Source organism: Hippocampus guttulatus, chromosome 3 (assembly GCF_054856545.1).
Source record: "Hippocampus guttulatus isolate MCC_2025c chromosome 3, RoL_Hgut_1.0, whole genome shotgun sequence".
NCBI classification, from domain to species: domain Eukaryota; kingdom Metazoa; phylum Chordata; class Actinopteri; order Syngnathiformes; family Syngnathidae; genus Hippocampus; species Hippocampus guttulatus.
The window spans coordinates 19,103,692-19,647,286 of record NC_141263.1 but is presented as its reverse complement, the minus strand read 5'-3'; the positions used below and the strand labels follow the sequence as shown (position 1 = coordinate 19,647,286).

At 41.8% G+C, this 543,595-nt stretch overlaps 17 protein-coding genes and 2 long non-coding RNA genes across 36 annotated transcripts; 9 read left to right on the top strand and 10 right to left on the bottom strand.

Moving 5' to 3' along the window:
- The first annotated feature begins 3,747 nt into the window (after positions 1 to 3,747).
- Positions 3,748 to 15,658, top strand: alpk3b (alpha-kinase 3b). Of its 2 annotated transcripts, XM_086107781.1 has the most exons (14): positions 3,748 to 3,835; positions 3,927 to 4,141; positions 5,247 to 5,368; positions 6,076 to 6,193; positions 6,324 to 7,173; positions 9,491 to 11,663; positions 12,299 to 12,446; positions 12,529 to 12,656; positions 12,745 to 12,780; positions 12,854 to 13,128; positions 13,206 to 13,294; positions 13,662 to 13,879; positions 14,203 to 14,251; positions 14,356 to 15,658. In XM_086107781.1, the coding sequence occupies exons 2-14, from the start codon at positions 4,014 to 4,016 to the stop codon at positions 14,651 to 14,653; spliced, it is 4,632 nt and encodes a 1,543-aa protein (XP_085963907.1). In that variant the 5' UTR covers positions 3,748 to 3,835; positions 3,927 to 4,013; the 3' UTR covers positions 14,654 to 15,658. The 2 variants fall into 2 exon arrangements, with proteins under 2 accessions (XP_085963907.1, XP_085963908.1); XM_086107782.1 differs by lacking the exon at positions 3,748 to 3,835 and having other exon boundaries at positions 3,880 to 4,141.
- Positions 15,659 to 19,865: 4,207 nt separating this feature from the next.
- Positions 19,866 to 23,914, top strand: sec11a (SEC11 homolog A, signal peptidase complex subunit). Its single transcript, XM_086107503.1, has 6 exons — positions 19,866 to 20,045; positions 21,033 to 21,142; positions 21,923 to 22,072; positions 22,162 to 22,281; positions 23,391 to 23,448; positions 23,528 to 23,914. The coding sequence occupies exons 1-6, from the start codon at positions 19,995 to 19,997 to the stop codon at positions 23,576 to 23,578; spliced, it is 540 nt and encodes a 179-aa protein (XP_085963629.1). The 5' UTR covers positions 19,866 to 19,994; the 3' UTR covers positions 23,579 to 23,914.
- A 7,946-nt stretch (positions 23,915 to 31,860) lies between these two features.
- On the top strand, positions 31,861 to 35,237 carry nmbb (neuromedin Bb). 2 transcript variants are annotated; one of them, XM_086106834.1, is made up of 4 exons: positions 31,861 to 32,052; positions 32,921 to 33,006; positions 33,820 to 34,007; positions 34,515 to 35,237. In XM_086106834.1, exons 1-4 carry the CDS (start codon positions 31,934 to 31,936, stop codon positions 34,563 to 34,565), a joined length of 444 nt encoding a protein of 147 aa, XP_085962960.1. In that variant the 5' UTR covers positions 31,861 to 31,933; the 3' UTR covers positions 34,566 to 35,237. The 2 variants fall into 2 exon arrangements, with proteins under 2 accessions (XP_085962960.1, XP_085962961.1); XM_086106835.1 differs by lacking the exon at positions 31,861 to 32,052 and having other exon boundaries at positions 32,722 to 33,006.
- Positions 35,238 to 37,103: 1,866 nt separating this feature from the next.
- LOC147207787 (tetraspanin-3-like) lies at positions 37,104 to 43,052 on the top strand. The gene is made up of 7 exons (XM_086107313.1): positions 37,104 to 37,265; positions 38,752 to 38,943; positions 39,016 to 39,090; positions 39,267 to 39,368; positions 40,061 to 40,213; positions 40,358 to 40,441; positions 40,530 to 43,052. The coding sequence occupies exons 1-7, from the start codon at positions 37,203 to 37,205 to the stop codon at positions 40,620 to 40,622; spliced, it is 762 nt and encodes a 253-aa protein (XP_085963439.1). The 5' UTR covers positions 37,104 to 37,202; the 3' UTR covers positions 40,623 to 43,052.
- On the bottom strand, positions 42,717 to 50,548 carry pstpip1b (proline-serine-threonine phosphatase interacting protein 1b). 2 transcript variants are annotated; one of them, XM_086107311.1, is made up of 14 exons: positions 50,380 to 50,548; positions 49,592 to 49,692; positions 48,662 to 48,736; positions 48,537 to 48,571; positions 48,238 to 48,344; positions 48,089 to 48,151; positions 46,941 to 47,033; positions 46,076 to 46,121; positions 45,836 to 45,915; positions 45,574 to 45,672; positions 45,319 to 45,415; positions 44,699 to 44,878; positions 44,518 to 44,603; positions 42,717 to 44,206 (listed from the first exon to the last, which is right to left on the bottom strand). In XM_086107311.1, exons 1-14 carry the CDS (start codon positions 50,410 to 50,412, stop codon positions 44,075 to 44,077), a joined length of 1,227 nt encoding a protein of 408 aa, XP_085963437.1. In that variant the 5' UTR covers positions 50,413 to 50,548; the 3' UTR covers positions 42,717 to 44,074. The 2 variants fall into 2 exon arrangements, with proteins under 2 accessions (XP_085963437.1, XP_085963438.1); XM_086107312.1 differs by having other exon boundaries at positions 48,662 to 48,750; positions 50,380 to 50,396.
- An 86,295-nt stretch (positions 50,549 to 136,843) lies between these two features.
- isl2b (ISL LIM homeobox 2b) lies at positions 136,844 to 146,265 on the bottom strand. Of its 2 annotated transcripts, none has more exons than XM_086106609.1 (6): positions 146,069 to 146,265; positions 145,644 to 145,833; positions 145,286 to 145,551; positions 143,648 to 143,943; positions 138,335 to 138,502; positions 136,844 to 137,548 (listed from the first exon to the last, which is right to left on the bottom strand). In XM_086106609.1, the coding sequence occupies exons 1-6, from the start codon at positions 146,124 to 146,126 to the stop codon at positions 137,432 to 137,434; spliced, it is 1,095 nt and encodes a 364-aa protein (XP_085962735.1). In that variant the 5' UTR covers positions 146,127 to 146,265; the 3' UTR covers positions 136,844 to 137,431. The 2 variants fall into 2 exon arrangements, with proteins under 2 accessions (XP_085962735.1, XP_085962736.1); XM_086106610.1 differs by having other exon boundaries at positions 143,660 to 143,943.
- Positions 146,266 to 150,020: 3,755 nt separating this feature from the next.
- LOC147207784 (uncharacterized) lies at positions 150,021 to 154,408 on the top strand. 2 transcript variants are annotated; one of them, XR_015100528.1, is made up of 5 exons: positions 150,043 to 151,292; positions 152,952 to 153,114; positions 153,206 to 153,398; positions 153,930 to 154,007; positions 154,386 to 154,408. It is a non-coding gene; the product is annotated as an uncharacterized LOC147207784 (long non-coding RNA). The 2 variants fall into 2 exon arrangements; XR_015100527.1 differs by having other exon boundaries at positions 150,021 to 151,292; positions 153,206 to 154,007.
- A 28,262-nt stretch (positions 154,409 to 182,670) lies between these two features.
- Positions 182,671 to 218,610, bottom strand: LOC147207783 (transmembrane protein 266-like). The gene is made up of 11 exons (XM_086107960.1): positions 218,151 to 218,610; positions 217,089 to 217,212; positions 207,705 to 207,896; positions 197,583 to 197,737; positions 196,221 to 196,294; positions 195,057 to 195,113; positions 193,026 to 193,164; positions 192,182 to 192,297; positions 190,964 to 191,159; positions 187,016 to 187,078; positions 182,671 to 185,542 (listed from the first exon to the last, which is right to left on the bottom strand). The coding sequence occupies exons 2-11, from the start codon at positions 217,100 to 217,102 to the stop codon at positions 185,070 to 185,072; spliced, it is 1,479 nt and encodes a 492-aa protein (XP_085964086.1). The 5' UTR covers positions 217,103 to 217,212; positions 218,151 to 218,610; the 3' UTR covers positions 182,671 to 185,069.
- Positions 218,611 to 218,867: 257 nt separating this feature from the next.
- fbxo22 (F-box protein 22) lies at positions 218,868 to 226,561 on the bottom strand. Of its 2 annotated transcripts, none has more exons than XM_086107501.1 (7): positions 226,380 to 226,561; positions 226,023 to 226,155; positions 225,562 to 225,649; positions 225,376 to 225,468; positions 222,115 to 222,267; positions 221,727 to 221,889; positions 218,868 to 220,946 (listed from the first exon to the last, which is right to left on the bottom strand). In XM_086107501.1, the coding sequence occupies exons 1-7, from the start codon at positions 226,508 to 226,510 to the stop codon at positions 220,553 to 220,555; spliced, it is 1,155 nt and encodes a 384-aa protein (XP_085963627.1). In that variant the 5' UTR covers positions 226,511 to 226,561; the 3' UTR covers positions 218,868 to 220,552. The 2 variants fall into 2 exon arrangements, with proteins under 2 accessions (XP_085963627.1, XP_085963628.1); XM_086107502.1 differs by having other exon boundaries at positions 225,586 to 225,649.
- A 785-nt stretch (positions 226,562 to 227,346) lies between these two features.
- On the bottom strand, positions 227,347 to 236,189 carry tpma (alpha-tropomyosin). Of its 6 annotated transcripts, none has more exons than XM_086107302.1 (9): positions 234,055 to 234,314; positions 233,428 to 233,561; positions 232,624 to 232,741; positions 232,481 to 232,551; positions 232,306 to 232,381; positions 232,149 to 232,211; positions 231,778 to 231,847; positions 231,218 to 231,296; positions 227,347 to 227,878 (listed from the first exon to the last, which is right to left on the bottom strand). In XM_086107302.1, exons 1-9 carry the CDS (start codon positions 234,184 to 234,186, stop codon positions 227,875 to 227,877), a joined length of 747 nt encoding a protein of 248 aa, XP_085963428.1. In that variant the 5' UTR covers positions 234,187 to 234,314; the 3' UTR covers positions 227,347 to 227,874. The 6 variants fall into 6 exon arrangements, with proteins under 6 accessions (XP_085963428.1, XP_085963430.1, XP_085963429.1 ...); XM_086107300.1 differs by lacking the exon at positions 227,347 to 227,878 and adding an exon at positions 230,186 to 230,521; XM_086107305.1 differs by lacking the exons at positions 227,347 to 227,878; positions 234,055 to 234,314 and adding exons at positions 235,836 to 235,961; positions 236,061 to 236,189 and having other exon boundaries at positions 231,214 to 231,296.
- Positions 236,190 to 239,090: 2,901 nt separating this feature from the next.
- On the bottom strand, positions 239,091 to 319,096 carry LOC147207779 (talin-2). The gene is made up of 58 exons (XM_086107299.1): positions 318,969 to 319,096; positions 296,884 to 296,938; positions 286,075 to 286,239; positions 285,524 to 285,621; positions 284,347 to 284,476; positions 283,964 to 284,116; positions 282,890 to 283,032; positions 280,963 to 281,090; positions 280,802 to 280,865; positions 280,610 to 280,714; positions 277,505 to 277,660; positions 276,510 to 276,611; positions 276,232 to 276,308; positions 275,380 to 275,560; positions 274,221 to 274,334; positions 273,994 to 274,102; positions 273,698 to 273,906; positions 272,310 to 272,408; positions 270,767 to 270,934; positions 270,552 to 270,686; positions 269,598 to 269,757; positions 269,316 to 269,482; positions 267,003 to 267,131; positions 266,666 to 266,779; positions 265,982 to 266,095; positions 265,131 to 265,265; positions 264,571 to 264,699; positions 264,382 to 264,484; positions 263,726 to 263,934; positions 262,911 to 263,030; positions 262,591 to 262,788; positions 262,280 to 262,419; positions 261,230 to 261,323; positions 260,859 to 260,948; positions 260,641 to 260,763; positions 259,995 to 260,138; positions 259,607 to 259,768; positions 259,264 to 259,404; positions 258,994 to 259,175; positions 258,547 to 258,679; positions 257,190 to 257,291; positions 256,140 to 256,310; positions 255,691 to 255,837; positions 253,144 to 253,245; positions 252,940 to 253,059; positions 252,711 to 252,857; positions 251,520 to 251,686; positions 250,245 to 250,428; positions 250,038 to 250,163; positions 248,486 to 248,602; positions 247,879 to 248,064; positions 247,700 to 247,807; positions 247,300 to 247,405; positions 245,538 to 245,662; positions 242,729 to 242,917; positions 242,472 to 242,654; positions 242,035 to 242,160; positions 239,091 to 241,634 (listed from the first exon to the last, which is right to left on the bottom strand). The coding sequence occupies exons 3-58, from the start codon at positions 286,208 to 286,210 to the stop codon at positions 241,506 to 241,508; spliced, it is 7,629 nt and encodes a 2,542-aa protein (XP_085963425.1). The 5' UTR covers positions 286,211 to 286,239; positions 296,884 to 296,938; positions 318,969 to 319,096; the 3' UTR covers positions 239,091 to 241,505.
- On the top strand, positions 253,522 to 256,235 carry LOC147207780 (uncharacterized). The gene is made up of 3 exons (XR_015100466.1): positions 253,522 to 253,712; positions 254,544 to 254,643; positions 256,169 to 256,235. It is a non-coding gene; the product is annotated as an uncharacterized LOC147207780 (long non-coding RNA).
- A 1,706-nt stretch (positions 319,097 to 320,802) lies between the features above and the next one.
- On the bottom strand, positions 320,803 to 323,123 carry ddx28 (DEAD (Asp-Glu-Ala-Asp) box polypeptide 28). The gene is made up of 2 exons (XM_086106187.1): positions 321,652 to 323,123; positions 320,803 to 321,332 (listed from the first exon to the last, which is right to left on the bottom strand). The coding sequence occupies exons 1-2, from the start codon at positions 322,920 to 322,922 to the stop codon at positions 320,933 to 320,935; spliced, it is 1,671 nt and encodes a 556-aa protein (XP_085962313.1). The 5' UTR covers positions 322,923 to 323,123; the 3' UTR covers positions 320,803 to 320,932.
- Positions 323,124 to 329,236: 6,113 nt separating this feature from the next.
- Positions 329,237 to 383,613, top strand: nfatc3a (nuclear factor of activated T cells 3a). Of its 2 annotated transcripts, none has more exons than XM_086107287.1 (10): positions 329,237 to 329,776; positions 341,972 to 343,157; positions 347,446 to 347,608; positions 361,923 to 362,122; positions 362,516 to 362,688; positions 363,381 to 363,521; positions 366,267 to 366,322; positions 367,176 to 367,302; positions 369,039 to 370,127; positions 381,679 to 383,613. In XM_086107287.1, the coding sequence occupies exons 1-10, from the start codon at positions 329,686 to 329,688 to the stop codon at positions 381,759 to 381,761; spliced, it is 3,309 nt and encodes a 1,102-aa protein (XP_085963413.1). In that variant the 5' UTR covers positions 329,237 to 329,685; the 3' UTR covers positions 381,762 to 383,613. The 2 variants fall into 2 exon arrangements, with proteins under 2 accessions (XP_085963413.1, XP_085963414.1); XM_086107288.1 differs by lacking the exon at positions 329,237 to 329,776 and adding an exon at positions 334,502 to 335,022.
- Positions 383,614 to 384,117: 504 nt separating this feature from the next.
- esrp2 (epithelial splicing regulatory protein 2) lies at positions 384,118 to 401,818 on the bottom strand. 4 transcript variants are annotated; one of them, XM_086107290.1, is made up of 17 exons: positions 401,665 to 401,818; positions 401,336 to 401,488; positions 400,782 to 400,910; positions 394,751 to 394,864; positions 394,082 to 394,196; positions 393,826 to 393,921; positions 393,437 to 393,491; positions 393,082 to 393,192; positions 392,845 to 392,977; positions 391,759 to 391,801; positions 390,029 to 390,330; positions 389,504 to 389,737; positions 389,228 to 389,426; positions 388,423 to 388,609; positions 387,886 to 388,099; positions 385,420 to 385,520; positions 384,697 to 384,843 (listed from the first exon to the last, which is right to left on the bottom strand). In XM_086107290.1, exons 2-16 carry the CDS (start codon positions 401,465 to 401,467, stop codon positions 385,434 to 385,436), a joined length of 2,151 nt encoding a protein of 716 aa, XP_085963416.1. In that variant the 5' UTR covers positions 401,468 to 401,488; positions 401,665 to 401,818; the 3' UTR covers positions 384,697 to 384,843; positions 385,420 to 385,433. The 4 variants fall into 4 exon arrangements, with proteins under 4 accessions (XP_085963418.1, XP_085963416.1, XP_085963415.1 ...); XM_086107289.1 differs by having other exon boundaries at positions 401,336 to 401,570; positions 401,665 to 401,809; XM_086107291.1 differs by having other exon boundaries at positions 388,423 to 388,591; positions 401,336 to 401,813.
- A 1,725-nt stretch (positions 401,819 to 403,543) lies between these two features.
- LOC147207775 (leukotriene B4 receptor 1) lies at positions 403,544 to 405,593 on the bottom strand. Its single transcript, XM_086106710.1, has one exon. It carries the CDS (start codon positions 405,549 to 405,551, stop codon positions 404,514 to 404,516), a length of 1,038 nt encoding a protein of 345 aa, XP_085962836.1. The 5' UTR covers positions 405,552 to 405,593; the 3' UTR covers positions 403,544 to 404,513.
- A 1,517-nt stretch (positions 405,594 to 407,110) lies between these two features.
- Positions 407,111 to 416,241, top strand: LOC147207774 (E3 ubiquitin-protein ligase AMFR-like). 2 transcript variants are annotated; one of them, XM_086107286.1, is made up of 14 exons: positions 407,111 to 407,259; positions 407,692 to 408,003; positions 408,501 to 408,593; positions 408,676 to 408,840; positions 410,830 to 410,982; positions 411,070 to 411,110; positions 411,883 to 412,015; positions 412,108 to 412,241; positions 412,326 to 412,436; positions 412,571 to 412,767; positions 412,844 to 412,947; positions 413,359 to 413,499; positions 414,049 to 414,221; positions 414,757 to 416,241. In XM_086107286.1, exons 2-14 carry the CDS (start codon positions 407,749 to 407,751, stop codon positions 414,902 to 414,904), a joined length of 1,848 nt encoding a protein of 615 aa, XP_085963412.1. In that variant the 5' UTR covers positions 407,111 to 407,259; positions 407,692 to 407,748; the 3' UTR covers positions 414,905 to 416,241. The 2 variants fall into 2 exon arrangements, with proteins under 2 accessions (XP_085963412.1, XP_085963411.1); XM_086107285.1 differs by having other exon boundaries at positions 414,025 to 414,221.
- A 653-nt stretch (positions 416,242 to 416,894) lies between these two features.
- gnpnat1 (glucosamine-phosphate N-acetyltransferase 1) lies at positions 416,895 to 502,195 on the top strand. Of its 2 annotated transcripts, XM_086107283.1 has the most exons (7): positions 416,895 to 417,085; positions 419,182 to 419,349; positions 419,873 to 419,935; positions 420,030 to 420,157; positions 420,277 to 420,338; positions 433,599 to 433,726; positions 502,118 to 502,195. In XM_086107283.1, the coding sequence occupies exons 2-6, from the start codon at positions 419,196 to 419,198 to the stop codon at positions 433,681 to 433,683; spliced, it is 492 nt and encodes a 163-aa protein (XP_085963409.1). In that variant the 5' UTR covers positions 416,895 to 417,085; positions 419,182 to 419,195; the 3' UTR covers positions 433,684 to 433,726; positions 502,118 to 502,195. The 2 variants fall into 2 exon arrangements, with proteins under 2 accessions (XP_085963409.1, XP_085963408.1); XM_086107282.1 differs by lacking the exons at positions 433,599 to 433,726; positions 502,118 to 502,195 and adding an exon at positions 421,013 to 421,842.
- Positions 422,196 to 426,151, bottom strand: styx (serine/threonine/tyrosine interacting protein). Its single transcript, XM_086107538.1, has 11 exons — positions 425,914 to 426,151; positions 425,610 to 425,642; positions 424,977 to 425,030; positions 424,807 to 424,904; positions 424,677 to 424,737; positions 424,550 to 424,586; positions 424,440 to 424,479; positions 424,070 to 424,120; positions 423,535 to 423,607; positions 423,056 to 423,146; positions 422,196 to 422,742 (listed from the first exon to the last, which is right to left on the bottom strand). The coding sequence occupies exons 1-11, from the start codon at positions 426,088 to 426,090 to the stop codon at positions 422,669 to 422,671; spliced, it is 789 nt and encodes a 262-aa protein (XP_085963664.1). The 5' UTR covers positions 426,091 to 426,151; the 3' UTR covers positions 422,196 to 422,668.
- Positions 502,196 to 543,595: the final 41,400 nt, after the last annotated feature.

The following is a 543,595-nucleotide window of genomic DNA, read 5'->3' as shown; positions in this document are numbered from 1 at the left end:
CGCCACCTGGCGGTGAAATGCCTGTCATTACAAGTCCAATTGAAATGAATGCAATCATTCACATTGAACCTTAATTGTGGACCAACCTTTGGCGGGCCGAATTCGGCCCGCGGGCCGTAGTTTGCCCACCTCTGGTCTAAATCGTCTTTTCTTTGGCAATTGAAAGAATATTTCATGATGGTCGTGTGACTCCCTTTTAAACGTAAAAGCTTCTCAAAAATACGGCTCGGCCACTGCAAGTTCACTGCGCTAACTAAAATCCCAATGGACTTGAAGATCATTTACTTGGCTTATTCAATCACTGGCTGTAAAATGAGGTACGAGCCGATAACAATGTGTACTAGTGTGAGAAAGGTAGATGCAATGGCAATAATGTGGTGTAGAACTATCGTGCTTTATTTAACAACAGTGATGCAATCATGAGGAACGTGCCGGCATTCCATGTATGCGTGTGTCAGCTGTCCCATCAAGTCTAGTATTCTCCCGTTGCCGCTTCCTTGGACATGACGCTGGTGTGAATATCCAGAAGATGATATCACTGCCTCGGCGGATGTACAAAATGGAGCTCGGTTTCCAGAGAGACCCATCAAACAAACAAACTGTGTGCAAGTATGCGAGTGGATCCCCTTTCCTTTTCCTCTTTCGACACTCCCTGTTTATCTGCGTCGACACGTCACCAAGGCAAACATTTTGGCAGCGTGGTGCTCAAACAACCCGGTTGGATCAGCAGATAGCAGAGAATAGTGGACCCCACTGCTGACTTATCAGCATCGCAGGGGAAGAGTTCCACTGCATGTTAGACACCCACTATTTTAAATCTTATTGAATTGACTTGTGCGTAAATGCCTTTGCAGACACGATAATCCATCGTCTCGGTTTTGGTTGTATGAAGTCAATTATCCAACACAGAAATAATTTCGGTCGCTTAATTGTACAGCAAAATGAAACCCTGCTGACGTTCACTCTGACCGATGTGTCAAGGTCAACAGAGTTTAGTTTGCTTGACGCTGTCATTTGATGCCTCCCGTTAGTGTTAGGGTGCTGTTGCTTTTTGCTTCATTGTGTTGTTGCCGCATCTCATATCATAAAATACAGATTACCATACCTGTCAACTCATACAGTTTAGCCATAGTTCATACGGATTTTGTGGTGAATCTTACGTATATGGCCGTATCGCACAAATCATACGGATTCTGAACATTTACGTTTTTTTTTTTTCACCAACTCCAAATCATTTGAAAAAAAGTAACGCAGGAATACAACTCTGAACACAGTAATGCCACTAAGTGGAATGATGATTAGACATTAACCAGACATTGTATTATGGAGATCTACAATAAATATCATTGAAAATTTCGTGTTTTTTTTCTGCCGTTATTTTGACATATAGAATGCTTTGGTATGTTATAAGGATTTTTTGCTCTTTATAAGGATTTTTTTGGTAGATTATACAGGTTGGCGCTCTGAAAAGTTGACAGGTATGGATTACAGATTTGAACAGTGACCCCTCCCCCCCAACTATTGATCTTAAAAGTCCATTTCAAGGTTTTTTTTTTAAATATGAAATAGGACTTAATGTTGTTTGTTGAAAGTTATCCAACTACGAGAAATAAACGTTGATATATCTCGGGTGCCATTACGCTGTGCAGGTATCTCAACCTCTTGAAGTGGCCAGCGAGTGGCACCAAATTGACGAGGTGATGTGACCTTTGCGCACATCCCAAACAACAGCCCCTGCAAACGTGCTCTTGTCTATCATCCCCCCCCCCCCCCCAATAAATCTACTCCGCTAAGCCACGGTGGGATTTAGAGTGCAGGCTATACATAGTTCATTATGAGGCAACAACCATGTGATCGAGAAATTGTGACTTCATACGACTTGTGTTTTGACAGATACGTTTCTCCGAGAAACATGGAAAATGTTTACCTTTTTTTTTTTATTACATTCGAAATCAACTGGAGTATCTCGGGAGTTGCTATTAACGATAATTGCTGTGATGTTCAAACCCGTTCTCATCATTCAATGTTTACGTTTGACATTCAGAATGATGTCATCACACCTTTTGCGAAGCATCCAATCAGATTGCTCCATGTCGTTCCTATATTGATCATAGCCGCAAGGGGGCATATTTGCATCGAATTTTGGAAGATTACATATCACGCACTAAAGTGGTGTTTGCCAACCTTTATTGAGCCAAGGCACACACCAAACAAATATGTCGTAAAAAGTATGAATACTGAAATTATCATCCAGATTCACTCACAAGTTCATTAACTCCATGTGAAATCGAGTCCTAACTTTAAGGGTTAACAGTCAGTTGGCCAGTAATAATTAAAAAAAGACAGCACTCGATGTCTGGTGAGATAGTTTGTGTTCCTCTTTCGTTGTATAGAAAGGGAGGGTGGTCACATTACATCAGTAATGTTTCCACACTCGGGGGCTTTGATCCATCAGTACACACCCTGTCCTAAATATCCCGACCACGATGAGGTAACTGTGCTTACAAAATAAAGTGGCAGCTGTTTACCGCAGTGGAGATCAGTCAAAGTCATTATAATGCCCTTTTTTATATTTTGATAATAGTGGCTTTTAGGTCCAGAAAATAAATGTGAATATGTGCTACAGTATGTGATAAGTGAAGTCCGATGAGCATAGCAATACACACACACACGCACGCGCACACGAGGGAGAGAGGGACTTTTTAATTCATCACATTGTACATGCAAGTCTAAAGAGTGTGTATGTCAAGATGAGAAGCATGCAGTCATTAGTGAGCTGTACCCTTGTAGGGCTCTTCTATTTCAATTGCTTCTCCTTCGGGATACAAAATGATTGTCGGTAGATAATGAAGCCTTCTCGTTGTATGTATTTTTTAAAAAGTTAGACCAGTATGAGAACCGTGTTACTCCAAATTATTGTCTTTTTAACGAAAGAAAACCACTTTTTTCCCCCCCAATAGATTTTTTTTTCTTCTTAATCAATCCAGTCCAAAACTGCTTCTCAAATGATGCTGATTATTATATTTTGCATTGTTTAATCAAATAACTTGATTGAATGACATAGTGTGTACAGCCCCAACTTGTGTTTATTTTAATCTCCTATAAACCATGAAAAAGTAAAAATAAATACATGGCTAAAAATGAATTTTAATATTTATGTAATAATTCTGTGAATAATAATAATGCAAAAAATATAGGCCTAATAATAATATTTGTATTAGAAATAACGAATTGTACCTCCTCGTTGTCAAAACAACCATTTACAGGGTGTTCCTTGAAATCAAAACTGTAACCCTCAAATCCAATTTAAAAAATGTTGCCATGACCATTAGATTCATAATAATGATGCATCACTTTCTAAATGGCCAGTAGCGACCTACTGGCTCATAGTTCATTTGTAACATCCACTTTAAGCTACCAAACATGATTTCTTAGGTTCTTAAAGTGATACAAGAAAAAAAGTCATGCTCACCAATACTTATTGTTCTATTTTGGAAGCTACCAAATATGCAATGTCCTTGACTTGACTTCCACCCTGAAATCATTGTTTAGTGTATCTTTGTTCAGCGTTGACGTGCTGTTTGACCGTCTGGTGCATCCTATTGTATACAATGTACAGGCAGGTCGGGTGGGTGGCAGGTCCTGGCGGGCGGGGATGGGTCAGGGGGTGGGGGGGGGGCGGCGGTTAAGGCATTCTTGTGCCTATTTGAGAGCCCACTAAAAATAGTGCAGAAGGAGCAGGCTATGTGTACACATGCTTGTGTCTGATTGGAAAACAGAGCCTCAATTCAGAACTGTGGGGCATCTGTCAAAGAGGGACGTGACCTCTTCCTTGGTAAGTGCACTGCATTGAGGATACTGTACAGAGCAGTGATTTTATGTTATAGCGTTTGGTCTCAGTTAGCATGTGCATTATTCCTTTTCAGCTGCCTTTCTACAGTGGCTTGAAGGAATTAAAAAGAAGAAAAAAAAGGAAAATATTTTAGGGGACTAGAACTTTAGCGCACATTGAAATGGGTTCACGGCGGACAATGCCACGCTCCCATTCCGCCAATGGAAGATTCGGCCACGGGAATGGAATCGCTGGCAATAGCCGGCCTGGAGGCTGCAGCTACCTCTCCAACGTCAGGCCAGAGAACAGGTACAGTGGGATGGCGACTTTATGCACTTTACCTCAGCTACGGAGAGATTGTTTTGAATATTAGACCCGATGCACACTAGGGTTATCTCCTCAGAGAGTACTCAGGTGATTAATTAAGGAAAAAAAATTATACAAACGGAAAAAAATCCCTACTTAATGAGAAATACTAGTTAATTATCCGAAAAATACCTATAAGCGACATCGATTACAACTTTTTAACGTTATCAGTTAGAAAATTAGAAAGGAAAAAAATGACAAGGTTTCCATTACACTTAATGTTTAATTAAAAGGGGTCAAATACAATTTGGAGATCCACGTTTTCATTGGACCCTGCGTTTTCCTAAAAATGATACACCAGAAATGCGTGTTTTGATTTTGACTTTGTTGTTCTTTAAAAAGAGGCAAAATAAACTATGTGTATCTACAGGGGAGACAATTTTTGAATTTGTAATATGGCTAACTAAAAGGAAAAATGTTTAGGGAAAAACAATCCCAGAAAAAAGTTCTGAGTGTTATTGAGGCAAATATATGCTTGATATCGAAAAACATGCCTTATTACTTAACAGAGAAATTGTTGGCAAGCATAGCACCGAGACACTTTGTGTACTCTTTGCAATGTATAATAAGATGAGGAGATCAGATATTTTCTTGTTCAAGCTGTTCATTAAAGCCGACGAGCCGTAGTATTTCATGTGTAATCGATTAGGGTTTAATCAAACAGCAACATGAAGTGGTGCCTAGAGGCCAAAGGCTATGTGCATCGAGACTCTTGAAACGCACTTGTGTCATGTTTGGTTTTCTCGCTCATGAGTAGCGTGTGATGGGCTGTGAAAGCGTCCACTGACCCCAACACAAAGGAGAGCAACACCAGTGGGCAGGCATTGCTAGTCGAACAAGCAAATACGATTTGTTTATATCATTACAGTGTATACTGTAAATTAGCAAGAATAACCATAAGGCTTAAAGAATTCATTTTCACAAATTCAAGATGGTAATTCACATTAATGTCATCTACAAGGCTGGAGTGGGGGACTAGAGCACAAAACAGTACATTCTAATCGAACTGATTATTGATATTCGAATTGAACGTCTTCCCTGTGCACAGGAGCACACTGTGCAGCGTGATAGCTCAACTGACACAAGAAACACAGCCCGCCTTCTTGACCACTCTCAAGTCCAAAGCTGTGTCAGAGAGCTCCAATGTCAAGTTCTTCTGTGTGGTGACGGGTGAGCATCGGCATTTGTTTGTCAAGTGTGACTTCCGAGCTAAAATGGGACAAAAATACGCATCCATGGACAGCATATTGAGTCAGGAAATCATAACTATAACGATTGTATTAAAGGGCAAGTCAACCCAAACATTTTCTTGACAACAATAAATTCAATACAGAATTCTCATTATCAATCAATTAATTCATCAAACTTTATTTACATTGCACTTTTCATACATAAAAATGCAACTCAAAGTTCTGGACAATGTTTTAAATCATTTCAAACTTACAACATAAAAAAAAAAGTTAGTCTTGTGTCTTTTTGAAATATGAGCTAAGCAGCAAAATCCACCCGTTTTTGCCCATCTCAGGAGGCGGCCATTTTGCCACATTTGGTCAACTGAAAATGACATTAAAGTTCCTAAGGGCTAACAAACAATCATGGTTCGGCTTCAGAAAACAGGTGGTTGTTACCTGAGCCCTGAGCTACCATGATGTCATTTGGCAGAAAGTGGGAATATGGCCGCTCTCCAAGTTGGCGAAAAAAATGGGTGGATTTTGCTGCTTAACTCATTTTAACTCACAATATTGATCAGAACCTCGCGTTTAGACTGCACATGATGATGATGGTGATAATGATTATTATTTAATTTGTCGTGGTATTAATAGTACTTTTGAGGTTTTTGATTGATTTATTTTTTTTATACCTCTTGTCTCTTACAGGCTATCCTATTCCTCAACTTACTTGGTATAAGGATGACAAACAGTTGGACAGATTCTGTGGACTTCCCAAATATGAAATATTTCGCAACGGGCAAACGCATTCTCTGCATATTTACAAGTATGTGTACTATTGAAGTGTGAAATAAGATTTTAACATTGATGGGATAATACATTGTTTACTGTATCTGAATCAGGCCCCATGTCCTACTTATAATATTGTTAAAATTCAAACGGTCTTCTCCACGCAGTTGTACTTTGGAGGACGCAGCCATCTACCAGGTATCGGCCACTAACGCCAAAGGCATCGTGTCGTGCTCCGGGGTTCTGGAGGTGGGCGCAATGAACGAGTTCAAGATCCACCAGCGCTACTTTGCCAAAATTAAGCAGAAAGCGGAGAGCCGAGGCAAAGAAACCGATGGCAAGGAGAACCAGGAACCAATTCGCAAAATCAGCCCCGAACGCTCGCAGAGGAAGCGACGCTCCACCACGGAGGTCCTCCTGACCATACCTAGCTCGACGGAAGACAAGGTCACAGAGGAGTTAATTGAGTCTGTCTGTGATGATTCAAAGGTGAGGTTGGAGAAACCAGTGGAGGAATTGGTGGGAGAGAAATCGGCACCCTTGACTAAGACTTGTGCGAAAACAAATGAGAATGGACTCATTGGTGCTATTGACAAGACTCCCTTTGTCCAGAAGAAGATCAAGATTTGCCCCAGAAGTGAGAAGAAGCCTGAGGAACCCATAGAAGTAGAGAGTTGCAGAAACATTGCAGAACGTCAAAACAGAGCGCCTTTTGGAAAATTGTTAAGGAAAAAAAGTTCGGAGGCACTTCGAGCTCCGGAAGGTGTGAAGAAAGACAAGGAAAGTGTCTTTAAACGTGACGAGAAAGTGTCAGAGATGGACCCTCGCAGACCCTCCAGATTTCGAAATGCGCCACAACCCCAACAGCCCTCGAACCGAGTCATGCAGCACGCAGCTGATCCTGGATCAGTGGATGGCATCCTTAAGAAGAAGGGTCCTTCACCTGACCAGACCTCAGATCAGCCGCCGCAAAAGGAAACAAAAGTGACACAAAGGAATCCGTCCACGCAGAATGAGGTGAGCTTTTTTTTCCGTCTCCCGTGAGCTCATGGGAGCATCATTCCAGGCAACACAGGCACCCTGCTGCTATTTATGGCAGCAACAGTGTCAGAGCATTCCAGTGGCAATGGGAAGCTGTGTGATGCACTCATGTTTACACATGCAACAGGCTGGCAATGGGGTAAAAAAAAAAAAAAGAATCATTCCGTTTATATAATTCCCTCTATAATGAATGAGCCTGAGGATGATATAGTGCATTACAGTTTTGCATCACAGTGTAAGCTGTTTCCAAGATGCTGCTTATCTTATTTCGGTATGACAGCGTTTGGTAAAACCACTGACCACTGGAGCGCAGACCTCCACCAAGACAAATAGACCTCATTGCCATTTTTAAACTGGAAGTCATTGGTAGTCCTATAATGACTCAAATTATCCAACCAATCAGTTTTGTATAGCCACACCGTTGCAGGGAGAAGGTACTTATTTTTGTTGACAACACTGGACTGTTTGCCAGACCATCACACTCACATTCACACCATGACTGATTTCCATTTATCCTGATTCCATTATCAGTGTCATGACTTAAAGCAAGAGGATAAATTCCTGTACAGATACTTGTTTTTTTTTAATGATGCAAGTTCACTGTTTACTGGAAGCAGTAGGAAGTTAATAGGTGGGACAGTACTGTACGATTTCACTTTTAAAGTGGTGTGGCAAAATCCCATCCCAAATGTGTACTTGGAGAAGGGCAAGTGCTGATGCAACCGTGTGCACATTGACTGACATCAGTCGATGAGACAAGACGCAGCTCAACTCAAGTGCCTCTCAAAATGATTGACATGCCATTGTAACCGCACGTCAACGCAAAACAGCCACATAGCTTGTGAATAGACCTGAGCGTTTCTAGATTAGATAGAGGAGCAGGAGGTAAAACATGCGATACATTAGTCATCATTTAAAACAAATAATTGTTTTAGAATACTCTTAAAGGCTTTTGGGGTCAATTTTTGCCGCACGAAATGAGTGAAGTGAACATTATTATCCTTCCTTATCGCATCTGCTTTGTATTATGGAATGTCATGTGACTCAGGGAACCTCTTGCTAATTATAAAAGGGAGTACAGCTCATGTTCGGGCGTGATGTGGATTTGACACTGTCTCGACCACAAATCAGAGAGCTGTTACGCTGTACTCATCACCCTGTTGTAACTTAACAGGAACGGGTTTCAAATGTTGCTCAAGCAAGATGTTTTGTAATAATGTATCGGAATTCTGTATTTCCTTGATCAATGCTCTCATATAAAACGTGTGATTGTTTTCCACCACTGAGCTACCAGATGGAAAAGTTGCATTTGTGGATCATCTTCACTGTCTCCTCTTACTTTGCCAGCAATAGAATCCAACTGCTGGGCCTATTCTAAATCAGACTATATTTCCATTTCAGTGTTTCTATAACTTGCACCTATCACTAGGTCACTTGTGGCCTCTGGTAACACAGTTGAGGTTCACAAGCAGCCCACACAGGGAGAGAAAGATTAAAAGTGTAATGTCAGTCTCGATATAATGGTTAAAATCTGAGAACTGCATTAAAAAAAGATATTCTTCATGAGTATACAGTATCTTAAACAATAAATCTCACAACCAGTTCAGGGTGTACCCCGCCTACTGCCCAAAGTCAGCAGGGATAGGCTCCAGCATGCTCGCGAGCCTCGTGAGGATAAGCGGTGGTAAGCGGCGTGCACCTTGAACTGGTTGGCAGCCAATCGCAGAACACACATAAACGAAGAATCATTCACACTCATAGTCACGCCAATGGACAATGTGTACATATAAAGGCCTCTTAAATCAGGCTGTCGCCTCTTCAAATAAGTGAGTTGAGTTGAGTAAACAAATGTGAGAATTGTGTTGAAAAAGAAACACATCACTAAATAAACAGAACAGACAAAAAGAAACATCTGCGTGGTCTTACAGCCATGCAAAAAGTGCCATTCTGATTAGCCATCACAGAAGACACATCTTAACTCATTCACTCCCAAAGACGTATTTTGATGTCTTTTCAGTCTGAAATAGCCAGCCATTTTCAGACCCTTTCAGACCCTTTTCAGGTACAGTCAATATAAAATGAGGAGCTGGTATTAAATGTGTGGCATCTGAAAAGACATCTAAATACGTCTTTGGTAGTGAATGAGAAATATTGTAGCTTTTGTACTAATGCTTGTTGCTGGTTACACTGTTGCTGTTGTTGGAATTACACGTTTCCCAAGTCCTGCACAGCCAGGGATAGAGTATCATTAGTATTTAGAGCCTGGAAACATGTGCTTGTATTGTCTCCCAAGGTTACACAGGCCCCTACATGGATGAGAGGGAATGATGCACCTGTCAACCCGGAGGCTCCACCTGACCGGCGTTTGGCAGCAGCAGATGCACGACCGCAGCGGAAAATCCCACCAAAAGGAGCCGCTAAAACAGAGGACCCCCGCCTCCGTTTTGTCGCACCTATTGTCAAATCACCACAACACAGACGGCATCATTCCAAGGGATTGAAGGAAAGCCTTGCGGACCCACAAAAATCGGAACCTCTTTCAATTGCCGAGAGACAAAGCCAACCTGATTTACTTGTAAAATGTGTTGAAGGTATCGGAGTTCAAGGTTATAAAAAGGCAGATGAAAATAAGGTGAAGACGTCAAAAGAAAAGACTGTTAAATCTGTGACTGAAACCACTATTAGACCAAAGAGTCAACAACTAGAACACACCAGAGATAAAGGCGCTGAAGTCCCTAAACCCATGGTTGTGTCTAATAAGGATAAAAAAACATCCAGTGTAAAACTGAACTCGGAATTACAGTCTAATAAACAAACTAAAGTTGTAATTGCTGACCCATACAAAAAAACTCCCAGTTTAAATGAACAGCAACCCACAAACATCCGAGAAATCCCCAAACCTTTGACCAGAGTCGTATCTGTTGCAGAACGTACGAAAGGCCAAATAAGGGCTCATGACACCGCGGTAACAAGTTGTGCTAAAGACATCCCTGCAGATTCCGTAGCACGTCCCACTGCAGCAGACAAACGTCAAGACCTTAGAAATGAAGAAAGTAAAATTACAGCTCAAGAGAGAAAGACAGCACCTGATCTCATACCCAAGAATCATGTTTTTAGAACTACTCCAAAGGAACATTTCATGCAGGAAAGCCATCCAGAAAAGAATAAGATTGCTCCAAAGCCTCCAAGTCCTTGTCCTTCACCTGCCACTGAGTCCCTCAGCGTAGAATGCCCTCAGGATGTCATTGCCTTGCCCAATGCAGGTTCTTCAACGAACAATGGTTCTAATCCTGTGAATGCGAAAGAGATTGCAACTCAAGGAAGGACGCCTGTTCATCAAACATCTCCAAAGGAAAATCTTGTGAAGCAAAATCCTCTTGGAAAGACAAGGACTTTCCCGGAGGATCCTAGTATTTGTCCTTCGTCTGTCATTGATCCCATTAGCGTGGAAGGCAAAAAAGATGAGGCAGACGTTCCCGATGCAGGTTCTTTAAATAACTTCTCTTCTGTTCCTGTTAATCCTAGAGAGGTAGAAAATGAACTGAAAAAACGAGTACCTGACAGAATATCTCAACATGTTGGTGATCAAACCTCTCCAAATGGCAATCTTGTAAAACAAGGTCATCTGGGGAAGCGTAGTACTTCTCAGGAAGATTCTAGTCCCCACCCTTCATCTGTTATTGATCCCCTCAGTATACAATGCAATCAAGATGTTGCGGCCATTCCCCACGCAGGTTCTTCAAAGACTTACCCTTCTGCTCCTGTAAATCCGAAGGGGGAAGCAACTCAAAGACCCACATCAAGAACCAAAAGTGATCCGATTCAAGGCAAAGAATTGGGACTGGTGGAAAAGTTCATCCCAGACATTAAATTTGAGGGGATTAATGGAACCACTTCCCAAACACTGATAAGACAACACACTCCAACCAGTGGCCCACAGAGGGCGTTGAGAATTTCCAGTGCAAATGTCCATGGTGAAGATGCACAAGAAGACAACCTTCGTATCCATCGGGGGTCAATGGATGAAGACATTCAAGGGATCGATATCTTAGCAAATTCAAATCTCAAAGTCAGTCCTTTATCGCAGAAGGGAGTGTGTGATTCGTTGCTTACTCCTGCGACTCCACAAGAATTGGCCTCAGGGGCCCGTTGTAAGATCCTTTCATCCAAGGACAAACTGGAGGAGACCATCTTACCATCTGATCACCAACTTGAGAAGCAAGAGGTTTCTCCCCCAGACGGCACGCTTCCCACCAGTCCCGTGTCAATTGTTTCATCTCCAGACAGTTCCCAACGGTCACCTCTCCTTCTTCAGCCCAAGGATGATAGCTCTTCTCCTGTAGAAAAACGTTCGCCAATGCTGGGAAGAAAGAATGTGACCGCTGAATCAAATGCTTCAAGCCAACCGCCCAATGAATCCATCCAAAGTGATAAAACTGAGAAGGATCGATGGGACCCATGCAAAGGTAAAGCACCTTTTACATCCAAACGTTTTCCTTTCCATGTAATCTCTATAGATTTTTTCCTCATTATGGTTACAGGTGAGCTGGAGTTGGGTTGTGGTGAGGTGGGATACACACTTGACTGGCCAACAGTCACTCAAAGAACCATTTACAACTTTGGGAAATTTAAAGTTGTCAGTGGACCTAAAATGCATGTTTTTAGAATGAAGAAAGCCTGGGATGTGTTAACAAGTCATCCATTGTTCTGCCCACCCATAAAAATAGAGAAGTTGTTGACTAATTGCTGCCATCATTTCAGCTTTTAGATGCCGATTTCCAAGTGGTACAATTCGGTTGAGTTCTGTATGGTATGAATTGTATTGCATTTAACCACGGAGGTTAATGGAAAACTCTAAATTGTCCCGAGGTGTGATCGTGAGTGTGAATGGTTTGTCTACATGTGCCATATGATTGGCCGGCAACCAGTTCAGGGTGTACCCCGCCTCCTGCCCAAAGACAGCTGGGATAGGCTCCAGCATGCCTGCGACCCTCGTGAGGATAAACAGATTAGAAAATGGATGAATGGATCGTTCCTCTGCAATCAGGAGCCTTATAACAGATACGAACGCGCTTCTCAGGGTCACATCTCTTCATTTTAGCTCCTCAGGTTATCCGTAAGATCCGCAGTGAAAGCTTTGCAGATGCCTCGGGGCACCTGAAACTGTGGTGCCAGTTCTTCAATATTCTCACCGACTCGACTATCACTTGGTACAGAAATCAATTGGAGATTGCCCGGATTACAAAAAGGTATGTTACTAGAATTATTTATTTTTTTTTTTTAAAATAAAATACAGATTGTCCGTATTTGTTTGACCTATTTGTCTCTCAGTGCGGCAGATGAAAGCCAGGTCAATCTGGCTGTTGTTCAAGCATCAAGCAAAGACTCTGGAGTTTACAAATGCACAATCACAAATGACTATGGAAGTGACTCAACTGATTTTCTGCTTGGTCCAGACAGTATGTAGTTACTTGGCACATCAATATATGATGTGAAATTATTAACTTCAACAATACTAAGTGTGTTTTCTCTCCCAATTTGTTTCAGTCTTGTCAGGGGTTTCTCTCCGTGAGGACCACAGTGGTAAGATCCGATGTTAACATTCAATACCACCAAAAGATGAACGTATTTCCAACTATTTTGTCCTGTCATCAAGTTGGGGAAGAGATTGAATTGGCGCCATTGGTGTTCAGCAAGGGTGTGGCCGACAGTGGTGTCTTGGGCAACAAGTTATTTGGTCGTGTCATGGTGCACAAATCCTGTATTGGCAAAGGCTGTGGCCACAAGGTGTGGAGGGCTAAAGTCATCTATGGCCTGGAGCCTGTGTTTGAATCCGGTCATACGTGTATCATCAAAGCCCAACGTCACATCGCTTATGGCGGCAAGGAGGAACACGGCCTCACAGACAGGAACCTGGACTTAGTCAAGCAGGTATGTCTCTCTTCCAAATGGAAACGTTGATGTTGTAGGTAATTCTAACTTGATATTTTCCATTGTTCTGCACACAGGACTGTAAAATTCAGAATCTGGCTCGTGAGTACTGCAAAATTTTCTCCGCAGAGGCAAGAGTTATCGAGAACTTTGGGCCTCCTCTCGAGTGAGTTTGACAATGGACTCTTATATTTAAATGCATACGGCTTGGCACGGTGAACTAGTGGTTAGCTCATCTGCCTCACAGTCAAGAGGTGCTGCGTCACACGTTTACATGTTCTCCCCATTACTGGAGAAAGGGAGTGTGAATGTGGTAGTTATTGATCTAAATGTAAAAGGATTGCTTTTAGTCACATTTTCAGCAAGGAGGAGCTTTGATTGTTGAATGAAATTTTTGTCGTCGAACAATTAAAAAGTCATCTTTCCATGGTATGACCCCTTACCCAACCGAACTCAACCGCTCTGTTTGGTGGAAATGTGTGTTGTCTTTGCTCATTATCTCATTCGCTTCACGCTGATCTTTAACACACCAGGATCATCCCTGTCTACTTGATGTACCGGCCAGCAAACACCATCCCTTATGCCACGGTGGAGGCTGACCTGGCTGGAGGCTATCAGAAATATGTAGTGATGGATCATACGGGGAGGATCGAAATGAAAACCACCTCTGAGGTCGAGCTCAAGTGTTGTGCTCTGCAGCACTGGATCTTTCAATGGACCAATGGAAATCTGCTCATCACCCGCCTCGAAGGTAAACTGGGGATTCTTGAGTACCCAAATACAGCTTAAAGCGACTCGTTCTTGGGTGTGATTTGGCTGATGCTGCACAGGAGACAACCCGAAGCAAGAAATCCACTCAAAAAACACAAACCTATTAGTGTTTCCAAGTTTTCATATAGAAACTATGCAATAGCATCAGATCGAAGTTTACAAACACATTTAGTCATCACTGTTTTAGATTTTGAAGGTTGTTTTGCACAATAAGTTGCCCCGCTATCTGCTCTGCTACAGAAAGCCTGACAAATGTGAATGAATCTTGGAAAAATGACAAAACTAACCTTTGCTCCTTTTCAGGGGTTGATACAAGGATCACCAACATTGGAATTACAGTCAAATATACAGGGTTGGTATATCGTTCGAGTTTTATTTCAGTGAATGATGCGTGTTAAATTCTTTTACAGCTAATTTATCTTTTAGACTCACAATCCTATTTTCATGTTGCTGCAGACATCAAGGTCTACAAATGGAAGGCAAGCCTCAAATGTTTGAGGGTTTCGTCTCGCAGCACCAGTGTAACTATTTCTGTGGTCTGCTGGGCCTGAGGTCGCTCAAATTTTTGGACTCTCTGATGGCACCATCCAAGCCCAAAGGCTCCAGAAGCCCATTGCTGCAGCGCAAGAGTCAGGCTCCTGGCTCCTGCAGCCCACAGGCCTGCAGGAGAGCAACCGGCAGCCCCCGGATGCTCAGAAAAGCTGAGCAAGACACCGCAAAGAGCCCGAACACTGCTGTTGAAGTCTCATTGTGAAGCATGACAGATCATGACTTTACCAGATACCATTCCATGTGTTTATGTGGATTATTTTTTCAAGACTCAAGTCCCTTACTTTTAAGTATTGCACCGATTAAATCAACTAATCAACTTGCAGGACTGCTTGACAATACATCAATCTTTTTCTTACCGAGAAATGATTGCATGCTTCCAACTTTATGCAAACAGTCTGATGAAGCCCCAGACCTCAAGCCCACCCAACAATTTTGGGATGATCTAGAGCAGAGATTTTAATTTGTCGAAATAAAACGTATTCCCAGATGATGTCCATATTTTCTTTATTTTTACTTCTTCATGGTTTCACAATACTTTTGCGTGGTTAATTTCTGAAATCCTAACAGATATCTAATGTGTGAGAGACCCAACATTAGACCATAAATATGGACATTTTGTTCTTATAATGTTTTATTTTCATCCCTTAATTAAAAGTCAATTTTACAAAGAAGAGGACATACTATTATGGTTATTATTATTATTATTAGTAGTAGTAGTAGTAGTAGAAGTCGTAGTGGTAGTAGCAGCAGTTGTGCTAGTTATCTGGTAACTCCACCCCAGTGAAAATGTCTTGCCAGCTCTTCTTGTCATTTCTACAATAGTAGGACCGATTTTAAAAACACTTGTCTCTCTCACTTTGAGCGAAGCACTGTTGCTTGTTGGCCTGAATTGTTTGTTGTACTGATATACGCTTCTGTCTTCTTGATTGGATATCGCCACGTTTCACGTGACAACCACAGAGTCAGTGGCTTGAACGTCCTCTGTGGATTAAAACAACATTCATAAATATTGAACATGTTTACCATTATTAAGTTCAAGTCAACTTTTTTACAGCTGGAAGCCAACCATGCGGGAATGTAAACATTGCGTTGTCACATGACACAGATGTACAGTGACACACACACACTCATTGTATATTACTGCAGAACCGCGTCATGGTCAATGTAGCTCGTTGTAAAATAAAACAAAGCTGTATGTATAAAGAGAGGTTTTGCGAGTGTGTGTCATGTATTTTATGTTCAAAAAAAGAGCATATTTTGTATTCATTTATTATCATGTCTGAAAATAGAAGAGGAAAAAAGTGAATTTTCCAGTTGTCTTATCACATCTTACCCTAGTTTTTTGTACATTTTACTTTTACCCACACTGACGTTCCTCCTGGTTTTGTGTACTTAACTTCATATGAAGCGACTGGGGTTGGGATAATTAATGTAAAAATCGATATATTTCTGAAACCTACCCCAGCTCTCTCCAGGTGAAAGGTGCGATACACACCATGGTCTGGTCATCAGCCAGTTGCAATGCAGTATCTAGCTATTTATTCAAGTAAAAAAAGTCAAAAAGCCAAATAAAGTTGAGTTGAGTTTCCAAAAAGCTACATTGCCTTATAACTCATGTGGAATTGAGTCAATATGTATACGTAGTACTCACAGTGATCTTTACATGATCAAACTACAGAGTCACAAACACTACAGTCAATACAAGAGCTAGTTCTTACTACTAACTACGACTTGGTACACTGAAAAAAATGGGGTGTTGAATTTATTCCGTTTTATTTTGTCAAGTGATTGCACAAAACAAAATCATCTGGATTCAGATACATTTTTCCCAGTAGCCTATACATCTACTTAAAAATGTAGTCAGTGCTTCGTATCAGTGCCATTCTATTTTTTGTGTGCGTTTTCCATAGCATTTGAATTCAAACCTACAGGGCTGTTGGTGAGCAGAAGGTGAAAAAAAAATCATTCATAAAAAGAAAAAGTGGAACGTCACGTCAAATGGAAGAGCTGAGACATATGCAAATCAGGAATATTTGATAGAAATGAGTCAGAATGAGATATTTTTCATATTGGGATCCAGATGATAAAGATGCACCAACTTTGTGCCAGTTAGATATCTTGGCTAAATTTGGAGATCGGCGTGTTGCGTGTTTGTTTACCATGCAAAAGGCTAATGTCATCATGATAATCACTTGTGATTCGTTGGTCATTAGTGAGTCATCCTTTATGTAAGAGCTCCAATGTGACCACTGGATGTGATCTTGACCAAAAAGAAGTTCACTTGTTAATGATGTCCAGCCGCATGAGTGTCTCATCCTTTAAACATAACAGACTCACATTTGGCACATCAACAAGTTTAATTAGGTCTTTTATTTATGCTTTAGCTGAGTGTTATCTTGTGTCTACTAAAAGACGGACCTGTGTGTCTGATTGGATATGTGACTGAAACCGGATGAGACACTCCTGCCACCTACTGTTTGTTCAGTCATTTGACAAGATGAAAGAAAATACTGTATATATTGGTGATGGGGGCACAAATAAATAAATGATTATGAATTAATCAAAAACAAACAAACAAAGAAGTAATCCAACAAATATTGCAGGAAAGGAAATTTCATTTAGATCTTTACATTTATTTTAGGGTACTGTCATCCTAACTACAACGGTTTGATTTGCGCTGTCCTTCAACGACATGTTTATCATGATTTTGAATATTTTGGTTGGCTTTTGTAGCATCTAAAAAAAAAAGCGCACATCACAGACTATATATGCGCACAGTTTTATGCGTATTTGATCCACAACTGTTTCCCATTCACACAATTCACAAGATGTATCCGTATTTCCAGTGTCCAGTGTATTTAAACAAGTCCCATTAGTCTGAGTGGAACATTGTCAAACAATGAGACATTGAGACTCATTTTCCCGCATGTCATTACGTAGGAAGCTGTTAGCGAAGCGGAGGAAATTAAAGGGAAAAAAAGTTGCTGTGGCACGAGCAGCTCTGGCGGAATGCAATAAAGACATCACTCTGGATAATCTGAAGATTTAGTGTCTATAATAAGAGCAGCAAATGAATGAATTGCCAGTCGTGAGATGAAGACATTCTATGTTGAACAAGGCCTAATGTGGATTCGATCACTCGGAGGTCATCATTTTACACATTTGAGAAGTTGTGAGGTGGCGAAAATACCCTGAGCTTATTTGCATGTCATTTGAGTCCTCTTTTTTCCAACAGATAACACCAGCAATAGATGCAGGAAGCAGATGTTCCGTTCACAAGATAGTGCCGACTCGTGTGCTACAACATGAGTCCTCTCACATTTTGCTGTCTCATTGACCTTAATTAGCACTGGCGCTAGATGTTAGGCATTCAGGCGGACGATATGAAAAACATCACACGCGCCTATAAATGCCACAGCCGAGCTGGCATTTCAGCAGTTTTATCTGCAAAAAGTCGCTTTTGTCCACTCTGAATACAAGACAACTTGGAGGCGTAATCGCACATCATTGCCTCAAATGTGAGTGCGTAATGACTAACTGTCCATTCACACCCATGTGCGTGATGAACCTCTTTTAGACAACAGTCATTAACTTTTACATGTTGTAAGAAAGATTAACATGCATTCATACACTTAGAGAACATGACTGAAATGTATGCTAGCCTCCAAAAGTATTTAAACTGTTTGTGCGTTGTATGTGCAATGGCTAACATTTGCCATCTGCATTCATCCACATAGCAAAATATGAAAAAAAAGAAAACTTATTCTTACAGATGATAGACATGTTTATTTGGGGGGGGGGGGGGGGGGGGGGTCAGCTCGATAATGACCAAAACGTTTTCATAACCTTGCTATGTGCTCAGTGGAGGCTAGTGATGGAGTGCTTAAGCTAACATGACGTACTGTAGATGAGATATGCAGCGCATGTGTTTCTTATGTGTATGAAACATGAGAGTCTTTTTAACAGAGTGTAAAGTCATCACAAACCAACTGTGAAATTCTGTTCAGCGATGTGTCGTTCACACGTTCACATGCGGCGGCCCATTGCGGGGCGTCATGGAGTTACGTCGTAAACACATATGAAATTAGCTGCGATTAAAGCGCATGGATGCATGAATGAGAATAAAATCAAAAGTGAGTCTGATTAAAGTAACATAAAGTCACGTGTATAAACAAAAACGGGAGTGGGTGTGACATATTTGACAAACAATGATTAGGAGCAGCATGAAAAAGAGCAGCATGATTCCAAACAATGATATTGTAGCCACCTCAAAACTCCCTCCAGGAAATTACACCATGTCAACAAGAGAACATAACGTGCCCAACTACATTTGTTTTTCCTTTGGCTGATCAAATGTGTATTAAGGAACATTTATTTTGTGTTCTGTATTTATTACCCACTTTATTAAACTGACATCTACATCATTTCCCTATGGTTGCTTTCAGTGATGGGCAATGTTTGATTTATGATACCAGCTGGTTTATTATAATCAAACATCACAACCTTCGTTATGTTATCGGTTTTGGATCGGGAATTGTTCGGAGTAATATAAATCATTAACTGGTCAATAAGACGTTCTTCCTCAGAACCTTCTATTGTTTTTAGGAGTCAGATGTACTTGTTAGATTTAGTTATAGTTGGGAGTATTTAAACTGAAAGTAATTCTTCAAAAAAGAAGTGCAAAGTGCTTGCTTCAAGCTGTTCACTGCCATTTCCAGTTGAAGTTTACTGTAAAAGTAAACATCATACATAATTAATATTTTGTATTAAACCAAGCCCATATGTTTGCTTTAAGAAAGTCTGCTATTTTAATGATGATGACAAAAGACACATATTAAAAATTATGTGCCACGTTTGGACATATTTGGTTGGGTGTCAAGAAAATGTTTGATTTGAGCCCCCCCCCCCCCCTTCAAAAGAGTTTAGTAACTTAACAATTGTAATTTGTAGCCTTACCTGTAAAACCGAAACATAATAAATCTGATGTTCTTTATTGTAATGCTGCTTAATTTTTCACTTGTGATTGTTCAAAAATATACCATGGAAGAGGACCTAAAAAAATCAATTGCCTATGAAATGACAATCGCAGTATTGGGGGGGGGGGGGGGAATGGCAATTCGATTCCTGTGTTTTTCAAACGCGTTCACACACAGCCTAGCTGTCTTTTACGGAGCCCCTAAGGGGACATGGAAGGAAAAAAAAATAAAACTTTACGAGATCTCGCAAAGTAATGCGAGATCTTGCAAAGTTTTTTTTTTCCAACCATGTCCCCTTAGGGGCTCCGTCGTCTTTGAACCGAGCCTGTGGCAGCTTTTCAGGTCTGCCCCTCCCCCACCTTGTTCCCGCCCTCGTATCCTGAAGTGACAACTCAACACAGCGGACGCGAGTAGGCGGGACTTCCGTTTGTCACTCGCACCCGGAAGACGAAGACAGGATGCGAGTTTTTCCAGCGCCTGACGCCGCATCCATATGCTCGCCCCTCAAACACGTTTTCATGTGAATTTTAGTGGGGGCTTTTTTTTACGCTCTTTTCATTCTACACGATGTTATCGTTTGATTTCCTCGACGACGTGCGTCGCATGAACAAGCGGCAGGTGGGTGGATTGGCTTCACTTTGATTCTTTGTGTAGGCAAGAGACCCTCTGGGCTAACTGCCACTAGCCACCAACATACGTAAAAAAAAAAAACCTCGGTGCTCTTGATATCAAATAAACTGGACATTAAATAGTGTGATGCTAACATGAAGTTGACGAGCCGGTTTGAGGAACGGCCCGGTCGCGACGTCCTGCAGCATTGTTGAAGCCTCGAAGTTGTCCTTGGTCTTCAAAGAATCGTCCAAATGTTTGTCATAAAGGAGAAACTTTTAGGGTCCAGTATTTTTTCTTTCAATGGAAATAATTTTAACGCCAATTAAACACACATGTGCAACGCTAAATGTTATTTGGATTTTTATTAACATTTAGCCTAAAAATGCATGAACATTTTGATAGCTTTATTCATCGCGCACGTGATTTAGACTGTCACAGCAACTGTATTCACACATATGCACTCTTTTTAAAAATTTCAACTGTCACAGCAACTGTATTCACATATATGCACTCTTTTTAAGAATTTCAGAATAACCAAGCAGCGGCATTGAGATGGATTTAAAAGAACACCAAAAGCTCAGAATTTCAAACTCTAATTAGTAATTATTCTCATTTCTGTAGTCCCCCAAGAAGGCAGCGTGATTATTTGTGTTGATTGATGAACATTTATTGCCATTTCAAACAATGGTACAGACCAAACCAGTAACTGAATCTTCATTTTGTGCCAGCTGACAGTTTCCACGTGAAGACATTTTGATGGACGGGCATACAAACAAATAAAAATACGTGATGATAAACAGCTCACCACTGGCTATGCTTCAACAAGACTGCTCGTATGCTGTATTCTGATGCAGAGACATGCACTGCATCACAGATAACATGAATATCATCAAAGACAAACTCGTTTACACAAGACCAATCAGTGCCTACAATTTAGCAATTTGTGCGCATTTCCAATGATCAAGTAACAAACTAGAAAAATGTGTGTTGCAGCTCTATTACCAAGTGCTGAACTTTGGCATGATCGTTTCCTCTGCTCTGATGATCTGGAAGGGTCTGATGGTGGTCACCGGCAGCGAAAGTCCCATTGTTGTCGTTCTCAGGTACGTCCGGAAAAGCACCCTCGCAGCTTTTCCCAATGGTCTGGAAAAACCTTTGTCAAGGGAAACGCAGTGTCCTAGGGAGTTGCACATCTGCCTGATACGTTAGCGGCTGGCTGTTTACTGGCTAGCCAGTCTGCGTGTTGAGTGTCTGGTTGTCAGTTGTGACTGTAGAAGCACTGAATGTGTGTGTGTGTGTGTGTCTGTCGGTGTCTGTCTTTACTTTTTTAGTTTTTGAAAAATTTTCAAAAAATTGCAAATTTCCCCAGTGTGGGACAAATAAAGGTTATCTTAAATCTTAAAAGCGATTGTGTCGATCCCTCACCAATTTTGGGGCCATTCCACCGGTAGGCTATGTTGAATTAGCATCAAATGAGCATACCCAGAAAACAGGTGAGCTGGGAAGTTTCTAATGCGAGCCTGACGGCATTTTTGACGGCATTCACATTGTAAAAACAATGTGAATGGAGATTAGGATGATTTTTTCCCACTTACTCTTAGCTAAAACCCACGTATTGACCATGGTCCAATGCTGGTTTGACTGATCTCTCCTGGTATTTCTTATTATTTAGTTTACATAGTGGCTCACAAAAGCAGCAGGAATAAGCAGTGGCATTCTTATGCCGATTCATGCTAATGCGGTTCCTGTTCTTTGTAAAACACTTGAAGGCAGACATTTGACAATGGGCCGGGAGTTCTGTCAAAAAGGAAGGTATAACGGGACACACCTGTCGTGAAGCTGCGAAAAGGATGATGTTAAACACTCTTTCCGGTTCATTTCAGTGGCAGTATGGAGCCAGCTTTCCACAGAGGAGACCTCCTCTTCCTCACCAACCGCGTAGAGGACCCCATCCGGGTGGGCGAGATCGTGGTCTTCAGGATAGAAGGCCGTGAGATCCCAATAGTACACAGAGTCTTAAAGGTTCATGAAAAGTACGACTGAATTCAGTTTGAAGTGTGGAATGCCAACATTCAAATGCGGAAGATGGGGACCAAAATGGTGCCTGCGCTTCTGTTTGCAGGGAAAACGGAGACATTAAGTTCTTGACCAAAGGGGACAATAACGCTGTGGATGACCGAGGTCTATACAAGCAAGGTCAACACTGGTTGGAGAAAAAGGATGTCGTGGGACGAGCGCGGGGGTAACTAAAGCGCATGCGTGCACGTAAACACACACACACACGCACTTTGATCATTTGTTCCTCAGTGGCTCCGTAAATGGTCTCTGCTAGTCTTTGATCAAAATCCACAAACGATAAAGAATTAAGGCACTACGCTCGCAGATTCACTTGTGACGCTCGAGTTCAAATCTCTTTATTTATGGCAGCGCTATCTCCTGCAAATGCTGAGTATGACTTTGGTTGCTATGGCGACTGTCGCTACTTAGCGTTTCCGACTTTGTCACTATATTTAGTGACTTTTTAGAAACCCAGAGCGGCTATTTGAAAAAAAAAATGATGGTGGTGTTATTGCTGACTCTAGACTGCAAATAAAGGGTGCTTGTGCGCAGCCACCACTCGCTAATTTAACTTGTGGCACCTTCGTTCTTACTACCTTACTTGGTCGTTTGGCATCCTTGATAGTTGGGCAGACAACAATGTTATATATTGTGAACAAGCAATTAAAAAGTTTTGGGAAAAATGAATAATACATTTTCTTGTGCAGATTCCTCATTCGTCGCCTTCACCTTCTCTTAACATTTTGTTTTTGTGTCATCCAAAAGCAAAGAAAACGCAAAATGGTCCTGTACATTGTACACTGTACATTTCATATCAGCACTTCACTGCAAGGTCAACCGCACAAAACGTCTTGAGTCCATCGCTAGATTTGTGGATTAAACGTCCGTGGTCTTCAATAGCTAATTTCCATTGAACAACCTTTGGGGTAAGGGTAGATTCATACTCTGCCTTCTTCATGTGTGTTTTCCATCACGTACAAGAGGCAAATCAAGGGACGCTGGGCACTGAGCGTTTCCTTCACGTCATATGTTCACCTCTTGATGAGCCTGACCTTGCTTGCGCGTTTTAGATAACCCTCTTATGAGGAATTTCCCAAAGTCTAGTGCACGATGCAAGGCCAAAAGTGATCTTGACCAAGTCAAGCGAGTATTATCGTTGATTTATCAAGTGAGACTCCACGTTGGAAAAAAAACCCCGAAATCTGCAGAACTGCAAATAGACAACTTCGATACATTACAAATGAATCAATGTGCTACGCTGTGGTGCTGAGTCTGCTGTTGTCTTTTCTCCAGGTTCGTGCCATACATTGGAATCGTCACCATCCTCATGAACGACTACCCCAAGTTCAAAGTAGGTTTGACCACTTTGTGGCCAACTTGATGTAGGCCTCCGGGAAACCTTGTAACGTGTCTGCCTTGTCCTTGCACAGTATGCCGTTCTCTTCATGCTGGGTCTCTTCGTGTTGATCCACCGGGAGTGAAATCTGCATCCACGAATGAGAAAAAAAACAAAACAAAAAAATGAGTCATGATGCCTCCAGCGCAGCAAATATGTTCCTCTCTGTCCATCTTTTCGTTTTGTACCATTTGTTGGAGCATTTTGTAGAAATGGGAATAGCTTTAAAATGTTTTTGTGAGGGAACAAGGCTATTATTATTATTTTCAAGTGGAGCATTCTTAAATATTTTAAGTTTAAGCACCGTTTTTTTTTTCTTGTCTACTTACTGTCTGTCTTTGGGGGGAAAAACAGATGTGAAGTATTTTATGACAACTTAATATGAACATGAATTAAATATGGAATCTGGTTACCATCCAAATGGATGCATTTTTCTTGATTTTTAAAAAATTATTTTTTGTTCCCGTTTGTGGAATAGTTTAGAACTTGGTCAAGTATTGTGATTAATTTTTTCATATCTGGCATAGTTTTCTGGCACAGCTACACAAATATTTTCATTTTCTACGGCACATTTAGTAGAATTCCATACAACATATTGCGGCGTAATTAGAAAAAAAGTTTTCCTTTCATTGACGTGTCAAAATATATATATATGTTTTTTGAAGTACTTTTTAAAATGTACCCTTGCGGTATTTTGTGGAAACATTTTTGCATTCTATAATGATGTACATGGTTCGAAGACTTGTCATATTTTTAAACAGTGATGCTCACCTGGTTGCATTACAAACTTAATTCACGGCAACCCCCCCCCCCCCTCTCTAATTTAAAGGCAACAAACCAAAACATTTTAAGCAATTAAACTAACAGTTAAAATGTTTTGCTACCGGGACAATTGACTTTGAAGCCATTTCCGAACAAAAAAAGTAATTTGCAAAATGTCCCTTTTATAGAAGCCCAACTTATTTTTTGCCGCATTACCCAGGGGTACAAAACTTTGACGCCAGATAATCCAGATGTCGTCTCAACGGACCTTTTACACCTGCATCTGCAGATGTTTGCTCCTCAACCCTAAAAACGGCCACCATACACGTTTAAAACTAAAAACCTGCATCTGCAGATGTTTGCTCCTCAACCCTAAAAATGGCCACCATACACGTTTAAAACTAAAAATGAGGATAAGCAGTTCATCGAAACTGGCAACTAGTGGCCGAAGATGACCCGGTGATCCCCACAGTTTCCTAATGGAGCTGACATTCAGCATTTTGTGTGTGTGTGTGTCTGTCAGCGTGTGCGTGAGAGAGAATGGCAAAGGTTATTCAAAAAGCAAGGCACACAGCCGAAACATGCTGGTTTATCACCTCCAAAGTATCAAAGAGTCCGTGCATATCTTAACAGCTTCTTGTGTCCTTAGAACACCAGCGTGCGGATGAGAGCAGCGTGTTGCAACCACTCCAATGTCATGTGGCTCATTGTCGGAGCCAGTCAGGAACCCTGGCGACAAATGCTCATTCGGTGGGGGTGATAGCCATGGATGCTGCCGCCTTATGGGCACGACTGGACGATTTCCAATCAATGTTTAGCTCTGGCTGGTTCGGCCATTGTTTTGTCAAGTCAAGCAGATGTTTGCAAATGTTTGTTTGTTTGTTTGTTTGTTTATTGAACATAAAACATATATACAGTAATAATTTGACAGAAAATAAGGTAGATAAAAAAAGTAAAAAGAAAGAAATCAATCTTCATTCAACACAGTTATTATGTTCAAGGGAGTAGGAAGAAGTAAAAAACTTATCTAGTCCTACCCCGTTATGTGATTGTATCTAATAAATCATTTTTATATCAATCAGAAAAGTAAGAAGAAAGAAGTCTCCATTAAGGCTCATACTTTACCCTTAACCGTGATATTTTTACAACTTTTGGTTTGTATCGGGATTATATACTTCCACACCCTGACACTCTTGTGTCAATTTTCTCTTAAATTCATAATGGATATTTATATACCTTTCTCTATTTATCAACTTAGTTCTGATTTATCATTATATTTAATGTTTTGAATTTATCATTTTAACTCTGATTGATGTAGGTTGTTTGTACTATTTTTTTGAATTTGTTTTTTAACTCAGCAAGCGATTTACTCATTTTCAGGTCCGTTTCGAGATTATTCCACAGATTAACACCTTTGATAGATACACTTCTTTGCTTGATGTTTGTTCTTGTTTTGAGTTTTTTGAATAAGTTGGTACCTCTTAAATCATAGCTGCTTTCTCGAATTTCGAAAAACTTCTGAATGTTTTGGCAGAGCAGGTTATTGTGTGCTTTGTACATTAATTGGGCGATTTTAAAGTCAACCAGGTCATAAAATTTCATCGTATTTAATTTGATAAATAGTGGATTTGTGGGTTCCGTATATTTTGATCTATTAATAATTCGAATTGCTTTTTTTTGTAGGTTGAGAATAGGGAGTGTGTTTGTTTTGCAGGCATTTCCCCATATTTCCACACAGTAGGTCATATATGGTAATAATAATGAAGTGTACAATGTGTACAAAGATCTCTTATTTAGCACTTCCTTGGTTTTGTAGAGGATCCCTACGGTTTTGGCTATTTTTCTTTTTACGTTATCGATATGTGGCTTCCAACATAGTTTTGAGTCTATTACTAATCCGAGAAACTTGGTTTCATACGCTCTTTCTATCTCAATTGAGTTTACCATAATTTTAGCTTGGTGTTTGATTGGTCTTGTGCCAAAAACAATTAACTTCGATTTTTTCAGGTTAAGTGACAATTTATTTCTGTCGAACCAGTTTTTTAATTTGTTTAATTCGTTTTCTACGGTTGTCAGGAGCTGTTTCAGATTTATTCCAGAACAGTAGAAAGTTGTATCATCAGCAAATAGGACACATTTAAATTGTTTTGAGACCTTGCAGATATCATTTATATATAAGATGAATAGTTTTGGACCAAGCACTGACCCCTGAGGAACTCCGTGAGTGATTTTTAGTTGATTAGTTTTTTTATTGTTGAGTTGCACGTACTGATATCTGTTTTCTAAATAACTTTTTATCCATTTATAAGCTACACCTCTAATGCCATATCTTTCTAGTTTTTTCAATAATATACTGTGATCTATTGTGTCAAAAGCTTTTTTTAGATCTAGGAAAACCCCAACAGTAAATTCTTTGTTGTCTATATTAGTGGCTATTGCTTCCACAAACTCCATAACTGCCATTGAGGTGGTCCGCTTTTCCCTGAAGCCATATTGATTCTCACTTAACAGCGCATGCTTTTGTATAAAGCTATCAAGTCTGCGAGAAAATAGTTTTTCTAATATTTTTGAAAATTGTGGTAGTAGTGATATTGGTCTATAATTTGTAAACCGATGTCTTTCTCCACTTTTATAGATTGGAATAACTTTAGCAATTTTCATTTTTGATGGAAAGATACCAGCTTTGAATGACAGGTTGCATATGTGCGTGAAAGGTCGCACTACATATTCTATAATCTGCTTTATTATTGTCATGTCAATATTAAAGCAATCAGTTGACTTTTTATTTTTAAAAGTTTTTATAATATTTGATACTTCTTCTTGTTTTACAGCAGTAAGGAACATCGTGGAGGAGTTTTTTTCTACATATCTATCTATTTCAAACAAGTTTGTTGGATCAGGAATTTGTTTTGCTAGGTTACTGCCGATGTTGACAAAATACTCATTAAATTCAGTTGCTATTTCTGCAGTTTTTTCCAAAATATTATTTTTGCCTTTGATAAAATACTCTGGATAATCCATTTTTTTAGGACTATTTCTGATTACTTGGTTAAGTATCTTCCATATTTCTTGTGTGTTACTTTTATTCTGCTCTAATAGTGCATGATAATGATCTCTTTTACTGGTTCTTATAATATTTACTAGTTTATTTTTATAGGTCTTATATTTTTTTCTGCTTCTTCAGTTCTCAATTTTAAAAACAATTTATATAAATTGTTTTTCTTTTTACATGTGTTAGAGGAATCTATGAGCAAAATTGTATCATGTTTAAAGTTTCATTTAATTTGGGCACATCGAAGCGTTTGGGTGCGTATCCAGCACCCCCAAATGCCTGCACACATCTGGCCGGGGGACTGTTGAAGTCCACAATTAGCACGTCAATACAGGTGGACAACCACAGGGGAGAAGGCGACACTCGGTCACAAAAGGGGAATGAATAATTCGGGAACAGCGGTTGAGCAACAAAAGACGAGTTGAGAACACCCGTCGCGCCCAGACGACATTGACCATCCGCAAAGTCTACAACATGCTAATTCGATGTAGACCAGCCAGAAAAGGCGCCAATGTACTGGTGGTTCAAGTTGGAAAAACAGGTAACCAATCACTACCGAGGAGCCGGACCGGGGTGCGGCATGCAAACATCGGGGGCAGTGTTTTTCTTGTATTTTGCATATGTTACAATAAAATGTCGAACTCGCGGTGGCGGGACTGAGAGTGTGATCGCGGAGCAACTAACCGTCGTTCGCTCTCAGAGATCCGCTCCCGCCGATATTGAAGACAATTTTCCTGTGTGCCGAGTCATTTCTTTAACTTTGTCCGAGAAAATCTCTGACAACATGCGTTTTCTATGCCTTTCGTTATCCATGGCTTACTTGGGTCTTTATACTTTTTGGAGACTTTAGTTAATGGAAAATGTTTATCATATAAGGAGATTATGGTAGACTGAAATACTTCAAACGCTGTATTTGGGTCTTCGTTTGAATAGACCTCGGTCCAGTTTTGTTTTTCTAGGTCTTGCTTAAAGGCGTCGGTGGAGCGTTGGGTTCTTAGTCTTATTTCTGTTATGCGAGTTGTTGACTTAGCTTTTCTATCAAAATAATTATGAAAAACTGCAAAAACAGGTAGGTGGTCACTTATGTCATTAATGAGAAGTCCACTTTCCATTTTATGGTCAATCTTATTTATAAATATGTTATCTATTAATGTGGCCGTGTCAACTGTTATTCTGCTAGGTTTCAGGATTACTGGGAAAAAGCTGTTGCTGTACATAGTATTTATGAAGTCGGTTGTTTTTTTGTGTCCATTTGGGTTTAATAAGTCAATGTTAAAGTCACCACATATTATTCGTGTTTTCTTATCGTTGTTGTAACTGAGCATATCTGTTAGTTTTTTATTGAATGTGTCAATACATGATCCTGGTGTCCTATAGATGCAACTTATGATGATATTTGATGCCTTTTTATTATGTATTTCAATGGTTAGACATTCCATTAGGTTTTCTATTGTGTTTGTCAATCTCTCGATTTTACTGCATTTAAGTGCTTTGTCTACATATATTGCAACCCCCCCTCCTTTTTTGTTTTCCCTATTAGTTGCAAACATTTCATAACCTTCTATTTCCATTTCAGTTGTTTTATCTTCATCAAGCCAAGTTTCTGATATGGCAATTATTTTGAATTTATTGAATTTAGTCAGGTATTCTTTGATTTTTGTGAAGTTTTTATAGAGACTTCTACTGTTTAAGTGTATTACTGAAAGTGCATTTTCCAATTTTATATTAGTGTTGAATTGTTCATCCAGGTAATAGTCAGAGTTTGTTACCCTTTGTTTGTTCTGGAAGAAGTTGTTGTCTGGGTCCAAATTGTTCTCGGGATCGAATGGCTTATAGTCAATATCTTCAAAGGGTTGGAAGTCCATGTTTTTGGGATGTGAATTTCCCGCTCCCACGCGGTCGTCGCTGGCTCCCTCGCGGTCGTCGTTGGTTCTCTCGCTGTCGTCGCTCGCTCTCTCGCCGTCATCACTGGCTCCCTCGCGGTTGCTGGCTGGACGTCTCCTGGGTCCCTCGTGGTCGCTGGCTCCCTTGCGGTCGTCGCCGACTCCCTCACGCTCGCTGGCTGGCTGCCTCCTGGCTCTCTCACGCGCGCTGGCTGGTTGTCTCCCGGCTCCCTCAGGCTCGCTGTCTCCCGGCTCCCTCGCGGTCACTGGCTCCCCTGCTGTCGTCGCTGGTTTCCTCTCGGTCGTCTCTGGCTCCCTCGCGGTGGTCGCTGGCTGGTTGTCTCCCGGCTTCCTCGCGGTCGCTGGCTTCCCTGCAGTCGTCGCTGGCTTCCTCGCGGTCATCACTGGCCCCCTCACGGTCGGTCGTCGCTGGCTCCCTCGCGGTCGGTCGGTCTTGAAAAAGTTATTGTCCGGGTCCAAGTTGTTCTCAGGGTCAAATGTCTTGTGGTCAGTAGGGTTGGAAGTCATCAAAGGGTTGGAAGGGTCATCAAAGGGTTCGAAGTCCATGTTTTTGGTATGTGAATTTCCTGCTTCAGTAGGGTCAGAGTTTTTATCTTCGGGTGGTGAATAATTCTCAGTATGCTGCTTGATGGTGTTGAACTCGAGCCTGTTGTGTTGGAGTACTGGTGCGGGGGTGGACGATAAGTTTGTCATGTCTTAAGTAGGCAGTTTCCCCTCTGTCACGTGCAGCTTTTAATTTTGGGAGGAGCTCTTTTCTTTTTTGTCGTACGGCATCTGTAAAGTCTTCGTTGATGTAGATGTTGGAGCCTTTTAAGTATTTTGCTTTTTGTAGGATCCTTGATCTGTCCTTGTATTTGAGAAATTTCACCACAACTGGCCTCGGACGAGGTCTTCCAGGTTCTTGTCTTCCTGTGCGGTGAGCTCTCTCCACCTCAATTTGCCCCTGTATCAGCAGCTTCTCCTTGAGGATTTTTTGAACTTTTTCCTCTGTTTCAGTCCACGTTTCTCCCGGTTTTTCCTCAATTCCATCAATTACCAAGTTGTTTCTTCTTGACTGTCCTTCCAAGTAGTCCATCTTGTCTGTTAATACAAGCATGCCGTCACATATTTTGTAGAATTCTGTTTGCATGTCTTTGGAATGGCCAGTTTGACAGATTAGATTTTTTTTAATGTCGTCTACCTCTTTTTGGGTAAAGTTGATGCTGGTTTTTATTTCTTGGACGTCCCTGGTAAAAGTGTCAAGTCGTGAGTTTGTTGAGTCTATTATCATCTTGACAAATCCTTTGAAGTTTTCCTGTTGTTGTTGCAAGAGCGCCGTAAAAAGCTCTTTTTGTTGCTGGAGTAATTCGTTTACTTGAGTGAGGGTCAGGAAATCCTCATCCTGCTTTGTGTCTTGCTTCTGTTTGGGTGGCATTTTGTCGGGTCTCGTTGCTAGCCAGTTGTATGCTAGTTTGTGACGTGTCCAGTGGGCTTGCTGCTGGGTGTTTCTAACGTGGCAAGTGGGGTTGCCGGCTCCCTCACGCTCGCTGGCGTTCGGCTGGTTGGTCTCTGGTGGTGGGTTCCAGCTGCGTAGCGACTTTTCGCAATTAGCTTCCGTGCTAACGTCCGCGGTTAGCTTCCGTGCTAACGAGCTAGCGTTTCGTCCAACCCCCTCTTCACGTCGCCAATTTCTACACACGCGCTGCCACCATGTTTCGCTCTGTTCTTTACTTTCAAATGTAGGAAAGCTTCACACGAGAGAAATGTTGACTTTGCTGTTGCTGCTCCTTCTTTCCGCTCTGCAATGCGTAGCAACTCACACTTCCTCGTAGCTCTGTGGCCTCCTCGTAGCTCTGTGCGGCCTCCTCGTAGATGACTCAACTCACTGTGTCTTATTTTGATCGTATACAATTGATAACCATTCTGCTTTCATGAAGGACCACAGAAATCAGGATGGTTTCAGTTGAGAGGCTAATATCTGAGGATTTGGACAACTGTAAGTGAAACAATTGTTCTTTTTGGGTTCATTAAAATAATTGTCGATGAAATTGATTCCATTTGTCAACAGAAAATTTAAATCTGAGATGGCTTTAAGTGCCCTTAAACACTTTTTATGCTGAAAACAAAATCTACTTAAATTCTAGAACATCATTTTTTTGAGATACTTTGGCTTTTAAATTTGAACAAAAAAGCTGGCGCAACACAGATTTTGCCATGTGATGGAATTTAGTAATGATGTTAAAATAATCCACCTTTTGCTGAAACTAACCCTACTTCCATAAATATTGCTAAATATATCGCAATTATTATCTTATTATTACTATTATTATGCAAAACATGATGCAAGAGAGAAAAAAAATACATGGCAGATTCTGAATCAGCTCCAAAAAGTCATCTATCTCTGATTAAACTAATCAGTAAAAGTTAATCGATTGGTTATTGATTAATCAATGACATTTTGACACTTCTAGTTTTATCCAGACATTTGTGTTGCTGATTTTATTGTGCAATTTTATTTTTCATTTTATTTTCATCGCTGGCACCACAGTGACTGTCACTGGGGGAAAGTTAGTTTGAAGTCTTGCCTGACAGTCAAAGGGTTCGATGTTCGAATCTCAGCGCACATGTTCTCATCATGCTTTTCTCCTGGACCTGCGCTCTCTCCCTTGCCTTCCAAAAACATGCATGTTTTGTTCACAGATGGCTGCCTAAATTGTCCAGAGGTCTGAAAACATGAGTGTCGATGCTTGTCTGTGCAACCGGTCCAGTGTGTCCCATTACTCTTGCTCAAAGTCAGCTTGCTGTGCACCTTCGCCAAACACAACCATGCTCCCACCCATGCAAAGTCAACAACTTCACCAGGTAATCGAGTAAATGTCACTTTAACATACCTGTCGACTCATACGGTTTAGCCATAGTTCATACGGATTTTGTGGTGAATCTTACGTATATGGCCGTATCGCACAAATCATACGGATTCTGAAAATTTGGTGAAAAAAGTAACGCAGGAATACAACTCTGAACACAGTAATGCCACTAAGTAGAATGATGATTAGACATTAACCAGACATTGTATTATGGAGATCTACAATAAATATTGAAAATTTCGTGGGGTTTTTTTCTGCCGTTATTTTGACATATAAAATCCTTTGGTATGTTATAAGGATTTTTTGCTCTTTATAAGGATATTTTTGGTAGTTTATACAGGTTGGCGCTCCGAAAAGTTGACAGGTATGCTTTAATCAGAATATGCTAATCTCTAACAAAACTCAATGCAGCTCCGCTTACCTTGTGCAAAGCCACCGCTGTTGCCCAGCGGACTTATTTTCTGCTGATCTGTTTTCCAGGCTAGCACTGGCTGATTTAACGAAGAAAACATTTCTGAACTAATGAATCTGTCTCGAGTTGTGTCAATGTTGTGATTTTTATAGAAGTGTGGGCTACTAATGAATGATACTGTGTGTGTGTGTGTGTGTGTGTGTGTGTGTGTGTGTGTGTGTGTGTGTGTGTGTATAAATGATTCATAACACACACAGTGAGTAACGCGCATCATCAGTGGAGGGGGTGGGGCCTGGCCAGAATGGCGTATAAAAGTGGGAATGATGCTCCCTCAACCACAAACATTCACGCTCACACCGTGTTAGACGTGTACCATGAAGGGTCTGACGGTGAACTTGTGCTGGTGTGGCTTCTTGACTTCCCTTGTCGTCTTCTCTCTCGCTTCTGTCAGCACGGCAGTCAGCTTCGACCTCACCGAGCTGAGGAATAAAGTGGCCCAAATTAAGGTGAATCCCAGAGGGAACCTTTGGGCGACAGGTAAGAGCAAGGGTTTATTAATTTTCCAGTCATGAAGTTGATTTTGTATAAGAGCCAAATCTCATGTAATATTTCATATTACAATCAGTCAGTTCTTTTTTGAAACTCTTTTAACTCCTGTTCTGTGCTATTGTTTTACCTGTCAAAGTTAACAACAAAAAATCCTATTGAATTGGCTTTTTATTGACTACTTTTCTTCAGTTATGAGCATATCCAATAGTCAAAACCTTATGTACTGTACTCATGTTTTACACATTTTACTTAACCTCCTGATGAATGGACGATTGTTATGAAACCATATTTTTACAATGCACAATTTTTACGATAAACTATTTATCTGTTGTCGTTCCCTCCCTTTGGAATGGCCTTCCGTTAAATCCCCTCTCGCCATCTCTGTCCATCTTTAGAACTTGTCTAAAAACACATTTTTATTCTCTGGCTTTTGAATTGGCATTGTTTGCGCATTTTATTGTGTTTTACTGTTTTTCCGTTCTTAATTTGTTGTTTTACGCCAGGAACCGCGTTTTTGTTTGGATTTGTGTTTGGTTTTGTTTCTTGTTATATCTTGTTTGCTTGTGGTTCATGTCTTTTCCTGTTTGGTTGGGTTTTTGTGCTCACTAGTTTTCGTCAGCCCGGTTCCTTGTGTCTTTCAAGGTGATACCTTCTTCAGACACTTGTGTCTCGCCGAGGAATTTCTCGTTTAGTATTTTTGATTCCGTATGTCTCGTGTACCTTTTATTTTATTTTGGGGAAAAAAATACATACATAAATGTAGTTCAGCAGTCTAATGATAATGATTTGCGTTTTGTGAAGGGCATTTCATGGGCAAGAAGAGTGTGATGGAAACCCCACTGCTGTCATCCACTGAGGTCCAGGGGGTGGGAGCCTTGGAGATCTCCCGGACACAGGGACACAGCAGCCTCAGCGAGCTTTTCCGGAACTTCCTCCATGCGGCCATGCAAGCGCAGATGGACTCGCAAAAGAGCCGCTTGAAAACTGAGGTGAGGTCTGTTGCTGTAAATTATACAATAAAAGGATGCTGCATTTGAACATTTTTTTACCTAGAGTTTTTGTGTTTTCACTTAGAATTAGTATTGTTTTTCCTTTTAACTTTGCATTTTCTTTCAAATATTTTACATTTTATTCCTGGTATGTAGCATTTATTTTTTTTCATATTTTTGTATTTTTTTTCCTCACATTTTATGTTTATTTAATTTAGTTTTTCCCCATATTTTTGCTTCTGTTGTCCTAATATTTTGGTATTGTTGTTATTTTTTGTCCTCTCCCCTTCTAATATTCTTCTAATATCTGTATACAATATACATATGTTGTATTTTTATGCTTCTTTTCTGTTAATATTTTTTATTTCTCTATTTTTGTGTTTTTCCTACTCCCTCCTAATATTATTTGTGTACCGGTATTTTTCATCAACTAGATTAAAAAAAAAATTGTACTATTTTGTATTTCAAAAGTGATTGTATGTCCCTGTGCACGTGTGACTGTTACAGGAGGCGGAGATGCTAATGAGGATTTTGGAAATGTACACGCAGAGAAAGTGATCCACCTTGATCGCCATTAAGGACAGTACATTGCTCACAATGATTGTAATCCACCCTCATTTTCCTGCCATTCACAATAATCAATTTTTTGTTTTGTTTTTGCTACAATATTTGGTCTAGTTTGCTTATTTGTAGTGAATAAAGTTCACAGTTTCACTGCTGTCACTCCACGCTGACATGCAGCAAATACAAGACCTGCAAAGATTGTGACATCATCCATTGGCTATTATGTGAGCGATAAAGCTTCTTCCATTTTTCTGCAAAAACACATCCACAATAGAACTTGTATAAATGTGGGCAGATTATATGAATCATGTTTCCACCTGCCTGAAAATGTTGTATGAAATCAATATGGACTTTTAAATGCTTGGTTTAAAAAAAGCAATCTGCCCTCACAATCAATAATAGGGAAGTAGCTTACCTTCTAGTTTTAGGCTGAGTAACCAACATTATGTATAGCATTATAAAGGGTGGAGCTTGTGCTTGAAAGGTGTGTTATAATTGGGCAGCCAGCAGTAAAACCACTTTGTAAAGTCTTTTTTCTATTCACCTGTGTTCATTTTGGAGGATTAACTTCCTATTTAACTGGCTACTGTAACCATTACGTTCATCTCATTTACATATACACACTATGTGACGGATATTGGGATATTGGAATAAAATGTGGCCAATAAAAACACATGAATGGATAAAAAAAATACTGCAGTACTTTTTGCTCTCTGTCTCCATTTAAACCCAGTATAACACCTTGTTCTTATTTTACCAAACATAATCTAGAAGTGTCATTTGTTCTGGGTACACCTTGATTTTGTTGCCAGCCATTCATAGGGCACACATACAAACAACCATTCACACTCACAATCTCACCTAGGGACAATTTAGAGTGTTCCATTAACCTGCTGTGCATGTTTTTGGAATGTGGGAGGAACCCGGAATACCCGGAGAAAATCCACACAGGAGATCGGAGCCCGGATTTGAAACCTCGACCTCTGTATTGTGAGATGGGTGTGTTGTTCCAATCCAACAAACTTTCGTCACAAATAACTGTTTTCCATCAAGCTAGTACATATGCAAACAGTGCAGTTATTAAAAAGATGGAATCCGACAAACCACATTTTAAGCCCTAAAACAAAAATTTGCAGTCAAGATGCAGAGGAATTAAACATCTCCTGCTCTAACTGCGTCTGGGTGGGAGTCTCAAAATTCTCCAATAAAACCAGAAACAAATGCCAGATTTTTTTCCTAGTTATAAAAAAGGTTCAAAATGCCATCTGAACACTAAGTTGTTAAGGTGGCAACACTGTGTCAACGTATCATTCTATTTCTCTAGATCCGTAATCATTTCACTAAATACTGTGGGAATGAAAATGCAGATTTGAGAATAGAATACGAACTGTGGTACAAATGTAAAAGTTAAGTTCTGAACAAGTTTCAAAAAGATGACACAGATACATGGAGAACCGTTTAACTCAGTAAACTACTGCTGGTAATAGTGTGACATATTAAAGACAGCGCACCAAAAGGATACTAATGTCCATGTTAGCTTAATCTTCTGACAGGATACTACGTGAGTGAATATTTCAAGTCATTCTGAGCATCTGAATAAAAGATTTCAGATTAGGAGAGGTGTTAAATATGTATTAGCTATGATGACGTCGGGGCTTTGTCCCCATTAAAAAAACTGAATGTTAAATCATTTAAGAATTTAAGAATCAGGCTATTCAAGTGCTTGTGGTGAGATACTACCACCTTCTGACTGCGATGATATTGTATTTAAAAAGTGATTTTATATTGCCTGTAATATTTTTTTTAAACCATAAACGAATTTGAGTAAACGATGAACATATTACAGTATGTCGAACAACAATACACGTTACATGAGACCTGAATAAAATAATATAATATATCAAAGATAGAAAATGCACTTAGAAATCAAAAAGTTCATTTTGGAATATCATAAACATGCACCTCGCATGAAATAATACTTTACATTTGAATAATAAATAAATTAATACAGGGAGATCACCAACTACCCTTTCAAAACTATTAATAAATGTTCTCTTTTTTCTAGTTGACCTGTAGAATTTGTAGGGTTTATTTAGTGAGTTAATTTTATATCACCAGTAGGCTTTTTATTAGCTAATTAATGTTTACCAGCAATTGACATAAAATGTCAAAGAATAATTAAACATATTTCATGAGATCTGAAAAAAAAATAACATAAAATGATGAATGATAAATCATGGAGAAAACAAATGAACAATTTTCAGTATTTTGTATGAACGTTTTATATGGCTGACTAACTAATTAACTAACCATTGGTGAGATCACCAACAACAAAATTAACCAAAAATGTGATATTCCTTCATTTCAAACCCGGGTCGGCCCGCCCACTTGGTGTGACATTCCATACCACGTGACCGTTGTGCCGCCACCCCCCGCCCCCCTTCACCTCGATTGTCGTGTTTTCATTGGTCCATCCCTTGGGAATCCGCACAGTAGGGCGGAGTCTCCGAAGCCATTTTATTATCAAAACAGTAAAAAGAAAAAAAGTGCAGCAGGTGCGTCGCTTTCTCCCCCTCGCACAGAGACAATAGCGATTTACACATTTATATTTTTATTTATATCGAACGAACGATGGGTCAGTGTGGGATTACGTCATCCAAAACCGTCCTGGTTTTCCTCAATCTCATATTTTGGGTAAGCACAATTTGAGCACTTTTGAGCGACGTGCGGTGTCCCTGAGGAGGATGAACCGATGTTATTAGCAAACTAGCGCATTGCGACAGAGATGCACGTTCTCAATTTGTTGTATAGCCGTGTTCTATTAGTCAGGAAAATAGTTCATAATATAACAGTACATACACTGAACAACGTGTGGAGCGAGGCATAAAATTGCGTTGAGAGCCGCTATGACGTAACGTGGCAGCTGTTGACCCGCTGTGCTACTTAAGCTAGCAGGTCAGCATCCCATAATATAAACACTCACCGGCTCCCTGCACTGACTTGCATCCAGTCCACCTATACAGTGTCAATAATGCTCTGTTTAGGGGTTACGGTTATATTAAATTAACATGAGCATTTAATATTGTAGAGTTGGCGGTGATGCAGTGCACTGCGTTTGTGCGTAAATCGGGCCGCACTGTAGTGGAGGGGCAATTATGGTGTGTATTTGTGTGGAAAATCATTTCTAGAATCAAATACAAAACAGTAACCGGTACTGCGTTACGTTAAGAATGGAGTATGCTCTATATTGCATTCTTACACCAAGCACTCTACATCCTGAGGTCTCGATGCAGTTTCTACCTGTTTTGTTTCATCGAAGAGAACACACTATCATTTAAATTATTCCATCTGGTAAAATTTGATTTTGCATTAAAATGTACTGCAAAATCATTTTAAACTGTTTATTATGATTCATGTATTTATTTGGAATTGTTTAATGCCAAATAACATATAAGCAATATCACACTAGAGGGGAGTGTTCTACTGTATATAATCACTCATGGAAGGATCGTGTCCTGTGAAACTGCGTGGTGCGAGTCAGAACGTCGCTGGACATTACAGCTTCTTGTTGCTTTCAAACTTAGCTTGTCGCAGACGTGTGCATATTTTCAGCATGACGTCTTTGATCGACTGGTGAAAAGGTCATTTTAATTTGCTCCTCTTTCATCTATTACTGCTTCAAACAACAAAGTGAATGGAGGAAAAGTGGTTAAGATGGCACGACTGTCTGTTTTATGTGTTGTGTTGTATTATTTTGTAATTTTATGTTGTGTTTTTTTGATGGCAGCCGGGCACCCACAGCGGCTCCTCTTGTTGTCTTGTTCTCTGTTTAAGAGGGAGGACATTTCATCTGCAGATTTGACAATAAAGTTGTACTTGACTTGACTTGAACTAACTGTTGGAAGCTGCAATACTAAATCATTCAGAATGGAAAAAAATGAACCCCTTCATTGTGTTCATCTCATTTTACGCTTGTGGCATCAACTCAACTGACATTGCAGTAACAAAGCATGAATAATACAGTACACGGCTTGAAATAACTATTTCTTTGTGGAGCGGTTTTGCTCGTCAGCGGCCTCATCTGATTAGCAATTTTCCACAACTTTACTTTTGTTTTGAGCATGAGGTTTTGAGATATACAGTATGAGAACTAAAGATCCATATAAATATTTTTGTGTAGGCGGCAGCAGGCATTTTGTGCTATATTGGCGCCTACGTGTTCATCACCTATGATGACTACGACCACTTCTTTGAGGACGTTTACACTCTGATCCCAGCCATCGTCATCATCGCCGTGGGCACGCTTCTCTTCGTCATCGGTCTGATTGGCTGCTGTGCCACCATACGCGAAAGCTCCTGCGGCCTGGCCACCGTGAGTGCGCAGCTGCCGCTTCAGTTCGGACTGACGCCAGGATCAATTTTTAACTTTTTTTCCTTTACTCAGTTTGCTGCCATCTTGCTGCTGGTGTTTGTAACAGAATGTGTGGTGGTGGTGCTGGGCTACATCTACAGAGCCAAAGTAAGCTTCTTGCTCCTTTATCAAAGCAGTTTCACTTTCCTTCTACAATGATTCCTCGCCTGTTGTGCATGTAAAGTTTGAAATACTCATGTCAAAACTGAAAATCTGGAAATAACCCAAAATACTTAAATTAAAAAAAAAAGAAGAGGTTGGCTGAGAAAGTATGTGTGTTCCAGGTGGAAGATGAGGTGAACCACTCCATCCAGAAGGTGTACAATGAGTATAACGGCACCAACACGGACGCTCCCAGTCGCGCTATTGACTATGTGCAGCGACAGGTGAGAGGGGAGGGGGGGATACAAAAAACAAAAATTATCTTTTGTCATTCTAAACTTCAAGCTTTGCTATGATGCTATGAGGGGGAAGTGTCTATTAGAAGGGGGTCCTTTATTGTAACACGAAGATTCACTTTTGGGTGATATTTCAGGATCAGCCTAAAATGCATTCAAACCTTTACAGGTGAACCCAATGTGACCTTCTCTAACTTTTGAATGCACATGTCCAACGGTTAACTGTTTCAGAACTTTTTACACAAGTTGTTGCTCTCTTACAAGGAGCTTAACAGCAAAATTGACAACAGGCGTTTGATCCTTGAATCTTGAATCTCCTTGTTCAATTAGAGCTGGTCTTTAAACAGTCGTCCTCGCCATGCTGTTCACATTTTGACATCATGAGACCAAGACGACAACACGGGCCTAATTTCATCTCTATGGACAGGGGAAGGGCTGTTGGAGACTGGTCTACCGCAAATGGAATGGCCTGCACTTTCTCTAGACCCGAATCCTATTGAAAACCTGTGGGATCAGATGAGTCGCCATGTAGAGGCTTAAAACACTGCACCCCAGAACCTCAATGACCTGAGCTCTAGTTCACTTTTTAATGTTCGTGTGTTATCATTGACATCCAAGAGATGATGTATCCGTTGACTACTCCACAGATGTCTGAAAATGTTTGCTATCTGTATTTTTAGCTTCACTGCTGCGGTATCCACAACTACTCGGACTGGAGGAATACTCGCTGGTTCAAAGAGTCCAAAAACAACAGCGTCCCTGTCAGCTGCTGCCAACCCAACATCAGCAACTGCACCGGCACCCTCGCTCGACCGGCAGACTTATACCAAGAGGTGCACGCACACGCAACAACAGTGGCAATGATTTTTTAAAAAATTTAAATTGATGTTAAACAAACAATTGTGTTCTTTCAAGTTGTTTACACTTACTCACTTTTATTTTATTTTATCATTACTATTATTATTTTTTTTTTTTAGGGTTGTGAAGCTCTGGTTGTGAAGAAGTTAAAGGAGATCATGATGTATGTCATTTGGGCTGCGCTAACTTTTGCATCAATACAGGTGAGGATGACTCATTTGCAAATTTGTATTTAAAGTAGAAACCCTAAACCACAAAATCGGACAACCCCCCCTGTCTATGTGCCTGCAGATGCTCGGCATGCTCTGCGCTTGCGTGGTGCTCTGTAGGCGGAGTCACGACCCAGCGTACGAACTGCTGGTCGCCACCAACAGCTATGCTTGAAGGACTCGCGTGGCCAGCATTGCAAGGCGAGCATCACCATGTCATGCAACTGTAGTTCTATATTTAAGCTTAGGTATATAAACTCAAGCACACCTTGCACAATCCAATGAAGTAGCAAACACTGATGAAGTGATCCCAACACGAGGAACCGCCTATTTATTCTTATTACTGACATGCTTTGTGAGCTTTTTTTTATGTTCTTTTCCTGAATGATTTAAAAAGTTTGGCGTATGAATGGCTATCAGCATTAGTTCGTCATTTAAAAATAAAATGAGGTCATTTAGTCAGAATAACCCAAAAAATAAATAAGTAATTAGGGTTAAATCATCGTTGGAAATGTATGAGGATGGGGCAAATGAGTACTCTGAATATGAAATTCAACAACAACAAAAAAAACTTTATATATATGTCGATCCAGAGTGTAAGTCACACCAGTCAAAAAAATGCATAATGAATAAGAAAACAAAACACATAGACGCCGCTCCGGAGTATGTCACTTTTTGTGCCAAAATCTGGTGCATTTGACAGTGCAGATGGAAACAGTTAAAGCGGAAGCTGCTGATTGCTTTATAACAAAGGCTGCGTTCATAAATTCATGTGAGGCCAAGCGCTCTGCCTCTCCGGACTCACACGCTCCTAGAATGGTGTTAAAGCATTTGAGTGAATTTCCAAATGCGCCCCATGTTGACTGCAGTGAATAAGCTCCGATTGGATATCAAAAAGTTTTTCTTTATAGTTTAAAATGGCTTCCCTGAAATAGAGTCCCATTTTGCATTGTGGCCAGAGGTAGAATGCTGGTCGGGCACTGCACCTTTTCGTGCTATAAGTAGTAAATCCTTGTTGTGGCTACATGCTAAACTAGCAATCCATTTGAATTGCCATGGCTACTACTTAGCACCGATGGTAAAGCACCAAAAGTATTTGCCCACTTCCCAAAGAAAGTCGACACGATTAGGGTGTGGGGATTTTTTGGTGCCAGTCCAAGCTCAAATTCTAATATCTAGAAGTCACACCTGAGTATAACTCACTTAACCAGCCAAAGTCTGAAAAAAGTGTGACTGAAAGTCCCTCCCCAAAAAAAAAAAAAAATACAGCAATAGCATGGTCATTGTTGTTGAACCAGAGTAAACTTGGCAATCGTGCACGCTCTAAATCAGTGGCGGGCAATGTATTTAGTGTCTGGTCCTTTAGTTGGGAATCAACTCATCTCTTAATACAACTGCTATCACATCGCAATTATGGACAATTTCCAAAAATGCATTGTCACAATGAGTGGAGTACTTCAGAATCTATATTTTTCTAAAAACATGACAAAAGCCACAAACACGCAAATAAAATACATGATACTAACCAGAGATGTGGCCCGTTGAGGTGAATTTGAAATCTGATCGGTTGAAGAAAGGATGACTCCTATTGCGAACATGATTTAAACTACAATGACCAATGCGGATTAGATTGACATGGCCGCACAGAAATGCAGAAATCTTTTTGGACAAAACCGAACATCCACACGCATGTCTCTAGAAGCAGTGCAGTGAAAAGAATGAAATGAAAGAAAACGAGGGGAAAAATTCATATGATTTAATTTAACAAGTGTTAACATTTTGGCCAGCAGAGGAGAAAGACAAAATGAAACAAAACACTATCTTAAATATCTTTAATACATCCAGTAGCGAGCCAGTCACCATGAGGGCTAACACTAGCAGCTAATGTCATTGGTCGAGTCTTCGACCAATGACTCTGCATAACAGCCCTTGTTGAGTCCATCCTCCTTTGGGACCCACGTAGAATCAAAAGTAAACTCACTGAACAAAGCGGAGCAACATTAAATGCAATTTTCTTTTCCACAATTTGCCGTGTTGGGGGTGATTGAGATGCCCGTATTCTGAACTGCAGCTTCATCCTTTTGTACAAATTCCTACTAAATATGTGTGAGAACTGGCTGTGTGGTAATGTTTTTCCTGATGTGCTACTTTGTACTGTGATTGGAGCTTTGAAGACATTTTGTGTTTTTTTTTTATGCAAATCAAACAAAAACCAATAGTGTTTATTTTTATTTTTTTTTAGCAGTGAAGCTGATACTTTATATTTCCCTTTTTGTTTTCATGCTGTGAATTTAGTTCCGAATCCGCTTCACTGTTGAAGCACTGAGCCAGTTGGATCCCCAATGTTGTAAGTGGGTGTAAAATCAGTATTGAGCCTCCCCTTGTGTTTTAATCTGTTTAGTTTCATAGTCATATGTCCAATAGTAGGAATGACTTGTTTTGTATATATACATAGTTATTTTTCTGTGACATTTTGCAATGTTTTCATTTAGTTGGCGCTATTACGTCAAACCCAAAATATTTTGCTGGAGCTGTAGGAAAAAAAAAGCAACAACAATATTGTGTATAGCTTTGAAGAGGAAACAAATAAAATCTTACATTTCAATTTGACTGCTCCTCATTTATTCTTTTTGAGTTGAGACAATGATGGAAATGTTTGTTTATTTTTTTATCATGCAAACAATACATTCAAAAAGTTAAAAAATAAAATAAAAATCTGGGGCGCTCTTCCAGACCTAATATGAAGCAAGCAAGAGGCAAGATTTTTTGGTTTTTGTCTTTGTAATGTGCTCTTTTCCATCAAGCAGACATTACATTGTTTCGTTGCTTAACTGTTTATTTTGGCTTCAGCTTTACAGTTGCCAGTTTCTCTTGTTCTCGTGGTATCTACCGCAACCACCACTTATTTTCTTAGCTGAGTAATAAAACAGGAGAATTGGAGTGTGGTGTTTGTTTCAGTGGAGGGTGCACTATATACACAGTACAGTATGTGCATATGATACAAAAAAACTGTAAACCTGATGTCTGATTTCTCCCAAATGCTCACAAAAGCTAACTGACTCACCGCGATAGGCATCTAATCTTAAAATTCAGGGGGCGGGGAATACTATGTCACCGTGGCAACTGCTGACAATGTGGCATTTTTCAAACCATTGTTGAATCAAAATTGTTTTAGTTCTAGATAAGCTTGGTGCACGTGTTGCTTTTTTTAAGGACACCTCTCCATAACGTTGTATCTTTATTAAAGGAAAAAATGAAATATAGATTCCAACAAATACATTTCACGTTGTTTTTTTTAACTGTACCAGATAATACCTTAAATCCAAACAAAAATGAAATGAGAGCAACGACGCCACCTACTGTAGTGGTTGTACAACTACACTTTATTCTCGTACGGCCAAAATTTCTAGGGGTCACGTGCCCCCATTGCCCCTTAGGGGCCCACCCCACTCTATGAGAAGTTTTACGTCCTTTAGAAAGGATTGAAACAGGTGATTACATGGTTAACCAATAAAGTGTGAGTACAGTATGTTAATCCGATTCCATTTCCAGTGTACGTGGACTCGCCCCTTTTGGCATGTGACTCACTCAATTTTAATTTCATCTGCCCGTTTTCTGTGAGCATATTCAGAATTTTCCCAGATAGTTCCCAGGCACGATTCCCTCCTGTCCGTTTCTCTCCACGGTCCACCAGCCATCGTCACCGCGCTCTCGGACCTGAACAACGTCGCCTCTTTGGACCGTCAGCTCGTCCTCCACCTGAATAGATTGTACAACAAGCATGATCGCAGGTATGTTTAATACTATCGTGGTTGAGATGTGAGTGACCCAACTTGTATGGGGTTTTTTTGGTCCTTACTAGTAAGACGAAATAGCACACTAGAAGAAAGATTGTGCCTTACTAATAATAGAATGCCTGTGAATTATCAGTAACATTTTTCCCACTACTGCTTACCATTAAGTTTGAATTGCATACTAATTGGCCAAAAACACTACCAATAGGACAAAAGAAAAAAAAGACAATACTAGACAGACATTAGAGACTAGTTCATGAATGCTTTCCAGAGCACCTGTGCAGTGTAGTTGTAAAGCGCAACATAGGCGTCTTCGTCCACAGCTGGCTGCTGGAGGCCCAGCAGGGATGCATACGACCCATCTGAAGACATCACATGAAGCAGAGAAAAAAAAGGCAGCAAAGATGGTGAGCAATTGTCCTTTCTACATCATAGCTGTAAACGGCACAGGACTGACCTTCCTCACTAGAGGGCAGTACTGAGGGCCGACTGTCAACGTTGATCTCCGTAGCAGATTCTAGAAGAGGATTTGAGGTCCTTCTCATGAGGTCTTCTCCGCCCCATGTTAAGCGTGCTCGGCCATTTCCATCCTTGGACTTGGTCTCCCTCTGGTAATAGCTTTCAAAAACGATGGGCTCTGTGACAAGTACCGGCAAACAAGAGGTTGGTTTTGATGCAGACGGGGATTAAGGGGCATGTACAGGAATTTGTCGTTTACCGCTTGAGTAACTACTACATGAATGGAAGCTACGGTACAGTGTTAGGGAGGAGCTGCCGGAATAGAATTTGATGCCCCTCTTGAAAGGGTTTAGAATTACTCCATATGCAACAGGATAGAGGCTAAGCACTACTTTTGTCTAACAAATGCTCATGTTTGGGTCTCCTGGGGCGGTGACAGTGAGCCACCATATCTAGCAGGTGGATCTATGGACCTGCTCACTATGGATCTATGGTGTATGGTGTTATACCAAAAACATGCACGTTCGGTTTGTTTTAGACTTTGAATTTTCAATAGGTTGAAAGTGAGTGTAAATATATATTTTTTGTCTGTGTAAACAGTACATGGAAGGAAATCACCTGGTGGATGCCAGCCTGTCCTTTTCATCTCTATGAAACAGTTGTTGTCTGTGGTGATGTCACAGTGCTCGAGGTGCTTCCTTACCTCCTCAAAGAACTGAGATGAGATTGTTGAGAGACCGTTCATTGGATATCACAGATTACAATTATGCAATGTATGCAGAAAAAAAAACATCATAGCAAATTTGGCCATTAGATTTCTTGAACAGGTTCGAAAGGAGTGGATGGAGTTCAACGGTTTCAGATAGTGCCTACCTCGTCATCTTTGACGCACTGCATGGAGATGTGATTGCAGTGGTCCCACAGGGTGCACCTGAGCAAGCTGATTCGATCGGCCTCCATTTGCTGGAACACCTACAAGACCACGTCTGCATTTTCAGTATCATGATTTTGTTCCACTTTTAGCTGATTCACTGCACATGACTCGCATTTCCCCTCATGAGTCGGAATGATGTTGAGAAAGAGGAAGCGGTGGGAACTTCCTGCTTGTGACTGTGTGTAAAACTTGTCGAGTTACCTCGCATGTGCTTCTGTGCGTTTCCTCCCAGTCCTGGCGAATACTTTCCAGCTGGTCGATGTTGGTCAAGTACAAGTTCTCTGTCAAAACGTTGGGAAGTCATTTAGAAAGCGTGCACATGTGGGCAGCTTTATGATAAAAGGTACCGGATACAGTTCAGTAACAGGCTCTTTTACTCAGAAATCCTTTGAAATGGTTGTAACTGTAACATTTAAAAAGGCAGATGAGCCAATATTGTACCTGCTTCACATGCAGCCTGTCTGCATTGCTTGGCCCTGTGGCGTACCTGTCAGACATATACAACAACAACAACAACAACATTTATTTTGCAAATACAGGTGCATCTCAAGAAATTATATACCATCCAAAAATTTGCTTCAAAATTCATTTGACAAAAATTAGTAGCCAGTCAATCAAAGGGCACACGTAGACGAACAACCATTCACACCTGGGGACAATTTAGAGTGTTCCATTAACTTATCGTGCATGTTTTTGGAATGTGGGAGGAAACTGGAGTACGGGGAGAAAATCCACGTCCGGAATCAAACCGTGGACCTCTGCATCGTTAGGCAGACATGCTAAACCTAACCAGTCGCCCACCGCGGCCCAACAGAATAAATACAATGATTTGTAACCAGTATAGGATGTCCCCCGCCCACTGCCTGAAGACAGCTGCGATAGGCTCCTTGTGAGAATAAGTAGATCAGAAAATGGATGGACGGATGGTGCATCGAGTTCAATGAAGTCAAATGCCCATCTCTAGTACGAACACAACATTATCCTGGCTGGTACGACATTATAGATAACTCAATGCTAACGTGACATTGCCATAGCAACAACAGAAGCTATTTTTGAAGCTTTAATGGCCTTGTAAGATGTTTTTTACATTATAACGTGCAGCATTAATGTTTCCTTTTTTTCTGGTGTGCTTCCTGCCTGCCCATTGCGCAATGTAATGAATGTAGGCAGTGTGATCTTGTCACTGACCTCAGGTTGGCATACTTTTAACTCATTCACTGCCAATGACGGCAACAGATGTCAAAGACACCTCTTAACAAGCGGCGAATGAGTTTAATAACAGTACATTGATACAAAGGGTTATTACCTTTTCACCGTTTTTGCCCACAATGGCAGACTTCTCTGATGTCTGTTCTGCCTCGTCCGCCTCCTTGCATCTTGCCTCGTAGTTTTTCTTTGACTGTGGGTTGGAGAGAGACAAAGATCAACTGCAGCGTTTCATTATGAATGATAATAACATCAGCCGATATTAATATTGTTACATACTATCAACATTTGTGGGTTAAACAATTTGAAGATTCAGCTCCTCTGAGCTTTTATTTGATACGTGCTTAGACGAAAATCTACAAGATTAATTATTGTAAGGCAAGCAATACATTTTTAAATACAGCAATTCCTCGTTTATCACGGTTAATGGGGACCAAAACCATCTGCGATAAACGAAGAACTAGCGACCAATAAACATATTTTTTTTAAAAAAGCCCCACGTGGGCCTTCACCCTTGAGCAGAGCGCACTAACCCCCCCCCCCCCCCCCACCCCCCACACACAGGCCAGCGATCCCAGCGGTGTGCAGCAGACGTGTTTATGATTAGTCAATTGCTTCTGTTCTTATAAATTCTCTCTCTCTCTCTTTCTCTCAGCCACACACACACACACACACACACACACACACACACATGAGCCTTCCCGCTTGAGCAGAGTGCACTCACACACACACACACACACACACACACACACACACATACTAGCACGCATCGTATACAACACTTGGACACTGATTAAAGATCAAAGAGTTTTTTTTTAAAGAATGTTTGAAAAAATCCGCGATGCACTGAAGCAGCAATAAACGAACCGCGAAATAGCGACGGATCACTGTATTAACATTGTAGTGTATGAAATCAGTCACATTTCGAGTTTGGCAACTGTACATGTGCATGTTCGTGAGGGGGGGGGGGGTGTCACTTTGGTCAGAGAGAAGAGGTGGCGAGGAGGGAGGAACGCGAGGCTACATTCAAATCATTATATCATCGTCCATTAAAAGCAAGCCATTATTCTTGTGATGGTTCACACTTATCCTAATTCTGTGACTTGTGTTACAGCACTTTGTTACAGCTGCGTTTTATATTTTTTTTACAGTTGAGTTGAGTATCCATCCTTCTACCAGTGCGGCAACAACTATAAATGTGTGACTCAGCATTCACTCTTCGACATGTTGAACGCATCGTGTCATTACCTCCATAGTTTTCCTGAACAACGACACCTTTCTCTTCTGCACTTTCTCCATGATGCTTTCGAACTGGGAGGAAAAAAACACGGTGAGGAGAACGACGACCCCTCGCGTGGGATATTGTCACTTATCCCTCGTAGCATTTGGCCACGTACCTTCTTCCTCTGCTCTTTCTGCCGCTCTCTGAACGCCTCCACCTTTTTCACCTCCTCTTTCATTGCCTCTGACAATTGGATGTGAAAGTTTCCCATGTTCTCCATCTCTGCAACCACAAATAACACGCACGGTACAGTATGTAAAGCACTGTGGCTCTTTCCATGAGACAGTTTCCTCAATCACTGGCATTTGTTATTTATTCTCTCAACTGTAGAGAATGTCACGTCTTTATCTGAAGTGACCTGCTTATTGGGCAATGTCGAAGATAGACAAGTATTCTGATAGTAGATGGACTTACGTGTTCTTAGTTCCTCGAAGGAGTTTTTTAGAGTGCTGCATGGGAGTATTTTATGAAGAAATAATTCAGTAGTTTCTCGTGGTATTGTTTTCCTGAATGAATGGACTAAATGTCGACCTGATTACCTGATCTCTCCGTGCCCTCCAGCTTTGCGGGCTATGGTCATCAGTTCCCGCCCATACTTTTCCTCTGCTGATGCCCTGTGCATGAAACACTACAAAAGTAAACACTTGTGATACTTCATCATTTTGCTACATTCGGAAAGTCACAGCATGATGGCCAAAAAACAAGAGTTGTACCAAAAAAAAAAAATGCTGCCATGATAAAGATAATTACGTGCATTTTCATAATGACTTTAAATTTGAGGACTAAGCTAGGAATAAACTTTTGAATCAAAGGTGAATGGTGTCGCGAAATTGCAGATGTAAGAGTCAAAAGTGTTTTGTATCACAAGAGGTTTCAAAAAATATTTATACCTTTCCAGGTATGAAGCGCCGGCTGTCGCCGAGACGTACCAGTGCAGTATTTTGCATTTTAAAATAATAATTAATATTTATGATGTCATACGTACCTGTGACTAAAAAGCAAAGTGTGGAGTTTGTGTTGCACAGAAACTTTCATTGAAAAAAATACATTCTCAAATTTGAAGCATCAAACAGCCAAACCATGCCAATTAAGCATAGATATGTTGTCTGGCAGTCAAACGTAACTATATTTGCAATTGTATATCTATATGGATGAAAAAGTAAAGCATGGAGACTCTCAGTGACCATTATGTTACTGTTACTGTAGAATAAACGATGCCATTATTTTTACATTTCCAGCTACCTGGCCCATCACTCCCCTTTTAAAAGTGGAATGTGTCTGGTAAGTACAAATGATTTTGCTTCACCTCTTTTTGAAGCTCAGTGAGATGAAGTCTGACGTGATGCATGATTCTGAACTGCACAATTTCAGCGGCGCTCTAGAGGTTTCACTCTATGTCTATTGCTGTGCATGTTACTGTGTAATGTGCATGTGCGTAATCATGCACTTTCAGCAGATAAAATCCGTACCTCATCTTTAACAGCTCTTCCACATCTTTGCACATTTGTCTACCATCTCGCAGGCGTTGCACCAGAGCTTCGTAGCCAGCGTGGCAGGTAAAATCGGACCCCTGTGAGGAGTGGAGAACGCGTGTGGTTGCGTAAATACACCAGTGCAAGGATGAGTATTGCTCAGCAGCTGTTGCCACATGTCCTTAAAGTAATTCTGAATCCACTATTGGGTAAAAAAAAAAAAAATAAAAAAGCAGAACTTGCATTTTAAAGTAACTTTGAGGGACAATGCAGCTTTGGTGATTGTGTTTAACCGCTAATACAAGCAAGCTGAATTTAAACCAGGGATGGGCAAAGTATGGCCTGCAGCCCACAAACAGCCTATTCCATTATATCCAGCCTACTGAGTAGTTACAAGAAACATCACCAACTTATTTGAAAATGAGAGCTAGCTTTTGAGTACTGGTCAATGGAAAGGGTTACCGGTCTGATACACACTTCTGAAATGCCAAATTTGATGATATTCATTGATCAAGACACTGTTCATGTTAATTTCTCACAATAATCGCCAGCGCTGATTTTACTAGGTGGGAAGCAGACAAATATTCATGCAACACTTCATTTTTTGTGAATTACTTTCAAATGACCACTTCTGCAACACTTTGAAGGAATCACAATGTCTAATCCCTGGTATATGAGTTATTTTTAGCACAGGCCCATGGACACTATTTTACTGAAGACCTCGAACAAATGCTCCATTCATTTAGCCCAACTTTTCAAGAATGAAAGCACAACATGTGACTTACCCAGAAAGCATCTCTAAACATTAAACGTGTCATCGTCTAGTTCCTTAAGAAGTATGAAATGTTCTCCCTTGAAGCTTTTCTCACAAAATAATTAAAATATTCTGTGTAGCTAGTTTGATGATTGTTTGAAGGTTACTGGGCTCTTGGTCAATTTGACTCCCTGACTAGCAGTGAGTCATTTTGAATGAGGAAGAGCTTCTATCTCATGATGTCACTAATCACGTGTTAGGCATGTTTGGCCTCTTTCAGCACCCACTGGGAGGACTGTTTGCAGTCTGTGCAAATATTAACGTTGGTTAAACGCATTGTTTAGATAAGATTGACAGTGAAAATGGTTTACTGACCAATGTTAATCATGAAAATGGTCAGTGTAGTGAAAGCTACAATATGCAGTCGTTTTTTTGAGCAGTAAATGACAGCATGGGGTCACTCTGTGTTATAGCGGTCTGAGGTTCTGGGTTTGAAAAAAATCTGCTGAAATAGGCTCCGGTGCAGCCGTGACCCAAGGGAGGGACATGCACTGTAGAAAATGGCTCGATGGATGGTTGAGAGTATCAACATCATTTTTGGTAGTGCACTTGTAATGAGAAGTGCTTTCGTTGCTGCTTTTTGACTGCACTGTGACAGTTTGGCTCAGCTTTGCTTTGGCGCGTCTGTTTTCCGTGGTTGTTTAAAAGACAAATACCACGTGGCATTGACCCACCCACCACTGTGACCTGTAGTCCCTGCAGTTCTTAACTGGCCTTCGCTTCACTCACGACAAATTCACTGGTCCATGTTTATCTATCAAACACTCACTGGGAAGATCCACACCTATCTTCGGATAACAGATGCCCATTTGTGCTATACAATTGTATGGTTGGGTGCTGGCCGCTAAGCTAGCTGCCAAGGCTTTTAGCTCAGCAGTGGGTGCACTCGACCCTCAACCAGGAGGACGGTGGTCATATCGTTCCACCAGCATAAAAAATAAAATAAAATATATTACGATGCTCGAAATGGACTTTTCATGTACTACTGGTTTCTTTGATGGCCACAAGAGGGCGACACAGACCTGACCATGAATTCTTCACGTGAACGTTAAAGCCAGAAGTAGTTGAGCGTCGGGGTGTCGTGTTGGACGCAAAAGCCCAAATCACTGCACACAATTGGGATGAGCAACACCTTGTGCCTGGGGCGTCTCTTTGGGAGGACATGTTGACACATCACAGAGCGCAGTGAAGACTTATATTGATTTTCAAATGGAGGAGAGGAGAGTGTCTCAACAGCTCCTAGATGGCCCATAACTGTGGAAAGGTCTGAGGGATCACACACACACACACACACACACACACACACACACACACACACACACACACACACACACACACACACACACACACACACACACACACACACTTCAGGAAATGTCAATTAAGAAGCAAAAACAGAAGTACAGATCTATTCTTTACACTCCCATACTGTAGTGTAGACAAACTCCCTTTCATACTCATATTTATGCCTACAGATAATTTTAGACTTTGGAGACTCATCTCTGCTATGAGTAGTTGGAACGCCAAGTTGTATGCAGAAAATTGTGTCAGACTTTGGAGGTTCCACAGTATCCAGCTATACGTTTGAAGCACTGTGTTTAAAGCACACATCCACCATTTTGGGCATAGCTTGTCCTCACAGGCTTGTCAGTTTGTCGGTTTTCCGTGTGGAAAGTTGTGCTGTGACATGTTGGCTGTTGCCGTGACCCCGTTTGAGGCCTCTAATGGAAGGACAAGCTTTGGGAATCAACTGTGCACACAAGCAGGGCCTTAGTGCATAAACGCACACACAGACACACACACTTCACAGTTGGATCCCCCCCCCTCACACTCCCTGGAGTGGCAGTTATTGAACTGTGACAAACGAGCCGTGTCAGAGCAGCCCCCCCACCTGGAGAATTGGCTAAATAACCTTTCATTACCCAGCCACTGGCTGTATAGAAGACCCCTCAAACCATTCCCAGATAGAATGGCACACACACGCGCACACACATAGGCAGCCCACTTACCTCAACCAGTGTCACAAGTGCTGCCGCATGTCACTGTTGAATTCCCGAGAACTTTAATCCCGCAGGCGGATTTGCATTAAACAGCATCATCATTGTGAAAAGGATATTGCCATTGTGGGTGTAGGAACACTTCAGAAAACCACTGTCACTTAAAATAGTTTGTTGCTGCATCTACAAGCGCAAGTTAAAACTCTACCATGCAAATTGCAAGCATCATAGGCTACCATCTAAGGAGCGTCTTTTTCAAGACGTCTTTGCTTATTTCAGCAAGACAGTGCCAAACCACATTCTGCATACGTTTTAAGAGTGAGGCTTCACGTTAAGAGTGTCAATACAAGACTTGCTTGCCAGCAATCCAGACCTGTCTCCCATTGAAAACGTGGGACCCATTATGAAGTGTGCAATAGGACAACATAGACCCCGGACTGTTGAGCAACTGAAGTTTTTACCTCAAGCAAAAACGGATAAGAATTCCATCTACTAAGCTTCAAACACTGAGTGTCCTCATTTATGAAGTGCTTTAGCTGAGGTGTGAAAAAAATCATAGTGTACATAAACAGAAAAACAGATCGTCACCGTTTTTTTAACGTTAAGTAACAAGCTTGAGTTTTCATGCCAGGGAGCTTTTTCCACTCAATCAGGGGTGCCCAAAAAGTCGATCGCGACCGACTGGTTGCTTGCGGACTGGTCCCAAATCGATCGCGAGGGAACGCCCCCCCCCTCAAAAAACCCCCCACAAAATATTTTTGTTATTAAAATATTTTTTGTGTTAGTGCTCACTGCACCCTTAGCAGCCTGTCAGTCTCACTCTCACGAAAAGTATTTAAAAAAATAAATAAAAAAAGCAGGTCCCTTTAACCAACGGTGGCGTGCGACCTGCATCACCGGAAGTTGTTAGCAGTCAGCAGTCTGGAATCATACTTTGCGATCAGAGCTGTTTGTGCGATATCTTTTATTGTTATTATTTTCATTCAGAGTTTTTTTTATGTACAACTCATCGAGGGCACTGGCAAAGAATTGGAATCTGGAATGCCGGGAGAAGCATTTTAAAACAGCACACGTGAGCGTCCCATGTCTCGCGTCAGGTCTCTACTAAAAGGTAAGGCAGCGATTTGCTTTTCACCAACTCACAAACTTTTTTGGATACTTTATTTTTCTGTTTAGTTCATCTTAGTGACCACTTTGGCTATTGCTCATCAGGGCATGCATGTGTAAATGTGGTTGGTTGATCGAGGAGATCTTTGTTCAAAAAACGTTGGGGCACCCCAGCTCTAAATGTACTGATAACTCTCGATAGCACTCTCGCATGATTCTGGAAGATGATTTATGTCTAGGCGTGTGAGTGCGTTTGTGTGTGTTTGTGGGGGGGGGGGGGGTTGTCTATATGTACAGAATGTGTTTACCAGCGCTTGTGGTTTTTCTGTATCTGTCTTTTTCACCCCTGCTCTTTTGTCAAGTGCCACAAGCACGAGCTCAAACGTCACCACATACTTTCAGGGAACAAGAAGGGGAAGAAGAGAATGAGAGAGTAGAGAAATGATGGGATTTGAACAGAATAACCCTATTGCATTTCGATAAGAAGCCAAGTGAAGGGTGACCTTGGCCGTATTAATGAGAACCTGTTAGAAAGTTGAAAGATGGCCGTCTAATGATGTGGTATACTTGACGCTGAGGTCATCTGTACTCACTATCATAATACAGTTTAAAGGCAACAGCTGGAGGAGAAAAGACAGAACAAGCCTTGGGGCCGTTTGCACCCTTGATCCGGGGTCGGCCTGAAATGAAACAAATTAGCCTTAATCCTGAATTTTAGTGCTGGGAGTGGCGACATAAATCAATTTCATTCTCATGTTTTTGCTTTTGCCACATCCCAACACATCCGGAAATCCCTTTTTGTTAATTGATGGCACTATGGGTCGTAGTATACGACACACACTGCTTTGTGAGCTGACATGGAGTCTGTAAAGATGAAGCTTAACGAGAAAGTGATGCTCCACGTGTAGGTAACTGGTACTCTCTGCACTTCAGCAAAGAAATGCCTCTGCATGACCACAATATGGGGAAATATAGTAATTATATACTGTATGAATTGTTGGTTATCGGTTGTTGCTGTTCATAGGCTGCCAATACTATTGTATCTCATTTTGAGGCATTCAAAGTCCCCGAATGTGCACTTGCTTACCACATATCATATGTTGTTTGCCTGGCCGGCCACCCTGTTTTTCTATCCTCTCCTGGGCATCTTCTTTCCACTAACTGGTTGCTCTCCAGCATCTTCATGTTTGTGCGTGTGAAAGTCTCAGGCGACCAGGCCTTTCCCAACTCATGCAGTTCGCTGGTGTGCCTACATGCACGATTTGTGTGTCTGGGTGTGTGTCTGTGAGTGTGTTGCAAAGGCAGTATGGGCGAGCTTTGCTCATTTGCTAAATGGATTCATCCATCTGACAGAGGACAAAGATTCTGCTTGGCTTCACTTCTGTGATCCAGCCCACGAGGGGAGTGCGAGTGGGCCCAGTTGAGGGTCACACCGCACGTGGCCGTGAGGTGTGGCTCTGCTCTGCGCACACGCACACAAACACAGTCACACACTTTGCTTTGTTGTTTCTCTTCCAAAGCGTTATCATTGATTTCTTGGAGATGTGCTTTGTGTGCACAAGTGAAATGTGGCCTGTGATTTCATATTCACTTTTCTTTTGTCATCTACCCACCTAAAACATCCAACTTGCCCATTTTAGAAATTGTTTACATAGAAGACATCATTTTTGCATTTGCAGTGAAATTGAGATTTGTTTTCAAAAGCGACATGCATTTCTGCATTTTTAAAGATGAAATAGTTTAATTGTACACAGTATGACCGTTGCTGTGTCACATGGCATTCATGTTACAAAAATGTATTTGAAAGGTATTGTCTGTTTAATTGGTTCATCTAATTACATCCTGTATTCTCAGTTGTACTAATTGGCCCTGCATCATTTGGTATTGAATACAAAAACAAAAATCTGCTTTTACAAAGATAAATCTGTTTGGAATGAGATTGCCAGAGAATGAATTTAACAATATGCACTGAAAAAAAATCTTATGTTCTGTTGAATTTACTCAATTTTATTTCATTAAATGACGGCACAAAATAAAATCATCTGGTTCTGGATACATTTATTTATTTATTTTTTACCATCCATCTAATTTCTATTTCACTTGTCCTCATCCCGAGAAGTGAGGTGCAGTACACTGAAAAAAATGGTGTGTTGAATTTACACAGAGATGGTTGCACACAAAACACTCCTCAGTAAGTAAATACATAGTCTAATTCAAATATGTATCTAGATCCAGATGCTTTTATTTTGTGCAACCAATAGGAATCGGACAAGCACCATAGAAAATGAATGGATGGATGGTATTTTTTATAAAGTGGCAGATGACTGAATTCTAATTTCTATTGACTACTAGTTAGCTAGTTTAACAGTGAAATGAAATGAATCTACCAGGTCTTTTTCTGCATGGTTTATCATGCTCACTTTTTTTTTTTTACACCTGCAACATCATCCAATTTAATGGCAAAACTGTACGTCAACTGCAGGTGGTGGTGTTGAGCTTCTGTTTTTCTCCAGTGGCTCCATTCTCCTGCAGGTCGCTCACGTTTTTCCTCTCTGTGCGCATCCCTGTTTTTTTTTTTCTTTTCAGTCTCACTCCAACTTGATGAGGCCTTTTGACAGAATTATCACCAAGCTGCATGTCCATCAAGCACACATACATTGCCTCTCGGCCAAAGTCAGCTGGAATAGTCTCCAGCTCACTGGCGACGCTCATGAGAAGCGCAATAGAAAAAAAAAAAGGATGGATTTCTTGCCATGCTTTGTGATTTACTCACATTCCTGATCTGTAAACTCAAAGAAAGCATCTGAACGTGCATGTACATATGTTTTCTCTCACGATAAAGGCCTATCAGTCAATATTTTTGCACCAAAGCCTTCAACTGAGGCTGAACCTGCGGCGCAGAGGTAATTTAATGATGCACACGGATGCTTTCTGTGGCAGTGGGTCTTTGATGTTGTTTCTGTAATGCTTACTTGTTAGCGATTTGTCAGACCTTTTACTGCCACGTTGAAAAGTGAACAACTCAGGTTTTGTAACATTCAAGATAGACTCTTCACTCTTCATCACACGTGAACATCGCTTTGAAAAATGTAGAAATATATAACTCAAATACTGCACCGCAGCCTATGCCAAGCCTGGAGAAAATAAATCATATGTGCAAATATATTCAACTCATTCTTAGCTAGCAGGCCATTTCCTGGTTCAGGGTGGATGACTCACAGCAGGGTGGTGCCATTCTTATTCTGTGGGATGGAAGCTTTCAATAAATTGCATTTGATGTTGAACTATTAATGTGTGTGGACCTTGATCCAGCTTGTCACCCACATCGTGGGTTAATGATTAGCATTGCTGCTTCAGCGCTGAAGTTCTGCGTTTGAATTTTGGCTCTGGCTTTTTCTGTGTGGAGCTTGGTCTTTCTCCGAGGTAGTCTGGCTTCCTCCCACATTCCACAAACACACAGCGTTCAAATGGATGCATCTGTTTAACGTCCATTTGTGAACAATAGCTTTCGACTCAAATACAGTTACGACCTGTATTTTATTCTTTTTATTTTTTTTCACGAGGGGGGGGAGGAGTCAGATGCATTTGTTGGTCTTCAGTGGATGATGCACATCGTGATTAATCGTGACTTGATTTCTATTAGAGGGCCAGATAATTGTTTAAGTAAAAGCAATGAATATAATTCTCACTATACCACATATGGACACAAATCAGAATCTTTTGAGGTGGTCAGAGAAATGATTTCTTCTTCTTGCGGGCTGCACCTTAAAATCCAATGTCATGCCATGTCAGTGTCGCGGAAAAGGCTATGGTTTGGAAGTCAAACACTGTTTTCCTAGGCATCCTTTTCCTCCCTTATCTTGAAAACATGTCTATCCAGGCAAACGAATCACTTGAATCCCACAGTCACTAGGAAGCAACCACTCAGAATCTCAGTCTAATCTCTATTTCCCGATGATTAATTACTGTAAACGTGCATATGGCTCCATGCAGGCGTGTTTGTTTATGCAGACGCTACCGGTCCCCAGGTATCGGCGTTACACTGGTGTTGGTCTGCGTTGCGACTTGCATGATTATCGACCGACGTGTCATGCAGGATAAGGCCCAGTGTGCCTCTGTTGACTGCTTTGCGGTCAGCACTGCAGGGAGGCAGGATTGTGGTTAGACTGCACGCGGCCCAGGATGTGGAAAAGGAGCAGCTGTGTGTGTGTGTGTGTGTGTGTGTGTGTGTGTGTGTATACTGTCTGCCTGCACATTGTCTCTATATTGTTGGGCGGCAGCTCTTGATCAATTACAGTGGAAACCTAAAAAGGTGAACATATGTTCCAGGATGAGTTTCAATTGGTTTGGGGAAAAAAAGTCAATTGGAAAAGAAAAGGAAAAATAAATATGATTTGGGTGAGAGCCTAATGAATAGTATAAATTTTGATGTTCCCTTGAAGTACAGTAATGGACATTTGAACAGAAATGCTGGAGCAACACACGTAGACTGCAATAAAATAATACTTTATACTTTCTATTTATATAAGCACTCTATTTTTAAAAAAGTGCAATATTAGTATTTCTTTCGTGCCCACTGGTGGCATCTTGGTGCTGAGGCATATTGAGAAGCTTCATTTAGACAAAAGTAATCCTTTGTCACCATATTGTGAGACCGAGGTGGAGCGCCTTTTAAGTGCACTCTGAATAACCGAACGGCACATTTCTAAACGGAGCGCCCTCAAAGAATTGAGGGCCTTAGGCTTAGCATCCGTGCTCAAGGCCCTACTGCGTGACTGACGATACATCTGCGGTGCAGATGTTTGTATGAATCCATAGCATTTTCCGCCCATATTGGTTGATTGTCTTCTTATTAGCATCCACCTGCGTAGCACCCGCGAGGAGGAGGAGCGTCCGGAGCTAATGGATGCTTCTCCATAAACGCTTTTGCGATGCCGAGATGCACTTTTGCCATGCTCTGATTCACCTCACTCACTTACTCTGACGATAGAAGCCTTCTTGAGAGCCTTCATCAATTCTGCATGGGCCCCAGCTACTAAGCACAAACAATATCTGACAGAGGTTTTGCCTCAGGCATGCCCCGAGCGCTCCGAACCTCCTCCTGCCTCTGTCCTCTCCCACTACGTTTGGCAAGCTCCACTGCTTTCCCATGGAACGGGGCACATCGCATTCGACATCAAGTGGAGTGTTTGATGTGATGTATTTAACCTCGGCTGCGCTTGACTCTTGTCAGGACAAGACGCTATCGATTCTTTTGCTTTTTATTGTTATGGAGCATGCACGCAACGCTAAGCTTTCCTATTTTGTGATATCGAGATTGAGTGATTTCAGTCTGGATTCCCCGAAATCAATCGGAGCAGCCAAGGGGACGCCAGTCTTACTTTTTTGTTCCAATATCAAAATTGTTTCTCCTATTGGAAATAACAGAACTAGTAACAATCTCTTTCAGTGTCCAGTTGCCGCCTTAATAAAAGCTTCAGAAACTGTAGTGGCATTTGTTTTAAAGCAACATCATCTTACCATCATTGCATTCTTCTTTTTTTCCGACAGACAGGTGTATTTCAATAAATTAGAGAAACATTTTTTTTAGTCATGTAATTAAAAAGTGAATGTAGAATAATATGTAGATATATCACAAGAGACAGAGTGAAATAGTTTGTGATTTTGTATCATTTGAATAATTATAGTTTACAGCTGCGGCATGGTAATTGACTGGTTAGCATGTCCGCTTCACGGTACAGAGGCGTAGGATTCGATTCCGGCTGCGGGCTTCCTGTGTGAAGTTTGCATATTCTCCCTGTGCCTTTGTGGGTTTTCTCCGGGTGCTCCGGTTTCCTCCCACATTCCAAAAACATGCACGGTAGGTTAAATGAACACTCTAAATTGGCTCTAGGTGTGAGTGTGAGCATGGATGGTTGTTCGTCTATGTGTGCCCAGCGATTGGCTGACAACCAGTTCAGGGTGTCCCCCACCTACTGCCCGAGGACAGCTGGGATAGACTCCAGGACACCCGCGTCTCTTGTGAGGATAAGCGGTTCGGATAATGAATAAATAGTTAGTTTATAGCCCGAACTGTCTCTTGGGGAAATAAAAATCCGACTACAATAATATTACCACAATAGCTGCTACCATATTTGCCTGGATAAATTAACAACAAAACTCAGCAATATGCATTACAGTTTATCCCTTCACTCCAAAAAACACACTCCAGAAATTGTAGACATGGTAGCTGTACTGATACATATTTATTTTCTTAAAAACAGGAATGGAGATCTCGTGACGACACTAATAGTGGATATAAGATGATGTAAAGGCTAAAATTCAAACATACAAGAGAGCTGCGCGGAATGTCCCCGGAGTAAATTACATTGTGTTGGCTGTCATGTCTTAATTTGTGATTCCGATCGATGGTATCATTGATTGGTTCAGCAAATTATGGCATTATACCCCATCGCAATATTTGCATAAAAGCCAACATATCTCCCGGCTGATTCCCTCGAGCCGATGAGATCCGTGAAAACTTTCCTCTCTGCCAAAGTGCTGCTTGTTGTGAAGTGAGGTGAGTTTACTTCGCTGCCACCCGGGAAGCCCAACAACGGCACGTCCCATGAAAAAAAAAAAATGCAAGTCGGATGACTTTTAAGTCAAGGTATGACCGCACCTACTTTCACGCTCATTAAAGTTTGCCGTTAATCAGCATGTAGCATCAATCACAAAAACATTTGTCACAGTTGATTTACTTACTGGTGCCCATCGGTCCCCTAGTGGAACGGGAGTAACTTTACCTTCCAACCTCTCCTGTTTTTTTACATTGAGCGCAAGCGCTGCCTTGATTGCGGGAAGTTGAAGTCGGAGCAACAAAAGCGACCTTCTCGTTTCAAGCTGTTATGATCTTTTAATGGTCTTCCATTACACCGTCGTTATATCCTAAAAGCCGGCAGCCACCGTTTCGGGGCCTCGCCTTTCATATCGCTTTCATTAAAAGGCTCGCAGTGGCCGACGAGTCATTTGCTGAGAGTTTGTGTAAACGCGTGTGTGTTTATGTGTGTGTTTATAAAAGACAATGGCTGAGATGCAGTGTATTTTTATCTGGAGCATCGATCTGTTTCATCCTCCTCCACCTCCTGCTTTTCTGGCTGTGGAAGCCGTGACCTTCAGTGTGGGAGGTAGCACTCAGGCGCACACACACGCGCGCACACAAATACATACACACTTACTGTATGATGAAACGTTTTTTTTCTTTTTTAAGAGCCATTATTGCTCCTTGGCAGCATATTCTGTTTTGATTCTGTCATCATATGTACAGATCTAAAACATGCTCACGCAAACGTGCTCCACGCGTGACACGTCCCATGAATATGCCGGCTATGCAAAAGCCGAGATGTGCGCACAAACACAGCTTTAGATTTCGATTTGTCAACAGTGTTGGCGTTCATGAAGTGTTTTGCATGCAGAGTAAATTTGGCTATTGAAAAGTGGGAGCAAAAACAAAAGTGTCATTTTTTTTTCTTCTTTCGTGCACAGAGGAAGTTATGTGAAGTCTGCTGACTCGTAAAAGCTGTAAAACTCCACAGTCAGCAAAAGCGTCGCTTGTTATCACAAGTCAAGTGCTCTACTTTTGGCCTCTTGGATATCTCAAGGACATTTTTCTCAGACTCCAAAAGTCCCCACATTTTACAGGTGGGCTCGTCCTGGGGATGGGTGGCTTTATTTAGCAACGTGACAAGATTTGACACGCTGTCAAAATGCTGAGTTTGGTTGCAATGATCGCCTCAACCTGAGGAGAACAACGCCCTAGGAAAATTAGTCCAGAAAATGTGATTTTTGTGTGTGTTTGAAAACACTGTCTTTTTTTGCGGAATGTTTTTGTGTGATGTCACCTTTAGGAAATCTGTATTTTGAATACATTTTTGAATTGCCAAATTTGCCACAGATCAGGTGGAACAGGCTTTAGTTAATGAGGATAAGTACTATAGAAAATGGACACTCAGTTGTACAGTTAATGAAGGTTTTATATTGTCAATATTTTGGAGTCATTTGTAACATTTTTGAAATCATATCAAATTTTAGCAAGCTTCCTGAAATTTGGTTTTCAATCTTCGAGGTTTTACTTGTTCACAATTTGTAGTACAGTGCTGTGTTACGGTTCCTGTCACATACCTGGCACACACACGTACAAATGGGAATCATCTTTGTGGTTAGAACCATCTCAGACGACGGAGGTTTCGTCTACAGTAAATCAGCTCTGCTGAAAGTGGTCCGACTGCGAGGGTTTTTGTGTCCGAGTGTGTGAAAGATATTGTGTGTCGAACTGTGTGTGTGTGTGTGTGTGTGTGTGTGTGTGTGTGTGTGTGTGTGTGTGTGTGCGCGCGCGCGCGCGTGTGTTGAGCACCGATCTCAACTGTGGGGCCATGGATTGATGTACACTGCCTCCCCCTCGAGGCCCAGATCGGCAGGATTGTGTGTCAGTAGGACAAAGGGATGGCGCCATCCGTCCTGCTCCACGGGCCAGTAACTAGAATTAATTACAAACCAATCGAATGGCTGCAGCCAATTGGCCAACTAATTGGTAATTTCAGCTTCCCATCCAGTCACCGATGGGTATCTCGCTGAGGATGATGTGGTTGTGGGAGAAGAGTTGTCACTTGGTGCCTTGTTGTCATCGAAAAGCAGAAGATTCAGGCTTTAGTCCAACAGGAGTTGGTGAAGCCGTTCAGTATGTTTAGATCACAGTAGAGTTAAGAAAATGGAGTTAGTATGACTGAAACTCAACTTTTAAGAGCGGTAGATTATTTTAAATGATAATAATGTGTGAAGGTCACTGTTTTTGCCAGTATTTCAGGTCGACCCGCATCACATCTCATCGGCGACAGCCAACTGGCGTCGAGAACGTAAATTCCGCATCACACACAAGCGTCGCACAAGCTGAAACTCGCGTTGACTCATGAGCATGAACATTAACCGAAACAAACATTACATAAATTTAAATAAGTTCGGAATCAGCTCTTAAAGCTTCGTAGTTAAATTTGACACAAATAACAAATGTACATTGTCACCTACTGTATATATTCAGCTAGTTGAGTGTGGAACTCCACTGACCACCATAGTGATTGAAATTGTAATATTAATGTCTGTCGAAAGATTGTCGTTGATTCACCCTCTGTCACTGACCTCGGTGTGGGAAAATGATTTGAAAGTTCGAGGGCGCCGACCCATTTATGCTCCACCGGACTTTGAGCTTTTGTTGCTGATGTTGTAAAAAGTGTTTGCAAATGAGGTTCATGTTACGGCCGCGAGACATTCCCCACAAATAGGCCCATTACTAAATACTGATGCCCCCCCCCCCCCCCCCCCCCCCGATTCCTCCAGGCCGATCAAGGATGCACTCTTTCTCTCGGTAGCTTCGGGAAGGGGACAAGTAACCTTTTGCCTCCTTACGACCTCCGGTGTCATCCTCATCTTCCTCAAAATGTCGAGTGGCTCTCTCTGTTTCAGCGAGCCGTCATCATGTCTGGCTCACGCCCGTTTGGGAGGAAGTGTGCGCGGAAGACTGAAAGGCCTGTCAAGGTGCCAGGTTTCTGGAGGGGCATCAATCTCTCAATTATGCCTGAAATAACCAGGCCTCACCTGACACTTCCTATGTTGCAAGATACGAGAAAGAGGATGAGTGTAAAAAGGTTAAAATGAAACCCGTTTGAAGTTAAATGTGTTGTGTATGTGTGTGCGGGCGTGTATTTGTGTGGGCATGTTCCACTTCCACATAGGTTGTAATTATTTAAGGGGAAAATGTTGAATTGGCAACATCTGAAACCATACTTTGAAATGGGGATATAATAAGTCTAAAATTCAAATGCCATTTTTTTGTGATTTAAAACTATGAGACTAAAATACGTAATTTCAGAATGTGTTCTACCATAAAATGTGACCTACAGTATTACTTCTCCATCTATCTATCTAGCTATCTAGCTATCTAGCTATGATACCTTTTAGCAAGTTTGCAAAATAATTTCCGATATGTAAAAAAAGTCTGCTGACCCCGTGGGAGCGGCGTACACACCTAGCATTTATTACCTTCTTTTGTATCACACTTACCAGAGACGAGGAACGACTTCCCTGGCTAAAAAGTGTATACAGTATATATAATGTGTGGCTAATGCTGGTGTTAGCTTTGTTTCGCCATAAAGTAGGGGACCACAATTGTTGCAAACAAGTAGTATTTACCAGATACGCCATTAATCTTGCACCTAACAAACAAAAACCAGAAACTAATGAGAAACAAATTGAAATGAAGCATTTCCCCAAAACTCAAATTATTAAAAAAAAAACTAACAAATCCATTAAAAAAACTAATTAAAATTAAGTGAATTTGTAAAAAAAATGTTACAATGAAATAAAAATGAAACTATCGCTTTTGGGCATTTCAAAGGCTATAGCATGGAAAAGACAAACCTCATAGATGTCAACCTTAAACCACATTACAGACTCATTCCAACCCACGTTATGCATAAAACAGTAGAAAAAAACTGAGAGTCAGCCCACACTTGCCAGCGTTTAAAGTGCCTCAAGGGGATGAGCAGTGTTGTGTTTGCCCCAACTTACCATTTTGGAAAAATGGGCAACCTTGGTTCCAAAGGATCAAAGCAGGTTTTACCCCAAGTGAATGGGAGACGTGGGAGGAAGTCAGAGTACAGTATCTGGAAAAAAACCCCACACAAGCACGAAGAGAACATACATGCAAACACCACACAAGATTTCAGAAGCCGGGATTCGAACACCAACCTCAGAACTGTGGGGCTTTTGTTGAAACCCTTGTTGACTCTGCCACCGGTTCTCCCCATTCATTCCTCAATTAAATACCAAATTTGAATGTATCAAAGTTTTTTCAAACGCATCTTCTGTCCCTGGTGTATTAGTCCCGCTGAAGATGGCCTTTGAAATAATAATTCTATCTTCTAACCACTTTTAGAATGCCTTAAAGACAATATATCAAGTGTACAGTTGGGCCGGACATATAGTTGAGATTTGGACGAAAACCCGTGACCATTTTGTCTCTCCCTCATATGAACGTGCACACGTACTGTGAACTGCTTCATAAACAAGGCTGCTCAAAGGGCTAAGTAGTATTTTCAAGTAATTCCGCCATTTATTGGCTTAAACAGAATGAGCAGTACACCAATAAATTGATTAAGTCATCAAAGTGCAAGCTTTTAAGCAGGTGGCCCCTCCCCAAATCGGTGCTTTTAGCACTAACCAAACATTGATTGCGCTCACAAGCGCTTGGCATCACGTCTGGCCTTTTTGCTTCCCATAAGAGCAATAACTCAGTTTACAAATGTAAAATGTATTTTACATGAGCTGCTGTGTAGTAATGTTGAGAATCCCTGTGGGGAAAAAGCAGGAACTCTCTCACTCACATTTGCAATAGTGCCAACTACACCGCTCGTGAATGAGTCTCATCTTGATGGAATTGGATTCTTCGGAAAACCAAAAGCAACCTTCAACAGAACACATTTTCAATGTTTCTAAATTTTCTCCACTTTTGGAAATACGAACCCCAAAGCCTCCTGGATTTGCTGTGCTTGACAAACCGGACCTTTTTATGAAATTCACAAAATTAGCACGCACATCAATGACTCCGGTGTCAGGGTGCATTTTCTTGAGCTGAGAGCAGCGCAGAGATCGAGAGTTTCCACCAATTAAGTTAACACTGCTGATCTGTGCAGGATAAACAGGAATCACAAACCAGATTAAAGGCACATTCCCTTCTCAGATGCGCCGCCTATGCTGTTAGGATCTCCCAGTTAGGCTGCCAGAGCGAGATGGATGATCGATGGCTTGGCCAAAAATCGTTCGTTTAATCGCATTTGTAGGGATTTTCTCTCCTTTGGAAACACTGGACGGCCGGGTTGGGGTGGGGGTGGGGGGTGGTGTGATGTGAGTCTGCTGAAACATTGGTTCAATATGGACATTATTCTGAAACCTGACACCGCAGGAAATAGATATTGACCATGATGACCATTTATTCACTCTCTGGATGGTGTGTGGGGGGGCCAAGCAAGATTGTCTATGAAGATGCTGAGATGAGGAACGGGTGCACAACTACATTCGAAGCCTCAGTCAATCTGGTCATGTGCTGTAGTATAGCTATTCACTCATATTCATTTCGAAAGACCCTGTGAAGTAAAGTCAACAGTTTGTTTCGAAGTATACATGGTTGAAGATATTTCCCGAAAAGACTTGTGTACAGTAGCTCTAGTACTGAATTGTGACGTTATAGCCTTAAAGCGGGCCTTTGCCTCATACACTATACAGTGTAAGAACTTCTTTCGCATCAGTGATAAATTAGGTGCACTTGCTATGTACTAGCTATAGCTAGCTACTAGATAGCTAGCTAGCTATCCCTACAACCTGACAATGCTTTATTCCTTTGGGGTGGCCACTTTAAAGCTCCTTGTTCGCCGTGAGTACATGCATGTCTGGGAGAGAAACACTGAGGAGTGAGAAGGGGTTCAAAAAAGTAAGCAGAGACAGCCAGAGATTGGACCAGGCCTTTGCGCTGATGTGGCTGCATGAGAGCAGTGATTTCCATCCATCGTGCCGTGACAGATCATCAGATGTGCCACGGGAAATGAATGAATGTTAATTATTTGAAAGAAAATGTATATATTTTCTATCAACAAAAAACGTTTTGTTAATTGATATGTGCCGAGCACATATGGTAACAGGCAGAACAATCAAATGCTCTTTCACTAGATGACAACGGGTACAGAATTCACTTTTTGTGGATGGAAGATTTTGAGCTGCTCTAAATTGAAAAATGCGCAGCTAAATCATGTGATGGGTATCGGTATCGGACCATCTCACTCATAGGTGATCCTATCGGAATCAGCAGCATGAAGCGTTCTTCGTGTCCTGCACGTCCTGCATGTCTGTTGTACAGATCAATGCTGGATGGAACTCCCTAAATAAGCCAGGACAAATACGATATCCTACTTTTTTTTCTATGAATACATAAAATATGACTTAAAACAAAAATAACAAATGCAGATTCCAACTGTAGCCAACAAAGCTTTGGTTTGATCAACCCACACTGACACGCTGATGTCATTCTGCAGTTCATACTCTATGTATTATTCATAGAAAAAAAAAAAGTATGTCCTTTTTGCTTCCACCCGTCCCGTTTAGGGAATTCCATCCAGCATCGATCTGAATAACGGACATGCAGGATGTACAAGACAAGAAGAACAAAGCAGGGAATTCTAGAGGATTTGTCTCAGTTAAGACTGTAAAACGTTTAGATTTGAAGACCTGATGGCGGCGATGTTCGAGTCAGAAAGAGCGTCCATGTGAGCGAATGATATCAACAGTGCAAATCAATAAAGTGTGTGTGTGCACGCGCATGTGTTTGTGCGAGTGTGTGCGCACGTGTTTGGTGTTGGAGGTGGAGGGTGGGGGGGGCATGTTTGTCCTGTTTGGGTTCTTCATTTGGCTCACGTCTCCTCCTGAAAGCTGAGAGTGTCTGTGTGTGGTCTGAGAGTCGCCATAGAAGACAAGAATGGCTCTGAATGGGGGTTTCCCAGGGTCAATGTTCCCTCTAAGCTGCGCGCGTGAGCAATTGCGCACTTCTCTCACCCTCTCAGCGCAGCTGGCGAGCACCGCTCACACACTACATTTCTTCACTCGTTCCGTCATTTTCATCCCACTTCAATCTGCAAACAGGACACTAAACTATTTCCACTTCCATTACAGTTTCAGTAGCGCGACCGAGGGTGTGCATTCAGTTGTTCTAAGATACTTTGATGCATACATCATTTTTGTAAGCTCTGCAGGAGGGCGTGCATGTGCTCTGCCTTTGAAATAGTTTTCAATCAGCGGTGGTGATGATGTAAAATCTGTTTAAGGTTAAACTAATAATAGTATTTTTAATCAAACCATATAAGTTTGCTTTGCCTCATTTCAGAAGCTAATGTATTATCTTAACTTTGCAAACATTTATTATGATTGTGTAAATTGCTCAAATCAAATCTCAGTTTTTCTGATGTACAACATTTGTAATTTGTTTGAAAACAATTACCCACTGGTGAAATTTAAGACACTGCAAAGCACTGCTTGAGCACTCCACTGGTTGCTGTGCCCAATTGTGACCCGTAAATGATAGCATCTTTTAAAACGTACGGTAAATGGAGTCTCATGACGAAGCGTTTATAAGCAAACATCCTAGCCGCTCCACCGGAGGGTTTCTTAACACAGAGATACTTTAGACCGAGTTGGGTGAGAGATGAGGTTTGCGCAAGTTGGGCGAGTAGGAGGAGTGATGGGGTGCGCTGTCTCTCACAGGAGACGGTGACGCCTAAACGAATTCGATAAACTAACCTTGTTACCCCCAAGGCACATGGCGCTGGCCTCCATGCTACCCCATTCACCCTCTGTATGAGGCCAGCTTGTGCATCATAGACACACTGATGTATGCACAAAGAAAGCCACAAAGCAGCATAAAGAATGAGTGGTTGTGAATGGATGGCAGTGTGCACTTAGATCAGGGCTGCAACCGGTCTTCGCCCCGAGTAGCCACAGATGATGAATTGACAGCAGCTTGTAGCAGTAGCTGACAGGTTCTGGACAGCAGCAGAGAACCATGGGGAGGGTATGACTGCGGAAAGAAGACGGTCTCCAGAAGGGAGAGAGAGAGAGCGCAGAGGAGAGGAGAGCGAGGACTCCGTAGGGAAGGTGATGAAGCATCCGGCTCAGGTTTCCTGTCTCTGATGTAAGACCAACCTGGATCGATGACTCCACTGGGGCCCGTCGAGCACGCTCCAACCCGCCTGCTCTCTGATACTCTCGCCATCCTTTGTCTTTCTTCTTATCTCCTTTTCTTCTCCTCTAACTGCTGTGATCCATCACGCTCTCCCTCTGCTCTGTCCATCCGTCTCACAGTCCTCCTCGGCTATCATTGGTCACCGTCAAAACGAATTGAGCCCAGAAAGATAGATAGATAGATGGATAGAGTAAATAGGTAGGATGGACTGGCTGCAGATAGAGAGACGTGCATAAGAAGGCAGGTCGCAAGATTCGGTTGGTAGGTGGGTCGGCTGTGCAAACACACTAGTTGGGCACATAGGACCGACAGATGGGGAGATGTTTTAGAACCGCAGACAGAGAGGGAGGTAGGAACTATAGAGAGAAGAGCAGGTAGGGAGGAACCTCGGACAGGCACAGCATGAACTCAAGGTTGGTGAGTAGTTGAGGCAGATAGATAGACAGCTAGATAGGTTGGTGGGCTGGTCTGACTAAAAGATACCTCGTAGGTTGGGCCATTGGATATATGGTGGGGGTGGGGGGGAACTTACAGACGTGTGTCGGTAAGTTAAACAGGCAGTTTGATAAAGAGATGGACCGGTTGGTAAAACACATAAGCAGATGAGTAGGTAGTATTTACAAATGGATTGACAAGTATGGAGGGAGATTCTTGGTTGGTTTGAAGGCCTGACAGGCAAATGTGTATTGAGGATCAATTGCCAGATGGGTTGGAGGAAAAAATATACCCACAAACAGTAATGTAACTTTGTTTGACAAAAAGAGATAGAAAGACAAAGGTTGGTTGGTAAGACCTGAAGATGATGGAAAGGCATGTACGTAGGGTGGTGGGACAGGTGTGAATTGCACAGACAAAGAAGATGAGTCTGTCGGTATGAAGAAAAGACTCACATGCAGGGCGATAGCTTGGTCCAACGAACAGATGGACAAAAAAGACAAATGGGCAAGTACGACAGACAGGTGGTTAAGTAGATATTTAGGCTGCACAGACATTTTGGAAGAGAGGTAAAATCGACCTCTCTCTAAATAGAAAGACGTCTAGCTAGACTCGACAGACACAAAAGAAGATAGGCAGGACCTGTGGACAGACAAGCAAACTGGTATGGAGGGATCCAAAGGCAGACAGATGAGTCGGTACTGCCGCAGTCAGGTTGGTAAGATTTGCAGACAGATCGACTGCCGGCTCGTGCCTACTGTTGGTGTTCAGGAGAAGAATCTTGAGGGTTAAAATAAAACAGACAACACTTAGACTGTGTATGACTGGCTGCCATTTGTATTGAGACAAATGGCTTTTTAATAGCCTTCAGGGATTGATGCTAATCTAAGGAGTCTGCTCTGCCTCTTTGCGATCAGTGTGGGTTTGGACACCCAATCTGTTGTCCAGGCCCAGCAGCCTTAAGCCAAGTGCCTTCTCCCTCGTAAGTACCACCCAAGCACAATACACTTCTAAGGTGGTGCAAAATAAGTGGAAGCAATGTTTACTCCAAACAGATTGAGCACAAGACCCCTGCAGATTTTGATTTCTGATGCAATATACTTGAGGTCAGAGATCAAGTTTCAAATGACCCGAACATGCTCCATGGTTGGCCACTATTTTGAGTCAGTCTCCATCAGAATTTCAGGGACTACTGCTCTAATATCGCAGCAAGAATTGCTGAACTGATTTTGAAATATTTCATCAGGTGGGTGTTGCCACTAAACACATGCAGTAAATGCCCTCAAAAGGTCACGGTGCTGAAGGAGGGCAGTCTCTCCTCATTAGGACCTATTGCAGCCGGTTGGTAGACACCAGACGAGAGGACTATTGTAGTCTAAGCAAGGAAGGGAGGGGATGCGGAGGCGGGCGAAAATTTGGGGTTGTCACCAGATCAACTCCACTCTCTTCTGTCAACACAAGGATAAGCATTTCACAACCAAACCGACACAGCTCTGGCAGCAAGCCTCCGAAACACCTTTGGAATTTTCCATAACCACATAATAACGTGTTAAAAGTAATTTAGAAGTCCTGACTTGAAAAACAACCCCGCTATTGCTACTGCTCTGTGCAATTTCTCCAATTTGAGAAATTGTGAAACATTCCTTGCTAATGAAGTCTAACAATACCAAATTAGTGGTTTGTAAAGTGATATGATACCACGAAGGAAAATCCCAGTAAGAACGAGCCAAAGTGCAGTGTCGTCCCAACTGACTTAGCCACTCTAACACTTCTAAACCACTGTGATGTAGTTCTAAAGTTTCCCCAGCAGCAGTGATGATACGAGGCTTGGCGGGCTGCAGCATGATGAGATGGCCTATCTCTTACCCTCGGTCTGCACGGAGGGCCTGAGCCAAAGCATTGTGACAGGTAACATAACCATAACTGACACGCCAGTGCTGATAGCCCCGTGAGGGAGCAGTCAGAGCCCATCTAGAGCAGAGACCCGCTCCCTTGAGTTTGTGGTCTAGGTTCACATCCTCAACTCCAACCCTCATTCCCCCTCTCTCACACACACAATGTCTAGCCTGCAATGACATAAATATTTGAACATAAAAAAAAAATGCTTGGATAAAACTCTGGGAAATAATTCATACCATCTGCTATCAAACATATGCAATGTTCCAGAGGACTTCCTGGTGGAGCATGTAGCGTATCATAGAAAGATACTGGAAGAGATTTACTGGCCTATGCGTGCTGTTCAATGCACTAAATTAGTTGTATCCAAACTATGGACCAGGGGCAATTTGCGGCACACGCTCCATGTTTAGTGGCCTTTTGTATATACCACAATAGATTTTGAGACTGTTGTTTGACTTTTTGGGTGTGATGCTCTTGTCCACTACTATTGCTGGTGGCATTTGTAATAATAATATAAATAATAATATGAATAACTCGGAAATTCTACTGCAAATTTTGATCGGGCCTGCTGACTCTTGTAAGTCCTAAAGCTGCAGAAATATTTGAAATTTTGTTCTCAATTAAATGTCATAGGAAAGACAATAGTGGGGCAAGTGGTAAACTGGGGGTTCTACCTTAACTGCTAAAAACACAAAAACACATTTTTTCGCGCGTTACTGTAAACACATAAAAAGTGAAGTATGTCAGTGGCCCTTGCGTGCTTCGATTTTTCTATGTTCCTTTGAAGAAAAAAAGTTGGTAGACCTTTGCCTCTAAACAAATAATCCAATGCCCAAGTGTGTGAAGAAACTGAAAGAGACAAAAAGACGAGTGTGCGGACTTTTCACCTTAGGCAACAGGCTGCTTGGCAATCGCTTGACATAGTCGTGGCTCAAACATCCTCAGAGGGGCGGGTGCATCAATTCAAGAGTAAAAGCAGCATAGGGAGGAGCGACGAGGGAGTCGGCCGTATTGGCGTGAGAAGCGGCGGAGCAGTGGTGAAGCGGAGGCCATCCAGAAGCTTGAGTGGCGGATAATTGGGGGGGAGAGGCTTACACAGCGCTCATTCACCAGCAAGCTGGCTCTGGTGGATGCCGGACTCGCTGCCATTGAGGACCGTGGACAAGTAGGCCTTCTTTTTCTTGGGGCCCCACTAAGTTATTGAATCTTCACGTGTGCAATAATAATACCAGAATTGGCATCATCAGTGATGTCAACACCATTCAGAAATCATCACAGGTGAAACGCTACTGGCTATTTTGCAACTCTTCTTCCAAAAATCAGACCGCCACACTGAGCTATGAGGCGTCGACATACCTCAGTGTACCTCTTTTTTTTCTCGCTCTTACTAGAGTACAGTCTAGTATACAGTGTGTAATAATTATTGGAACAAATTCGTTGACCAATGCTCCATTATTTCCTTTGGGAAATTACTTTGAATTAGCTATCCCTCAAAATCGAAGTCTTCTTCAAAATCTTCTTCTTTCTCTGCGCATTCGGTGGACAATACATAAGGTACCACCTGCTCTCTGCACTTTGTCCTGAAACCCTGATATTTATTCTCACCTTATATCTCCCCTCTTTACCTCGCAATGGATGCTTAAAGTAAACAAATCCGGTCCTTTTCACAATACACACACACACACACACACACACAGAGGCTGGGTCAGGGTAGCAGCTTTGCCAGGCAGAAATATCCCGGTTGCTAATGCGTTCCAGTCAGGAGAGCGAGGCCAGTGGAGCAGATAATCACATCATGTGAGTGAGACCTGCACAGATGGCGATGCTGCTGATAAGACCACTGTTGCGTCATGTCCAGTATGTATGGACACACTATTTGTTCAGTCTGCGTCAATATTTTCATGCTCCCTCTGCTGGTATTTATATGCAAAGTGTGTGTGAAATATATGCTGGCATGTTTATCAGAGACTAGCTTTATTGGTAAATGTGTTCCACCCCATCCATATGAAAACCATCTTTATTGATCTGAGTAATCATTGTATTGAGCTTGAGTGATGACCTAAGCAACACTTAGCAAGAGCTTGATGTATATCTGGTGAAAATCAAGGGCTTGCTGTGATGGCAGATCAGTCACCGCAGGTGCTGTCGTTGATTTGTGAAGGTCAAAATTATTCCCAGTGAGAATTCTTGGGGGTTTATTCTATTTTGAACTCAAAATCCATTTCGATATATATTGACTTTTATTTCTTTTGCGAAAGCCAAAAGCTTTTTAAAACCTCACTTTCAACCCGTTAGCGTCACGAAAGGTGATAAACAAGGTTCTGCTAAAAATTCAATAGTTTTGCATTGAGAAAAGGAACAATGGCTCGCTATAAAATTAGTGTCATGTCACGCAATGTCATGCAACATGTTTCCTTATTCATTCATGATAATTTCATGATAAGTGGATGGACGGCTGTATCACACACTTTTATTTGGGGCCTGTGAGTGTTGTTTCCTCCTTTACATGCACTCAGACAGGTAACGTGCTGACCTTTTATTACAACTTCTTTATTTTGTAAGCTAGTTCGGTTAGCTAAATAGCCTCTAACGGACATAGTGTATAATGACAGGTCGATTCGCTTCTTAGTGCAACGGAAGAGACCAAAAACTACCAGATGACGTTGCTTGATTGTAGCATGTGCTTAAAATACTGATTTATTTCTGTGTGGCGTGATAATTGTAGCAAAGTGCCCGATAGATAATGACTAGCAAGAATTACTCCATTAAAAAAAATCTTTTCAATTTGCTGACGTGCTGAAAGAGTTTAGTCGAAGATGCATAAAGATTGATACTTTTAATGGAATAATTAAGCACTAATAACGTGCTTTGGCTGTCATTTCCATCTGAAACACGTCCGTAGTAATTTAATCAGTCAAATGCATTGCATGTACACATTGTGGGTTACATAATAAACCGGAGCAGCGAGCGAGTGATATATAGTTAAATATATTGGATTTTGGCATACGCATATTTAAATGTGTATTTGAATACATTCAAGACAACGAGAAGCAGTCAGGATGATAAATGAATTGACGTTTACAAGTATGGAGGAGAGACAAGGGGCTACAAATCATAACATGCGAGCCAGTGAAATGGAATGGGTGACAGAATGAATGTCACTGGGCATTTTGTTGATTAAAGCCATCCTGGACACAGACGAGGGAGACTGAGGGACAAAGAGAAGCATGAAGGGGGAAGAGGAGAGATTGTATGGTTAAAAAAAAAAACACCTGACAGTGAAATATTGTTGGACAGCATAAGCTGAGAGAGGCGAGGAAGGCGCAATAGAAAAACCTGCGAGGATCAAATCTTGTTAACACTGTGGCATGACCTTGGCCTACAGCCGACACCGGAGATCATATCGGGGTCACAGGCACTGAGCCACTCTGTTTAATTGACATTAGTCGCCACTTCAGAGAGGGGTCACGCCGCTTGTGATGTGGACGTTCACCTTCTTGACTTTTATTTTTGAAAAATTGCAACCGGAGAACAAAAGGCCCATGCAAAAAAAACAACAACAAAAAATGTGCATAGATTCAGTTAAAAGGGCTGAGTTTGAGTAAGGGAACCATATTCGGCCACCTCAGTAGATATTCAAAATGGATTCTGCATGCCTCACAATGAGACAATATAGTCACTTGATGGGAAATGCTCGTCTTAACTGATGGAGTCCACACAGGGTTCTCAGTTTACGAGGGTCCCGACCGAAGTTACGAATGGAGTACAATGAACTTAGTGGTTTGTGCAGCGGCGTACGAATAGGTCATGACATCAAGGCCTGCTCAGTTACTGCTATACTATTTTTCATTGAATCCTTCATGATGGCTCAGAAGTGTTTCTCATACTATTTACTGCATTTTTGACTTTATACAAATCATACAAATTCAGTTTGCTGTTACCGTAAGAACGGACATCCATCTTCATGATCACGTGAATCGTGGGAAAAAAAAAATCGGACACTGTCATCCCCGCCTCAGTATTTATTCTGATATCCAAAGTAAGGATGTCCACAAAGACGGAAGAATGATGTTATTGACTGTCGTCAGTTGTGGTCATCCTCAGAAGAAATGACATCACAACAAGAGTGCCCGATAGGGAAAGTTTACTCAGATGCCACACAAGTGTTGTTTATGACTTTGTCATGTGGTTGCGTCGGCTAATGTTTCACAGTATGACTAAGACTGCGCATGTGTCCGCGCAACAAAGCAGGCTGTCTGGTGAAGGTCTGATTGACCGAATGTGAGTCAGAACGCCGTTTGTCTCTCTGATCAGAGTCTGCGGCGAAGATTCCTGGAAACTCAACATCTTTGAAGATTGCGCATTTATAGGAAATGACTTATCTAAGCGCAAGCAGGAGAGATGGGCCATGTGTAGATATTACATTCAGTTTCAGAGTTAAAACCAATTTCAACTGTGCAGTCCCATCACTTCAAATTATGTCAGTCTGTTGCCAGTGTTGGACAACTTTACAGATGAAAGAGTTAAGAATACACTTTGCGGAGAATGGATTCTTGATTAAGTTGGTCTTGGAACAACGGAGGCAACATAAGTGCACAACTTGGTTGCAACTGATTCCCAACAAGTGTGCTGCTGAGGACGTAATTTATTTGAATGTATTTCTCTCATTATTGTGATTTTTGAATTCTGTCTTGTTCTTCCCTTATTTGCTTTTCGTGTCTTGTTTATCCGGCCCTACAATTTACCCGCAAATGCCGCAAGTACGAATGAATGTTGGGAAGCACCATTTTTTTGTCTCTTGTGTCAGTCACTATTGAAGAACCACTTGGTGATGACACTCAGTACAATCATCATAGACCTGGAAGTAATTTATTGCTTCTTTGGAGGGCGAGCAACATTTGTTAGTGGACATGCTATTGCAATGATGTCAATCTCAAGGCCCGGAGGCCAGATCCGGCCCGCCACAACCTTTCATGTGGCCCGCAAAAGCAAATCATAGATGTCAACTTTCATGATGCTTGCTAAATTCTCGTTTGTAATAAAGATGAGTGATACTGTAAGCATTTTCTTGTTACCAAACACCTCATTACAGTAACGTAAACGATAGGTGAATAAACTGTCATTCTTGACTTCTTGATATGGTTTCAGTCGTAACGGCCCTTCAAGGGAAACTATAACTAAAATCAGGCCCACAACAAAAAAGTTTGACACCCCTGTGCTATTTTACAGTAAAACCCTCTTCATTTCTTTCCTATCCCGGCATGCAGTAAGCAGATCTCACCTCTCGCTGAATAAACATATTGAGCTTGCCTGACAATCGTCACCGGAATATGCCTGACCCTTGGCCTCGCTGGCGCTCCTCGGCGTGGAGCCCTCTCCGCTGCCTAATCTCTTATGTCTTCCACCAAGCTCCACTCTAATTCATTACTTCCTCCCCTCGGTTAGCCTACCAGGTCATGACCATGCTGGACCTTGTTAAGAGCCCAGCCCGGGTTTGATCTAAGGTATACCGGTTGCTGTTGAGAATGAGACATGGGGGCAATTAGGGACTTCTTTAAAAAAAAAAAAAAAAAAAGGCAGTGGAACACAGTTTGTCCTATACGTGCATTGCTTTCCAATTTGGTCTTATTTGAAATTTTTTTTTTTCCCCCTATAGGAATTGCTTGGGAGTACAAATCTATGACGGTATCAATAATCAGAATCACCTTTATTGACCAAGTATTTCTAAACCTATGAGGGATTTGTCTCCGGTAGTTGGAGTCACACTAGTATTACTCTAACAAGCGTCTGTAACAAAAAGTATATTTAGGACATAGTGCATCGTATTTGACTCATCACTGAGGTTGGATGATGAAGAGTCGTGTCGATGGGGGTGATAAAAGCGAAGGTAACATAGCTGGTACTCAAGATATGTGTGAGTTATGATGTCATAGGCAAGGTTCCCGGTTTATTAGGGAGAAGGAGGCAATGCTGAGGAAAAGTCTGAGTGGAGTGAATTTGAATAAAGATGACAATGGCCAATTGTTTGGTTGAAACCGGAACGGGTATTTAGCATAGTTCAAAGCTACTATAAAAAGTGACACTCAGCTATTCTTTTATGCCCATGCGTAACATCTGCATTTCAGATGTTAAATCTCTTTGTTGTGCTCTGTGAAGTCATCTGTAGGGAGGTAAGGTGTAAAGTTGACAGACTTATAGCCAGGTTGGCCTTTTGTGTGTCAAAATCTTCAATTGATTTGCAAAAATAGTCCCCTGATACATAGTCATGGTGATGTGTTGGATTACAGTCATTTATTGTGGGTGTTTTTTTTTTTTAACTCTATCAAGCACAGACATGACATAATAAGAAATGAGATCAGTTCTTAATTAATTTGGAGATTAATATCGTGTTTGATGGCCCTTATGCCTGCGTTGTGTTATGTGTGATCATAAAAAATATGATGTAAATCTTACAATAAATTTAAAACATTATTAAAGTGTCCTCAAAATTGGGGAAAAAAAGGAAACATAAGCACAGACTATAAACTTCCTTTATATATGTGATTTTAAAAAATGTTTTGCTGAGCTAACGGCTGCAAAATTGGCAACAGCCGAGTCGAGAACGTTTAAAAGTAAGACATTTGACTTTATTACATGAATGGACATTAATAACACACAGAGCCAAAATAGGTACAGTAAATGTCAAATTTACATCTCAGTCTCATTCCATCTCTAATTGTGTGCTTTGCCATTGCCTTCCTACTTCCTTTCTATTTTTCCCCAAAAAACAAACAAAAGCGTGTTCTTTGAACTGAAAGGCTGCTTAATAAAAAAAGTGTCATCAAAGTATAAGGAAGCCTTGTGACAACTGCAGCTGTTGTGAAGTGTGCGACGTCAATGACATTCGATTCTAGTGTCTGGCATTGTATTGTATGAATACAATCAAACTTTTCACAACGCTGTACAGTGAAATGTAAGTTGAAGATCCAGTTGACATTTTTTCAGGTTAAATAAAAGTCAAGGTTGCCAAAGTCAGGCAGGTCAGCGGTGAAGCTGTTGGTAATGCAATGAGCTCTGGTTAATGACAGCATGCCCCTTAATTTCATCTCAAGTTTCATAGTTTTAATCAAGTTGCGGGCATTTACTGCACGGTGGCTACCTTGGAGTCCCTTTTGGGCAAATCGCATTTTGTCCCACCCGGTGGCTTTGGTCGTTGCTTACACATCGTTTGTTATGCGGTATTTCACTCGGCGGCTGCCAGAGGCCTGAGCGGCGCCTTCCATAACTCTTGGAGTCGTGAAAGATTTTTAATTAAAATGAAGACAGCTGGCTGAACTGTGCGGACGTCACAAATAGTTTTGCCCATCGAGGTCTCGGGGGCATCAGATTGCAGGCAATTTCGTCTTGTTTGAAGAACTTGTTAATCACGTCCACTTCTTAATTCAATTATCAACAGGCTCAGATTGATGCATCTACGGATAGCGAGAAACAGAGAATTCAATCGCTCTCCATCGGCTTATGGCGTGTCATTTATCCACTTCCTGTATTATATATTGATAGGCTGCTGACCCCGTGCATTTACTGTATTGGATTTTTTTACTACTCACCTTTGAACCTCTGCTGAAGAATAACCACTGACCCCACAATGTGAACACCGGGGTCCCGAATGTGTTTGCGCCTGTATGATTTCATTCATATTCCACACATGCTTTTTGCAAGCGCGTCAAACTCGATTTGCGTCGTCAAGAGTCAGAGTGAGGGTATCGGGGTGGGGTTGGTTTGATGTAGTTTTGGGGTGGTAGAGGTCTTCCAGGGCTGAGAGCAGGAGCTGGAGAGTTGGAAGGTCACGTTCATAAATTGTTGCCAGTGTGCCGGGGCTTAATTGAAAAGGCTGCAGAAGGAATGGGAGCCTGTGATCTGAGGCCCCGCGCTCCTCCCTAGTGACCCCCCAGGCCTTCACTCATCACACCGCGCATCTGTCTCGCTGTCTGTTCAAGTCGAGGGAAAGTTTACGTATGCTTTCACATATTCTGCGCATGTGTTTTAAGAAGCTATTCATTTTCCAACAGTCACATTTCTTGGATGAAATGATGTTGTGATGTCATCCTGTAGTTGAAATGTCCAAAAAAAGAAGAAAATTCAGAGAACATATTCCGCCGCTAAACGGCACAATCATTATTGCCCTTACCAGATTTTTAAGGTGACTTTAATTAACACTCTTTCACTCTTTCTGAGGGGCAGTGATTACGTTTTACCATGTGCCGATTAACTTCTTTTTACAGTTCTCTGACTGCTGCCTTTCTCAAGCTTCCCACCCGTGTTACCCCTGACGCTCAATCAAAATTTTATGATGGTGACAGTTTGACCCTGGAACTGATTATTCCAATTTATTATGCCAATTTTAATAGTTTCCTAAGAGAACAATACAACCAATATATTGTGTTTGACTTTTGAGGTTCTATTGTGCTCATGAGGGGAATTAAGGTACTTGGGTTGTGAACATTTGTTTGGTATGCACCTTAGAATTTTCTGATCTTAAAATTGGAAGTATATTGAAAGTATCCTTGTTATTTTTTTTTCTCAAATCACATGGTGTCGAACCCGAGATCCCGTTTGTCCACCACCTCAACGAAAAATATCCACTGACATTTTTTCTAGTTTTTCGTATATGATTGAATATCCTGTAATAACTGGATATGATCTTACACACACACACACACACACACCCACACACACACACACAATTTCATTCATATCATTCACTAAATGGGCCACAATCATTATCATCGGTAGGATTATTTGATGGCTAAAGTCGATTCCAAATCCTGAAGGAAGGCCATTTTAAAATACACATTCCCCAAATGAAAGTACACTGTACAAAAACGATGAGCCAGAGAAGCTTGCCAACAAGCTGTTTCTTGTTCCCCCTCTCCTCTCGCTTACGTGACTGTCAGGCAATTTCCAATGACGAGTAAATCTATTTCATCCCTACTGACCACCAAAAGCGGTGCATGAAGCACTGAATGTTCCCTTCGTTCATGCTCATGCATATCAAAATAGTCAAAAATACCTGTGGCACCTGGATAATCCCGGATGGGTATAAATTCTAATGTCACCCGATGTTCGTTCCCACAGAGTTTTATCATTTGAACACAAGCTTTCTGAGTGACAGGGCCCTCTGGCAGTCAGTCGGGATTCAAAGAACCGTCGTCAGAGTCATAACGTTGGTTTATCTTATTTACTAATTTTAAGTTTATTACGGGGGCTGCCCTGTGTTCCAGTGGTTAGCGTGTCGACCTCACAGGTACCGGGTTCAATTCCGGCTCCGTTCTCCTCGGGCCTGTGTGGGTTTTCTCCGGGTACTCCGGTTTCCTCCCACATTCCAAAAACATGCATGGCAGGCTGATTGAACACTCAAAATTGTTCCTAGGTGTGGGTGTGAATGTGGATGGTAGCTCCTCTCTGTGTGCCCTGCGATTTCCTGGCAACCGGTTCAGGGTGTCCCCAGCCTACTGCCCGAAGACGGCTGGGATAGGCTCCAGCACCCCCCGCGACCCTTGTGAGGATTAAGCGGATCAGAAAATGGATGGATGGAAGTTTATTCCAGTGTTAAATTCTCATTTTACTTTTAATCTGTTAAAAAAATGTCCTCTCAATAAAATCATGATATATGATGGCAACAGTTATGAGCCTGGAACAAATGAATTCTAGTTCCCTTAATTTGAACAACCAGCTTGAGGAGCAGATTGTGTTACAGAAATGTCTTCAGCTAATTATGCTAGCAAAACAAATCTTCCCTAAAGTGAAGGGGGAGTAGGTTCCTTTGTGAGACACTGAAGGCTAAAGAATGAGACAATTAGTCATAAGTCAAGGATACAACAGCCTGGTGTAACCTAATACATTCTTCCATAAGTACAGTGTCGATATGTCACTTCATTGATTATGATCTCACCCCATCAATCTTTCAGCTACTGCTTGAGATAACCACATTCCTGTGTTGACAAAGCAACAGCTCATTTATAAAGCTGGGATCCCCACCTTGTCGTCCCTTATGGAAATCTGTCCGGAAAACAAAACAATCATAAGCATGAATGGAGGCGCGCTGTGAAACTCTATATTTTTTGTGTCTTCACGTTCCACGCGGTGACCCAAAGTCGCCGCCTTTTGAAGAGGAGCGGTGAGCCGAGCGGCCACTCGACAAGAAAGCGGGGGGAATCTGTCATATCACACGGGGAGGAAACCCATCCAGGGTTGCTATTGTGCCTCACAATAGGCAGGCCGTGCTTTGACATGTCATTTTGACACGTTTGGGCATTGTGACACAGATTGTTTTGCTGTCGCCATAGGTGGGAGTGAGGAAGGAAACTGCTCCTCGTGTTACGCTGAGCCGGGCCTCAGAGAGATGAAAACTGAAAGCGATGTTATACCGAATCACCAGCACCTCTGTTGGTTGCTGTCAAGTGTTGTACTCCATTTTGCTTTGACCACTGTGCTGTGGCGCATTGCTGTGTCGTGAGAGCTCATCAGGTTTGATATTTTTCTATGACTCTTACCCTCATGAGGTTCTGGTTGAGCTGGACCCTATCTCAGCCGACTTTAGGAAATTCACACAATTTAGAGTCTTCAGTGACATTTTTGGAATGTGGAAGCCAAAGTACCTGGAGAAAACCATGGCAAGCATGGGTAAAAAATACAAACTCCAGACAGGAAGGAATCCCTAATGACAAACCTCCCAATTGCGAGGCAGTTACGTGAACCATATGCAAATATTTATTTACTGCAAACAAGGTGCTTGGCAGCGACGAACAGTGACTGAACAATGAAATGCTCTTCCACCACCTGGATGCAGACGCAAGTAACCTGCATATGCACCTGTTTCTATTCATACAGCCCAACATTTTGTTTAGTGGGCCCAAATTTAACACAGAGTAACTACATTTGCATGCAAATTCAGATAAGATCACCAATATACATTCAGATATGATTGAGAACAGTTCACAATGAAATATGGAAACATTTCTGAACAGTAATCACTCTTTGGGTCGGTTAAAGAGAAACAAAGACAGGAAGAGTGCCTGTTCTTTCAACTGGGGGAAAGTTGCAGCTCATGGTCCAAACTTTACTGTCATCAAGAGTCAATGGCACACGACGGACAGAATCCTTAAAAATGAATTGACAGATTGATTATAATGGTATCAATCATCATAGATATTTGACATTCCGTGTAAGAAATGGGGCAGAACCCCTAGCAACCTCAAACGTTGAACCTCCCAAGCTAAATAATGAGAAGCAGAATTGGACTGGAACAAGCACCATCCCCGTTTTCCACTGTTGACCTGCTGATTTCAGGTTAGAAGTCATTTGTAAAGCCGTTAATCAATTAATCCAACAAACGCTCATTTCATGCCGTCCAATGAGGCAGCTGTTTGACAGCACCTGACAACTTATTCATTCGCGGCCATAATCAGGCTCCCATATGTTGGAGGGTCTTCACACTTTCAAAGCACTTGGCAACCATCTCATCTCACCACCCCTTGTCAATATGTCAGCCATCTGTTTGAAGACAATGCACACCACGGGGAGGGGGCTCACCACTGATTTATGACTGCGAGGTGTGAACACTCTCCTCCATCTCCGCTTCCTCGTTCCACGCGTGGTGTCCCGTCACCCGCTGTGTCCACCTGAGGTCCCAGGACAGCAGTTACAGGAGTTGGCTGCATCGCGCGAGCCTGCCGGCCTCCGCTTCTAAAAGGTGTAACAGAAACAATCCCGCTAAGTGGCGGATCGCCTTTCACACAGATTACTGAGCATCTGTCACTTTTGCTGGAGGTGGGTGGGGGTGGGGCCGGGGGGCAAGGTCGCTACCGCTGGCTGTGTGCGAGCAGGCCAGCAGGAAGTCATGTAGCCCCCCCCCCCCCCCAACACACACATACATTTACAAATAAATGGCAGCAATATTATCATGTTGCTAAAATAGTGGTGGTTCTATGAGAAAGCGCAATTTGGTTCTCATCCAAATTAGCGTCGTTCGGCTGCTTTCACAGAAAATCAGTTTTCGTCGAGAGTGATGACATTTTAACTGCATGGGAGGGAGGCCATTGTTTGTTCTCAAATTCAGTCTATTTAAAGAGGGGCGCTTATTTGCTGAAATGGATGACACAATTGTTTTGAGGAATTACAGTATATAGAAGAGGTGAAGTTGTGTAAGTGGCAATCAAGACAATCAAATCACAACAAACAACCTTATTGAAGTGTGTTTATGATGTATGACAAATTGCAGTATATACAGTCGACGGATGAGCAAATTCATGGGAATTGATTCATAGTTTACCACAATTAATTCTTCACTTAAAAGGCAATGTTTGAAGTCACATTTTATCACATGTAACTCCAAGAATGTAAAATATAATGTTGAGTGCTGTAGCAATCCGCCCATCCATTCCTTACGCTGCTTCTCCCCATGAGCATCGCGGATGGGCCGGAGGCTGTTCCAGAGGGCTTTTATACCCTAGAGTCAATCATCCAATCGCAGCTCATCCACATACACATGAAAACATCCACACACAAGTTCACAGAACGGACAATTTAGAGTCGCCTATGAACTCAACTTGCATTTCTGTGGAATGTGGAAGGAAAGCCAGAGGACCGTGACATTTGAAACCAGAACCTGAGAACTGTGTGGCAGATGTGCTAACCACTAGCCAACATGCTGCTTAACTACTGTCATAAAAACCTAAAATAAAAGAAAACGACTGACGCACAAAATAGAAAAGATTTCCTTCAACATTATGCTTTATGCCCACACAATTTATATTTAATTGTTTTGCTCATATTTCAACAAGGGTCCATACCTTTTGCGGTGTCATTTGATTTCCAGCTGTAAAGCTATATCATTACTCTTTTCACACTTTGCCATCATTGATATGCTTCTGTGGTGGCAGCGATGAAGCTCAATATTTTTGTTGTGTTTGACACTTGCTGAGCTGAAATCTCAACATGATTTAAAAGGCCATATACTTGTCTGGCATTTTGTTTTTTAAAGTCAAAAATATGTTGCTTGTGTTTCAGCAGACAGATGAGATACGGCGCCCACTATCAGCTTTGGGCCGCGCACAAAGGCACCAGCCTCCTTATGTAAGAAGGCCCCTCAACTTCTCCGTTTGTAACCTCAGTGTCATCTCTCCATGTCTCTTCTACAATGTCGCCGGCTTCTTTGCGCTGACTGCTTTTCTTTATGCCACCTTGTGTCTTTCAGCAGCCCACTGGATCTCCTCACACAGGCCCCGCTCGTTTGTTTGGCGGGTGTTGTGTTCTGGTCTCCGCGGGGCTCGAGGGGCCCGAGCGTTGCCGCGTCACATTCACGCCGGGTGAAAGGTGAGTACTCTGAGAACAGAGCGTTCGGGTCTGCTGGAGACGACCTGCCTGCTCCTTTCTGCATGCTTGACTTTGGACGAAAGGGGGTGGTGAGAGGCAAGTGTGAATAAAAGAGAAAAAGATTAGTGCCACTGAGAAGAGTTAAAAGAGATTCAAATGAATGATAAAAACATTGTTCTTTCTTAGAAAATAGTAATTAAAATATATACTGTACATATCATCAGTAGCATACATTATAATACGTTATTGTGGATACAAGTCAATGATGCCGTCTGTTCTGTACGGAATAAAGTGTACAGGGCATCCTACGTGTTGCTATGGAGATGGTTATGTGAGAAGGTAGAATGTTAAGTCGGAGTACAGTTGGGCCTTTCCAGTATCCTTTCCGGTAAGACGCTCCACCTTGAATTTGATCGGCAGATTAAAACCAATTAAGGATCAACAAAGGTCCACTGAAGTCTCGCAAGGTGTATCACTTCTGAACCGATTCACTGATTGTTTGATTCGCATTGATCCGCATTTGTGGCATTTTATATGTTGAGACGTTTTTGGTATTTCGCATTGAAATCATTCTGATTACCATGTGAATGTTAGATACGTGACGACATGAATCAAAATAGCTCTTTTTCACACGGCGATCTATATAAACATCACATTATTTATCAAGGTGGAGCTATCTATTTTGCACAATCGTTACATTGGTTTTTCCACTTTTATCAAGGGGAAGTCACCTCAACATTGTTCTTGACAATAATATGCTTTATGCGGCCCCCTTCAGTTTATTACATTTGTGGAATATGAATTAAGCCGCAAAATCCAACCGTTTTTATCCGTCCCACAGTGGCTGTCAATTTGAAATGACATCACATTTGCTCAGGGTTCGAGTAACGACCAATCGGGGCTCACCTTACGAATGTCACATGACCAAACTCAGGAAAACAGGTACAGATACAAATTGAGGTTCAAGGCCTAAGGGGGAAAATGCATGCATATTCCACACAGGAAGTGTCGGAGCCGGAATGGAACGCTGCGCCTTTTGCACTGTGAGGCGGACGTGCTAACCAGTCTTCCACCGTGCTGCCCAATCAATACAATAATCAAGAGCATTTATTCTAAGAATCTGTAATAGTGACAGCCCTACTACGGAGGTCGGGGAGCGTATCGTCAGTCGCATCATCCAAGCGAAATTTGCCACCTACTTCCTCACCATGGCAGGAGTTTCCCCGGAAAAACGGTTAGCGTGTTGACGAAAGGTCAAAACGCATATAAAAATGTATTTACGTGTATATGGCCCTAATACAGTGAAAGTGGCTTGTGTGTGGTGTCCCGCTGTCACCGCACTGTTATTTGACACTTGTCCTCTTCGTACGTCACGTAATGTCGGAAGATAACTCACAATGGGACTCCTGGCCAAAGCGAGGTATCCCAAGAAATAACAACCAAAAAATAAAAAATAAAGTTGCTCCCGTGCTCGGTGGCTGTCGTGGAAACAAAACAGATGCGCAGTAATTTATAGCCACTTTCTGTGATTGGAGAAGAAAAAGCGCCATCGATCCGAGCGAGGCCTCTCTCTTTCACCTGTTAAGAGCTTTCCACCTAATTGGCCGCCTCCATCACGGCGACTGCCAAAAGCGCGGCCTTCCCCGACGCACAATAGTATGTTAAAGCGCGTGTAAACTGCGCCTATTTTTCTTGTGCTCCTGCCATTGATTTTTAAATGAAGTATCAAAGAAAATCAATAGTAATCAACAAATAGAAGGCAACGCGCCGTCGTGTCAGATCCCGGGGCGCGGCTTCATCAATTTAGAGGCCTGTCACAACACGAGCCTGCAAAACAAAGTTTGCAAAGCTGTCTTGAATGGAAAGCAGAAAGACGGTGGAAAGCATGTGTCATTTGTCACCGGGATGCTACACGGGCTATCGTTTGGTTTGGGGGCGGGTGGGGTGAGGGGGGGGATTCATGTAAGGGCATTACAGTTTCCCTCGGGCCAGGGATCGCGTTACGCCGCTGCCAACGCCGTTGCAAAAGGAGGCTGTCCAAAATGCTTCATCAATCTCCAAGTGAACTGTGAAACGGTCGCCCCACCTGCCACACACTGTCAACACCTCGCCGTCGCTCCACGTCGCCTTTCTGGCTTACATACCTGAACGTGATAGGCCGGCCTTGTCTCCCCCCACCCCCCTTGTCCCCCCACCATGTGCCTGCTCCAAAATCCCTTTCAAAGGCCCTGATTGTGGGGGTTTCTTTTTTTGATAGGTGAAGTTAGACGCACATGGGGGCTAGACAATGGGCCAGGTATCAATTTCACATTTTTCTTGTTCTTTGATTCTTCTTTCTTCCTTTCCTCCCCTCCTGAAAATACCTTTTACGGTTAAACGTCTATTTTCATCCGACTATTTCGATGATGTGACTTCACTTTCACCGTTAAACAACCAATAAAGTTCACTTGTAAAACCAAGGTCAGTGTCGCTGAATAGTCTGTGGTTAACTGTTTAAACATTTGAGTAAAGTGGATGTCACCAAAAACGAATAATAATATACAAATTGGATTTTTGAAAAAAATAAATAATGCTGAACGTTTGAGAGACAATGTTAGAATCTTCTAAAACCGTTCTAGCAAGACATGCGGATGGAAAACGATTAATAAACTCATGAGAGTTATCCCAATCCGATCATTCATAATCGGATCAAGACTTGCTATCAGTAAATATTTAAAAACAATGCAGCCTTTGGTGCAAAAAAAAAGAAATGTGATCGAGACACCTCCACAATTCACTGATGGATAAAGAATGAAATTTAAAAATTCCATTTGACTACTTGATCTTTTTGATCTTCAACCCCTGCCACTAAAACAACAAAATTAACATTATAAAGTAGATCTACTTTTCTTCGTCGTTATTCCATCTCTTTTCATGTTACCAAACATTATATTTTCCTATCATTATCATTTGTGTTCTTTAATTCATCTAACATTGATACAGTCACATTATTATTGATATTATATGTATATTATTGTTTTTTTTTCTAAATGTAATATTTAAATTTCACACTTTTTTAAATTGCATTGTTGATTTTTTTTTTCTTTCTTTTACAGTCAAGATCAACCTGAATTAGAAACTTTCTGGCTAAATATTCTGATACATCTCCTGTGTGGGCGAGTGCAAGTGTCCCGAATAAAATAAGTCTTTAATAATATCCAACTAGAACAAGCTCCGTGACAGAACTCCTGCCCAAATGTATATTTTGCTCTGTGCTGTCATTCATTGCATTGTGCAAAGTGGAACACATTCACTTCTGCCCTCTGCAGTTCAACAGGAGGTCAAGTAGTTTTCATATAGTACAGGTACGACATGATTGTCTCGATCGGAAACACAAGAACAGATCAAACGACATCTGGACAATGTTCTCACAAGGATGAGATGCTCTTTGGTCAAATGGTGATCAAATCTCATCAAATCTTCATTCTCTTTGAACAAAAAAAAAAGGGGGGGGCAGCCGCCTGTGCCTCTCTGCCTGCAGGCAACAACACTCTCCATGGATATTTGAAACTCTGGTCCAGTTTTGCTGGTCTGTGGCACATGCCCAGACCTCCTCCCTCCTTCCTGAGTGCTGTGCCAGGCCTCCCTCCAGGCTGAGAGCGTGACAGCATAAGGTCCATTCTGTTGGCTGTCACTCACAGCCTCGGGCCCACTGTTAAATGGAAGAGGCTTTTAGCGGCTATGAATGAGTGCCGCAAGAGGAGAGGGTGGCTGCTCGCGGTGGACATTTCAGTGAGCTTTAGTGTTTTTTTTGGGTTGCGTGAGCGCATCCGGTGGCTGCTGTAAATGATCAGACTTTTATTGTCTGTCTTGAGCAGATAGCAATAATTAAGCAGCAGCAAAAAAATAAAATAAAAATAAAAATCGTTGCTAAACATTCAACTGACTTGATACATGTAAATATATTTTTAATTTGTATTTTTTCGTTGATCCTTTTGTTTCTACCTGTGCTCATCAGGCCGGTCCCTTGTGTCTTCCAATCAGCTCCTTCAGCCACTCGTGTCTTGCCCACGTGCTCCGTGTTGTCCCGTCAGGTTGGCTTGTATTTCGTTTGCTGGTTTAGTCCCCGTCAGTTGAGTTTCCTTGTCTTCCTATGGTGAGTCCGTTGCCAGTTACGGTTTGTTACATTGTGTCTTGCTTTTTTTGCTTTTGTGAATTTAGTATTTCTGATTCTAAATGTCTTTTTGCATTTTCTTTGTTTTGCTTATGGAAAATAAATACAGTATTTTTGGATGAGGGTCATCCACCCTGCCACACTCTGACATCAACATGCTTTTTCCATGAAAAACAGAGGCAAAGGGAGGGGGTAGGGGTGGTGGGATGACAACCCCCCCCAAAAGAAAAAATATTTCCAAAAAATTGAAAACATTTTTATTTTAATCAGCAAATATGTGAACCTGCGGGTGCAGAACAGCGAGTATGTGAGGGGCCCATAAAGAAAAAAAGAGGACTTGTATTTTTTTTTTCAATTTATTTTTTCACATGTCAATAAGAATAGAAAACCATTTTTGAGAATAGAAGAGTATGCATGGGTATGTCACTGAAGTTCATCAATGGCAGAGAGGAGGGCTCTGGTTGCATGCTAAATCAACGGAATCCCCCCCCCCCCCCCATTCAATTGGCGTTGAAGAGCAAAGTCGAACCTTTTTTCATTCCCGTGCTTAGTCTGCTGCGTTTTCACTGAACCAAGTCTGACTAACGGATCGTTAAAAATTGGATGCTAGCATTACATATTAAACTATGAATTATGATCATTTGAAATATCGGACTGAGACGTTCAGTCTCCAAGTCAGCTTGCACATTAAAACGTACACACATTAAAACGTACAGTGATGAAAAGGTTACTTTTTTTGATTATTATTCTGGGGTCCCCATGCTAAGAAAAAAAGATGTCTTGTTTTGCTGAAATACAATTCTGGAATGTGAAATGACATGCAGTATAAACATATATTTTTTAATTATTGGGTATAGCGTAAATGTCCCTTGATGGCATTGATCCGGCATAATGTGATAGAAAGAAAGCTCTATTTCATCTGTATACTATAATGTTCTGATTGTGTGATCGATGGCTTTTTTTGTTTTCAGGCCTTGGCAAAAGTTATCTTGCTGGACATACTGTACGGTATCCAAGAGGCTAGTAAAATACGGTACTTGGGAGAAACAGAAAGGGACTATAAGTTAAACAGTCACGTCTTAAATCTCTATCTCTAATATCAAACAGTTTGAAACTTTAGATTTTTTTTGCAACGTGATGTTTGATCCCCGGTCATAACAAAGGGCCTTTTTGTGTCACCTGTCATCTCTGTTGTGGCTGACTGATATTCTTCATGGAGGCTCATTCAAACCGCTGCAGCAATTCACTTCAAACGTGACTCGTCGCACGTCGGGGTCACCAAACATTGTCTGGAATGCTTTCCACTACGCATGCCCTCACCTTGCAATTTAAACAGATGTCCACTGTCGGTGCTTGGTAAGCAGCAATAAATAGCAAATTCCTCAGTGATCTCGTTTTATGACAAGGCTTGTGTGCGTCAAATCCCACACAGGGGTGAACGTAGGGACAGTTTTGATTCATTGATCATTAGTTCAGCTCAGAAGCCTTGTGTTTTCCCCCGAATGATTACTAATATTTATAACCAGCAGCCCATTTAACTGGGAACGGTCTCGAGGTAATATATGGCCGAGCAATTGGTCCTCATTTAACCTTGAGGATTGTAAAGCTGTCGTGGGGGAATAGTGTAATATTCACCTTCATAAGAGGGGAAATTATAGTACAGCGCTGGGGAATTTGTATCTGCAAATTTCATTGCAAATTCGCAAAAAGGAAGGATTGCAAAAACTACCGCATCAGGTTTCAAATCCTGTATTTCAGGCCATGTGATGCCGAATGCATGAAAAGTCACCAGACCCATTGGATATTTTATAGTATATTGTACAGAATAAAGAGTTGGCATTTGCCGGAAAAAAAAATGTCAGTTGCAAACTTGATTTTGGGATTAAGCCCAGTCGAGTATGAGTAGCACTCAGTGAAGGAGCTCTGCTGAATTTATTCATGTTGTTATGCGGCATGCGTCTTCATACACTATGTACATGCAATAAAAGAAACTAGGTGGAAGCCAGCCAGCCAACAATGCAACCGGTGTCACCTCACACTTCCTAGGTGACTTTGAAACGTTTCACGTGGTTGACAAAATTTTGCATGTTTTGGGACATTGCGTGTTTAGTTTGCCTATTTAGTAGAGGTTTAAAACTAGAATCGCAGTCCGTAGTAGTGCAAAGGCATCCTTCAAAGCCGAACCAGCCCTATTTCTATTTTGAATTTCATGCCTGCAACATGTTCCAAAAATGCTGGGACAGGTGCATCGAAAGACTGGGAAAGTTGAGGAATGCGCCAAAAGCACATGTCCTAGACTGGCCTGCCTGCAGTCCAGACCCGTCTGCCATTGAAAATGCGTGGCGCATTATGAAGTGTAAAATACGTCTACGGAGAACGTCCCAACTTCATTGAAATTAAATGCACCTTGGTGGAGGTAATTAGCCAAAGTCAAAAATGGACACTGTTGTTTCTTACTGTGTGGTCCATTTGTTTATCCCTGCCATCGTCATCCTCACAAGCACTCCACCAAAATTCGAGCCCTTCTTCCATAAATCAAAGGAAAAAGGCAAAGCAAATTCCTTAACACTACATTGGGAAATGGGGAGTTTTTCGGTGGTGACAGCAGTGATGGATTGACTGTGGCGTGTCACGACGTTGTCAGCGGAGAGTGCGATGATGGCCGACTGAAGCGTCTCACCTGTCGCTGCTGAGGGCGACGGCAAGGGGACGACTGGCGCCGGCCCAGTCTAAACAGGAGTCGGCCCTCGCTGTCTCAACAGGTCTGCATCCCACTGAGCGAGGCCGAGAGACAGAGAAGAAGTCCAGACACACACATACTCACACACACTCCTCTCTCGTGCGGCGCACATGCAGAAACTTTGACTGTTCATGAGATTTCCCCCCCAATTTTTCAACCCTGCATCCCAGCTACCACCCACTTCTCTGACAGCTTGGCAGCTCTGCAGTGTGATCCTTGTGTATGTGTGTGTGAGGGTGATGGCGGAGACAAACCATCTGCTTGGCTTAAAAGTGTGTGTGTGTGAGCGGCTGCTCCGATGCCCTGCAGATGTTTTGGTTGTTTTTAGGCGCCGCTTTGTTTTTGGTTTTCCCTGTTGTGTTTAGAGGCAGGGGGATTACAAATTGACTGCAACAGGGCATTTTGAAGGAGTGCTAAGTCGATACTGTAAAATGGTCGCTATGCCAAATGGTAAAATGGTTTGCTCTCTTGTTGTTTTCGATTCAATCTTGAGTTGATTTTTAATTTGAAACTGTAAAAAGTGAATTGGTTTTATTGGTGAGATCTGTGCTGCGTTGCTATTTGTTTGCACAAGAGTTGGTGGGTAGAAGAGATTCTTGCGGAGCATGGAGGGATGGTCAACAGAAATGATCGTGGCTCTTGCCATTACAGTATCTCCATCCAAATGATCCTTTTGTGTGCAGCCGCTTGACAATGTTAAATTGAGTAAATTCAACTGCCTTTTTTTTCCCAGTGTTTCAGTGAAAAAAGTACAAGTTTGAATTGATTTGTAGTAAAACTAAAAATAAATACAACTATGTACCGGTACTCTTTGATGTGACAAACGCATAGCGTTGACTTTTTATACATTTTCAACTCCATCCATTCATTCTCTGTACCACTTATTCTCACGAGGGTCACAGTTGTACTGCCGCTGAGCAGCCGAGCAACCGTAATATGGTGGCATCACACAAATCAAAACAGAAAAGCAAAGCATGTTTGCCGGGACCATGCCAGGTGATGATTTAATCCTGACTTTTGTTTTTTGTGACCCATTTGTGTGAACGTACAGGCGTATTTGTTGATGTGATTGGCCTGAGAGGGAATGTGACAGCCAGACCACAGCTCACTTTTTTCTTTGAAAGAAAGTGTCTGCTCTTTTTTTGAATAGTGTCTTTTCTCTTCCGAAATGTATCAGGCAACATCAGAACTTCATCATTCACAATTTGGGATTTTGTATCACTGTCAATTTCAACAAGGAACTGGTAAGGGATTGTCTGGGGTTCACTTTTAGCCAATTATTAAATAGGATTTTGTTGTCTCTGCGGCCAAGAGAAAGAGAGAGTTAATTGTGCGTATATGCAGTTAATTTGAAGCAATACCTTTTTATATGGGGAGTTTGTTTTTCTGGACAAATCCTTCAGCATTTTTTTTTTTGTCATTTGTCATTGCAGGAAATGAGTGAGAGCATCCAAGAGCTTCTGTTGTTCACTAGCCCAAGGACCCCTTTAGTTTGGTGTGACTGCAATGCCACTGATCATTCTTATCTATTGTGGTACATGCGAGGGTTATCATTTCTGGTGCATTTCAGACCTTACATATCATGACAAAGCAGTTTACCCCATGTCTGACGTATGACATAATCTCAGTCACATACGTCGTTTTAGACTCAATCTGAGGAGTTTTTCATCAAGTTTATCGGATCTATTTGTCGAGGTCAGCTATGTTTATTCTGGCTGACATTCCACCCTACAGTATTTTAACGCCCCCCAACCGAGCCAGAACAAATTTGCCAATTGTTGTTCTTGTCAAAGCAGAGTAATAAGCCCACACTCGCCCCATGTGTTTTGAGTTGGCCTGAGTGGTGAGCGAGCCAGGTAGTATTGAGTCTCGGGTGAAAAGCGGCCTTGATCCTCCCGTGGTCACTTCCAGGTCGGGCGTGAGGAGTGTGCGTGCAGTTGGGGGGGGGGGGGGGGGGGGTTGGAAGCAGGATATCAGAGACAGGCCAAATAAACAAAGCTGTCAGCCGTAGCATGGCCCTCTGACCTTCCCTGTCCCATCTGTTTTCTTATCTGCTCCAGCGCTAATACTGAGAACAAGTGACACCTCTCTCTGCTAAGCGCTTGCTGTTTTCCTTCCACTTGAATGTTGTGTCACGCCTTGCCGGGGTGGAGCTATCTTGACACTTTGTCATTGTCTCATTTTATGACACCAGTAAAAAAATGAAGCAATCCGCATGCATTTTTGATATATTGTAGCAACGCTCCTAAAAATGTTTGATTTGGTTGAGGTCAGGTTCTTCTCCGCAATTTCATCAAACCACGCCTTTCAGCACTGTCGCACGGTAGGAGGAGAAAGGAGTCTTTTGGAAATTGTTCCCATAAATGTTGGAAGCATGAAATGGTTCAAAAAGGTCTTGGCGGAGAAGTGGTTTAATTCGCTGAGTTGTTGACTGGATCAACTTTATAACGCCTACTCGGTGCAGTTTTTACTGAAAATGCAGTCTTGAACAGATACTGGCCCCTTTAACATCTTCCGTAAAAGCTGTCTTTTTATCGCATTGTGCCTGCTCTATGTGGAAAAATACAGAAACGGAACAAGTGGAGTCCACCTGCACATTTCTCTTCTTCCGCAGTAGTAGCTGAAGGATAGTTTAGTCAGGCTGTGTTAAAGTAACAATTGGAATTTGAGCAGTGGTTACGAGGATTAACTCTGGGCATTCTGACTCTGGTAATGCAAATGAAGGGGACACTTGAATTTGTCTGCTCAGGAAATTATGATTTCTGGCAGACCTCTGTGGATAGAGCAGGGCAAGGCAGCTTTATTCACATACGACATTTCATACGTAAGGTAACTCAATGTGCTTCACATAAAAACACAACATTTCAAAGCGTTTACAACCAAGAGATCCAAAGACCTTTACAAATAAAGTCAAGAAATAAAAAGCTTGAAAAGATTTCAATCATGGGATGGCATTCTTACGTGATGGGCGGAGTGCACGGGTCCTTGATGGTGCCAATCATTGGGGAGGGCGGGGACGACATGGACTGTTAATGAGTCTCCCCGGGGATTGAAATGGAGGAGTCTGTGAGTGAAGGGGCGGACTAGCAACAGTAGAGGAGGTGTGTTTGGGTTATCTGTGTGCTTTTTATTACAAAGGCTCGTTCACATTGAGGCTGTACAGTTAGCACTGACAGTGATGGCAGTTTTTCTTATTTATATTTATTACTTATTTCTGGAAAAGCAAAAACCATACAGTAGAACGGACCACTAAGGAGTTTCCACTCTCCTCAGGGGTGTGATTTGAATGCCACCGAGTCACCTGATGTCAAAAAACAAACAAACAAAAAAAACACGAAAGCACCTCGCCATGTAATTGATTAACAGTTCACATTGAATTTGTTGAAAATGTTCTATTTTAATCTGACCCAATGCACTATGTGGCCCGCTTCCTAAAAACATTCATAATTTTTGGAAATGCCATTTACATGTGGCTACATCACAGCTCCAGCTCCTGCCTCTCATCATCCTGCTAAAGCTGCGAAATGTCTACGTCCAGCATTTCAAAAATGTTCTTTTGGTTACATGTCACAGTGCTGCTTGCAAAGTATCCGGACAATGGCAGCCTGACCAATCTTAGAGTTTTTGTGGAATTACTAAAAAGAATACATTAAAAAAAAAAAAAAAAGGTTTTTAGCCCCTTCACAGTGAAGGCAGTGTGAGTGGTCACGTGTCATAAAAGTGGGCGGGGTGGCTAACAAGCTGTCACCCACTACAGGAAAGTCTGCTCCAGTAAGTCACATCTGCCAATGGGCATAAGGGCCATGCCTGAGGGCTGCGGGTGGGGTCAAAGGGCGAGGCGTTCCCCAGCCTCGCACACAGATCACATATCCACTTCAGTCAATAAACTGGCTCCTGTCACTGTTGCAAACGCAGAGGATATTTCTCCTTTTTTACTATTGATTTCACCGCAGAAGAACACGCGGTGTCTTCAACTAGACGTTGCTTTCAGAGAGTTGCAAATTTTATAAGCGTGCATACATGTATAAAACATTCACTCCTGAGTAAACCAGACTCCCGACTGTGTAAACATGACCTCATATCAGCAAATGGCCCCCGCCACCATCTCCCGTATCCTGAAGCCACCTTGGATAACGTTTGGTTTTTCTTTTCCCTGAATTATCTGACCTCCTTTGACATTCTTAACTCAAAAGCTACCATACGTAGATATCACCGCTTATTCGCCTTTCCACCCTTGCTTCCAGCTTTCGCAATAATTTTAGCAACGTAGATTTCAATAAAAGTCTTCAAATTAACTTTTCAAAATTTTCTACGACTATTTCACTATGTCCAAGCAACACCCCCGTTGGTTTCTAATCTGATAACAAATTTAGTCATGAGCCGAGGCTCAAGGCTAGCTAGCTAAGTGTACTTTTAAATCTATCCTCATCAAACCTTCCGGGATTTATACTCATTTTTGAACAATATCTGACACCACACGTTGGAGTCTTAGCTAAGGTTAAAAGTCAATTCACTAGGTAAATTTCATTGCCGCGCCAGACTCCGAGCCTCCCCAGCCTCAGAGTTTCGACTTCTTTGGCCCGAGCGTGTGACCCGGCGCTGCCGCTCCCTCTGTGACCACTAATGGTTTATTTTGTGTCAAAGTGCATTTTGGTTCCCCCTCAGCTCCAATTTTTTTTTTCTTTTTTGAACAAATTCAGCCGTGGCCGTGCAACTGGAGACAGCCATGAGCTCACGTGTTTACAATGCAGGTCTGCCTTTGTTTGTCACACCTTTCAAATAAAAGGTAGCCAAGATGGACAGTGTTTACTGGATGCTGGGAGCTGCCCGCTGTCCGCTGGGATGGTGTTCCAAGGTGATTTTTGACTCCCTCTTCTTTCTGGCTGATGTCTAGGCAGTTCACGGTCACCGCGTGGCTTCTATTTATTGTGAGAAACCATTGGTGAGAGTCTTTTAGAGCCTTTAAACCGGTAGGTTTCATACCGCAACGTTTTTTTTCTGGTTCAGTGAGAATGAAAGCTTCTTATTTGTGAATCAGGAGTGGAGACAGTGGAGCTGGATGGGGAAGTATAAATAAATGCGAGAACATTTGCTTCCAATTAAGCAGAATAGTTGGTTGTTAGCTGGACATCGTCACTGGGAATGTGGCTCAAGGCTGTCTTTTTGACACTTTTGTGCAGTAGAACCTTTTTGAAGCCGCCCAGTTAATGTGAGGAAAGAGCGAATGCTGATTGTTTGTGGTGCTCAATGTCAATCATGTTTCACTGCTGCTGTCAGAATGTTGAATCCAGACAGGCCCACTCAGTCTGTCACTGATAGCAGGTCTTTTTTCATTGCCTTTTTTTTTTCCGCTTACCTATGCTTAAAAAATAATAATTTATTGGAAAAAGATGGACACGCCACTCGGAATTTATCAGGTTGGGCAGTTCAGATTTTGACCCCACAATTTTTGGGGGATCTGAAGGTGTTCAGAATTCACACGACTGTCGTGGATTTAGTCATGCAAAAAGTCAGCATGCCAATGTTTTTTATGTTTTCATTTGTATTTGGCTTCATGTGGACCAGGCTCAACAAGGCGTGTGAAGAGAAGAAGCTTTGCCATTGAAGTGGCTCCATAGTGTTTCATTTTCTCATCCTTTGTTTTACTTATTTTTATTTTTCTATGTACAGTTAGGACTCTTCAAAAACAAACCCAAAAACATCTGCGCAATAAAATACGTTCACATTACACCTCTGTAACTTAGAGGTACACTTGTATGATTGTCAAGTATGTCATGTTCGATCTTAAAATTGCCGTTTCCTGACAGGATAGGTTCTGTTCAATAACACATTTGCTAAATTAAAGTTTTAATGCTAGTCATCAACCTATCTACCAAATCCATTGTGTTCAAAAATGGTGATGCAGCCGCGATTGTTTCAGGTGCATTCATAATTTACGCTATTGTGAATGCAACAGTACGACTTCAAAATGAGCACCCGAGGGTGCTCGCAGCTCCACTCAGCATTTGTGAAGTTATGCTGAAATGCCCGTGACTGTGTCACTTTCCATCTCACCGCATCTTTTTGTGTCAACAGTGCTGTAACAGTAGCAGTAACAACCCCCCCCCCCCCCACACACACACACACTTTGCTTTGCACAGTTGAGCTCCATCTGTTGCCTCAAATCTTCACCTCTGTTCTCCCGTTTCTCCTCCTTCCTCCCTTTTACTCCTCCCTCGCCTTGTCTCCGCTTCATCCTCCACCTTCCATGTCGGCTAATTAGTGGGGTGAGGAAAGGGCAGTACAAAGACCCCGTCTGGCCCACCCACTGACCTTGTTCCCTCTTTTACTGAGCCATCATTTCTACCCATTAGACCTGCCCTAGTCTTTTGATTAGGTCCACGAAGGCCCGGAGACAAAGGGCTGATCATGGGATCCAACTGGCTGGGCCGTGTCACTCACCTCTTCCCGTCCCACACGGCTCACCTCGCTTGTTTGTCTTTGGTCTGCTGCTCAGCGACTTAGTCTCTAATTTAGTTGCTGGTCAGCCAGGCCAGTGGTCTGTCATTAAAGAGATACTGTCTTTTGGGCCTGCTGTATGATTAGATGTCCTCTGTGCGTCTGTTCGAGAATGTCCTGGGGCTATGAGCACATTGACCTTCAAGGTCAAACAACTGGACTTTTCTTTGCTGAGATGGATCGATACACTTTTTTTTTTTTTCTTCAAATAATCACTTTTGGGCTTGATCCTTTTCAATGGTGTGCAAACCTTTCGTGTGGCGGGGGCAGTTGTCAGTGGTGTAGAGCAGGTTGCAATTGGCGGGGGTGAGGCGAGCAGTTGTGCGCTTGACTTCACGGATATTCAGCACTGTCTTGTTCCGTCAAAATGTGTGGAAGTTTTGAAACCTTTTGAACATTTCAGGTTGTCGTGTTGTATACCTGTCACATTGAGCGCTCTTTTCGTGAGCAGCGCAAGGGACTGCTGCGTAGGGTTTGTTTTGGTATTTTCCCAAAGGCACGTCAGCTTAAAAAGGCCGTTGTGGGTGTGAGCACAGCCAACTTGATTCGCCACGAGAAGCAGCTCTCTCATTCCCTTTAAAATCAGCGTGCGAGAAGCACACAGTCCTTGACATGGCGGAAGCAGAAATTGATTTGCAGGAGGTCAGAGCTCGCAAAGTACTTTCATGATGAGCTCCATAAAGACTTGCATGAGCGGAAGATGTAAAGTTGGCCAGGGGAATCACTGTGAAGTGGGCACTTGAGGACTGCCTTCCACCCCGATCCACCCAGATATTTTATATAAACAGACTAATTCCACAATTGAATCATTCCTGTCCATTAAATACACTGCAAAGACTCTAATGCAAACTCACTAGTGAATGTTTATCTTTGAATATTTATCTATGGCTCATCCGCTATCTTTGATGAGTTTGGTCAACCATATATGCACTTTTATGCGTCTTTAAAGGCCTGTTCTCACTCGCCGTTTGCATCAAGGTGTGACCAAAAAAGCGCTCGAGCGTCACTTTTCAACGTACGGGGCTGTTGCCAACCCACAAAAGGCGTTGACGTGTCTGTGGAGAAAGTTGAAGTGTCCTGCTCATGGACTGTTTGCCAATTCTGAGGGGGGGGGGGGCGTTCTCCTCATTCATAACTATATTCATTCATTCGGTATCTCTTAGCATCTGTAAACTAGCCAAAGCATTCGAGGTGTTATTTGTAACACCGAAAAATCATTTGCAAGTCCTGACAAACAGCTCTTAGGCTGGAAAGTCCTGTAAACAGGTTAGGTATGTGAGCAATGCGAAGGGATCATGTAGCCTCTTAGCTGCTACCGCAGTGAAAGTCCAGCTCCTAGCTAAGCCTGTTGAAGGAGGCGGAGCTTAGTCCAAGTTTCACTCATTCAGATCGAGCCTTCTTTTGGGAGGAAGAGATACAAAATCCAGAAACGTGTTGGCTGTAGGATCTCCATTTAAACCTTCCGTTTTCAAATATTTCTCATCATATGATAAAATGATGTGATCAGAGTATACCTTGTACTTTGCTTTATAATAATTATTACCTCATTTAACCTTTTCCAACCCTGCAAGTTCTCTTAGGTGCAATTTTTAGGACCCAGTCGGCCAGGTTTTCAAACATTCCAAGCCGATAGATACCGTTTGGGGGATGTGAGCGCTGGTGGTTGTTCATTGGCCAAGCTATGCTAATGTTAGCTTCCCCTGTTATAGTGCCTTCCCCCTTCTTCTATGGACTCAATGGTATGATAACGCATGATGCTGCACCAGCCCGTTTGTCCTCAGTTTTGCGACCGTACCTGGTAAATTATAAGAGAAACCCTCGACCACTTTTCAATGTCAAAATGTGTTTATTTCTTTTTACAGAATATATTTCAGCACTGAATGACTATCATAGTTCTGGTGCAGGAGGTTGCTGGAAAACAATCCAGTTTGACTGCAACACAAATCTTTTTGAACACAGTTTCCGATGAAAATTGTTCTATTCCAACAGAAACGGTTGATGCTCCGTAGGGCGGGAACAAGTAGATAACACATGAGTACATCTCCTAAATAACACAAAATACAACCCAGTGCATTTGTTAATGGGACTAAATGGTTAAAATCGAAGTTAGTGTTGACCTTTTTTTTTTTCCCATTCTTGAATTTTCCAATCTTGGCTGTCTTTCCCTCCTCCACTCTCTCTTTCTGGTCGCCATCCTGGATCAGAGCGGACCTCCCTCACGCACAGACCTGCTTCTTCTCAACTTCTTCATCTCACTTCTTAGCCCTGTGTGTGTGTGTGTGTGTGTGTGTGTGTGTGTGTGTGTGTGTGTGTGTGTGTGTGTGTGTGTGTGTGTGTGTGTGTGTGTGCGTGTGTGTGTGTGTGTGTGCGCGCGTGTGTGTGTGAGAGAAAGCATGTTGCAGCGTGTATGGGCAGTTAGTGTGTCTCAGTGTCTCCTTTGTGCGACAAGGGGCATTGGCAGCGTGGGCTTTTGAGATTAAGTGTTTTGGGAAAGTTGTGTTTCAGATTTCACCTCAGCTCTGGAAGTTGCGGCGCAATGAGACAGGGTGAGGGGGGGAGAGAATGTGACTAAACAGGGGCAAGTTGTGGGTGTTGGGGAGGGGAGGGGGGTTGAGGGGTCGCGGGGTAAATCTCTTTGTGAGAATCATTTGATCCGCGGCTTGTCTGGTTGATTCTTGACTGTGTCTTTTTGAGTGCATCAGTGAACAATGCAGGCGGGGTAACGTTTCAGGCCTGATTCTGCAGACAGGTAAGGCCCCCCCCTTTCAGCCCCCCTCACATCATTCATTTGTTTCTCCTCTCCTTCACGCAGTCAGCAGCACAATCCATGCGTCCCTGATGCCCTCATCCCGCGTTCAGTTCTCATTGTATAAGTCCACCCTTTTCATCCCCTCTGGCTCCACTCAGGTTGTTCACTGGGACCCCCGCATACCTCCACGACTGCCCCCCCCCCGGCCCCCTCATTCCTCTGCACTTGCATGACGCATAAGCAGGCCAAAGCACCAAAACCCGGTGGGACCTCTAATTTGTAGTAGCAGAGTTGAATCACTTGTACGACACATTTTGAGATTTGCAAGTCATGCATGGATGTATGACATTAAACAAGTTCCATAAAGACTCAAATAACTTTAAAAGTATGTTTAGCTTTTTTTTTTCAATACCAGCAAGTGGCAAGGAACTAATGCGCCATTTGCTGTTTAATATTATTCATTCAAATAATAATTCAATAATCCGTGGAAGTTGGATGATCAGATGATAACAAGCAACATTTCACCACAGACATTGTTTCCAATTGCTGTGATTTAAAAAAAAAAAAGTCTCCTTCTTTTTGCCAAACAGAATAAATCGCCGCACAACTTTTCCAACAAACATAACATCGTCTCACTTTTCGGAGCTTCATAAAAGCTCTCCTCTTTCATATCACCCATTAGGAATCAGATCCTCAAATAAATTCAATTTTTCATGCATACCGCAATAAATACATCCCCCCGCCCCCGCCCCCATCCTCGCCAATGTACAGAGAATCCATTAGCAGCATTCATCACAGTCTGCCTGTGTGCGCATTGTGGGCCCGTATGGCCCGTGTTAGTTTTTTTCCCTCCCTGCGACAACACCATCATTTCCCAGTGCTAAGAGCCCTTAATGGACTGGAATGGGCACTCTGAGGCTCATTAGCATTAGCCAGCTTCCTCCTCTCCATTAATGGAGAAATGCTCTTTATATTTATAATGCTTTTACAGAGGGCTAGACGATCAATATCATAATCTACACATTTTTTGGTACGCATTAAGACGAAAGTATTGGTTTGAGTTGCAAAACAAAGACAACACTTTGATAAGTGTGTGCGGTAGCCGCGTGTGGATGGGTGACTGATGCCGCAACGATAGACGTTATGCTTACGTCAGTGAAAACATCATTAATGGATCAAAAGCTTTTTGATATCTGTAAAATCCCTCGTCTTGTTGTCATGTCAACGCATAAGACTGAAAGAAGAAAAGTTTTGGAAGGGATGGAAAGTCCTTCTAGGGTAAATGCTCCAATGTTGTTGGCACCTTTTAGGTGTAAAACAATGTTTTTAAAAATACAGGTATGTTTCTGGCTCCAGCCTTCCTGTGTGTGTGTTTGCATGTTCTCCCCGTGCCTGTGTGGGTTTTCTCCGGGTGTTCCGGTTTCCTCCCACATTCCAAAAACATGCGTGGGAGGCTAATGGAACACTCGAAATTATCCCCAGGTGTGAGTTTGACTGTGTATGGTTCTTCGTCAATGTGTGCCCTATGATTGGCTGGCAACCGGTTCAGGGTGTCCCCCGCCTACTGCCCAACAACAGCTGGGATAGGCCCCAGCACGCCCCGGGATCCTTGTGAAGATAAGCGGATCGGAAAATGGATGGCAAGATATCAGTGACAAACCATTTACCCCTACAGCTGCAGTGACGTGTTTTGTTTGGGGTTTTTTTTTTTGCCTGACAGTGGAATGTAGAAGGGCACAAAAGCATGTGCAGTGGAAGTGACGTTCCTCATGTGTCAGGTAAATTGATTTAAGTTTCCTCTCCCGAAATGTGGAAGTCCCCTTCTTGTGAACGACCTCAACTGGTTCTCCGCTCGAGGTATCGAGTGATTTCCTCTCTTGCACGCATGATGTCCAAATGAAAATAGACCACAGAGGTTTTCATGTTGGAGACAGAAAACAGAGCTTGTGTGTGTGTGCTTGTGTGTGTTAGATAAGAGTGGGCTTCCCCGCACCTCTACTTCCCGTGTGTGTGTGAGTGTGAGAAACATCTCCACTTGCGCTATCTCTGGTGTTGAGGAGTGCAAGCCAGGCGAGGTTAAGACTCCGCCGGAGGCATGAAGATCTGACACATACTTGAGATGGACAAAACCTTTGAGACGCATGCGTAGTCAATCACAAGTTAGACTTTTTTCCTCTTGAATCTCAATTCAATTCATTTTGCCAAGGCATTTTGGCCATACTTCTCGCTCTACAGCCTGGAATAGAATACTACTACAGTTGTAAAATTCATTCAACCATCATTTTCTGGAAAATATACCTTTATAATGAGCATACATTTTGAAATTGAAACTGTTTTTCTTCTTTTCTTTTTCCCAGCAACACTTTACATTTAATCATGTAAAAAATAATGTCAACATGACATTGGATGGGGTTTTTTTGTACAATTTTTTTGTGCAGTGGCTACAGTATTCCAATACTTTTCATGTGCTTGTCAAACACGCACCGCCCTCCCCCCTCCCCCTCACCCACACCCACGCACACACACAGTCTATATAAAGAAGCACAAGAAAGCTGGAAAATGGCAGTCTACTGGGGTCGGTTTACTTCCTGAATTTGCAGTAACGGACCACAGGAAGGTCCCAAATCTTCTAATTCTTACAGATTATCTTGCCACCATCATGTTTCAAAAAGTTGCCTTATTATCATCTTCACTTCCCCGACTTTCCTTTTTTCCTTGTTTTTTAAAACACTTTTTTTTGTATTCTGTCTGCTTTGACGTTTAAGTGTTCTTCATTCGCAAGGTCATATTTGTGCATGTCACAAATGTGAATATCAACTTCTCTTCTATTGTCACTCCATTTGTTGAGAGGTGTGCCTTTCCCCAAGAATTTCTTAAGCAAGTTTACCTCCGCAGCGTATTGATTGGCAGCACTTGAGTGAGTCAGACCATTAACCGAAAAAAGATGACGCCGGCAGAAATCAGCCTACCAGGTGGACAACACCGTTTCCTTTCACCGAATCTCTGGGGCCTGTTAATCCGGTTACTTTGCGTCAAGGTGCAACCTTGCTGTTTTTTTTTTTTTTCCATCATTAATGTGAGGTTGATGTTTGTTGAGATGGTAAACCTGGACCATACGACCTGAGCTGCTTTTCTGTTCTTTTTACTCCCCATGTGAGGAAGCAAATGGAATGATCAATCCTTGCTAACAGCCTCTCAAAATACACTCTATCCTTTTTTTCTTGTTTCGTTTTTGTCTTTTCTTTGAGACTATCCGCTTCTTCCTTGACAATTGCACCATGTTTTTGTGGTTGAATAAAAGCAATACAGTTAAGTACATTTTATTCGGATCATTAAATCCTGATACCAGATTGGGCGGCAGTTTTGCCGTTGCAACGCTGCGGTAGATGACGCAGTCCCTCGGGGCGCGGCGAAGAGTCGCCAACTTTTCTTGCGGTGGCCCACTTCAGCTCCATTCGGCCTCATTGCTTGGTGTGTGGTGGAAACATGCCTTTTTGGACGAATTCCATCATGTCTAACTTCAGGGGACTTTGGCACTTCCTCCATATTACGTTACCTTTTTTTTGCAGGACAAACATCATGTTCCAAATGTGATATCGTGTCGAACTTTTGGAAACAATTCCCTGCTCACTTTATGGTTGAGTTTGCCATGTTAGCAATCAACAAACCTCCTTGTCTGCTCGCTACCCCGCTATGTGTCGAGCGCAGGGAGACAACCGCTGCTGTCTCCATAAATAACCAGCTAATGAACTTGCAGCAGGGATGCACTTGTAATGTGCATGGACAGCCTCCAAGACATTGACCCTGATTGTCCTCTAATAAATAGACAAGCACACAACATCATCTTTACATATGCGATCATTCATATTCTTCGATACACTTGTGTTGTTGTTGTTGTTTTTTTACTTCAATATGCGCAATCGAAAAATGAATCAACATTGATTTTTGTTTTAGTAATGTCACCCCCCACCCGTGTTTCCTTTAAGTGACCTCGTGAAGTATTGCTGTCATCTGATAAGTACATGCCATGTTGATGCCTTTTCTCCATTTCTATTTCACTCAAGGAAAATATGAGTTAATATTGCTTCTGTGGTTGATGCATCACTGCTTTGGAAAGCTTTCCTTTTTTTTCTGGACAGAATGGTTTGAACTCATCTCCAGCATCTCCTGTTTTCATTCCTTTAGCGCTCCTGTCCGATATTAGTTGATCGGACAGTTCTGGAGTGTGCGCGTACATTTCTACAGAGCCTTTTTTGAAGCAAAGAAACCAAACTGGCTCAATTTGACTCTTTCTCTTGTCATGGTTATTAATGTAACATTAAAAAACTGATTAAAATAATGAAACCCTCGTGAGTATATACTCTAAAAATGAAACGTTTTAAACGACACAAGTCTTTTATGCTTTATACTTTTATACAGGTATTTTACATGTACTCTTAATAATTACAAAATTATCCAACCCCTCCCCCCCCCGCCCCCCCCCCACACACACTTTTTTAAATGAATCAAAAGGGTTAAGGTAATTATTGGAGATCAGACGGGGAAAAGGATGCGTCTTATGCATTAAAGAACTTAAATGTATGAAAATAATATGCGTATGTAATACAAATAATATATATATTTTTTTTTTTTACATGCGCTATCCACATTTGTTTTCACAAATGACCGCTCATTCTGTGTTACTCTTCCTACATTCTTTTGATGGATCTAAGTTCACAAATGTATCCATCACATGTATATGACTCGTACCATCACAATAGCATGTACGTATTGTGCGTATACAGAAATACCCCTGAGCGTGCAGTGGCTCTGCTCTGCTTTTCAGACTCTGTAGCTTCACACTTCCTCCAGTAGGTGATGCTAGAAAATAGCTGCGTCGATGTGCACGCGTGAGCGTGTCTGTGTGAACTTGTACGCGTGCAGTTCACAATCTGGGCTTGCCACCAAGCTCCTGTCAGCGGTCCGTACCACAAATCAGCACGTTTCCAAGGAGACCCTGATCGAAAAAGCCACAGTAACAATGCATTGCATATTCGTGCCAGAGAAACATTTTGAAAACACGGTTTAACCTGCTTTGTCAGCGCAAGTGGGCTGTTGTGGAAGTTAAAAGACAGACGAGAGAGGGCGTGTAAAATCAATGAAGACCGTCTGACGTTGATCAATCCATCAACTCTTGATGATTGTCAGCATTGATGTATCCAGGATACAGCGAATGAGGCGTGTTAATCGGTGTGTGACGTCACACACCTTTCTCGCTTATTTTAAAGAGACTCCGTACATGCCCTAGAGAGCTGTTTATTTGGGGAGGTGGCTTTTATTTTGGACACATTTTTGGAATAGTCATAAGCAATATTACGGGCATATTACAATTTATGGCGAGTGCAAAAAAAAGTTGATTTTGAAATTAAATAAACAGACATATGGAGAAATGAGTCCAAACGGCAAGAACCGAAGCAAACCTGGTGGGTGGCGTAAGTGGCGTAACCCCCTCGATCGTAAACACGCATTATTGTGGGCCAACCGCATGTCAGTCTACTGGGATCATAATCATTGTTCGAGCAACCATCTCTACATGATGCATTAGAATCGAATATGTTTGAACTCTGAGAGACTGCTTGCTTGCTTCTGGGCTGCTGTTTTGGTCAACAGTGCAGTGCAAATGTTCTCAGCGGTTCAGAAAGGTCGTGTGTGAATTGTATATTAGCATCTAAAGAAATTTACCGCACTTCACGAACAGTCATGATTTAGAACATCATTGTATATGCATATACAGTATGTATATTACAGTACGTTGATTATTTCCTGAAAGTGACAAAATAAATACCCTTGGGCACTGCATGAACAAGTACAATAATGCATGTTTGTTGTGTGTGAAGGGTACCCAATTGCTCTCTCTTGGACATATCTTGGCACTGTTGATCAAAGTGCAGTGGCGCGCTACTTCCAAGGCAAACGCGAGACACACGACAGTCCGCTGATTGACGTTTGGCCAACTGTCAAAATGTTGGTTGTCCTCCGTTGTTGTCCTTCCTGTGCTCTAGCGAGACATTCTTTTTCTTCAGATTCATCGGTGGGTCACCTTCACCTTATGCCACACTGCTAAGACGTCACATCAAGGCTTATCATTCCAAATCATGCCACAGCAAACTGTTTTACTGCCCTCTGATCTGATCCACCATCTTACTTCTCTTTATCGCAGGGGGGGTCCTGGTTGAACTCTGGAATCTGAACTTTGGATGCACACCCCTGATTTAGGTAATCCCCAATGATCCGTTGACGCAAGAGGGACCTTTTTTTTGTCTCTTTTCCGTACGCAAATGACCTCGTAAAGTGGCTGTAAATACATCAAATTGCAGATCGGGTATCATGTTTGTTCGAGCAACTGGAAACATTTGAGTGTATTTTAAAAGGCGTCTCTTAACTACAAGTAAATGAGCCCCAGATGAGTATATTTGAAGTGGTGTCTAAAGTTAAAAAAAAAAAAAAGCTTCCTATAATCCTCTTTTCCCCTCACCCCGATAAACCATCTGTCCTGGAATTCCAACTTGACTGCAACCAAAGTTAAGAAAACTAAATTCCTGAAAACATATTCATGTCATGGGCTCAATATTTAACGATTATGATCAAGTGCACAATTGTGAAGCCTATGGCCGAGCATGTTTGAAAAGCTCTCACATGAACCGAGTTTGCAAGAACATCTCTACTCTTGTTTGCATCCTTCCTTCTCTGGCCCTCAAAGAACTCTAATATCCTCAATAACCCAAACGGATGCAACATTCCACCTGCTTGTTTTCCACCAATAGTCAAGATTGACCTCGATTGTCACCCCTTGACTTCCTCATTCCAATCCTTCTAACATCCAGTTCATATTGTTTGCGGTGGACGAGCCGCGTGAAGCTGGTGTGCGAGCACTGGATGTTAACCCTTTGTTGCCTCATTTCGGGGTACCACTGGACCAGCAGCCACTGATGGGGTTAAGCGTTTTAAGAGGAGGTGAAGAGATTATGCAGTTTATTATCTACATCTCTCTCTCTCTCTTTCTCTCTCTCTCTCTCTCTCTCTCTCGGCGCCTGCCTCCCCTGGCTTGGCCGCATGGGGCCTCTACGAAATTTAATACCACGTCTACAACAAGATAAGGCTTTCTTATGGACAGATTAACAATATGCCCATTGTTTGCTGGCCCCTTGCAGCCTTGCGAGCACGCGGCGTTGTCCATTGTGGAAAAAGAAGAGTTAAGAGAGGAAGAGACTGCTCGAGAATTAGGGGCCAAAGGAAAAGACAACTCAAAAGAGAAAGAGAAAGGAACTGGGCCACCTCCGATTGTCTCGCATGGCTGGGTTGAATGCGGCATATACTTCCCCACCCCGGTAACCGGAGACTGAGGAAGGCTTGTCAGCGGCCAAATTGGCCCTCAAGCCCACTGACAAGGATTGTCAGCAAATAGGGCGGAGGGACCCTCACTCGGCATGTCTCTTGCCAGGGTCAGTCACTGGCAATTATGAGGGAGGAGGAGCAATCAAAAAGTGCTGATGGCAAGGTTTGTGTGTACTGTGTGGGTACTGTGCGTGGTCGTACAGTACTCAGGTGTGACAACCTCCCGTGACTTAAACCAAACATTTATCCAATGAAAATATCAATACAAATACTTAGCAACCAGAACCACTCTACTGACTACTAATGCTTATACTTTGGCAAAAAAAAAAAAAAAAGCAGGTACAACGACGTACTATTCCCAGCATCGTTTGGTTCCAAGAGAAAAGCTCTGCCGGCCATGGATTACATGAGCAGATTTGTTGCTGTGCCAATGACAAAAATAAGTGTGAAAGGTAGCCTGTTGCTGCGGCTGCGCTCCGGACGCTGCGGTGTTCCACCGCACAGTCTCGACTTCGATCCCATTTCCACTTTTCCTGAGACATTGTGTTGAATGCAATTGTCAACAACTAATTTCCGCATCAATCCGGATGTCATTATCTAATTATCTGATTGCGGAATGCCATGTAGCCGCGTGAAACCAATACTGGCATTCGCATCCTTCTAATGTGTACGGGATGCTAAAGTGAGACGCCACCACAGACCTCTCAAGCATAGAGACAAATGAAAGACGGAGGCAAAAATGAAGTGGGAACATCCGTCTTTGCTCGGGTGCAGTTTCACCACGCAGACGCACTCAGGTTCTCTTCTGGAGTCGCATTGGTGACAGTTGACAGCTGTTTTGCCTTTAATAAGATTTGGCTAAAGAAATTAGTTGGACCCTGCCTAATCTGCCATTTAATGGAGGGGGCCACCTGGGGCTGGCCTTATCCCGTCCACCCTGAATTGCCTAATCAAGGAGGGTTTGATTCATATCCTCATAATAGGATATGAGGAGGTACTGGTCCTAAATAGTATTTGTATTTATTTATTTATATTTGTATAGGATCAGTTTACCTAAATTCAAGAAGACTATTCATTATTTTCATGATATTTAATTTTATTTATTTCTTTAACATTTTCAGGTTTCATATCCTTTCTCCATACATACATATCCAATGTTGTAAATGTACAAGTTGCAAAGATCCTTTCAAATGATCACTTGATAAATTCTAAACCAAATACATGTATGTGTATTCACATTTCTATGATGACTACTTGAAGGGGAAATGTGCCATTTTCAATCTGCAATTTTCAATCACCGCGCATGTGTACGAGACGTGCACAATACGAACATGTATGGGAAACAAGCCAATCTCTGCTGGCTGCTAAATTGCTAGCATAACTTGTTAGAATGTTTCAAAACACTAAAGGCTGTTTCTTCGTGAACGCTGTAAATCCTGCTCGGTGTGGAGGCAGGTGGTGGTCATTTCACAAATGAGCACAGGCCGGCGGATCAAAGCGGAGGGCCTCGCTGCTGTGAGAGTGGTCACAGGCAGCTTCAAGCATGACCAATCAAAGCGGCTCCTTTCATTCCCTAAAAGCTCATTCAGTACCAGCCAATTCTGGACCAAGTCTGAAAAGACGTTTAAAAACGTCTTTGGGAGTGAATGAGTTAACTGATCTCTAAATATGTACACGTTTTGCTGAATATATTCAATCTAACGGGAAGTATTTTCCTCTGCTTTGTGGATGCAGCATTTCATTGTGCTACGGGTTTATTGCACATGTTTCCAGGTCAGGAGGCTACCGCGAAAGTCAGTGGGAAGCGAGGTGAGCTTTTTTTTTTTTTTTGGAGTGCAGAGCGCCCTGGCACAGCTGCACAATCGGACCTTTCTACAGTGCAAATCAATGAGGCAGCCCCGGGCTTGGGCCGCTGCCCAGAAAGCACAGTTTGTGAGGGAGTCTCACCTTACCCTTGTGCAGCGGCTGAAAGGAACCCCTATTATCACTGTACCGCACTCACCCTGACACCTTTGCTTCTCTTCCTCGCTGCCGCCTCCTCCTCCTTCTTGCACTTCTTACCCTCCTGTCACCTCTGCCGGCTTCTCCATTTCCACCTTTTATTGTTTCTCCATTTTGCATTCTCCTTCTCAATCCACTCCTTCCAGTGCAACGATTGCCATCATAAGCTGCGTGCCCCTAAAATCAGTTTTGACAGTGTCCTATTACTGTTTACCTGCCCAAAGGCGGCGGCGACCATACTTGAACCTCACTCGGATCGCCTCGATCTGGAACGTCACCGCAAGGCCACGCTTGGCGTCTTGAGGCTGATACGTCGTCGTGGTTGTGCCCGTCGAGCGTTTTTTTTTTTTCATCAGAGAAGGAGGGCCAGATGGAGACAATTATCATGGATGTTGAAATGTTTATGACAAGGTATAAACAGGGCCTTGCTCGAGAATAACTCCACAAATGTAGCTTGATGCTATCACGCTGGCTCTCTGCTTGCAAGAATGTTCGTATTTCGGGTTTGGCTGTTTGATGCGGGGACCACAACAGGCAGCGGTTTGTGACGATTTATTCTTAATGTAAAATTTGAGCTTTTGATTAAGATTCTTAATTTTGATTTTGAAGGATTTAAGTTTAATGACTTAAAATCGAAGAAATAAACATTACATTTAGGATAATAGTGAAAACTCGGAAAAAAGAGCGAGTTTATGGGCAGTTAAAGAGCGAGTATAAATATTTTTGTGGAGGATTAAAATAGGCTAATGTAAGATTTCCTCAATGACACGACATAAGATTTGAGGCTGCAGTCTTAAAGGGCAGTTTCTGAAACCAGTAATTGGTTTTTTTTCTGTCAAAGAAAGCCCCCTATTGATTTTTTTTAAGCCTCTCTCGCTTAAGATGTTGAAGGTTATCAAGGTCAAAAATCAGATCGCTGGTCGCAATGTTCCTTGTGGTTGCTCTTCCCCGCACATTTTCCAGATGTGCTTCTTTAAACATTCTCAAAGTTAAAATACTTTCGGTATTCACATGACAAAAGATGCTCAAAGGCATCTTGAATGATCTGCATCCGTTTTGTCGGCACAATTTTTGGGTCATCTTTCAGGGATGACTGTTCAGACCAGGGAGCCTTTTGATTTTGCATTTAGTAGCTGCCTTCAAAATGGATGCCATGTTGTCGGCAACTAACTGACTCTTTTCATATGCGATGTTTTTGTTTGGGTGGATTATTTCCCATGAGAACTTGCGCAATATATTGTAACTTGTTATTTTTATGAGGGGGAACTCCAACAACAGGTTATGTAAGGACCCTTCCTGTGTCTGCTCTCTTATCTGTGCAGACAGGTCTTTGGGTCAAAGAGATTAGATTGTTGGTTGCTAGGTAGAATTTGGCGAGTAAGTGAAACAGGTTCCTCCTCTCTCTCCACCACTTCCTCTGCCCCTGCAGCGTCTTTGACAGATTTTTTTTTTTCCCGGTCAGCCTGCAAGCACACAAGCAAACAGATACATGATCGTTGCTTGTGGAATATTAGGACTTTTTTTTTTAGTCTGTAAGTGCAGTGTGAAGGTAATAGAGTGTGATTTGTAGAAAAACTCCAACTTGATGTGTCACAGATGTGATTTTATCAGCTGGTCAATCGGCTCTTTTTTTTTTTTTTGTCTTATACAACCGTTGGAGACATTTCCTAGTCTGCTTCCTCGCTGACAGCTGATTCGGATTGTTTAATTTTTGGGGGGTTTCAAATATAATTGCAAATCCAAGGTGGACGGTAATTCCTTCAGCGATTTCTTCTTACTTAAGAAAGAGAGAAAGAAGTGGCTACATAGTCTACTTCAAAAATGTACCTGGATTCAGGTGATTTTATTTCGTGCAGCCACTTGATGAAATAAAACGGAGTAAATCCAACAAACAACTTCTTTCAGTTGCGCTGTTGTGATTTTGGTAGCTGTATCCTAGAAATGATCTGCCCCCATCCTAAATCACTGCTGCGCCCCCTTAAGAAGCATTGTGATCCTAACCCGGATGGATGTTTTATCACAGAAGCTCATTTTGTTCTCTTTAATATTTACCGCAAAGCCGCTTGAAGTCAGTGTCTATTAAGAATACAGGTGAAGCTTTCCCTCCCAAGGCTGCGGGTGACCTTGCTGCCGGTTGGTGTGGAACGGTGTTTGCAGAAATCTCCTGAGCCTGGCAATTAGTTAATTGAAAAGTGATGTACTTGGCATGAATAATTGAAAGCAAGAGCTCTGGAATTAGCACCGTATGCGCAGACACAGCCCCTGCAATACAGGACACAACCTGCGTGAAGGGTTTTAATGTGATATAAAAATATGAGCCCAAAAAACTATTTAAAAAATGTTACAGGGTTGGTTGTTGTTTTTTTTTACGTTAATTCAAGCTGTCCAAATGAAGTCATGTTAATGACAACCTTTCCAAATTCTCAATGTTTTAACTGATAACTTGATTAGTATCAATAATGTTATTTTTTTCGGCACATATCTACGGTCTTGATCCATAAGATGTTGATTTTTGTCACATCGTCATGTAAAGTGAACCGTGCAGACTAAACAACGCTCATTCACCCGAATTCGGCACACATGGTTCGTGTTTAAGGAAAAACTGCCTTTGACCTTATCATTCTAACATGTGCAGTCACTGACATCAAGACATCCATCGCGGGGTGAACTTTACTTACAAAAATATATAGAGTTGGATCAGATGATCGCATGCGTGTACTGTATGTAGGCTATGAGGCTTGAGGACACTACTCCTGATCGAATACTGTATATTAAAAAAAACAAAGCTTTTTATAGGCCCGAAAAAAAGACTTGGCTCGTCACCGCAAAGTTAACATGCACTTTTATGTGCATGACTGAGATTTGATCGGCACCGTAAAGCCATACATTACTCCGTGTTACTCCCAACACTGGTCACGGAGGTATTCATTGACAATGTCGATAATATTAGCATCCCGCTAAATTAGATAATAATAATAATACATTTTATTTATAAGCGCCTTTCAATAACAAATGCATTGTGCCTTGAGTGTATTGTGTCATATTGTTAATAATGTAAACCCCGAAAACAGTGTAACACAAAACTGTCCTGGATACAAGTGTCCTTAGACAGTGTCACGGTCGGCCACTCGGAGTTAAACGTTAAACTCGGCACACTTGATTTAATGGATCAAGTTGTATCGTCCCACGTGGCGCTAGTCGTTCACGCTGTCATGTTGTGATTGTCCTCTGCAGGACATGCTTCATGCTTGGCCTCCGTGTTTAACCGTGGTTATCTGAACTGGGCTAACATGACCTGCAGGGCTCCTTTACCAACACTTCCGAGACTTCTCACTTCACCTTCATTTGGCAGCCGACCACAAAGCATCTGTCACGGTGACTGCCGGTGATCGCCTTTAGCCCGCAGCTGATGAATAATAAAGGGAAAAGAGCTTGTATTCGTGGTGCCATGCTTTGGCATTCCTTTTGCAAATTAGACAGAAATGCAACTTTATATCAAAACGTTTCATCGTTTGGGCTAAATAAAGTGAATACAAGCCCGTCAAAGACACTGGCTGACTTACAAGTTTTAAGTTTTTCCTCATAGGGAATAAGTCATCTGTTCTCGGCTCAAAAACATGTTGCCACTTTCACTTAACAAGCATCAAAAATAAGTTTAAAAAAACTAACTGTACAATAAAATAAAAATGACTTTGTAAGTAAAACGACTCTCCCTGACTGATGCAGACTGGAAAGGGAACAGGGAGGTTTTAGTAAAGCCTCACCTAATTTCATTGTGTATATATTGCTGGAATGAACACATACTTTAGTTTGGACACTGATGCCTTGACATCTGAGTTTAGCTTTGTTCCATGACCACCTTGTAACTGAAAGCATTTGTCTGTATTGAAATGAATGGAAACGCCATGATCTACTCTAGAATAAACACGCATCGTGAGTTGATGTATTTATTGTGTGGCCCCTTTTGGTGTGTATGCCTTGGTCATCAGCGGCCAATATAATACAGTAATCCCTCGTTTATTGCGGTTAATGGGGACCAAAACCACCCGCGATAAACGAAAATCCGCAAAGTAGCGAACCCCCCCCCCCCCCCCATATAGGTACATGTACATAATATTTATTCATTTTCTTTGCACTATTTCCTCTTTTCTCTAAATGGGTACCATTTTTTATTCTGTAATCACATCATGGCAATAGCAAAATCCAAGTTCAAGTAATGAATCCTTCGATGATTACCGAGCTTAAGTCACACATGATGATGGTTTAAGTTCAAGTTTTGGGAGATTTTTATCCAGAAAAATGTGTATGTGAAAGGTTCTATGTGAAAATATTTTAGATATTCTAGCCTGGCTGTGGATGTACATTTATAATGACAAGGTTACACAATCGTGCACAAATTTCGACCGAGACGAAATTTGCGTTTGTTTGTCCCTTTTGTTAGTTGGCTACTTCCTGGTTCCTGGAAGATGATGACGTTTTGACTGCGGTGGTAACAGTGCCAGAGTGACTCAAGCATGTTGGGACAGATCCTCACCAAAAATATTTTTACAATCCCACGACATGTACGTGTTCTCCCATTCACCTTTTTAGTACATCAAAATGACAACTGATCATTATAAATTTGGTTGCAGAATAGCACACGTTTGACCTCGGTCTTATTCCCCCCCCTCCGGCAGGCCTCGTCAATCATTGTGGCCTCTGGGCTCTGGCGACAGATGAGTCGGCGCTATGCCGCTTTGACGAAACTGATCACTGCTAGCGTGGCCAAGTTGCAAGGCCTTGGCCCGAGGCCCGATTCACACCAGCTCTGGAATTACAGCGGCGCAACAGTCCCATGACTGAGCTGTGTTTACAAGGCGACGTAACCGGTCTGCGCTCCCGAGCGGGAACATCGTTTATATGAATTACTGGCTGGTAGATAGCCATAAATATTCATGAGGGGCTTTTAATTGAGCGAGGGGGGCGGACATGTGCGACGATGTAAACCACCATGGTCTGTCACACTGACGCTATTAGGTAACACAAACATAAAGCTGTCTTCCTACTTGAGACGTCACGATTAAGCGATCACCCATCCGAAGGAAGTTGGTGTTGCCTAAATGTATCCGGCCGTGCCACTGTTCATTCACAAAAGATTGAATGAATGAAATTTACTTTCTGGTAGACATGCCAGTTTGTTTCCATCCATGAACTTCACTGCGCTGTAGTTTCATAGTAGCTTCAGTTTGTCTTAAAAGCAATATTTTAGGAGTATATATGATAATTATCCACAAAGTTGCTTGTTTAGTCCCCAATGTTGACTCTTTAATTCTTTACTGCAGTACACTATTTGTCTAGCATTAAACTGGTTGCATTCTCTGTCGCATTTTTATAGACTAAAAATGTCTGTCAATATGAAATACATGCAAATGAATATTTCTTTATTTCAAATCTTTTTCAACATGCAGTGGGCTGTGAGAGATGGCAGTAATAAGACAAACTAAAGCTGTCAAGTTTTAAATGAGTAACTTCAATAACTGTTTGCAAGATAAAAATAAAGTCGCTGTCATGAGAAATGAGTAGATCATTGTTTAAAATATGGCATCTATTTTGTTCATAAAATACCAATCTCAAGGCATTTAAGGTTAATTATTAAAATGACGGCATAAGATGCCCCCCAAACCGTCCATGATTGTATTTGGCACTATTGTCCTCGTATTAGAGGAGGAGGCGTGGGCTGCAAAGTGTAGTTCAAGCCATCGCACTTAAGCTCTAGTATGGCCGACGGCACATGAATCCAAGCTTCAGTGTGGCGCCCACAGTCGGAGGCTGACAAATTGACAATAGTGAAAGCATTTAACACAAGCATGTCATAACAACGAGCTTAAGTCCCGCTGACGTGTGGAGGCTGCGAGGGCTCTCGGATTGTAATTATTGTCGTGAGCAAAGTCGCCAACAAAGACGTGAAAGAGGTGCGAGCGCCGCGGAAGGTCACTCCTCGCCAGACCTGACGGGGTTTGTAGACATTTACAGGGGCGGGGGCATGATTGACAGATCATTTCCCCCGTAGGAGAAGTGAGCCCTTGGGCGGGGGTTGACATACCTGAGCCCCTCAGACAAGGTGAGACGGGTCCCCGCCGGCCTCCGTGAGCTATTCTAAAGCAGGCCTGGCGACAGAGTAATGGACCAATTACCAGTCATTTGTTCTGAATGTTCTCAGTCGTCAGTGTCAGACAAATTAGTGATATCCCACGACAGGCATTGTGAGGGTGGTTTAATCCTACCATATTATGTTTTTTATTTTTATTATCTTTGTACCTCCCCAGGGGGAGGTAGAAGGACATTCACTTACGAATGTTTGTGGAATTGATTATCTTCTTGAGGTGATTATCTTCGGTAATCACCTCATGTCCAGTCTGCTGGAATATGCTCCAGCTCACCTGTGACCCGAAACAGGATAAGCAGCGTAGCGGTAAAGTATCTTCTGTATAATCTAATTGCAGTTAGATTTTTATTTTATTTTTGTACATGGCTATGACCTTTACTTGCTGTTAATGCTTTTCTACTAGCAAACAATAATTCGATGCAATATAATACTTTTTCTCGTACCTGGTCATCCAGATTTCCAAATGTGCTGAGCTGATACTATACGGGTGATGTAAAGCAATGCTAGTTGTTCATCCATCCATCCATTTTCTAATCCGCTTATCCTCACAAGGGTCGCGGGGGGTGCTGGAGCCTATCCCAGCCGTCTTCGGGCAGTAGGTAGGGGACACCCTGAACCGGTTGTCAGCCAATCGCAGGGCACACAGAGACGTACAACCATTCGTGCTCACAATCACACCGAGGGACAATTTAGAGTGTTTCGTTAGCCTGCCATGCATGTTTTTGGAATGTGGGAGGAAACCAGAGTACCCGGAGAAAACCCACGCAGGCCGGGGGAGAATATGCAAACTCCACACAGGAAGGCCCGGAACCGGAATCAAACCCCGCACCTCTGCACTGTGAGGCGGACGTGCTAACCGGGCAAATTTGTCACCGCTGTGTAACATTTGAGGATACAAATAACACAAATGGACACAAATACTCATGTAAACTTACCCTTTTGCTGTGCCCAGAGTTGATGTGAGTAAGTTAGCTGAAAGAGTCCAGGTTGGGAAATAGATTGAAGACAGTTTTCTTATAGATGTTTTCTACAGAAGCGGCCCTGGGTTTGGCCACGCGCCGCCGCCATGTCAGCCCCAGCTGCTCCGCTTTAACGACAGCCTGCCTTTTGATGCTCCGCATGCTTGTCACTGAATATGTGTGAGAAACCTGTGACTTGTTACCTCATTCTTTCCACAGTCCCACCAACACAGAAGTCAGTGAATGCAGCCTGGCTAGGAAAAAGCAGCACTTATATCCAAAATAGTCGCCTTCATCAATTGGCGTAGTAGATCATCAAGTAACCCGTGCCCTCCAGGAAACCTGATGTAGTCTCTTTAGTGCCACTTTACTGACCCTCCCCGAGTGTCCAAGATGCATTGATTTTACCAAGAGGAGGGTGAAATGCGTCTTCCTTCATCCTCTCTTCTTGGCTTCTTCCAGGGCTGGGCAGCTCTGGAGCAGCTCTGTGGCAGTCTTGGCATGCCGCGGAGAGAGTAAGAGTTAAATACTTGAATCTGGTATTTACACGAGGAAGTGTGCCTCCCGTTTGGAGCGGTAAGTGGCGCAAAAATTCCCAAGGAAAATGTTTGCCGACTCATTAGGAATCCTCGCAGGGATTTAACGCCGCAGCGCTGTGAGGCTGGCGTTTGTTGCCATGAACAACTTTGACATTTAGTGGATTGAACTGGCAATTTGAAGCTAATTGTAATGACTTTATTAGACATGATCGTGTTGAATCGAGCTTTCGCGTTGCCTTTCATCGAGGAACAAGGAGTTTGGTTCAAGGTGTGGATTTTTTGCTTATTCGGGACATGAGCTGACAAGCTGCCAGTCATTTGATGTACAATATACAGTCCACGGAAGAAAGCGTCCATCTATGCTATATAATGAAAATGAAATGCTGATGTAAGATTTTTTTTTTGTGTGTGTGTTCTAAAACCTGAAATCCAGAACATTGTTGGCATGCAATATTTCCCCTGTAGCCTCAAAGTCATTAGAATGGGCTGTTTCCTCTGCGAGAATAAACTTGCGTGACCGTTGACCCTTGTTAATTTATCACAACGACAGACAAGACAAGGCCAGTGCTTTGTGTCGGTCCAAGCCTTCGACGGACTGCTCACTTGACGTTATTCAGATAGAAATATGGATTCCAAAACAATATTTCTGGACAATGCTCACCGTGGTCCTCAAAGGCAACGCCGGTTCACACGGTATTAGTTGTTTGCGCTTACCATCATAAAACACTTTACCTGTACAGTAATGCATTTTAGCTGCTATACAAGTGCTTAAAAAAAAGTGTATGGCGTGAAGAAATTGTATTTTAAAAAATCGCGATAATTATTGCAACATTACACCGTTTTTAAATGGCCAGTTTGAAAACATCTGTGCTGAAAATGACGGTAACTAGAGACATATGAAGTTAATTTTGAAAAACTAAATTATGAAGATGATGAACAAAGAAAATGATTCAAACATTTTACGCAACGGTAGAAGAAATGTTGAACAATATACTGTATAATGACCCTTCAGGCATAATGAATATTCCTTAAAATGTAGGCATAATCGTTTTGAAGTGATGATCCGACATCTCTCCTACTTGCAAATGTGCATGATCAACATATGACACGATGGATGACTGCTTTGGTCCCGTGGCTGCACGGCTACTGCCTAAACTGATAATCTGACCTGGGCGAGCTGTGCAAACTCCGCTCGCATTTTCACGCCAAACTGTAATATCACCATTCTTGATCCGTGTGGGGTGTGGAAGCGGGTGAACCAGCGGGTTGGGGACCGCTGCCCTAAAACAGTGAAGAGAAGTGACACATGAAGATGTCTCATGCTGTGTCAACTTTTTACGATGTCAGGCCTCAGCGGTGAATCTTTACAAATCTACACCTTGATATATAAAAAAAAATCCTTACATATACAGTGGTATTTCTACTTAGATACGTCTCTTCAAATTTTCAAGTTACGAAATGTCTCAACAGGAGAATATTGCCTCTTGTTACGAAAGAAATTTCAAGATGCGAAAGGTAAAAATACAGTATGGCCTGCTACTCACAGCTCTGAGTTTCCTGAACGCAACATACTTATAGCTGCTCTGCCATTGGCTATTACCGAGCATCATCCTGGCATCCCATTGGCTCAGAGGGACCTCTACCGTATGTGTCTGTGTGTAGATAGAGAGATAGGTGTCGATGCAGCATCCTCATCATTCGCCCAGGAGGTGCTCCGATGGTTTTACGAATATGTGAATCAACCAGAAAAAGTGTTCACTAGTCAAGACAGTCACTCACTAATGCTGATGTTTGCCTTGGACATTTTCGAAGGATTGTTCAAAACCGACAAAAGCAAACGTCCTTGGATCGGTTCTTTACAAAACGCCAGGCAAAAAACACTTCTGAGAGAGAAAACATGGACTACAGAGGGCAAAAAATGATGAGGACGCAGTTAAAAGTTGAATGACCATCATTTTTATACTTTCTTTTTACATTGTGCACAACTCTCATTTATTGTGCAATAATCTAATTGGAACATGTATTTGTTTCATATTTTTATGCATTTTTTTATGCTTTAGGAAACATTTTTGTCTGAATTTTACGGGGGCTTGGAACTAATTAGTGCATTTACATGGAAAACGCTTCTTTAATTTTCTAGTTACGAAATTTCTTCCAGAACCAATTAATTTCGTAACTAGAGGTGCCGCTGTAAAGTTGCGCTCCCATGCAGCAAGATTGTTCTTCAAATAATCCAAGTGGTGAGTGTACTTTAGCTACGAAGCGAATCTCCTTTTTATTATTTCAATTTACATGTACACTGTTTACAATGAATAAATGACAGACTATCGATGATTTGTTCGTAATCCATGTTTTGCGGCGTGTATACCTTGCATGATTGATGATATCAAAGTTTTACATTCAGGCTTCAGGCGTGCTTATCTTAAGGAGAAAAGGGGACCCAGCAAGTAAACACTGGCCTTTCCCTCATGTGCGCTTATACAGTAGATCGATGTGAAAATGTAAAAGAGACATCAGAGTGGCTGCGGGTGCTGTGTATTGTGTTCTGTGAGTCGTCTCAACATCCTCACTCAAACGTACTGCTGCTTTGATCCCTCACTGCTCCTGACCCACTGCTGTTCTGTCACGCTGACATGTTTAACAAATACTGTCGGGCCCGAGCAGGATACATCGGGGTGTTACGGAGATGTTGTTGTCCCTCTGCTCGCCAAGTGATGGACGATATGGCGCTGAAGCTTCTCTTATCATTATCTTTAAACTCACACTCTCGCGCATTTCATCCATGGAGACCTCACAACTCGCAACACACGTTGAAATATGACGTTGACTGTTTCCGCCTTCTCCCCCTCTGAGGGCGACTGCTTGCCTTTGAGGTCTTCCCCTTCAATCACTCAGCACAATAGCAACAAAACACGCCTCTGTAAATATTTCAGTGGCTTCGGCACCTTGTGCAAAGTCCCGCTGCTCGCTGTCGGCCGGCCTTCAGTCTGACTCATTGTGCGTACAATGGCACGCTGGTTTGTGTTGTGCCGCTGGACGCGGCTGCTCTGTTGTACGGAGGCAGCGGTGCCTGCATGCATGCAGGAGTAGAGCCGAGGATTACGGTCCATGTTTTTCTCTGTTTCCAACTGGCTACCGGGCACGCTCTGCTGCTTTAGAACAGCAGAAATTAGTCACAAAGCTTAGTTCTGCTCGGTGGCAAAGTGCCTATTTATGACCATCGTTGTGCTGAACCAACAGCCAACTCCAAGGTCGTCCAACTGACTCTGTGTTCGGAAACTTTTACACTTTCTCTACTTGCGCACTAGAAATCGACATAGTTTTGTACCACAATGCGCATCCATAAGTGGAGCCTCAATTCGCCAATGACTATTTTCACAACTGAATCGGTTCACAAACAAGACGCTTGAGCATTGCTTCGGTTCACAAAATATGCTTATGTCACGGATGTCAGATTGCACTGCGTACGTTAGTCTAACATCAACTCATAAAATCGTCAAAACCAACCACTGCGCTAGTGGCCCAGGCATTAGCTTAATGGTTAGAGCAGTGCACTGTAAACCCGGTCACACAGGTTCAAACAGCAGACAGGACGTCATGGGATGGCCACCGTTACACTTGGCTTTGTGTCACAGCATCCACGCGGCACGCTCAGTTGTGCTTTCTCTCTCGCACAGCATAAACATTGTTCGTTCAGTATGTCATGTATTTCACATACAGGTACTGTCAGCTTTAGCTTTTTGCTCCAAATGTCTTCCAAGATAGCTAAAAGCGTACAGATAGCGTTATTTTGAAACATCGTCTCTGTATCATTCTTAAGAAAGAGACAAGGCAGGCTACATTTATTGCAATATTTCATTTCAACTTAACCCATAAAAACAAAGTAAAGAGGACTTCGTTCCGGGACTAGAACCAATTAGTTCTATTTACATTCATCTTAATGAAGAAAATGCTTCAGTGCGTGAACAGTCTCAGAACAAATTACGTTTGTGAACCGAGGTGCAACTGTAAATGAGAACGCTGCAGTAAGCTACTTCTTGGGGATTCCGTTGGTGTCATTGTATACAAAATGTATTGACTCTAGCATAAATACACAGTATATGGCATATTTAAAATACACACAACTACAGCGTGTTGCCAATCAGTGTGTAGTCGACCTCCACTATTCGTGGGGCATGGGGACCTGGCCGGCCCGCGGATAGCGAAAATCTGCCTATAATAGACACAGATTGAAATGCATTGGGGGGGGGGGGGGGGGGGTATTCAGGCCCCCCCAACCCCCCCAAAAGCTGAACATTCAATACAATCTTTTGGTTGTGTGCGTCAAAGGATATTTGTAAATGAGGATAAAATGACAAAAACATCATTTAGTAGGAACAAATCTGAAAGTATTGACTTGGAACACAAAATTCTTTTGCAAAATCTATTTTGTGCACTTTGATTAAGAGCAAAGGCATCATCACCAGCAGTGAGAATATGAACAGCTTTGTGGTTTGCAGAATACTGTTAATGTTCACGTCCCAAGAATATTACTATGATATCATAAATGGGAGAGCTGTTTTAGGATAGATTTGCCCTTGATAACGGCCATGTTGCTCGCCACTCCCCTGAGCGAGTCTTCAGGGAGCGCTTTCCAATAAGCGTAATGTCCCCCTTGTGCACGGCCACCCTCGGCACAATTTACGGGCAGATTACAGATTCTAATAAAATTTTTGCTACCCTAATTAAAGAATCTGCTCCCTATTTTATGGTAGTTCAGTTCCCCTCCGCCGCTTGTGTCCAATTTAATTATTCTGATGCGGATAATTAGCATGAGCTGGCCATTGTTCATCTCATTTGCATATTATATTGGATAATTGAATGAGAGTGGCTGATGATTAAATTAGGGCGAATGACACATGATTCAGCTTCCAGTCGAGTTAAAGTTAACAGAAGGAGCGGACTGGGAATACGACATGCCTTTTGAATATTTATATATTCGCCGGCGCTTCGACTCCCCTCTCGCCCTTTGGCACTCTGCTAATTTAAAAATATGAACAGCGGCGCCGCGGCCGAACTTGTTGCGGGACGCCGCTTGCGCGCTGCCTCTCGGCCTCCGGCTGCGCTGAAAGAGGCCCAAGCATGAAATCAATGATTGTTTTTAATCTTTTAAATGCCCCATTGACGCGGCAACACGTTTGCACGTTGATAAGAAAAATGAGGCTAGTGTGGCTAAATTGGTTTTTAGGCACTTGTAATGTAAACACAGACTCCTGGTGCCTTCCTGACTGCCTCATCATGGACAAGCTCAAGCGTGCTGACGAAGGCTGTCGGGGAGCACATTTGACAGAAAGATGACGTAAAATGCAAGCCGCGGTCGTTTTCTTTCACTTCGCAAAACACATCTTATTTCATGCTTTACCCCCGAATAACTCGTTTTACTTCTCATTCATCGCCGGGCCTGCGTGGAGTTTTTCCATGTGAGGCTTGGGCAGGCTAAATGTTTAGAGGGGATATTTGGAACAGCTTTAGTCTTTCACATGCTAATGTAAGCACTGGCGGCACAAGAAAGCGAGCCTGACCCGGGGGCCACACGGTGACACAGGCTGCTGATTCAGTGCCGGCAGCCCTGGCTTTGTTTATGTGTGTGCACAAGAAATAATGCACGTCATAAAACTGGGAACTTTGAAGGGGGAACCACTAGCACGCATGATAAATGCCCCCACCAGATCGTCTGCGTATAAATAACTCTTCCCTATAGTAAAAAAAAAGACATCGCAAGAGCTACTAAAAAACACCATGTTTTTCAGGACATGACTGAATCATCCCCTGGGAATTTGGTTTGTTCCAATTTGAACAAAATCTTTGTGACTGTTTTTAGGAGTGGTAAGAAAACCAAATCCTGAAGCGACAGCAGAAAGTTTTTTTTTTCTTTGTCTTTCTTAGCGTTGCTTTAGAGTACAAACAGTACCTTTGCAAGTGACCAGTTCTCACTGTCCTTTATTCTGCCAATGAAACATCATACTAGCTGGCACATGACTGTTTCTTCATTGCGTTTGTGGCCAGAAATGATTGCGCCTCATTCTGCCTAGCAACAAGTTACACCATTTGCGTAGCAAAGGTTGGGGGTCAGAGTAGAGTTTCGGTTTAAAGTTGAGTTAGGATTAAAGTGTTAGGATTAGGGTTAAAATGAGGTTTGGGGTTCTGATATACAGTTTATAGTAACCAGAAGTGCGGAGCAACACATTCTATTTCCTCTGCTACACTTACTCAAGTCACTTTATAAATCATTTTGTATCATTATTGTCTGGTCGACAAAGCAGCATGTGATTTGAATGAGAGAGGTTACGTCTGAGCACAGCCACATCCCACCGAGTTTTTGGGGAGTTCTTTAGCTCTCCTCTCAAAAAGAGTTTTAATTTATTGAGTTGTGCAGGTGATGGGTCACATGAATAGTGGAAAATGTCTTGAAATCCTTTATCGTGGTTTCTTTTTTTTTATACGTCACACAAATCTGGCATTTGAACAGGGGCGTGCAGACTTTTAATACCGACTTTACATTCCTTGTGTTGGTGAGCCTATGGTGCTGTTTGACAAGCGGTAGTTTAAGAACATTTCTTGGGTTCGAATTGGCCTCAATTTGCGATATTGGCATGGTTTCATTTATCGTTTGTTCTTTCATGAACATTGTATTCATGATTTATATTCCGGTATATTGTTCAGCAACATCTGTATTTGCAGAGTCATGTTTTAGTCAGTTACTTTTATCTTGACATTCATGCTCTGATTAAAAAAAATAAAAAATTAGACTACTTGAGTAGAGTACTCTTACTTGAGTAGAGTTTTGGCTACTCGACCCACCACTGACAGCAACCCTCTTTATTTTTCAAATGTGTTGTTTTATAACTATTCTAATATAAGATTTCACATCAAACCCTTGTGGACAGATGTTGCACTTTTTAACACAAAGTGCAAACTCTGGTGGGCGGGTTGAAGTGGATTTGTAGGCTCTCGGAATCAAAGTCGTGAGTGCTCAACGTTGAAACGAGACACGAGTGGATCAGAGAAGTGCGTCATGCTTCATGAGCTTACTTCAAGGGTTGTCCATTTTCAAACACACGTTGCAACACCTGAAAGTCGTGTTTGTCTCTGTCGCCGTACGCCTTGTAAAAAAGCTCCTCTGTTCTCTGTGTTATAGTACACAAAGTGCCGTCTCATTGTCTGCCCGGAGTCGTTTTAAGGTTGGGGGAAGGGTTGGGGAAGGAATTTACACAGTCCCGGGGATCTGTCAGTAGGTGGTATAGGAAACTGTAAAGATAAGTCCCTGCCGCAGCTTAAGTCAGTCCACCCAGGAGCTCTCGGCATGTGTCGGATCTCTGAACAGATAGAGCCATGCCCTCTGTTCTTATCTGAGGCCCGAGCGTGCCCACTTCCACAGGAAGGTTGCGTGGTCATCTGTAGATCTGCCTGTGTTTTGTGGGGGGCACGTCTCATAGGGGTGATGTTTCCCCCCCAAGTGTCCGTTTTCCTGTCACATCTCGAGGGTTCGGCGTAAACCATGTCAGGCCGGTCTAGACGGTCAAGTCAGTGGCTAATGACGTGTCACTTCCTATAACCACGTACTCACAACATACATACCTGATCATGGAAATGATTGATTTACTTCCAGAACTCATGAAGTCATTTTTTTAAAACCAAATAACTGCAATGTATAAGAAATTCCTGGGTCTTTGATATTTGTTGTTAGATTCATACAATGCAAAGTTTTAACAGCTTACATCAATTTATATAATGGTTCTCTTTGACTAACGAAGAAAAAAACTTTTATCTGACACTTTCCTTGGCCCTCCCAAAAGGCAAAACGTCCAAATATAGACCCTCACTTGTCGCTAGCCAAATATTTGGAACAACTCTCAGTATTCTGCAGTGCACATTCTTGTTTTTTCTTCTTTTTTTTGTCCAAATGTTAAGGCTGCATAACAATTATCATCAAAAAAAGTATATATTTTGTGAAAAAAAAAGGACATCGAGCCAACAGCAATCTTTTCACAATCCGATTAAGTTCTAGACACAAATGTCCAAAATACTGCAGAGACTGATAAAGAAATAAGAAACTGAAAGGGTGTGAACCAAAGGTGGCTTCCTTATTTAATTGATTTGTCGAGCACTGCAGAGGAGTTGCTCTACTTGCAACCTTTGCCTTTCCTTCTGGCGTCCTCCCGCTGCGAGCGCTTGACGAGAGGCAATTTGTTTGGATGTTTAATGCCGCGGCGCTGCGGGTGGAGGATTATACGAGATGGCCCAGTGATTTGTGGCGGCTGGTAGTGGGTCAGCCTCAGTGAGTGTGCGTGTGTGCGTGTGTGTGTGTGTGTGATCAGTTCCAGGTCTTCGCCCTAACACAGACGTCAGTTGTCTTCTTACAAGTGCGCTTTATCTCCAACGGAAAAAAAACATCCCTTACGTGTTTTGTCCAAGTCTAACATCCGCTAACTGCTGAAGGATTAATAACTCAAAATTTTACTGTTTTTGAGCCTTGCGTGACCTTATTATTATTATTTTTTTTATTCTTATTCTTATTTTTATTATTTTTTTTGTGCTTAGCAGGTTGGAGAATTATTGACTTTTTCTGCTAAGCTTCACACGCTGAAAAGCTGCCCAGATGCTACTGTGAGCTTTCCCAGACACACAAAGACATTGTGACACACCTCACACATGCAAAAGAGTGTCCACCATGTTGGACGCCAATTTCATACTGTGTATGAAGAAGGGATGCTCACTTTCCACCATACTTACCATTTTTTAAAATTGGATTATTTTATACAAATGTTCTCATTCAAATAGTTTCAAGCTATTATTTAATACTTTGTTCTGACTACAACAAAATTGACTGGACAAGTCATTCCATGACTGCTGTTATACATACATATAACTCTGCCTCACAGTTGTTTTAACTTGTTAATTTGGGTTTCACCTGTAAGTGGTTGTTCAACATTTCTGCGAGGGTTACCGTTTCATTAAATAGTCATCTCTTGTGGATGGGCGCTACCAAGCATGCATTAAAAAAAAGTCATTTACATTTTTGTATGTCTGAAATGAAAATAATCTGTACATTAAATCTCTTTTTTTTTCTTCTTCTTCTTTTTAAATCGGCCTGAATGTGGAAAAATAACGTCTGAGTGGACGATGAGAAGTTTGGAGCGTAGCCTAACTAGCTACATAGCTCTCAGTTGTTTGTGGAACCCCCCCCCCCCCCCCAAAAAAAAAACAACAGAAGAAAATTATGACTCAGTGTTTTCTGATAATATTGCTATAAATACGTGGAAGGCTAGATGGCCCTAGTTGGACGGTTTACTGGATGGCGGCGATCATGACAAAACACTGTAAATAAACCTTATCTCTGTTTACTTGCTAAATGTCAAGCTATTTTATTCAACCCTTCTCGAGTTAGGGCTAAAGGCAAACTTATAACGACACATGGCGTTGATTTCTTGTAGATGTGTGGAAAGAAAGCATAAATAAATGGGTGGCTGGGATGAAAACGATGCATGAAAATATGACGCTCGGTTACCCTCAAGTCACAAGCAGCTTGCTAGCTAGCTTAGAAGCGGGCTGACAAGCGCCAGCATTGAAATGCTACAATAGATCACAAATTGAGTGAAACCTTTTCTTACGTTGAGCCAAAGCCGCGATATATACAGTATAACGTTGCTGGTGTGATGTTGCTTAATTATAACTTTGACCTATTCCAATTTTTCAGGTTATGTCGCCATTGTAGAAACGGAGCACTGCCACAAATTGAGAACACGCTATACAGTGGAACCACAGAATTCACCTTAGAGGTCTTGTATTCAACCAAGAATGCGAGCGCCAAACTTTTTTTTTTAATCCAATTTGTATAGGTAAGCATCCAAACAAACGCGTTCGCTACTAGAATGACCCCGACCCAAATATAATACATCTTTATTTATGTCGCGCTTTCACAACAGCTGCAGCTGTATCACAGCGCTTTACAGACCAGTTAGCATAAAATAACAATACGGTAATACAACACATAAAATAAGACATGTAGGATCCTGCAACAGATTGTGTTTAACCTTAGAAAATCCTCAAAAGCATCACTTTTGGGGGGGGGGGGGGGGGGTGAAAATATCATTGTACCTGTTGCTTGAGCAAAGATTCTTCTTTCCCAAACTCTTTTGTTTACTCCTCCCTCAGCATCCCCTTTCACTCCATCTTCTCGGGAAGATCAACCCCGGTGTACTTTTATCTCGCAAAGAGCAAAGAGATCAGCGCTTACGTCTCGAAATGCTGGCAGCAACATCAAGCGACCGCCCTTCACTCTCCTCTTTGAACGCGCTTCACCCTCAGATGATAAAAAACAGTGAATTATTGGTTTGTTTATCGTGCTCTTAAAGCCCAAAGTGCATTATTAAACAGAGAGCACATTAAACAGAGAGTATTGTTAAAAGTGTTTTAAAAATCTTGTAAATCTCCGTAATTTATGTCAGCGCGGTCACAGAGGCTCACCCCGGACCTTCTGCTTTTAATTTGGTGCAGAGGTTCGTACCTGCGCTGCTGCAAGCTGACCGACGTGACCTCCTCTTGTGGGGCAGCGCCCGCCTGACACTGACACAAGACAGTGAAGGCGACTTTGCTACTTTGCAGCCAATTGCGTTCGGTCACTTGTTCTCCACTCCCTAATCACGATACAGAGGTGCCTTGAGAAACAACTTTAACTCCTACCTTGAAACACTCCAATCAAAGTTTCCCATTAAAATGAACTGAAATGCCATCAATGCATACTAGCCCCCCCCCCATCCCCCTCAAAAACAACAACAAACATGTTTGTAATGGGTTAGAGTCCTGCCTGTATTGATGTGGTTAATTCATGAAAATGAGACCAACCAATATGAAGAAAAATAAACCACCCAAATATGTGACTTGTATCCTAAAATGTATTCCAATTATTATAATAGTTAAAATAAATAATTGACAGTACTCACGGTGTAGTTTACCAAGAAAGTGTGATAAAAATCAAACATGTTGTATAACATTTTCAACTCAGAATGATCATTCCAACTATCTTTTGCATTTGTCTTTACACTTCCTCTTACATTTGTTTCTAATACATGTGTAGTTTTTCCCAATATTTTGTAATGCTTATCTAATATAGAAGATTTTTTTGTGTGTATTTTCCCTTTTCATATTATTGTATTTTTTTTCAGTGCAAATTATTTTGTCTAATATTTTTGTCTCACATATGTTTTTCTAGTGTTTTTCTATTTTCACCTAATTTAAGTTGTGAAATATTTCCTATTTCCACTTTTTAAAAGGTCGTCATTTTTTTTCTCCCCCTGAGATTTTTTAATTGTTTGCAATATTTTGTTTGAAAAATGGTTTTAGAATCCAAAAATATTGGAGGTGGCCCAGCTTCCCGCAACGAATTGTGTTCGTAAGACTGATTATTATGTATTCTGTTCCAAGTGGACTGCCCCCCCCCCCCCCCCAGCAACATGAGCATCTTTGTGCCTTTGGGAGCGCTGTGTACAAACACCACACAGTCAGGCACCCGCTTAAAATGCTGCCGCACCTCACGCCATGTGTAAAAACAGACTTTGGCAGAAAAATATAAAAATTGGCAATGACTGTAAGTATTCATTACAAATGAGAAAACCAGTTGAAAAGTTTTCAAATTAAAGCGTAATATATTCTCAAGAGGAAATTTTCACGTGAAATTAAAAAAACAACAACTCACTTTTACTCTGACAATCTGGCACTGTGCACACATCTTTTTGTGTCAAATACCAAAAATGATATTGGAGTCAGTGTGTGATGAAAATCTAAAAAAAAAAAAAAATAGAAGGAAAAGTATAAAGGGGGTGAAGGGGAGGAGTTAGGGCCCCGGCTGGTGATCTCGTGGTCGCTGCCACTTTAAGAAATGAAGCAATATCATTAATGGAGCCCTTGCTGGGTTGACATCCTGCTCCAATTCAGCGGACCCCGTCCATCACGCCATTACGGTGGACCCGGCAGTATTAAAATCCAATCACTCCTCCGACTAGTTTGATTAAGGAGGGAAGCGCACAAAGAGGCCCGCTGACCCATTGTTACCTCCGCCAGTGAGTCCCAGGAGGCAGGCAGCCTGCAGCAATACGGCAGGCTGCCTGCCTCTTTGCTTGCTCCTTGCTCCTGCTCAAACCAATCCGATTCCACAGTTGGCCCCGAAAATACTCTCAACAAGACTGAAATACTTTTCGGAAGGACAAAAACAAATGCAATCGTTCATTGTTTTGTGTGCTTATTGGTCACGTTTAGTTGAAACATCCTTTGAGGGTGTAACACTGACTAGCGGGCAGCGGCTCGAAAAAATGAACAGAATGCTGACGAGACCATGAAAAACGAAAATAGGTGAGTGAGCTGAGATTTGATATGGAACTTTTGCCTTTGAGCGTTGCCATATAGTCAATTAAGGCCTCCCAGATAATAAAGATGCATTAATTATGGTCAGGGCTGGACTGCTGCGATTGGCTGGCAACTGATTCAGGGTGTCCCCCGCCTACTGCCCGAAGACGGCTGGGATAGGCTCCAGCACCCCCCGCCACCCTAGTGAGGATCAAGCGGTTCGGAAAATGGATGGAGGGCTGGACTGGGCCTAAACCAGCTTGCCCGCGAGCGTTCACGTGTCGGAACACGCGCGCACCTACGCTGGCTCCTAACAAGACCTCCATAACTGAGAAGTCATGGTCATACCATCCGCAATCAGGGTTTTATAAAATATATGCACACATATTCAGAACCTTGACCAACACACTCATTATCCATCCATCCATTTTCGAATCTGTTTATTCTCACGAGCGTCATGGGCGTGCTGGAGTTCTATCCCAGATGTACTTGAGGTACACCCTGAACTGGTTGCCGGCCAATCGCAGGGCACACATAGACAAACAACCGTCCACACTCACACTCACACCACATGAACTTGTCTACTAATGTTCTTTTTCTTGTAATGTTGCAGCTTTAAACTTGTGATATTACAACTTTTGTCGTATTTTCTCTGATATTTCTGTACTTTTTTTTCCTTGTATACTATTTCAACTCGATACACCTCATACAAAAATACTTCTTTCTTGCAGTATTATTGTTTTCACGTCATGATTTCAGTTTACTTAGAAAAATGGCCCTCTGCATTTTTAGTTCAGTTTACTTCGTCCCCATATAAATTTTCGTTTTGTAGTATAACGGTGTTTTTCTTTGTCTTATTCAGAATTTTCCCTCCTTTCTAATTTGACTATTGTTTTCTGTGTGGCCCCAAATTCTGCCTGGTTGCAGGTAGATACTGAATGCAACACGAGCTTGAATGAGAGGGCGTCATCCATAAAGACGGTGCATGTAATTCATTGTGCCGGGAGCAGCAAAGATGACACGTGTGAGTTACGACGTTGTCTTTTGACGGCCACTGTAAATCGTTGCCGCCGTTCGCATCCGCTGCAAGCGTATCATTAAAGTTGGTGAACTTGTGAGTCAGAGGCTTAATTGAACTTTGGCACTAAATCTAAAAAACAAAGACTTCCTCGAGACATTCTTGAACTCGTGACCGAGTGAAGAGAACGCCGCCGAGTCTAGGTCTTGATTCCTCATCCTCGCTTATATTGACACATGTTTGTCTTGCCGTCTCACCTCCCGACTGCTTTGTGGGCGGGGACAGGTGGAGCCTGGCTGTGTTTTACAGTGAGTCATTGTGCCAGGCTCTGTCCTCCTAATGGCCGTTGCTGTGTTGTTTTTGCTGCAGATTTATGTGTGGGTGTGGCGCCGTGATTTACACGCACACGGGCTGGCTTTGGCTTTCAGTGTGCGTGTGTGTGTGTGTGAGTGCGTGCGGGTCCAAGCTCTACGGTGTGATGCCCCAGGCCGCTGCTCCTGTTGTCATTTCCTCCCGCAGGTTCACTTCAAGGACACGCGTAGCGATGAGCTGATGTTGAGGTTCCAATTCAAGAACCGCATCGACAAAAATGCACCTTTGCAAAGATAAGAAACTTCCGTTTTTTGGCAAGTTGTTACTAAAATACTAAATCAGTCACCTTTTGTTTAACTTAAGGGAAACAAAATGTTTTTGCTGGCCGGAACTCATCTGCAGTTTTAAAAATATCCCCAATGACAACATCCAAAATAAACCTTGTAAATTAGTACAAACTCTTGTGTAACTTATTAAAGGACAATTGCTGGGCTTTTGTATGTGAACTCTTTTCCTCGTTTGTAAATATTATTTCTTCACATCAGCCATGTATTTAAATGTTCTATTCTTATATATATTTGTATTATATGATGCTATAAACAGGATGAAATGGTATACAGAGTATCTGTAACCTTAATTTTTTTCGGTTTATGTACTTTTTTATTCTTTTTATCGTTTTCTATTCAACACTGAATTTCAGTTGGACTTGGTTCATTATTTATTATTATTATTGATGGCATTTTGTTGATTTATACTAATCGATTGTATTGTTCAGTTATTTTTATTGCCTACCTTTTAATTATCCTTTTTGACATTTTTGACAGTGGCCAAGGTGGCAATCACTTGGTGGTGTAGGGGGGGGGGGGGGGGATCCACAGCACACCCCCACCCACCACTGGTGGTTCAGAGCATAAATGTCGGCACTCAGTAACACTGCACGACACGTTTTTACAAAATGTTAAGTGTCAGTGGATCATCAAAGGGGACACGTTTTTGAAGACGCAGATGACGTAACGATAGCGCTACGGCGGAATCCCAGAAGAATCTTTCCTGGAGTGCATGAATGCATGGCAGAGAAGGCTGGGAAAGTGAAGTGCCTTATAGACTCCTGGGGGGGGGGGGGTTCTTCCAAAGAGACTAATTGTCGCTTCCAATTGTAAATACATCTTTTGTTGCATCAGGAACTTTTCAGACATGTTAGTATGCATCGCATCCTCCTAAGTAACTGAATAATGTAGTTGCTAAATGATACTTGTTTGATTGATTCTTATGCAGCAAGTGCATGTTTTCCATTTTAATGGATGTCTTTTTCATGCTTTGTGTTTAAATCCTTCCCCTGTTGTTGTCTGGGATGCTTTTAAGCTGCGAGGAAACAATGTGGATATTTACTCATTGTGACAGTTTACTATAAAAGCGACGTTCAAGATCGATTGCGCACAAGTTCTCATTGTGGCTGTAACTTGGGAAATGCCGTGATTAAATCCTTGTCACAGCATGTTACGTTGACCATTACGCAGTCACAATAAATGGATCCTTAAATTCAACACGACCAAACACCCGCCAAGCGGGCATTACCGCCGACGTTAATACTCTTCGCGCTATGATCCAAAAAATTCATTTGAACAAAAAACAAGTTGCTTTTGGAACATTTTAGATTTAAAGGTTTTCATTCAGGTGAGGGATCAGACAAAGCACAGGTCAAAAGACCCCTTATGTTGACCCTTGGTTTACCTTGCCCGGACTCGGGTCACCGCCACCCGCCCAGAGCCTGTGGAGGTGGAGCTCGCTGGCGACGGGCACTACACACCCACAGAGCCTGGCCGAGCTCAGCCCAAAGAGGCAACGTGTGTCCCCCTTCACAACCTGTGGAAGGGGCCAAATGGGTCGGGTGCCCTATGAGCTCGGCGGCGGCGAAAGGCGGAGACCTTGCCGACAGAAACTAACTCTAGGCACATGGAATGTCCCCTCTCCGACAGGAAAGGAGCCCAAGCTGGTGTGTGAGGCAGAGCAGTTCCGACTGGATATAGTCGGTCTTGCCTCCACACACAGCCTGGGCTCTGGTACCAGTCCTCTTGAGGAGGAGGCGTGGGGGGGGGGGGGGTCCTGACTGTTTTTTGTACCCATGCACCAACCAGCAGCTCAAAGTACCCACCCTCTTTGGAGTCCGTGGGCTACAGAGCACTCCCGCCGGGGACTCCCTCGTTCTATTGGGGGACTTCAATGCTCGCGTGGGCAATGGCAGTGAGACCTGGAAGGGCGTGGGTGGGAGGAATGCCCCCCAGCCACCTCCCATCTCTAACTCAAGTGGTGCTTTGTTATTGGACTTCTGTGCTCATCACGGATTGTGCATAACGAACACCACGTTCAAACATAAGGGTGTCCATATGTGGATTTGTCAGCACGACACCCTTTACCGCAGTTCGATGATTGACTTTGTGGTCGTATCGTCTTATTTGCGGCCGCATGTTTTGGACACCCGGGTGAAGAGAGGGGCGGAGCTGTCAACTGATCACCACCTGGTGGTGACTTGGCTATGATGGTGGGGGAAGATGCCAATCCGACCTGGCAGACCCAAATGTATTGTTTAAGGAGTGTCTGGCAGAACCCTCTGTTTCAACTCCCACCTCTGGCAGAGCTTTTCCTACGTCTCGAGGGAGACGGGGGACATTGAGTCCGAGTGGACCACGTTCCACAACTCTATTGTTGAGGCGGCTGATCAGAGTTGTAGACATAAGGTGGTCGGTGCCTGTCTTGGTGGCAACACCCGAACTCACTGGTGCTCAAATTCATGTTCATGCCCCGTAGAAGTGTGATAGAAATAGGTTGGACATTCAGTTCTTGTTTTTTTTTTCACTGGGTTCAACACTCTGCCTGCATTCTCTCCTTTTTAAATATGAAAAAAAAAAACACTGCCACTTGAGTGGCTGCATTAAGTCAGGCTGTCAGGATGATCCCCGGAGAGTTTGTCTCTCTGCTGGTGGCCCCCCCTAAGGACCACCAAGGTCACTGTGGAGCGAGCACAAACCTTACTTTTCAAAATTGTTGTCAGGAACCATCTAAAATGCAGGGGTGGCCAACCTCGGGGCCCCCCGAGAGCATTTGACTCATGTGATTCGAAATACTAAGCAAAACCTCGGAGGAATAAAACGCACTGAACTGAGGAATGCTTGTATTATAGAATATAAAAGGGGTCGGTAACCCTTTTTAAACTGAGAGTTACTTCTTGGGAACTGGGCTGAATATTGTCAAGCTAGTGTGAAACACACTTTGGAATAACAATTTGCTCAAATTACCTTTACCTTTTTTTTTTTGTCTGTGCAGATTGTCATTCGTCAGGTCATAGTAACCCGCAAACGTTGACCCCAGACAATTGGGCTCTTCTTTTTCATTGAATTTGTTGGGGGGTTTTTTTTCATTTTTCACTCGAAAACATTCAAATATGACTGACAACTTGGCTAAACGCTAACACCGTAATGATGGTGATGGTTTTTATTTTGCTATTCCCTGTTTTTATATTGATTCTCTTTGTTGTTGTTTTTTCCAGATATGTGGCTATTCAACGAAAAGTGTGTCTTCTCCACATTTACATAAAAGTTAGTCATAACCTAGTACATGGTTTTCAATAGCTTTTGTAATATTTTGTGAAATCGCTATAGCTACCCTTGTTGACTGAATTATGGATGTGAATAAAATGTGGGTACACCTTAATTGCTGTTTAAAATGCACATCCCAACGCACTTGGTCAAAACAGCAAGGTTATATTCTTTTAGTTTAAGTGGAAACCTCGCTGCAGCATATTTGGTACAATGTTATAAATGAATAAATACATAAACGGTAATAACACAAACGTAAGAACCATGCCAGAATGTTTTAGGGAAATGTAAAATATTTATTTCTGCTCCCATTAAGCGGTTTTTATCACTTTAAAAAATTTTGGGGTCATTTTACAAATCAATTAAATTTCATTTGCATTTAATTATTGCCAATAACAATCTTTGTTTTAGTTTTTCATAGTTGGGAATAAAAAATTGTGTTTATTAATGCTAAAGACAAAAAAAAAAGAATCATGTAATCATGTGACATTATCGAGCAACGAGCAAGGCGCGCGTGGGTGCGTGCGTACGTGTGTGCGCGTGTGTGTGTGTGTGTGTGCGCGCGCGCGCGCGTGCGGTGATCTAATTACCTACGCCCTTTTGTCAATGACGTCACACCTTGAAACGGAGCACCTTAAATCATTCATGACGTGGTGACGTCACCGCGTTACTGACAGGATCGCAGGCGACCCGACGTCATTGACGTGAAGCGGTTACATTGCGCAAATAAGTCAACATAATGAAGCCGTGCCGAACTGTGTGCGTGCACGCGCCTGCCCATTGTATGTCTGCTAATTTGTTTTGTTTTATTTTGGGGTTTGTTTGGTTTTTTTTTTGTTCACTCAATGAAGGGAAGCGCCCACTATGGACAAAGATGAACACCTTCAAAACAAATATGCATTGGTTGAAATGCATTTCATTTTTAAACTCAACAATTTAGCTGAACAAAATTTAATTTGAATTTGGCATTCATGCAGTTTAAGTCTAGCCTGTTTTTGAAATGCACTATGTCATATTCACGAATTAACCGATTAATTCTTTTTTTAAATAATGCTTCTATAGTATAGATAATAAATAGATTGCGTTTTCCGCATCAAATTAGACTATACAGGATATGATTTTGAGGTGGAAAACAATGTGCTTCTGCCAGCCACCTGGCAAATAAAAAATACACCCCACTGGGCTCTTGAATATACATTTTTCCCAGAATAATTACATGCTTTAATGTTTGCAAAACGAAACGTATTTATTCCTATTAAGGAGCATTTTAAACGTCTGCTAAAAGGTGGGTACTGCAGCCAAGCATACTGGCAGTTTAAAACAAATCCCTGATATTTGGAACGTATTTTTATTGAGTGTTTGTTCTTCGTTTAAAACAATACCAAAAAAACATGTTTCTGGCTGATTCGGAGGTGGAAATGGATACTGTTGCTAGAATCCAAGAGATTTATGTAGGCTATTTTAAAATGATTTATGCCTTTTTCATAAGGATTGAAGCATTTTTTATTCCAAAAAAGCATGTCAAAAGCTCTGTTTTAAAATCAATTAAATAAAGTGGAAATCGCTGCATCGAGCCATCGTGTGAGCAGTTGAACAAGGGTTGCATTCTTTGCTTTCTAACCGCCATTGTTGTTCTGCGTTTATCTCCTTTATCTTAATCCAGCTGCATTGTTTACTTATCTTATTTGGAGGGGGGGGGGATAATTACACGTCTCTTATCTGCCCTCTGTCTTTAAACACGGAGATTTTTTTTTCTTCTAAATCTCCCTCACGCTTGGCGCGGTTTATTCAACGCGTGATTTTCAATAGAAATTGAAAACGTTCCTGCTTTTTGCACGCTTCGTTTTAATTGCGCGTCAAAACGACGTTTTTTTAGACACGTTTCATGCACACAAAAAGTGCAAAAACTCAAAAAATAGTCATAAGTAAACCATGGAGGAGACGGCTCCCTTTACTGAATGCTGTGTAAGCTTCGTATCTAAGTGTGTGTGTGCGCGCGCGCGCGTGTGTCTGTGTGTGGTTGGGTTTGTTGCTGGTCTCAGTTGAGTGTGTATCAGCTGATGCCAGAAGCAGATAAGCTGCCGTCTGCACAGACGAGAGGAACTCGACTGAGCAGCAAGCAGGTTTTTTTTTAAGGTGGACAGCGAGCGTCCACAGTTCCCGAGAAGGCAATAATGGAGGCGGTCGACTCGATAGATTTGGAGGTACAGCATTCAGGGTGTTATGTCTGTTTTGCTAATGGGGGTGGGGTGGGATTGGGGGGGATGCAATGGAAATAATTAAAAATGAAAAAAAATCATTTATGTGATTAAAGACGTGCAATTAAAGACAAAAAAGCGCAAATCAAATAACTGCACCGACACGTACTTGTGGATTCAGCTTTTTTTTAATTATTATTATCATGACTTAGATCATAATATTCGCTTTACGAACCGCCCTCCTAACAATAAATAATTTAACAATAATTTAGTTCTTCTGTTTGTTCGAGGAGCTCAAACAACCTTGTATCTTACACATGAATAAATTGCTTTTTTTTCTTGTTTTTTTTTTCTTTGTTGTTCATGCTCAGCGTTTAAGACAAAGAGTCCAACGTATAAAAACAACAAAAACAAACAAACAAAGACTTCGAGGAAACAAGATGACACATAAAGATCACAATAAGAGTGACGGAAGTCCATGAAGTGTTTCCATAGTGTTCAAGTCTCATCATGGAGGTTTGCTTGTATATCCACATTGAAAGGCTCTGTACATCTTTCTTCGTGCAACATCGCCAGTTCACCATCCATCTTCCCCTCCACGATTGGGAATCAGAAAAAGGAGAAAATCCTTTTTTTTTTTTAAATTTAAATAATGGTCGATGTGATGAGCTGCTCACATGCAAGAGGGAATCGAGGAGGAGGATTTCATGCTGCAACATTTGCAGGGGGGCGGGTGCCTTGGCGGAGGTCATATCTTTCACGTCTCCACCGGGCTCGGTACCATACTGTTGGGGGTGTCCGGTAACTGAGAGGATAAGGATGTGACGTCACTTCCTGACGAGTTGCCCAGAGATCCTGACTCAGAGAAAGACACCTGCAGACACAAGCCAATGCAAAATGTTTGGATGCTATTTCTTAGATTGTATTTCCACATCTTTTCTTATTTGTCACATGTAACCCACAAATGCAATGTAATACCGTACAACGTACAATATATTTTAAAATAAATTGTTTTAATACATTTCTAAATATAAACCGAATGGGCTGAACACGTTTTTCATGCTTTATTTTATATGACTCAAATATACGATAGTTGCTGAAAAAGTGCCGTTTCAAGCAACAAGTTTGCATATTCTGCAACATACTGTCCAATTAATTCAATTGGCGAGACAATATTACAGGTGTGCTTCAACACTAAAGGTGGAACTCATTTATTGTACAGATTCACGACACTTAAATGTACAGTATATGTGTAAATGTTCATCTTCTTTCATTTGTCATTTTGATGACCATATCTCACACCAAAAAAAAAACAAAACACCAAAAGCCACCATCTCATTAGAATACCAAATAAGAAACAATAAGAACTAATTACAATGTTATTATATGTGTGTGTGTGCGTGTGCACAGAGATTATGATTTCTTGAACCAATTGTTGTTTTCTATCATCTTCTAATTTATTGAGACATAATTCATAGTTGAGCAACGTATGGGCAAAAGTATTGGGACATGTCTTTTTTTTTTTTCTTTGACACTTAAACTCAAATATCTTTCAAAGACATTTTTGGACAGTCTAATTAGCTTTTTGTGGTCCTTTTCCACATCCTAGTAGACCAAGAAATTATGCTAGACAGAGAGAGAGAGAGAGAGAGTCACCCACCAGTTGTTGGAAGGCAGGTTGGTCCAGGTCACTCTGCAGGGCAAACTCGCTGAGGGCCTTCCAAGGCGGCTGGTATGTCTGGACCTCCACCGGGTTGCCCTGCACTGTGCTCTCGTGTCGGATGGGACTTCCGGCCACCAAGGGCGTTCCCGTCAGCCCCTGCAGGTTCTGATGGCCGTTAAAAAAAAAAAAAAAGACTGTCATTTGTATTATTTTTGCAAGATTGCACAAAAGTGTGCAGCACAGGGTGCTGTTGAGATGCTCCCATTTCACCCAAAAAAATTGAGATTTGACATTGAACTTCAGATTTATTGCATGAAAGACATTTTCTATAATAATCTCTGCTGGCCGCCGAAGGCGATGCCTGACAGGACAGAATGTCCCGTTATGCATAAAAGTCAAGCTCCCACACTTTTTTTTCTTTCATTGCAAGCAGACCATCTACATGCAAACAGCAAAACATGTGCACATGCCAACATGGTGGACATGTTCAGCTATCGTACGTGAAGAATATTGGTGGCGTTTCACTGAGCATCAGTTAGCAGACTGACCGTAACAAATATACTTCAAATTTCTGAAATGGTTTTTAAATCAATTGATGTTTTCACTTCACAACAGCGTGGACTCAGTAAGCTTGACACCATCCAACTACACACGTAATAGAATGCAAATGACACAAGTATAAATATTTACTTGGTAACTATCCACTTTTTCAGCTTCTAATTGAAGAAAGACAAAATGATGGTTGTAATGTCATTGAAAATATCAGAGAGGCTCTTAAGGTGTCGGTTTGCCCATAGTGACAGAGTGGCACAATGTAATTACAAAAATATTGCTTGTTTAATCAAATACATTTTTCTGGATAGTAAAACCATGTATTTGTGTGTGTGTGTGTGTGTGTGTGTGTGCGTGTGTGTGTGCGTGCGTGTGTGTGTGTGTGTGATATAACCACTTACTACACACACTGTAAGTTAACAGAGCAGTGTGTGGGACACGCAAAAAAATAAATAAAATAATCATGTGAAATGAAGGAAACACATTTGAAAACACGAATCATGATTCCAGTTTTTGTGCAAATGTTTGGCCACCTCAAAATATCATCGTCTCCGCTAAATGATCAGGACAAATGAGCGATTGGGATGAAAGCACCAAAGGAACGTCATGATTTTGACCCAGAACACAGCAAAGCCAGATATTGACACCAACTGTTCACACTTTTCAAACAGCAACACGGCATCCGATAATTGACATGACATCAGGTCCAGAATCTGGTGTGATGTGCAAAATAGCGGTTGCGCAGTCACAACTGCTTTCAGCACAACTGGGCGGGAGATGTGAGCCTTAAACTACACAATCCTGCCTAGTCCCAACATTACCGACTTCTGTCGCTTGGTCTCTCGCCTCTGTTAATGGCCTCCAAAAGCACAACATAAGCTCACATGGTCCACGAGTGCTGTTTAGGCACGGTTGTCCCTGATGTCTGGCTACAAAGGCAACTGGCAGCAATGTGGACTTCTCGATCAGCCTTTGCACCACAAATGTTGCAAATCATGTTGACGATCTCGTTTGTTCCTATTCCAACTCAATAAAACACTGTTGAGAATGTCAGTTCTTCAAAATTGCAATTGCTCCATTATGTGTGCAGACTTCAGGGACAACATGTACGGAATAGTCACAAAGGAAAAAGAGCTCTGGTCAACAGTTTTACAGTTTAACCATTTTAATTAGAAATGGTTTCATGTGTCTGCAATCGTACATGTTTAAAACTGGCCGGCCAAAAAAAAAAAAAGAAAACAACAACAACAATTTGGGTCAAAAATTGGACTAAAGCCCAACTTGGGTCAATTTGACCCGACTTTTGGGGTTACACATTTTTGTGCAAAAAAACAAAAAGTTGGGTCAAATTGACCCAAGTAGCGGATCAATACAGAAAATAGAAAAAACTGTCATGACTCATGCACACGCACATGTACACACAAAAACAACATTGCCTTTTCCTTCCAGGTGTTTTGATAGCCGCCTTCAGAGGCATTCCGATGACTGGATGCTGCTTATAACCCAATTTGGGTTTAAAAAAAAAATGAACAACCCGCTACTGTCTGGGTTGTTTTCTTTTTTTTTTTTTTGCAAAGCAACCCAATTTTTTTTGTCCAAAACAGCCCAAAGGAAAAGATTGTTTCGTACCAAACAACTCAAACATGGATCAGATTGACCCAGGTAGTGATTAAATTGGAGCGGGGGGTTGGGGGGGGGGGGGGGGTGATGCTGATTTCAAAAATGTCTTCATTTTTTTCCAAAAATATCAGGTTTTTGAGATATTTAAATTTTTTGTTTGGGGTTTTGACCTATGAAGAGATTGCGCCACAAAGTTTTTAACCATGCATTGTAATTTATAGCTATGACGTTTCAGAAAAAAACAATCACCTGTTGCTGAACCGAATCATTAATTCATAAAAAAACTAAAAAAAAAAAGTCTGGACTCCTAGGCCAAATCTGTGCTCGCATATTCATTGACCATTTAACCACTTCAACCCCAATTCATTCAAATGTTTTATTAATTGTGCTTTTGCCAAAAAAAACACATCACTGTCGCTTTTATCCAAAACAAATGTTGACCAAAACTGAGCCTCATATTCAGTTTTTTGAAAGCATATCAGAGTGTACATATGCCCCCGCCACACAGTCATGTCAACCTACGAAACGGTTTTCCTTTCAAATAACCTTCAGGATACCTTGCCATACACTGACCAAAGGCAGAACCCAGGTTATTTTTCCTCTTTTTGGTCAAGTTTTAAATCCATCCGTGCTCTGTTTCACCAACTAGCAAGCGCTATAGTAAGCTAACTGTCTCTGCTCCAGGTTAGCAAACTCCTTTTGTGTTAGCATGCCGTAAAAGACCAACAGCAATGGAACAACAAAGGTGTTGATGCACTGCCTAAATGAGATTTATTGACTGATTGATTAACTGTTATAATGCTCATTAGCCAGCTAAACATTCCCTTACATGCACAAACTCTTCCTGGTGTGGGATCTCGTGTCACAAGGTAATTTGCACGACCCCACGTACGTACGTCGTCACACGCACGTTGCCATCTCCTGCGACACCAATATAGTACGAATGGTTCTCACTTAAATCCGAAAATTCGGATTCTGCATTCGTTTTGAAACAACTCGTTCGCATCTCAGTTTGAGTCACCACCGAGTCGTGCACAGCCCAACTCTGTTGGAGCGAATACTACGGTACATATTATGCTGTTGTTATTATCATTATAAAACCCGATGTGCTAGAGCAAAAAACAAGCACGGATTCGCAATGTGTGCAAATTAAAAAAAAAATCATTCAGAACAGTTTACTTGCATTTCTGATTAGAACAGTTAGTAAAAATGTGTTGACCAGTGCAGGCGAATAACAGTCCGGGCGTTGAAAAGGGGCTTTCAGTCTCACAGGGGGCCACAATATTAGGTACACCTGTTTTCTATTTCCTGCCGAAGAAATGGGGTACACCCTGTACTGCTTGCCAGCCAATTACAAAGACACCAATTGAAAAACAAGCATTCACACTCACATTCACACCAAAGTTGAATGAGGCTCGCATGCGTGTTTTTGAGATGTGGGAGCAAGTCCAAGTAACCCACACAAAAATGTGTTTTTATATATTTTGGCATGTTCCGAATCTTTTTTTCCATTCTTTCCCCCCATCCAAAACTAACATGTGGTTCTTCTGCTGTTTTGTGTCCGTATTTGTGTTTGGAGCCTTTCACCATTCAACATACCCAACACATCAGGCTAATTCTGGACACACGCGCTCATGACAATAACATTTAATTGCACTCTTCCTTATTAATCCCTGGGCGCATATAGACAAGAAGCCATTCCAGCTTGCATTCAGGGCAGAAATTTAGTCTTCAATGAAAGGGAACATGCACGATTTTAGAATGAAGCAGGAAACCCCACACAAACAAATTGTGAGCCATATGCGCACACCACTGCAACACCGGGCTGCCACATAATCTCATAAACATCAAATAAAATAAAAAAGTGAACATAGTTTCCCCTTGCAATGTGTTGAACCTTTCACTTGTGCCGGTAAACATAAAATATTTGAACCCAGAACCTCAGAACTGTGAGGCAGACATGCTAACCACTAAAACACCCTTCTGTCAGGAGCGTGGCATTAATCGTTTGTAATGTCAGGGATTCATTTGTTAATCTATATTTTTGCACAGCAAGTAACTGTCTGTAATGTTTTGACCACCTCTCAGTTAAAATAACATTCAGCATCCAATATTCAGGAGCTCAATATCAAATACATTTTTGCCAGACTACATCGACAGTGAATATAATTCGAAGTTTGCATTGACTATAGAAGGCCGGTGGTGGGCAAAGTATGGCCCAGGATCCACATATGGCCCACTCCCTTCTTGAAACGTCGTTATTTACATTATCAAACGCCATATCATAAGTATTTGAGTTCATTCGGTTCTTTTCCCACTAAAATTGATTCGTCAAAAAGTACATTTGTTAGTGGTTAATTGATTAATATGTAAAAAAGGTAACATTACACATGTGATATTGTATGTTGCAAAAATATCAAATTATTAATTATCAAGAACAATGCATTAAATCATTGGTTCATTGGAATTGAATGAATAATAAATAATACCACGATGTCATGTTCTGATTCAAATAAACTATTTCACTCACAAATTTGAACGTATTTTTTTTTCCAATTCAATCTTGCCTTGTGCACAAATGTTGTGACACACCCGTTTGTTTAAAAACTAGACATACTTCTGGATCAAAAATTTCCCCGCCCCTGAAATAAATGTTTTGAATACTTTTTGATAGCAACCCAATGCATAGCAAGATAGTTCCAATAAAATGTCTACCATGTACACCAAATCTAAATCTCATATTTCATCTTTTTTTTTTCAGGCCAAACAAAATCATTTCATTCATTACAGCCATAACTCTCTCCATGCTCCTTCAATGCATCGTAATGCTCGTCTTTTTGCAGAAAATATCTCATCTTAGAAATCACTGTCAGATATAACTGTACAACCCACTTGCAACTTTAAATGGAGCTCAGACGACCTGGTTTTGTTTAATTGATTTGCCTCTATTTGTTGTTTGTTACTCTTTCTGTTCGTTTTGCTGTTTTCCCCCCCGTTTTCCTGTTTTGCTTGCGTATCGTCTTAATGTTGTTTATTCATTCGCGTCGCAGGATGGAGCTGGCAAAATTGACACCAAAGGCAAGACAGCAGCATGCACACCAACGGTCACGAGAAGTAATGGAAGCGTGCTGGACTTACGAAAATGCTTACAGTCTTATCACTGTGCTGCTGCTGCTGGAGCTGCTTGATGAGCAGCGACTTCTTCTTGTCCTTGCAGCGCTTGTTCTGGAACCACACGCGGATGACTCGGGGACTCAGGCCGGTCATCTCCACCAGCTGCTCCTTCATGAGCGCGTCGGGCCGCGGGTTGGCGTTGTAACAAGTCCGCAGCGTGTGCAGCTGCTTCTCGTTCAGCACCGTGCGCACCCGCGTCGTCTTCTCCGACTGCTTGTGCACGTGGTTGCGATGCGGGGCCTGCCGCACCGTCACCGGCTCTGCACGCAAAGGGCCGACGAGTTCCGTTAAACCAGAGTCTTACCTGTACGTCTTTGGAAAGAACGCACTAACGCTATAAACAGGGGGGAAAAGCACGGAACCTCCAATTCCCCCCCTAGTCCACCGTAAAAATCCCGAGAAATAACCGCTTCTTGCATTTTTATAGTTTGCTATTCATTTTTACCTTTCTGATCTAGAATAAGACCTTTACGCACGCACGTTAAGCATTCCAAAATATTTGACAGTTTTGTGCTTGTTGTAGTCGAGGTGTAAATTTAACATTATTTTAAAATTCCACAACATAATTCAGAATGAGTGTGTGAATTGGTAGCTCTCAGACTCGCGCACGTGCACACACTCACACACACACACACACACACACGCGCGCGTAATTGCGTCTTATTCGGATAAGGACAGCGGCACAGGAGCTTCGCCTTAATGGGATCAATTATGTCAATTCAGCCCGTATTCCAGGAGAGTTTGACTAACTGCACCATGCACTTTTTAAAATTTAGAAATGCCCAATAGCGACGTGTCTACTTTTAAAATGTAGTATTTTCCCCCCAACTAAATTCTACTTTAAAAAAATAGATTTTTGACGTAAAAATGTGAAAATAAAATTAGCCTACAAAAAAAACTACTAATCATACTACAAGCGTCATATATTAATCAACACGAAATCATACCGGAAAATCCTGTGATATATCCTAATTTTTATATTTTATATTTAATTATATATACAATCGAACTCACAATCGCATTTTCTGCTCACGTGTGATCGTCCTTTTTTGGTATTTTTTTTTCCTGAGACTATCAAACTGCCGCCAATATCGATAGATATCATAATTTAAAAACATTTGTAACAAAAAGACACTAGCAACCTCGCTCTCATATCTTTGATATAAAATCCATTATATTAAACATTAAAGTAAATTTGTGTGATCGAATCTATTCATTTTGTTTAATTTATGTATTACCCTGCTTTTACACATCTCAGTTAAAGGTTGTTGTTGTTGTTTTTTTTTGTTTCAGTTGTAACCCGAGGTGACAATAACAGGACTGCCACTCTCTTTAGTGTTACTGATATGCAGGTTTTTTTCGTCAATAAGCACTTATTGTTTAAATGTTTAGTAACGTATTTTAAAAACAGGTTTGTATCGATAGAATTAATGGATGGAGGTCAGACGTATTCAAACATGCTTGCGAATAAAAAAAAAAAAGGCTTAGTGCACAGTGACTTAATACGACGACGACTACAGTACTACTATTACTAATAATAACAATAATCACAGATGTGTAAAAAGTCATCCTAAGTACAATGTTGATGTAATGTTTTCGGACCTGCCAGGTGCATGGCTCTGTTGGAGTGCATGTTGTGTGAGGGGCTGACGGGGCTTCCGGCGGAGCCTCTGTCCAGCAGAAGGCTGTGGTCGGCCCGGCACAGGAGCTCGTCCTCCCGCAAGGAGAACTCGTCGCCGGGCAGCAGTTGGCGGCTGCACACCGAGCAGCGGAAGCACTCGATGTGGTAAACGTTGTCCCGGGCCCTCATCACCAGGTCGCTGCTACTGAAGCCCAGGTTGCACTTTGCGCACTTGATGCCGAACAACCTGCGGGCCGGAGTGGGATACAAACAAACATCTTTGAATGCCGTTTGGACACTTTTTTTTTTTTGTACGTTGTGCCGCCCGAGCAGCGTTACCTGACGTAGTCTCTCTTGCAGTAGGTTTTGCCGTCCCGCACGAAGCAAGTGCAGCTCTCGTCCAGGTACTGGCTGCACTCGGCACACTTGAGGCAGGCTGCGTGCCACTCGAGGTCCGGGGAGACTCTCAGGATGTACTGGTCGTGGATCTGGCTTCCGCATCCCACACACATGGCGAATCCTGGCTTCTCTGCGCACAGCACGGTCGCACCAAAGTCATTTTCAAACTCGCTTGACATGTTGTCCTCCGAGAATCGATTTGCATTATGCTAGTTTTTGCAAATGCGAGTAACCGCATTAAAGCCCCGTACGCATTGTTGCATCATTTACAAAAATGCGTGATGTCGCTGGCTCCTTCCCGCCACCCCCCCCCCCCCAAAAATACAATAAACAACCCCCCCCCCCCAACCCACTCTTATACTTACTTTTGGAATGATCCCCCATATCACCCAAGAAAGAAGAGCTGAAAATAATATCCACCATACAGGAAGGAGGAAGGGGCGAGCTGGAGGTGCGCAAAAAAGATGAAGTGCGTGAGGAGTGAGTGAGTGGGAGAGTGGCCCTTCCCGAGGTTGCCTCCCTCACAACTTGAGACAAACCCCGACTGACTGCAAGCAGGACGTCCACGAGGAGGTGGAGGAGGAGGAGTGAGGAAGACCAGGAGGAAAGGGGAGGGAGGGGGAGTGGTAGGGGGGGGGGGGGTCACTGAAGAGGCTGCAGGGTCCCACGCGCTGTGCCTGTGACGTCATCACGTCCGAGCACGACCCTCCAATCCCATGTAGTTGTGCTGAAAACAACGATAGGCACTTGAAGCGATTTTTGAATATATATATATATATATATATATATATATACATACATATATATATGCGTGTGTGTGTGTGTGTGTGTGTAGGTAGATAGATAGAAGTTGCTTTCGAGCACGTTCATTTTGATAATTTTAATACAATTACGATGATGAGGAGGAGGAGCAGCAGCAGGGCGATTATAATTATGACAACATTACCATTATTATTTTTGATGACATTATTATTATGATTATTATTGTTGTTATTATTATTATTACTACTACTACTGCTGCTGCTACTCCTACTACTATTACTGCTATTCTAGACAGTTCCTGGACGAAACAGAAACACTTAAATGTGATATTAATTTGTCTGTTTGTCCGTCCACCCATCCATCCATCCATCCTTCTATCTATCCATCCATCCTTCTATCTGTCTATCTATCTATCTATCGATCGATCTATTGATCTATCTATCTATCTGTTTCATTTTACTTTTCCAAAATATTTACACAGTAAGATATGTTTTATTTAAACAATACGTTTCTTATTGTGTGGATGAATTTAACATACTGAGTCAGCAATATTTAGTATCATCAAATATGAAGCCCCACGATAAACATATTGTTCATTTCAGTAACAAAGGGCCTACTATAGAGGAGGGGGAGCGTCTCTTATGACTCTGCATTTTATGTACAATCTAAATGAGGAAATACATTTATCATGTTAAAAAAAAAAAAAAAAAGAGGCACAGACAGTCCTGACTTGGGTGGTACAAGGACCACCTCCATTCACAATACTCATCTGCACAAGAAGGACATCTAGCGGATATAAATGGAAACTACACTTAATTGGCCTTTTCTCGATACCGACATCATCAGGCTGTGTAACAACGTTGCAAGCTCTTGTATCAATGTTAAGTAAAATTCATACAAACACAACAATGAAGTTTCGGCTATGGTCGAACTGTCTCGTGATTGAGTACAAATTGTAAATATGTCTAATTAAATATTTGTTTAACTGGAAGGAATCCAAATTATGATTATGAAATAGCTGCAGCAGTTTTTTTTCTGGACTTGCAATGGCCTCTCTGCAGGCCTCAACAAACTCCATGTCTAACATTTGTTCCATGAAATCGCGTTGATTTATTTCCAACAGTATATTCTCTTCATTCGCTTTTGGCTGCAATAGTTCCAGTATCTGGATGCTGGAATTATTATATTAAAGTTTTTTGGGAGTCCAATCACATTTGCGCCTCTATGTTGCCTTGTCAGTCCAGCTAATCTTTAGAATCGGAATCAACTATATTGGCACTCGTGCTCTGGCCAGTCAGTGCACATAAATATACTGTATGTCATATGAATCTTACAAAAGTTGAAAAAAACAAGAAGCAATTTCAAAAAAAGTCATAGTGTGTGTCTTAATAATGCATTCCGATCAGGAATCTGTACTTTAAGAAGTAGCCGAATGAATTTCAGGCAGACTGAACTGTACATTTTGAGAGCTGTAATGTGTTTAAGTGAAGTCTCGTACTGTCAGCTCACATTTCTAATGGCCTTTCGATTCAATTTGCATGCATTGAACTGACTCTGTCTTATTTGAATGGAGCTCACTGGAATAACTGAAGCTGACTCTTTTTTTTAATCATTATTATTACTGAAGCCCACGACTAAAATAATACTCACTCGGAATTGAAAGTTAAACTGATTAACACTCGCATTTGCGTGAGTGTGTGTGTGTGTGTGCGCTCATGCGTGTGTGTGGTGAATGAAATTTTTATTAGCCTACCTATTTACTCAACAAATATTAGACTATATTCATGCAAGCATGCAGTATCTTGCGATGAGCATTTGCGGTTTGAACTATGAGAAAAAATTTACAGTTTAATTTATCCAAGTTTCTTGGTAGGTTGTGCTTTTCAGCATTAAATTTTTCACTTACATTTTTTCACAGTCAAGAATGCTTCAAATGTGTTTCACCTGATTGCCTTTACGGTTAATACGGGGTTTAACACAGTTTTCTTCCACATTTGATCCATTTCCAAGATTTCCTTGAAGAACTGTTTCCGAATCCTTCCCAGTGACCTGAAACAGGTCACATTTGACCGTAAAGGTTCCACTGTACTACTGCAGTACTGTATACTATTATTCTACTATATATTATACGCATATAGGTGCTTCTCTCATATAGTTGAAAAGGTCAGGCATTCAGTAATTACTGTAATGAATTCGTCCATATCAAAAAGTGGAACTCATGCCATGCCGAATCATTAAACATATCGTAAAACACAGTCAAAGCAATGTCATTCTTAAATCGCAAATAGTCCTGGTAGGACATCATCTCCAGGTCAGACATGTATCAGATGACCCCACATAAGAAGGACGGTAACATGACGTACGCACTTCCGATATCATCTCTTACTCATAAAACTTAAATAAGAAACCTTATCTTAAGACAGGGATGGGCAAATTAATTACTGGAGGGGGCTACATAGGACCACAAACTTCCTAATCAGAAGTATGAGAAAAATGCCACTTTAAATATGGACAAAACACATGCTCTTAATAAATGAATTTTTTCGTAATGCATTTCTCAGTGCATGTAGAAAAGAGCCACCCTCCAACAACAAAGGGATTGAGGAATCAAAAAATAAGCACATACTGTGTTTTATTTGTCAGGAAATGTCAGGAAAGCCGACTTGCGCCTCTGATCTTTATTAAGGGTTAATATGAGGCACTTTTAATTGTGGCAGTCGGGGGTTTACTCCCATCTAAAACAGCTCCATCTCCAGTTATAGGAGGATGTGAACACTTATGCACCTTTTTTTTTTACTCCACCTCAGGACACATTAATGGTGATGGACCCTTTGCATTTCTTTTTCACCATTCACATTCCCATGAGTCCGGACTACAATAGCCGCATTGCAATTTCTGACTTGGTGTTTAGTTGATGCTAACTATTGTGTACAATTATTTAATACAGTACATTAAAATTGATGACATTTGCCTTGGCATTTTTTTAAAATTTCAAATATTGGGATAAAGTTAATGTCTGTTGATAAATATTGAACCATCTATCCATTTATGAACTGTGTTTACATCTACCACAGGCAGTATAATGCGATGTGTACATGATTGACTGTCACAACCGCTCAGTAAGATTCAGAAATATCATTGTTTTCCACACAAGATAAAAAATATTTTCTACGAGGATTCAAATATCCGTTGTGGGTGTTTTTGTGTTCGTATTAAGCTAGTGGACGAGGTTCCATTGTATTTGACTCAGAATGACAGAGTCACACATTTTACTGTTAGTAACCTGTTAATGGCGGGGCAAACGCATCGTCCAATAGCTTCACTTTCCGAATCACATGACAAAGGTCCCAAAAGAATGTCTAATCAAGCTTTGATGGGCCATTAACATCATCAAATATGGATGAAACACTCATCTACTTAAACTTTGGCAACGGACTCATGTCTGGACTCTGTGTGTGTGTGTGTGTGTGTGTGTGTGTGTGTGTGTGTGTGTGTGTGTGTGTGTGTGTGTGTGTGTGTGTGTGTGTTGTATTCATGACATCTCAGGACAATTTTATGATAACACACCTTCACAATGAGGACCTGTGGAAAAATGGGGACATTTTTCGCGTCCTCATATTTCCACGCAGTCTACACTACTCTAGAGCTCACGAGGATACTCCCACACCAAAAATAAGTGATGTCCTGAAAGAGCACAATTTTCAGAAATTGTGTGTTTAAGTGTGTTTAACTTTCGACTCACTTTTCATTTGGAAAACTAGTGGCCAACTTCGGTACCTTAACACACTTTTAACACACTTTCAGTGACGTCATTGTGCAGGACCTCATATGTCATCTTTTTCGGACTGACTCACACATTTTCCCCGCCCTCGTCCTGGTAAGTCACTTCAATTAGCAGTCACACAAAACCCAACATGTGAAGCAGCCAGACAATCCTACAGCCAGATATCTATTAAACTCTCTGAAACAAACACGACCACGCGTGGATGACCACCTGGTAAGCAATTCCTTTTCGTTTATCTTACTGTAACATAGACTTTGTTCAATATAACCGTGTTTAACAGTGCCCACCAAAGGTAATGTCATTCAATTAGACAGCTAGCTAGCTAGCTAGCTAGCTAGATCGTTAGCATGCTAATAAGCTTCCAGTAAAAGTAATGTGGACATGTCCTGCAGGCAAGGTTCTAGAAAACCTTTCTAAATCTTTGACAACACAGTCTGTGGAACTTGATTTTGGTGCCAAATGTTTATTTCAGTGCAGTATTTGTTTTATTTGATTGCAGTTAATTGAAATTAGTTAGTACAGGTAGCCTAATGAAAGTGGGCCATGCACTTCTAGCCTTTATGCTAAGTCTGGTGTATTTACACTGTTTATTCTTGTGTTGATTCAATTGTACACCGTTTCAATGAAAAAACAAACAAACGTTTGCAATGAAATTATAGCAGAATTCAGCTTTGTTGGTACATTTGGTCAAGACAATATTGTGTTACTCTATTTTAATTTTACATTGTTATCTGCCTGACAAATGGTTTGCCCGAATCTATTAATCTGACCAGCAAATGTTTGATGAAATGAATTTTTGTATATTTGAGGAAGAAAATAATATTCCTTTGGCTCAGTACTTTCTGAGCCAAAATAAGTGCTGCCATTGTATTGTGCTTGCTTGTCTGGCTGACTTCTTCTCACTTTCCATTGTAGATGTTTACTGGTGGTGATAATGTCACAAAGAAGAGCCAGACTGAGCCCTGAATCTGAGGCTGCTCATTTTATTTTATCTGGAGTCGACAAGCCTTGTTTGAAAGCCCAGTGGATCAATGATTATAAAGGTATGCTATCAATCTACCTGCTATCTAATTCTTATGGCTACCACACGCACATGACAAGAGCTGCAACCAAAGCCTGTCACAGTGACAGATTTTATTCGCACATTGTATTTACCCCAAAAATATCACAATAAACAACAGCATGTTTTTTTTATGCCATTGATCATATTGGAGCAAAAATAATTGAAGTACTTTTTAAGAGAATGTTTAGCAGCCATTATCATTCAATTCTTGAGAATATTGTATTGCCATGTAGAACTAGGAATATCTTGAAATGAAAAAATAGAAATAGAAATTATTCGGCTTCTGTTAAAATATTGTGCTTCAACAAATATCACAATTCATAAAAAACGCATACTATCTGTAATAGTCGAGGAAAATTAGATGCCTTCAAACTTCCTTCACAATGCCTATTTCACCTGATTGAAGAAGGCTGTGGTAGCTGTTTGACAAATCCACATTTTTATCAGCAATTTGTACTGCCCATCAAAGGTCTCTACTTAGTTTAAAACTGAAAGAATGGTCACAGGAATTATGTATGTCATTATCATTATGACTATTATTGTTGATTGCTTAATTTTTATTTTAGTCATAATGTATCTTTTCTATGTGCAGTGGTGTATATTGCTCAGTGGGATTTCTGATTGGAGATCGGAGGTGTGAAACGCCAGGACAGCTTACAAAGAAATTAGATGAATCCTTTCCCTCCCACAATTGTTAGAGTTGCATTTGTATTTACAAAGAGAAAATAACAAAAATAGAAACGCACAGTTAATCAGATTAAAAAAAACATCCCATCCAACCATTTTCAAACCCATTTATACTAATACGGGCCTGGCTGTGCTGCAGCCGATCCCAGCTGTCTTCGGACAGTAGGCAGGGTACAACTTGAACTGGGTGCCAGCCAATCACAGGACACACAGACAAACCACCATTCACCCTCACAATCACACCGAGGGACAATTTAGTGAGTTCAGTGAACCTACTACGTTGCATGTTTTTGGAATGTGGGAGGAAACCAAAGTAGTCGGAGAAAACCCATGCAGCCATGGGGAGAACTCCACACAAGAAGGCACTGTGAGGCGGACGTGCCAACCAGTCGCACACTGTGCAGCCGCATTAGGTTGCCTGTGACCAAAATAAAAACTATGGTGGTAATGCATTACCAACATTGCTGCCCATACTTTTTTTGACCTTATTGCTCTTCTCTTTCTCTCCCTCAACCATATAATGCAGTTTGGAGTGGAATAGTATAGGAACTGAAATTAGGTTTCGAATGTTATCCATTGAGGAAAAATGGTACTTCACTTGACTTATGATGATCACTTTAGTCAAACTGTCGGTCAAACCGCTGGTATTTTTCTTTGCTATTCCATACATTCTGTTCAATTGAAGGCAAGCAATGTAAACAACTCTGATGTAAGGAGCCACATTATTTTGTGCTGATACAAATTGCTAAAGAAAATTATCAGCGATTCTGATAATTGTTTTTAGTTTTACATGGAATCATTTTGTTATCGTACCACTAAACATGTTTTTTCCCCTCTTTAAATTTTTATTTTTTGGTCTGCATGTATTTGTGAATATCTGATTAACTGCATTGTGTAAGCCTGATTTGGATTGTATTAATCAACATTTAAGTGTCAACTTTTCGTGTCCTAGGACGTGGTGTATTTACAAGTGAACCAATCGAAAAGGGGTTATTTGTGGTTGAGTACCGTGGAGAGTTAATCTCAAGTTATGAACGAGACAAGAGACAGAAAAAGTACACAGAGAAGCAAAATTGTTTCCTGTTTGATTTTGAATGGAAAGGAAGCACATGGTGGTAAGTCAAGATCTAGAAAAACATCATGTGGTTCTGTACAACATTGTAGTTTTACTGGAAAAACATTTCATGTTTCATTGTTCAATTTCAGCATTGATTCCTCCCATGAAGATGGTTCATTAGGTCGACTTGTCAATGATGCTCACAAAGGCCCAAACTGTAGAATGAAAAAGCTGACAATCCAGGATAAACCTCATCTTTGCTTGTTTGCAATTGAAAATATCGAAGCAGGGAATGAAATAACCTATGACTATGGAGATTCTCAGTGGGCATGGAGAGCACTGGTAAGTAATGCCTGAATATACACCTGTAGACAACCAGATCTAATAAGTAAATCATTATATTTCATAGGTGAGTGAAATATCATTTTCATCAACAGTTTATTACCTTTTAAAAGTTAACACAAGTGTCTGTTTTAGAGGATTATTTGACGTCAACAGAAATTCAAAGACAGGAACATGGACTCCACATTTTTCAGTCATTACATTGATTTAGTCTGAAAGAGTATGTTTCGGGTGTTGTCTTTATTATTTGAACTCAGTCGTGTCTGATGTCCTGAAATTGTTAGCTATCAGAGCTGTACAGTGGTAAGTACCATAAAGAGTACTGTACTACACAGTACTTGTGCTGTGAATGTGGTCACTGAAAAAAGTAGTTCAATTTATTCAAAAGTCATATAACTACGACATATTTCTGACACTCTATGGTTGGTATAATGTTGCTTTTCATGATTTCAGTCATGCCCTCATACTTCTTCAGTTACTGAAGAATACTTTTTAGAATATTTCTGATACTGTAATATTGCTATGTTGCAGACACCAGATGTTGGTATCCTGACTGAACCTTCTGGAGACCAAGAAGGGAGTGAGAGATCCACTTCATCCTTACAACAGGTGACTACGTCTTATCATTATATACCAGTTTTGAGTTTACAGCTTTCTTTGACAAACACAGGAGAAGTTATAAATCAGAAACGTGGCCTCTCCATGATTTCAGTCGTCATGTCCTCATATTTCTTTAGACCTGAAAAACCTGAGTGTGTTTCAGGTGACATGACTTTTGTCTTAACCTAACTCTGGAGAGCCTGTGTTCGAATGTCCCCATATTGCTGTTCCACAGAACTGAACAGTGTTAACTTTCTACAGTGTGGTATATTAATCCCAAACTCTCCTGTGAGCTATGTTCAATGAGAAATAATGTTTATTCATTTCTTAATTGGTCAGAATGAAGAATGCTGAATATTTTGACACCGTAATGTTGTTATGTTGCAGATACCAAGTGACGGGATCCTGACTGAACCTTCTGGAGACCAAGAAGGGAGTGAGAGATCCGCTTCATCCTTACAACAGGTTACTACGTCTTATCATTATATACCAGTTTTGAGTTTACAGCTTTCTTTGACAAACGCAGGAGAAGTTATAAATCAGAAACATGGACTCTCCATGATTTCAGTCGTCATGTCCTCATATTTCTTTAGACCTGAAAACCCTGAGTGTGTTTCAGGTGACATGACTTTTGTCTTAACCTAACTCTGGAGAGCCTGTGTTCGAATGTCCCCATATTGCTGTTACACAGAACTGAACAGTGTTAACTTTCTACAGTCTGGTATATTAATCCCAAACTCTCCTGTGAGCTATGTTCGATGAGAAATAATGTTTATTCATTTCTTAATTGGTCAGAATGAAGAATGCTGAATATTTTGACACCGTAATGTTGTTATGTTGCAGATACCAAGTGACGGGATCCTGACTGAACCTTCTGGAGACCAAGAAGGGAGTGAGAGATCCGCTTCATCCTTACAACAGGTTACTACGTCTTATCATTATATACCAGTTTTGAGTTTACAGCTTTCTTTGACAAACGCAGGAGAAGTTATAAATCAGAAATGTGGCCTCTCCATGATTTCAGTCGTCATGTCCTCATATTTCTTTAGACCTGAAAAACCTGAGTGTGTTTCAGGTGACATGACTTGTCTTAACCTAACTCTGGAGAGGTTGTGTCTGAATGTCCCCATATTGCTGTTCCACAGAGCTGAACAGTGTTAACTTTCTGTAGTGTGGTACATTAATCCCAAACACTCCTGTGAGCAATGTTCAATGAGAAATAATGTTTATTCATTTCTTAACTGGTCAGAATGAAGAATGCTGAATATTTTGACACCGTAATGTTGTTATGTTGCAGATACCAAGTGAAGGGATCCTGACTGAACCTTCTGGAGACCAAGAAGGAAGTGAGAGATCCACTTCATCCTTACAACAGGTTACTACGTTTCATCATTATATACCAGTTTTGAGTTTACAGCTTTTTTTGACAAACGCAGGAGAAGTTATAAATCAGAAACGTGGACTCTCCATGATTTCAGTCGTCATGTCCTCATATTTCTTTAGACCTGAAAAACCTGAGTGTGTTTCAGGTGACATGACTTTTGTCTTAATCTAACTCTGGAGAGCCTGTGTTCGAATGTCCCCATATTGCTGTTCCACAGAACTGAACAGTGTTAACTTTCTATAGTGTGGTATATTAATCCCAAACCCTCCTGTGAGCGATGTTCAATGAAAAACAATGTTTATTCATTTATTAACTAATCAGGATGAATAAATTAGAATATTTCTGACACTGCACTGTTGCTATGTTGCAGACACCAGGTGTTCGGATCCCGATGAAACCTTCTGAAGATCAAGAAAGGATTGGGAGATCCACTTCATCCTTACAACAGGTCATTGCATTTTATCATTATATACCAGTTTTGAGTTTACAGCTTTCTTTGACAAACACAGGAGAAGTTATAAATCAGAAACATGGACTCTCCATGATTTCAGTCGTCATGTCCTCATATTTCTTTAGACCTGAAAAACCTGAGTGTGTTTCAGGTGACATGACTTTTGTCTTAACCTAACTCTGGAGAGCCTGTTTTAGAATGTCCCCATATTGCTGTTCCACGGAACTGAACAGTGTTAACTTTCTATAGAGTGGTATATTAATCCCAAACTCTCCTGTGAGCAATGTTCAATGAGAAATAATGTTTATTCATTTCTTAACTGGTCAGAATGAAGAATGCTGAATATTTTGACACCGTAATGTTATGTTGCAGACGCCAAGTGACAGGTACCTGACTGAACCCTCTGGAGACCAAGAATGGAATGAGAGATCCACTTCTTCCTTACAACAGGTTACTACTTCTTATCATGATATACTAGGTTTGAGTTTTCAGCTTTCTTTGACAAACACAGGAGAAGTTATAAATCAGAAACATGGACTCGCCTCCTGGATCCCCCGCACCCTGCCCACCACCTTTTCCAGCTACTCCCCTCAGGCAGACGCTACAGATCCATGCGCACCAAATCCAGTAGACACTTAAACAGCTTCTTCCCTCTAGCCATTAACTCCTTAAACAGTCACTGACGTAGTCACTCTTCTTGTACTACAAATACTGCTACTGGTTACTCTAAAATGGTTCAATGATTTGTTGTTTACGATGATACTAATGCAGCGTGTTATACCGGAGACAAATTCCTTGTGTGTTCTACATACTTGGCCAATAAAGATGATTCTGATTCTGATTCTGATTCTGATTCTGATTTCAGTCGTCATGTCCTCATATTTCTTTAGACCTGAAAAACCTGAGTGTGTTTCAGGTGACATGACTTTTGTCTTAACCTAACTCTGGAGAGCCTGTTTTAGAATGTCCCCATATTGCTGTTCCACGGAACTGAACAGTGTTAACTTTCTATAGTGTGGTATATTAATCCCAAACTCTCCTGTGAGCAATGTTCAATGAGAAATAATGTTTATTCATTTCTTAACTGGTCAGAATGAAGAATGCTGAATATTTTGACACCGTAATGTTATGTTGCAGACGCCAAGTGACAGGTACCTGACTGAACCCTCTGGAGACCAAGAATGGAATGAGAGATCCACTTCTTCCTTACAACAGGTTACTACTTCTTATCATGATATACTAGGTTTGAGTTTTCAGCTTTCTTTGACAAACACAGGAGAAGTTATAAATCAGAAACATGGACTCGCCATGATTTCAGTCGTCATGTCCTCATATTTCTTTAGACCTGAAAAACCTGAATGTGTTTCAGGTGACATGACTTTTGTCTTAACCTAACTCTGAAGAGCCTGTGTTTGAATGTCCCCATATTGCTGTTCCACAGAACTGAACAGTGTTAACTTTCTACAGTGTGGTATATTAATCCCAAACTCTCCTGTGAGCTATGTTCAATGAGAGATAATGTTTATTCATTTCTTAACTGGTCAGAATGAAGAATGCTGAATATTTTGACACCGTAGTGTTGTTATGTTGCAGACACCAAGTGACAGGTACCTGACTGAACCCTCTGGAGACCAAGAATGGAATGAGAGATCCACTTCATCCTTACAACAGGTTACTACTTCTTATCATGATATACTAGGTTTGAGTTTTCAGCTTTCTTTGACAAACACAGCAGAAGTTATAAATCAGAAACATGGACTCTCCATGATTTCAGTCGTCATGTCCTCATATTTCTTTAGACCTGAAAAACCTGAGTGTGTTTCAGGTGACATGACTTGTCTTAACCTAACTCTGGAGAGCCTGTGTTCGAATGTCCCCATATTGCTCTTCCACAGAACTGAACAGTGTTAACTTTCTACAGTGTGGTATATTAATCCCAAACTCTCCTGTGAGCAATGTTCAATGAGAAATAATGTTTATTCATTTCTTAACTGGTCAGAATGAAGAATGCTGAATATTTTGACACCGTAATGTTGTTATGTTGCAGACACCAAGTGACGGGTACCTGACTGAACCTTCTGGAGACCAAGAATGGAATGAGAGATTCACTTCATCCTTACAACAGGTTACTACGTCTTATCATTACATACCAGGTTTGAGTTTTCAGCTTTCTTTGACAAACACAGGAGAAGTTATAAATCAGAAACATGGACTCGTCATGATTTCAGTCGTCATGTCCTCATATTTCTTTAGACCTGAAAAACCTGAGTGTGTTTCAGGTGACATGACTTTTGTCTGGACCTAACTCTGGAGAGCCTGTGTTCGAATGTCCCCATATTGCTGTTACACAGAGCTGAACAGTGTTAACCTTCTATAGTGTGGTATATTAATCCCAAACCCTCCTGTGAGCGATGTTCAATGAAAAACAATGTTTATTAATTTATTAACTAATTAGGATGAATACATTTGAATATTTCTGACACTGCAATGCTGCTATGTTGCAGACACCAGGTGTTCGGATCCTGATGAAACCTTCTGAAGATCAAGAAAAGAGTGGAAGATTTACTTCATCCTTACAACAGGTCATTGCATTTTATCAGTGTATATCAGTTTTGAGTTTACAGCTTTCTTTGACAAACACAGGAGAAGTTATAAATCAGAAACATGGACTCTCCATGATTTCAGTCGTCATGTCCTCATATTTCTTTAGACCTGAAAGACCTGAGTGTGTTTCAGGTGACATGACTTGTCTTAACCTAACTCTGGAGAGCCTGTGTTCGAATGTCCCCATATTGCTGTTCCACAGAACTGAACAGTGTTAATTTTCTACAGTGTGGTATATTAATCCCAAACTCTCCTGTGAGCTATGTTCAATGAGAAATAATGTTTATTCATTTCTTAATTGGTCAGAATGAAGAATGCTGAATATTTTGACACCGTAATGTTATGTTGCAGATACCAAGTGACGGGATCCTGACTGAACCTTCTGGAGACCAAGAAGGGAGTGAGAGATCCGCTTCATCCTTACAACAGGTTACTACGTCTTATCATTATATACCAGTTTTGAGTTTACAGCTTTCTTTGACAAACGCAGGAGAAGTTATAAATCAGAAACGTGGCCTCTCCATGATTTCAGTCGTCATGTCCTCATATTTCTTTAGACCTGAAAAACCTGAGTGTGTTTCAGGTGACATGACTTTTGTCTTAACCTAACTCTGGAGAGGTTGTGTTTGAATGTCCCCATATTGCTGTTCCACAGAGCTGAACAGTGTTAACTTTCTATAGTGTGGTACATTAATCCCAAACTCTCCTGTGAGCAATGTTCAATGAGAAATAATGTTTATTCATTTCTTAACTGGTCAGAATGAAGAATGCTGAATATTTTGACACCGTAATGTTGTTATGTTGCAGATACCAAGTGACGGGATCTAACTGAACCTTCTGGAGACCAAGAAGGGAGTGAGAGATCCACTTCATCCTTACAACAGGTTACTACGTTTTATCATTATATACGAGTTTTGAGTTTACAGCTTTCTTTGACAAACGCAGGAGAAGTTATAAATCAGAAACATGGCCTCTCCATGATTTCAGCCGTCATGTCCTCATATTTCTTTAGACCTGAAAAACCTGAGTGTGTTTCAGGTGACATGACTTTTGTCTTAACCTAACTCTGGAGAGCCTGTGTTCGAATGTCCCCATATTGCTGTTCCACAGAACTGAACGGTGTTAACTTTCTACAGTGTGGTATATTAATCCCAAACCCTCCTGTGAGCGATGTTCAATGAGAAATAATGTTTATTCATCTCTTAACTGGTCAGAATGAAGAATGCTGAATATTTTGACACCGTAATGTTGTTATGTTGCAGACACCAAGTGACGGGTACCTGACTGAACCTTCTGGAGACCAAGAATGGAATGAGAGATCCACTTCATCCTTACAACAGGTTACTACGTCTTATCATTATATACCAGTTTTGAGTTTACAGCTTTCTTTGACAAACACAGGAGAAGTTATAAATCAGAAACGTGGACTCTCCATGATTTCAGTCGTCATGTCCTCATATTTCTTTAGACCTGAAAAACCTGAGTGTGTTTCAGGTGACATGACTTTTGTCTTAACCTAACTCTGTAGAGCCTGTGTTCGAATGTCCCCATATTGCTGTTACACAGAGCTGAACAGTTTTAACTTTCTATAGTGTGGTATATTAATCCCAAACTCTCCTGTGAGCGATGTTCAATGAAAAACAATGTTTATTCATTTATTAACTAATTAGGATGAATAAATTTGAATATTTCTGACACTGCACTGTTGCTATGTTGCAGACACCAGGTATTCGGATCCTGATGAAACCTTCTGAAGATCAAGAAAGGAGTGGAAGATTCATTTCATCCTTACAACAGGTTTTATTTATCAAATCGTTTCATGATAAAACATTGCGTTTTATCAATATATACCAGTTTTGAGTTTACAGCTTTCTTTGACAAACACAGGAGAAGTTATAAATCAGAAACATGGACTCTCCATGATTTCAGTCGTCATGTCCTCATATTTCTTTAGACCTGAAAAACCTGAGTGTGTTTCAGGTGACATGACTTTTGTCTTAACCTAACTCTGGAGAGGCTGTGTCTGAATGTCCCCATATTGCTGTTCCACAGAGCTGAACAGAGTTAAACTTTCTATAGTGTGGTACGTTATTCCCAAACTCTCCTGTGAGCAATGTTCAATGAGAAATAATGTTTCTTCATTTATTAACTGGTCAGAACGAAGAATGCTGAATATTTTGATGTTGTTTAAATATCATTTTTAAAACATCTAACATTCTGCGTTTACCCTGAAACAAAAGCATTTTGTCCTGTCTGTTTTTTTTAACCCAACCAGATGAAGTAACCACGAGCGATGACGATTTGAGCAAAGAAACCAATGCTGACCTTAATCAAGAAAAAGCGATTCTCACTTACACAGAAAATGGTAATGTCCTCAAGTTATGACATAAGACAGAGTAAATTGGTGCCTGATAATCTCAGTCTTTATGCACAACTATGTATGAATTAGAAACAATTTACTACAGTATTTGAAAATGGTGTTGAAAGATGCAAAATGTGCAGGTTGAAAACACATTAGGCCTCGACAGCCGAAAGAAAATTGAGAAATTAGGAGACGATTTGGCACATATAAGAAAGCAATGGTGAAAAGCCACATTCAACTATTTTTGTATAATTTTTCAAAGGCTCAAGCTCTGACACTTCTGGGAACCCAAGCCATGCATATGCGCCATCTACATCGGACAACATGGAAGGCACTTCTGCTTCAACCACCTTTGACAACACTGACGACAGTTTTGTCGCAACCCTGGAAAACATTTCTGCTCCAACCCAGTTAGAGAACGTGGACGACACTTCCTTCTCAATCACACGGGACAACAAAAACACCAGTTAAAGTTAAACAAAAATGGCAAAAATTAACATATCTTAATTGAAGCTGAAGTACTTTTGATGAACAAAAAGTCAAAGTGCTCCAATGAAAAGCAAGGTTAAAGAGCATTTTTTTCAAAATTCTCATTATTTCCTGGAATATCTTATTTTGCATTTTTAACATTTGCAATGCCATTTTTAATAAATAATGCCTTCTTTTACAGGTGGGAATAAGAGACGTACGTGGACAGATGATGAAGTGAAGGCTGTTGAGAGACATATGTTTGATTTCATAACAAGCCATAACGTTCCAGGTAAAACGAGCTGTGAGTCCTGTCTCCACGCAGAGCTAGTAGCTCTGAAAGACAGAGACTGGGTGTCCATCAAAAACTACATCCACAACAGGATAACTGCATTAAAAAGGGAAATGAATAGATAGTCCATTGAAATGCGAGCACGCCTGGGTACATTTCAGTTCAAGTTAACTATAGCAATAGCAATGGTGCATTTAGGGTGGGATGGTCAATTACGGATTTCATATTTGTTGTTGAATACTGTTTCACATTTATTGTTTCATGAGCTTCAAGAGCAAATTGGAAAATCCTTGGAGATGTACGAACATGTAAGGTATACTGTATATCAGGCATGTCCCGATCTGGGCCGGGAGGGCAACTGTCGTGCCTGTTTTCCAGCTCTCGCAGCTGCATCACACCTGATTCAGATGATCAGTTCAACAGTCAGCTCTGATGCAGCATTAGAACATCCTGGGAGAGCTGGAAAACAAAAAGACAGCGGCCCTCGAGGACCGACTTTGGACACCCCTGCTGTATATAAACGTACGTACAATATACAAACTTCTCACAAAAGATAGGCTTATTAGGTTTGAGGTGATATTTCAGAAAAACCCTAAAACATTTGAATTCATCCTATTTCAAGAATTTCAATACTTTTTGAAAAGTTGCTTTTGTCTAACAGGTAGCTAAAGAAGAAGTTGCTACACACATGGCACAATATATGGCCACATTTATTAAAAATTCTTCATCACAGTATTCACATTTTGACATAATCTTCTTCAGTTCAAACAACCCTCATTTATTGCACTGCCTTGTGTCATGGAGAGGAGGTGGCATGTTTTCTGTGTTCATAATTTCATATTTGTCAGCAATTAAAAAATAAGAAAGTGGACTGACCACATATTTAACTGTCTCTTCTTCTTCACAGCTTAGTTTTACTGTCTTGTATTATTACCATGAATATCAACGACTGTTTGGCACATTCGCCTCATAGTTCAGCAATTGATAGTTTGAATCTGGGCTTCCTTCCTTTGTAGAGTTCTCCCCGTGCCCGAGCATGACAATTGGACACATGTGCCTAACATATACTGTTGGTATGTAACAGGAGTCAATCTAAAAATTACACACTTTACTCTTAGCTGGTCTTCATAAGTCATATATACTTGAAAATGATGTGTATCTAGGGGGCTCAAAATTCACAAAAACATGAAATGGCAGTGTGTTTGAGGTGACTGTCTCCATAATACACAAAAACCAGTCAATGTCCTCATATGTAGTAGTTTTGTCATAAATCAAAAAAAAATTACGTCCTAGCCAAAATCTGAATAGATGGGTGTCTTCCTGATTTTTTTTCATGGTTACCATATTTTTTTGGAGCCTGTAGGACCACGGGAAAGGCATGTACCCATATGTCGGGTGAACAAACGGACGTCCTGAAAATGCACCAAAACACGTATGTGTGTGTGTGTGTGTGTGTGTGTGTCCCAGGCCACTTGACGGAACTTTCCTGCAGTGCCACATTCTCTTGAATGTTTTACATTGGGATGGCACTGTGCCTTCATTGTGTTGCCAAAGAGATTAGAAATTCACAGTGGCCTCCCCAATACCTCTCACCAAACTTATCAGTCTGAGATGTTGCATGGGTGTGCTGAAATATATATATATATATATATATATATATATATATACAGGCATACCTCGGTTTTCGACCATAATCCAGAAGGCTGTTCGAAAAGCGATTTGTTCGAAATCCGAAACTATTTTATTAGCCGAAGATTTGGGGCTAATACACTATGCAGAAACAACAAAAAGACAGTCAGATATGCGTAAATCACAACAAACACGTCCGCTCACAATGAACGTTACACGAGGAAGCGTCACTTCCTTGTGTAAGGAAGCCGAGAGGAGTCGAGTGCCGTATTTGGGTTTGCTCAGTTTGGTCGAAAAACAGTTTTCGGTCGTAATCTGAGGCGTAAAAATCTCGAATTTTCTGGTCGAAATCCAATTTGGTCGATAACAGATGTTCGAAAACCATGGTTTGACTGTACTGTATAGTAATTCAACAATACTTCCTGTGACATCTATTGTGGTACTCTTTGTGTGCCGCTCGGAGATGCACAATACAGACATCTCAAATGTAGATATGACGATGAAACACGAAAGACCTTAACAAATAAGTCACAATTATGTGTGTGTGTGTGTGGGGAGGGGGGGTTCAACAGAGGACAAAAAATATATAAAGAGCATTTTTGTATTGTCTGTCTACATGTGTTCATGCACCCTTTGTGTTCAGATATCTGTTGCTTGAAGGGTTATAATGCAATCGATGCTAGTTTTGTTTGATCATCAATGATGTTTTGCGGTGTGTACGTTAGCATCAAGCTAGCTGCCCTTTGTCAGTCATGTGGTGTTTGATTAAATATCAGTTAAATTCTTTTGGAATGTGAAATCCTACTCAAGCGCAGGGAAAACATGGCGCAACAGAGCCTGAGCAGAGTTTCAAACCCGCAACCTCTCGAATGTGAGGCACTCATAATTACTCCCCACCGTGCTGCCCTACGAGATTTTATTGTAATTTTGATGGTTTAAATAATTCACCAGAACAAAAATTTTTGCAATAAGTGTCTGATTTTTAACAAGCCGTCAGGTACAAATGGAAATACCGTAAGCAATCGCAGGCGTTCAAATATACAAACTCTGATCATCAAACATTTGACATGGAATCGCTATTTATTGTATGTGAAAAAGATTCCCTCGTGCGATGGAGGTCTTTGTGAGAGACGAAGCATGTTGCAGATTTATAATTCATTACACGTGCAGAGTTAATGCGGCATTCACATGATAATTAGGATTAATTTTTGATTGTCGCCTCAGGGCAGCGCTGCATTGCGGAGGCGGCCATATTATTACCTTATTAGGGTAACTGTCAGGCGCCTTCTTTGGTTTACAAATGCATTGTCTTGTTGCTAGTTGATGCTTATGAGCGTCTCGAACAAGAAGCTGTGTCACTTCGATGAGGCCGGTGCGCCCGTGTGTTTGCATCAGTCACAACAACGCCGTCATTCAAGCACTTCCTGTCCGAGGCATCATCGTCACTCACACAGTTATTTGTCTTCATAGATAAAGAGGGATTACATGAAATGAAGTTCGTGTTTATTGGTGTGCTCATTGTGTTGTATTCTGTCATGTTTAGCAAAGCAGAAAAATATGAAATGAAATGTTGTGGAATTAAAGCAACACTCTGCAAAGTGTTGTCTTGGGGGTTTTGCACCATGACTCCTCCTACAGTTGTGAAGGGTAATTTACATTTAATCCACTGTGGAATGGCAGTTGGAGCAATATAATACCTATATTGGTTCAATGGACCTCATCGACATTGTATTCACTTAACAAGCAGTGTAGAAATCATGAATCATGTGACTTGTGGATGTCTGTACATTAATGTACAGCAGGGGTGCCCATTATGTCGATCGCGATCGACAGGTAGCTCGCAGACTGGTCCCAAGGTGGCGAAGGGTGGAGAGGAAAAACAAAAACAAACAAAAAAAAACCCGAACAAACATTTGTGTATCTCTGTGCACGTTAGTAATATACTTTTTGTATTAATGCACAACCCTAATCATCCTATCAGTCTCACTTTCACAAAAAGTATTTTTTTTAAAAAACAAATAAAATAAAGCAGGTCACTTTTAACGTACGGTGGCACGTGAACTGCGTCACCGGAAGTTGTTAGTGTCAGCAATCTGCAATGTCAACTGTTGCGATGTAGCCTTTATTATTCTTATTCTTATTATTATCATCATTATTATTATCACGCAAAGTGCATTTCGTGTACAATTCACCGATGGCACTCGCAAAGAATGGGTGTCTGGAGGGTCGAAAGAAGCATTTTAAAACTGTAGGTGTGAGCTACGATAGTTAACAGGCTACAAAAGTGCGCCCGCATGCCTCCGTGTCAGGCTGTTGCTCATCATGGCATGCGTGTGTATGTGCGTGCGGGTGCGCGGTAACGGGTCGGGTCAGAATTCCAGCTTTTATTTCATGGTGTTTACATCTGGATGTGTTGGACAAACAAGGGAAAGAGTATCTTGTTTGAAGCCGCACACTTTTCAAGTGAGCAAAAGTGTTGGAACGGACAGGCAGTCTTCATTTGAAATGCTTTTTCCAAGACTTTACTGCACCCCTTTCAGTTCTGAGGTGCAATTTCATTTTGAGCCATGGGTCTAAATTGAATTCCATTGCAGTAGTATTTGAAGGGGCTCATAACACGAGAAAATGCACTTTTCACTTCACATATATAATTTGGTCTCTGAATTGTGAAATTCAACAACCAAAGAAATCTTCATTTATGTAGTTAGCAGTGATGTGCCCATGCACCACAAAAAGCTTTCATTGTCTTGGGCGCTCCCCCTTTTCTTTTTTTCATCTCTTTGGTGGCGTGCGCCGATGAAGTGTCGCATGGTGTGTCAAACTGTGCCTCTTTTGTAGCACGTTCATGTTCTCACACCTGAGGGGAGTGCAGTTGTGTGGAAGGAGACGTTTGAGCATCACGTTGGGGTATTTTATTAACAAGACAGCAGGTGCACGACCAACCTTCTCCCTCCACCAGCTGTGTGCCCAAAAATGTGTGCAAGTGTGTGTGTGGCTGTGTGTGTGTGCATGGAGAAAATGGCAAGCAGCCACAGCAGTGATAAAACTATCCAAGATTGGCAACAAAGCCCTCCACCACAACAACAAATGCTTCCACTTTCCCCAAAAAATAACTCTGAAGCAGTTTGTATTGTGCCGGCCAAGTGAAATGATTTTCACTTTTCGTGTGTGTGTGCGTGCGCGTGTGTGTGTGTGTGCGTGTGTGTGTGTGTGTGTGTGTCTCCCTTTGGATCAACAGTGGCTTTCATAGTGTATTATCCGGCCCAGCTTTTAACTCCAGCAGAACTGTGTTCACAAATTGATGCTCTGCTCCAGTGGGGCTGTAGCTGCAACATTAAATTGTACTGAAATATTCATATGTGAGTGCATTTAGCTGAGAGCAATTGCTGTGCGACTCTCCAGAGGCTGCATGGAAATGTTGCAACTCCCCCCCCCCCCCACACACACCCCCACCCACCCAAGACACACACACATACACACAGCAACCAGAGACCGACCCAGGACACTGATTGAGTTTGGGGCCGAGACCGGTGAAGCTGAACGCAGTACAAATTTCAAAAATGGTCACAAAGTAGTGGACAAACTGAAGACTTGTTGACTTTTTGAGGTGAGACCGAGTACAAGCTATCAAACTAACATGTCAGTGTTGCGAAAAAGAAAATGTTGCATTTGGGTGGGGGGGGGAGTAAAAGAAAAGTCAGACAATTCAGATTTAGGACAAGGAGAAGTGCAATAGAATGATGGCAGATCAGCCAGTTCCAGTTATGACATTTCTGTGTTTTTCCGTCTTTAGTTGATCTCTGTGCACTTTTGAACATCGCAGTTGCTTCAGATGAAATTACACTTTACACCTGTAGGGAGCGATGTAGTGCAAGCCGGCCAATTATTTCTCACCTCTGCTTTAAATAAATGAACGTGTAGGTGCCAGTGTTGTGTCCAAGGACCGGCAACCCGAGGCCAAGGCCAAGGCCAAGGACTTGGAAAATTTTCCGAGGCAAGGCCAAGGCCAATGACTTGAGAAATTTTCCAAGGCCAAGGACCAAGGACAAAAATAAAAGCATATGATATACATTTATGAATTAATGTTTTAGTGCAGTCGTTTCTTAATATGAAGTAAATCAACACTCAACAGGCATGACATGGCACGGAAGACAAGTTGAGAAATGACTTTGCATAGCAGTCAATCACTGAGTGCAGAAAAAGCGGTAATCTCTGCAGTGATAATTTTACAGTTTACCGGCAGCCAGTCCCAGGGACTCGCTGATCAGAAAAGTATGAGTCCCATTATGCATTGAGAGAGTCCCAAATTTCGAATTCTGAAATGGTCTACGTATTCAATTGCATATGATAATAACACAAACAACAACATATACATACAATTATAAACAAATGCTGCAGAAATTTTAATAATTCTTCGCAGGCCTGAGGATTTCGGAAATTCATGGTTACCGTTTTTCGGTTCCGTCGGATTACCCAATAGGAAACCATGGTAACTAATGTTGGGTTCCGTAAACGTTCATCATGGGAACCCATTTTTCTATTTTGACTGATATTCATAATCAAGAATTCTGACACTCAAAAGTATAATGTTTCAAGGGTAAATGTTTGAAAACGATGCATTAACAATGAACATTACATCAGTAGCTGTGTACTCCAGGCTTATTCCAAAAAATAAATGGATCAAAAACTGGTGTACTCATGTGGCATCATCAGAGTATTTTTTCCAATCTCACACTGCAAAGATTAATTTACTGGTAATCATTAATACAGGTAAGTATTGATGTGGCTTGACATCCTATTCCCAAGACGATGCATGTGTAATCTACGATCAATTTGACGAAAGAATTTAACATACGTCATCATGAGTTCTACCAACAGTTAACATTAGCATTACTACACCTTGTGACGAAGGTTTTATTCATAAAGTTACCATGCTACAACCAGTAAACTATAGAATAACCAATACTGTTTCCTAATATTTTTCATAACGATTAGCCTACAAATCTAATGACCAACGTGCCTCGTAATCGTGCCTCTCGTCGTATCTTGCTCTCGTGTTCTGTGCATACATTTCAGGTGAGTTTAGTGATACGCCCTTTGGACGATTCATACGAAAAATCAGACTGGCATTCCCATTTCTTAAATGTCGTAATTAGTAGACCTTTGTGAGTTTTTTTTTCGCCGCCATCTCAAACTTTCATCCGCACAATTCCTCAGTTTGCGGACTAAAATACCCAGTCAGCAAAATTGGTCTGGCCCAGCTCTGGGGCAGACACGGCACGTACACTCGGCCCACATACCTCAATGAATGACGGTCCTGCAGTGGCCCACGTCTGGCATCCATGATGTGGGCCGCATTCGGCCCAGATCTGAGCCACATTGTAAAACCATATCTGGCCCTACTCCGACCCGACGCTGGGCCAGAACAGGTTCCTGATATCAGCCTGAATTCAACCTAAACTCAGCCCCATCTTTCATGAGCCATATTTGACCCACATTAAAAAAAAGGTTTCAAAAACGACTGTTATAAAAATATGTTTATTGTCATAATTTGTGAACCTCACATATAACTCCACATACACTGGAAAAATGCATTTTTCTTTATTTAACAGTGAACACAAAGTCCAAATTGGGATGCAGCTTACTCTTGAACGGTATTTTTCTGTCCATCAAATTGTGGCGCTCTCCATGTCCTCTTTTCTTCTCATGCTCTCCTTCCTGTCACCACCCCGATCAGGAGCCAGATGTAGCCATCTTTTGATTGTGACATCAATTTCCTGGTCTGAGGCGCAAGATGTTAGGATGTTAGGTCTCAGAGCGGCTGTAAGAACCGTAAGAAAACAAGAATGGACAGTGTGTTAGGAAAACAAACATTTGTACATGTCATGAACAATGAATGGTCAGTAAAAAAAAACCCCTGAAATTTCTTATAATAATAATAATAATAATAATACATTTCACTTATAAGCGTCTTTCAAGACACTCTAGGACACTTTACAACCAAAACTAAAGTAGGTGTGACGTTGTGGAGCAGAATATTTGCCACCAAAAACTAAACATGAATAACTTTTAAATAGTACTGAATTTGAATTACGTGAATTGAAGGTCAGTGGCTCGAATAATGGATGGATTTGTATATTTTACTCTGAATCATATTGAATAACTGAATCTGAATTGTACAATCTGAATTTGAAACGATAGAATTTGAAACGACCATGTATAGTAAGGCGTTTTTGGAGGAAAAAAACGACCATGTATAGTAAGGCGTTTTGGGACGAAAAAAACGACCATGTATAGTAAAGCGTTTTTAGCTGAAAAAAAAAGACAATGTATAGTAAAGCGCTTTTAGCCGAAAAAAACCGACCACGTATAGTAAGGTGTTTTGAGCCGAAAAAAACGACCATGTATAAAGGCGTTTTTAGCCGAAAAAAATGACCATGAATAGGAAGGTGTTTTTAGCCGAAAAAAAACCCCTACCATGTAGAGTCAGGCGTTTTTAACATAAAAAAAGGACCATAAATAGTAAGGCATTTTTAGCGGAAAAAAACGACCATGTATAGTAAGGAGTTTTTAGCCGAAAAAACCCGACCATACATAGTAAGGCATTTTTGGACGAAATTTTTAGCGGAAAAAAACGACCATGTATAGTAAGGCGTTTTTACCCGAAAAAAACGACCATGTATAGAAAGGCATTTTTACCCGAAAAAAACGACCATGTATAGTAAGGCATTTTTGGAAGAAATTTTTAGCCGAAATAAACGACCATGTAAGTAAGGCATTTTTGGACGAAACTTTTAGCCGAAAAAAACGACCATTTATAGTAAGGCGTTTTTAGCCGAAAAAAACCGAATATGTATAGTAAGGCATTTTTAGCCCAAAAAAAAAACGACCATGTATAGTAAGGCATTTTTGGAAGAAATTTTTAGCCGAAAAAAAACGACCATGTATAGTAAGGCGTTTTTAGCCGAAAAAAACAACCTAGTATAGTAAGGCGTCTTTAGCCGAAAAAAATGACCATGTATACCAAGGCGTTTTTAGCTGAAAAAAACGACCATGCATAGTAATGCGTTTTTAGCCGGAAAAAACGCCTTACTATATATACATGGTCGGGGGGTTTTTGGCTAAAAACGCCTTACTATACATGGTCATTTTTTTCGGCTAAAAATTTTCTTCCAAAAATGCTAAAAATGTTGTCCAAAAATGCCTTACTATATATACATGGTCATTTTTTTCGTCCAAAAACGCCTTACTATATATACATGGTCGGGGGGTTTTCGGCTAAAAACGTCATACTATACATGGTTGTTTTTTTCGGCTAAAAATTTCGTCCAAAAACGCCTTACTATATATACATGGTTGGTTTTTTTTCGTCTAAAAACGCCTTACTATACATGGTCGTTTTTTTCAGCTAAAAATTTTCTTCCAAAAATGCTAAAAATGTTGTCCAAAAATGCCTTACTATATATACATGGTCGTTTTTTTCATCCAAAAACGCCTTACTATACATGGTCGTTTTTTTCGGCTAAAAACGCCATACTATACATGGTTGTTTTTTTTCGGCTAAAAATTTCGTCCAAAAACGCCTTACTATACATGGTCATTTTTTTCGGCGAAAAACGACTTACTATATTTAGTCGTTTATTTCGGCTAAAAATTTCATCCAAAAATGCCTTACTATACATGGTCGTTTTTTTCGGCTGAAGATTTAGTCCAAAAATCCCTTACGATACATCGTCGTTTTTTTCCGCTAAAAATTTCAGCTAAAAAGGCCTTACTATACATGGTCGGGTTTTTTTCGGCTAAAAACGCCTTACGCCACTTAGTATACATGGTCGTTTTTTTCGGCTAAAAATTTCGTCCAAAAATGCCTTACTATACATGGTCAGTTTTTTTTCGAATAAAAAACGCCTTACTATACATTGTCGGTTTTTTTCGGCTAAAAAGGCCTTACTATACATGGTCCTTTTTTTTGGCTAAAAATTTCTTCCAAAAATGCTAAAAATGTTGTCCAAAAATGCCTTACTATATATACATGGTCGTTTTTTTCGTCCAAAAACGCCTTACTATACATGGTCGTTTTTTTCGGGTAAAAATGCCTTTCTATATATGGTCGTTTTTTTCGGCTAAAAATTTCGTCCAAAAATACCTTACTATACATGGTCATTTTTTTGGGCTAAAAACGCCTTAGTATACATGGTCGTTTTCTTTCGGCTAAAAATTTCGTCCAAAAAAGCCTTACTATACATGGTCGGGGGGGTTTTCGGCTAAAAACGCCTTACTATACATGGTCGGGTTTTTTTTTCCCCCCGCTCAAAACGACTTACTATACATGGTCGCTATTTTCGGCTAAAAATGCCTTTCTATACATGGTCGTTTTTTTCGGCTAAAAATTTCTTCCAAAAATGCCTTACTATACATGGTCGTTTTTTTTTTCGACTAAAAACGCCTTACTATACATTGTCGTTTTTTTCGGCTAAAAAGGCCTTACTATACATGGTCGTTTTTTTCTGCTAAAAATTTCTTCCAAAAATGGCATACTATACATGGTCGTTTTTTTCGGGTAAAAATGCCTTTCTATACATGGTCGTTTTTTTCGGCTAAAAATTTCGTCCAAAAATGCCTTACTATACATGGTCGTTTTTTTTTTTCGGCTAAAAACGCCTTACTATACATGGTCGTTTTTTTTTTTCTGCTCAAAACGACTTACTATACATGGTCGTTTTTTTCGGCTAAAAATGCCTTTCTATACATGGTCGTTTTTTTCGGCTAAAAATTTCTTCCAAAAATGCCTTACTATACATGGTCGTTTTTTTCGGCTAAAAATTTCGTCCAAAAATGCCTTGCTATCCATGGTCTTTTTTTTCGTCTAAAAATGCCTTACTATACATGGTCGTGTTTTTCGGCTGAAAATTTTGTCCAAAAATCCCTTACGATACATCGTCGTTTTTTTCCGCTAAAAATTTCGGCTAAAAATGCCATACTATACATGGTTGGAGTTTTTTTCGGCTAAAAACGCCTTACTATACATGGTCGTTTTTTTTTTCGGCTCAAAACGACTTACTATACATGGTCGTTTTTTCCGGCTAAAAATGCCTTTCTATACATGGTCGTTTTTTTCGGCTAAAAATTTCTTCCAAAAATGCCTTACTATACATGATCGTTTTTTTCGGCTAAAAATTTCGTCCAAAAATGCCTTGCTATCCATGGTCTTTTTTTTCGTCCAAAAATGCCTTACTATACATGGTCGTTTTTTTCCGCTGAAAATTTTGTCCAAAAATCCCTTACGATACATCGTCGTTTTTTTCCGCTAAAAATTTCGGCTAAAAAGGCCTTACTATACATGGTCGGGTTTTTTTCGGCTAAAAACGCCTTACTATACATGGTCGTTTTTTTCGGCTAAAAATTTCGTCCAAAAATGCCTTACTATACATGGTCGGGTTTTTTTCGGCTAAAAACGCCTTACTATACATGGTCGTTTTTTTTTTTTTTGGCTAAAAACGCCTTACTATACATGGTGGGGGGGGGGGGGTTCGGCTCAAAACGCCTTACTATACATGGTCGTTTTTTGTCGGCTAAAAACGCCTTAGTATACATGGTCGTTTTTTTCCGCTAAACACGCCTTACTATACATGGTCGTTTTTTTCGGCTAAAAGTTCCTTAATATACATGGTCGTTTTTTTTTCGGCTAAAAACGCCTTACTATACATGGTCGTTTTTTTTCGGCTAAAAACGCCTTATTATATATACATGGTCGTTTTTTTCAGCTAAAAATTTCATCAAAAATACCCTAATATACATGGTCGTTTTTTTCCGGCTAAAAACGCCTTACTATACAGGGTCGTTTTTTTTCGGCTAAAAACGCCTTATTATATATACATGGTCGTTTTTTTCAGCTAAAAATTTCATCAAAAATACCCTAATATACATGGTCGTTTTTTTCCGGCTAAAAACGCCTTACTATACAGGGTCGCTTTTTTCGGCTAAAAATTTCGGCCAAAAATGCCTTGCTATACATGGTGGGGGGGGGGGGGGGTTCCGGCTAAAAACGCCTTACTATACATGGTCGTTTTTTTCGGCTAAAAAGTTCGTCCAAAAATGCCTTACTATACATGGTCTTTTTTTTTCGGCTAAAAACGCCTTACTATACATGGTCGTTTTTTTCGGCTAAAAATTTCTTCCAAAAATGCCATACTATACATGGTCGTTTTTTTCGGCTAAAAATTTAGTCCAAAAATGCCTTACTATACATGGTCGTTTTTTTGGGCTAAAAACGCCTTAGTATACATGGTCGTTTTTTTCGGCTAAAAATTCCTTAATATACATGGTCGTTTTTTTTCGGCTAAAAACGCCTTATTATATATACATGGTCGTTTTTTTCGGCTAAAAATTTCGTCAAAAATACCCTAATATACATGGTGGGGGGGGGGGGGGGGTTCGGCTAAAAACGCCTTACTATACATGGTCGTTTTTTTCGGCTAAAAAGTTCGTCCAAAAATGCCTTACTATACATGGTCTTTTTTTTCGGCTAAAAACGCCTTACTATACATGGTCGGGTTTTTTTCGGCTAAAAACGCCTTACTTATAATATGGTCTTTTTTTTCGGCTAAAAATTTTGTCCAAAGATGCCTAACTATACATGGTCGTTTTTTTTCTTTTTTTGGGCTAAAAACGACTTACTCTACATGGTCGTTTTTTGTCGGCTAAAAATTTCTTCCAAAAACGCCTTACTATACATGGTCGTTTTTTTTTTCGGCTAAAAACGCCTTACTATTCATGGTCGTTTTTTTTTCGGCTAAAAACGCCTTATTATACATGGTCGTTTTTTTCGGCTGAAAACGCCTTACTATACATGGTCGTTTTGTTTTCGGCTAAAAACGCCTTACTATACCTGGTCGTTTTTTTTCGGCTAAAGATTTCGTCCAAAAATGCCTTACTATACATGGTCGTTTTTTTTTTCGTCCAAAAACGCCTTACGATACATGTTTGTTTTGTTTGGAGAAAAACGCCTTACGGTACAAAAAACGACTTCAATAAGCCTTACTTATCATGTTGATCAAAGAAAAGGGATATGGTTGCAACCTCTGGGGATTGAACCCCCAACCACTAGTTTGAGCCACACCACCACATAACTCTTTGCTTGTTTTGTGTTTTCTTCAACAAAGCTGCTAATGGTGGTTAAAGTGACCTTGTTGCAAACACTGGGAATCGAACACCCAACCGCTGGATTTAGGACTTCAGCTTTCTACCACTGAGCTAACCCACCACAATGAACCTTTGGGTTGTTTCGTGTTTTCCCTCAAATAAGTTGTCTATTGTGGTTAAAGAGTAGACATTGTTGCAACAACCAGGGATCGAACACTCAACCTCTGGTGTGGCACTCCATCATTCTACCACTGAGCCAAAGCACCACATAGAGCAGTGGGGTTGTGTTTTTTTATTAATCATGGTCGTTTCTCTCGGCTAACCACTGACTATACATGGTCGTTTTTTTCGTCTAAAAACGCCTGACTATACATGGTCGTTTTTTTCGGCTAAAAATTTCTTCCAAAAATGCCTTGCTATCCATGGTCTTTTTTTTCGTTCAAAAACGCCTTACTATATACATGGTCGTTTTTTTCCTCCAAAAACACCTGACTATACATGGTCGGGTTTTTTTCGGCTAAAAACGCCTTACTATATATACATGGTCATTTTTTCTGCTAAAAAGGCCTTACTATGCATGGTCAGGTTTTTTTCGGCTAAAAACGCCTTACTATACATGGTCGGTTTTTTCGGCTAAAAACGCCTTACTATATATACATGGTCATTTTTTCCGCTAAAAATTTCTGCTAAAAAGGCCTTACTATACATGGTCAGGTTTTTTTCGGCTAAAAACGCCTTACTATACATGGTCGTTTTTTTCCTCCAAAAACGCCTTCGTATACATGGTCATTTTTTCCGCTAAAAATTTCGTCCAAAAACGCTTTACTATATACATGGTCGTTTTTTTTTCCGGCTAAAAACGCCGTACTATACATGGTCGTTTTTTTTTTTCGGCTAAAAACGCCGTACTATACATGGTCGTTTTTTTTTTCAGCTAAAAACGCCTTACTATACATGGTGGTTTTTTTTCGGCTAAAAACGCCTTACTATACATGGTCGTTTTTTTTCGGCCAAAAATTTCTTCCAAAAATGCCTTACTATATATGGTCTTTTTTTTGGGCTAAAAACGCCTTACTATACATGGTCGTTTTTTTCAGCTAAAAACGCCTTACTCTACATGGTCGTTTTTTGTCGGCTAAAAACGCCTTACTATACATGGTCGTTTTTTTCAGCTAAAAATTTCGTCCAAAAATGCCTTACTATGCATGGTCGTTTTTTTCGTCCAAAAACGCCTTACTATACATGGTCGGGGTTTTTTCGGCTAAAAACGCCTTACTATATATACATGGTCGGTTTTTTTCGGCTAAAAATTTAATCCAAAAATGCCTTACTATATATGGTCGTTTTTTTCGGCTAAAAATTTCGTCCAAAAATGCCTTACTATACAGTACATGGTCGTTTTTTTTCGTCCAAAAACACCTTACAATACATGGTCGTTTTGTTCGGCGAAAAACACCTTTGACTACATGGTCGTTTTTTTCGGCTAAAAATTTTGTCCAAAAATGCCTTACTATACATGGTCGTTTTTTTCGGCTAAAAATTTCATCCAAAAATGCCTTACTATCCATGGTCGTTTTTTTTCGTTCAAAAACACCTTTCTATACATGGTCTCTTTTTTTCGTCCAAAAAGGCCTTACTATACATGGTAAGTTTTTCGGCTAAAAACACCTTACTCTACATGGTCGTTTTTCGGCTAAAAACGCCTTACTATCCATCGTCGTCTTTTTTGTCTAAAAAGGGATTACTAGACATGGTCGTTTTTTTTTTCCGGCTAAAAACGCCTTTCTATACGTGGTCGTTTTTTTCGGCTAAAAACACCTTACTATACGTGGTCGTTTTTTTGGGGGCTAAAAATGCCCTACTATACATGGTTGTTTTTTTCGGCTCAAAACACCTTACTATACGTGGTCGTTTTTTTGGGGGCTAAAAATGCCCTACTATACATGGTTGTTTTTTTCGGCTCAAAACACCTTACTATACGTGGTCGTTTTTTTGGGGGCTAAAAATGCCCTACTATACATGGTTGTTTTTTTCGTCGAGAAACGCCTTACTATACATGGTCGTTTTTTTTCGTCTAAAAACGCCTTTCTATACATGGTCGTTTTTTCCTGCTAAAAACGCCTTTGTGGTCTTTTTTGGGTCGAAAAACTCCCTACTATACATGGTCGTTTTTTTCGTCTAAAAACGCCTTACTATACATGGTCTTTTTTTTGGCTAAAAACGCCTGACTATATATATGGGCGGGTTTTTTTCGGCTAAAAACACCTTTCTGTACATGGTTGTTTTTTTCGGCTAGAAACGCCTTACTATACATCACTGGTGTCAAACTCATTTTACATGGTGGGCCACATACGGCCTCGGTAGATGTCAAGTGGGCCGGACCATTAAAATGATACCATACTTTGCTATAAAAAACCTAAACAATATGTCTTTTTTTTGTTTTGGTATAAAGAAGCACAAGAACATTTGGAAAATGTTGAAATTTAATGAATGTATCTTTTACAAAACATCTCATGAAGCACCTTACATTTCCCTCAACAAATGTGCAATTTACTTTTATCTTTCACCTATATGCATTGCAACTGATCCCATTGATTGTACAAACTTTAACAAGTAATTAGTATTGAAAAATATAGTAATGCACTTTATGATTAAACAAGATTTATAAAGAAAGGAAGTTTTAAACCATTTATATGTGCATATAAAATCTAAATGTAATCCCTGTCTACACCTTACAAACTAAGGAGAGTGAGGGTTAAATGTGTAAATGTGAGAGTGCTATTGATAGCGTCTGCTGACATGGGTCTGTCTCAGTGATGGACTGAGGCTGCTGTTGTCTTCTTCTCTGGTCAAAACAGTGTCCCCTCGCGGATACTCAATGAATTGCACCTTATTAAAAATATTCATTCTGTGTCTTTTATGCATTTTTTTTTCATTTTTAAATTATCCTGCGGGCCTGATTTAACCTTGTGTGTGTGTGTGTGTGTGTGTGTGTGTGTGTGTGTGTGTGTGTGTGTGTGTGTGTGTGTGTGTGTGTGTGTGTGTGTGTGTGTGTGTGTGTGATGAATGGAATTCCGCATCGGTGTGCAATTGTAAAACAAGGCTGTGTGTTGAAAAAATAAATCTGAAACTGCATTTAAGGGTGGCTCAATACTGGCTGGCCATATACGGGCCGGAGTTGTAAATTGATTTCTGGCCCAAATACTTCACTCCACAACTGGCCCTCATCTGGTTTTCCAGAGTCAAGCCAGTGCCTCCTTTGCCACTCCTGGGCCGTGTTCGGCCCTCATGCATTATGCCAGTGCCGACTCAAGGCCAGCTGTGCCAGCTTCATGCCGAATCCGGGCCAGATGCCTTTGCTGACTGGGTATACATACAATTATAAACAGATGCTGCAAAAATTTAAATAATTCAGGAGCAGGCCTGAGTATTTCAGAAATTCATGGTAACCGTTTTTTGGTTCCGTCGGATTACCCAATGGGAAACCATGGTAACTAATGTTGGGTTCCGTAAACGTTCATCATGGGAACCCATTTTTCTATTTTGACTGATATTCATAATCAAGAATTCTGACACTCAAAAGTATAATGTTTCATGGGTAAATACAATACAATACATGCTGATTTATATAGCGCTTTCACAACAGCGGCAGCTGTAACAAAGCGCTTCACAAAACAGTTAACATAAAGTAAATATAATAAACACAACACATAACATAAAACATGGACAGTCGTGCAGTCCTAACCACTTTTCCGTCACACGCTTTGTTGTTTGAAGCAGTTTGAATATGAAAGAGGAGAGAATCAAAGTGTCCTTTAACCAGTGGATCAGAGACGTCATGCTCAAAATGTGTACACGTCGGCTACAAGCTAAGTTTCAAAGTCAACAAGAAGCTGTAGCATCCATTGATGAAAAAAGAGATTGGTTCACTTCTCTTGTCCCATGGAAATCCATTTCAATTCCAAGCGGCGACTCTCGGTTCCAAATACGCATCGGCGCTCTGCGCCAACGCTCCTCTCTCCTCATCCTCAACTTCAGCAGCCATCCATCCCGCCGCACCAACGCCAACTGTCCAACAGCGCCGACATCTTCACTGAACAAAACGAGGTTGTGAAAAATGCTGCCCATTACAGGCGCAAAAAACACAAGCGCCACAGGTCTGTCCAGCACCGACAGTCAATGGCGCCGACATTCTTCCCAATCAAAATCTGTGCTGGCACAGGCGTGCTGCCGAGAAGGCGCAACCACCAAGCACAGATACTTCTCCTTTGACGAATGTCGTGGCCAAAAAACGCTGAAAACAGTCCATATCAGGTCCACACGATGAAACAACAAACAACATGTGACAAAACAAAAGACAAAAACAACAAAAAGCAAGGCTCTTGAAGAGCACTTGCCGAAGGCTGCCTACTCGGGCGCCATCTTGGAAAATAAATGTTTGAAAACGATGCATTAACAATGAACATTACATCAGTAGCTGTGTACTCCAGGTTCATGTGTAATCTACGATCAATTTGACGAAAGAATTTAACACACGTCATCATGAGTTCTACCAACAGTTAACATTAGCATTACTACACCTTGTGACGAATGTTTTATTCATAAAGTTACCATGCTACAACCAGTAAATTATAGAATAACCAATACTGTTTCATAATATTTTTCATAACGATTAGCCTACAAATCTAATGACCAACTTGCCTCGTAATCGTGCCTCTCGTCGTATCTTGCTCTCGTGTTCTGTGCATACATTCCAGGTGAGTTTCGTGATACGCCCTTTGGACGATTCATACGAAAAATCTAACTGGCATTTCTATTTCTTAAATGTCATAATTAGTAGACCTTTGTGAGTTTTTTTTCGCCGCCATCTCAAACTTTCATCCGCGTGATTCCTCAGTTTGCGGACTAAAATAGCAACCCGCATGCGCACATAACGTTATCTGTTGCATCCCCCCCCGACCCCCCCAACACTGAAAACAAAACAAAACGAAAGTAAATTAGAAGAAAGACACTCACACACCACACCACAAACACACATACAGGCACAGTGAAATCGCGTTGATCACACAGTCAACTCATGTGCGGTGACTTTTATGGTTAAACTATTTTTCGGTACCGTTAAAATGACGCCACGGAAACGACACGCTACCGGTAACGATTGTTACCGTGAAATCCTCAGGCTTGCCGTAGTTTTTTTTTTGTTTGTTTATTTGTTTTGACTGAGAAATTTCCTTGCGTCCCAAAAACGCACATTATTTGGAACTGTGCGTCCCGTGGGAAAATTATACGTCTAGGACGCGGGACGCAGAGGTAACGAGATGGTTGAATCTCTAAACATTCTCTGAGTACTACTATTATTACCACTCCCACTAATACTACATTAATTAATTTAATACCTTCAACTTCACAATAATAATAAAAAATAATTAAATCAACCACGATTTTAAACTATGTATTATCAATATTCATTATTCCAAACATGAGAAAGCATTCAGCAAACATAACTGGAATCGAGCAAAAGGACTCCAAATCCCAACGGCCAAACCCGACAGTGAAGTGCCAACATTATTGACTCAAGCTGTAACGCAAATTACTTGGTTCAAACAAACATTCTAGTGCCACCGCACAAACGTGACGACTGTGCAAAAATAACTAAATATAAGACACCACTGTTACAGAAAGGCTTTACACGCTATTTAAACTGCCGATTGCGAACGGAACGAATCGTGATTGAAACTAACTGTGATGCCGCTCTTTACACGTACTGACTGTCAGTGGCAGCCCCGCCCCGTTAAAAAAGCGCCGGATAAAGTCATCAACGTGGGTTTCCCTAGATGGATTTTGTTTGATTTCTTTATAATTTTTGCGGTCCTCTGGCCCACTTTATATCTGTGGACGAAGGATTAGAGGCTCTAATCCCTCGTTGTGTCTGAGGACCGGCAACCCAAGGCCAAGGACTTGACTCAGAGGCCAAGGCCAAGGACCAAGGACCCTTCGGTCCTCGAGCCGGTCCTCGAGGCCAAGGACCGGCTCGAGGAACACATCACTGGTAGGTGCGCCCTCATTCAATTTCTTTTACATGTCTTCCCTACACGGTCATTGTGTATTCATGTAAGTCAACGTGTTTATTGAATATGAATATGTAGATCACCTCAGATAGAAGGCAGAAACACAGAATCAGACGGATGACGATGTCCCCACAGAGTCTCAGTCCTTTTTACCCTAAAATGTTGGTTAATTTAGCCACCGCGTCGCTAGCCAAGCGTAAAGTACACGCTTACACGTTGCTTCGCTGAATTAAGATTGAGGAGATCATTTAATTGAGCTCTCGGAAATTCCCGCAGGAGGGCGAGCGGTCATGGTTATCACATGACTTAGCACGTGCAACAACAACAACAACAACAATTATCTTGGTTATTTTTTTGGGGGGTGGAGGGTGGGGGGTCGAAATTGATTTGATGCCTTTAAAAAAGATGAATTGAAGACAATCCACTGTACAACGATTCAAGCAACATCATTATGCTCAATTTCCACAAGGTAATTGAATAATTGATATATAAAAATATATCCTCCAAGGGCCGTTCACTCACTATTTTCAGCTAACTGACCCACTTTTTAACCTAAGAGCCATCACAAGTATCCAGGAAAAAAAAAACGGTGCTGTTGCCATGACAACAGTCTCCTGAGTGGATTCTTAGCACACTTGTTGAGAGCAGCGTGCACTTAAGAAAAATGTCGGCAAAAGGAGAACCTGAGAAGCTTTTTAAAGCGGCATGTATAATTCATTTGTATTTTTTTCCCTCCAGCTTCAACGTGTGTATGTGTGAGACGTGTTCTCAATCTGTCACTGTTTGTTCTCAATGAGACTTTTCCTTTTTTTTTTTTTTTTTTTGCCCTCCCTCTCGCTCCCACTCAAATGCACACACCCAGCTGTTTAGCGCCACGCACCCACAAAAATCTCCACCGCGCACTCACACCCCAATCACATGACGTGAATGTTTTATCTTCACGCATGCACTCTGCTCAGCTGGAGACTTTACAGTGGAAGCCACTTTGGTTATTAATTTCAACATATCGTTTTTTGTTTTCTTTACTTGTGGAGACATTTGATTTTAATCTGCGATAAATAGTGTTTGTTACTGTTTCTCTTACTGTTGGTGTCTGACTGCTGGAGAACTATGACTCTTTTTTAAACTGCATATTTATGTATCCAAATAAGGCAGCCTTCCACTTTCAAGGTCCAAACTATGAAGTTCTTTATCTGGAACGTGCTAAAATAATTTCCCACACAAATAAATCATTTTCATATTGGCAGCTTTTTTCTTATCATGGTGGTATTCGATGATTTAAATATTATCAAAAGACTCAAAAGATGGTTGGCCACTTCACACCTGACCTTGAAATCATTGGCATGAATAGAGTCGACATTTGGAAAATACTAAGTAGTTAGTCTGTTGGATTTATTTTTACACCTTTTTTAAACACACTTTTTCATTGTACTCTATTTCAGTTGAAAGCCAACAAGTGCTGAAAAATAAACAAAATAAAGGATAGAATTGCATTCTGTGCAATAAATAAATGGGAAGAACATCATGTGATTGATTTTTACTGCACTTATTATTTTAAGAGTGGTGATGAGGCACAAAGTAAGAAATGAAATCTCAAATCCAATTTCTTGCTGAGATGCCGTCGCCTTTTGTTTCATGAGAACGCAAAGACTTGATCATGTAATGTTAATACAGCTAAAGTGGCTCCCCGTGTGCCATGATTAAAACATGTCAATAATGAAGCGTCTAATGGTCACTGTTCATTTCCTTAGCTTAGGATCGGCGTGACAGCGAGCGGCGCACTTCTCGTCCCCGAAGCCATTTCAGCTCTTGGCGCCGTCAACCTGTCACACACGGACACTTGGCTCTCACGTTGGCCTCTTATACGTATTGGCATTTTGTCTTGGTGTGAATTATTCACGCCAACTTTGGCCTACCTGGGACTTGGCGGGTCAGAGTTCACAACTGTGAAAGGCCCACATGAGGTCTCGGGGGGGAAAGGGGGGGGGGGGGTGACAGAGAGAGAGAGAGAGAGAGAAAGAGAGAGACTTGAAACTAGAGGTGTCGATTCATCAACACCTGATCGATTATCAAATTGCAGAGTGCAGTGTTTTATTTTAATGACACGTTATAAACGGAAAGCGGCTAAGGAAATACTTGTTTTATTTTGGCTATTTTTCATCAAATCACAACACCTTGGCATTGGCAATGACATTCCCCAAGCCTGCCCCACCCCACTATCCCCCCCACCCCCACCCCAGTAAATAAAGTTTACAAAAAGTGTCTGGCCACATTAAAGTGCAAAAGAATTTGCTCGCTGTTTTAAAGGATCATCATGCTACAAACACTCACACACTTCATTTAAAAAAACACATCTTTTGCTTCCAATCCAACATTTCACACAAGACTTTTTTTTTTAATTCAACAACAAAAAGTGTATTGTATGTATAAATCTTATCATGTTTCCAACTCAGTCATTTGGAAACATAACGGGAAAAAAAATCATTAGTTAACCAATCCAGTCATGTACCCTGTGTGTCGCTTTTTAGGAAAGATAGAGCATGGTGGATTCAAATTGATCGCAGAAAAAAAAATGCTTTTGAACCCCCCGTCCCACTTTTCTTTTTTTTTTTTGACCCGTTGCAATATTCCAAATCAGAGGAAGAGCATCTTGATTTGATTGGAAAACTAACCAATGCGGTTCACTGAGGGCTTTAAACGGCCCTTTTGCTGGTTTCGATTGGTAGAAACTTGCCTTTAAGGGCAGTTCAGAGCCACTATTCTGGACGCCGAACGTGATCAATAACACATTCAAGACCACGAGAGATAGGCATGGGACCACGGGGAAGGATAATTATTCAGTCAATATAATATTTAACTCATTTAATACCAGCCAATTCTGAACCAAGTCTGAAAAGACGTTTAAAAACGTCTTTGGGAGTGAATGAGTTAAAAGGTTGGGGAAAGTTCTGAATGTTCTGTATTCGTGGATGACTGCTGGCCTAAGGACTCACACTGGGTGTAAGGCGTTAGGATGTACTCACACTTGGCTATTCCAAACATCCTTGGGCCCACTTGATTCTCAAAATCCACTCATAGAATTAATGATCATTTATGATAACCATCACAGTGCACAAGAGAAATGAACAGATTGAATAGAAATGATCCACAACACCCTTGGTCGCAAACAGGCACACGCGCGCAACACGTTATACGATTAATACGACGGCTCGCACCAGCTATTCATCAAAAGCTCCATCGTCCACTATACAAATAACGTGAAATCATGAGTACAAAAGAAAACATGTCCACGAATTGTGCGATGATGCAAAGGCACACGTTTCATACAATGAAAACGATTTCTCCTCTCGCCAGTTATTCATGATAACTGCTGCAGTGCACAAAAGAAATCAACAAAATGATTCAAAATAATCCACTCAAAAATTCCAGAGCAAAGGTTTGGTAACCGCTGGGCAAGTGCATGCACCAAAAAAAAAAAAATCACCACTCTGCACAATAAAAATAAATAGAATGACTCAAAATAACCCATAGAGGAAAAAAAAGGCTTAGGCACACAGGCAACGAAGTTGTCATAAAATCAATGCTCCTCTCGCCAGTTATTCATGGCAACGGCCATCTTGCACAATAGAAACAAAGAGAAATCATTCATCCAATCAGAAAGGTTGCAGTGATTTATATCATGACGTGATGGCACTCTTGAATGGGGCAAAGCCTGAATGCTGAAGAGCCTTCAAATCAGGCACGCTTCCAGTGGCCGAGTGTGAGTACATCCTGAGTTGTTAACTTCTTTAGACGGCAAACTAAGACTGAATCATCCAAGTAGTGCACTCTGTTTTTCCTGACTGACTTCAAGACAGAATTTCAAGCCCATCCCTGAAGTCCACCTTGATGGAGCTTTGTTGTATTTGTTGTGCTCAATGTGGGCATCTTTTCTCCTCACATCCATCATGGAGGATCAGGGAATGTTGGAGATCTTGGAAATGTTTCTGATAGGTCCTCTGTGAACACAGAATGACTCTGGAGCAAAAGCCCCCCCCCCCCCCACCCCCCTGCACACCAAGCGATGTGACCGAACGCGACTGAAGTAGAAAGCGGAGATTTGAGATGCTATTAGCAATGATCAGCTTATTTAGTGACTGCGCTTACTTGGTTTGCAGACACTTTGCTTATAAGCCACACACACACGCACACACACACAGTGTGATAGACTAAACAAACCTTGCATTTTCATGATTCAAGGATTCTACCCTTTGAGAGAAATATGACTAAGTATTAATAATATTACAGTTAGTGGTCATAGTCATATACTGTATTGTTGACATTGTAAAACACATTAACTCCAGCATTGTATATATCGTATTGGTCCGGCTTGGCGGCGGCCGGCTGGCTCTTGTTCATACCCAGAATTGGAAATGTCATTGTTGAAAGCAAATATGACACAACGTGACATTTTAAAATTTGTGACGTTGTGGTGCCATTCGTCAGCAATTCAAATTTCTCATCGCGGCAAAAATAGAGCGCCAGCGGTCAGCCTCTCAAGAAAACTAGTTGCAGAGCCCCACGGGCTGCATGACAGTTCAGTCGCACTCGGCCGCATCGCTCTTGTGTGCGTTGGGCTTCTGTATCGCTTTTAGGAGGTTCAAGTTTCCGTAAAGTGCAGATGGAAGCGTGCTATGTGTCCGACATGTGTCCCAAAGGTGTGTCGGCCGGACCAAGGAGATGGTATTTCTCCTCCAGCGAGGGCTCGGCGGCGCCGCCCTGCAGGTGGATGAGTGGCTTGGTTTGCAGCAGGACGCAGCCTCGGCCCCGCCTCTCCTGGTGGTTCCTGCGGTTGAACACCTTTATTCTGTTGTCCATCTCTGGGCTAGCTTTCTCGGAGCCAGTGGGACTGGGGAGCTTAAGGTTGACCGGATCCACAGTCAGTCCTTTCTGAGCGAGGCAGGAGTCCTCAGAAAGAGACGAGAGGAGCTCCTGGACCACCGTGCTCTGGTCCTGGCTCGAGAAAGAAGGGGGGCAGCTGGGGTGGGAGCTGTAGCTCAAGTTCAGATCGTGAGCGGCATTGGACTGGATGTGATTGGTCGGGAGGTGGATGTCAATGGAGGCCGTGGTGACGACGCGGGGCCCTAAGCCACAAGTCCTGCCATCTTTAAGAAAAAAGGTCAAGAGAACAATAATCACGCCTTGTTGACTTTGTTCCTGTCAGAGCCCCCTGTCCTTTCTCTGATGTGTGGGGCAGGAGAACCTGTCTCAGGTTCCCAGGGAAAAAGAGCACATTAAGTGTGACTGACATACACCCGTTGTTTTTTGTTTGTTTGTTTCTTGCTTTTTATGTTTAACTTTGGTACCACAAATACTTGCGATCCATTAATACGAGCTTGCAGTAACTGACAGACAAAACAATCAAAATACAAAAATGGATTCAAATATAACTTCAGAATGTGCCACACTGAAAAAAAACATTTTCCATGACAAAGTTTGCAGACTAATGGGCAAACTTAACAAATTAAGTTCCAATTCATATTTCTCAATGAATTCAAAGGATGAGAGTGTAAAACATTCCACATTTCAAAAACTCTTCCAATTTGAAGAATTCACAATTTTCTAGGAGAAAATTCTCAAACGAACGGAGAAATTTCACAGACTTGCTTCCATGCTGTAATGACGTTATTTCGGTCCCCATTTGACATTTCTTAGCTTACAATTCAGTCTCTGAGTATCAGTTCAGTTTAGTGTGAGCTCTTCCAAATTCACATCCTATTTCTACAAAAATAAACATTTCTTGTTTCCCTTGTGAAGTTCTTCACGAATCATAGACCTTTAACGATTCTTTGAAGCGTCTCACATTTCAGCCCCTTTCACTCTGCCTCAAAAACCACAAAAAGCCACACTTCCACCTGAAGATACCACGTATGTTTTAGCTCTACTTTGTAAAACAATGCACACACCGCCCTAGAGGTTCCCGGACCTCTCAAAAGTTGTTCCAAGACAAAATCAATATGCACCCACCACAGAATGAATGGTCCTCTTAAAATTCTACATAAGTTCAATATGCACTGTGAAACTGGCATTTTTTATTTTTTATTTTTTTGGAAGGGGGTGAACACTTAAACCTCATTTACTGTGCTGAAATCTGATATCATTATTCGTATATATATATATGAACAAAAGAATTCAATCAGTATTGTGTGATGCAGTGTGAAAGTTTCAGTTCTCTATGAAAGACACAGGCAATTAAATGTCATAATTTGGGAAATGTAGTCGGATCTCAGCTTGAAAGAGGCTTTTAAAAAGCACGAACAGACTGCTGGTGCAGTTTAGTACACCACTGTCGACCAATTGGAGGCTAATAAACACATTAGACAGTGACACTTTTTTTTTCCTGAAAATATAGTGATTGGTGTCCAACATTGTTTTCACTGACAAAAACGGCAGTCTGTTTATCATTATCTATTCTTTATGCTTCTCACCCAGAATGGATTGGATTGTCCAGGTTGTCCCTTTTAACTCATTCAATACCAGCCAATTCTGGACCAAGTCTGAAAAGACGTTTAAAAACGTCTTTGGGAGTGAATGAGTTAAAGGCTAGCATAAGGATGTATCAGTGTCGAGTGACTTACCACTGCTTGCTTCACTGTAGTACTGGCTGATGTAGTTGTTCATGTCATCACGTACAACTGGATCTGGTTGGGGGAAAAATATGGAAGTGACTGTACAGTATTCAGATTTTTCATAAATGAATCAAATGAGATCCAATGGAACATTGTCTTAAATCTTCGAATGGACTCCAATTGGAAGATTGCGAGGAGCGTCATAAACTCATTCAAAGGTTTCAAAAATTGACTTCATTGGATTTAACGTCCAAGCGGGTTCTGATCCATTTCAGCGCAAACATGACAAACGAGTCCGAATGGAAACCATCTGAAATGTTTACAAGGACTTATTGACAGAAATAGCCGGTGCCGCAGGCCACAGGTGCTGGAAAGGCTCACGCTCTGCTTGGCGCTGCATTAGCCCGATAGTGCAGCAGGTAATAGACCGGGCCCGTTTAGGCTGGGCTTGGCTTGACAAAAGTGGACCCGCATGAGAGCTCTTTGTTGGGGGGTCGGGGGGGCGATGTGCGTGGTTGAATGGCGGTGATCTTGTGCTCGCTTGATTGGTCTTGAGCTCACTGTCTGCTGGCTGAGTGCGAAGCGCGAGTAGCTTGAGTGCAAGCCCCCGTCCCGCGGGACACGCTGCTGCTGCTGCTGCTGCAGACTCTGATGGGTAATCTCATTTATTTTTCATTCTAAAATATTAATCCCTGGGCCACCCCCGGAGAGGAGGCATTGCACTCACTAAAACAAGACGGAGACAATCGCTGCACAATTAATAACACATGAGTGATGGAGGTGAGGTGGGGGACTGGGGGGAGGAGGGGGAGAATTGGCCGTCCAGCATACATAAAAAGGCTCTCGGCTCTTTTTTGGTGAGACGGCCCGGTTATCAAGCTGTCACTTGTGTGTGGAAGAGGAGAGGTGACATGCTGGGTCCTTTTAGTGCAGCCGTAGACTCCGGCGTCGTTCAGAGACTTGATGTCGTGCTGCTGCAGCACTGGCCGAGAAATGACAATCATTCTGGATAGAATCATTTATCGTTAAATTGTGTTGTTTTCCTATCCGTGTGAAAAATGCCCTGTTTGTCATGGACGTACGGGCAATGGGCACCTCGCATTAGTTACCACAAAATCTCAATATGTAACGCGTCTCTACATATGCGATTTCATCTACAGATATTGGAACAGTGAGGCAAATTGCTTGAGGGTATTAACAAGTGAAATGTATGCTCTATGGGGTTTAAGTACAGTCACTGGCTTGATTTCCCACTAATAGAAGCATCTGTTTTTATTGTAACGGCTGAACCCGATTGATCTATACTGCTAATGTAAGGAATTTTTCGACGAGGGCGTGGGGACTGCCTTGTTGCCTCGTCAAGAAAATGTCTTCACCTCGGTTTTTGTAATGTTTGTGAATGAACTTGCCTTTCATAGTATTTCATACAACAAGTAGGAGTTACAAACACTATAGTCAAGTAGAAACTGCAGCTCTCTGTCGTACGCCAGCCTCTCTTAAGAGCAGGAAGTCGGGCGACCCCCACTTTTGTGAGATGGGCTTATAAATCAGTGGCCGTTCATTCTCGCCAGGAAGAGGTTTCTACCCGCAAGCGTTTGTCAAAACAGCCATGGTGTATGTCTGATTTTCTAGAAAGCAAAATAGCAACACCTACCGAAGCGCAGCCGATATTTAGCGGGAGGAGGAAATATGTTGCACAAGAAGTGGACATGGAGCAGTTATGTAGAGTGATGTCAGGATAACAATTAAATTTGGATTTTTGCAACGCTTTTTTGAAAAAGGGGCTGTGGAAAGAGAAGAACAATATGAATAACTTTTAGTGGCAGGCGGACTCTTGCCAAGGCTAGTTTAGATCAGCACCAAAGTCAACATACCTTCTTTGCAGAGTGAATTACGACTGAACATCACCAATGAAATCCAAAAAATATTATCATTGTAGAGGCAGGGGGGTTTTTTGTACTGGATTAGGTGTGCCTAATAAAGTATTGATCTTTTGGTGTGACGCAGTGCAAAGATTAAGGTTGTATAATTGTCAAAGCAGCAGGGCAGTAAGTGCTCAATGACCTGCTTCTTGGAGCAGATGTTGCACTTGAGTGACAGTGGATGTTGTCACCATGTGACACGATTTCGTACTTCGAAGGCGGCATCAGACGCCGTCTCAGGGGACAATTGGGATTTCTGGGGCACGGTGTCGTCGCTCAGGTGAGAACAAAGTTGGTATGATGACTTGATTGGCGGTGACTTGAACTTGCACCTGCTGGCCTGTAAGTGCTCCTTGTCAACATAGAAAAAGGCCCACTTTGTATCCTGCAACCAAATTTGCCACGACCGTATACCCCTGGGATAATATTGCAGTGCCCGATTGTGGTTTGGAGGTGAATGAGAACAGATGTTGACAGGAGCCCATTGCCCTCCTAACAAGGCCCAATGCACAGAGCATTCTGTAGCTGAAACAATCCGAGTCGACCATGCGGTGGCTGAAGCACGACAGGAGCTGAGAGTGACACAGTGTAAAAAAAAAAAACATGCTTGTTTTCTCCAGCGTTCAGCACATTCTAAAAGCTTTTTTTTTTTTTAATTTTTTGGCCCCTGCATTGATCCCGTGTGCCTGCGGTCAGATGGCTGCGGTGTGTGAGAACGGAGGGAGCTAAGAGGCCGCTCCAGGGCAATGTCAACCCTACACTGCACCGGCATCCGCTTGGCCTGATGCTGCACCATTAGGGACTGTTTGTTCCACAGAATTATGCACGGATGTGACGCCTCACCTCTTCCCTGGTTTGTCATGCTGCCTCCTCAAGCAAACGCTCCACCTGGCCTGATTACATACGCTGCACTTAAATGGGCTTATTGGAAGCGTCCTATTCAGCCTCGGTCACACGAGTTTACATACCCGAGCATTAGGTGTAAGAGATCACCTGCTCTTTAAAGAAAATAGGAGTGAGCACAATCATTCAACAAAACAATGCAATAAACAAAATAACGAGAGTCCCCATTCAGTCAGCCGTACTGAACAACGTTGTCATTATTTCACAAATTCTGTCAGGATGTGTAAACATCTGAGCACAACAGTACTTTTTTTTTTTTAAATGTGAAAAATAAATATTAGTCCTATAATATTTAGGGACACAAGCGTCACGGCAGTTGCTGTGTGCCGCGCTGAGGTGAAAGTGATAACATCATAACATCACCGATAGGCGTCACCAATTAAATGGCCACTCGGAGGCATGTTTTTCTTGGGTTGCTCCAATATTCCCTCATCAACGTCAATAATGCATTTGTAATTTTAATTTACGAAAATATATGTGTTGTTGCACAGGCTAAGTGTTTTACTATACCAAGGTGTAACATCACCAATTACCACAAGATGACAGATATGTCTTAGTTACACTTACTCTGGGTCTTTCACTGCCCAATAGCCTACTACGTGAGTAGGCCGAGTATTTAATTTTTTTTTTTTTGTAGATTTAGGATGACATTTAGGATAAATAGTACCTCAATAACATTACAATTTTCATTGTGCTGGGTTTTTTTTTTGTTAAAAACACGGTACAAAATTAGTTCCTGCACTTTATGATGCTTTCTTGTTCAGCAGTTTTGTGCTGACCTTGAATGGATTTGGGGGGGTTTTTCCGAGAGTGAGCCCTTTTCACTGGGAAAAAAAAAAAAAGTGATAGGTTGTGGTTATTTTGTTGTTTGCCTCACCCACTTTGTTGTTGGGTTATGAGAGTGGACCTTTTATACATGCAGTGAAAAATGTTTGACCACAAATCAACTGTATAAAGAGTATGTATTTTTGCACATATGCATATAATTTGTCAATATTTAAAATAGTATTTTTGTCATACATCTGTTGAGGATGAAAAATTGTGGCCACCAGCATTTAAGTTGCCCATCCCCGCCCCAAAGGTACCCATGACGAGTGTCATCCAGATAGCCATTAAGTAAAATGAAGTATACCTGCAGTGGCATGCAGCTCCCTGGGATTCCTGTGAGCTCCCTCGTCGTCCGACTCCCCAGGAGTCGAGCCCTCCACAACCTGGACACTCCTGCCCTGCTTGGCCCATACACGATGGATCTGCATAGCAGCCTCGCGCTCCGACGCCAAATCCAGGTCCTGCTGGGCCAGGTGTGCCCGTAGCTGCCTGATCTCAAACTACAGCACAAGGATGAACGGATGGGATTGCAAATGAGAAGATGAAAATGATGCCGTGGTGGGCGGGCAGGAGGGTGTAAAAGATGATATTAGTATAGTGGAGGATAGTAAGGGATCTGGACCAATATTCTGTATCCAATTTTTTAAATTTAGTTAGGCGATTAAGTTAAGAAAATAATAGCTTAGCTAAGTATACTTGACCATTTTTACTGATTATGGGTTTTTTTTAATTGAGAAATTATTTTTATGCATAAACACGTGGAGGATAAGGACAGCGTAGGTTTTTGTTTTTTGGGTTTTTTTTGGAGCAGAATAACTGTCTATGAGGCGTTGCTGCCCCCTTCTGACAATAGATTGATAAACACTTCAGAAAATAAATGGCAAGGATGCACACGCGCATATACACGAATAATAAAATGAATATTTAATGAATACATAATTTTCAGATCTAATTGTTACATTTATTTATAAAAAAAATACCTACTAAGTGCTAATTCATTTAAAGTTCTTGTAAAAAAATATGGTTGAATGTCCAATGAAAGTTTGAGTTTGACTATTTTCTTTTCATCATTAAAATAGTACAATTACGATATTTTTTTATGAAAACAAATTATATGATATGTGCTTTTCATTGGGCCAGTAAGGGCGGGAAGCCCATCTGCCACAGTTTTGAGGCCCTAAGGTTGAATCTTGGCTCATGTCTTCTTGTATGGAGTTAACGTTCTCGCCGCGCTTGCATGAATCCGTCTTCCTCCCCATCTTCCAGAAACATGCACGTTAGCTGAATTGAAGACTCTAAATTGTCCCCTAGGTGTGAGTGTGATTCCTATCACGCCCAATGTATCGAGATGCCTAGTGAATCGTCTTTAATCGTGAAATGTACAGTATATTATGTTGTGTATTATCAATGCAACCGTAAGAAGATTGTGCATGAGGTCCCATCATTTCTTTCCTGTCATTCCGCCGACTTCTCATGTATTTGGGGGGGGGGGGGGGGTTAGGATTAAAGAAAAGGTGCTCACAGCCTGTTCCTGGCAGATCTGAGTGAGACGCTCCAGCTGCTCCTCTCGCACTGCTTTCGTCTTCTCGCACTGTTGGATCTCCAGCTCCATCTCCACTTTGACTTGGAGCACATAAGCTGACACAGAGGGATAGCACATACAACATACACTTACTACAAATGCACAGTACACGCTGTGTTTTTATTTACTTCAATACAGCACCAGATGTACCGCTAGATGGCAGCAAAGTGCTAATGTGGGGAAGGCCAATAGTAGTTCAGGTAATTTATTAATTGAAAATTTTAAATGATTTCCACATAGCGTTTTACGTTATCATCATGACAGTGTAACAAGATGCAATATTGATTTTTTGTGTTACTTTTATTTTAGCGCTCTTCCTTTTTTGAAAATAAATAACAGCTGGATTCTAGAGTCTACTGGAAAAATATATTTAAAGAAAATAAAATTATGAAAGAAAATAAATATATTGGTGAAAGAAGTGCAGAGTTCCTGTGTGGTCTGTTTGGAGGCTGATCCTGCATGCAGCAGGAGGACCGCACTGAGGGTGACCTCGACACGGATATCGAACCAGAGCACATTAGCATAGATGAGAACAACCACTATATTCATTTTGGTCCCTGTGAATGTGCTTATCCAGACCCTACAATCGATACAGGCTGGAGTAGACGAGTGACAGCAAATTACTCTTGGGGATGATCAATAGCTATATTGCTCTGAATAGTAAATAATTTGTCTCATGATGGAGAGAACGAGGTTACTCATCTCCTCCCAGAGTCAGGTGCACAAACAAGTTAACTGGGTCCATGTGACTTAATAAGCGACATGGACAATGTCTTTGACTCACCATCGATGATCCTCTTCACCCTCCAGATGCGCAAGGTGATGATGAGGCTGATGGCATCCCAGGGGCTGCTGGGCCCGTTGGCTACCGTGGAGGCCACCATGGGGGCCAGAGACAACACGATGACGGCACCGTCAAACACCTGATGGTGACAGGGCTAATCAAATGCCAAGATTCTGATAGGCAAGGTTTATTAACATAAAACAGCTTCATTGGGCGGATAATATTGGTGAAAATGACACTATGTAGACAAAATGTATCAGGAAACCTGGCTACCAAAATCCACAATTGTGATTTTTATTTGCTTGTGTTTGCCGATGGTGAGGCGATTCTATCATGTTCTGTCTTGATTTGTGTTTCAGCTCCAGATGGAGGGAAAGGCGTTTCCCTCCAGCAGGTGCACATGTGCTGCATTTCCTCATCAAGCCTGGCTATGGATTTAAGGACTGACAAGCTGCCTGGAGCTTGTCGGATTATTGACCTTGTTGCTCCACTTGCTTGAATGCTGTTTTTCTTCTAGACCTCTCGATCTCGTCATAGTCGTTTTTGTCCCCTTATTTTTGTAAGTATAGTCATTGTTTAGTCATTTGATTTGCTTTTGTTTGCCGTGTGAATTGGACTCTTGTCATTTCATTTGTTTTCTCGGTGTTCCATTACCTTGCCTTTTGCAAGTGTCTTTTGTTGATTCCTCGTTTTTCCCTGGATACTTTTGACCAGCGTTTTTCATTTTGGACTTTGTCGTTTTTTTTGTTTTGTTTTTTTTTTTGCATTTTGTCTGTGTCTGTTTCTGGGATCCTCAAAATGATTCGGCTCGTTTCGAACCTGACAGATTGCAGTGATGGCCAAGAGAAAAAAATGTTTTGATAACCATAGACCAGGAAATGCAACTCTCTGCACCATACGACAGCATCTAACTGCTTAGTACAAAATGAGCAAAACAACGAAATTACAGTGTAAGCAGATGATAACACAGATACATTTCTTATTCACGAGACAGCACGATGTCTATAAATCACCGCCCAGTAATTATATCACTCAAGGAACACTTACTGCTACTTAATGTTTCCGAATTTCTGTTTTTATATTTGTGTAGTAGAACTTTGTTCGTTTTCTTCTGGGCAGCAGGGTGGAGCATGGGGTCAGGATGTCTGCTTCACAGTTCTGAGGTTCTCAATTCCAACCTTCCTGTGCATGTTTTCTCCATGCCTGTGTGGGGTTTCTCGAAATACCCCAGCTTCATCCTTCATCCGATTGTAAGTCATTGTGAATGGTTGGTTGTCTATATGTGCTCTGTCATAGGCTGGAGACAAGTCCTGGTTGTATCCAGGGTGTATGTAGCCTCTCGCTCAAATTCATATAATTAGTCATTTTAAAATCATCTTTGCAGCACCGGGAATAAATGTCTGTCCATGTCGGTGTTTCCACATGGATATTTGTTGCTGCAGATGCGCTTTTCTGGCGTCAAATGTCCATGGAGATGAAGATGCCTACGGTTTGGTGTCGTAGTTTTATGCATGATTGCAAAGTGGAGCTGCGATTGGAGACTTGAACACGGGAATGTGACCTGCATGACGACGAGTCGGTGACAGTTTGGGCGGCCACCTGCTGTTAGAGGTAACAACAACACAGTTTTAGATTGGGATTTTGAAGTGAATTAACATTAAACAAACTTAATCTTTGTCATAGTATGTACCATCCCTAATTTACGGGGACCAAGCATTTTACACTGAAATGTCGTGACCATTTTCTTTTAAAGCCTCTCCTGCTAACTAAGCTGAAGTAATTGATGGAAAAGTCGATAGCATCATCGATTTGAAAAAGATTTGTTTGTCAGAGCCCTCGTCTCAAGTTCTTCCACTTAAAACTCATCCACGCATGCCTTTATGGACCTCGTTGTTGGCAGCAAACAGAATTTGTTGTTAATACAGTATAAAGAATTAAAATTCAGGTCAAACTAAGGGTGGTCCTTTCCCAATACTTTTGTCCACATAGTGCTTGCATGTGTATGATACAGTAGAAAATGAACACACTGACCTCTACTTTGTTCTCGATGTAGTCCCAGATGCCGAGCACTACAATTCTGAAGACAGTCTAGCGCGCAAAGAGACAAATAAAGACATCAAGTGATGTGATTAACCACCTGAACGTCAATCTTGCGCTCCGCCAGCGTGGTCACTTTCGGGACGCGCCTTTCTGCAGCGCCATTGATTCAGCCGCCAATTAGCATGAGAGGTCACGCACAAGTGGTCCTGCAAATCCATCATGTGTTGGTGCCATTTGGACAACAGGTTTGCAGTCAATGAAGCCAAACGCTGAAGAGCTTGAACAGTGTGTTCCGACTGGTCGACAATACCAAAGTCATTAAACACCCTTTAAACGCCCCGCGTTGACTCTTCACCTATGACGTCAGTGGCGAGGTCCTCGGGCAGATCATATTGCTTGAAGCCCATCCCCGATGCTCATTAAATTCCACTTCAATTATTGCTCTTGCTGGCTAGATGGTAATTAACGTTTGGTTTAGGGCATTAAGGCCGGCACTGTCAGCGTAATTGTTTTGCACTGGAGTCGGACCTGAGGGTCAAACTCTTTCCACTTCATTTCGTATTGCACAAATGTAAAGTTTTGTGTCTTAAATGTCTTGAATGACAATTTGATTTCAAAATTACGATTGAACTTCAAACAATCAATATTTTACCCACTATAAAGCCACTAAGTGGCATTTTTGAACTATCAGTTGCCATTTGCTCATAAGGAGTAACAATTTAATTGAGGAGTCGGCATGGTAAACAGAAATAGAGATTGGGATATTTTTGAAATGATCACACTGCCTCACCGATTAAACTTTTGCCAGTTGTACATCTGTTTGCCCGCTAGCAACGAACTTAAACAGATTTTTTTTGTTGTTGTTTTTATTGTTGCTTAATAACGAGTAGTACAGTAAAATAGTCATATGTTTCAAGATGAACTTTGAGTCTGGTCTGAGGGAATGGCCAAGCAATTCCCAACAATCAGTTTACCTATTAGGAAAACAATTGTGTGGAATTGCTTGTTTGGTAACATACAGTATGACCAGTCTAAAGAAGCATGACAAAACTAGCTATGAGCTTCCATCACTACCGAAATACTCTGCTCATGAAAATAGTATATGCGGTTTAAAAGCAGAATTATGGCACTCACTCAATCACTCATTCACATTACCTCTGAAAAGAAAAGTGACAGGATGATCAAACTGATCCAGTGGATGATGCTGGCAAACTGGAAAGCATTGGTAACTGCAGAAACAAGTAAGACGACCCGTGAGCAAAACAGACAAAAACTTTTAAATAAATAACAGTTGCACTTCTAAAATATGAACCAGGCCCTCGAATAGCGAGAACGCCGTGTCCATCATGGGGCCATCATTTACTCTGGTGCCAAAGTGTCCACAGCGCTAATCTTTCAGGACACTCCCTGCAGACTGTGCTATCATTAAAGCTGACCGCTGGCCACGAATCAATGGAGATGCGTGCCTGGTGCCATTGACAAGATGTCTGCTTCGTTATCGTGTTCCTGCGTTGCTGTTCATCACCATTTAGCGACATGCCCAGCCAGCGTATGTGTGATTGGCACCACTAAAAACAGCGGTGATACAAAGAGGGGATACTAAATTCAATCCATGGACATCATACAACCTACTTTATGTCTTTCTAAAATGCAAATGTACAATTGTGGAGCTAATTGTTTTTGTATTCATTTATAAACACACAACGTTTTTACCCTCAGTATTCAGTCCATATAACTTGCAGGATGTAAAAACAGAAGCGCTATCTTTTATTTAACTACTAGATTTAATTAGTCATGCAATAGGAAGGAACTATTTGGTTTCTCCTCCCCGCAGTTACTTTAAGTATTCAATGTGGTAATTACAAAATAATGGGGTGAACCGTGCTTTTGTTAAGCGAGTGAAATTTTAATGTACATGGTTAAATGCTAACAGAGCTCATTTTTGTTATCATAATTATGCGTTGAGATCAACTTTATCAAAAGGTTGTACAAACACCGCACACATTTCTGAAAAATAACGTTAGCTCTGATGCTAGTGCTAACGCAGCGAAAAAATGTCCACCATAATTCTAATGCAAACACCGCACACATTTCTGAAAAATAATGTTAGCTCTGATGCTAGTGCCAAGGCACCACAAAAAGTGTCCACCATGATTCTAATCCTCGACAGTAGGCAATCTACATTTGCTAAAACAACGGCAATCCCATGAACTAAACTAGCAGAATGTTTCACGAATTAAAAGTTGTTAGTACAAGATCTGAATAGCACGTACAGGTATTGGTTCTTTAACCATACCAAGCATGCGTGTACAGAACATGGTATGTGCTCCATGTGATCAGTGATGTCTAACGGATGCTGTTACAACAAGAGTGTTGGATCTAATGACAGGTTGCACAGTACATTGTATAATTTGGAGAATCGGCAGTACAAAGAGGAAAAACATTTCAGCAGCTTTTGCAATACTAGTGTGAAATGCCGGTGCGACACATCTCAAGCGTCAAGGCAGATTGACTCACATTGAAGGAGCTTGGTGTCGATGAGTAGCTCCAAGGAGAGGAAGAGCACCACCAGGATAACGCAGGCTACCAGGACACAGTTGAAGCCGGCACTGAGCAGACAGACCTGCCACAGGGCCACTCGACGGCCGCAGCAGGGCTTCAGCCAGTTGGACCTGCAACACAGCAACCTGGTTGTCTTTTTCTACAGGATGACGAACTGAAGCATGTTGCAGGGGTGAGATGAAGTAGTCAACGACAAAGCCAAGTCCTTTACTTGTTACGCATACGGCTGCTCATCAGCACTGTAAATGTCTTATTGATGAGGAGTTATTAGAGTCAGACAATGTTTTCTCAAAAGCAACTAAGCGGAAAACATGGCAAGACAATCAGTCCAGATTTTATTTTTCTCTTCATGGTCGTGTTTGAGTTCATCATCAACGGGCAAAATCTCTAGAGGTCTCAGACCACCATCAGGAGGAAGACTCCCTGCACTCAGAGGGTACACGGATGACATGACAACAACCCTAAAGACCACTCACTCGATGTATGGGGACAAGCGTCGGCTCCTCCGGCGCTTCGAGGAGCTGACAATGTAGGTGAGGATAAAAATGAACCCCTGAAAGTCCAGGAGCCTGTCAACTGGGAAAGGAGTGAGGGATGACAGAATGGTCTTCACCACTGGAGGAAAGAACAGTATCACTGCTGCTGACATGGCAATCTATCTGCAGCTGACCTGTCTGATAGGCAAATGGGGAAGCTGGTCCAGAAGCAGCTGAGAGATGGCCTCACAACGATTGACAGCAGCCAGCTTCCTGGGAAACTCAAGATGTGGGTCTACCAGTGCACATTCTTGTGGCACTGGTCAGGAAAATAGTTTGGGAGTAAAATAGTAAACAGTGAAATTACTGTGTGTAATCAGTTAAAAATACAAAATGCGTTCTTAAAACCAATCAAAATGCATTTTTTACAAATCGTGAGACTCCTTTTTTTTTTTTGTCTGACTGCACTCTGACCCGGTATTACTAGAATGTAAATAAATAATATAGACTAGAGCAGTGTTTATTAACCTGGGTTCGATCGAACCCCAGGGGTTCGGTGAGTCGGTCTCAGGTGTTCGACAGTGCTGTGGGAAATTTAGTTCGCTTCGTCGTCAACGTGTGACTGACGTGTTAGTACGTCGTTCAATTTGAAAATAAGTATACTTATCCCTTGAAATTTTATAAACTTTTGTTCTGTTTTTAAGACATGCTTTTTTATATCTTGATTTTTTTTTTCCACTCATGAAGGGTTCGGTGAATGTGCATATTAACTGGTTGGGTTCGGTACCTCTAAAAAGGTTAAGAACCACTGCACTAGAGTTACTGTACCGAGCAAGAAATCTGTAGTTCCCAGTGTGGCCAACAGAGAGCGGTAGTTTGCAGAGATCCTCTCGAAACCGAGCTAAGGTGAGGGCATTAAGACTTGAGATGAGAGAGGGCATTCACGGAGGAAGGGACAGTGAAGCTTTGTGAACTGCTGATTTGACCATTAGCTGCAATTGAGGCTGGAATGTTGATGAACTTCCTATTCAGCGGGCCATGAAGAGGCCCATTGTGGCAGAGCTTGTTTGGGGGGTTAAAAGGCAAGCAGCAAAATCAGCATCTTGACAATCGAGTGAGAGATGTGAAATAAAGTAAAAAATAATCTTTTCTTTTTGAATAGATGGAATCAGAGGTGCAAGTATTAATCGACAAGTAATCGATTATTAAATTAACTGATAATTATTTTTGATTATCGATGAATGATTTAGACACCTTGTTTTACAGTTGTCTAAATCTTTGTAATTTCAGGCTCTCGGATTTCTGCAGACTGCTTATATTTGTGCTGAATCACAACGAAACATTTGCAAACATCTGATTTTACTTAGGAAAACAATGACCAACATTTTTACCCATTTTCTGACATGTTAAGGACCTAACGATTAATTGGATCTTAATTAATGTTTCTGCATTTTCTGCACTGTCAATTTAAAATAATGTTCTGTTAAAACTCTTTTTTAAAAATCTTCAGTGATTAATCAACAAAATAATCAAGAGATTAATCGATGAATAAAATAATCGTTAGTTGCAGCCCGACAGTAAAACGAAAATCATCTGCCTTCTGGCAATAGGCAGATTAATTAGCATGTGGTGTTTAAATAGTCGAACATGACGACTCCGTTTATTTTTTCTATCATTTTAAGACATACTGCGGAGCTCGAGGTGGGAACGATGAGAGGAACAAAGCCTCTTAGCAGTTCTCCAGCTGGAGTGGAAAGTTGGCACCGATTTCAATTTTTGCCTCCTCGCCATGCGCTGGCTCAGAAGAGGTTGGCCGACTTCGGTGAAGCGTTTGGCCCCTTTCGTCCCTTGAAGACTCCACTGCTTGGTGCGCTACTCGCATGGTTCATTTCAACTGAAGTGATTGTACTTCTTCATAGGATGTCTGCACTTTGCAATTACATGTTACATACTATATTTGGATGTATTATATCATAACTGAATATGCATCTAAAAATATTTTTTTTAAACACACCAACAGAATAGGATGTCATGTGTCCAATTATTATATTGGGGGCGGGGACAAAAGAATTTTAAGCCAGTTTGGGGAAAAGTCCTCTCCATCCATTTCTACATGACACTCGAGGGATTTGCACCTCTCAGCCTGCAATAATAGCCTTCCCCAACATTTGTCAAATAATTTACAACCACCACCAGCTGTCTCATCCATCTAGAGCACTTCCAGCATCAATTTAATATTTGATATGGTTAAGTATAAATTCTCCAAATGGCCTCAACCGTTTGTAGCGCTATACTGTATTGAAGAAAATGTAGAACATTTCATTGCTAATAATTATCTATACAGTGTAATGTTGCTTGCTCAAATGATTCAAAAGACCTCAAGACACTTTTTCTAATTTACTTCCACAGTGAAACAGTTGCACACGAGAATAGCAATGGCAGGCCAAGGATTCCAGTGCAAGTAGAAATAATGTCAAAACATAATGGAAGCATTAAGCGATGTGATTTCTACTAAAAGTGTCTCTCTGCCATAATTCAGAAAGCGCCAAGTAACGTAAAATTTCCATTTTTGCACAAGCTTTTATCGGTGTCTTTAAACAACTGGCGCTCACCATTCGACGTTCCATTGTATTTGGGTATAAAGAGAGAGAGAGCGAAAAATAGCACCATCCATACACCATATTCCTTTGACAACACAGCCCTTAGTGGCTCTTTACGATTTGCAACGATAACAGTAGCCATCTTGTTACAGGCTAACTGTGACAAATCACATACATGGACACATGCACGAATACACAGATTAAAAAAGGTTGCAATGTGACCAGGAAAGATTGAGGAGACAGCACTGATAAGACAGCCATGAGTGTATTGTGGGTCCTTATGTGATGCCAAAAGTCCAAAAGTGGCCCGGGCCCAGAGGGGGCATCGCAGACGCTGCCCCTGGCACATGCAGGATATTAATGAGTCTTATTAAAGCAGCACAACATTTGTTGCGCTTCTGACCCACGAGGCTCTGACAGCCTGACAGAACCACCTGGCCCGAGTCACACTGGATAAGGTCACCTCTAGAACTTGGATTTTTTTGTGTGTGTGTGTAAACTGTACTGTCTTCATGCATTTTAGTAAATGTTTTTTTTTAATTATTTGTTTTGTAAGCTCTACGTACATGAGCCATTTTGATTGATGTGAGTTTTTTTTTTCTTTTGGTATTTTTGTAAATGAACCTCTACCTGCTTTCAGAACATGTGTTGGTACTGCTGTCAGCACCTGAAACGGAGTGGTCCTCGACAGGGAATCAGAGGAGAGAGATTAAATCAGGGAAGGCAAATCAATAACGGCGTGTCGATTGAGCCGCTGATTGCTGGGACCGGGAGACCCGAAAGCACCTGATGATCAGCTCATCTTGGTTTCAATGTAACATTATGAACTAAAAAAAATAAGCCGGTGTAAATATTGATTTTAGCATTGATACTGTTGTTTGATTGCCATCAGTGTGGATATTCAGTGGTTATGAAATTTCTACACACCCCTACTCAAATTCCAGGTTTCAAATGACGCCAGACCTATTCCGCCGATAATGTGTTGAAAAAGAAATCAAACATTCGAGAGAGGTGTGTGCGGACGGAAGATTTTTCCAGTTGACATCAGTCAGACATTTTGCTACCCATTTAAATGTTTTCGTCAATGGCAGTCTAGTCTGCCCCCCCCACCTTCAACATTTGCATGGCTATGTTTCACCTGGGTAATTAGGACGCATGATGTAACCATTACGCACATTCAAAACTGCTGATGCATTTGAATAGGAATAATCAGAGGGTTCTGTCTGAAAACAAAAATTATTCCAGCTCTATGGACAGTGTATATAAATAAACCACAATGTGTAAAAAAAAATTGCAATAAGGGAATCTTTTTATGCTCGGTTCCGGGCCATAACAGTAGATAAACCAGCCCAGTCAAATGACAATACTGGAGGCTTTAGCGATACAACCGGCATATTCTATTCTCTTTGACAAACCGGTTACATCCATAAGAAACGCATCTTGATTGTTCGGGTGTACCAAATGCTATGGCCAATGAGCTCTAGACAGAAATACATTTGATCAACTAATCAAACTTTTTACTCCTGCGCCACTCTGGCCAGCAGCCTTGCCTGCAGCGGAAGAATTACGGAGCCCGGGAGATAGCATGAAACAGTCGCTCCCCAGTCACAGCCTCTGAAAACTTCCTGTACTGGCTAATTAAAATGGGCCAAATTGACTCGACCAGCTGAGACTTCCACTTTTTTTCTGACAAAGCGGAAGAGTGATGATGAGTTAGTGTGACCTTCACATGGCACTCCTTCAAAAAGATTTAAATGAACAGGGTAAGCAACTAAACACTCAAAGACAGGCAGCATTCACCCTCCACCTCCTAAGACCAAACGAGCTGTTTCCAAAATTGGATTTTTAGACCTTCGCCCCAAATCTGGTGGTGGGTGCTAAAGATGAACTTTCCCCTTTTTAAACCCTTGCTCACGTCACGTTTAGAAGAACCATCTGGACCCTTTGTACATTTAGAACAGCCGCATCAGCAGCATATGGTACTATTTCAGTGTCTGGCAGTCGCGAACATCTCCGACGGGATGGAAGGTGACATCATGCAACAGCTCAGTAAAGCCAGGAAGCCATCGGAGGGAGAGATGGTAATCTAGCAACAGTGATTCTAAATTAATACGCGTCTCGGCAGCACGGTTGAGAGATGGAGTGGCTGTCTTTTCAAGAAACTAATCCCAAAGGGCACTAAGACCACATCCACACATACGCAGATACGGTGGAGAAGGAATAAATAAGCAAACCGAAATAATTGTTCTTTCCCTGCTTCTATTATATATATGACTGATGTAGACTTATTGGCGCTTTAGACATATTGTACTGAGCAACCAGAACAGAGATGTGTGAACTAATGAAAAAAAGTAAAGGCAAAACATAAATATTGTACCTAAAAAATATATATATATACATTTGCTCCGTAGTCTATGGATTAAAAATAACACTAACAACAACGTACAAACGCATATGCCAAAGCAATAGGTAGTTTGATTCCCGGTACCATGAATGCTAAGACCTTAATGGACAATCAGAAGAATTGTGACACAATAGAAACAATAATATCAACCATTAACTGAAGTTAATCCCGAATATTACATTATCGCACATGGGAATGTTGATTTGTAAAAATAAACAATATATTGGCTCACACAAAAATGAAAACATAAGTATGTTTATGTGGCCAAAATATGTTTTAAAAAGTGAATGCGATGTCTAAGAAAACAATGGAGATTCCATCATCAAAAGAGATCAAAATCATCTGAACATTCATTCTCAGCTACGGTCATCCGAACATATTTGGAGGTTTAACCCTCCTTCAAAAGCCTTCTCACAGCTGCCTCGGTCAAGGTTTAAGAGCTTCCCAACTCGGAAGATGAAGATGAACAGGACAAGAGACTGGAGGCGGGATGCAGGAAGCAATGGCCATCATCATCTTTATGATTGCTCAAGTTGTCACTCACTGCTTCATCATTCAACCATTACAAAGGTTGAATGATGGAGCCTTGATAGCTCCATCAGCTCACACGAATAACACTGTAACAAAAGCAGGAGGAAAGAAAGAAACAAAGAGAGAAGGAAAGACAGAAAGAAAGAAGCTTGACCACTGTGGGGGAGAGTGGGTGGCCATAAAAGTGCTGAAGACAAGCCCACGCCACCTAGGTCCTCCCAGCATTTTCACCAGACAGGAAGATGGATGGACCCCAGTCTATTAATAAGTACACTTAACTCACCAGGGCGCCAAAACTGCTAACACTGCAATTGGCCCCCGATACTAGCTCCAACGATACCACCTCCCCACAATGGCGCCCACTCATCTCCTGATTGGAGCGACCGCGCGGTAAACCGAACCCTCTGAGCGCAACTTGGAGGCTCTCTTGGGCCAGACCACCGTGAGCCATTGATCGATGAGGCGACAAGTGAGCCGAACACGATTTGCAGGCCGTTATCATGTGCTCTCGCAGGATTCAACTTGATGATGTGAAGGAAAAGGATGAGGGGATTCCAAATCACAGTTGAAATATGTAAAAATTAAAATAAACATTTTTTTAAAAAGTGGGAAAGGGAGCCTATCTAAATATACAGAGGCATCAATGAAGCAATGGCGCTGTTCCTAATGAGGTGTGACAGCCCAGGATAAATTGGAATATGAAGTGAAGCATGATTACAGAGGATTAGATAACAACCGCAGCGCAGCCCCGGCGTTTTGCTAGCGCTCGGTTTATAAATACATTTGTTGGCGTTCCGTCGGTGCCTGCACACGGATGCCGTGCTCACTTTGGCGGCGGCGGCGTACAGTGTGAGATAGCGGTGAGGTCAGCTCCACCTTCACAGTGCTACCGGCTATGATGTGCAAAAGCGGTTGAGAGGAGGTGCTTCATCACGCCGCAGCAGCTTGGTGCGCGAGCCTCTGGCCATGATTCATCCATGCCGATTGATTCCCGCCATAAAACGTGCGGCGGCTTTACATTAGATGCAAACTGTGATGATGGCATTTTTTTATTGGGAGCTCACGTGGAAGTTGAATGGCAGGAGCCGTGGCTCGAATCTGTCTACCTGCACCTTGATAAAATTCACCAAAATCACGTTGCAGCACCTGTGCCAACATTTGCACCTGGTTTCAGCATGTGTCAAGTTGAATCTACTTTCCGTCACCAAATTGTGAGATGAGCCGGGGGGCGTGTAAAAGAAAACGCCTTCGGTCCACTGGAATGGCCAGCAAGGTGCAGAGCTCTCTGACAACACCCAAACAGGCTAAAAAAGAATTGCATCAACACAAAAAACAAGATGCGTCAGATCGGCGCAATCGATGAATAAAGTTCCCCGTGTGACATCGCTCTCAGTTATCTCATTTCTGGACGCCGTTTGTACACAACCAGTTGGGAATCCCCAATGTATTGTTTATGGGGTGGATTGTTCCAACAAGGCCTTGGTATCTCAAAAGGGTAAAATCCTCACTCATACTTGGAGAATGTTAACATTGGTTACGTTCTTTTGTGCAATCCTATGAACCCAAAGTAACAGTGAACAAAACCTGTACTCATGCTCATGACTTCGAAATCCATAAGACTGGGAAGAGACAACAGTATGGACATTAATAATAAGGGAAGCCTGTTAATTTAGCGTTCTTTTAGCATTAGCACATCAAGTCCACAGGCGGCCGAAAACATCTCACCTTGAAAGTATGAAAAAGGAGTAAATGCATGCTACTGACACCTACAGGGCTTAAGTGGAACTGCAACCACCTTAATTTAAAGCGTGAGGGCCTTCTAACGTCACAAACTAGCTAATGAACAAAAGTGATATACATGCATTAACCTAGAGCCCATTGTAAAAGGAAAAAAGTAAATAAAGTTTACCAATGTTTCCACTTCTGTAAATAAGTTTTGCTGACATTTGCACACACTCCAGAGTGAGTGGAAATGGGCAATCCACTTTCTCAGGCTGGGTCAGTGGAGCCGCGAACATTCCATCTCTAAACGTTTTCATTTTTACAGCTGCGGATTGCTTCGCCACCGCCGGTGTCTCGATTCGGCTCAAACACACTTCATCAGCCTGCGCCGCCATAAAGAAAAAAAAAAAGATTTCCTCTGCCCCATTTCCCTTAAAGTGAGCTCAGCAATCGGTCTTTCTCTTACAATAAATGCACTCTTGCTTCGCAACTTTACTGATGACACACTTTGCGATCACAAACCGTCATAGTCCAAAATGTTTGACCGCTTGGTGGTAGAAATATGTTGACAAGTTGCAAAAACCACCACGAACTTTAGGGAATTTATCATTTCATTTCTTAGGTTTAATCTATAAAGGGTGAATGTACATTGTTGAATAAAAAAAGAATTGTCTTCATGATACTTATATTGCTCCAATGCAAATACTGTAACTCAATAAGTCTTGGTGCCAAGTGTCGCTTGGCACCAAGACTTATTTGAGTGCCAGGTTGCACTCGCATTTCAAACATGATATTTAAAGATTCAAAATCAGCCACCATTTTTGTGTTAGGCTTGATCAAATCAGCCCGAATGTGGTCATACGCTGTGATGGTCCATAAAAATCTTAAAACTGAAGTGTTCTTATAATATTGAAGATGCTATCAATTATCTTGTTGGATGAATGATTATAAAACTATTATGGACGGTCCCCTTCCAGTGACGAGGAATTAAGCAGCGTAAATGGAATTATTGGTGACGTAACCCACATCTGACCGCGGCTCTAAAGTGGCTCTTGTTTACGAAACATTGCCTTGCAGGTTCTTTACTGACGGAGCTACAATAGGAAATGTTACATGCATAATTCAGCACTGTAGACACACTCGTGTTTCCCACTAGCGTTCCGCGGGACAAAAAAAAAAAAAAACCCAAAGACTGTAGCACTAACTGAGGCAAGGAGGAAAGCGCAATAACAAGTTGCACACAGTGTTTATCGGCGCAAATACAAATCTGTTCTTACCAAAGATGGCCCAGAGCGAGGTACAAAGTGTTGAGTGAGTACGAGTGCTGCCAACTGCTGTGAAGTGGTCGGTTTAGTGACCTAAATGATATAGTTGGACCAGGCTTGTACTGTACGGCATGGGGCCACTGGATCACCTTCATCAGCTTATGGTGTTGATAAGCGTCCTGGTGAGAGCGTATGTTTAGCTGGGATGGAGGCCCAGGTGCACGACACAATGGAAAGACTGGCGCGTGAGCAGACTGGAAAGCAACGTGTGGCAAGTGACCTCCTTTCCATATGTCGCAACATACATCACTTTCCATGAGGGGGGAAAAAAAATATGTTTTTTTCATCTATCCAAGCATTGTAACTATTTTATAAATTTTGTTAAGTACTTCTTTGTCACCTTTGTGAACATTACTACAGTAACTAAATTTCGATGCCAGGCATTTAGATATGTTCTATTAAGCTTTTCATGCATTTCAGGTCAATTTATATCTCAGCTACACAGTTTACATGCAGCGCCGGTGATTGCTGAGTCATTTGACCCACTCTTTATGCGGACATGACATGAAGCAAGGGTTATTGGTGGGTCTCATGACTCTTCATGCGGATATTGGTCAGCCTCAACCGTGATCAGCATCTGCACGTTGCATTACCAGGGCATGTTGTTTTCATATGGACCCTTGCCAACAAAAAAAAAAGATGATGTCTTGTAGAAAGATGTGTGATGTGATGTGCAAGCTTGCTAATCTATGGAACAAAAATAAATATTTGTGATCTTACAGCAAACACCGACACTCATTATTTGTGTGGTAGCAATCTCTAAGAAGTGCGAGAAGCACAGTACATGATGTGCAACCAGCCTGACCATAATAGAGAGCAAGAGTGACGATTAAAAGGAACAGATTTGAAGTCTGCATGAGAGGAAAGAATTGAAGAGTTTGATAACGCTTTTCATGATGATCAAACGTTGCTCATTATGCAATATTCTGTTAGTTTCACGCATACTGTCAGTGTATTTATCACAACGACAAAAAATACTTGCAGCTAATGTCAAAATAGTTGTTCATTACTTTACTCACCCTTCCCTGCCTTCATCTTCATCAGCATTGGAAAGGAGCTGCGAGCCAGCCATCGAGAGATCCAGTGCTGTCAGGGGAAGGTCTCTGTAGCCAAAACTCATCAGTTGGACCGGAGGAGCCAAGCACTGGCTCTCATCGTCCACCTGCTGTGAGATGACTTCCAAGTCTGACAGAGCTGCAGTCTCCACATCCCTAGCAGACCACCAAGAAAAGACAGGACACACATTAGACCTTGATCCGGTGGATGACCACTGAAATAAAATAAGAGTTCAAAAATGAATTAAAACTAACCTGACAATGCCGATCAAAACTGACTGCTGTACAACTAACATCGAATTTAAACTAAAACCACTTTTTTTTCCCACAAAATGCTTGTATGTGCCAGCACTACTCAAACACCGCACTTTTGATTTTATACACACACACACACACACACACACACACACACACACACACACACACACACACACACACACACACTTTTGTGGAATCAGAATTAAATGCAATAATTCGGCAAGATTTTGAGCAGCGCCTCTTTGGGAGAAAACTGAAACTGTGTCAGGCTGTCAGCATTAAACATTTTAGCCTATTAAAAGCGCCTTTGAAAAGTAGTGCGCTTGAATGTCCGGAAGCCAACCAGACACTTACGGCTCACTGGCGACAGCCAAGTGACCATTCTCTCTGGCTGAGCGCCGTGGGCGAGTGGCCAAGGCAGCTAGCTGTTAACCACTAGCATAGCTGCTAACACCAAAGACTGATGAGACCAGTTATTGCGAGTCAGCATGTCTGCTGTTAGCTAGCTATACCTGCATCTAACCAATGTGTACTACACCTTTTCGGTGCTACATTTTGGTCCCTCTCTCTGGAATGACCTCCCACTGAACATTCGGCAAGCCTCCTCGCTGCCCATCTTCAAAACCCTCCTCAAAACTCACTTGTATTCTTTGGCATTCGACTCAGCATGACTTAGATTTGTTCTGGGTTTTACTGTTTGGTGCTTTCTACCGCCTTTATTACCGATTTGTCTTACTGTTTATTGTGCATGTTAAACTGCTCCATGTACAGCACTTTGTATGCAGCGATGGCTGTTTGAAAGTGCTCTATAAATACAGTTGACTTGACTTGACTAAATATTTATCAACCACAATGTGGGCAGGAAGGGCTGATAGACATCACATTCTTGCAAATTCTCACATGTAAATAAGGTGGTCTCTTTAGGTGACTAGATGCAGTGTTTTTAAGTTTGTTTGTTTGTTTAGATATTTAAAGTATAGTGGATATATATACAGTATATGTAAAAACACACAGTATAAGAATAAGAACGCTATATTTAAATAAACGGCATCGCTAAAGAAGATATATTTATCTTTTCTTAAAATTTTACCGGAAGGCGTTTCATCTTTTGTTCCAGTTCAACGTAGCAGCCGATAAGTAAAAGAAGTGAAAGATGGTGCCAACACAAAGCGAGCCGTGACATAGCACAAAGACAGCACAGATGAAAAAGACTTAAATTATTCATTCGGGCAACATGAAGAACACATTCTTATTCACTGCCGTGCCCTCGGGGTAGCAACGCTGGGTCACTCAGGGTCACGCACAAACACCCACTCGGGATCATGAAACGACTGAGCGCTCACACAGTTTAGCAACACCAGAGAAGTTGCCGGTCCGACGTTCGCTCGGAGGGACCGAAATAACTGGGGCGTGTCTTGCTTGAAGTGCAGCGCTCGCATACATTTGTGGCCACTGTTTAATGCATTTAAAGCAACGGCTAATCATCACAACGCCGCAAAAGACACCGAGAGGCTGAGGAGAGGTTATCGCAAGACGGCTTTGAAAAGCTTGTATATTTTAGGAATTATGAGCACATTAAAAAAAATGCCAAATATGCAGTATCTGCACATATGTAATTAAAGATGCAAGCGGCAATTAACAGCTCCTTTTTCATTGCATATCCTCAAAAGGATCATTGAACTTTGACGTCATCCTCCGCCGACAGTGTAGGTCGGTGCATGCCATTGCCCCACTGGCAATAAAGCTTTCAAACTCAGCGATGGCTTACAATTGCGGCTCATTTGGTCAAATTCACGAGCAGGTTTTGTCAGAGTACAATACCTGCACCTGGAGTTCTCCTTTTCTTCAAACCAAAGTGGCCAATCTGGCCTGGGTCCTTCAAACCCCTTTGGTTTATCCTCTTATAATAGACCTGAGTACAGAATTTGTGTCAACTGGTGAATTTGGTGTCAGATTTGTAGCACAAACATTCGTTTTACCAGAGTTTTGTCTTTGCAAAGAATTTTAGTAAACTGTCACTGGGAAAGAGGAAAAACCATGCTGCACTGAACACGTCAGTCATGAACGAGACACGCTATAAACAATGGACAACTCAGATCATTTGTATTTACTTTTCTAAGGAGACAGATCCAAATCAAGGAGAGAGAGCAAGAGGAGCATCAAAATAGGCCATTGAAGCAAAGCGTAAAATTTCAACGATCGGGGAGAAGGCACAGCAACAGGTTCACCTTAATATTTTATTTCGAGACGTATACCCCAAAATTTTACAATGGCAAATCTGCTTGACGACTGAGCGACCGTAAATAAGCACCGTGCGACTTGATCCATTTTAGTGTCTCTCAAGTAAAAAAAAAAAAAAAAAAAAATTAGAGCCTAACACCATGGTAGGCAAGCAGCATGACCAGCTTGCCTACAAGACCCAGTTGTGCAAAAGCTAGGCCGCCTCGATTGAGCACGGAGGAGGAAACAAATGTTGAACGCGGCCGCAGACTGACTCTGTGTGTGTGTGTGTGTGTGTGTGTGTGTGTGTGTGTGTGTGTGTGTGTGTGTGTGTGTGTGTGTGTGTGTGTGTGTGTGTGTGTGTGTGTGTGTGTGTGTGTGTGTGTGTGTGTGTGGATGCTTGTGTTGTATTTTTAGGCCAGAGCAGATGCTGGTGTATCAAGTCTGATGTGACGTCATTGCCTTTCCTTTTGTCAGCTGAGTAGATCCCCACTCGCCTTCAAACGTCAAAGGAAGTCAGGCGAGGGAGGGGAAGTAGAGAGAGGGAGCTGGGGGCGCATGTCAGGGGTTATGCAACAAGCTCAGGGGGACAACAAACAAAAAGAGGAGAGCTCTGAGCAGTCAAAGAGGGGAAATGGTGCTGAGAGAGACGGGGAGGGTTGCATGTGAAAAGTGGAGGTAATAAATGAACGGGAGGGAGGTGGAGATTGGAAAGGGGAAGATGGATGGCGGGGGAGAGGGAAGGATGAGGGCAATGAAAGGAGATGATGAGGAACCATAAAGATGGAGCCGCCACATTCTGTTCAAGTCGGCTTTTGTTCACATTTATTTCAGCGACTATTCACTCGGAAATAATTCAAAATAGCACAAAGAATTCACACGTTTCTGCAAATAGTGGCCGGAAGCAATTATTTATTCAATTACGGATGGGCGCGTTTCTTTTTACATGCCATCCTTTAAGGGAGTGCTGATTCGATACGATTTTGGATACAGGAGAAATGATCCGATTTAAGGATGTAACGATTAAAAAAAATGTAACGATTCGATTTGGTGTGGCTGTTGCTTTTATCATGTTCATTAATATGCAGCAACATATAAAAGCTCTCCCAAGCCCAATCTTATCCAAGTTAAGCAAATTCCAAACGATTCTACTGTGGGCCAGTCATTAAAAAAAATGATTTGATCCGAATCTTGATACGATTCAAGGACAATTTGAAATTGTAACGATTCGATTCGGTTCATCAAATCAAAAACGATTTGAAGCAGACATCCATTCTCATCAACACTTGTCCTTTGACATCTGGAGCTTATCCCAACTGACATTGAGCATGACGTGGCGTACACCCTAAACGGGTCTCCAGACAATCGAACGGCAAATATTCACACTTGCATTGACACCTGTCGACCAGCAAACTCAACCGAGAGAATTGAACAGAACCCTCCGGACTGTGAGTTAGCCACTAATCCATCACAGGGTCCTTCCAAAGAATAGGAAATAATATTCAAAGTGATGTTTAAAAACCAAAAGAACTATGATAGTAAAATAAAGAAAAACCGGAAAACTTAACACAGACTGAAAATGGAAACGGACAACATTGTGAAATGGCTACATCAGAGTGAAATGGAGGGTTAATCTCTCGTGGAATCATTTCATGATGCAGGATCATCTTGGGTAACGTTGTTTTGGTTCGCAATGACTTCAAACGGTCTCTGATATGAACTATTGAATGTTTGTGCACAATAAAATAGACCCATGAACTGATTTTAAATAGAGTTTTGTATCTAGTTTTCTCACTTCATAGTTCTTTGTTTCTACGGAGGGCTTCAAATTGTGATGACAGAGCACCGAGTGACCTGAAGCATTCACGGGAGAGGCACGCAATATGACTGACTGACTTCACTGACAGATGGACAGACAGGAGGAAAGAAAGGTGGATAGACGTACATGTGCGCGCGCACACACACACACACACACATACACGTTCACTCACCCACACCGGTTAATTAAAACATACACTGCGAACATCAACTCCAAAATGCTTTTGATTTAATCAGCGGGACCATAACTCTTCAAGGGCATCGCGGCCTCTGACAGGAGGTGTGTGGGTGATTTATGTGTGTGTGTATCTCTCTCTCTCTCTCTCTATATATATAATGTATATATATGTAATGGCGAACCAACCAGGTATCGTGATCCTAGATAAAGGGCAGAGGAAAGCCGTTGTAGTGGATGTAGCGGTCCCAAGTGATGGGAACATCAGAAAGAAGGAACACGAGAAACTCGAGAAATACCAAGGGCTCAGAGAGGAGCTGGAGAGAGCCTGGAAGGTAAAGGTGACAGTCGTGCCTGTGGTGGTCGGAGCACTCGGGGCAGTGACCCCCAAACTAGATGAGTGGTTGCAACAGATCCCGGGAACAACATCGGACGTCTCAGTCCAGAAATGTGCAGTGCTGGGAACAGCAAGAATACTGCGCAGAACCCTCAAGCTTCCTGGCCTCTGGTAGAGGACCCGAGCTGAATGAGGGACGGACACCACCCGAGGGGGGGTGAGACGAGGAATTTTATACTGTATATAGATACACACACAGGTTACAGCGCACACGCACGCACATGCATGATAGAAAACAGCCTGACACAGAGGCATGCTACTTTTTTATCAATACTTTTGAAGCCTCTTAACTATCGTGGCTCACGCGTACCATTTTAGAACGCTTCTCTCGGCCACCCAGATTCCCATTCTTTGCCCGTCGCCTCTGTGAATTGTACATGAAACTAACTCTGAATGAGAATAATAATAACGATAAACGATGTAGCGCAGCAGCTCTGATGACGAGCTGGAATTGCAGATTGTTGAGCGCTAACAACTACTGGTGACGCAGATCACGCGCCAAGGTAGGTTAAGATGGCCTGCTTTATTTTATTTTATTTTTTAAATACTTTTTGTGAAAGTGAGACTGCTAGGATGATTTAGGGTGCAATGTACATTAACACAACAAATATATTACTGACATGCACAAAGACACACAAACGGTTGTTTGGGTTTTTTCTTCTCTACACCCCTCGCGATCAATTAGGGACCAGTCCGCGATCTACCGGTCGATGGCGATCGACGTAATGGTCACACCTGACCTACATCATCATGATGGAAATCGGTTATAAATTAGAGCGATATGTGTGTAGCTTTTTAAGGCTCGGTAAAGAATTTTGAGCCTCTTTGGTGGAGTACACTACAGTATAGAGGGACTAACCAAATGGAGGCTCTTCAATATTTGTTTGACGACTCACCTGAAAAAGTTTAGACGTTGAATAATTTGGAATTTGTCATCAAATTTCAATTAAAATTTATTTGTCCAGAATTGGAAAATAATTCAGAACCAGATGAGAAGAAAACAAAAGACAAAGACATGAGTACTATATTGCTTTTCAGTGGTTTTCTTTCCCCCTCTTAGTTAATGAAAAGAGCTTTCACCGAGCATTGGACGTTATTGCAGTCTTGTCTCAAGAGCTGCTGCCCTTATCCCAATTTGATGGAATTATTTCCCGCAGCGAGAGGGCCTCACATTTCTTTGAAGATACACAAAAACAAATCCACCCAAGGCCGGGACGCTATTTACTCATATAGCAAATGCAATATGTATCGTGCAATTCCACAAAATAGAGATGAAGGGGAAAAAAAGAGCCTCTGCCGATCGCAACTTTTTATTGTCTGTTCAGCAACTTGTGCGTGGAAGCAACGTCGCCTACACTTGTGTACACGCAGCAACAAACGTGAATATAAATAAATGAGAAACTACATTAACATGTGAGAAAACGGGCGCAGGTAGATGCCACCTGCACTGTTTGAGTAAATGAAAAGGGATCGTTCGCTCTGTGAGACACGTATATGACAAAAACCCTCAATGCTTAGTTCACCAATTCCCACTCACAGATTGAGGATGGCTGTCACAAGATTCGTCTACTAGCCACGCTTCTCCTAGACACTTTTGCACACCAACCCTCATATAAAGAGCCAGCAAAACTATGACTAAATAAATAACTAAATAACTTAATTAATTAATTATTTAATAATAACAATAATAATTACACACAATCAGTCAAAGGATCTGAATTAAGAATCACGTATTACATGAACGCAACAAATAACATCCTGACCTGAATAGTTTTCACCGAGATCTGAATATGATTTTTCACATATTTTAGCTAAATTCACTTTAATTGGACATCACACACCTGACGCCATTCAAAGTTCCACTGGTTGGTCCTCAAATAAAGTTCAGTTGGTCTATCAGGCCAATTTCAGTTCAAAATAGCAATCTATGTCAACACATAAACTTCAAAGCAAAAAAAAGAAAAAAAACAACAAAAATGTCCGGAAAATCCTGCTAGAACAGCTGAACTTTATTTGGGGTTAATCAAAGTCACTTTAAATGGTGGCATTTGAGTGCTAATTCCTATTTAACATGAGGTGGAATCAGTGTTGCCAACTCCTCGGTAAGGAAAGTAGCTGTCCTAAAACTCGCAAGAAGTCGCTAAATGACGCCATCGCCCAATTTGCAGAATTGACCAAGTGCATGCGGTAATGGACGCTGTAGAAGAGTTAAAGAGACTTGATTTGTGTTGGATAGCGATGCTAAATGTGCTACTGACTGTGTGTGTGCCCTGAGTAAAGTTTTCATTGGATGAATGGAATATTAATGAGCAGGTAGAAAAAAATGAAGGAGACAATATGAAATCGTTAACTTATTTGTGCAAAGCCCCCCTCCCCAAGAAAAACCCCACATCTTATTGCTGTGCTTTGTGCTCTCCCACATACACGTCATGACCTTTCTGAGACCCCCTGATGCTCTTGCACAAAAAAGCAGCTAGGTAATTGCAAATACAACATTAGCACATGTACACACTAACGAGCTGCGTACAGCCGTGAGCCATGTACACACAAAGAACGAGGTGATATTCAGGGGAATGGAATCCCCCTGAGGGAGGCAGATAAAATTAAATAGCGGACTGTAATATTGAGCGCCAGGTAGGAAAGGTCATTACCAGACAAAAGTTGCTCTGGGGATTTCAGCGGCCAAAACAGAAGGTCATGGAAGTAACTGCGAGGCAGAGCCACTGAAGAATATTCTTCATCGAGCAAGTGAACATCTCGCTCATGATGCCGGTCATCTTCTTTTTTTTTTTTTTTCTCAAATGATGGAACCCATGCATATTTTCTGTAAACCTTATCTGGTTCAGAGTCATGAAGCCTCTCTCAGTGGACAACATGCAAACGCCACAAGGGAGAGCGCGAGCCCGGATTCGAACCCTGAACCTTTCAACTGTGATTCAAAAATGCCAATTCCGCATCCACTATGCTGCTGATATATGATTATTTGTTGTATTAGATTGTGCTGGTGTATATTGAAAAAAAAAACTATCCAGCTACTTTGGCATCTGTTCAAAGCAGCTCGAGGTGAGTACAAGTTTGAACTTTTATTGGATGCTGTTCATGAATCATGACTGCCCCCCCCCCGCCCGCCCGAAGTCTCAGTAATATAAAACGAAGATCTCGTACTCAATGTAAATCATGATAATAAATACGCTGGAAAATAGGGTTGCGGGGTTGAGGCGCATCAGGTAAATGGCAACAAATGGCAGACCGACTTTTGTCAATAAAATTGAAGTGGGTTGAATTTGGATTACCAACCATGATGTGCTGAAAACATGAGTACACTTCGTATCCGGACTCGTATTCAGGGATCCTCAATGGAAAATTAAAAAGGACCAGCGCAGGAAAACGTCATCTTTATGTACGGTATGCACTGCAATTCATACCCAAATATTTTTGTCCACATTTTTGTCAATTTTCTTTTTTTTAAAGAAGATAAGAAAACCTTCATTAGTCTTGCAATGGAGAAATTTACAGCAGCAAAGTTATGAAAGGAAGAAGTAGTTTAAATGTTTTCATTTTCGGAAAGCGCAACATCAGTAGTCTGCCTTTTGAAGAAATTTATTAAGCAGATAAGTGCAACAGTTTCAATATTCTGAATTATGGTAACACCGGTATGGTATTGAAGTGCTGTGCTAGTTTTTGTCATCCACACAAGGAGCGGAGCAAAGATTCAAACCCAGAACCTCAGAACTGTGAGTCAGACGTGCCATTAGCTCACCGTGCCGCTTTGATAGAAATTAAAGTGTTCGTTCTCAAGCTCTTCTTTCATCACCGCCTGCCTTGCCTCACGACGCCCACTCCACATGCAAAGATGCTCAGGACGGACCATTTGATTGGCTCAATTCCCACCACAAAGCACACAATTTCTCTGTGTATTCCCTGTATGCTTGCATTTCCTGTAACCATAACGACCGGAAAGATGCGCCGTTTAAAAAAAAAACAAAAAAAAACTACAGTGCATCTCCAGCGCTAGTTAAATTATCAGTTATGGTCAAAATAATCTACTACACGTCTGGGCCACAATCAAAAAGTGACTAGAGTCCACTCATGAGGAATCTTGTTTTATTTGAGCATTGTGCTGGACACATCCATCCTTTCCCTTGACAGCAAGTTAGTTGAAAGAAGTGCACTTCATTTTGCACTTTTTGTTGCAAGACATGATTAATCAACATTTGACTGAATTCTTAAAGGTGAATGAATCGATGAATGAATATGCCTATCCTAAATTGTTACTGAGGGCAAAATTCATTAACAAAAAAGAAAAACACAGCCACAGAATACTATTGCACAAATGTCATTGTTTGTGTGTCTGTGGGAGTGGGTGGACATAAATGTAAGGATGAAGTGAAGCTTCCTGGTGAAAGAGTGATAAACTAAGAGACTGTTTTGAGTGTGTGTGTGTGTGTGTGCGTGCGTGCGTGTGTGTGTGTGAACTTACCCAGCATTAGCCATGTCGTCTGGTGAGAGGGAGAAGAGATGGATACTTCCTATTGCCACTTTTCCGTCCGTCCTCGTGTTCTTGCGCTGTGATTCACCCCGTATATTCTGTTTTCATGTTAAACCTGTTGGGCAGAATACATTAAGAGGAATAAGTGACACTTTAAAAGTAAACAGTGTAGGATATTTGTATAGCTTGACATGGAGGTGGTAGGCAATAAAGCCTGTGTGATAGATGAGGTTAGCCTGAGGCTTCATTGCCAACATTCAAGGTGTGAAAGTACCAAGTAGTAGTAGTATCATATTGTGCCGCATGAACCGTTTTTGTCCTGCAAGAAGTGACGGTTTTCTGACTCACCGGTTTCAACTTTAGCGACACTTGCATGATCCAATGAGATCGAATACAACTTTGATTGGCAAACATTATCAGAGAGGTAGTCATTTAACAAAATGGTCTTTGGCATTTTTTGAATGTTGTGTGTCTTTTCAAAAAAATAAAAAAAGACCGAAGGTTTAAATGGAAGAAATATTGTTGGAGTTTGCAGTGGGGTACAGCTGCACTGAATCATTTTGAACTATTGTTTTTCCTTATTTGATTCCATATTTAAAATTAATGTATAATATACATTTAAAAAATCCTAATATATTGTTGATTTGTACATTTGAGTAACCCCAACACACAAGCTGACACAGAACAAAGTGTGGTTTTGCCAAGCAAAGTTTGCAATGATATCGACAGCTATAAAGAGAACGGCAGCGACAACATTAAACATGCACTAGGCCTATTGTTAGTTCAATGAAATACGTCTCTGACAATGTCAATCATAATTATTTAGGTTCGAGTACACAGATCAATGGTTTGAGGGGGGGGGGGGAGTCCTAAAGTAAGAAATAACATTCCAACGACGCCGACATTTTGTGTCAAAACTTTTGAGGACTCTTCACAATCTGGTTCCGTGAGCTCGTGCTGGTTGGAAACCGCTTTTCCCCCGCTCTCTTTTAATCACCCCCAAGCTAATCAAAGTGTGTTTTGTGGAGGAAAAAAAACGGCTACTTTACTCACCTGAGTGGGACTCACATGGCCGAAGAGTGAAAGCTCCCCGCGGGCGAAACTCAAACTCGACACGCATCGTGGACCGGCATGACAGTAGCAGTTGCAACCCTGTTCGATAGCACCATAAATTCCATCGGAGCCGTGAGATGACGGCTCCGCGGATCGGCGGAGGGCTTCCCCGGCGAGCTCAGTGGGAGTCCCGCGGAGGAGGACGAGGAGGAGGGAGCAAGAACGAGGAGCTGTCCGGGTGCTGAAACGTGTATCCGGCTTCCTTCCACGGTAACAATGTGGGCGAATTCTCACTCCAACGGCATAATAAAGACATTCACTGATGATTCGTGTGACATTTGCATCGCTCCAGTCACGAAACCTTAAAAAAAAAAAAAAAAAAAAACCGGACGAGGGCCCGTCAATCACGCAACGAGCTGCCCTCACGATTGTCGACTGTGAGGAGCCACGAATGTTTTTATTAGCTTTACGATCGCTAGGTCGCCCCTCTCCGTTGTGAAAAGCGTTTTTATGGTTTCCAAAAATAAAGATACTATGGGAGTAGAGGTTTTGCCTTCGCGGCAATTGGCTTAAGCGCTTGTCACTCATCGGGATTAGCTCGACGATGGTTAGCGCGCACATCAATCAATGGATGCTGACCATGTTCCACGCTCGCTTCACAGCGTTGGACCTGGATCAAAAAAAGCAAGCACATAAACGTCTGACGATTTATTTTGTTTTCTGATTTATTATTTTATTCGGGTTTTTTGGGGGCAGATTTAAGCAGATCTGATTTTGGCACATCGGGTAGAAAAGTGCACTTGCTACCCAGATGAAAATAACACACAAAAAAATAAACCAACATGAGACATTTTTTCCCCCAAGGAAAATGTACTCACGGGTCATCTGTTGAGACTCAGTACAAGTGCTTGGCACAGGATGAGCATTTGTGGGCTTTAATGTATTTGGCTTCTCATAAAGTCCCTCTGTTGTTTTACTCATTTTAGAATTGCATGGCAGGGCAACCAATTGCCCACCCGGTTTAACAGGTCGTTACAGCTCTTGCACTAAATCTCAACAGATACCTAATGGGAGCATCTGGTGGGTTAAAGAAGGGTTGTTACAGTATACTTGAGCAAAAATATTGGAACTCTTCAAAAGACAGCAGCAGCTAATATCAATATTTAGGTGACAATGCATCATAGATACTTGTGGAAATTGCACTTTCACCACATAAGGATCACAGCAAGCGTCAGCGTACTACACAAGGGAACCTGTTGAACCTTGGAAAGTGTTACTGGCATTATAACACTCTGGCAGGACCACAGTTGCTTATTAGGGGGCCATTTATGCCTACTACTTTGTCTGTCTCCAGTCTCCCCTTAGAAAAAGCTTAAAATGCTGTACCAGGTAGAGCTGTCCACAAAACACAACAATGAAAGGTGTTGCCTCATGTGAACACTGTAAGGAAGTTTTTTTTTGTATATTTCCAGACAATTTTCAAATTTAGTCTAACAGTTGGTGGTGGTGGGGGTCCTTTCTGTTTCCAGTCCGTTAAAGGCATGTATGAATGAGTTTGGTATGGAAGAAGCCGAGGCTTATGAAATACCTTTAGAAATACAAAAGATTATTCGCCGTGTGCACAGTTGCTTCCCCCCGCATCAGAGTCATTAAAACAATAGATCAGGCATTTACAAGGAACTTACCTCTAGCTCTTCACACCATGTGAGATATTTGCGGGGAGACACAGTGGGAGAGCAAGTTTCACAAAAAAGTCAACCTTCACCTCCCTGGTACTGACATTGCAGAATTCCTTTAAACACAGGTCCCAACCAACTCTGTTGTTCCCCAAGAAAGGGACATTTGCAAAGTTAACTTTGTTGCTGTCCAGTAGTGACAAGGAAGAAGACTAAAGTTGGCCTTTTTTTTTTTTTTTTATCAGCAGTGTGAAAGAGCCTCAGTTCACACAAGAGCTGTTCGGGATGCCGGTACACGATATACCTGTAAGTGTAATGGGCAGGGGTCCGAATAGTTTTGTTCACACCGTGTATCAAAACTGCCTTGGCATTGCGAAAGGAAAGTGACGTCTCCTCGTTACAGGAAGAAAAAGTGCCTTTGCTAGAATAGAAACTACAACTCTAAAACGCGACAATAGCTGAAGGTTCTTTTTTTTCTTTTTTCTTAAAGCAAAAACCCTGTAAGGTGACCCAAAATCTGACCGAAATGTTTGCAAAAGTTGAAGCGAAATATTTACATGTTTTACAAGAGTGCTACATCGCGGAAGGATACGATAAGAGATGATCAATTTTAAGCTATTGTAACTGTTAAGAGGGAAGCAACGGAGTCCCGGCGGTTGCCATTAAAATGACAGCTGAAGGGTCAACGGCAATTGCTTTCCAGCTCAATTGTTCGTTTTTTATCCATCAACCCAAATGGACCAGCGTCATGACCGTGGTGTACTCGTGCTGCAGACAGTCTGTGTCGGTGTCGCACAGCGTGTAGTCATCTTTGACGATGCGGTCGCAGCCGATCTCACCGTTGCCGAAAAGGCCGAACAGCGGAACTCCGGGGAAGACCTTTTGGAAGGCGTCGGCCTCCACGTTGCTCTGGTTATTGTAGTAATTCTGCCCTCGGCCCACGCATGCAAACATGAAGCCCAGGGTGTTCCTCTCGGGGATTTTGGCGGCTTTCAGCCTGCGGATGGTGGCTTCGGCCGCTTTGGGGTTGCTGACGTCCTGGTCCAAGAGCACCGAGGCGCCCTGCACTTTGGGGCCGCTGAGTGCCAGGCCCAACACGCCGTAAGCACCCCGGCTACAACTACAAAGAGTGGGAATGTTGTCAAAGGTGGAAGAATACAACGAACCTGCTTGAGCTTATCTACTTCAAACATTGGCAGGTGATATTACACACTGGATCTCCTCAAATAGTAGTAATCGACGGTGTACATATACGTACTTGGGGTGAACAACTTCAGATTCTTGTAATCATTGACGCCGATTGATCGACAACATCGTCGATTCCTTCACAATAGTCGTCTCGCCTCAAGCTCTTGCTACATACGCTACGGTTCTTAAGTGTTCTGAACTCATTCATTCAAACCCATTCAGATGCTTTCATGGCCTCGCAGACAGTCTGAACTTGTCTAACGAAGAACCATTCACAAATGTTAAGCTACTACCCGCTACAGTGTTATTCTTACAAATTATTGACCACTTCTAAGTATTGAAAATGGCTTACTCTCTTTGATTAATGGTTCAACAAACAAGCCATTTTGGGAATCTCCTGTAAAGTGATGAGTTTTAACTCATTCACTCCCAAAGACATATTTATATCTCTATGTCTTTTCACACTCCACACGTTCAAACCCAGATACTTATTTTTTTCAAATTTTCCAAGGTAAAAAAAAAACAATTATGGTGTCTAGAATTGGCTGGTACTGAAAAGGTATGAGGATTCCACCTGATTCCAATGATATCATATTTTGGATAATGCATTGTACAATTAAAGGCCTTCCCCGAACGAACGAATGGCTGGCTATTTCTGTAAATAAAGGCCCTTTGGCACGACGTGAGCAGAGATTTGCTCGTTGTTTCTTACCAGAGGCTGGTGGGAAAGACGCTTTCTACAAGTCCCCCTGCGATGAGAGCTTTGCTCTTGGCCAGAGGCTCCAGGATTTGGCCAAGGAAACGCGCTCCTCCAGATTTGTACGCATCATAGACAAACAGGAGGACCACCCTTAACTCCGGGTTGTCGATAAGTCCTATTGGCACAAGCCCATTAAACAAAATTCAATACACTTCGGGAGATGATGCTACGTTTGTAGTCGTCAGCTGAGGTTAAAGATGAAATCCAATATGAAGGAGCAGCGTTTACTGCGTTGTCGTGAAATTATGCATGTGTATTGTTGAAAGGACAACGATGTTGTTGATTTTAAGTTTGTGTCTCTTAACGACTACTTGACATTGGCCTGTGAATGTCCACTCACCTGCTTCTTTTAGAGTGCTTGGTGAGAGGGACTTTTGGCAGAAATGAAAAGGCTTGATGTGGACACCCTCCATGCTTGGAAACATGAGAGCAAAGCCGGCCTCTCCTTCCTGATGCTCCTCGGGAGGTCTGGCGCGAGAACCAGTCGGGGTTACTGCAAACACACACACGCACACACAAAGGAGTGAAAAACAGCAATCAGACTTAACAAAAATTGTGTTAACCAGTGTTTAAAATGAATTTTACGAATTTCTCAACGTTGGCACCTCAAATCAATGGCCTTCTAAGTACGGAACCCAGCAGACCTCATGAATGTGAGTAATTAATTTTAAATGTTCTGAAAAATGTCAACTAGGCTCATGTCGATAATGACCCTGGGGCTCATCACGCACAGTAAAGTAAGTAAAAGTCTCAATAGATTTTACTTGCGCCTCAACATAGACAAAGTGAGCATGCAACGTACGTGTCTCCCAAGTGAAAAACACAGTACGTTAGAGCTCACACGCGCTAAAAACTTGTCGTCTTCCAGATTCCGCAAATTAGTCATGTAATCTATACATTGCTCATGTTTGAAAGAAAGTGTACATTACAGAAAACATTTGTTTCATTTATCCCGCACGCTGCACTCTGTGGGTCATTTTTCAAATGGCCTGCAGTCCGTAACCAACATGCATAAATAACTTGTACTTCAGGCTACAAGGAAACCTATTACATGTCATTGCAGCTTTCATACATTGCCATAGATAATCCAATCACAGATTTCCTCCAATTGAATTAGAGCCACGGCGACCCCGCGCTGAACCCCCTCCCCTCCCAGCAGCAATATCTCCAATAAATGAGCGTCACGGCAAACAGCCGGGGCCACCATTAGGCCTGATCGACGACGGCAGCCTGACCAGCCATCATCCACGCCAAGGAGAGCCCCCGCCTGATGGAGAGTCACTTCTCTGCAGGGTTGTGATTATGTGAAGAAATGACAAGCGCGGGGCGCCGCAGACGAGGCCATCTATCAGGGGAAGGAAAGGATGGCCGAAAGAAGGCAGGGAGGTGGCAGCCCTTCTTTTGACTCAGCACCAGTAGCATGATTAATGCCGAGCCGTCTGCAGGAAAGCGGGCGATTCCTCTTCTCAAGTTGCCCGAAAGGTGTGCATTATTCCACCGTAGAATTTGATATCCTCTCTCTGCTATTTGGAGAGCCTGCTGTTGTCAAGGAAATCCCATAGATGGCGTGACTGGTGTTTTTCCTTTCTTTGTTTGTTTGGTTGGTTTTTTCGGGGGGTTTGGGGGCAGAAATGATGGTACCCAAATCTCTGCCTAGCAACAGATAAACTGTGCAATATTCATTATTGTAGTTGCAAAGCATGACATGAAGAGTCTGGGGGCACAAATGACAACGCCCCCTTAAAAACTGCCTGTTAATGAGTGAACAAAACCACTAGCTGACTGGAATTGTATTCGAATAAGGCAGGAGCACAGATGATGGTGCTTAACGAATTCTGCCTTGCAACAAGGGACCATGCCTACAAGCTTGCTCAAGTTTTATTTTAATTATGTGTTATATGTCCACAAACCACAGAGCCAAAGACTGTAAGACAGTAATTCGCTGTTCAGAGTGTGACAGCGATCGTCACATCTCAGCTCTCCATGCTCCCTGGATGGAAAAAGATCCAGTGACTTCCGAGGGTAATGGCGTGGAGCAAGCTGAGAAGAACTCAACTGTAAGTACATCCAGCTGCACTGAAGTTTGTGGGGAGGGCTTGCACGGAAAGTCATGTTCCAAGATATGCCTAGTTACTGTATTTGCCCTGAGGATGCTGATGGAGAAGTACGGGGAAGGTAGGAAGGAGCTGCACTGCGTATTCGTAGATTTAGAGAAGGCTTATGACAGGGTGCCAAGAGAGGAATTGTGGTTCTGTATGAGGAAGTCAGGGGTTGCGGAGAAGTTAGGTTGGTTCAGGACATGTATGAGAATAGTACAACAGTGGTGAGGTGTGCAGTTGGACAGACAGAAGACTTCAAGGTGGAGGTAGGACTGCATCAAGGATCGGCCCTGAGCCCCTTTTTGTTTGCTATGGTGATGGATAGATTGACAGATGAGGTCAGACAGGAGTCGCCCTGGACTATGATGTTTGCAGATGACATTGTGATCTGTAGTGAGAGTAGGCAGCAGCTACAAGAAAACCTAGAAAGGTGGAGGTTTGCACGAGAGAGAAGAGGAATGAAGGTCAGTCGTGGTAAGACAGAGTACATGTGCATAAATGAAAGGGAGACCAGTGGAACGGTGAGGTTACAGGGAGCAGAGGTGGAGAAGGTACAGGAATTTAAGTACCTAGGATCAACAATGCAGAGCAGCGGAGACTGTGGAAGAGAAGTGAAGAATAGAGTGCAGGCAGGATGGAACAGCTGGAGAAAAGTGTCAGGAGTGATTTGTGATAGAAGGGTGTCAGCTAAGGTGAAGGGAAAAGTTTACAGAACAGTTGTGAGACCAGCCATGATGTACGGTCTAGGCCAAAGAGGAGATTCATGGATGCCGTGAGGGAAGACATGCAGGTAGTTGGAGTCAGAGTAGAGGATGCAGAGAACAGGGAAAGATGGAAATTAATGACTCGCTGTGGCAACCCCTGAAAAGGGACAAGCCGAAAGGAGAAGAAGATGTTTTATATCAATAATGCCTGGTACAAATGATGGTGCCCCCACCTCAAAAAAAAAACCTCTCTCTATTAACAAGCAACCTTGTCCGCTAGCCATCTTAAGTTCTTCCAGAATAAAGAGGGGCATATCAATGATGGTGTGCAACAAATATTGCCTAGTAACAAGTGCCTGTGCCTGTTAGCTAGCTGAGTTTTTATCTTGGTTTCCAGGTTTAATAGAAATAAGGTTGGGGAACTCTCAGTGCCCAACAAACAAAGCCTACTCGACAACAATTGACTATACCTGCTAACTGGCTGACTTTTTGCTTGAGTTCTGAAGGCTTACTTTGATAACACAGGAGCACAAATGATGGTCCAAATAACTCTGCCGAGGAATAAGTAATCATGCCTGCTCACTAGGGTTCCTTTCATATGAATCAAGCAAGGGCAGAAATAATGACGGCCATCGCATTCTTCCTTGTAAAAATGCCTACTCGCTGGCAACGTTTTGTTATAGTTAATTGCCAAGCATCACGTGACCATGCATGTACGGTTACCATGCCAGCTAGCCAGCCGAATTTAGTTGAAAATGTGAGGATTGGCATCTCCAGAGCAAGAGAAAGCAAACTTACAGACAATTCCTGGACTAGCAATGCCGATGATGTCACAATTTTTCGGGAAGACTTGGATGAGCTTCTCAACTGGACTGTGACGGCTCCTCTTTGCTTTGGAAAAAAAAAAAAGAATGGATCACTTACAGCTCATCCAAGGTTATGCAAAGCATGCAACAAAACACTGTTGTAGTATTGAATACAAACATTTTTTCTGTCTGTAGCAGTAACCTGGAAGCTTGAAGGCCTCACAGTCCATCATCACTAAGACCGTTTTGGGCAGGAGAAATACTTTCTGTAAATACAAGTCAAGAGCTAGTGTTAAAACATCACTCAGTGGGGTTTACCAAGGTAGATATGCGTCTCATTAGAGCTTTTCATTTAGAATTCATTTTCTGTAGTAGCTTAATCTGTATATATTTTGCCACTGAATAAGATTAAGCTCGTTTGTCTTGATGAATGAATAATACACAGTAATCTTGTGTGTTTACCAGTAAGTAAAATGGCTACCAGATCCAATCAAATGTACCACATAGGGAGCAGGGCCTTGAAGTTATTTCGTTGCATGACAAAGCTTACCAGCAGCGCTTCAACTCATTAAACTTACTCTCATACTGTTTAGTTAACAATGTATATCAACATACTTTGTGTTAAATTGTAGCCTTTACCTCCACCTCTTCAGCCAGGGTGTTGCAGAGGGCATGAACCTCCGTGCTGGAGGGACCACAGGCCGAAACCCATGTCAACTGCTGTTGAGTTCTGAGCACTCGTCGGGCACAGTTGCTCCATAGCCTACACACACTTTTGAAGTAACCCACACAAACATCCCGTAAGCATTAATAGCGAGGAAGGGCATTTGCGCTGCTGACAACTGACTGTTTAAAATAAACATACTTCGTTTAAATGGACGCCAGCAAAATAATACAGAAGTGTTTCATTTCACAGTTTAACACTTTCACTACCCCGAAACAGCCATGTTGAGCGCCTGTGGAGTTTTCTACTAGGGTAAGAAAACGTTTCCCTACCTTGCGATTCGTAGCAGAGATTTGGTCGGAACAAAAGTAAGAATTCGCTCGACGACCTCCACAACGTTGCTCAGGACGTACGTCGCCTTGTTATCCGATGGAGATGAATCGAAACCGGCATTATCGTCCATTTTGCCCTCTCAAATCGTGGATTTCGGGAACAACGCTGCCCTGCACGTCAGTCGAGTTTTGACCCGGAACTGTTACGGGGAGGAAAGCCAATACACAATACTGCCTCCCGTTGGCCAGGAGGAATTGGGTGACAGCAAGTGACGCTACAACTTGTCAGGATAAAACATTAAATAGTTGCTCTAAACGATTAATTCGGTGTGGAATGCCGTTTGAGCATTTTTTAATATTCTTCATATCCATCTTAGTCCGAGTACGCTCTCTGACCTCACCCGTCATTTTGGAGTTCCTAATACAAACCTTGCAAACTACTGCGCTGCGCTGGCAAGACCACTACGACAAACTAGTGGGCATTTGTCATACTCTCGTACCCTGCCGGACCCAAGTAGTAGCGCCCCAAAGCCTACAGGTAGTTCTGGCGCAGAAGTCAAATAAATTTGTCCATCTAATGGGCAGAAATATTAGACAAACGGGGTGGAGGGTATTACCAGTATGACAGTCTTCAACGAGTGTAGACCGAATTGTTTTTGCTGACTAGAACGTGGACCTTAAATCAAGACGATCGATTAAATGCTGAAACACATTTCCATTGTCCTGTCAAGGGTTACCACCGCGATTTAAATCTTTAGCTCACTCACTCAGATAACGTAAGGAAAAATCACTCACAACACCCCCACTCTCTAGGATTATCAATTGGGCTATTCCCGTCTTTGATCAGAAGGAAGAAAAAATATTAAAATTTCGGCCTGATTGTCAGTACGTACAATTCATAGTTTTGCTCGAGTGAAATGTGCACAGGAACACACTCACCCTTCAAATAAAGCCATACTTGAAGAGATATACTTGATTTAACATTTTATTCATGATCTTAACATTTCCATGATCATAAAATTGGTATGACAGAAATCATCTAAACAACAAAACAAAAAAAGTGAGTTTGGAGTGCAAAAACTGTGTACATTCAGCGAACTGTGCTAATACCAAGTGGGGAGGAGGGGAAAAAACCAGACAATGTCATAGATTTGTTTACCAGAAAATAAGAAACAGGCAACTCCAAAAGTACTCAACAGGTTCCTTGACGTGATTGTATCTGGTGATCACGTGATGTGTTTTTCCCTGAAAAAAAGTGCTTATTTTCTGAACAAATAAAGACATACAGTGAATGCTGTGCAGTTACAGAGCTCATCTACAGTTAGCTTGTATCATAATGAGGTCTGGAGAGACACAAATGTGTGTGTTGTGTTTACGGCAGCCATGTTCTGCTGGAGCCAGTCATGATGTTGGAGGTCAAATGTTACAGATCTCCCTTAGAGTCTGATCCATCAACTGCTTTAGACTCTGGTCCTCTTGCTTAGCACGATCGAGTTTATCTGTTAATATAGCATGGCAGCAGTTAAACCCCGCTTGAGCACAACATTGCATACACAAAAGGGAAGCTCTAGTCAGGATTATACCAAACATACTATTCGACAATGTGGTTAAAAACCAAGTGGAAACCACAGGGGTTAGTATTCAATAAGTTGGGACAATTAGAAAATCAAAAACAGTGTCAAAAGTTAACACATTGAATTTACGTGTACTGACGAAAGCGCATCATCCACTTTGCGAATCAATCCCATTTGTAGCACCCTTTCTAGTTGGACGACTTATTTTGGGGAGATCTTACAAGCCTGGTCGAGTAGTTCCAGTATTCACGTACAGTTGACGTAGAACTACAACTAGATTTCCCAAACTATGAGAAGGGTATACAGTAGTTGCAACCATGTGCCAATGTCTCTTTCTTTGAGTTTTGAGCATAGGCCAAGGAACACCAGGAGTGGGAAGTCCATATTGGAATTCCTTAACAACAGTCAGCAGAAGCATTGGCTTTTTCATTTGTTGACAAGGGGGCAACAGTTTGAAACGCATTGCACTGACCCCTGCTGGTTTAGAGTGAAACAACAACAAGAAGAACAACTTCAATGTTCGGAGTATGTTCTGAGTTGTCCATGGGTTCAAAGAGCGAGCGCAACTAAATCGTTCGTATTGAATTTCTGTTCTGGGCATTTTACTTACTTAGCATAGGCCCTACCTCCAAGAAAACATGTAGCACATAAAAGAAACTCTTCAATTCAAACAACAGTGGGTGGGGTTGTTTGTTTTGCAACCATGAGATTATCAGATTCTTTCTGCCAAGTAGTAGTAGTACAGATCCTAATGAATGAATGTGCCACAGCCCTGACAGTAACTGAGAAAAACAAATATCAGACGCATTGATAATTTTCCAGTATGTCTGACCTTCCGCCAAGAACTCAACATGAAGCATGCATAACGATACGACTCCAAAACATGTTGTTTTTTTTCTCCTGCCGTTTGAAAGCACCCATTGATTGGATCTGTGCACCAGAGCCGGTTGAATATGCACATTGCATCAAAGTATTTGGACATTTGTGAAGAAGTTATAGAGGACGGCCTCACGCCTCGTTTAAGGCTATACGTAGCTCGTTGGTGAGAAGACGGTTTTTCTCAACCTGCTTGTAAAGGTGGTCTTGACAGTTGGAAGGCAAGTGAGAGAGAAAGAGGAGACAGAAGGCAGGTTAGTAGCAGAAGGCAATACCACGGCAGAGGTCAGTTAGTAGTTTGTAGCATCATGAACTTTTTGGTCCTTTTGAGCCAGCCAACACATTTCACAACATAATGAACTCGTCAATGAAAGCAGTCATTATGTTCAATACATTTTGTTTAGTGAAAGGGAGCGGAAATATTTTGCCAAAACATAAGAGTGCAGTCTGAGACGTCTGACTTAAATGATTGGATACAAGTAGTGAGCTCGTTCAAGTGCCTGAGCAACCAACACGTGAAATCCAACAACCAACTAAATCTTTAGTTATCGTCCTATTTCTATAAATACGTCTGCGAGCCATTCTTCATATCATTTATACTATTATGTAACAGCGGGACTAATTTCCAAAAGTAATCCACCGAGAGTTTCTTTGCCTCTGAGTGAACGGAAAGGTTCCCGGATACACCAGGGATATGGCGAAATTAGCCAATGGTGGCTCTACACAAGAGACATTCATTTTCAGTCTGGATCCAAAGAGTGAAAGTCTCCAGCTCTGTAGAGAGTACCAGAATCTCAAGAAATATCAAAAAACACCACAAAAGTACTTGGTGGTTAGGCCTTTTGCAAAACATTTTTAAGAGTCACGAGATGTGTGAGAAAAATTGTTAAATATAGCACCAAAGTTGGTAACACCAGGTGAGTGTTTGCTTCATCACAAGCCCTAATTTCACCCCGAGTCCTCGTGCAAATCAAGTATGAGTAGTTAGCATTTGCATGAGACAGAACCAGCACCCAAAAGCTCCAACTTAAACCAGGGCGTAACAAGTAGCTGCTAAGGATGCTTTAATTCTCTTTCGTGTATTTTGACAGAACAACATTATACCTTTGATTAAAGGACCCCAAATTCATAAATTGATGCGTTTGTCAGTCAAGCCTCAGTATTTCCAGTAAATTGAGGATTTAAAAAAAATATATGTTTCGCTATTAACACCGACTAACTCTTTACAATAGAATGTTTGGAGGCAAGATTTGTTTTGTATTCTACCTTAAAGGCTCCACTGTTTAAGACTTCACACCCCAACCGAAGTCCTATTCCAAATAATAGTCCTCCCACACAGAAACGGGGAACAGTGAATGGGAGAGGAGCTTTAGAGTTTATTCAAAAGCTACTCGACAAAATAAATTAAAACACAGAGAAAAACAATGCTTGAATAAAAATGGACAAATGAATGTAAGGGAAACAGGGGAAAAGGGCTGACAGAGATGGAAGAAGTTTTATTTTACAGCAACGTAAAACGGCTTGAAAAGGTGTGCATGAGAGGTGGGCGGTGGTAGCAGCAGCGGTGGCCCAACGAGCACAGAAAGTGGCAATCGAGGACAGTACAGAGAGGGCAGAAGTCAGTAAATTGGCGCAGCGCTGCACAGAGAGATGACCAACCAGCGTATGGCTTCCGAAGATGCACACATTTAGCTGTAGGGGGGAAAAGGTTGAAGAAAGAGTGACGAAAAGGGAAGAATGAGCATGCAGACTGGAGAAATAGGATGCAAGCGTGAGGAAGGGAAATTGTTGCACTTCGAGATCCTCAACTAAAAACTGCAATGTATGCTAATGTATTGTTATAAACTATATATAGTTAGTAGACATACAGGTGCATAGCAATATATTATACAGTTGCAGAATAGTGCATTTCAGTAATTCTTTCAAAAAGTGACACTAAGATGGATTCAACATTCTACGATAATTCCTACTTCATTTCTATCTGAAAACTCATTTAGATTTTTTTCCTTGTCTATTATTTAGCTGATCCTAAAAAGTCTTGAACATAAAAAAAAAGGTTAAAACCCGTGTGTAGTGAATCTATAAAATGTTCAAGTTTCACATTTTGAATTGAACTACTGAATTAAATTAAGTTGTGCACATGCAAATCTATTGAGATGCACCTGTACTTTTTTTTTTTTTGGACAAAACAAATCGACAGACTCTGTGACCAAACTGAGACATGCCACAAGGAGGAGCTATTTTCTGTTACAGTGGTCAAAGGCTCTGTGTGTGGGTAGACTACTAGAAAGGATGGACACAAGCATACGCGCAGCACGCACGCACGCACACACGCACACACGCACACACGCACACACGCACACACGCACAAGCATCCTGTGAAATTACATTGATGTCATGTCGTTGAGGGCGTGGTCCAGCTCCTCGCTGATGGCCTTGTACTTCAGTTTCTGGGCATACAGCTCGTCTACGGTGGAGGAATTATTACCAAGGTGGTGGATCGGATTGAGACAAACAAAAAAAAAAAAAAAGGGGGGGAAAGGAAAATGAAATGAAGTCAGACAACCAAGGCAAAAAAAATTTTAAAAGGCGATGAAAGAAAGAAGCCATGAAAGGGAGCGGGACAGTAATAGAAACGCAACAGCTGCGGAGGTAGTGACAGATTCTGAAGGAGTCACAGAGAAAGCGTCCGGCCCGACACCTGCCGGCCTTAAACAGCCAGCGGATTGGAATGCCGGACACAGGCAGCACGTTGAGGAGCACCGTTGCCAACGCGAATAACAGCACGGCCGCACCCGCTTTTTTTTCCCAACCGCGATAAACCGTTAAAGAATGCGACGCCCGCATGAAATGATCTGACACTGTATTACGTTTCAAACAATCCCTCGTAAGGCACAAATTTGGGTTCTTCGGGTGCCTGGTAAGATTTGAAATTAAGAGATTCGTACCTTCTAGGTCGTCGATGGTCTTCTCAAGCTTGGCGACTGACCTCTCAGCAAACTCAGCACGGGTCTCAGCCTGCAAGATGTAGGAAAAATATGTTGAAAGAAAGCAACTACTATTCAAAACAGCTGATTTTAGCGCCTCGTAAAACAAGGAAACATATTTGCTAACTGAAATGAAACATGATGACCATGTTTGGTGCCTTCTTTATCAGGCCATTTGATAATAGAAGCAAAGTTCATTAAATATCACCAAAAAATAGACATCACTCTGATATGCTGTTAGAATTTGGTAGTATTGAAAAGTTCCTCAATTTGAAAATGTGCTTCAACAATCTTCGGTTGTTAATATATTGACTAAACCTGTGCCTCCTCACCTCCTTCAGCTTGTCTGTGAGAACCTTGATCTCCTCCTCATACTTGTCCTCCTTTTGCGAGTACTGTGATTGCACGCACAGAAAAAAATGGTGTCACAAATTCAGAAACGGCTTCAACGCTGTCATGTTGTGTCATTCTCCTCTTCTGCTGGCTCACCTTCTCTGCCTGAGCCTCCAAAGACTTCAGGTTGTTCTGTACGGTCTTCAGTTCCTCCTCAAGCTCAGAGCATTTGCTGTGGTTTTATTGTTTGGGTTGGAAAATAGCATGATAGTCATGAACCAACGCTGTATCCAAGAATGATGAGTATTTTTTAAAATTGTGAGGTTCTTACCTCTCAGAGAGTTCAGCGCGCTCCTCTGTACGTTCCAAATCACTCTCGATGATCACAAGCTTACGGGCCACCTGAAGTCAAACACGCAGTACGAGTCAGAACATTTCAAAGTCTTCCAGAGGTCCTCCAGTTAAGAAACTCGCCTCCTCGTATTTGCGGTCAGCCTCCTCAGCGATGTGCTTGGCCTCCTTCAGCTGAATCTCCTGCAGCTCCATTTTCTCCTCATCTTTCATCGCCCTGTTCTCAATAACTTTCATGCCTCTGAGGGGACACAATTGGTAATTTGGTTATTTCCAAAGGGAAGTTACAAAAACTTTTGGACGCACACAAAACAATGCTACTTGGCACAAACTCCAGAAGACGTTAAAAAACAATTCTTGGCCATTAATAATCAAATGAAAAAAACTAATTACACTGGTAACAGAGCATGCCTTCTTGTGTGGCATGACAACAAATTGTTATATCAAAATACCATTCAGTGGGACTTAAAAAAAGGGGGGGGGGCATGTTGTCAGAAAACAAAAGCAGATTAAGCTCATAAGAAAGCAGAACAGCAATGCATGAATTGTAAAAAGTGCCGGAAGGAAGGAGGAAAAGACAGAAGGCAAAAAAAAGTTGAATCAAGTACGGTGACTTTTGTCCCTCCCTGCTTAATGGTTCGTGGAGGACTAGAAAAAAAGGTGCCTCATTCTTGAGGCTATGGATTCAGAGCCAGAAGGACTCAGAGCCACAAGTGGTATCGCCGAGACAGATGCTTGGGAGTGATCTTGCAACAGGCTATGTCAAGAACTAACCAAAATATGGCAAATAGGGGCTTGTTTAAAAAAAAAAAAAAAAAACTCAAAGCTTCTATTTTCTGACAGGCTCTGAAAGCAAAGTCATGTGGGTGTTGTTGAAACTGTATTTCAGCTCTCATATTTAAATGGAGAGAAGGAGTGTGCATGCACCTCTCGCTCTCATCAGCAGCCTTCTCAGCCTCCTCCAGCTTGGTCAGAGCCGTAGCCAGACGCTCCTGTGCACGATCCAACTCCTCCTCAACCAGTTGAATGCGCCTGTTCAGGGAAGCGACATCACCCTCTGCCTGGAAGGGCAAGTGAGTCAACCAGTCAAGTGGATTTGCATAAGAGCTTTTTTGTTTTGTTTTTTAATGCCCTGCACGACTTTGCAGCATCCAAGCAAATCTTGGGCGTGGTGAGGGATGCGGAAAGGAAGGGTGGGGGTCGAGCGACACAGTGGATTCTTTTCGCAGAGTTTGGGTTCGATCATTTAAAGTCTGTAATTGAGCGCCAAGCAGGTGATGATCCTAAGTGATGACTGTTTAGGCTACTTGAGGGGGGGTGCCCTGTGTTGCTCGTGGGCATATGCACAAGGAGGAACCCGTCGTCAAGCTAGCGTACTCGTTACCGGGCGTTTTCTACGCTAATGGTGGGGGGCCCAAAACATAAGTGAGGACATCCAGTACATGATCATGAAGCGCTGTCTGGGCCTAGCCGCCACGCTTTTTGACCAGACTTACGCCTAATGCCGTCGGCAGCCTCAACACTAATTGCCTTAAATCATTAGCGTCGGCTTACTGCTTCCCTTGCGCTCCTCTCCAGGTTGAGTTCCCGCTGGAGGAAGGCAGCCCGGTCCTCCGCCGCATCCGCCTGCTCTTGTAGCGACTTGATTTTCTTCTTTACCGCTTCCAAGGAGCTTCCACCGGCCATAATTGAGCCCCGACTAGTGTAGGTTCCGTTCCGGCTAAGCTAGTCTCGTTCTTCTTGGGCGCCGCCGTTGGACACTGGGCGAGATGCGGCGCGTTTGATCCCTGCCCCCACCCTCACTTTAATCAAGTGTTGATGAGGATTGGGACGTGCCATCAAACCCGGAAGTGACTCTCTTCCCACGGAAATTATTTCAGGCATCAACGAAATTAAAACATGTCAACTATGAAGTGTATGCATTTAGATGGTTTATTATAAAAGAATATTGTCCTTTATATGTATTTTTTTTACTTACAGGGACTTAATTAAGGAACGATTAAAGTGTTCACCCCCAACTGGAAAATTGAGCTAACCCAAAAACTGATCTATTTCAAAAATGTAAAGAAGCAAGCTATATTCGCGCTTTGGAATTTGTAAACACTATTATTATTTTATTTTTTTTTTGGTGTTGTAGTTATATGGTTTTTAACTGACAGAAATTAAGTGACATACTAACCAATTGATTAAGTCACACACTAAAGAGCTAACTGACAAAGTCAAAAAGGACTGAGTAACTGATTGATAAAATCACTCACTCAGTAAAAAAAAACCTGACTGACTAATTTACAACCGAATTGATTTACAAATTAAATAATTGACTTACAAACTAAGTAACAAATTGACTGAGTGAGTGGCTGACTCACTGACGAAACCGCTAACTGGCTCTCCTACTGAGGAACCCATTTACTCATTGAGAAAATAACTGACTGTGATTTTTCGACTTAACCGACGAACTAAACAGGCTAATTGACCGAATTACTATTTAACCAACTGACTTCTCACTCTCTCACTGAGTAAATAACAGAGTAATTTCCTACATAACTACATTTTACTTACAAACTAACCGACTGACTTAGAAAATAATTAACTGACTTAGTAACTAACTGACCATTTAATTTCCTTGTGGACTGACTAACTCAAAATTTGACCGACTAACTAACCGACTGAGTAAACTGGACCTTACGTGTTTCTATTCTGAGACTATGAATAGGGCTGACAGATAAAATTCAAACTATATTTCAACATGTCCCTTTTCAATATTCTGTATGGTTCATTGCAGACATTAAACGGTCCGTATATGTGAATGTGGATCTGAATGGTGATTTGTACCTATTGTTCAAAGCTCCACGCCACACACGACTTATTTTTTGGTTCTTTTTACTATATTAAATCTTCAAATATATTCAAAAGATAATATCTGAATTTTAAATTGCTTTGAATCACTTGAGATACATGCTGTCAAAAAAGTGGTAGTTGTATAACGATAACTGTTATTGTTATTATTTGATGTAGCCAGAAAACTGGTAATTTAATCTGAGCCTGGACATAAAGGAGACGACCTGTGCCCACTGGAACAAGCACACATCTGTCAAGGTTCACACGGGTAAAACACGCAAGTAAAAAACAGTCTGGTGTAACATTACACCAGCACTGTAGAATGCACTCAAGAAGGTGGTAAGCAGTGACCTTACCATATGGAGGACACACTAAATATAACGTTCTACCCACAGGTGTCTTTACTTGATTATTGCATTGTTTAGCCATTAATGTAGGGGAGCTAGGTGTTGAGAGGGAGGTCATTTCAAGGTCACATGAGTGAGGCCTGAACTCACGTCTGTGGCTTTCTTCTCAGCCAACTCCAGTTTTTCCTGGGCATCCTTCAAGGCTTCAGAGTATTTGTCCAATTCGTCCTCTGTCGCCTTGAGCTTCTTCTGAAGTGCCACCAGGTCATCCTCAAGCTGGGACAAAGAGAGATTTATCATTTCTGCTCATTTACTAACATGCACTACAGCGTGCGCATAAAGCAGCAGAGTAAACGCTCCGCATTAGATGCCAACCTGTTTGCTCCTGTCCTCTGCCGCTTTCTTGTCCGACTCGGCCTGCTCAGCTCTGTCCAAGGCGTTCTCCTTGTCGAGCTTGAGCATCTGCATCTTCTTCTTGATGGCATCCATGGCTGCTTAAGTGTCGGTCGGTGCTTTGCACGTATAACCAAATGAGACGAAAGATGGTTGGCGAAGGGCGAGGGTCGGAGCGTCTGAACCACACTGAACGCCAAGCTGGAGTGCGAGCTCGCCCACGTTGTGACGAGTCAAATATGTCTTTTCGGACAGGCGGGTTACTAGACACCCAATACCTTTTTGGACACAACCGCAGCTGCTTGCCACGCCAGGGGGCCTATTTTTTGCGAAAGTCTTCCTCAATTCGCTCCGCCGAGACATTTGACCACTTGTGTGACCATACATGGGGGATGGGTGTCAGTCTAGCAACCTGTCACCCCCTCCCTCCTTCCTTACGCCACCAACACGTCCAGCCCTATTTCCAACACCCCTCCATGCAGCAGCATCAAGGAACAAAGGAACAAACTGTTAATAATGCCCTAATTCGTCACCCTTTTTGTGATGTCACCCCACCTATGATTTCATACACGAAACCCTATTCCCACAAACACAGGACATATAAACTGGTTACATAAACTCAAACACTTCAATATTAACTGTATGCAATTGAAGCCAGCACAGGTGTACAGTATTTGCAGTATCGAACTCCCGAAAACATTCAAAGGAACTCAGTGAATGTTAGAACGTTACATTTACTTCTTAATTTTGAGCTAGTTATGATTCTACTATTATTTCTTGACTTTATTATGCATTACATTTTTACTCTATAGTGCAGCGTCGGCTGTGATGCGAACTTTGCATCGGTCTGTCGTGGTGAAGAAGGAGCTGAGCCAAAAGGCATAGATCTCAATTTATCAGTTGATCTACGTCCGTTCCCTCACCTATGGTCACGAGCTACGGGTCGTGACTGAAAGAACGAGATCCCGGATATAAGTGGCCGAAATGAGTTTCCTCCACTGGTTGTCCGGACTCTCCCTTAGAGATAAGATGAGAAGCAAATCATACACGGTAACTTCCATGATGCATTTTGTTGTTGCCATAAAGCTAATAACAGTAACTTAAACAATTGTGGAATATACTGTTATTCTTGACTTCTTCACATGATTTCAGTTATAATGGCCCTCCAAGGGAAATGGTCACTAAAATGTGGCCTGCAACGAAAATGGGTTTGACACCCCCGTTCTTAGGCATTTTATCTCCTTTTAATAAATAGGTATTTATTTAAGCTATACTTAAAAAAAGATATCAGTATAAAACAAGTTAGGGTTTTTATTGACAGTATTATTTACAGTAATTGTGTCATTTATTTTCTATGTAGTGCATCAAGCTGAACATTATCAGCTCACAACTAATACTCGACTTATAAAGTATAAAAAATATCTTTTAATTTTTATCTATAATCTATTGATTTCGATAGATCTGTATATACACTATACTGTATCCATCAATCTGCCAACTCAGCCATTAGACAGTCAGGAGATGTAAAGTTATGTCCTAGTATGTCGTGCATGTGAGTTATTCACGCAAAGCAAATCTATCTGATTAAATAAGCCTCGTGTGGACGTTACTCCCCCTCCGAGGGAGGTGTCAGGTTAGCTTGTGATACTTTATGTTTGTGTTCGAGGGATCATTTGGGAAGCTCTTGGCTGGCATACTTAACATCCTGGCTACTATCGGATGGGCTTTGCTTTCCCTGTCGAGGATCATCATCCAGCTTGTCCGAGTGGCTTTCTGTGCTGATGCATGTTGGAAAGTCACAGCTCTTCAATTGGCCACCCTAGATGAAGTGGCTTTTGGCTTTTCAACAGCACACCCCCCCTGTCACCTTGGGCCCATTTGATAGTTCACAGGATCACTGGCACCGTTGCAGCTGTCTCAGACACACGCACACACACACACACACTCAGCCCGGGCCAAGACGGCTGCATGGTGAGGTAAAAGTAGCTGACTGAAAACTGGTGTGAACTACATAAGCGGAAATTTGTCTGTAAATACTGATATTCATATAGAAATTAATGTATGACATTAGAAGCTCTACTGTAAGATGAATGAAGGTGGCTGCACTGTACTATGTTATGAAATATTATATGTGAACATTATGTTTGGGCTTGCCTTTCTGGCTTACATTCAAGTGCTGTGATGGGTGAATATGTTTGTGGTGTCGCTGCTTGCAAAACACTCAATTCGGTCCCAGTTGGTACCCGCCATTCCCACCGTCAACTGTCAGATATACATATTTTTTAATATAGTATGTGGTAAAAGGGATTCCTTATCTAAAAGGAGTACAAGGAGCAGCTGTTGGCAGCCATAATTAAGGTGGCCTCCTCAAATTTTAGTGGCTGACAAATTTAGCTTGGCTATCAGTGGACCGTCTGGCTTGCCCACAGCCTCAGGTTTACTGCCGAGTCAGAAATGCCATCTTGTACTGACACTAAAGCAACAGAAGGACACTTAAGAGCTCTCCTTAATGGCAGAACAGAACACAACCTATGACCTCCACTCGGGGCATGAATTACAGTGACATAATCATCATCAATTGGCATAAATGAAAGGATTGAAGGGTTTCGGATTATTATTTTTTTTTTTTAAGCTTTAAAAATTCACCAGCCATTAAATTCTACAGAAAGCCAATTCAGGACAACTAAAATAAAATAATCCCAGCTGGTTGGGCTTTGCGTGTATTTTGTCGAGGTTTCCTCCCGCATTCCAAACATGCAAGCCAGTTCTTTGTCCATCGGTGTGAATGTGTGTATTGTTTGTCTTCATGTGTCCCGCGAATGGCTGTGAACCAGTCCAGCGTACACCACGCCTCTCACTCAAAGTAGGCCCCAGTTCACCCACAACCTGAATCAAATTGCGGCTCAGTAGGCTTCATTCTCCCAGTGTGTTTTCCTTTTGAAAGAGGGATAAAAAAAGGCATTAAATATACCATGGAACATAATTAAGTAAATCATAATGCTCACACAGAGGGCCGTTGACACAATGCAACACTTTATTTCCAGTAAATACAAAAAAATATTTTTTATCGTGGCCGGATAAATATCTTATATATGCCATCTTTACTGTCTATCTGTTAAAGGTAACACATACAACATCTGTAAAATGTCTCACACCATTCTAATGGTGACAAATGTTTATGTAACAGAACTTAAGTATATAGGCTATCGGAGGAGATGGGAGGGAAGCTACCGGTACTCATTCATACAACGCCTCTGTAGTCAACACATTCGAAAAGGGGCTGATTGACTGACAAACAAATCCAGTTTGCATTGGTTTTAAAACCAAAGACTGCCAGATCTAGGTTTCACTATGATCATATGAAAAAAGGCCCACAGTGAAACAGTACCAGCATCACTCAATAAGGCCTTTAAATGTGTCATAATGATGAGAAACAAAATGGAAATGCAGTATTAGCATCATAAAAAAAGGCCGTAAATGAGTCAGAAGGGTGAGATAACTCAAAATATAGCAGACCAGTTTGCTCATCTCCCTAAAAGGCCTTGCGTGTCAGAAATTAAGACATGATGAACATGCAGTCCTACCATGCCCCAAAAGGGCATACACAAGGAACTTGATGAAATCCAGTCCTCAGAAATGCTTCTTTGAGAATCATGATTAAAAAAAAAAAAAAAAAGAAAAGCAATGCAACATTGTTATCACCCCCCCCCCCCCAAAAAAAATCCTGGAGTCAGAGTGAGAGAGCAACATCAAGGAAATGCAGTAAATCACTGCTAACATCCTTATAAAGTTTTTAAAATGTGTCACGATGTTGAGACCCCATGACATTGCAGTGACCCGTTATGTATAGAAAGAACTTACATGAGGCAGAATGGTGAAAACCTTCATGAAAATGCAGTGAACCACTTTGACACCCCTCTAAAAAAGTATCAAACTGACGATGAACATGATGAAAATCCCGTCAGGCAGTTGTATCATCTCCCAAAATGCTTTGCGTGATTCAAAATTAACAAGCACCGTGGAAATGTAGTGAACTTTTCTCATCAGCCACCTGAAGAGCTTTTAAATGTGTCAGAAAGTTGCAACATGATAATATTGCATTGAACCAGTTTCATATCACTACCCCCCTCAAAAAAAAAAAAAAAAGCCATTAAATGTGTCACCGTGAAGAGTGGCTTTGTGGATGCAAGTCATTCGAGACTTGGATGAAGTTAACACCCAGAACAACAACAAATGACATTCAATGCCAAAAATGCTTGTGCTTCCACTGACACACACACACACACCACTGTAGAGACTGTATAGGCTACGTACTAAGGCACTAATAATAAAAATAACATTATGGGCGCGCGCGCGCACACAAACACAAACACACACACACACACGCGAAAAATGTCCATTTTAAAGGTACGTCAAAGTATTTGTGCATCCATATAGATTTGATGATGCACTTGAAGCGTTGACCTGAACATCCAGCCTACATGTAAGTTACAGTATGTTGTAACTTAGGACATAAGGTAAGGCAAAAAGCCAATTACAATCACATTTTGGTAAACAAAGGGCTCATCTATTGCAGGTAGTATATTCATAAAGCCATAGCCTTCAGTTAAAAAAAATAAAGATTGCTTTTTCAATTCATGTTGCAGAATTGTGCTTGATTTCTGCCGAGATGCCTTCAGTCTTAAAGTTATTAAAATACGCAAAAACTATTGAAAAAGATGAAGACGCAATATTTTGAGGTATTTCTCAATGTCAGCCAATCTAACAAATTTCAACTTATTTCACGGTAGAAGGGAAATTAAGCATCTTTAATTATAATTGGTACTTTGCATTGATCGACACAGGACACTGACACTGCCCTCTACAGCACGATCCTTGTTATTGCATCAGATTAATTTCCCCAAAGTGTGATTACAAAATTGGAGGTGAAAGATTTTTGCGACAAAAAAACACCCTCAAAATAAAAATAAATATACCTTCCCAGTCTCTATAAGTCACCTTTGAGTCTAAAAGGCTGCACATTGTAAATTAAAGGTCGAAGATAAACATGCAGATCATGTTGCATGTTGGGAGGGGGGGTTAACACAGAAAATGTCCATGAGTCAAATTTACAGTGACAAGTGTGTAAAACCATCCTTCGTCAATGAGTTCATGTAACTTCTCATGGCCATTAAAGAGGCTTTCACACAACATGGGAACTTCTCAATGCGGGTAAACAATCATTTGTGAATAAAACATTTCATAGGGTCACTCCCAATCGGGTCACATTCGGTTTGAGATCAGTCGAAGTAGCTGTGTTGTCGTACGAGGAGACAATCGTGTTTGTCCCAAAAGCCTTCGTTTTGAAGACTACGCGGAACTGTTCGCTTCCAACAAGTCTCACAGCAGAGGAGACATTTCAAGGGATCGTTGGTTTGTGTGTTTGGTTTAGTTGTTGTCCTCGCGCAGTTCACTCGGCAAGAACTTGTACTGCTGCTGTCGGATCTGAGCCAACTTCTTGCGGGCTTCCTCCAGCTCACGCTCCTTCCTCAGCATCTCCTCCTGAGCAGCGATGATCTGAACGGAAGACAACCGAAGAATGACAAATTAATAAATAAATTCTTTGTCTACAGGTTCATTTGGATCGGAACAGGTTCTGACGAAGGTGAGATGATTAGAAATAATATATGGGAACAAATCCTGGATCCGTACCAAAACAATTGTAATAAATCAACATTAATACTGGAATGTAAGTAATCTATAGTCTTAAAATGGAGGGGAAAAAAATAGAGGAAATCATCCGTATTACTTATTCACAAAGAATTTAAGAACATGTAAAAACAGAAAAAAAGAACATATATATATATACACACAGGTATATATATACATTTTTTTTTTTAATGGCAGAAATTATGAAATCACTTCAATATTTACACTAAAACAGACCTGGGATATTTAATAGGGTGTTGTTATTTACCTGTGCAATCCCTCCCACGAACTTGGTCTTAACCACCACGTTGTCTTCGTCAGCTTTATCAAATGCCGCCTTCTGAGCGGCTCGAACCAGGTTGTCGGATGCCTTTTTGACTGCATTGCCAGCAATCTGGTTGGAAATCCAATGGGGCCGTCATGTAAAACCACCAGGACGTACCAAAAAATGTTGCACGATAATATTCCACTGAGAGCTTGAAACATCTGTAAACATCTGCTGTGACTTTGAAAAAGGAAATAATCTATATATATACACACATATATGCGTTATTATAAATTATTTTAAAAATAGTCCAAAATTAATCAACAGATGAATTGATCGTGAAAATAATCAGTAGTTGCAGTAGCTGTACACGCAAGTTAACGCAAACAAACTGGATGGTTGGCAGCTGGTATCGGGAAAAACGGATCTGAAATGCAGACCTGCAGTCTCCTCATGGCTTCAGAGTCTTGGTCAGCCTTGACCTTGCAGGCCACCAGCAGCTGTGCAGTGGAGGCGGCCACCTGCTTGGCTGACGAGATGAGCTTCTCCTCGCTGGCGTGGCCTTGCACGGACGCGTTGGCCGCTTCGCACAAGTTGCTCGTGGCCGCTGCCACCATACGTGCCTGAGTGAAGGCGCACGATTCATCAGCCATCTCGTCAAATTGCGTCAAGCCGATCAAACGTCCGTCGTACTCACAGCCGAGATGAGCCCCTGGGACCACTGTCCGTCGTCTACGGCGTTGGCGGGAATGGAGCCCACTTTGCCTTGAGCCACCAGCTCCCTCTGGGCGGCCGAGGCGGATTTGACCAGGGCGCTGGTGGCGGCGGCGATGGACTTGGCCGCCTCCAGGATCTGCTCCTCAAAGTTCAACGTTTCGTCTGCCAACTGAAGTCAAAGAACAGCAACACACGCTTCCATTAAACTTCTATCACTTACTGTGTATACATGTATATTGTACATCGTGTACCGAGAACTTCTGAAGGCCCCTCATCCGCACCAGTCACACAGCAACATACCGGTATCAAACCAAACCAATCTGAGCCTTTATTTTTATTTTTCCTCCCCCATCGACGAGCCTCCACTTCAGCGTCGATGTCTTCATCCTAATTTGACTGAGTTGGTATGATTAAACAAATTTTATTTCCCACCAAACTTTGTAGGAAGATGAAGGGGCCAAGGAAGAAGTTATCAAATTGCCTGTGTTAGCATTTAAAAAATAAATAAACAAAAACAAACATGTTTCAAGGTCATTTTTACACGGTTTTCTTCACTTCTCAGAGAATAATGCAACAGTTTTAAGTTATATTTTTGGCATTACAGGAAGTGGGAACTGATGAAAAAATATTTGGGGAAAACCAAATTTCGGTGACTCATTTCTTTTTCTTTTTTGGTTGTTCGCAGACAGGGGCAGACCAAACAGTATAGTACATTTTAATGCTTTGTGTGAATTTTTTTTTTGTTGTATTTTAGTAATGACCTCTACCTTTCTTTTTTTAAATGATCTATTCCTTCGTTTTTCATTATACATGTACACCGATTTTTTTAAAAGAATTTAAGTGTTTGAGAATTTAGTTCAGTTTTATCATTACCATTATTATTTGACTTTTGGAGTTGTTTTTATTTTTAAAACGTTTTTTAAAAATACATATGACCAGTTATATTTTCCCTCTTAGTTTTTTCATTTTCAAAAAAGTTACACATTTGGAACTCCCTCACTTCCCCCTGACACCCCCGCCCCCAACTTTAATTGACATTTATTTTATTTTTACTTTTTAAATTGAAGTCATTTAAACTGTAGTTCTTTATAGATAAAAATATGCTTTCTTTTTTTTCCCAATTCTACTTAACTCATTTAGTACCAGCCAATTCTAGACCAAGTCTGAAAAGACGTTTAAAAACGTCTTTGGGAGTGAATGAGTTAACAAAATAATTTTTGTGGCTGTTTTTGACATTTTCCCTATTTTTTTTTTTTGTGAATCATCCATCCATCCATCTAAAATTACAAAATTCTGACATGTGCTGAAGGTGAGTTGATGGAGGTCTGCACTCACGGTAAACCAATGCTGAAGAATCTGAATGGCACAGCGAGTGGCTGCAGGGGCTATTTATCATATTGCAGTAAAGTGAAGTGTGCGGCTGAATAACACACGTGACCGCTTGCGCACAAACACACAGACATACGCACATTCACGCACCACAAGTCTGTAGACAGAGCGGGACACTGTAGGAATATGTTTGATATATAGTTGGGACTGAATAACAACCTAATATATCAAACATATCAGACAGAGCCCTGCAGAGGAGGCCTCCTGAGGCAGGGGCAGGCAAGGAAAGGGTTGGTGGGGGTTAAAGGTCAGGGATTGAGGGGATTAATTTGGTGATTTGCTGCGGATTGAAAAAAAGCATACTGCATGTATAAACGGCAAGGAGATTTAGCTCGGTTATCCACAGATGGAAGGATGGAGGAGGAGGAAGAAACAAGGCAGAAGGGAAAATGGCCAAATCTTGTGATGGATATTAAAAACCTTTGAACTAATGATTTGGGTATTTACAAAAGGCGGGGCTGATGTTTATAGATTGGCACGCATTGCTCCAGGATTTCTTTTTCTTTTCTCGGACGGAACTAAGGGTCCATACATACGGGGGCTGAGAAAATAATGAATAAATATATTTTAGAATATCACAATTAGCGGTTTGGCAAATGGGTGGAAATAAAATGCTGCAGGGGCTTGGGTGAGGCTACATAGATTTCGGATAGGGTTTTCGTAACCCCTAGCACTGGTGTCGTGAAATCCCTGTAGGTTGGGGGTGTACAATATAGGGAATATCTCGACACGGAAGAGACAACAACAGACAACATCCACAATTCCTGAAAATACCGAGAACTGATAATACTTGACCTTGCTCAACAGAGGCTTTGGGAAGGACTTACAGTTGTTGTAAAAATTCAAGACAAAGTTAAAATGCACGATAACCTAGAAAGATGAACTTAATTTGACCTTCACGGGACTTTGGAATGAACATGTCCACCTGTTCAGTGTTTCAGTACTTTTTGCACAGCTTGCAGTTTGATAACAAGGAGCTGACCAGCAAAACTCGCAGCAGGTGTTTGACCCCTGAAACAACCAATTCAAATTGTGGTTCAATAAAGATGTGACATTCAAACAGTCCTCTTCATCAATACTGTTCACATTTTGATATCATGAAACCAAGACAACACCTAAACATTGATCGAACAGGATGTTCTCAAAGGTAAGTGGCCACTGACCTTAATGTGTCTCAAGAAGTGGACATCATTAGAAAACAAACAAACAAAAAACATCACTTATAAATTTTGCCATTCAGCTCCTTGTTAGAGAACAGAAAGTTGTGCCAAAAGTACCAAAAACCTCGAACTGTCAAAAGTTTAGAGAAGATCACGAGTAAAGGTGATAGTGCATTTTAGGATCATCCTGAAGTTTCAACCCAAAGCCCGATATCCCTAACTTCTCGTGTGGTGTCTCACCTTGGGCTTGGCTCGAGGTTTGAGTTGCTCCAGCTTCTTTGCCGCCGCCTCAATGGACGCCGCTGCCCCGAGCAGCTCCGTCTCCGCAATCACCGTCGGATCCTCGGGGTCCACCCACTCAGAACCTGGATGGAGCCGTGAGAACATGCCGGTTACAAAGAGGCGCTTGTGGAAAAAAGCTTCAACGCATCTCCGGATCATGCCTCGCGACAACAGAGCATCGGCAGAGCCACACATTCGCCGTGTGCCATATTCACCACAACACGCATGAAGTGATACGGGTGCCTAAAAACAAAGCGGGTTGGGTGATGACGGCTCCGTGCAGCAGCTGGACTTAGAGATGGGGTGAAATGATTCAGTGTTAGCGGCCATAAGATGAGTGGGGAAGAATAAAAAAAAAAAAAAAAAGAGAAGTGTCAAGCATTGGGTGAAGTCAGTCACGGGACAGAGAACAATACTAACTTACCCCCATCTGCTGCGACAAATCAAAACGAGGAAGACAGGAGGGTTAAAAAAAATGTCTCAGGGAATAATTATTAATCATGTGGTCTGCAATAGAGAAGTGATAATTTGGAAAAGAACCACAACGTCTCTCATGAACATAAGTCCAAGGAGTGTTTCGGGTCTCAGAGGAAAGGAGTAGAGTCAAGGGAATTTTACCAGAAGAAGCTGAAAGTGATGAGATAATGCATTTGGTGAAGCAGCATGTGGCTCATTGTCCAATGTTACCTTTGCACTTCCTATTCAAACTGTAAACAATGAGATGTCTTAATGGTTAGTGTGATTCTAACTGCAGCTGCTATGGTGGTCGGAGGACGTACACTACATTTTGTGTCAATACTCTATGCAAACTCTCCTCTGCCTTTTAGAGAATAAAATAGAAAAACGGCATTCATAATGTACAAGTTTAAAATGTAGTCATAATTATATATGTATACACATGCATACACATACACAACTGGACAACCACACGCGCATACACATCCTTGTTATCACCGTCTTCATCGCTCCGATTCTTTTTCCCCCGTGACGTAGTTCGATGATGCGGAGCGCAACGGTGACCGTGTGGCTGGTCATTGTCGGTGGTTACCCTACCCTACCCCCCCCCCTTCCCATTCACCCCCCCCCCCCTTATACATGTTATGTCTTGTGACTTGTTGTAACTGTCTAATGCTTATTCATGTGCTAGGGTCTTTTTTTATCCTGGACTTAAATTATCCTCGGAAGAGGATAGTTCGAGCGTGGTTTTTTTTCCCTCTCCCTACCCAGCGTTTTTCCTTTCTGAATTCTGATTGTAATTTCCCCATTGCGGGACAAATAAAGGATATCTTATCTTATCTTATCTTATATGGGGGGAAAAAAATCAACAAAACAAAAAATAATTTTTTTTTTTGCGCACATTGAGGACTGAATGAAAAGGATTTTATTTCACTGCTCGTCCAAGAAAACTCTTTTAATTTAGCTGTTTTTTTTCTTAACCGAAACACAATGAAAATCTTTGTTGTTGTTGTGAAGGGAGACAAAAAAAAACTCACTAAGTTTAGAGACACAGCAAAAATCTTTGCATTGTTTTCAAAAACACCTTGTGCTCATGTTTGGATAGCCCCCCCCCCCTCCCCCAAGACATATCGCCTTGTATTCAATTAGTATTCTCACAGTATTCAAAGTGTTAAATTTTTTCTCAAGCTTACTAAATTGTCCTAAAGATTTGATTTATTTGAGCAACATATTGACTGTTATGTGTGTGCGTGAGGCTGATTACCTTTCATGGCCTCCGCAGACTGGATGAGTTCTGTGACCGCTCCGGCCACTCGTTTTGAACATCCAGCCAGCTGCTGCTTCTGCTCAGGAGTGGGCCTCTGCAACACCTATGCACACACACACACACAAAAGTAAATGACCATGACTATAAATACGCCAAAAGGGAGTGAGAGCCAATCCAAGAGTTTCTTTAGAATTTCGGCCTATATAAATGTAACATTGCTCATTTTTGATTGACACTATCGGACACATTGGATGCAGCCAAGGCACATAACATTAACATTATGGGTATAGGATAGGGGCTAAGGTCAAAGGTAACACTAACAAGTGAGGTCAAATATCATTCCAAACAGGTGGAAAATACTGTATGTAAAAGAATTTGCAACACAGAAACCACCCACCATGAGAACTTGTTCAAGTAGATCGATGTACCCAGTGGTGCACTCTGATCCAAATCTCAGCGCCCTATTCTTCACTTCCTCGTTGACGTCAGGATGATACGCCGCTTGCTGCAGAACACAACGCAATCAACATCGCAGGGGCTAACGCTTTCAGGGTCGCTGGATAAACTCAAGAGAACCTTGCAGCTGGCAAGCATGTCGGAAATGGCCTTGCGGCTCAGGTTGGCCGTGTGGATGATGTCCTCCTGTCGGGCCGAGTTGCCGGCGGCCACCGCTTTGGCTGTCGCCAAAGTGATGCCTTTGGTTATGCGGATGAACTCTTCGGGCGTGGTTGTTTTCCGTGGAGGGTCCCGGGACTGGAACAACTGCGGATGAGAGTTGACAGAGGGGGCAGAAGTCACTTGAATAGCCAAATGCACCAGACTTCATCTCACTTTTTTCAAATGTCAACAAAATATACAGTATTTTTTAATGATTATTAGTTCATTTGAAGTAAATGTAAAATGTGCTCATTTAAAATGATACAATAAAGGCTGCAAAGCATATCAGTTTATTCATTTATTCAATAATGATGACAGGCTTTGCAAAAATCATAATGTAAATGACAGCGAGTAATGTAAGAAAACTATTTGGCTCATGAGTACAAAAATCCCCATCTAGTATAGGAAGTAGGAGGGAATGAGGTAATTATTCTCAACAAAGGCATGCATTAATCCTTTTAGAAATGGTGCTTTGAGCATGACCACTGGATTTAATCAGTCCGTCAGTCAGCCAATATTCTCTCACCGCCATTTCCTGTTTGATGCACTCGATGGTGGCCTCTAGCGCTCGGGTGCCTCGCGTGGCCTCGTCCTCAACGGCCTTCACCGTCTTCAGCAGGGACGTCACATTGGTCACCATCACCTGAAAGCAATAGTTATCAAGCATTCATGGTCCTTGCACTGTAACCCGCTAAATCACAGGTGTCAAAGTCAAGGCCCGGGGGCCAGATCTGGCCCGCCACATCATTTTATGTGGCCCGCAAAAGCAAATAGAGCATGTCAAGTTCGATGATGCGTGCTAAAGTCTGAACTAAACATTTCAAATTGTCATATGTAATCCACAATAACAGTCATTATTCTTGACTTCTGATTTTGAAAATAGTTATCCATCAATTTGTTGTGCGCTGTGATTGTAATATGTGCATGGGATTAAACATTTATATAGTTTCCCAAAATTCATAACAGCCCTCGAAGGGAAACCGTAACTACAATGTGCCCAACGACAAAAATGAGCTTGACATACCAAACTAAAATGTATGCAGGTAACCCAAATTAGTAGAATAATGCAATAACTATGAATACGAATTTCTATCAAACACCCAAGGGTGGAGATGCAACATTTACATAATTATCAACTTCTTTGTGCGCGAGCGAGTATGGTTGGTTTGTCAATAAGGGTTGTAGGTCCCTATCATGAACAAAAGCGTGTGACGGAAAAGTGGTTAGGACTGCACGACTGTCCGTGTTTTATGTTATGTGTTGTGTTTATTATTTTACTTTATGTTAACTGTTTTGTGAAGCGCTTTGTTACAGCTGTCGCGGTTGTGAAAGCGCTATGTATTGTATTGTATTGTAATAGGAGGTGCACAAGATCTATATTGTACTTGTCTGTACACTAACATCCATAAAGGATTGTTTGACTATTTCCTTTTAACAAAAAGCAAATTCTTTGGGGTTATTTATATTAGAAACATCACACAGCATTTGTTTATTGACCCCTGTGAATTAGTTACCATACAAAAGTAGGGTTGTGTTTGATTGATGCCATTCCCCCTCATAGGAGAAGAGAAGATTGCTGTGAGCGTCACAGCAGTGGTATTTGATTGACAGTTGGCATTTGAGTGGAACAGTTGATATTTCACACTTAATTAGTTTTTAACCATTTAAATTCTGCAGGGGTTTTTAGTAACACTCCTCTCTGTGGTATATCAAATTTAGAATATATATTGTGTCTACCTGTATTTTTATTTTACATGGACTTTAACATTTAGAGTTTTGTACATTTAGTACTTGTGTCAGCCAGATGTCAACTAGTCCACGGTTTTGCCTCACTAGTAACATGTGGTCGTCCAACTCCAATGTCAAGTACCGGTATACTTGTGAGGACAAAGACATTGTCCATGTAAATCCTTAGACAGCTTTCTATACTACTTGTACTGTTTCGGCTTTTTTGTATTTTCACCTCCATTACCGCCACCTCTCGCCAAGGGTCAGCTGAGACTGATTCTTGCTTATTCGTGACCTTATTAATAAAGTCATCCGCTACAGAAAATGGATGGATATAATGATGCCCGCACCTTGGCCGCGCCCTTCAGCTGGTACATGGACGGGTCGTCCGCCGCTTTACCGGAGGCACACTTGGTGGCACTGATGAGCTCTGCCAGTGCCTTGGCGACATCTTTGACAGCATTTATCAGAACCACCTTGAGTTAAAACAATCATTTCATGAGATGAGGCAATAAGTAAAGTGAAGTCATGTTGCTATGACACTGAAACTGACGGACCTGTGTCTCTGGATCATCGGAACCAATGCTGGCCGCGCCTAGTTTGACCACATCAGTGAGCTGGGTGATGGTTTTGGCAGATGACTGCGCGGCCTGCGCCAACTTGTCCTGACTGGAAGCGGCACCTGACACCAACATCTTTGTGTCCTCCACCAGAGCTTTGGCTGTCTTCAGAATGTTTTCTCTGAGAAAGAGAGAGTCATGGGAAAGGTTTGGAGGAAATATGTTAGCATTTATTAAGAGAGCTTCATATCCTCCTCAGCATTGTAAATGGACAATCTAATGTCATTCAATTTAAGCGCTTCAGCCAAAATATTCTTTTCAATTCGTAACTGAATAAGATTTACTTCGCGGTAATTAATTACTCAAACAAAGATTATCTTATTTTTGTATTCCCATTTTGCTTTTTTTTTTTTTTAACAGCTAAGTTTGTGTGAAGGAAAACCTCACTGCATAATGTAAAAAACTATTCTTTTTACACAATTAATTTGAAGCTCCAGCATGCCTCGCGGCCCTTGTGAGGATAAAGCGGTTCAGAAAATGGATGGATGAATAAAACTGACAGTCTTCATTTCAGTTCTGTGATAAGCACACAAATCTTTATGAGTACACAGACAAGCATCTACGATATAAGTAATTCTATCTCTGAATATCCAAAATAGACTCCTAAATACTATTAAATGTTGTGCTGATTTTTTTTCCTAGATAAGCTTTCCATTTCTGAACCAATTATGAAATAAAATGAATGTAAAGTGAAAGATCAAAAACAGGAAACAGGATTTCTGTGCGTTTTCCACTTTCAAGCCACTGGATGGACGTGATGGACAATTTCTCTCTCACACACACGCACACACACACACACACACACACACACACACACACACACACACACACACACACACACACACACACACACACACACACACACAAAAAACGATTTCAATCTTGGATCATCTTTTCGGTCAAAGCATCAAATAATAGCAGACTTTTGTCTCCTTTTGTTGTCAGGGTGAGAAAATCTTTTCGAGACGTCTTCAGAACAATGGACGATGTGACACTTCATCTTTTAAAGCCTGAGGGTAATTTGCACTTTCTGACAGAAGTCAGAAAGTGCACTCCTGACAGAAGTCTGACGGGAGTCATTTTGCCTCCCTTTTGCCTGCCAGCTACTAAGTCATTCTGTCAGCTTTGGATAACAGATAACCAGAAGCCACATTTTTAACTACAGACGTGAGAAATTCATGAAGGCGAACAGACAGATTTTGCCACTCCCACCTGTGGTCGGCAAAGGACTCATCATTCTCAGCGTTGAGCGTGCCAGCCGAGGCGAACATGATGGTGGTGTCCAGATCGGCAATGATGCCCGATACGGCGCTGGCCGCTGTGATGCAGGCCTGCGTTCCCTTGTTGCCTGCCTGAAGTGCCGACAGCACCAAGGACACCTGAGGACGCGCACACCATGACAACCTCGAATCATGCCGGGGACAATCGAAGAAAGCATGTGTATGTTCAAAAGACAACAGTCAGAATAATTAAACATTTAAAAAACATTTTTTTATGGGTGTCAAAGATGTTTGTGCATGTGGGGAAAGCTCATGCAGGCGAGTCTAGTTAACTCTTTCCTTCCACAAGACGTACTTGTATGTCTTTTTAAAATTAGGCCCCGCCTACCAAGGACGTACTTGTACGTCTTTTTTTTTTTTGCGTCACAGAGAGGAGGAGAGTCTGATGCAATCTGTGAATGAGAATAAGCCGTTTGCATTGTAAATCATGTTTTAAAAAAGCAACCTGTAGGTGGCAGTGGTGCCTCACGTGCTTGAAATACATGCCTTTACAAAAAGCTCTTTTTCTTCGTTTTTTTGCCCAGGAATCGCCGTTTTCATGAAACTTAGCCATTTTGTAATGCCGATTGCTGAAGAATGGAAAAAGAAACAATTTTTTTTTCTGCTGAAAGAAGAGAGTCGAAGCTTTATTTTGGTAGGCTCCATGTTCATATAGCATTAGAACCAAATATTCTGTGGGCAAGATCAGTCAAAATCCAGTAAAATGCTGGGATTGAGGGGGTTGCTCCAGTGAAAATGGCTGGGATTGAATGTGTTAAAACAGCATAATATTGGAAATTGCTTAATTTTTGTAAATTTCCTACCTCATTTGAATCGACTGAAGATGGTCGTACAAATGAGTTTAAAATCCAAACGCGGTCATGCTTGATCGATTGCTCTGTGACCAAGTAAGCATTAAGACAAATGCAGAGTAATGTAATTTAATTCTAATAATAGACCAGATGACGTATAGTTCAGTTTGGCTCTTGGAAATCCAGTTAACGACAATACAAATCACACATGTAGCTTGAGAAAGCGTGAGTTCACTGGGGAATAACCAGTATGTGGTTATAAGGAATCAAATCAAATGACATGAATATGGACTCCAAAAAAAAAAAAGCGTCGTCTTCATGACGCTGCTAACCTTCTCCGTGACGGTGCGCGCGCAGTCGATGAGCTCTCGCTTGGTGAAGCCATCGGAGGGAGTGATCTGCAGCGCCCCGGCCTTCTGCACCAGGAAGATGCAGCCGTGGCCCAGCTCTTGCACTCGGGTCTTGATCTGGAAGCCGATCTGGGGAAGACAGAATAGAGAAGTTGCTCATGACAGCCCCCGTGCGTTGCTTTTTGATATGCGCGGGGGTCACCGTTCATACCTCTTCTGGCTCGGCCGTGTGGGCGGCCATCCGTCCGTCGACGGCCAGTTGGCTGAAGTCGACCGTTACCTGAGAGGCCAGACCTCCGAGCTCGTCCGGACATGTCACCGATTTCGTCATCTGAATCATAACACAGCAAACCATTCCATACCATTTTCTTAAAATGTTAAATTGTGTAACATTTGAAAGTGTTGTGCGGTATACCATTTCCTGAGCCGTGACTGCAATAGCTTTGGAGTGCTTCACCATACTGGTCTGGTAATCCACGAATGAGCCCTCGGGCTCAGGTGGTGTTCCCTCATCCAGCTGAATAAACAAGAAACATTCAGTATGCTTTTCAAAAAAAGGATGCATTTTGGAATATGACAGAACTAAAACTACAAATGACATCAAATGCGAATAATATAATGCGTTTATGATACTCAACAGCAGATGAAATAGGCCTCTATTAAGGAGGAAGGAGTATATCTGCACACAATTTTGCAGGAATATTAAACAATATTACTGAGATGAACTCTATACTGTATAGTCATAGTTTGGCATTTTCACCTATATGTGATTTATTTATTTTTTTAGGGGGAACCTATCCTGAAAAAATGACCGACAGAATTTGCTGTGCTGTTTTTGTGCTCAGACCAAGGCAATAAATGTATTGTTTGGCACCATGTTGTGGTATCCTGAAGCCAAGAAACTATGTTGAAGCAAGCTGAGGAGCTCCATTCAGAAGTCTGCAGTCATCCCGTGACATCTTGGTGCCAGTAAACCATGTCAATGTGAGTTGAGGAGCTTCATTTATACAAAAGTAGGGCTGTGCCGCCATCTTCTAGCATATACAAGGAATGATAAATGTTTCTCCCCCTAACCCTCGGGCCACACTGTATTGAACTGCATGTCAAGTGAGTTTAAAAGCAAATAAAAAAAGAACATTGCATTGAAATAATACACGGAAAGAAGCAATGCAGAAAGGGTAGACAGAGCATATTAATTGTGCAACATAAACATGAATGTACGCATTGTGAGATGACCACAGGTCAGTCTATTGGAATTTTAATTGCAGTTTAAGGAGGTATTCTGTACTCAAGATCCCCTTTAATAATTTAGACTCTAGATTTTAATTCAACTGGCAGGCCTTTTATGTGCTTTGGTAGTTGCTGCTGTTTTAATGGCAACGAGTTTAAATGGCCTCAATAAATAACTTTGCAATGTCCATGTATGGGGTACGGCATCGAAAGCATAATTAGATTTGATTTACAGAATAATTATTACCATGAGTTTTCTACTAGGGGAGAATAAGGGAGATATCCATTTAAGGAGGTGTCTTAAGTGGATGGCGACTAATCGGAGTTTTGGTATATACTGCACAGCATAGTGCATATCCTCGTGCTCCTAATACAAACCACAATGCATTTACGATCATCACAACAAGCACATTACTAAATAAATACCCGTGTGACAAAAGTGATCATATTTGGAAAAGTAAAATTGATGATTGTTTGTTAGAGTGCAGCTGCAGGAAGCATCTGGTGAGTATTTAATCACAGTTTAAAATAAGGCTTGCAAGTTTTAAAAAATGTGATAATCATCTTGCACTGCATACATTACAGCGTCTGTGTTAAATTAACACATCACAGAGAAGCCAGCAGAGGACTAATGCTGGTCGTGGAGAAGGAGCGTGCCGGCTGAAAGCAGTCTGCAATATCACAGGTACTTCACGTTGACTTAGCCTATTCAAAGGTGACACTTGGGAATCTGACATCTGTGAATAGTCAGAGCTGCAGTAGTTCGATATAAAGTGATGCACAATTTAAAAAGAGGAAATATTATGAAATCAGCTATCCTGGCTGAGGATCCAGAGGCACATCAAAGCCAAAAGAGCTGCATTTTTTTTTCAGTGCACAGATCAGCCTTCGCCTCTGATAAGCAATGCATACTTGACTGCTTGATAAAGTTGGCAATTCGGTGGGCTGGGGGCATTTTGTTGTTGAGCGATATGTGCCGCATGGGCCAAATACAATGATTTGTATAACTCGCCAGTTTGGTTTTCAAGTGCTGCCACCACCACGAGGGAAATTAGAATCTATGCCATCTTGTAGACTCGAGGCTTGCATTGCTTCGTAGTTCACAGTTGCTATTTTATTTGTTATTTTTTGGGAGATGTGCAGCCATCCCTTGAGCTTCTCCCAGTCGTCAAGGAAATCTGTACTCATCGGGAGTATGCGGGGCTGGATGAGGGCTGGTTCACTTGCATGAGCCAATTAGGCTAAGTCAGGGCGTGCAGTAAAAAGTAGGGATGCGTGAGTATCGTATCAGGCCCATATTAGCTTTATTTTAAAGTTTAAAGGATCGGGTATTGTGGAGGATCCGGATAACAGCCACAGACACGGTGGGCAAAATAAATAAATAAATAACATCTTCACATCAAGCAAATCCTCCTTGGCAGTAGTTGGCACTAAATTGCAGCAGTTTGACAAATCCGTGACTCGTCAGCGTTAAAAAGGAAGGTCTTTGTTTTGTTTTTTTGTCACTGTGTTAAATGACATTTCATACATCAAAAGTACCAGATGTGACTGTACTCTGTTTGAGTGAGTGCTCAGAGAGTGAATACTGGTACTGGTATGGATTTGAAATATAGAACATCGTAAGTAAAAACGCTACCCTTGGGGTCTGACCACAAAAAGCATGACACAAAGTAAAAATTAAAAAACAAAAAAAGAGAAAATGGATATGTTTCCTATATCAAAGTGGATTTACCTTGGCCATGGCCTCCGCAATGGAATCCACCATGCCGCCGACCATTCCAACTTCACTGGCAGCCTCGTTCAGCGTCACCATGATGTCATCCACTGCCTCCTTCATTAACTGGGAGGCCTCGGCGATGGCGTCGTGCGTGTGGCACGCCTGACAGTTGTCACGACAATGCACAATCACACGCAGGCCACCAAGCTAAAGAAGGCCTCCGTTGTCTTGTAATTACATTTTGTTCATCCGGAGACAACAGTTCCGAATGCAAAGGAAGCGGCAGATGTACTCCTCTTTTTGTCATAATTTCCAGCATTTGTGTATTGTAGATATTTGCCTTTCGAATCAATTTATTACATTGTAAAGAGACTTTATGGACACGCTGAATTATTAGTAGGCTGATAAAACGAGCTTAAGGTAAAACCTGCATGGCGGAAGACAAAATCCACCAAAGATCTGACCTTGCGATTTCCTCCCCCTTCCTTGGCAGCGTACAGCATCTGCAAGGCGGACTCGGCCAGGGTCTTGGTCTGATCCAGGAAGGTCATCTGCTGCTGGTGGTCCTTCAGCTTGGATGCCACGCCCACTGCTGCCCTGATCAGTGGGTCAAAGTAGCTGGCCAGCTGGCTCACCTGAGGTCAAAACGCACATCAGTTGTGTGTGGAGTATGATTTCAGACAAAAAAAACAAAACAAAAAAACATCAATTTGTCATGGCGATGCCTCAAAACACAGAAAATCGACTCAGATTGGTCTGATGCCATCTCTACACTCCTAATAGCCGCTAGGGGGCATACCTGCACGGCATCTAGGGATACTTGCGATGGTGTGATGTATTTTGCAAGTCGTTTTGAGTATTTATTTGATATCTTACCAGTATGCCACATTATGAATGAAAGGTTACGCACGGTGAATAAAAGTTCAAAATGGCCGGTCAGTTGTTTACGCAATTATTATTATTATTATATAAGAATTGTTTTACTGGTGAGATTAAGACAATTTTAGTGTCAAGTACATTACTGGAAAGCTCTGTGCTTTTGCCTAAGCTTCGACATACAGTATATGTATACACAAATATTTGAAGCATAAATTGAAATGCAAAAGAGAGCAAAGCATCCCTTAAACACACATGAACTGCTGTAGGCCACAGCTCACGCACAGACACTCACACAATGTCACATACAACCCCACCACCCCCGCTCTTGCATACACATGCATGTAACCGGACACATCTGACACCTGCAAATTTTTGTGTGTCTTCAACTACATTTAAAATGTGTCCATAAAATGTGTTTTAATGAGTGGGACGGATAAAACAATTTTCTAAAACGAGTTTTGATACGGTTTCTCCAAATCACATTTTTTCATCTTTTGTGGCTCGGTCTGGAACGTAGCCGCCCCCCCTCCCCCCGCCCCTGTGTTAAGCGGAGTAAACTGTACTGTCACTTTTGTCTTGCTTCACAGTTAAAGCATTTAAGCAAAGTTATTAACGTGTTGCCCTATATACCGTACCTTGTGTCCTAGTTGGGAGGCTTCGCCTCTGGCAGCAGTGGAAACAGGGTCGATTAAGTGGCCAATTTCCTGCACGGAGGATGTCAGCTGCTCTTGCAGGGCCTGAAAAGAAGAGGAAATGAAAGTACATTTGGTCCGGTGTGGCCTTTTATGGGAGAGGTGGAATTGCATTCAAAGTGCTTCACCTGCAAACTTGACATATATTCCCTCAAAGAGAAATCATTTCAAAGAGAAGAAAAAACATACAATAACTCACAAATTAATACTTGATTGCAGCGCTTTTGTCATTTCGGACAGCACTCAATCTTTTTTGGTAGGAATCCATCAGTTTGGCACTCCACATCTGTCAGATTGTGAGGACATGTGCTGTACACAGCCCTCATTAGATCAACTCACAGATGTTTGATCTGGTTTAGGTCTGGGCTCTGGCTGGGCCATTCTAAAAGTCAAAATCTTCTGATGAAGGTATTCTTTTATTAATTTGTGCTTCGGGTCACTGTCATTTTGACATATGAAGTGCTTCTTCATATTTCTCGGAAAAGCCTGACTAGGTTCATGCTGCTATTTAGAGCTGGTCATAATTCCCTTTGACGAAAGTCCTGGTTCCAGCCGACGAAAAACAGCCCCAAAGCTTGAAGCTGTCAACATTCTGCGTCACTGCAGGTATGGTGTTCTTTCGGTGGCTACATGTGCATCTCTCCAATAAAAGACGATTTAATATGCATAACGTATACGATTCAAGGTAGGGTCATTTTAAAGGTGTACGATTCGATTCGGTGGGATTGCAATTCAATACTGTACATCTTAATTCGAGAAGGTATGATGCCAAGATGTGTTTCTTGTTGTCATCTTCCAACATGAATTAACTTGTAAATGCGGCAAAGAAAATCACCAGACTTGCTGAAGAAATATATTTGTAGAAGCCCTAAATATTCAAGCTATTTAATTTTTAAGAATCAACAAATCATCAGCAACATCAGACTGAGTTATTCCGATTTGTAAATGTAAAAATGCATGAAAAGCTTTAAAGCCATCTACCTTTTCAATGAGATACAATAAGACAGATGCTGTTGACTTAAATAAAAATGACATGTTATGTTAAAATATGACAAAATAAACTTGATGTCAAATTGGACCAAAAATATCATACAGTAGTTGGAAATTAGATTACTAAAACAAAGAGGAGGATTGACAGCAGTCTAAATCAACAGAAAGGATGTCGGCCAACAGCATGCATAACACCGAGTATCTAATATATACACAAAACATCAAATGAAGGCATCATTTGACAAAGATGAGTATTTGGAAGGAAAAAAAAAAAGGAAATATTCTGAGTCCTTTCCTAACGCTTCCTTACCTCCAGAGAGATGTCATCCCTGCTGGGTAAATTCTGGCTGACCGCAGCCAAAGAGGCCTGCTCAATGTCCCGGATACATTTGTTGATGTTATCAATGGATGAGTCGCACTCCCGCTGGCCGGGGGCTTTGTCCCTGAGAAGGAAATGGGCCGGAGAGAGAGCAGTAAAATGGATGAGGGAGCGAGGTTGAAGGATGATAAACAGGTAGTGAAGAAGACAGAGATTGAAAAAGAGAGGAGGTATTTGTCATCCAAATGAGGAGACTCTTACATTTTTATTTAAAACGCTGTACTGAAAGTACTTATATTCCACCTTTGTGCTGTAAATATGTAAACGTGGAACCTAGTTTTAAGATAGTACAATACATGTATATTTATATAGAAACTAAAAGTCAATGAGACGAGCTTTAACGCAGTTTAAGAGCCCCGCCCCCCTTCCACAACAAACCGGATGGCCGTGATGAGACTCTTGATGGAGTCAGAGACGGTGCGGGAATGACCGGCCAGAACGGACCAAGTGGGCGGGTCTTTGGGGTTGATAACCAACGAACGGGCAGTCTTGAGCAGGTAGGTGGAGCTGTCAAGCATGGAGCGTGCTGATTGGATGATTGGCTCCTGAGCCGTAGAACCCTGCAGGGGAACAAGTTGGTTGAAGACTTAAGACACAAAATGTTCTTTGCTCATTAAACTACACAAAAAGCAGCTGTCTGTAACCGACCTCGTGGCTGATCTTAGCCGGGATGCTAGCAAATTCTGGGTTGGACGCAAATATTGTCAGGTTTTCCACCGCTTCGATGAGTGGAGCCGTGGCCACTCGACACCTGTTCCTGTTCTCATCCGAGAAATCTCCATCGAGAGCCTAAGGGCGAAAAAGACATCAGCAAAGGGTCAAATACAAAGGTTTGCTGCAGCTGATTAAAAGAATCAAACTTGAAACAAATGTGAAATTAGCTGCTATGAATAAATTGATTCTGTAATCCAACACATACAGGTTCGGGTTAGGTTAAATCCTGGATGAACATGTGTCCAGACTAATTAGGTTTTGGCTGGACTAGACCCACCTTAATGGTTTTGACCAGGTTGGCGGTGCTGTTGGCTACCTCCTTAGCCGACTGGACAAAGTGCCTCTTGGCGACTGGGTTGGTCGTCTTGGAGGAGGCCAAGCGGCAGGCGTTGCACAGCGCAGATGTGTGCTTTGCAACAATGGTGGCTGCTGAGAGCACCTGCGATATTAGAGGGGGGGGGGTTGGGACAGAGGAGTCACGGTCCATTAAAGGTCACTACAACATTTACTCAGAGTATCCTTGATTGTAATATCTTATATTAGCCCTCCAAAGCATGAAGTGAAATTTTCACCCATTTTAAATCATTTTAGAGTACAAATATCTAACCTGGAAAACAAAAAAGAAGAACAACCATGAGGCTGTATTATTTTATGGCTGCTTGTACCTGGGAGGCGCTACTTTCCGGATCCACAAGATTCTGACAGGCTGTTTGAATTGCCTGGTTGGCTTTCGCAAACTGGATGGGGTCCACCAATCCTTGGTGGCCTGCGTGACTGTTGGGATCGGACACACCCACTAGGTAGGATGCCTACGGTTAAAAAATATATATTAAAAAAAATTAAGGGGGCACTATAGATGAAAAGCCATAATATAGAGACACCATATAAAACCAAAAAACATTGGTGTTATACCTTCATGCTTTAATCACAGACCCACTTTATAAACATATTGTTATTTAAACATAGCCCCCAAAAAATGCAGGCATAAAATGTATCCAAAATAGGGTCTTAGTGATAATGGCATTTCAATTCATTTCAATGGGGAATGTTAATTTGGAATGAATTTAACGAGTTAAGTCAAATAATCACTGTATTCTGTCATCCCCATCTCCGTAAAACGGTAATAATAAACTAGTGATTTACAAACTATACGTAGAGATTTCTGTGGCAGATGGCGAGATATGCTCCACCCAAAAAAAAAAAAAAAAAAAAAAAAATCGGTGAAATTGTGATCGCATGAATGATAACCCATGATGTAGTGCACTGTAATCACTCCACATGAATCAATGACGTTGGGGGATTTGTATGTACTTGTCCGGCAGCTTCAGTGAGCCCACACAGGGCCTTGGATGCAAATCTGACGCAGTCTCCAAATGACATCACATCTCCCGTCTTGCAGTTCTGGGAAATTCCCGCCATTGACTCTCCCAAGACCTTGACAGACCACCATGAATGAAAAGAGAGAAGTAACGGCTTGTTAAGAAATGAGGGATGTTTTAGCTCCCAGCTGGTGGACCTGGAAGGCCTACCTTGGAATTTTCCATGACACTCTCGATGCAGTCAAAGTAGGAGAGGTCATTGATGGGTTCATTGGGGTTGTCCAGCATTCCTCTGACGGCCTGGAAGGATTTAATCAATTTCTTTTATGCAGAGGTATAACATTGGAACGTGTTTGCCTTTAACACAAAACCCACTGAAACAACAATATTATCAGCAGCGTGACAAAACATCTTACTTCTGATATCCATCAAAAATAAATAGGCTTTTTATTTTAACAAATATACAGAACAATATTCACTGACGGTGTCAAGCTAAAATTTTCTGAACAGTGGTGGCAAACCCAAGCCAAGTCATACTCCTCAAACCTGTTGCATAACGATTAAAAACGAGCACGGTTTACCTCGAGCTCTCTCAGAGCATTATCACACTCCTTCTGGCCGGGCGCCTGCTGAGTGCACAGCGTGATCAGCTGGTTGATGCTGTCAGTTACAGCTCTGAAACGAGAAACAGAATATTATACCGTAAAAGCAGTCTTTCTCAAGCTTTTTATGCCCAGTGCCACCTAAAAAAAAAAATACTCAGCTCTCCCAAAAACCACTAGAATGACCAACGGGAAAATATCGTAGGCCTAAGTGTTTAGAAAAATATTTTTAGCCACTGTAATATTCTGGATGGTTTCATAACTCTGGCTGACATTTAAAAAAAATTTTTTTAATTAAAGTTGCGAGTCAACGTTTCGCGATTTTTTTTTGGTGCCGATTCCAATCTGCCCTTTTTTTTAAAATCTAGTAAGGCAGGTTAAGAATATGGTCATATATTTTGTCAGGTTTATGAATTAAGTTTTGGGCTCAGCGACACGTGGAATTTATTTCTGAAATGCCATCGCTAAATTACAATGCATGGTAAAATCCTTCTATAGGTCAAATTTTGGAAATATATATATATATATATATATATATATATATATATATAAAACAAAAAAGACATTTTTATATCAGTGTCCATATACATTTAGGGACACATAATGCCATCTGAAGTTAAAATTTGCAGTTGACTAATAGATTTAAATACAGCAAAAATAAGGACAAATAAGGATTCAATAAAAATGAATTGCCCAAAAACGTTACAATACAAAATACAAGTGTTTGAAAGAAAACATTTCCTTAAAAAGGAAATGCAAATGTATATCTTTAAAGTACGAGAACTATTTTGAAGTGCACTGAATTTAAAAAAAACAAAAAAACAACAACAGCAACAGAACATAGGCCAATTTAAGATTCAAGAAAATATAATTCAGTGATTCTTTTTCATACAGCTAGAGGGAGCCCTCATGATAGATAGACTCCCTCTCATGGTATGTGATACAGTTTGAAAAAAAATCACTGTTCTGAAGGGAAGGACACTTCTGGGGACAATTGACATCAGTGCATATAACACATTACTGTGGCACCTTGCAGCGGCCGCTAGCAGGTTCTTGGCATTCGCTGCAGCGGGATCCACTGACAGGCTCTTGGCAGCCAGCAGCAGTTTGCTGGAGGCCATGGAGATGTTCTTCAGGTTACTGATCACCTGCACTTGGTCATCCCTCTTCTGGGATGATGAGCCGCATGACACAAAATAACAAGACATGCAAATTACTTTTGAGAAAAAAACATTACTGTAGATCACGTGTCAAAGTCAAGACCGGGGGGCCAGATCTGGCCCGCCATATCATTTTATGCGGCCCGTTCAACACTGGAAAAAAATAAGATGGAGAAGGACCTGAGTGTGCCCTGCCATCTCGATGCCAGCGTCCAGGAACTCGTCAAAGTCTTCACTGAACTTCCCCGACGCCACCGCCAGCTGGCTGCTGGAGCCCCTTGAGGCGTGAACCACTTCACCCGCAGACTGGTTGAGGTCGGCCGCCGTCTGGTTGAGTTCACTCTGCGCCTCCTGAAACGTCTTGGAGGCTGGTGGGATCTAAAAAGCAAAGTAAGACTTCCTGCACTGTTTTTTTTCCCAAGCGTTTATTAACTCCCTATGCTTATGAATTTTTTTGTTTGTTTGTTTGTTTTTTGCGAGGGAGGCTTCGTTCAACCCACATTTTCAATGAGAAGCTTCTTGCTGGCCTCTCCGATGCTCTTGAGAGCCATGTCCACGTCCTTCTGACCAGGCAGACAGTTGACGCAGTTGTTCAGTGAATGAGACACGGCCTTGGCCACCTGCAGGTTCAAGGATGACCGACGGAACATTAAAAAACTAATCCCAAGCGTGATGATCTATAATACAAAACGCTATTGCATTAACAAGCAGCACCACCTTGGTGTTTATCGCTACCCAGAGTATTAATTAAGTTGGGAAAATGAGATGGCGAGGCATAAATCATTGAGAATGTTTTGCTGATAAAATATGACACCTGCTTAATTACGACGCTTTCCCTTGGCTAATACGACAGATGTTGAGCTGCTTACTTTCTTCTCCTGCACGTAAATATTTACCAGAAAGACTCAATTATCAGGCGATTGCAGGTGGAAGGAAGTTTCATCACTTTTATATATATATATATATATATACTGTATATATACTGTATGTATATATATTCATTGTTGTATGTATATTTCAAAATGTATTTGAGAAAAATCGGATGCATGCCCATGTTCTAGGCAGATACTTAAATCTACCGACTTCAATTCGGGTGCCAAAACAGTGTTATCGGGACATCCCTGGTATAAAGATAGTCTTATTTTAGTATTTGATACAGTTCTGGATCTGAGCGTATTCTGTGCAGAAAAAAGATCAGCTGCACAACAGATGACACAAGATACATTTTACAAACAAATTATGTTTGGCAACCTTTAAAAGTCAGAAAGAAATGTGCCCAAAGTCCAAATTCATATTAAATGCTCTCAGATCTCACCTGAGCCAACCTCTGCTGGCTCTCAGCATCTCCGGGACAAGCAAGTGCTTCCTTGGCCTCGTGGATGAGAAGCGCCGAGCCATCCATGACGTCGCGGGCCGAGTCCAGCATGGCGGCGGCGGCTTTGGGATCGGTGGTGGATGCGGCTACTCCGCGGGCCGCCTGGGCCAGCGTCTTCAAGGCCTGTGCTGTCTCCCTGGCTGCTATGCCTGCCGTATCAGTTATTGTGAGCATCAGTATAATGCATGAAATGCGTTATTCGAAGTAGAGCTGGGGGATTAAGTGATGTTATCAATTAAATTATTTAGCAGGCTGATTTTTTTTGTCCTTTATTTTTTTCAATTGATTTATTTTTTGCATATATATACAGTATATATATATATATATATATATATATATATATATATATATGTGTGTGTGTGTATATTTTTTTTCTCCCATAGAGTATACGCTTTGAGAATAAAACAAACAAAGCTTTTTTTGTTTTGATTTAAAATAAAGCAAACATAAAGGAAAATAAAACAAAAAGCAAATCTTGATTTCAAGCCTGTATTTATAATTGTCTTTTTCTGTAATCAATGGGAGGAAAAAAAAAATCCAAGATTCTATTTAAAAGCCATATCAGCTGTTCTGTATACTTCATTCACAGTCCCTACCTGTGTAGTGTTCATTGCCTTGTGCAGCACAGGTAAGTAGCTGAGCCATGGAGGACCCGACTGACTTGGAGGTGCTGCCCAATTCCTGAGCGCACTTCTCCAACTAAAGAACCATTCAAGAAAACGCAGCCTTAATTCGAACTTCAATTGCAATTTCTTATTTTCATGTGTAAGCTGACTTTTTCTTACCGATTCTCCCGGCAGCGGTTTCAGCTGTGCATTACCGGCAGCCAGCCTGGCGTCCTGCAACTCACTTTTCAGCGTTTGGATGGCGGTGAGTGCGGAGTCGATCTCCATGGGGCCACAAGCTTCATGAGCCTAGAAAAAAAATGCAAATAGGTTTAAAAAAAAGTATATTAAGTGTACATATGGTCCGACATCAACCAAGGTAAGCAACCTAGCAGGAAAAACGCAGTACTTTAATTGTTCACAGTTGTCTGATGTGTTTTCCTCAAGGGTTCCAGTTCTTAATTTTCAATTTATGTTCCTACCAAAATGTTATAAGTTACATCGACATCAACCATCACGTACAACTAAAGCACAATTATGTTTCTCCGTCTGCGATACCGCTAAGCTCTTGTTTTTATCTGATGAAGTCATTTGTCGCTTGGCACACTTAAGCAGCGAAGCAAATCAACTCATAAAAAAGCAATTCAGAAACGATGAGACACGCTTATATTTAAATACTTTCACAACGGAACTACTGCTCTGTATCAACTACAAAATACAAATAAAAGTTTGACTTCTACCTTCTGTGCAGCTGTCCTCAGCTCGGCCAGGCAAGTGGCCAGGTTCTTGGCACACTGACCCAGTTGCATGGCTGCAGCCTGATCCGTCACCGTGGGAACCGATGACTTTGCGGAGGTCACCATCTTACTACCCGGCTGTGTAGCGCGTGGAACATAAATAGTTCTATTAAATCTGCTTCGTAAAGCAAAACTCCATAAAATTTATGACAAAACGTATTTCCTCAAATAATGCCCGTCCCGAATACGCAAGAAAAAAAGACACAAACGCCTCAAATAGAAAAAGTGGGGAGTGACTGTCCCTACTCAATTTCTTAGATGGTCTTGCACACATTTGGACGTTAAAGAGTAACCGATCCTATTTGAACTCTTTTGCTAAGCAAAACAGCAGCACCTACATGGGCACGTAAACAGGCTCAGATATGGAGACGCTTTCTCAAATGATGATTTGTGGTTCCACTATAATGTTGCGTACATCTACGTTTACGTTCTGGAAAACTACAGAACATTAATTGCACCCAGACTGCCTTGTTCTACTTTATTTCAGTCCCTTTGTCACGTGACATCCATTGTAATACACCGGTAACATTGTGTAATAGCCCCCCCCCCCCCCCCCCCCACCGGCTACCGTTTGTTTAAGTAGAACAGTTGAATCAATGAGATCATGTCGTAACAGCACCAGAGTTTAAAAAATAGGTTGTGGGTCCATTTTTAAATTGTGGAATAATGGTTATATAAATATACTTTGTTCAGCCTCATTCCCAAAGTAGTCGTGACAATTCTGGGGCATCAAGTTTCAATATCCCCTTACCATAAGCACGCGCGTGTAAGTGTGAGAGTGTTATGGGTTGCACCTGTAGGAAGTTCTGGCTGGCAATGATGAGGGCAAGTTGTGCACTGATGTCATCCGGTTTGGCCTGACTGCTGCGCACCCCCTGGACCAGTTGAGGGATGTGGTCAGCCACCGCCTAAATCGCGCACACACACACACACACACACACACACACACACACACACACACACGCACAGCAGTCATTGGTTAATTTTGAATTGTCTCACAATGGTATCAATTGGATTTTGTTGGGTGTTTGCTACATCTCAAAGTAATTGGAGCAGGAAATAGATTTTTCGTGCTCGCTACCATCGGGCATGACTTGAGTGCTGACAGAGCGGGCTGCGAAAGTCATCAAAACAGGAAGTTCGACAAGATTTGGTGATTATACTAAAATAAGGAGGGGCAAGGCATTGTGATCTTGTACAGTAAGAGAGGAGAAAATGTACAGAGCAAACACATTTAGGTCTCCTAATGAACAATATCTGTGCAACATTCAGATTAAAAAAAACAAAACACTGTGGAATAGTGGACCTGAAAGTACATAATCAGTCTACTAACATGAGATAATATCGGCATTCTGAAATTAGATAATTCCCCACACAGCACACCTCATGACAAACAAATGTGCTGCTGCACACTAGTTGGGATTTAATTTATACATTTAATAATTTTTACATTCAATAAATAAACTAATCACGCTCACCTTGCAGCTCTGAACCAATTGCTGGTGGGCGGCTGTGTTCTTGTTGGAGGCGGCGGCATTCTGAGCGGCGGCGATGGTTTGCGTGGCAGCCGCTGCACCTTGCTTGGCAGCATTCTGAAGCACAAAACACACACACGCACACACACACCAAATCACATTTTTTCTGAGTTGATGTCAACTTAGAAATCGCAAATGTGTGAAAGAAAGTGACGTAAAATGATAGATTGCAGACTGGGCCTTTCAAGAAAATGCAAGCTGAAAGTGACCATTTCTGTTTTTTTTTTTTAAATCCCAAGCCATCTCTGCCCGCTTAGCCCTCAATCTGATCCCTGCAGACCTCGAGTCTGTTGAGCAGCTTCTTCTTGATGGCGTTCTGAGCAGCAGCGTTCGTCGCCACTCGAAGACCCTCAGCAGCCTCCCTCAGTCGCTGCTGCTGATCTTCGTTCTCGGGATAGGCCGCTGCACCCTGAGGGAACGCACACCCGCATGAACAAGCACACACACACACATACCCGTACACCGGCACACAGCATCTACCCAAAAGCCAAGTGGCATTTTAGTAACTTGAATTCCTGGACCAAAAAAGGGGTCTTCCAGATTGTCTGAGTCCAAATCATTGGGCCTCACTTGTCCTTGTATGAACAAAAGTGTTGGGTCGCAATCCATCCAGTTTCTGCATCACTTATCCTCATAAGGTTAGCAATTTATTATCGAGGGGCCGGGCTAGAAACAGTCGCGCCAAAATCTCCTTCATTGAGCTAATGAAGACATTGTGGACAAATAAAACGGCTAAATTAAAGAACTTTACGTGGCCCAGACTAAATAAATAAAGACAAAATAACAGACACACACACAATTTCATGGAGAAAGTCTTTAACCTTCCAATATAATGGGCCAGCTGTGAATATTATGTCTACAAAGTGACTGCGCTGTTGATAAATTTCTTTTGAGACCAGTCGAGTGTACTGTATTGCTGCCTTCTGCTTGTTGACGGTGATTTAACACAACAGGTCATTTGCATAATTATCAAAGCCTGCTAATTCCAGAGGGACGAATGACGACATGACTTCCATGAGCGGGCCAACACTAACAAGCTTTTCAAGTCCCAGCCACTGTCTGCTATGACAATACAACATGGAGAAATGGATTGAGGGAGTAGGGGTGGGGGGAATCAACCAATAAGCAGTGTCCAGAAGTCTTGAATCTTATCAGTGCATCAGTCGCCATGACAACAGTGCCCAAATAAGGTCTAGGAGGAATATGTAAAGAGGCAACTTGTGGTAAATTAAGGCTTAAGTCAAAGTAAATAGCTGGAGGGCGTCTGTTCATTGTCACGGTGGAAAGTGGGGAGCTATTCATAGAGTTTGATCCAGTTGACAGATGAATTAATTTCATAAATGACTCACGCTTTGTCTTATTGTAGTATGTTAACGCTTCATAAGTGTCATGTCGTACGTTACACTAAGATTCTGAGTCGGCGTATTATTAGTTGCGACACCTTTAGGCTTCAGATGATTCAAGGGAGGAATGGGTACTAAGTGTGGTGTGACAGTGATTTGTTCGGGGTTACACCGGCTAAATTTGGATCAAACAGCAAGTGAGCTGCATTAAGCCGCACTTGGAATCGCAGTGACTTAACATTCATGCACGTCAGGGCCAACTTCCAGTTTGGGGATGTTTTCGGTGCTTTGATCATGATCCAGACCCAAATGAGTGGAGCCAAAGTGAAACAATGAGCATAGGCAGAGTTTTGTTTTATGTAATCCTCTACAGACTTCATTAAAATGTCAAACTAAAAGCACAGCTCAGTGTCACGTCAGATGTTTTTAACTCCAGTTTACAGAAAGAATGACTTTAGAGGATAAGTCAATGCTCACTCACTGCCCACTTCATAGGATTTAATATGAGAGAATTATCAAAATTGCTTCATTTTGGTAGAGGTAATTAACTCATTCGGTACCAGCCAATTCTGGATCAAGTCTGAAAAGACGTTTAAAACGTCTTTGGGAGTGAATGAGTTAATGAAACAACAACGTTGACAGTGATATAGAATGTATTGCATCACACACAGCTTTCGTTAATAGAGTTCTGAAATTATGCAATGTTGTTGGATGACAGGACTGGGCAAGTGTCATGAGGAAATGTGCATTATTTTCTTTCCAGACACTTATTAAATTGCCTGATCTTTTGCGGTTCAATGTTGGCAACAAAGTGTATGCAGGAAAGTGGTTAAGAGTGCACTCTCATGTGTTGTTTTGTGTTGAGAGGGAAGAAATTTCATCTGTGCTGTATGTTTTACATACAGTACATTTAACAATAAAGTTTATCCAATCCAATCCAATCCAATATGTTCCATTTCAACACCGTTCCAGCCAGGCTTACATTAAAAAAATGTACTTGATCACCCAAGCACTAGCTTAATTCACAATGTTATGTCAAAGCTTTTATGGACAGTCTCCAAGGTTCAGTTTTGGCAAAACTCGAAAATTTGTGATTCGCAGTTGTGCTATTCAATGTATTTTTATCATAGATGTTAATTTTGATTCACAAACTGAAATTTTAAACTGCTCATTTCAAGTGTTGTAGTACTAGTGGGAGTACGGTAGTTGAATGGCCAGTGGTTAATGCTGAGAGAGACTGAAGTAACTACCTTGGCCGCTTCCACCATCCTGGCAGTGGCATCGGCCAACAATTTAGCCGCCGCCAGCAACTTTTTGGAGTTGTCCAGGTCCACCTCGGCTTCGGCGTCCGACCTCATTGCGTTCACCAGGTCCGAGGTGGCCTGGGCTAGCACCCGGGCCTGACGGACCATCTCTCCTGTCAAGAGGGCAGCAGAAGACACGAATTACCATGGGAAGATCATTTTACTGAAGTAATTTAATCGCAAAATGTGGGCGCCATGATAAAAACTTGTTTTGGATTTCGGAGTGACCTGCGTCTCCCATGGAGGTGAAGATGCTCTCAGTGACGGTCATGATGGTGTCAGTGGCTTGGTCGTAGCGACCGATGGGCTCTCCTCTGGAAGTGTACTGGCGGACGTGTTGCAGCAAATCTTCCAGAGCTTGACTCACCACGCTGGCTGCCGCGCTCACCTATCAAACATGACGGGAACTTCTCATGAGACTCGTTTTGATCACTCTAACCAATTCCCCCAATCGGTGTTTTAGAAATACTACCAAGTGACCATGAACACAACAATGAATAGATGGCAACCATCTAACCATCTCAGTCGGAGGAAAAGGGCTTCAGAGATCCATTCAAAGGAAACATTATGTCAAATCTCAAATACGCAATCCATTAGTACCTAATCTATTGTCAGTGAAATACAGTATTTACATTCCTGCCAAATGTATAATATGGATACGGACCTGGATTCAATTAATTTTGATATTACAGCTTCTGACATAGCATAGATCAGGGATGAGCAATTTAAATGATGGAGGAGCCCAGCATTTTTCATCAGCGCTACAAGTAGGGCGACATAGGAGCACGCGCTTCCTTACCTGGTGGACGACAAAAATGCCAATTTAAATATGGACAAAAAAAAGTTTGCTTTTTTTTTTTTTGAACCAATGCACATTGACGGTGTATTTTTTTGCTACTATGTTTGTCCTGCATGTCATTTCAAATCCGCAAAAATATTTGTTCTACTCACATTGTAATACTGCATAGGCAGTATAAGACCCAGCCTAACTAAGCAACCTCCCCACAGGAAGGCCCGAAGCCGGAATCGAACCCTGCACCTATTCACTGTGAGGTGGACATGCTAACCGTGCCGCGTTTAGTGTGCGGATGCACACCAAAATGTTATGCTAACAACTGAGATACTAAACGGCCATAAAAAAAGAAGACAACGGACACCTTGGCAAAGGTAATAACAACCGACCTGTTTGAGGAGTTCTCCGTCCTCTGTGGCCGAGAGGCAAGCCTGGACGCAGCTCTCCACAGAGCGGTCTACAAGCTTCCCGGCTTCGATGAGCTGCTCCTGGCAAACCGGGGAGCTGATCGTGGGACTCACCACCTACAAGCACATGAAAGGAAATGTCATGATGATAAGGAGAGATGAACACTTGACAAGGTTTATTCCGTTCGATGCAGTACCTTGGCACACGCTACCAGTTGCGAGGTGGACAGGGCACACTGAGTGGCAGCGGCAATGACTCGGTTCTGAAGAACCGTGTCCTCTGCGACCTGGGCCACATTCTTTGCCTTCAGGACCAACATGGCGGCGGCATTGGCCACCGCCTTGGCCAAGTTCATGAGGACATCCTGCACAAGGATGCAAAACCAAAAGAATCATTCACTCGATTTGAAAATGTAACGCATTTCTTGGATGGAGGGAATGCGCAGGTGCAAAAAGTTCTCAAATTTCCACACACACACACACACACACACACACACACACACACACACACACACACACACACACACACACACATGACTACATCATCCAAAAGGGGCGATATTAAAGTTTACATGTCAATGTCGCATACCTGTCAACTCATACGGTTTAGCCATAGTTCATACGGATTTTGTGGTGAATCTTACGTATATGGCCGTATCGCACAAATCATACGGATTCTGAAAATTTCCGGGGTTTTTTTCACCAACTCCAAATGATTTGGAGTTGGTGAAAAAAAGTAACACAGGAATACAACTCTGACCACAGTAATGCCACTAAGTAGAATGATGATTAGACATTAACCAGACATTGTATTATGGAGAGCTACAATAAATATCATTGAAAATTTCGTGGGTTTTTTTCTGCCGTTATTTTGACATATAAAATGCTTTGGTATGTTATAAGGATTTTTTGCTCTTTATAAGGATTTTTTTGGTAGTTTATACAGGTTGGCACTCCGAAAAGTTGACAGGTATGATGTCATGCACGAACTCTAGTGAGCCTAATTTCTGTTTACGCACGCCAAACATGGCGTACTGCCCTGATTTTGATGCAAAAGAGCGATGCAGCGAGGATTGGCCATGAAACGCTACGTTCCAACCCACAATAGCACACAAAGGTGAAAACGCACCATTAAGCCCAATTATAATGGTGCAAAGTGTAGCATAATACCAAAAGACAGAAAATCCGCCCGCAAGCACAGTCAGACAGCACTTTCGTTTATGTTGTCAAAATTGTTTTATGTTGTTACTGTTCCAATCTGAAATCTTTCACTGAAATTGCAAAAAGCTATTAAAATTAATTGGTTGCCCTTGCATGTCCGCAACTATGACTTTTTCTTCCTTTTTTTTTTTAAAGCTCAACTATTTTTGCTCCCACAGCTCTTCATAACAAGCTTTTCTGAAAATTTGGGGAATTATATTGGTGTGTTTTGGTGAAAAACAACATTGTGAGGGGAAACTGCTTTGTATGGGATCGTAATGCATACTGTTAACTGATTATATGAAACAATTTATGTTTTTGCATGTGGTTTTTGATCAACTAAATTGATATTTAAAGTGTAATATTCATGAATAATTCATATTGTACATTATCAGCCGACATGTTTTTCCTTTTCTGTAATATGATTGGTGGACGGCCTCGGAATGCTTGAATACTTTTTTCAAAATAGTCATAATAGCTGAAGGTGTAGACACAGCTTGAAGTGCACCATTTTGACAAGTAAATGAGCACCACGGTTACCTGGAACCTCTCATCTGTTTCGTTCTCTCCAATCTGACGGAGGAGGTCTCCACTGGCTTGGCCGATGCTGCCTGCTGCTGTCAGCACCGTCTGTCTGGGCTAAAACACACATACGCGCGCACATACTGCTTGAAAAAGGGCTCCTCCTGAATCTGTTTGAGGTATTTCACATTGCCTCAATTCTGCATTTCAAAATATTACAACATGAAAGAGCATCTCTAATTCTCCACCATCCTTCGACACACACACACACACACACACAAGTACCGACAGTAAAGGGACTGATAAGGGCTATGCATTTTTATGAGCTGACATATGTTTCTCCTAATGCAGGAGAAACAAACAACTGCAGGAGAAACAAACAACTTTGAACAAATGTCAGGAAGATCGTTACAGTCCTGCAGCACAAGTCCATAAACTCCATTATACATTAGTACGCGAGTCAACAGGCCACTTGCTGTCTCCCATTTAAGACTGAAAATGCCTTGCAGCCAGCGTCACATCAGTCACAAGTCTTTATGCAGTCAGCACAACATACATGCACTTTTAATAAAATGTCAAGACAGAGTCGTATTACTCATAGATTGCACATTTCATTCCGGACCTCTACGCGCGTAGTTAATTTGGGCACAACAAAGAAAAGTAATTATATAGAAAGCCCCGTGTGTCACCAGAACAAATAAATAAATAATCATAAAAATTAAATAAAAAAAGAAAACACCTTGCTTGTTACCTTGTCCTAATTTAAAGTCTATTCAAATAAACTGCCATTTTAACCTCTAAAATATGACGCTAGATTTAAAAAAAAAACAAATAAATAAATAAGCTGCATTTGTCATTTTGCTATTCTTGTTTTAGTTTAAAAGGTGAGGAATATAACACTCATTGAAGAGAAAGGATTGGGTACATTCAACCATTTGAAATGCCAATCTTAAATAATTGTTTAATAATAATAAAAAAATAAGAATAAACCATACATATCAAGTATAGAATAGACAATATATATTTTAAAATCATTAACAATATTTAAATAATATTTCTATTCAAAATAAAAACTAAAAATGTGCAATGAACAACTGTACATTGTTCATGTGGGGGGGGGGTTAGGGGAGGGATGGCAATACTGTAATTATGAAGTGATGTATTTTTGGGGGTCTGTGATACAATTTACAAATCAATCGCTCATGGAGTTTGCCTAATCCTTGCAAGCCCCAAACCCAATGTGGGGAAAAAAATAAATAAAGATTTAACAGCTTCATTCTTTGTCCATATGACACCCACACACACATTTCAGTGATACTCATCCTGCCTATTTTTAAACATTACAAACAGATGTCTCCTTTAAGTCACAGCAAATAAACCTGCCATTAACGAGTGATTCCCCTCACCTCTCCGGAGGCTGGCTCCACGGCTTTGAGCAGGTCAGACACGGCTCCCGCTAGTGTCCTGGCAGCCTTCATCAGGTCGTTGCCGCTGCCCACCTCGTCTTCCATGAGAGCCGCCAGCAGCTTAACGCCCTTTGACATCTCGGTCAGGTTGGAAGAGATGGTGGTGATGGCGCAGCCCACTGCCGTGTAGTCCGTGTCAGTCGGGTCACCTAGTGGGGAGAAATGATTCAAAAAGTGACATTTTGAAGAAATTACAGAGACAAGAAAAAAACCCGAACATGGTGGTGGCTACTGACCAGCAGTGAGGTTGACGACGGAAGCGGTTCCTGCAGTGATGGCGTCAACCTGAGAGTGAATCTCGTGTTTGGATTCGTCCATCTTGTTCTGGATCCAAACCTTGGAGGCCTGCACACAACATGAGACGTGTGCGGATTAAATGTATTCATAAGATACACAGTACAGGGTCATTGAAAAGTAAGTACTTTTGTCCATAGAGTGTACATGATCGAAACACAGTAAATACCATGTCCTGTCCTAATGGAGGCAGATCGTCGACCTCCCCAAGGTCAATCTGGGCCTTCTGCACGGCCTGCATACTGGTGTTAATGGTTCCCATTAGAGCTTGCTGGGCTGAACTCTGCAAAGGAAAACAGAAGATCTTTGAGTAAAATTTCCAATGGTAACAGAGTAACTCCTTTCCTTCAAGTAGGACCCGAACCATTTTAGGACTCTTCCATTTCATCATTAAAATCATCAAAACATTCATGTTGACAGTGAACCCTTAGATTACATCAAGCAAGTTAGACAGCAGTATTTAGCTGGTCTGGTGGAGCACTGTATTAAGTCATGACAGGCTGATTTAAAAAAAAAAATTAGCCACCGGCCCCTTACCGTATTTTCCGCACTATAAGGCGCACCTAAAAGCCTTCCATTTTCTTAAAAAGCTCACAGCACGCCTTAAAATCCTATGCGCCTTGTGTATGGTCATTACGGTAATATATCAACCCCAAAATGGCTCCTTGCTAAATGCATGCTGACAACACAGAGTTCAAACTTAAGGCGATCGGTTACGCAGTTGAACACGGAAATAGAGCAGCGGCAAGAGAGTTCAGCGTTAACGAGTCAATGTTATAACTTGCTGTTGGTTAAGTGAACTGTGTCGCTGCTTTATTCAATACGTTTTACTGACATCTGATCGTTCTGTAGCAACGCCACTCACAGCTGTCGTTTGTTCAAAGCTTCTTTGATCTGTGACGTGGTTGCGTCCGCGCTGATCGGTCGAACCACGTGCGTACGTGCTGGCGCTCACGCGCGCACAGCGGAGAGCGGCGGACTATGGACTGCTGAGGCGCGCTTCACTCGAGTGGCGTTGCTACAGTTCTGTTGGTATTTCCTTGAGCGTAGCGCCATCTAGTGGATGCATTGTAGATTGCGTCTTATAGTGTGGTGCGTCCAATATAGGAAATAGTGACAAAATTGGCCACTCATTGAAGGCGCACCTCATATAGCGCCATCGAGTGGATGCATTGTAGATTGCGTCTTATAGTGTGGTGCGTCCAATATATGAAAAAAATTGGCCATTCATTGAAGGTGCACCTCATAATGCAGTGCGCCTTTTAGTGTGGAAAATACGGTTAGTAAAATTTTCAGTTGAATCATTCTGTGAGCCAGCATAGCCTTACCAACGGTGGCATGTGTCCACGATGCATCTGACCCATGGTGATCTGCTGCTGAGGAGACGGCATGGAGCCCACGCTGAGCGACTCGGTGCCGATGGAGCCGGATCGGATCACTCCGGGCAGCGCCACGGAGCCGTGTTCCGCCCGGCCCACGCGGTTAAACTGCTGTTGGAGGATGGTGGACCTGAAGGCGCGACCGAGCAGCATTACTTAGTGACACACAACAAAACAGAAGAAAGATGAGATCGCCTCGACAGGAAACTGAGATGAGGCCGGCAAAATGAGTCCGTCGTCTAATCAGGAAATGTGTGGATCGAGCCTTCGCTTTTCCAGTGCGACAAAATTTCCTCGAGAGATTATCTCCCAGGATAAAGTCCAGAGGAGGAAGCGCTACTGTGGTGAAATGAAGTCCTGGAGGAGAGACGTGTGAACTGTGTTGGTATGGATGAGGAAATTGGGGGGGGGGGGGGGGGGGGGGGCCCGGTGCAATATGTTGTTTTTGTTAAGACTATGATGTAATAACATTGCGTTATTGTAATAACACCATCATATCGCAACTGATAAGAATAGACTGTCGCTCAAGCTTCTGCGTATTAGTTATTCTTCAAGATTAAAGAGGCCTAAAGACTTTCTTTCCTCATTCAACTGACTTTTCGCAATTAATTTTTGGGAGGGGGGGGAAGCGGGGGGGGGGGGGCGGTATTGTTTATTCCGATTTTATCTCAGTTGCACTTATTTTAAATACAATGACGCATGAATTAAATGTACTATTATTAATATTAATACTCTAGAGGCCATCTTGTAAGATGAACATAAATAAATGTTTTCCTATTTTGGTGTGGCTTACGGACTTACTTTTTAGGCGATACAGATTCCTCAAGCATGGTTGCTTCCTCGTCACCCTCCAGTCCAAAACGATCCTTGCTTTGTTTCTACAAAGGGTTTATTAAAGAGAAAAATATGCCTTTGTTAATGAAATATAGGATACAGCTTGTCTTGGGTTGAAAAAAAAAATGAGAGTGATTAATCTAGCAAAAGGTGCTTCAACAAAGCAGAAGTTTGTGCGCGCACAAATAGATGTGATCTCCCTTTGAACGATGGTCGTTCGCTCATGCGGCGAACGCCTGCCTCACCTTTTTCAGGATGATGTCGATGTAACCCGCAATGAGCTGGGAGATCTGCTCGCCTTCGGTGGTCTGCACAGAGTAGTAACTCTCCTGGTACTCACCAAAGTCCTGCACAAACAAAATTAAACACTTGGGTCATTTCAACTCTTTTCGCTTCCACTGTAAATAGAAAAAACTGACGACACGCAAACCCAAGGTAATTAGCGGTTCACAAGGAAGGAGGTTAATCCCACCAAGCAAGCACTCATCTGAATTAACGCATGAAAAGGGAGGGCAGTTCGGTTGTTTCTGCAAAATGTAATCCACGTTGCTCAGTGACATGTGGCTGCACAGGCAAGGTGGAATATCGATGAGTGAGGAGAGGCGTTCGGTCAAACAAGCGCACGAGGGAATTTAAGAAGTGAGAGAAATGGTCGGGTTGACTGAGCTCTCAGAGTGCTGATTTATCAACAGAGAGGCACGGCCAAGTGCGCCTCAGGGTGAGGGGAAAGGAAGAAAAAGACAAACACTGTATTTGTGTGGAGAGGAACGACCAAACGGTGGAACCACAAATTATGAACACAATTTCTGGTGTGAAACCGAATATATACAGCAGAGTGCTGTTAAAAAAAACACACTTGTTTGATTCCATTCAAACTCCATCCTAAAAAACACGTCATGACCTGGGATGACAATTTCAGCATCACGGGAGTCTCATGGTCAGTGGTAGAGTTGGATTGCGTTGAGTCGTAGATTACAACCAAAGACCTAAAGTCTCACGTAATATGCAGAAGCCTGGCATGTTGACATACACGGCAGACTTTCTTTGCGGGACTTTACAACCATCTATTAGTTGAAATTTGAGTAAATTAACCAAATCCAAAGTGTCTGACTTGTACTTCAATATTTAACTATTAAATATGATTTTAAAACGACTTTAAAATACATACAGTGTATATATGTTTTTGAAATGTAATTTATATTTTGATACACACACACACACACACACACAATTATCTTACCAGGGTGAAGCTCTTGGGTGAGGCGGCCCACCTCTTGACGGTGGTGAGCGGCCACTCTTGCACCACATCTTTGGTCTTCTCGTCCACTCTCATCACAGACTCTTTGGTGATGCCCAGGAGGCGCGGCACCAGCTTGTTCTTGCTCTTCATCTTCTCCTGTGTACGATAAAAACATGACGGAAACATGACGATGAACACATGTACCATGCTAACTTCTGTGAACTGTAGAACTGTGCCGCGCCATACTGAGAGCTGTTTCAATTTTTTTTTTCCTCCAAAAGAGTTAACAACATACTACACAGTCAATCGTGAGTATTGTCTTCTTTTGGAGAGGAGAGATGTTGACACAGCTTTCCGATTGGATTTGATAACATTGAGCATGTGCGTCTACGGATGAACTCACACACAGCTCTTGCCTTTGACGCATTTTGTTAGCATCGCTTGATTCTTGCCTGCGGACCAAAACAATTCATCTGTCAACCTGGACTTGAAACTCAAAACGGCTCCTAAGTGGAAACGTGACTGAAATGCTTTTCATATCGTCAATGTCAATGCGCCCGGGTTTATCTTTCCAGCCTGTAAGAGAAAGGATTAAGCCCTGTAATAAAAATAGATCAGATGTATTCATACATCTGCTACCCGCACTATCGATTAAAACCTCCAATGACAGCCTTGATCTCGCTGAGAGACACACGTGATTGTTTCATAAATAAATTAATAAACATTGAATAGTCTTCATATTGAAGGGTGCACATTATGGAAAGTGGACTATTTGACTGTTCACAGTCAAAAGCTAAAAGCGCTTGTCAGTGTTAGCTTTTGAAAACCGCCACGCAGACGAATCCTCTAAGAAGTTGGCAACTTTGTGGTTGGCAATGCGCTCTCTGCATACACCACACACACTCATCCACTATTTATTTCACAAGTGTAATAAAGCGGTTTCATTGTGGTATACTGCCTCCAAGAGTTTAAAAAAATAAATCAATAAAATAAATTAAATACACATGATGCTTTAATGTCCTTCTGAAATAAGTAGTGACCGCCTAGCATGAAAGTCATTCTCACTTTGGCACACTGCAGTTGAAGGGGCGGGCTGAGCAGTGACTTAGTTATAAATCGTGAAAAATGCGTATCACGACCCCTTTAATCTAATCCACTTGTTTTTTCAAATTCTTATTATTTTATGCATATTTTAACTTCTTTTTATTGGGTTTGCCGTTATCAGAGTACACTTCTCTTTCTTGTCACAAAGGCAGAACAATTTCTTGGCAAAGGGCTGTTTTAGTCATGCAATGTGTCAATGTTATGACAATACAAGAAGGAAGAAAGACGTTTGGTTCCCAGATTTTCAAAAATAAATCGATAAAAAACATTTCCAATTCGGGTCTTTGGAAACCCTGCCTTAGATAAGAAATTCTGGAAAAAAGGGGAGGGAAACGGTTTGAGACACAAACTGTATTTGTCATTACCAATCACCGATTATTCTCTCAGAAGAAACCGAAGAAAAAAAAAGATTTCAGGAGCCCCAGTGCAGACGGTGAGCAGATGGACAGAAAGATGGACAGAACGTGACGTCGGGCCACAGAGGTCCACTTGTGTAAAAGTTATGGAGGGGAATGTCAGTTGCGTGGGGTCTCTTGGGGGTTATGAGGTTGGGGTTGCTGAAGGCCAGGCTATTTTTAAATGCTGCCGCTCTGTCGGATTACACTCAAGGCAGACCCCAAATGACAAAGGTCGAGCGAATTCCACGTGAAAGCCGAGCCGAGGCCGAGAGGCGAGCGCTTGAGATTTGTAAATTTCAAGATCAAAATAGAAGCAGTGCATATGTATCAATTATTTCCTGCCAATTATTTGGGATTTATCGATGTGGATTTCCTTTTTTACAAGGGGTATATTTTACAACTTCAATTTGATGGCATCTTAACCTATGAAGACAGTAAGTAGATAGATGGGCCAAAAGAGTAAATTAATGTGAATTACCATTAAATATAAAGAACTCTAATTTGATCTCATTAAAAAATATATACAGGTATACAAAATTCATTATTTCCCGTGTTGTCACTTAGGGCCACCACAGTTTTTCGTGAACGTCAATGCGGAAACTGAAATAAATCGGTCTATTTTGAAACGGTCCATTTATATCACTAAGTCACTTTGAAAAGTAAAACAATTACAATTGACTGAGTTTTGGACATATTATGACATACAGGGACCTTTAAATGGGTAAGGGAGGAAGGAGCGAGGCAGCCAACCAACCTTGTCAAGTTGCCTGTTGCAAATATGACGTTATGACTACTGAAAGTAATCAATGAATAAAATAGCCAACTAATTGCTACTATGTGTCCTACTACTGCTGTAGCTACATTTTTGTTGTGGTCAAACAGACTGAGAAAATAAAGTAAAATCAGTGTCATTATATCATTATCGGATATTGTAGATTTGGGTAGCTTGAGTAAATAAGTGTGCCTACGTTCAGGCTTAAAAAGTCTTAAATTTGACTTTGCTGAACCTGCTGATAACCTTTCACCCACAGTTGAGGTCTGTTCTTTTGATAATGTTTTTCCATGACGTTTGTCCATATTACACCATAAAACGTGTTGTCAAGTGTGGTATGATATGTCATAAAATGTTAATATGGTCAAGGTAATTGGTAATTTCCGATCGCATTATAAGATCAAGAGTGGGAGACTTTCTCTGATTAGAAGACATTGGTGGGTGAAAGAGGACGAGACATTTCGGGCTCAAAAATTAAATCCCTTTACTGTACAGTATGTTGGATTTTGCAGAAGTCCCTGAGTGTTCTTATGGTTTCGACTGGTTTTCACAGCATGCGCAAGGAAAACGGTCAGCAGGGATATTTGTTACAGGACATGAAAGGCAGTAAAAGTTGAAGTGGACCCCGGACACCAGCTGGGTAATTTCCTTCAACTTCCTTTTTATCCATTGAACCCTTAAAGCTCAGGGAAAAGATGTCACTCGGGAGATAAAGGTCTTCCACTTCATTCTTGCAATTTTTTGCTCTTTTCTCAATTAACTCAAATGCAATAAGAAGGTAGAACCGGAGGCTAGCTTTTCATCCTTGAAATCAAACCGTTGTGAGCTCACCTTCACCAAGAAGAACGACACTCCGTAAGTCCGCAGAGACCTTGCCAGTTTGACGTACTTCACTTTGGCTTCGATCTCTGTCATTTCGCCACAGTTTTTGTGTTCCTGAAAGTGACAATGCAGCTTAATTAAACTTTTGGAAGATTGGTTCTGTGTAGAAAACCTCATCAATAAATAACCACGTGGCCTCACCTGGAAAATTTTCTTCTCAGATCCTCTTTGCTTTATGTACTCTTTTGGAAGAAACTCCTTCAAGCTACAAAGATTTCAGAAGAACCCAGAAAATAAAAAAATGTGAAGAAGATGCTACATGTGGATAGACCATTTCTGTGAGGTAAAATTAAGATACATACTCTAAGAATCCAGGTTTGTGTTTGTGCTCAATATAAGGTCCAAACTGGATCTGGGCCTGAATGCCGCCGAACTCGCCGGCCTTGTCGAAGGACACGGGGTGTGAACCATTCAAGATGTCATCTCGAGCCTAAAGAGGAAGTAAACTCCATTAACGTTAATCCTTGTGGTTAATATGTTACACCAAACTGACATCCATAAATGGAGGATTACTATTCCAAATAGAACGAGGGTGATAAAATGTCAGCGTCACCGTCTACTCTGAATCAGCATAGCTAACTCTGGGATGAAGTGGGGTACGCTCGAGACTGCTCGTCAGTCAATCATAGGGCACAAAGAGACAACAATTATGACTCAGATTTACACCTATTACAATATTTGAGCCTTCAATTAACATAACAGGCATGTTTTTGAAACATGGTAGGAAGTAGGCATACATGGAGTAAACTAGTACATGAAGAACATGCAAACTATTTGGTTCACCTTGCATTCAAAAAAATGGACCTGCTACTTTTCACTAGTTTGAAGTCCCTCAAGGTTCTATTCCTAGAACATTTTTGTTCTTTCATTTTTTTTCTCTCTATCTGACCATCTGGCAGTCATTCTATCTCTCCGGTAGCTGTCTCTTTGTCCGTCTGTCAAGCTATCCATCTGGCCGTCCATGCGTGCAACCGTCTGCAAACGTCAAAGCAAGTTTTATCAAGAGTCAACCCAGGTTTTACAATTAGGTTCAATTTTACAATACCTTGGGAAATCCCACTAAAGATATTAAGATGTGCATATGTGAAATGTTTCAACATCTTGACATTCTTAACCATCATTACAAGGGTAAAAAAAGAAGTTACCAAAGCAAAATTTGAACTAAAATCAAGAAAATATACTCTATGAAGACACCAGACAGATGCATCGCGAGGAACAGCGTTTGCAGAGTCACAATAGGACCAATTTCTGAATGTTATGGCTATTATGGAATGTTGAAAACAGCTTTGTTCAGATTTCACTTAATCATAAATTTGCCGACAGTTTACCTGTCACATGAAAAATCCTATTGAACATATTCAGACATGTATATAAAAGGCAAATCCCATCAGATAAGGTTGGAATTTGTTGACCTTATGTAGGCAAGTTAGGCTCACTGCGGCACTGTCTTTGGAGCCGTCGGCGTTTTTTTTTTTATGTTCGACAGATGCCATATTTTGCCCAAGATTTCTAATCGTAGAAACCAACTACCACCCCCCCTTGCTGATTGATGGCCGTATGCAAAGAGTTTCTAAAACTTCACTGGATTTCCTCAAGATGATCTCACCCACTTCTTAAAAGTGACTCAACCCGCATGTAATCGCTTACAGTGATTCTGGAGAGACTTCTAAGCAGAACCAGACCCCGGCCCCACATTACTAGCTCTTCTCGACTTCTTACAAGATCCAGCTGACAAAACGTGAGGTACTCCATGACCTCACCCCCTGGCTTCAGGCTTCCTTGTCCCACATTCCACTTGCTCCTATCCTAATATCAGTCTGCCATGGTTGCCACCGAAGCGAATAGACAATATGCGGAACCCGTCTTCCAGTTTGTTCATTGTTGGATTTTAATGTTTAAATTGGAGAAAAAAAAAACATTAATGCACAATACACATTTTTTCTTCCTTTATGACAGCCATGATCTCGGCACAATTCCAGAGTGAGTATTTTGTTCTGTCATCAACCTGGGATTGTTCATCTCTGGTTGTGTTTGACTTTTCCTTGAAGGGTTTGACAGTCTTCCCTCCAAAATTTTACAACAAATAGTAGCATTGCCTGGGATGCTAAGAAGGGTCCACTAAGTACAAAAGAGATGAACAGATTTTGCCTTTTTTTCTTTTTTTTTTTTTGCACTGGATGGAGCAAGACAATGTATGCCTATTTTAATGTGGCTGAATGGGGGTCCAACCTGCACGTAAAGAAGGTTGAGTTGGACCGGATCTCGGGAGTCGACATTTTGGTCCGAGTAGAAGAACTTGCGTCGTAGCAGGAGTGTCTCGCTCTCCTCCACGCCTTGCTCCCTGAATGTCCTGCTGTGGTCCAGCCAATTCACTGGCAAGACAATTTACATTTTTACATAACATTCATATGTATGCATGCATGCACGCGCATTCGATTTTGGTAGGAATTTAAAGCTGGCCTTGCATATGAAGCACATGAAGCCTTTAAGCTGGATAGTGCCGATGTTCTTCTTAAAATGCAAACTTTTTAAACATGCATGTGCTTCAGGTTCATTGAAGGCTCTAAATCCCAGGTGTCAAACCCAATGCCCGGGGGCCAGATCCGGCCCGCCAAGTTATTTTATGTGGCCCGCAAAAGCAAATCACGTGTGTCAACTTGCTAAAATCTGCACCGAAATGTCAAATTGTCATGGGTAATAAATAACGTTGAGATTTTGCAATCATTTTGTTACCCTGTTTACACTCACTTGAGCAATAATTGAACAAACTATTATAATTGACTTGAGTGATCTCAAATCTAGTCATCCATTAATTCGTAGTGTATAAGTGATCATTTCGTGGTTTCGCTGTCATAACGGACCTCCGAGGGAAGACGTAACTCCAAATTGGCTCGCGACTAAAATGAGTTTGACACCCCTGCTCTAAATTGTCATTGTGCAATTATTAATTGCAATTCATTGTGGGTTAATGTAAAAAAATAATAATCTCCACGTCTGAAGACTACAGATTTTAGATAAACTGCAGCGAGACAAGAACGATCAGATTTATTTTCCTGGCCTCCTGTATCATTCTGACAAAACATGTTGCTGTGAAAAACACGTAGAGGCTATCCATTTTTGTCATTTAAAAAAAAATTACGTTAATGGGGTGTCCGCGTTTTGGCCATCCCATTAAAGTAAAAATGAAATAAATGACAAAAGTGAACATTTGAGTTTTTCCCAGGACGGCAACGATTTGCCATGCTACCTTTTAAAATAAGGATTCTCAAAACCTCCTCCAGCAACAATTTTGAAGGAACTCACAGTCATCGTCAGTGTGCAATTTGGCTTTGAGCTTTTCCATCTTCCTCTCGTCGCGTAGCAGCGTTCTGTCCTTCTTCAGCGTTCCCATCCCATCCTCTTTCTTCTCCTCCGCCATCTCCTGAATCAGCGAGTACTCCTCATAGTTGGTGATGCCTGCAGGTAAACCAAGGGGTCTGCAGTTATTTATTCTCTGAATATAATATGAGCTACTCGCTATTTTTATTGCTTTTGTGCAGTCATGCAAACGCCCCTTTGCTGACACTCATAGAAAATTACATTTAATATTTGTATCCCCAGGCAACGTGAGAGCGATGTGGTTAGCGCGCCCTGCCTGACAGTTCACAGGTTCGAGGTTTGAATCTCAGCGCCGGCCCAAGTCATACCTATTCTACTGCATATAGTGACAAGAAGCTCCCCGACTGTTTTGGAGTCATCCACCATGATGGTTTTTATCGCCCCGTCCAACATTTTGATTTTCTGGGGCCTCTGCTTCTTCTTGTATTCAAGAATGTCCTGCAAGAAGAGAGAACACAAAGGTGAAAGAGAGAGATAGAGAGGAGTGAAATGAATGAGCGATGAAGCACAAAGCGAGAACGAATGTGCCCACGGAGGAAAATGATCATATGGGTCCAGGTTCTCGCAGGGCTGAGACGAGCCAATAGAAGACACAAAAAGCAAATTTAGCGGCTGCCTATCACAGCCCGCTACCTCCTTTCGGTTCAATTACAATGAGGGGAGATTCGGTGCAGAAGGATTGGTCACAGTCATGCATTCTACTTTTGGTGCATTTAGAGGAGAAAACATGAGCAGCTCAGTGGATGGCAAGTATCAAAAAAATGAAATAAAAACACAGAGCGGATGTCTCGTCCAAAATGTACTTTTAAGTTCAGTTCGTGGAATCAGTTTTCCCAACAGCTATTTCGCGATCCTCAAATAGGGGTGATCCGAGCCTACTGATTTTGAATGGAATCTGACACAAGAAAGGTATAGCCAGAGCAAAAGCCTACCGAAGACTTGCTGTTTTAGCAGTGCCATAGTGATCACACGCACACGCACAAACACACGCACGCACACACGCACAAACACGCGCGCGCGCACACACGCACGCACACACACGCACGCACGCACACACACACACAAGAATCCAAGAAAAGTTAATTTATTTCAGTCCTGCAGGTCAATTCTAAAAGTCAAATTCATTACACACTTTCATTGAACACCAGAAAATACTTTGCAGAAGGCATATTCCTACCTAACTTCCACATTAAGAATCATATGGATTGTGTTAGCTGCGAGCCACGTTTATTTATTTGTTTATTCGTTTAATCATGAAATATTTCATTTTGTGTTGTGAACCGAAATGAGTTTGACTTTTGAACTACGGAAATAATTTACGCTTTCCTCAATGCATTATTCTCGTTTATTGAGCTGCACCGCTAAATAGAACGTCACTGTGAATATGGTAGATGGTACACTGTCATTTACAGCACTTTTGTTTTGTACTTTAATTATTTAAAAAAACTAATAATAATAATAACACATCCAAATGGTGTTATTTACCCCATTGCGGAGCATGTAGTAGTCCAGCGTCCTGCCAGACTCCAGCCAGATGCCTTTTCTGGGGTCTTCATCGGATAGGAACAGACCATAATCTGAAGCTAGAGCACAAACGTGAGAATTTTAGTGCTGTCATTAAAAAAAAATGTGAGGAAACCATGTGGACAAATATCGTCAATAAACAATCAAGAAAGGGTTAGCAAGGCCTCTGAGTTCCGCCAGAATCGCAATTCTTCATTTTCCCAAGACATTTTGGACAATTATATACTTTACAGCGGCAATTTGTGGAAGGCCCTTTTCTGTTCACACTTGCGCAAGGTCCCCTAAAGGCATGCTAGGATGAGTTTGGTGATTAACAACCACACATTTAAAATCAACTACACCAGATATGGTGACCCGTCTCTCCCTTTGAGCTCACACATGTTGTTAATGGAAACACAAATAACTAATCTTCACCTCGTCACTCTTCATTTTCACTCTGGAGATGTGAAATGGTATGGTGTCCCAATACTTTTGTCTCATGCCAAGTGATATGGCAGTTCCAGCATTCTCACCCTGGCCGGTCTGCGCCTCCGGAACTCTCTCGCGTATGATCCTGCAGGAGTCGTAGACCGCCGTGGATGGCTCGAACTGCATGGTCTTCACCACGTTGCAGTGGCGGACGCAAATTTTCAGTGACAGAACCACCATGTTGGCCTGCTGGGCTACAGCTACACCTCCTGCATTGAAGAACAGTAACGTCAAAACTACTTTATTTCCACATTGAATATTTAATAATAACACCGTAACTGTGAAAGCAGTACTAATTTGTGCGGTGTGAAGCGATTGTTACGCTTCTGAATAGTAGGGCAGCGGGGGGGGGGGGGGGGGGGGGGGGCAGCACACCAAAACGGATACTTTTCCAAGTAGCTGCCCCAATATTGATCCTTTAACACAGGGGTGTCAAACTCATTTTTGTCGCGGGCCACATTATAGTTACTGGTTCCCTTGGAGGGCCGTTATGACTGTGAAACCATACAAGGAAGTCAAGAATAATGGTATATTCAACTATAGTTTAAGTTACTGTCATGAGAGTTTTGGTAACAATAAAACAATAGCTCTCTTATATACTACATATGAGAATTTGAAATTGTGGGACAAATTTTCGCAAGCATCATAGAAGTCAGCATGTTTGATTTGCTTTCGCAGGCCACATCAAACGATGTGGCGAGCCATATCTGGCCCCCGGGCCATGAGTTTGACACCTGTGCTTTAACAAAACAAATCCCCCATTTTAATAAAATCACGATAGCTTTTCATTATAATCACAAATTACCTTGAAAAGAGTTTTAGAAAATAAATGTTGCTTCTTAACTGTCACTTCATTATTGAACCAAGTACATTGCATAAGTATGTGGTAAAATTAAATTATTTTAAACAACTCAAAGATTGAGATTTGGCCTTGTTCAAGTATACCTTTAAGGTTGGTATATTATTATGGTAGACTATTTCTACCTCACTTGCCCATCAAGAGCAAATGTCATCTTCTACTTCCAGACACACCTAGCTCATGCATATAATTGTCAACGAGCAAAAAGCATCTCTTGCCATCTATCTTGTCATATAATAGATCCCATTTTCGAGCACTCTAACAGAGTATTTCCTGTCTGGACACCACTAAGGAGCCACAGGACTCCTCTGTGTCTGAGGTTGAAAGTAAAAGGTCAGCATGGGCGAGCCACAGAGGAAAAGAGACAGGCAGGCCTCTCTTCTGGCCCGTCTGGCTGCTGACCCTGACTCACACGTGGAGAATTTGCTTCCTATGTGATATGTGTTCGCACCCGGGGGAGAAGGTGTCGCTCCGCCGCCCAATCTTGACACCCCACTGTGGGGAGGCGAATGACAGAATACGACGGGGTACTTGAACATGGGATTCCATCGGCTTCAAAAATGGGATTACCGATCGCTGAATATTTGTAGTGTGCAAGTTTGTCACAGTGAAAACGAAAAAAAAAGAAAAAACAGTAAACCACAACTTTACAAATCAATATTTACATTATATGTACACATAAATGACAGATAGGCCTTTGCATACGTACAGGTGTACATGTGAATGGAGTGACTTGTTCACGTCTGAATGTGAATGGAAAAAATAATTTTTACAATTAATTATAAAAAAACTAATATTATGGTGGCGGCCCGGTGGTTCAGCGGTTAGCGTGTCGACCTCACAGTGAAGAGGTCGTAGGTTCGATTCCAGCTTCGGCCTTCCTGTGTGGAATTTGCATGATCTCCCCGTGCCTGCGTGGGTTTTCTCCGGGTACTTCGGTTTCCTCCTACATTCCACAAACATGCATGGTAGGCCGATTGAACACTCAAAGTAGTCCGTAAGTGTGAGTGTGAGCTCTGTGTGCCATGCGATTGGCTGGCAAGCGGTTCAGGATGTCCCCCGCCTACTGCCCGAAGACAGCTGGCATAGGCTCCAGCAACCTCCGCTACCCTTGTGAGGATAAAGCGGTTCAGAAAAAGGATGTATGGATAATATTATCGTGTGTGCGCGCGCACACACTTGTAACAGTGGCAGGTGTGTGCTGACTCATATTTAACATGAATTTGAATGAGACTGGTTAATTCTGAACACAGCCCCGTCTACAGCTAGGGTGTTCACACTTGTGAAACATTATCTCAGTTGTTTATATGGCTCCTCTCCAAAAAAAGGAGGGTGATGGGGGCGGGGGCGAGTTATACAAGTTGCCGGTCACAATAATGGCGCAAAACGATTTTAAATGGTTTACCTCGGCGTGATTTGTTGCTATTACAAAAACCCGCCATTTGAACAGAGGTGTGTTGACTTTCACTATATGCGAAGTGGCAGACCAATTGGTAAACGGATAGTGTGTGTTGGGTGTGTGCGTGTGCCCGTGCAACAGGACAGCCAGATGATTCTGAGTCGATGCGGATGGAACAACACTGGATGTGAAACTTTTCTTTTGTTTGACTTTTTACAAGTTTATTTTTGTGACAAGGAAAGAGCACAACCCAGCCCTCATACTGTACATCGTTTTAAAGGGTACGTGCCAGGAGAGGACAATTAATAACTCTGTGATGATTAATAACCAACAGTCAGCTTCTTCCCACACTATCACCCGCCAGCACAAAGCCTCGCTCGTCTTCCAAATGCACCGGGTGACACCTACACTGTTTTATCTGCTGCAGCCTCACATTAAAAAGTGCATTCTTTCTTTTTTTCTTACCCCGCTGTTTGCATTTTAAGGCAAGCTCAAAGCCATGGAAAATGATTTTATCGCAGCAGAGAGACTTACTATATTTTAATGCTACAGTATGTAACTACTGACTTAACACTAAACTATAATTCGCAGGAGCAAAGTTGACTACGATTATTCTCTATAGTAATATAATAAAACAAAAACATTTGACTCCATAGACCAAATTCCCTCTAACAGGCAGAGTGCCAACATGAGTCCTGACATGTAAACGGAGACAGAAAGCCGGAGCAAGCCGCCATTGTTCAATAGATCAATGATGCAGAGCACATCCAGACCTTATTACTCTAACATGGCCTCTAATCCAATAATAGCACAGCCCACAAGTCAGCAGGCCATTCTACACCGGTACCAAGCCAGAACGCATCAACTTGATATTTGGCAATGGGCATGTCGCTAACCTAGTTTGTGCAAATGAACTGGACCAGAGCACTGTGGAAATTAGTCCATCTGCCTTCTCTGGTTGGCCAATAATTTTGTTTCCAGAGAGCAGATGCGCAGCATTTTGTCGCTGGCTTCAGGTAACGCCCACTTGGCCAGGAGAGAGAGAAAGATAAGAACTTGCCGTTTAATCATTTTCAGCAGGACGCGCAACCGCAGTTAAAGTTTAAAAGGAGACAAGAAAATTACAGCAAATGGTTTCATGGTGATGAGCTTGAAGTTCCGGAAACAAAGCAAAGAACAAAGGAAATGATTCACTTTGCAGCTGTTGTGATTATTGTGAACCTTTTGAACACCACATGACTATATAAGCTAGTGGAAGACAGTATCTTAATTTTCACAGTTAACTCATTTAAACCCTTTGACGTATAAATACGTCAATTTGCGCATAGCCGTTCCCTCCCCATGACGTATTAATACGTCAATCACGTGTTTTCATGGGGGAGGGTGCAAGAGAGTCCGATGCAACTTCTCACCACAGGATTAGGCTTGACGGCAATGTTAAATAGCAAAAAAATGGCCATCGAGTGGCAGTGGTGCAAAAATCAACCAGGATCACGCAGCAGAAGTAGTAGAAAGGGCGTACAGTGAAGGAGGGGCGTATGTGGATAGTGGATTGGAACATTAGCAACTAGCAACGATGGAGAAAAGGAAATAACTAACTAAAAATGATTTATTTTTCGGTATAAAAGCGTCCTCGAAACAAAACAACAAAGGAGATGGTGTTTGTGTGGAAGAGAAAATGACGCTTCGGTCACTAATCGAAAGCGGCACCCGTCAAACGAACGTCGGCCTGCACAAACATGGCGTGCTACACGCAGCCCGCATAGCTCACGCCGAGTTTCGAGTTCATCTGATGAAGATGAACTTGCTCCACGTCAGCGATCATCGCTTGGCAGAGCATTTTGTGCCTCCCGATGCCCCACGTCGCCCACAAATCGTCTCCCCGGCGACTTCCAGCGATGACGGCAAAGAGGCTGCATTGCTTCGCATGGCCGACGCCGGGCACACGTCAGCGATTCGTTGGAATCGTCTCGTAAAGACGACGGCGAAAACGATGAATTGGAGAGCGATTTGGATCCCGATGTCGGACGAATATGTGCCTTCGGACATAACGGAAAGCAGCTGAGAGTCCTCGCCAGAGCCGCGGGAACGAGGAGGTAACTGTTGACTAGCTTGCAAGTTCCCATTCAAAACTTCATCACTTCTTATGCCTCCTCAGTCACTTTTATGCACCGCTACATTCCCCGCTACACTATGAAGTTGCCAGTAACACTAATCATTTATGTACGGTTGATGCGTCTCGTAGATGTGGATGAAAATATGCGCCGTAATTGCGCTGACTTGCATGTCGCCATAGGTTTTCAAAAAACAAACAAACAAAAAAAACAGGACAGATTTGGTCCGCTCAGCTCTGCTAAAACCACTCGTGTTAAATTCATATTCCATTTCATTTCAAATTGGATGCTGAACAACGTGGAATGGATGGTGTAAATAGCAGTGTGCGAGCATGTATGTGTGTGTGTGAGAGATGTTGAAATGTAAGTGGAAAGCAACAATAAAAAAAATTGAAAAATAAAAGTGTGGTAATTGTACATACTTCTATAAATTACAGATTGTCCAACTAGAAGCCAAAAGATGACGACTCCTCGCTTTGTTGGTGGAAAGAAAGGTAAATACAATTATTGTACCTCACTCTGCAGCAAGATATATTTGCAACTTTTTATGTTTCTATAATTTATAGGTCGTGCATCTGGACGTGGTGGGATGAATCGATGTGGTGACAATGGATGGAAGCCAAAAACCATCTTCTCCACACCTGCACTTTTGTTCATAGTTCAATAGTTTTGTTGTGTGCAAATAAATTATTTTGCGACAAAAACATTATTTGTAATGTTCTTTTGTAGGAGGAACACATTATTGAGGTATTTGAGCTGCCACAAAAGCAAAAAATAGTGTAAAACTTGAAATGATGCTTGAAATGCATGCTTTTACAAAAAGCTCATTTTCTCTGGATTTCTGCAGAAAATCGGCATTTTCCATCAAACTTAGCAGTTTTCTAATGCTGATTGCCAACGAACGGAGAAAGCTAGAAACAAACCTTTTTTTTCTGCTGAAAGAAGAGAGTCTCACCTTTCTTTTGACAGGTTGCATGTATATATAGCCATAGAACAGAAAATTCTGTGGGCCTTGCAAATCAGTCAAAATTCAGTAAAATGTGAGGGATTGAGGGGGTTGCTCCAGTGAAAAGGGGTGGTATTCAATGAGTTAAGCATTCACAAATGCGTGGATTTTTTCTTTTTTTGGGGGGGGGGGCATTACCTGCTGCTGTTCTCTGAAAACTCATCCATTTGCTGTTTTGTCCTCAGATCAAAGCAATGAAAGTATTGCTTTGGCACCATCTGGTGGCATTTTGGTGCCAAGGAAGGATGTTGAAGTGAGTTGAGGAGTATCTTTTTTTGACCGTAGATCTACTTTTCGATCAACCAATCTCCCACGATTGACCCGTTATGCACACGCGCGCATACGCACGCACTTACACATGCATGCCATAATGAGCAACAGCCTTAATAAGGGCCCCTAAGATGATTGAGTCATGGGACGCACTTTTGCAGCGTGTTAACAATCGTGGCTGATGTGTACCGTTTAAAAATGTTTCTCTCGGCCCTCCACATTCCCATCCTTTACCAGTACCCTCGGTGAATTGTACATGAAATGCTGTTTTTTTTTTCTTACAACAGCCACCTGCCTGGCATCCTGTCCTGCTCATAGCAATGTGTGCTGCAGGCTATGACGCAAATACTCGTTGACAGAAATGTTGAAATGTAATATTTATTCGACACATTTTTACAGCATTTGAAAACATTATGAATGTTTGTGTCATGTTTGTCCTGCAGAATATTAAAACAAAAAGCATTTTTCCCTTCCCCATCTTCTTCCATTTTCAAACATTTTTGAAAAAGCTCCAGGGAGCCACTAGGACGGCGCTAAAGTGCCCCATGCGGCTCTGGAGCCGCAGGTTGCCGACCCCCGACTTAGAGATAATAGTGTACAAAATGTAAATATCAGTCTGTCCATTTGGCTAGACAAAGAACATCCATTCATACATTTGTATTTACGTCAAATGAGCTCCAAAAGATATTTGTCACATCGACCACATTTCTGTGCAAACTACTTGATGAGAAGGAGCCAGATGTATTCCAGAGTCAGTGTTTGTGCAAACATAAGATAAGCAGGAGACTTCTGCTCCAGTCTTCGTCCCACACACAGTTCAGTTCAGGTTCATGAGGCGGGAGTAGGCTGCAATTTTAAAGAGCCCATTTTCAATTTGTTTTATTATTATTGTACCTTTTTTTTTTTTTAACAGCCAAACATTGGCATCCCGCTCCTGTTCAGTATTTATGGCGTGACTTCAATTCACATTTCATCTCCACTCTGCAAATGGAGCCATTACACTGGACACGTCTTTCAAGTCAGAATATGACACATTCGCTCCATGGTGCTTTTTTTTTTTTTTTGCCTTTGTGTGCACACGACGGAGGAAGAGTGAGGCAGGTGATGGGTGTGAGGTTTCATGCAGCAGGCAAACAGTTGTTTTTCATGCAGCAGGCAAACAGTTGTTAACCACTCCGTCTGAACTAACACAGATTCAACATTCACCACCATCCTTCCCGTCTCTTTCTGTATTTTCCCCCATCATTTCACTGGGAAGGACAGGAAATCGAATCAGTGAAGCCTCTTGAGCACAGGAGGAAATCAGCTTGAGATTTAAATGCAAACTGCAGTCCATCTTTTTGGCACATTTGTCAATAGCAGGCCAAATTTTAAAACCAAAAGTATCATGCATAATGTAAACATCTGCCAAGTCACATACACCTCAAAATCGGCCATTTGCAGACACACTATGTAAACATGTGTCGCTTGACATACAGTACATAGACATGAGGCTCTATTTTTGTAGATAGGCGCTCATGCTCGCGGCAAACCTGACAATTTGGTGACCAAAAGTAGACTAGACCCTGCGACCAGATAAAAGCAGGTCTAAGTTGTGGCGCAGGTGCTGTAACATGATGAAAGAGGTTTGGTGTAGCGTGATTTTTGGTGGATCACACACAGATGCACGATCGGTGGTGGAACATACTGTAGATAAAAATCTATTTGCCCAATCACATACACATTATCAAAATCTGTCTGTCCGTTCAAATATGATACACATCTAATGTGTCTAGACTTGTCGACACTCCTGCCCGCTAAAAATTTGCCCATTCACAAACACGCATCAAAACATGTTCAGACACAAAATATCAAAATCTGTTTGCCCATTCACATATACTCTTAATCGTTAACTTTGACAACTTTCTGACACAAAATTCTACCAAACAATTCTGGCGTAAACACTTCAACTTTTTGTGTTTGATGAAACAATGATAAATAGAGATTTGGACTGCACTTCTTAAGCACTGAACAGGAAATCAACCAATTAATCAATATCTAAATAAATAAAATATACATACATGTAAAAATAAAATCTACCATCCAACCATTTTTTTCCTCACAAGGGTAGCCTTGGTGTTTGTAAATTACATTCTACTACATTTTGAATCTGATTATTTGCTCAACCCGAGGACACATCCAATGGGAGCCTCTGTCCATTCGAACGCAATGTCAAATGTGTTTTGCAATTCACATACACAATGTCAAAAATGGGATAGGAAAGTATGTATGTCTTCTCTACGGTGGAAACGACAATCATGAAATGTGTTCATGCAGTCATTCGGATCAGTGTTGGTTAACAAAGTAAATCAGATGTTAATACTTGTTTTATAGGAGTGCGTGCATATGGCAACCCTCACGTCACATATGTAGGTCAGTACAAGAATGAGTAACAAAGCAAACACAAATAATTGTTCTCATTTGTTGACTTAAGGGAGTGACTTGCAAACGCGCATGTGTAGCAAGACAAACGCATCATATCAAGTGCAACGTTGATGTAACGTCGCGCTATTGTGCTCCGCTATGCTCACAAGGGTAGCCAATGGAAAAGGACGCTTAAACAGACACCATCTTGGAAAGTGACAAGATTGGATGGTGGAAACGAGAGTGGAAGGAGGAAGACCTGAGGGAATGTGAAGTCAAGCCTTCACTTTTATGGAGCTCTGTTAGCGGTGGTTGTTTTAAAGTGCTCTATAAAGACAGTTGAGTTGAGTTAAACGCCAATAGAGGACATGTAACTGTGAACAAGCTTTTCAGGTCACGCAAACAACTTACAATAGAGATTAATAATGTGCCATGCCCCCCCCCCAAAAAAAAAAACGACATAAGCTGCAAGATTTGTCAACTTTTATTGTAATGCTGACATTGTGTCTCTGTTAGGTTTAATTAACAATGAGCTCAGATGCAGATCTAGCCTGATCCGTTTACTTAGGAGGAACAAGGAATGCTTTTCTACATGGACATGTTTGGGGGGAAAAAACAGTCACAGAGAAGTTGAACAATGTGTGCCAACTTGTGATTTTGGAGGTCCAAAAAAAGTGGACGTGTGGAGTTAAAAAAAAAAAAAAAAGTTACAGACAAGGCTGCCATGCGGGCCAATGCTTGTCATTCACAAGACGTCGACAGTACCCGAAAGAGCAGGTGATTCACTAAACGGGAGTCTGCCGGTCACGTAACAGCTAAGGATAGTCTCAAAAGTCAGACGGTTACCCGATCTAGCGACTCATCTGCCGTCGAGGTGTCCTTGCAGCACTGGTAATTGCTCCCAGTGAGCAAGACTTTCTGCTTCAGTGTCAGCTTGTCAGTGAGGATCTGGAGAAATATCTCCATTCGTAGAAAGCAGTTTTTTACTCAAGGAATTATTATCCTCAATCAAAAATACACATGCCCCCCGGCCCAAAAAAAAAAAAGAAAGAAATCTAAGCCTACTTCTAGCCAATAAAGACATTGAGTGAACTCATGCATCGTAACGGACAGCCATTTGACTTTTTATCTCACGCACCCCTGGGGAGAGTTGCTTTGGACGCCTGCTGAGCTGAAGTGTTATGAGATTCAATGGCGAGATTTGGAGACACATTATGTGGTGCTTATTTTCCCCTATTGCCCAAATTGAACAACAGGAGGGCTGCCCCCCCAATACAGTTCCACTGTAATGTGCATCAACAAGAAACGAGCCGTGGTTAAACAATTCAATCGAGGAATATCAAACCCTAATTAGGTCCTTGTCCGACCTTTACGAGCAGGACAAAAAATTAAAAGGCGCTGGGGGGGGGGGGGGGGGGTGTTGTCAGCATTGATGGCACGTCACATCAAAAGGATTGTACATTTACTGCAACCACTCCTGAGTGCTTAAGGCTCAGATCTGATGAGGGGCGTCCACGCAGTGAAGCCGACGGGACAAACGTGTGTTAGGTCAGCTCATTAAAAAGACTGCAAAGTGAAGATGCGCCGCTGGAACGCCAACCCCATCTGCGCTGGAGAACCAGATGCGGCCGCTTAATTGGCCTGTGAAAAGCACCTTGCCGAGTCAGCTTATGCAGGCATGCCAGGGGGGTGACGATAGTCAAACACTCTCGGACTTAATTTTAGAGGTAAAATGAGTCGAGACTATTGAGGGAGACCTAGACAGACTTAAAGATGAGTTAATTTTCTTGCAAGAAACAACAACAACAACCATGCAACAGCAGCTGCATACCTTACTTGTCGGAGCTTTTTTTTTTTTTTTTTTATCCCTGCGCAAAGTCACAACCCATTATCTTCACGAAACATGAACTATGCACTCTGACTACCAGTGTTCTCTCTTAATGCAGGAAAAGGCTTTTGTCTGACTTCATCATCCTCTGATTTAATCAAACAGGACCAATGCCCTCAACCCCAAATCAACAGTCTAATCAGTCATTCGTCAGTATTTAAGCAAGTCACATTATTTAGGATTAGTACAGACACTCATCTATGTTTGTATTGATTTTCCATCACGTCATCACCAAATAAAAACCGAAATAATACACATGATGCGGGGTGATACCTCCATTGGGAATCTCGAGACCAGGACAGTAGAGTTAGAGCATGTAAACGCCACAAGGGTGGGCCGGAGATGAGATTCAAAGCCAGAACTTCACAACTGTGAGGCAGACGCGCTAACCACCTGGCAGACACACCGTTAACATTTTTCAAAGAATTAGAGACCCAAAAGGGCACCCTGTAACCTGATAACATGATAAGATGTCCACTGTAGTAACCGCTGTCCCTGAAAGGGTTAACCAAAGTTGGACATGGGTGATTTCTACCTGACAGTGACGATATATTTTTCAATTAATGCAAGATTGGGAACTAATGATCAACACATACAAATAGAAGGCAAATACTGTAAGTGTAGACTGTTCACATGAAGACCATCTGCTGTAAATACACCACCACATTTAGCAAAAAATAAAAATGCACTCTCTTGCACTGTCAAAACAAGCTAATACAATAATCATAAAGTGGAACTATAATGGGCTTGAGAAACCATTTGCAAAAAAAAAAAAAAACCCCAAAAAACAAAAGTGACATTCAAAGAGTAGTTTCACTGGAGAAATGTTTTAATTCACAGCAATTAGCTTCATGTTACCATCCATTCATGCATCCCATCTGCGGCGATGTCACGTGCTAACATGCAAAACTTACCTTATCGCTGAAACGGAAAAGGCCGCCTTTCTTCCTCGTGCGCTGATCTTCACAGCTGAAACGACACACAGTGGACTTTGAGATATCGACCCGCATACGACTAGCCGTTAAACGTGCAATTGGAATGCAAACTCTTCAGTGAAGTGACATTTCATGACAATTAACAGCGGCGTAATTGAGTGACGCTGTGTTACCGCTCACTACAAAAACAGGTCGATGCAAATACAGTAGGAGGTTCTCCATGAGCAAAAGCTTACCCACCCCAAAAAAAACTGTCCCGTCGTGTTCCAATGGTGTGATATTGGACTAAAGGGCATGGTGAAAATAAATGTGGGCGGCATTGACATTGTTCTGCCGTCACCTCCTCGTGCGATGCATTGGCAGTTAATGGATTGGCATTCTGTTCTCTGTGCAAAAAAATCTTTTTAAATAACATTTAATAAGGGATGGTTATCTAGATAGCAGCCCGGGAGTCCAGTGGTTAGCGCGTCGGCTTCACAGTGCAGAGGTACCGGGTTCGATTCCAGCTCCGGCCTCCCTGTGTGGAGTTTGCATGTTCTCCCCGGGCCTGCGTGGGTTTTCTCCGGGTGCTCCGGTTTCCTCCCACATTCCAAAAACATGCATGGCAGGCTGATTGGATGCTCTAAATTGTCCCTAGGTGTGAGTGTGGGCGTGGATGGTTGTTCGTCTCTGTGTGCCCTGCGATTGGCTGGCAACTGATTCAGGGTGTCCCCCGCCTACTGCCCGGAGACGGCTGGGATAGGCTCCAGCACCCCCCGCGACCCTAGTGAGGATCAAGCGGTTCGGAAAATGGATGGATGGATGGATGGATGGGTTATCTAGATAAGTATTTGGACGCCTGGCTATTCCATCAAAATGTGTTACCAGTCAATACAAAAAAAGTATCGGTACATCATTTTGGTTGATGCATGCAGCTTCAACTTCTGTGATTAAAAGAAGTACCAAAAACCAAAAAAAAAACCCCAGCTAAATATTTTAGCGTTATTAAATTAAATTTTTTTTGAAAAATGGAAATATATCTGTGCTGTCTTGGATTTTTTTATGTTAATGGGGTGTCCAAAATGCAGACATCCTATTAATTACATACTGCATATTTTTTTTAAACAATTATGACATTAGGCTCAATTAGGCTCAAATAAATAAATAAATCACCATCTACTTTACAAAAGTACACTTTCACTCATCTTACCCTTTAATTTGGTATTATTGTTATGAATGATATTGATTGTGATTGTCTTTTCATTATACTAGCATTGAAACATAAACAAAAACGGATAAAAAAAATTGTGCAGAATACATGAAACACCGGATTTCCTCATCCACTAATGATGAACATACATTCTTGATTGACTTGATTTTTCTTTTTGGGTTTTTTTTTTCTCCTAAAATTAGTCTCAAAATTACCGTTTTGTAGCAGCTACAAACTGATTGTGACAAAAGAAAACTACGTTCAGTTAAATGGCTACGCCGGTGTTAATGTACCGTAACTAAAAAATTTTATTTTTACAGCCAACTTTTTCAAGTGGCGGATTTTTAGGGGTTTAAGCGTGTGGAGCAGCAGCATGAAGACAAGGATAATTGGAATATCCAATTTTGTGCAGACCCCTGAGGAAGCAGCTGCGGGCAGACGGTTTATGACATTGGGCCGTAGGTGACAAACGGCTCTGTACATGCTGCAGACTAATGGAGGACAAGAGAGATGCTCTCAAGGTGACCCAAAGGAAAAATGAAAACGGGCTGGTATAATCAATGATGCAAAGCGCCACACCGCGGCACTCGTTTGTTTTACAAAACGTGCAGTGGGATTCATTTTCTTTTCATGATGCATGGTCTCTCATCTGACGAGGCTTCCAAATCACATTACAGAGGTTCAGATAAGAACAGCTGCATGCAATGACACCGTGCTGCTAACCGCTAAGCCCGCCTCCTCTCGACTGGGCTCGGGGTTAACGTACGCCATCATCCCAAGTGTCACTTACTCACAGGAAGCAGGCTCACGTTTCCTACAGCCACTGACTCACTTTTGAGGTCGAATGGTGGTGGTGTTCCCCAGAATGTGTGTGAAACTGCCACATGATGTTGAACGAATGAGGGAAAAAAATGTGTTTCAGTGTACATTAGCGGTGTGACATTTCTTTGTATATGATGCAGGATTGCAAAGGGCAGGAAAATGTCTGGACAATTTCCGTGGGAACTTAAAGTGGGGAATTTTTGGATGTATTTCGATTTGTACAATAATGAATATAGATATTTTGTTTTGTCCTCAGCGTGAAGCGGACGTCCATGCAAAATAGATAGCTCCTTGCATACATGCGAGGGGATTAATGTATCTTTTTTTTCCACTTCATTTGAGTAGCGGCATGTCAGAATGCTTATTCAGGCTGAATTCATTTTTTTTGTTTAAATGGAGTTTGCATGTTCTCCCCGTGCCTGTGTGGGTTTTCTCCGGGTACTCCGGTTTCCTCCCACATTCCAAAAACGTGCATTGCAGGCTAATGGAACATTATAATATGATAAAACTAATGAAACTTCAAAATATTAAGAGAAAGAATTTTCTCTTACTAAAGTTGTAACATTAGCACAAAAGAGTTTTTAAAATGTGCCAGACTGCAAGAAAAAAGTCGGAATATGCTTCTTAGAAAATTCCGTTCCAATATGATGAGAAAAAAAAAGTTTGGAGAATGAAGCCACAATAATACGAGAAGTTGAGAATTTTAAGTTATTATGTTCCGGGAAAAACAACTAGCAATTTTATGAAAATAAAGTTGGAATTTAACATGAATATAACATAATGGGGCGGCCCGGAAGTCTGGTGGTTAGCGCGTTGATCTCACAGTGCAGAGGTACCGGGTTCAATTCCAGCTCCGGCCTCCCTGTGTGGAGTTTGCATGTTCTCCCCGGGCCTGCGTGGGTTTTGTCCGGGTACTCCGGTTTCCTCCCACATTCCAAAAACATGCATGGCAGGCTGACTGAACACTCTAAATATTCCCTAGGTGCGAGTGTGAGCGCGGATGGTTGATCGTCTCTGTGTGCCCTGCGATTGGCTGGCAACCGGTTCAGGGTGTCCCCCGCCGAACTGCCTGAAGACGGCTGGGATAGGCTCCTGCACCTCCGCAACCCTTGTGAGGATGAGCGGATCGGAAAATGAAGGAATGAATGAATAAAAACAATGTGTGAGTAAAATCTGACTCTTACAAGAAATGCGGCATACTTTTTACACGAATACCTTTGTCATATTATGAAAGGAAAGATACAAAATCAAACTGTCTCAAGAGCCTAGTCTGAATCTAATGAGTTATGTGAGATGCGCTCGTTAATGTCTTCTTAACAAGCCTTGGAGATGGTCACCTGAGGATCAAAGCTACATTAAAGTAAAAAGGAATCCCTGGAATATGCAGACCACTTTGTGATGGAGAAACACTAATCCCGCTCCCTTTTGCCTTTAGGAAAATCAATGTGAGCATTCCACACAAAAAGAGAGAGAGAAAGAGAGCCAGAGAGAGAAAGAGAGCAAGAGAGAGAAACAGCAAAAGCTTATCTTGAGCAACTTCACAGACATTTTGGATATCTGAAGGAGTTTGCTTCCCAGGGCAAAACGCTGAGTTGAGGAATCAAGTGGCGGCGGCAAATCAAAGTGAACAACCAGCAGAAGGTTGATCACAATGAAATGAAATGACGGGGAACACGGGTGATCTCCATAAGTGCGGAGCAGGGGTTCGTGCAAGAAAGTCAAATATGCCGCTTGGGAATTCATTGTGTAGACAATCTCTGCGAGAGCTCAGACAACATGGTGCCCCCTTTTGCAAAAATAAATTGGAACATGTCCACCCGCTATGTGTGTGAGGGGGAGTATGTCTGGGTCAAGGTGGGGCTCAGCATCTTGGCACCGTCACGTTTATTTGAAAACATGACCGCAATTCATCACTGACAGGCTCGGAGACCAGCTTTCAGGGAACATAACATAAGAAAATGACGTTTTAATGTTGTATTTAAACCACCCCCCACCCCCAAAAAAAAGAAAAAATGTAAAAATCCTAAGATCCAAAATCTTTAAACCCCTCTTCACAAGTTCTGATAAAAACCGTGTGGCAAAGTTCACCACCTACACTAGCACAAAATACACTACTGTCGAGCAAAATCCTCCACGTGTCAACCTTTTCCATTCATTTGGACCTCCGTCCAACAGAGCCTCATCTATGCAAATCTGATTTGTTAGGTCGCTATTTTGTCCTTTTTCCGAGAGTTGAGGACATCTGGAGTGCAGCTGTTGCTATGCATCAAATGCTACACATTCTTACACACACACACACACACACACACACACACACACACACACACACACACACACACACACACACACACACACACACACACACTTGCAACATAATGGACTCAGCAGCAGAGGTTAATGGGTCAGGAGTCTTGTGTCCAAGCACACCATTTAATCTGCGCGAGCTACAGACGAGCTGTGGTAATCAAACACCAACACAAGTAGAATGCTTTCACTAAAATAGGCAGCGATGCCAACACACACACACACACACACACACACACACACACACACACTCATGTCGCTTCTATACAAGGCAACCAACCATTCGACACTCTCTTGGGACAGCAGAGATTCTCACTGATTAGTGCTGCCCTTGCAGAGGAAGTGTGTGTGTGTGTGGGGGGGGGGGGGGGCACGCGTGCACTAATTCAATTACAGCCTCCCAATTCCTGTTCAGTCCAATTCCACGAATGGAATCAAACGCGGACAGAAAATCCGAATGAGGACTTGCTTGCATTGGCATTTGATGAAATGTATTTGAGAATACGAAAATCCCACGAAGAATTTGAGAAATTATGAAACTTTTTTTTTAGATCGTTCAATCACGACAACTTTTTAAAATATTAAATCTTGACACTCTTATCGGCACCGTGATAGTAGTCCTCCCTAGCAAACCAACATAAACATGTACAGTATGTGTACAAGAATGTGTGTTAATTTGAATATTATTTTGGCGCTTCAAGTGCCATTGTTTATGCTGTTTGTATTGTCTATATTGTTTATACTGTTTAGATTGCATATTATATCTTTTATACAGTGTAGCTGCTATCTTCTCAGCTGTGTGTTTAATGCACAGCATGTTTGCATGCATATTTGCACTGAGGATTGAGAGAAACAAATTTCATCTATGCTGCATGTCACATGTAAGCATATTTGACAATAAAGTGGAAGTTGAACCTTGAACCTTGATTTACATAATACAAAAATCCCACAAACAAATGTGACAGAATTTGGTGATCATCTTTTTTGATTGTTTGTAACACTTTCATCTGATTCCCACACACTGATAAATGTGTGTATAAGTTTGTCTTGACAGCAAACGCACACTGCTGGAATTCTAATGACAGATATTAAAACGCTGCACACTCTTTGCAGCACTTTGCTTTTCTTTACAACATGAAAGCTGTAAATACCCCCCGCCCCAAAAAAGGCTAAATAGACAACGCAATATAAAAGGAGAATTAGAAAGGATGATTTCTAGCCTCAAAGCAAATCCGAACCACTATTAAAGAGTCATTTCTTTCTAAAGGACTCCTCCTGTGAGGATATATTACATTGGCAATGTTCCAGCATCACAATAATAAATAAAATGAAGAATCACAGGCATCACCATATGAGAAAGGCTGCATGGGAAACAAAACAAATGAGTTTTACAGATCAAAATAAATCGCTGTTGAATAGGATGGATTAAGTCTGCAGACATGTTTGCCTCCAAAGACCAACAGCAAGACAAATCAACCGCTCACAACAGATGCTGCAAGAGAAATCTCTAGTCCCTTTTTTTTTTCTTACCAGCACCCATTTGTGAAAAAAATGGCATTTTGCAATGTCTGCCCCTGAAATGTTCTACTAAATAAAAGCTAGGAAGACAGTGATCGTTTTTCCACAATGTAGTGCGGGAAAGTGCAAAAACCATCCCGCACTGAATTCTAAACGAGACGCGTGAACAAAACACCAACAATGAAGGAGAATGGGCTCTCTTGTAATTGCTTTTGAGATCCATTATTCCTCAAACTAGACCTTTTGGTTTTATGGATGGTTCAATCGTGTTTTTCAAAAGTCGGGGCATTTTATTATCGATCAAGGCAGACCAGAACAATCGGGATCAAATCCATCTTCAGGACTTGATGACAGGAGGACCACAGATCCTTCCTTGTTCCGGTGGCAGCACAAGCTCACTTCTGCACATACACGAAACAACCAAGCAGCTCCATCCATCCAAATGAATCAAGCAGCATACACAGAGGGATCGTTTCACTCGACCGGGTCCGCTGCTTAAAGCCGAGCAGACCTTCCCTCATGAACTGCCCACCTAATCTTCTTTTGCATCTCAGCAGTGCAGAAACGAGAGTCCTCTAATCCGCCAGACAGCTGCGAGTTAGCGGACAGTCGGCCAGCAGCCACGTCAAAATTCCAATTTGGTGAGCAGCTCGACATTGGCACACATTTCAATTAGGATAAACACTCTTATCGTTTTCCATTAGCAGTGGTTGCGAAAGAGCCTTTCTGGGGGCTGCGTGCAACAGCAGTGCATTTACGCTTCGAAGACACCCGGGCCACTGTCCCGCCATTTCCCTTCTAAGCATGTGGGATAAGTCTCAATGTAGTTGTAATTGGGCGTAAAAGCACTTTGGGCTTGATATACTAAGATCCCAAAAAGCAGACACTAAATTGCATTAATGTAAAATGTTTAAAAGAGACGTTTGCACTTGATGTAGATCTTAAAGTTTTCATCATGGAATATTTGGGTGAACAATGCAAGCGCACAATGAAGTTTGAAGTGATGGAATCGGAAGTGTTAGTGGATGAGAAACAAACCAGGTATCTGAGAAGAAGATTATGGGGACAGTTTTGCAGCTGGAACGCATCCGATTGGTGGGGGGTGGTGGTGTTCATATTTTACCGCTCAAAAAAACGTGTACGCATGAACGCTCGTGTGCATGCAAACACGCATCCGCACACATGCACACGCACACACACACACACACATCCGGTCAGTTAGCTTTAGCTAGTCAGTAGCACCCTGGCTTTAATATTAATTCATTAGCATGCCAAAACTGTGCTTGTCTTTTTGCAATTCAAAAAGGACTGCGGTAGCTACTGTCTGACCACCAGTTGCGTTTCCTAGCTAGAATGTCAGCCAACTCGTACCTAACAATGTAAACAGTGCCCCGTGCTCAAATGCATCATAAATGAGACCTGGTAATTATAATAATGGGTTGATATTGAGTGGTAGAAGTTAAGCTACAGTATGTGCCATGTATGCTTGTTTAAGAAAGGCAAGGCTACTCACTCACTACTCCATGTGATGGGAAGACTGTGCACACACATGCTCAACTTGCCTCACTGAGAACAGGTGGTAAGGATTGTGTGTTTCAAACCATTTTTGTGAGCTATTGAGCTATAATCACTCTGTCTCAAAGAAATGCAGAGTTGTCATTGGTTATATGACATGACACCTTCTTGTGACTGGCTCCTTAGATAATTTGACAAAACCCAATCAGGACTTAGCGCTGTACCACGATGACTGCTTGTTGGGAACATGGCTATACTGGATCCAAAATGGAGATTGTAGGAACAAGAGCAGGTCAGAGCCAATGGGCACTTTTCTCTCCTTCAGCTACCAACTGGAGTGTTTCACTCAAGTGGCCACTTCAAACTAAAAACTTGAGAAGCTGAAACTCTCAAGTGCTTCGTTAGTCCATTGTGGGCAAATGAAACAAGGGGCTCATTCTCCACCGATGAAAAAATGTTGATGCTATAACATACCTACTGTTGCAAAAGACCCACTCCAACTTTTAAGGCAGGTGCTTGTCTACGCTGTACCTCAGGAGACACTGGAGAAAATGACCATAACAACATGAGAGGTACACCACCTTTCGGTTGCCGTGAGGCCTTTTGCGTCTGAACAATCCAGCTCAAACCAATCCCCAGTTCTTCCATCGTGGCAGCTACCAAAATGAAAGGCTGTCAGCTTTATTGTATGGAGCAGCTCCCACTTCACCTCGCAAACTTGAAATACTCAGCTTTGTTTCACACGTCACCTGTTACAACAGCCAGGGACAGGAAATATACCTGCTTTAGTGTAAGAGCTGGGAGATCATTTGCAGAGGATTTAAATAGCAAATGAGTGACGTTTGCATTTAAAGGAACAAGTTGGACAATACGGAATATGAGCCAACGCAGGACACAACAGGAGCTGTCAGGACAGCACGCCAGAGGCGGATCATCTTCGAGAGGTGTGGCAGCAGCTGCCAACCAATACAATGGTGACTGGCCTTGGATTTAACAGAATGGTCTGACATTGTCTTTGGTGCTCCAAGCAATTTATTTGAATTGTAAAGTGTCCCGGTAAAAAGTGACTTCTCCATCAATGGCTATTGCTTCTGAGACTTTTCAGAAAATAATCTTTGGGCTTCTGATAGGTGAAATTCAAAAGCAAACGCCAGTCCGTAAATTTAAAAAATATTAACGTACATGCAAAACATATACAAGAAAGCCAGCCTTTGACAAGTTTATTATGATGATACTAGTGCAGCGTGTTCTACCCGAGACAAATTCCTTGTGTGTTCTACATACTTGGCCAATACAGATGAATGTGATTCTGATTCTGATATATTCTCAAATATTAGCCCTTCTGGAATAAATATATGCATTCATTCTACAGTACTCTCAGGAAAATAAAAAATCTAATATATCACAGGTGGTGCTATGAGGAGGCTGTAATGAAACACTCTGATATCGGACACCACCAGAAGTCCTGGTAGACGTACTTAAGACAAGACAAAGTGCTTTGAGGGAAGGCATCCAAATGCAAAGCAAAATTTTACTCAAGGGTTCAAAGAGAAAGTACCGGCTGCATGTGGTGGGGAGCTTTTTGGAGCAAATGCTAAGTGGCGTATGGTTGTTGTCGCAGGCAAAAACCATAAGTGACTTGCTAGCACTCTGGGATTCTTTGAAAATTCAGTCCTGAATCTAGTTTTACTTAGCAACACAATTTTTTTCCAGCATGTCTATCATGGGGCTATAGTGGGTCCAAAGTTGTTCATGAGACAGACGACCAACACATTGACTGCCTTTTTTAGGGTCTTTAAAATGCCTGAAAACGCACCAATTTTTCTACATGCACACCTAATGAAATAAAAATCCCATAAAATGTCACTCAGTAGTACCCTCTGGAAAGTTTTTTTTTGGGGGGGGGGGGGGGGAATATCACGCAATGGTGCCAGATTGACACAAAATTTGGTCTCAAAGACCCATGTCCAAAACTGATGAGGAAGTCAGCCATTTTGGTTTGATGGTGTCATTTTGGGTTCATTGAAGGGTTGTGAAGCTTTTTATTTGCCTACACCATCAGCATGGTGTCAAGGTTTTTGATAATTTTGCCAGTTTAACATTTAAAAAGAGGTTAGCCGGACCCTTTATGAACTCATTCACTCCCAAAGACGTTTTTGAACGTCTTTTCAGACTTGGTCTAGAATTGGCTGGTACTGAATGAGTTTTCATATAATTTTTTTGATTTTTTTAAGACTTCAGCCTTCACCATCATTCCCTTTGACCTGTCACCAGCCATGATGCTTGTTTGTTTGCAGTGATACTGTATGTGTTTTTTTCTACCTATTCTGCTACTGGAGACCAGATATTTCTTTGGGTTCAAAGTATCGACCTGTGTTATTCATTCCATGGCAAGCCGAGCACGCTAACTTGTTGAGTTGAGGCTCGGCAGGGTTCCCCGCTACACTGTCGTAAAGGTTATTGAAAATGACACACAGTCATAGTGAACATTCCGTCCATCAGTTTAGGAGATGTCGTCCATTAGTCCGATATTTGTGTACAGCTTCACTGCCTGGCTAAGCACACCCTGCGTCTTTTAATGCGGCCAACTGGTTTGAAGGTTAAGTATCCACATGCTTTGCAAGCCACGTGGCGGAATGGAGATAGGTTTGGGAAGTTGGGGGGGGCTGACTTGATTGGCAGAAAAAGAAAGTCTGATGAGCTGAAGAGGGAAGCGAGAGAGTGAAAGCGACAGAGAGAGCAGGCTGCTGCTGCTGCTGCTTTCCTGCTTGGTCAGCAAATTGGAAAAGCAGCACCGGAGGGACGGGGAGAGCAGACATACACGCGTGCTGGAGAATGGTAGAAATACTGCAGTCTATACGTCCTTTTAAACCTCGAGGAGAAAGAAAAGGAAAAAGGCAATAATCAACAGTGTACTCAACACTATTAGGTATCCCAGAAGCAGGGACCCACATTTATAATCCATCCATCCATTCATTTTCCGAACCGCTTGATCCTCATTAGGGTCGCGGGGGGTGCTGGAGCCTATCCCAGCTGTCTTCGGGCAGTAGGCGGGGGACACCCTGAATCGGTTGCCAGCCAATCGCAGGGCACACAGAGACGAACAACCATCCACGCTCACATTCACACCTAGGGACAATTTAGAGCGTTCAATCAGCCTGCCATGCATGTTTTTGGAATGTGGGAGGAAACCGGAGTACCCGGAGAAAACCCACGCAGGCCCGGGGAGAACATGCAAACTCCACACAGGGAGGCCTGAGCTGGAACTGAACCCGGTACCTCTGCACTGTGAAGTCGACGTGCTAACCACTGGACAACCGGGCCGCCCCACATTTATAATCTAAACTCTAATATTGTTCCATTACTTTATTCCCAACAGTTTACTGTTCTCATTTCATTGAATTTCTTTTGGATGATTTCATCGCGCGAATGTCACATTATTTATTTATTTAGTCCCATAAATTTTCAGCCTCTGTGTGGTGCCGTGTCAATCCAGTTCGACCAGGGCCTTCAAAATCAGTCGTGCTGGCAGATGTAACTTGTGTGAGTGGAAAGTTTTGACATTTTTTATACCGGAGTAGGGAAAATACACAAAAAACAAATTCATACCAATTTCATATTTGAATTTAATTACTCAAAATAATCAATTAAAAATGCTTTTAAGATCTGTCCTTATATTTCTTGTTACTACAAAGCGCATATCCTTGCTAGGGTTCATGTGTGCGACTTCATGCCAGGAGTGTGGTCGATCTTGGACTGGTCGCCGGCCAATTATAGGGCACAAACAGACAAACAACAATTTATCTAACGTTCACATTTAAGGACAATTTAGAGTCTCCACTTAACTTTCCATGCATGCTTTTGGAATCTGAGTACTCTGATTCCAACAAAGCCATAGAAAAGTAGAAAACCCACACAAGCGTGGAGAGAACATGCAAAGACCACACGGGAATGCCAGAGGTCATTTTCATTTTTACTACCAAAACAGATACCTCTTCATTCTTACGCTTAAAAGAAACAACTCGGCTGTACTTGTGTGGGTTTGTTGCCATGCGAGCGTCCAAATGTTTCCCACCTCACTGTTGGCACAAGAGGGCGAAGGAGCACATTTCCAAAAATTGATATCTATGACTTTAATCTCTGGACCGGCACTTCACATGTATTTCTCACTCTAAAATTTCACCTGCCTTTACGGCTGCTCTGAGACGCATTTTATCCGCATGGGCCACTTCATAGGAGCAGCTTGAATAAGGGAACACATTTTCATGAAAGGAACAAAACAATCACAAAAAAAATCCCACTCCCCATCTGCCACTTTACTGTCATCTGCTGTCACAATGCACTAACATCAGTAAAATTTTGTACATAGTATTTTGCAAACCAAATTAATCAAGCAGCTAAAATGGAATAAATGAAAATACTTGACATAAAAAGCATAAATTGTGAAGTCCATGACATGTGTTGCCCGTGGGTGGGTGAATACAATCCTTCCTCCCTCCCTCCCTCCTTCACTCTTCTTTTTAAGTAATTTCCCTGAGGGTATGCACTGCACTGGGGAGATAAGTAACCCAACTGAGGACAAGCCTGGCATTCTAAGCCCCCCTCCCACCCCACCCCACGTCCATGTGAAGAGAGGAATGTGACAATACAGCATTTGTCTCCTTGCCAGCTGGAGAACAAGCTGCACACAGGCATGTTTGTATCAAACGTAAGGGTTTGCAAAGACGACTTTCCATTTTTTTTTTGTTTTCCAGTGTTTCAACTGCTACTGGATAATTGTGATTCAATTTCAGGAAGTAAACAGCACGCACTCGGGGCAAATTGAATCACATTTGACCCTCGTTTGACACTGTAACAAGGTCTCGTAATTCCAGCACTTCATGTGTGTGCGCAGTGAATGGTACAATTTAACGACAGCCATTGTGGTGTCCACAGAGCAAATGGGAACATGGCGGGTCCATGACTCTGAAACACCTCCTGTTTTGCCCTCCAAACCCCGACACACAACAACTGCACTCCAAACCTTTCACAAACACTCGTCAATCGTAATTTTTTTAAACCATTTTTTTCTTGAGTTTTAATTCATTATTAAACTTTGCACGGTCAAAAGCATATTAACCGATTCATCAAGTGTTGCCGATTGTCTCATTTGTTTCAATCGTTGAATATGAATGTCTTGAAGGAACCGAAGCAAAATGGAATGCACTACTGGCTGCAACCAGCAGTGGTGCTGTTGAGTCAGTAAAGATCTTTCATTGGCCTTCAGATCTAGGAACCTGATGCAGAGATGATACAGAATTTATAGGACTTCTTGATTAGCAAGCGATCGGCATAGATGTGGTCTGTTGCAAAGTGGTTGGGCATGAAGCCAACCTGCTGGGGAACAGTGACTGCTTCTGAATGCTGGAAGAGCAGGAGTGAGCAAGATCCCGGTGAAGCGTTTGCCTGGGATAGAGAGAAGATGAAAGCCTCTCTGATCGCCGCAGATGAGTCTATCGCCATTGCGGTTTCAGAAAGGTAGCATGACGCTTCTCAGTCGCCCACATGATCATGAGCAATAAATCGCATGGCATGCATGGTATAATATACATCTCTTCCATTGTATTTTAATAAAAACACAAAGTGAATTACTTGCATGTATTGTTTTTTTCTGTGGTCCGAACGAGATAATCAAATACATTCAATTTGAACACATCCTAATAGTTATACATTACTCCAGCTGGCATGATGTAGCAGGTGGATGGCCTCCTTCCAACTGGCTCCCTAAACTCTGTGGACAGGGGCCACCAAAATTGAAGCCATTAAGTGGCCGCTAACATGACCACAAGATACATTAGCAAACATGGCCCCACGAGGAAGCTAGACATATGAAAAGCCATGTCCAGTCCCTTTGACAAGCAACAAAGCTTTCTCAGAAGTTCTACCAAATACCAGGAAAGGAATGTTTACAGCTCAACACTCTGAATGCTGCTGCTTCTTCTTCTCCTTCTTCTTCCTGACGTCACTTTCTTCTCCCAGGCCTGGCAGCGCTCCCGTGAACTTGCCCTAAACTAATAAACACAGGATTGTTTCCCTTATATAGCTCGGCTCAAGAGACAACATCACAAGTCTTTGAGAGCCCATTTAAGACAGAATGGTTCTGGCCAAGCACCAAGTTGGGGTCGGGGTAGAGTGGCGGGGGCTGACAGAAAGACTGTGGAGCAGTCGTTCATTAATGGCCACTTAAAGCGTTATTTCTGGTCCCTGCCGTCAGCAGAGGTTTGGATGTGTCAAGTTGAGAAGGCAGCAGAGTAAACAAATTCTTCTCTCAATGTAAAATCCTGATGGTGTCTCAAACAGACTGTACGAAAAAGCCCGCTCGATCAAAGTCCAAAAGAACATGCATTTTCTCGGAAATAATTACAGGTACACCCTTTTATTGAAGACAAAGTAAGTCCTATGCAGTGGTAAATTGAACTACGAGGTTCCCAATTACAAGTTTTTTTTAAATTTTTTATTATGACTACTGTATAGCCAAGTTTGGGGGGGGGGGCTTTAATTATTATTTTTTCAACATTTGAGTTACAAGCCAGCACTCAAGTCAAGTGGGAAAAAAGTAGAGGCACACTTGCCGATGTACAAAATGAGAACACCAGCAAATAGCTGCAGTAACAAAAATGCATATCCCGAAACTTGCAAAAAAAAAAAAAAAACATGACCATGCTGCTGTCATCGCTTACTACTTTGCACCCCTTAAAAGGCACTATCATTGTTACGACTCATCCTGTCCAAGCTTTTAGTAATTGAACCTGTACTTTTTTGGGGTGGCTGGAGTGGAATAATGGAATTAGAGTTATTTTAATGGGAAACGTTGATTTGGCCACGTAATGAAATACACTCGAATGTACGTAAAAGGTACCACCGTATGTGTTGTACGCCTCAGTATATGATTCAAGCAAACACCAGTATAGAATGTTAGATTTTTCATTCCCAGTTTTACAGTACCTCCAAAGCCTGCAAATTCGTAGGTTGACTGACACCCCATTACGTGTAGGTAACTTCGAATCAGAAAGTTGACATGGGAAAAAGAACGGACAGTGCAAAGAGCTTTTGCTAGACATTCCAGACATTCCACACAAGTCTGTCGACAAGTAAAAGGACAGTGTCGTGTAGGGCTCCGCCGCACCCCAAAGGGAGCATGGTGAAAAGTTAGGCAGCACTCGTGGGATATTTTGGGACAGTTTCCAATGAAATGCCGAACACGAGGGACTGAACTGAACCCAAGTGTCAGGCTAAATGATCTTAACAACCTGTTAAAATGTTATCTGACTGGTTGGAAGTTTCCTCAGCACAACATTGCTTTGTGATTCTGAGACATCTCTACTGGATGAGATGGTCACACATTTTTCACACTTCAGTTATTGTCTCACCAGTTGAGACAATGTGACAATGTCGAATCATCCTTGAGCAAGATACTGAGGCCCCCCCCAGTTGCTTCTGATGCTGCGTTAAAAGTGCTTTGAGGTCCAAAGGTAGAAAAGCACTATACAATTGAAAACCCATTTAGCATGACCTTTCGTTTCACAGGAATCTACACTCCTCCGCAAAAGAATTGAAGCAGTTTCAGCGACGTGAACACATTTTGATTTGGCATGAAAAGATGAGTCTGAGGCAAGAGATCAACATTTCAGCTCTTATTTCCACTCCTTTGTATCGACAACCGATCAACAACTCATAACAGAGCACCTTTTGTTTGAAACCCACCCATGTTTCCATTGCGTGCCCTTTTACATCGGTTATTCACATAGGGCCATATTCTACTGCGTCTGTGAGAATAGGGGCACAGATGCACACTTTTCTGGTTGCGCATATTCTCCCGTCCATTCAAATATGTCAATTCGGCAACCTCATGACAGTTACACAACGCTGGGTGGGACAACCCTAAAATATGAACATTCCCCGTCAAATCTGGCCCCATGCACATTAAATGATCTCGCACTACATTTCACTAGGCAACACTGGGACCATCTGAACACATCCTCCAGAAAGGTGGCCTTATTCAAAGGGAGAGTTTGCCGCCAAACATTCTCAGCAAGAATCTAACCCTGATGGGAACACCAAGAATAGACAGACACCCCAGAGGCTGTGGGGGGGCAGACAGACTGGCGAAATGGGGGTGGGATACATTTCCATCACTCCCAGCAATGTTCCCCATAAGAAAGCTGCGAGTGACTCTGCAGGGGAATTCCACCTGTGGATTAGTTTCACACACCATGGTGTCATAGCCACTAAAATACTCCGATAACTGATAGAAATGTGGAAATTTGTCAACAAACGTGCTGAATAAACGAGAGCACCATTTGTTCACAACTTTGGGAGTTACAAGCCAACAGCTGTCGAGGCAGCAGACGCGGGCGCGTTCATCGCTAAAATAAAAAGGGACGAGTCATATACCTTTTTGGGTGATGGTCTCAACGGGCACTTTGTGTTATTTGCTCCGATCATATGATGTTAGCTGTTTGGTCTTGAGGAGTGGTCCTACATGCACACCCAATGCATGCTGAGACAGCCTCAATTCAAACCAAGCAAAATGCTGAAAAATCTGAGGTGTATGTGTGTGTGTGTGTGTGTGTGTGAGAAAAACAATTTTAGAATAGTCACTCTAATATACTGACAATGAACATGTGAACCAGCTTGTCTGTGTCTTGCTCGGACTGATCTAGGATTCTTGATGTTTTGTTTTTTTAAGGTGTTAATAAGCAGACTTAGTCAGAGTTTCTAGTTTTAACTTTTGGTTGGGCCACTCCTTGATTTGATGGATACATTTGGGAAAGATGACGTTTCTTTGGAAAAAGGAGTGCTCGGAATTCAAAGTGTGAGAGCCACCTGAGACAGTCTGAAAGCCAGCAGTCTGGTCATGGACCAGGCGCCTGATTATATTTCTTCCCTGTGAAGCTTGAAGGCTGCAGGAAGAACCAATACATAGAAAGTAATATCTGAAGAACTCAGGTCACAGTGATGCTTCAACCTGGCAAAAAGACCCCAAATAGGGATATACTTTTAAAGGGGACATATTGTGAAAATTGTATACAAGTCTTTGGTTTAATTAGCTGGGGGGGGGGGGGGGCTTCACGCATGCACCATTTATTTAAAAAAAAAAAAAAGCCTCACGTTTGGAGAAAAATGCTTCAACTGGGCAAATATTTTTACTCGCAATGATATAGTTGAAGTAAGGACGAAGAAATCCACGTGATTACATTTTCATATCTTGTAGCTCGAACAGTCCACATACTGTGCATACATATGGTGCAGTAATGAAAAAAATCTGGCCGTGTGCACTTCATTTCAACAGAGGCAAGTCGAACATTTTTCAGAAGTGGAAAAAATTAATTAACAAATAAATTGTATTTTAGATTAATTATGGGGGGTGCTTTCAAAATTAAATTTCAATAACAACATGATTATTTTGAGCAATTTTTAGGAGGCAAATAAGGATATTTTGGGAGGGGGGGGCGCAGGGGTGCTTATGTATATAAATACATCCAGACAGCTGGAAGAGATCATGTGACAAATAATTCTGGAAAGCTCATAAAGAAGACACCAGAAAGTAGCAAAACATAGGTGTCATTCATCTCACAGTGATGACTGTGGGACCACCGTCTTTACTTTTACCTTTTACCAACTTTGATGATCCAAATTGAAACAATACGTCAAGTGCTTCTTTTTTTTTTCAAGTGGTTTTAAATAACTATCAGATACAGTACGTGGTCTAGCTGAAGGCACAAATCCACACTGCCTTCAAGTCTAAATTCACGTGTTACTCGGCGGCTTCCTATTCTGTGTATCGTGATAAGTCAAGGGGCCCTGTGCTGCTCACCCTGAAGTTGGTACAGTATAATATATACGGCGATACGACACATACATGGTGTAACACGGAAGGCTATAGCATATAAGCTCCAATACTGTTAGTTATTTTTTGCACAAGATATGGTATATACTCCTCCGAGTACTGTTGTACTATATACCTCGTTGGCATGTGTGTCTGCGCTTGTGTTCGAATATAAGTTGTTCATAATTTTTGCACATTTGAGGCTAGTTCTCAATTTGGACTGTATATTTGAAGTATATTTGTACTTTGAAGTCAAGATGGTGCCCGAGTAGGCAGCCGTCAGCAAGTGCTCTCATGAGCCTTGCTTTTTTTGTTGTTTTTGTGTTTGTTTTGTCACTTTGTGTTTGTTGTTGCGTCGTGTGGACCTGATGTGGACTTTTTTCAGCATTTTTTGGCCACGACATTCATCAAGGAGGAGACTCTGTGCTTGCGCCTTCTCGGCAGCATGGGTATACCAGCACTGTTTTTGACTGGGAGGAATGTCGGCGCCATTTGACTGTCGTTGCTGGACAGTCCCGGGGCGCTTGTGTCTTGCGCCTGTAATGGGCAGCATTTTTCACAGCCCCGCTTTGTTCAGCGGAGAGATCGGTGCTGTTGAACGGTCTGCGGCTGGATGGATGTAAGGCTTGAGGAGCCGATGATGAGAAGAAAGGAGCGTTTGCGCGGAGCGCCGATGCGGATTTGGAGCTGGGAGTCGCGGCTTGGAGTTTGAAGCGGATTACATGGGATAGGAGAAGTGAACTAATCTCTTTTCGTCAATGGACGCTACAGCTTCGCGTTTGCTTTCAAAACTTAGCTTGTAGCAGATGTGAGCACATTTTCAGCATGACGTCTCTGATCCACTGGAGAAAGGACACTTTGATCCTCTCCTCTATCATCTATAACTGCTTCAGACAACAAAGTGTATGCAGAAAATTGGTGAAGATTGCACGACTGTCTGTGTCCTATGTGTTGTGTTGTTATTTTTGTTATTTTGACTTCAAAATGGTGCCGCGAGAGTGGCTGCCTTTCCAGCAGCTCCTATATTTTGTTGTTGTACTTCTTCCTTTCATAACTTTGCTGCTGTGAATTGGGAATTTCTCCGTTGCGAGGCTAATAAAGGTTTTCTTATCTTATCTTATCTTATCTATTAGCATTAAGCTAGCAAAACTTTGTAAATGATGTGGTTTGGTTAAATACAAAACGTCTCAACGTTTTACATGTAGCTATACAGAAAACCTTAACAGAGAGCAGCAATAAACAGCTTTTAAGCAAGCACTTGGCCTCATTTGTGAATAATTGTTCGCCATCTGGCCAACTGTCGCTTGATGTGAAGTTCGCTGCCACCATAGTTAGCACACCTAACTCAAAATTTTGCTCGCTATTCAAAATTAAAATTGTCCAAAGACGGCTCATGTCTCAAAAGACTCGTGAATAAAATACAACGAATTGCAGAGGCTATTGTGTGGGCGGGCCAACTGGGTGGGGGGCCCTTACAACCCCCCGCCAGTCGACAACTGTTTATAAAGTGGCATCCAAATGTACAGTATAAGGCTAACATGTGCCTGTGCTTGATGGGCATTCAGTTCGAAAATCTTCCAAACCTCAAAACTGTGAGCCTGTGTTAGGCAGACATGCTTACCACTGATGAAACCTTTTATTTGGATTCTTAAAAAGAAAAATGTCTCATTTGAACAAGCTTCCATATAAAGTATATTACAGTTTTCCCCGTTCTGAGGACCATTTCCTTTCTTATTGGACTGACTATTATTATTATTATCACCGTGATCGTAAGGCTCAATACTCTCAGAGTCATGTGCATTATGTTATATGTGATGAACACTATGGATCATTTACTTCCTTCTCCTCAAGCCTGTTTTTATGCAGGGCCAAAAATCAATAAATAAGCCACGCACGTCTAATGAGGAGTTCGAGACCACACCCCTTCACACATGCTCACTAGAGGCCATTCATCCACCCGAGGCTCATCAATAAACAAATCGACCGGGTCGTTTTACAGTCCGATGACGCTCACGTCTACATGGTGATTTCAGCACTGAACATGTGAACAGTTACGCCGCAGCAGAACGGTGTTTGTTCCAGCGTCCCGCTTTGAGAACATTAAATTTAAGTGGCAAAGAACATTACTGCTCACGACCACTAAAGCCATCATGGATCAGTGCTAAGGTAATGAAAAAGCTCTTCATTTGTTCCTGGCCGACAAGAACGTCCAAGATAGTTAGGCCACTTGAAGTTAATGGACAGGGAGCTGTATGCTAAAACAGCCAACATTAAACTACAAAGGACGGCAAGGAAATTTTCAACACAGGTGATTAGCGATCAACTTGAAAATCAATTTTGCATTTTTTTGTTATTGTGTTTTTTTTTACACATTTCCCAGGTGTTTTAATAGCATCTCTGTGAAGAATCATAATACACTTGACATCCTTTTTCCTGTCCTGCAGAAATTAGACTGTTTCGAGAGCCACCGCCCTCTGCAAGTATAACCAATTTGTGCCAAATCTGGCAATTTCCTCATTTAAGTCAAAAGTAATATGGAAACAGATAAAGACAAAAAAAATTCAAAAACAGTCCAAGTGATTTGCAAATGTTTATCTCCCATCCCGTTCCAAGTATTGAAGGCCAAACATTCGGCGCCACCACAACAATATGCAATACGTAATTCATTCTCCACTCTGAGAAACATGTCTTCAGACCACATTCAGACAAGGCTTTATAAAAGGCTGAAAAAACATTTATTCAGCTGCAGTTTGAAAAACACTCATTCCAAAAATGTGCCACTGTGTGGATGACAAAGTTGAATATATGAATGTAGAAACGTTCCACATTCGTCACCACAAGTCTTCAAAAGGTCAGCAATAGGATTTTTTGTAACTGTAACGCTTAATGTTGAATGTTGAATGTGTGTGTGTGCGTGCATAAAAACAAACAAAAAAAACCCCACCAAAACAAAAGGGGTCCCGTTGCCTCCATTCAACCTTGATAGTTTGCCATGACCTGGATTACTGCGAATCTCGCAAGTCATAACAGATGAACCTTTTTTTAGCAAGTGCACTAGTATTTCATATTGATATTATAGCAGAAAGTTAAAAAAAATGACTGGGAATCATCCCATTAGACCAACAATTTGTGAACATTTGATATTAAGCAGGACTCCATGTCTTTCTTTGATAGTTTGGATTTGACAAAAGCAATGCTGTCAGTCCTTCATGAATTACCCTTTTTCACTGCATGGTGAGTTTCCAGAACAGACAGAAATTAAATTAGCGGTCACTGACCTTTTTCAAACTGAAAGCAACTTCTTTGGAACTGATTAATAAGAAGAGCTAAAAATCCGCAAGGTGGTGACCAGACATTTATTTTATTTTAAAGCATTATACTGGATACACAAATACTAAATATGCACATGAGTTGAACATAGTATTTACAAGTATCTACTCTTAGGGTCTTCATCCTCACATTACTGTAGCACCTGTGATTGAATGAGTGTTGCCTGGTGTGTTGAGTGATGTCGGTGTCTGCCAATGAGAGTGTAGAGCTGGCCGAGGATAGCTCTGGCTATTAAGTGGCTAACCATTAGCCATTCCACATTCGAGTAACTTGGCATAAATTGTGACCATCGACAGCTCATAAATGTGCTAATTACATTTCTCTTGTATTACCGTTTGTTCAAGAAAGGGACTGAAAGTTCATTGGCTGCCAAGTATCCTTAACAAATAAATAAATAAGAATAAGTAAAACAAAATTAGGCTGCAATATAGTGAGACGGTAATAAAGCGAACTGTGACAACAATGAGGGATGACCGTTTACAAGTTATTTTCAAAATTGTCATTTCAAAATACAAGTGTGATGCAACAAAAAAAACTTGTTGGATGCAGCTCACTGGTGTACGCATTTTATAATAGGGCTACCGGATACTTATTTGGCCTGCCAGAACCAGGTGACCCCTCAATTAGATGGCTTGCGTGCAGGCAGCCAGGTGAGGTCAAAGGAAGTTCTATTGACCTCCCTTATTTCTCAGCTCAACCTGCATGATGAAAAGCGCCCAAGCATTGTTCTGCGAAAACCTGCACCATAAAATTGTATGATCTACAATATATTGACCAGATTATACACACCACTACACAAAGCATGATGGAGTCATAGCAGGCTGCTCTACGGGAAGGGGTGTGGCAGTGGAGCCATGGAATCAAACGTGCATGGAGAGGCTGCAGGCTGATTCCACGCATGTACACGCCACTCGCCCTCATAGGGCACCGATAGCATGCAACAGACAGCCTCTATCGAAGATATGAGGAAGCAATACAATGAAGTGAGGAGGATGCAACACGATTCATTGGGGGTGGTGATTGCATAGGCCAGGGGCGGGGTCATAAAACAAAGTTGCAAACAATCCATTCAGTCATGCTTCGAACCCGTACATTAACATGGCGAGAAGCCGCGCATTCGAATTTGCCCCAACACCCTCCCACGCCACCCACTCCTTCGGACAACTCTCCAAACAAAAGCCGCCAGAGACGCCTCTTCGGCGGGCATTCTACAGCAGCCCGTACCGGTGAAGCCGCCGGAGGGACCGGCTCGTGGGTATCAAGACTCCACAAGTTGCGCGTCGATTCAACGAAGCATCTCAGCGTGTTGGGGGGACACAACTTCACCGGTCGATGCACACGCACGCAACACAGCAGCAACCACGCACACGCGGCGCTGGTTCTTCTCCGTTCAATAAGCGCCGATAGCTCGAGAAGGTCAAGCGGCTTTTCGGCGTGTGCCGCAGGAGAGATGTGCACCGAGGTAATCGGATTACAATGTTGCAACAACAAAATACATTTAAAAAAAAAGCAACCTACCTTCAGACGCTCCACTGGCGCATCGCAGGGCGCACCTTGGCGGAGAGTTCCGCTGATTTAGCGGCAAAATAATATCCTGTGCGGTGTGATGGGAAATTTCCAAGTGGCCGGAATGGTGTGTGTTCATGTAGGGACAGAGTGTGTAATGCGCGTGAGTGCTTGCGCGTAAAATGGGAGGGGGAGCAGATCCTCCAGTGGGGGCACAAAAGGAAATACGTCACTTTAAATGGACCACGCATTGTAGTCCAATCAGCCACTCCCACACACTGTCAGCGGGGGAAATGAGAACAATATATCAATTCTATATTAAATAAATGACGTGGTTAATATATATATATATAATATATATAACATCCATGAATTGCAATTTTCAATGAAATAATTTTTAATAGATTTGCAATTCAATTTACAATAATCGTTCAAATAATTGTTCAAATGTAATTATTCATTTAAAAATACTGAAAGCGATCTGAAATAATAACTTTATATTTTTATATTTAAATTTAAAATGTTCGTGAAATATTTGTTGCACAAGTTAATTATAACATTTGCGTTTTAATAATTGAAAAGATGTATTTTTGAGGAAGACACATTTACGTGTCAATCATTATATGAATAGATCGAATATACCAAATGTCTTTCACGCATTTCTGCATGATTTAATCAACATTAAAATATAAATTATATGCACTGAAAGACACGTTTATATGAAGCAAAAAATGAAATAACATTTTAATAGCTTGCTCTTATAATAATTGGTTTCCCCCAAAATTATTTGAGTGGTTATTAGTCGATAAGGTTTTGCTGAAGGTTTGGCTGAAGTAATTAATAGTGAAATGTATTTGTGATAGTTGATAAACTGCAATAATTGTTTCCAATAATTACATAATTATTGACAACGTAAAAATGAATTTATATTTAAAAGAATACATCGATATTTGCATAGAAATAATTTATAACAAATTATTTTTAATCAAAAACTGTTCTAAATCTTGTAAAGCGCTTTCAGATGCATTTTATTTCTATTATAACGTGCTATATAAACAAAGTTGAAGTGATTGATTAGCCAGTGGACAAGTTCTTGATGGAGATGTTTGTATGTAGTACTTCATTTGGTTTCGGTTTCAGTTAGAGGGGGAAAAAAGTAGCAAAGAATACCCCCTAGTCATGCAGTTAATAGATGGAAGGGAACAGTTGTGTGAAAATCCCAGTAAAATTCCAAACATTCTGATGGAATCGCCATGTTGACACATCTGTCTGCTACCGTAATCTCCACATTTCCCACCAGCAGCATCCCACCCTCCACCCCAAAATGTGATCTGTGGGAGCGAGACGTCTCCGGGAAAAGATTTAGATTTGGATTCATTCCCGTCAACTGCGCGTAATCCATAATCTGTGTGGTAACATTCCACGTAAAAGGAGGCCAGAAAAAGTTTAACTTGGTCAGCCGCCACGTTACCTTTCATCAAGCTACCCACAGCAAAAGTCAGGAAAAAAAAAGAGATTTAAAAAATTCCCTTCAATCTAAGGCTTCTTGGGGAGTGCGCACGCACCACATCAAGTCAAGGTTTCAGGTTCGGGCCTGTGCCCATTGAAAATGGAGACGTGTATAATTAGCAGCATGAGAAGTGATTCTCAAGCAAGAATGTAGAAACCACTGCAATGCACAACAAAAATAAGCATTAAATAATGACCCTGGCAGAGTCGCTACTTTTATTAAAAAACAAAAAAACGAGGATGTTCTTTGACCTAATCTTTTTTTTGTCCAGTGAGCAATCGGAAGTCAGACAAATGCTACCATCTAGTGGTTAAGTACACACAGTGCGGCTTCATCCTCAGGGAAGAAACATTTATTTGGGGATTTTTCACCCTCATAAATTAACGAACGTAATGGAAAATAGTTAGGTGGACATTTATTGCATTATTAAGAGAGTATGGTTTGGTTTTTCCAAGAGTTATGTCCATCACCTCAACTCTTCTGTCTCATTTACGACAGGTTTTGGCTCGCGTATCTCAGACTCCATACCAGGCAAACTAGTTCTCCTCCGTGCCGCCATCTCGATCTTCTGCACAAGGTCCACCTCCCATGGGTGTGTGACGAAGCTTAGTACCTGGCCACCGTCACACCCCCCGGCCCTTCCCACCCGACCCGCCCTGTGGATGTAGTCCGTGTGCGACTCCGGGAAGTCATAGTTGACCACCAGGCGGACACGGGACGTATCCAGGCCTCGCGATGCGACGTCGGTGCAGAGGAGAACTTCGGTCGTGCCTTTCTGGAAACGGTGGAAGATGCCCGCACGAACCACAGCCGGCATCTCTCCTTGGAGGCGAGCATGTGGCACCCCCATCTCGTCCAGGGAGTACCTGTTGTGGAAAATAAAAAGACTCACCCTGAGATCAAGAATACCTGAAATAAATCTTCAAAGATAAAATAACCTGCACAGTATTTATATATAATTCAGGGATTTCATCCTCTATGGTCCACGATACTATCAAATCAATTACATCGGATTTTCCGCAGCACATTCAATCTTTCATGGCACACTAATGTGCCAGAGCACAGTGGTTAGTAATTCCAGTTCTAATTCAGCCAATTGCATCTTTCCAGTGGTTCACTATCGAAGGCTAAGGAAAACCAGTGAAATAAGTCGTACTATAATAGATCAGATTTTCAATGACATACCCCAGCCAGTTGACGGTGGAGGCCTTGTTGCAGAACACAAGGACGGCGTTCCCTCCAGATGCTCCATGTTCCTGCTGGAGCCGTTTCAGATAATGGTTGAGCTCAAGGACTTTATCCTGCCCTCTCACCTTGAGGAAGGTCTGCTTCACGTGCGGCATGAGGAAGTGCAGCATCTTGCTCTTGATAACAACCATGTTGCCGAGATCAGTCACCCGGCTGAGGACATCGCCGACCCCGCCAGGGAAGGTGGCCCCCACCACCAGCAGTTGGGCCTTACGTGCGGGGCCTTGTGTCTCGCCCGGGTTGCGGGCGACTTCGGTGTGCCGCAAAATGTCCTCCAGCATGTCGGCAAAGCTCGGGTCAAACATAGTGTCCGCTTCATCCACGACCAGGAAGCGAAGATGGCTTAAGTCCAAGCAACGTCTCCGCAGGGCTTTGACAAGAGCGCCAGGAGTGGCTACTAAAATGTCAGGAATCCCTTGCTTGAAGACCCCCTTGATGTGGCCCACGCCCCGCCCGCCTCCTACCGTCCTCGTCACCTTGCCCAATGGGGCACACAGGCTCCTGGACACAGACGCCACCTGTTCAGCCAGCTCCCTGGAGGGAACCACAACCACAGTGTGGATTTTACGAGACCCCTCCTCATAAATCTCTTCATCCAGGTGCAACTTGTGCACAATTGGCAGCAGATAACTCAGCGTCTTCCCACTTCCTGTCTCCCCTGCACACAGGATGTTGTGACCCCTCATCACCTTGGGGATTGTCTGTAGCTGCACGGTGGTGGGATGAGTGATGTTTAAGCGTTCCAAAGTCTCCACCAGCTCACTGGAGATGTGCAGTTTATGGAAGGTCTTCACTGTCTTTTTAATATCCTCCTCCTGACCGCTTAGAGACACAAAAGGCGCCACAGATTTGATGTTGTTGACGGTGAAATAATCCCCGAATGACTTTTTATGCTTCCATCCTTTGGAGCAGAGTAGAGGCTCGTCAAACTTAGCGTGCGTGTATCCTACAGACTGGTTCAAACTAGCGTTTCTGCTCTGTATGAGAAGCTTACCAGCTTTGCTGGTGTTGATGTTGTTCCTACTCCGGGTTTGCTTCACATTCTCAAAGCGATTCTGTATGGAGCAAGGGACGCGAATGACAGGGATCTCTTCCGGAGAGGCCGTGCAGGCCGAAAAATAAACAAGATCGGTCGAGAATCTGTTTATTTTAGTCCTGTAAATTCTAGAAGAAGCAAGTGCCGTGTAGCCGGCCTTCAGAGACCACATTCTGGTAACGTCAACTCGACCCTGCTCGCGGCTAAAAAGTTTGCAACGAAGAAGCGTGACTAAAACATGGACCTACCAAATAAAACAAGGCGGTGAATCCACCGGGGAATATTCACTAATTAATCCAAAAAGCAAAGGTAACGTGCTTCCTAAACGCCAAAAACTAAACGAGAGGACCATGGATATCTTGACGATTGTTGATGACGAGAGGGAGGGCGCGGGTTGATGACGTTCATGACGTACGTTCTCTGAAAAAAAGGATTTGAGAAAGGAAAAAAAATAATAATTTAACTTTCAATGTAAAACTAACTATAAATCGCGTATCTGTAATTAAAAAAGAGTCGCGTTTTAACACTAAAACCGTTGGAATTGATTCTTTTAAATTTTGTAAAAATCGATTTTTAGGTGAGACAATAACATTTCGAGCACATAAAATCACACAAACTAAAGTCTATTTGCTTTGAATTCAGCAGTTCTTTGCTTAATTGATATGTTTTACTCCAGTCATGTTCCTCTCTCAACTACAAATGACTAAAACGGTAACAACATAAAACAACAGCAACCACTCACAACACACAATGCGTGTCTACATACAGTATACGTGTTTGAATGGCGACCAGCCCAGGGAGTACACCACCTCTCACCCAAAGTCAACTGGGATAGGCTATCCCAGCACTGCTGTGTTTTGTTTGTTTTCAATATTAATAAAGCGAACCAACAACTCTTACACCGTAATGTAAAAAATCCTCAATAAACCGTGGACAGGCAAGCAGTGACTCTGCAGTTTTGTAATGAGAACATTCTAAAGTCAACTTTTATTAACTTTTTTTTGCGACTAATTAAAGCATCAAAGTCGGTTTGTTATTGTGCGTCTGTCCTGGGATTCCAAGGGGGATAATCCAGTGTTGCTGCTGTGCCATTGGGCATTTAAAATCATAACGGGTCACTAATCTCCCGTTTGTATCCAGAGAAAGGGGTCCAAAAAGGGAGTTACTCTCCTGAATGTGTTCATCAACATGTTTCAGTCATCACATTTATGTGCTGCTGGGTATTGTACAATTGATTGTACACAAGCTGGTCTGCTGAATGAACTCAGTGCCGGTCATTGATTATCAGTATCATCAAGTCTGTTGCAAATTAATGTTGTAGCTGTTGGAATCTGGACGCCAACAAGGAAAACTCTTGATCACACTCATGCCATACACGGTGTATCTGCTGATGTTTGAATGATCCCGTTTCCGGGCCTTCAGCCTGCTCGTCAAACAGTTTCACCATCTGACCACTAAGGGGAAGCACAAACCAACAACTCTACAGTGCACTTAAGATAAGATAAGAAAACGTTTATTAGTCTCGCAATTGAGAAATTCCCGATTCGCAGCAGCAACGTTATGAAATGAAGAAGTAGAACAACAAAATATAGGAGCTGCTGGAAAGGCAGCCACTCACGCGGCGCCATTTTGAAGTCAAAATAACAAAAATAACACAACACAACACATAGGACACAGACAGTCGTGCAATCTTCACCACATTTCTGCATACACTTTGTTGTCTGAAGCAGTTCTAGATGAAAGAGGAGAGGATCAAAGTGTCCTTTCACCAGTGGATCAGAGACGTCATGCTGAAAATGTGCACACGTCTGCTACAAGCTAAGTTTTGAAAGTAAACGCGAAGCTATAGCGTCTTACTGTATGTCCCTGTATTCAATAGCAGAATCGAAATTTGCTCTCTCCAAATAACCCGTACGTTTTTTTTTTTCATAGCGTTTGACAAAATATAAATGATGATATTTACAAATATTAAACATAGATATATTTTATAAAAGATGGTACAGTGTATGAATGTTTCCCACAATTCTGAGGTTTGGGGTTTGAATCCAGGCTCCAACCTCATAGTTTAGAGTTTGCATGTCCTCCCCCTGCTTGCGTGTGTTTTCATCGGGTTCTCTGACTTCCTCCTAAATTAAAAAAAAAGTATGCATGTTTCGTTTCACTAAAGTTTCTAACTCGTCCTTAGGTGTGAATGTTAGTGTGGATCCTTGTTTGCCTGTGTGGTCCCTGTGATTGAGTGGTGACAAGCCAAGGATGCACTCCCACCTCCCACCCAAAGTCATCTGGGATAAGTTGCAGCTCACCCTTGACCTTGCCGAGCATGTGCGACAAAGAAAATGGAGGGATGGAGGGGTTTCCCAAAGAGCTCATGAGGCCTTGGGGGGGGGGGGGGGGGGTGTTGTTTCACATTTATTTAAATTCACACCTACTGTGTTCTTCATCATATTTGATGAAAAATATGTTAACATTGCGGGAATATATGTCTTTTCATCTGTATGGATTCTGTGAGGGTCCGAGGGACCACATTTCTAGATTGAGTGAAACCCTTCTCTGCACTGAGTTAGACGTCTTCCACAAATAATTTTCCCCGTGCTTTATTGCCTCGGTGAGTCTGCATCGGTCCACATTCTAATACAGCACTGCATGTAACTTGATATTTGTTGACATTTAGCAAACACCTGTTGCGTAGGTGCTTACGTTTGCTTTTCTGCACCATGTGTGTGAGTGCAAATCCTTGAAAGGAGAGTGACGCCTCAAAAGCGCACCCGAAAAAATTGTGTGAGATGGGGAAATGATGCAGCTTGCTTGTGTTTTTCGTCAAGAAGAACAAACCACATCGACAGCCTCCCACACAAATTGCCTTTGTTATCTTCTCCTTTTAAAGGTCATCTGAAGATGAAGATAACAGGTGCAGGTATAATTGAAATGTGACTAGGGTGTGTACGCAGAGGAGAAAGTTCAAGCCCTGTCAAGTGATTGTCACAAAGTAGGATACAAAAATATTATAAATTAGACATCCTTTTTTCATTATTTGATGTATGTGTGTGTGTGGGTGTGTGCAGTTATGTTCAGAATAACAGCAGTGTTTAAAAAAGTAAATAAAGCTAAAAATCCAAACTGTATTCCCATCAAAACATGAAGAATAATGTATTAAATGTTTCCTTTCGGCCTGCATGGGTTTGACTAGCTTTCCACGGGTGACAGTAGTTAGTCGACCCCATTGCACACAGATGTGAAGCAGTTCCGAGAAAGGGTGCTGTTAGAATTAAAAATCAATTTGGTGATCCACTAGAAAGCAAAATATTCAAACTTTTTTTTATTTTTTATTTATGCAGTAAAAGTTTGACTTGAAAAAATCCAATATATATGTAAAGTAGATCTTTGAAGCAGTGCTTATAGAACTAAATTAGTTCAGGATTCATACATTGAATACATGAGTTTGTATAGATAAATGCAACACTAATGCCGATGAATATTGTCATTCATACAGGACATTTCATTCTCATGGCACTGAATCACTTGCGCCTAAACTAGTCTGGTACTCTTAGATGTTTCTCCTCTCATCTGAACAGGCTTCATCAGTTTGTGCAACAAGTCTTGGTTCGGACTGTACCATTTTCACATCTGCAAGAGAGGACATGTGAAGCAATTCTCAAAAACATTGCATGTACAGCTAAATATCAGCGACTCAGAGGAAAGGCATGCAAAAATATTTAGGTAGGTTTGTTTGTTTACACTGTAAATGTTTGAGTTGGTCTGTGATTGGCTGGCGACCTGTTCAGGTTGTCCCCCGCCTACTGCCCAAAGACAGCTGGGATTGGCTCCATCACGCCCGAGATCCTCGTGAGGATAAGCGGATTCGAAAATGGATGTATGGATATTTCAGTTGGTAAAGAAAATGCAATACAGATGTGAAACAGCTTTCGGAAATAGCTTGATAGCATTTCAGTGGCTCACAGGAAAGCAGACTAGTCAAGTATCGTTTATATCGTAAAAGTATGAATTTTAAAGGAAAATGCAACTCAGAAACAGTGCTTGTACAATACTACTGTAATACAAAATACAGTTTTTGCTTGGATGTCAATTCTTACATGATTTCAATTATTCATGTTAATAATATTGGACAATTTATAACATGGATGGAGTCTACTATACCTGTATTGATGAAAAGTATTACAATAAGATGAGCTCTCAACAAGTACAAATGGAAGTGTCAATAATTCAAAGAGTTTTGCAGGATTTGCGAACAATTCAAGAAGCTCATACATCGACTGTACATGAGCACCGGTTATGATGATGTTTTTGCATTGAAATAAAAGACCACAGGAAATGTGATATTGATGCTTTCAGATGTCTTCTGTGCGCTGAACGCCCACATGCATCTGGCAACGGTGTCATAAATAAGCGGGTGCTGTCTACTACGCATGCATTTTGCCTCAAGTGAGAGTTTGGAAATGATGCAATGTTGTATTTTTCAACTGAAAAATAGGCAACTAGTGAAACATGTACAGTCCTGTCGAAATCCATTGGGTGGTTTATTTTAGCAATGTCATAATGACTAGAATATCACTCAGAAGAACGCACCCCACAGCCTGGGTTCAAGTGTTGATAAACGTAAATAAATAAATAAATAAAAGTCTGTTGGTCCAAATATTCATGAGTTTGTTATCTACTTCCTGGTTTATGGATGTTTATGGACAGACAGGAGGGAGATGAACAGATTGCATTGGTGTCATTGTGACATTATTGGTAAACACATAAAATATATATTCCTCTGTCCATGCATCCTTTATCTGAATTGACACAATTTGCTTCCTTTTTTCATCCGCCATCCATAGACAATGTTGTGTGCAAATTGGTTTTAATTGGATATAAGTGTCAAAATTAATGCTCTAAAAAGATTGAAGAAAATTAAAACAAAACTAGTAGAGGCCTGATACTTTCGCATAGTATTCTTTATACTTTTTTTGTACTGCAAAATTACGTTTTTTAAAAAAAAAATCAACACTGGACCACCTTAATTAACCCTATAGAAAGTTACAACGTCACCCTTCAATCATTATATTTTTATGACTGCCTGAAATAGCTTTAAAGCTTTGTTGCAGAGCTTATCTGATAGCCGCAGACCTCTTGATCAAATGCAAACATGACTCACATTTACACAGTGATGCATAAAACAACACACACGCTGATGTTTAAGGCCTCGAAACAACTCATTAGAGCTTTACAGTGCATTTGCCTGTGTGAGTATGTGCATGCGTGTATGGCCGCCGGATCCCCCAGTGAAGATTAACCTGAGCTTGAAGAGACTGATGGGTATGATGCAAACACAAGATCTACAAAGGAGTCAATCAATCAATCTATCTATCTATCTATCTATCTATCTATCTATCTATCTATCTATCTATCTATCTATCTATCTATCTATCTATCTATCTATCTATCTATCTATCTATCTATCTATCTATCTATCTATCTATCTATCTATCTATCTATCTATCTGTCTGTCTACAGTATATCCATCCATCCATCCATCCATTTTCCGAACCGCTTGATCCTCACTAGGGTCGCGGGGGTGCTGGAGCCTATCCCAGCTGTCTTCGGGCAGTAGGCGGGGGACACCCTGAATCGGTTGCCAGCCAATCGCAGGGCACACAGAGACGAATATCTATATTTTTTAATGATTATTTTTCTTAATCCTTATTAGTTGGAATGACTTGGTTCATCTGTGCATCTGCTTTAAAAATCAAATGTGGCCCTTGGGCACAAAGTTGTCCAACCCTGATGAAAAATAATTACACTGGCTGTTTTAACAGCAAAAATGTGAACAATATATCAAAACTTGCTGGTTGTTAATTAAATTACATCACTGAAGGATTACCAATGGACAGCAATATATTTTAGATCATATTTTTTAAGTAGATTTTTTTGGATACTTTAAACTACAGTAATTAAAATGTAATTGTAAGTTTTACAATATTTGTCTTCATCGGAGATTAAAGTAAACTTTTTTATTATTATTTTTGCGCTGATGCCGAATCTGTCCTCGTTTTTCTCTCTGCACTTCAGGGTTTCATAATAAAAACAATAATAATAATAATAAGAAGAATAAAAATAAGAATAATAATATGCGAAATAGAGTTGGTAATACTTATGAATGAGGTTTATGTTCATCAACAGGTGTTTTTTTTTCATCGTTATAAATGACAATGCATGGTAAAGTCGTATTGCACAAGCTTTTATAAATCAAACTTAAAAAAAAAGCTCCTGATGTGCTGAGACATTTTTTTAATCCGATCCAGAAATACATTTAGGGGCACTTAAAGGCATCTGATTCAAATTTCCTGTTGTATTGACCAGTGTGATCCATTTTCAAGAGTTGGCATAGCAGTCGTACACAACAACAAGCGCGCGCGCGTACGTGTTTGTGTAGGGCGAACGCGCGCGTGCGCGTGTGAGTGTGTGTTGTGTCTGCTGACATCACAGCTGGAAGTGCCTTGTCACGCGGGGTTAGTAAAAGTTGGGATCGGAGCTCCACGGGGCGAGAGAGACACACAAGTCAGGCCGGCGCAGAGGCAGCAAAACTGGGCTACAAATTACCCGACCGTTCGCTGACATTACGACGAACAGTCAAACACGACCGGGAGAGAACTCTTTTTGTTAGTTTGGAGACAGAGTGGCACACACGGCGTCTTTTTTCCGAGGTTAAATGTTGTTTTTGGCCAAATTAGAAGACTGTTTTGGATTTGTGGAAGTAACGAAGGACACTTTGACTGCGTGATTCAAGCGCCAAATGAAGCAAAGTTGAAGTTCAGCGGCGGCGTCGTGCCACTCGGTAAATGTTGCGACGTTTTCGGAAAGCGTAAACCTGTTTCGACGGTCGAGCGGCGGCGTGGGGGGGTTTCAGAGACTAGTGAGCCGAGCTGTCAAACCCGATGACGACGGCAAACTGCCCCAGTAATGAGGAGCTCGACTTCCGACTCATCTTCGGGGAGGACGGACAGCAGCAGCAGTTGGGCCCCGCAGGTCAGTACGCTTGCCCGGTGCCCCGATTCCTCCATTCATACTCAACCCCCGTTTTTTTTTTAAAACTTGGCTTCCTATTCGCTACTTAACCTCTGTAAATTTAACCTCGTTAGTTGTGCTTGAGAAAGTCAAATGTTTGCACATCACTTTTCTATGGCCGCCTGCCAGAGAATAACAGCAGCTGTCATTAGCCCGACATGCTAACTGGTAGTAGAAGTCCTATTGCCAGAAAAAAAAGTTTAGTGATGTTTGCTTTGCTTTTAAGATCTTACTGCAGTACTGTGATAGAGCTATAAACAAGAACAGGTTTACTGAAATCACAGAAATAATCACAATGTAATTGTCACTTGTACTACTCATTACTTACTACTTAATGATAATTTGGCTTTATAAATATTTACACTTACTGTACAGGGTTTTAGTGCATTATTAAATACTATAAATTGTGCTATTCCCCATTTGTATACGATAAGTCTAGTTAGGTTCTGTCCCAATCAGTTCAATTTGTCCATGTTTCAGAAAAATTTTACTAATTGAAATAGAAATTATTCGACCCCATAGTCAACTGATCCCTGTGAGTTTAACTGCAGCACAAGGTGTGTCAGAAAAGTCCCTTGACTGGTGTCACAAAAAATATACAGTAGTTCAAAGTAAACCCTACCGTGAGTTTTGTGTGGGCCAGATGATCGACAAGCATGTCTGCAAAACGATTCTGCTGTGTTTGCTTCGTTTGGTGTGTGAGGAGAAGTGAAAGTTGTGGCAGGACTACTTCGCTGCTCATAGTATCCTGAGCATCCAACAGTTCCTGGCAGATAAGGACATTGTTGTGTAGGAACAACTTCATCAATACATCCCTCACCTGGCTCTGTTTGTTTTTCTCCTCTTTTACAAGCTCAAAGAGGTCATCAAGGGGACTCGTTATGAAGACATGGATGACAACACTAGCTGTGGAGGATTCTGTAAGAATCCTTCCAGGAGTGCATAAAGGTGTTAGCAGAGAAGGCTAGGAACATGTGTAAAAATACTTCAATTGTATCTGAAATATCTTTAGTGACACCAAAACATTTCTGACACGCATACATTTGGATTAAGTGTCAAAACGGTCACTATCATACTGTCAGCCCTTTAAAAACAATTTTTTAAAAGTAACATTCTTAACGGTGTACAAAGAACTGCTGTATAATTAAAGCCATACAAAAATTCTTAAAAAAAAAAAAATTACTCACTGCAGCATTAAAAAAAGCAGATCGAGAGGCACACTGAAGACAGTCAACTTCATGCATCATGCTTTTTATTATTCATTTGTTCCATACGACTGATAAAAGAAGTCAGTCGCGCTTTATTTTCTTTAAAACAATAAATGTCTCTGTCTAAAAGCGCTTGATGCAGTGTGGAACGCATGTTGATTAGGCCCAAAAAATAGGTCCTTTTGATGCCTTGCGCGATATTGAGACATGTCACGTGTCAATGATTTTGACTCAAGAAACTTTTTTTTTTTTTACAAATTTTATGAACAAAGTAAAACCTGACAAATAGTCTTCATCCTGACCATTTTAAGAGGCCTGCCGCACTTTTTATCTTTTTGTTATAGCTTCATAAATCAAGGTCGATAGCCAAATAATAATAATAATAATTAAAAAAAAACAGCTTTAATAATAAAACCCCGAGTTGCTTCAAAGAGGATGTGAGTAGGTGTTGGATGTTTTGCACAGTACATCTAGAATACTCCCAAATGAGGCATGCTTGCAGCTATTTAAAAACAACGCATTTTAACCATACTTACTGTACATTCGGTGTGATCTGTTATTTGAGTCATGATTGAGTCAAATCCAGCATTTTCATAAACTGGTCGATACTTTTATTTATTTTTTTTACTCTCTTCAATCACACTGTCTTTAGATGCTTATCGGTTCGGTCATTGACTCCAAACCAGGAGAACCAATGAATGCTGACACTGTTTATATTTCTTAAACTTTGGAATATATTCATGGATGCTGCAAGCTTAAATCCGTTTTTCCCTGGTTAGAATTAGAACTGGTAATGGCTCAAGGGGGTAAATACACCACTTTGAATTATGCGCTGTAGTTAGAATAGTGAGTTTAATCATGTTTGGATGGCGTGGCCAAAAAAGGGAGAGGGGTTGTTGGGGTGGGAGTGTGTGTGTGGGGGGGGGGGGGGGGGCATCCTGTCTAAATGAATAAGCGGAGCGTAAAAGCAGGATCACGGTAGGAGGGAGTGTCACGCTCTTTTCTCCTTTCTCTGAAGGCAACACTCATGTCACGGCTTGTTTGGTACTTTATTTGATTTATTTTTTTCGTAACAAGCTGGTGAACTTCTACTTTGTTTCGAACAGGTCTCTACAAAGCGCTTTTTTCTTCCATCGCTTGTCATGACACCATTTGGAATTTCCGTCTTGTCAAAATACTGAGGTTACGCTCCCAGAAGTAAAAAAAAAAAGGGTTTTGTTACACTAGTTTTTAAAAAAAGTTAAGTTTCCAAAATTGAACAATGTGTGTTCTGTGATGCTGGTTGGTGGTTCAAAACCTTTCTCATTGAGACCAACGATAAATTATTTGGGATACTGTACTCAGTTCCAGAGTCCAAATTCTTATAAAATCATGCATTAGTTGTACAGGGAATGTTAATATAAGTAACAGTAACCTTATTAAAGGCCATCCAGCAATTGTTTACCATCTATTATGAATCTGTGAAAAAAAACATACAAAATTCTAACCACTCTTCACTGACGAATGTAAGAGTAGGGTAGGAAAGGTCACGTCACTGATTGTGTAAAATAAAATCAACCAGTCCAGTCAGCGTATAGTGTGAGACACTAAAATAGCAGTCTATATCGTGACTCCCCATTTCTTGTCAAATTAGACGTAGACATGGTCTCAAAAACATGATGGCAGTCGCATAATCTCGAAATTATAGTCCTTTGTCTAGAAAAACCTTCAATGCGAGTCCTATCAAGCCAAAGAGAAAAAAAAATACAAGAAGTCAAAACCTATCAAAATAAAACCAGTAACAGCTCTAAATATACTGCTTCTGCTTAGTCATCTAACATGGCTACTGGTGATCATCTGCACCTATCGTGACATGAAACACTCACAAACACTCGACAAAAGTACAGTACTTGGAAACTTTCTGTTAAAATCTGTAACTTCCGGTGCATATTATAGTTCTTCTCCGAGCTCCTTGTTTCACGTGTCACATAAAGCAGAAAAACACCGGAGAGTTAATCCTTTGATAGTGGCTGAGTTCCATTTTTTTGTCTTATTTGCTCAGGATGTCACTTTAACCATCATTTCAAGTCTCAGCTGTTATGCTGCTTTTCTACTTACATAAGTAAACACGCGAGACATTAATGTGAATTCAAATCTGAGTAATAGTGAACATATCCGAGAAAAAGCCAGAAGCCTCTGCTTTTGCTTTTTCCATCCTGCTCCTCCTTGTCTAATTATACGTCTTTCTACCTTTTCTTTATAATGCTCTTTGTGTGTTGTTTGTTGCTCAGGAAACGACATACGAGGGGAAATTGAAGTATGTCAGCGCTATTATTTAGATGCTCAGGCAAATTCTACAGGTGGGGATTTTCCCAGAAATTGCATGGGAATGGGCAGAATAGAGCCACCCTTGAACCAGACTAATTAGAACTTTGCTGTAAGTAGGAACATTTATATGGAAAAAAAATGAAAGGAAAGACAAAACAGCAGGATTCATTGTATAGCCCCAATAAAATATCTGGAGGATGATGGCAGAAACACTGAAATGAAAATAAGGAAGCGCTGACAGTTCAGTTGTTTCCATGAAAATAAACCTTCCATCACATTATTTGGGAAAGAGTTAAGAGCACATAAGAGGATTTTGTGGTTTTCCTTTGTTTTATTCTGAAGAATAAAGAAGAATGAACGAGAAGTTACATGATTTTTTTTTTGCACCAGTCATCAGCAACATGACAGGATTGCAAAAAAATGAAAATCTGTCAAAATGCAAAGTATCATTTGGAAAGCCCACATAAATCCGAGTAAAAAGCAGCAGCAATTTGGTAAATCAGATGAAGCCCTATGGCGACATTGAGCTTTTTTTGTCAAAAATAACTAAAAATAAATTAACGATCCACTGCTTGGGTCAATTTGACGCAACTTTCTGTTTTTTTTAGGTTGCTTTCTACAAAAGAACCAGATTTTTGACAGTTGGGTAAAATTGAGGTACTGAATTGGTCCATTTTTAAAAAAATCCGAATTGGGTTATTTTTTTACCCAATTGTTTTTAGAGTCCAAGGTACCGGTAATACATTTTCTGTTTGGGGTTTTGGTCCTGTTTAACTTTGGAGCATATTTTGCCACCATTAAGGCAATGATTACTGACTTAGGAGTGACTCCGCAATGTGTTTAGCTGCATTAGTAGCCAACCGAAGCTCCTTGGCTAGCTGGTGCAGCTACCTGCATGTCGGTGTCGTACGCTCAGCCCAGCAAAGCTTCTTTGGGACGGATGAGTTATTGGACATAATATGTGACTCTCAGTTTTACTCTTGTTTGAGGTGCAAATTGAAAATCTCTGAGGAGAAACTGCTTATTTTGAGCCTTTGATTATTGCGATATAAAATATTGTCATCTTATGGTATTGCTCCTCTTTGCCCGGTAGCCTTCAGTGATGGACAAAAAGTAGAGTTAATCTCTTGTAGTCATGTGATGGGCTAAAGCCTGCTGAGATAAGTTGAATGCTAGCATGTGAACAGTTGGTATGCCAACATAAACATAGAAAGCTACACAGTAAATTGATAAGGATTTTACTTTGTGCCCTGTGGTCAAATGCTATTTCAATAAGAATTTTTAACATGACTATAGTTGGCATGCTGACAAAGCAGCAGTATCATGACACAAGAAATTTCCTTGAACAAAATATATTGAACTTGATGGCATTTGAATTGAACGATTCCTCCAGACCCTGGATTTCTGTTATTGATCGCCGGCTCTTCTGAACCGATTCCCTCGCAGTCCTCCTCATTCGGGGGGGAAAGACCGAATGACTGAAATTACATCGCTCTCATGGTGAACTATTTTGAGCTCCCAAAAGAGAGTGACACAGGGCAGACGTCAGTTTCTGGTGACCCGATCATAGTCAGTGCGGTAGGATCTGTCTCGCCCTAACACGTCCACAGCCTTTTTTTTTTCTTACTGCTTGGACACTTCATGAGCTTAACGAGGAGAGGTGGAGAAGAATGCTGTGCGCCACATCTCCAGGTGAGTGTCTCGGCACTCCCACACTTGCAGCCAGGTGTGTGAGTCTGTGTGCGTGTGCGTCTGTACGTGTGTAGGCTAAAATGTTGAGGGGTGGTAGCAATGACTCAAACCGTGCAAGTACAAGCTCATGAGGTCTATACATGAGCACGTAAACAACAGGTCGACAATTTGTGTTCGCCATTCCTGCCACGGATGAACTATGAATTAAACTGCAATGTATTTTTGTTAATGTAGCGACAATTTGGAATTTTGTGATGCTCACATACTGTTGTAATCGATCACAGTTGGATGACAGGTAGTTTCACTTCTTCGGTAAGACTTCTTCAGTTGTAAGTTTGTCTGCCTCTCTCTCTCTCTCTCCACCACTCATGGAATTCTTCCACGCTCAAATACCTCACCCTAACCCAACTCTCTCTCGAAATGGTTTAATTTTTCTGACACTTATCCCCATTGTCACAAATCTAGAATTTCTCAACCAGGCGTTTTGAATTAATCCATCACTTTCGCTCGGAGATATTTCGACTGTATCCACAACGCTCTCCTCTATAAAGATTTACTTCCCCCGCCGCTCTCGCCAACCCAAATGTAGAATTTCGCCACATTCCCTCCACTCGAAATTTCAAGACTAAGAAGTACTTCTGTGCACTTTTTGCGTAAGACCAATAACGCGCATGACTGAGAATCTAACAAATCGGTACAGATAAAAAAATAAAATAAAAATAACAATTACAGTTTAAAGAAAAGGGAAGCTGCATGAATTTTAAAATCGACTTTAACCTTCTAATCTCAATGGAAATGGAGGCAAAGAGGTCGGCGGTCAGACAGTTATGCGCAAGGTCAACATGTGGGCGCAGACCACCACGTGGGTGCCCCCTAACCTTGCTGAACTTAGGGGGTCCCAGCACTCTTTGTGATGAATGCGACGTTGGTTTCCTTGCGGGCGAGGCATGACTAACTATGTGAGGCATCCGTCTAGTTTAAATTTAGTGTAACTGAAGCTACTGCTGGCCGGGCTGTATCAACATATCAGAGGCGGCATTACACCAGAGAGAAAGCTGTTTAACTCCTGTATCTCCTTTCATTTGTTTCTTCCCCCCCCGACTGTTCTCTTTGTACTGCGGGGCATGAGGATTACAGCAGTTTGAATCTGAATTATTTTAGGAAATCCTTTCAAGATATATTTCAGTCTCCCAACCAGTCGTGTCATCTTTACCGCCAGTCTCCAATGATTAGGCCAATATGGGGATCGTTTCCCTTGATAAGAAAATGTGAAAGTGTCCATAGGAAGAGTAAATTTCATTTGCCACTCTTCGATTGTGTGCCGCACCAGTAAAATTATCACAGGAGGATGGTCCGCATTCCATCTGCAGCCCATAAGGTTGTGTGGACCCCGCTGCATGGGTCATAACCGGGAATGTGGACCATGTGGACTCTGACAGCTGGACAAAAAGGGCATTTCGCGCCAACTGTGAATCGAGTTCCAACCATATGCGCCACCTTTTACTCGTCATAAACAGCATCTAGCTTCCCAAACATTCGTCCTTTGAAAAGTCCAGTTTAATGACAGTGCTCTTCCAATTTGGAGCAAAGCATGTTGTTTATCGTGTATGCCAACCTGACGGGCGAATCTTACATGCTTGCTTTTTTTAGAGGTCAAGACACTGGGTATTTTAGTTGTGGCACATTACAAGATTGTATCAGATTAAGCACAAGTCTGATAAGAAGCTTTCTGAGGCTTTTTCAGAAAAAAACATAAATGCATCTTTAAGACAGCTGTGCCTCAGTGGGATCTCTGTGGGTATTTAGTTCAGGTTGTTGTTTGGCACTATATCTTGATCCCTTAATGTTATCCCGGCATGAGATTGTTAATTAGGAGCCTAATTTTGTTGTCGGCGTATGTTAACGTTGGCTTAGGGTGAGCTTCTGTTGGCTCGTGAATTTTCTGTGACAGCACAGGAAGGCTTTATGAAGTAACCCGCACATAAAACATTACATAACACGCAAACACAAGATAAGTGATAATCGAACAGAGAACAACTAATTAAGACTTTCAGAGGTTTTCATTTGTATACCGACTCAGTAGATACAGGGAACCCCAGTAGGCTTGGCACAAACCCAGTTAGGACGGTTTTAAGCCACAGGTGATGGCAAACCTTTGTAACGCGTATGTCTGTGCGTCACTAGCTCCCATTTTAGAAAAGTAGGCCACCAGCCAGCCTGCGAGACCTAAAAAAAAAAAAAAACAATGCCTGAAAAGACGACGTGGTAGGTGATTCGTTATTTGATGATTGTGAATGATCGAACATAAATATAATGTGAAAGTCAAATTTTCAAATGAGCAGTACATCCCCGAGAGTCACGGTTAGTGGCATAATTCTGATGCGAGCTGTTGCCCAGCAGCTCCTGACGTAGGTTGAAAGAGGAGACAGGGCCACTGGTCGGAATACAAAGCCTTTTGTACATGGGATGTAAGCAGATCTGGTTGTAATCAAGTTGCGTGCCCACCATAAAGGGAACCTGGTCTTAGGTTACCTTCTAGCTCCTGTGCCACATGGTTTTGTGGCAAATGCGTAATCCAAGACAGTGATGGTGCATGAACACATGTGCAGAAATGGCAATAATTTTGTGCTCACAGCATTTCTCCAATTAAGTGTCCAGTACCTCCACTGCACCGCTCGTGTGCCCAATAGTGTTGTGTGAATTATTATTTCTTCAAATACTAATTCGACAAATAACATTTTCCCTTCAATTAGAATTTGGCTATCAACTATTCCAGGTTGAATTGAACATGTATGTCTTAGCACTTAGCAGTGGCTGAAAGTGAGGGCGACAGCATTAACCTGAATCTGCCCTGGGAGAGGCTAACCCTCCATCTCTGTTGTTAACTGGACTTTCTCAGAATGCGGGCTTGTATGTCACTGCCGGTCACAGGACCCTGACACACTTTTGCGAGGAAAGGGAAGAGGAGGAGGGAGCAACACGTTCCCTGCGCCTTACCCCCAAGCAAGAATCCTCGAGCAGTGTGTTCGAATCACTCTGAGGCTTAATGAGCGTTGTCACCATAAACCCGAGTGGATGTCAGCGTCACCAACAAGGTTTTCCCGTAGTTACGGTCACTTTTGGGGTATGTCACAAACATTGCGCTTCAATGAAATGCCGTGGTTACGCTATTAATAACGGAGGTACAGCAAAGCCTCTTAGAGATCTTTATTTAAACGGATTGCCTGTGATGTATGGACACTTGAGGAGTGTGTGACGCACTGGATTTTCAAGAACTGCACAGGAGGGATTTACATCCTAAGCCATTGATAAAAAACTGGAACCTCAATTCTTCCCATGTCTTCTCTGTGACCTACTCTCTTAAGGTGAATGGGCTTTGACAGGGGGATTCCCGTCACCCGCTCCTTTCCCCACTCTGGAGGTTTTAGGTCACAGGCTAAAATTATCTGGGACCAGGTAGCATGGCCGTCAACTGTATGACCCTCCGCTTTCCAACACTGCCCTTCGCTGACTGAAATGGTGTCTGAGTAGAAAAGAGATGGACCTGATGACATTTGACTTTGACGGCGTATTCGCAAGTGTAACGCGATCGTGAAAAGAGAGAAACAGATTCATGGCAATTTATAGAAAGTTGAATTTGAATTAGTAATTTTAGAGGGTATGGCACAGAACGGTTGTATGAAACCGCGAAGGATTTCGTTATCTTCCATTTGACTACAGTGCTAAAAGGTGACTGCTCTCATTTTTACCACCAAGCCAACACAGATGTGCTTTCAGACTTTCCTATAGCATGGTTTTGGCAAATTATCCTTTTCACTGGCCTGGCTGCACACCGACAGAACGAGAGTTATTATAACCTGTCCACGGTATCATCTGACTATGAGTGATCAGATTATTTCCAAAAGTACTCATGACTAGACTTGAAACTCAAATCACAAATCACAATTAAAGTATGATTTTGAAAAATCATTGAGATAGATCTAGTTTCAGACTTTAACAGACCTGTATTTTATAAACTCACTGTAGGTTCCGGTAGTTATATACATTGTCTTGCACTTTGTTTTGCTTAGTTTCCTTCACGTAATCTCTCCTGTCTCATGATGCCATGCCATTGTGAAATTTGTGCTTTTTCTTTTCCACACAGTGTCTTCCGCTTGCCTCAGTTATGTGTGTGTGTGTGTGTGTGTGTGTGTGTGTGTGTGTGTGTGTGTGTGTGTGTGTGTGTGTGTGTGTGTGTGTGTGTGTGTGTGTGTCTACGTACTGCCTGTATGTTGTCTGTCAGTCAGATGCTGTCAGAGGAGCCAATGCTCGGTCTTGTGACAGGCAGGCTGGCCCACTGTGAAGCTGAGCAGCTCTAAATATAAAGCTTTCTGCGGCTTCTGCTGTTGCCGTTGTTAGGAAGGGAGGGCGGGAAGGGGGTGGGGGGTGGCAGTCTCCCTCTCGATCCTTTAGCCCCAATATCTTCTTTGATCGGCCATGGCGGTTACAAACTAAGAGACTGTTGGAAGTCCACCTCAAAGTTACAACACAATCCGACGTTTCATTTTTGCTCTTTCATACAGAACATAATTTTTAATTCTCTGGAATTTAGGGAAGTATTGTGCAATCATTTCACAATACTTTGTGAGTGTTACACATGCATTTAATAAGCTGTGGTCTGCATTCATTTCATAGGTAAATGAATGTGGTCCACCCGTAACTACCTGTCAGTCACAAAGCTATGTTTTCACCTGTATGTTGTTTGTTAGCAGTGTAACTGGAAAAACGATGTGACTGATTTTCCACATAAACATCTAGATGTGTGTCATGAGCAAAAGAAGAAACCATTACGATTTTCCTATGAGCGGTGCCAAGATCAAAAGCACATAGGCCAGATGTATTGCTTTTGTTGAAGATTTGTTGGTTGGTTGGTTAGTAAGATTACATAAAAACTACACAGTCAGTCCCCACATAACGTATATCTGTACATGTGCTTGTGTCAAGGAAGACATTCTTGGAGTGAAGTAAAAATGTGGACAGAGCAGTTTATTAATCACTTCATTGAAAATGGTAGCTTTCCTACTGAGCTATGATCGAATCATTCCTGTCACCCAGAATCAAATATAGTCTGACCCGGTTGTCCTATATCATACTTCATGAACCCAGAAGTTGCCCACCAACATACAGACAAGCACAAACTAAACGGTTCAGCGAGCTGGTGCAGGTCGACGTTCGAATGAGTGCCTTTCTATTTTATCATACTCAGATCCATGAAGGTCGACAGACATGATTCCTTCTTCACTTGCTTGGCAGTAGTCAAACATACCACCGGCTACAGGACTGGTGTGTATCTGCATTTATCAACTGCAACTTAAAGTAGAGTACTTCAAATTTACAAATGCCTCGGGTGTCTTTCGGGCCTGCTTTTTCACGTTCCGTTTCTCCTATCTACAGGATAACATTGACGACTAAATTCGTAGGAAAGAACCTCCGATTATCTCGTGTTATTGTTTGGACGAGGTGGCACAACATTTGACGTGAGTCATTTTGCAACAGGGGCAGTGGTAACACTGCTGCGGAGTGCATCCAGTGGACGTTTATCAATATCCACTAACTCAGTGGAGCCAATGTGGACAATGTGTTCTTGTCTATTTGTTTTAGTGTGCGTGCATGTGTGTGCATGTGTGTGTGTGTGCGTGTATGTGTGTGTGTGCGTGTGTGAATATTTGTGTACATGCTGCCTGTGCTGAATGACTTTGGGTATAAATAGCCTGCCAGTGCAGTGTGATGACAGCTGACGGCACGTACCAGTGTGAATTTGTTTCCTGAGTAGTGTTGTTCAACAGTTATCCCTCTTGAAACAATGCCTGTATGGCACACTTTACATGGTAACCGTCTCCAATTACTTTCCTGAAACTGGACTTACGAATGGAATCATTCTCTGACTGATATTGTACGTAGAAAAGTGAAGGAGGTGTGAGTTACTTTTCGAAAAACAACAGTGCCAGGAGATCCTAATCCATTCTGCCAATTTATTGGCATTTGGAGGTAATTTTCCTCATCGTAAGTCATTAAATAAAAAATGAACCCATTCCTGGGTCAAATTCTTGTCAATTACCAGCATAAAGCGTTTAATAATTCTAGAGGTGACTTTTTTTTTAAACAGTAATAGCTATGCATGGGTTCAATTAAGTGCATCACCATTAACCCTCACACATAAAAAAGCGGTAATTCACAATATAAGCATGAAAAAGAATAATTATACAGTATTCCGTGTCATAATTATAATGCTTTGTTCATGGGTGATTTATGGAGCACTAGTAGGACAGGTTTGGGTTTTCAAAGAACACTTAGGCCTGCAACAAACACAAGCGCTGCGAGCAGGGTTCGAACCTGCGCGGGAAGACCCCATTGGATTTCGAGTCCAACTCCCTCTCGGCCATCGCAGCTGTGGAAGACGACAGGCCGCATTGTTTTGTAGATGTCAGATATAAGACGCGCGATGAGAAACGTGAAGATGATAGAAAAGTTTTTAGCGCGCCACTTCTCACCTGTCCGGTTTATCATCACTTGTTTTCACTCACTGTATTTATTTCACACAGCGACCAAACATAAGCAAGTCCTTCTTCTTGAATATGTGAATTACAAAAAGCAATAAGCCAAAGAAGAAGCAAAATGTAGATTTCTCTTACTACTCTAGCTTCTTCCCACATTCCCAAAACAAGCATTTCAGGTTAATTAAAAAAAACAACAACTCTGTTGTCTATCGATGTGGTGTGAATGGTATTTGTCTATTTCTGCCCTGCACTTAAAGGCGACCAGTCCAGAGTGTACTTCAAGTATTGCACAAAATCAGCTGGGATAGGCTCAACCTCACCCGCAACCCTAGTGAGGCAAAGCCCCATTAAAAAGGAGACACACAAATGAAAGTATTTGTTTCATTCTCTTCTCCTATGTTTTTTCCCCTTAGATCTGGAGCCAGATGACAACACATCGTTCTACATTCTAAATGTGGGGCAGCCCCCATCAGTGGTCACGAACCACCAGTCAATCAGCCTCCCCCGACATGGCATGCAGTCGCACTCCCCGCTCATCAGCACTTCACCTCGCCTTCAGTCACATAAACAAGGACCCATGCACCTGACTTATGAGGCACAGGACTCGAAGTATGGCACCTCCCCCTTACTCCATTCTGCCCCAGTGGAGGCACCAAAGGCCTTCGAGTGCCCCAGTATTCAGATTACCTCCATCTCCCCGAGCTGCCAGCAGGAAATGGATGCCAATCAACAAGCTCTGAGGCCAAATGGCCCCGATAGGGAGTACCACAGTGAGAGGCCTCTATCCAGAGACCACCTGTATTTGCCTCTCGACCACTCGTACCGGGACTCCTCCCTCAGTCCGAGCCCAGGCAGCAGCCTATCATCCAGGAGCTGGTTTTCGGACGCTTCCTCCTGCGAATCATTTTCCCATGTCTATGACGATGTCGAGGCTGAGCTCAATGAAGCCGCCGCTCGCTTCACCCTGGGCTCGCCGCTTACGTCGCCGGGGTGCGCCTCCCCACAAACGGGCGTCGGCAATCTGGAGGAACAGCCGCAGTGGCAGCACCCTCACCCCTCCTTCGTCCAGCACTCCCACTCCGTCACGCTGTCGCCTCGACAGTCCCCCTGCCACTCGCCGCGCACCAGTGTCACTGATGAGAACTGGCTTAGCCCACGGCCACCTTCTCGGCCCTCCTCGCGTCCCACCTCACCCTGCGGGAAGAGGCGCCACTCCAGTGCCGACATATGCTATCCTGGCTCCGTGTCACCACATCATTCGCCCTCGCCCACGCCGGGACCTTCACCTAGGGGAAGTGTGACAGAGGACACGTGGGCTGGAAGTCCATCGACAGGAATGTCACCTTTCCAGTGCTGCCAATCTGAGGCAGACATCCCATCCAAGACAAGGAAGACCTCACAAGACACAACAGCCATGCAGCCCTCGGCAAAAGCAGAGTTGGGAATAGATGACAAGGGAAATATGCTTTCTAATCTAGACTCGCCCTCAGAAGAGGCTCTCCAGAGCCTCAAGAAGGATGGGCCTGGGGAGCAGTTCCTCTCGGTGCCCTCCCATTTTTCATGGAATAAACCCAAGCCCGGACACACACCTATATTCAGGTAACTCCCAGAAAGTCAGTGAAAATGTAGCATTTCAAATATATAAGAAAGTCAAGTATATTGCTATTGTGATGTGGCACAGCATTATCGAGCATCAAGTAACCATAATGCCTCCGTCTTACAAAAAACTTCCTCAAATAGTGGACGTGGCACGTCACCCACTGAATACAAATAAACACTTCCCTCTGGAGCAGAAAGTGGCAAATCAAGGTCCAGAAAGAAAAACCCTGCCATACTTTGGCTATAGCCACAGGTGCTTCGACTTAACTAGCAGGTAAAAGAGCTCATTTGCCTTTCTGCACCTGGATTTCACACCTCTGCTCTGTGTGAGGTTTTACTGCGAGCTCCCTGCGCAGTACTGATTGTACATGATCATTATTTAGAGAGAACATCCCTCATGGGAATTAGCTTTGGTTTAGGGAACGACCAATCACTGCTCCCCTTGTTTTCTGAGTTTGGTCATGTGATGTTCGACAAGCTGAGCCCTTTGACCAGGGGTGTCAAACTCATTTTAGCCCTGGGGCCACATGAAAGAAAATATTTTCCCAAGACCGGTAAAATCATGGTATATAACTTAAAAGCAACTGGTGTCAAATATACGCAAATTTTCACTATTTGCCAAGCGGACGAGTTCCTGTTGCCCGCGAATAGCGGGGTCAGCTGTTAATATAATGTCAAAAAAACAAAAGACCTTCCATTTTGGTCCCCAATAGATATCCCAATATAGCATTTTTCCTTAAATTGCATGAAATTAATTTTCCATGAGCTTTTTTCCATTTGTTCATAAAATTCTAAATAAATAAATACTATGAAACATAATTATCCAGCAGTAGGAAAAAGTCTCAGTCAAAATATGTGGTTGTACAACTTCTTTCAAGGAATTCAGTGAAGTGCAAAGAATTAAATTGACTATAGCACTGCTTCAAGTAACATTTAGAATACCAACCTTCTAATGAGCGGTTCCCACTATAACGATGACAACAATTACTATTGTGATACTTCCTATCATTATTGTTGGCATAATACAGTATCATCAAAATGCAAAGTGTCATATCACACGAGTTACCCTGCAATACACAGCTCTAGTCAGCAGAAAAGCAAAATGCTTTCATTTGAAGAAATTTGAAGGAATTTTCCTACTCGTTTTTCCAATTCCAGACCCTAACGGGACAACAGTTATCTCTTTTATGATTATGATATGCTATCGCTACTTGACGAGATTTGAAAGGCAATTAATTGGTCAAGGCCATAAAAGGACTGAAGTATGTGCACTGTTCTGAGCTGCCATGAAGATGGATCGTTTTGATCTTAAAGACAAATAACAAGTGCGGTGAAACCAAAGGGAACATTGTTTGACTAGATTGTCTTTGGCTGGAGCGCTGCTCCAATGTTCAATAAAGGAACTTTGAGCTGTGTATAACCAGTATGAATCTGAAATAGTTACACGAGATTGTCTATGAGGAGAGCTATAATGTCTCCTAAATAACATCCACATCAAAGGGCGATAAATGAAGTTGAAAAGTTCATCATGTATTATTTTAGGCTAAAAGTCTGCAGACCGTTCACCACGGGAAGGGCTCCCAGGCATGCAGCGGCCCGTATAGTGCTATAAATCAGCAGAGGGTGTATTTGGTAACAAGGTCAACAACACCTACCCATACAGTTGTGTACATAGACTGATGTAAACATGTGCATAGACATAACACATCCCCTTGCTCAACCTTGCCATTTTCGACACATTAACGTCAGTTAACTGATGCAGTAATTTGTTTTTTTGGTACCGGTATACATTAATGGCACTGAAAAACATGTGTCACGATGTAAGTACTTCATATCAGTTGATTCAATAATGATATATGCATAAAATAATCAAATTGTTTGCATTGATTTAAGATATAGGAAATATACCATTCAAAATAACTGGTAGTGGAACTCATTTTGGAGGAATGCACACTGTTCTTGTGTACGTTGTAAAGCGTCAGTTTCATTGAAGCGACCGGTTACCGTATTTTCCACACTAAAAGGCGGACTGGATTATGAGGCACACCTTCAATGAATGGCCTATTCTGTAATTTTTTTTCATACATTGGGCGCACCGCATTATAAGACGCAATCTACAATGCGTCCACTATGCTACGCTCAAGGAAACACCAACAGAACGATCAGATGTCAGTAAAACGTATTGAATAAAGCAGCGACACAGTTCACTTAACCAACAGCAAGTTATAACATTGACTCGTTAACGTTGAACTCTCTTGCCGCTGCTCTATTTCCGTGTTCAACTGCGTAACCGATCGACTTAAGTTTGAACTCTGCGTTGTCAGCATGTCTCGAGCAAGGAGCCATTTTGGGGTCGAAATATTACCGTAATGACCATAGAGAAGGCGCATCGGATTTTTAAGGCGCCCTGTGAACTCTTAAGAAAATGGAAGGCTTCTAGGTGCTTGTTTTAGTGCAGAAAATACGGTATTTATTTGAACCAAGTTAGGTCACACTTTGGGCGCATACAATATTCTCAAGAACAGTTTCTGTGTGATCACAAAACGCTCTTGTGCTTGAGGTTTCATTCATTTTACATTCAACGACCTTCAAATGAGTAGAAACAGAATATTTGCGCAGCCATATTTCAGAATTTTCCAAGACTATATATACAGGATATACAGTACTGTAGAAGAAATAAATGCAAAAAGAAGACTGCATCTGAGGGAGCCTTCGAATTGGACCAGCCTTTGTGACCATCATGACATTGTGAACCCTGAAAGTTTGCAGTCCCTGAATTGGGACAAATATAGCCATTCAACCTTAGAATCTAGAAATTGAACAAAACACAACACAGATAAACTGAGCGAATGTTGTGCTTTGTGAACTTGATTACCTATTTTTGTCAAGCATTTTGACTGAATTGACACATTTCATTGAGTCGTGTAAACCTGCATGTCGGACGATGAGAGTTGTGTGATCGATTTGAGGAATTGGACATTAGAGAAAGCTGATGATGAGATCATTTAAAGGCCGCCCGTCTGTCTCTATTCATGTTTCAGCTGGACTTTTCTACTTCTGTTACCGCGGCAGCCTAACGGGTCACACTTGATCAGGTGGTTATGTAATGGCTCCTGTCAAGAAAACAGATTAACAAACAGTCATTACATCGGTAACACGCAATGTGCAAAAAAAAAAAAAAAAGGACAAAGAGAAGATACTTTTTGCTAGAGATGTTGCGGTCAGGTAATGGTCCTCCTGGGCATAGTCTGCTGTTTATCTGACCCATTCATCACCCGGAACACCACATGGTCTTTCATGCTATATTTAGATTTCACCACATTCCCTCCTTTACCTTACTTTTTGCACCAGGCCTCATTCGTCTCTAATTGTGCTTTATACTTTCAGACAAAATGCTGAAAGAATACAGGATGTGCTAAGAGTACTGATGTGTTAATTGCAGTGCGTTTGGCTCATCATATTAAATGCAAGTACAAAGAATTATGTCACGAATCCCTTGGTTTGATGGCTGAATTGATATTGATTCATGGCTGTGATTGCAAAATTGGAGCTAAAATGATTGAATTCACTTGACCAGGGAGAGTTCCCCAGTTGAGAAGGCCATGTTTTTTCAAGTGCAGCTGTTCAAATATGGTTGTCACTACACCGATTTTTATTTTTAAAAACGGGTGTGGGGGGGGAGGACAAGCTCAGGAATGCAGCCAGTGTGGCACACAACACGTGAAGTGCAATTTGCACAGCAAACACTTTGACAGACACGTTCCTCGACCCAGCTTTTGATTGATAGCAGCCCGTGACTCTTAGAAACATTCATATGCAATATAACCATGTTTAATAGCTAAAATATTTTGGTCAACTATTCATGTTTAAAATAACTTTGCCATTAATGGACATTGAATTAAACTTTTGCTTCCTTTGTTATCTGTCAAATTTAGTCAACACAATTGATGTTGCATTGTTAGAATCCCTTCTTTGTTCGATGGTGATCGTCGCACTTTACTTCTTCTGTACCTTCTTGACAAATACAAAAAGACAAAAATCAAATCACTGTTTTTATTTTTAAAGTGGAAGAGTTTTTCACCAAAACTCTTCCACTTTACGATTGTATGTGCTTCGGTGTTTGTTTATTATGATAGTGTTATTTAATTTAAGTAGCCTGCTAACGAACAGAACACAAATTTGGTGCTTTAGAATTTTTATTCCTTCCTTGGGGAACATCTTCTCATGACCTAGTACTCTTTTAGTTGGAGTGAATTGTGTTTGTGTCTATGCGGTCTCCTCTCCACAGGACCTCCTCACTTCCTCCCCTAGACTGGCCGCTGCCAAGTCAGTTCGGCCAGTACGAACTGAAGATCGAGGTGCAACCCAAGGCGCACCACCGAGCACACTATGAGACCGAGGGCAGTAGAGGAGCTGTCAAAGCGGCATCAAGTGGCCATCCCATTGTCAAGGTATCACATTTTGGCATTTAGCACTTTGACAGCAACATGGGGTTGCAAAGTATTTTTCGTGCCTTATACGATTCTGCCATGAAGGCCATGTGAAACATGCTACTTGAAATCACATAGTCACGAGTTCAACTTTTGCACCCTTAAGGGCAATACACCACGCCGAAATTCAGCAGCCACTTCCTTCGTGAAAGACTGTTTCAACACTTTTCAGGGATTTCCTTCCGCATTTGAGACACAGTGTACTTTCACCACGAGCCCTAGAAACACCCCATTGCACTTGGAATACTTTTCATACTTGCGGTTCAGATGCCAGTAACTGATAACGTTTTGGAATTATTTTTACTGCCTGCAACATCCTGGTGTTCCCTCAGTAGTTCTTTCTAGATCGGTTGACTGTTAAAAATTGTACAGCTGCTTTAAGATGGTAACACACATCGACTGTATTTTTCTTTCTCCACACACACGCACGCACGCACACACACACACACACACAAAAAATCCTCGTCTCACCCCTTGGGTGGTGTCCGTCCCTCATTCAGCTCGGGTCCTCTACCAGAGGCCAGGAAGCTTGAGGGTTCTGCGCAGTATCCTTGCTGTTCCCAGCACTGCACATTTCTGCACTGAGATGTCCGATGTTGTTCCCGGGATCTGTTGCAACCACTCATCTAATTTGGGGGTCACTGCCCCGAGTGCTCCGACCACCACAAGCACGACTGTCACCTTTACCTTCCAGGCTCTCTCCAGCTCCTCTCTGAGCCCTTGGTATTTCTCGAGTTTCTCGTGTTCCTTCTTTCTGATGTTTCCATCACTTGGGACCGCTACATCCACTACAACGGCTTTCCTCTGCCCTTTATCTATGATCACGATATCTGGTTGGTTCGCCATTACCATCTTGTCAGTCTGGATCTGGAAGTCCCACAGGATCTTCGCTCTGTCATTCTCCACCACCTTCGGAGGTGTTTCCCATTTTGACCTTGGGGTTTCCAGTCCATACTCCGCACAGATGCTTCGGTAGACTATGCCAGCCACCTGGTTATGGCGTTCCATGTAGGCTTTCCCTGCCAGCATCTTACACCCTGCAGTTATGTGTTGGATCGTCTCAGGTGCCTCTTTGCACAACCTACACCTTGGGTCTTGTCTGGTGTGGTATATCTGGGCCTCAATGGCTCTGGTGCTCAGGGCCTGCTCCTAAGCAGCCAGGATGAGTGCCTCTGTGCTGTCCTTCAGCCCAGCCCTCTCTAGCCACTGCTAGGACTTCTTGAGATCAGCCACTTCAGTTATGGTCCGGTGGTACATCCCGTGTAGGGGCTTGTCCTCCCATGATGGTCTCTCTTCCAGCGCCTCATCCTCTGTTCCCCATTGTCTGAGACATTCTCTGAGTACGTCATCCGTTGGAGCCTTCTCCTTGATGTATTCATGGAGCTTGGATGTTTCATCCTGGACAGTGGCTCTCACACTCACTAGTCCCTGGCCTCCTTCCTTTCGGCTTGCGTACAATCTCAGGGTGCTGGATTTGGGATGGATGGTTACACACACACACACACACACACACACACACACACACACACACACACACACACACACACACACACACACATATATATATATATATATGTATATATATCTATATACTGTATATCTATCTATCTATATCTATCTACTGTATCTATATCTATATATACATATATAGATATATAGTGCTCCGACCACCACAAGCACGACTGTCACCTTTACCTTCCAGGCTCTCTCCAGCTCCTCTCTGAGCCCTTGGTATTTCTCGAGTTTCTCGTGTTCCTTCTTTCTGATGTTTCCATCACTTGGGACCGCTACATCCACTACAACGGCTTTCCTCTGCCCTTTATCTATGATCACGATATCTGTATATACATATATAGATATAGATAGATAGATAGATATCGATATCGATATAGATTTATACACACACACAATATATATATATACACACACACACAATACCACTTTATTTATATAGCGCTTTCACAACAACTGCAGCTGTAACAAAGCGCTTTACCGAACATTTAACGTTAAAAAACATGAATTCAACAGAACACACTGGATGAAACATCGTCAACAATAAAATCGTGTCAGCTTTTCCGACCTACGCCTTGTTGTCTGTCGCGCTTAGAGCAGACAATCAAAGTCTCCTTTCATCAGTGTTTCAAACGTCATGATCACAGCATGCATAACGTCACACACGTGTGCTACCAGCTAAGTTTGACAGTAAACAATTTACGTCACAAGAATCCTCCTTTGTGATTAAAGTAGAACTTGTTGTGAACCCTAACAATGGCTGAGTTCCTGCTGAGAGCTTTAATCGTGGCGCTATCAGCCCATCAGGAACCCTGCACACTACATTCCACAAACTCACAATTGTACCTTCACATTTAACACGTGGGAGTGGGGCATCTGTAGCCTTGCCAGCTCTAAATTTGTCGAGGTAAGACTTTTTATTGTGTCCGCATTTTACTATTAACACGAGTTTACTTGTTGTATAGTGAAGATTGCATTTATGTTATTTGGAAGAAAAAAAAAAGCCAAAATAGTCGGTAAAGATTAAGAGGATGGCAGCTTGAACTTGGAATTGCTGAAAATCTATTTTAAAATCAGAACAAATCTGAGGCTGGATCACATGTTTGTGGGCTCTCTGCCTTTGGCATTTCTTTTGTCTCATCTTTTGTTGGCTGACAGGCTTTTAAAAGCTCAGCAATGCATTGAGATAAGATAAGAAAATTTTATTTGTCTCACAATGGAGACATTTCCAATTTACAGCAGCAAAAATTATGAAAGTGAGAAGTAGAAGAACAAAAAGTATATAAGTATATATAAATTATAAAATATCAATCTAAGCATATTCAGAATGGGTGAGTGGGGGTGAGTCCAGGTTTTCAGGTCAGGTCTGTCTATTTAATAGCCTGACAGCAGTCGGCAGGAAGGAGCGGCGGTACCGCTCCTTAAGTACGTGAATCAAGTACAAGATAGAATTGTTATCAGCGGCTTTAGAACAGTTGTAACCAAGTTTCAGTCTGTAAGATCGAACTGCTGTTAGCATGAAATCAATTGAAAATAACCCGGAAGGTCAGCCTTAATGTATTGTTGTTGCCTCTTAAGAAACTGCCTCTGTCTGTTCTCACACATTCAGTCAGGCAGACTCCCCTCCAGGCTGATAATTAACCATTTCAACCTCAGCGTGACCAAGATTCGATCCTCCCATATGTGACAATGCATAATTTAGCGGTCAAAGTTTGTCAACCAAGCTTTGCTCTACACTTGCCCTGATTTCTCATCGTTTGTTTGGGTATTGCTCTTGCCTGACACCCTATTGTGTTTTATTCCAATATCGGACAAGTTATTCGTTAAATATAATTTATGATGTATCGCTATTGTCATTTGAAAATGTGATCTAGATTTCTTTTGAGTTAACTCATCAAAGCAAACATGGAATTCTAAAGTACCCCCTTGATGGCCTTTAATAAGACAGCACTTCCAAATTCAGACATTCTAAATTATTCCGATCATAATGTGGCCAGCTTTCCACTGAACAACTTTTTTCACATATAATAAAACATTAACTGTTTGTTTTTATGTACATGTCTTTTTGCAATATATATATATATATACCTGCATATATATATATTCAAATTAAACATACACCTAATGCGATGCAGGAGTTTTATTCTCAGAACTTGTCCTCCAGGTCTCATATTGTTAATTAAACATCTCATGTACCGTGGTTCGTCTTCATCTTAATTCAACGTCCTTACCATGTGGCATCATTCTTGTTATTCCCAAAACAAATACTACGGACAAAACAATACACCTGTACCTGTACCATGTGCTTTTGCAGACGCTACATACAGTATTAGGACAAATAGTTTAGGAATGCTCCAAAGGAAATAAAGGGTTCGCTTCAGGTTACTTGACCCACTCCACTGATCACAAAGGGGTCAGAGCACATGAGTGTAAACTAGCTTGTACATCTTGTATTTCTCAGGTGCACCGAAGGTGTGGATAGTGCTATTCCCCGGAGGCACAATAACACTGCCAGCAAAACCTGATCACAGTTATCCAGCCACGCAATTTAAATAATAAAGCCTAATTGATGTTATAAACGATCTTTTAAGAGTTACAAAAAGGATGACACAACATGGGATTTTTTTTTCTCCTCTGCATCTTGCCTCATCATCATATTCCACACACAAAGCAAACTGTAGTACTCCAGGAGCAGCAGCACCAGCAGTAGCCCTGTGCTACAGATTCCCCCCGCTCATTCCTGTGAGCCCGGCACTTTATTCTCTGTGGAGCTTGACTCTAGCGGTGTGACGTCACCCGATGACGCCACGGCTACCATATGGGCATGGCCGTGACTTCCTTTTGTGACTGTGCTGTGCACCGCTGAGCTGTTGTATCAACAGAAAAACAAAGGAGAACTAGAACGTTTTTTTTTGTTTGTTTTTTGCATGACTGCTTTGAGCACAGGTTTTTTTTTTGCCATTTTTGACTAAGGGGGTAAATGAAGACAAGATAAATGTGTTGTATAACTGCATATGACCCTGTAATTCGGTGGATTTTTGGAGTCTGATTCATTGCGCTTAAGTTGAAGCATTCAGATGTGGACGGACACCACCGCTTCAGTTTTTGGGGTGCTTGTTCGGCGTGCACCAAGTTTGAATGTTATTGTTGACACTTAACCAAAGGAACGGAGCAAACAAACCAAACATGACAAGTGTGAATGCCTCAGTTTCAAACAACCGTACTGTATATTTTGGATGACAGATTGAACTTGGGGCCTTAACTGTCTATCTGCACAAGACAGTATTATAAAAGCAATGACAACATTTACATTGAAATGGGCCTGTTTGAGCCAGTGGTTCCAATACTCAGATTTCCATTCTGTCATATAGAAATGATTCGATATTGCTGAACACATGTTTTTGCATGTCATGATATATTATAAAATGGCCTTGTCTGTGCCCGACTGACTGTGGCGCTGCGTTAGCCATTCCTCAGGGGCTAGCCACAGATCACAATCAGTACACTTGTTGCTAGGAGACATATAAGTCCAAAGCCTCTCTGGCTGGCTGAGGTATCCTTGTGCGTATTTAACCAGCTTAATTGAGTGCTGCTGCGCCCACACAAATACAAGGAGCACTTTGGTAATACCTGCTGGGCCACAAATGAAGGAGAGCAGACACAAGACAAAGGATGACGGATATGACAAAAGAACTCCTTTCATATTATTTCACCAAAAAAATCTCGGTAGAGAAACCCTCAAGGTTAAACATAAATTCTAGGATCCTGGTTGACTGCGACCTCATAATCCAAAGCGTGTTTTCCCTCATTACGATAAAATAACAGTTTGTACTGACAATGTACTGAATACTGAGGTTATATAAAGCTAAACTAAAATATAATGACTCACCTGGAAGTGACACAGAAGCATGGAAAGGGAGGGTCGCTTCAGACACGTCATACAAATATAAAACTAATTATTTCAAAAGTGTAGAACAGGTACTTATCCTTAACTGCGATGACACGTGCCTGTGAGAGAGGTCTCTTCACCATATGACTTAACACAACTGACTTTGCGATATAAACAGTATTCCATTTTTCACTTTACTGATGTCAAATAATAATGAACGTATTGTATGTACTGAGCAGCCAGGACAGAGACGTGTGTCCTCGCTTTTCAAGGTCATACTCATTACAAAAATAAATAAATGAATAAATAACACTTGTGAAATGAAAGATGATTTTGGCCATCGGTGTTTGTTTCTCCACCGAATTGTGATTAAACTCCAAATTCTCCGACTTCGGGAGCAGTTGCAAATGAAATAAAGAGTGTTCACGTCTCATAAACGGCTCCAAATATTCTGGGTGGTTTTGATTTATTGTTTTGATTGCTCAGCTTTCCTCACCCCCTTTTTGTTTTTCAGCCCGCTTATTTGTACGTCGCGGCTCCTTAAATAGACTTGCCGCCACAATTGGCGCGTAGACAACAATTCATGGGCTTTTCACTTGAAGCTGCCATTGCTTTGCCACCGGGCTTTATTTGATATAGACACATTGGAAGCCGTTCGTCGTAAGCAGGCTTAGTGCCCAGCGAGGAGGCAAGTCACAAGGAGTATAAGTTTTATAGAGAGGTCGAGGGAGGAGAGAATGGGAAACAGGAAGGAGCGAGCGCAGACCCATCCTCCAAGGCCATATACAGCTTTGATGCAGTATACAGTAAATGGTTGTGCGCGCGTGTGTGTGTGCGCACATGTACTGACCTTGTTTAAACAAACAGTGAACTGGCCCCCTGGCTCCCTCTGCCCTCCCCAGCGTGCAGGGCGAACAGCGAGCCTCTGAGATCGACACAGTGCATATGCACGATTAAAAAAAATAAAAATAAATACATAACTGAAAACTATGGACAAGAGCAGCTTTCCAAACACTTTCTTCCCCAGGAAGTTAATAATCCATTCCAGGCGCAAACTGTGGGCATTATAAAATGTTTATTTACCGTACGGTCAATGTTTTAAGCAACATAAAATTCCCAATTGTCACACAAGTTTGAAGAGATGTTAACCACAGTATACTGCTAACTATTCAACCATCCACCATTTATAGTGCTTGTCCTCATAAGGGTCACGGGTGAGCTGGCACTGACTCTGAGGGCGAGGCAGGATACAGTACGACTTGGATTGGTTGTAAGCTAAATCGCAAGGTACATATGGACAAACACGCTCACACCTATAAACTCTTTTAAAGTCTTATAGAATGTGGGAAGAAGCTGGATTATATGGAGAAAAAACACACGAGCATTGGGAGAACATGCAAACTCAACGTAGACTCCAATTCCAAACCTCGGTACTGTGAGGCAGACGTGCTAATCACTATTGCACAGTGATGCAGATAATACAACTTAATCAAAGTGGATTTCAATAAAACTATTCACGTAAAAGAGAAGGAACAGGAAAGTGTTTTGCAGTGCGATTTTCTTTCTTACCAGCAGGAATTTAAAAAGTCTTGTATTGTATATCTCTGGAGCATTGTGGTTGTATATTTAACATGGTACTTGCTGAACAAAATTTATTTGTACTTGACATTGAATCAGTTGTACTCCTCATATTGTATGAAGCAGCTCGAACCTTTCTTTTGTCACAGAAAGTAAAATGGCCAGTTTTATGGATATCATCACACTTTTCGCCTATACCAGGGCTCAAACTCTTCTGTGTTGGCAAACAAAAAAAAAAGCCAAAGGAAACCAAACTACACTTGCAAAATTATTCAGATAACGTCTCACAAGACTCGCTGAAGTCTCGCCTGACAAACTACAGCCTGATAAAAATCACCTTTGCCACCATTGGGCTTGTTTCCACATCTGTCACATACACTTACACACACATACTTAAACCCGACGGTTAACCCCTGAAGGACCACCATTTACACTAAAGTCAATGTGCTCCAACCCACCCCACCCCCCTTCCCCTCTCTTGCGTAAGTTGAAAAGCGGCAGCTTATGTGCGTATGAAGCCCCTCGCTCACTCACATACATACGCACACACACATACTCGATTGCATACACAAAAAGTCTCACCATGGCAACGGTGCAGCAACACAGGGAAACAACTTAGCAGAGTCAGGCGCTGGATGTAAGAAAGTGTCGAGTTACGGCCTGAGCTGAGGTGGACGGTGACAGAGACTTGTGACAAGAGTCGAAGCAAAATTGGGAACGCAGCGCATGGAGGACGTGCAAACAACAAATTACTAGTGAACCACCCACCCTTTTTTGTCAGTATTTTCAATTCTATGGATGTGTTATGCTTCAGAGACTTGGAAAGTTAATCAGCCATAAGTTAAGCAGCCATGTTACCATTACGGTATAGAAAAAAGATCAAAACAGCGCCATTTCATCGAGAGCTGCAAAAGGAAGTCATACCTGACTTTACTTGCGTAAGGCAAATAGGCAAACGCTAAATGTAGTCATTCCAATGTGTACCTGTTGTTTTAGGGCAATGCTGAAGCACTTTATGGTCCTCCCCCAATTCGTCGACTGTGGAATATTAGTACCACACTGGAGAATCAGCGCCCCCCACTGCTCATGCCCCTGTCAGTTAGAAATGATCTCTGCCAGGATCGAACTGTTGCCATCATAAAACAGATGAACTGTAGATTTATTAAAAGTACAAGCAATTTTTCAAGTAGCATGTGAAAGACCTTTTAACACTGCACTTAGTTTTCGCGGTGTTCACTGCGGTGTAGGATGTAGGATGGCGTAGGGACGACAGGTGCTCAGCGCAAGTCTGTTCATATTTGGCACTGGTTGCTAAGCCCCCAAACAAGTACCGGTCGTAGCCTGGTGTCTTTTCCTGCTGTTTGAAAATATCTATTTTTAACAGGAGGAGCAAATGTGATATAAATGAAGAACGTGCGACTGTATTTGCATTTTAGGCTATTGTAAAAATGCTCAAATTCAATGAATTTACCACATTCAATCAACCAGGCATATTCAACGTAGTGATCTCCATCCATTGCAATGCCTGTTTGCCATGATTTGTCTTGCAACCCAGGGCACAGGACAGTGCGACACCACCACCTCTCCTAGCGGATGGACAATCAGATGCTACAGTGTGCTGCTATCTGAAATGAACATTTTTTTTTTCAACTTGGGCGAGTTTTCTGTCTGGCCTGTAATGTTCTTATCACTTATACTTATGAGAATTTTTACCACTCTTAAATGTAAAAACTAAAAAAAAAAAACGGTCTTGACGCTAATTATGTAATTTTACATTTTATTTCGCAATCAAATGTGAAATTAAGTTGAAAACAAAAACAACCCCTTATGATGCAGTAGCTTTACTAATTCTTACTACTTCTTTAGTTGAGGCTGATTTAATATTTTAGATTAAGTCTTGACAAAAATAAATAAATAAATATGCACAGCGCCAGTTCATCCTCTGGCACACACTGAACAAAGCTTTCTTCAAAGTACCCTCAAACCAAGTCATTTATGAAGGTGGTACAATTCAAATTCCAAATTATACGACCTTCAAGAGCCTTCGACTTTGACTAGCACATACACGTAAATGGAAACCCAAATTCTCTTTAGGCTATTTAGGCCAAATTCTGTATTACCTTGAACACATCTTTGCTGCGTGTACAATTTCATGTTTACACGCGGTGCTGGAAGATGTTTTTGCCCCCGTGCTTGTTGCCCTTATTACCGGACCAGTGGAACAGATGAAGGCCAAAAATAAATGGGGACTTTATTTAGTGGGAGCTGGATATGTAACTGTATCCAGCTGTTTTATTTTAGAGGGGAGAGTTCATCCCCTATCCCAAATCCAGTCTAGTCAGAGGCAGCAGCAGCGGTTACTGTTGGTTCATGGCGTTGAATTATAAAAGTGATCTTTTTTGTAAGATTCGGTTTCTTGCTGACCCGACAGCAAAGTCCATATGGTTTGCTGTGGACAGACAGAGAAGATGAGTAAAAGTGCAGAGACCACCCTCCTGCGGTATTTCACACTCAGCACAGATTTAGGGGGTGACTCCGGAATGTGAGACAAGTCAAGCGTGCATGTGCTGTGTTTTTTTGTCGTTGGGACGCATCTTCAACCAGAACTCCTCTTTTACCCTTCTGTGTGTTTACCTAAATATCCCCCCCACCCCGAGCCTCCTCTCTTTGAAGAGTGCTCAGTCCGCCATCCGTCTTGTTGTTGTTTCATAAACACATTGTGTTCAAGCCGGAGCGCTAGTGGCACAAGGTCTAAAATTAACACGGCCAAGTCCAAACTAGGGTAGATTTTCCATTTGGCGCATAAATATCTGAAGGCTGAAGGCAAATGTTTGTCCTAAAATAGTCCATGTCATAAAAGACATTGCGGAGTGTCTTTACCAAGTTTGATGTCATTTACAGGCTGTCTCAATATGATACACACATCAGCACAATAAAACGTGTCTCAATATGGTGCAACCTTCTGGAGTGAGTTTTTTTGGCACTGTTTATACTTTGCTACCCAATTGAAGTTCTCGACTGTCTCCATACGCAAAGATTGTCACTGGCCATCAGCTAATCAAATAGTACCAAATATATTGCAGAACAGGGGAACATTAGACCATTAAGGTTTCACATAATTTAGTGCAAATTTGTACGTTTTGAACAAAATTATGTCATCATGTGTGGTGTCAAACGCGCTGTTGTGTTGTGTGACTTTTTCTTTGAATATTTTTCTTTTCTTTTACTTTTCACCTGAACGACCCACTTTTTCCTGTTGGGTTGTCATTCTTCATGTAGCTTTAGCCTTATAAGCGACACAACCGCGCTTGAGCTCTTGTTAAAGTAAATGTTATTCTTCCAACTATCCTCGCCTTATGGCTCACGTGTTTATTTTTTGTTAACAGAGACCGTTTTGTGGCTCCTACTGGCTGATATTTCAAGAGCCCTCAGAATTTTCAGAACTAATTCTAATTATTGAATCAAAGAGAGCATAAATTGAAAATAATCATCTGTTTAGAAACGGTTGCACATTTGGGTTAGCGACTGAAATCGTGCCTCTGTGTGGCAATTGTCAAGCGTCAATGCAACATGAAAGGAGGCATTTTTCTGGCCGTCTTATCCTGATTTCCTGCTTGCTTGGAAAGAAACCCTGATGCATTTGTCAACACTCCATACCAAATCATAAAGAAATAAATCGAAGCCCCATGGAGTGATGAATGGGTGTGCATACCCGTGCAGCCATTACAGTTGAAACAGTGGACGACGGCAGACATAATGCGTGCATTTTGAGTTTCATGGAATTCCGAGCTTCAAGAGCAGAAAATCTAACTCTCTATCTACTGTACACATTTCAGCCGGTACTGGCCCTATATGGTTGCGGGACCGTCCTCACACCACACGTTTTATGAACCTCTGAGTGTTAAAGTTGGATGCCATGCTCTGACCGCAAACAATGGAACAAAATCTGTTGCAATCACACAAACTGTCAAGGACTGGTTTGTCTTTGAAGGAAAATGGCCACAAGACCTCTAAAATGGCTGCTTCGACCCAAACAGCAGACTTCCTTTTTCTTTTCACAGATGGATTTTTGAGACTTTGTCTATTTATAACGGACATGCCCAAGAAATTTCATTGTTCCTTTGCGAACCTGACTTTGCAGATTGCATGTTAAATGGCAAAATATTGGAAAGAAGAATTGCACTTTTTGTTGCTTTTGTTTCCTTGCTTACTTGCGGCCTATGGCAAAGCATCACATGATGGTGGACTTGACCAGTTTTGGTGGGCTTTCTGATCTTTCCACATGCAGCTCACAACTCATTTTATACTGTCTGCGGTACATGTGCTGCTGCTGCTGCAGATAAATGGTTTGCACTGCGTTCATGCGCAAGCACTAACCACCTGGGCAAAACAAGTGTGACCGTGTGGTTTTCTGAATATAAAAATCGTGTCATTTACACTCATGGACCATTCAGCCGTGGCTGCATAATGACCCGTTAGCTTGTTACTAGCATGATTTATGCTTTCATGTGGCGGTTAAGATCTGCCTAGTGTGGTTGCCAAAGATGAGCCTGTAACTGGTTATTATGGTGGCCACATGCTGCTCCTTAGTATAACTTCCTTCCCAATACATTTCAAGTGCCAGATACTGTGTATTACAACAGGGACTTGGATTCTAGTCACGGTTTACTGCACCAGAATTTACCTTCTGTGGTGTCTGTTAGACTGGTTTCGGGAATAGTCGAATTGACTGTAAGCTCTTCCTTAATTAAACTCAGCACACACATGAATGTGTACCAGTAGTCAGTCATGTTTATCCCATCCTGCTTCCATTGCGGAGCACAAAGAAAATATTTTGTACAGTACACACAATCCGTATATATCAACCTCTTGGGTCTTTGCTTCACAACGAGGCCGAAGGCATGGAACTTTGAAGTTCAAATCAAAACAATTTTAGCAAATGAATTGATTTAAGTGGTGCCAAAAACAAAGCTCAACAGAGGTTTTCTGCTGTATTTCCTGTTGAGCAGCACTATGTGGGCTTAACGCAAATCTATTTGAACTCTGAAAATGTCATCGCTTTTGGATAATGATAACATCACGCTGTGATTTGCATTCTATTTTCTTGTGGTTGTTTGTGTCTTTTATAAGCAATGATTATTTGAGAGATTCCCTTATAAATAGCATGTGAATTTTGAGAGAGTGAATTCTATGTATAAGACTCAAGGGAGCACATTGTGTCATTTCTCAAAATTTCATCGAAATACTGGATGCCTGCTCGGGCAGGGATGGGCAACTGGTAACTAGCAGCCCGCGTGCGGCCCCGCGGCCACACTCTGAGGGGTCCCTTGATTAATAAAATAATTTGGCTCACTTCTTCTACTTATCTCCTATTCGTCTTTCATAGATTAATTGTCTCCTCCTAGAAGAGAATGAGGAAGAAAATAAAATGTTACAGTAAAATGTTGATTGTGCAGAAGAGCACTGCCGTGCCCAAAGCTAAAGGCACAGCAGCAGGGTATGCTAATTTTAGCATATATGTTTATTTTTGTCATGTCTGGTTTTAGCAGTGAGTGACCAGAAGTAGTTCATGCGAACCCGTATGGTTTAGGCTAGTAGCTCCCCTTACCAATAGAAAAGTATCATATGTAGCTAGTAGCGGAGTAGCTAAATTGCAGTGGAAATGGTGCATAGTCTCATATTTTGATTTTGATAAGTAATGAATCCCCTTTTGATTGATTAAGCATGTTTCATTCACATAGGTCAGTGTCGTTCAAGGTATGGTCGTGATTATTCACACAAGCCTTTTCACTCCAGTTGGTTTTGGAACAGCATGTGATGAATCTCACTAGCTCTCCCTCCAGTTACCACAATATTGGACAGAGCGTTGACGCGGTGGTGTGTGACGCGAAGCTTAGAAGAAGATGGGGTCAGTAACCAGCTGCAGCTCGCTTGAGGCTTGGCAGTTCCCAGGGTGCAAACAGCACTGAAAGACCTTGTTCTCCTCTGCGAGCCTCTAAGAGCTGCCCTCCATCTAAGCCGGGGATAGGCGGGGGGTGGGCCATGAGGGCAGCACAGTGCGTGCAAATGTGAGCGGGGGTGCCATCCTGCCGTCACCGAGTCTGCCAAGCACAACATTACAACAGTAGTGGGATTGTGCAGCTTCTGGGTTTCAGAATAAGGTCCTGCTCTTATTTCCATCTTGCCCTCAACTCTACCAGACACGCAACACTTTCCGCCATCAAATATCTCACCTGTCTTGAGTGGAAACCGGGGTGGCAACTCTCATGACAAATGAAGAAAGCAGCTGCTTGCCGGGTGTGCGAGGCCAACACGGTTGGCAGGGTTAAACATTTGATTTGAAAAGGACAACATTACTCCTGGCAATTTTCTCTCCTTGTCAAACTGACTTGAACCATGAATGAGCTTTGCATAGTCACCTTTAGAGGAAAGTGCATCAGTCTTCTTTTTGGGTAACAATAGCTTATACCCGAGCTGGTACCCTGAAAGGTACTCCTTGTAGGCTTGACACTAAAATTCCACTTCTAAAAAAGCAAAAAATATTTACTACTGGTACCCTGAAAGGTACTCCTGATAGACTTGACACTAAAAGTCCACTTCTGAAGAAGCTACAAATATTTAGCCTTGGGTCCAACGTGAGCGTCATGAGTGGGAGCTCGCACCTTGAAGACAGCATTGTCCTCGTTTTATATTTCTATTTTTAACTGTTCATTCATTATGGCTACTATCTATCTAGCAAGTTGTGGAAATCTTTGAATATCAGTCCCATCAAGTAGCATACCATTTCGGTCATTGTGTGCTGGCTAGGTAATATGCAAATAAATATGCATATGTTCTTCTTGATTTTTTGTAATCAAAAAAGTCAGATGGATGTGTTAAAGATTCGCTCGGCCTTGGTGGAGGTCTAGTTAACGGTATACAGTACATTCTCTTGTTTTTATGGTAGAGAGAAACATGGATTGCACTGTATTTATTTCTTTTCTCAATGCCACATCCTGCTTTGCCAAAGTAGCCCCAGGTGAACTTCTGCGGAATTACTGGGTTTGTGGCATTACTGTCTCCTGCGCCAGGTTTGGAACAGGAAAAAATATCGAGGCCTATTAAGTCAATCATCAGTTAGACTCATAGAATGTCAAAATGTCAAATGAATCTCCAGTGCCTTTGCCAGAACTGTAACAACCTTCAACTGACATTGGAAATCCCTCCCAAACAAAAGTCAGACAGCTGAATGCTTCTTTGTTCACACCTTACAGCTGTACTCACATGTGCTTGATTCCGTTTTCTGTCATGTTTCAGCTGGTTGGCTACAGCGAGAAGCCTGTCAACCTGCAGATGTTCATCGGAACAGCAGATGACCGTTACTTGAGGCCGCATGCTTTTTACCAAGTGCACCGCATCACCGGGAAAACTGTGGCCACGGCCAGCCAGGAGATTGTGATCACCAGCACCAAAGTTCTGGAAATTCCTCTCCTGCCTGAAAACAACATGTCCGCCTGGTACATGTCACACATATTTCCAGGTTGCATTTTCCATTTACGAGCTTCCCACAGTGAGGACGGTCCGGCCGTGTTTACGGCTTTTATGGCTTAGCCCAATGTGAACTTTTATGTATTTTTAATTTAAATCAACATAAGGTGGTGAACACCAAAGGAGTAGAGAAGTAAACTTCATGTGACTATTTAAGATCCTGCATCATGATTATATTTGCGGAAGGCCCTGCTTCAGTTGTTTACATTGGATTTAAGTGGAAAGGATGTGGTCTGGACTTTCCCATTTGTTTTACATTTTACATTTAAAAAGGTTCTTCCAAAACCCTGCTGTGCATGTATTTGCTTTTCTCTAGATTTTACAATTTACAAGCCAACTACCTTCCCTTCTTATTCCCACAGTATCGACTGTGCAGGCATCCTGAAACTACGGAACTCAGACATTGAACTGCGGAAGGGGGAGACGGACATAGGAAGGAAGAACACACGGGTACGCGTAGTGTTCAGGGTTCACATCCCTCAGCCGAATGGGAAGGTTCTGTCGCTACAGGCGGCCTCTATTCCTGTAGAATGCTGTAAGTCACAAACACATACAAGCACACTATAAATGCCGTTTTTCTCCCTAACAATAAGTGAAATCCACCTTTTCACCAAGCAACACATTTTTGTTCAGTTCTACACTGAGCAGAAAAAAAAGGAGAATCAATAATTAATGCAGTGTCACAGTGTCCCAAGCTCTTGGACACAAGACAAATGATGTACCGTTCTATCAGTGGCCATCATGGAGCTAGAGCTCGGGGAAGAACTTATACCCCCTCGCAGGTTTTGCAGTGGTCATAGAATAAGATGGACCCACACCTTTCTTTTGGCTGTTGCTCGGCTCATCGTCACCTCCTTATTTTAATCAAAGCCAGGACTTCCCGTCATAGAACTATCACGAGTACATGTCGCCGAGCTGGAGCTTCGTTTACATCCATACAAGCGGGAAAAGGCACAAGGTTCTTTTCCTATTCTGTCGCTTAGCAACCACTGACAATTATGGGCAAGATTGAACTGTAACACTTTCATCTGTGCGCCGTCTGCGGTGTGTAAATTTCTTAAAGCTTACCGTTTCAAATCATACTGCGGGGAACCGAACTGAACTGTACCGCTTGGTGAAAATGTTAATATACTCCTGAAATAAATGCCATATTTTACCCTGTCTATGTGACAAAAGATGACTTAGCAAACTTTCTTTTCTCTGTAACGTCTGCTGCGTAACCCCCAGCCCAGCGTTCGGCTCAAGAGCTGCCACAAGTTGACAAATCCAGTCTGACCAGCTGTCTGGTCTGTGGGGGAGAGGAAATGGCCATCACTGGGAGCAACTTCTTTCCAGAGTCCAAAGTTATCTTTTTGGAGAAGGGCCCTGGTAAGACCTTTGTTGGTGTTTTTCGTGTGTGTTTTGTGTGTGTTTTGTTTGGGGTGGTATTTGAGGAAAACAGCCTAAAATAAGGTTTTAGAAGTACAAATATGACATGCTGCATCACTGAATTTATTTCAGAGCTCTTGATAGATGCAATAAGTTCTCTTGACATTACTTATTCTTCGCAATCAAAACAACTAATAGCCATTGCCATACATTGAAAATGAAAATGCAAAGCATTCGCTTAGCCAGTCGCCGCCTGCCGCAACTACGATTGTTCTGCTGTGTTCAAATCAAGTCGACACACGGCAGAAAGTTAAGTCGTGTGAGTGAGAGACCCTCGCAAAGATCTTTGAGGGAAATAAGGCACGGAGGAATGTCCTCAGCTCTTTGAGGGCTATGCATAAGCATAGAGATGCGGCGTGGTTAAACGGTCAAGTCCAAAAACAGAAAGAAAGGATCCTCAGAGAGGAGATATAAAGCTGGGCTCCATGTATGAAGAAATTGGACTGTAGAAGAAGGGTAAAAAGACAATGAACCAACAGGGAATGGAAGATGACGATGATGATGATGATGATGATGATTGGTGGGATGCCTCCAAGTGGCGCGAGGGGGGAACGCCGGGGCTCTTGGGCCCCAGTTGCGGCTAAATGCCCACCAGCCGGCGGGGGAGAAGGTGGGGCCTCACCGGAAGGTGAGGCGCCCAGGGCTCACCCCGCTGGAACGGAGGGAAGTGGGAGTAGCCGCCCCACAACCCTCCTTAAACAAAAATCAGGCGAGGGCCCTTCCGGGGCCCGCACTGAGTGTGAACCTCGCGGGGCACCAGCGAGAGTCGTACCGGGTGTGGGACCCGGGAGGGGGGGCAAGTCCCTGACGGGGGCCGATTGCCCAGGAAGGAAGGATGATGATTGGGGTTTGTCTAAACGATCCCCTCATCTCGACTAATCTGTCCGCTTTAGTGCAAAAGGCACTGATTGGAGTAATTGTCGTAGTGGAAGAAATAAGAAAGAATGGAAGGCAGTGACTGATATTTTTCCATTTTCCTGAACTGAAAAACAACAGTAGTTGTGTGATTATAGGATGGCACCATAAATGGCCTCAGTCTGACAGTGATCCCTAACCTCCAGGCACACGTGATCCAACTAGAAAACCAAATAGAAATCACGTGTAGCTTTCTAATCAAGACTGATCATTTGAGACCAAATCCACACTAAGACTTTGGGAAGTCAAGACCAAGTGCAAACCAAGACATTGTGGAGTTGAGAAGAGTCCAGACCGTGGCTTTGTGGAGCTCAGACCATGTCCAGGCCAAGACTTTGAAAAGTTGAAACCACATCCAGACAAAGACTTTTAGGGGTCAAGACAAAATCCAGGCCAAGAGTTTGAGAGTCAAGTCCCCAAGCAAGACTTTATGGAGCTTATAGCAAGTCCAGACAAAGACTGGGGGGTTTGTCACAATAGAATGGCATTCCTACATTTAAAACTAAAGAAGCCTTTTCGATAACGAGATGAAACATTTTCAACAAAAGTCCAGTTGACTTAATTCAACTGTTGCAGGCTAGCAATATATTTTTATTTGTTATTGGACAGCAATATTATCTAGTGCATAAAATTGTCTTTGTATTTATGAACGGACATCTTTAGTGTTTATTTAGAATAGAATAGTAGAAAAGCCACTCTTCATCAGGCATTCACGCTAAGATTAAATAAAATATATCAATTTTACAAGGATGAAAGTGTATACAAACGAGACGAAGCAGTGATTGCGCTCCACCTGAACAGTGACACACGCATACGAATTCGTTTCTCACCATTTTGTTCCCCTCGAGTAAAATGTTGTTGTTGTTTTTTAATTCGGCATATAAATTGCACTTTCTTTCTCTCCCCCTGACTCTGGTGTCTGCCCGATCCGAGTCATTGTCTTAGCGTGGTATGAGCTTCTTGTTGGTGCTTGTTGTCTGACGTAGCATGTGGGGCCCTTGCTCCAGCCTGTTGAATGTCAACAAGACGTGGTGCAATAATGCGCTGCTGTCAGCTGCCAAGACTTTCAAGGACATTTCTTCATCAGGAAAGGAAATGTACCTCTCAATGGATACTGCATTACCCCACGAAGGCTTTGGTTGTTAGATTAGATTACGGCTACAGAAGGTTAGATTTAAATCTACAGGGAAGTGAAAAGCCGAAAATGTTCCTGAGATTAGACAGTGCGCTCAAGCTACACAAAGACTCACCCTCGCTACAGACGCAGATGTCTTTGGTTGGAATTATGAGGGAACTTTGGTTTTGCGGGGACGCTATGCAGGTAGAGACTGTGGTAACATCATTAAAACACAAACTTCAAATAATACAGCTCAGAGCAACATTCTGTGCTAACGTAGCAAGTCAAATAAACGTTTAGTCAATGGCTTCAGTGTCTTCCAACCACAGGGTCCTGTCAGTGTTCCCTACGATGTCTGGCTAAATAATTAGATCCAACATTGGAAAACGGCAAAGGATGTTTTTCAGCAGTTAAAATAAATACAGTGATTCCACTGTGCTCTTTAGAATGTCAGCCAGGCAAGACAAATAGGAGGTTTATTTGGACATTTGATTGTGATTAAGTCACCGCTACTAAGATTTTCTCCACGTGGCCTCTGGGCCTCGAAAAGGAGGACACAAAGCTCGTCAGTAACAAATCCTGTGGTTCCTTAGCCACATTCATCAGTGCAGACGGTAAAAGTTATTCCCCTCTTTTCTCTACTCTCTTGTTAGATGCGCGGCCACAGTGGGAAGTGGAGGCCAAAATCATCCGGGAGAAAACTCAAGGCGTGAGTGGTCTGTTAGATACCTCAATAGAGTGGAACCTCCAGAGTGGAGAACAACCTGGTTGACCTTTGATTTGCTTGCATTTCCGTATAAAATTTCCCATTTAAAAGTTTTTTTTTTATTATATTAATTTGTCAAAAATGTCATTATCAGAAAACCTTTAACTGTTTAAGGTATCAGTACAAACTATCTCACACACAAAAGCAGACCTTTTAAATGGAAAATATAAATGTGGGGAGGTAATAAATGTCATGCAAAGTAAATAGTAAATGTAAAACAATGATCAAACGCTACCATTTGATCACCAGTGATAAGCATTGCCAGCTAATCAGGCTCCAGCTAGCGGCTAGTGCGAGAAGCTAATGTTGCAGGCTTCATTTTTACTCAGCACTACTTGTCAAATAATACCCACCTATGGACTACATGCGCAATACCAGTCCAATCAAAGACAAAACCAAAAGTCCTTTGTTTCCACAATACCGTCTGAAAGTCTGATTAACTGCTCGTGAATGGTAACAAATAAGAAAAGTAGAAACCTCCTAACTAACCAAAGTGAAACAGAAGCAAAATTCATGCACACATGACTACTACTAATGGTCATTTTAAACTATCATGTCACTGAAACACCTAAAGCCAAAACCCATGATTGACTGGCACTGAGTCTAAAATGGATGGATGATAAAATTCAAAGCACACATTCAGGTAGTCCTCTGATTCTGGCTGAAATTAGTTCAAGTGAGGTGAACAAATTTGCTATCGGATATCAAGTGACGGTTCCGCTGTACAGCTCTTTTTTTTTTTGTCAAGTGTAGAAGGTGCGTTTAAATAATGAGCACTGTTTTGCTTTTCACACAGTCATGTATTGTAGTGGAAGTCCCTCCTTACCACAGTAAGACTGTGAGCTCCGCTGTGCAAGTGCAGTTTTATGTCTGCAATGGAAAACGGAAAAGGAGCCAATCCCAGCGTTTCACTTACCTTTCAGGTGAGGTTAAGTTTTTTTTTCTTAACTGTTGTTGTCATTGTTATTACTGGACGACCATTTTATTGTTCTATGATCTGTAAATGTTGCTTTTCTATGGGCTTAATCGATTAATTACAGTCATGATGGATTCCTTTTGTTTGTTGCTTCCTGCTTCCTCCCACAATAGTAATAAAGCACATTAAAATGACAGTACACTGTATCACTAACCCATTTTGTCAGTCTAAAGAACCTGACTGTGATGCAGTGGAGTAACCCAATGTCACAAACACCTGCTTGCTGTTGGTTTTGTAAAACCTTCATTAACTCACAAGCCCATTTTGGTCTGAAGTCTTTTTCTTTTTTCTGTTCAATGTAGTGGGCCGAGATTTCTGAGTGTGTGATGCCATAATTTGAATGTCTCCTGGTTTGCGTGTGTGTGTGTGTGTGTGTGCGTGTCTGTCTGTATATGCCCCTCCACCCACCTGCCCTCTCTATTTGCAAGCACGCCCACTCAGGCGGTTCCTGTTCCTGTTCCCTTTTGACAGGCTGCGGCAGCCAATGACGGCAGAGCAGGAGTAAACCCTGCACTGTTTGTTCGCACAAGCAGGTTCGGTGACACCATCAGAGGCACCGCAGACACCACCTGCTTTATTGTGTTTATGTGCTTGTGTGTGAGTGTGTGGGTTGGAGGTGGTGGTCTAATAAGTCATGTTTCCTGTCTTGTTGTGGACTGGGTGGTAACGATCGCTGTAGCAGACACCACATACTGAAGAATTAGCCATGCACAACTGGAAATTAGAATTAATAAATTCTCTTTATCCTGCTATTACTGATCTACTCTGTTTTACTAAATCACACTGCAAATAAAGTAATTTACCATCCATCCAGCCATAATCCGAGCCCCTTATTCTCACGGGAGTCAAGGGCATGCTATTTCGGCCATCTAAAATGCTACTTAATTCCCATAAAACTACAACTGCAAAAAAAATATTATTTGTGCCCCAGAGAACCTGGAGAAAGCTGATGCAAGCACAGTGGAGGTTATGCATACGCAGCACAGAACGAAAGAAGCTGCTGCCTCAATTTGAACCCCCAAATTGAGAGCTGTGAAATGTGCCGCATGTCGTCGGGTCCTCGGATCAAATCCAAGTTGTTTGACTGGCAAACGATTATAGTTCAGAGGGTCCGCTGAAAATAATTTCTTTGTATACATCTATCATCTCATATTTCTGTGGATTCATTGGGAAAGCTTGTTTAGCCCTTTTTTTTTTAAACCCCTCGTCCCTTCATCCCAGAGGGGTGATGGGGTGAGTCGAGGGCGTGAGATCAATGAACTCGTTTGTTCTGTTGCTCTGATCCGTGCTGGGGGGCATTCAGGCATTCAGCTTGTCACACAGCATTTCATGTGATGGCGTCCAGACTGACCGGCAGCATATGCTCGTCCTCTGATTCTGAGCTGAAGGAAAATAAATACTTTTTTTAAAAAAGAATCACAATTAGGTACCGTTGGTAAACCCGAGAGCTGAAATAACTGTCCTGTTTATTGTATAAATGTAAAATCGGAGAATATTTTTTCGATCAATCAGGGTTTGAATTGCACTCCTTTGTCCCCGCCCCCCTGCATTTTAATTCCTCATTTTATGACTTCTATTGGTCCACCTTAGCACAGACACTTTGGAGAAATAAAACCAGAAAATGTGTTTGCCACCTATGTACATTTCTGTGAAATGTATTTTATTTTCTTTCCTTCTCTTCAGTGATGGTGAAAGAGGAACACCGGGATGAGCTGGACCACCCCGCTGTATCTGCCATGTCCATGCCCCTGACACATGCTGCCAGTCTGGTGCGCCCTCAGCTGCCTTCCCCTGATCAGGGCCACCCATCGGATAACCTTCTGTCCACCTCCCCGCACGGTCTGGCCTCGGGCTCGGGACCCGTCCTGCTGTCCCTGCAGGCTCCCTGCCCTTCCATAGGCTCCCCATCCTTCCAGCACCTGCCTCACCTCCAGGGTCGCAGTTTGCACCACGCTCCCGTCGACTGCCACATGACGTTCCATCCGAGATCCTCTCCTGTCCCACTTCCTGCCTCCCCGTCGCCCTCGAGGCCCTCGTACCAGCCCATGCAGCGCAACCAGAGTCACGCTCACAGCCTGTCCTTCAACGGCCAGTCAAGCCTTTCTCCTCAGAGCTATGACAGGATGCCTTTCCAGCAAAGCCCCAGTGCTTCGTCACACCCGCTGGGCATGGGGATGGTGTATTCCTCCTCCCCCTGCTCGTCCCCGTCAACGCCCGTGTCGTCAGGCCCCATCGCGGGGTCCCCGCAAAGCCACCAACCCCTTCTCGCCCCGTCGTCCCCACACCTCCACACGATGGGAGGCTACCACTGCTCCCCGAATCCCACTCAGGTGCCCTCACCTACTGGCCCCCCACTCATGGGGCCCCACTCTCAGCTTCAGAGGGCCATGGGCTACCACCCAGTGAGTCAACGCTCAGCCTCCTGCCCTACACCGTCCACTGCCCCTCCTCCGCATATGATCCCGTCAGCCCATTCCGGGCCTTCCTCCCCTCAGCTCCACTCTCTGCCCTACCAGTCTCCTACTTCCTCTTCATCAGGTAACAGTCCCTTGGGCCCCTTGCAGCATCCGCATTCAGGACAGCCTTCTCCTCAGGCGGCTAGCCCGGTCATGGCCGGCTTGTCCCCGACTGCTGCGGGGCCTTTGGTGCACCCACTAAGCCCCCAGGGGCCATTCACGTCGGAAGTCGAGAGGCTGAACATCAAAGAAGAGCCGGATGATAGGGAGCCTACCTTCCGCTCGATAGGCCTACAAGACATCACACTGGATGATGGTAAGTTATGAAAATGATATTGATCATACCTTACTAAAGTGGAATCTATATATTTGAATGGGCCTAACTACTAGTTATTGCAAAAGGGAGAAATATGATGAGCACCTAACAACCAGAAATGGCTTACTCATAGCAGTAGCCTCGTAGTCAGCTTGGATATACACCATCTTAAGCACTGTAGAAATTTGAACGTGTTGGACTTTCACCACTTCAGTCCATCGGTACATTTGTCTTCAATATCTGTACGTCCTGCCATTCAGATTTGAGGAGCACGCACATGCAGTTCAGCTGCTTTTCAGGTGAATCTCTGAAGGACAGTCAAGGCCGTTCAAAACAAGTGCTTGCAGAGATTACTTGCAAGCATCCATATTTAAAACCAAGACACTGCTTTGGGATTCAGTTACATCATGTGACAAATCCATACCCCATGATGTAAACCAATACTCGTCAGCATCAGTTTATTTTCTGTGAGCTAAATCCTTGGTGTTTGATTACAGTGATAGTGTCTCATCTGTCAGTGTTGCCACAGTCCGAGGCAGGACTTTGTATTTGGCTACGTAAGACACACGGGGCTGATAACCAAAGCATCAGATTAATGCTCCAATTCTGTTCGATGTATGGCGGCCATTAGGAGACTAATTACCTCACCAGGCAAGATGTTGTTGCAGCATTTAGCTTGACTTCATCTTCCTGCGTGTACACAGAAATAATCGGTACTCAAGACAGAAAAAAATACCTGGAGCGTTTTTGTTTAACCGAGGTACACTAATTACTCGAGGACTTGTTTCAGCCCTATTTACCTTGATAGCAATATTGCATAATAATTGCAAAGTCACAGATTGTGTGGGTTGCCGTGGTTATTATATTCTGTGTGCAAGTGCATGTTTTCACAAGTCTAAATGGGATGCACAAGAGAACATGTTGACTTCACAATGAGCAGTGAAGTCAGTACAAAGCATGAGGCCGCTGGCTTTTCCCCCCCTAGATTTCTTTTATCTGAAGTACACGTCTCCAAACAGCCTCTTATCTGCCACTCAGGAACTTGGCTAGTTCGCCATATTCAAATCAGGGTCGTAACGGAGGGGGATGGGGGGGGGGGGGTTAATAAATAGCCAGGCAAGGCCGGGTTGGGAGGTGTTACATTGTGTGCTCGCACGGGTCAGCCTAATTAACACAGGCCACTTGTCAATAAGTCATGTGTGAAAATCCAGTGAGGTTCATCGGGAGCTGCATTTATGCAACCACACACACCACTGCCAAGTAGGCTGAGTACACGGTTTTAAAAAAAAATCTCACATTTTAATTCGAACGTGCGCATCATAGCTTGTTTTATTTTTGTGTTGTTGTTGTTGTTGTTTCTGACACACTCAATTATTTTCTGGGGAGGGTAAAAGTACATTCGCAGGCTGTGCTCTTTTCCGAAAAAGTTTGCGAGTGACACGGTTCAGCCGGGAATGTGAGCTCCCCCTTTGAGCCTGTGGCTAAAAATAGCTTTGTGTGCCAGCCCGGCTCTGCAGGCCATGTTTTGAAGTAGCAACGTGGAGCCTGGCCCCGGTCTGTATTTTTAAGAGGTCACTGCCTACTCACTAAGTAAGACCGTATTCACTCTGTGCCTCTGACAGACACAGCATTAGTAAGTGTATCCATTAGCATGATGTACAGTATGTCTTGCGAGGCTTTCTGCTGATGAGTCACGACGAAAGGTGCATTTACCTGGCAACAACCGTGTCCAAACCGGTGGGGGTTTTTTCTTATTGAATATACTGTATTATGCATGCCTGGCCAGTATTTGGCGATGTCACTTACGAAGAAAATCTACACACACACACATGCATAGCAAATGCTTGTCGGTAGCAGTCTCTTGAAATAAATAAATAAAATTGTACCAAAATAAATGAAAACAAACAGTTTCGAAGTTTAAATGCAAATGTGCATACCACTAGAGGGCGTTACAATAGATGCGACATCAACCACTGGAACAAATAAATATAGGCTTGTACTCAAATAGGCGTCTCGCTGGAGGCCCTCACAGTTTTTATGATCATAGTTTATGGACTCATCATTGCATCAGACATTTAGGAGTTAAATTCTGTGCCCATTTCGCCATCGTTGCTAACAAAAAGTGCAGCACCGACCGAGGCAGATGAATTTTAATTGCACGTTGTAAAGGAGTTCCGAGTGCAGTTTTAAAAGGGTTGTCATTGTACGTGATGTGGAGAAGTACCATTCTAGTAGATTCTGACAAGTGGTCGCCTCACAATATTGCAGGCATCCATGTTCCAGGAAGTTTTTCAAGAAACAAATCAAACAATTGCTTTTTTAGGTTCCAAATTGCACTACCTTTATGTTTTCAGGTTAAATGGACAGATATGCCCAAAAGTATTGGTGATGCCACATCTTGAGTTGGTCAACTTAGATTTCGTATTTGTTCAATGGGTATATTTTAGTCAAAAATTACACGTTGAGTTGCAAAAGTAAATCAAGGCAATAGTGGATCCAAAAGCGAATGGGAGACTGTCAGAGGTGAAAGGGAGTATTTAAATAGAGTGAGACAGAGAGTCTGATAATCCAGCTCAGGACACAATGGTGGCTCATAAACAAGAAAGTGAAGCTCCGGCTTAGGGTAGGAGAACTTAGCCTTCTAAAAAATAAATCATTTTTTAATAAAAGGATTTATTTTTTAGAAGGCTTTCTTCATATTTTAAAAATACGAATGCGAATAGCCTGAACGATTCAATTGAACAGTCATTTACAGTGAACAGATTACCCATTACTGAAAGAAAGTCTATCTGGCATTATTTATCCACATTGATGACATTTTTGAACAATAATGAATAAACCGCTCCTCTGTAGAAGCCGTAGTAATAATATCACAGAAGAGCCAAAGTGGAATGAGTACAAACATGGAGTGTGTGTAGAAAAACTGCCCTCGTTAGCTAGCAGATGGCCCCTGTGACGTGTACAGGCTGTGTGTGTGTGTGTGTGTGTGTGTGTGTGTGTGTGTGCGTGTGTGACAGACACAGGAAGAGATGATTCAGTGTCTTTGTGGTTTTGATGATAAGAGAAATATTATTTTTAATGTGTGAATGTTCAAAACTCCTGCTTCCATGCAGTCGTATTGAGCACAAAAGATGGAGTTGTGTTGGGACAATCAACCAATGAATTCATTGATGATCCAAACCCGTGTGTGTGCGTGTGTGTGTGCCACACAAAGCCACAGACACACAGGAGGTAAAGGGACAGACTGAAAGACAGATGGGCGGACAACTTTAGCATCCAATCACACAGCGGGGCCGCACGGCCGAGACACTGAATCTGGAACGTTGTCGGCATCAGACCTCCAAAATGACACGCGGTTCCTCTTTTTCCCATACTACCCGCTTCATTCGGCGCACATAATGAAGTGCAGTGAGGCTGGAATGATGCCAGGTGTACAATTGGTGAACCCACAAGTAGATTAAGACCTCCTGTCAACATGAGTTCTGCAGTTTTTGTCGGCAAAATGAGAGTGGTAGTTGTATGCATGCGTGGAGTGCCATTGTGTGCGGGTGTGTGTCCTACTCAGTTGCACAGCTGCCTCCCAACCGCAGGTGAGCCTAAATAACAGCAGCAGGGTTCTCCCTGAACCTGACAGTTGTGGCACAAATGTCGCCATTGCAAGTGAACCGTATAGATTCAACAACCTGTGCCTCTGACATCAACATTCATATCCAGTCAACCCCTCTTTATCGTGGTGAAAATTTGTGATACAGAAATACCGCGTGCAAATAATTTGACCCCTCCCACATGCTTGAATCACATTTCAACATTTTAAAACATAAGCCTATTAAAACACAGCTCTTAAAGTAGTCCTCGGTGCACTGCTTCTCAAACCGTTTTTGCCACGACCACCTAAAAATGTATTTAGCACTCAAGGACCAACAAATATTTCAGAAAAAGATTGTATTTTTTTAAAAGAAAAATTAGCGCGCTATTATTGTACTAAAATAAATTACATTAATAATATGAATGTGCTTCAATTCAATCAATACATGTATTCAGCTCTTCAATAAGCTGCAATAATACTCGCCTTTTTTCACCGAGGATAACAAATATCTACCGGTGATCAATTATATGATCTCTCTTTATGTGTTACTCCACTGTTGGTGTTGAAATATCTGTTGCTTGAAGGGTTATGACACCACGGCACCAATGCAGTTGTTGTCATTTTGCGTTATTTGGTAGCATTAAGCAAGTGGAAAATTATCAGACGTTATGCGGTTGCTCTAACTACACGATGTGTAATTCTCTGTGTAATATTTAGTTTGGCATTGGCTAGGCACATGCAGTAATAATGTAATTAGGATATAATAACATGGGTGATTATGAGTGTAAATTGTTGTTTGTCTATGTGTGCCCTGCGACTGGCTGGCAACCAGCTCAGAGTGTCCCCCGCCTATTGCCCAAAGACAGCTGGGATAGGCTCCAGCACACCCGCGGACCCTCGTGAGAATAAAACGGTTCAGATAATGGATGAATGAATAATAACGTGGCAGTTCTATATAACAGACTTTTTAGCACTACTGTATAACCCTGCTGCCACTTCTGCGTGTGTTTGTCTGCGCGCGTGCGTGTAACTCTTTCATTCCCTAATAGATTCGTCCGGCATACCTCCTGATTGTCTGGCATTGAAAGAACCTTGGAAACGGGGGAAAAAAAAGTTTCCATCAAATTAAAGCCAATAACAAACATTTGCTCGTCTGTTCCCCTGTGAAGTGGAAATGGATGACATGTGTCATCTTTCCTGACCGTGAAGGTTGCACAGAAGTGAATGCTTGGCAGAGGTTGGGAAAATGGTGCCAGTGCTTCCTTCCCTTTCCAGACAGAAGGATGGAAAGGCCTCAGTGAGCACGCACATACTAAATTCAAACCATGCTTGTGTTGTTTTTTTCCAAAGCTAAATATATTGTTGCGACTGTCGTTGCTGTTCAGCAGACTTCAAGCCGTCAAGTGACAGCAAGACGATTTGACTCCAATAAGAGCTAGAGAAATTCATACAATGAACGCGTGTGAGAGTCACATAAATGTGATGCTGTGAACGTGGGAAGAATTGCGTTGGGGGTTTTTTTTGTTTGCCTTTGTCTTGGAAAGATGACGTATAGGTTAAAAAAAAAACATTAAGCAGAAGTTATAATTAGCCGCCAGAAGGCAGTTGTCACACACTGTTACTTGAATATGTTGTACAATAGGTACTGAAAGGCTTAAGGACATTGTTGATCATAATTACAGTTGTTGGGTACTGTTTCCTGGCTAAGTAGAAAAGCACAAACGACAAAGTTATTCAGTAAATTTAAAGCGACAAACTTTCAAAACATGCTGCAATGAATTAGCTGAAGTAGTTTGTGTGTGTGTGTGTGTGCACACCAAAAAATTGACAAACCTGACAAAAATCTGCCAAAAAAAACCATGCACAAAATCTAGCAAAAACATTTTTTGAGCCAATAAAGCAGAGGAATGGGCAAAGGTTTGTGATAGACGATGGCACGTCAAAATCGGATTACAACGCAACTGGAGGAACGGAACTCCTTTGGGGGGGGGGACAATCATGGAAGAGGAAAGATATGAAAATTTGAGAAGAATAGGATGAAAACCAGGACAATAACAAACTAGGAAAAAAAGTCACAAAAATATGAAAGATATAGCAAATTTGGGGGGAAAAATCATACAAATCTGATGAAAACATAAAAGAAAGGTTGTAAAAATCTCAATAAAGATGACAAACTGCTGACAAAAAAAAGTGAAGCAAAAATTTTTAAAAACTGCCGTAAAGTCTTCCAGTAGTATTAGCAAATAAAATGGATGCTATTTTTGCGCCAGTCCTGAATGACTGATTGTGACTACTGTCGGTAAGCATCATGTGCAGAAAGTAAAACCTATCGATGATTCACGATGAACGATTTTAAGAAAGCCACTTTGCAGAAAGAAATGAAGCTAACAAGTAATGCTGTCCTTTTTTTTTTTTCCAAAGAGTGTGACGTTGCTGGCTTTCGACTTGACGTCCGATGTTTGCAAAAGATGTAATTTTAAAGCATTGCCAAGTGGAAACTCCTCAGATACCCCCTTCTTTTTTTGTTCTTTTTCTTTTTCTTTTTTTTGCGGGCAAATTAAGCCTCTTCCGTGAAAAGCTTTTCCACTGTAGCTCTTCATTTCCTAAAACCACTGTGCCAATCCCAAGTTTTTCATGCCAAAAACCTTTTTGAATGTTTTACACAGTGTGTCTGGAGTATATTACAAGGGCCACCGGGATCAAACACCCATCACTTCACTGTTTTTTTAATCAAAGTTTAGGAGGTTCAGGGCCACCCAGGCTTTAATTTCAGACAAAATAAGGAGAAAGAATCTTTTACCTCCATACATCAATCTAACATATTCATAGCAATCGAAGGAAATACCATGCTTTCTCAAGATGAAACCCAAGGGCAGCAAATATAAAGAGAAAAGCAGAGGCCCCAAGATTGAACTCTGTGGAACCCCATAAAACAGGGAAACAAAGCGGTAACTACCAAAGCTTAGGTCTGTCTGCCAGATGAGATCTCAACCAATTCATACCAGTTCAGTGTGAAAGGGGTATAAAGTCTTCCTGAGCTTTGCCCGAGCAACTGTCATTGAACTGTAGGTGTGTGTTAGCCTCATAGTAATTTTGAAGTAGGGAGCCCCCCTTCTGCAAGTCATCTCCAGAGGGTCTCCCTCTTGCTGAGGGGGAAGCGTCTCTGTGTGCATTGTACCAGTAAATGTGAGAGAGTGGGGCAGCAGTTAAACGAAACTGACTTCAGTCTCCACTCAAATCTTTCTTTCACTTGTGGCTTTTTGGTCTTTAATTCAAGACAGTTAAATGTTGCAAAGTTACCTTTGCTGCACACTCACTGGAGAGTCATAGGTCAGAACGGACTTCTCATGACATTTCTTATCAAGGACACTAGCACTTGCACTGGAAGTCCAATGAGGGGCGTCGTAACAACCACACTTTTCTCTATGGACAGTTTCAAAACAATAAATTCAAGTCAGCGATGGTTTTTCAGGACTTTTTTGTCAACAAGGGGGAAAATTTAAATAACTTATTTAAGCAAAGCTATCTGCCAACACAGCATTCTAATTGAAAATCTGACTTGGAAAGTTTTCTTAAAACAGGTGAACATATCGAGCAATGTTACTGACAATGAAACATTGTGGAACAAAACAGGAGCATCATTTCACATGGGAATATTTGTTCTGAAATAGGAACGTATCAACTGGATTTGTGTTTGACCAAAATCAAGTCCTCTGGCTCAAACGTGTAAATGTCATCGGCTGTGAGGAAATAGGTAGTCATGCCACATTGTTGAAGTGAAGTGAATCATAGTTTTATTCAAATCACTCGCGACTGTGTGACCTTTGAATTGGTGCAGTGGAAAAGCGAGCGTTTTTTTCTGCAGACGCCCACGGGACACGGCATGTCTTCCAATGACCACTTTGACCCTCACGCGTTCCTGATGTTTTTGTGTGAACAAAACACAACCTCGAGCTTCTTGTAACGATCTGCCCACCTCGCTTTCTTTTGGAAATTTAAGTTGTGCTAATGCAAATGTAGCAAAAGTAATTATACTTCACCAGGGTGAGGAGTTTGCTCTGACTTTGTTATTTGCAACTTGATCTCTGTAAATATATCAATATAGGGGTGTTCACATGGCAAGATTTGGTCCGGTGCTACGCCGGGGCTGCCCCAGTAGAGCGTTCACACGTGCAAATTAGCTCCGGCGTAGCCCCGGAAAAAGGCTTACACCGGACCAAATTTGATCCACGTCAGGGAGGTGGTTTAAAAATTTGCTCCGGAGCAAATGCTCGTTTGCGAAGCAACACCGATGTAAATTTGCACGTGTGAACGCAACTGGGTTAAATTTGCCCGAGAGCAAATGCTTGTGAAGCGTACGTACGGCGAGAATGCGTTGCTTTCGCGCTCTGTCGGACTTCCGTCATGTGTTTGTTTAATAACGACACAAGACTTGGCTGGTAACATCTTTCCTTTTGTAGGAGACTGGACTGTCTCGGAGTTGTTAGTGTAGTTTGTTCCTTTGTTGTGTGTTCACAACCCCCAGCCCCCCATATAATTTATTTAGTGATTTCCTCTCTTGATTTTCTGTTTGGCGCATGATGTGTTTGCTTTTCTGAGTGTCATTGAAGTCATCGTTGATTTACGTTTTCGGGGGCGGTCACTCTCGAGCAGAAGGCACGGAGACCGAGAAGGAGAAGGACGTGCCTGTCCAGTAGTCGCTTGAGTTGTGTATACGTTTTAAAAAGAACCAACACGACAGCTCATTTGTTTTCTGTCGTTTTGCTCCGCTGCAGAAACTGCCGCTGCCGTGTGAACGCAAGTGGGGCTGCACCGACGCTGTGCCGGTGCAGACACGCTCAGCGGCTTTGTACGTGTGAACGCTCCACACAATTTGCTGCGGTGCAAAATATATCGCAACAAAATACATCGGTGCAGCGCCGGAGCAAATGTGTGCCGTGTGAACACCCCTAATGTTTACAACAAATGGTACCTATTGGCTTTATAGTGGCCAACTTTTGGACAATTGAAACTTATGGAACCTTTACTGGTCGCAATCTGGGTTGGTTTAAATCCTCTCTGGAAAACAAAACTAAGCTTTGGTAGTTCTTATGGTGTTCCACAGGGTTCGATGATAGGGCCTCTGTTTTTCTCATGTATTTGCTGCCCCTGGGTTCCTAATGGAAAATAAATGTTAGTTGGGCTTTACCATACAGGAGTTCTGACACGGAACTAACTGGTTAAGGCGAAGGTAACTTTAATACAAAGAGATCAGCACTAAGATACAGAAATTTTGTAGCCGGATTTTGTGCAATTTTGCCAAAGATTTGTTTTACTTCATTAATTTTTGTACATGCGGTTATCACGTTGATCCTCAGTTTCTTAGGGTGCGCCGAAAGGCACTCTGAACATGTAATCATGTGTAGTTATTAGAGCTGTCAGTTTAGCGCGTTTTTATTGGCATTCATTTAAATCAATTTTAACGGGATTAATTTTTTTCTCGCGAGATTAACGCGGCACACGTCACAGCGGATGTTACGTTGTTCTATAAATAAACCAGAAACAAAACAACAAGCACGCTGCACAGGTCCACGCACGTTTGTTTTACCTGCCACGGCAGCGAGACACCGAGAACGGATACTTAAAGAGTTTATGAATGGAAAGTTAGAAAACTGATTCATGATTCCATGTTGATGAGAGCATTAAAATGGGAAAAATAGGACAAAAAAATATAAAAGGAAATTCAGAAATGATAAAAAATGCGTGAGTAATCACGATTAATTTTTAGTTCATTTGAGTTAATTATGACAGTTGCATTTTTAATTAGATTAAATATTTTAATCGTTTGACAGCTCTAGTAGTTATTGTTAAAAAATGTGCATTGTCGCATATAAGACAACAAGGTAAAGCATAGTGTGTGCGTGTGTGTGTGTGGTTGTGTTGACATGGGGAAGGAAGAGCCTCCCACGCCAATAGGATGACGCAACCCATGGTGGCCATGCACAGAAAGCACACGCGTGCACATGCACTACAGCGATAACTCGAGGACGCTCCATTTGCTTTAATGTCGCCCATTGTTCCATGCACATTTGTCGGCCTTTAATAAGGTTCATTGCCACGCTTATGTTCGTGGTGTGGACTGTTTTGCTTCAACTTACAGTCGTGATGAATCTGTTAATTGCTCAATTTAATAACGTGATATAATCAGACAAGATTGTATCGTTTAAGACTTTGGAAGAAAAATTATTGGCACAAATCTGGCGCCAAATGGTTCTATTAAGAAAAAGAAATCGATATGATGTGAACAGCATATATTGGATCAGCTAATCTCCTCATACGTTTGCTTAACTCACACAAGAGGGCTTCAATACATACATTTTGTTTTTTTCCTTTTTTTTGATCAATTGTAAACTATTACAATTTTTGGATTGTACTTCAATGAAGTTATCTATTTGAATTTAATTAGATCGTTCAAATTAGGTGTCGATTACATTTACAGTACCTTGAAAAAAGTATTCATGCTCCTTGAACTGTTTACCAGTTGCTACTTTTAAATTTTCTACTTTGTGTTGGTCGGTCATATCAAATCTCAATAAACAACGTTCAAGTTTGCGTGGGGAAAATCTGAAAAATGTTCAAGGGGTATCAATATTTTATTTTCAAGGCACTGTATTCCGGTATCGAGTGGTTAGTGCGTTGGCTTCACAGTGCAGTGGTGCAGGGGGGTTCAATTCCGGCTCCGGCCTTCCTGTGTGGAGTAGTTCACATGTACTCCCTGTGCCTGCGTGGGTTTTCCCCGGGTACTCTGGTTTCCTCCCACATTCCAAAAACATGCATGGCAGGCTGACTGAACACTCTAAATTGTTCAGGGCGTCCCCCGCCTACTGCTCGAAGACAGGTCCAGCACCCCCGCGACCCTTGTGAGGATAAGCGAATCAGAAAATGGATGGATGTGTTCCTACAACATATTTAATTTTTTTTCTTGTACTGCTCTATATTATGAGGTTTGACATATAATATACAAACATAATGGTAGAATGATTAAACAAGAACAAATACATTTTCGAGCAAGAATACATCGATGTACTTAATTCTATCTACCCCCCCCCCAGGATTGCTCAATGGCTCTAAGAAATGATTTTGCTTTGAATGAGTAGAGGCACGCACGGTGTTGTTTTGCTGCATTTGTTTAGAACATGACATCAGCGCGAAAGAAGGCCAAAAGAATGTGTGCTTCCCTCACCAGCCGACAGACAGGCCCGAGTCGTCTTCTCGCACCGAACCAGTCCGTCCGGCCTCGACGCCGACATGTCACCGCACGGGAACGAGTTAAACGCTCGACTTAGACTTGCATGCAAATATGGTATGGGGGATTTGGAGTAACCAATTTCAAGAAACCCTCATTTCAGAAAATGGGAAGGGAAAAAAAAAAAAAACTACACCACCTGTACTTCAGCAGTTGTCTTTGGAAATTGGCCCCAAGTTCTTCATCGAGTTCACGTTCTCTTTTAGTGTACCCCAGAAAAAGAAGTCAGAAAGTTCTGGTGAACGTGAAATCTCCAAACTTTGTGGACCCCCTGTCGTGTGGCATTCCTCCATTTCCTGGCATGCACCAAGTATGGTTCTCAGTGCTCTTCCCTCTGCTGGTCACGCACCTGTACTGTATGTAGTACGATACTCAATGCAACTCAAAGGGCAACGTTACAATTTAAAATAACGCGTTCAAATTGTCAGTATAACAGGAGAACATGGGTAAAATGGTCTCGATCTCCATCTTGTGTCTAATTTGATTTGCAAGTAACCACCATGCCTGAGGAAAAACAACCGATAAACAACCGATCAGAGAAGGCGTGACTGACCAGGTGTCAATTTGCCGTGCACTCACAACGACCTGTTACCTTGATATTTATAGTGTACAGTGTTGTAATTTGCAATTTTTCCTCATTATAAAAACATGTCAGAATTTTTTTTCTTTCTTTTCCGCAGTGAACGAGATCATCGGCCGAGACATGTCGCAGTCCCCCAGTGGCCGTCGCCCCGCCCGAGCGGCCCACGGCGCACAGTCGTAGCTAAATGGCCAGACGGCAACCAGAACACCAGGGTACTTCAACTCCCACAATGCAACACCTGTCAGGAAAGCTCGATATACTGTATACACACATCAAGAGCATCAATGTGGGTGATTTTTTTTTTCACAAAATCACCCTTTTTGAAATGATCAAAGCATTTATGATCCCAGTGAGAAGCTCAACATTCCGCAACTGTCAAGCACCTGTACTTCTCTGATCACTCACGCCCCCTGCTGTCTATACATGTAACTGCCTTATGATTTATTATTTTATTCTTCTTATTATAGAAATATAGATGCCATAAGATGGCAGCAAATCACATTTTCTGTTAGATAAGCAATGACCCAGCTCAATAAAGCTCCACCCCTCACTTCAACATAATAGCTTGGCACCAGGATGCCACCAGATGGAGCCAAAGCAACGTCTTTGTTAGACGTGACTCTGGCCTGAGCACAAAAATATCAAATAGTTAAAAAAAAGAAAAAAAGGCAAACGCCAACCCGTGATTAAGCGGGGTTCACTGTATTATTCGTTATTATTACCTGTGTAGCAGAATTGAATGGCAGCAAAGTTCCCTTTCTAAACAAATAAACTGAAATCTACGGAGATACCATTTTATTTATGAAAATATTATATGGCTGCTCATCTACTCTGTGCAATAATTTAAAGAAAATCAATTAAAAGTCTCCCCTGAGTGCCTTGTTTTCAAGAAGACTAATTTTGTCTCAGTATTTTCTAAAAAAAAAACAATATAGTCCACAAAATGTTGTCCACCATCTGGATGTGGCATATTTACACGAAACGAAAATAACCACAGCAATAATGCTCGAATTGAAATAATTTTCCCCGTCGGCCTTATGATGATAACAATGAGTCTATGCATTCACCTTCAGCCGAATAAGCCTTCTCAAACCCGAAATATGAAGCCGGTAGAGCAGGGGTGGGCTACACGTGGTACGTCAACCATATACGACCCACCGCAGCAAACGATTCAACGTCAGTTTTTCTCTTCAGAAATTTACTCTGGCTTTATGACTTTATGAGAACTGAGGAAACCCACCCCTGATCTAGACCTGAAGACAGCCACGGCCCCAAGTGTGTGTGAGAGAGAGAGAGAGAGAGATTATACCAAATGTAGTTAAGAAAACGCCTATTTTCAAGCACACGTGTGTCTAAGGCTATGCAACTTTAAAATAAATATGACAAAGAAGTTAAAGTAACTTCATAGCAGCAGAATGAGAATTTTTTTAGGATGCCTTAACTCATTTATGTCAGTGTGTGTGCTGTTCGATTGTTTGTTAGTTTTTTTCCAGGGGGCGGGACAAAGTGTTTTTGTTGGTGGTTTATAAAGCTTCAAATCAAGAAACGTCGTCCTTGGCCACAACCAAAGAGCGAACAATACAGTGTGTTCCCACTTGACAAAAAAAAACAAAAAAACCCTGTACTCAACTCTATTTTTGATACTTTTTTCAAATGGATGTCATTCCGAAACAAAAAGAAAAAGGTTGGGGACATGTACTGTATGTGTGTTGAACGTGATATATATGACAAATAAAAAGGACGACACATATATGATAACGTTGACAGCCTTTGCAGCTTTTTTTCCTTTTATGTGTTACCCATCTGTATACAAACTATTTTGTACAGAAATTAAAAAAGGGAAATGCAGGTTTAGCTGATGTTTACCAAGCCTTGTATTGTCAACTGTTGTATATTTTGTATGTTAAAGGATTTTTCTTTTTTTTGTAATTTTAAAGACTGCAGTGCTTTTGAAAATTATTCAAAGGGAATAACTTGCAACATGCTTTAGGTTTTGAAAGTAGTGACTATCAATAAAACGACAAAAAAAGGAGAGCCTTGTCTTTTGCTTTCGCTGACTTCCTCTAATATTTTTCAAAATACCGTGTAACAATGCGAATGGCTGAGTCATGTCACATGGGAGTGACAATGCATGTGAACGCAAATGCTTTTATGCATGGGGGTGAGCCAAAAATAATTCATTAAAATGCTACCAATAAATTAGCTTGATATAGTTCACCTTTGAAATTATGGGCAATTTCATAAAGTCACTTTTAAATTAAATTTTGACTATTGTGAATTAAAATAATAATTGTGAAAAAAAAACATACATCTACTGGATTTATGCATTTAAAATGCAATTTAAATTCAGATGATCCATTTTCTGTAGCACCCGCCCTGAGAGGATAACGGTTCAATTAAGTCTATCCGGTGTGACTTACACCCTGGACTGGTTGCAAGCCAAATACTGAAAGAAAATTACCACAAAGAAGAACGTTTCATATTATCTCAGCCTGCCAGAAAACGGCCTACACGCACACAAAAAGCACACACCTACTCAATCATCAATAACAGGTTTTATCGTTTACATTCTTATTCACAATTCTAATATATATGACATCAAAGTTGACAAACAAAAAAAATGAAACAAAAAATGTGTGTGTTTGTATATATATATATATCCTTGACTATTGGAGGTTTAACAATAGGAGCGCCAGTGTTACTCTCTGGGTAATATAGGCACATTTTGGGGGGGAAGGGGGTATTTAAAAAAAAAAAAAAGATATACCCGTCAGTAGTTTGGTCACAAGAAGTCAAAAAGTTGCCTTGCTGTCCTTAACGTTTTCATTTGAGTCGTAGAGTCCAAAGGAAATGCAAAACCAACATGTGGAGGCGAGGTCAAATGTATCCAATCACAGAAAAGCATGCATTCAAAATTCCTTTCTCCTTCCACTTGAGTAAATTTATGGCTTTTGCTTGCCACTCTCCTCAAGTTGGTACAAAAGAATGATTGATTTGGGCAAAAAAAAATAAAATAAAGGTTCAAGTGCGGACAAATGCTTTGGTAGGAAGGAAGCAGCCATGTACACGCGCTGGCCAGAAAGCATTTGGAGTCAGCCAGTCAGTTGCAGAATGCCAAATGGATCTGCTGCCCATAGAAGACGTGACTGGAGCGCTCGGCCACGGCCCGGCACGCCGCCTCCTCGCTGGGGAAGGTGACCAAGGCCTCGCCACTGCACTGGCCGCTGAAGTTGTACAGGATGAGGACGGCGTCCGGTTGGAGCTGCGTGGCGACATTAAAAAAAAAAAAAAAAGACAAACGAAACATTTTTAAAAAATAAAATAAAAAAGGCCTGCTTGTGCCTTGCCGGTGGGCTTCAACGTGCCAAACACCAGGGAGCGTCGGCGAGTCATGGGAGAATTAGATCACACTGCTGCCAGCGGGAGGGAGGTAGTGGCAAGATTAAAAGAGGTCATTTTGATCCCAGAAGACCACAGCTCACATCTGATTAGTTTGGTTAGCCAGCAAAAGGAGAAAAGAAGAAGCTGGAGACATGACAGGACACAAACTGCTGCAACTGCAAACTGCATTTCGAGCAGTTACACGGTGCGTTCTTTCAACAGGCCAGCATGGGGCGCTTTCGGCATGCAGCGCATTGAATGGAAGGTTTCTTCATCTTATTCGCCCGTTCAGCAATTAACACTCAGAACTCCTCTAAAAAAAAAAAAAAGGGAAGCGGGGATTCATTTTGGGGAACATGCAGGCCGACAAGCCAAGTCAGACAGCAGGAAGAACGAAGCAACGCGGCGTCTGCGTCCCGGCCCGCGGGGGTTGGCGGCGGGGCCCTGAGCCGCTTACCTTGGGGTCAGCCCCTACAGGCAGAGCCATTCTTTGGGCTGAATCAGACTCCTGGCCTGTTCGCTCATCTGAACCATGCTGCCGTACTCCTCAGGGGCGTACTACACATAGCATAATAACCAACACGGTTATATCCAATATTACACACACACCAAGAAACACAATAAGAAGGACGATGTTCTTGGAGACCCCTCACACTGCAGGACAACACCCAAATGAAGCATACAATGTAAATGCAATCGTATCTTGACTTACAAGTGACCCAACTTAAGAGTTGGAGTGATAGTGAGCAGTTGTTCAAAATCCAGACCAGGTGTTTGCGTCCAAGTGTTTATTGCCATTCACCATTGAAGTAAAAATAAATAACCAACGTCTGCTAGCTTAAGGCCAGCAGAAAATGTCACAGATGGACAAATCAAAGTCGCATTGACGTTAAAAGCGGTTCTCCGTGAAGGCACATCAAGGGGTATATGAAATTTTTCATATTCAAAAAGTGATGGCAGTAGTTGCCAACTTGCCCGCAAGAACTACAACCCCAAGTATCTCACTAAATGCAAAGAGACTCTGTTCAGTGCAACAACACAATATTCGGTGTTGACAGCTGGTAATGCTGTCAGTTTGGTTTTCTTTAAGCAGTTTCCATTTTTATTTTAAATTAAATTGATGATACCATTTGCAGAACAGATCTGTACTGTCATCCCATGGAGGACATTTTGTTCTTTTGTACAAATTTTTATTTAGAATTAGGTTAATTTTTTTTCTTGCAGTTTTATTTTGTATTTCCAAATAGCACATCACTCTGTTTAAAATATTTTCTTGACTTTTTACTCAACCAAAAATTCATTTTGCTGGTTTGGGGGTACTTACAAAAAATGTGTGTATATATATACACTCACACACACAAAAAAATAAACCTTCGAGAACCACTACTTTAATCAACAACTATTTGAACAGATAGCATAATAGACTTACATTTTTCCTCAGAAAAACAACCACTAGTTATATTACTGCGGCACTTTTTATGAACGGCAGTATCGTACTGTCCCCTGGTGGTCAAGGCACGCACACCAAAAGGACTCCGATGTAAACCATGACAGTTTGAATCTTTACAATCAATGTGATATACAGTCTTGTTATGACTGTATTTTTCTGGTGAAACAAACATGAATTTTTGGGGGTGTTTCTGTGGGGTTGGCATTTACTTTCATTTCATTGGAGAGAGAGAGGACTTGAGTGTGATCATGGAACAGATTACATTTGTAAGTCAAGATGTAATGGATGCTGGAAGCAGCAGTGATGAGCATGTGAAAAACAAAACAAAAATGAACTTTCCACTTCTGCGTCTTCAAGCATGAGAGAGAGAAAAAGAAGCAAGTGGGTTTGAGACATTTTGAGCTCAGACTAGTTTTGTATGATGTGTGAAAAGGGGGTTTGCAACCAAACGCACACGGTTGTTCAAAATTCAGTACACCATCCAACTGTCACAACCAATGGCATCACGCTGATGTTTGCCAGAAAAAAAATGTCAATTTGGTTCAAGGTGACATGCACCTATGTGACACACTGTCAAGCTGCTGGGGTTTTTTTTCTTTTTAGGAGCAGATTTAGATGTTGAGGCGGTAAAATTTGGTGCTGGAGGGTTAAATTTTTTTGAAATGGCCAGATCGGTCATTTGCAGATAAAGTTTAAAATGTATAAAATATGTAAATGTGAAAATTACTTTGTTCATAGTTTAATTTTAACATTTACCATGAATATAATTCTTGTAATTTTTCTACCTTACTTTTTGTATTAGAGTGGGCCCCACCCATGCCTGTGGTTCAACACATGTAAATGTGCATATTATGGGATTTTTATTATTTTTTTCCATTTTCTGATTTAAATTTTGTTTGGGGGGATTTTTATCCCCATTGCCCGCCATGGAAAATGTTTCCCCTCATCGTGAATGTTTCTCCGTGTTTTTTTTTTTTTTAACTCTTTTGGAACCCCCAGTGCATTTCTACGGCCATCAACTATCCGCAAATGTTGGCTATATTTGGGCTAGCCCTGCCTCGATCCAGGGGTCAACTGTATTTACAAATGGAAAAATAATTCAGTCAATTAACCATTTAAATACATAAATCAATTCATGATGCCCATTCCTAGTAGCTGACAGTCAGAAGCAAAGAGACCAAAAGCAAATAAGCTGGAACAACAAACAAACAAAAAAACCCTCCACCTAAACTTCAGCCACGTGCTCTAGCTGCTCGCGTCAAGTCAAACCTCAGAGTTCCAACCTCATTTGGCCTGGCAGCAAAGGATTATGGGAGGGAAAGAGGGACTTCAAATGAAGAGTGCAGTGACACAGCAAAAAGGGCGTGTGTCCACCGTTCACATCAATCTCAGCATGGAAACAATTTGGGAATAAAACCCTCACATCTCTTCAATGAACATGTGCGCCTCCATGTGGTCGCGGCAGGTACTGACCGGATATCCCTGGAAAAAGCTGAGGATGTCCTTGACGCCTGTGTTGTAGGGAAGGCCCTGCATCCGCACCAGAGCTCCGGGTTGGGGGAGTACCGGAGACGAGGCAGCCGCTGCCGCAGCAGCAGCAGCGGCGGCCGCATGGTGAGGCTGGGCCGCCACCGCCACCGAGGGCGGGGCTGCGAAGTAGCTCACTGTGGAGGGAGACACTGGGGGGCTGTGGAGGGAACCAGAGAGGTGGTGGGTATTGCAAAAAGTATTTTGCTTTTTATTTAAACGGTTGTGACGGACATAACATTCCAACATGTGATATTCTTGTCCATCAAGTAAAATTAAAATATTAGGCAAAGGTAACTATGACATTTTTGACATAACAAAGTGATAAAAACACTTGCTTCGGTGAAATTAAATTATGGAAAAACAAGGCTTATTCTTATTCGAATTCATCCAAAGTAAGAAATGTATCTGTTAATTTAGTTTAACCACAACAGTCCACCAAGAAATTGGAGTCATAATTGCGCTAACAGGTGACTGGCATACCTGGGATAGTAAGCTGTGTAGTTCATGTTCATGTACAGGTGAGGTTGGGGGGGGTAGTAGGCCAAGGCGGGGCTATGTGTGGCCTGATGAGGTCTGGGAGCGGCCAGTAGGGGGGGCTGATAGAGGGCGGCCTCTGACAAGATGGTGGGTGGTGTGGGAAAGGCGTAGGCTGTTGGGGGGGATAAACCTCAAAGAGAGAGGGACAAACATACGTCACAGAGCACATTAAACCGCCAGCAACCATAAAGTATGTTTTTAGTGATAAACTTAATAAATGCTCATTTCACTTTCAAAACTGGGACATTCGCCACTTTGTGCATGCCCGGTATTTTATTAACAAAGTTCACTTTTTTCCTTCAGGCTGTCATTGTCACAAAATAAACAAAGCTAAATGGCAGCATGGACATATTTACAGACAAATAGCCTCCATCGAATCTAAGGCTGTGGGTACCTAAGGAGGGAACACAAGAAAAAAAGAAAGAAAAAAAGACGCTAAAAGAACTTTTTAAGAGCGAGAGAGAGAGACTGTCTGGAAAAGAAAAAAAAATTGGCTACCAATCTAATCTCGACCGATAGAAAGGAGAGCGCAAAGGGCAAAGTGCAGGTTCCCTGCATGCAGTCAAAAGTGGCATCCTCTCTTCAAACCCATTCATTCTCATTGTCGCAGAAATGAACACAAAAAAATCATATATATATATATATATAGGGATCATGTATGCCCAAATGGTTTCTGTTGTAAAGGAGATTGACATGCTGTACTCAACAGTTTGAATTTGTCATCAAGTGCTCAATCAACTCTACTTACAGGGGAGTTTGCAAGGTGGTGGAGAAAGACCGCTGCGGTTCAAGGTTCCTCCCATCAGTACGATGCTCATCTCCTCTGTGGAACACTGGAAGACCTCCACGTAGCGGTCCTTCATGGTCTTCTTGTGGCACTTTTGCGACACCATAAAAGCTTTGTCCGGGGACTTCATCTGGATGAAGGCATCGCCCGAGGGCCGCCCCTGAAAAGGGAACCAAGGCAATCAACTTTGTTCTGAAGTTTTGGGCGAATGATCGCAAGGTCTAGCCGTGTTGCCACCTGCTGGTTGAGGACCATGTGGACTCCGTGGGGTCTGATGTCAGCGGTGTGCTCGCCCATGAACTCTAGGATGTCTTCGATGCCGGCCGTGTAAGGCAGGCCACGCAGGCGGACGCAGTCGCGACTGCTGCTAGCTGTCGGGAGGAAGGGCGGCGTGGCGAGGACGGGGACTGAGACGATGGGTGAGGCGGGCAGTGTGGATATTAGAGGGCTGGACAGGTAGCGAGTCAGCACCTAGCAAGCACAAAAGTAAAGAACCAAAGTTGGTGCGAGGTGAGGTAGAAAGCAATCGAAACAACAGAAAAGCACAATTGGAGTGTTGTTGCCATCTTGCAAGTAACTTGGGGGGTTTCGCTGAAATCAGCCCTTACAAAAAAGGCAAGCGTAATAGGATCTGTCTTTCTATTTCTGTGGGTTAGAGTGGTACCTCGACTGACCAGGTGAATGTGTTCCGTGATGAAATTTGGATCTACCGAATAAAAATAAATCAGCAATGTTGGCCATGTATCGATTGTCCCAACTGACCTGTTGCACCTCAGCAGCGGTGCTGCGAAAGAGCTCGATATAGCGCTTGCCCAGGATCTGCCTGTGCTTCTTCATGGCATTCTGGGCGTACTCGTCACAGGAGAAAAGCACAAAGGCATCACCGGTGGGTCTTCCGTCCGGGTATTTCACAAACAGAAGTCCCTCTGCACCGTCTGTGACTGGGCTCTCAGGACCAAGGAAGTCCAGGACTTCCTGTGGTGTGGCGGTGAAGGGCAGACCCCGCATGCGGATGATCACTTGGTTCTCTTTGGACAGGAACTGTGTCACCTCGTTAGATGTGCCTGGTGGCAGAAGGAGATTTTATTTTTAAAAAATAAATAAAATTAAAAAAAGGACTGAGCTATCAGAATCACCATCTGAATGAGTATAAGTTCAGCTATACTTGGCTCCAATTGCCTCTGCTTTAGTTATCCGGTTTTGCACTTCAATAGTAGTTTTTGTGTGTGCATATATATATATATATATATATATAAAATGGCCTAAGCTAATTAGATTGTATAGATGTGACATTTGCATGCAATTGTATTTTGTGTTCTACAGAAAACTCACCCACACAAATTAAGATAAAACCTGGTCTGATTATTGGTCATATGGACAAAACTATGTACTGGTACTAACCAGAAATACTGCAGTGAGAATCACTCCCATAAATCAGTTATACCAGCAAATATTTTTCCAACATCTCCATCAAAAAACACCCCCCCCCCCAAAAAACATTACTTCAGCTGGACACAGCATTGTGAACTACAGTATATAGAAAATGATATTTTTGCCGCTGAGCCAATAGGAGCACATGACAATTAAATGACTGGTCAATCCCATTTCTTTGTCACCGCTGCACAGAAACACAATGTTGTGCTTTTTTTTTTCACTATGAGACCCCCCCCCACACACAATATGTATATAACAGTTTAGCTGTAACCCCAAACCGTGAATATACCAGACCAAAGCAGCTATCAATCATGTCATCTTTCGATCACACACATTTGCATGCAGCAATGATGTTAATACTGAATGTAAGGTCATAATTGAAAAGTAATGATTATATTTTAAGGCATACCACCCACACCTGTGAGATTTCCAAGGGTATCAAACATATTTCCATTCAGAGATGATCTTGTGTGCTTGAACTATTTACTTAAAGGCCAACGTGTGTCAATCTGCATCGATCTGAGCTCATTCGGATTAAAGTCCAGTGTGAATTTCTTTCTGAGTTCTCAGTTGTGTGACTGCTACCCTGTGCACCGGAGGCCCTCGGCCCCGGCTTTGTCTCCTCACACCCCCATTGTATCAGCACCGGACTGCACTTTGCAGCGGTTGTCAGCCTGGCCCCCCCTTAGGGGAGTGTGGACTTTGAGGTTGAGCAGAACAGGTGAGGGTACAATTTCGGTCTAGTCTGTGAGGGGTGGGCTAGAGGGATGAGTGTGGGTTGGGGGGGCGGTTTAGCTCCTGACAAAGCATCTTTTATGAGTCCAAGATAAGCGGCTGGAGAGATCACTGGGATGAGACAGGCACACAGGTAACAGGAGAGAGCAAAAGAAGAAACCTTCCTTTACAGCCATTAAGAATTGCTCTTTTAGAGATGTGTGTGGAGGGCCCCGGCGTGCTTGTTCATTTAAAACTATAACAAATAGGAGGCCAAAATAAATAGCTTTTCACAATGACTCCTCATGCTCACAGTGCAGAACGGAGAAAACTTAAAATCTCACCTCCAGCAATCTTGAGGAATTCCTCTCCTGTGGCCTTGTAGACCTGAAACAACGAGGAGGAAATGTAAATTTAGCATTACAACCGGAAGACTGAACAATGTCAGTATAAATCTGAGAGGTTTTATTATCATGATTCAAAGACAACACATATACGGTAGATATTTTATAAATTAATTTGGTTATCCCTTAAAGTGGACACTATCTGTGTGGTCCCTCCAGGAATATTTATTACACCACAAGTCCCAACAAGCAGAGAAAGAACGACATAACTCCAACCAGGTAGAAGAGGGACCTTATGCTGTGCGCATCACCTCTCCTCACAGCTCAAATGTAGTGCGAACCAATCAGTTTAATAGTGAGCCTGGCTTCCAGAGGACAGCTAGCAAAACTGCTTTTAATGACAGAGTAGAAGACAAACCAAGCTACCAACATCCGCAGCCCAAAACCCATGTAAGTGTGCGTCTTTAAACGTTAAGATGTTTTATGGTTTTGAACATTCCTCAAAAGTGGTTAAGTTACACTTGCCCCGTGTCGACTGTTAAAATGGTTTTGAAAACAATACCTGGACAGTAAAGGTTTTATCGTGGTGACAGTTTTAGGCTGGTCACTTTAAGGGAATTGAACTAGTCACTCTTCCAGGAACATGCCACCCAAATTCAAGTATCTAATCTCAATTTTTCTGCCTGGCATTTTGTATATTATGTCAAGGATAACTTCTCTTGGACCCCGAAAGTACCTCTTCATCAGATGGGTGACAGACACTAGCAAAACAAAACTTAAACGTGTCATATCGAGTTGTTGTGTGCCGACAGGCTGACTGAGCACCTCCGTCTCAAAATCTACCCTGAAGGTAAAGCTTCAACTCCCATCAAGCTTGGAGGAACTTATTACAAGCCTCCACCAAGACAAGACAGTGTTCAAGTCTCACCTTACAGCTGATGCAGCCCTGTAGCAGAGCTTAAGGCTTGTTATTTTTTGACAAGATATTTCACAGCCTCACACGACTGAATAAAGAACCCGAGACAAACACAAAGGTGCGGTACATATCACTATGACAAGTCCAGTGAAATACACTTTCAAGCTGACCTCGATGTAGCGGCTCCCCATGTGGTGCTTGTGGCGCTCCAGTGCCAGGTCTCTGTGTTCCGAGTTGATGAAGCGAACCAAGGCCTCGCCATTCCTCCTGCCCTGAGCATTGAGGCATAAGGCCACGCCCCCTCTGAAACGCATCATTTTCTTTCAAAACGGTTGACCCCGCTACAAAAGTCACACAGATTCAACTTAACGTAGAATCCATTTTCAAATCCATAGAGGCTAACTCACTTGGCTATATTGAGGCCTTTGAAGAAGCGAGCAATGTCTTGATCCGAAGACTGCCATGGAAGTCCTCGCGCTCTGATTATGGTCTCGTTGTCCACTGGCTCCGTCTTACTGCTGTAGGAAAACACAGCACTGGAACTTTACAGCTAGTAAGTGTTCAACAAAGCAGGCTCATTGACATTCATTACATTTATTGAAAAGAAATGACTTGCATCCAAGTATTCAAATGCATGGCTAAATTCACTATTAAATCAATTGTCCAAATACTAGACAAAAAAAAAAAAAAAGAAGGCTGAATGTCTGCACAACTCAGTTAAGGTTCCACAGGAACAAGATCTTTGTTTGTCCAAAGACTTACCATGTGCCAGAATCAAATTTGTACTTCACCGTCTCCACAAGGGAAAATTTGTGATCTAAATGGAGAAGAAATGAAGAAAATCTATTAAAAAGACAGCACAGAGCTCCAGTTTACTGCTCAACAAACACGTGTACATTCTTCCTGTTGACATTCCGGTCAGGCTAGTTCTGCTAAAACAAGCAAAACAGGTTGTGCGCCGAAAGTGACAATTACGGTGCATGGACCAGACCAATAAGGTAGCCAAAGTGGGTTAACAGCAAATGACACTTCAATTATGTTCACATAGTAGAGGTGTTGCTCTGCAAATGTACGGGTGGGTGCTTGTGGATCAACAGAGGGGGGGAATCTCAAAATGACTGATGATGATACCAAGAATGATGGATACTAACTGTAAGGCTCAGCCAGGATGCGGAGGATCAGTTGCACCATGCTGCTCACTTCCCTCACTCCCATCAGCTGCTCTGAAACTGCAGCGAGACCCACATCTGCACACCCAGTTAAAGACATACTACGGATTTCCTGTGCTTTAATTTAACTCCGAGAACTCAAAAATGACCAAACAAACCAAGCACAAGAACAAAGTTAGAGAATTAAAAATGTGCCCTATTTGTTATTTATTTTACCGGGGGGAGAAAAAAAAGATACGTTCTAACATGGAAGGAATCTCCAGTTTGTTTGCAGGGCCGGTGTTGGGGCAGCATTTCTCAAACTCTTTTCTCAAGTCCACAAATGAGAAGAAACACTCGGGAAGGACGAGATTCTGTGAAGCAAGATACCACAAGGATATGCTCAGGGATGAGACAGTATGTAATACCAAACAACAGGAGCCCAATGAGTACATGATGATAGGAACAGGAATATTTCATACTAATATGAAATAAGATATCTTGAGTCAGAATGGTTCCAATTTTGTATAATGTTTTTCCTGCTTCAAAGCAGGGCGACAAGGCTCTCCTGGTGCGGAGAAAAAAAAAAGTTCAGTATTCAGCGAAGGAGTGAGTGTCACAAAAGCAATTTTACATAACATCACACCGCTATAGTAATGTTTTAGAAACACAATTTTACAAGACACTAAATCAAATTTGTATATTTAACATTTACGCCTGAGGTCCAGTTAAATGCTGTGGATCATTTGCTACTAGGACACAAAAGGGAGTGTGGGGGAAATCCTATCATTTAATTTACATTCATCCAGGGTACTTTATCTGGAAAAAATTATCAGGTCACATATCTTTCCAGCACTTGTATCTTGTTTGTATTTCATGAACCAGTAAAGAGACAATGTTTTTTTTTACAGTGTGGAAACCGATTTACCTTTTTAGAAGCCTCAGGGTGAAGAGCCTGTCGTATGACAAGGGGACTGTTGACACAAAGCGTGTAAGAGCTCCTGTCGAGACACTTCAATTCCGATGCCACGGACTGCTGGAACTGCAAAAACCAAGCAGGGACAAAAAACGTTTCTCACAGAATGTTCAGGCGTTGCTTGTTGTCACTGTCAATAATTATTATTTTTTTTTACTATAAATCATTTGCATTCAAGGATCTCATCAGATTGTGCGCATCAGCAATGTAGATACTGTATCTAGTGGTAATTGGTTGACTTTTTATTTCAGGGCTTGAGTACAATTCAACCGCTGCTCAAACAGCAGTGACGAAGAGGAAAGTGAGAATTAAATAGGATTGAATGGCAGACAAGTGAAGGTGGTGCTATGTTTGATGCTTGGATTGCGTGCGTTTGTCGTCGCAAACAAGGCTCGTCTGACAGGTTTTAATGTTTGTCGAGTGTGGGAGGGGAGCGATTACATTTGCCAAGAGGCCATACAGGTCTAACCCGCCTCGTTCAACTGATGCTAACACCCTTAACACCAGCATCCCGCACATATGCATTTGTTTTATCTAAACTCACACACTCACACACACAGAGAGTTGTGTCAAGTTGATGCTATTTACTAGTCCCAACATGAAAGATATCCATCCATCCATTTTCCGAACCGCTTGATCCTCACTAGGGTCGCGGGGGGTGCTGGAGCCTATCCCAGCCATCTCCGGGCAGTAGGCGGGGGACACCCTGAATCAGTTGCCAGCCAATCGCAGGGCACACAGAGACGAACAACCATCCACGCCCACACTCACACCTAGGGACAATTCAGAGCGTCCAATCAGCCTGACATGCATGTTTTTGGAATGTGGGAGGAAACCGGAGCACCCGGAGAAAACCCACGCAGGCCCGGGGAGAACATGCAAACTCCACACAGGGAGGCCGGAGCTGGAATCGAACCCGGTACCTCTGCACTGTGAAGCCGACGTGCTAACCACTGGACTACCGGGCCGCCTATGAAAGATATAACATCCTCCATTATATCAATAGCCGTTTCTAATATTTTGGCTACCCTTTTGGAAGCCATATAAAGCTAACTCACACGACAACAAAAAGAATACATATATTTTTATTAAGTGACAATCTTTTTAAAACATTTTTTAAAAGTGTGTTGCAGGTGCACCTGTCTCATTTCCAAATTTCCAATTTGTAACTAAAGATGACAAAGTTTGTGAAACCCTGGCCAAGGGCACTGAGGGAAATTCGACCCCATGAATCCCTACAACTGCCACAGATGAAAACATAAATTAGAAGCAGTGAAATTGGCTGACAGGCAGGTGTCCCACATGGCCGCAGGCTACATATGACTGATAATCAAGCAGTGAGTGTTACAGGTGCATGTTTGGGCTCGTTTCGCAGCGTAACCGCAATGCAATGCCAAGCAGCTAACAAACTGCAATATTTAAAATAAATAAATAAATTAGTTTCACTTATGATACGTCACCATATAGTTGCCCAAAAAATTCAATGAGTGTTTCTTTTAGTTTGCTCTCATGAGGCGAGTTAGCCACAACACTGAGTGCAAAGGTTGACTCAGTATGACCTTGGGTTCCCACTATCGGGTTGTCACCAACCACAGATTTTACACTGGCAAAATACAAGGGACAAATATGTCGCATGTAAAAACATTGTTATTTAAGAGTTTCACACCAAGTGACATCCAGACAAAGACTTCCGCATATCCAGGCAAGGCTTGCCAAATTATTAAACTGGCTGGCAGACGCAAGTTCTCGAGCAGCACCGACACACCCTGATTTTTTCATTCAACCTGAGTGAATGTGTTCAAGACTATCATCAGATTGCAAGAGACACACGAGGAAAACATCCCACGAGTCTAGCACTACAGAATGCGAAAACATTTCGACAATGGAACAACCAAGTCCAAAGGCAAAGAGACTGTACAAAGAGGAATTTGAAGATTTTCTGAAAATTCTATGAACACCTTTATAGTCGCACAAAACAATTGCACAACCATTTGATGGCATTTTTGCAACATTTCTAAAGAAGGGCCGCCATCCTAGATTCCAGCACGTCACACAACAACTGAGTGTACCAGAGGAGAGCTCTGTTCAGTGAGCCTCAAGATTTACTCTACACACGTTTTCCCAACCTGTCTCAACAAGGATTGCGAAGAAAAGAAGAATGAAAGAAGAGTATTAAGCCGACTCAAACAATACAGAGAGAGAGATTTCACTCCAACATGCTTCAACCAACTCCAAGGTATTTTCACAATTGAGGGGGAGGAAACGGCCTTTGAACGTGGTCCTATCAGAAGTCCCTCTCCAGTGGAGTGTTTTCATGCAGAGGTGAGAGGAAGGGTGTTACTGGTGGCTGCAACAAACTCCGATAAGAGCGTCGGGGTGTGTCATGGAAGTCCTAAAGCATTCAAGGCAACTAAAGAACCGCCACGCAGTTCTAACATTTAATATTCTCTCTACTTTTAAAATTAAACATTGGTCACAAACTAACAAGAAACTGGGAACATGCACAAGCAGAAGAGAATTTAGCAGCCACTCCTACCCTAACCTGCTTTTTGTATTTTTAGGTGAACCACGATTCTTTAAAAGTTGGTTTCAATACAAGTGTAGAGTGCATATCCATAACACAACTGTGTGCTTAAAACTGCTAATGCTTCAAAGAATACATTTCCAGCTACAGTGTCATATGTATACTGTGACATTGCCCTTGTAAATAACAATCTTGAATATAGATCAAGAGTAAATAAGTGACTTGAGATATGAATGTTTACACTAAACCACAAGCCTTTCAACGACGTGGCCTGAACACAAGCAAACGTAAAGAGTAAACTCAACATCGAAATGTGTTTAACACTGCAACACTTGAAATTCTTTTGAATGCAGTGGTCCCTCGCTATATTGCGGTTCAGCTTTTTGCAGACTCTCTATATCGCAGATTATTATTATTATTTGTTTTTAAACAGCTCGCAATGCCTGTTGTGTTCTAATTGACTTCTTGTATTTTTTTGCAGTGTTACTCTGCTTCCATTGTATTCTGCGTCCTGACTGGCTAAGGTCCAGCAGAGATGATGTACCGTTTGATTTTTGACTGTTTCCCCCGTTGATTTAGCCTCAAAATCCCCGTGGAGTCAGGATAAGCTTTACCATGTTGACAACAAGCTTGGTGTATTTATTGAAAAGCGTTGGAATGATTCAGTTTCACCATAAGAAAAAGGCGCACGCATCACTACACAGGCTGCGACATGCTGTAACTGCGCCAAACAAGAAACCAACTTCAGACCACGTCAGTGCAGGCAAGCGTGTTTCTCAAAAGACAATAGTTACAAGCCATGACGTCTGAATACAGACTGAATTGCCGTATTTCAAAACGACCACTTGCATCAAGAGGGCAAGTTTTCACATTTCATATGCTTGCTGTCAAAGACAATTTTGTGAGTCCACTTTAGGACAAGTTGGACTCAATTAAATACTCTGTCCTCTGTAGCCAAACTAATTTGTTGAGTAGAACAATGTTGCCCAGAGTGCGAGTCCTAGTGTGGATGTTGTTGACGTTCAAATAGTTGCATAGACGTTCCATAGACTGCAAAATATTTAAGGCCAAATCAACAGCACCTGTGTCAGTTGCAGCTAAGTGGGGCAACATTTTTTTTCTGCCCATGCCATGTCACAACTCAGTTAACATAAGAACCCCCGTTACTGTGTTTTTTCAAGTGCCAAGAACCTCTGGAATGTAATGCTGGGGGAAGATGGCTGACAATAGTTAGATTTTTACTGAACACTGCGAGATAAGATGCAAGACAAAACCAGTTGGCGAAATTAAACATTAGAAGTATACCTTTCTCACAATAAAAGGGGAAAAAAAACAATACCATATACTCATTTTCGACAGATATGGAGGATGGGTTCTCTTACGTATTCTAAATATTGAATCAAATGTCTAGTAAACGTTAGTTGCCGTGTTATGAGCTATATGGTTGAGTAAAAAAAAAAATGAAATTGACAAGAACACAATCACGATAGTCTGGCGGCTCACTTGCTCAAAGGGTCCCGCTAGCAGGAAGCTGCACAATCACTGTATAAGCGAGACCAGTCACCGTATTCACAAACTGAATTTGAGGCAAAACTATCAATTACATTCATTTAGTCTTCCCTTGGTGAAAGGTTTTTTTTCTTGTTAAGCTATGAAAGGACAAATAGCAAGAGATTAATGGGTGACACAAAGGAATGAAAAGAGCCAAGTGATTGCTTGGGTTAATATTTGAAGGTTCAGCACACAAACTAACTTAAGGTAACCAGCCTTATTTGAAACGTTAACCGTCCTGATGCATTTCACTCTGTGCAAGAATATCAAGCAGCGCCAGGATTAATTCAGTGACAGACATTCAAGAAATACAGTACTGGCAGGGGTGGAGAAAGGAGCATCCAGTGCAAACAAACACTTTTGCAAGGTTGGTCAAGAAACATGTTTGACAACATAAGCACTATTGTCTAAACACACAGTGACAGGGAGCAACATAAGCAAATTGTATCTCAAACACACCATTTAAGACCTCCCCACTGTCCCCTCCCTTCTCCTCTGTCTGTCCTCCAGCTAAGAGAGGTGCGGTCGCAGCTCAACAACCCACCTTCCAGATGTCTACAGCATGCATCAAGCCAAGACAAGACCGGACCTGCGACTACCGGTACTCTTAATCTCCAACAACCTCAGGCGATGCAAGCTCCTGAACTTCTACACACTGTCAGAGCACCAACCCACCCTCATAAAAATGTTGTCAAGGAGTTTAGCAATTCTTGTATTACAGCTTAAAAAAGATCTGTGCACTAAATGTGTGAAACAAGCACCTGAAATTCTAATAGAGTGGTTTCTGAAAAATTAAACCCAAGATCATACAGTTTTGGGGGAAATGTATCATATGAAACTAGCCAGTGAAGGCATGACAAAGTGGCTGTTATTCAAGGTTATCAAGATTTTTATTGATTGAACAATTTTAGATTCCATCAGGACATTAAGAATGTGTTTCATGTCAGTTTTTTGCCCCTATTATTTCTAAAGCCACGATTTTCCTCCGTTTCTTTTGGTACAAACTGTCAGCTTTTGGCATGCAAGTTCACTTCAGAGATACAACAGAGGCGGGACGGTACCTACATAGAAGGGAATTGTGGAATGGTCAGATAAGGGTGAAGAGTTTGACACATCAAGTCCCGTTGTGTTGAAAGCAACGACGACCGTCAGGCAAGTTTTGTTTCCTTTGCACAGTGTCTCCTTTTAAATATTCAATATAAAATGTTTGGCCTCATTAAAGGTGTGGGTGAGCTGGAGAGTGTATGCCAGCTAACTTTGGGTAAGAAGGGGAGGGGACACAACTTGGTCTGGCCGCCAGGCAATCTCAGGGCACAGATATTGTTGATAACACCTCTCACTCTTATTCACACAATAGACAATTTTAGGTTTTTTTAACCCTAACAGGTTTTTGCATGATATACTGTAGAACAATGCCAGAGTACCCGGAGAAAATGGACACAAGCACAGGGAGAACATGCAAAATCCACACCAGAAGAACAGAGTATACATCTTCTGGTGCTATAGCTAGCTAGCTAGATATATATCTGTCCCAGTTGGTGACAGATTCTTCCTTGACAGGGCTCACAAACACTTGCCAACTCAACATGTTTACATTTTTAAAGCTACATTTATAAATTCAAGAACTAAGTGTTTTATTAATTTTACACCTTAATGTCACGGCGTTTGTCTCAAGTTTACACTTGAATGACAGTTAGGAACATTAAAATCAACTGTGACTTAAAACGCTGCTTGTATAGTCAAAGTTATAATATGGCAACTGATCGGCCCTGGGATACTTCAATTACCTACGGACAACTGTTTTTCAAATAACTCTGTGGTCCATTGAAAGGTTCCACCTCACCGTTGAGGATATGCTGTCAGAGTGAGCAGTCATTATAAGGATGCTCAAGGGTCTCCTGGACTCACCTGTAGCAGAACTTTATCCAAGGGCTCAGCATTGACGACGTCGTCCAAACTGAGCGCCGTCTCCTCTTTACACTGATCTGCAAGCTCCAAAGTGTCTGGCTTGACAAGACATCTGTGAAGCTTGCCCACCTGAATGAAACAAACTTTTAGCATGTCAGGTCTCGGTAACAAAAGACAAGGTGCTTAACAGGTCGGCCTCCCATTCAGGAAATTGATAATGATGAAATAAAATAACAATATGGTTGCAAAGGAGAACTGAATAGTCAAGGGCTGGGTTGACATGGCAAATCAAAAAGGTGTGTGTTTTGCTCCAAATAGGTAAAACCAAAGAAAAACTGGGAGAAAGTAACAAAATAAAACAACACAAACAAAGAAAATACACTCCCTCGTTTGCCGGCTATATTTGGGCTGCACACCTGGACAGAAGGTGAGCTAGAGATAGCATTAGCACACACCGTGTTGATTTATGTCAAACAGTTAAAGACACGATACCGAATGAAAATACACACAGGCACACTCGAGTACAAGAAACAGGACGAACGAACGGGCCGTACCTTTTTCTCACGTAGGTCCACAATTTGCCACACCAAGAGAATTATTTCCCTCTCATCCGAACCCAGTTTACCCCCATTTGCACCAGCTGTTGCCCCAAAGAACACCACCAGAGTATCACTGTGCGAAGCCATCAGGGACCACAAGGGTAAAAACTACAATTAAAGCAAAGATTAAACTAAAAACAACACAAGGGTTCACCTTTTTCCAAGTGATAAGAGGAGCGACCAAAAGGGTCTGGAAACTCAATTGAGGTAAGGGGAGAGAGAGAGAAAAAGAGGGGAGATTATTTTCAGAGGGAGCCACGAAAGTTTGCGGCCAGTCACTCTACCTGTTGCTGTACTTGAGCGAATTCTATCCAGCGATACTGGTTTGACTAGTAAAGAAGGGTGGAAATCCGTGTTTCGTTCACATGGACTCCATAACTAGCCTTGGAGGGTTTTTTCAGGTTTTTGTTTTTTTTAGTTACCTGCGTGTGTCTCAGCCCTTGAGCTGACAAGTCCCACAAGTGTCTTTTTATTGGCTATTTCACAAAGGTGAGGGCGGGACAATGAGGCGTATTATGTTATATAATTGGTCAGACGCGTTTAACTAGGAAGTAGTTTGATTAAAAAAAGGGCTGTGGTAGAGACTCCATGAGGCATTCCCGTGGAATGTTTCGGATTAGTGATTGAGAGACACGCTAAAAAACAAACACCTGCTGTCACTGAAAAGTCATCTTTCAGATGGTTTTATATGATTAAAATGGGCAGCTATTCTTATGAAGCTGACAAAAATTCAAATTTACTTTTAACAGATATGGACATACTGTACTTGAGGCCCACCAGATTCAATCGAAACAAAGTTGTCATATTCTAGTGATGGTTTTTATTTTATTTCCAAATGTGTTTTTATCGTGCCGTTTCTTTTGGGATATACCATATTTATTAAACATAAACTGCTCACCAAGTTAAGAATACAGTATTACGTGTTGCGGTGAATTCTCAGGGTGAACCTAAAATGGTCTTTTACAGGTGAACTGAATTGACCTTGTTTTCCACAAGTCCTACTCTTCAATGTTTTAATATTTTCTGCCCATCTTGCTCTATGTGAGTGGCAAAATTCACAACAGGGTGTTTGAATCAACCAATACATTTCCAAAGACATCCGTTTCTGCTTTTCTGTGGCACAACACTTTGCCAATTGCTTGTTCGACATTACGATCATTATATATCTGGTGAATTTTAAAGCATTTCTTCACAGGTTTACATTGTTTCCTGAACAGCCCATGGGATGTTGGTTCCCCAGGTTTCTTAAACTGTCATTTTTTACTGGCATTTTAGATTAAAGGTACTTATGACCAGGTGCTTGGTAGTTTCTTGAATATTATTTTACACTACCACCAAAAAATTGAATCATCGAATGTTAAGTGAAGTTAAGTGTCACTTGGGGAGCTGAACTCCACGAAGTTTAATGCATATTTCATCATTTCATCAGAGAAAACCAGAACCCAGAGAACATGTAAACTCCACACAAAGATGTCCCAACTGAGATTCGAACCCCAATCCCTCTGACTGTGAGGCAGTCACTCCAACCACATTTAGTTTCAACCAATTAAAATTAAAGGTTCATTTCGTAACCCTGGTCCGAATACATAAGAATAAAAAGCCACAACATCTGGCACTGCTTGAATGTAAATTCAGTCTTCACACCAGGACATTTATTGGTCGATTCAAGGATTAAACACCTGTGGTGAATTTTGCCGTTAAGATCCTCGTTAGAGAACAGCAATTTGTGCAAAAATTACTGAAACGTTTAACAGCTGGAATGTGTGCATTCAAAATCTTCGAGAATATCACATCATGTTGACCTGTAAAGGTTTGAATGCTTTTTAGGGCCGTCCTGGAATTTCACCCAAAATCCAAATATAATTTTGTGAGTAGTGTAGAGAGATAGATCTCATGCGTTATCGAGCTCTTGGCCTACAAAATATTATCTGCGGTGCCACCACTTTGAGGGAAACTCCGTCTTCATCTTTTTTAGAAAGTGCTTACACTGCCATCTACTGGTCGTGTGACTGATGAGAATGATCGTGTTGACCACTATCGTAATTTTTTTTTCTTCCAATTTTTATTCACTTGATTGGTTGATAGAAAACTGTGACGAGATGGTATGTGTCCTATGCTATAAGTGTAAGATTCTGCTCAGGATGAAGCAACAAAGACAACAACCACAGCAACAACACCTTTATTCTGCATTTTGTGTAACAAAGGGAACATGCATGTTGTCGCTTTTCATTTTGCAATCTTGTCATGGAGAGGAAGTAAAGAGGCCTGATAGACAGACAGACAGACAGACAGACAGACAGACAGACAAACAGACAGACGGACGGACGGACGGACGGATGGATGGATGGATGGATGGATGGATGGATAGATAGATAGATAGATAGATAGATAGATAGATAGATAGATAGATAGATAGATAGATTTTCTAAAATAAATAAACACTTACGACCACAACATAATCTATCTTTTCAATACTACTTATCTTCATTACGGTTGCGGGTAAGCTGGAGTCTATCCCACCTGACTTTGGGTGAGAGGTGGGCTGCATCCTTTACAGGTTACCACTCACCAGCCACTCACAGGGCAAATGTGGTGGACAAACAACCATTCACACTTTCATTCATGCTTCAGGACAATTTAGCATCTTCAATTAACCCGCCATGCATGTTTTTCGAATGTGGGAAGAAACCAGGGTATACTTGGAGAAACCCCACACAAGCGGGGAAAACATGAAAACCCAGCACAGACGGCCAGAGTCCGGATTTAAACCCCCAATCAGAAAACTGTGAAGCTGATGGGTTAACCACTTGTGCCAACTCCGTAATATTTAAAACCACTTATAATACAGAAAAATGTGTTTACTAAAATAAGGCAGATTTTTTTTTAAATTGACACTCTCAAAGAGGTATTCATTTTATTTGTAATTATTTATTATTGACGTTGTGGTTTACAGTAGTTAAACTGAGAGCTTAATATTTTGTTGCGAATCAATTATTTAAAGAATTACATACTTTATTGCATTATTTTCCGTGCTCATAAATGTACATGTAAATAGTTACATTTCAGATACAAAAAGCAAAAACAGGAAACTGTTGTATTTACACGAAATTACATAGACCATTGATTCACATTGCTATGATGTGTGATTTCCAGAAATGTCATTTTGCTCTTTTGACTCAGAGTTACAGTGACTGCTGCTGGTCTGATTGTTTTGTCTCTTGGACACAAAGGAGAACTCCCTGTTGCCCTCACCTGGAGAGGTGCTGGAGATGTGTCGGAAGAGCTTCCCGATACCCGTGTCCCTCAAAGAACTGCGGAAGGAACGGGCGGCAAACATGTAGAGAATGGGGTTGATGGTGCTGCTGATGAAGACCATAGCTCCGCTGATGTAGGCCATGTTGCTGCGTACATCCTCTAAATGATCTCCGATGTGGGGGAAGGACGTCTCCATGGCGAGGATAATCAGTGAGAGTATGTTTCCTATGTGGTATGGTGTCCAACAAATGGCGAACACCACCACCACACTGGCGATGAGAACCGTAGACTTGCGCTTGGACTTGAAGGTCATTTGAGTAATGCGGGTGCACAGGCAGCCATAGCACACCACCAAGATGGAGAACGGCAATACATAGCCCACCAGAGTCTCCAGTAGCACACACACCAGCTCCTGAGTGACTGAAGTGTATTGGTTGTACAAACAGTGCTCCTCTCCCGAATCTTTATCAACAACCCGCGTGAGGAGGGCGGGCACACTGAATAAGAAGGCTGCGGTCCACAGAAACAGCAAGGCTTTATTTAAGGCCTTTTTCCTCTTCCATCCAGCTGAGGCAAAGGGATAGCGCACGGCCAAAAAACGCTCCACGCTCATCAGGGTGATGAGGAAAACGCTGCCATACATGCAGGCGTTGATCACGAAGCCCATGACTTTGCAGGAGACCTCTCCGAACACCCAAGAGTGGACCAATGAGTAGATCCACAAGGGCAGGGTGACCAGCACCAACAGGTCAGCGGCCGCCAGGTGAAGGATTAGCACCACCGTGTGCGAGCGCTGCTTGACGTGGCGCAAAATGGTCCAGATCACCAGCAGGTTGCCGGGCATCCCGATGAAAAAGGACAGGCCCAGGATCACGCAGACTGCCACCATTCCGCCACCAAATTCCTCGGGGGCCATTTCAGCCGGAGGAGAGTGCTCGCTTGAATGTGAGGTGCTGACAGTGGTGTCTGCATGAAAAGCAAAAACAAAGTGCAGCACCAGCAAGGCCTCGCTTCCTCTTTTTTCTCATGAAAAAGTGGGCAATTTCCTGTAAAGGGTGACTCATGTTTTCAACATAAGATCAACATTTGGTTTGGAATATGCATTCATGCACGTTAACACAATGATGAATTTTAAAATGCATATTGCATGGTTGGTACAAAATAATCTTATGTTGCAATGTTATCTCTCATGGTTTAGCACTGACATGCCAACATCAAATCGCTGGACAAGATAGCTTTTTTCTAATAATGATGAAAGAAAATGTACTTTTATAGTATGTTTATCCATCCATGATGCAAAGAACATGCAAACTTCTCACAGCAAAAAGTCTAAATTAAATTTTTTTCTGAGTTATACACCATAGCTCGATACTCCTCAAAGTTAAATCAACACTTTTATAATAGTTAAGTATTAACACTAGAAGAGAGAACATTTTTAACTTATTTCACAGTTAAATTAACACCACAGGACTAGAGAAGTAATTCTTCTCAGACACATTTGTCTTCCCTCTCAGTCAGTGTTAGTTTGACTCCTTCATAGTTTACCTTGACCAGGATTAGATCTCCAACCTCCAAAGTCAGTGGTGGTATCCACTGATCCATCCAATCACTGCTCATAATGCATGTTAATGAGGATCAAAAGTCTCCGCAAATATGATCAAACGTTGAATGTCATCATCTCACTGCGAACAAGTCCAATTTCTGTTCTCATCACCATCAACTTTAACCTAACTACAAAGTAATTGAGAACATTTCTTTTGAAGGGATCATTTCAAGCATGTCATTGTTGACCTGTCTCTTGTGTGAGTAAAAATGACTTAAGGAGCCCAAACACCTTTTGTTTCAATGTCACTTCCCTCCAGAATATCTTGGTAATCTTGAGGTTTTGTTGGAACCTGCACAGATTCATGACACCCTGCAGTCTACTGAATGTAGCAAATTGGCTGCAGAACATAGAATCTCCTCAATGTATAGTTGGTACAGTGTTCTCTTATTGTATACCTTATTTTGCATCTACTAACATAGAGCTCAGGCTCGTGCAACTGCCCAAAAAGCTCCAGTTTGTGTCATCATTCTAAAGGAGATTCCCATGTTTTACTGCATTTATTTATTAAGGCCACTTTTTTATCCATTTCTTTCAAATACATTTTATGGAGTGTACATCTTATAACCATAAACGGCTTTTTTTTTAATTAGCTGATTCCCATATGTTATTGTGATTTCTGCCGGTGGCGGTCTCAATCAAATTTATTAATCATTGTAAATGTTCATACAAGGAAATGGAAATAGTAAAAATATGGCAGTAAGCGTGCCAAAACAGGTCAAACGACTCCGAGATTATATAGTTACATAATTATAAGTCTTCGTAAGTAGTATTAATATTACACAGACACGAAGTACTCAAGATATGTTGAGTCGCCGACGGCATTGAGAGAGGGGACGTCGATCTCTTATGATGACGTAGGCACGCACGAGACAGGAGCCTCCCCCCAGCTTGGCTGCCGCTCCATGAAATAAACATGACGATGTTGACCATTACGATGTTTTTAATGGAGCACTCTTAAAAACCGCGGCGTTCGATACAACGCGTAGGTTGGATATTGTGTATGAGATTCGGGGAAACTGTAAGTGAAAGTTTAATACGTATTTAATGTTTCGTATTGAAGCATAGAATGATTAGCAAAGTAGCGAACGTTAGCCAACTTACAGCTAGTGTTAGCTGATGTTAGCCAGTGTTAGCCATGCGAATAGGTCGGATTCAATTGTTTAGTTTGGAGCTCGGAAACTCTTGTTTTACCTTAAGGACAGATATATACAAATTAGTTTAATATGTTTAGGAGGGAATTTGTGGGATTGATATATTGATAAACAGAAACTAGATCGGCGTGCTATCAGGTAAACGTCTCACCTGTTTAACGTAATTCTCAGCATTCCTAGCACAATTCGTGCTTGTTTATCAGAACGAGTCTTTCGTCTATTTAGTAGCTAATTTTAGTGCATTTAACATAACTCATGAGTGTGACTGCCCTTAGTTAACAAACTTGTGCTCTTTAAAGGTCTCGAACGGGGACAAATCACAGTTTTAACGAGTGGGGAGAAGGCTCGGAGCAGAAATGCCTCTGCTATTTCTGGAGAGGTTCCCGTGGCCCAGTCTGCAGACCTACACGGCGTTGACGCTGGTTTTGCTGGCGGGGAGCATCTTCAGCGCCTACACCACTGTGACCGATCCTGGCTTTGGGTCTTTGGAAGGGGACGAGTCCCCAACACCCACCGACGTGGAATTAGAACACTTGAATAATGATATTAGTAATACAGAATTGGCAAACACCGTCTTGTGGTATCTGGTAACAGACAGCCTCTTTGTATGGGTGAGCTCCTTTTGTTTATTTATATATATATATATAAGAGAGAGAGTATGATGGGGGTAGCAAATTGTTTTTATCGCAGGTCACATTGTTGTTATGAATATGATTTCTGGTCATGAAACGATGCTATGGCCAACACTCACAGAACATCAGTTGAATCATCTCTGACAAAAACAAAACAAAACCCTATTTTTTTAATATTTCAATATAGGGTTGCCACTAACCATCATTATAACCAACACAATAGTTGATTATTTTGCCAAGCCATAGATGAACCAGATAAAAAGTTAGAATTTCCATAATATATTATTCCATAATATTTTAATGGCCATTTAGGAGCAGAAATCAAGGAAAAATAGTTGCAAGCTTATAAAATGTTTCGCAGGGCTGGATCTCTTCCACAGACTTTTAATACAACACCTGTAGTACATCACCTGTGATCTACCTATGAGTGAGAGCAGTTTTAAAAGCTGATGTGTCTGGTTTTCTTCTCGTTGTAGGTGCTAGTGAATACAGTCTGCTGCTCCTTAATGTTAATTGCAAAAATGATCCAATATGTGGTGTTTGGCCCTCTCAGAGTCAGTGAGAAACAGGTGAGTTTGGCTTATGAATAGCCGAAAATTTGAGCAAACGTGAGTGTTTTTTCTCATGATCTCTTAACTTGAACTCCACCAGCACCTAAAAGACAAGTTCTGGAACTTCATCTTCTACAAGTTTATATTCATCTTTGGCGTGCTGAACGTACAGACAGTGGAGGAGGTTGTCATGTGGTGTCTGTGGTTCTCTGCACTGGTCTTTCTTCATCTCATGGTGCAGCTCTGCAAGGACCGGTTTGAATATGTAAGTTTTTATTAATCACACACTTTGTTTTTTTTTACAGATTTAGTTGTACCACGGAAACCAAAAGACAAACCTGACTTGTTCGGACAAATAAACCAAAGTTCAGTGTATGCACACATAGCAGCAAAAGTCAAATGAACACATCTGTGAGACAAGTGCATTGACAAACTGATAGATACAGTGAAAGCTCACAAGTAGACGGAATCAAAATCCAATTGAGATTTATTATGTTTGTAACCATTTGTTTCAGCGGCCAGATTCTCTCCATCATAAAACCTTGATTAACTGTACGGACAATGCAGAGCATAACATTAGGCAACGGAATATGAGGACAAACGAAATTAACTCGTCTCTAAATGCGTCAGAAATAATAAAACGCAACAACTTTGGAGACATTGCTGATACTCCCTATCTCATTGTTTTAACATAACTATCTAACAAAATGGTACAAAGTAAGACGCATATACAGTAAACGCAACCTTTTGGTCTTTTTAAAGCATTTCCTTCCCTGAAATATCTTAAAGTCCACATTTTACAACCTCTAAAGTGTCTTTGGAGGTTACTTTGTAATCTAGGACACCTCAAGCGGAGCATGGCTCTACAAGCATCATATGATACTTTGTTTTCCAGCACAGGCACGACACTATCTAATACAGGAAGGAGTAAGTTACACCGTAGCAATTGAAAACGTATCAGTGGCCTAACAGGCCGCAACATTCTAGTGCTAATAATAGTGCTGAAGGGGGTCCATCTCAGGCCATACAGGCACGTCTGTATGTCTCTTAGATAAAGAGTCTTGTCTACAATATTTTCCTCCGGCGGTTGTCTCTTGTGTCGTTCTGTTCTTTCAATAACAAGGAAGGCGGAGCTAATTACTTGCTTCATGCCATCATGTTCACTGTTAAAGACAGAACAAGCTCTGTGAAAGTCTGAAAAACGTTTTCACACTTCTGAGATCTCGTTCGCACCAAAGAGGACAAACCAAACCACTTATTTAAAATCTGCGTGCATGTGAACTCGGGTGCAGTTGGGTTCAGTTGAGCTGCAAGTAGTCTCTATCTGCCCTGTTTGAAAACTCAAGTGTGGTTCATTTCTCTTGAGTGCAGTAGCGGTCTCGGTCTGCTTGCTTGTGAACTCTGGTGCAGACTGCTTCGCTTGAGCTCCAAATATCCAAGTAGTCTGTCTGGTTTCATATGAACTCGAGTCTGAGTTTGTTCACTGACACTCCAAGCAGTCCGGCTACAATTGCATTTGAACTCAGGTACGGTTCAGTTTATTTGAGCGCCAAATAGTCTTGGTTCACTTGCATGTGAACTTAAGTGCTGTTATGTTCACTTGGGAACACTGCACAAACAGATCAGCCATAAATTGACAGCTAAGCAGAGGGAAATCCCATATGTCCAAAAGTGCGCATGCAGCAGAATTACCATTATCATCGTGTTCTCGGACACCTTGTAAATTTAACACAATAAATTAACCCCAATGCCACGTCCCCTGCATAAACATATTTTCTTTGTCAATTACTGACTTTGTGGCCATACCAGAACTAGAAAGCTGTCTGTGTATTGTTGGCATGGAGACAAGTCTCGCACAAGAAGTGCTGACCCAGCCACAACAATATTCAGTTGCAGCATGCCTGGCTTGTGTTCGCCACACGCATACACAATGAATGAGCTGGTCGTCCTCACACTGAGATCTGCAAAGTGAGGTGTTGCTTGTGCTCATATAGCAATGAGAACACTCATCTGATTTTAGTTTGGGGGCCAAGATTCAAATCCAAACCTCAAAATTGCGAGGCAAGTGTACATTCCAGTACATTCTGCCTCTTTTTTTTTTTTTTACAATGATATTTAAAAGGGCTGTTATTTCATTTACTTTTTTTAACTTAAATACCGGTATTTGATTTGGTTGGGTAAAATGAGACGATATTCCTGTCGCAAGGGCCAATGCATCTTTAACTCTCCTTGTCATTGTTATTTGTTGTGGCAGCTGTCATTCTCGCCCTCCACTCCCATGAACAGCCACGTGCGAGTCATGTGTCTTCTGGTCTCCCTCCTGCTTGGCTGCTGTGGTCTGGCAGTAGTCTGTGGTCTGCTGGGAGCATCCCATGGGATGCACACCCTTTCTTTCATGGCCGCAGAGGTAAAAATGTGATATATAATTTTTACTTGTTCGAACCTTTATGGCGCAGACTGATTATGTTTGTCTGTCTACTTTTAAACCATCCAGTGCCTGATGGTGACTGTTCGCACAGGACATGTCATCATGCGGTAAGTCCCTTTAAAGCCTACTTAAGGCAGTCATGCACCTGGGTGCACCAGTTCAGCATACAATATCGCCTCTTCAGATTTACATGGGTGTTGGTGGAGGTTAATCTCAGCAAGACACATCGTTTTCACTGCCTTTTTGTTCCACAGAGGCCAGTTAGATAGACACACAGACTAAGTTGAAAACCCCTAGAGTCAAAAGCGGTCAGACGGAGAAACGTTTTCAAATATTGAGCTGGCAGCTGATTTCTTTGCGACGTGAGCCAAAAAAGTACAACTTAGGCACTTAACCACTTGCGTGAGGTGAAAAAATGGGAAATTGCAGTCACTGATGCACTTTGTGCTGTTCATTGATTGTGAACGATGGTCAAACAGAAAAATATAAATAAGGAAAGACTCGCAAAGACCTACTAATGACCAAAACGCACACACAGATGCTCAGAGCAGACAAAAAAAATTCTGATACTCCTGAGTTGGCCATGTGCCTTAAAGACACACATACAACCCGACATTTGTTGTGACTCTCACTCTGATTGAACATTATTACACTTTATGAAACTTGTGTATTTTTTTTTCATTCTTTGTTATATCTTAGCTATATCTTTATAATGCTATTTTTCTTAAATAAAAGGAATCGCGTTTTCAAGTCACTTCCATGTGGAATATTTAATGGATGCATACATTGTCGTAGGAGCTTTTTTCCACCTTAATTTGGATGTGACAAATTCTTTTAGTTTGAATGGCTCTGTATTGACCATGAGTTGTTTCTTTGTAGGTACTCTATCCACCTGTGGGACCTGAAGCACCCAGGAACTTGGGAGAGTAAAGGAACCTATGTCTATTACACCGACTTCGTCATGGAGTTGGCAATGCTATTTCTAGACCTTGTGCATCACATTCATATGCTGGTGAGATAATGAGTGGAAATAAATAAATGTGTCTGCTTCTACATCATCCTCCTGCAATGTTTCAACCTTTTCTTTGATGTTTGTCTCATCAGCTTTTCGGAAACATCTGGTTGTCCATGGCAAGCTTGGTCATCTTCATGCAGCTGCGATATCTCTTCCACGAGGTGCAGCGTCGCATCCGCAGACACAAGAACTACCTTCGAGTCATCAACAACATGGAGGCCAGGTGAAAATAAATCAGTAACGATAAAAGTATCATTCGAGATTTTTTTCCTCATTAACATGCTTATAATTTATTTAAATGTTTTAGATTTGCAGTTGCCACTGCTGAGGAGCTGGCAGCGAATGATGATGACTGTGCCATTTGTTGGGATGCCATGGTGTCAGCACGCAAGCTTCCCTGTGGTCATCTCTTCCACAAGTGAGATTGATTTTTAAATGTTAATACAGTTGATTCTGTGTGTGTTGTCTGTGACTTAAAAAACTATTTTCCTCTGGTCAAAAAGCCTATCTGAATTTTTGTGTGTTTATGTGTGTGCTCTTTGTTTATTGCAGCTCTTGCTTGCGCTCTTGGCTGGAGCAGGACACCTCGTGCCCCACTTGCCGCACGTCCCTCAACATCAACGGGGAAGGCGAGCAGGCGACAGGCCAGCAGCAAGGCGCCCGCATGGAGGACAACACCGGCCCCCCCGGAGCCGCTGCCGATCAGAGGCCACACATCAATCAGCACAATCACTTCTTTCACTTCGATGGTCTGTCCGCACGCACAAACATGCGGTTTCTACACGGTGCACTAGCTGGTCACATTAATTTTGCATTCTTTCACAGGCTCACGTATTGCGAGCTGGTTGCCCAGCTTCTCGGTAGAAGTGATGCACAGCACCAACATCTTAGGGATTGCTCAGGCTAACAACTCTCAGCTGACAGCCATGGTAAAGTTTCTCATTTGAGATAGATAGATGGGTAGATAGTGTCAGAGGCATAACAGAGGGTCAACACTGCCTGTGTGGAAGGGTATTCTACTATCCTGGGATGGGGTATGAAATTTAACACGAAGGAGTTTCTTCTCCTGCATGTTGTGTTGAAAGCAGTAATCACTGCCTGACAAGTGTTGCACCGGATGCTGATGCTGAGTTAGACACTTGGTTAATGATCTAATTGCAGCATGCTGAGTTCTGTGTAAAGGACACAGGTGAATAAATGCCAGTGGTTAGCATTAGCGAGTGTACGTTCTATAGATTTGCGTATATTTCACAAGCAGTCTGCTCTGATTCCCTCTGTGGTCTTTTTTTTTCCCCTATCCATATTGCTCCGTGATTGTTGTTTTACCTGCATGTCGACAGGCCCATCAGATCCAAGAGATGTTCCCTCAGGTTCCCTCCTACCTGGTTATGCAAGACCTTCAGCTAACCCGCTCTGTGGAGGTCACCACTGACAACATCCTGGAGGGACGCATCCAGGTGCCTTTCCCTCCACCCACACAGGTCTGTCAGCTGTCAAATTTGAAGGATTCTCACTTAGCACATACATGCTATTTCTGTTGGTACTTGGAAATTTCTGCTTTCCCATGTTGGCCTCATTTGGTGTTCACTTTGATGCATGTAGCTTTACAAGGCAAAACACTAGGCAGTAGTCTTTCTCCTTTTGCATATACTGTAGGCATATGTTTGCATTTGGGTAAGTGCTTTTGTACAGTGTCCTGAAAACTGCCCTCTTCTCAAATTCTTCCCCTTTTTTGCACAATTTACCCACTTTAATGCTTAAGCTTATCAAACAGTATCAGAGATCAAAGACACCCCAAATAAACAAAAAAAACAGTTTTAAAATGCTGCTTTGATTGATTGAGAGAGAAAAAAAATCGATTGAAAGATACTTGGACTAGTGATAATGTAAATGCTCAGTTGCCTGAATTTAAGAATATATGTAGCCAGCAGGCCATACTTTGACCACTCCTGATTTGTCATGTAATTGCTTGAAATTGATTATCCAAAGTGTGATTATGGTTGCAGGCCATTGAGCGTGGTGCATTGCAGGTGAGTCCTGCACACGATGAACAGGCGGGGCCCAGCGGCGCTGGCAGTGCCATCGAAGGCCCCAGCGAGCCTGACAACACGGAAGCCCGAGGTGGTCGCTTCTCTAAATCGGCTGAGGAGAGGCAGACGATGTTAAAGCAGCGGAAAGAGGAGCTTATACGGCAGGCGCGCAGGTACAATGACACCTCTAAGACAGAGGAGGGCAATCTTTTAAACTTAAGGACCATATGTGATTTTAAAACAGACATATCTATTCATTAAAAATAATGCATTTTAATTGACCAATTTTAGGACAACAGGGCGAAAGTATCGTAACAAACATTACAGGACTCTTGATAATGTAAATGCTCAGTAGGCCGGATTAAAGAACAGACATACCCGGTACTTGATCCATACTTTGTCCACCCCAGCTTTAGATGCTCACTTAGCTGAAGTCAAACTAGTTATACTGTGAACCGCAACTTAGAGGCAGGTCGGCATTCATACATTGACCTATTTGCAGAACTTACACATTCATTGTTGTTGCAATCTTGCCAAAGCCATATGTAAAACTATAGCTTTGTTGCCATTTTTGGCCAAGAAAGTGCGCTGAAGTCATTAAGTCAGATGAGAAGCCTTCTTCAGTTCTTTGTGCCATCTTCTATAGGCATTTGTAGTCATTCATTCCCACCCATTCACACGTTCATTCCATGGTTGCATTACTTGCAGGAGATACCTGACCAAGAGCCCAGAGGAGCGGGATGATGATGTTCCCAGCCTGGAGGATGAGGAGGAAGTTGTAGACTCAACAACGCTGAGGCGACGATCCATGGCGGCGGCCGCGCAGAGACGAATGCATCAGGACGCCGAACCCTGAAAACCCAGCTTCAAACTTCAACATCCACAGCAAAGGCATGACATGAATGATGACAGTGTTTTTACTCACCCCCTCTCATACAGTACAGTTGCTGGCTGCCGTCAATTATTCTTAAGGCCAAACTATTGAAAATGGTGTCACCAGTTGCAACTAAACTAATGGGAGTATTGTGTATATCAATGCTCTTTGTGTACGTGCCACACATTGTAAGCAGCAGCTTGAGCAGACAGGAAGCTACAATGTAGTTGGGCTGCCGGCTGAGAAAATATAAGAGCATGTGTTGCATTCAGAAAAACCGAGTCTTTAAAAAGCTCTTTGACCTTTTTTTTTTCCTCTTAGGATTCTTATGTTCAGTTTTGGGGGGAAAACATATCTGATGTATTTGTGGGTTATTTTATAGCTCTCAACTGTGAACTGCAGTAAGTGTAGGCAAAATACACATTTTTTTCTTCCCTTCTTACCTTGGTGTAAGAGAATGTCACTTTAGTATTTTTTGGTCAGGACATGAATGTTTCTAATGCTGCAAACAGAAGTGTCGGCAGTGTATCATTTCCATCCGTTATTTAACCAGCAAGGGTGTATAGGCATGTACATTTTTTGGTTTCTAATATTCTCTTGTAAGGGGAAGTATTGTTTGGTATTCTTCCGATGGGTTTCCTTCCTTAAACTACTGTCGCAGTTGATAAATTATTTTCAGAGCATTTGGCAACTCATCTCTGTTTCTATCATTTTTTTTAAATAAGAAAAGGGTATATAGAAATGTTTTGTCTTTGTCTATTCAAATTGGGGGGGGGGGCATACCAGCAAGCAACATTATCTTAAACTTGTTTTAATGTGGAGATGTTTTTGTCGTTCATTATAGTGCAACAAGATGGATGCATGGTCCAGGAAAGAGTGAGTTAAACATTTTGGGGATTTTTATAACAGTTATATCTGAGGATATATTTGTTTTTGGAATTGCACAGTGGGCTGGATCAAATGCTGTTTATGGCCTAGTGCCCCCAGGTTCACCACCCTTGCTGTAAATGCTGGCATAGGATGCAATGCAGTTTGCTCACTATTTGGGTGGGATGTTTGCGATGTGATTTGCATAGGTGAAAACAAGACTCATTTGTTTTCTACTCACCGGTAGTTACGTAACACTTAATTTCAAACGGTTTTCTGAATTTATAGAGAATAATTTATCAAAGATGCAGACATTTTTGGACTGAACGTTACCAGTGGAAATGTGCCTCCACATGAAGATGTTTCTCTCATGGGTCATTTGTGTAAATGTAGTTTTTTGTAAATCATATACAGAATACACATTGTAATCAATAAAAAAGAGTGGCTTCAGATTTTTTTTGGACAAAGTAATGAAGAGTATCTACAATACTGTGATTTGAGAATTTAATGTAGTTAAATATGAAACGTCAATCAAGTAGGCCTATGTGTATTTATTGTTTGAGCCTTGCAGTCATTTTTCTTACTATGAGCTTTCTTTATTGAGCTAGAGGTACTACACAATCCCCACTCAGCAGCAGAAAAAAAATAACCTTTTGACACTATCAGTGCTACAATTTTGTCAAGGGCCTCAGGGTTTAAGACAGTCCTGACATGCGACGTTCAACAAACTTATTTAAAATATACGTTTGTATTCATGGAAAATACGTGTTCTCCCGTTTAAATGTTTCAACACTGTGTTAAAATAGTTAAGTTATAAACTGCGGTGCCTTCCGATTTTGGTACACAGTAGAATACTTCGCGGTTCCCTGGTGTACCTAAAGATTTGTGTCTCGGACAAGTGGTTTGTGAACCTAGGTTTGTATGAGTCATTCATCTTAGTAGAGTGCTGAAAGTTTCCGTTGTAATAACTTTAGTCACCGAACTGTTTAAAAAAAAATAAAACACCGAGAAACGTTCAGATAGCCATGACTGCTATCAAAAGCACACAAGGAACCCGCAGGTAGTCTTATGACGTAATCCGGGTGCGCCCATTACCACCGGAAACCTTGCCACGTCATAGTGTGTCGGACGCAGACACCCGCCGTGGTGGTGTGTCTGAGTCCATTCAAAAATGATTCATTTCGAAAGCGAATTACATTGCTTGACCAACCGGTCAACTTGTAGAAGAGTTTAACTACGAAGCTACGTAGCACGGAAATTCCACACTGTCGTCTGTTCTTTCTTGCTGTGTTTAAGGTAAGTCCTTTAGCTAACCGGCTAGTCGTTTACTGCGAAGATGAAATGTGTAGTCAGTCACCTGGGGTGATGAAGGCTGTGTTTTTTTGTAATTACTGCTCGCCTTCAAACGAGAATCCGTTTAATTGTTTATTATTGAACATTTGACATGAGAGTCTTGCTACTACATAACATCAATCGAGAACGCATTCTATGATTTCATGTTACACATTTGGAAATATTTTTGATTGAACTAACACGGACTGTACCATAAGTTTTTTTAGGCAAGGCAAATAAAATGAACTTTGAACACATTTGACGTTGAAACAACGCTGTCATAAAAATAAAACCCAACCCTCCTGAGGATTTTATTGTTCAGGGTTTGTTGAATGTATTTGACAGGTGTAGATTACGTCCAGTAATACCTAATAATAAATATCAGATCTTGAGGACGATTTATAGCAGGGCTGTTTGCATTTAATATTGTGCTAGTTGGGGTGTAACTAATGACTAGTCGCGGTCTGTGGAACAGTCATGTAACTAAGGAACGACAGCATTACGGTAAGGTGTATGTTTTCATGGACTCTAAAGTCAATGGATGAGTGCTTCCTGGTGTTGGTTGTGTTGAATGAGCCCTTTGTGGGATAGGCTCATATCCCAGTTGGTATCCTGTTCAGGGACCTAGCCCGGATCCCGTGAAGGCAAATATGATTTTATGACTCGGGATAGTTAACTGTCGAGCACTTCAGCTTGTAAAACAGCGTCACTTTCCAACAGTGAAAAATTGAAATAGGAATCATATGTTCCAGGGCCATTCATTCAAGCCCTTTGCAAAAATGGGTGGGGTGGTGGTTTGAGGTAAAGTGTTAGAAAATGCAAAAGTTACGAGCACAGAAATCCAAAGTATAACTCAACAATGGTAAATTACTAAGATAAGATAAGAAAACCTTTATTAGTCTCACAATGGAGAAATTCCCGATTCTAACTAAACATGGGTTCTTGCTTTACAGTGGTCTTGGAATGTGACATTTCAAGTTTGCGCGGTTGTGTAAGAAGAAATCATCACACAGCACAGGAACATGCTCATTTACCATTGGACGTACTAACCTGTTTTTTTTTTTTAGTATTTTAGTACAAATACCTACTTTAATATAGTTGGCATGGCTCCTACTTGCATAGTACATTGTACAGTATATCCCAGGTTCGTGTCATAGTATCTAGGCATTTTTACAACTCAGAGTGTGGGGACAAACATACAGCATATGCGACACTAATTTCTTTGTTTCTTTCTATTTGATTGTATTGTGAGAGAGGACCGAATGGGACAGGATTCTTCCATTGGTCATAATGGGCAATGTGAGATTACTCGCCACTGGACAAACTCATGGCTGTTAGAAAACTACAGTTGTTTGTTTACATTATGTTATTAGCTGCTGCTATTCTGAGTGACAGAATGCAAGCTGTGCAGAACGTAAGAAGGGAAGTTACATGACGTAGGCAACACCAAGGTCACCATTATGCATTGTTACTTGTTAATCAAAGTAAATATATTTTTTTCCCCATGATTTAAAAACACTTCCCACTTCTCTTGCAACTCACTCAGTGCCAAACATTTTCAGGCCCTTTTTTTTGAATCTGTCAAAATATAAATAAGTATTTGGGATTGAATGTATGAAGTCTGAAAAGACAAATAAATATGTCTTAGCTTTCTTCATATTAGTACTGATAATCTTGTACCCTTGTTTTGTTTCTAGCATAATACCTAGTCTTTTTTTATTTTTATATTGGTGTCAATACATTTTATACAAAAGCTGTAAAGTGAGCGCAAAGGCTTGCAAATTGCTTGAATTCGACCTCGATCACGGCGTGTGAACCCTAAACAGGCAGAGCATTCATGTTTGACAGGTCAAGGTTCTGCATGAAGTAAAATAAACATACTGTTGCTCTGTTCAAAGCTATACTGTTTCTTCTTATTTATTTATTTATTTATTTACAGTACAGTGTTTATTTGTAAATTCTGTGTCATCCTTTGACGCGCGCACACACACACACACACACACACTACTTAAGGGTGTATTCCCTGCATGAGCTCATTTATATGCTTGTGGGTTTCCCAGGCCAAGGTCGTGGAATGCTGCTGGACGAGACTCCCCTGTTCGATCCTTCTCTGCTTCAGGAGTTGGACTGGAGCGACAACAGTGTCTCCTTCTCACCCTACATCTCCCCCTCTAGCCCAGGCGACGGTCTGGTGCTCAGGCCCCTCTGCACCGCCGACTTCAACAGGGGTGAGTGGCACATTTTCAACCATCCGCTAATTTCCCAAAATGTCACGGAAACTTGAGGTTTGTATTCAGTCCAATGCTATGTAACCCATGAGGATGTTCAACCTCACTTTCAAATGTAATCATTAACGTCGAATTACTGTACAGGTCAAGAGTTTCCCTGGATATGTGCGAATTATGACTTCACCGATTATGTTTTTATGCCCAAGGCGAAAGCCCCGCCGGTTTAATATAAAAGTATAGGTTTGCACCATCTTGTGACATCTCGGTCCCAAGGAACTATGTTGAAGTGAGGGAAAGAGCTTCCATTTAATCAGACCGTAGCCCTGTCTCATAGAAAACTGGTATTTTACTGCCATCTTGTGCTATCTTTCGGCATTTGTAAACCTTTTTTGGGGGAGAGGGGTGTCACTATAACCATACATACGTGTGCATATATACTACTAAGATATTTTTTCTTGTGCACAATGGTAGCTATTAAAAATTGTGTAAAAAGAGCAACAAGTTTCCCGTTTTTGTCTTCCAGGGTTCTTTATGGTTCTTTCTGAATTAACCGAGACAGGTGATGTGACTGAAGACCAGTTTCTAAGTAAGTCAAAGTTATTTGACACAATGAAAACGTTGTTGTTGTGACTGCTTCGCTGAACACCAATTGAAATGAATGACATTCTTTTATCATTCAGAAAAGTTTGAGCACATGAAAAAAACAGGGGACTACTATGTAGTGGTGGTGGAGGACACCAATCTAGGACAAATTGTGGCCACGGCCACTTTAATCACAGAGCACAAATTCATCCATTCTTGTGCAAAGGTAAGTTTGTGTCTTCCTTCACACTAATGCCCGAGAGGAGGTGACTGGGGTGCTAATGTTGCATATGAGTGGACTGTTGAGCTTGAATGAGAACTCCATCTGTGGGGGTTTGTTTGCAGAGAGGCCGAGTTGAGGAGGTGGTTGTTAGTGACGTGTGCAGAGGCAAACAGCTGGGAAAACTGTGAGTACAACTCTGGCTGGTCTGACAATTTTGTTACCTCCACCCATAAGTATGAGTTGTCTTGATTAAAAAAAAAAATCTCCTTCCTCTTGAAAGTCGGGAAATTACTTCATTACATTTTAGTGGCAAACTACAAACAGTTGCTGCCACTCTTAGTAGATGCTCTACTCCAAATAATCATCGTGCCTTCTCTTGAATAAATGCGCACGGCCCCTCAAATACTATAAGTTTATCCTTTTTGCCTTGTGTTTGCGTCCTCCCTGTCAAAAAATAAGCACAGCATCTTAAATGCATCCTTTTAATTCCTCAGGAAAAGAAATAAACTGTGGTCTGATTGATGTTGCTTTAGACGTCTTTACCAGAAATCAATGCCAAGCCTCAATTAAATGCATCCTTTGCGTTGTCTTCAGGATCAAATAACTTAAATGCAGGCCTTTTTTGAGATGGAAAAAAATTCTATACTTTTACTATCGATGATACCGAGTGTAGCTGTAGACAAGTGCACATTAATACCGAAGAGATGATGTTGGTTTTTGAAGAGGAAGTGCTGCTGTATACAGTGGAGCAGTCATTGTCATGTTTATCAAGTGTTTTTCATTTTGAACTCTTAAAAGTGCTCATGGGAAGACGTTTGGCTTCTTCAGTTTCCACTGTCCATCTTTTCTCTCCCACAGGTTAATGTCTACGCTTACGCTTCTCAGTAAAAAACTCAATTGCTATAAAATCACACTGGAATGTGCACCCAAAAACGTGTCTTTCTACCAAAAGTTTGGTTACTCTGCTTCCGATGAGACTTACATGCAGTGTCGGTTTTCCCACTGACGAACTTTGGGCCTGCAATGCTGCTTTTCACGTCACCTTCTGACATCCGCCAAGTGGAACATTGTGTTTTGGAGTGCGTCATTCAGAAGCTTAGAGTCGCCCTGAGTGTCATCCTGACATCAGAGCTGAAGTAAACAAAAACACATGTGGAAGACCCCCCCCACCCCCCAAGCCTCTTCTTTTTGTTGTGGCAACCATGGCTACCTCATAGCAGCGGGCCTCTGAAGAAAGAATCATCAGTTACTATAAATGTCTTATTTAGTTACGGTGGTGACAGAAAATTGAAATGGTGGAATGAAATAAGCCAGGCATAAAGTGAAAGCTTATGTCCTTACAGCATCCAATAATTCAATAAATGATTGTGAAAGGCAAGTGACCAAAGAACAATTCATCGAACACTAACCAATGCTGCAAGATGACTTAGGTATGAATCCTACAGGATTTAAAATGAGTATAAGTAAGCCAACAGAAGTTTATATTCATGAGTGTAAGTTCTTAACGTTTTATATTTGGAATGTTGCAGTGATCACATTTTGTGATGGGTGGTATGGATACAAAAAATTAGATTTGTAAATTCATATTTGTGACTTTTTTCTAGTTGGGCAGTGGGAACATATTTAATGTAATTTATTGCCAAATATGTGCAAAAGTATAAATAAAACAGCAGTAAAATACAACATAACGGTCTGATTTCTTGTGCTTTTTTATGTTTAGGACATGTTGAAATCGGAGGGCAGCACATCTGCTTCTTAAGATATTAAGTTTGGAGTTCAAATCTGTGCTCTGCATGCACTCTCTCTGCTTTTGGTATATTGATGCAAAGTTAGCTTAGACAGGCTCCACTCACCCAGCTGGGAGCCAAATAAGCAAAAGATCAAGGCTGTAGAAAATGATGTACTACTGCTACAACCGGACATAGTTTGTGTTTAAATGTTCCAAATAACATTGTAACCTGCCCAGTGCACCGAAGTAGAATACAATTAGCAAGAGTCCTCACACAGTCTTGGATAAGAAGATGGAACAAACAATTTCAAATGCAGTCAGTCAGAACTTTTATTAGGTAACAATTTCATCCTATCCAACATTAAGCCTGCTATTAGTCGTTAATGCTATGACACCAAAATAAAGGCATTAATTAATTATCCCCCTTATTCAAGTCCTGCAATGGGCGACATCCCTTTTCCCTCCTGCTCCCCATTCTGGTCATCTACACAAATTCAAGTATTGAAAGGGCACGATTGCAATACTGTCCCGCTGCAAATGCAAAAATGCTTTAAATACTATAAAACTGCAAAAAGTTTCTTATCAGTGCATACAGCTCAAGAAACAACCAAAAAAAGTTATCAAATGTACTCATCCCCATCAGACCATCATGTCACAGACATAAGTGGTCTTCCCCCCACCCCTTAGAAAAACGTTCAAATGTCTACATTTTTAATCCCATTAAAAATGTAAAAGAAAAAAAAAAAAAAGAGTGCAACACGCCTGTGGCTAAATGTAAGCAAGGCTCATCCATTTTGTGCTGCTGCGACCTGCATTGCTCCAAAGTCGTCATCTTCCTCCAGGCTGCGCTTGCGGCTTCCTGTTGCAAGAAAGGTCACAGTTCAGTTAAACCGAGGGTAGCAAACTCCAGTTCCTCGAGACCCATATCCTGCCTGTTTTAGTGCTCGCCCTACTCCAGTACACCTGATTCAAATGATCTTGTTCATTTCGAGCATCGACAGAGCTTGGTGATGAACTGATCATTTCAATCAGGTGTGTTGGAGTAGGGAGGGAGCGAAAACGGGGAGGATATGGCTCTCGAGGAACTGGAGTTCTCTACCCGACTTGAGTTAAACCAATATCAACCATTTTGACAACCACATTCATGAGTGGGAGGGAAACTGTGACCGGACCTGCCATGCCCGCTTGTAAGAAAGAGCGGCCCAACTGCATTGGTGACATCATCTTAATAGTCAGCTTAGCGAGGTAGATTGCTTCATATTCCTGCCAAACAAAACATGAATCTTGTGACACTCCACAAATGGGATATTGCTGTGATCCCAAAATGGGCAGTTATGATAAACATAGGGCCCAGAATGGTCATTTTACAGCATGCAACATGTTGGAGAGAAGAAGGTAGTAAGTTTTCTAGCTACTCAATACAATATGGCAATGTTGACAAAAAGAGTCACCTCCAGGGAGGACAAGCATGTATCGTAATCTTTCACAACAACGTGTTTGGATGCAGCCGTTACATTATTCTCACACATATTAACATATACATCAGACAGTTAACGATTTTTCAGTTTGACATTTGAACACTGACCCCGATATTCAAATTTATTGAGCTGCACCTGTTTATCGGCAAGTCTTGTTAAAAGTTGATGCTCACCTGAAGCTGATGCACAAATCCCATGTTGGGGTTAATGCAGAACCTCCTCTCTTGGATGTGACTGAATGCATCCCTAGAGCGAACACACAGGGTGGAAACAGGGGTCACCAGCATGGTGGGCACCACTTAGCTGCCTCGAATCACCGGAATAGCCCGAAGGCCTGTTCTTAAAACAGCTCACCAGGGATATGACATTGCGATTTCCCCAGAGTGTTGTTGGAGTGATGGTTTGAAAATGTGAACACGTGCAGAAATTTATAGAAATAAAATGTTGGAGAACGATATTCAATCATTGTTGATAATTGTGAGAAAGTATTCAATATGATCAGCGTCTTCACATAAATGATTATCATTAGTTAATAATACCAGAATCCAAAGTCATTGGAGCAAATGTGTTACCACAACACCATGCACAAGATCATCATGTAACACGTGTCCACCGCATTAAGTAAACCTGCACAATCTTACAATATGCCCATGAGCATCTTTTTTCCCTAAACCAAAAAGAGAGTAATGAAAAAAAAAAAAGACTCACCTGTATTTCATTCCAAACGTTTCCATTAGGTAGGCAATCACTAGGGCAGCACTGAAAGTGTGGGGGGGGGGGGGAGAACCAAAATGCATTTTTATAATTATCTATGCCCACAAGGCTGTTTTATGACCGTGTTCAATTCCATTCGAAATGATCGGTTCGAATTTAGCCACATTTCAAAGCTAATTTCCCCATAAGTAACTGGGAAAAAAATTCTAATTCACAACTGTAAAACCTTCGGGGGCATACAGCAGATGTTCTGGTGTATTGAATGGTAATTCATGCATAATTACAAAGAGCAGTATATAACGTCATGTTGCCAAATGAATGAAAAACCGAAAACTTAAACAAAATAAAAAATACTTTCTCGTACCTTCTCGAGATCCCGGCATTACCGTGAACCAGTACCTTACCTAAGACAGACAGTCAAAAAACAAAAGTTACCTTTTAAGGTTGTTCTGCGACTTTGCAATGTGATCTCACCTCCAGTTGCTAAACAGCCATCGATAAATTCTTTAGTCTGTACATAGAAAACAAGAAGCAGACATTACATAAATATGCCACATTGTGAAAACTTTACCATCAGGACATTAACAGCGTTCAAACTCACCGTGGGAAAAAATTTTATGATATTTTCCACTGGATTGTCTGCAATATCTAACACAAGGTATCTGGAGGAAGAAAAATGACAGTCAAACAACAGCAACTCACTACTGCCTAAATTCACAAATCTTACTTACCTAAATGTATGAGGGAAGTTAGGTTTGATAAAATTGGCTTCGATGTCTTGGCGCACACACACTACATGCGTGATGCCCTCTCTCTCCAGAGCCTGCAGCTACCAAGAGACCCAACATATTACTAAACATGCATTTTAACAAGATATGCTACTGTGTAATAAAAGAATTACCTTGCTTTTCATGGCAGCAGAATAAGGACCTAAGTACAGTCCGGGTAATATTTCCTATCCAAACAAGAGAGACACGGGCACAGTTTGTGAATAATGTCAGTATGCTGTACTGGGTTTCACTCGATTGTGCAGTTGTACCTAACGAGGCATCCAGTGACAGACGGTTTATTCAACACCACTCATAAAAAGGTGACAGATATTAGGCTTTGGGGGTGAACATTTTCAGGATGAGCCGAAAATGCACTCTATTACAGCTGACCTTTATGACTTTTTCAAAACTATTGAAGGCACCGCCAACTTTTCAATGGTTCTGCAGTTTTCTGCACAACTTACTGTTTTCGAACAAGATGAATGACAACGTTTACAACAGTATGTATAGGCATGGTACAATGAAGAATGTCAAATGATGGCCACTGTTTGAGCACTGGACAAATTAGTCCAATTTCCATTGCAGGCCGTGGGAACACCTTTGCTTATAATTCTATCTTGGAAAATCAACTGCAAATAAAACGTACTTGCTGCTGAACCACTTTGAATCATACAGTCACGATACAGTTAGCGCTTATGTTGAGAAACTGCTGGATGGCTGCTGTCACATTAAACACCATTGGTGACAGGTACTGATGCACATACCTGCATTTCTCGTCTCATTGGATAAGCCCAGTCCTGCAAAAACAGAATTAAAATAAAAAACTTGACGTCATGAGTCTATCTTAAACTACAACTATGACGTGGCTAATGCTAGCATGCTAGGCGCGTTGTTGTGAACTCAACGTTAAAGCAAGGGCAATTTGACAAGAATGCGCTTCGACTTAGGCTCTCGTAACATAATTAAAAGTATATTGTTTTTTTAAAAAATTATATATTTGCACACACGATGGATATCTAGTGTATTTAGCAACGGCTAGCTGAGGTTAGCCCGCCCTCCAGAACTAACCAGGAGCTCCTCCTTAGTGGCGGGCAGAGACGGGAACTGGAGCTTCGTATCCTCGTCCATTCCGCTGAGTCGTTCAGCCACGTTCGCTGGGCCTAGTTCGCCGCGACCCGATTTGGCTCTTGCTTCTCGGGTGGGGTTAGCTGGACAGTCGATGGTATTCGTCGCCTGTCCGCACATGCATGTCCGCCATGCTGTTCCCCACTGACACTCCGGGCATCACGTGACCAGGCGGCCCCTGGTGGCGAGAGCGTGAGATGAGAGAGGGGCGGAAAAATACAACAACAGCGACATAGGAAGGAAAATGGAGGTGATGCATATGGGCGACACCCAATCAGAAAATAGCCGAGGACGTAAAACAGGAAGTTGATGAAGTTGAATGTAAAATTGACTCCTGTGTCAAGGTTGGTGATTTTGGTAAACTAACTTTTGTGCTTAAGATCTACATTGTTGTTGTTGTTTTCTAAACAGATGAGCCAGGTCATTCGTGGAGGAAATTGTTATTTTTTGCGTGTAAAATACTAAACACATACTTTCAGAAAGTATATATAAAATTGATTCTAATTTTATGATATTATTTCTAATGTTTTTGTGTGAAGGGTAATATACAGGGTGGGCCAAAAGTAGTTGTACAGTGTTCCCTGACTATTCTTAATTTGCTATTTCACCTATTTGTACCTATTCGTAAATTGTTTTTGGAACCTGTCCACTGCTATTTGTTGTCATATTTGCTGTATTTTTGCTCTTTGATCCGCCCTAAAATGGAGCAAAATGGCATCTAATCCATTTCTAATACCCCAAAGATGACACAAATTTTCTGAGAGAGAAAGGTTTGTATGGGGGAGTCTATTGATCACATTTTCCCCCTCATTCGTGTCAGGGTTCAGTCTTTGTAACCTGTGAATAATACGGGAGTGCTGTACACGTTTTTCATCCCCCCCCCCCCCCCCCCCGACTTCCTTCCATCCTTTATTCAAGAATACCAAAAGTACTTTTCTGGCCTCCAATCTTTTGTTCCCACGCTCTTCCCTTTCTTTCTGATCTATTTCCGTCCTTTCTTCCTATTGGTTGTTTATCTTTATATTTGTCCTATGATTGTCTTGTGTACCATTTCAGGGTGTGTCCCACCTCTCGCTCTAAGTCAACTGGGACAGTCAAAAGCTCATCAGTGAGTCTATGAGGACATGCTGTATCGAAAATGGACTCCCGCTTGTTAAATTAAATCACTGTTCTGTATTAAATATAAAATAGATAATAGCTTTTCGCTATTCTCAGCAGGGCATCAGATTATGCGTATAAGGATACATTTGAGGAGGTTGAAGTTTATTTTTAATTGGAGGGATGAAATAATGGCGCTCTGATACATGGGCCCTTAATTGTGCTTATGGCTCTGTTTTTGGGGGGAGGGCATCCGTCCCTGTCTGCTCGTGGGGAGGCATGCCATAAATCCTGCATCATTAAGGACGCAGACCATTGAACGTCAGACTACTTATGAGTCAGGTCTCTTAAGAAGAGTACACTCAGGAAAGAAATCATGACTAACTTGATTGATTTATAGCTTCCTTTTCTTTATTTTTTCTTTTAAAATTTTTTTTTACTTCTTCATCTTCTCCTTTTTTTATTACCAGATGCCCGTCTCCCTTAGCATCCATTCACTTGCACACTAATGACAGCATATGCAATGTTATGTCTGTCCATATGGGAGAATTGCTCAGATTCGTCTCCCTGGTCATCTAACATGTTTGTGTTGCCTGGAAAAGTTGATGATTTATTCTTGTTGTAACATTACACCTGAAATCTAATCGCTATCTACCAGGAACACAAATGTGGATGGGCTGAATTGTTCCTGCTCACGTAGAACACTTATGTGGCCCTTTGTTGACAGACACGGTTCATAGGCCTATCTATCTATCTATCTATCTATCTATCTATCTATCTATCTATCTATCTATCTATCTATCTATCTATCTATCTATCTATCTATCTATCTATCTATCTATCTATCTATCTATCTATCTATCTATCTATCTATCTATCTATCTATCTATTAATCTAATCTAATCTAATCTAAAAAAAACAAAAAAGGGCAACATCTGGGTTTTGTGGAGCGTGTTTCCCCGCACAAATGCCAAGAAATCACCACTGGATGCACTTGCCTTCCAGAAATCTACAAGTCATTACAGATGCAATGTACTGCAGTTTTATTTTTGCTGAACTCTTTTCAAATATTATAAATGGTCTCCCCCCCCCCCCCCCCCAAATATCTACCAGGGATACAAGTTGCCTGGTAAACAAACAATATGTAAACCAACATATGATCTGTCTTGACTTGCGGTAGAAAATGCAACGTTTTGGGAATGCAAAGTCTCTGTTTGATCCCTCCACACTGCAGCCCAAAACCAAAGCAGGCATGGGGAGATCACTCAAGCTCCTCACAGTCAGCTCCCAGTGGGCCGCTAAGTTCAAACCTAGATCAAACCCACAACTTTTCTGGAGGTGATATAACACACTCATCTTCGCACCACTAGGTGTGCTAATTTAATCATGACACACACTCCCTGTGAATAGTTTGTAGCAGCGCCAAGGAAAAGTGGAGCTCTGAATTGCATATAATTGTAAATGCATTTTATAGCCTTTACTGGTTAGTGTATTTTTTTTAAATCATAACATTTTATACTGCATATATTTATTTATTTCCCAATATTTGTTTATGTTATCAGGTGTGGTGCTTCCCCGATACTTATTTAATGTTTAATACAGAGTAATGATACATTTCTGGCTTTGCAATATTGATTTTGATGCGACACAATCCGGTATTTTCTTTTCTTACAGTACAGTAGAAAGAGATTTTTATGTAATACCAGGTGGCGCTTTTTTTCATTATTCACAATATTTGTTTAACAATTAACACAGAGTCATGCTGGTTTGCATTCTTCCCATTTTTATTTTTGTTGGATGGGATAGAATGGGGGCGGCCCGGTAGTCCAGTGGTTAGCACGTCGGCTTCACAGTGCAGAGGTACCGGGTTCGATTCCAGCTCCGGCCTCCCTGTGTGGAGTTTGCATGTTCTCCCCGGGCCTGCGTGGGTTTTCTCCGGGTGCTCCAGGTTTCCTCCCACATTCCAAAAACATGCATGTCAGGCTGATTGGATGCTCTAAATTGTCCCTAGGTGTGAGTGTGGGCGTGGATGGTTGTTCGTCTCTGTGTGCCCTGCGATTGGCTGGCAACTGATTCAGGGTGTCCCCCGCCTACTGCCCGGAGATGGCTGGGATAGGCTCCAGCACCCCCCGCGACCCTAGTGGGGATCAAGCGGTTCGGAAAATGGATGGATGGATGGGATAGAATGGCGATGGTATCCACAGATCCATACTGTATCTTAACAATATCCATCCATCCATCCATTTTCCCATCCGCGTTATCCTCACAAGGGTCGCAAGGGGTCCTGCAGCCTATCCCAGCTGTCTTCGGGCAGTAGGCGGGGGACACCCTGAACCGGTTGCCAGCCAATCGCAGGGCACACAGAGATGAACCTAGGGACAATTTAGAGTGTTCAATCAGCCTGCCATGCATGTTTTTGGATTGTGGGAGGAACCCGGAGAAAACCCACGCAGGCACGGGGAGAACATGCAAACTCCACACGGGAAGGCCAAAGGCCAAAGCTGGGATCGAACCCACGACCTCTGCACTGTGAGGTCGACGCAGTAACTACTGGTCCACTGGGCCGCCTTAACATTTATTTCATATTTAATATAGAGCAGTGCTGAGTTTATTCTTTCCACAAGTGGTGCTGATTATTATTTTTTTTTTTACTATAGAATTTTTATACACTATGGATCTGTGCATGTTTTAATATTTTTCATATTTGATACAAATTACAAATGCTGCTGTTTTTATTTGCAATATTTATTTTATACTTAATGCAGAACTTTTTTCTTCTTCACGATTTTAATTATTTTTCAGTCTACCTGTCCCAATATTTATTTCATAGCTAAAAGAGAGTAGCGCTGTTTTTTGTTAATACTATATTTCTATTTACTGAAGAGTGGCACTGCTTTTCTTTTCAATTAATTTTAATACAATGATCTTATTTTTGTTCTTTCCTATCTGTGTAATGTTCTGTTGCCTCCCCAAATATCTATTTTATGTTTAATAAATGTTGCCAATTCTCATTACTATTGGGCTCTAAAGTAGAGTATATGATTGAGCATAATTCAGTATGACGAGGACGATGATCTGCATTGTTTCAATTATTGGAGAAAAAAAAAGATTTGACTTTGAACAAATTGTTTTCGGCAACATTCTGTACGATATGATTCAATTTCCACAACCTGGCATTTGATTCAAAACCCTGTTAATGAGCTTCAGCTAGACAGTAGCCACTCAATCAATAGATCAACCTAATGCAAGATGGAGCAACGCTTTAGGAATTTTAAGGAAGTTTCATTAAACACCCCCACAAATTGCCTGTTTTAAAACAAGCAATTCAACATGCAGTAATTGAATGCAGCTCTTGTTGGAGCCTTTCATCTGGTTTCCATGGAGATTCCTTCATTGCTATGTCAAGCTCATTTGGGATGGCAATTTAATGATGATCGGCATTAACCTTCAGGAGAACACGAATGTCCTCGATGCTTTTCCAGTTTTCGCTTGCAGGCCTCTCACATTTTTGAATTGCCCAGTGTTATCTGGGACGCGAGGCATGGAAACGAGAACCCAAGGCGTGCATCAGGCAGGGCCAATCTGAATAAATTGGGATGGCTCAGCTCCCATCGACTGCAGCTGCTTGACATTTTTTTTCTGACCTAAGAGATGAAAAAGAGGGTTTCTAGTGATGACTGCAATGTCTTGTAACATTTGGTTAAAATGTGCATAAATGTAAAAGTTCTATATATATATAAATTAACTATTTGCATCTCGCCCATCCTTTGATTCACTCACTCCTTCTCTCACCTCTCTACTTGTATCCAGCCAGACATTATATTTGGTGCTCACATCTCATGCCGGCGGCCCGTTGGTCAGCTTGTTGATCTCACAGTGCAGAGGTACCGGGTTCGAGTCCAGCTCTGGCCTCCCTGTGTGGAGTTTGCATGCTCTCCCGTGCCTGCGTGGGTTTTCTCTGGGTACTCCGGTTTCCTCCCACATTCCAAAAACATGCATGGCAGGATGATTGAACACTCTAAATTGCCCCTAGTTGTTAGTGTGAGCGTGGATGGTTGTTCGTCTCTGTGTGCCCTGCGATTCAGAGTGTCCCACGCCTACTGCCTAAAGACAGCTCCAGCACCCCCCGCGACCCTTGCCAGGATAAAAGCGGATGGGAAAATGGATGGACATCCCATGCCTTTCCCCTTTTCCAATCCTCCAGAGGTCTTATTAACAGACACACACAGTCCTCATGTTTTTTGACAAAGCCTTGCTTCTGATCTCGCATTACGGAGTGGCTCTTCGGAAATGAGCCCTACAACATCAGATTAAAATCTCCTGTAATGGGGCAAAAAGCATAACGCGCAGACGGAATGTTTTCAGGAATTGTGCCTCCGTCCCCTTTGCATGAATAAGCCATTAGAGGTTGGAGGTTGGGGCACATTGCGGGAAATTTAACATGGGAACATTTGCGGCCTTCCACGTGCAGACTTGTTCATGCGCATGAATATGCGCCGTCAGTGGAGACGTAGACCCGATGCATTATTCAAGCGTGTGCGTCTTACATGACAGATTTCAGTCACAGACTGTGTTTTACTTCTCTCGGGTCGTACTAACATACTTTGTTCCTGCAGGTCACTGGCTTGATAAAATACATTTAGCCATCCTCCGATGAGCTTTCAAGCTGCATTTACACCACCATGGATTTGCAATTTTTTAAATTTGTTGGCCATCCATAAAACAACATTCCACAAAGTGATACAGTTGGGTTTTATTTACTGTTTACGTCCCAACTTCATTGGAATTGGGGTTAGTGTATCTCCTCGAATTGGCCCACTTCGTCGACAACATTTTTCAAGCAGTCGGCAAATTGAAAATGTTTAAGTACTTGTTGCATGTTTTGACACCCACAATTTTCCTTGTAAAAGGGTTCGACTCCTTTCCTGGTGTTATCTATGTTGACTTCTTTCTTGTTGCCCCACTCCATTGACAGCCAATTTGCGAGCTGTCGACAACTCGAAAATGCTACGGTGCAACCAGCAGGGTCGTGTTTTGACACTCGCCGTTTCACTTCACTTGCTTTTTTTCTCGCAGCTCGCTTTGCCTCCGATGGACATATTTGGAGCGTGCATTCATAGTCAAATCAAGCCAAACTCAGAGACCCCGCCCCATGTTGATCGCCCTCGTTGATGCGCCGTCGTCTCCCCTCATTATCAGCCACTTGCCTGCGCAGCTGCTCCTCTTTTACTAATTAGCTTCTCAGTGTAAAGGGGGCACTTAGGCTAACAGGCTCTGCCAAATTCTTGCTAAGTAACGATTAGAGCGTATCAGAGTCAACCTGTTGCAAGGGGCTTCAAATATTTGTGCAATTAGCGCAACTCATTGGGGAGTTGAAATTCTGTTGGGGATTACAATATTTACTCAAATGCCAATGGGTGAGGGCCTCTGTGGGCTGAAGGTTCTTATTTCGACAAATTGAGGGAATTTTCAAAAACAGTATTCGCTCAATATTTCCTGGAGGGGAAAATATATGTCCCAAACTTCAAACAAAACTTTGAATAAAAAAAATATGTCAGCATATCTTTTGAACCTTCAGATCACTCAGTATCAAAACGATTCACACACAAAATGTGCTTTTTTTTTGGTTTTTGTTTTTGACCGGCGGCATGCATAAATGCGAGGTGATTCCAACAGTCTAGTAAATTGCAGTTGAGTACACTAACACTTTGCAACCCCTTGTTGTTCCCTCTCCTTTACTTATCTGTTAGGTGTCTTCAAAGAATTTACCAAATGAAAGTTTAGGTACGATATAAGTCAACGGCTGTAATTTGTTGACGATTTTCCAGTTCTGTCCCGTTTGACCACATCGCTCAGTCTGCTTATGCCCTCACATATGGACAAGGAGAGCTTTCTATTTCACTGGCAAAGCTAATGAAGACAGCAAAAGTTTATAGTCATGCTTGAATATGATGCCTTTCCATTAAAGTTCCCTTTCTTGCCATTTAATGCTCATGGAAAGTTTCCAATTTGGAAAATGTTCCCAATTTCCCCATTTATCTTCCGATGGAAGTTGATCAGAAGTTTCGCCCCCCTTTGCGACCTAAAGGTGACTGTGAATTAAAAAAAAAAAGTGCCCGGACATTATTTTATTCATTGGGAATAATTGATCATTCGATTATTTTTTTTTGCCAATCAACCAATGTCGTCGAATTAATTGTGTCTGACTTCGGAGGTTGCACTGTAATTGGATTAAAGTTGCGTCGTTGAGTGTTTAATATCCGTGGATGACAAGCTGTTTTATTCCACTGTTTATGTTTCCCCGTGCTCTGGCCTACTGTCAGTCGTCTGCAAGCAAGCAGAGATGCAGCAAATCATTAACACGCCTTGACACAATGCTCTTGGCGAATGCTCGCCTCCTAAGCTTTGACTGACAAGTGGAGCGTCGGGGTCTAAACCGGGGGATGCTCCCGTCTTTTTCTGCTCGTGTATCGCACGCTTTCGCTGTTTGCTTGTTGCTCAGCTTGGCCTCTGCTCCTGTTTTGCTACAGCGGGATGCCGCCAAAGAACACAGAGCTGCGAGCCCCACCCGCCCCCCTCCACAAACAAACCCACGCTCCCTCTGGCCCTCCCTGATGCCTTCTGCTCCCCTCTTCTGCCTCATCTTCTTCCTCTGCAGGTATTGTTGACGTTTTTGTTATGCTTTCTTCCTCCTAAAAGGGAACAAGAGTCACATTTGTGTATATGTTTTTGAAACACAAAACAGTTCATCATTATTAGATGGGCGCATTAAAAGAGTAATGCAATATCCGCAAAGCCGGAAGCGAATACAAACTGCCCTATGACTAATAAAAAGTGATCAAACAAACTCATACTGGAGGCTTTAATTAGTCCTGCAGCGTCTGCACAATAAAAATGGAGAACCGGAGGAGTTAATTAGATGTGTTGTCGTATTTAGTGTCGCCCACTCGTCCACTTGAGATTCACTTGATTGCACTCGGATTGGAGTAATGGAGGAGGTGTGCAGTTTCATCAAGACTGCTTGTTTTCTGTTTTGCCAGCACAGTCATGAGGTCACATCTCACTAGTGTTGCCCTTGATGAATGCTTATAACACACAATGCAAGAGGCAGTCAGCACCCCCCACAAACTCCTTAGACAGATGGGCAGAAAGTGAAAACATGAATGCGAATCACAATACTTATCGACAAATCAAATTAGTCAACAGCGACTCCGGTTTGTCTGTTCAAGAACAGGTGCGAAAGGTGTAGATGTGAAATTAACTCCACATAATCCAGTTTAGGGGTGTCAGTGGGTTTTATGGATGGACGTGGGGCTTGGGGGGGCGGTGCCAATGATGTGAACCAGTGCAGCAAATGAGCAAAAAAATCAAAATAGCAGCTAACGGAGATTGATCGCGTAAAAGTTCATTAATTACGTCTGCTTTTTTTTTTTTAACCCTTTCAGAGACCGCGGCTACTACAGTGGACAGTTTATCATGTTGTCGGGTTACAGGGTGTATGAAAGGGTGATTACACAAACACAGGAAACGTGTGTGCAGCATTAGCAAAAAACAAAAACATTATACACAACACATTGTTATAGGGCATGCAAAACTGCATGCAAAAAAGGTCCCCGTGTTGTCATAAAGTAAGTGAAGCCCGTTAAACCAAAAAAAAAACGACAGAGAAAAGTTTACCTTTAGAAGTTAGTAATGTAATTAAAAGCCAATTCAGCTCGCCTAAAATAGGCCTAACCACACCGCTGGTTCAGTTTCAGCTTGAAATACTTCAAACTAAACTCTCATGAGATAGTCGTGGCGCCTGAGGATATGTTCGTGCATTTGTTTGTTTCCATTTGTATACATGTTTCTCGAGTGGACAATCACAGCACTTGTTGCTTGAATAATTGGACAATCAGTGTAGTTGTTTGGTCATCGGTGTGCTTCTTGCAATCAGAGGGCTGATGAAGCAACAGGAGAAGACTCTCATAAGGAAGACTTGCTGCCAAGAGTCTGTTTGCGTCGCTTTTCAACGGTGGCGAGGGCGGCCGCCTACTCGCATGGCCACTGTCTGTCTTCACCCCCCCCCCCCCCCCCCCCCCCATGCGCTGCGGGCATCTTTGTCGTTTGCGTCAAGTGAAGCTATCAAGAGTGAGTTTAAGTGTCCTAATCAGTGAATTCATCGTCACTGCGTCTCTTGGAGGTTCACAAGCGAGAATGTGACAGGAAGCCAAACATACTCAGAGCTGCAGTCATAATCGTTACATTTTACAATATGCTTACTGTGCTTTCACTTTATCCTAGAAAGAACCTCCTTTTGCAATATTTTCTGTATTACCATAATAAAGATCGGGAAAACACCAAGGGGGCAATCGGCTCAAGCTCACATAATCTTGTTTACAGTTACTTGCCATAGAACAAGTCGTGTAGTTTGATTCTGAGAGGCATGCCGCTTCACCAAGTCTAAAAGACAAATATGTTATTGCGGAATAATTTCACAATGTAATGATCAATACGACAGAGTACCAGATGACATCACATATATTAGGCTAAGAAGAACAATGCAAAATAGAATGAAATATAAACCATTTCATGCACCCTGTAATCTGATAACATGATAAGATGTCCACTCTAGTAACCGCTGTCCCTCAAAGGCTTAAAATAGATCAAATACAAATGAGTTTAAAACATTTGGTTCGAAGAATGTGAAGACTTTGCGGCATCTGAATTGCGATTAAACGTTAAATGTTTTCCCCTGCTCAGTGTAACCCTAAAACTGCTCCTTACCATAAAACATTGAGAGCAGGTGGTGCTGCGATGCATCATCACTCTTTAGCCCTTGCACCTACGTAGGCTTCAAAAGTTCCTCTTCAAACTTGTTTGGTTAGTTCACCATTTTTTTGTTAGAATGTTGTTTTTTGTTAGAATGTTAAAGGGAGGTTGGGTGCAAAATTGTAACTGCGTTTATTTGGTCCATATTAATAGTAATAAACATGCGCCTCTCTCACTGCAAGCCGGAGGCAAAGCAACATCTCCAGCTCCCTTTGAGAGAGTCGCCTCAGCATTTACCGCCGCGTCTGATAGAAACGTTCACCATTTAAGCGATGTTGTTATTCCCCGGGGGAGGTCGTACAGGGATCTTTACTTGCTGAACTTCATGCCTGAAAAAGGGATTGATGGAATCCGAATGATTCGAAACAACATCCTCATCGAAATGCCTTGGAGGTCGTGTGGTATAGCTGCCTGCAAATGGGCCCAGATGCTGATTATGGTACATAATTAGATTGACATGTAGGGCGATGAAGAAGAAGAAGAGTCCCCCGCCAAGCAACAAAACGAAATTTTCATTTTAATTACATTCTTACTTGAGTCCTGTTAAAACCTAACTCGTTTTAGCTGCTACAGCAAAGTTATGTTGGAGACTCCAAGTTAAATGTGGTCTTTGCACAATCGAGATCAGATATGAGTTGAACTTGGTTTGATGAAAAAAAAAAGCTCCTCACTCCAAATGAATATCGCAAATTTGATCTGAATCTAATAATGTTTGACAATGATTTATTAATCAGGATACATTTTATGACTATGATATTTATGAGTTTTTTAAATCACTTAATTTTTTAAATCACTTATTTCATGACTAGTTTTTAAAATTGGAATTGTATATGAATAAAATATTGTATAGTTTGGGTAAACATGTTAAAATGTTTTTTAAAATCACTCATTTGATCATTTTTGATAGCACAGTAGTATTAGTTTCATCAAAATTGTACACTGTAGATATGAAATATGTATTAGACATTAATTCATGTCTTTTTCAGAATTATACTTAGTCTGAAGGTCACATACATCATCATTATTGTTGTTTCTTTAAATTATTTACATTATGTATACAGTATAAATATTCATTGATATTCATATTGTTTTTTATGGATTAAAAAAACGTCATATTTTTCATTGAATAGTGACGGTTAGGATTTTTTAAAAAGTCATTTTAAGCTTGAATAGAGTCGTAAATAAAGTCATCCAAGAGTCATTTCACGGCCAGTGGTGCAGAGGTTCACGAGTGGCAAGGAGTTGGAACATTTGCCATTTGCCAGCTTGAGTGCAGGCAGGAGTCAGCCGTTGCTCATGTTGCTAAACGTTTGCGCAGCTAATACCTCCACACCATCAACGACCCCCTCCCCGCCACCGCAAGCTGCCGCGCGACATCCTCCGCAATTAGCGCCCTGATAGCATCCACCTTAATGAGACGACTGGTTGCCAGCAACACACGGTAATGACAATTGAAACGACGGCAATCATTGCTGTGATGCTCTTCCCCCTCATTTGCATTCTCTGCGTGCGTCATCCCTACTCTCACTATGCCACTGTGACAGAAAAGTCACCCATGGTGATCGTTTCTAAGTGCGTCTGTAGTTTGGGAGTCTGGTGGTTCAAAGGCTTCAAGCTGAATATTATGATGTTCGGCAACGTGACGTCGGGACGAGTAAAGCGTTATCGCTCTCCGGAGTCTTCGCTGAATTGAGCTGTTGTTGATTCTGAGTTCCATTGCGGTCCTCCAGTACGCTGGTTTTGCAAAGTTGCCAATTCGAGGAGGTGTTTTCGTCACTGCTTCATTGCTTAGCGCAAATACATAACAATGCAAATATTCTTTTATGCTTTTATTTGTCTTTTCTTAGGCTATTAACTCTCAATCGCGCACCCATGCGGACCCCAATTCTGACGGATTGCAGATTTTTCACATCGCCTTCCTTCGCCGCACTGTATTTATTCCCGTCTCCATTTTCCATTCCTTTTCTTGTTCATTTCTTACGACTTCCCTTGACACAGACTGGCAGACGGGCGACAAATCAACATCTCTTTAACGTTAGCGCCACTTAGCTTCTATTGTGCTTATTCTGCAGCTTGTTTACAGTTGGGAGGCGGAGTGTGATAAAGCAATACGCCGTGCAGGGTGGCGCGCTGGCTGCTCCCGACAGCGACTTAAATCATCGCGATTGCGCCAGGCGTATTGGCTCTTTATGAAATACCGCTATCAACTAGCTGTAACTCAGTCAAATTTCCTTTGAGAGCTGACAATGTGCTCGGTCATGAAGGAAATCACCGTTCGTTAACTGCCTGTTAGTCATAAATAAAAGGCTCACACATGTAATGCATGGTTAATTGCCCAGCTTGCGAGAGCCCGCAGAGGCCGAGGCATGTCGAGTTAATCATTTTTCTACTGGATTGATATTTTGATACTTCCACCAGATGAGATATTCAGAGTGACACCGATTATTGTAAAGGGGTAGATGTTTCCATTAAGTATGTATGCAAAGAGACAGACGGATGTGTGAGCTCCATGGACATATTTAAACCAGCAGTTGATCCCAGCTCACGCTGTGTCGAATGAGGGTAACCGCTTGCCTTTTCTGTTGTCACCACTGTCACCATGTACCAGCCACAAAAACTTGATAAGGCCAGAAAGTTACTAATGCAGCAACACACCGCTGAATGCCGCCGTGATGGATGGGTTTGGGCACCCCAAAGCGAGGTGAGTCGTTCCACCTCGATGACAGAGAGACACAGTGATGTGTATATTGTGAATGAGGAAGACTGCAAGAGAAAGAGAGGAATGATCTTTGTGCGTGTGTGTGAATACGAGGAAAAGTGAGCGTGCTCTTGCATGCGTGTGCGTGTGTCGAAGTGTGTAGGTGTAGTGTCGATGGCCGCCGTCCAGCGAAGTCGTGCGCAGGGCTGACAGTGATGGAGAGGTTCAAGGGAGGGGGGGGCGAAGGAGATAAGTGGGGCGACAAGAGCGGCGAGGACGACAACTTAGTGCAGTCGATGACTCTGGGAAGAAGGGAGGGCGAGAGACATTATCGGACAAGCCGGCGGGGGGGGGGGGGGGGGGGGGGCGGCTTGGATGATTCCATTACTTGAGAGAAGTTGTTTGTCTTTGTCTGAAGGCTGCAGAGTGTCCGAGCCACAAGCCTTCAGCCTGAGCCTTCTGAGTCGTGCTAAAAATAACTTTCAAAATAAGACCGACCAGTGTGTCAACAGCAGTGCACAGTAGTTTACTTTGGTGAACTAATGCTCATTTTCCCTTCAGTCTGCGCCATTGAAGAGATGACCATGAGACCAAACCGTTAGCGTAACTTGTGAGGTAGCATGATAACTGCATTTCTACTTTGGACAAGTAATGTCCAATGGAATTTACTTCAACTACTTGATTTGTATGAACATTTTTGGACTAATACAGCGGTGTCCAAAGTCGGTTTTGCAGCTCTCCCAGGAGCAACGCATCTGATTCAAATAATCTGGATCGTTCTAATGCTGCTTCAGAGCTGGCTGATGAGCTGATCACCTGAATCAGGTGTGTTGCAGACGGGAGAGATGGAAAACAGGCAGGATTGTGGCCCTCCAGGCCTGGAGCTGGACATGCCTGGACTAATATGTTGCTTTTGATGTCATTTATCATAACACGTATGTCTATTTTTGTCATTCCAAAAAAAAAAAAAAAATCTTACGTTAGTAGGGTGTCTGCGCAAGTAAGGCAGCGACCTACCAAATAGAAATACTATGGGGAAAAAGAGCTTGTTGTGTTGTGTTGTGCTGCGCGTCACCAGATTTTCTAATGTACTGCGGGACTGGGGTGGAACAGTATTGTTTATTTTGTCAAGCGAATTTGGATGTTTCAGATAGCCAAATATTGGATCGCCAATTCTATGCTGCCAGGCTTTTCATGCATTCATCAGTATGTTCTGACTTTGACTTACATGGAGTGAATATTAATCTGTGATGGAGAAATGTTCTGAAAGGAGCCTGACAAAAGAGACAACGCATCTTCCTTCCTGCTGTCCATCCTCAGCCAATACGGATGACTTTAAGTGATCCAGACAAGCAAGATGTTTCAAATGCTATTAGAAGTATTTCAAATATCCCTGGAGATCCCCCGCGATAGAAGCAGAGAATGCATAATGCTGTAAGATGTTTGTAATTATGCTAACAGCGCAGCAAGATTGTTTGGTTTCCAGAAGGAACACTTCTACCGCTGCCTTTTTAATCTCGATGAGTGATTTTAAAAACCCTTGTTTAGATGTCACACAGCATCTGGCCGTGAGGCCTTCACTTCCCCGTGACCTCTTCGTCTCTCTGGCGGGTCTCCGGTGGGTGTCGCCGTATTGTGCATCGTATGAAATCAGCTCTGCTCCAGCTGAGTTATGGGGCAAAGTCTTCCTGCTTGGCTTGGTTTAAAACATATGCATGCAGTTTGCCTAATGGACTAAGTGAGTAGCCACTGGAAGTTATGAGCCACATAACAAGTCTGCCAGAAGACGGCGCTGTAAATAAACAACGCTGTCGCCTTTACAATCCTGTCGTCCGCATTTAACAGGCCCCGTGGTGATGTACTGTAAGACTCGGTTGCTGCCAATTGGGGATTTCTCAAAGATTACATCGGGAGAGAAGGTTAAAGCGAGACCCCAATTTACTTTGAGAAGACGGCTATCGATTGTGAACGACCACTGTGTGCCGTGCGCTTGTTGCTGGGAGATTTTGTCTGACGGTAACGGCTTTGGTTAAGATTTAGGAGGGCTCGAAGTTGTCGGCGAATACTTAAAGACTCTAAAGTATCCTTTAAAGCCAACTTCTCAACCAATTTTAGCATGTTTGTCACTTGATGGGGACAATAATGAAGCCAGTGAGAAAAACCAGATGCAGTGAAGGACTTGGCAAAGCCTTTCAAGGGAGAAAAGAATTATAGCAAATTTTACACACTGTTTTTTTTTGTCTTGATAAAATTAGCCCATTATAGGGGCTGTCTCATGAAAGTGAATGACCAAACATCCCGCCTCACATAAATTGGTTATTGATGATGTCATTACCATGGTGGATCGAGGGGAATGAACAGGAATGTGAGCAAAGTGTGGAAAAACACGGTGCCTGTAAAACAATAAAACGCATTTTCAATCACAGGGGCAGCACTTCATATGCAACTGTATTTGGCCAATGGACGCATCACAAACACCCGGCCACTACATTGATAACATCACAGAATAATCAAGTATGTGCCTCTTGTCAGAAGCTAATACCTTTAACAATTTTTTTTCTCCGTTAGTAATTTTAGAAACCTACTTCTATTTCTTTATTTTTACTTTTGGATGGTTTCCAAGTATTTGCTTCATGCGATTGAACATTTCCAATATATTTTTTTCTCATAATTTTGGAAAGCTACTTTTCTCTGCTTTGTCTCTGAACGTTGTTAACTCTCACTTGCAATTGCTTTCCGGTGTCGTGCCTTTGCTTATGTGACGCACAACTAGTTGCCTTGTGTTTGAAATGTCCTGTATGAATGAAGCTGCCTTGCCTTGCCTAATCCTAGAAATCTCAATGCAACTCTACTTTACCCTTTGACTTTGACATTACATTCATGGAGGGATGTGGCATGACATTGCCTCTGGATGATAAATGTTTCAAAAAATGTCTCCGGATCTTTCTCCTGTCTACCTGATCATGTCAAGTTAGATAAATTCAATGTATAGAGCCGTGATCACTACGTAAGGTCACTGTTTTGTAACAGTGGCTCAGCAGTACAGAACCACTCACACACCGATACATTTTCAGAAATATTATTTAAAAAAAATGTATTTCACACTTCATGGATGGGCACACCGCAAATATGCTGGTGTTAAGTCAACACTAGCGGTGTTAATTTAAATAAATAAAACACCGGTAAAATGTCTGTGTGCATCGATATGCCCTTGAGGTGTTTGCGATTCGATACTCACATATAGAAACTAGTTGGTTCTGTTTTAAACAATGTCCCTGAACTTTTAACATGGGTAGATTTGCAGTGCAGGCACTCCCACTGATTTGGATACCAGCAATTAAAAATTCAATTTTCCATAACCTGTGCCTTTTAAACGCATACATAAAGTCTGCACGTTATTAGCACAGAGTGTGAAGTAGTGCCATTTATGCTGTGCATTGTGAGCCACAGTGCAAATGTAGCTGTTTAAAATGGGCAACAATAACTCTAATCTAGCTCCTCCGACTACTTATCAAGTGCGCGCCGAGATAATGTCGCTCTCTTTCGGCTCGGGCCGCTCCTTTCCCTCCTAATCTCCTCCATGCTGACGGGCTGCCCATTAAGCAGCGCCACCTCTCTCTGTCTCTTTTACAGGCCGCATTGGCAAAAGCGGACCCTGCCATGAAACGGTGTCGGGAATTGCTTTGCCGCTTTTCTTCAGCCAGCGCAAGCTGCGCAATTTACACCCAGGTGTCCCCTCTCTTCCACTTGACACAGGGTGAGAAGTGCATTTATACAGAGAGCAAGTGAGGAGGAAGACATGCAGAGAGAGAGAAAGCGGGGTGAGCGGGAGACTTCATATCTGAGCGACTAAAAGATGGAAGGCCTACGGTGCTGGATGAAAAGGAAGACAATAAATAAGTAGAAGGGCATTCAGACATGACTGGACCTCGAGCCAAGGCTAGTATCCCATTTTTACCCTTTGCCACAATCTTTCAGGGTTTTTGTGACATCAATTTTCTGGTCTCGTATTTTTATGAGTTGGTTACGTATCACGGTGACAAACTAAACCCTGAAACACATGTACTTATATGTGGGCATCTAAATGATTTTAAAATGTGAGCCAACACACACATGACTTGGGAAAAGATTGGGGCTTGCTGTTTTTGTAGTGTTTGGTGTTCTGGAGCGGACCGACACACACACACACACACACACACACGCACATACATTGATGACCCACAATAATGAGTCTCCTCTATCCTTCAACTCACTTCCTAATTCGCTGTCGTTCCATTTCATGTCGCAATCACGGAGTCCGCAGGTCGGCCCAACTCAGTGTTGATCACACAGATTAGGGCTTTGAACAGGTACAACATAGACGATTCACGGTTTCCAAGCACCTCAGGGGAGCACAATCACTCTGAACACAACACAGAACAATCAGTAAACTTAATCTCTTGAGGATGTCTGAAAATCAGGCTTTTGCTGACTGAGAAGGGGGGAATCTGACTCAATATTGATGTGTTCAACCGACTGAAACACACCGCAGGATAATTGGTTGGGATAATCTTTTGTTGATACCATAGGCAAAATTGGTACAAATTATGTCAATCATATCGACTTGCCATCTTAGTTGCATCTTGACACATATTACGGTACACACACACACACATGCACACACACGACACGGGCGAAACAACGTAGAGTATGTTTCCAACAGTTTGCAGCCTGTCACCGAATCCCCCCAAAGGTGAGCGAAAACACCTTTCACTAATCGTAAGTCATTTTTCATGCAGGTGCTGTTATTTGATGGTGTGAATTCACAAGTACATCAACACTGCAGGCAAGCAATTTCGGAGCTACTGTATGACTTTTAATAGTTGAAAAATGTCAGTACGAATGAAACTGGTTCTGGCATGACCATTTTCATTTGCTAGTAGCAGTACTTCATCTGACACGATCAGTTGAAATGTATTGATGAATTAATTGTACCTTTTGCTATAATCATATGAAACCTAGGGTCGCCCAAAAATTATGACACTGAAATAATTTGAATACATTTTGAAATAAAGTAAAACATTTGAATTTCTAAATTCACATTAATCTGAATGTCCTATATTTGTTGTAACGTTACAAAACTGGAAACACATTCAAAATAATTTGAAAGATCTGTGTTTTTGTTGATTGGATTTTGATTAGATTTCGTTATTTTTTCTCCGTGTCCCTTTTTCCATGTCTGTCTCCCAAAATGTTTGTGTCTCGTAAGGACCGGTCCCTTGCGTCTCACAATCAGCTCCCTCAGCCTCTCGTGTCTTGTCCACGCGTGCCTCGTCGTCTCCTCAGTTTGCTCGTGTTTAGTGCCTTGGTTTCATTATGTACAAAGAATTCGCAGGAATAATGTGAATGACTTTAGATGGAGTGTGTCCTATCATCACCTGGCAGCTACACGCGTATAATGACACAAAACACACAAGCACTAATAGAGGAACAAACAAAGACAACTGAGGATCATCATCATATATATTGTGAATCATGCCTTTATAGCTTTCAAACATGCTTTGCGGATAATGGAATGTGTCCTTATCTGAGTGTGTGTGTGTGTGTGTCTACTTTGATTAGCTGCGTTTCTACACATCACACTGATGTGAATTTAAAGCAGCGGGTCATCACTTGGAAAATTGGACGAGAATAATAATGAGCAGAGTAAATCAAGTACAGAGACAAGGATGCTTCACAAAAGATGGTGCGTCCTGTGTGTGTGTGTGTGTGTGTGTGTGCGAGCGAGCGTGAGAGTTGCAATTTCAACTTGACTGATGAACAAGTGACAAAAAGGCACGGGATCGACACATGGATATCCTTTTATACAAGGACGCTCCCTTTTCTCCTGTGGGGGAGGGAGGAGAAGGGGGGGGGTTGAGTGTATGAAGGAGTGTGATATAGCACTCAGCTTTAAATGTAACCTGATGGATCGTGTAGTGTTGGCAACAATTTTCATCAAATTTCACTTGTTTCTTTCTCTCCCAGAAGCCCCCAAGCCCCGACAGATAGCAGGCAGAGGGAAAGCGTTTAGAGAGGAGGAGGAATACTGCAGTCAATTTTGGGGGAACACACTAATTCACACATTTCCACACTGAAAGTAGCTGGGGTTGATTTGGCACCAAGTGGTGAGACTTGTCGACAAGCCAACCCCACACAGTTAGGTAAACAGTGTCTATCGCACTCTTTCCCACGTTCAGAATCCACATGGAGGCTTCATGATGAAGACGGAGGGCAGTGTGCATTGACTGATTCACTGCCAGGGGTGAAAATGTTTTTTTCACGCACTTTCTCCAATTATGTGTTTTGAATGGAAGCTAAGAAGATAACTTTAGATAACTTACAATTGAATCTATCATGATTTTCAACACCGGTGGTCCAGTGGTTAGCACTTCAACCTTACAGTGCGGTCGTGGGTTCGATCCCGGCTCCAGCCTCCCTGTGTTGAGTTTGCATGTTCTCCCTGGGCCTGTGTGGGTTATCTCCGGGTACTCTGGTTTCCTCCCACATTCCAAAAATATGCATGGCAGGCTGATTGAATACTTCAAATTGTCCCGAGGTGTGAGGTTGTTTGTCTGTGTGTGCCCTGCGATTGGCTGGCAACCGGTTGTCCCCCACCTACTGCCCGAAGATGGCTGGGATAGGCACGTCCCGCGACCCTTGTGCGGTTAACGCGGATAAGAAAATGAATGGAAAACACATTTTCTTCGGTGGACATTGCTTTGTTTAAAAGAAAAAAAATGACAACGTAGAATTTTAAGTTTAGATCATTTCTGTTCTGTCCGGAATCTGGTGACTTTGGGTCATACATGATCCAAGATAGACTGCATGGTGATGAAGTGGTTAGAGCATCTGGCTGACAGTTCACGGTTGCAATCTCAGTATCGAATATTTCCTCCAATGTATACCAGAAACATGCAAGCTTGGTTCATTGAAGACTTGTCCAAATCAGTAGCAACCCTCACGAGGACAAAATGGAAATTATCCAAGGTGCTGGATGTGTGCAACGGTTTTCTGGCAGAGATATGATCCATTGTGAATCAGGCGACAATTTTAGACACAATCGGTTCATATAAAAACAAATTCAATCATCGGTCAAGAATAAAGATGTAATCATAGCAAAGCACTCGACCACCTTTTTTGTGTGGGTTAAAATCATTTCAGAACCATCTCCATGAGTGTTTTTGGCCGACAGATCCATCCATCCATTTTCCGAACCGCTTGATCCTCACTAGGGTCGCGGGGGGTGCTGGAGCCTATCCCAGCCGTCTACGGGCAGTAGGCGGGGGACACCCTGAATCAGTTGCCAGCCAATCGCAGGGCACACAGAGACGAACAACCATCCACGCCCACACTCACACTTAGGGACAATTTAGAGCGTCCAATCAGCCTGCCATGCATGTTTTTGGAATGTGGGAGGAAACCGGAGCACCCGGAGAAAACCCACGCAGGCCCGGGGAGAACATGCAAACTCCACACAGGGAGGCCGGAGCTGGAATCGAACCCGGTACCTCTGCACTGTGAAGCCGACGTGCTAACCACTGGACTACCGGGCCGCCCTGGCCGACAGATGTTGGCCATAATTGCAGCGTTTAGTGCTCCTGTTTTGATATGCAACGGTGATAATTGTGATGCAGCTGCTGACAGAAGAAGACGTCCTCACATCACGGCCGCGGTCGCGGTCGAGAAGGTTTTTAACGCTACCTTGACGATCGTTGGGTCGCGGCCTGCAGAATGTTTTAACATCACATCTGCTCGCCATCGCGCTTGCCAGTTAGCACAAGCGGAGCGGCAGACGCTCTCATCGCTTGCGATTGTTCGCTCATTTGCGGAATCTGTCGCGTTACACACAAAAACACCCATGCGACCTTTCTTGTTTTTCAGTGAGGTCGTTGCAATCTGCTTTTAATTGGGCTGGCTTGTTTGTCACGTAGTTTACTGACTCATTGTAATGTGATCTGCGATTGTCACATGGTGTGAAAGTACGTGTGAGTACAACGTTGAAAAGAGGAGTGGGCAACCTCTTTCCTATTGGGGGCTTTTATAAAGTCTGGCGACGGCCATCCCAATATTAGGATAAAATATGTTGCTGTGATTGAACAAACCAATCCTATGTTCAATAGTGCTCAAGCACCAGTGACAACATACAAATGCGCAACACAGGAGAGATTGGAGCCCAGAAGCTTTTGACTGTGAGGCAGATATGCCCACCACCAGGCCATTGTGCTGCCACTGATGCTTTCAAAATACTTCATTTGTGAGCTCACTTGCAGTAGTAACATTCCTCAGAGCAAATATCTCCCTTGGTAGAGAACCCCAGGATCATGTTTTTAAAGCAGCAACAAAACAATAAAATCAAGTTGCCTTGAGGCACACTGGGAGCTACGTTGGGGGAATTAAGAAAATCTTTCTTACGCTCTCTTGGGCGTTAGAAGAGGGATGAGCGTCGGATAACAGGGATCACAAGGCGACTGGCGGCATAATGAGGATCTGCTCACACGTCATCCCTTCAACCCTCCAATTTGGCGGCGCGGCTAATTTTGTGACAGCTTCCTTTTTTCCCCCCATCACCGATGAAATATATCACCTTTTCATTGGATGCCTCGTTCCAACAACAGAACACTTAATGGGCAGGAACTGCAATGGTTCGTCTCTAGACTGTTGTCCACAGACTGAAGCTAAAAGGTTTGGCCCATCACATACCGAGCAATGCAGGCCAAAGCCATTGAAGTGGCAAACCAAGGGATCGAGCACAGCACATTGAACAAAGGAAAATTAGGACCCTGATTGGGTGTTTGAGGCTCCACATACAATCACTCTACGATATCTATTTTTTATTGAACCACAAAACTACACTGTGATTGTTACATCAGAGGCAGATGTTCACAGAGAGGAACAATTGGGAAGAAGGCAAGGGTGTGGATATTCTCAGACGCTGTTGGTAATGATTGATTGTTTCATGAAACTGACTGCACCCATCGCTTTGCTTTTCAGCGGTACAGATGACCAAATGGTTCTCATCTTGCGCTCCTGTACAACTGCTTTCACAGTCTTCGTGTCAGCTCTCTCTTTCTCTGTAGACTCCTTCCACAAATCTCAAACAGAATTATTCAGTCATAGCCTGTGGCCAAGGAGACAAAGCTAGAAGCAGGCAGATAACTGGCTGGATAGATAAATAGATGGATGGATTGACAGATCGTTTAACTTGTTTCGTCACTCACTGTTTTATTCTTCAAAGCGTTGTCTTTGTCACTTTCGCTCCACTCAAAGATCTCGAAACCTTACTTTCACACACTGTGTTTTAAACCTTAAAATCCCATTGAGGGTTCGGGGAAGAAAGGCGAGTTGACTACTTTCCAATTGGCTCTTTGAACCGAATGAAACCTCAACCAGTAGAGTCAACAGGGGTGCAGGTGAGATCCTTGAAGATGTGCCAGCAAATACACTTCTTGCTTTGTTCTGAAAATGGAAAAAAAAATAAAGTAAAAAACAGCTGCCCAAAGTCAAGGCATCGTCAACTATCCAGATTAAAGGATGTCAATCAGGATAATGTTCCTTCATTTTGGATTTTTACATCTTGTCATCCTAATTTGTGTTTTAGGTCATGGTAGGAGAGTTTTAGGGTGCTGATTGTGTAGGTGAAAGGAGAGTTTAAAGTGTAGGAGGACAAAATTTGAGACACTTTTTATGCCATATCTCCCACAACCTGTTTAAGAGTCCCTGTCGGTAATAGATTTAGCTGTAGTGCACGTAATAGACTTCTATATTAAAGACTGGAAACAACAAGCCACAATGTCATGTCATTTAGTGCATAACCTGACTCCCGTTCGTTACTTTTTACTTTTGATTTGCAGGTCACACTCGACTCCACTCCAGTGCACGGGGTTCCTTTCCCATTCTGAGACAGTATGAGTGTTAATGGTCGGTCTCTGTACATGCCCTGTAATTGACAGTAAAATGGTCCAGCAGTGTGCAGCCATTTTCTTCGCCCAATCTGAACCTACACAGAATAAACGACACGGATGGATGGATTATGACTAAATGGGGCAGTGACTCATGAAATCCATCTTGCTTTGTGTGTCACTTTGCACATGATTTCCGAGGCAAATTACCATTACTGACAAGACTAGAGTAAAACCAGCACATCATGATTTTTCTCAAATACAAAATGTGACCCTTAGAATTACTGTATTGTTGTCGTTGACATCTTGAACACGGAACATCTCAGCTTCTGAAGAAAATCAAAGATGCAAATGATTCGTCCAAACTGAGCCCGTGAAATCATCAGCTGTCACATTAACATACAGCCAACAACCAAAAGACCTTGCTTTGTTGTATACAAACAATTATTTTGCCTTTGTGACCTTTCCTTGCAAGTGAGCCTAGCAGGCTGCTGATATTGTAAAAGGGATTAAGCGTGTTTGCTGCAGGGAATGAGATGGGCTCCACTGATTGCGAAGGACGTGCGTACACTTGCATCGAAGATGTGTCAGGAAAGTTCCAATACTGGTGTCACATCTAATATACCGTTATTCCAAAATCCAAACTACAATCTAGAAGATTTCTTCTTCGAAGATATCCGTCTGGAGTCTCACTCACGTTCCCGTCCTTTCTTTCTGGATCCTACGCAGCTCCGGTTGCTACCATGTTGTTTCATGTCTTCAAAACAGGTCCTCTTTATGACCCTTGCTTGGGAAAGAGGAAAAGAAAATATCACACAGAGCCAAGTTAGGTGAGCTGAGCTGCCATATGCACAGGGTGCTGTGAGTTGCCGTGTTGTCATGGTGAGGCCGTCATGACACATCTTGAGGCATCTCACATCTTCTTGTGCATGGAACGTAGCAAACGTTTGTTTGTTTGTTTGTTTGTTTGTTTGTTTATTGAACATAAAACATATATACAGTAATAATTTGACAGAAAATAAGGTAGATAAAAAAAGTAAAAAGAAAGAAATCAATCTTCATTCAACACAGTTATTATGTTCAAGGGAGTAGGAAGAAGTAAAAAACTTATCTAGTCCTACCCCGTTATGTGATTGTATCTAATAAATCATTTTTATATCAATCAGAAAAGTAAGAAGAAAGAAGTCTCCATTAAGGCTCATACTTTACCCTTAACCGTGATATTTTTACAACTTTTGGTTTGTATCGGGATTATATACTTCCACACCCTGACACTCTTGTGTCAATTTTCTCTTAAATTCATAATGGATATTTATATACCTTTCTCTATTTATCAACTTAGTTCTGATTTATCATTATATTTAATGTTTTGAATTTATCATTTTAACTCTGATTGATGTAGGTTGTTTGTACTATTTTTTTGAATTTGTTTTTTAACTCAGCAAGCGATTTACTCATTTTCAGGTCCGTTTCGAGATTATTCCACAGATTAACACCTTTGATAGATACACTTCTTTGCTTGATGTTTGTTCTTGTTTTGAGTTTTTTGAATAAGTTGGTACCTCTTAAATCATAGCTGCTTTCTCGAATTTCGAAAAACTTCTGAATGTTTTGGCAGAGCAGGTTATTGTGTGCTTTGTACATTAATTGGGCGATTTTAAAGTCAACCAGGTCATAAAATTTCATCGTATTTAATTTGATAAATAGTGGATTTGTGGGTTCCGTATATTTTGATCTATTAATAATTCGAATTGCTTTTTTTTGTAGGTTGAGAATAGGGAGTGTGTTTGTTTTGCAGGCATTTCCCCATATTTCCACACAGTAGGTCATATATGGTAATAATAATGAAGTGTACAATGTGTACAAAGATCTCTTATTTAGCACTTCCTTGGTTTTGTAGAGGATCCCTACGGTTTTGGCTATTTTTCTTTTTACGTTATCGATATGTGGCTTCCAACATAGTTTTGAGTCTATTACTAATCCGAGAAACTTGGTTTCATACGCTCTTTCTATCTCAATTGAGTTTACCATAATTTTAGCTTGGTGTTTGATTGGTCTTGTGCCAAAAACAATTAACTTCGATTTTTTCAGGTTAAGTGACAATTTATTTCTGTCGAACCAGTTTTTTAATTTGTTTAATTCGTTTTCTATGGTTGTCAGGAGCTGTTTCAGATTTATTCCAGAACAGTAGAAAGTTGTATCATCAGCAAATAGGACACATTTAAATTGTTTTGAGACCTTGCAGATATCATTTATATATAAGATGAATAGTTTTGGACCAAGCACTGACCCCTGAGGAACTCCGTGAGTGATTTTTAGTTGATTAGTTTTTTTATTGTTGAGTTGCACGTACTGATATCTGTTTTCTAAATAACTTTTTATCCATTTATAAGCTACACCTCTAATGCCATATCTTTCTAGTTTTTTCAATAATATACTGTGATCTATTGTGTCAAAAGCTTTTTTTAGATCTAGGAAAACCCCAACAGTAAATTCTTTGTTGTCTATATTAGTGGCTATTGCTTCCACAAACTCCATAACTGCCATTGAGGTGGTCCGCTTTTCCCTGAAGCCATATTGATTCTCACTTAACAGCGCATGCTTTTGTATAAAGCTATCAAGTCTGCGAGAAAATAGTTTTTCTAATATTTTTGAAAATTGTGGTAGTAGTGATATTGGTCTATAATTTGTAAACCGATGTCTTTCTCCACTTTTATAGATTGGAATAACTTTAGCAATTTTCATTTTTGATGGAAAGATACCAGCTTTGAATGACAGGTTGCATATGTGCGTGAAAGGTCGCACTACATATTCTATAATCTGCTTTATTATTGTCATGTCAATATTAAAGCAATCAGTTGACTTTTTATTTTTAAAAGTTTTTATAATATTTGATACTTCTTCTTGTTTTACAGCAGTAAGGAACATCGTGGATGCTTAGTACATTAGTTTGAACAGAAACTTCTATATTTTTCATTTTTTCATCACACATTTGCTAGAGCCACTTGTTGCTTGGGGGTATTTAGAGGGCTCAATGATAACCACCACAGTGGCCAATGACAAAAAAGAAAAAAAAAGAAAAGAAAATTAAATTAAATTACAAACAGCCACTAGCTTTTAGAACAGCAAATCAAGGCTGAGTGCACATTTTATTATTTATATCTTCACCAAGATGGAAAATATCCTTCCTTGATCCGTATCTCACCCCTAAGTTTGGGCAAAATTAGTTCAGCTGTTTTAGAGCATTGCTTTGTAACAAGGCGAAAAACCCAACCTCTTGTCAAGGAGGGGAGATAAACAATGAGTCTGGGGATCATTTATGAGCTCTTGTGGAGGCTGCAGGAACTCCCTCACAAAAGAATCAACTAATTGGTCTCACATCCTTAATAAGTGTGCATGCCTGGAGGCGCATCACAGTGTGCTTAATGAGATGGCTGACCGAATGAAGAATTCCACATCGTGTTAGATTGGGCCGTTCAGCTCACCTTGTTCCGACGAGGCACTCACTTACATCACTTACATCCATCTCACATTATCCTGCTTCCTTCCTCAGCCTTTGTCTCTGTCAAGTCGAAACACTTAATGGTGGCTTTGGAATTTGCTAACTTTTTAATAGTGCAAACTTGTGACATAGATATAGATTCGCTTTATTTGTCTTCTGATACTGTCATTAAGGGACCTTACTTTTCCAGCTTTTATCTTCAAAAAAAATAAAAATACACGCCACATGAAATCAAAGCTGCAATCTGACAGAATTTTAATATGTTGATCTAATGGGATGCTTCAAGTTTGCCAGAGTAATAAAAACGCTTGCTGTCACAAGTTCAATGTTGCTGCAATTACATTCAGTGTGTCACAATCCGCAGAGCCATCAGCGACACCTGACTGTTGCCTGGTGACCTGTCATTCGCTCGAATGCTTTGCACTTATATTACTGAGCAGCTTCCATTAAATGGACCAGTGAATTGGTCCCGAGCTGGTGTATATTTTCAAACAGGGGGAAAAAAAAACCCCACTGCTTCCGCTTCATATGAAAACTTATTTCTGGTGATTTTTATTCAGTACTGGTAATGTAATGTTTTCCTCTTTTAAGTCGATAGCTGTAAGACGCGTCATTGGTGTATTGTGTGATGAGAATTGTCAGAGTGGTCCAATATTCATTTTACAATATGTTGTCTATTGTGGTGAATTAATTGTAGTGTCAGCCTGAGAGCCGTCTCTCATGCTTTGACACTCTCATGTGGAGTTGCAAACGAGGTTGTGGCCCCACCAGGCAAATATTTAGAAATATCACTTTGTAGAGAAATACAACATTTGTAAACGGTTTACTTGAAAATGGCTTTGGAGCTTTGCGCAACGTAAAAACTCGGTGTGTGGGACTGTTATTACGTAAGTTAGCCTCACTGTTGTGTAAAAATGGGTTGCAAGTGCAGAGAGTCCCACATTTTCAGAAATAGGCATATAGCAAAAGTTTAATTGCACACTTCATGGGTGGGCAGGCCCTCCAAAGACGATTTGTATACAAGACATTAATGAGTAACATTTTTGGACATTGGGAAACTGTTCCTTTGAGACAGTCAACCCTCACACAGCTCCTGAAGCAGCAGACATGTTCACACACAAAGATCCAGACACTGAGTCATCCGCGGGTCACGCTCACTTTTATCAATTGGCCTCTTGGCCGCTTCCCGGCTGCCAGCTGTCCTCAGGTAGCGCTTCTATTTGTGAAGACCCTAATTGCTCGAGTGTCTGGGAAACGTCCGCTGAGAGTGTGACTGGCTAATGAGCTCCCCGGGAGAGGATCGGTAGTTAGCTGAAGCAACACTGGACTCGGCTTCTTGATAAAGGTTACATACCTCAGGGGGACAATGTCACAGTGTGAGGTCTGGGGGGTTGGACAGCATTTCGCTCCCCCGGTCCACTCGCAGAGTATTCTGAGGTTCTATCACAATAAGGTGGCGAGTTTCTTTTGGAAGTGTCGAAGCTGACGACCAACTTTTTTGATGAAGTCTCGACTCACAAGGCGAGAATGGAAAAAAGAGCTCTAATCATTCATCTGTTGATGACAGCATCACATGCTTTTTCCATATCTATGTTATATCAACAGCAAATAACTATTTTAACACTGGGGGGCACAAGAGGGCTATAGGGGAGAACGCTTTGGAAAAATATATTTGTGTACCATCCATCCGTACATTTTCAACACCGCTTACCCTGAACAGGGTCATTGGGGGTGCTGGAGCCTATTCCAGTTGACTTTGGGTGAAAGGCAGACTACACCCTGAACTAGTCACCAGACAGTCGCAGGGCACGAAACCGAATAACCCTACACAGTCACGTTCATACCGTCACTGAGTGGGAACTGATCCCACGCTGCCCGCACACAAATCAGGCAGATTGACAGAATGAAACAAAAACATGAAGACAAAATAAATCCATTTGTCTTCATGTTTTTGTTCTATTCTTGGAAGTTTCTGCTTTAATATCGAAAGTTTGAGGACATGTTATTTGGCCAAGGTTTATGCGAGCTCATCTTATTTTACCACTATTGCCCACCGTGTGTATGTATTGGCAAGCTGAAGGAGAGATGTCGTCAGTAACCATCTGTAAAACCCATTAAGCCCATTAGAATGGAACATAGAGTCTCGCTTGGGCGTCCTTTTATCCAAGTCTTTTTGTTATTTGGACACTATGCTTTATCTCGTTCTCCTTATTAAGCTCTCACACGTGGTGAACTAAAGAAACAAAAACAGTCCTGCCGCTTGGATTTGTGTGAGCCGAGAACAATAATGGGAAAAGTAAAAGCCCCATTTGCGATACTAATGGAACGAGTGGAAAACACTAATGAATCTCTTACCCTCTCTTTGCCTTTCTTCAACCTGACATGTTTTCTCTCTCTCTCTCTCTCTCTCTGTAAATGACATTGCCACACTACCGTATTTTGTATTCCCTGGGTGTCATTAAAAGCCCCGCTGCCAGAGCACTGCTGCCAAGAATAAACCAACACCTACAGAAAAGTTTGAGAGAAGCAATGCTATTCTTTCCACATTCTTTCCATATTGACGAGTTCCTCCTCTTTATCAATGTGAGAATTAAAAAAAAAGAACACGCCTCTCTCTCTTCCTCAGAAGCCAATAACTAACCTCAGGCTGTGAATGTAGTCTGACTCTATCATCATAATCTTTCATCAAATTATTGATTTACAAGTTAAGCAGGGTGGAGCAGAGGTGTTGGTCTGGTCCCCCAAACACCCGGCACCAATTAAGAGAACAGAGAGTTGTCGAGCAGGTTAGAGAGAATTTGCCCTCCTCACGGACTCAAAAGCACTCATGCAGAAGACTGATAGCATTGCTCGCGTCTTGTAGTCACTGCCAAGTTTATGTTAACATGAGTAGCTGTGGCCCAGTGGTGTAATGGGCAGGCCATCAACCTCCGGACCTGGCATGGTGTGGATTAAAGTACCACATGGATTGTGAGACTTTGCGGTATCTGATTACTATGATAATTATGAATAAGTGCTTTATTTGTTGAAATGTGTGTTTCATTGATTTTGACCAACTGTCAATTTGAAGAAGACAGCGCTTCACTTGTCGATGATATCGGAAAGTTAATGCTAAAAACAACACAGACCAAAAAAAAAAAGCTTCCATGTATCTCCTTTCCACTTATTCTCATGAGGGTCATGGGTAAGCTATGCACTTCAAGGCTCTGTCAACTAGTGGCCATGCAACAGAGGATCCATTTATCTCCTCTGCATCTCATGTTGATGATAATGCGTACTCATGGGAGCAAAAATGACCCTCGTACCGGCGTGGACGGCAGTGGGCCAAAATCTCGAGCGATTGGGGGAAACCAACTAGGTGATGGTGCGAATCCGACGTGATTTAGTGGTGTCATCAAAAGCCGGGCAAGGACAATGCTTCACCGGAGCTCGGTAGAGAAATGAGACTTGGGGAAACGGACAATGAGGAATATGAGGACAGGGGTGCACTAAAAAGAAGGGAAGAAAGATTACGACGGGATTTGGTGGCCTGAGGATATGGATTGGTTCGCGGTCGGCCAAGCCATCCTGAGATATGGCAGATGGATTTTTTTTTTTTAACCGCCACAGGGATGAACTTCTAGCAGGTCTGTCTATGGGAGGATGTCACGGATAAACTCTCAATTTAAAGTAAGACTCTCGTAATGCTACGCTGCTTTATGGAGCAAAACTATAACTGCTTCAGACAACAAAGTGTATGCAGAAAAGTGGTGAAGATTGCACGACTGTCTGTGTCCTATGTGTTGTGTTGTGTTATTTTTGTTATTTTGACTTCAAAATGGCGCCGTGAGAGTGGCTGCCTTTCCAGCAGCTCCTATATTTTGTTGTTCTACTTCTTCCTTTCATAACTTTGCTGCTGTGAATTGGGAATTTCTCCATTGCGAGACTAATAAAGGTTTTCTTATCTTATCTTATCTTCAAAATACAGAACCAATGTTTAAACTCGATATTATCCCTCAGGTCCCACCACATCCAACAGATGGTGCTGTGGTGAAGAGAGCTTGCTTCTTAATTCGTTTTTTTTAAGTGACGTACAGTATCTTGCTTGCTTAACAAGTGTTAAACCTTACAGTGATGCTGCCAAATAATTTCATTTGATGTTTCTGTCTGACTATTTCCTTATATGTTTTTGCCAAATCTCCCAGTCCTTTCCACAGAATTGTGAGTGTGACCAGCTTTTACCAACAGTTTTTGATCTGGTTTTCACCCATTCTGCCTAGCAACAAGTGGAGGCTTAGTTGACATTTTACATATGTTGTTCTAAAATAATAAGAATAATGATACACTGTAATACACCCTGACCTAGTTCCCAGCCAATCGCAGGGCACACATTGACGAAGAACCATACACACTCACCATCACACCTGGGGACAATTTAGTGTTCCATTAACCTGCCATGCATGTTTTTGGAATGTGGGAGGAAACCGGACGATCCAGAGAAAACCCACGCAGGTACGGGGAGAACATGCAAACTCCACACAAGAAGGCCGGAGCCGGAATCGAACACTGCACCTCTGCACCGTGAGTCCGACGTGCCAACCAGTCGATCAATTGGGAAACAACAAAAAAAAGATCTGGTGAATGGGAGGAGTTTCAAATGATTACGTTTTCCTTCATTTATGTTTATCAACGTATTTACTAGAGCGCATGAGGGCAAATTTAATTTCATCTCCATGAAGGGACATTGTATAAATATCATGAGTTGCTGCACAGTGAGACTACCTGTTTGTTTAAAGATAATGTGTGGTAATTTTTGCACTTCCTCCATTCTGAATCACTGGTGCTGATTATTCCTCATTTATTCAGACGTGTTTAATCTAACACACTTTCACAGTGATATACACACACACACACACACACTCACACAGTGGCACACATCCACATCCTGCATGTGCAAATGTCAGGTCATTAATTGAGCTTCAGTCTCCTCCTGTCTAAGTAGATCATCGTAAGTAAAGCAGCCCTTAATAGATTTCTGCGCATTTTGCTCATCCACCTTCTTCCTCTCTGCTCCGGACTTGTAACATATACAGTACTCTGTTCTCGGTAAGAGCCACATGTACAATTACAGCTGATACCAATAGGGGGCAGTGGTGTTGAGTTTGTATCATTACATGCGTGCGTTTGTGTGTCTGTGTATGTTTGTGTGCGAGAGAGTTCATTCCACAACCACTGGCAATGAGTCAAAGGTCTGCTTCGGGCTATGCCAGGAAGCTCTGTCATTGCTATAAAATATCTTCACACCTGCTGTGTTCGAAGATTCATTGTTGTCATATGAGGAGAAGAATTTGGAGTCAGAAGAAGACAGGACACAGAAGTGGAAAATTAAGTCTTTATCTGCGAAAATAAAAACTAACAAAAGAGAGCGGAGATGCGATGCAGAAGGCATGGAAGGCATGTTGTGCTTTCGTTGATAAGGTTCTGATCGGATTTAGTTGTGTCATGTTCTCACAGAGTGCTTTTTTCTTTATGTCTGTAACAAAAAAGATGATAAATGGATCCCAAAATCACAGCGTATGTTCACTACAGATGGCGTCATTCAGTAATCACTGCTGTCATGATGTAATATAAATGGGAAACGTAACCTTAAGTATCTTTGGTAATTTGGATTATGCAGCATAATGGAATACTGTATGTATATTTATGGAATACTTTACCTCTTAGTGTGGTTGTTCCAGTCTTTTTTTTTTGTGTTTGAAGGAAGTAAAATCACTGGATAAATTAACATATATAGAGCAATGCCTGCCATCCACTGTCACGTGTGTGTGCATGAAATCATTGGAAGATCTCACATGTCAATCATGACAGTCGCACCACTCATTTCTAAAGGTATATATTCATTCCTGGGTTGTTTTTTTTGTGGAGTGTTGTATTGGCATTCTACTCTTTTAGATAAATCCATTTAAAGTTGTCACAAAAACTCTGAAGCAAAAAGTCATACACAAAAGAAATATAAACAAAACAAAAAAACCAACTTGGCATCATGTCGATACGGAATGTTGGCTACACAAGTAAAGCAGCCAATGTGTGGCTTGAAAACACATACAGAGGGTCCAACTATGTTTGGGTTTGTGAAGAGCTCTTGGCGGTCTCGATATGTTGACTTCAAATATTTATATGTACCTCTTGGTCTGAGAAAATGAGATTTTTTTTTTAACTTCAGCATCATACCATAACAAATGCAGCAAAGGTTTTATTGGAAAGGGACATTTCTGGGGACAAATGCCTGTGGATTACAGACATGTTTTAGTGTGTGTGTGTGTGTCTGTTTCAATTATTTCCTCACTATGCTGGCAGACTACTGTTGCATTGTCGGCACAACCAGCACCACATCAAAGTGAACCGGGCCCGCAAGGACATATTTAAAAATCAATGAAGTCTTGGATGTGGCTAAAAAATTGTGTGTGTGTGTCTCTGTCTCTCTCTCTATCTTTCTCTCTCTCGCTCTCTCTCTCTTTCTTCAGCACACACACACACAAACACATCAGTTACTCGTCACCCACAGAAAATATCTTCACACAATGTTGCTAGTCTCATGGTACAGAAATGTTACATTTTTCCTGTAAAAAAAACAAAAAAAAAACCCAAACAAAAAAACACCCCTAAACGATATCTGACCCAATATGGCCGAAATCGGTAAAATGTCAAATCAGCGGTCATGAAATTTTAAACTAAATACCATTAAATTTTCAGTCTTAAACTTATTGATCGACTGAATGATTCTCTCCGCTTTCATCTATAGCTGCCTCAAACAATAAGGAGTATGCAGGAATAGGTGTTACGATTGTATTCTTGTCTATTTTTTATGGTCTGTGCTCTGATGTATTATATTTTTGTTGTTGTATGTTACAGCTGCAGCTGTTGTGGAAGCGCTACACAAATAAAGATGTATTTATTGTATTGTAGTGATTACATCTGAGCCATTATGCTCAAAATAGCTGCAGACAAAGATGGACAGAATAGTGAGCTGGTCGGTCAGGTAGCCTGGTCACAATGTGGCGGTTAGCATGTCTGTCCGACCATCTTGAGTTTTCGAGTTTGAATCATGGCTCAGGCTTGCACGTTTTCCCACTACTCGTAGTCCATTTTCCTCCCACATTCCAAAACGTGCTTGACTCATTGAAGATTGTCCTTGAGCGCACACAAGGTTGTCTCACCCTTTGAAGTGTTAGGACTCTTAATTGCTTAGTATTCTTCATTTAAATACACATTTTTAACTTTAATCCGGAACCAGAAATAAAAACAAATATTTTACCTAATGAGCGCATTGAACTCTTCTTTTGGTCTTTGTCAGAGTCAGACAGACTAACTAAACGCAATAATCTGTTTAAAATGTTTTAAATGTTTGGTAATTTTACCTTTGTTTCACCAGTTGCTCATCTGTGCTTCTATTTTTTTATCTTATTTTTTTTAACTAGTCGCCATTGCGCTGGCCTTCTTTCCTACCAAATGTATACATCATCCGGCAACATCCATTTCATTCATGTACACTACACCCATGAGGGAGTGTTTATTTATGGTAATAGGTTATCATTCACTGCACTTTTACAGCCAGCAAGAGAGCCACTGTTGGTCTAACTACATTAGACACATTTCATGAGTGACTCCCTGCCTGGCAAAGCAATACAATAACCACAAAACAAGATACGCTTATCGCTTGAAAATCGAATTGTTTGCAGCAGCGGGACTGGTGTTTCGACAGAGCCTCAAGTCTGTTTGGATGCTTTGCTATCGTGTCTCAAATCAATACTCCGTACTACATAGACAATTGCACAAGGAAAAAAAATGTAAGAGCAATGCAATCCTCTATTAGATTTGATTAGATCTGGATCAAAATCTTTTTAATGTTGCGATATCTTCACTGAGGTCTGCGCTCAGGGGAACAAAGAGAATCAGACTAGTCATGTGTTTTACATATATTCAAAGTTGTCATCTTCCGAGGATGCTTTAGGAGGCAGAGCAGACGATCTCGTCCATTGATTTAATGATGAAAAGTAATCAGTAGCGGCCCGGTAGTCCAGTGGTTAGCACGTCGACTTGACAGTGCAGAGGTACCGGGTTCAATTCCAGGTCCGGCCTCCCTGTGTGGAGTTTGCATGTTCTCCCCGGGCCTGCGTGGGTTTTCTCCGGGTACTCCGGTTTCCTCCCCTCACTAATCGTGGTTACTGAGGACCGGGACCACCCGCGAAAGACGTAAATCTGCGAAGTAGGGTTTGCCTCACACTGATCTTGGCAACCGCATGATGAGACGCTGATCAAAGAGTATAACCCACATGATAAGATTTATCACGAGGGAGGTTGCTGGGCGGGGCTGCGAAGATGCACAGCCAATCAACATGGCTGTGCATCATGGGATAGATCAACTCGTGCTGTCATTGGTCGACGTCGTGCTGGGAACCAATCAAGCTCTGAGTATTTCGGAATTTTCTTCTGAATACAGTACTTTGGGAAAAAAAATGCAATGCACCGAGGCCGCGATCATCGAAACGCGAATTAGTGAGGGATCACTGTATCTAAAGAACTGTACCGATTCTCTTCACAGGAGGCATTACAAGCTGGAGTAACTCCCCCTAAATAGTTCCTGATAACCCCAATATCTCTTTTTGTCCGCGAAATGCAAATGTAAACATCTCCGACCCACCTCAGAGAAATGTCTTGTGCTCCCTCACAGGAGCGCTTGATTAATTCTATGAATGCAGCTCATGAGGGCGGGGTGATGCAGGATACAGGTGTGTGAGCCACAGTTGAAGCATTAAGAGCTGGAGAGCAGGATTTAAAACAAGCACACCTAAATATGCTTGGCACGCAAATGCAAATTGACACACTTGCATCTGGTATGCAATTTCATATTTTCAGTGTGCACGAGCACCTGCACACCACTTACGTGCACCCCTGGTTATACCACATGCAGGCAAGCTATTGCAATTTTCTTTGCCAAACTTCATTACAGTGGTACCTTGATTTTTGAATCCCTCTTTTTAAAACATAGACTTCGATTCACATTCTGGTGAAAACTATCCATCACATTATTCATTTATTTATTTTAAAAAAATAATTCCGAAAAGACAGGCAGACAACATTTATCAAACTATCAACAGGATATTACTAACTTCCTGTTGAATTGTTATTACTGAGAGGGAAAGGAAGGCACAATGTCACCAAATGCAAATTCTGACAGAGGGGTACTATTATACCGTATTATTATTGTGACTTTGGAGAACTCATGAAACTTTAAAAATGTCAGACGCTGCATGCGGTCGGAGGCTTTCATCATTTGTCACATCCTCGCTTGGGTTGTTAATGGCAAGGAGTTGACTTTATCTTTGCAGGTGTTCAATTTGGTGCTGATGTAAATTAAGATTGTTTCACTCCCGAGTGCTACTCTCGGATGAAACGTATGGGCTCTTCAACACATTTACGGCCATTATGAAGTGCAGACAACCGGGAGCAAATGTGGACGTGGAAGACCGAACAAGTGTCGCAGTGTTTGACAGTAAAATCATTGTGTTTGCATGATAATCAAGTGCGGTCAGAGGCCATCTGTGGTGTTTGCCTCCCACCTAATTGCGTTCACGCTTTAATAGACTCCATTTCTGCGCCAGCAAGCGAGTTGGATGAGAACATTTGTGTGCCTTGCACCGCATTGGTGAGGGAATTTGCAACATCAAGTGAGCTTTTCGACTGTCACATTTTGGCCACGGTGTTACGTTCCAAACAAGTGCAAAAAAAAAAAAAGATACTGTAAGCCCAGATAGCTCCTTTCAAGACTGTCACTGAAGTGCATCAGGCCAAAATGTTTTTATTTGGATGTGCAGTGTTTTCTGCACTTGCAGTTTTCTGCCACATCGTTTTGTAAGTTTTCTTTGTTCAACATACACGACTCATAAAAAGCACAAAAATGAAACTTCACAGAATTCACAACAGATGTTTGATCCATGAATGGCCCAATACATTTCCTCTGTATTTTTCCATTCAACTCCTTGGGAGACATGTTGTACAAAAGTACTGAAACATTTAAAAACAGCATCAAAAAGATTTACATGGCAAGTTTCTTTGGCTTTGTCTTTGACTTTTAGTGCATTTTTTGGGGGGGAGAAATGGAGGTTACTCATGATTGCAAAGATGAGAATGGCAAACAGAAAACTAGATATGTAACTTTGCAACGTGACCCCATGAAATATCCCAAATTCTCTTAAATGGGTTTATCTACCTTATTTTCTGTCAAATTATTACTGTATATATGTTTAAGTTCAATAAACAAACAAACAAACAAACAAACAAAATAAAATAAACTACCGGTAATCCCTTTTTCTTCCCAAGCATCCGTTCTTGAGACTTGTTCATGCATCCTGTCATGCCAAAAATGTTGACCCAACTTGCTGTCAATTGGCGAAACCGTTTTTTATGGTTTCTAGAAGTTCTCATTAATACTTGGGTAACTTGTGTTTACACTCGTTACCTGTAACGCACTGGTGTCAAACTCAAGGCTCGGGGGCCAAATCTGGCCCGCCACATCATTTATGTAGCCTACGAAATCAGATTCTACAGGTCAACTTCCATGATGCTTTTTGAAATGTCGACCAAAAATTTAAACTCTCACATGTAATAAATACAAGAGATATTCCAAGCATTTTCTTGTTACCAAACCCCTCATGACAGTAACTTAAACAAGAGTTGAATCAACAGTTATTCTTGACTTCCTTAGATGGTTTCAGTCATAACGGCCCTCCAAGGGAAACGGTAACCAAAATGTGGCCCTGCTGTAAGGTTCGGTAACGTTTAATAGAGGCAACATTTCGAACATTTTTCTTTCCAGAATTGAACAGTCACATTGTGTTTGACTTTTGAGGGTCCGTTGTGGTTTCATCAACAATTTCTTTCTTGCTCTTTTTTTTTTTTTAACTAAAATAAAAAAATCTTAGATATTTAATCCCCACCCACGATCCTCTCAAATAACATTTTGGACACAACTTTGCTTGTGGGCAGATTGGCTTTACTGTACCTGCAAAAGTCAAACCAACCCTTTTGCTATTCGTGCTTTCTGCTGCCAAATGGCCTTTAATTATTCAGCTGAATAAATTACCTATAAAGCAGAGAGTGGAGTCATGGCATGCCAGGAGGGAGCCGGCCTGTCAGCTTCAAAGGGCCAGAACCTGCCCAGATCCTGTGGGCTTCATTCCACTTAACACCAGTCACTAGGCATATATGTCTTGGCTTTCATAATCCCGTTTTAAATGTCAGGAGGTTGCGAGCTCCCCAAGCGTGGGCGCCAATATTGAATAGATCTCACTTTTAATTCAGCCTTTGTGGCTTTAGTGGCTTTCACTTGAAATTAAGGGAATAGAGGTTGAGGGAGAGGTCAACATCTCAGACAATCAAAGATGAATATCGTTTATCCTAATGCGCCGGCAATGAGCAAACACCCTTGACGGATTGGAATTAATGACTCGACCACCGGATCACTTTCGAGATGGAAAGCCTTTGTGCTTCACTTTGGATTGTGCTTTTACACCGCACTAGGCAACGCGCTGCTTTACATTCTTTTTACATGTCCACAAGTTTCTCGACTGTCCCAGCTTGTAAACTTAGTGACCCCGTGTGTCCCTCTCAAGAAGCTTTGGGGGCAAAGCACTTTAACCCTCAGCTTCTGTGGTGGCTTAAGTCGAGTCAAAGACAAAGAGCCGAATATTGAGTGGCTGTAGAGTTCATGTGGTGGGCAAGCACTTAATTCATCCTATGAATGTGAAACGGGGAGCTGCAGAGACAAACCCAAAACACATTTTAGCCCAGCAATGAGATGGGAATATGCTGTGAAAAAAAAAAAAAAAAAATCCTTTCAGGACTTTTCCTGTTACGTTGCTATGCCAACAAGAACAAATGAGACTAAATTATGTACTGTATTTTCATCGTTAGACTTCTGGATAGTGATATTCCTCAACAAAATCAAACGTAATGTCAACATTTTCATATCGACTTATTTCTTCAACCTTCTAGTCTTGTCGAAACATCTTTTTTTCCATTATCTCCGATACCATGCAGTTATTTTAAAAAGATTGCGTATCAACACAGTGAATGCCCCACATATGCTTGCAAATTGCTTGGTAGCGTTGAGGCCAACATTTCAACTTTGTGTGTGCGCGCGTGTGTTTGAAAGGAAGCTGAATGTGCTAATGTGAAATAAATATCAACGTTGGCTCCTGCTGTTGCTGTCACGGCCCCTCTGAGTCATCGTGCACTGTGTCAGACTGCCGCTGACAAGTACATTGCACAGCTAAGAGTTATTAGCCGCGAGGGCACTTGGAATCAAGCCAATTTCCAAGAACTTTATACTGTATAGCAAAGTGAACATATAAAGAACATGACGGTGATGCAAATTTTTGTCTTTTTTCTTTCCGTTATAGAAACTACTAAGAGACTGTTGATGGCTACATGTGGCCATTCATTTCTGGTGAGAACCAATAATGACAACCCGTAACCTGATCACATGATAGGCTGTCCACTGTTGTAACCGCTGTCCCTCAAAGGGTTCAAATGCCCATCCATCCATCCATCCATCCATTTTCCGATCCGCTTTATCCTCACAAGAGTCGCAGGGGGTGCTGGAGCTTATCCCAGCTGTCTTCGAGAAGTAGGCGGGGACACCTTGAACAGTTTGCCAGCCAATCGCAGGGCACACAGAGACGAACAACCATCCGCGCTCACACTCTCACCTAGGAAAAATTTTGAGTGTTCAATCAGCCTGCCATGCATGTTTTTGGAATGTGGGAGGAAACCGGAGTACCCGGAGAAAACCCACGCAGACACGGGGAGAATATGCAAACTCCACACAGGAAGACGCACTAACCACTGGACCACCGGGCCGCCGAGTTCAAATATCCATGTGTGAAAATGAACTTTTCAAGTCGGCGCAGGTGACTTTTGCAGGGGTGAAGTGACAGAGTACTAAATTCAACTGACTGTTGATTAAAAAAACAAAAAATACTTATCGTGCTGATCATATCGGAATTTTGTGCATATAGTGCAGTGGAGCTCCCTCAACTCTCTGTATGGCGAGTTGCTTTCATGCTTCCATTTCTCTCTTTACTGTCAGCTTTCTTGTGAAGCCGTTCAGCATGGTGGGCTTGATTACAATGTTTATTACCAGCCAACAGCTGCCGACACACTAGCCATGCGCGCCTTCGGGCCACAGTTTGGTAATAGGATTTAGATGAATTTCACATGCTGACGTGTCACTGCCGTCTACCCTCGTTGCTCAAGTGACAGTCCCTCATTACGTGGCGCGCCACCGCCAGCCCGCATCGCCAACAGGCGCGCTGCTTTTTTGACATCGGGACACCCCGTTTATTCTCCGGTGAAATGATGGGTAGGAATGAGGGAGGATATGAAAGGGAAAAGCTTGAAAATAATAATACGGAAAAAATATGCCTGTTCCCGGTTTACTGCAGACAGCGTGTTGAGGGTGTTTCGATTTGTGTGCAAGTAAAGTTTGAGGGAATAATTGTAGCGAAACTCGACAAAGGTGCTCTTAGGATATCGGCCTCTGCTTTACAGCCGCACTTGTGCGATCAGGCTGATGATAAATGCGACCATAATGTCCTTCAAGTATACTCCGATAATGAAGCCCGGGGTGATTCATGAGTCAATGACTTGAGTCGTCACTTGGGATGAGATTTTGTCAGCAGCTCGGTGAATGAAGCTCGACCAGGTTTTGGATTCTAAAAAGATTACTCACTCGATTACTTTGACCATGATGGGATGGAAGCACAAGAAATAAATTTTGGTAAGATTCTAAGAAGGTGAATCAGTGGCTTGATTAGGCCTGTTTTATAAATCTGTTGGTTTCCTCTTATTTCCTAGTCAAACTGCTTATCATCCAATCCATTCCACTTAATCACAGAGACAATGTCCGTATTGGTTGACACCCAGCACATGTTTTCACTGCGACCATGCTTGCAGTGCTACATGCCTCTCTTAGCATCTGGCTAGCAAAGAGTGCCGGAAATAATAGTAAGGTTAGACCGTAATTAATTATTTATATCATGATCATAAATCAATTGATTTCCTTCACTTTATGCTGTTAGGTCACGAGAGAGCCCTTGTCATGATTCGTTGTCCAATTCCCATCTGTTCCGCGTGAACATCCGTAGGACTGACAAGTACCTACAGCCAAGGAATGGTAAGGAAAGCTAACTTGAAATGTTGTGAACTCCTAAACAAATTATTTCATAGAAAACTAATTTCTGTAAGAAGAATTCCTAACTGTTAATATAATTGAACCCCCACCCCTCTCATACTGAACTGTAAAAACAATTTAAATAAAACCTAATCATAAATCACAATGGTAAGACACGTCAGTTTTTTTACGTTCTGAAGAGTGAAAGCGTAAACCTACTGTTATTGAATAGTAAACATAACACAAGCTCATAAAAAGTCTCGTTACTTATGCGATATTGTATAAATATCGAAACACCTCTTGTAAACACATGCAATCGTTTGACGCTGGCTAAACTGAGGTCTGGTGAAATTGGATGCTGAGGTTTTGCGAAATATGCTGACCTGCTGGTTTTGCAGACACACATGGTGACTGTATGGGTACAGTACTTCTGAGAATTTTTTAAAACTCTCCTTCCATTTGACTTTGGCACAAAGTCCCCCCCCACACAAAACTGAGTCTTTGTTTCCTTTAGGCTGGCTGAACAATAGCCTCGACATTGGAACGGACTGTTGTACTTGAATTTGGTGTCAGCGTGGGGGTGACACTGTGTGTTTTATGAATAATATTCCAGATGAGGAAAATAAAGCAACAAGTGACTTGCAGTCAAACTTTATTAACCCCACAGCAACACGGACAAAAACGCTCCATGCATTAGAGCAAATGAAATCAAACAAAAGCCAATGGCCAATAGTATTAGCTATTGCAGCGTCTTTATTCCGCTCCACAAGCAATCAGAAAATATTGTTAGCAAAGTGCACTTTGAGAGCAAAGCCAGGACATCAAAAAAAAATCCTTTTTGCAATCATAGAAACTGGCCGGTTATCTTCACCAAGCAATTATTTGATTAGCCCAAGGAAGGGTTTAAATCATTTAGGCCACTTCATAATAAGGCAAGGACATGCGGATCCCAGAGACCTGGCAAACAGAACGGGGCTAAGCCTCTGTATTAAGGAATATAATCCCCTCTTTTCTTCAACATCTAATACAGAGAAATACTACAGTCCTACTCATAGTTGTGCAGTACTTTTGAGAAACCAAGCAATTCAAGTGTTTGGCCCTTAATGTACGTGTATTTATATCCCGTACTTTTATATACAGTACTATATTTATCAAGAGAGATGATGTGTTGATCCACAGGAAGAAATCATGCAGTTTTCCAACTCTCAGCGAGTATCACATGAAGTGTAAATGTTAGGTTGTGAAACATGCTAGTGTAGACAAAGCGAACAAGAATTAAAATATACAAAATGCAAAATAGACATTGCCGTGATGGACTTTGCCGAAATCCTTGTGCGCTTTGGCTACATCCATCCTCCATCTGACAAGCGATGATGACCACACTTGGAATTAGCTCACATACAAAAGGCAGTGACTCCAAACAGACGAAATGGGTCAAAGATGTGCTTAATTTGGTGCATGCTCGATTATGTCTGAGAATCACTTTCAAATTTTTCAACACATGGATTAATGGAAAAGCATGCTGTGCAAATATGCAAGTCGTCTTGTTCTCCAATGAAACCGTCATTATTGATCTAGAAACAGATCCTCACGTCGCCAAACTCAAACAAGGTGAACTGTGGCGTTGGCAATGCGAGCCCCGAGGGAACTTCAATGTCAATTTTAGTTAACAGCAGGGGGCGGTGCTACGTAACATGTCCCCCTCCTAAAATGGTTTCAAATGGATTAATTGGCTTAGTTCTGATTCCACAAATGCAATATTCTTTTAAATACCAGATTTTGACTAATGGGGGCACAATGCACATAGTAGTGCAAAGAAAACTGTTGATTTGAGTTCCCCCTTCATTTGACAGTCTGAGAGGGAGGGCGAGAGGCACTGTGCAGTGTTTATGTAAGTAATGGATTACATGTTTTGGTTCAAATGACGGATTAGTGAGTTAGTTGATTGAAAACTCCGACTAACTTGAAGGACCCCATCAGAATGTGACTCGATTTCAGATATTCTGATTTCTATGGTGTATTTTTCCTTTCCAGTTCGTTTGTGTACAACAATGGTAGTTATATTATGACATTTGATGTTTTGCTTGATTTGAAATGAGTGACACTGCAACTAATGGCAGCAACTTGCAATGGTACGACCACATATTTTGATTGTTGAAATTATGGCGACCAGAAGTAGATTCTGCAGACTGCTGTTCGTCATACAGCACACGAGAATGCAGCTGAGCGCCTTACGATCAAACTCGAAAGGTACTGGGCATTGTACCTTGTGCTTTTTCTTTTATTGATCATCAAATCAGATGTAAAAGGGCTTTGAATCGGTCTTCAACTCCAGCCTCATATTTTTGGATCTGTTTCTGAAATTAAAACTGGCGTTTTGCATTGTTTTCTTTCGCTTTTCTCACTGTCATGAGATCTATTTGAGGGTTTAATAACATGATATCAATTACAAATCTGTCTCATAGAACTTGTCTGAATGCATCAGGATCAGAAGAGACTGCGAGGCTTGAGCAGAGTGCAAAAAATGGCTTCGACTGAGGGGTTAATTGAAGCTTTAGCCCCAATTATAGTGCTTAGTGTGTTAATGAGGTTATTGCTACACAGTGAAGGCATGGGAAATTTGAGCAAAGGTATAAATTTGCGGCTAATAGATCGACATAAACGTATTTATTAGTGCTCACCGCAGAACTGATGGCGAGATGTGTTGCAAGCACCGTGGCTGAGTGACACAATCTAAAACATCGTGAATGTTGAAACCATTGAACGAAAACACCAAAAGTGTGGGACGAAATAAACAAACAAAAAAACCTTGATTTAGGGGAAACGTCTCGCCTCTCAGCATCACAAACGTCTTTTAAAGAGCTTTGCCATTAATGTTCGGTGACAACACCGCCACCCACAAAGGCTTCCTGTGATTCAAATACTGTGTTGCAGCCACTGACGGACTATAATGAAATGGGTAATTATGCAAGCGCACATTTCACACCGATGCTAAGCTTGTCAACAGACAGAATCGGTAATCAGTCACAAGCTCTGAGGCCCCCGGGGAAAATTCGCTACTCTAATGAAATCAGAGGGAAAAAACAGCAAAGCCTCAAAGAATAGATACCGGCTGTCTGCAGATATTGACTCAATTTTCTCATTTTTTTTATTTTGTGGGGAAGCGCACTGACAAGAAACACATGCCGCATGTCCTGCGAGAGGGCTGTGCATCATAATAGCAAAATGAAGAAAGCTATTTTCAGCAAATGTTTGCACCGCTTAAGCTTTCATGACATGCAAAGAGGGGAGATGATAAAATGGCAACGGCTGAACGCGCGGATGATCTTCACCGGGCTCTGACATCAGCGTTACCTGGGGGACAGACAGCCAGGAGCTAATTAATCATCCGCCGATAACAATATGCAGCACCCGGCTCGAGATAATTAACGGTAACGTTGTACATCAGAGTGTGATATGTCGCTCGAGAGCTGCCGCAACCCGTTAAACGGCGAGGCCGATGCCGAAATCACATGGCCAAGTCTTATTGAATTAGGGTCACAAGGTATATTTCCCTTCCATTGACCCTCATTGATCCACCGCTGCCACCTTTCACCTTGTCACTTACCATAGGGCTGTCCTGTTTCACCAAAGACATTGCTGATTAGCACCATTGATCCCCTCCCACCCCACCTCAAAAAACGTTGACAACTTTGTCAACAACCTTGGATCAAATGTCACTCAAAATCAATAGTTTTCTTGTACCCCAGGTGTGGGAAGACCTTTGGGCTTAAGGTCCACATTTGATTTTTAAAAGGCACAGATGTTTCGGGTCATTTGTAGATAAGTTTTAAAACGGATCCGAAAATATCCATTCATTCATTATCTGGCCCGCTTATCTTCAAGAGGCGGCCTATCCCACCTGACTTCGGGCAGTAGGCGGGGTACACCGTGAACTGGTTTCCTGCCGATCGTAGATATTCAAATCGGTCTGTGAAATACAGAACACATTTCATTTTAATAACAAATAATAAAGATTTCATAAATTGGTGAGAATGTGGAACATATCCCGAGATTGGAAGCAGCAACTTTTGGAGGCGGTGACTACAGGACATCCCTGTATGCCAGGAGCTAGCTTAGCCATCTTGTGTTGGATATCATTCAGACGCAATGAAGGGCTCGAGTGCTTCGGCAGAGATACTGCACCTCAAAGTTGAGATATAAAAACAGTTATCAGTTTATAATCCTACAAAGCAAAGCAGGTTTGAAAACGTAGACATTTGAGCAATGAGAAGCTACAAAGCGATCATTATCTGCTTCTTTTCTCCGGGCTTTCTTCCAAATCTTTTGAGATTTTCCATTCAGGTAGCATATCCCTCATCGCCAACCCCCTCTATCCAAATGCTAATTGAATCATAGATAAAAGCTTTTAGGAAGAACTTTCTTCATTAAAAATAAAAATGAGAAAGCTGAGAAAAACAGTATCGCAACTGCCCAAAAGAACTTTTGTACTCTTTCCAGGGCTCTCTTGTCAGTTTATAACGTCGAGCATGTGGATGGCATCAAAATGGAGCCTACATTGCATCAGTACACTGAGAAAACTATAGGGGTGTTCACACGGCACACATTTGCTCCGGCGCTGCACCGATGTATTTTGTTGCGATATATTTTGCACCGCAGCAAATTGTGTGGAGCGTTCACACGTACAAAGCCGCTGAGCGTGTCAGCACCGGCACAGCGTCGGTGCAGCCCCACTTGCGTTCACACGGCAGTTTCTGCAGTGGAGCAAAACGACAGAAAACAAATGAGCTGTCGTGTTGGTTCTTTTTAAAACGTATACACAACTCAAGCGACTACTGGACAGGCACGCCCTTCTCCTTCTCGGTCTCCATGCCTTCTGCTCGAGAGGGACCGCCCCCGAAAACGTAAATCAACGATGACTTCAATGACACTCAGAAAAGCAAACACTAATGCGCCAAACAGAAAATCAAGAGAGGAAATCACAAAATAAATTATATGGGGGGCAGGGGGTTGTGAACACACAACAAAGGAACAAACTACACAAACAACTCCGAGACAGTCCAGTCTCCTACAAAAGGAAAGATGTTACCAGCCAAGTCTTGTGTCGTTATTAAACAAACACATGACGGAAGTCCGACAGAGCACGAAAGCAACGCATTCTCGCCCGTACGTAAACTCTTCACAAGCATTTGCTCTGGAGCAAATTTAACCCAGTTGCGCTCACACATGCAAATTTATACCGGTGCTGCTTCGCAAACGAGCATTTGCTCTGGAGCAAATTTTTAAACCACCTCCCTGAGGTGGATCAAATTTGGTCCGGCGTAAGCTGTTTTCCGGGGCTACGCCGGAGCTAATTTGCACGTGTGAACGCTCTACTGGGGCAGCCCCGGCGTAGCACCGGACCAAATCTTGCCGTGTGAACACCCCTTATAAAAGCCTTCAACATTTCACAATGTCTGTCACATAGAATGACCAAGAGACAATTGATGGTAGTCTGGTAAACGTTCACATACATCCTGATAAATTAGTGGTGGCACCTCCTGTTGCCAGAATCTTCTGTGGTTATTTCCTTACTGTGCTGCTTTTTGGCTCAGGGAGAGCAGGGAACAAACAGCAATAGCTGTTGCATACGTTGCTTTCACTTCAGCCCACTCTGCTGCCCTCATTTGAACATCTATCTATCTATCTATCTATCTATCTATCTATCTATCTATCTATCTATCTATCTATCTATCTATCTATCTATCTATCTATCTATCTATCTATCTATCTATCTATCTATCTATCTATCTATCTATCTATCTATCTATCTATCTATCTCAAATTATTTTATTTTATTTTTTTATGCAAAGTCTTTTTTTTCCCCTCAACCAGTGACTTTCTCTCTTCTGGCCACAAGAAACAATGCCCGTCTGACCTAATTTTTCAAAGTGTTGCTCCCGATCCTTATAAGTTTAGTGTTGACTTAAGAAACAACAAAGACATTAAGTACGACTGACTTGAGTGTGAAGTTCGGAGAGGTTTTTCTTCACACGGGAATTGAACTTTCTCTGTCCTCCATCTACTGTATCTGTGCCACTCGTTTGGACATGGCCCCAGTTGTCTCGACTGATGTGTAATTCTGGGGGTGTGCTCTGCCGTTTTCTCTTCTTAGACACAGCAGGGACCCATCACGTTAGTTGCCAGTGTTGGGCGCGGTGGGACCGTATTGTCCAGATGCTCTTCTCTCTCTCTCTCTCTCTCTCTCTCTCTCTCTCTCTCTCTCACACACACACACAAACCCGGACCCTCCCCACCAGAGGGAACTCAGTGCTCTAATTTTTCCAACACTATTTGCGCCACCCTGTCACTGTGTATGTGCACGATTGCATCCTTCCAAAATGTTTTATCCATAACTACTGATGATTTGAAACACTATTATATAGATACACTGCATACTGCTTTATGCCCTGGTATTGCGTGCCGACTAGTACCCTTCTTAAGTCACTGGTTTTGAAATGAGAACTCACTTGGGTGAGACGCATGGACTGGTCAGCAGTCAATCACAGGACATATACCGTATAGACAAACAATACAATGTTAGAAGAAGCTCATATAAGAGCAGGGAGAACATGCAAACTACACACATACTGTTACGTACTTGAAGGGAGATTGCTTTACACATTAATGCTGTTGGGTGTCAAAAAATATTTGAATTGTTTTCATTGTTCTTAAGCTGAAATGGAATGAGCTGCAAATGTGAGGTACTTGTTATTTCCATACAGGTGGGGCATAGGATTTCTCCGTCTTCTGCCAGGTACATTATGCCTAATTAGTCTTGTCATATTCGATTCAAAGTATTTATGAACTGCATTTGTGTGACAGAGCTGTGCCTTTTCATTTCTTCAAAGTGCATCATGGCTAATTCTTATTCAGCGCACCGCCGCTTCATGCTGATTTACAATGGCTGTTTATTGTCTCAAGCAGCATTTTTCCTCTTTCTTCATCTTATTGCTTTCCCTTGCTTTCGCCTACATTCATTGTCCAAATTCCCTAAGGTGGTTTTAGCAAGCAAGTGGTGGTCCAAGGCTTTAATCCGGGACTCTGTGCAGTCATTATCCATCAGAGGAGTGACTATGTCCCTTCCAATTTCCTCCCTGAGTCCATCTAACAGACTTTGAACTCTCCCTGTGCTGCCGTCGCCTTCATGAATATTCAACACGCACGGCCGGGGTTTTACGCACAATCTGTCACCCGCCATCATTTCTACACCTGGACACATTGACGTTGACATTCCTCTCTGTCCTAATCTGTTCTCCTTTGTCCTCTTCCTACTTGTTGAATGGCCTGTCACCTCCTCACTCTTCCCGCATCCCATTTCTTTTAGTCACTTAAAGTCCTTTGTTTTAACTTTTACTGACAGAAGTTCGAGGTTCGTGAATGTTACTGTTATGTTCGTAAAGAGTCACTTCACAATTATTTCTATATGTTGGCACGCATGTAAAGTTCACAATTGTTTTTCCGTCTATGGTGAATAGCATTGTGACTGCTTCAGTGTAATGCTGCCGTTTAGGTGCTAATGCAGCTAACCCTGTGCATCCAACAACACCGCAGCTCTACTTGGAATCTGTTTTTTGACATATTCGTAGTTCTGTGTCAGAGAACGACATGGCGGAACTTTGCTAAGGTAGGCATGGGTGAAGATGACTCAAATTAGCCTGATTGTGACATTCAAGTCTCATTAAAATCACATTTTCTCACAGAGGCATCTCACAAAACGAAACAAAATAATACCCAAAGTGTGTATTTGTGTTGTGCATTTTACTCCTTTAAAGGCTATCGCAAAGTCAGACATCATGATTTTTCGTGTAGTCACTGCAAATATAGTCCTGTTTGTGTTTGACCATGGGTTGAAAATTTACTAATGCTCTGCAACTCTGGTTAATTGTATGAAACAGTCCAACGTCATGAAATACGAGATTAGGGTTAGTGATCAGAGCTGCAGATTCTATGAGGAAGCCTTACAAATATTAGCTTTAACCTTGAAACAAGAAAAAAAATGCATTCAATCAATTCAGCAAAAATTTAGATGTCTGCTTTTGCTTTTTAACTCTTCATTTGCAATTACGGTACATTACATTTTTCCTTAATGGTTACATTAACTGCTGAGTCTCTTTGAACTCTGAGACTAAACTGCAGCGCCAAAGCACATTAACAATTTCTTAACTCTATTTAAATGTGTGAGTGAAACACGTTGCTGTCCAATGAATTGGCGAGGACTGCTGATGTGGTGTTAAATTTATATATGACATAAATTACGTAACCATCACCATTCCGCCTCCTCAGCCTGTGGTGAAAATACGAGCCAGATCAGTGTTGGACTGTGGACAAACTTCGATGTCTCGCTGTTAAAGACTATGCTACAGGGTCTGCGTATTTGCTGAGAGTGTGACAAGTGACTTTAGAAATCATCTGCCGGATTTCTTTGCTGTGTTCTTTGTCGGGAAAACACACACGGTCCTGTCACCGTTTTTTTTTTGCAGCTTCTGCAATCCTGTGCTGCTCAATCCTCGATAGATGATATCTGGCATTGGCCCTTCATGCTGAAGCTCTTCGCCCTTTTGATGCCTGTACAAATACCGCAGCTGAGACAGCGGCCTCCAACAGCTTTGATGCAATTAGCCAACAAAGTGTGAAGCAGAAACCCTTTGTAGCTGTTTTGCACAGCGCACAAAAACAAAGATGTACGTCTACACAAGAGGATGGCAGATGAGTAGACAGTGGTCGAGGCTCCTCCCCCCTCCCCCCCCAGAGGGAAATGGTGCCGATTCTCTCTTAAACTGGGAAAAAGACAGATGAGTGATGAGGGAGGCTCTAATGGGACCGATGGAGCGCTGTGTTCTGTGATTAACGAAGGGCATGAACATACAGTACATACAAAGGAGTTTGAAAGAGCGCTTTGATGAATATGCAACATAAGGACAGCTCAGCGACAAACACTGATGTAGTAGAAAGGTTGCCACGGGATTTCTCTGAATGAATGGTAGGCTCCAGCATGCCCGTGACCCTTGTGAGTATAAGCGGTACAAATAATGAATGGATGGATGTTATGGGTGGATGGTATATGGATGGATGGATGGACGGATAGATAGATTGACATCACATTGCTTCAATAAGAAATATGTCCATATTCTGTGCATATTTGAAATGGTATTTTGTTCTTCATCTGGTTAGGAAGTGTGTGGTTCTATATAGCCCATCAGTAGTGCTAATAGAAAATTGTGGCATCCATCATTTAAGTTGCCGATTGTGAATTTTTGCACTGATTCTCGGTACTCAATACACTGTTTTATCGTAAGGGGAAAAAAAGCACAACAAAATACTGTGCTGTTTTTTTGTGCATGCCACTTGCTGCTATCTTGAACAAAGAAGCTTGTTTAGGTGATAGCATTAGGTGATAACATATGATCAAAATAAAACACATGCAGAAAGTAACTATCCTGAACTCCATTTTGCTTCAAGGCACCATTAATCACCGTCATTTCGAAGACATCCGGATTTTTTTTTAACCATCAATTGCACTGTTGCAAAATGCATAATTTTCACCAGAAAGATACGTCTGAACTAAAAAAAAGTGAGCTGGCTTCGACTACAGTATCTTGTATATTGTGAATCATCAATTGTTCCTTTAAAGGTCATGGCTCTTCTGTCAAGTCGGTCAATTACTTCCCCATTTACTTGGAAAAATAATTTCCCAGAGGGATGAATTATAAATGTCGAAATTGTCAGAAGCGGCACTGTGGGCGACCGGTGAGCACGTCTGCCTCACAATGCAGAGCTCCAAGGTTCGATTCCGGGCTCCGTCCTGCCTGTGTGGAGTTTGCAAGTGTGGATAAGCGGCTCGGATAATGGATGGATGGATGGCATGGAAGCCTCAACCAAAATATCTGGAACGTGATCAACGGACAAATATACCATGCTTATGTTGATGTCGTCTGCTCCTAACATTTGTAATTGTAGCTTTTGGTTTCTGCAATCATGACCGCCCTGTTGTTGTTCCAGTTGAGCCCAAAGTAGTACTACTAAGACATGTTTGTCACTGTTAATTTGACAGCAAAATGTGATGCGATACGGTACGGAAGAAAGAAGATGATGAGGGCGAAAAGGAGAGAAGGGAGGATGAGCAGGAGAGTGCATAGCGAGTGAAACGGCAAGGGGAGAGTGTTTGGCAAGCTAATTCCCAGATATCGACACGGCTTTGATTACTAACTGGAGGGAAGCTTTTAATGAGGGGTGTTCTTTAATCAAAACACAACATAGCCCACCCTGCCGCCTCTTACGCAACCAAACCCGCTGCTCCCCCTCAAACTGTGAAGTTAATGGCTTGGACATTCAGATATTAAAGTAATTTACTACCTTTAGCGCTCATGTGACTCCAGATTAAAACCTCGTCTATGGGAATTTCCCGAGACTATATCCACTATGAAGCGGTAACTCACGCTTTATTTTTAATTTTAATTTTTTTCCTTTTAGAGATTGTTGTTTTGCATTGGTGGAAGCATACTTGGAGAAAAGATGACACAGGTGAAAATGTGACACCAACGGGGACAAACAGTTTAAAGATTTTGCGAAAACAGAATCGTGTAATGCTAGGATTTGTCTTGGTGGTCTCCAGTGCTCTCATTAGGAAGCAGCCAGAGCTTTTTCGAGTAGCATGCTGCAACCCCCCACCGCCCCCGCCCCCCCCCGCAACCCACCCCCACCCTATCACTTCCCAAGAGATGGAGAGAAGCTAATTGGAGGTCTGTCCTGTTGCTTGACACAAGTGCATCATTTCTGGTCAGTGTAACTCAGCTTGGTGTGTGCATGAGGGAGCAAGCAAACGCTAATGATGAAAAAGGATGTTACGCAACACTTAACACTAAGGCTGCACATAACTCTTAAGATGATTATGGTTCTTAAGAATTCCACAGATTGTGTCGGATTTATTGTTGATTGCACTGGGCAACAGCGCATTTTAATCACACATAACTTTATGTGTCCTACAATGTATTTTTGATGATGTGTTACTGGCATTTTGAAGCAATTGAGGTTTGAATTGGGGCAGTACTTGGGTGTCACCAGCAGAGGTGCTGTTGATTCAGTCTCAAGAAATTTGCGAAACAAAATATTGTCAGCTTCGGCAAGCAAGCTTTGTGCTGTATTTGTGAATTGGATGGCATTTTTACGTAAAATAATAATACATTGGCCGAGTGGTTAGCACACTGGCCACCCAGTCGAGTGGTTTTTGTGGGATTTTGCATGTTGACCCTTAAATTACTATTAGCATCACTGTGAATGGTTATTTGTCTATATCTGCCAGTGTGTACCAGAGTGGCAGCTCAAAGTCAGCTGTGCTAGCCTGTGGCTCACACAAATGAGGATGGAGGCTGTAGAAAAAGCACAGATGGACTAAAATTAAATTGGTCAAATAAATCTTGTATGATTTCTAAGTTTGTTATAGAAAATGGCATCATTGCCGACCTCACATTAATTCAGCATAAAACATCCTGGTGGCTAACGTCAGCGGCTGCGAATAGTATCCTTCAAAACAGGTGCAAAGAAGGCTGCATTCAAAGGAATCTTCGGAATAGGGAAATGGTCTTCAAATGCAGTTTCCAAAGGTTGCTACACCTGCATCGGGACATGACTTTTTTGAATTCCGTCTTCAATGTTAGTATAAGTGCAGTGGTGAAATGTAGACTACACCCTGCACTGGTTGCTAGTCAGGTGTAAGCAGCATACAGAGGCAGACAACCAATCATACATACATTCAAACCGTCACTGAGTGGAAACTAAAACCCATGTTGCCTGCTCGTTGTGTATCACTACACCATTTTGAGTGAAGAAAAAAAAAATTAATAAAAAGACTATTTGATTAGAGTAAGGGTGCATGGTGGGCCAGCGGTTAGCATGTCTGCATCCCAGTTCCGTCATTTGAACCTTGTCGTAAGGTCTCTTGTGTGGCGTTACGTGACTCGACTTGTTGTGACTCGTTAGCTGTGAATATGAGTATAAATGGTTGTTTGTTTGTTGTGCCTTGTGAGTGGCTGGTGTCCAATCCAGGATGCACCTTCCCTTTCTCTCCAAGTCAGCTGGGATAGGCTCCAAGCGCTATCGAGAATGGTTGGATGAATGATGGATGAACTAGCCAGAAAACTGTTTCTCATGGAATGACACATGGAAATATCTGTTGAGTAGTCCCTGACAAATCTATTTTTCCAAACGCTTTGTAAATTCTTTATGGTTAATTAAAAGTTAGCTGCTGCATTGATTCACTAAGAATCGATCTCTACTCTACGCCTCTTCCTTGTCTCCCTACATGTCTCTTCTTTTCAACTTAAGGAGAAGACTGCCTAATTCTGCCTTGCAGACGCTCTCCCAGTGAAGCTATTTGATTAGATCTCAATAGTCTTGCCCCTCTATTACCTCCTCTCAGAAAAAAACTATTTCATTTGACCAAAGAGTGTTTGTGTGCACCGGGGTTTGTCTCCAACAATTAGAGTGCCATTGGTGTTTTCATTGATTGTGACACTAAGCTGCGCATTTACCAGAGCGCAATTCTGACATCTTGTTCTCACTCACAAATTACCAATGAATCAAAAGGGTCAGTGGTGTAGAAAACAGAGCTTGTTAGCAGAGCTTTCCAAGGAAGCCCCTCGCTCAAAAATCTGACAGCCTCGCTCCAATCGATAGCTGTCGACTCACTGAAGGGTGGCCGTATTTCTACCAACTATACTGAAACATCAGCTGAACACAAAGTTTGGTCTCATCAGCCATCTATTTGTAAAGAAAAGAGCTGGGCATGCTTATAAATTCATTGATCATTAAGAAATGTGTTAATTGCATGAAATCAAATGTTGATTTATGACATCTTAAAGCAACCGAAGCTCCACTTGAATGTATCCGTCAGTCATTTAAATCTCAGTTTAAAGAACAAACCAAGCGGTTTTAGTTGTGTGAAATACTTTGTACATTATTCTGCGAAAAAAAAGCAACTTCAGGATAGTCACAGAGTGATTCTCCCATCTTTATGTCAGTCCATCCGTTACATATAGTGCTTGCACTGCTCGTGTTGGAACCTTTCCCAGCTGACTTTGGGCAAGAGTTGAACTGGACTGTTCATCAGTTGCGGGGCACCGTTTTGGAGCGCAAAAGCTTAAATTAGGATTTAATGCTTTGCCCTTTTCTAAAAACATTCTTAACACAACTGCGTGTATGGTGCAACAAATGATCCAGAGTTTCAGCAGTTCACCGGTGCAATGCAAGCTGCAGATTCATTTTGGGCATCATTCAAAGTATGTGAAGAGATATTGTATCATGACATCTTTATTTAATTCCCCATATGACGTCTCTCACTGCGGCACAGCGGTCCAGACAGGTTGGCTAACAAACAATTGTCTTCACATGCGGTTTTAAATAGCAAACGGAAAGTTTCATATTATTGTTTATTATTATCAGGTTCATAATTAGGCAGCATAGCGCTTACCAGTTATCCAATTTCACTGATTATTATTATTTATGAATCAAAAGTAGATCTTTGTTCAGCCTTCCATGCCAGTGGCATGTAGTTACAGGTAGAAAAGGTAAATGCTCTTTTGCTCCCACCTTATGACAAGGAGTCATACAGTACTGTATATACACATTGCAACAATTCTGCATTTAGTGTCAAATAATTCTGTCACAGCAGGGTGGAAAATGTATTTTTTTTTTTCGCAAAACATCTCAAAGTAGCCTCTGAAACATAGTGTCAGATCACCTGTCCAGCTCTGCCTGAAGACCTCCTCTACTTGAGCACACCAAAGAGTGGGCAGAGGAACAGGCCGAGAGGAACAAGTGCTTCAGGTGCCTCTAATGTCCTGCTGAGCTGACCTCAGTGTAAGTCCCGCTGAGCTACGGGTTCCAAATTAGCCATGGCTCGCTCTGAAGCCCTCTGCTTATATGCTCCTGAGGAAGGAGACTGAGAGGAAGAGAAAGAGGAAATGATCAGTCATACGAAGAAGAAGAAGGAGCTGTGTGTGTGTGTGTGTGTGTGTGTGTATTTGTGTGTGTGTGTGTGTGTGTGTGTGTGTGTGTGTGTGTGTGTTGCTCAGAAACATGGAAACAAGCAATCACGGAGACTATATATGCTATGTATGTATACGGGGACAAAACAGAGGAAGAAAGCATTGATAACGTGTGTGTGCGTGAGAAAAGGAGCAAACTTCAAGGTCTATATTGAGTTGGCGGCAGCAGCGCCAGAGGACCTGAGCAGAATAGCCTTGGCATTGCTTCCTTGGCCAATTAATGTGAAGCCGTCTGGGTCCAGGGAAGCTATTAGACTCTGGAAGAGAAAAACACATTAAAAAGGAAGAGAAAGAAAGTTCAGCACTACACCCCCCCCCCCCCCCCTCACAGCGGTGCCTCTATGTAAAAGCCCCTTGTTTTTCTTGACTGAATAATAGTCAAGAACCCCCTCCGACACCTCCCTCAACCCCACCCCCTATTTCAAAGCCCGTGGATGTGGGCAGAGCATCTCGCCTTTATTAACCATCTCACCAGAGACAGGACAAGCAGGCAGGCGCCTTTATTAAAGGATGCCGCCCGAGTGGAAAGGAGTGAGCATGGAGATTCAAATTGAGGCAGACAAGAACACACTGAGGCCGTCGCTTTGCATAGTTAGGCGAGAGGCAGAAATTGTGTTGATGTTAATCAACAAGCAACTGTTTTTCTTGTTTAATAAGCGTAACTTGAAGTATGTGCACAAACTGCCCAAGATAATTGAGTGCGTGCACGTGTGTTTGCATCCATTTCGATAGCCATGCACGCATGTGCGTGTGTGTGTGTGTGCGTGTATGTGTGTGTGTGTGTGTGCGGGTAATTCACGAGTAAATATGATGCCTCCATGCACGCAATTACTATGTACACACAGTTCTCTGGACTCAGACAAAATGTAAATTGGAAAGCGTTCATCTCAAATAAAGGTTTTCTTATCTTTTCCTATTTTAAAGGATTATCCATTGAAACAGCTGTACGCTGCTAATGTGCTAACACAACTTTAAAGGGCAGACATGAAGTAAACCTGGCCAACCATTTTTTAGGTATTACTTAGGGATCAAACTATTTCAAGCATATTTTCAACCCACCCAGATTTAACAAAAATACTTTTGTTCTGCAATCTTCGGCGAGTGACGTTATTTACAGAATGCCGAGTCGCCAGTCAGCCATTGTAATGCATTGTTGATTGACTTGCTAACTGCTCTTTGCCATTGTTATCGAGTTATTTGATAAAATGCCTCAGCGCTGTGTGGCGATGCGCTGTTCACATTCAGGCAAACAGTTGTTTGAGTGGCCAAAAGAAAAGAACAGGGCACATAAATGGACCAGAAAATTGGAACGATACAGTTTCATTCTCGCAGAGCGAATGAATTTCACCCCGATGTCGACGAGCATTCTTTGTTACAAGCACTTAGAAGACTTCTGTTTTCTCAACCGGTTTTGCAATTTAGTAGGTATGATAATCAACGAATAACTGGCTGATGTTTATTTAGAAAAAAAAGAAAAAGATTCAAATTACTATACGTGCCCATGGATGTTCAAACTATACAAGTGCATGGATGGCATTTTCTGTCATGGTTAGCAACACATAATGCTGCTAATATAATGTGTTGGGTGGCCGACAACGCACCAGAACTTCCTTAGCACCGACAATGTAGGACACCAATCTACTATAACGTGCTCTCAGTGCTAGCGGGAATGCATGGACTGAATAGGTACCCCCATTGTGCGCAATTTACTTCATGTCTGTTGCTTTTCCCTGTACAATCACCTACCGAATTTGAATTGACCATATTAACACTTTCATTCAAAACAAACTTCCACAGTGGGATAAAGCAAAAAGCATTTAGAAAGAAATAGCTGTGGATAATGACTACTCTAATCTAGAGCTCTTGTATCATTCCCATCTGTCTCCACTTTGCTCGGCCCAGCTTCCCACAGCTGACTGACTGTGGCACTTTGCTCTGATCCCTGCTTTTCCTTTACTTTTTTTTTTTTTAAGGATTTGATTCTCTGCTATGGTGCAAAGTGACAAAAAGAATCACACACACACACACACACACACACACGCACACACGTTTTATCTAGTTCATCTTGGAGTGATTGTCCACAGGATTAGGAGATTATTTGAAGAGTTTGGGCCTCGGGTGAATTATATTTTCACAATGTTGCGGGAAGTGCCTGATATGTTATCACTGGCAATCTGTTCATTTTGTCTTTTTTATCTCTGCACGGACCGGGTAGATATTGTGACGAAAACTGAAAAATTAATAAAAATGAATAGCGCGAATGCAACATTCTGGGAGTAATTGATACTGCCCACAAAAGAGCAAAAATGGAGTCGCAAAAAGTGTGACTAAATGGAAAGGTACAAGGGAAAAGTAAGAAACTAAAAATCTATCCAAAGCAGGTGAGTAGAGTGAATATTAATTTGCAAAGTACCAGAAGAACAGAAAAATGAACATGAAGTGCGACAAATCAAAAGGTTAAATTACTAAGTACAAACAAATAGTGACTACTGCGAAAGGAGTAAAGCAAGGCAATATTTAGTGAATGGAAAAGTAGTTTGGCAAAGGTGGCTCTCGAAGAGGCAGTGCTTCACTATTTATAGGGGCCTGGACTCAAAGTGAAAGTGTCGTGTCATCCACTTGAGAAGGAATGCCTCCCCTCGCGAACACAGCGCCATCAGGAAAAAAAAAGGGTGACAGTAACATGCCCACTGTTATTAAATTCTGTCAATTTAAAATCTCTTTCTAAATGAAACAGCAACACCAAAGACTGCAAACAGTCTCTCAGATGAGTTACAGTGTCTTTCTGCATTCTGTCAATGAGTTAGCAGAACAGTCAAGAGGCCTTGGCGTTCACACCGATTACTTTTCCATCAGATTCACATGTGGTCACTGCACAGTGATGTATGCATGCGTATTTATCTCGAAGGAGCTACGTGATTTATTAGTCTTCAGTTATATCCAGTCTGCCTTGTTTCTTGCCATTTTGCTCCTCCTCATTTTAAACTCTACTTGAACTTAATCAAATTTTCTCCACTAGCATTGTTTATCATAATGCACCCCCCACCCCCAATAAACACTCCAACCCCCATTCCCACCATTGCATTTGAGGAAATAAACACCCCTTGATTATTACGTAGAAGTGTTTAGAGCAGTGGTTCTTAACCTTTTTAAAGGTACCGAACCCAAACAGTTAATATGCACATTCACCGAACCCTTTATGAGTGAAAAAAAAAATATATATATATATATATATATATATATTCCAAATTCAAGATATTAAAAAAAAACACATTTATTAAAAACTGAAAAAAGTAAATAAAATTTCAAGAGATAAGTATACTTAAAAAAACTGTACGTCGTACTATCACGACCGTCACACGTTGACGACTAAGCGAACTAAATTTCCCACAGCACTGATTGGACAAGCAATGTCATGTGACCATCTGCAGCCAGTGATGGCCAAGCGGGCGTGTCAAAACTAATTAACATGTTGAGTCGCGTGTGTCTTACCCTCCATGGCAGAGGCTCCATCGAACCCCTGAGACCGACTCACCGAATCCCTGGGGTTCGATCGAACCCAGATGAAGAATCACTGGTTTAGAGTATTTGTGTAATTTCTGTTGACAAGTGTATATGGAGAAGTTATTCCGACATGACTGTTTGCCTAAGGAGTAGTGTCGATTCGATTAAGTCCTGTGTTGTATCTGACCTTACGTTGCTGTGTTTTCCAGAACAGGACCTGTGCCAAACATGATGGTGCTCTAAAAAAAAAAAAAAGGGTTTCGACCTGTCCCATTCTTGTAAGGCTAAAAGTACAACGTGTCTCAATCCTGTCAGCGAGCTAGCGTCCATTGCATACTAATTTAGTTTGCTACTTTGGACTGGTCAATAAGTCAATTACTTATAGACATGTCGGTATATACTCCCTTTTGAATATTTCATCTCAAAGCTTAGTTGTCTGTTTTTGTGGCCAAAGCCTGTGAGCATAAAGGGAGCATCCTCTCCCCCTGCTGTGGGAATAACACCGTGGTCTGGATTGACTCTTTGAGCAAACAATGAGTACGTTAGCATAATCCTCGGGGTCGTATTTATGAATTGAAATGACCAACCAAGTGCTTCCTCTTAAAGCTATCATCCAGCTGCTGTTTGAAGCGAAATACGCGACCCAGATGAACTGTGCAATCACATTGGATTTATCTTCTTCATGTGCTCCCATGTTCTTCATTGTCTAGTTGGCAATTTTTGTCACGGAGTGCAGTAATGTAATTATATTTTATTCATATATATATATATATATATATATATATAGGTGGTTTTTCATGCACGTTAGCATTAATTATTAGTATTTACCAAACTAATAGATTAGGCAGAATTAAAAAAAAATAAAGTCAGTTGCTAAATTGTGACTTCGTGTTCTCCATCCATCCATTTTCAACACTGTTTATCTTGAACAGGGTCGCAGGAAATTGCTGGAGCTTGTCCCAGCTGACTTTGGGCGGAAGGCGGACTACACCCTGAACTGGTCGCCAGTCAGTCGCAGGGCACATATAGAGACAAATAGCCATTCACGTCCACACCGTCACTGAGCGGGAACCAATTCCACGCTTCCTGCACACAAGTCAGCCGAGTGTACCACTACATCATCAGCGACTGACTTTATGTTCTTTCAACCCAAATTCAAAATGTGATACGATACAGACAGTTTTCATCTTTTGGTAAAGTTTCAGTCATGCCTGTCATGCGCAGCAAAGCAATATGAGATGATGGATGAAATTTATTGCACGGGAAATGAAAGCAAAAAAAAAAAAACACCTTGCATTTTATCAGTGTGTTTATGTTTATGAGGATGAGCGGGTCGGCATGAATGAGAACCTCCCAGTATACTAAATACAGCAAGCGATTCATTCAATGGATAGGAATACCTATCATTGAACCAAAGTTTACGTCATATGAGAGGACTTGCATGGGTACAGTTCACTTAGAAAATGCTGAGTCAACCAGGCGTGCCATTTAGTTCCTGGGAGTAAAACAGACACATGAAGGCGCCTTGGTATTGGTGACTGGTATTGGCCACCGTCTTGAGGCCTCGATACCTTGTAAAAAGCTGGTATCGGTCCGATACTGGTGTCTTGGTATCGTTCCTCAGCCATCTTTAATTTTCATTATTGCAAAAAATAAGAAAAACATGGAGAGTTAATCCTTTTATTAACGTTTAAATGAGCTGTATTGAGGATGCATGTTGATGTCATTATGATACCTCAAATTTTAGATTTTTTTTTTTCATCAAATTCAAAATTAAATAACTCGAACTTCAGCGTTACCACTGTATGTCGGTGTTGAGGGCAGAGATGGCATACGAGACCATTATATTTCTATTACAGCAGACAGGTGAAGTTAAGACAGCAGTGCATGAGAACAAGACCCAGACTGCTGAAGCATAATAAAAATTGATGTTCTATGGAGGCCTGCCCCCCTGGTGGCACAGGTGGAGAGGTTAGACGTGTTTTGAAATAGGCAGAAGAGGCAAAGTTGGGGGTCCTCGCTGTGTAGACTTATGTGCGGCGTGAGGCTATCAGATTGAAAGTCAGCACCTCCTTCTCCGAGGTCATGGTCCTGTGCTACAAATCAATGCATTAATCCCTGCAGGGTGCACAGGAGAAGATGCAGTATTTCGGGGTTACTCTCTGGTCAGGGACGGGTGCGGTGTGAATCTGTCCGACCAAGCTTAAGTTGTAAAAGTTCACTACAATTGTTTCAGAAGGGCTCCGAAAGACATTCTCAAATGATAAATCAACAACTCTCCTTCTTTGATCCTCATGGGGCTCCGTGGACTTTTCTTTTCTTCGGAGCATTGGTCGATGCAGTGAATGTCAGCGATAAATAACCAAGCAAAGAAAGAAAGAAAGACCAATCCTATTTATGATAGCAAACATAAACAATTACTGCAGTCAATCCTGATCCCAATCCTGGCATTGTCAAGATAGAATATATTCTAGAAGTGGCAAGTAAACATTCATGCTCAAGATACACATTTCACCTCAGTCTACTAAATGAGGTAAATGAGTGTTCTTGGCTAAATTAAGAAATATTTTTTGCAAAAACAAATAATAAATCTAGAGTTTAATCAACCAATTATAATGATAAATATGATGAAGAGACTACAACAAATCTTACGGGACTCTGTAAATGAATGAATATACCTAGACTAAATCTCTAGAATAGATGTGTGTGTCTTGGAGAAAATCGAAATACTCATGCCGTATATGCCCATAGAGCAGGGGTGGGCAATTATTTTCCCGGGGGGGCCAAATGAGAAGCAGAATATATTGTGGAGGGCCGGGCCAAAAGTTAGAAATAGAAAATAAAGAAGATAGCACAATGTCTTTGTATGCCAGTAATAATGTAACATTCTCCTCCACCATCACACTCAGCACCGGTTCTCCTCAAGGATGTGTACTGAGCCCCCTGTTGTTCACGCTCTACACATTTGACTGCTCTCCGACTCTTATTAGCGGTCCAGTTTGCGAAAGGTTTTTAACATGATAACAATCAAACCATTCTAGGAAATGTTCATTTACTCGAGCCACAAGCAATTCACTCTGAGCATGGAAATTGCCAGAATCGGACTGAGTAAGAATCGCTTCCTTGTTTTTCAAAGTCTCGTAGATTTGAGTCTTTCCGATTCCAGGCGTCTCCTGAATGTTTCGTACTTTGTTACCCGCTTCGTTTAATCAGATACATATCACTTTCCGTTCCATGGTCATTACTCTCTCCCTCTTTCTTCGTCTTCCCCTCCCTCCCTGTGCTCTGCAACTTGACGTAACTGTGCCACCTGGTGTTGAAATACCTGTCATTACAAGTCCAAACAAAATGAATGCAATCAAACCTTAATTGTGCACCAATCTTCGGCGGGACGGATTAAAAAGACCAACGGGCCGGATCCGGCCCGCGGGCCGTAGTTTGCCCACCCCTGCCATAGAGAGTGTATGTAAACTTTTGACCACAACTGTATGCAATGCAAAGTACTTTCTTTTAAATGATGCTCCTCAAAACAAGATGTCCATCCTGGAATATTCCTCTGGTATGGCCTCAATGAATGACCTCATTTTAAATATAGTACTTTGTAGTTGGTTCATACTAATGCTATGACACAGGGCAGGCACTGTGTCCATTTGGCTGTGCCTTCCATTTAAAAGTGCGCTCAAGTTCTCGACGTCTGCACATTAAAAAGGAACGGGAAGAGGAGAAAACTCAGACGCTATATTTACATTCAGTCTGCTCTTCCAAAGAGTGGTCCAGATGGCCCAATCAGAAAAAAAGTCTGGCAACAGCATCTGTAGCCATCAGGCCAGATGGAGAATGGCAAACACTTGATATGGGTTCAATCATAAGAAGAAATAGAACAACAACACGCGTCTAAGAGTGATGGACAAGTTCACAACCTTTTGTCACCTGGTCACTTGTCTTTGCATCGTACCATATTGTTAGAAAAATAAACACGGTCGGATGCATGTCATGTAAATTCACAAATTGGATCCTTTGATCATGTCATTCGACACCCATAAGAAATTCAGAAATTCCTCTTTTATCAAAGATGCACAATTTTGGAAAATGTAAATGGTAACAGGTAGCACTACAACATTATTCAAGCAACTCTCCCCTAACATATCAGTTAAGTATAAAATACCAAATTTGTACAGCACGATCCATTGAACACTTGTAGATGTTACAGGAAAGCTGTAAGAGCAGTCATAAATGCACCTTTCATAATTTTTGTTCTGCAGGGATTTTTCTAAGGCATCAGTCAGTTGCCTTTGTTGAAATGCAGACTGTGGCTATGAGTATATATATATATATATATATATATATTTTTTTTTTATTGGTTGATGATTATACGGTATATTTGTCTGACCCAAGGGTGCTTGGGAGAGGAGAACGTGAGCGGGGTGAGCAGGGAAAAGAAAGAAGAAAAAAAAAGCAGCCAATGAGGACAACTGCAATACTGCCATGTTGTATGATGAAGTAACGAAAGGCAATGTGAATGCGGCCAGGCGAGGGACAGAGATGATAGCTGCGCTGAACCACGGTACGATAAAAATATCCTGATTTGAAGGGACCCTAAAGCTATCCAGCTTTTTGACTTTTGACTAACTGAATTAGTTGGTGTCTTAAATGTACGTCCATTCCACCAGAAGTACTCAACTCATTTTTTGCAGTTTGAGAGAGAGAGACGAGACAAAGAGAGACGCCCCAAAGGTGAAATATGCAGCCACCCACTGAATCGACACTCCAAAAAGTTTGAAAATGTTGGGCTGACTGAGTTCAGGTCGCAAGGCTTGTGATAGCGTGATGCTAGCTTGAAAGTAGTCGGCAAGAGCTGTGCTTGTGCTCCAGAGTGGGAGGCTAGTTGAGGGTCTCACTCGGAATGTGTCAAACTTGTTGATGTACATTTTTGCACCGGCGGCGGCAAGCTCACTGACCACCTCACTTCCTCGCATTCTTTTTCTCTCAACATTCGCTGTCAGGTGAGGAGCAGTGCATAATGTTGAGCACCTATTCAGGAAAGCGATGGAACTGCTGAAGTTACTTGTGATAGGGTTACAGATGCTGCATTGTGACGGCCATCCTTCCATTTTCTATTTGAATTGTGAATTGGAACTTAGCCCGGTTGACATTGATCGACAGGTACAACCTGGATTGGGCACCAGTCATTACTTTAAAGTAGGAGCAGACTCCTATTAGTCTTCGAGAAGACCATAGCACAACACTCAGTGCAGTTGAAAAGAAAAGGGTGCATTGCGGAGCAAAAGCTGCTCAACAAATATTTGTATTATTGGGATTTTGTGAAGTTGCATTTGGCTTTGAGGATTGGGAATGTCACTGGTTTTCTGGGTTGGGACATTTGAAGTTTACAATGCGAGCCTGAGGGTAGTTATGACATCATTTTCAGTCAACAACAGGAGACGATGATTTTGGCCAAAATGGTGGCCCACTGAGATGGTTTAAAATGCATTTGTGAATCAGCATAAATTTTCTTTTCCATGAACGCAATAATGTTCTCTACTTGAGTTCAAAGTGTGCATCCTCTGAAATGAAGTTTGAGGCAATATTAATGACTTAAAATTGGATGGAATAGAAATGTGGTGCATGTCTTCTTGTTAAATGTATCCATGCTCAAGCCTACGATAGTGTTCTGTCATCATGGCTCATAACAGGCTATGTTTTGTTTGCCCAAAACATAGACCATTGATGGAAATCTATTAACGCCCACCCTTTGCAGATAGTGGGATCCCGCCATGATCAATTCTGTTTGACTTCACCCTAACATTAAAAGGTCAGGGCTTTACACGACCACAGCAGCATCTCGCCCTTGTGCTAATTAATCCAACCTGCCTTACAACCGCCTGTCAAGCACTTCATCAGCACCGGCCAGTAGCTGCGGTATGGGGTCAGAGCTTCTCAAACAAGCCGGGTGCTGAAGCGTGAACACACCTCGCTGGAAGCACATGCCAACGATGTCTGTTGTACTTCTTCGGTGATAAAGCTCGTAGCTCATTGGGAAGATACTTTTTATGTGGAGAGCAACCCAATCATCTTCGCCTTATATCACTCCAGATACTGCCTGGTCTGTTTGAGGACTGCACATAATGAAATATGAGTGTAAATGCCTGGCATATTTGTTTATTATTAAATTGTCATTGTAATTGTCATTGTGGCTGTAAGCTAGTTCTTGGCGACTAAACTGCTAATGTTTATGTAGGCAGGCTGTGCAAACTCCGCTCGCATTTTCATGCTTTCCACTTGATCACTTGGGTGCCATTTGTTCGAATGATTCAACAGGTTTCTTGTATTGTCTTGTTTCTGATGACATACCATGCACAATAGCTTCCTCCGCCAACGTCACTCTCGAGATACCGCTAGCGGAGGACTCTTTTCAAATGCGATTGGCTAGAGTCGCGCACATTTCCGCCACATCTAATGGAGTAAATTTGCTCACAACTTGCAGGTCTGTCTCTATGTTCCTCAGTCCCATATGGGCCGAGGCCCAGTATGGGTCTGCGGACCGATGTTTGGGGACCTCTAGCGTAGAGTCCTGTAGTCAGCCCTCGATGATAAGTTACAAATACTTCTTATCAATAAACCCAAATGTAATTACAATAATATGAAATAAAAATGTTTTTTGCAATTACTCTGTTCTATTATGTCAAGTGGCTGTACACCATAGAATCATCTGGATTTCAATACATTTTGAGGTAGACTCTACATCTACTTAAAAAGTGTATCTGTATCCAGATGATTCCATTTTGTGCAGACACTTAAAATAAAATTGAGTCAATTCAACACACCATTTTTTTTCAGTGTATGAAAAGCCCAAACTCCTCATGAGACTGCTTTATTCTGCCCTCTGAGTGGTAAATCCCACTGTGACAAGTTGCGTGCCTGCATGCTGACAAGGCATTAGAGAGCCTTGGCTACCTGGCCTTAGTATGAGCAGCCATTATGCAGGATTCCTGCCTCCTGCTGCATGCAGGTGGGATGTGGGACCTACTTATTTCAACCCAGATGTGCCTGTAATCCATCACTGTCTCCCTTGCCCCCATTGTACTCTTGAGGATGTCTGGAGCATGGCCTCCAGGTGTATGTGTGTGTGTGTGTGTGTGTGTGTGTGTGTGCGCGGCCCTGGCCTGTTATCAATGTCTTTCTTTTTCTCCCTTCAGGAGTATGAAATAGTGGTGAATCTTGTGCACGAAGAAAGGTTTTTGTTGAATTTACAAAATTTTTATCTCATCAAATGGCTGCATGAAATAAAATCATCTGGATCCAGATACACTTTTTAAGATGACTCTACATTTCTCGGGTAAATGTATACAACAAATTGATGGATGACTCGTTTTGAAATCAAAAGTCAAGGATCATAATTTGTACCACTATTGTTCAAGTTACTGTAAAAAGAGTAACACAAAAATTCTTGTGAAATCTCAACACTATGTATTACGAATGACAATTTGAAATTTGAGCGCAGATTTTAGCAAGGATCATGGAAGTTCACATGCATGATTTACTATATAAAAAGATGTGCCGGGCCGGATCTGGCCCCCGGGCCTTGAGTTTGACTTTTTTTCCTTATACAGTCGGCTTACTTGTCCGAAAGGCAAAAATGCTGAGGTGTTATGATAAATACAGTTTGTATGATGCTACGATTTGCACTGTTGACCAAATAATTCATTTTATTGACTTCCTTTCTTAACGTTATTGATCAAATTGGGATTAGAAAATTGTATTTCCTGACGGTCCCTTGCCTTTCTTGGTACAGCCCATTCAACACTCATCAAGGGTCATTAAAACATTGCAGATATTAATGGCAATTGCTCATAATTAGCTCATGTACTCCACCTTTTCTTGCCATTATAAATCTCAATGACTCATTTATGTGTGAGTAAAGTACCTTGTCTCAGTCAATAGTTACATTTCTCGATATAGATGACGATGGCTGGCGCAGGGCTCATTACTCGTGCCGCTCATTATTTTCTCATTACATGTCACTTTCCTCCCCTGTACAATAAAATGGATGATCTGTTTTGGTAAGTAAGACCTCGGGCCGGCGAAAAAATACACTATGCGCTTCAGTCCAAAACAACCTTGTTAAACTTCACCTGCTGAGATAAATTTAGTTGCACTCGAACCTCTCAGGCTTTGACAACGTCAATATTCTCAGGTTTCACTGTATATGAGAGGTGCTCGCTTCCTCCTCCGGCATCGATCCTGCTTCTAAAAGCTATAATCCTTGTCTTTAAATGCCTCTCCGTCAGCTCGAGTGTTGCTGAAGAACAACAGGCAATTAGAGCATCGAGTTAAGGCAGCTTTTATATAACACCGCTGTCCCCTCACCGCGGACCTCCAGAGAGTGAGTAATGCGGTTTGGTGGATGTCGCGCCCACACAAGCCCCTCATCCTGACACTCGGGCTGATTTAAGAGCACCATTAGAAGTAATCTTTGGCCCCACGCTGTTGCAACTCGCCTTGCAATATGTGGCGGCGTTCACTTAAAGGCAGGAGCTGTTTTGATTGAGCCCACCTGAATGTCAAGCAGCAACGAGCTAATCGAAAAAAGTTCTAAGCGACACAACACAATTAAGTCCTCGCTTGATTCTAGTCCTAACAAGTAGCTTTCGGTTTCTTTGTGACTTAGGCGCTGCGTCCTCCCAGCCAATCGATATTTATATTTGTTCGTAGATTGCCTACCACCGCTGTTAGCCAAGCTAATGAGCAAGTGGTTAGGGACAAGCAGGAATCAATTTCATGATGTTCGCAGTTAAACGCCTTGTTGGTCTTCCGGAGGGTGTTCACATCCAGCCAATGTCCGCAAGGTCTGGTAGGGGATCTAAGGATGAACAATTATTTCCTTGCCAGTCCACTCCTATAATTGCTCGATCAATAGAGTCTATGTCAATTTCATCATGCCAAGAAAGCAGGAAGCAAATACACGAAGCAATCCCAATCTGCCGCTGCGTACTTCCTCCTGGGGCTCATCTGTCACCCAATCGATAGGAACGATGACAGCTCACAGCAACAGGCGGAGCGGCGTCATCTGTCACCAAGCCAACACAGGACACTGACTGTACCATATCCAAGCTGTCATAGTGGACTCCTGTTGGTGGACCTGCCACAGTTCCTCACTGCGTCCGGCTAATGGGCCGAGGTGTGAGGCCTCTGACACATCTTTGTTCACGGTGATAGCGCTCGGAGCAGCAGATTGTGTCTCTCGTGTGACGATTGAGTGGGAGCAATGTTGGTCTCAAGAAAAAAAAAAACAGCACACATGACGAGACAGAATTGTGGTTGTCGATCACAAGTCAGGTGACTTGACTGTTACCATCAGTGGTGTTTCAATTCTAGTTTAGATTAAATTAATGGATGACACATTAAGAATAGTCTGGTCAAGGAGGTCAATTACGTCACGTTGAATGAAAGATCTTTTCATGCCATGAGGCAAGCTCTAAGTCGAGAGTTTGTTCCAAAAATATCTGTCTTGATGCCGTATTTAATAAAATAGTAATATCCATAAAGGTTCAATTATTAACATGAGGGTGTGGGAAGAAAAATCACTCTTGGTGACATGTACAACAGGATATTCAATACTCTTTGGCTCAATTAGCCTTTTAATCTTAGACAAAATAGAAACAGGGATAGCAGGAGATAAAAATGATTTGCACGGATTACCTACTTCGTCAAGCTGTGCAGTACGTCTGTTATTTTAAGGATTCGAATGATTGAAAAAGACACACACAAATGCATGATCGGTGGTTCACAGAGGCCAACTTTACATGAACCCCAAGTGGATATCTCCTTGCACTTCCTTCTAAACGTACCTTGTCGGCACCAATCTCATGCACGGATTCCAGCGAGTCCATTATGCTTCCGCCATGTAGACAGCACACCTCTTCTGGGCTGAATTTAAAGGAAATGAGGGGAGCCGTTTCGATTGAGAGGGATTAAGTTGGCTGTATTCAGTCCCACATCGGCACAAGTGCTTATTTCTAACTGCGCCGGTATCTGAAAATGCCAAAAGAAAGAAAACTCCACCCTTGCACACAATTAGCCGACACGTTGTGCTAGACTTGCGCTGCGCACGGAAATAGGGACTACAGACTTTAAAGAAGTAACCGCTGAGCACTTGGGAACCCTGTTGCTCTCCAAAACAGCAGTACCCAACCTACTAAAGTATGTAAAAGGTTTTAGATGAACTCAAATGTGGAGTCTAGATTAGCACATGTCATAAATGAAATGTGTTAACAATCATCTTAAGTATTTTGAAAATGCTTGATTAATTCCAGCCAGTTTCTAATCCGCTCATTCTCACAAGGGTCACGCGTGTGCTGGAGCCGATCCCAGCTGTCTTCGGGCAGTAGGCGGGGAACACCTCGAACTGGTCGCCAGCTGATCGTGTTTATACCTTTACCTTTTTTTTTCCAGCAACATTTTCATTCAGAGCTGAGAAGAAATGTCTTGTAACGGCGAGGAAAATACAATATCATTACAACACAGAGTTAAAACATGTAGGGGTTGGCTAATAATATAACATCACAGCCTGTGCGAAAAGGAAGAGCAAGGGCAGGTTTGTAAAAGCCTTCAAGAGGGAGCGTGAAAAGGGTGGTGGTCTGATCTCAGAATGCGGGAGTGGGATGATGGCCCCTGAAAGAAATGATGGACCCGTGCGCTCGCCTAACGTGAGACGCAAATGGATCACCTTTATCCCGACAATGCGCAAGCCATCCATAAAGCCCCCCGTCAACGATAAGAGGGGAGCTCATTTGCGCACACATGGATGCATGCAGGCGGCAAGCTCATTTACGCTGCTGTTTATTACTATTATCGTGAGCGTGAGCCACCTCTCGCTCCGTGACAGCCATCATCATTGTCCGAGGCTCAGGTGTTTATCGGGCCCTCACTTGGCATGAGGCCCCGACACACTTTCCTGCGCCGTGCTGTCTTATTCGCCCACTCTCATTCTTTTCATTGTATCCTGTGTACACCTTGCTATTTGCGGAGGATAGCGACCGGGCCTGGCTGCCAATGGTGAAAATCTGTGTATCATCGACGCCCATTGAAATGCATTGTGGAGGCGGCGGGGAGGGGGGCTGGGTAATACTCTGATCCACTGTTTTTATTTTAAACTCCAAAAATGTTGATTAATATGAATATTTTCACCAAAAATCATGCATGGGGGCAACGTGGGAGAACCCAAAATATACATACAAATATCTTTAAAATGCTGTTTTTTAAAAAATCTATGAATACGCAATATGGGTGCTGAAATCTATGAATACGCAATATGGGTGCTGAACCTTGACGATGCATTTGTTCATATTTCACCTTTTCTCCTCATTTTAACAAATCTTTTTTTTTCTCTAACTCATTTGGCCACAACATTAGTTATCATTGCTACCTTTGCCAATTATGCGTGCAAATATTACCAAATGAGGACCCCAAAGCACACAACCAACAAACTATGGATTTATTATCATGGTATTTATTTAACCAAGAGAGCACTGGGGAGTGAGCATAAATAAAAACACAACATAAGTTTTTCCCGAAATAAATACAGAGAGCGGTAAAGGGGACAGACATCGTACAAAGTAAAAATCTCCCAGCTAAAATGGGAACCAGCGCTTTCACATTACAAATTCCAAACCGACCTGACCCCACTGTGGCTCATCTACTTGGATCCAGATACATTTTCCAAGTAGATATATACAGTATTCTACTTACAAAATGTATCCACTAGACGAAATATAATTGAGTAAATTCAACACACCATTTTCTTCAGTGAAGGCTAAGAAAGAAATCGTTACAATTTGTGGCAACTGTCTATGGCAACCACAATCAGTCATACTCATGGTTGCCTACTGTCTCGTTTTCATTTTTGTTAACAGTTCAGATGTGGCATAGGTCTGCACTCTACTAAGTGCTAGTGTAGTTGGAGGTAGTTTTTTGTTAACAGATCTATCAGTTTTATAGGCTTGTTCATGCACTTTCAAAACAAAGGTGTGGGAATTGTGTTTCTTGAACATTTAATGATCCCAGCAAGTGTTTTCCTGTGATTTAATGACTCCCTGACGTAGTTTTAACACTCATCTTAAACATCATGGGTCTAATTTAGTTTTAGCGCTAATCAGAATTCAGCTACTGGATATTTTGGGTGCCCATTATTTTAAAAGGCAATTACTGCATGTGATAATTACCTTAATGGACAATAAAGACAGACTAACTTCATCATGGTATAATTGCGAGATTGACTGTGGCTAATAGGCAGGACAACCTGTTTCTTGGGCGCGCTACAAAGCTGTTCATTTCAAAGGATGCGACCACTTTGAATTTGTGAAATATTCACACAGATGTGCGAATGAAACTGTGCAACTTCCAAAAGAGAAATCGGTGCATTAGGACAGAATTTTAGTTCCCAGCAATAGAATATAATTGAATAGAATGAGGTTGCGATACACGAGGGATTACTGTACTGTACCATTGATTAACAGTCCTTTATTGGATACAAACTTTAAAAAGGACAAAGATTTCATTTCAGAGCCATTGGTCCAGGTGGGGTTGCTGTTTTGTTTTTTTTCCAATAGTTTCAGCTGCCAGGCAGATGCGAAACAAAAAGAATAGAAAATAGTCTACAGGTACCTTCAAATGTTGACACCTGGTGACACTGGAGTCTTGTTGCTTTAATTGTGAGTCTGCTTCAGAGATGGGCCACTTAAATGATGGAGGGGGCCACATTTTTTCATCGGGGCGGGGGGCCCACATAGGACCTGGTTCAGTTGTCACGGGCTACGGCTCATCCATGATGCTGAACAGCATAAGTGGTGTATAGAAAATGGATAATGGAAGTACACTGGCAGATCTTGCGACTTCTCACGGTCTTCACTCAGTCATATTCATCATGGTGGCTAGGACAGTGGAGCTTTTCCACGTCTTTCTTTTTTTTGCTTGTTTGCGTGTAACATCCATGGACTTTGTCACCTGTCTACTCAACTTTTTACAGCGACTGTCATCCTTCATTTTTAACCCCCAGTCATCACCCCACAGACCATCTCCAATCCTCTGATCCACTGTTTATTTCTCTCACAAAGTCTTTTCTTCACACTCTCCATCCCCGCTTCCTCCGTCTCGCTCCCCTCCCTAAGCACCACCTCTCCCATCTCATCCCCACTGCACTGCCTCCGCAGCGCCCATGGGAACAGGTGGAAGAGAGATGGCGCTTTGCTTTGATTGCTGCTTGGCTGCGGGCATTCCCGGGGCAGGGGAGCTGCGCCGCTTCAGTCTGCTGCATGTGCTGGTAAATAATCCCGACTGGGGAGAGAACAGAGAAGCTCTGGAGGGGAAGAAAGAAGGAAGGATGTCAAAAGAGGAAGGGAGAGGGCGCACGTGCACAAGATTTTTCTGATTGCAAGTGCTGTGACAGCAGACACCTTGGTAATCAAGTCACGCCTCTGTTTGATTTTGATTGGGAGCGGAAGAAGGAGAAGTGACACTGATGACTTACGACCTAAGAAAAAGTTTTGGTTTTTTTCTGTCAAAAAGAAAAAAAAGTTGGGCTTCCAGACAGGAATTTGCAGGACAGTAAGCAATGTCATTGTTCAACCTGACATAGTACTGATAGGAAATATGTAGTTTCATCACTATATTTAACAATTCCCAGATGTATTAAAAATAAACTCTCTGCCATTCTGTCGAATGCAAAAGTAATTAAAAAAAAAGCACACTTAATATCTATTTTTCACTCTGGTTCAAATCACTGCCTCATGCAATCTTGTCTCATGCACCTGATGAGCACAGACTTTGTTACCAGGACGACAGGGCATGTGACCGAGTGAAGGCTACTCAGCGTTGCTAATTTAGTTGCCATACTCAGTGTTCGACATTATTAGCGCACGGCCGCTATCCGGCAGAAACAGGATGTTCTCTCAGTGTGAAGTAAGTACGGTATTTGAATATTTTTGTAATTGATTAACTCATTACTGTATAGCATTTTATATATATATATATATATATATCCATCCATCCATCCATTTTCCGAACCGCTTGATCCTCACTAGGGTCGCGGGGGGTGCTGGAGCCTATCCCAGCCGTCTTCGGGCAGTAGGCGGGGGACACCCTGAATCAGTTGCCAGCCAATCGCAGGGCACACAGAGACGAACAACCATCCAAGCCCACACTCACACCTAGGGACAATTTAGAGCGTCCAATCAACCTGCTATGCATGTTTTTGGAATGTGGAAGGAAACCGGAGCACCCGGAGAAAACCCACGCAGGCCCGGGGAGAACATGCAAACTCCACACAGGGAGGCCGGAGCTGGAATCGAACCCGGTACCTCTGCACTGTGAAGCCAACGTGCTAACCACTGGACTACCGGGCCGCCTTATATATATATATATATTTTTTTTTAGTCACTGTGTTGCAAATGAAACCATCACTAAAATTGAACATAGGCTATTATGAATATATGATGAATATACTGTATGCTTGTGACATGGCCACTACCTTTAAAGGCTTACTTTTGGAGCCTGGTACTTTGTTGTTATATTTAATGACTTTTCTGAGCTCTCGGGTGATTATTATCCAAAAAAAAGACTTCTTATGTTGCTCTTGGAGACTCTGAAACTCCCTCCAAGGTCGGAAATGTTCACCCTTCCATATCCAGACTTCAAATGAATGGCATTTGTGTGAAGCAACCACTGACTAATTTAACCACGTACTATAGCAGTGACTCTTGGCTTGGTGACCCCCCTAACTTTCACATTTTTTCATAGATAACAGAAAATCGACTTGGTGGTTCAATGTCAAAATTGTCAGGCACTGAATAGACTCATATAAAATTTCATGTCTCTTTTAATTCAGAGAGTACACTCACAGGCTACAACAATTATACATATACCTGCACAATCTAATGAGTACCAGCTGTCTAAAAAAACAAAAACAAAAAAAACCCCACCAACAATAACACTATTAATGTCATGCCGCTGTACTGTCCTGGTTTCCTGGACCCATTTCCAGAATGAATCCATAACCTCCTGCATGGTAGCACCTTTCTCCTACCTCTCTTTGTCGAGATGGTTCTGCTGTGTGCCAAATGTAATTTACACTTGTACCCACAAATAAGTGACAATTAAATATAAATTATACACATGAGGGCAAACCTGATTAACATTTCAAATGTGCTCAGCTTGCCCTTTTTAAATACTGCATAAGGATGGAAGCCCGCTGGCATGAACTATCTGAGCAAGCTGTATTTCTCTAAATGACAATGTTACATATCTTATAGCTAGCATGCTTTTTCTGGCAGGGGTGGGTGGGATGGTGGTGGACTCATCTCTATGAAATCCATGCAACGGATGCATGGATTTCAAGACTTAATGTCTAAATATGACTTTTTCTGCTACATTTCTTGGCACATTAGGAAGCAGCAAGCTGTTTGTTGAGCTAACTACGAAAATTACATTTTCACTTGAAATATGTGTTATAAATATACTGCAGCCTATTCCTCTTTTTCTTTTCAGATTAGATACTGGATATACACTAAACCGTGTTTGTTAAACCCTGACCAAAGTTTTCTATATCACCACACAATGCTCCACATGGATATTTTTTGGTCCCGCAAGAATTCTACACATTCCACATGGCGTCACCTCAATTATAGGACCCGCTGGCCCTGAGAAAAGCAAATGTGAGCCACAAGTGAGAAGTGTCATCAGATGAGCTGCGGCTGACATCTCATCAGCTCACACAAACTTCAACTTTGCCTCTCACGGACAGAAAAGGTCACCGATGCCCCGCGGTTTCTCAAGCTCACACTCCCACATCTCTTCCTCTTCGCCACAGTTTTTAATCTGTAAAAATACGTCATGTTCATGCCACCGAGGCAATAGAAAAGCTATGCTGCTTGGTAGCATGTCATGATCCGGTCATGTTTTTTGTTTTTTTTTTAGTCTCCAGCTGGAGAGTGGGCGTTCCCTAATGAGCCACACCTGACACTAATCATCCTCGTAAGCTAAGCTGCCTTTAAAAGCCATGCTATGCCAACAACTGGCTGGTGGATTTTTAAGCCTTACGCATGACTCCAAGTGCTTTAATTTTTCTAGATGTTGACACCCCACCCCCAAAAACAATCATGTTGGTTCATAGTACTTTTCTTGTATTTTGTTATTGTATATTCTTGTGCATCGGATCTTATGAGTTTTCTTGTCCCTTGCCTTTTGCAAGTGTTGTCTGTTTGTTTTCGCCTTTTCCTAGTTCTTGATTACCAGCGTCCTTTGTTGTACTTTGTCGGTTTTGCGTTTGTTAAGTAAGATATCCTTTATTTGTCCCACACTGGGGGAAATTTACAGTCCATAAATATTTGTCAAAACTTCTTATCTGTGTCTGATTGCGGAGTCCCAATTCTGTCCGCAACTTTTCCGGAAACCTGACATTGCAGTTATCAAGTGTAATATTACGATTTACTCTTACCGATGTAAAACTCAAAAGACTGACAATGTATAATGTTCCAAATTTAAACGAAACGTGCCGTTTAGGTGACCACAACAAAACTGCTTTAAAGTTAGACTGGATAAGAATTTAGGGTAATGATAATGCGGGTTAATGCGGGTTGTTATTATTCACAGCACACTCATATACGGAGAGCTCCGCTGGCAATCCAGAATGTTGTCCTCCACAGCAGAAGTCTACATGTTGAAACAGAAGATGATGTAGCAACCGATCTGACAAGAGCTCGCCTTATGCCACAGGGCATCCAAAATACAAAGCGGTTAGACGAGCTGTTATCTGACAATTTCTTTCCATCTGCTGATGAAACATTCAGCAGTTTCTGTTGACCGTCGCACTGTTGCCAGTTGCCTTTTTTATGTGCTGTCTTCATTCCGTTCACTTCTTGACTTCTATTCGGTCCCACTCGATAGCCATGGGCTCCGTCGCTTCGGTCATCCTTGGTGTTGATGATAAGATAAGATAAGATAAGATATCCTTTATTTGTCCCACACTGGGGAAATTTACAGCCTCCAGCAGCAAGAATGTAGGCAGAAAGAAGAAAGAAGAAAAAACAAACAAACACCGTTCAATTAAGTGCAATATAAATATGATTAATATGAAAAATGATAATACATTAAATGATCCCACATGACAGACTTTTTCGTCGAGTATATAGATATATATATATATTTATTTATTTTTAACAGACAATCGATTGTCTGCATTTACTGTTTTTTGAACAGGTAGGAAGAAATCATTAACACACTTCACACCACAAGATCATATGTCAAGATAATCTTGGGTAGCCATCAGATCACTGAAATTTTGCTGATTTTGGTCAGAGGGGAGAAATCGCAGGCATGGGAAGTAAATGCTTTAGAATAACTCCTCTGATTGACTGTCTCAAGACATACCAATGCAATGCTCCAACTTTGCTAAAACCTTAAACTGTCATCTTGTCCTTGGGTAAGAATTACTTTGTACTTCACAAAAAAGAGGGCATCACTTCTTTGAGCTGCTTTCATGTACAAAATATGGAATCATCGGTCATAGAAATACACATTTGGTGCAGATTTATTTACATTTCGAATACCATAAAGTATACAATACTTTGCAGGTCAGCGTAGATGAAATACCGTCACAACAATAAACGGATTAACATTGGTATTGCCAGCTCAGCTCACACAATGTGATTTACAGATGCAAAGAAAGGCATACATTAAATTTGCTTTCCATCGTGGCGTACTTAATTAAGTGAGCAGTTTTAAAAGGCAATTTGCATATGATGAAAAACTAGAAGTAAATCAAAAGACTTAAAAGTTTGCAAGCAAGGAAGTGGTGAGGACCCTTGCCATCTTATTACTGGATCCAGGTCAATTTTAAACAATTATTATCTCTCATCCAACATTAGCTCTTGCCAAATTATGTGATATGTGTTTCTGCACATTTATAAGTTTCTTTCGACCGCAGTAATAGAAGAATTATGACTTCACTTTCAGGGCGGGTCAACTTCTTCAGCAAAGTTAGTTTAAATGTCCGAAAAGAGTTTGACTTAAGCATTTCATGAGTACATTTGATGATGAGCACATAGCAATAATGATGATAGGATCATATTTGGCACTTCTTTCTTACTCATTTAAAGCTACCGGTAATTGAGTCAGTGATGAACCTTTTTGTCTCTGTGCCACCTTGGACATCGAGTGGCGTGGTGTCTTGCTCGTGGCAAGATGCTTCGGGCCGCCTTGGGCACAAAAAAAAAAGTCAGGCTTCCTTCAGCAATGTCACATTGTTTGTTTACTTTGTCTATGTAGGTCACAAATGGCTCGGGGCTGCAGCGAGCGATGTGACAAGCAACACTTGGATTGCCTTAAGATGAAGAGCAAACACAAGTAAGTTTTCAAAGTGAAAAACCTTTGCACTTTTAGCTCACAAAGCAGTGAGCCTCATAGATCATTTCTGTGGTCTGTAATCAATATTTTGGAAATGCGGTGGTGGAAACACCCATAGTGGAATGCTTCAAAAGCGGAACAATTTGGAGGCAGACCAAAATATTCCGGATAAATATGCTTCATTTTAAGCATATTTATCCGGCATACGCTTCTCAATGTGGCTCAAAACGTGGAGTTTTGTGACTCCACCATTATGTTTTGCTTCCTGTTTTGTCTCTTTTTTGTTCTTGAGATGCTAACAGAAAAGTTTACCATTAACGGCAATGAGGAAACATAATGTAATGTTAAGCAACGACATGATGCTTGGCTGCGTTTACAAAAGTTTAAAAGACTCATTTTTTGATAAACTGTTTTCACAAGGTGAGTAAATGATAAAATTGGTTTATTTACTTTTATTGAGTACTTCTATTTAGTTTTACTGTATAATTGGTTAACTTCTATTCATGATTGTATGGCAGATGACAATGTTAAAATATGAATGAATAAATTAACAGTTCAAGGTTTACAATTGTACAGTTTGAGCCCTGAAAAGTTCAATTTACATTATTCATTCTAATATCTTTTTTTTCAATGTAGCATTTTCCATTCATGTATTTGAAATACTGTAAGTAACTGAATAAGGTCCACTGCACAAATAAATATCCATGACTTGTGTAATCAAAACATTTTCAACACGTTTATTTCAACAAAATGTGTTTTTTCTTAGCCAGAATCCGAACTCTATGATCGCAGATCACTTGCTTTGCTTTCCTCTTGTGTGGTGTTTGTACACCAAGTCAGGATGTAGTCTCCAAGCCGGCCCCATCGGCTGTCTCCGTGGGATTTGGGGGAGGGCAGTTTGCTAAGTAGTAAACCTGTGTTCTGTCAGGTGTCATTAAAGTCCAGTGGGAATCTGAAGGGAGCTTTCACAGTGAGGAGTAATGGATGTCTTCTTCACTGATTGCTAGCAGGGATGGAGTCAGCACAAACACCAAATTAGAAGTGACACTTTGATGGAACCGAAGCGGGAGGCAGAGCTCGTCAGCCAAAGTAGAGGGAGGATGAGAAGAACACTGGTAAAGTCGAAGAAAATAAAAGGAAACGCGTGGCTAAAGCATGCACGAATGGAGTTCAAACAAAGTGGACTATATTTGTCGACCATTGCTAGGGACTGAATACAGTATACTCATACCATGAAGCTCAAACACCCCAGATGAACAATATGGAGTTGGAGTATCCGCACGTTTTGATAAATATGGATTTTATTGTACTTAAGCACACTCTTAATTTCAAGTGTACGAATGAATTTAGGATGTGTTCTGTGCACTCTTTGATAATTTGAGCCCCCCCCGGGGGTTGTCTGAGCAGAGGCGTTGTTTTTATTTTGGTATGTTTCTACTCCTGTTTGGAATCAAGCAGCTTTCTGTGAACAAAGGACTTTGATTTGGATCTTCTTTGATTGGCGTATTTCTGTCCATTTGTTGATGTTGTTTGACGAAAACAAGCACCGAGTGACGACTTATACCTTGCACAGGATCTAACTAGCTGCTATATCTTTGAGTAAACATTAATGTGCACGTACAGTTTTACACTCTTTTATATGGCGCTATTGGTCGATTTCACAGATTTTTATACAATAAATTGTGGTTTGCTGAACGCGCTCCATGCTTGATTTTAGAATGACTTAGCTTGTGATGTCAACATTAGCGTCGCTCTCCCCCTTTGGCTCTGTGGGCCGATGACCCTTATAAATGGTTTTGTCTTTCATGCTGTGAACAAAAGATAAGAACTAAGAAGTATTTTTTTTCGAGGTTTGTTAATTGTCAGCATCTCTGGTAGAGGGTGGCGGTGGGCGCTACTGTGGAAATAGGGTTACTGTACCCGGACAACATCACATACAACAGTGTCAGGCGATGTGAAGAATGCAGGGGCTGACAATCTGAAATGGATTAGATTTGAGACCAATTAAAAATGAATTGTTCTCATGGAGAGTTGACCCGTGCTGAATTGGTTACCAGTGATCTCATTCAGCTGGTTTTTCAGCAGGCGTAGAAGAGACGCAGTGGGCTGCAGCTTTTAACTGTCCAACAGTGAAGCTACACAATGTACACTAAGACTAACGTATTGGGACACCACCGGATGTGATAAAAATACTTACTCTGTAGAAGTACAGCTACGTTTTGTACATGTTGTGAATACTTCCTTATTTAATGTTACTCCATGTTGCTGATGCCCCTTTTTGCCTTAAGTCAGCCGGCTTTGGGTGAAAGTGGTGGGAAAATGGATGGATGGAGGTTAAAATGTGAGAAAAGTATGAACGTGACCCCACGAGCCCCTTGCAGGAAATTTCTGAAGCCAGACACAAAACTGAGTAGGGCGAGACAGTCGACCATAAAATAAAAGACTGATAATATCGTGCAATCTTTGACAAAGTCAAAAAGTTTATCGGTCAAAGGCACGGAGGAACCACAGGCACATTCGGTGTTTTGGTACACTTTAGGAGGAAAAGCACGGCTCAATTTGTCAGAGTTTCAAACACTGAATTAGAGTGTGGCTTTCCAGCTGAGCTCCCAAAATGTCCTAACCTTCATCTTCTAGCTGGCCAGTTCTCACTCGATATCTTTCCGAATCCGGGGCAAATAATTGCTCGCTATCTCAGCTGACTGAGTTCCGACTGGCCTTTAAGTGTCTGAGACCTTCATTAGCAACATCGACTTCATCACAATGAGGAAATGAGTGGGTCAGGAGAAAAGAGGAATGGCCTGCAAATCCTTCTGGAAAGAAAAATGGTTAGAAATATGATTGATGCATGTTGCTTCCTATGCCCTGCTGACATTTTGTGACCGGACTCCACATGCTGTCACGCAGCGAGAACATACAGCCACATATTTATTGTTTGTTTCTTGCATAAGAGACGGGGATTTCTGATACACTGTGTGTGTATATACTGTATATATCGATACACAAGTGGTGTCCAAACTATGGCCTGGAAGCTATTTGCAGCCCACCGTCCACTTTTTAGTGGTCCGCGGCGCATTACAACTACTTTCCTTTTTAAGACATGCAAAGACACAAATAAATGTACAGCGAAAATAGGAACACTGTCAAAACACTGTCGAGAAAAAAAGTTTCGGACACAAACATGTTTTCCTTCACTTTCTGCTTTGGGGTCAAGGTCGGATTTGTGAACATTTCACATTAACGGATTTCAGCTTACTACTGTTTGTTTTGCGAGATAGGATTTAGCTGCTGCTCAATGGATGGGCAAATATATTCTAGTGGGATGCAGAACCGTAGCCCACTCCAAAACTTAAAAACAAAAGTCCTAATTAGCCCTATCAGCTTGAACAGAAAGCTTCCATCTAGCAGTTACATTGTATAAAAAACTTAGTTAATTGGTTAATTGGTTGTTCTTACCATATTGACATGCCATCACGCGGCGAGAAAATGCAATTCGCGAATGAATGCTTCTTTTGTACATAAGGGATGTCCTTTGGCAACGTTTTTTTTTTCCATTTTCATGTCTTTGTTCGATGGCGCCAGATGTGAAAGAAGCTGAGTGAGACCAAAAGGTTATGACATTTGTGAAAGACAAGGACATAGGCTATCTACAAGGCCGTATCCCGCGGGGATACGCTCAACACGCTTCCAAGGTTGTCTACTTTGCTTTTAAGTAGCACCAGAGTGGCAGCGAGGCCTGACAGCATCATTTGTCCCGGCGGAACCTACATGCGACGCTTCCTGCTCAGGGAAGCGTGGGGGGCCATTAAAAAGGAATAGATCAATACGTAAGAATACACGCACCTCCAGCTGTCTGTTTTGATACAGAGAGCAAAGGCAGCAGTGAAGGATAAAAGGTTGGAATCATTTGGGCGCTATGTTGACAAGCACAGAGAGTCAAAGTTCGGATCTATCAAGGTAAATTTGCGTCAGGTGATCACCAAACTGACGCTATTGTTTCCATGGGAAAGAGAAATTTTAAAAACAATATATCCTGTAAATGTATGCAGCGGAGTTACAAAATACCAAACTAGTGATTTGTGTAATAATTTCACAAGTGCAATTTTTTTTCTTCCACAAAATAAAGGCTAGATACGATCTACTATGCTACAATTTTATTTTATTTTTTGACTAACTACTTGATCAAAATGCATTTAAACATATTCAACGGTGTATAATCAAAGCAGCTAATATCCACTACCCGATGTGCATAACTTTGTGGCAATAAAATGGAATTTGAAGTGGTGCTTCCGGTTAATTTGATGGTTCATTGGCTGTCGTCATCTTTGTATTTTTCTTTTTGAGGAGAAAAAAAAGGCACCGTATCTGTTGAAGGGGGTGTGTGTGGCTTAAAGTTCAGGAAAGGCTCACTTTTTTTTTAATTTAACCCTTGATCTCATGAACTATTCAATAGATTTAACATTCATAATTAATAACTCACTTTTCGCCATTTTGACATGACACTCGAAGAGGTCAGAAGTTGAGAAGGTCAATCCTAATTGTGATTCAGACTGAATTATAGTTACATTCATCCCATTGCGTCTCGGTTAAACCAGCCAACATTAACATCCTTGATGTAACTTGTAACGCGATTTTACATATTGATTGCCTCATAAAAATTCCTTGGCCATGCGTACATATCTTTTCCCTGTATGAATAGTCATCACAAGATCAATTAACATATCAGTCTTAATGCCTGCTGAGAATTTTGATGACGCCAGATGGTCCTTCAATGCAAATAGTTAAAATCTGTGATTCCGAATCTGTAAAGTGTGCTGCGAGTGCCACTAGTTACAGTCGTACAAAATAAAACGGGCAAACTTTTAATCATGTCATGCAGGCAAACATTAGAGTAGAGATAGGAACTATGGATATATCTGCAAATTTGTTTTAAAATTCAGCACAGTGCATCGTTTTACTTTTCATTTATACTCATCATTTTTCATTTTCAAGTACCATGCAGTCAATTTCTGAGTCCAGTTCAATTGTATTGAGCATTTATGTAGACTACAATACATTTGCAATTTGCATTTCACCTTTGAGAAGTGTTTGTTTCCAAACTTTAATTCCAGCACAATTTATGTTCCAGTAACATTATTTTTATTTTCCTGTCGTGCACAATGTTAATTTGCAACCTGTGCATACGGTTACAACCGTTGCAACTTTCTGCAAATAGTGCGGTAGGATGTTGGCCTTTATGTGTACCTTCTAAAAAATATGAAACAATATAACCGTTGTATTGTTGTTTTCGTGAAACTGGAGTTCAAACAAAATAAAAAGAATAAATCATGGATAAATGCAACCAAACAACGAGATCTGAGGTGGACGGCAGAATTCATAAGTTGTCGGATCATCACCATGGACATTTGGATATCATTAATACAGTGAAAAGAAAAGCACCAGTGTAAAGTAGTAGATTGTTCTACAATTGCATTTTTTTTGGAAAAAGTAGGACATGATACACATTCAAATATTTTATTGCGTTGTTTCTAATAAAGTACCTTTCAACCAAAACATGACAGGACTGAAGTAAAATGTAGAGGTGTGTTATGACATGTACGGCAAAACTCTGATTGTCTCCAAACTTGAAAAGATGCGATGAAGGAGGCTCACACTCACGCAAGGCGGCTCGGTTTGGCAGGAATCACATCATCAACAGCAGAGGTGATCAAAGTGCTGCAGTTTGGGGAAAAGTTGGATAATTTATTGTCCTGAATTTCACACTTGGTGCATAGTCTTCACATTTGTTTTCTGCATTGAAACCATTACAGAAGTGAATACAGTAAGTACACACTGGAGCTTGTATTGCCCGGGGAGCACTTTTTAGGGTGTTTTTATTATTATTATTTTTTAACTCAAGGCTGGCCCATCATAGCCTTGGCTGGGAATCAAGCCCAGGCCTCTTGTGACACACGAGACAAATTCCATCAGCAACAGCAAGGATGATGAGACCCATTTAGTCAGACTCAGTATTGAAAGTGACTTGAGATCAATGCTGTTGTGATTTGGTGCGTTCTAAATACAATTTGAGTTCTGCCTCGTGGTTGGAAAACCTTTTGCGAAGTCTCTTAGCCCTTCACCCTGGCTCACAGGTGAACATTTAGGTAGTGAAGCCTTCTTGTTTTGACGACGCTCAGGCGTACTCAATTTTGTTGACATGTGTCTTAAGGATAATGATTGCACCACACACCGCTGTCTGACAGCTCCGATGATGGCATAGCCGTCACCGTTCTCCGACCTTCGTGGCACGACAATGAGCCGACAAAGACCTTGATTCTCAGCACACATTTGCTGTGAAAGAAAACCGATGGATTTTGACTGAAATAGACATTGAGATGCACACACCGCCATCGCCGATTCGTTTTTCGCCCTCTTGAAATTGTCTCGCTGAACGTATAAATGTAATTTTTAAAATAGAACTTATGTGTAGGAGTATAACAAGCTGGATTCGGGAATGGTAATGGCAACAACACTCACTTCCAGCATGGATGCTGTCAGACCTGCATCTCAACATGTGCAGAGTGCAAAATGGCGCGGTTCAAATATCCCCTGGCCAAGGATGGTCGCTCTGACATTCCACACGCTGCTTTACAGCCACGTGTGCTGAAGGCCGCCTAATTAACCTCTGTCCTTCAGGAGGCCATGATTGGCGCGGTGTTGCTATGATATGATAGCTGGCAGTGAAACCCCCCACTTAGGATGTCAAGAGGGTGTTTACTTCTTTCATGCAGGAGCTCTCACGTCTGATGAGCTGCGAGGGCTGTGGAGCGTTGTGGCCACAAAAGCGGACTGAATGCGATGATAACACGCTCTGTCATTCAATTCACTCACTCTGTGCGTCTGATTGAATTCAAGTGGCAATATCCACTTGTTAAACAGACAGCACAAACTGTTACAAATGTGGTATGGTTTGGAGCTTGACCAACATTTTCAAGAAAGATATCCCTCACAGTTGAAAAGTCCTAAGTTCCATTGTTGGAGATTGAATGTTGCATCCAAGTCGACCGCGCGGGGTGGAGGGGAAATGGAAAAAATAAATACAATTTGTGTGTGTGTGTGTGTGTGTGCATGTTATTAATATTATAGTCTATTGCGTTAGTGTACACTGCACCCTAAGCATCCTGGCAGTTTCACGTTCACAAAAAAAGTATTTAAAAAATATAAAACAATTATGTATTTGAACAGGAAATATGCAAACTCAGCTATTTTAGTGATGAAATCATTGATCTTGTTGGATTGAAAAGGAAAATCAATGTAAAACACGGATCAGAGAAATCTAACAGAAGGCGGTGACCTGCTGGGACCAAAAATTAGGCCTGGCACAATTCGGCGCCTATGAGATGGAGAAAGTGGGAACTGTTTTTACTTTTTTTCGGTCGGGAACGGGCTGGCTGTTTGAGAGACTCCCAAAAGTCCTGATGGCAACCTTTGAGAAGGTCAAGTGTTGATCACAAGAGTTACATGTTTTATTCTGTTAAAAAAAACAAAAACAAAACTATTGACTGAAACAAGCCTTTCTGTGTGGAGTTTTCATGTTCTCCCCGTACCTGCGTGGGTTTTCTCCGGGTTGCTCCCACAATCCAAAAACATGCATGGCAGGTTAATGGAACACTCCAAATTGTCCCGAGGTGTGATTATGAGCGCGAATGGTTGCTTGCCTGTGTGTACCCTGCGAATGGCTAGCAACCAGTTCAGGGTGTGCCCCGCCAACTGCCCGATGACAGCTGGGATAGACTCCAGCACGCCCGCGACCCTCATGAGGATAAACAGATTAGACAATGGATGGATGGATGATATCAGAACAATTTAGAAGTTGACCAGTACCACGGATCAGTTATGGTGAACTTTGCAAGTAGCACTATACTTTTAAAACAGGGCCAATTGATGTTTTTCTTCCAGTTATTAACAGCAGATGCGGACCATCATCTTCGGGGAGAGCGAGAGTCCACACGATCAATTTAATCCAGTTGTGTCTCAAAAAAATAACAAGCGGCTTACATCAAACGCAATCATTTTTATCAGTTTGTGTTTTATCTTCTTGCGGTAATCCTGGATGAAATTTGTGCACACGTCACCAGAGTGATACAGAAATAAAATGGTGTCACCTGTTCTCTAATCCTCGACAGCGAAGTATATTAAATGTTAATCCCCAGCTATTAGAAATTGCGACAATGAGGGAGGAATAAAACAAGTGGATAATGCAAGAAAAGAAGAATGTCAATAACTCTTGCGTGATTGAATAATAATTCTACCCCCCCCCCCCCCCCAATCCTGCACAAGTATGAAATTATTAGCTCCCTCGTTTGACCGCAAGATTTGTCTTGGGGGTTTCATACTTTGCTAGCGAATTTGTATGCACCAGTGAGTTGTGTTAGTAGTAACTATAATGAAGAGGGAAAACAACCCCCCCCCCCCACACACACAATTAGAGTCATAAAAATCCCTTATCTTCAGGCTCCAGGTTTAATATTAAATTATTAGATGACCTATTGATTTTTGGAAGGGAGGTGGTTACAGATAACTGAGCGATTGAACAACAAAAAAAAAAGTACATATTGTCACGTGGGGGAAAGAAGAGAAAGAAAGTGAGGCAACGCCTTTTTAATTGCAGGAGTCAAAATAGGCTCAGTATGGGCCAAACGCGGTTCATCTATGCTGAGCTAAGCGAGGCAACACACAAGTGGCTGCAGAAAAAGACAAGTTGTGTGAAAAGAAACTTATTTACCGTCCTTAAAAGAAAACACCAGAATTGGAAAAGAAAAAAACCCCCAGAGTAATTGTACCATATACAGTTCTGTACTCTGTAAACAGAGACAGAAGCCACTGATTTATTTCACTCAGTGGTGTTTTTTGCTGGCCGAAGCACTTTGGAAACCACTGAGCATTTACAACTTGCACGAAATGGTATCAATTTATTTCCAACAGTCGTTTGTCTTCAGTTCATAGGTTGTGTTTTGGCTGCCTAGCTTGTTATTTAAAAAAAAAAAAAAAAACAACAAAAACAAAAAAAACAGCCCCTCTTTTTATTGAATAATAGTTTTCTGAAAAATATACGTATACAAATCAAAATTGCTTTTGAAACTATCGATATAAATTTAGAGTCTTTAACTCATCACAGAGATTCCGCCTTTACGACGAGTCTAACGCACTATCCTCCTGGCCTATTGTGCTGCCCCACGATAGGCTATTAGCTTGTAAATGGATGTTAGCGCAGAGGCCATTAGCCCTTTGGTAAGTGTTTCACACAACACTCAATTGCCTTAATTAGAATTCACTGCTTACTGCTTCAATCCCGACTCAGCGATCCATCCGTGCTTAAAGTGGAGCAAATTGTGATTAGTTGATAATAGACACTTTTGCACCATTAACCCGAATGAACCAACGTAAACAAGGCTCGTTGTGTAAAAACGATTACGTTTGCTGCGCTTTTACTCATGTTGTTTCCTTTTGTTTGTGTTTCGCAGTGTGGTGATGAGTAATAGATACCAAACTAATTACGTATACTGTACTGTTTTATCATTTACGACAGCGATTTCGTTAACAACAACAAAAAATGATGGGAAGCGTAGGTTTATGCATGTAAACACCACACCGGACAAACAAATGCTGTATTTATTCATGTTAGAAGCAATGGTTGTACATTTAATACGAGCAACACACGTTCCCTGGGTAATTTCAGTTCTTTATTGTGCCGCTAGACCTCCTATATATCCAGCAGTGGTGCATCTGGGACCTCTGTTCCAATCATCGGCTTAGATGATGTTAATATGTTATATGCTATCTTGTAGCCATCCTTCAGTTCACCTGGGCCGCGCTACATCTGCCTTTTTAATTGCCCGCGTTTCAATCCCTGCAGTGAAATTCAACACCTCATTAAAGGCTTCAACGGAACCTGAATCATTCACGGAGAACAGGCAATTAAAGAGGCGTTGGCACAGGGTTCTGTTGGCTGATGTATCGATTGACTCACCGTGCTTGGATGAGTAACAGTCTTTCATCTATTTTCTCCAACTGCTATGATGATAAATACTACAGTGGTGAGATTGTTACATTGTTGTTGTTGTTTTTAATTATTCAGCAAATAAGCCTCCTTCGTTTGATAACGAATAGCTGTCCAGTGAAGTGCCTTGACCTCCACTTCATGATTATTTTATTATTTTCACATTCTCTACTGTTCAAAGCATGTAGCGAAACAACAAACCGAAGCATATTTTTCAACAACATGTTTATAACGAGCAGGGGCATGCTGGGACCAAATTTCGGCCTGGGAATAGTCGACGACGGAGGCTGCTAGCTGCCATGATGGACAGGCCAGGCCGGAAATACACCGTCCGTTCCCGAAATTCCCGCCCCTGATTAGTATGTCCAATGGCTGCCGAAACAAAATCAAGAATGATGTAATGATGAAAACTGTGCCTAGTGGCGCTTGGGCATGAGTCTCACTCCCCCACTTTATAAAACTTGAGTGCTTCCATTTAGCTAACGTGCTAGCTATATCCACACCCCGAAAATGCATCTTGGCTTCGGGTGGTCCGCTGGTGTGGTCTCTTTAGAGCTCTTTGGAAAGATGGAAGTGCGTGAAAAAAAAAAGGTCGGATCTGCAGCCAGCATGTGGACTGCTTCCATGGTTGCTTTAGAGCACCTTGTTGTTGGCCTCAAGTAGGCGCACATCAGGGTGAGAGAGGTGGACAGGTGAAGTGGGGGAGAAACAAAAGGTAGTACAGGGCAACTCGTGCGTGGACAGGGGCCTTAGAGCGCCTCGTTGCGCTGTGGAAGCCCCCACTCTCCAACGACCATGTTTTGACCAAGATTTGAACGGGTATATTGTTACAGCTCAAACATGTTACTACTATATGGGTCGGTATACAAAACTTGTGAGACGAAGTAACATCCATTTTTTCAGGTTTTAGTCATGGTGTTTGAATGACAGTTGACAATTGAACGGGGCATCATTTCAGTGAATTCGGTGGAAACAGCTATCGCATCCAAGAGTGGACACAAAGTCATGATTTTTCACTGTTTTGGAGCCTCATTTTAGACACTCACAAATATTAAGTCATTCAAATTTGGCACTGTTGTTAATGACACTCATCTTTGGAGTGTCTAATTCTATTTATTGCAAGTACTCAAATACAGTAACTATTTTACCGTAGCTTCGAAAAGTTTGTTACTGAAATTATGGTCCATTCAACGTAACTTTATTTATTTTTTCCTTTGTAGTCTTCTCCGACTTCCTGGTTGGACTTTTCAAGAATCCTGATAGGGACACCATCTATTACTGTGCACCAATCATAAAATAGAAAACATTGCAAAGGTAAGACTGTGCGCTCCCCCCCTCTGATAGCAAATGGCCACAGCCTGAAAAGCTGAGCGTTCTCTGTACTTGCTTGCTGTGACTAAAGCTCAGCCTTTATTTGAGCCGCACTCCAGCAAAGATGATTAATGGAATACCTATGCACTCTGATTGGTTCTCACAGGTGATTTAAAGGTATAATAATCCTTTACGATATTGCTCTGTGGTTTCCAGACCATTAAAATAACACTGAGTGTGTCAGAGGAACACAAACAGTTCATTTAAAAGAGATTGCTGGCCGAGTGCTGGAACTCCAAGACAGGCACTGGGGAGTCATTGCTAAGGTGTCACTTCTTTCACTGTTTGCATGGAAGATGAATGGGGAACATTTACTGTAGCCCATATCTCACAAGCCAAGGCTAATTCACTTTTATGCATAGCATTTAATCTATTGCGGCTGCATATGTTTACCTTGCAAATGAAAATGTTTTGCTTTTATAATCATTATGCAAAACAAAAACAGAGTGTTTCCATAATCAAAAGCGCAGCTCAGGTGTTGAAAATGTTTATGGTTCCCGTGAAGTGTAAAAGATACAATTGGAATATGGCTCATTTTGACTTCTGAAGCCGCAATGTTTGACCACTTTAGAAATGCAGTTGGGCGGCAGGGCAGTCGACTGGTTAGCATGTTGACCGAACGCTGCAAAGGTTGTGAGTTCAAATCCGACCCCGGCCTTCCTGTGTAGAGTTTGCATGTTCTTAACGTGCCTCTTGGTACTCTGATTTGTTCCCACATTCCAAAAACATGCATGGTATCTTAATTGAATGCTCTAAATTGTCCTTAGGTGTGATTGTGAGCATGAATGGTTGTTTATCTCTGTATGTATGCATTGCGATTGGCTGGTACCCACTCAACTTTTGCGAAGCGACACCCCTGAATTGCAGACTGGCAAATCACAGCACAGCAGGTCTGACACTTCCTTAGCTGTTGGTCGGTTTAACCAAACGATATATATTAGAGTAGTGTGTAGTTCAACAATGGCTGGTCCAAAAAATTTGAATGCACGCTATGATAAAGCTTTGCGGGCATTCACATGTTCATTTAAATCTTTTTAATCTCTCAAATCAAACCTGTCCAACTTTGTTTGTTTTAAGGACGTGGCTCTTGAATTAGGCTTTCAAGACAGTGTTAAGATCTCACTTTTAAATCGCGATAGACCAGAGTGGGTGAAGTTTGTGTTCTCTATTGAGATTTTTCAGTCCCTGATTGCAATTGAGAAGCCAACAACAGAAATAAAACATGTCAACTCATTTTGAAATGCATGACAATGAAAAGACAGACAGAAAGGCAGACGGACAGACCGAGACTCCCAATACACCAGTGGCTGTGTTTGTTCATCTTGTTTCTGCATCATTGCGTTCCTACTGTCAATATTAGCCCCGATTAGCATTCTGCATCAGTGAAGATAGCAATTGTGTTTGCAATCTGTTCAGATTGTCCAAATAGGCTTCATTGTGTCTGTGAAAGTGGCCCTTAATGGAAGTGGACATTTACTGTTGCGGTCACTGTGAGATTTTATGTCAATAAATTGTCAATCAGGAGGACAAAAACTGTAATATCGCATAAAAGTTTGGAAGGATAGACCTCAGTTCAGCAGGCATGTACGTCCCCCCCACCCCCTTTGGTTTTTAGTGTAACATTTGAAAAGAAGGTTAACCGTGGTCCACATTTGCATCAAAGTTGAGGTACATGGGTAACGTTATTTTTATTAAATTTACACCTTTGCCATCGATGTGGACACTGCAGAGGTTCCCCTCAAAGTATAAAATGTTCTTGATTATTTTGAGCAATATCCGTTCAGGCAAAATCACACCAACCGCTCCATTAATAACATTGTTTCCATGACGTTCGTGACAATTGTGTCGAACAACCCAGAACCGAACTAAAATATAATTCTTGGATCCTTTCATTTATACATCAACGAAACATCAATGAAGGAGTTGAAAAATAATGTCGAACTTGCCATCGGGTATATGAGTCCTAATTATTTACAGTTCCACTGGGAATTATATGGTGCCTTGCAGCATACTGTATACAGTATCTCTCCCTGCTTTGTAACAAGGGAATATGTGCCAGAAAGGGTGCCTGTTTCATCTATAAAAAGGATGGAAAGGTCAAGTTGTTTCCCTTAAGAGCTCGTGGGTGGGTGTCATGAACTTCATTCAAGCCTCGTATGATGTTTCATAGCCACCACATGAGCACCTTGACGATCTTTCAGGACCAAAAGCACACATTACATAAACTCTGCATTGCAAAAGGTGGAGGTCAAATATGAACAAGTGAGTTTGATGGTCATTTCTTTTCAGTGATATTTATTTTTTCCAAGATGGAAAGTTATATTTTAATCGTCAATGTTGCATTCTATCAGGAAAAAAAAGTTTTACATTCATGCAAACACAGATATAAAAGTCCACCCAATTAACAAAAAATATTTTTGTTTAATATTTTATTTGATCAATATTATGATTGTAAAAATCATAATTTTTTAAGGTATGAGCCTAAATAGTGTAAAAATATTTTTTTACATTACAAGGACTAAACATCCTATTAACATGGATGTGAACACGCTTTTGACGAAAAACAATTGCGTTTGAGAACAATGTCTCATTTTATCATGAACATTTTTGTTTTATCAAAAAAACGTTTTTGAAAAGAAGACTGTTTTTTAAAAAAAAAAGAAAAATGTCTTCTTTTAGGAAGAAAGAAAAATACAAATAAAAGAATCGATTTGCTTTCGAATAAAAAAGCTGCAGTCTTTCAGAGGCACATTAATACGAGCCGGCTTCTACAAGCCACTTTGCGCAACCTCACACATTACGGGTGAAGCTGACTCAAGTAGCGACATCATACGGCCGCTGCGACATCTTGTATGTGTTCATTTTGTTAGTCGATGGCAAAATTTGAGTGTTACTGTGAGTTGATAGAGTTGTCCAAGGGTGAGCTCATAACTCGACGGAGAGCCCAATTTCCAAAAGTTGCAAGGCAAGCAAGCGTGACAAGAATCAAGCGGCATGTCAATAAGGCAGCTCTCGGAGAAGTAATGGCTGTCTGTGCTCATTTTGAAGGTGACTTTGTTTTACTAATGGCCGTCACACGGCTCGGTGTTGAAACTTGAATTGATTTGCAGTCACATTTTCTCCCTCTTGCTCTTAAGAGCCATGCATCAGTTCGTGGCGCGCGTACGTCGATGGTCAAGGTCATTTTCAACGTAAGAATGATAGAGTCTGACATTAAACCCGTTGCCTGCAAATGGGCAGATGCTTTGCTCGGGAAAGTGGGTTGCACAGTGTCTGCTTTTATCACCTTGCGGGGCTTGGCTGAGAGGAGTTGGCGGACTTGTGCGGGGAACCTCCAGTATTGATCTTAAAAGTTAAATACAATTGAACTGCACTGGATTATTATTATTATTATTTTATTTTATTCAAGCCATTATGCTCAGCTTGAACATTAATTTCAGTGCATAACATCTAGTTGTGGCCGTACCACACTTGGAGAACACTGCTTTGATGATATGACCTTTTTTTCCCCCCACTCCGCTTCTTCTATTTCACCTTTTCCCCCTTAGAATCCTTCCCTCTTGCCTTGTTCTCATCTGCCAGCGTGCGATAGTTGACCTCCTTTGTTTCATCGGTAGCAGAAGGTAACATTACTCCGCGGACGGCAGTGTTGTGTCCAAGGACCGGCAACCCGAGACCAAGGCCAAGGCCAAAGACTTGACTCCGAGGCCAAGGCCAAGTCCAAGGACTTGGAAGATTTTCCGAGGCAAGGCCAAGGCCAAGGACTTGAGAAATTTTCCGAGGCCAAGGCCAAGGACCAAGGACTGATTTTGAAGCTGAGGCCTCGCCGAGGACATGTACAAAACAATGCTATCATACCACTTGGCAGGTCTTCATGATTTGCAACACCCCTCCCTTGCACTCCCTAATGCTTGAATGAAGTGTTTTTATTCAAAGAGTAGAACAGTCAGGGTACGTGTTATTTATACTGAGAAAAACAAAAATAAAAGCATATGATATACATTTATGAATTAATGTTTTAGTGCAGTAGTTTCTTAATATGAAGTAAATCAACACTCAACAGGCATGACATGGCACGGAAGACAAGTTGAGAAATGACTTTGCATAGCAGTCAATCACTGAGTGCAGAAAAAGCGGTAATCTCTGCAGTGATAATTTTACAGTTTACCGGCAGCCAGTCCCAGGGACTCGCTGATCAGAAAAGTATGAGTCCCATTATTCATTGAGAGAGTCCCAAATTTCGAATTCTGAAATGGTCTACGTATTCAATTGCATATGATAATAACACAAACAACAACATATACATACAATTATAAACAAATGCTGCAAAAATTTAAATAATTCAGTAGCAGGCCTGAGGATTTCGGAAATTCATGGTTACCGTTTTTCGGTTCCGTCGGATTACCCAATAGGAAACCATGGTAACTAATGTTGGGTTCCGTAAACGTTCATCATGGGAACCCATTTTTCTATTTTGACTGATATTCATAATCAAGAATTCTGACACTCAAAAGTATAATGTTTCAAGGGTAAATGTTTGAAAACGATGCATTAACAATGAACATTACATCAGTAGCTGTGTACTCCAGGCTTATTCCAAAAAATAAATGGATCAAAAACTGGTGTACTCATGTGGCATCATCAGAGTATTTTTTCCAATCTCACACTGCAAAGATTAATTTACTGGTAATCATTAATACAGGTAAGTATTGATGTGGCTTGACATCCTATTCCCAAGACGATGCATGTGTAATCTACGATCAATTTGACGAAAGAATTTAACATACGTCATCATGAGTTCTACCAACAGTTAACATTAGCATTACTACACCTTGTGACGAAGGTTTTATTCATAAAGTTACCATGCTACAACCAGTAAATTATAGAATAACCAATACTGTTTCCTAATATTTTTCATAACGATTAGCCTACAAATCTAATGACCAACGTGCCTCGTAATCGTGCCTCTCGTCGTATCTTGCTCTCGTGTTCTGTGCATACATTTCAGGTGAGTTTAGTGATACGCCCTTTGGACGATTCATACGAAAAATCAGACTGGCATTCCCATTTCTTAAATGTCGTAATTAGTAGACCTTTGTGAGTTTTTTTTCGCCGCCATCTCAAACTTTCATCCGCACAATTCCTCAGTTTGCGGACTAAAATACCCAGTCAGCAAAATTGGTCTGGCCCAGCTCTGGGGCAGACACGGCACGTACACTCGGCCCACATACCTCAATGAATGACGGTCCTGCAGTGGCCCACGTCTGGCATCCATGATGTGGGCCGCATTCGGCCCAGATCTGAGCCACATTGTAAAACCATATCTGGCCCTACTCCGACCCGACGCTGGGCCAGAACAGGTTCCTGATATCAGCCTGAATTCAACCTAAACTCAGCCCCATCTTTCATGAGCCATATTTGACCCACATTAAAAAAAAAAGTCTCAAAAACGACTGTTATAAAAATATGTATAGCACAGCATTTTTAGCCCAAAAAAACGACCAGGTATAGTAAGGCGTTTTTAGCCGAAAAAAACGACCATGTATATTAAGGCGTTTTTAGCCGAAAAAAAATGACCATGTATAGTAAGGCGTTTCGAGACGAAAAAAAAGACCATGTATAGTAAGGCTTTTTTTTGCCCCAAAAAAACGACTATGTATAGTAAGGCATTTTTGGCCGAAAAAAAACGACTATGTATAGTAAGGTGTTTTTAGCCCAATAAACCGACCATATAAAGTAAGGCATTTTTGGCCGAAAACCCCCCGACCATGTATAGTAAGGTGTTTTTAGCCGAAAAAAACGTCTATGTATAGCACGGCGTTTTTAGCCGAAAAAAAAAACGACCATGTATAGTCAGGCATTTTTAGCCCCCAAAAAACGACAATGTATATAGTAAGGCATTTTTTGCCCCAAAAAAAAGACCATGTATAGTAAGGTATTTTTGGCCGAAAAAAACCAACCATGTATAGTAAGGCATTTTTAGCCGAAAAAAACGACCATGTACAGTAAGGCATTTTTAGCTCCAAAAAAACGACCATGTATAGTAAGGAATTTTTAGCGTCAAAAACGACCATGTATAGTAAGGCATTTTTGGCCGAAAAAAACCCGACCATGTATAGTAAGGCATTTTTAGACCCAAAAAACGACCATGTATAGTCAGGCATTTTTGGCTGAAAAAAAAACGACTATGTATAGTAATGCATGTTTGGCCGAAAAAAATGACCATGTATATATAGTAAGGCATTTTTCACCGAAAAAAATGACCATGTATAGTAAGGCGTTTTTAGCCGGAAAAAAACGACCATTTATACTAAGGTGTTTTTCGCCGAATAAAACGACCATGTATAGTAAGGTGTTTTTAGCCCAAAAAAACGACCATGTATAGTCAGGCATTTTTACCCGAAAAAAACGACCATGTATAGTAAGGCGTTTCTAGCCGAAAAAAACGACCATGTATAGGAAGAGGTTTTTAACCCCAAAAAACAACCATGTATAGAAAGGTATTTTTAGCCGAAAAAAACGACCATGTATACTAAGGCATTTTTAGCCGAAAAAAACTACCATGTATAGTAAGGCGTTTTTAGCCCAAAAAAACGACCATGTATAGTCAGGCATTTTTACCCGAAAAAAAGGACCATGAATAGTAAGGCGTTTTTAGCCGAAAAAAAACGACCATGTATAGAAAGGCGTTCTTAGCCCCAAAAAAACGACCATGTATAGTAAGGAATTTTTAGCGTCAAAAACGACCATGTATAGTAAGGCATTTTTTGCCGAAAAAAACCGACCATGTATAGTAAGGCATTTTTGGCCGAAAAAAATTACCATGTATGTGTAGTAAGGCATTTTTGGCCGAAAAAAATTACCATGTATATAGTAAGGCATTTTTCACCGAAAAAAACGACCATTTATAGTAAGGTGATTTTAGCCGAATAAAACGACCATGTATAGCAAGGCGTTTTTTGCCGGAAAAAAAATGACCATGTACATTAAGGCGTTTTTAGCCGAAAAAAACGACCATGTATAGTAAGGCGTTTTTAGCCGAAAAAAACGACCATGTATAGTCAGGCATTTTTAGCCCCAAAAATACGACCATGTATAGTAAGCCATTTTTGGCCGAAAAAAAACGACCATGTATAGTAAGGCGTTTTTAGCCGAAAAAAACGACCATGTATAGTAAGGCATTTTTAGCCGAAAAAACCGACCATGTATAGTAAGGCGTTTTAGCCCAAAAAAATGACCATGTATAGTAAGGCATTTCTGGCCGAAAAAAACGACCATGTATAGTAAGGCATTTTTAGCCGAAAAAAAAACGACCATGTATAGTAAGGCGTTTTTGGCCGAAAACCCCCCGACCATGTATAGTAAGGCGTTTTTTACCCAAAAAACGACCATGTATAGTAAGGCGTTTTTGACCGAAAACCCCCCGACCATGTATAGTAAGGCGTTTTTAGGCGAAAAAAACGACCAAGTATAGCATGGCGTTTTTGGCCCAAAAAAACGACCATGTACATTAAGGCGTTTTTAGCCGAAAAAAAACGACCATGTATAGTAAGGCATTTTTAGCCGAAAAAAACAACCATGTATAGTAAGGCATTTTTAGCCGAAAAGACGACCATGTCTAGTAAGGCATTTTAGCCGAAAAAAACGACCATGTATAGTAAGGCGTTTTTAGCCGAAAAAAAACGACCATTTATAGTAAGGCGTTTTTAGCCGAATAAAACGACCATGTATAGCAAGGCGTTTTTAGCCGAAAAAACCCCCGACCATGTATAGTAAGGCGTTTTTAACCCAAAAAAACGACCATGTATAGTAAGGCGTTTTTGGCCGAAAAAAACGACCATGTATAGTAAGGCGTTTTTAGCCGAAAATAACGACCATGTATAGTAAGGCATTTTTGGCCGAAACCCCCCCGAAAAAAACCCATTTGGGGCTAAAAATTCGTTACTATACATGGTCGTTTTTTTCGGCTAAAAACGCCTTTACATAAATGGTCGGGTTTTTTTCGGGAAAAAATGCCTGACTATACATGGTCGTTTTTTTTGGGGCTAAAAATGCCTTACTATACATGGTCGTGTTTTGGGGGCTAAAAATGCCTTACTATACATACATGGTAATTTTTTTCGGCTAAAAACGCCTTACTATTTATGGTCCTTTTTTTCGGCTATAAACGCCTGACTATACATGGTCGGGGTTTTTTTCGGCTAAAAACGCCTTACTACATACACATGGTCGTTTTTTTCATCTAAAAACGCCTTACTATATACATGGTGATTTTTTTCGGCTAAAAACGGCTCACTATACATGGTCGTTTTTTTCGGCTAAAAACGGCTTACGTGACATGGTCTTTTTTTTCGGCTAAAAACGCCTGACTATGCGTGGTGGTTTTTTTCGGCTACAAACGCCTATACATGGTCGTTTTTTTCGGCTAAAAACATCTTACTTTACATGTTTTTTAAGATTTTTTTTTGTTAAAACGCCTTCCTATTCATGGTCGTTTTTTTCGGCTCAAAACACCTTTCTATACATGGTCGTTTTTTTTTTTTTTGTCGAAAAACGCCTTACTATACATGATCGTTTTTATCGTCTAAAAACGCCTTACTATACATGGTCGTTTTTTTCATCCAAAAACGCCTTAACATGGTCGTTTTTTTCGGCTCAAAACACCTTACTATACAAGGTCGTTTTTTTCGGCTAAAAACGCCTTACTATATATGGTCGTTTTTTTCGGCTAAAACCCCGAAAAAAAAATGTCCTTTTTTTGGTCGAAAAACTCCCTACTATAAACAATCTTTTTTTTTCGGCTATAAACGCCTGACTATATATATGGTCGGTTTTTTCCGGCTAAAAACACCTTTCTGTACATGGTTGTTTTTTTCAGCTAAAAACGCCTTACTATACATCACTGGTGTCAAACTCATTTTACATGGTGGGCCACATACGGCCTGGTAGTCAAGTGGGCCGGACCATTAAAATGATACCATACTTTGCTATAAACAACCAAAACAATATGTCTTTCATCTCTTTTGGTATAAAGAAGCACAAGAACATTTGGAAAATGTTTAAATGTAATGAACGTATCTTTTACAAAACATTTCATGAAGCACCTTACATTTCCTTCAACAAATGTGCAATTTACTTTTATCATTCACATATATGCATTGCAACTGATCCCATTGATTGTACAAACTTTAACAAGTAATTGGTATTGAAAAATATAGTAATGCACTTTATGATTAAAGTTTTAAACCATTTACACGTGCATATAAAATCTAAATGTAATCCCTGCCTCCACCTTACAAACTAAGGAGAGTGCTAATAAATGTGTAAATGTGAGAATGCTATTGATAGCATCTGCTGTCATGTCATTTTTATGGTGATTAAGTTGTAATGCTACGAGAAGTCCTTTTTTTGGGGGGGGTCAAGTTGTATTTTGAAAAAGACAAAGCTATAGTTTATCAAGAAAAGTTGTGAAGATGCAAATCTTTCTTATTTGAACAAGAAAAAGTCCCAGACTAGAGTAGAATATTATATTATGAATCAAGTGTTCATTTTCTGAGTTTTTAAGACACATGTTAGCAAATAGAAAACAGCTGCAATGTGAAGAAAACTTTTTTTAAAAGATAAATGCCTTTTTTTTGTTATTTCTTTTAGAACAAAAGTGTTACCAGAAAAAAAAAATCTAAATCTCATGAGATATAAAATTGAATCTGAGGAGGAAAAAAAGCCTCATGAAATTAAAGTGAACTTTAGCGCAACTTGTCTCTAAGTATATAAGTGTTAGAAAGAATCGTTTTTTTTTTATGAATAAAGTCAGAATTTCATGAGAAAAAAGTTGTAGACATATGAGAATTTTTTTGTAGGCTTAACGATTGTTTCCAGATAAAAGACTCAACTAAACAAAAAAAAAATTGTCTTAATTTTATTTAAGAAAAGTTCTCATTTTACAAAAACCAAATCCTGCTTTTTTTAATTAGCTGGACTGTATTTATAAAGACATAGTAAATTATATTTCTTTAAGTATTCATTTTGTAATTTTACAAAACTCAAGCTTTACTTAATGCCAATAAAAAAGTCATTTTCCTACTGGAAAAGAGTATTGGCAACATTTTAGTTCAGAAAACATGATTAGTATTTCTGAACATGACACTTTTATTTTTAATTCCAATGTGTACTTTCAATTAGTTTTATTTGCATAAATCCCCCCAACAATTTTTTTGTTCATCTGTGTATTAAAAATGACTTTACTTTAGGTGTCACCCAACTTTGAAATAGTTGCTCCTGTGTGATGTTCCAAAGCGCTGGAGGAAATGCATGAGAGAACAGAGACATCAATAAAAAGTCGATGGAGGTCAATATGTATATCCAAGCGATCATCAGGGCTTCAGAGTGTGACCGCTGACACGCCATTTGCAATCATTACGCAGACAGTGCCACACAATTGGACATCCAAGCACACCGGAGGGACGTGCAGACTTCCCATCAGTTGTTCTTCAATCATTTTTTTTTTAGACATGTCGAACATCACGAGGGAGACACATTTTGAGTATGCATCTGCCTACGCTTTAGTCCCTCACTTTGCACATGTGCGTGACCACAAAAATGGACCTTTTTGCATCCTGGCCGCATATAACTTGGGGAACGAGAGTAATTCCCAGCTGCGGTGGCTGCGTGCTGTTGGTGAGCCACAAGCAATCTGCATCCCCGAGCCAGTTATTGCTTTGCGGCTGAACTCTCACTCCAGTCGCCACGCGTTCTTATGAGTCCCCTGATGCATTTACCAATCTGGAAAATTGCGCATCAGACATGGAAATGGAGGGAATTGGAGGTGCAGAGTCTTGAGATGTCGATAACAGCAGCGGACATCTTTCTGTCATGGCTAAAAGTCACAACACAAATGTGGCCTTAGAATAGGGACGGGCAACTCAAATGATGGTGAGGGGCCAACATTTTTCATCTACCCTAGTCGGGGGGCCACATAGGACTGCACACTTCCTAAGCAGATGACAAAAATGCAATTTTTAAATGATAATGTTCTGTATTTGCGCTCGATTTATCGATTATTTTTAAAAGAATTACTTATTATTGAAAGACTATCACCTACATACTATTATGACTTTTTACAATAAAAAAATATTCTTCAGTTTTTGTAAACTCACATTTTTGTAATGTTACTCTTTTACTCATGTTATGACTTTCTTGCAAAAAAACATTGAATACCGTCAACTAAAAGCCATAAAAATGCGAAAAGCAATTTTTGCATTTGCATATCTTTTAAATAATTTCCCCCCAAAATAAAATGTATTTTTATACTACAACGTTTAACATTTTGTTTAAATAAAAAAATAATTTATTCCAGTCACATTATGATTATAATTTAATTTTAATGAATAGAATTTATCAAACGGGTGCCCTTATGACAGTATGACCCTTTTCTCATCATGATGCAACTTACTTTAAACTCTTGCACATTACTTTTTTAACATAAGAGCTCAGTTTGACTTTTTTCTATTTTTTTTCTTTCAAGGGGGTTTCAAATATTCTTTCATAACACGAATCATAAAGCAATTTTGCAATGCATTGTGGATTGCACACAATTGATGAATGGAAATGATAAAGCTCACCACAAACACACACTTCATTCTTTGCGAAAAAAAAAAATCCTATAAATTCCTAATAAAGTGGAAGTGACCCTTGGAGGCCTTTTCTTATCCACTTGAGGTGACCACCCATTTCCTGTCCGAAGCAGTGCACTATAATTGTGAAGGTTATAGCAGCGCAGAGCAGGGATAAAAATAACAAGGATGAAGCTGCAAAGACCTGCTGTGCACTCAATAAGGCTCAGGTAAGACTGCTATTATTAAAGAGGCAGGCCAGTCATACTTGGATTAAGGTGGGCTAAGCCAATCCTAACCAACATCCTCATCATCCATGTGCCATAACGTGTGTGTGTGTGTGTGTGTGTGTGTGTGTGTGTGTGTGTGTGTGTGTGTGTGTTAGTGCGCGAGGTCATCGTGGGTGTGGCTGGAGTGACAGTGATGTTGGTTCATAACAATGCTTGGGTAAAAAGATTGAGCTGGAAAGACATTTTCTTTCGCTTTAATATTTGTCTTATTTTCGAATCCGCTTACCCTCACAAGGGCCTGGAGTGGAGCCTATCCACTCGGTGCAGGTGTCGATTCCGGCTGCGGCTTTCCTTTGTGGGGTTTTTCATGTTCTCCCCGTGCCTGTGTGGATATTCTCCGGGTACTCCGGTTTCCTCCCACATTCCAAAAACATAGGAGTAGCTTGTTATTGATAATACTAGTGTAGTCTGTACTCCCGGAGACAAATTCCTTGTGTGCTTCTACATACTTGGCCAATAAAGATGATTCTGATTCTAATTCTGAAATATGACATCGAGCCTTGTCATTGAACAGTGCTGATAGAACACCGCTATATACAACTGTCGTTTCTTGCAAAAGTCCTTCACCTCTCTCCAGCCACTTCTTTCCAAGTTAGACACAAGTCCAATTTGATGTTTTACTGCCTGTGGAAAAACATAAATCTGCCAGCCTGCCCCCCTCCCCCCACCTGCCTGGCTTTCCACACTCAGTCTTTATTTTGTCTCTGAAGCCCTTTTCCCACATTATCGTTTCTCTTCTTCATTTCTCCAAACAGCGTTATTGGCGATCGAATGTTGCGTGGCTGCTAAATGCCGGCCCGGCAGCATGCAAAAATATTAAGGAGACCGTTCTCACCGTGGAGAATGACAATGTAGACTCACGTGCACGCATGTGTGTCTTTCATATTGTGGCGTGCGCAATTGATATTCATAGCTTCTCTTCTTTTCAAGGTGTGTTAAATTATGGAAAGGTAGCAGCGTGTGACGTAGACCCGCCTTTTGATTGATAAAAAGTGACTTTGACTGTCACCTTGCATGCGAAAGGTGCTGTGGAAACTTCTAAAGAAATGCGCTCAAACGAGCCTACATGCCGTGACAAAGGAGAGAAAAGATGAAGGCGCCTGCACACTCCCCTCTGTTTTCTTTGGGATGGACGCAAGTTTACCCATATTTGGCACTGGTTGACAACTTACCGAACGGGAAGTCGCCTCGTGTCTTTTCCTACTGCTCATGACGAGAAGTAGGCAGCGGCTCTGTAATATATCACGGAAAGCCGTGTCTTTGCCAATAATTAGGAAGAGGAGGGCAGGATAACAGCTGAAAGGAGGTTTTTTTTTTGCGCATTCTTCTAATTCAAATGCCACAGCAGGATCTTGGGGAGTTCAGGCTCAAATCTGAGCTACCGCGCCAGGGAGACCACTTTGAATTGTACTTCAGGCTGATTGGGGATCAGAATCTCTTTACCATGGCAGAGTTTGTCCTCTGTTTTCTGTCCCAGGCTGTGGGACACACCACATTCATTTCTGATTTCTCCACTTTTTCACGGTAAAACTCCATTAAAATGTTTTCAAATGCAGGGTATAAGGGTGAAACGTCGTCAACAAAATAAACACTAAGGTGAAGCACAGCTACACCTGCAAATAATCCATTGAAGTACAATAACAAAATATTTGCACTTAGTTACTTCTCACCACGATTGACGAGACAAGGAAGGTATGATCACGGTGGTGGCAAACGGAGGGAAAAAAAGATGACAACGGGTCAGTGAAAGCAGCAGTGTGGACTGATCATGAATATCATCTGCATTTAGATGACATTGGGCCATCCCTGCGGTGCTTTTGCTGCCTCTGATTACACATGGCACTTATTTATTTAGTTATTATTCTTTTGGGGGGGGGTTAGGAGGGGTGGAGCTGAATGTTGAGATGTGGTTTCTTGAGCGATATGGGCACAAAGTTCAAGAAGTAGGGTTGGGTCACCTCTGTACGTACCTACCTACCTATTTGTTTTTTTTTAAATCAGCTGCTCATACCTCGAAAGGCAAGCAGGGTGCTTTAAATCTACGTGGCGTGTCAGATTCACTATTAAAGTAATTTAAGTCCGTATGTGCTTTTTGAAATGGGGCAGGCAAAGCTCAAACTTAAAATGTCAGATTTTATTCCTCCTGAATCCTCTCTCATCACATTTTTCAACATTATTATCAGAGGACACCTTATCGTTTGCCGAGACGGGAGTGGAGCTGCTCATAGGGCTGATCTTAGTTCCATCTAAGTGCGTCATTTTGCTTTGTTCTTTCAATTAAAAATGTCTTAACCGGTCAAGATACATTTAAACATAGGACCTCTTATTTGACAGCAGCTTCTCAAGTCAGGCATCCATTCAACTTGTGACTTTTTAATCTGTTTCTGCTTGATTTATTTTATTTATTTATTTTTTTCAGGATGTCAAGAGTTGTTGTTTGGATGTTAACCGCCTCACAACCTTTTGCTACTGCCTCCTACGCTCATTGACCTTTTGCTTAAGGATGCATAAACGAATTATAAAAATCAGAGAAACCTTGCATAATAATTCGCAACACAGTGTACAAATATATGGATATGATATATACTTTATGCGTGTGTAGTGTATATGTCTGTATGGATTACTGAAGACTAATACTTCCTCACTCTTGTAAAAAAATAAAAGTGCGGTTACTTCTATCAGCTCTTCAATAAAGAGACTCTTCACAAAAAAAAAAAGGCAGGGGAACAAGGGGAAACCTGTTTGATTTTCTTTTCACAATGGTAAAATGCTGAGAGTGGGCCACTTACACAAATGGAAATACACTCGTCTGGGAAATAAGCTCTTTCTTACAATGAAACCATCACTAATGCATTATCTTGATTTCTCTGCTCTACGCTGTTGGACAAGCAAAAATCTACGGCTAAAGAGCAACCCAGTTTTTCGTCCAAGAATTTTACACATGACGATGAGGACAAAAACGCGCACGTTTAGTTAATTTAAGACTCTAGATTTTCGTTATGAAGTGTGAATGCGGGTGTGGATAGTTAGACGTTAATTATAAAGGTGATGAACATTTGTATACATGCCCACTTTTTATTCATTTTAGTTAGCAAATTATTCCCATACAATTTCGGGGGTAATTTGAACCTTTCATCAGTGCGTGCTACGGCGCAGCTCGAAGTCACACAACGCTCGATTGAGAGTTTATTAATGTCTGCTGGCACAAGTCCACTCTCCAAAAAACAACTTTTTTTTATGCAAGACAGGTTCACATAACCTTGTTTCTCCCAGATGGGATGGACATCTGAACTTTTTGATGGTAATAATAGACTGCCAACTATTGATTTTGGATTGAAGACAAATAGTACCTCTGAGGATACAAATTGTGGTCCGATGCTGCAATTTTACTCAGGTTTTAAATCAGGAAAGTTAGGAGACTGTTTTTGTCGGTCGGTAAACAACTCTTGGGATGTAGATATCTATGTTTGTTTATATGGGGATGATGACACCCTGGGACCCCCGTTTTCCAATTCGCTTGATGTTACCACCCACTTAAATAGAAGTCCATCCTTTTCTTCACTGGGGTTGTGCAGTTTATATATCAAGCCAATTCTATCTGGTTTATGAATGAGAGATGGGGTACATACCAAACAACAAATCAAAAGGCACATGTAGACAAACTAGCATTCGTAACCTATGGATTGGTGGATTTTGGCGCATGTAATTAGCTATCTTGAGCATTATATTACTGTGACCTTCTCTTTGCTGGCTCTTCATCTTCCTATCTGTATGCACCCTTGCACATTTACCAGTTGAAACCAGGTAAGACATCACACATACGACGATATCAAAATGTTGTTAAGGTCAGAGGTGGACATTGCATCATATTTTCCGTCAGTGTTTCAAGCCGACCCACGTCCATCCCTCGTCGGGGTACGAGAATGTCATTTCCACATCACAGGTCTGTGGCTTTAAAGCTACAAAGTATACAACACTGTTTTATTTAGTATTTTTCCTGGATTTGGCTACCTGTCAAGTATGCGGCACCTGCGTGTCCGCTCTCGATGCCATTTGGCTGTCGCCGATGAGTCTGATGGACCGGGCCGGCCTGAAACACTAAAGGCAACTCACTGATGGAGTCACCGGATTGACGATGTCCAACTTTGGTTTCGGTTCTATTGCGCTCTGAAATGGGGCCAGTTAGGATAGTATCAGAACGAGCAACCGTTTTGGATGGGGCAGACGTTTTGCCGTGTGTGGCAGAAAAAGGATCCACAGTTGTTTACTGTATCTTTTTGGCACCCATTAAATCACTCAAATGACAATATACAATATGACCAGGTCTCTGAAACAGTGGTAGCAAAGAGGGCGATTCGGGGAGAACTGGCCCCGCTGATGAAGCCAAGCCCAATAACGGTAGGCTGAGCGTTATGGGTAGCTCCGGCCATACCTTGTGAGACGCACTTGACCCAAGCTGAACTGGCGATGTTGCGGACAAGCACCGGTATAGCTGTGTATAGTTAGAGAGTGGGTGGAGAAGGGTCCGAGAAGGCTGGTAAGGGAGGCATCCGGGTGGAACAACCGTGCTCATCTACTCCGCATGGGGATGGTGGATGCGGGAGGGAAGCTCGGAAGCCACGGGCAGCTACCAGCCCGAGGTCCAGTCCTCGAAAAGGCGCGACAGTGGGAATCTAGGGAGTGAAGGAGGGGTGTCGTCATGCTCCTTCCCCTCGTCGGGAGAGTATGTGTTCATCCGTCTCATGTACAGCACTTAGATGACCTCTTACTCGACGGCCGAGCATAAAAACGCCAAAACGCGGCCCGGAAACTTTCGTCATGCGGATCCCTTCTCAACAGGTTAGTGTGTTAGTATCGGCTGGGTATTGAATAACAGCCGATACTAACAGCCGTGGTGAATGTTAGTCTTGCAAATATGAAAGAAAATCAAACCAGACTAGCGGTTCCCTGACCGGAGATCAAATGCAGGCCGTGGAAGTGCGAGAGCAGGGGCTCCCAAGTCCGGTCCATGAGAGACCCTATCCAGCCTGTTTTGGATGTCTCTCAGTTCTAGCACATCTGATTCAAATAGCCTAATTCATACAATGAGATGAGCTTGCCAGCCGATAATGCTTGCTTTGCTGTGATCTGGCCAAAAAAAGTGGTTCTCTCACTCACACTTTGTCAATCAGTGACTCAGACTTTCTTAACCTGTGAGCTTCTTTTCCCTATCCACAGTCTCTCTTCTCTCTGTCTCCCTCTTTCTCTCTCTCTTGGCCAATAGTTGTCCATCAGCAAGATGAGGGCCTGACACGAAGCTATCCTCGGAGGGTTAGACACTGTCTGACAGCTCAGTGCTTGTTATCCAGGCCAGATATAGTGGCGACACGTTCGATTGCAGCCGTGCACCGAGATGGTCAGAGACTCCGCACGGAGCATATAAACAGCGCGGGCGTTCATCAGATCTTGAAAGCCTTCTTCAGATTGGAACTTTCCGGCACTCTTCTATCTCTGCTCTCCTCTGGCTTTTTCATAAAATTCAGATAGTATTCGTTCGGGTCCGTGATAGATGGAAAATGTTGCATTTCTTCATATAGTGGTATTTCTTTTCTTGATTACAGACAATGGGAGGCCTCCAGATGTACAAATGACTTTTAATGACGCTAATAAATTTACATTATGTGGTTTGCATCCTGCTTTTCATCAATGAAAACTGCAGTTTAAAATGACAAAAAAGAACCATTAAGGAAGAATGAAATGAAATTGAAGCAGACTGGGCACAACTAATAAATAGCGTTGCTAACCCAGAGAATAAACATGGAATGACACAAAGAGGAATCACACGTCAGAGTGTACCGGAACACTTCATCATTATCAGGTCATATTTGATATTGTTGGTGACTCGTTTCCAACAAGCGCTAAATCTTACCTCTTTAATTCAACCTCAAGACTGGCTCCCACCATTGGTAAGTGATGCCGTTTTGGTTTGCTTCATCCATTTTTATAACACTGGAGCCTTGGCAGCTGAATTTACAGGAGGGCCTGAGCCGAGAGTGAAACTCAGAAGCAACAAAGTACAAATAGAAATCACCAGTCACAAGGAGCTAGAAAAAAAAGAAGGCATAAACAAATAGCGCTTCCAAACGGCAAGGTAAAGTTACACCGAGAATACAAATGAGGCGTTGAACGGGTGTGCCTGATGGAGGGAAACGGCCTCCACTCCAGCTGGAAAAAAAAGTGGAAAAAAAAAAAAGACAGACATGACGGAAACAAAGTTGACAATGTAAATGCTTAACATCATCATCTAAAGTGGTTTCGTTTTGCCTATGTAGTTGTTTTAACAGCACTCCCTGTCCTTGAAGCAGCATGGGAGGAAGGCTTCCGTTCAAAGACGGGAGAGCACGTCGGAACCCAATAAAGAACGGAGAAACTGGAAGAGGGGAAAACAGGACAGAGAGCGATGGCTGCACCATTAAGAAATAGCCTCTAAACTGCATCTGACAATGGCCGAGATTGCACTGGAGCACAATTCAACAAAAGCTAAAGTGGCCATTTGAGAGGATGCGCCGGAGCATTGAGTTCCTCAATTGGGGTAGAGGAATGTCGAGATGTTCGTATTATATATATATCCATAGTCCTTCGTACTACCGCCACATTCAAGCATGCGAAGGCAAGACGAGTACAGAACAATGGGCTCCAATGCTTAACCTTAGCGCTCCGCATTCCCCCATGGAGGGAAGCTGTGAGGTATTTCGAGGGATTTGTTTGAAATCTTCATGTTGGTGCCAGAAAAGCGCGCAGCTGTGCACATGTTCTTACTTCACAAACACTATAGAACTCTTGATAACACAAATGCTTGGCATCGTAGAATAAAGAACAGAGTGGGCCAAACTTTACTCCATCGTCACCATAAGGCCTTCTCAAAAATATGCGAGGGGGTGAATGGTGTTTGTTTTACTTCTAACAGTGACATACATTTTTTTTAATCCTGGGTGACAATGTAGGTGCAACGACAAAATGATTTGACAACTCCTCTATCCGACGCTGCACTTTTGTCTCAGTTAAGATGTCAAAATGTAGAAGCGTAATTTCTCACTAGATTGTACTTCATTGCCTGTACAGATAATAAACATTTTAAGACAGACAAAGTTTGACTGCATGCTATTACTATAGCTGTAATTGGTGTATGGTGTACATTGCCTTTTGTCCGAAGTGCGACAGAAATGGATGAAAATATTTGAGTTGGTGACAAAAGTAGAGGGTAAGTGGAAATCACATTAAATACTGGTAGCCTTTATTACAGTTTTTTAATTTTTAATAAAGAGACTTGGGAATCTTTATTAAAACAGCATAGTTTGCTGAAATAACACTTAATGGCCTAATATAATTGCACAATGCCCTTTTTTTAATCTTTTTATTCACACTGAATAAAAAAAAATCACTTAAGTTAAACTCATTTGCACTTGTAATAAACCTTGAAACCGCTTTCACTGATTTGTACGCTCGTCAAGCACAAATTGCTGCCGTGAAAAGGGTCTTTGCATTTTGTGCTATTTTCTCCTCTCCGAGTACATTGCTCACTCCCATTTTGTAGGCTGCGAGGCATAACAAAGACCAGCGCAGCCAGTATTGGCAATCACACATGTGCCTCAATATTCAATGAGCCGAGTAAATTAGCCATACAAAGCGATCTATTGAGCCTTTCCTCTCCACTTTGCTGATACACGCACGCAGAGATGAGTGACACAGCTGAGGCTCAGAATTTTGCAGTTAGAACTTAAGAGCTGAAGGCACACATTGTGTACATTTCATTTAAATACTCCATGAAAATGGCATTTTCTCGGAACAAAACTCCTGCTTCCTACTTTCTACTTGAAAAACACTTCATCATCGGAAGACATGACCGGTCCGTCAGAGGAAATTACTCATGAGCCATATCCTGCCTATTTTATATCTGTCCCTATTCCAACACACCTGATTCATTTGATCATGATTGTTTCAGGTTTCTACAGAGCTTGCCGATGAGCTGATCGTTTGAATCAGGTGTGTTGAAGTAGGGCGGGATATAAAAAAGGCAGGAAACGGCTTTCGAGGAACCAGAGTTCCTTATCCCTGTTCTTCATCGTTGCCTAAACCAGTGTTTTTCAAACCCTGTGCGAGACATTGTCAGGTGTGCCATGGTAAAATATTCAGTTCGTATGCCTGTGCGGTCTATCGCCCAGAAAGTAATCGTGAAGTACCCTCCTATACCGCTAGGGAGCAGCAACAGCTAGCCAATTGCCTTGTGTTTCGACCAATAGAGACCAATGAATTTGTACCGCATGAAGGCAGGACGACAGTGAAACAATAAATATGAAAAATTACAAAATACTTTTTTCTTTGTGTTCATTTGATTCCAATTCAAGCTGTTATAACGTCTTTCTTCAATGTTTAAAAAAGGGTTATAGTAACAATATAACATGTTAATTGTTAAAATAAGCAGGGTTTTTTTTCTTCACATTTTCAGCTAGTGGTGTGCCGCAAGATTTTTTTCAATGAAAGTGTGCCTTGGCTCAAAAAAAGGTTTGCAGTCAGCAGTGTCATCCCCGCACTCACTCAACGAAAGCTGATTCACAGGGATGATAAAAGAATCGTCACCATTCCGCCAGTCTGCCATTTCATCTCAAATCGTACATTCATTTAAATAATTCAGTCCTGGGTACGACGTTAAACTGCATCCAACTGGTCCTCCAGGTTGGGGGTTGGGCGTGAGGTTAACAACCTCACCCTGTAAAACAAAACCTGTTACAGAAACGACGAGAGGAAGCCATTCCGGTAAACCATGGCGAAGAAGAGACGGCACATCCTTGGATGTATCTATGACGGGGCCGGGTGAAATCCAGCAGGAAGCCCGACCCCTGATGACCCCGATCTTTGGAACCAAAACCAACACCAGAGTAGGCACCTGGAATGTGCGCACAATGTTCCAGTCTGGTCGCATGGACCAGGTGCTGAAGAATATGAGGGACTATCGCCTGGACATCTTAGGCGTTAGTGAAATGAGGTGGACGGGGCAAGGGCGTCTCGTGGTTGATGGAGCAACTTTTCTGTACTCTGGGAAGCAAGACCACCATTCCCATGGAGTCGGTATCATCCTCTCCAATAGTGCAGCAAAAGCATTGATTGGATGGAAGCCGGTGAATGAACGGATTATTACAGCAAGGCTCTACACCAGATATGCCAAAGTAACCATCGTACAAGTCTATGCCCCAACCGAAGCTGCCTCAGCGGACGATAAAGACACCTTCTACAACCAGCTCCAGACCGTGCTTGAGGAGATCCCCAGACATGACATCAAAATTCTGATTGGAGACTTCAACGCAAAACTGGATAATGACAGAAGGGGCCTGAATGCCACAGTTGGACCACATGGGTCTGCAGGCTCCATGAACGACAACGGGGAGAGACTGTTGATGCTAACCAGTACCAACGGCCTCAGCATTGGCAACACCTTTTTTGAGCACAAGCGGATCCACAAAGTAACCTGGGTTTCACCTGGTGGCGGGACCCAGAACGAACTGGACTACATCTGCATCAACACAAGGTGGCGCTCGTCATTGCTCGACGTTCGCTCCCACAGAGGTGCAGATGTGGGTTCAGACCACTTCCTTGTGGTGAGTAAAATCAAGCTGAAGCTGAAGAAGGTGAAAAAGGTGCAGCCCAAGAGACCTTACGCAGTGGACAAGCTGAAGGATAACAACATCTCAGAAAGCTTCTGTGAGGAGTTGAGTAGGAAGCTCAAGGTATCACAACACCTTGCAAACATTGAGGAGCAGTGGAGTATGTTCTCATGTGCCATTGCTGAAACTGCAGAAGCAGTTATCGGCAGAAAGAGGGGTACCAACAAAGAGAGATGGATAACAGACAACACCTGGAAGTTGATTGATGAAAGGAAAGTGGCCAAGATAAAAAGAGAACAAAAGAGGAGGCTCCGGAGCTGGAGGATGGAAGACGAGGAGTACAGGCGCTTGGACAGGGCAGTGAAGAAGAGTTGCAGGAAGGATAAAAGACAGTGGCTAGAAGAGAAAGCAAGAGAGGCACAGGAAGCAGCCGAGAACAACAACACGACCATCCTATACAAGATCGTGCGGGAGCTAACCAACTCCAGGAGCAACTCTAGCGTGCCAATCAGGAGCAAGGATGGCAGGACACTTCTAAGCGACGAGGAGCAAGAAGCAAGATGGCTGGAACACTTCAGGGAGGTTCTCAACCAACCAATGCCTCCCGTGCTCTTCAATTTCGATCAAGAGACACCAGCTCCAGCTCTAAATATTACATCGAGAGAGATATCCGAGACTGAGGTTGCCAGAGCAATCAAGGGCCTTAAGAACAACAAGGCACCGGGACTCGATGAGGTAGCTGCCGAGATGTTGAAACATGGCCAAGACGCTGTTGTGGAGAGCCTTACCCACCTGTTCAACCTGATTTGGCATGCTGAAGAGGTTCCTGCCGACTGGAGACGTGGGGTCATTGTCACGCTTCCTAAGAAGGGAAACCTCGCAGACTGCAATAACTGGCGGGGCATTACACTGCTGTCAATCCCCAGCAAGGTATTCTGCAGTGTCCTGCTACATCGCCTTAAAGATGAAGTGGATAACATCTTGAGGGAAGAGCAAGCCGGTTTCAGGAAGGGAAGGTCTTGCGCCGAACAGATCTTTACCCTTCGAAACATCATAGAGCAGTGCCAAGAACTTCAGACACCACTCATGATCAACTATATCGATTTCAAGAAAGCCTTCGACAGCATCCACCGGGAGTCACTGTGGCAGATCGTCCAGCTGTATGGTGTACCCCTCAAGTACATCAACATCTTCAGGTCATTGTACCACAACTCAACCTGTTGTGTCAAAACCAACAGTGGCACAACTGATGATTTTGACATTGTCACTGGTGTAAGACAGGGTTGCATTCTGTCACCCCTACTCTTCATCATCATAATTGACTTTGTGATGAGGAAGTCCATCACAGGGGAAAAAGTTGGTATCAAGTGGGGAGGGAGCAGACTAGCTGACCTGGAATTTGCAGATGATTTGGCTCTGTTAAGTCACACCCAGCCCGCACTCCAGGAGTTGAACAACAATCTGCATGAGCACGGAGTTAAGGTCGGTTTACGAATTAGCCAGGAAAAGACCAAGGCCATGGCCGTCGGACAGCACCAACACCTTCAACCACTCACTCTACACCAACATGACATAGAGTACATTGACAGCTTCACATATCTTGGGAGTAACATCTCAAATACAGGTGGTGTGGAGAAAGACGTCAACAGTAGACTTGGTAAAGCTGTGGGAGTGTTCCAACGCCTCCGCAACATCTGGTCATCGAAAGCCATCACTACGACCACCAAGCTACGCCTCTATATGTCAGTGGTTATCCCAACAGCGATTTACGCCTGTGAGACATGGATGAAGACAGCCAACATTACCAACAAGTTAGATGTCTTTCATCGGCGTTGCCTGAGATCCATCCTGAGGATCTCATGGAGAGACCACATCACCAACGAGGAGGTGATGAAGAGGGCAGGAGTGGCTGAACTGTCAGACATTGTCTCTGAAAGGAGAAGGAAAATGATCGGCCACGTACTCCGGCTGCCAAGAGAGAGACCGGCAAGTGTGGCCATGGACTGGATGCCAGAGGGTGGAAAGAGGAAGAGAGGTAGGCCAAAGAAGACGTGGAGACAGACTGCCAAAGAAGACCTCAGTGAGATGGGTGTCAGCTGGCATGGAGCAAGAAGGGTCGCCAGTGACCGGAACAAATGGAGGAGGCTCGTCGCCCAATGTTCCAAATAGGAGCGGGCGGAACTAACTAACTAACTAACTAACTAATTTAAATAGCCCTTCATCACAAACAGTCTCAAAGGGCTTCACAAGCCCACAGGTGACCAATGTTAACGACATCCCCTGATCTTAACTCCCAGGAGGGCAAAAGAAGCATTTTGTGGCTGACTTGGTGACTCACGGAGATAATGTACTAATATATACTAAAATAGAGTCGGGGATGAACGACTTCTGAGCGCCACTCGCAGCGATCAACTTGAGCTCTTCATTTTGAAAAAGCTGCATGCGGCCAAGCTCCACTCGCTCTTAGCGGTGTTCCCAAACGCCGAGGAACAATTTACATTTAATGCTGTGGTCTCAAAGCAGATGCTGTATCATAAAACAGATGGTCCCGCTCTATAGACACGGTCTCCTCTCGCCTTTTATAGTTTGATTTGTTTTATGGTTAAAAGTGTAGGTTCTAAATGGCAATCATTTTAAGAGTTTTATGCTCGTGTGAATCAACCAGGCAAAAGTATTTGTTGATTGAAGTCGAGCGAAACCTTCAATTTATTACAGACGGGTTCAAACCTCCAAACCGCTGGCATTTCATTTAAGGCTATAAATGCTGCAGATCTAGAAATGACTATGGCTTGCCGTCCTGTAATCACCTTGAGTGATTTCTGCTGCCAGAATGATAGACGTATTTGAACAGCACCTCAAAGGCATAACGGGCCTTGTCTGAAATGTTCGGTGGTTGATAAGAACCGATAACATCCGCATTTAATGGACAGGCACGTCAAGAAATGTCTATCTAGAGGTGAGTCTAACTGTGTGTGTGTGTGTGTTTTGTATTCAGATACATATTTATCATCCCACTCTGTACGATGATTGCCGAGGCCAATGTAACAGACTGCTAAGAAGGAAGCGTGGGGTGTAAGGGCAGCTTGTGACCATGGGGGGATTGTCTGACTTGATTTCTTCATCAGCAGGTGCCAAGGTCCCCTGACACATGGGCACACACATTCACAAACACGCACATGCGTACACATACATGCAGCCTGCTCAGAGAATGAAGCATATGCATACGCGGGCATACACCCACATACACACACAATTGCAGGCCAATGAGGGTCCGGCACCTCGTGCTCAGGTTTCATGCTGAGGCAACCCTCGATTTGTCCATATGATGACTTTGGATGGGCATCTAGCCTCATTTTCTGCCCTACTTATTCTACTGATAATTAAATATGACTAAATGATTCTTCTATTTACTGCTGATGCCTTAGCTGTTGCTATTTGTAATTGATGGCATGGATTTTGTAAAGACTGTATTTGCTTTGATAACTCAAATAGAAGATCTTTTTTTTTTTTTTAAATCACTATGAATTTTTAGATTTTTGTCGAAAATAAGTGCAAGCCACCCAACCGCCTCATACAATCATTAAATGTCAACGTAAATACAAGCGGTAAATGTTGCCTAAAGAGTGAAATGTTAACGGATGGTTTCTTAAGGGGGATATATTATGGAAATTGAATTTGCCTGTGAAATTAACAGTAAATCTTTTGTGATCTGCCTATTTCTAAAAATGCGTCTGTAAGCGAAATGCTGCGAATTTTGCAAATTGTGTGTATAATTTACATGTTACCTCCACACAAGTTGCTTCAACCGTGGCTTGATGAAAGCTACAATTTTCAAGCAAATGCCAGAGTCCCGAAGCCGGACTTGCACCGTCGAAAATACAATCATTTCAAAACCAATAATATGCAAGGCTGCATTCAGTTTTGTTCGATGGACAGAGTAGCATTACATTGGCCTGCTAGATGTTCAGTGAAGCTGTCTATGTTGTGAAGGTAAAAGTGAATTTCTGTAAGGAAAGGAAAGCCAGACTTGCATTGGCCCATTGGCGTAGTGGCCTGCGCTTATCTAGCCCATTTCAGGTCGAGTCATGTGTTTGCTATAACGCAAATTGCAACATTAAAACGCATTTACAAACAAAACGGTGGATGACATTTAAAAGCAATGTAAAGCAATAAAAGAGAACCTTATTAAATTTACCAAAAGAGTCTATTGTGCAAGAACAAAAATATGTTTTAAATGCTTTAAACCTGGATTTAAAAGCATTTACCCTTGGATTTGAATTGACTTCTGTTGGCAGCTTATTCTATTTGTGTGCAGCACAACAGCTAATCGCTGCTTCACCATGCTTGTTCTGAACATTGGGCTCACCTAATGGACCAAAGTCATTAGACAGCTAATTCCAACAAGACAAAAATAATTACAGCCTTAGAATTCTTCATTCTTGGGGTATTTCTGATGACACATTATCACAGAAATGGTATTAGGGCACCTAGAAACTGTTTTAAATTGTGAAAAAATGTGCATCATGTCCCCTTTAATGTGGAAAGAGTAGAACCAATGCAAATCAATGCTCCTATATTGTGTCCATTTCAAGATCCTTCATTTGTCACAACTTGAGTCCTAAACAAATGTTTGCAGAGTACCTGAAACAGACATGAAGTGTGCTTCATACGGGGCACCTGTACATGCATACAGGTACGTGTGCACAATATGTATGCACAGTATTTCCCAAGGAGCTTCGTGATAGTTGGTTATTTTCTCCCTCCTCTGGCCTCGCTGTCACATCGGGCCGAGCCAGTTATGAGTGGCAGAGGGAGTCCCTTAAGTAAATGATACAAAGCATGCATTATGGATTCTCACGGAGGTAAACAGGACCCTGTGACCTTTTGGACCACTGGAGTGAGACACAGAGGAAAAAGTCACCCTCTCGTACCCCCCCTCCCCCAAAAAAAAAGAAGCCTGGTTGCATTTTTTATTACAGCAAGATGTTATAGGAGTACCATGATGAGGGGCTGAGAATATAAATGGGTATCGGCAGCAATGAGCTCGAAAGATTCACAATACAGTATATATCGTATATCTAAATGGTTAAAATGTGAATGAACTGTAGTTTCATCATACTTTGTTTCCGGTATTATGGTGTTAACTGTGTAGATGTCACAGAAGATTGCAGATAAAATCTTGATAGGATCAAACTGAAAATAAAAAAAAGGGATTAGTGTCATATTTAATCAACTGACACTATCAGGTTGTCTTCCAATGATGTCAGACCGCAGATTGTGTGTATGCCAGATGGATGTTTTTTCTTTCACACATATTAAACTGTTTATATGAATCAAAAAGTCCATTATGAATCAATTTCACAGTTTATGAACCCGCACTCACTTCTCCCAACAATTTATCTGTCGGCTTTGTGACACACCTGGGAGGTCATGGATAATCTTTATACAACCAAAATAGGGACATGAACACAACAGTACAACTGCAGGCGTTGGTGACTGCAAAGCAACTGGATGATGAGTTGTGGGATTTTTATTTTTACTTTTTTTTTTAAACAACTACCTTTTGGCTATGTCACCGTCCACATCACCCATGAGGAAGCTTCCTGTGGGAGATGTGGAAACACCCAAAAAAGGCATCACACATCACTTTGGACTTAGTTATTCCATGTAACACGACTTGACTGTCACCTCTTACGTAAGTTGAGACATGAAATCCACATGGGTGACGAACCCACTTCCTTAAGAGATCCACTTTTCTGCGGTGAGTTTAGAACAAGTCCCAAAATAGACTTATCAAGAAAAAAATAGCCTCGGGTATTTGTCATTGTCAACTGTGAGGAAGCGCCGCATCTCAGGGATTTGTCATTGTTAGGCCAGACTGCAGTGGCTACGAATGTTTCCTTCAAATGGGTTGCGAAAACTACAAACTCCAACAACCTCTAGAGTAACGATGACAGCCAAGCATACAATGGAGGTTTAACCAACTGTTACGGTGATCCAAGGGCATCTTCTACATATGTTATTTCCTTAAGCGAGGCAGCAGGTGTTTAGTTGCATAATTGCAGACAGTATCTTGCATCTTAGGACGCATGTGGCCGATTTGAACTTAACTAGTGGTAGAAATGGAAATCTATTTGAGGAAACATATTTCTTTATTCAAACTGATGACACTGCCAGACATGTAAGACGTATCAATAATCACACATTGATCTCTGACAGTTGTATGTTTTTTCTGATGAAGTTACAGGAAATAAATTACTTTTTTTCCCCATTAAATAGATGATATTTGTTCTAAACGGGGATGTGTTCTCAAAATCTTCTCTCAAACTATACAGTAGGAGACAACTATTATTCATCAACAATGCTGATGATGAATAAAAACATTGGATGGCGTTCTCCCTTGCCCCTTCATCCACGGGGCCCGCCCGGGCCCAACTTGAATAGGCAACGTGGGTCCCCCTTCCCATGGGCTCACTACCTATGGGAAGAGCTAAACGGGTCGGTTGCAAAATAAACTGGGCGGTGGCCAAAGGCCGGAGATCGGACCACCGATCAGAGATAAAAGCTATCTCTAACGATATGGAATGTAAACTCTCTTGCAGTAGCAAGTAGCCCAAGCTGGTGTGTGAGGCAGAAAAATTCCGACTTGACATAGTCAGACTCCACACACTGCCTGGGCTCTGGTACCAATAAAAAACATAATGAAGACCATGTTCAATTATCAGGGTCTGCATATGTGGACTTGACACCACCCTTGGCAGTTCGATAATTGACTTTCTGGTTGTATCATCTGATTTGCGGCCGCAGGCTTTGGACACTCGAGTGAAGCTGTCAACTGATCACCACCTGGTTGTAAGTTGGGTCCGATGGCGGGGTAGGTTGCCTTTGCGAACTGGCAGACCCAAACGTATTGTAAGGGGTTGTTGGGAGCATCTGACAGAATCCCTTGTCAGAAGGAGTTTCAACTCCCACCTCCGGCAGATCTTTTCCCACATCCCCGAGAAGGCAGTGGACATTGAGTCAAAGTGGACCATGTTCCGCTACTCTATTGTTGAGGTGGCCGATTGGAGTTGTGGCCGTAAGATGGTCGGTGCCCGTCGTGGCGGCAACCCCCGAACCATGGAAGCAGACTTCCGGATGGCTTCGAGGAAATTCTTGTTCACCATCTGACATCTCAGGAGGGGGAAGCAGTGCACCATTTACATTGTGTATAGTTGGGATGGGGCGCTGCTGACCTCGACTTGAGACGTTGTGAGTCGGTGGGCAGAATACTTCAAAGACCTCCTCAACTCCACTAACACCTTCCTTTGAGGAAGCAGTCTGGGGACTCTGAGGCGGGCTCTACGTTATTTTGGGCTGAAGTCACCGAGGTGGTTAAAAAGCTCCTTCTTGGTGGCAAAGCCCAGGGGGTGGATGAAATCTGCCCAGAGTTCCGAAAGGCTCTGGATGGACTATTACACCGTAACATTAATACTTTGTATTATGACAATGTTTAATGCTGACACTGTTTATTGTGCCTGCCTTCCTTTACCTCTGCTTTCATTCCAGAAAGACCAGTTTGAATATGGTCTGCTTTGGGAGAAATGCTGAGAAAGTCAAGAGTTTGATGAAAGTTGGATACGAGCCTGGTCATTAACATTGACATAGTGAGCCAATGCACATTTTTTGTGTTAGTGTGTGTGTGCGTGTGTGTCTTAAGAACCTCATTACAGTTAATCTGTGCTTTTAAATAATGATAAAAAGCAACAAAAATAAATGCAAAAAATGAGAACTTAGCTTACTTTTTCAACACCCGCTTGTCCTATTTAAAGGTCTTAAGAAGAAAAACGACCAATATTTTGGAGACACTAATGAGCTGATTTTTTTCAACATAGGAGGATATTTTAGTATGTACAAAGTGCATAATTAATAAGCCAAGAAACTTAAATGGCTTCTGGGGTGTTCGGCATTAATTGCCTATGAAAATTAACATATCCGCCCCATCATTTTTTTTCCCCCAACAGTGACTTAAACACTGCGGGATAGGCAGAGAGGAAAAGGCTTGCTCCAAGGAGGCCTGATAAGGTCATGAACTCCAAAACTTTACAAGCAGATGTGATGGTGTTATGCAATCCATAAAAGTGTACCTGTTTCGGTCAAAAGGAAAATGATAGGCGGTTTAAAAAGCAAAAACAAAAAACATCCAAACTTATAATAACCTATTTGTCGAGACGCCACGACATTACATGCACTGGCCATATTAGCTTGCAAGAGGCGTTGCCGTGACTTCGCGGCGTTGACAGCCAACTTGGTCCGGCCGCCTCCCGAATTTAATTTGGCATTTTCTGGGCAAATTCTACCGAATCTGAGTCATTACAGCAATTTTCCAGGATGAATACTTAACCACACACGACAGATTCAATTTTCAAACTGCAATTTAGTAAGGATGTGCACAAAAAAAAATGAAGCAC

Excerpts from the sequence above, each read along its gene's own strand:
- sec11a (XM_086107503.1), top strand. The coding sequence starts at position 19,995 with ATGTTATCGTTTGATTTCCTCGACGACGTGCGTCGCATGAACAAGCGG. Across the intron at positions 21,143-21,922 it reads CCCATTGTTGTCGTTCTCAG|TGGCAGTATGGAGCCAGCTT; the intron begins GTACGTCCGGAA and ends GGTTCATTTCAG. Across the intron at positions 22,282-23,390 it reads GTCGTGGGACGAGCGCGGGG|GTTCGTGCCATACATTGGAA; the intron begins GTAACTAAAGCG and ends TCTTTTCTCCAG.
- pstpip1b (XM_086107311.1), bottom strand. The coding sequence starts at position 50,412 with ATGACACGTTTAATGTTTAGAGATGCTTTCTGG. Across the intron at positions 47,034-48,088 it reads TGTTCAGGAAAACTATGGAG|TCAAAGAAAAACTACGAGGC; the intron begins GTAATGACACGA and ends TCCAACCCACAG. Across the intron at positions 45,916-46,075 it reads ACAGGCTGCATGTGAAGCAG|AGAACTTGTACTTGACCAAC; the intron begins GTACAATATTGG and ends ACGTTTTGACAG.
- tpma (XM_086107305.1), bottom strand. The coding sequence starts at position 236,174 with ATGGATGCCATCAAGAAGAAGATGCAGATGCTCAAGCTCGACAAGGAG. Across the intron at positions 235,962-236,060 it reads CAGAGGACAGGAGCAAACAG|CTTGAGGATGACCTGGTGGC; the intron begins GTTGGCATCTAA and ends TCTTTGTCCCAG. Across the intron at positions 231,297-231,777 it reads GACCATCGACGACCTAGAAG|ACGAGCTGTATGCCCAGAAA; the intron begins GTACGAATCTCT and ends CCTCCACCGTAG.
- LOC147207783 (XM_086107960.1), bottom strand. Across the intron at positions 196,295-197,582 it reads CGACACCAAGCTCCTTCAAT|TTACCAATGCTTTCCAGTTT; the intron begins GTGAGTCAATCT and ends TTGTTTCTGCAG. Across the intron at positions 192,298-193,025 it reads GGTGAAGAGGATCATCGATG|CTTATGTGCTCCAAGTCAAA; the intron begins GTGAGTCAAAGA and ends CCTCTGTGTCAG.
- esrp2 (XM_086107292.1), bottom strand. The coding sequence starts at position 401,467 with ATGGCTTCGCACAGTGATACTCTGGTGGTGTTCTTTGGGGCAACAGCT. Across the intron at positions 394,197-394,750 it reads ACCCTGAGGCTTCTAAAAAG|AATCTCGTCCTTCCCGAGTG; the intron begins GTAAATCGGTTT and ends CTTGCTTCACAG. Across the intron at positions 393,492-393,825 it reads CATCCTGGCTGAGCCTTACA|ATCACAAATTTTCCCTTGTG; the intron begins GTTAGTATCCAT and ends TTCTCCATTTAG.
- LOC147207779 (XM_086107299.1), bottom strand. The coding sequence starts at position 286,210 with ATGGTGGTTCTGTCACTGAAAATTTGCGTCCGCCACTGCAACGTGGTG. Across the intron at positions 266,780-267,002 it reads AGCTGCTCAACAGACTCGAG|AATGCTGCCAAGCAAGGTGC; the intron begins GTCTGCAGGGAT and ends TTTGTGCTTCAG. Across the intron at positions 253,246-255,690 it reads TTGCGGAGGCCATGGCCAAG|CTGGATGAGGGAACACCACC; the intron begins GTAAATCCACTT and ends TTGTTTATTCAG.
- LOC147207787 (XM_086107313.1), top strand. The coding sequence starts at position 37,203 with ATGGGTCAGTGTGGGATTACGTCATCCAAAACCGTCCTGGTTTTCCTC. Across the intron at positions 37,266-38,751 it reads TCCTCAATCTCATATTTTGG|GCGGCAGCAGGCATTTTGTG; the intron begins GTAAGCACAATT and ends ATTTTTGTGTAG. Across the intron at positions 38,944-39,015 it reads GCTCCTGCGGCCTGGCCACC|TTTGCTGCCATCTTGCTGCT; the intron begins GTGAGTGCGCAG and ends TCCTTTACTCAG.
- nmbb (XM_086106834.1), top strand. The coding sequence starts at position 31,934 with ATGCTTGTCTGTGCAACCGGTCCAGTGTGTCCCATTACTCTTGCTCAA. Across the intron at positions 32,053-32,920 it reads AAAGTCAACAACTTCACCAG|CACGGCAGTCAGCTTCGACC; the intron begins GTAATCGAGTAA and ends CGCTTCTGTCAG. Across the intron at positions 33,007-33,819 it reads AGGGAACCTTTGGGCGACAG|GGCATTTCATGGGCAAGAAG; the intron begins GTAAGAGCAAGG and ends CGTTTTGTGAAG.
- isl2b (XM_086106609.1), bottom strand. The coding sequence starts at position 146,126 with ATGGTGGATATTATTTTCAGCTCTTCTTTCTTGGGTGATATGGGGGAT. Across the intron at positions 145,834-146,068 it reads TATGGGGGATCATTCCAAAA|AGAAGCCAGGATTCGCCATG; the intron begins GTAAGTATAAGA and ends TGCTGTGCGCAG. Across the intron at positions 143,944-145,285 it reads CAGAGCCATGCACCTGGCAG|AGCCGGTGACGGTGCGGCAG; the intron begins GTCCGAAAACAT and ends CTTTGCGTGCAG.
- LOC147207775 (XM_086106710.1), bottom strand. The coding sequence starts at position 405,551 with ATGGCCCCCGAGGAATTTGGTGGCGGAATGGTGGCAGTCTGCGTGATC.
- nfatc3a (XM_086107287.1), top strand. The coding sequence starts at position 329,686 with ATGACGACGGCAAACTGCCCCAGTAATGAGGAGCTCGACTTCCGACTC. Across the intron at positions 347,609-361,922 it reads GTGGCCATCCCATTGTCAAG|CTGGTTGGCTACAGCGAGAA; the intron begins GTATCACATTTT and ends GTCATGTTTCAG. Across the intron at positions 362,689-363,380 it reads CTCTATTCCTGTAGAATGCT|CCCAGCGTTCGGCTCAAGAG; the intron begins GTAAGTCACAAA and ends CGTAACCCCCAG.
- alpk3b (XM_086107781.1), top strand. The coding sequence starts at position 4,014 with ATGGGTTCACGGCGGACAATGCCACGCTCCCATTCCGCCAATGGAAGA. Across the intron at positions 5,369-6,075 it reads GTTCTTCTGTGTGGTGACGG|GCTATCCTATTCCTCAACTT; the intron begins GTGAGCATCGGC and ends TGTCTCTTACAG. Across the intron at positions 12,781-12,853 it reads TCTCCGTGAGGACCACAGTG|TTGGGGAAGAGATTGAATTG; the intron begins GTAAGATCCGAT and ends CCTGTCATCAAG.
- gnpnat1 (XM_086107282.1), top strand. The coding sequence starts at position 419,196 with ATGCTGCTGGACGAGACTCCCCTGTTCGATCCTTCTCTGCTTCAGGAG. Across the intron at positions 419,936-420,029 it reads GACTGAAGACCAGTTTCTAA|AAAAGTTTGAGCACATGAAA; the intron begins GTAAGTCAAAGT and ends TTTATCATTCAG. Across the intron at positions 420,158-420,276 it reads TCATCCATTCTTGTGCAAAG|AGAGGCCGAGTTGAGGAGGT; the intron begins GTAAGTTTGTGT and ends GTTTGTTTGCAG.
- LOC147207774 (XM_086107285.1), top strand. The coding sequence starts at position 407,749 with ATGCCTCTGCTATTTCTGGAGAGGTTCCCGTGGCCCAGTCTGCAGACC. Across the intron at positions 408,004-408,500 it reads CAGACAGCCTCTTTGTATGG|GTGCTAGTGAATACAGTCTG; the intron begins GTGAGCTCCTTT and ends TTCTCGTTGTAG. Across the intron at positions 408,594-408,675 it reads TCAGAGTCAGTGAGAAACAG|CACCTAAAAGACAAGTTCTG; the intron begins GTGAGTTTGGCT and ends GAACTCCACCAG.
- fbxo22 (XM_086107501.1), bottom strand. The coding sequence starts at position 226,510 with ATGGACGATAATGCCGGTTTCGATTCATCTCCATCGGATAACAAGGCG. Across the intron at positions 222,268-225,375 it reads TGCTAGTCCAGGAATTGTCT|TAACCCCGACTGGTTCTCGC; the intron begins GTAAGTTTGCTT and ends GTGTGTTTGCAG. Across the intron at positions 221,890-222,114 it reads AAGCACTCTAAAAGAAGCAG|GACTTATCGACAACCCGGAG; the intron begins GTGAGTGGACAT and ends TTGTGCCAATAG.
- ddx28 (XM_086106187.1), bottom strand. The coding sequence starts at position 322,922 with ATGTGGTCTCTGAAGGCCGGCTACACGGCACTTGCTTCTTCTAGAATT. Across the intron at positions 321,333-321,651 it reads TCCACCGTCAACTGGCTGGG|GTACTCCCTGGACGAGATGG; the intron begins GTATGTCATTGA and ends TTTCCACAACAG.
- styx (XM_086107538.1), bottom strand. The coding sequence starts at position 426,090 with ATGTGCGGACAGGCGACGAATACCATCGACTGTCCAGCTAACCCCACC. Across the intron at positions 424,738-424,806 it reads AACTTCCCTCATACATTTAG|ATACCTTGTGTTAGATATTG; the intron begins GTAAGTAAGATT and ends TTCTTCCTCCAG. Across the intron at positions 422,743-423,055 it reads CTTACAAGCGGGCATGGCAG|GAAGCCGCAAGCGCAGCCTG; the intron begins GTCCGGTCACAG and ends TTCTTGCAACAG.